This window comes from Papio anubis, chromosome 9 (genome assembly GCF_008728515.1).
Source record: "Papio anubis isolate 15944 chromosome 9, Panubis1.0, whole genome shotgun sequence".
Classification (NCBI taxonomy): domain Eukaryota; kingdom Metazoa; phylum Chordata; class Mammalia; order Primates; family Cercopithecidae; genus Papio; species Papio anubis.
The window spans coordinates 118,080,688-118,657,403 of NC_044984.1; the positions used below are offsets into that span (position 1 = coordinate 118,080,688).

At 46.1% G+C, this 576,716-nt stretch overlaps 5 protein-coding genes and 2 long non-coding RNA genes across 30 annotated transcripts; 5 read left to right on the forward strand and 2 right to left on the reverse strand.

Annotated features, from left to right (window-relative positions):
• Positions 1-1,240: 1,240 nt before the first annotated feature.
• On the forward strand, positions 1,241-39,633 carry TCTN2 (tectonic family member 2). 3 transcript variants are annotated; one of them, XM_009181980.4, is made up of 18 exons: positions 1,244-1,528; positions 1,713-1,820; positions 2,252-2,328; positions 3,833-4,025; positions 9,539-9,639; positions 17,580-17,779; positions 18,800-18,926; positions 21,280-21,421; positions 23,266-23,331; positions 24,831-24,965; positions 25,208-25,285; positions 27,130-27,210; positions 28,113-28,224; positions 30,794-30,900; positions 35,278-35,434; positions 37,945-38,070; positions 38,204-38,292; positions 38,818-39,633. In XM_009181980.4, the coding sequence occupies exons 1-18, from the start codon at positions 1,447-1,449 to the stop codon at positions 38,925-38,927; spliced, it is 2,091 nt and encodes a 696-aa protein (XP_009180244.1). In that variant the 5' UTR covers positions 1,244-1,446; the 3' UTR covers positions 38,928-39,633. The 3 variants fall into 3 exon arrangements, with proteins under 3 accessions (XP_009180245.1, XP_009180244.1, XP_003907396.1); XM_003907347.5 differs by having other exon boundaries at positions 1,246-1,528; positions 3,830-4,025; XM_009181981.3 differs by lacking the exon at positions 27,130-27,210 and having other exon boundaries at positions 1,241-1,528; positions 3,830-4,025; positions 38,818-39,112.
• A 4,153-nt stretch (positions 39,634-43,786) lies between these two features.
• ATP6V0A2 (ATPase H+ transporting V0 subunit a2) lies at positions 43,787-97,597 on the forward strand. 2 transcript variants are annotated; one of them, XM_003907346.4, is made up of 20 exons: positions 43,787-44,151; positions 50,087-50,165; positions 60,088-60,185; positions 62,360-62,497; positions 63,901-63,989; positions 65,482-65,608; positions 72,805-72,887; positions 74,396-74,489; positions 75,908-76,120; positions 81,678-81,828; positions 82,094-82,230; positions 82,501-82,688; positions 82,786-82,876; positions 85,533-85,651; positions 86,499-86,709; positions 89,076-89,195; positions 90,237-90,356; positions 92,183-92,300; positions 94,595-94,766; positions 95,706-97,597. In XM_003907346.4, exons 1-20 carry the CDS (start codon positions 44,035-44,037, stop codon positions 95,809-95,811), a joined length of 2,571 nt encoding a protein of 856 aa, XP_003907395.1. In that variant the 5' UTR covers positions 43,787-44,034; the 3' UTR covers positions 95,812-97,597. The 2 variants fall into 2 exon arrangements, with proteins under 2 accessions (XP_003907395.1, XP_021778822.1); XM_021923130.2 differs by lacking the exon at positions 89,076-89,195.
• Positions 97,598-100,602: 3,005 nt separating this feature from the next.
• DNAH10 (dynein axonemal heavy chain 10) lies at positions 100,603-276,349 on the forward strand. 4 transcript variants are annotated; one of them, XM_031650880.1, is made up of 79 exons: positions 100,603-100,915; positions 106,433-106,516; positions 110,686-110,786; positions 111,937-112,045; positions 113,269-113,384; positions 119,582-119,801; positions 122,195-122,352; positions 123,027-123,257; positions 124,812-125,002; positions 126,894-127,092; positions 129,298-129,492; positions 134,269-134,439; positions 137,274-137,450; positions 140,187-140,312; positions 141,151-141,323; positions 142,257-142,408; positions 144,607-144,771; positions 145,468-145,675; positions 149,352-149,508; positions 153,976-154,452; positions 154,565-154,723; positions 158,647-158,763; positions 158,845-158,947; positions 160,286-160,464; positions 166,724-166,935; positions 170,618-170,771; positions 172,785-173,018; positions 175,085-175,207; positions 178,086-178,319; positions 180,946-181,169; positions 185,590-185,859; positions 185,964-186,147; positions 188,369-188,503; positions 189,151-189,303; positions 191,286-191,474; positions 194,189-194,335; positions 197,886-198,077; positions 199,939-200,057; positions 201,819-201,977; positions 205,665-205,800; positions 207,027-207,149; positions 208,201-208,335; positions 208,650-208,866; positions 211,106-211,225; positions 212,162-212,307; positions 214,546-214,698; positions 216,209-216,469; positions 218,731-218,903; positions 220,163-220,256; positions 220,548-220,715; positions 222,535-222,723; positions 228,374-228,545; positions 234,218-234,421; positions 235,622-235,702; positions 239,128-239,325; positions 239,998-240,159; positions 244,240-244,414; positions 250,105-250,286; positions 251,391-251,527; positions 252,758-252,975; positions 253,983-254,204; positions 254,505-254,652; positions 256,109-256,388; positions 257,240-257,469; positions 258,629-258,902; positions 263,772-263,876; positions 264,288-264,442; positions 265,683-265,837; positions 267,249-267,432; positions 268,999-269,199; positions 269,899-270,108; positions 270,288-270,383; positions 271,023-271,194; positions 271,979-272,110; positions 272,275-272,486; positions 272,648-272,746; positions 273,992-274,172; positions 275,266-275,411; positions 275,965-276,349. In XM_031650880.1, exons 1-79 carry the CDS (start codon positions 100,702-100,704, stop codon positions 276,109-276,111), a joined length of 13,704 nt encoding a protein of 4,567 aa, XP_031506740.1. In that variant the 5' UTR covers positions 100,603-100,701; the 3' UTR covers positions 276,112-276,349. The 4 variants fall into 4 exon arrangements, with proteins under 4 accessions (XP_031506740.1, XP_031506741.1, XP_031506739.1 ...); XM_031650879.1 differs by having other exon boundaries at positions 100,672-100,915; positions 272,579-272,746; XM_031650882.1 differs by lacking the exon at positions 100,603-100,915 and adding an exon at positions 101,502-101,866 and having other exon boundaries at positions 106,249-106,516; positions 272,579-272,746.
• On the reverse strand, positions 269,534-275,965 carry LOC110740781. Its single transcript, XR_002515908.2, has 2 exons — positions 274,725-275,965; positions 269,534-271,164 (listed from the first exon to the last, which is right to left on the reverse strand). It is a non-coding gene; the product is annotated as an uncharacterized LOC110740781 (long non-coding RNA).
• CCDC92 (coiled-coil domain containing 92) lies at positions 276,274-312,538 on the reverse strand. 4 transcript variants are annotated; one of them, XM_003907350.5, is made up of 5 exons: positions 312,185-312,538; positions 284,810-284,902; positions 283,894-284,040; positions 283,295-283,336; positions 276,274-278,461 (listed from the first exon to the last, which is right to left on the reverse strand). In XM_003907350.5, exons 2-5 carry the CDS (start codon positions 284,841-284,843, stop codon positions 277,689-277,691), a joined length of 996 nt encoding a protein of 331 aa, XP_003907399.1. In that variant the 5' UTR covers positions 284,844-284,902; positions 312,185-312,538; the 3' UTR covers positions 276,274-277,688. The 4 variants fall into 4 exon arrangements, with proteins under 4 accessions (XP_003907399.1, XP_009180249.1, XP_009180250.1 ...); XM_009181985.4 differs by lacking the exon at positions 312,185-312,538 and adding an exon at positions 288,370-289,657; XM_009181986.4 differs by lacking the exon at positions 284,810-284,902 and having other exon boundaries at positions 312,185-312,483.
• A 312-nt stretch (positions 312,539-312,850) lies between these two features.
• ZNF664 (zinc finger protein 664) lies at positions 312,851-352,636 on the forward strand. Of its 14 annotated transcripts, XM_021923133.2 has the most exons (7): positions 312,880-313,004; positions 313,554-313,688; positions 325,002-325,097; positions 342,043-342,099; positions 347,109-347,262; positions 348,568-348,631; positions 348,736-352,636. In XM_021923133.2, exon 7 carries the CDS (start codon positions 349,335-349,337, stop codon positions 350,118-350,120), a length of 786 nt encoding a protein of 261 aa, XP_021778825.1. In that variant the 5' UTR covers positions 312,880-313,004; positions 313,554-313,688; positions 325,002-325,097; positions 342,043-342,099; positions 347,109-347,262; positions 348,568-348,631; positions 348,736-349,334; the 3' UTR covers positions 350,121-352,636. The 14 variants fall into 14 exon arrangements, with proteins under 14 accessions (XP_009180254.1, XP_009180252.1, XP_009180256.1 ...); XM_009181990.4 differs by lacking the exon at positions 347,109-347,262 and having other exon boundaries at positions 312,851-312,955; XM_009181989.3 differs by lacking the exon at positions 347,109-347,262.
• Positions 352,637-469,135: 116,499 nt separating this feature from the next.
• On the forward strand, positions 469,136-471,775 carry LOC103876136. 2 transcript variants are annotated; one of them, XR_002515909.2, is made up of 3 exons: positions 469,136-469,166; positions 469,297-469,350; positions 470,484-471,775. It is a non-coding gene; the product is annotated as an uncharacterized LOC103876136 (long non-coding RNA). The 2 variants fall into 2 exon arrangements; XR_002515910.2 differs by having other exon boundaries at positions 469,155-469,166; positions 470,481-471,775.
• The last annotated feature ends 104,941 nt before the right edge of the window (positions 471,776-576,716 follow it).

The following is a 576,716-nucleotide window of genomic DNA, read 5'->3' on the forward strand; positions in this document are numbered from 1 at the left end:
GCAGCCTGACCTCAGAACCTGCACTCTCAGCCCCCAAGCCCTGACAATGCTTGAAATGTTTTGAGGCTACTGAAAGAAGAAAAACAATTTTTTTCCAGACAGAATTTTGATTCTTTCACATCTGTCCTATTGTTGGACGAAACCTCTTGTGTGTTCTGTGAATGGATCTGCTTTCAGAGTGCTGAGAGCTCTGTGAGTGGGAGAAAATCTTCAAAAACCTAGGAGAATGATAATAAAAAACAATAGTGGTAATAAATGATAATAACTATAAAAATATAAATATAAATTTTATAAAATTATAAAGAATAAAATTTATAAAATATATGTTTATATTTACATAAAATATAAATACATATTTATAAGATAAAATATAAATACATATTTATTTTATAAGATACATAAATAAATATTATATATATATTTTTGAGACGGAGTCTGGCTCTGTGGCTCAGGCTTGAGTGCAGTGATGAAAAAATAGCTCACTGCAACCTCCGCCTCCCAGATTCAAGCGATTCTTCTGCCTCAGCCTCCTGAGTAGTTGGGACTATAGGCGCATGCCGACATGCCCGGCTAATTTTTTGTATTTTTCCTAGAGACAGGGTTTCACCATGTTGGTCAGGCTGGTCTCAAACTCCTGACCTTGTGATCCGCCCGCCTCGGCCTCCCAAAGTGCTGGGATTCCAGGCAGGAGCCACCGCACCCGGCCTATGTATATTTTATATGTATCAAGTATGTATATTTGAGATATACATATAAAACAAAGTATATATATTTTGTAAATATATATTTTATAAAAACGTAAGATATAAATAATGCATAATAAATGATGGTAAAGATAATAATAATAAAAACAGCACTGCAGTCCCATCCCCTTTTTGTACTCACCCCCTAAAACTCCCTATAAAAATCAAGTTTATTAAGGAGCAAATTCCACCCTTTTTATTTAGAAGCCAGTGTCTATAGGCTCGCTCTTGGGTTGGATTAATTCCAGGGTAGAGGAAAACTCCAGTTTTTGAGCTGGAAACGCACCCCTGCTTTTCAGGACTTTTTAATTTTGATTTTTTCAACTTTTATTTTAGGCCCAGGGGTCCATGTACAGGTTGCTATATAGGTAAATTGCGTGTCACGGGGGTTGGGTGCACAGATTGTTCCGTCACCCAGGTACTAAGTGGAGCACCGGATAGGTAGTTTTTCCGCCCTCACTTACCCCACAAGTCAAGCAGCAAAAATGCGAGGCCTTGTGGGCGGGGCCGGGGTGCCCGCTCTTGCCACTGGTCCAATCACAGCACGGCGCTCCGCCTGGCCGGTCACCGATTGGTGGTTGCCATAGCTCCGGGCGTTCGCTTGACAAGATGGCGGCGGTGGGGCGGTGTTTTCGTGTCTGAGTCCTTCTCCGGTTCTAAGGCGGGCGCGGTTCTGCTGGGCCCGGCCCGCGAGGTCTAAGGCATGGGCTTCCAGTCTCCGGCCGCTCTTCTTTTGAGGCTTCTCCTTCTGCAGGGCGTCCTGAGGCTGGTGTGGGGGGACCTGGGTGTGTACGGCGCGGCAGGGACCTCGGTGGGCCGGGGCTAAGGGGACTGGGCGTTAAAAGGGCCAGACCTGGACTCTCCCAGGAGTTTCGGGAGTCGAGACCGCCAAAGGAAGCCGCCACACACACCTTAGGCGGTGACTCTTCCACTGCTAATCCCTCCTTATCCCCTTTCCTTCCCGCCTAGCTTTCATCCCTCCTTTTATCCGAATGTCCGGCCCTGCGGTCAGCGCATCCCTGGTCGGAGACACCGAGGGCGTGACCGTGTCCCTGACCGTGCTGCAGGACGAGGCGGGTAAAGTCTGGCCCTTATTTTGGGGAGGGTGGGGGTTGGACTGGATCCAGACCTCCCAGGGAGCCTGGCGAGGTGGCATCCTTTGGGCCCCCTGCCTCTGTTCTCTGTAAAGTCGCATGGGGAGAAAAGGATCGGGGCGCTGCTGTAGGCCAGAGAGGACAGACGGACAGGTTCGAAGAAAGCTTGAAATAATAATGGCTAGCATTAATTGAACTAACATCGTGCATCATCCCATTTTCCTTGTAAGAGCAGTAATATCTTTTCATCCCCTTTGACCAGTGAAGAAACAAATTCAGAGAGGTTGTCACTGTCCCAGTATCAAGCAGCTTGTAAAGGGCCCAATCTTGGGCTGCAATGTGAGTCCATCCTAGGCAGTCTGACTCGAGCTGATGGGCCGTGCTGCCTTTGCGTGCTGGTCTTCTCTTCTTTAGGAATATTGCCAGTTCCGACGTGTGGAATGCTGAGCAATGAGACGGAAGACTGGAGTGTGACTGTGACCCCTGGTGCGGTAAGGCAGAAGTAAACCTTCTCTGTAGCCTGTGAAGAGGCCTCCAGCTAGGGTTTCTGCACTGCTCTCTTTATTTGACAAGGCATAGCTTTCTCCACGCTCTGAACAATCATGAAATTGTGGGCTGTTGGATCTGGTAGACACTTAGCCAGCCCACGGTTCCTTACCCTGGGGTTAGGAGTCCTTGGATGCATTTTAGGGGGTCTGTGAACTCTGTGAAATTGTGTGTAAAGTTCTGTTTGTATGTGTATTTTTCTGATGAGAGGGTCATCAGTTTCCTTCAGATCATCAAATGGGTCAATGATTCAAAAAAGCTTTATGCCAGGCATTGTGGCTCAAGCCTGTACTCGTAGCACTTTGGGAGGTTGACACGGGAGGATTGCTTGAGCCCAGGAGTTCCAGACCAGCCTGTAACATAGCGAGACCCTGTCTCTACAAAACAATTTTAAAAAAATTAGGTGGGTGTGATGGCGCATACCTATAGTCCCAGGTACTTGGAGTGGGGTGGGGGAGCTGAGGCAGGAGGATTATTTGAGCCCAGGAGTTCAGGACTGCAGAGAGCTATGATCATAACACTGCACTTCATCTAGCCTGGGCAACAGAGCAAGACCCTGTCTCTTTAAAAAAAAAAAAAAAAAAAAAAAAAAAAAGCTGGCCAGGCACGGTGGCTCATGCCTGTAATCCTAGCACTTTGGGAGGCCGAGGAGGGCGAATCATCTGAGGTCAGGAGTTCAAGGCCAGTCTAGCCAACATGGTGAAACCGATCTCTACTAAAAATACAAAAATTAGCTGGGCGTGATGGCGGGCGCCTGTCATCCCAGCTACTTTGGAGGCTGAGGCAGGAGAATCACTTGAACCTGGGAAGCAGAGGTTGCAGTGAGCTGAGATCACACCACTGCACTCCAGCCTGGGTGACAAGCAAGACTCCGTCTCAAAAAAAAAAAAAAAGCTTCATAACCACTGATCTTGCCCAACTCTGGGCTTGTGTATAAGGATACTCAAACCTGGAGAGATTAAGCATCTTCTATTTAGTAAGTGTTTATTGGGTACCTAGTATATGCAACATCAATTCTGGAGATAAAAGGATGAGAAAGACAAACTCTGCTTGTACCCCAGGAATGAGCATGTACATGTCTAAAGTCATTCTGGGATAAACTGAGGATTGTTTTCATTGACTTTTGTGTATTTACTCTTCCACTGATAGGATGATAAAGAAGCTAAAAAGGTATACAGTAAACTGAGTTTATTTATCAGATCTGTGTTTAGCTTTTTCTAAGTATCCCAAAGTTGTTTGCTTTTATGTTAAGGAGTAGGAATCAGGGCTTGCATGTTACCATAGGTTTATGGGGTGGAACTTAAGATAACTGTGTCATCTTTGTATACATTTCCCTTTTATAAAATGAACGGAGGCCAATGTGTGCTTTTATTGTGTTTTCCATTATGTATTATTATAGACCCTGTTTTGAGTCACTTAAAAAATACGGCAATCTTTTCCTTTCAGAAGGTGTTGGAAGTGACAGTAAGGTGGAAGAGAGGTCTGGACTGGTGTTCCTCCAATGAGACAGATTCCTTCTCAGAGTCCCCCTGTATCCTCCAGACCCTTCTGGTTTCAGCATCTCGTAATTCACCCTGTTTAGCACATCTACTCATTCAAGTGGAAATTTATGCCAACTCTTCTCTGACCCATAATGCCTCAGGCAAGTGAAGTCTTTGACTGTGGAAACTTTCCTGTTGGTCCCAGCTACTTAGGAGGATGAGGTAGGAGGATGGCTTGAGCCTGGGAGGTTGATGCTACAGTGAGCTATGATCACGCCACTGCGTTCCAGCCAGGGCAACACAGCGAGACCCTGTTTCAAAAAAAAAAAAAAAAAAGAAAAATTTGTATCAAGCTTACCTGTTTGATTATAAGTATGTGCCATGCAATTTGTAAAGTATACTTCACTTGAGTCTGTCTTGCCTTCCTAAACTTATTTTTCTTTAGTTTTCTTTTAAAAATTTTCATTTTGTACTATTTTATGTAACATTTATTTGATCTTGCTCTACTGCTCTACTATTTGCTTCTTTGTAAACCACCTTGAATCCTTTTTGGGAAAAGGTGAAATTTGTTTATGTACCTTGATTCTTTTTTTGTTTGTTTGTTTGTTTTTTTTTGGAGATGGAGTCTCACTCTGTCGCCAGGCTGGAGTGCAGTGTTGTGATCTCGGATCACTGCAACCTCCACCTCCTGGGCTCAAGTGATTCTCCTGCCTCAGCCTCCCGAGTAGCTGGGACTACAGGTGTGCGCCACCATGCCCAGCTAATTTTTGTACTTTTAGTAGAGATGGGGTTTCAGAATGTTGGCTGGGATGGTCTCGATCTCCTGATCTTGTGATCTGCCCACCTTGGCCTCCCAAAGTGCTGGGATTACAGGCATGAGCCACCGTGCTGGCACATGCATTGATTCTCATGACTGCATCTTAAGAAGAAGAAAGGAAGGGTGGCCAGACACAGTGGCTCCCAGCCTGTTATCCCAGTGCTTTGGGAGGCCAAGGCGGGGGAATTTCTTGAGCCCAGGAGTTCAAGACCAACCTGGGCAACATAGCAGATACTGTCTCTATAAAAAAAATTAAAAAATTAGCTGGGTATGGTGGTGTCCGCCTGTAGTCCTAGCTACTAGGGAGGCTGAGGTGGGAGGATCGCTTGAGCATAGGAGTTTGAGGTTGATGAAGTTTACATCATTTTCAGCTTTTTTTTTTTTTAAGTTTTTTTTTTATTTTCATTTTTTTTAGAGACAGGGTCTCACTCTGTCACCCAGACTGGAGCTAGAGTGGAAGGGCACGATCCTGGCTCACTGCAGCCTCAACCTTACTGGTTCAGGCGATCCTCCTGCCACAGCCTCCATAGTAGCTGGGGCTACCGGCGTGCACCACCACACCTGGCTAGTTTTTACATTTTTTGTAGAGACAGGGTCTCACTATGTTAGCCAGGCTGGTTTTGAACTCCTGGGCCCAGGTGATCATCCCGCCACGGCCTCCTGAAGTGCTGGGATTACAGGCAGGAGCCACTGCACCTGGTCCTGGCCTGTTCCCAGCTTTTGATGCTACAGCAAAGATCATTATGCCCATGTACATGAATCTTTGGACATGAGAAAATGGTTTTGTGTTAATCTCCGTCTCACATGATGTTAGTGTTCTTTTTTTTTTTTTTTTTTTTTTTTTTTTTTTTTTTTTTTTTTTGAGGCCGGGTCTGCAGCTCTGTAAACCCAGGCTGGAGTGCAGTGGCGGATCTCCAGCTCACTGCAAGCTCCGCCTCCGGGTTCACGCCATTCTCCTGCCTCAGCCTCCCCAGTAGCTGGGACCACAGAAACGCCCGCCACACCTGCATGGCTAGTTTTTTGTATTTTTAGTAGGGCGGGGTTTCACCGTGTTAGCCAGGATGGTCGATCTCCTGACCTCGTGATCCACCCGGTCACCGGCCTCCCCAAAGTGCTGGGATTACAGGCTTGAGCCACAGCGCCCGGCTGATGTTAGTGTTCTTAAACCAAAGAACTTTCTTTTTTTTTTTTTTTTTTTTTTTTTTTGAGGCCGGGTCACCGCTCTGTCGCCCAGGCTGGAGTGCAGTGGCGGGATCTCAGCTCACTGCAGCTCCGCCCCTCCCGGGTTCGCCATTCTCCTGCCTCCGGCCTCCCGTGTAGCTGGGACTACAGAAGCCCGACCACAGCGCCGGCTAAGGACTTTTTGTATTTTTAGTAGAGGCGGGGTTTCACCGCGTTAGCCAGGATGGTCTCGATCTCCTGACCTAAGTGATCCGCCCGTCTCGGCCTCCCAAAGTGCTGGGATTACAGGCTTGAGCCAGCGCGCCCGGCCCAAGAACTTTCAACTAGATGTGCCCAGAGGGCTCTGCTGTCATGAGTGCTACCGCCATGTCCCCTGTCCCCTGTGGCAAACTCTGACATCTCTTGCCTTTATGGCCACGTGGCATGGAGGGAGAAGCGTTCCAGAACTTGAGTAGCAAAAGTCTGTTCACTGGAGACTCCTTTACTGCCACTTCTCTTATTACATCCCTAACTCTGGTCCTCCTTGTGCTTCCGGAAGTTTAGGATGATAAGACGAGTTTTGACAGCTCCCTTCAGCAGACTACTGTGCCCTCAGTGTACTTGCATGGAAAGGCCTCCAAGATGAATGAAGTGAAAAAAGCAACTGCAGATGGCTGCCTGCAGCGTGCTATCTTTTGCATAAAGGAGGCAGAAATGAAAACATTTGCATAAAGAAATTCTGGAAGGATGTTGGAGAAGCTAATCATGTTCTACCAAGTTGGAGGGTGATGTGGGAATGGGAAAGGGCTGACAGTGAGGACTTTTTAAATATGCTTTTGATTTTTTGGAACCTTGCAAATGTGTTACCTACTTAAAAGTTTTAAATTTTTCTATGGCTTAAAATTCAAAACAAAGCCAAAAAGAAATATTCAATGACAAAAAAAAAAAAACAACCAAAAAAACAAGCCCCAAAACAACAGGAGGGGTTCATGATAGCTGCACTGTTCAAAGCACTGACTTTTTTCCTTTGAGAAATATGCTTGAGGCTGGGTGGTGGCTCATGCCTGTCATCCCAACACTTTTAGAGGCCAAGGCGTGCAGACCACTTGAGCCTAGGTGTTCAAGACCAGCCTGGGCAATGTGGCGAAACCCCGTCTCTACAAACAAATACGACAATCAGCTGTGTGTGGCAGTGGGTACCTGTAGCCCTAGCTACAAGGGAGGTTGAGGTCGGGGGATTGCTTGAGCCCAGGAGGTGGAGGTTGCAGTGAGCCAAGATTGCTCCATGTACTCCAGCCTGGTTGACAGAGCAAGACCCTGTCTCAAAAAAAAAAAAAAAAAAAAAAAGGAAAATATACTTAAGTATATTTAGGTAATATTTTAGAACACCAAACCTAGAAAATTGAACATCTTTGTGTATGAGTGATTGAATTGTCTCCTCTGACCCCATGAACGCATGAAAAATTTTTTACCCAGCCAGCCAGCGATTAAAACTAGAAAAAGAATGGAAGCACAGACAGGAGGCATGTGTCATATCAAGTAACAACGAAGCCAGTGAACAATGTAGAAAACATAAATCAACACACAAACATCTATTTGTGTAACACATAGTAAAACCCTATTCTAAAGTGCCTCGTGGCTGGGGGTGGTGGCTCATGCACCATGCCTGTAATTCCAGCACTTTGGGAGGCCAAGGTGGGAGGATCACTCAAGCCCAGGAGTTTGAGACCAGCATGGACAGCATAGTGAGACCCCGTCTTTACAGAAAATATGAACATTAGCTGAGCATGATGGTGCACACCTGTGGTCCCAGATACTTGGGAGGCTGAGGTGGGAGGATCACTTGAGCGCTGGGAGGTTGAGGCTGCAGTGAGCTGATTGTGCCACTGCACACTTCAGCCTGGGCAACAGAGTGAGACCCTGTCTCAAAAAAAAAAACCAATTAATTAATAGAGTGCCTTGCTTGTGTCACATGGGTTTGATAACACTGAGGGTCAGACCCTTACCGCTGTAACGTGGTCTGCGATGTGGACCTTCTTGTTCCGGATACCATTGATGTATCATTGACTTTCTGCTATGTTACAGCATGGAACAGATGGTTAGCTGTTCTTTAGATACTTCACCCATTGTGTTGTTAAAGTTAACTGTTTTGTGGGGTTTAAACAAATAGTTGCTGCATGGTTTTCTAACGTGTAAAAGTAAAATTCAGCAGAATGAAACTTTTATCTGATAAATGATCCATGAGAAACCCAAAGCATTACTGCCACTGAATTCTGAGTTAGGAGGCTGAAGTGTCGTGTAACATTTCTTCTTCAAAGAGGAAAATAAGTACGGAAACCTGTAATATAGTGAAGAGTTATAAACAATGGGCCCTGCTGATGTTTACTTCTTTAGCATTTCTTACGTGTTTTCCCTTGTCTCCAGGTATATTATCCCCAAGTGCATCACCCCTCTCTTGAATTCCTGCGTCCTTTCCTGAGCTGCTTTCTCTGGCCTTGTCCCATTCACACCTGCCACCTTCTCCCTTGCACCACAGTGTTCCCCTATTCATCCGCCCCCTCTGTCTTCCACCTACAGTTCTCCAGTAGCCCCTCTTACCTGTACAAACTCTTTTTTTTTTCTTTTAGTAGAGACGGGGTTTCTCCATGTTGGTCAGGCTGGTCTAAAACTCCTGACCTCAGGTGATCCACCCGCCTCGGCCTCCCGAAGTGCTGGGATTACAGGCGTGAGCCACTGTGCCCGGCTGCCTGTACAAACTCTTATGTGTGTTTCAGGCTCAGCGCATTCTCTCTGCAAGTCTTCCTGACACCCAGCCTAAGCCACCTGCCCTCCCTGGGTTCCCATGACAGAGCTATTTCGGTGTTTACCCCTTTATGGTCACATGATCTCTTTATCTGTCTCCTCCCTCTGAGAATGCGAGTCCCTCAGGGAAGCTACTGTGTCTCACTGTATCATCCCTGCATAACCCAGCACTCCATACTCTCCTGGTCAGACCACATTAGTCCCACCTGCACTATTGGGTACCACAGCCACGAGCCACGTCTGGACACTGAACAGTTGAAAGGGGATGGGTCTTAATTGAGATGTGCTGTAACTGTTAAATAGCCACCAGTTTTTGAGGACTTACTGTGAAACAAAGAATGTGGAATAGCTCATTCATAATTTTTACACTGATTGCCTGTTGCAATGATATTATGTTGGATGTGTTGGGTTCAGTGAAATATATTATTAAGTTAATTTTATCTGTTTCTTTTTTGTAGTCTGGGCTACTTTTTGTATTTTTATTAGAGACAGGGTTTCACTATGTTGGCCAGGCTGGTCATGAACTCCTGACCTCAGGTGATCTGTCCACCTTGGCCTCCCAAAGTCCTGGGTTTACAGGTGTGAGCCACCCTGCCCAGCCTAAAATCAGTACATTATGTATATACTAACTTGTGACTCTTAGTCAATTGATTATCTTCCAGATCAACTATGACTTCTTTGGTTCATTGTAACTGGTGTGTTTTCTTATATTTGGGTTTTTGTTGGAGTGGTGGATGTAGGCGTCATATATTTCATGGATTCCTTAATGTCGAATATTTGGTAATGATGATTTACAAAACAAGATAATTCAGCTTTCTTTTGAATGTTAAAAATGTGACCATGCTTTGTTGGAATGTTTCTTAGCTGAATTTTTCTGTTGTGTGTACTTTTCAGAGAACGTGACTGTCATTCCTAACCAGGTGTATCAGCCCCTTGGCCCTTGTCCTTGTAATTTAACAGCTGGGGCCTGTGATGTTCGCTGCTGCTGTGACCAGGTACGTTCTTTGGTTATTGGGCATAAAGGTTATGCTTCCTGTGAGAACACCAGCAGTTCCACCAACAGCTTTATTTTTTATTTTTCAAGATAGGATCTTGCTCTGTTGCCCAGGCTGGAGTATGGTGGTGCAGTTATGGCTCACTGCAGCCTCGACCTCCTGGGCTCAAGTGATTTTCTTACCTCAGCCTCCTGAGTAGCTGGGACCACAGGCATTCACCATCACACCTAGCTAATTGTTTTGTATCTTTTGTAGAGGTGGGATTTTGCCATGTTGCTCAGGCTGGTCTCAAATTCCTGGGATCAAATAGTCCTCCTACCTTGGCCTCCCAAAACCAAAACTGAATTTATATTTTCTATTGCAAATTGTTTTCAAATTGAGTATTTTTTTAAATTTCAAAGTTTTGGCAGGCGCAGTGGCTCATGCCTGTAATCCTAGCACTTTGGGAGGCCGAGGTAGGCGGATAACCTGAGGTTGGGAGTTTGGGACCAGCCTGACCAACATGGAGAAACCCCATCTCTACTAAAAATACAAAATTAGCCAGGCGTAGTGGCATGCGCCTGTAATCCCAGCTACTCAGGAGGTTGAGGCAGGAGATTGCTTGAACCAGGGAGGCGGAGGTTGCAGTGAGCCAAGATTGTGCCATTGCACTCTAGCCTGGGCAACAAGAGCGAAACCCCATTTCAAAAAAAAAAAATCACACAACTTTTGAGTAAAATTTTTTTTTTTTTGAGATGGCCTCCCAAAGTGCTGGAATTATCGGCATGAGCCACCGCGCCCAGCTTTATTTTTTTTCTTTTAGCCTTAGAGTGGGTACAACATATAAACTGAGTATTTTGGGTTTTTTCTTTCTTTTTTTTTTGAGACAGAGTCTTGCTCTGTTGCCCACGCTGGAGTGCAGTGACATGATCTCAGGTCACTGCAACCTCCACCTCCTGGATTCAAGTGATTCTTGTGCCTCAGCCTCCCGATTAGCTGGAACTACAGGTGTGTGCCAGCACACCTGGCTAATTTTTATATTTTTAGCAGAGACAGAGTTTCCACTGTCTCTACTAAATGTTGGCCAGGCAGGTCTTGAACTCCTGACCTCAGGTGATCTGCCCGCCTCGGCCTCCCAAAGTGCTGGGATTACAGGAGTGAGCCACTGCACCAGGCCTAAATTGAGTATTTTCTTATCTGGCATTGTCAGTCTAGTTTTTGGAAGAAGAAAAGAATATCTCTTTGGATAAAATCATGATTATGAAGATCATACTGAGGGGATGGTTTTAATATTATTTATTTAGAAGCCTTTAAGAAAATATAAAAACAGAAAGAACAGGCCTGGTGAAGTGGCTCACGCCTGTAATCCCAGCACTTTGGGAGGCCGACGTGGGTGGATCGCTTGAGTTCAGGAGTTGGATACCAGCCTGGGCAACATGGCAAAACCCCATCTCTACAAAAATTAGCTGGGCATGGTAGTGCAGGCCTGTAGTGCCAGCTCGGGAGGCTGAGCTGAGAGGATTGCTTGAGTCCAGGAGGTCAAGGCTGGAATGAGCTGTGATCACACCACTGCATTTCAGCCTAGACGACAGAGCAAGACTCTGTCTCAAAAAAAAAAAAAAAAAAAAAAAAAAAAGAAAAGAAAAGAAAAAAGAACACGGTTTTTCAGTGATTTTTAGTAAATTTACACAGTTGTACAACCATCACCACAATCTAACTTGAGAACATTTCTACCACCCCAGAAAGAAATCGTGTGTCCCTGTAGCCATTCCTATCTCCATCCTTCATCCAGGCCACTGTGAATCTGCCTCTGTCTCCATGAATTTGTCCATTTTGGACATTGCACATATATGGAATCATGCAATATGTGGTCTTCAGTGACTTTCTTCTTGCACTTAGCATGATGCTTTTAAGGTTCTTTTGCCTTATAGCAGCTGTCACCACTTCATTCATTTTTGGTGGTTGAATCCTATTCCGTTGTATGGCTATATCACGTATTTCTTATCTATTTATTGGCTAATGGACATTTGGGTTGTTTCTGGTTTTTGGCCTTTATGAATAGTGCTGCTATGAACATTTGTGGACAGGTTTTTGTGTGAACATGTTTCCATTTCTCTTGGGGATATATATAGTGGAGTTGCTGGGTTGCATTGTTATTGTACGTTTAACCTTGTGAGGAACTAGTTTCTGAAGCAGTTGCACCATTTTAAATTCTCATCAGCAATATATGTGGGTTACAGTTTCTCTGTATCCTCACCAACACTTGTTATTATTTGTCTTTTTGGTTATAGCCATGCAAGTAAGTGTGAACTGATATTTCTTCATGATTTTCTTTTTTTTAAATGTTTTTTTTTAGACAGGGGCTTGCCCTGTTGCCCAAGATAGAATGCAGTGGTGCAATCACAGCTTACTGCAGCCTCAACCTCGCAGGCTCAAGTGATTCTCTCACCTCAGCTTCCCAAGTAGCTGGAACCACAGGTGCATACCACCACACTCAGCTAATTTGTGTGGTTTTTTTTGTGAAGGTGGGGTCTTGCTGTGTTGCCTAGGCTGGTCTAGAATTCCTGGGCTCAAGCAATCCTCTGACCTCAACCTCCCAAAATGCTGGGATTACAGGCATGAGCCACCATGCCCCGCCCTCATTGTGACGATTTGTATTTCTCTAGTGGCAAATGATGTAGAAGATCTTTTCATGTGCTTATGGGATATTTGTATATTTTCTTTGGAGAAATGTCTGTTTATACTCTTCACCCATGTTTTAAATTGGGCTGTCTTTTTGTTGAATTGTAAGAGGGTTCACTATATATTCTGGATCCTAGTTTGCCGAGACCAGCTCGGTCAGGGAGACCCTAACCCAGTGGCGCTAGAGGAATTAAAGACACACAAGAATAGCAGAGGTGTGGAGTGGGAAATCAGAGATCTCACAGTCTTCAGAGCTGAGAGCCTTGAACAGAGTTTTACCCACATATTTATTAACAGCAAGCCAGTCATTGGCATTGTTTCTATAGATATTAAACTAACTAAAAGTATCCTTTATGGGAAACGAAGGGATGGGCCGAATTAAAAGAATATGTTGGGCTAGTTAACTGCAGCAGGAGCATGTCCTTAAGGCACAGATCACTCATGCTATTGTTTGCGGCTTAAGAATGCTTTTAAGCGGTTTTCCGCCCTGGGCGGGCTAGGTGTTCCTTGCCCTTATTCCCGTAAACCCACAGCCTTCCAGCGTGGGTATTATGGCCATCATGAACGTGTCACAGTGCTGCAGAGATTTTGTTTATGGTCAGTTTGGGGTTCCGGTTTATAGCCAGATTTTGGGGGGCTTGTTCCCAACATGTTCCCCTTCTTTGATTTGCAAAGTGATAAAAGCAAAGGCAGCTTTGTCTCGGTGAGCTACTTCTTGGAGGAGTCAGGATCCACATCTGCAGACTCTACAAAGACAAACAACACAGATTAAAAGCACAATCATCATTGAAATTACAGAACTTCCAAGTGTTTTTATCCATTTTAATGGGTTGCTAGCTGCTAATCTGTTTGCAGCTCCTTTAAGCACTCCAGTTCTTGGCATTAAGGTCAGGTGTGCCTGGGATGCTTCAAATATTTGTTCTTTTAATTTTGCTATATCCAAAAACAAGTTTGTAGAGTGTCCTTCTAGATGCTTTTTTATTCTTTCCCAAATTTTGATCTTATTAAGAGCTATTGGCCGGGCGCAGTGGCTCACGCCTGTAATCCCAGCACTGGGAGGCGGAAGCGGGTGGATCACCTGAGGTCAGGAGTTGAGAACCAGCCTGACCAACATGGAGAAACCTGCGTCTCTACTAAAATACCACAAAATTGGCTGGGGTGGTGGGCATGCCTGTAATCCCAGCTACTAGGGAGGCAGGAGGCAGGAGAATTGCTTGAGCCTGGGAGGCGGAGGTTGTGGTGAGCCGAGATCGTGCCATTGTGTACTCCAGCCTGGGCAACAAGAGTGAAACTCGCCTCCAAAAAAAGAGCTATTAATAGTTTCCACAGATCCTTAATATTTAGTTCCTACAGTGGGCCGCCATCATTTTGAGATTGAGGTGCCACTATACTGCCATGGTTTTTTTCAGATAATAGGAACTCTCACCGTACTTCTTATTATATCTACCATCTGACTGTTTCATTCAGATCAGCTGAACATAGTGTGGCCGTGGCATACGGAGCCGAGAGGTGTAATTTAAGCTAAACATCTCCTTAGGGGATCAATTAATAATGATTCCATAGGAATGCATTTTTAACACCTCTGCCTGTTCTGCAATGCAATCTTCCTAAACAAATGCGTTCATTATTTCTGGCCAGGTTCAATTTTGTATACAAATGGGTTTTGAGGCGGTATGCCTCCAATTATATAGAACAGATTTATTATGGTAAATACTGAGACCAGAAAGCATGTGTAACTGTGTCATAGAGTGATTACATCCAAGCATTACTGCCAGCTAAGATTGATAAATATGCCCAATAATTATAATTGTTCTGTGGCAGCCCTTGTTGGAAGGAATCCTCACAGCAGTGGTGATCATAAGCTGTCATAGCTACCATTAAATGACTCATTGTGACTGGCTGTCCCGCTTTCCTCAGGTTTTCTTCATGCATCTGCTGACAGCTTCTGGTTCTGTCCCCAGATATGGGTGGCTGTGTGGTGTTGCTTGTGACAGTTGGGGTCCTCCTCAGCGTCAGTCTCCACATGGCTGCAACTGGGGTCCTTGGGATCTTCGAATCTGACTTATGATAAGATTTCAGGTGTCTTGATGGTATCCAAATTGGCTGTTGATTTTGGCCTGGAGAAACACAAGCATAACTTCTACCCCAAGTTATTATTTTACCTATTTCCCAACTTTTGTTATCGGATCTCTCCACCAAATCAGTTTGTTCTACTTCTGTCTTTGCAGCTAGTTTGTACAGATGCTGTTCAGCTACTGATAACATCTGACATTTGGGCAGGCTCAAAAATTTAAAGTTAATAATGATAGATTCAGTTGCATCATAGGTTCCATATTCTCTATTTACACCTTTCTGCTTTTGCAACTGCTTTTTGAGAAAGATTCATTCATTCCACTATGGGTTGTCCTTGAGAATTGTATAGGATACCAGCAATGTGTTTAATATTCCATAGGAAAAATGTAGCTGGAGCTTCTTGGCTAGTATAGTCTGGGGCATTATCTGTTTTAATAGAAGCTGGAATGCCCATCACTATAAACACTGCAAAGGTGACATTTAACACAGGCAGAAGACTCTCCTGATTGGCATGTGGCCAGACAGAGTAAGAGAAAAGGTGTCCACATATGCATATGCGTAAGCTAGTCTCCCAGGCGAGGAACATGGGTGACATCCATTTGCCAAAGAGAGTTAGGTTCCAATCCTCGAGTTAACGCCTGTAAAAGATGAGGAATGTACCATTTGTAAGTTGGGCATCACTGGATAATAGCTTTAGCTTCTTTCCAGGTAATGCTGTATCTGCGTTTGAGACCAGAAGCGTTAACATGGGTTAAATTGTGAAAGTGTCTAGCATTAGATATTGCATTAGCAACTGAAGTGATCAGCCATTTGATTCCCTTCAGTCAAAGGTCCTGGAAGAGAGGTGTATAGGCCTAATGTGAGTATTAAGGTACATTCTACTTGTAACTGCTGTTTTGCATTGGGTAAATAAAGTCATCAGTTGTTCATCTGTATGAAATAAATGGCGACATTTTCAATTAACTGTGTGGAATGAACCAAGCATAAGAAGAATCAGAAATCATTGTAAATATCAAAAGCAGTCAATACCTCCCAATTACAGCTACAAGCTCTGCTTTTGAGCTGAGAAGTATGGGGTGTCTGGAAAACCTTACCTTTTGATCCAGAATAAAGAAGCTTTACCATTACTGAACCCATCTGTAAAACAATGAGAAAATGCTTAACAGGCTGCAGATTGTTTACTGCAGGAACTGTAAATGTAAACCGTTTAGAGGTCCTGCTCAGCTAAAAGGATAAGTAAAGAAACAGTCTCTTTTATTTTTATTTTATTTTTTATTTTATTTTTTTTTTTTTGAGGCGGAGTCTCGCTCTGTCACCAGGCTGGAGTGCAGTGGCGGTCTCAACTCACTGCAAGCTCAGCCTCCAGATTCCAGCCATTCTCCTGCCTCAGCCTCCCGAGTAGCTGGGACTACAGGCGCCTGCGACCTCGCCCGGCTAAGTTTTTGTATTTTTAGTAGAGACGAGGTTTCACTGTGTTAGCCAGGATGGTCTCGATCTCCTGACCTCGTGATCCGCCCATCTCGGCCTCCCAAAGTGCTGGGATTACAGGCTTGAGCCACCGCGCCCGGCCAGAAACAGTCTTTTAAATCTATGACTATTAAAGGCCAATTTTTTGGAGTTATTGAGGAGAAGGCAATTCTGGCTGTAATGCCCCCATAGGTTGTATAACTGAATTGATGGGTCTTAAAACATTCTCCATTTACCTGATTTTTTCTTTCTTTTTTTTTTTTTTTGAGACGGAGTCTCGCACTGTCACCCAGGCTGGAGTGCAGTGGTGGGATCTCGGCTCACTGCAAGCTCCGCCTTCCAGGTTCACGCCATTCTCCCGCCTCAGCCTCCCGAGTAGCTGGGACTACAGGCACCTGCCACCACGCCTGGCTAATTTTTTTATTTTTAGCTCCCTAGTAGCTGGGACTACAGGCGCCTGCCACCACGCCCGGCTAGTTTTTTTATTTTTAGTACAGATGGGCTTTCACCATGGTGGTCAGGCTGGTTTTGAACTCCTGACCTCAGGTGATCCATCTGCCTCAGCCTCCCAAAATGCTGGGATTACAGGTGTGAGCCACTGCACCTGGTGTTTTTTTGTTTGTTTGTTTGTTTTTTGTTTTTTTTTTTTTAAGGGACAGGGTCTTGTTCTGTTGCCCAGGCTGGACTTCAGTGGCCCAATCATGGCTCACTGCAGCCTCAGCCTCCTGGACTCACGCAGTCCTTTCCTCAGCCTCCTGAGCAGCTGGGATCACAGGTGTGCACCACCATGCCCGGCTAATTTTTTTTTTTTTTAAATTTTGTTGGGGCTGAGTCTCTCTACGTTGCCTAGGCTGGTCTTGAACTTCTGGGCTCATTCATTCCACCTCAACCTCCCACAATGTTAGGATTTCAGGCGTGACGCACTGCATGCAGTCCAAGTAATTTCCTTCTTTCTTTCTTTCTTTGTTTTGAGACAGAATCTCACTGTGTTTCCCAGGATGGAGTGCAGTGTATGATCTCGGCTCACTGCAACTTCCACCTCCCGGGTTCAAGTGATTCTCCTGCCTCAGCCTCCCCAGTAGCTGGAATTATAGGTGCCTGCCACCATGCCCAGCTAATTTTTATATTTTTAGTAGAGATGGGGCTTCACCATGTTGGCCAGGCTGGTCTCAAACTCCTGACCTCAAGTGATCCACTTGCCTTGGCTTCCCAAAGTGTTGGCATTACAGGCGTGAGCCACTGCACTCAGTCCCAAGTAATTTCTTGATGACATGAATTGGGTCATGTTATAATCTAGTGAGGGCCTGGAGGATCCTTGTGGAATATGGAACGTTTCCCCTCACTGTAAATATCCGGAGACTTTTCTGGGCTAAGGGTTTGAATGGTGATGACAGTTAAGAAAGGAGGTTTACTATGTCTTTGTCTTCATTTGGGATCTATTCTGTACTATCTTTTCTTCTTTTTCTTTACTGGGAATATCTCATGTCCTAGTAAAACTGTGGTTCCCTTGAATGCTTGAAGTTTCTGACTTGGAGGCTTATTTGGGGAATTGACAAAAGAAATTCTAGAACTATTTTACTTTTTGTGGGCACAAGGCACTTTTTGATGAGACAGAGATTATAGATGTTCTCGCTTACTCGGTAGCGTCCTGCTGGCCTTAAATAAGAGGTAGCATTCGTCACACTTGCCAGGAGATTCTCACTGCGGTCATAGCCCCTGCCTTTATGTTTGTCTTCCAGGAATGCTCATCAAATTTAACAGAGCTGTTCAGACTGTCCTGCTTCACCGGCGTGTTTGGAGGAGACGTCAGTCCTCCTTTTGATCAACTCTGCTCTGCTGGGACAACGACACACAGTGTCCCCGACTGGTTTCCCTTTCTGTGTGTGCAGTCGCCCCTTGCCAACACGCCCTTCCTTGGTTACTTCTACCATGGTGCCGTGTAAGTGTCTGAGCAGCCGTCTGGGATGGGGCATTGTTCTCCTGCTCTGGTGGGGCCATACTCTAGTAGGCCCTATAATGCTGTCACGTTTTTCCTAATCCCTCTCCAGAGATCCCGTGCCTAAAGGGTTCAATTATAGATTTCAGTTAGCTAATTTATTTTGCATTATTTGACAGAATTGGGCCTCATTGAAAAAAAATTGATTGACATTGAAAACAGCTCATGGTGCTTTTCTAGGGGAGGCGAAGGAGTGGTGGCTCATGGGGGATTTTAATGTTCTGTATTTTACAGTTTTGGATTGTTAAAAATTTACATGTATGATTTTTGTAATTAAAAAAGTAGGTGGGGCGTGGTGGCTCACACCTGTAATCCCAGCACTTTGGGAGGCCAAGGCAGGCGGATCATGAGGTCAGGAGATCAATACCATCCTGGCTAACATGGTGAAACCCCGTCTCTACTAAAAATACAAAAAATTAGCCAGGCGTGGTGGCAGGCGCCTGTAGTCCCAGCTACTAGGGAGGCTGAGGCAGGAGGATGGTATGAAACCGGGAGGTGGAGCTTGCAGTGACTCGAGATCGCGCCATTGCACTCCAGCTTGGGCGACAGAGTGAGACTGTCTCAAAACAAAATAAAACAAAACAAAAGTAAAGAGGCTGGGTGCAGTGGGTCACGTCTGTAATCCCAGTACTTTGGGAGGCTGAGGCAGGCAGATCACCTGAGGTTGGGAGTTCAAGACGAGCCTGGGTACATGGTGAAACCCCATCTCTACTAAAAATACAAAAAATTAGCCGGGTATGGTGGTAGGCACCTGTAATCCCAGCCTACTTGGGAGACTGAGGTATGAGAATTACTTGAACCTGGGAGGCGGAGGTAGCAGTGAACAAAGATCGCGCCACTGCACTCCAGTGTGGGTGACAGAGTGAGATCCGTCTCAGAAAACAAGAGTAAAGAACAACATGAAGGAAGAATTGTGTTTTTGCAGATAACTGAGACTATTCAGCCTTTCTTATTGATTTTCAGTTCCCCCAAACAGGAATCTTCCTTTGAAGTATATGTGGATACTGACGCAAAAGACTTTGCAGACTTTGGTTACAAACAAGGAGATCCCATTATGACTGTAAAGAAGGCATATTTTACTATTCCGCAGGTAATCATTGCAATATGAGTACGCTAGACCCTTCTCTTTTTTTTTTTTTTTTTTTTTTTTTTTGAGACAGAGTCTCGCTCTTATCGCACAGGCTAAAGTGCAGTGCCGGATCTCAGCTCACTGCAACCTCCGCCTCCCGGGTTCAAGTGATTGTCCTGCTTCAGCCTCCCGAGTAGCTGGGACTGCAGGCGTGTGCTACCATACCCAGCTGATTTTTTTGTATTTTTACTGGAGATGGAGTTTCACCATGTTGGCCCAGATGATCTCAATCTCTTGACCCTGTGACCCGAGCGCCTCGGTCTCCCAAAGTGCTGGGATTACAGGCGTGAGCCATTGTGCCTGGCTGCTAGACCCTTTATTTTTCCTGTCCTATTGTTAATTTAAGTTATATTTCTCTTTAAAATCTCTTTTTAAGTTACTTATTTCCCTCCTTTGTACCTTTCAGCGACTTAACTGTTTATGTTCTCCAGATTAATAAAATATATAGTCATTCTTAAATTAATCACAGTCTTTCTTAAAACTCAGAGTGAACTTACAAAATAAAACCAAAAGATTTTCTATACATTTCTATGGAAGTAGCTATCATTCTGGTTTTTTTTTTGAGAAAGAGTTTCACTCTTTTTGCCCAGGCTGGAGTGCAGTGGCACAATCTCAGCTCACCACAACCTCCGCCTCCCGGGTTCAAGGAATTCTCCTGCCTCAGCCTCCCAAGTAGCTGGGATTACAGGCATGCACCACCACACCTGGCTAATTTTGTATTTTTAGTAGAGACGGAGTTTCTCCATGTTGGTCAGGCTGGTCTTGAACTCCCGACCTCAGGTGATCCGCCTGCCTCGGCCTCCCAAAGTGCTGGGATTGCAGGTGTGAGTCTTTTTTTTTTTTTTTTTAATTAAAAAAATTTGTTTTGGTTTGAGACAGTCTTGCTCTATCACGTAGGGTGGAGTGTGCTGATGTGATCTCGACTCCCTGCAGCCCTGACCTCCCACATTCAAGTGATCCTACCTCAGCCTCCCAAGTAGCTGAGACTACAGGCACGTACCACCATTCCTGGCCAATTTTTTGTAGAGATGGGGTTTTGCCATGTTGCCCAGACTGGTCTCTTTAACTCCTGGGCTGAAGTGATCTGCCCACTTTGGTCTCCCAACGTGCTGGGATTACAGACTTGAGCCACCGCACCCAGCCAAAAATTTGTTTGTAGAGATGGGGGTTTCATTATGTTGCCCAGGCTGGTCTTAAACTCCTGGCCTCGAAATTCTTCTGCCTTGGCCAAAGTGTTGGGATTACAGTGTGAGCCTCCGTGCCTGGCAAGAAGTAACTATCATTCTTTACTTCTTATTCTTTTTAAACTTTTATTTTCGGTTCAGGTCTACATGTGCAGGTTGTTTATATAGGTAAACTTATATCATAGGGTTTTGTTGTACAGATTATTTGTCACCTAGGTACTAAGCCAAGTACCCAATAGTTTTTTTCTGATCCTCTCCCTCCTGCCCCTCACTACCCTCAAGTAGGGTCCAGTATAGAAAACAATGGTTAGATAAATACATCATTTTATTTACCATTCTAGAATTTTGAAAAATATTTTAAGGTTTTATATGGAATCATTTATATATGTATGTATGAATGCATGAGTGAATGAATGACAGGGTCTTGCTTTGTCGCCCAGGCTACAGTGCAGTGGTGTAGTCACAGCTCACTGCAGCCTCCACCTCCTGGGCTCAAGCAGTCCTCCCACCTTAGCCTCCCAAGTAGCTGGGACTATAGGCGCATGCCACTATGCCCAGTTAATTTTTTACTTTTTGTAGAGACAGAGTCTTGCTATGTTGCCCAGGTTGGTCTTGAACCCCTGAGCTCAAATGATTCTCCCACTACAGCCTTCCAAAGTGCTGGGATTACAGGTGTGAGCCACTGCTCCCAACCTGAAATCTTTTTTTACGTTCAACGTTATGAGGAGTGTTATTTGTGGGAAGAAAGCATGGGAGGTAAAACAGTTTCTCTTTCTTATTCAGATGAATTCATTTTTATGGTATTAAACTCTGGTTGTGATGAGGGAGAGAACATGAAGTTAAATATAGTCATGTCTCTGCAAACTAAATAGAATAGGACAAGGGATTTTCTTTGTTTTTATTAGGTAATATTTACTGTGACTCCACAACCAGTGGCTTCCAGACCTTGATGGGCAAATCAGTTAGATGTTTTGCTAAAGCGGGTCAACTAGTCCGTGAACTTGCTGTTGCTGAAACCAAGCCAGCAATGGGAGCAGGCTGCAGAAAGAACAGTTTTAAGGGATGCTGAATCTATTTTGTATGATTAGGAGAGAGGCCATAAATCTGTCGGCTTTGCCCTTCACCCTCAGATGTCCCTGACTGGGCAGTGTATGCAGAACGCCCCCGTGGCATTTCTTCACAATTTTGATGTTAAATGCGTTACTGATTTGGAAGTATACCAAGAACGAGATGGTATTATCAATGCGAAGATAAAGAATGTTGCCTTAGGAGGTATGTTACATTTCTTTGAGAAAAGAACACAGACCCAAACATGAAGATAAAGTGCGATCTCATGAGAGTATAAATCATTTCTACTGGTTCAACTTCAAATAATATTTTAACTGCCAATTATTTTCTTTGGAAAAAGTTTAGTTCCATGAGACAGCATATTGCATATTAATTATTTTGAAATTGAAGTACAATTCAAATAACATAAAATTAACCTTTTTGTTTGTTTGTTTTGAAACGGAGTCTCGCTCCATTGCGCAGGTTGGAGTGCAGTGGCGTGATCTCAGCTCACTGCACCCTCCGCCTCCTAAGTTCAAGCGATTCTCCTGCCTCAGCTTCCCAAGTAGCAGGGTCTACAGGCGCACGCCACCACGCCCAGCTGATTTTTTTGTTTTTAGTAGAGATGGGGTTTCACCATGTTGGCTAGGCTGGCCTTGAACTCCTGACCTCAGGTGATCCGCCTGCCTCGGCCTCCCAAAGTGCTGAGATTACAGGTGTGAGCGTCTGCGTTCTGCCAAAATTAACCATTTTAAAGTGTACAATTCATTGACCTTAGTACCTTCTACACTGTTGTGCCACCATCACCTCTCTCTAGTTCCAGAACATTTCATCCCCTCAGAAGGGCATCTGTCCCCATTCGCAGTCACTCCCTACCCCTCGTCCCTCAGCCCCTGGCAGCCACCAGTCACTCCCTACCCCTCTTCCCTCAGCCCCTGGCAGCCACCAGTCACTCCCTACCCCTCTTCCCTCAGCCCCTGGCAGCCACTCCACCCCTCTTCCCTCGGCCCCCTGGCATTACCAGATCCTCCCTACCCCTCTTCCCTCAGCCCCTGGCAGCCACCAGTCTGCTTCCTGTCTCCATGGATTGCTTATTCTGGGTGTTCCCCAGAAACAGAAGCATACACTGTGTGGCCTTTTGTGTCTGGCTTCTTTCACTTAGCATGGTGTTCCATGGTTCATCTGTGTTGTAGCGCATGGCAGCGCTTCATTCCTCTTTATGGCTGAATCGTAGTCTGTCGCATGGACAGAGCACATTGTATTTGTCCATTGTCCATTCATCAGCTGATGGACATATGGGTTGTTTTCATCTCTTGACTGTTGTGAATAGCGCTGCCATGAACACTCGTGGCCAAGTTTTTGAGTAGATGTATCTTTTTATTTCTTTTGGGTAGACACCTAGGAGTGGAACTGACAGGTCATGCTAATATGACTTCTTGAGGATCCACCAAATTGTGTTTTTTGTTTTTATTTTTGTTTTTTGAGACAGTGTCTCGCTCTGTCACCCAGGCTGGAGTGCAGTGGCATGATCTCGGCTCACTGCAACCTCTACCTCCCTGGTTCAAGCGATTCCCCTGCCTTAGCCTCCCAAGTAGCTGAGATTACAGGTGTGTGCCACCACACCTGGCTAATTTTTTTGTATTTTTAATAGTGATGAGGTTTCACCATGTTGGCCAGACTGGTCTCGAACTCCTGACCTCAGGCAATCTACCCGCCTCAGCCTCCCAAAGTGCTGGGATTACAGGCGTGAGCCACCGTACCCGGCCAATTGTTTTCTACAGTGTCTGCACCATTTTGTATTGCCACCAGCAGTGAACTGCATATTTGTTTTTATGTCAGTGACCCTGGTTTTTGTTTGTTTGTTGTGGATTTTCCTCCTCAGTTATAATTAGACATTAAGAGGACGGGGACTCCTATCTGATGGTTTTTGGGGAGTGGGGAGAGTTTTGTAGTCACCACTCTGGGCAGTTGTGGTCACCATATTTGCTTGATCAACTATACTTTGACTTAGTGTGATCATGATAGGCCATGTGTACGCCTGTGGAAGTTATTTTATGTTCTCTCTTTAGGCACAGTTACACCAAAAGTAATCTATGAGGAAGCAACTGACCTAGACAAATTCATCACCAATAGAGGTATTTAATGTTACACTTTGACGTCATTTCTTCAGAAATAGATATGTCATTTCTTACAAGTAACATATACCCCCAGAGTATGTATTTCTGTTAGTCATTTAAAAAGGTTCACAATCGTTAGAAAAATCTGCCAGGAGCATTTCATTTGTTCCTCGTTCTGTCTTGCTGGGCTTTAGAGTGCTCTCTGTGACGGTGAGCCTGCTCCTCCACGGTCCTGGATTCTCTGAGTTCCACCGTCCCTTCTAGTTCCCGCTTCCACGAAACTTTTCTTAAATGTTTGACAGTTAAAGAATTCTTCTTTTTTTTTTTTGAGATGGAGTTTCGTTCTTTTTGCCCAGGCTGGAGTGCGATGGCGTGATCTTGGCTCACTGCAACCTCCACCTTCTGGGTTCAAGCAATTCTACTGCCTTAGCCTCCCAAGTAGCTGGGATTACAGGTGCCCGCCACCATATGCCCGGCTAATTTTTGTATTTTAGTAGAGACGGGGTTTCACCATGTTGGCCAGGCTGGTTTCAAACTCCTGACCTCGAGTGATCCACCTGCCTTGGTCTCCCAAAGTGCAGGGATTATAGGCGTGAGCCACCACGCCTGGCCCAGTTTGGCTAATTTTATCAGAACTTTAATTTTTAATGAAGGGTACTATTTCTTTCTTTCTTTTCTTTTTTTTTTTTAATTTGAGACGGAGTCTTGTTCTGTCGCCCAGTGCAGTAGGGTGATCTCAGCTCACTGTAACCTCTGCCTCCCGGGTTCAAGTGATTCTCATGCCTTAGCCTCCTGAGTAGCTGGGATTACAGGCACCTGCCACCACGCATGGTTAATTTTTTGTATTTTTAGTAGAGAGGAAGTTTCACTCTGTTGACCAGGCTGGTCTTGAACTCCTGACCTTGTGATCTGCTTGCCTTGGCCTCCCAAAGTGCTGTGATTACAGGCGTGAGCCACCATGCCTGGCCTAATTTTTGTATTTTTAGTAGAGATCGGGTTTCACCATGTTGGCCAGGCTGGTCTCAAACTCCTGACCTCAGGTGATCCACCCGCCTCGGCCTCCCCAAGTGCTGAGTGTCTCTTTCTGATGTGTTGTACTTCTCAAATTTATTCATTAGCTCATCAAATGTTAGTGGAGTTCCTACGCTGTAATAGGGAACTAGACAGTGGGCCCCTGCCGTGGCGGAACTGACCCTCTGGTCTTTCATCTCACAAACATTTTACCAAGTGTGTGCTCCATGGCAAGCTATGAGCCAGGTGCTGGGGATATAGAAATGAAAGGAACAGATCTCATTCTGGGTACCATGACGGCATAGGGGAGGCAGCTAATGCTGACTTGATGGGACCAGGGCAGGCTTCCTCAAGGAAGCAGTGACCGTGCCATGTTAGGGAGCTGGAGATAGGGAGGGCAGGGGCAGGGCATTCGGGAAAGGCCATGCAAGCAGAGAGAACGTCCCAGTAATAGCGTCAGCCTCAAAGACGGTCTTTAATTTATGAACATATTCTTGTATTTGCAGAAACTCCTTTAAATAACAGATCAGCCCCCAGAATTGTGAATGTGGAAGAACATTATATTTTCAAATGGAATAATAATACCATCAGTGATATCAATGTCAGAATTATTAGGGCAGAGATTAATGCCCACCAGAAAGGTAACTTTAATGAGGGTAGCAAACATGCTTTCACTGAAAGTATTTTTTTTCTCTCTTCAAGATTCTCATAATTATAACCCATATAATTAAGTTAGACTTGTTTCTTATGTGCATTTATGATTTAATCAACGAGAGTATACTTTGAATGTCAAAATGCAATTTTAAGATAAAGCACTATGGAGAATAATTTCTTTTCCCAGTGAAATGGTGCACATTATACTTTTATTTTGTTTTATTTCTAGGGATAATGACACAGAGATTTGTAGTAAAATTTTTAAGCTATAATAGTGGTAATGAAGAAGAATTATCTGGAAATCCAGGTAAGATGAGTGTATACCAGTCATTGATCTTACAAACGTACTTTAGTTCAACACTCCCAGCCATCAGGATGGTTATAAGTAACTCTCTCCAATTTTAGTTTCTGACTCTGACCTTTTTCTTTATTCTCTCTCTCTTTCTCTTTTTTTTTTGGAGACAGAGTCTTGCTCTGTTGTCCAGGTTGAAGTGCAGTGGCGCAATCTCGGCTCACTGCAATCTCCACCTCCTGGGTTCAAGAGATTTTCTTGCCTCGGCCTCCTGAGTAGCTGGGATTACAGGTACACACCACCATGCCTGGCAAATTTTTTTTTTAAATCACACAACACAGGAAGCTTTATTCATCTGCTACTTCTCCAAAGGGAGGCTTGTAGGGTTGCTCACTTTAATATAATTTTTACATTTTTAGTAGAGACAGGATTTCACCGTGTTGGCCAGGCTGGTCTTGAACTCCTGACCTCAAGTGATCTGCCCATCTTGGCCTCCCAAAGTGCAGAGATTACAGGCTTGAGCCACTGCGTCCAGCCAAGATACACTTATTATGTATACACAAGCATTCCAAAATCTGAAAAAATCCCAAACACTTCTAGTCTCAAGCATTTCGGATAAGAAATGCTCAACACCTGTATGATACAGTTAAGACAAATATGGCTAAATATTAACAGCTGTTGATTTTGGTGTGGCTGTATTGGTGTTCATGGTATTACTTTCAACTTTTCTGTACATGTGAACATTTTCATAGTAAAATATTGGAAGCAGTAAGTTGGATTAATACGAGATGGATGGGAATATGATCTAACAACAGACCTTGGGGTTGAATGGATTTACTAGAAAAAGGTTCTATTGAAAGGTTATGGCCCGGTGCGGTGGCTCATACCTGTAGTCTAAGCACTTTGGGAGGCTGAAGCAGGTGGATCACTCGAGGTCAGGAGTTGGAAACTAGCCTGGCCAACATGGTGAAACTCCATCTCTACTAAAAATGCAAAAAAATTAGCTGGGCATGGTGCTGGGTGCCTGTAATCCCACCTACTTGGGAGGCTGAGGCAGGAGAATAGCTTGAACCTGGGAGGTGGAGTTTGCAGTGAGCTGAGATCACACCACTGAACTCCAGCCTGGGCAACAGAGTGATACACTGTCTCAAAAAAAAAAAAAAAAGAAAGAAAGATTACTTTGGTTTACATGTCTTTTATGAGCCCCCGTGATAAGCAGTATTGTCATTCAGCAAGTGATCCGTGACTGGCTTGATCAGAACCTTCAGTGTCTCTTGCATGAGAGGTCCAAGACTGACTCATGCCTGCAATTTACTTTTCAGGTTTTATTGTTAAAATGTATTTTTTAAATTGAATGAATGTCCTTGTCTGTTAAAAAAAAAAAAAAAAAAAAAAAAAAGCACCCGGGCACGGTGGCTCACATCCGTAATCCGAGCTCTTTGGGGGGCTGAGGTGGGCGGATCACCTGAGGTCAGGAGTTCGAAACCAGCCTGGCCGACATGCTGAAACTCCGTCTCTACAAAAATACAAAAATTAGCTGGGCATGATGGTGGGTGACCAGCTACTTGGAAGGCTGAGGCGGGAGAATCGCTTGAACCCAGGAGGTGAAGGTTGCAGTGAGCCGAGAGTATGCCATTGCACTCCAGCCTGGGCGGCAGAGCCAGACTCTGTCTCAAAACAAAACAAAAACAAAAACAATGAATGAAGGTGTGCCATCTTTCTCCCAAAGTTATTTTTGAAAGCTTCGCCTATGTATTTTCTTTCCTTGTGCACGTCTCTTGTGTTATTTGCTGAGTTAGGCTTGCTGTGCTGAAGTATAGGAGGAAACAGGCTCACGCTCCTTTGTTGTGTTTGTCTAGGTTACCAACTTGGCAAGCCTGTCCGAGCTCTAAATACCAACAGGATGAATAATGTCACGACTTTATATCTTTGGCAGTCGGGTAATCCGGTTTGGTCATTATCATTAGCTCTTTGGCAAACTGATGTTAGAAGTATTACCGTATTTTGAATCTAATCAAGCAATCAATTATTTTAAAGCCCGGTTGGTTTATTTAGCAGAGAGGTACATGCTGCTGAGTAACAGTGGTGGTGGTTTTTCATGCTTCTACAGCTTTGTTTTTTTTTCTTTTTTTTTTTTTTTGAGACTGAGTCTTGCTCTGTCCCCCAGGCTGGAGTACAGTGGCGCGATCTCGGCTCACCGCAAGCTCCGCCTCCCAGGTTCACGCCATTCTCCTGCCTCAGCCTCCCGAGTAGCTGGGACTACAGGCACCCGCCACCATGCCTGGCTAATGTTTTGTATTTTTAGTAGAGACGGGGTTTCACTGTGTAAGCCAGGATGGTCTCGATCTCCTGACCTCGTGATCTGCCCGCATTAGCCTTCCAAAGTGCTGGGATTACAGGCGTGAGCCACCGTGCCCGGCCGCTTCTACAGCTAACATTGTTTGCACCTGAAGTGCTGGTTGCTAGTAAAAGAGATTGAAATATGAGATTGGCTTGAGAGTCCCGTGTTATTGTTGCCTGTAGCCCAGGATGGTGCTAATTAGAGACATGAAAATAACTTCATTCTGAACTGCAGGAAATCTGTGCCTCAGTGGTAATGACCCACATCTGCCAGGGGCAGTGTCACATTCTGAAGAAACCACCGCTCAGGGTCTGGGAATTCTGATACAGAAAGGCACCTTCGTTCAGCTTTGAAAGGATTAGACTAACAGTGATCTCAGTTTTTGAAAACTATAAACTTTATTTCTACTTACTGTTTTCTGTTTTTCACGAAAAACTTTGAAGTTAATCTTTACTTTTATTTAGCAAAAAGTAGCAAGAGGATAATCTTTTTCTTTTATAGCTGGAAGGGGTTTGTGTACATCAGCAACTTTCAAACCCATTTTATTTGGAGAAGATGTCCTCTCTGGATGCCTGTTAGAGGTCGGGATTAATGAAAATTGTACTCAGCTCAGGTGAGTGTTTCATTGATGAATTTATCGGCAATGTGAATGGTTTGCCTAAAATTAATTCACTACATGAATATCAAAGACAACATGAATATGAAAAATTAGAGTCCATTAAAATGTGTAAAAGTGATAATAAATACAGACGTAATACAATTTAGAGTTGATTCAAACATCAATATGAGGGAAAATTGACCTTTTTCTTGGGACTAAAGCCAGTTCATCCACGTTTAAGCAAATTTCATCCACATTTAAGCAGATTTCTCTGCCAAAGTTTGTTCAGCTCATTGGAATCTTTTTCGTTGTTGTGTGGGTTTTTCTGTTGAGATGCCAAGTCTCACTGTGTCGCCTAGGCTGGAGTGCAGTGGTGCGATCTCGGGTTTTTCTGTTGAGATGCCAAGTCTCACTGTGTCGCCTAGGCTGGAGTGCAGTGGTGTGATCTCGGCTCATTCAGTTTCTGCCTCCCCAGTTCAAGCCATTCTCCTGCCTTAGCCTCCCTAGCAGCTGGGATTACAGACATGCACCACCACACCTGGCTGATTTTTTTTGGTATTTTTAGTAGAGACGGGGTTTCACCATGTTGATCTCAAACTCCTAACCTCAAGTGACCTTGCCCACCTTGGCCTCCCAGAGTGCTGGGATTACAGGTGTGGGCCACGGTACCTGGCCTCATTGGAACCTTCTACTCCTAGAGCTATGAAAAAGGCCAGAGCAAAATATAATTGGGGTGATTAACTTTTTTTTTTTCTTTTGAGACAGTGTCTCACTGTGTTGCCCAGGCTGGGGTGCAGTGGTGCAATCATGGCTTACTGCAGCCCCAACCTCCCTAGGCTCAGGTGGTCCTCCACCTGTCTTGGCCTCCTAAAGTGCTGGGATTACAGGTGTGAGCCACTCTGCCGGCCTATATTCTGTTTGTTGTTGTTGTTGTTTGTTTGTTTTTTGAGACAGAGTTTAACTCTTGTTGCCCAGGCTGGAGTGCAATGGCATAATCTCGGCTCACTGCAGCTTCCACCTCCCAGGTTCAAGTGATTCTCCTGCCTCAGCCTCTCGAGTAGCTGGGATTACAGGCATGCACCACCTCGCCTGGCTAATTTTGTATTTTTAGTAGAGACGGGGTTTCTCCATGTTGGTCGGGCTGATCTCAAACTCCCGACCTCAGGTGATCTGCCTGCCTCAGCCTCCTAAAGTGCTGGGGTTATAGGTGTGAGCCAGTGCGCCCAGCCTCATTTTTTAAAATTTATTTATTTTTGACAGTAGCCATACTGATAGATACTAAGTGATATCTCATTGTGGTTTTGATTGCATGCATTCTTTCTGGCTTGTTTTTTGAGACACGGTCTCACTCCATACCCAGACTGGAGTGCAGTGGTGTGATCACAGCCCATTGCAGCCTCACCCTCTGTAGCTCAGGTGATCCTCCCACTTCAGCCTCCTGAGTATCTTGGAGTACAGGTGTGTGCTGCAATGCCTGGCTGATTTTTCATGTTTTTTGTGGAGATGGGGTTTCACCATGTTGCTCAGGCTGGTCTCAAACTCCTGGGCTCAAATGATCCTCCTGCCTTGGCCTCCCAAAGTGCTGGGGTGACAAGCGTGAGCCATTATGACCAGCCTGCGTGCATTCTTACACACGTTTTATCTGTTACATATCCCAAGATGTGTAGTTCTTTGGGAAGCAGGAAGAAAATGGGGGAGACATTGAGAAGTTAAGGAAAACTGGTAGAAATTATTAGCAGCAGCTCCTGATTATGGGTTGTGAGGCCTGAGTCCATGGGCAGAGTCCCTCTCCTGCAGTTCATGAGATTTGCACCCTCCAGTGATAGTACTGGGAAGGAGGGATGCTATGTTCCAACTCTTAGTCTTCATTTAATTTTATGACTCAAAATTCCAGCTAGATATTTAGGTTACTTTTACTGTTGGATCACTCTGGCCTACAAATTTATCCTGGTAACTTGATGTGTGCTCTAACTACCTCCTAAGTTTGGTGACAGTCGGCAGTATGTGAACCACGTGATTCCTAACTTAAGTTGCTAACATTTTTTTTTTTTTTGAGACAAGGTCTTGCTCTGTCACCTAGGCTGGAGTGCAGTGGTACAATCTCAGCTCACTGTAGCCTTTACCCCACAAGGCTTATGCGCTTCTGCCACTTCAGCCTCCCGAGTAGTTGGAACTATAGGTGCACGCCACCATGCCTGGCTAATTTTTGTATTTTTTGTAGAGGCAGGGTTTCACCCTGTTGCCCAGGCTGGTCTTGAACTCCTGAGCTCCAGCAATCCTCCCACCTCAGCCTCCCAACGGGTTGGGATTACAGGTGTGAGCCACTGCACTCAGCTAAGTTACTAACATTTTAAGTCTAAAGTAGAAGATTGCTTCTGTATGTTCTCCCCCAGCTGTGTAGGTCCATCCTGGGAAGGCCATCAAACACACCTAGTCCATGGGTGACATCCAGCCAGTTTTTAATGCCAGTTCCTCTGGCAGTTTTTTATTTAGGCACTCGGAAGTGAAACCCGGACATTCACTGGAAAGGACTTTAGGACAAGACCTGCTGGCCATGAGCTAAGAATGCCTTACTCTTTTGCAGGGAGAATGCTGTTGAAAGACTTGATTCATTAATACAAGCGACTCACGTTGCAATGAGAGGCAACTCCGATTACACTGATCTTAGTGATGGCTGGCTCGAAATAATACGTAAGTCAAACCCGGGTATAATAAAGCCTGTAACTTGGTTGCTATGACTACCAACTGTAGTCTCAGCATTAGAGCCCAACCCAGTAGGTCACCTTCCTGAGGCTTAACTGTGGCTTAACTGGACGTCTGCCCAGGGGTTAGCTCTCCAGTCAGGAAACTTGGCATATCTTTTTCTTCTTATTCATGATGACTTTTTTTTTGTTTTTGTTTGAGGCATTCTGTCACCCAGGCTGGAGTGCAGTGGTACAATCATAGCTTATTGCAGCCTCATCCTCTCAGGCTCAAGGGATCCTCCCACCTGAGCCTCCCAAGTAGCTGGCACCACAGGTGTGCACCACCACATCTGGCTAATTTTTTGTATTATTTGTAGAGATGGGTTTTGCCATCTTGCCCAGGCTGGTCATTAACTCCTGGGCTTAAGTGATCTGCCCACCCCAACCTCTCAAAGTGTTGGGATTACAGCATGAGCCACTGCGCCTGGCCAACAACAGTCTTTGTAAAAGAAAGTCTAGGCTGGGAGCAGTGGCTCACGCCTATAATCCCAGCGCTTTGGGAGGCCAATGCAAGAGGATTGCTTGAGGCCAGGAGTTTTTTTTTTTTTTTTTTTTTTTGAGATGGAGTCTTGTTCTTGTCACCCAGGCTGGAGTGCAATGGCACAGTGTCGACTCACTGCAACCTCCGCCTCCTGGGTTCAGGAGATTCTCCTGCCTCAGCCTCCCAAGTAGCTGGGATTACAGGCGCCTGCCACCACGCCTGGCTAATTTTTGATTTTTTTAATAGAGACGGGGTTTCACCATGTTGGCCAGGCTGATCTTGAACTCCTGACTTCGTGATTCACCTGCCTCGGCCTCCCAAAGTGCTGGGATTACAGGCGTGAGCCACCGCACCTGGCTGAGGCCAGGAATTTAAGACCAGCCTGGGCAACATAGTGAGACCTTGTGTCTACGAAAAAATTTTTTAATTTAGTTGGGTGTGGTGGCATGTCCCTACAGTCCCTGCTACTTGGGATGCTGAGGAAAGAGGATCGCTTGAGCCTAGGAGTTTGAGGCTACAGTGAGCTCTGATTACACCACTGCACTCCAATCTGGGTGACAGAGCAGGATCCTGACTCTAAAAATAAAACAAAACAAAATAAAATACATTAAAACAAAGTCCAAGCCAGGTTTTAAGATTTTTAGTGCACTTCAGTTTGAACTGCTGTTTTTGATTGCCAGGAATACAGGCATTTGAGAATTGACTTTGTAATTTATAAAGCTAATTTTGTTAACTTAAAAGAAAATAAAGTGATTGAAAATATTGTGATAGAAGCCAGACACAAAAGACCACATATTGTATGACTCAATTTATATGCAATGTCCAGAATGGGCAATGTATAGAGACAGCAGATGAGTGGATGCTGGAGGTGGAGGAGTCGGGAGGAAATGGGGAGAGACGGCTGTGGGTAAAGGATTTCTTCGCAGAGTGATGAAATGTTCTAAAATAGAGTCTGCTGAGTGTTACACAGCTTTGTGATTATACCAGAAACCATTGAATTGCACACTTTAAGTGGGTGGATTGTATAGTATGTGAATTATATCTCACTAAAGTGGTCAAGAAAGAAAGTAATTCAGGTGCCACAGATCTAATAATAGCAGGGATCATGGGGGCGAGATAAAAAGACTTGACAGCCTAGTGCCTTTGGCCAAAGGTATTTGCAGTGTTGAACTGGCAAGTAGATCGTACACAAAGGGAAGAAGATGTACCACACGTACATGGAATAAAGGTAAACCCGACTTTAAAGCTTCTTCACCAGGCCCGATTTCACCTCCGAATCCAAAATGTCTTTAGAGTCATGAAGATCCAGCTCATCGGGTTATGTTGGAGAGGCCTAAGGTCCCAGTGAGTTTTGGCAGAGCTTGAATGAAAACCTGGAGTTCCAACCTCTTTCCTCTGTTCGCTGGTAGCAAGTTAGGTAACGTCTTCCCAGTTTCTTGGGGAGTCTTGAGTGTGTAAATACTTTGAACAGAAAGCTTTTTTAATTGAGCTAATTAATGGAATTGCCTTTTGGGACCAGAAAGTGCCCAATGAGTGTGCGCATCTGCTTTGCCCCTGCCCTGCTCTCCCTGCAGATGCTGCTGTGCCCCCTCTCCTCTGCCTGGGGGGTGGGGATCAGCCCTCTGGATCCTGCCCTCGCCCTTTCCATCCCCTCTGAGGTCAGCTAGGCTCAGTGGGCTGGAATTCACACAAGGGCCCATACGGACACATATCTGTATTGTGCCCACTCCTTGTGATTGGGGTCACGGTGATGAGGACCCTCCCTTCCCCCTCTGTGGTCATGGATCATGTGATATGTCTGTGAGCTCAAGGTGCCCCAGACCACTCTCTGACTTGGGGAGGGAGTCCTGTTGGACCCCCATCCCAATGGGGCACTCAGGCTGCTGTTTGCTCATCCAGCTGGTGCTCAAGGCACTGGGCCCAGACCTAGATCCTCATTTGCAAACGGAACCCAGAGGTCGAGCTTGTTAAGCCCTGGACTCTGCCACCCAGGCCAGCTAGATAGGCTGTGGAATGACCCTGAGGGCTGCAGAAAAGTCAGCACTTGGGAAAGAAACCACAGGGAAAATGTCCAGACAGAGAACCCAGGTTGATGAGGTACGAAATCAGTGTGGTGATGACATTTTGTTGCCTTCAAGGTGGAAGGAATTAGCTTTTATTTCATGTCTGAGCCAAAAAGCAACCTTGGTCCAGGTTAATAAGCAGAAGAGAAGTGGTGTTGACACATGTATAAGGAAATTAGACATAAAACAGTGTTGCTGACCTTCGGAATCCCTGAAGGAGCAAAGAACCCCCTTCAGAGGAGCCATAGAACCTACCCCACTTCCTCTCATTGCCCTTGCTAGGTTTTCTCCAAGACGAATGAAAATTAATTTCTCATTCAATTTCATTCTCTTCCAATTGTATTAATACGATAGTAACATTAGGAAATTACTTACTTTAATACATACTAATTAAAGTTGTCAGTATGGATTTTGTTTTATTATTTTTTTTCAATTATTACCTTTTTTTTTTTTTTTGAGATGGAGTCTCACTCTGTCGCCCAGGCTGGAGTGCCTGGCACGATCTTGGCTCACTGCAACCTCCACCTCCTGGGTTCCAGTGATTCTCCTGCCTCAGCCTCCCAAGTAGCTGGGATTACAGGCCCCACCATCACACCTAGCCAATTTTGTATTTTTAGTAGAGATGGGGTTTCACCATGTTGGCCAGGCTGGTCTTGAACTCCTGACCTCAGGTCATCCACCCACCTCGGCCTCCCAAAGTGTTGGGATTACAGGCGTGAGCCACCATGCCTGGCTGATTTTTATTTTTATTTTTTGAGATGAGGTTCTCACTCTGTCGTCCAGGCTGGAGTGTAGTGGCGCCATGCCATCGTGGCTCACTGCAGCCTCGACTTCCCAGGCTGATGCAATCCTCTCACCTCAGCCTCCTGGGTAGCTGGGACTACAGGTGTGTGCCACCATGCCTGGCTATTTTTTTTTCTCTAAGAGACAGGGTTTTGCCATGTTGCCCAGGCTGGTCTGAAACTCCTGGGTTCAAGCAGGTGCTTCTACCTCAACCTCCCAAAGTGCTAGGATTATAGGCATGAGCCACTGTGTCTGGCCTAAAGTTGTTAGTATGGATTTTAAATGTCTTACAGAGCTTCCACTAGAACTGTGACTGCATGGAATAACGATGGCATTTTACTGCAATTATATACGTTTCTGTTAAAAGGCTGGGTAGATTTCAGTGAGAGCTTGGAAACTGAATCATGACTTATGGCTTTAATATGTGGGTCAGGGCTTTTAAGTTCCAGTGACTGGCTAACATAGGAAACTTTTTTTCTTTTTTTTTTTGAGATGGAGTCTCACTCTGTCACCAGGCTGCAGTGCAGTGGCACAATCTTGGCTCACTGCAACCTCTACCTCCTGGGTTCAAGCAATTCTCCTGCCTCAACCTCCCAAGTACCTGGAACTACAAGCCAGCACCACCACGCCCAGCTAATTTTTGTACTTTTAGTAGAGACAGGGTTTCACCGTGTTGGCCAGAATGGTCTCAATCTCTTGACATCATGATCTGCCCGCCTCAGCCTCCCAAAGTGCTGGGATTACAGGCATGAGCCACTGCACCCGGCCCATACAAGGAAACATTTTAAACACAATTTTTATTAGTGCCATCCTATGCCTTGTAGACTTTAAGGGATAACACAGTTATGGAGTGACAAGTAACTAGAGCCTGTAAGAGACTAAAGCCTCACTGATGTGATGCCTGCCTGATGTTATTCCCCATTTTGGTTATTATGACATTGTAGGAAAACTTATCAAATTATATCTTTGAGAAGTGCCTAACTTAACATTTCTATAGGTGTAGATGCCCCTGACCCAGGTGCAGACCCACTGGCTGGCAGTTTGAACGGCATCTGCCTGGACGTTCCTGCTCGGCTGAGCATCCGCATTCTCATCTCGGATGCTGGTGCAGTGGAAGGGATTACTCAGCAGGAGATACTTGGCCTAGAGACAAGGTATGATCACATCTTGGATCACTGTAGTTTAGAGAGAGTCAGGAAAGTTGAGAGTGTTCCGAACAATAGGGAAACGTTTGTTTAGAAACTGATTATTTATTTATAACTTGCAATTATTAGCAAGATGTTTATATGGACATATGGAATATGTATGAACTATGTGTATAATGGAGACTTATTCTCACAAGTATTTATAAAGCCATGTGTAAGAGAGTCTGCAAGGTATTTTAGGGAGTACAAAGATGAATAAAGGGCTACTTATTGCTAAGTACATTTTGAAATCCATGAATGTAACTGATATGCTGGTCAGATAATATTGTCTGTGGTTAGAGACTTTGGCAGCAGATAGGTTCAAATCACGGCTGTCCCACTTAGGAGCTGTGCGGCACTGGCCAATTACTTAACCTTTCTGAGCTGTAGTTTCCTCCTCTGTAATATGGTGGTAATACCTTTATGTAACAACCCTCTATCAGATTTTTTTTTTTTTTTTTTTTTTGAGATGGAGTCTTGCTCTGTCTCCAGGCTGGAGTGCAGTGGCAATATCTCTGGTCACTGCAACCTCCGACTCTGTGGTTCAAGTGATTCTCCTGCCTCAGCCTCCCGAGTAGCTGGGATTACAGGCATGCGCCACCACATCCAGCTAATTTTTGTATTTTTAGTAAAGACAGGGTTTCACCCTGTTGGCCAGGATGGTCTCAATCTCCTGACCTCGTGATCCACCCGCCTTGGCCTCCCAAAGTGCTGGTATTACAGGCGTGAGCCACCATGCCCAGCCTGCCTCCATCAGTTTTAAGTGACAGGTGCCCAGTTCATACTGACTTAAGCAAAAAGGGGAATTTATTGGTTCAAGTTCAGAGTAATCCACATACAGCTAGTTCATGGTTCCTGGTTCCAGTGTGGTCAGGGATCTTTTTGTTTTCATGTCTCAGCTCCTCTTCCTTTGGGTTGGCTTCATTCTCAGGGAGGTTCTCCTCAAGAGATGGCAAAGATGGGCACTAGCAATCCAGGCTGATGTCACTGCAGCAAGTCCAGTGGGGAGAAAGCCTCTTTCCTCCTTTTTTCTTTTCTTCTTTCTTTCTCTCTCTCTCCCTTCCTTCCTTCCTTCCTTCCTTCCTTCCTTCCTTCCTTCCTTCCTTCCTTCCTTCCTTCCTTCCTTCCTTCCTTCCCTTTCCTCTCTCTCTCTCTCTCTCTCTCTCTCTCTCCCTTTCTCTCTCTCTCTCTTTCTTTCTTTCTTTTTTTTTTTGAGACGAAGTTTAGTTCTTGTTGCCCAGGCTGGAGTGCAATGGCGCCATGTCGGCTCTCCGCAACCTCTACCTCCTGGGTTCAAGCTATTCTCTTGCCTCAGCCTCCTGAGTAGCTGGGGTTACAGGCATGTGGCACCACGCCCAGCTAATTTTGTATTTTTAGTAGAGATGGGGTTTCTCCATGTTGGTCAGGCTGGTCTTAAACTCCCGACCTCAGGTGATGTGCCCACCTCAGCCTCCCAAAGTGCTGGGATTCCAGGCATGAGCCACCAGGCCCGGCCCCTCCTCTTTCTCAAAATAGATCTGGGCAGACTTTCTTTTTTTTTTTTTTTTTTTTTTTTTTGAGACTGAGTCTGGCTCTGTCGCCCGGCTGGAGTCGCGGTGGCGGATCTCAGCTCACTGCAAGCTCCGCCTCCCGGGTTCACGCCATTCTCCTGCCTCAGCCTCCCGAGTAGCGCTGGGACCACAAGCCGCCGCTTAGCCGGCTAGTTTTTTGTATTTTGAAGCAAGGCAGGGTTTCACCTTGTTAGCCAGGATGGTCTCGATCTCACAGCCTCGTGATCCGCCCGTCTCGGCCTCTCAAAGTGCTGGGATTACAGGCTTGAGCCACCGCGCCCGGCCCTGGGCAGACTTTCATTGGTTCAGTTTGGGTCATGTGCTCCTTTCTGAACCAATCCCTATGACTGGGGCAATGGGCAGCTCTTATTGGCTAGGCTCAGGTGATGGGTGCACCTCTGGATTAGGGCCAGTCCCTTCTGGTCCGCTGAACTGGGAATGGAGAGTGGTGACTCTGCAAGGGAAAATGGGAGTGCAGTTACCACCTTCGCAGTACTCTTTTGAGGATAACACGAGATGGTGTGTTGCAAGCAAGTTATCTCTGTGCCTCGAACGTGGAAAGCCCTCAATAAGTGGCTAGCTGCTGCTTTTATTATTATATCGTTTGAGAAAAACAGGTGATGAACAAAGGTACCTTTGATAGCACCTGTATAAAATGCACTGGCTGGAGAGGAGTGAGACTGACAGGACTGGCAGATGTCACCGGGCGACAGGCCCATGAGGGGTTATTAGGAGTTTCTCTTCTCCTTGGATCTGTCTGTCGAAATGGACAAAGACAATGGACAAATACAAAGAAAAAACAGCACAGGTAGAATGTGAAACTTCTTAAGAGAACCTCAGGTTGTATTGTGATTGCATCTGTTACCTGCTGTTCTTGGTGGAATAGAACTGAATGGTGGCTATGCTGACCATGTGATCTTTCCCTCCTAGGTTCTCCTCAGTGAACTGGCAGTACCAGTGTGGGCTTACCTGTGAGCACAAGGCCGACCTTCTCCCTATCAGTGCATCTGTCCAGTTTATTAAAATTCCTGCACAGTTACCCCGCCCCCTGACAAGGTACTCCAGTTGGTCACCTAGTTGACATTAGGAAGCAGAAAAATATATATTTGAAAATTGGAAGTTTATTCCTTTAATCAAGTTCTGATACTTTTCACTTGTAGTTTTTGTAATCCTCTAAAATGTTTTCTAGATTCCAGATCAATTATACAGAGTATGACTGCAACAGAAATGAGGTGTGTTGGCCGCAGCTTCTATATCCATGGACTCAGTATTATCAAGGTAGGGTGAAACAGATTTCTATGACCAATTATGTTATGTCAATTTTAAAAACAATTTAAAATGATGTCTAAATGTTACAGAAAGCGTAAAACATATAGAAACTTAAAAAAATTTACAGATAATATTGCTGCAGTGATCACCATTACTGTTGAGGCTTAGTTTATTTCTACCTACACTGTTTTTTTTTAGACAGAGTCTTTCTGTGTCACCCTGGCTGGAGTGCAGTGGCAGAATCTCAGCTCACTGCAACCATTGCCTCCTGGGTTCAGATGATTCTCATGCCTCAGCCTCTGGAGTAGCTGGGATTACAGCACCAACACACCGGGCAATTTTTGTATTTTTAGTAGAGACGGGGTTTCACCATGTTGGCCAGTCTGGTCTCGAACTAGCTTCAAGTGATCTGCCTTCCTTGGCCTCCCAAAGTGTTAGGATTGCAAGAGTGAGCCACCATGCCCAGCCTATACCTACACTGCTATCACAAGAGTTAAGAAATACTGCTGCTTAATTTTGTCCATTGTTTTTCAGGGGAGCCGCATTCTCAATGTGTTGCCAAGGGCTTACTGTTGCTGCTGTTCCTCACATTGGCCATGTTTCTCAGCAACCCCTGGACCAGAATATGCAAAGCCTATAGTTAGACAACCACCTGGCCTTTTTTTTTTTTTTTTTTGAGATGGAGTTTTGCTCTTGTTGCCTAGGCTGGAGTGCAATGGCGTGATCTCAGCTCACCGCAACCTCCTCCTCCTGGGTTCAAGCGATTCTCCTGCCTCAGCCTCCAGAGAGTTGGGATTACAGGCACGTACCACCATGCCTGGCTAATTTTGTATTTTTAGTAGAGACAGGGTTCCACCATATTGGCCAGGCTGCTCTCGAACTCCTGACCTCGTGATCCACCCATTTCAGCCTCCCAAAGTGCTGAGATTACTGGCATGAGCCACCGCACCCGGCCTTTTTTGTTTTTGTTTTTGTTTTTTTGAGACAGGGTCTCACTCTGTCACCCAGGCTGGAGTGCAGTGCACAATCTCAGCTCACTGCAATCTCTGCCTCCCAAGCAATCTTCCCACCTCAGCCTCCGGTGTAGCTGGGACCACAGATTCTCCACCACGCCTGGCTATATTTTTGGTAAAGACGGGGTTTCACCATGTTGTCCAGGCTGGTCTGTAACTCCTGAGCTCAAATGATCTGCCCACCTCGGCCTCCCAAAGTGCTGGGATCACAGATGTGAGCCACTGTGTCCGGTCCATCTGACTTCTCAAAGACTTTAGACCTTGACTTCAGTGATTTGTTGTAGTCTTGTATGCTTCTCTATAAAATTTTAATAAAATGTCTTATTTTTGCAGAAAATGTTTATTAAGTGCCCTGTGACTTTAATTCATATATGTAGCTATCCGATGCAGAATGAATATTCTCATCACTGGCCTGACTGAGTAAAATGCATGAGAAGAACTCAAGAAATGTTAGAAATTTTAGCTTATCACAAATTAGTTAAAGTCATAGGAGTTTTATTTATACCAGAGAGGAACAGTCTTTTCTTTAGTTTTTAATACATTCGTGTTGATTGATGTTTCCCATATTCCATAGAAAGGATTAAGAAATTCTTAAAAATGTATATAATACAAAAACACAAAATAATTGATGGGGAAAGATGTGGGCGCTGCAGGAGGAAAATAAGAGAAAAGTAAAACAAAACCAGGGGCACATGAAAGCGCCCAAAATATATGCCAAAGGTTGTATTTAGCAGAAGCATACCCCTAATTCATTATTTATTTATTTATTTTTTAGAGACAGGTTCTCCCTCTGTTGCCCAGTCTGGAGTGCAGTGGCATGATCACAGCTCACTGTAAACTCAAACACCTGGGTTCAAGCGAGTCTCCCCCAGGTAGCTGGGACTACAGGTGTGTGTGCTACCACACCTGGCTAATTTTTTTTTTTTTTTTTTAGTAGAGACAGGGGTCTCGGTATGTTGCCTGGCCTGGTCTCAAACTCCTGGCTTTAGCAATCCTCCCACCTAAGCCTCCCAAAGTGCTGGGATTACCAGCAGGAGCCACCATGCCCAGCCAAGACCCTAGTTTACAAAAAACGAAGTATGATTAGCTATAGGAATTATGAAATCTATTCATTAAAAATTAACTGGTTATCAATGAAGGACAGTTTTTCCTAGCTGAGTCTAGGAATTTCTCCCATGGGCCGTCACATGGGGACAGTCAACCCCACTCAGTGGGAAGAATGGATTTTTTTTTTTTTTTTTGAGACATGGTCTTACTCTGTTACCCAGGCTAGAGAGCTGGAGAGCAGTGGCACAATTACGGCTCACTGCAGCCTCAACCTCCTGAGTTCAAGTGATCCTCCCACCTTAGCCTCCCAAGTAGCTGGGACCACAGGCTTGTACCTGGCTAGTTTTTGTATTTTTTTTTTTTTTTTTTGTAGAGAAGGGGGTCTCCCTATGTTACTCTGTTACCCAGGCTGTTCTCGAACTCCTGGGCTCAAGTGATCTACCTGCCTCAGCCTCCCAAAGTGCTGGGATTATACATACGAGCTGCTGTGCCCAGCCCTGGAACAGGTGTTTTCAGCCACGGTCCTACAGTGGCCACATAGCACATTACCTGTAAGTTTTCTTGTGTGCCAGGTAATCTAGTTTCAGATGGATTTTGTATGTTATTTAAGCCTAATTTTGAAAAATGATTATTTTCCCTTTTATACTTTTTGATTGAATTCCTAGTGCCTGCTGATAACCCAGGACCACATAAAATGTGCTGTTTCATCTTCACTGCAGAGTTCCTGCCCAGGGGGAATTTCAAATTTTCCTCCAGTCTTAAGTCCATTTTCAAATAGGGGGATGAGCTAGTCATTGCAGAGGTCGTAAGTTTCTGCATGATGAATTTTAGCATCTGTACTGTGGTGGTGTTGGGCCTTCACCCCACCCCTCTAGGGCTGACTCAGAAATCTAGGTCAGTACTGGACTAATGGAGCTGGGGTCTGAGTCAATTATTGTCTGAACTTCAGCCGTTTGAATTCACCTTCACAGTTCTTACTGTATCTTTTGTTGTTGTTGTTGTTATTGTTTCTTTGAAAGAATAAAAGACAGAATGTCACTCTGTTGCCCAGGCTGGAGTCCAGGGGTGTGATCTCTGCTCCCTGCAAGCTCTACCACCCAGGTTCAAGTGATTCTCTTGCCTCAGCCTCCTGAGTAGCTGGGACTACAGGTGCCCACCACCATGCCTGACTAATTTTTGTATTTTTTTTTTTTCTTTTTTTTTTTTTTGAGACGGAGTCTCGCTCTGTCGCCCAGGCTGGAGTGCAGTGGTGCGATCTCGGCTCACTGCAAGCTCCGCCTCCCGGGTTCACGCCATTCTCCCGCCTCAGCCTCCCGAGCAGCCTGGATTACAGGCGCCCACCACAGGCCCCACTAGTTTTTTGTATTTTTAGTAGAGACGGCGTTTCACCATGTTAGCCAGGATGGTCTCGATCTCCTGACCTCGTGATCTGCCGGCCTCGGCCTCCCAAAGTGCTGGGATTACAGGCGTGAGCCACCGCGCCTGGCCAATTTTTGTATTTTTTTTTTAGTAGAGACAGGGTTTCGCCATTTTGGCCAGGCTGGTCTCGAACTCCTGACCTCAAGTGATCCACCCACCTCGGCCTCCCAAAGTGCTGGGATTACAGGAGTGAGCCAGGGCACCCAGCCTGGTATAACTAGCTTTGGATTTCAGATATTTATGGAAAATAAATTTAAAACTTCCAAATGACAGGTTTAGCCTGATTTTGTGAGGACACCTTTTGTACTTAAAATAGGGAAAAAACCCAGTTTCGCAGTAGAATGGGATCTGGGGTGTCTATGATTTTAACTTTTCTAAGTTTATATGTTTCTGTATGCATTCATGAACTATTTATTGAGTGGCTACTATGTGCTAGGGCTTGGAGATACTGCAGTGGCAGAAACATTGTCCCCACCTTGGTGGAGCTTCCAATCTAGCAGGGAAGACTGGCACTAACACACAGACAAGATAATTTCAGATGGTGGCAGGTGCAGTGAAGGAAACAACAAGGATGTGACTCCAAAGTAGAGGGGCCAGAGACAGTCTCAAGGGAGGGGATATGTGAGCAGAGACTCCTGCTTCCCAGTTGGTGTGGGGAACACACACTGGGTGCCGTGAGATTCCATCGACAGGACAAGCCTGGAGCTGGCAAATCTATCGAGACAAAATTGTCCTGTGGTGGCCAGGCCGGGCGGGAAGGGGAGACTGCAACTGAGCAGGAGTCGTCTTGCGAGGTCAGTGGGAAACGTTTGAAAATTGGATTGGGATGCTGGCTGCACCTCCAGCTTCGCAGCCAGGATCCGGCCGGGCTGGCGGTTCCACACCTGTAATGGCGCTTTTGGGGAGGCGAGAGGCGAGAGGATGCAGCGAGTTCAGGAGTTGAGACCAGCTTGGCCAACATGATGAAACCCCTTCTCTATAAACATTTTTTTTTTTTTGAGGTCTGCCGCTGTCGCCCAGGCTGGAGTGCAGTGGCGGATCTCAGCTCACTGCAAGCTCCGCCTCCCAGGTTCACATGTTCTCCCTGCCTCAGCCTCCCTATAGCTGGGACTACAGAAGCCCGCCACCTCGCCCGGCTATTTTTTTGTATTTTAGTAGAGACTGAGGTTTCACTGTGTTAGCCAGGATGGTCTCGATCTCCTGACCTCGTGATCCAGCCCATCTCGGCCTCCCCAAAGTGCTGGGATTACAGGCTTGAGCCACAGCCCGGCCTCTATAAACATTTTTAAAAAATTAGCCGGGTGTGATTGTCGCGTGTCTGTAATCCTAGCTCTTCCAGAGGCTGAGGTGGGAGGATCGCTTGAGCTCAGGAGGTCAAGGTTGCAGAGAGCCGAGCTTGTGCCACTGCACTCCACTCTGGGCCACAGAGGGAAACCCTGTCCATAAAAAAGCAGCAGCAGGGCCGGGCGCGGTGGCTTACACCTGTAATCCCAGCACTTGGGGAGGCCGAGGCGGGCGGATCACCTGAGGTCTGGAGTTTGAGACCAGCCTGGCCAACATGATGAAACCCCGTCTCTACTAAAAATACAAAAAAATTAGCTGGACGCGGTGGCGCGCCCCTGTAGTCCGAGCTACTCGGGAGTCTAAGGCTGGAGAATCGCTTGAACCTGGGAGGCAGAGGTTTCAGTGAGCCGAGATCGCGCCACTGCCCTCCAGCCTGGGCGACAGAGCGAGATTCTGTCACACACACACACACACACACACACACACACACACACACACACGGCAGCAGCAGCAGCACACGGTCGTGCCCTAGGAAGGGGTGAGCTTCGCGGCGTGCACACTCGGCGAGACTCCCCCAGGTAAGCCGAGGAGCCGCGTGGGATGCACCTCTGCGTCGGGTCTAGCTGAGCTACAGCTGCGGCGGTCGTCCCCGCCGGGTTCGCGCTGGTTGGCCCTGCTGCCACGGCGTGCGGCCGCAACCTCGGGCTCCCATTGGTTGGCCGGCGGGGGGGACGGGACGCGGGGGCGGAACCGGAACCGGCGGTAGCTCGGGGGCGGGACCTCGCGGACTGCTGTGGCGGCAGCTGGAGAGGCAGCCGCGGTGGCAGAACCGGGGGCGGCCGCTGCAGCCTGGAGCCCCACGGTGCGGGGCCGCGGCCAGGCCACAGGAAGAGCTCGAGGCCCGGGCCGCACCGGCTGAGTGTGTGGGCCTGCGCGGTTCGGAGCCGCTGCTGCCCGTCGAGCCCCTCCGGGCGCGGGTCGGCCCGCCATGGGGTCCCTGTTCCGGAGCGAGACCATGTGCCTGGCGCAGCTCTTCCTGCAGTCAGGCACGGCCTACGAGTGTCTCAGCGCCCTGGGCGAGAAGGGCCTGGTCCAGTTCCGAGACGTGAGTGTCGCCCGGGAGACGCGGGCCGCACCTGCTTTCCTGGCGCTCCCCATCCCGCGCATCTCTGGGGCCCTCCCGCGGGGAGCAGCGAGGAATGGCGCGCCCCGTCCCCATTGCCCAGATGGGGAAGCTGACGCCCCACCTCAACGGCCAAAGCTTCTCGGAGCGCGGGGCTGACTCCAGGGTCGCCGGCCGTCTGTGTGGTCCGCGGTTGCTTTGCCCCAGTTAGTTAGGATTTCCCCTGTGTGGTCTTCATCGGCTCGGGGCACCGAGCTTAGCGGGAGAACAAATCCCACAAAGGCCTCTTGGAGTCCTTTTGGAACTTAACGGGGGTGAGAGGGGCGCGTTAACCAAATAAATACGTCAACCAGAAAATGTTTGTCGTAAAGAAAAAACGGGTTGGTGTGAAGTTGATTCGGGTGGGAGGTACGTTTGAAGGGGTAGTCAAGGAAGCCTCTTGGAGAAGGTGATATTTCAGCTGAGACCCAAATAGAAAGGAGCCAGCCTTGGGGAAGATCTGGGGAGAGGGTCCTCGTTGGAGGGAACAGGAGAAGCCCAGACAGAGCCTGAAATGGGGAAAAGCTGTCATCTCCTTGAGGAGAGGGAATTTTGTCTGTTTTGGTCACTGATGCGTAATGCTGTACATACTATTGTGTGTAAGGACTTAAGAATTCAGTCATTATTTGTCAATTGGAAGCTGTCTCCCCAGAAAGTAATAATAAACATTTGTCTGTCTGTCCATTTACTTGTTTATTGTTTGTCTCCACCAAGGACTGTCAACCTCTGAGAGTAAGGACCTTAACACAGTCCTTGGCAGTCATTGGCATCGATAGGCATTTGTTGAATAAACAGGCTTTTCTTGACTGCCCGCTATGTTCAGGCAGTTTTTGGTGCTGGGGACTCGGTGGTGAACAAGGCAGACACAGTCCCTGTGTTCCTGGAGCTCCCAGTGTGGGAGGAGACAGATTAAACACACTCTGATTATAAGCTGTGATAAGTGCTAAGAAGGCAAAGAACAGGGTGTGGAAGGGAGACCGTGAAACAAGTACTTACTGACTGAATTGAAATCCACTCAGGCGAATATTTTATTTCCTGGCCACCACTTTCATGTCCTGACTGTTTCCCTTGATCTTCCTAAGGTGTCCTTAATTTCAAAAGGGAACAGCCCTACCCCAGATCTGATATCCGTTGATATCAGATATCTAATACCAGATCAGCCCCATTAGGCAGTTGCAAAGTCATGGAGAAACTCCTGAGTGACAGGCGAGGGTGCAGGTAAGATGCAGGGCGGTTCTTGCTTCTTGGAGCCACTTCTGCAGTTGTACCCATTCACCTGGTGGATGCTGCCCTGAGCTGTGAGTAGCACCCAAAAGATTCAGGCAGCAGTTGCAGGCGCAACAGGCTCCTACATTTGTAACAGGTGGATGTTTTCCATCTGGTTAGTACTCAAGCCAAGACGCTTACCACACTTCAGTCTTACAGGTTTGAGCAAACGCACTAATCACTACAAAGATTCCAGTTTCAATAAGCGCCACTACCTCCGGTCATAGAGTGTACCTGGGATCCTTTTTAACTGAATGTCAGTGAAAGGAGAAGAAAGTGCTGTTCGTCTTATTCCAGAAGGAAGTAAAACTAAGGTTGCTGTGATGAGCTCTTGTGTGGTGCTAGGTTTTCAGTGTGTCTTCAGCCTGAGTTTCCTACTGACTTTGTGGTGACCAGATGAGATCACTGTTAGTAACCCTTGCAAGGGAAAGGGGGGCAGGTGGTGACTTCCGTGGTGACAGCTAGTGGGAAGACCTGGAAAAGAAAGGTCATTCAGCTGATGGGGAGGACTCCCTGAAGGGAAAGTTCTCCTTTTGTAACAGTTCTCAGTCTAAGAACAGGTTTCCTCTTTAGTCCTTCAGCTGAAGTGGGAGTATCAATGGGTGTGAATATCAGGACAAACAGCACCAGGTCTCCTCTGCCGGTTTTACTAGGTTTAATGTGCCTTGAATTGAATCTACATTAAAATATACCTTATTCCATTAGCCCTGAATTAGGGTGCTGCTCTAAAAGGGGAAAAAAACCCCAAATTTGTAAAAGAACCCACGCAATAGAAAACAAAAGTTAATATGGCTGGGTGTGGTGGCTCACGCCTGTAATCCCTGCACTTTGGGATGCCAAGATGGGCGGATCATGAGCCCAGGAGTTCGAGACCATCCTGGCCAACATGGTGAAACCCTGCCTCTACTAAAAATACAAAAATTAGCTGGGCATGGTGGGGCGTGCCTGTAGTCCTAGCTACTCTCAGGAGGCTGAGTCTGGAGAATCACTTCAGCCCGGGAGGTGGAGGTTGCAGTGAGCTGCGATCGCGCCACTGCACTCCAGCCTGGTGACAGGGTGAGACTCCGTCTCAAAAATAAAAAACAACAACAAAAAAAGTTAATATATCTAAGCTGGGGATGGTGGTGTATGTATGTCAAATCCATGTTTGTATTATTGCCACAGAAATTTACCTCTTTATAAATAAAGATTCTACTATTTGTAGAAACATCATGTCCATTTAGAGTTAAGTACTATTTGATATTGAAGGAAGAAAATGGAAGCTGAGAAGTCGTATCCTGCGACAACTTTAGATGCAGAACTTCCTTTCCAACAAGTTCCATAGAACTAGATTGTGTCTGAATCATTAGCAACTTGGAAGTGGTTACTTTTAGTTTGACCTCCAGAAGTGAATGAGAAGGTGATAAACAGGAGTGAAATTAGAATTTTTATCTTTCTTCTGGTTAATTCTTTTTTAAAAAGTCCCCAAAAAACGAACAAGAACTGAACATTTGGGGTAGACACTTACCAGGTTGAGCAGTTTCATGTCAAGTTGTAGCTTAACTGTTTCTTGAGAGTGTCCAGTACAAATCCAAATGGAATAAAGATAAATTTTGTGTCTTAAATGGCTGTCAACATGAACGATTACTGTAAATTTTTAAGGTGTGAAAGTAATAGATGTCCATTGTGAGAAATGTGGAAAACGTAAGAATAGGAACATAGCTTGCATGATCCCAACGCCTAGAAATTAACTTTAACTTTTTGGCTAATACTGGACAATCAACATTTCTCTAATAATGTTTAAAAATGTCCATATATGTGTACTTTTATATAATTTGAACCACACTGAAAACATCCTAATCTGCTTTACACAGAAATCATGACTAACTTCCTAATTTTATTAAATGTTCTTTTACAACTTTTAAAAATTGTTTTAAACTTTGTATTATAAGAAGTAGAGGGAAGAGTACAGTGTACCCCCATGTACCCATAATGTAAACTTAGTTTTTTCTCACCTCCCAGACTAGATCATTTTGAAGCAAATCCAAGATAAATAATTTAACTTTTCAACAAGTATCTCTAAAAGATTATATATATATATATATTTTGAGATGGAATTTCAGTCTTTCACCCAGGCTGGAGTGCAGTGGTGCGATCTTGGCTCACTGCAACCTCTGCCTCCCAGATTCAAGTGATTCTCATGCCTCAGCCTCCCAAGCAGCTGAGATTACAGGTGCTCGCCACCATGCCTGGCTAATTTTTTATTTTTAGTAGAGACAGGATTTCGCCATGTTGGCCAGGCTGGTTTCGAACTCCTAACCTCAAGTGATCCACCTACCTTGGCCCCCCAGAGTGCTGGGATTACAAACATGAGCCACTGGGCCTGGCCTAAAAGATAAAAAATTATTACCAACATTTTACTCGAAAATTTAAATAACATTTCTTAATATAATCAAATACCTTGTCATTTAAAATATCATTTTTGATAAGTGCAGAGTCATCAGTTATATGGCTGAACCATAATTTTTACACAACTTTATTGAGGTGTATCTTAGAGTTTACCCATTGTTTTTAGAAAGTTTATGGAGGCCGGGTGCAGTGACTCACACCTGTAAACTCTGGGAGGCTGAGGCAGGCAGATCACTTGAGCCCAGGAGTTTGAGACCAGCCTGAGCAACATGGCAAAACCCTATCTCTACCCAAAATACAAAAATTAGCCGGGTAGGGTGGCACCTGCCTGTAATCCCAGCTACTCTGGAGGGTGAGGCAGGAGAATCACTTGAACCCGGAAGGCAGAGGTTGCAGTGAGCCGAGATCACGCCACTGGACTTCAGCCTGGGTAACAGTGAGACCCTGTCTAAAAAAAAAATAAAGTTTATGGAGTCATGCATCCATTGCCTATTTTAGTTAATCCTTATTTCTACCCCCGCCCCCCCCTGCCCCCAGCACCCACTAATCTGCTTGCTGCCTCTAGGGTTGTTTTTTCTGGACATTCCATATGAGTGGAATCACACAGTATGTGACCTCTTGTGTCTGGCTGCTTTCACTTAGTATGAAAGTCATCCAGGGTGGATGCAGTGGCTCATGCCTATAATCCTAGCACTTTGGGAGGCCAAGGCGGGTGAATCACCTGAGGTCAGGAGTTCGAGACCAGCCTGGCCAACATGGCGAAACCCCGTCTCTACTAAAAATACAAAAATTAACTGGGCTTGATGGCACGTGCCTGTAAACCCAGCTACTCGGGAGGCTGAGGCAGGAGAATCGCTTGAACCCAGAAGGTGGAGGTTGCAGTGAGCTGAGATCCTGCCACTGCATTCCAGCCTGGGCGACAGAGCGAAACTCCGTGTCAAAAAAAAAAAGAGAAAGTCATCCCTGTTGTTGCATGGGTCAATAGTTCATTCCTTTTTATTGCTAAGTAACATTCCATTGTGTGGATACAGACTGTAATTTCTTTTCTCTCCTTTCTTTCTTTTTTGTTTTGGGACAGGCTCTTGCCCTGTCACCCAGGCTAGAGTGCAGTGGTGTGATAACTGCTCACTGTGGTCTCGACCTCCTGGGCTCAAGGCTTGCCTCCTGCCGTAGCCTTTTGAGCAGCTGGGACCACAGGCGTGCACCACTAGGCCTGGCTACGTTTTTATTTTTTGTAGAGATGGTGTCTCACCATGTTGCCCAGGCTGGCCTCAAACTACTGGCCTCAAGTAGTCCTCCCACCTCAGCCTCCCAAAGTGCTGGGATTATCAATGCGAGCTGCTGTGCCTGGCTATAATTTCTTTAACTATGCTGACTAATTTCTTTAACCAGTTTTCTATTGTTGGATTTTTGGGTTATCATTTTTTCTTTTTCCCTGAGATTGATGTTGTCATAGATAAATTTTTATCTGTTTCCATAGCTTTTTCCTTAGGTTAAATTTCTTCATGGGGTATTGCTGGGCAAATAATCATTTTCAGGATTTTTTCTTTTTTTGAGACAGGGTCTCACTCTGTCACCTGGGCTGGAGTGCAGTGGTGCAGTCTTGGCTCCATCCAACCTCTGCCTCTTGGGCTCAAGCAATTCTTGTGCCTCAGCCTTCCAAGTAGCTGGGTTACTCAGGTGCGCCACCATGCCCGGCTAATTTTTTTTTTTTTTTTTTGAGATAGTGCCTTGCCCTGTTGCCCAGGTTGGAGTGCAATGGTACGATCTTGGCTCACTGCAACCTCCGCTTCCCGGGTTCAAGTGATTTTTCCACCTCAGCCTACCGAGTAGCTGGAATTACAGGTACCTGCCATCATGCTTGGCTAATTTTTGTGTTTTCATAGAGATGGGATTTCACCATGTTGGCCAGGCTGGTCTGGAACTCCTGACCTCAACTGATCCGCCTCCCAAAGTGCTGGGATTACAGGTGTGAGCCACCGCGCCTGGCCTAATTTTTGTATTTTTGGCAGACTTGGGGTTTCATGGTGTTGGCCTGGCTGGATTTTCAGGCTTTTCTGATAAGAGTTGATAGATTGCTCTCCAGAAAGTTGTGTCAGTTTATATTTCCATTCAATAGTATGTAAGAGCGTATGTCCCCCACACTTTGGTGACGTTTTATTTTTTACATAAACGTATTTTTAAATTTTAGAAATTTAAGCCATATTTTTCATCCATTTCTCAGCTCAACCAGAACATAAGTACTTTCCAAAGAAAATTTGTTGGAGAAGTGAAGAGGTGTGAAGAGCTAGAGCGAATATTGGGTAAGTTTATTTTCTGATTTAGTAAATTAAATAATTACCTTTATATAGGCAAACCTTGTTTGGTTTAGAAATACCGGAAAATATAGAGAAGCAGAAAGGAAAAAAAGAAATTGTATTCTCATCATTCAGAAGTAATCACAGTTATGTAGGCATATATTATTTTTCTGTGTTTTTAATTCATCTATTAAAGTAAAAATTTACAAACATAACGGCCTGGTTATTTTGTTGTCACCCTTGTTTTTTACTTGACAGTGCTTACTATACTGTAACATCTTTTCGTGTCAGTAGACATAGATTTTGGCCCATCATCGTTTTTGACGGCAGCATAGTATTTGATTGTATTAATATTAGTAGACATAGATTCTGGCCCATCGTCGTTTTTGATGGCAGCATAGTATTTGATTGTATTAATATTAATGTGCCATGGCTTATTTAACTGATCCCTTGTAGTTTATTATAACTTAAAAACATTGTACATGTTAATAAGTTGCTTAATTTAAAATTTTATCAAGGAACAAGGGAGGCAGAAAATGGCAGATGGATTGGTTGACAATAATTTCCTTTTTCTCAGGGCTTCCTTTGCCAGTGTTCTATCAGTGCTGATTGTTAACCATTTCAACTCAGTAGCCCAGGGCCACTTCTTTTATCTCTAAAATCTTTCCCATCTTAGCCTGATATTATCAAATCAAGCCTTGACGTTCTCACTGAAGTGGAGGGAAAATAACAGTCAACTGAAGGACAAAGCTTGTTTTTTGGTTTTTTTTTGAGATGGAGTCTCGCTTCGTCACCCAGGCTAGAGTGCAGTGGCATGATGTCGGCTCACTGCAGCCTCTGCCTCGTGGGTTCCAGCGATTCTCCTGCCTCAGCCTCCCTAGTAGCTGGGACTATAGGTGTGTGCCACCACACCTGGCTAATTTTGGTATTTTTAGTAGAGATGGAGTTTCACCATGTTGGCCAGTCTGGTCTCGAACTCCTTGTTAGGGACAAACTGCCCCAAAAAAGCTTCTTGGTACTGCTAATACTTGCCCCAAACCTCTCTGTGCTGCCCACCACTCCCCGTTATGCTCTGCAACTCCTCTCTGTGTCGCCCACCCTTCCCCCTGAGCCCCTTTACATTTCTAAGCCCTTATCTAGGCACGGAAGTGAAGCCAGCAGACTTCACTTATCAGATCTTCCTGCGATAAGCAAACCACAATTACAAACCATCCGGACTGCACAGGGGGAGGTCTGGAAAGCCTAAACAAACTTTGCCTACTGTAAGTTCCTTCACCTAGCTGCTACCATAAAGGTCACAAGGTGATATATGGCAAAGTTAATCAACAAACGACCCCAGGGTCTCTCTCCCCCATACAAACCCTTCATTTTGTAAGTTCAAGGCTGCCTCCTCTGTGGTGGAGCAGCTGGCAGGTTCAGTAAACTTACTCGCCTGACTTTGGGTCTATTCTTCCTTTCTGTCCACTGACCTTATACTCCTGACCTCAGGCGATCCTCCGGCTTCGGCCTCCCAAAGTTTAGGGATTACAGGTGTGAGCCACCACACCCGGCCTATTTGTTTAAATTGGGGATTTTTAAGAGTAACAGGAAATTTTAGTCATCTGAAATCTAGTCCTAGTCATATTGCTTGAGGTCCTAGTTATTTTTGTGGCTCATGTATGTTAGTGGCATCATATTCCTGTCTTTGCAACCTGGGTGAATCATTGGACAGATGGTGTCTACAGGATGAGGTTTTTAAAGGCAGGGCAAATGTGATAACACATTAGGCATATCCAGGACTTCCTATAGCTTAAACCGTTTCAAAAGAATGCAGGGCTGAGCATGATAACTCATGCATATAATTCCAGCACTTTGGGAGGCCAAGGTGGGAGGATCACTTAAGTCCAGGAGTTTGAGACCAGTCTGGGCAACATACTGAGACCCTGTCTCCACAAAAAATAAAATTAGCCAGGCATGGTGGCTTGTGCCTGTAGTCTTAGCTACTTGGGAGGCTGAGATGAGAGAATTGCTTGAGCCCAGGAGTTTGAGGTTATTGCGGGCCAGGATGACACACCACTGTACTCCAGCCTGGGCAGCAGAGTATGACCCCATAAGAATGCAGACTTAAAACAGTGAAAAAGGACCTCTCAGGGAAATTTAGGTGTACACCAGGCATGGTGGTACACATGCCTATAGTCTCAGTTACTCTGAAGGTAGGGGTGGGAGGCTCTCTTGAGCCCAGGAGTTCGAGGCCAGCCTGGGGCAACATAGTGAGACCCCTGTCTCTTTAAAAAAAAAAAAGAATAAATTGAAGTTGTCTCACACGTCCGTGTGAAGATACCACCAAACAGGCTTTGTGTGAGCAACAAAGCTGTTTATTTCACCTGGGTGCAGGTGGGCTGAGTCCAAAAAGAGAGTCAGCAAAGGGTGGTGGGATTATCATTAGTTCTTATAGGTTTTGGGATAGGTGGTGGAGTTAGGAGCAATGTTTTGCGGGCAGGGAGTGGATCTCACAAAGCACATTCTCAATGGTGGGGAGAATTACAAGGAACCTTCTCAGGGGTGGGGGAGATTACAAAGTACATTGATCAGTTAGGGTGGGGCAGAAACAAATCACAGTGGTGGAATGTCATCAGTTAAGGCTATTTTCACTTCTTTTGTGGATCTTCAGTTGCTTCGGGCCATCTGGATGTATACATGCAGGTCATAGGGGATATGATGGCTTAGTTTGGGCTTAGAGGCCTGACATTCCTATCTTCTTATATTAATAAGAAAAGCAAAACAAAATAGTGAAGTGTTGGAGCAGCAAAAAATTTTGGGGGTGGTATAGAGAGATAATGGGTGATGTTTCTCAGGGCTGCTTCGAGTGGGATTAGGGTCAGCATGGGAACCTACAGTGGGGGAGATTCAACTGAAGAAAGATTTTGGGGCAAGGGGTGATATTGTGGGGTTGTTAGAAGGAGCATTTGTCATATAGAATTATTGGTGATGGCCTGGATGCGGTTTTGTATGAATTGAGAAACTAAATGAAAGACACAAGGTCCAAATAAGAGGAGGAGAAAAACAGGTATTAAAGGACTAAGAACTGGGAGTACCCAGGACATCCAATTACAGAGTGTCCAAGGGGGTTCAGCATAATTATTTGCTTGGTTGGCTAGTGAGCGCTATCCTTGAGTTTTTTTATGTTGTCATATACCAGGCCAGATTGATTTAGGTGAAAACACTCTTCATTTAAAAATATACAGAGTCCCTCCTCTTTTTTTTTTTTTATCAGTGAGTAAGTCAGGGCCTCGTTGATTTTGGAGGAAAGAGAAATGCAAAGCCAGCAATTGTTTGTTAAAGAAGGATTAGAAACAACTAGGAGAGAGTGAGTTTGATAGGGTGGTGGAGATAGCTGGGGAGAGGTAGAGGAGAACGGGAACCAGAATAAGAGTGAATATAAAAGTAAAGAATAGGACTTCATCAGGTTGAAAGTTTGGAGGGTACCGTGCCACTGAAGATCTTCTATCCACTTCAAGAGAGACATAAGGGGTGGCAATTTGAGGTAAAACCATGAGTCACTAAATACCAAGAGCCTGAGAAACTGCTTGAGCGATTTGACTGATAAAGGCTGGTCCCTTATCGGACTGTATAGAGGTGGGAAGGCCAAACCAAGGACTTATGTCTGACAGAAGGGAAGAAATAACTGCGGTGGTCTTCTCAGACACTGTGGGAAAGGCCTCTAATAATCCAGGAAAGTGTCTAGCCAGACCAAGAGGTACTTTAGTTTCCTGACTCGGGGCATGTGAGTAAAGTCAGTTTGCCAGTCCTGGTCAGGGGCAAATCCCTGAGCTTTATGTGTAGGGAAGGGAGAGGGCCTGAGTAGTAGAATAGCAGATGGAACAACTGAGAAGTGATTTCCTTAAGGATAGATTTCCACGATGGAAAGGAAATGAGAGGTTCTAAGAGGCAGGCTAGCAGCTTGTAACCTACGTGGAAGAGGTTATGAAATGACAGCAGAATAGAATGGACCCGTGAGGCTGGAAGGAGATATTTTCCTTGGCCGAAGAACCATTTGCCTTGTGTGGGAAGAGATTGATAGGTGGACGTTTCAGTAGGGGAGTAGGTGGGAGTGACCAATGAGGAGGAGAAAAGCTGGCCTTGGGTTATAGAAGTTGGAATGCTAGCTGCTTGTTTAGCTACCTTATCAGCATAAGCGTTGCCCTGAGCGATGGGATCTGATGCCTTTTGGCGGCCCTTGCAGTGTATTACTCCAGCATCCTTTGGAAGTAAAGCAGCCTTGAGAAGAGTTTTTATTAAAGAGGCATTGATGATGGAGGATCCTTGCGTAGTGAGGAAACCTCTTTTCTGCCCATATGACAGCATGGTGGTGCAGGATATGGAAGGCGTATTTAGGGTCAGTATAAATATTGATGCGTAATTCCTTTGCAAGAGTGAGGGCTTGAATTAAGGCAGTGAGTTCGGCTTGCTGAGAGGTAGTGGAGGGGGGCAGAGTGGTGGCCTCAATGATAGATGTGGAAGATACTATAGCATAGCCTGCCTTTGCTGGTGTGTGGTGATTAGGCCTGGTGGAACTGCCACCAATAAACCAAGTGTGATAAGGGTGAGGAACAGGAAAGAAGAAAATATGGGGAAATGGAGTGAATGTCAGGTGTATCAGAGAGATACAGTCATGGGGGTCAGGTGTGGTATCAGGAATAATGTGGGGGGCCAGGAACAATGGTAACTGTGGGAGACTCAACAAAGAGTGAGTACAGCTGAAGGAGCCAGGGAGCAGAAAGTGTCAGGTATGATGAAGAAAATAGATTTTGGAAATTATGAGAACTGTAGAGAGTGAGTTGAGCATAGTTTGTGATTTTTGAGGGCCTCAGAAAGTATTAGGGCAGCGGCAGCCGCTGCACACAGACATGAGTTGAGGGCTATGCTAAAACAGTAAGGTCAAGTTGTCTGGACAGAAAGGCTACAGGGTGCGGTCCCAGCTCTTGTGTAAGAATTCTGACCGCATAGCTCTGTACTTCGGCTGTGTGTAATGAAAAGGGTTGGGATGAGTTAGGGAGAGCTAGTGCGGGAGCAGCTTTTAGGGCTGTTTTTTAAGGAATGGAAAGGGGAGTGGGGAAAGGATTTAGGATTTATGGGGTCATCTAGGTTTATCTAGAACAGAATGGGTTGTGGAGGGAGGTATTGAGGATAGGAGAGTATATGGCTTTGGCACCACGGGTTGGATAGGCAAGACAATTTGGTTGATAAGGCACAGATCCTGAACTAACCTGTAAGACTTGTCTGGTTTTTGGACAGGTAAAATGGGGGAATTGTAAGGAGAGTTTATAGGCTTTAAAAGGCCATGCTGTAACAGGCAAGTGATAACAGGCTTTAATCCTTTTAAAGTGTGCTGTGGGATGGGATATTGGCATTGAGCGGGGTAAGAGTGATTAGGTTTTAATGGGATGGTAAGGGGTCATCCATCACAAGGAGCGGGTAGACATGTCCCATACCTGTGGATTAAGGTGGAGAGATACAAGGGGAGGATGCGAAGGAGGCTTTGAACTGGGGGAAAAGGTGGCAATGAGATGTGGCTGTAGCCCAGGAATAGTCAGGCAAGCAGATAATTTAGTTAAAATGTCTTGACCTAATAAGGGAGCTGGGCAGGTGGGGATAACTAAAAAAGAGTGCATAAAAGAATGTTGTCCAGGTTGGCACCAGAGTTGGGGAGTTTTAAGAGGTTTAGCAGCCTGGCCGTCAATACCCACAACAGTTATGGAGGCAAGGGAAACAGGCCCCCGAAAAGAAGGTAATGTGGAGTGGGTAGCCTCCGTATGGATTAAACAGGGGACGGACTTACCCTCCACTGTAAGAGTTACCCGAAGCTCGGTGGGGGGCTTCCGAGGCAATCAGGCAACGTCAGTCTTGAGCTGCCAAGCCGAGGAGATCTGGGAAGGAGTCAGCCAAGGAACGCTGGGTTTGGGCTCCAGGGGCTTTAGGAGTGGCGGTGATGTGAGTCAGACAGTCTGACCTGCAGTGGGGGCCGGCACAGACGGGGCACAGCTTAGGAGGAATCCTGGGCTGTGGGCCTTCTGAGGCCCAGTGGCCAGGCTTTTGGCATTTGAAGCAAGGTCCACAGGGATGTTTTGAAGGAGCCCCTGGGAGCTGTGGCTTGGATGTTCTGAAGTTCTTGTATGTTGAAGACGTGGTTATGGGTTGTCTTACAGCAGAGGCAAGTAGCTGTAACTCAGAAATGCATTGCTGTCTGGCTGCCTCCTCTCCATTATTGTACACCTTGAAGGCGAGGTTGATTAATTCCTGTTGTGGGGTTTGAGGGCCGGAATCCAATTTTTGAAGCTTTTTTCTAATGTCAGGAACTGACTGGGTGATAAAATGCGTATTAAGAATAAGGCGGCCTTCTGGCCCCTCTGGGTCTAGGGTGGTGAAGTGTCTAAGGGTTGCTGCTAAGCGGGCCATGAACTGGGCTGGGTTTTCGTCTTTACCTTGGGTAGTTTCTTTAAGTTTGTCATAATTAAAAGCTTTGTAAGCTGCCTTTTTAAGCCCTTAAACTAGGCAGGAAACCATGTAATCTTGCCTAGCTATACCTGGGGAATCTGCCTGATAGTTTCATTGGGAATCTTTTCAGGGAACTGCTCTAATGCCTTCCTGGAGGTCTGGCTCATGAAGCCGGCAGTTATCAGCATGAGATTGGGCTCCCCTGTTCATCTGGGGAGAGGGTAGAAGTTAGGATGACATTAAAGTCACTCCAGGTTAAATTGTAGGACAGAGTTAGATATCGGAATTCCTGTTTATATTTAGTGGGGTCTGATGAGAAAGAGCCTAAACACTGGCTGATTTGGGGAAGGTCTGATAGAGAAAAAGGCACATGGACCCTGACTGTGCCTTCAGCTCCAGCCACCTCTCTAAGAGGAAATTGTTGGGCAGGTGGGGAAGAGCTAGTCGCAGAACGAAACTGTAAACCGGACCAGGTGTGAGGAGGGGAGGTGATAGAAGGATTATAGGGTGGGGGAGCAGAGGCTGAGGAAGAATTGGGACCTGGCTTGGCCTGGCGAGGAGCAGCCTGGAGAGAAGGGGAGAGGTCAGATGAGTTCATAGAAAAGAAGGATTCAGAGGACTCAGTGCTTGGGGTGGAGACTGAAGAACAGACCAGGAGAGAAAGAAGAAAGATTTGGGACGAGTCTCACTGGGAGCAGAGACTAGGAAGGGACCAATGCGTAAAAGAATGCCTGGACGTCAGGCACCTCAGACCATTTGCCCATTTTTCGACAAAAATTATCCAGATCTTGTAGGATAGACAAATCAAAAGTGCCATTCTCTGGCCACTTGGAACTACTGTCGAGTTTGTACTGGGGCCATGCGGTGTTGCAGAAGAAAATAAAACCCTTAGATTTTAGGTCAGGTGAGAGTTGAAGAGGTTTTAAGTTCTTGAGAACACAGGCTAAGGGAGAAGGAGGAGGAATGGAGGGTGGAAGGTTGCCCACAGTGAAGGAGGCAAGTTTAAAAAGAAGGGTAGAGACACAGAGAAGGGAGTGGGGAGCAGCCCTGGGCTGCAATGTGGGTGAGCAGCCAAAGCAGGCGTCCCCGCAATTGACTTGCCACCAAAGGAATGTGGGTGAATGACCAAGGCAGGCGTCCCCGCGGAGATCAGGCACCAGTGGAGTGTGGGTGAATAATCAGGCAGGCGTCCCCGCAATGATTAAACACCAAGGGAAGGCTGCCTTCCCGAGTCCGTGACCGGCGCTGGAGTTTTGGGTCCACGGATAAAATGTGTCTCTTTTGTCTCTACTAGAGAGGAAAAAGAACTGGAATTGGAAAGACAGGGAGATTGAAGTGTAGTGACAGAGGGAGACTGAAGGGTAGCGAGAAAGGCTGGAGAAGAGAGTGAAAAGACCGCTTACCCAATTTGAAATTGGTGAGAGGTTCCTTGGGCTGGTTAGTGTGAGGACCCGAGGTCGTAGGTGGATCTCCTCACAGAGTGAGGGCGAGGACAGGGGGCTGGTCTCCCGAAGAAGTCCCTCCGACCCAGGTCTTCCACACCATGTCTCACGCAGCCGTGTGAAGAGACCACCAAACAGGCTTTGTGTGAGCAACAAGGCTGTTTGTTTCACCTGGGCGCAGGTGGGTTGAGTCCGAAAAGAGAGTCAGCAAGCGTGGTGGGATTATCGTTAGTTCTTATAGGTTTTGGGATAGGCGGTGGAGTTAGGAGCAATGTTTTGTGGGCAGGGGGTGGATCTCACAAAGTACATTCTCAAGGGTCGAGAGAATTACAAAGAACCTTCTTAAGGGTAGGGGAGATTACAAAGTACATTTGTCAGGGTGCGGCAGAAACAAATCACAGTGGTGGTCTATGAATGTCATCAGTTAAGGCTATGTTCACTTCTTTTGTGGATCTTCAGTTGCTTCAGGCCATCTGGATGTATACGTGCAGGTCACAGGCTTAGCTTGGGTTCAGAGGCCCGACAGAAGTATAAATTGGTTAAAACAATTTGCATTCATTTCTAGAAACCTCTTAAGCCCAGTGCTTCCTTTGCTATCTTGGTAAGACAGTTTCTTTTCTTTTTGTTTTTCTTCCTTCCTTCTTTACCTGCCTCTCTCCCTTTGTAAACCAGTTAGTAACACTTCTAAATATTAGGCCTGATAATGACTAACAGGTATTGTGACTTTTAGGCTAAGGAAAGGAATGCTTCATGGAATTGAAAACATAAACCAAACAAAGTAGTTAATTTTGGCTGGTGTACTATTAGTTTCATGAATCTAGTTTTTTTTTTTTAAATTTTTAATGACTGAAACAAAAAACATCTAAAACCACAGCTTCTGGAAGAACCACTTGTTCTTGCCAGTCTTGTACCACTCTTTGAACTTGACCTTGGCCTCCCATTGGGCCTTGCATTTAAGGGCAGAGTCTCTGAAGACCTGATGGTTTTGTCCAAGGGGATCGCCACAGGGTACTTTTTGGGCATGAGGTCATTATAGTTATAAACCTTCACAAAAGACCTGACCTTTGACCACTTGGTGATCTTCTTGCCCATGGCAACTGTCACTGTGGGGATCATGGTCTATTTTTGCCACCAGAGTGTGGCTGCGGGGCAGTCTGAGGTGCCATCATCAGTGTTCTTCATGAGGATTGGCTTTGTGTCCAGAGTAGTGTCCAGCCACGACTGGCACCACTTTCCCAGGTTTCATGAACTTGCGCATTTCTAGGGCCACCCTGACACTCGCCCCCCAGACTGCCGATGGCAGCGACTGCAAGACCCAGCCAAGCTTCTGAATCTAGTTTTTAACTTCAGTGGTGAAGCAGTGCAGGTTGTCCTCAGCCATAGCTTCAGGGCTGACTGAGAGCTGCAAGAGAGCCTGGCTCTTGGTGCTGGGTGGGTTTCCTGGTAGTAGTTGTGATTTTCTTGATGGACTGATGGATGCCGATCTCTTTCTGAGGACATCTGCAGAGAAATTACGTTGCCAGCTCCCGTAGGGGTATTGTAGGTCTATTACTTGGGTTATTTCTCACTTCCAAGCGTACCCCTAACCTCTGCTTCATTCTGCACATGTGGAGACGACTGTGACTCAAAGTTCTTTAACTAGAATATTAGAAATGAAAAAAAATGGGGTGGAATTTCAGAAAAGGTTTATCCAGGTTGTTGTTCATTCTATTTATTTATTTGTTAAGTCACTAAGAGACAGAAGACGTTGTTGTTTATTTTGTCACTGCATGCAGATCTCTCTAGGCAGCATTATTTTTGGAAACAAGGTTGCAAAAAGTGACCAATAAGTCAGTTGGAACAAGCAAGATTTTTGTGCATTTAGACATTGATTTTTAGATGGCTTGGGAAAGGTTGGGCTTTAAAATGTTTCTGACTGAAATGTATTATAGTACTGAATGCATTATAGTACTGAATACATTTCTGACTGAAACGTATTTTAGTATCTAATTGTTTAACTTTTATTTTCACAGTGTATTTGGTTCAGGAAATTAATAGAGCTGATATTCCCCTTCCTGAAGGAGAGACCAGCCCTCCTGCGCCACCGCTGAAACAGGTTCTAGAAATGCAGGTAACTTGCTTCTGACAAAGCTGTTTGCAGCCGTTGATCTCAGGGGCTGCTTACTTACATATTTCATATTGTCTAATGCTTTTCTGCCTTTCTTCTCAAAACCACGGAAGATGGTGATCTCTCTAGGCAGAGAGATTAAAGACCACTATTATGATTAACCCTCAGTAATAGATTATCTGTGATGAGTTTTAATGGTAATTCAGTTTTCTTTTGCCGTGTAAGGCATATGCTTCCTTTCCAGCTGGTGGTGAACAGAGGCAACAAGAATCAGGCCAGCAAGCCTGGTTGATGATCCTGTACTGTTTCAGAAAGCTCATCCCAGGGTCACCCATGCCTTAGCTGCCTCTTCTTGTGCAAGGAATTGAGGCTTCTGTGGTGTGCCTTCACAGTCCTCCTGCATTTACCCTGGCCCTTCCTCTGTAAATTTTGGAAGCTGGTATGCAGTCTGTGGCTTGTCTCGGGTGGGCCGCAAGCAGCGTTGTGTCACCCTGAGTTCGCTGGCTGGTGTGCTGGGGATACACGTGTCCCTGGTGAGAACACTCACCTGTTCTGTTTATTAATATCCTCCGTGAATTTGTTCCTCACCCTGTGAAGTAGGCCGGAGCTCTTGATGACTCTTCTAAAACAATTATCATTGTGTACCTGACACCATTCGGTAGCTGGCTCCTCTGTTTATCTGGGAGGAAGTCTTTCAGCACTTGGTGCAGGAGACTCCAGAGAGAACTCTCCAACCACATGAGTAACAGCAGTCATCTGGCTTGGCCTGTTCGATGGGTTGCTTGTGATACAATTACAAACATAGTGATGACTGTGTACAGTGTTTGCAAGGCAAAGCAGAAGTATTGAATGTAGTATGTTAAGTGATTTGTTTGAATATAAGTTTTGATTGACTCAGTGATTTGCTTTACAGATTTTTGCTTCTGTTGTTTTAATACTTAAGTATTTTTAAGGATGTTTAGTATGTAACTAATTATTAAAGATTCTCATGAATTTTTTTTTTTTTTTGAGACGGAGTCTTGCTCTGTCGCCCAGGCTAGAGTGCATGCAGTGGTACAATATTGGCTCACTGCAGCCTCCACCTCCTGGGTTCAAGCAATTCTCCTGCCTCAGCCTCCCGAGTAGCTGGGATTACAGGCATGCACCACCACGCCCGGCTAATTTTTGTATTTTTAGTAGAGACGGGGTTTCACCATCTTGGCCAGACTGGTCTTGAACTCCCAACCTCGTGATCCACCCCCCTTGGCCTCCCAAAATGCTGGGATTACAGGCGTGGGCTACCGCGCCTGGCCGATTCTCAGAAATTTTTATCCTCAATTAATTGTGTAAATGTGAGTCTATAGACTCATATGCTAGGAAAATATGTTAGAAAAGATTATCTAAACATATTCTGTGTTGCAAAGAAAGGAAATGTAGACTTAAAGAGGAAGAGTCTTTGATGTGTGATATGGATAAGCAGACAAAGGAAATCCGAGAGAAATGATAGCGCCTGTGGTTAGAGAAGAGGGCCAGTCTTGGGGGTCTCATGCTCATCACAGCCTCCAGAATGTTTTCGCTCATATGTGGCGTGAATTTCACAGAAATTACCAGAATTAGTATGAAACAATAAATGGGCCTATTTATTTATTTATTTTGAGACGGAGTCTTGCTCTATCACCCAAGCTGGAGTGCAGTGGCACCATCTCGTCTCACTGCAACCTCCTTCTCCTCGGTTCAAGTGATTCTCCTGCCTCAGCCTCCTGTGTAGCTGGGATTACAGGCATATGCCACCACGCCCAGCTAATTTTTTTGTATTTTTACTAGAGGCAGGGAGGCTGAGGTTGGTGGATTACCTGAGGTCAAGAGTTTGAGACCAGCCTGGCCAACATAGTGAAACCTCGTCTCTACTGAAAATACAAAAAAAATTAGCCGGGCGTGGTGGTGTGCAACTGTAGTCACAGCTCCTCGGGAAGGCTGAGGCAGGAGAATCGCTTGATCCCAGAAGGTGGAGATTGCAGTGAGCCAAGATCGTGGCAGCGCACTCCAGCCTGGGCGACAGAGGGAGACTCCATCTCAAAAACAAAAACAAAAACAAAACAACAAAAAAACCGCCACTGTTTCTGTTATACTATATGAAGATTATTGGACTCACACTTGGAAGTAATCCGCTCGCTTAAGTAACCATTATTTTGTTTTAGGAGCAGTTGCAGAAGCTCGAGGTTGAACTGAGAGAAGTCACTAAGAACAAGGAGAAACTGAGGAAAAACTTGCTGGAACTGATTGAGTACACTCACATGCTGAGAGTGACACAAACCTTTGTGAAACGCAACGTTGAGGTACTGAACAGCTTGTGAGGAAATACAATTATTTTATAAAAATCTCATTCCCACAGGCTATGTATTTTGCTGTTAGTTTATGTAGATATGTTGCTTTTTAAAAGAGATTAAATTTATTTATTGATTTATTTAGTTAGTTAGTTAACTTTATGTTTTGTTTTTGAGACAGAATTTTTCTGTTGTTGCCCAGGCTGGAGGGCAGTGGCGGGATCTCGGCTCACTGCACCCTCCGCCTCCCGGGTTCACGCCATTCTCCTGTCTCAGCCTCCCGAGTAGCTGGGATTACAGGTGCCCGCCACCGTGCCTGTAATTTTTTGTATTTTTAGTAGAGATTGGGTTTCACCATGTTGGCCAGGCTGGTGTCGAACGCCTGACCTCAGTTGATCTGCCTTCCTCGGCCTCCCAAAGTGCTGGGATTACAGGAGTGAGCCACCATGCCCAGACTTAAGAGATTAAATTTAAACCTTGGTTTTATTTTTCAGTTGGATTATATGACTTTAAATAAAGTTTTAAGAGCCATTCCTGTGTTGGTTGTTTTAAGCAAGTATAATACTAAATATTTATAAAAGGTTTAGTTTGTGGTTGAAAAAAATTTTTATGAGCATGGGAAAAAAATTGAATGAAGGATGTTGAACTCTAAAATTTAGTTTTTCCAAATTGCTAAGTAAAGGAAGTAAAAGAATAATCTATAATTTCTAAGAATAGGTCAGACGCAGTGGCTTACACCTGTAATCCCAGCACTTTAGGAGGCCAAAGCCAGAGGATGGCTTGAGCCCAGGAGTTCAAGACCAGCCTGAATATAGTGAGAATTAATATGAGACCTTGTCTAAACAAAAAATAAAAATTAGCTGAGCGTGGTGGTGCAAACTTGTAGTCCTAGCTACCAGGGAGGCTGAGGTGAGAGGATCATTTGAGCCCAGAAGTTTGAGGCTGCAGTAAGCTATGATTGTGCCACAGAACTCAGAACTCCAGCCTGGGCAACAGAGTGAGATCCTGTACGCTGTGTATTAAAAAAAAAAAAAAAATTATAAGAATAAAGAATAGTCATGTAGTAGCACCTTACAGAGCTAAATATAGAAGAGACAAGTGCATCTGTCCCAAACTTAGTTTCCCTTGATATAATAGTGATCTTTGATAAAGTTATTCTATCGTGGATGAAGGCAATGAATTAGATTATAACTGTCTTTTATGTAAATGTCTTCAAGTGGCTTACAAATAAGGAATGGGGAAGTTAGGTTTTCATTTATGAGAATTGAGTTACAGATCTAAGTTACCTTAGAAGGTTTTGCACCCAGATCTAAGTAGTTAGTTAGGATGCCCTATAAACTTGTTTGAAAATTTGACATGGGAAATAAAGTGTCACTTTTAAAGAGACACATTTGGTTTCATATGTTTCTTTCTAGTTTGAACCCACTTACGAAGAATTCCCTTCCTTAGAGAGTGATTCTTTGTTGGATTACAGCTGTATGCAGAGGCTGGGAGCAAAACTGGGGTAGGTGACAAGGCCTGGGGTGTCAGGCTTCATACTGCCCTTCTTGTGAAAGCCAGATGAATTCCATAGAAGGGATGAATGGAGACCATTTTAAAGCCTAAGGTTGAATGAAAGAGTGAATATTTATTTAATAAAACACTGTATTCCTATACTTGTTGAGCTGAATTACTCAACTGTATTGACTTTTTTACTTAATACAATGGAAATTTCTTCTTTTGGTATAATGAGCTGGAAAGAAACAACATTTATGTTATTCAGTGTTAGTTCTATAAACCTAAAACAATTGGTCATTCAGGCATCAAATCCTGTCTAGTAGAAACTTGGTGGCTAAATCGAGTTGGTTAGTTTTTTTTATTAATCATACTTTAAAGATCTCCTTGTGCTGTTTATTGTTTCTGCCTACTGAAACTAATGGTAATTTGTTTCCTCGTGTGATTTGTGATTTTTAAAGTTATTATAAGGTCATATTTCACAGTTCCTGATCTGAAGGAATTCAGTGATATTTAGTTTGAGGATGTTTTCCTCCAGAGAGAATTTGTTTTGACATTTGTCAGGTACCTGGGAGTGCTCTGTCAACCTGGAATCATTTATATTTTTCTCAGCATTGGGACTTTTTGTTGATTTGATTTTTGACTGTGCCAGGAATGTGAATTTAAGCCTCAAACCTGAGTGAATTTTAACCTGTGGTTATAAAGTCTTAGGGAAGACTTCTCCCTCCATCTAGAACCAAAACGGAAATAAACAAGTTTACATGCAGGCTCCAGGCTCCTTTGCAAGGTGGGTTTTTTCTGGTCCACCTCTTCGCTGAAGGTGTAGCTTTTGTGCATGGAAGCAGTCCCAGCCGGAGAGGGGAGTCAGTTATATCTGCTCACCTTATCCAGATGCAGTGCCTGGCTTCTGTGTCCCATGCTGGCCTTAAACTCAAGGCCTTAAGATACTGCATTCAGTGTAAGAATCAGGACAGCTGTGAGGTCCTGTTTTCCCTTTGGATTCCAAGAATTTCTCTTTTTTTTTTTTGAGACGGAATCTTGCTCTGTCGCCTAGGCTAGAGTGCAGTGACACTCTAGCAACCTCCGCCTCCCGGGTTCAAGTGATTCTCCTGCCTCAGCCTCCCGAGTAGCTGGGATTACAGGTGCCCACCATCATGCCCGGCTAATTTTTGTATTTTTAGTAGAGACAGAGTTTCACCATCTTGACCAGGCCGGTCTTGAACTCCTGACCTTGTGATCCACCCGCCTTGGCCTCCCAAAGTGCTGGGATTACAGGCATGAGCCGCTGCGCCCGGCCAAGAATTTCTCTTTGTTACAAGCTCATCTGTACCTTTAAAAAGAAGTTTCAGAAATATTCTACCCGGTATCTGAGATGTTTTGCAGTTGGAGGGCTCTCAGGATGTCTTCACCATTGGTAGAAATGAAGTCTTCATCACCCTTAATGTAGTTTGATAACATTTATTGCTTTCAGTTGACTACAGGTCGACTTTATTGTCTCACAGATTTGTGTCTGGCCTAATTAACCAAGGAAAAGTGGAAGCGTTTGAAAAAATGTTGTGGAGAGTCTGCAAAGGGTACACCATTGTGTCCTATGCAGAACTGGATGAATCCCTCGAAGACCCTGAAACAGTGAGTAAATGTCACCATCACCTTTTAGCAATGATGGACTAACAGCAGAGTTGGAGATGTGGTAGAAAGAATGTTTTTCTCCTGAACCATTTGAGAAGAAGATGTTAACCTGATACCTTATCTCCTCAACCATGTGTAGTGTGTGTAGTTCCTGAAATCAGGGATGTCGTCTTACATTACCATCACATGACCATCAGTCAGGAAATGAATGTAGATGCATTACTACATCCTGAGCCTTGAATCTCATTCAGGTTTCACCAGTTGTCCTAGTATTGTCAAAGCAAAGCATGTAATTTAGCATCGCATGTTGGATTTAGTTGTCATATCTCTCTCTTTTTTTAAACTTTCTTTTTTTTTTTTTTTTAAGGAGATGGGGTCTCGCTGTGTTGCCTAGGCTGGTCTCAAACTCCTGGCCTCAAGCGATCCTCCCACCCAGGCCTCTCAAAGCCTCCCAAAGTGTTGGGATTACAGGTGTGAGCCTCCTCACCTGGCTTGTTTTTTTTTTTAATTTACTTTTTATTTTTGATAGCGATGGGGATCTTACTATGCTGCCCAGACTGGTCTCGAGCCATCCTCCTGCCTTGGCGTCCCAAAGTGTTGGGATTACAGGCATGAGCCACCGTGCCAGGCCTGTCCTGTCTCTCTGATCTCCTTTATTCTGGGACAGTGTCTCAGACTTTCCTTGGCTTTTGTGACCTTGACATTTTAAAATATTACAAGTTGTTTTGGTAGCGTGTCTCTGGGTTTGGGTTTCTCAGGTGTCTTCTCATGATTCTGTTCAGGTCACATGCCTCTGGCAGGAGCGTTGCTGAAGTGAGGCTGTGTTCTTCTCATTGCACTGTCAGGTGCCACACATTTCTGTTTGTTCCGTTACTGGTCGTGGTCACTTTGATCACTTGATGAAGGCACTCCTCTCTAGGCTTTGCTGTGAAGTTACTCCTTTTTTGTGTTTGAAACTGTAAATATCCCATTCGTCATCAGGTTTTCAGTTTCCTCGTTTATTTCCTATTTTATTTGATAGGTTCCTGTTCCTTTAATTATTTATTTTGGTATTCACATTCTCCTAGATTTGGCCAGTTGGAATCCATTCAGGCTGGCCTTTATATCCATTTTACACGTTCCCATCACTTTTTGAGCACTTGTTTGTACAACAGGATGTCCAGATGCATGTTGCAATTCCTCTCACACGGCTCTGGAATCAACTGTTTCTTCAAGGGCGCTTTTTTTTTTTTTTTTTTTGAGTGCAAGTCTTGGTATTTTGAAGCCAAGATGTGGCGTCTGGGTGTGCCCATTGGTATTGAGGGGTTGCTTTTCCTTGGCTCTGTCAGAGGTAGCTTGGGGACACAGAGCACATGCACATATACATTTACTGCTGTGGGCCAGTTACTCTCCCGCCACCCCATCCATCCCCATGTACACACCTAACAGCTGTGGTGTGGGGCTGAATGGTTCAGAAGGGAGGATGGAGGCAGCGGGAAAGACAGAGTCATAGTCACCCTTAAGATATCTCTGTTTTTTAGACTTCACAGTAAAGATAACTATTGCTTTAAACAAGGATGAACTGCTGATCTACTAAAGGTGGAAAAGGAACTTGGTTTTCTTAATTTTGAGGAAAGGTTCTTATTTTTTTTCTAGGTTAGCCTCAGGAATTTTGGCTGCCAGATTAATATACATCCCATAATAAAGAGAAATTTGGTTTTTATTTATTTATTTATTTATTTATTTATTTATTTATTTTTACTTTCTTAGATGGAGTCTCACTCTGTCACCCAGGCTGGAGTGCAGTGGCATGATCTCAGCTCACTGCAACCTCTACCTCCCGGGTTCAAGCAATTCTCCTGTCTCAGCCTCCCGAGTAGCTAGGACTACATAGGTGTGGACTGCCATACCCGGCTAATTTTTTTATTTTTAGTAGAGATGGGGTTTCACCATATTGAAACACGATCAGGAGTTAGGTCTTGAACTCCTGACCTCAAGTGATCCACCCTCCTTGGCTTCTCAAAGTGCTGAGATTACAGGCATGAGCCACCACGCCCAGCCTGTGATTTATTTTTGGTTTTCTAAAATAAAAATCTAATCCGTTTGAAATCTAATCAGTCAAGCCCTTCATTCACCACACACTTGTAATATTTTCTACTTTTTTGTGACTTTTGTAACTGCCAGTGGCCATCTGTTAATTATCCTTCAGTTGTGACCTTGATGACTTTTTTATTTCAAGCTGATTAAAACTAAGATCAAAACTGTTCCAAAGTAGCATTTACATATTTTTTGAGTTTTTTCCTTATTAAGAGACAATATCAGTAATTCTCATGCAGAGCATTTACTCAAAAATTTTTTTAATAGAATTTGTAAGTTCTCTTATGAGTCTGCAACCTCCACCTCCCGGGTTCAAGTGATTCTCCTGCCTCAGCCTCCTGAGCAGCTGGGACTACAGGTACCCGCCACCACGCCCAGCTAATTTTTGTATCTTTAATGGAGACGGGGTTTTACCATGTTGGCCAGGCTGGCCTCGAACTCCTGACCTCAAGCAACTGCCTGCTTTTGCCTCTCAAAAAGTGCTGGGATTATAGGCGTGAGCCACCGTGCCTGGCCTCTTATGCCAAATTTTTTTTTTTTTTTTGGAGATGGAGTTTCACTCTTGTTGCCCAGGCTGGAGTGCAATGGCACGATCTCGGCTCACCGCAACCTCCGCCTCCCAGGTTCAAGCAATTCTCCTGCCTCAGCCTCCCTAGTAGCTGGGATTATAGGCATGTGCCACCACGCCCAGCTAATTTTGTGTTTTTAGTAGAGACGGGGTTTCTCCATGTTGGTCAGGCTAGTCTCGAACTCCCGACCTCAGGTGATCCACCCGCCTCGACCTTCCAAAGTGCTGGGATTACAGGCATGAGCCACCGCACCTGGCCTTTATGCCAAATTTTTATGGAATATGTTAAAGGGCAGTAAACATCTGTGAAGGAATACAGAGAATATCTTGAAAATACGATCCCCATCCCCATGGTTATAAAGAAAATGCATGTCCATTATAGAAAATTGGGAACAATGTAGAAAACAAGAAGAAAAATAAGTCACTTGCAGTCTCCTATTCTGAGCCACTGTTAACATGACAAGTGTATGTTCTTTCAGTCTTTTTCTGGGTAAGATAGGGGTATTTTATTTGGTAACTTTTACTCAGGTTCTAGGATTTGTTTATAGTGTCAGGTTTAGTGTCTTTTGGGTTCAATGTCTGACCCTCTTGAAGTCATTACAGTCCTTAGAGGCTATTTTTAGCCATTTTCCCCCATTGGTGTCATTTCTAAATGCTGACCGTTCTCTCTACATCAAAGCTAGACATGGGCGCTTTCTTTTTTTTTTTTTTTTTGAGACGGAGTTTCTCTCTGTCGCCCAGACTGGAGTGCAGTGGCCGGATCTCAGCTCACTGCAAGCTCCGCCTCCCGGGTTCACGCCATTCTCCTGCCTCAGCCTCCCGAGCAGCTGGGACTACAGGCGCCCACCACCTCGTCCGGCTAGTTTTTTTGTAATTTTTTAGTAGAGACGGGGTTTCACCGGGTTAGCAAGGATGGTCTCGATCTCCTGACCTCGTGATCCGCCCGTCTCGGCCTCCCAAAGTGCTGGGATTACAGGCTTGAGGACATGGGCGCTTTCTTTGGTTGTATAGTTTGTGTTTTTCTGTTGTGTGTGGCACTTCTTCTGCCTTGTGCCTTAAGTGGTTGTGTTCGTTGACACACTACCATGTTGCCCAGGCTGGTCTTGAACTCCTGGGCTCAAATGATCCTCCTGCCTCTGCCCCACAAAGTGTTGAGATTACAGGCCTGGGCTCAAACGATCCTCCTGCCTTGGCCCCCTAAAGTGTGGGGATTACTGTTCCCAGCCTCTTTTTCCTGGTTCTAACTCTTTTCTGACAGTGTGAAGTCGGCTTCCATTATCCTCAACGTGTCTAGTGGGTGGCTCCATTAACTGACATCATTTATTCATTGTATTCATTCTCCCAGCCACATCCTCCATCTCCTCCTCCTGCCATCCCCTCCCTCCCACCACCACCTGCCCATGCTATGCTGTAGCTCCCCAGTCTGTGCTTCTGTTCCCTGGGCCCAGGGCTCAATTTTTGGACAGCTTCTCTCTTATTTCTGCCTTTAGGGATCTCACATAATTTTATGATTTTAAATACCATGCCTCAAATGTATATATCCCTAGCTTGGACCTGTCCCCAGAATACTAGACTTTTATGTCCATCTACTTCATATCTCCGTTTAAGTATCTGGAAGACTGTTTCTGCTTTTGCCTAAAACTGAACATCTGATCTTTCTTCCCAAACCTGCCCTTCCAGACCCATTGATCTACCTGCCCAGGCTGAAAGCCCTGGGTTTCTCCCCACTCTTCTCTGTTTCTCACATCTGACTTGAATCCCTCAGCAGATCTGGTGGCCATCTCTTCTAAAGAGAGAGTCCGACTGCTTCTCCTTGCTCTGCCTCCCTCCTGGTCCAGGTCTCGTCCCGCACCTGCCTCGCCTGACTGGGCTCCTGCTCCTGCCTCTGCCTCAGCCTGGTCTCTTCTCCTGGCATCCAGAATGATCCCCAGGAAACCACAGTCAGATCATTTCATTCCTATACTCACGACCCTCCAGGGGCTTCCTGTCTTCCTCAGCAAAAGCCCTGTGGAGCCGCACAGTGGGCCTGTGGCCCTCGTCATATCTGAGCTGGTGTTACTATGTCTCTCCCCGGCGATGCTGGCCTCCTCAAGTCTCCCGACCGTGCTTCTGTGTGTGCTTCTCCTCTGCTTGGAAGTCTCTTCTCCCAGCGACCATGGGGCTCGCGTCCTCACCTCCTGCAATTTTTTTTCCATTTACCCTGACTTGAAGCTCACCTGCGTTTCTTTATTGCTCAGATGTCACCTTCTCGGGGAGATCTTCCTTGCCTGTCCTATGTGAGATCACAGTGCCCAAGCCTGCCCTCTCTCCCCTCTCTTCATCCTGCATCTGTTGTGTATAGCACTTATCTCTACCTGGCGTACTTTCTTTGTTTCTTTTGCTGTCAAGTTGAATATAAGTTTAAGTTCCCTTCCCCTCCCAGGTCAGGGATTTTTGTCAGTTTTCTTCACTGCTATATCCTTAGCACCTATAATAGTGTCTCGCAAATAGGCTAAAAACCTATTCAGTTTTTATAGAATTCTGCTTTGTCGGATATTTGTAAATGCAGGGTGATTCTTATTATTTACAGTAGTTTTGCTTCATAAAGTCACTGAGGGCCGAGCACAGTGGCTCATGCCTGTAATCCCAACACTTTCAGAGGCCGAGGCGAGCGGATCACCTGAGGTCAGGAGTTCGAGACCAGCCTGACCAACAAGGAGAAACCCCATCTATACTAAAAATACAAAATTAACCGGGTGTGGTGGCACATGCCTGTAATCTCAACTACTCGGGAGGCGGAGGCATGAGAATCGCTTGAACCCAGGAGGTGGAGGTTGCAGTGGGCCGAGATTGTGCCGTTGTACTCTGGCCTGGGTAATGAGAGAAATTCTGTCTCAAAAAAAAAAAAAGTCACTGAAATCTCTAAATTATCAGCTATGGAAAAACTCACTGCTCCTAGGGGAAATACAGGAGTTGAGTCATTTACATTGAGCTCCCAGCCAGCAGCTCTGTGACTGGAACCTGAATGAAGTGTCCCTAACACACGCTACATCTCCGTCAGGCACATCGCAGCCATCTTGTGCTCAGGACTGTTGGGGGAACCAGCCCCCAATATTTCAACGTAGGTCCTTTCTATTTTCCCTAAGTGTCGGCCGGTCTGAGAAATAAAGAGAAAGAGTACAAAGAGAGGAATTTTACAGCTGGGCCGCCGGGGGTGACATCACATATTGGCAGGTCCATGATGCCCCTAAACTGCAAAACCGCAAAACCAGCAGTTTTTATTAAGGACTTTAAAAGGGGAGGGGGTGTATGAACAGGGAGTAGGTCCCAAAGATCACAGGCTTTAAAGGGCAGTAAAGATCACAAGGCAAAGGGCAAAGCAAAGATCACAAGTCAAAGGGCAAAATTAGAATTACTGATGAGGGTCTATGTTTGGTTGTGCACGTATTGTCATGATAAACATCTTAAACAATAGAAAACAGGGTTTGAAAGCAGAGAACCGGTCTGACCTCAAATTTACCCTAATAAGCCTGAGGGTACTGCAGGAGACCAGGGTGTATTTCAGTCCTTATCTCAACCGGATAAGACAGACACTCCCAGAGCTGCCATTTACAGACCTCCCCCCAGGAATGCATTCCTTCCCCAGGGTATTCGTTGCTGGAAAAAGAATTCAGTGATATCTCTCTTACTTGCACGTCTGTTTATAGGCTCTCTGCAAGAAGAAAAATATGGCTCTATTCTGCCCAATCCCACAGGCAGTCAGACCTTATGGTTATCTTCCCTTGTTCCCTGAAAATCACTGTTATTCTATTCTTTTTCAAGGTGCACTGATTTCATATTGTTCAAACACACATTTTACAATCAATTTGTACAATAGTGTTCCTGAGGTGACGTACATTCTCAGCTTACGAAGATAACAGGATTAAGAGATTAAAGTAAAGACAGGCATAAGAAATTATAAGAGCATTATTAGGGAAGTGATAAATGTCCATAAAATATTCACAATGTATGTTCAGAGATTGCAGTAAAGACAGGTGTAAGAAATTATGAAAGTATTACTTTTGGGAACTGATACATGTCCATGAAATCTTCACAATTTATGTTGTTCTGCCACGGTTCCAGCTGGTCCCTCCGTTCAGGGTCCCTGACTTCCCGCGACACAGGACAACAGACTACACCTCAGCCCTACACTTGGGGCTGTTTATACTGTGAAATCACCAAAAAAACCACAGAAGTGTGAAAAACATGACACCAAACAGACTCTGAAAAGGACGCTTGGTGATAGTCTGAGAGTGGAGATGGGAAGGGAGGGCATCACCTTGTTGGACTTTACCTGGGAACCTGGGTGTCGGGTGCCTAAAATTTTTGGCTGCTGTGCACATGACTGAAAGTGCTCTGTGGATTGATTTGGGGCTGTTATTACAAGTAGGTGAATTTGTAATTACAGAATCCTCAAATAAGGAGGATTGACTGGTTTGAATTAATGAATGAACGCTTTGACAGTGTTTGAGCTGCCAAAGTTCTAGAAGTTCTACACACAGAAGTAACACTTACCCTTATTCATTCTTTGTAGGGGGAAGTCATAAAATGGTATGTCTTTTTAATATCCTTTTGGGGAGAGCAGATTGGCCACAAGGTTAAGAAGATTTGTGATTGGTAAGAAAAAGAAACATTTCATTTATGTCTTTATATTCAACCACCTCAAGTTTTCCTTCAACATCCCTCTGGAGTCAGAAATAGAGTGGCTGCTACTTTTTGTTATATGATTTCTTTGCTGCACTGTCAAGTTCTTAAACATTTAATTTGTCATCTCTCTTACCAATGCATTACTTAAAATAATTTAAAAGTTGAGACTGTGTTGATAATATTACTAGAATTGACTTTTTTCTTTGGGGATCAAGGCTTCAGATTGGTTGAAAAAGGAATGAAGTTTTCATATGTTGTGATTTCATGTTGCTTTGAGCTGCCCATTGGGCTTATCTGTTATCACTGAGCATGTGGCACCACTTCTATCCTGGGTACCCTGGGGCAGGGTGTGGCATGTGGTGAGTAGGGGTGCTCAGGGGCCTGTCTGGATGCATAGTCTTCCTGTGTCGCTCTCTCATTGGACTCACTTGGACAAGTGACCAAGCCTCAGTTTCTTCATCTGTAAAAGGGGAGAGTGATTGCTTTCTTATAGGTCTCTTAGGACTAAATGAGATGATCAGGTGAAAGATGTCAGTTCGACAAAAGCCATCAGTAATTTTGAGTTGTGGTACAACAATAATCTGTGACTTACTCCTGTCAGCAAATGGGAACATAAGCAAAAGCCAAACAAAGTCAGAAAACTCAAAAGAACACCCCTTTGCTTTCTTCCACCAATGGAGAACTCAGCTTGCCTTGTTTCTTGCAGGGTGGAGGGGGGTTTGGGTGTTTTCTATTTACTAGAATTTGGTTCTCAATTGGTGGAATAGAAAGTAATTTCAGGTGTCCCCTGGATAAGCCTTTTATTTTCATAGACAGATATTTATTTTACTATCGATTAAAAAACTATACCCAGCTCAGCAAACCCATGATTTCACAGATATTGTTGCTTAGGATAAGGCTAGAATAGGTATTTAATTTTTCAGAGGCAGAACTTAAAGAAAAATAAAAGTATGGTGTTAACATATGAAGGTGGTCTGGGAATGACTGCAGTTTGGGGACACAGCTCGGCATTCCCCCATGCAGTCTGGGTGCCGAGTGGCCCTGAGAGGAGCCAGGGAGACTGCAGACTCTGTCAAAGGCAATTGCTAGGAAGCCAGAGCTCTTTTCTCCTTTTGTTTGTGTGTGTGTGTGTGTGTGTGTGTGTGTGTCTGTGTGTGTCTTTGTGTTTGTGTTTAAACCTGTTCAGTGATTCCAAGCCCAAGGATATTGTTGAATTTTAGGAAGCTGGAATTGGGAATGAGCTGCCAGGAATCATTGAGGGCAGGATCCAACAGGGAGTTTGCTAAATTTGTCTCACTCAGCAGGTGGTTGTTGAGCATCTGTATGCACGGCCTGACCAAGGGCGGATGCCTGCGTCTGCACCCGTGTCTCCCAAATGACTGCTTTCATTTCGTTTTGCCAGAAGATGTGCCAGGGAGGTGAATGCGTTTAGTTCTAGTGTTGACAGATGTGAGAGCGTGTTCAACTCTGTCTTCCAGCTACCACTGCCATGTGTACCCCTATCCAAACACAGCCGAGGAGCGGAGGGAGATCCAGGAGGGGCTGAACACCCGCATTCAAGATCTCTACACTGTGAGTAAGCCGGGAGCGGATGCCTCCTTATCTGAGGGCTGCCAAACATTTACACATACATTTTCTCTGTTTTTTTAACATAGATAATATCGGTCATAGACAAATCAAGATGTTCTAGTGAGATTGGAATGTTGCTTCCCTCCCTCTTCCCCATGGAAGTTTTATTTTAGCAACATGTTAGGAACCTGAGTAGTAATGACATGGCTTTAAACAAATATTCTGTGGTCACCTTTGATATGTTGGATGGTAATTCTTTTTTCTTTTTGAGACGGTCTCGCTCTGTTGCCCAGCCTTTGAGTGCAGTGGCGTAATCTCAGCTCACTGCAACCTCTGCTTCCTGGGTTCAAGCAATCTCTGCCTCAGCCTCCCGAGTAGCCAGGATTACAGGCGTACATCACCATGCCTGGCCAATTGTGGTATTTTTAGTAGAGACAGAGTGTCACCACGTTGCCCAGGCTCGTCTCAAATTCCTGACCTCAAATGATTCGCCCACCTCAGCCTCCCAAATTGCTGGGATTACAGACGTGCGCCACCACACTCAGCCTAGATTATAATTCTTGTAATCCTTTTTTTTTTTTTGAGGTGGAATCATGCCCTGTTGCCAGGCTGGAATGCTGTGGTGTAATCTCAGCTCACCGCAGTCTCTGCCTCCCGGGTTCAAGCAATTCTCCTGCCTCAGCCTCCCGAGCTGGGATTACAAGCATGTGCCACCAATCCCTGCTAAATTTTTTGTATTTTTAGTAGAGATGGGGTTTCATCATGTTGGCCAGGATGGTCTTGATCTCCTGACCTCGTGATGCACCTGCCTCGGCCTCCCAGAGTGCTGGAATTACAGGCATGAGCCACTGCCCCTGGTCTGGATTGTAATTCTTGATCACCCAAGACAAGCCAGCCCCAGTTAACATGGTGAGGGCATTATTTTACCAGCAGGATTTAAATTCATTTTTCTCCTGATGACAGTGAGGATTCTTGTTGGCAAGAAGTGTCCTTCTGACTCAGTTAAGCGAGAGAGGATTTCTTGGCAGGGTGGGATGGGTGTTGGTGGCTCACAGGGTTGATGAGGCGAGGCCAAGCTTGGGAATGGGTAGGAACCCGGGGAGCTTGCTGGACCCTGGTAGACCACCATGCTGCTGCAGTGACGATGACGTCTCACCATTTCCTGTGCCCCGGGGTCATGTTCTCCAGAGGCAACCTCCCAAAATAGGGCATCTGATTGACTGAGCTTAGATTTTTCTGCCCACCTCCGAGTGGTACTAGGGGCAGGGAGGAGAAGGAAGGAATGGCTCCCTTAGCTGCCACCAGGATAGGCAGATGCCTGGAATGATCCTCTGTCAATGGGACAAAAGTCCTCTAAAGGAAGTCGGGTGCCAGGTGGACAAAAACCAAAACATGCCCATTCCACTGTTGTTCTTCCCTAGGTACTGCACAAAACCGAGGACTATTTGAGGCAAGTGCTATGTAAAGCTGCCGAGTCTGTCTATAGCCGTGTGATCCAGGTGAAGAAAATGAAGGCCATCTACCACATGCTGAACATGTGCAGCTTTGACGTGACCAACAAGTGCCTCATTGCCGAGGTCTGGTGTCCCGAGGCGGATCTGCAGGACCTGCGCCGGGCGCTGGAGGAGGGCTCGGTAAGGCTGCCTTCCTCTCCTCTGCCAGGAATAGAAGAGAGACTGATGGAACTGATAAATTCCGAGAAAAAAAAGAAGGGAGAATTTCACAGAGTAATGAGAATGCACTGTGTTGACTCTTCTTTTTTTTTTTTTTTGAGACAGAGTCTCACTCCATTGCCCAGGCAGGAGTGCAGTGGCACCATCTCAGCTCACTGCAAGCTCCGCCCCCCAGGTTCATGCCATTCTCCTGCCTCAGCCTCCCAAGGAGCTGGGATTACAGGTGCCGACCACCACAGCCGGCTAATGTTTTGTATTTTTAGTAGAGACAGGGTTTCACTGTGTTAGCCAGGATGGTCTTGATCTCCTGACCTCATGATTCACCTGCCTCGGCCTCCCAGAATGCTGGGATTACAGGTGTGAGCCACCACACCCGGCCTTGTTTTTTTTTAAATATTAATTTAAAAAATTAAAATAGAGATGGGGTTTTACTCTGTTGCCGAGGCTGGTCTCAAACTTCTGGCCCCAAGGGATCCTCCTGCCTCAGCCTCCCAAAGTGCTGGGATTACAGGTGTGAGCCACTGTGCCCAGCCTTGGCTCTGTTTTGGAACTGAAATTATGGTGAGCTACTCATTCAAAGGTGTATGTGTGTACATGTGTTTTTACATTGCTCTTTTGAGTAAGTAATTCATTCACATGGTTTAAAAGTGAAAAGAAATAAAAGAGTATGAAAGACACAGTTCAGTGGCTTCCTCCCACCCCATAGCCTTACTTGTCCACTTCCTCTACTCAAAGATAACCATTACTTCAGTTCTGTTAGTTCTTTGAGTTTCTTAACCATAGATAAGCAGATATGAGTAGATATTATTTTTCTTTTTCTTCACAAAAGGGCGCTATTCATACTATTCTTTTCACTTAATAAAACTTTTCTATTTTTCTTTTAACTGTTTAATATTCTGTTGTGTGCATACCATGGTTTATTTAACCAGTTTTCTGGTCATTTAGGTAGTTTCCACTTTTACAGATAGCACTATGATGTCAAATCTATTTGTAGGATAAATTCCCAGAAATGGAATTGCTGGACTGATGTTGATAGATGTTGTCAGCTATTGTATTTCTCTCATTATGAGTGAAGGGGAATACCTTTTTTTTGTTTAAGAATCCTTTGGCTGGGTGCAGTGGCTCACACCTGTAATCCCAGCACATTGGCAGGCCGAGGCAGCTGGATCACGAGGTCAGGAGATTGAGACCAGCCTGACCAACATGGTGAAACCCCATCTCTACTAAAAATACAAAATTAGCCAACCGTGGTGGCACATGCTTGTATCATGCCTGTAATCCTAGCTACTCGGGAAGCTGAGGCAGGAGAATCGCTTGAACCCGGGAGGAAGAGGTTGCAGTGAGCCAAGATGGCGCCACTGCACTCCAGCCTGGGCAACAAGAGCAAAACTTTGTCTCAAAAAAAAAAAAGAGCCTTTTAAATTTTCTTTTTTTGGTGAACTGTCTGTTCATATTCTACAGCCATTTTCCATCATATGTTGGCCTTTTTCTTGCCAATTTCTGTTGGCTCCTGGTCTGTGACACCAGTAAGAATATTTTCCCCGGTTTGTCCCTCATCTTTTGACCTAGGATGTTTCTGTTTGTTTGTTTGTTTGTTTTGGCCATGCACAAGTTTTTGTTAAATATAGTTGAACTTATCCATCTTTGCTCTTACACCTTCCAGATGTTGAATCACAGGCTTTTCCCACTGCAAGATTCTAGTATAATTCTTCCATGTTCCTGCGAGGTTTTCTTCTACATTAAACTCGGTTTTTGGTCATGGAAAGAACAGGTTTACGTATTTCAAGTGACAATTAAAGGAACACCTTTTTCATGAGTGTTTTGGTTATGTGACCTTGTCTCATTGCATAATTCTGTGATGATACAAATGTAAAATATAATGTCCATTATGACATCAACATGAATACCCAGTACTGAGAAAGACAGCAACACATAAATAGTATTTTGTTATTTAGAGTATGAACCACCTATTTGAGAGATAAACACAGATGATTCTTCTTTTACTGAGGTGACATGAGTTTGAGGGACATGACTAGTACTCCTGTTATATGTGGTATGTGTGCTGCTTTGTAACTTTCAAGGTGGCTGCATTCAATTCAGATCGAGCCCATGGTGCTGTTTCTCCATCTCCCGCGTGCACACGCGCTGGGGTCTCTTGAGAGCTGTGTATTAAGGCCTCAGTGGCCGCGTGGCCACCTCCCGCTGCATAGCTGTTCTTTGCTCTGCTTGTGCACTCCGACTCTTGGTTTCCCATCAAGGGTGCTAAGCTCTCAGCCCACCTCTTACTGCTCACAGTCGCCGTCTCTTCCCTTTCCTCATCTGTCCTGTCCTGTGTTATTTTTCTCCATACGTTTTTAGTTTTCTTGAAAAGGAGCTGGCTTTCGAAGATAAAAGCAGGTGACTGAGACATTCTCCAGTGTTGATGAAGCCTGGCTCATCACCTGCATCCCCACACCTCATGAGTCTGGCTCTTCACGGTTGCCTTGGTAGTCAGCTCCTGTCTACATACAGGATGCCTTTTTTTCTGTTGCCAAGATTGAATTTGATCAGGCACACAGGGGACTCACATGCGGAACTCCTAATAGGCTGTGCCAGGCGGAAGAGGGGAGTCTCAGCCTCCAGTCTGCAGATCCCAGTTCTTGGGTTCATGTCTCTCTAGTCACTTGGCTGCCTGAAGCTCATTCCCTAGAGATGCCTCACAGAGGCTTGCGAGAATCATATTCCCTGAATTCTCACGTTGATCACAGTAGCTGTCTGCTGCTTTTTATAATTGGGAGTTAGTTTTTCTGGAAATAAAATTCTGGGCTCATTTTTTTTCCCCTTGAGTATCTTACACATGTTCTTCCATCTTGTTCTGGCACCATGCTCCCAACAAAAAGCCTGATGCTAATCTAATTTTCTTTTCCTTGTAATTCTTGTGCTTTTTTAGTTTAGTTTAGTTTTGTTTTGTCTTTAAAGACTAGTGATTTTCAGCCTGGGCAACATGGTTAAACCCCATCTCTACAAAAAAACTTAAAAATAAGCCAGATGTGGTGATGCACCTGTAATCTCAGCTACTCTGGAGGGTGGGGTGGGAGGATTGCTTGAGCCTGGGAGGTTGAGGCTGTATTGCGCTCCAGCCTGAGCAACAGAGCCAGACCTTGTCTCAAAACAAAAAACAAAACAAAAAACCAAAAAACAATGATTTTACAGAATGTGTGTCTCTCTCTCTCTCTCTCTTTTTTGGAGATAGAGTCTGGCTCTTTCACCCAGGCTGGAGTACAGTGGCATGATACTGGCTCACTGCAACCTCTGCCTCCCAGGTTCAAGTGATTCTCATGCAGTGAGAATTCAAATGATTCTCAGCCTCTCAAGTAGCTGGGTCTGGAGGTCTGCACTGCCATGCCTGGCTAATTTGTGTGTGTGAATTTTTAGCAGAGATGGGGTTTCATCATGTTGGACAGGCTGGTCTCGAACTCCTGATCCCAAGTGATCCACCTGCCTTGACCTTCCAAAATGCTGGGATTACAGGCATGAGCCATTGCGCCTGGCCCAGAATGTGTCTCTTAATGTGGTCTTTCTGTATGTTCTTTCAATATATAGTCTTTGGTGGTGGTTTTGTTAATTTCATAAACGTTCTCCTGAATTGTAGTTTCTGGTATTTGCTCTACTGTCTTGCTTTGGTTTTCTTCTTTTAGGACCTCCTGTCATCTTTCAGTGGAACCTTCTTTGCTTATCTTCAGTATCTGTCACTTTCCCTTGAATCCTTTTTGTCTTTTGTTCCTTCTTTTTGATTTGTAAGATTTCCCCTCTGTGCCTTCTGTTTCTCTTACAGCAGTATGAGGAAGGGTTCTTCACTTTTGTGTTCCTTCTGGTTTTGTCTTATTTCTGAATTTTTTTTTTCTCTTTTTCCTAATTCCTTCTTGAGTTCTGTTACCTCATTCCTGAGTCTTTTAAAATCTGATTCCTGGTGCTTTTTCCTGTCTTGTATTATTTTCTTAATTCTTTTAACTCCTTTTGAATCAGTCAGTTACACTGGTTTTATCTGTCTTGTGGACCTTCTTTCTGGCGTCTTCTCACTGTCTGTGGGGTGGTATTCTACTCCCTGGGTTTTTTCTTCTTATGACCTTATAAGATTGATTGATAATGAAAACACTTTTAAAGTAACGTAAAACAGGTTATTGCCAGAATAGCAGATTTTCCAGTCAAAATAAGCCTCTTTTTATTTTATTTTTTTTTTGTTTTTGAGAAGGAGTCTCACTCTGTCACCCAGGCTGGAGTACAGTGGAGTGATCTCAGCTCACTGCAACCTCTGCCTCCTGGGTTCAAGCAATTCTCGTGCCTCAGCCTCCCAAGTAGCTGGGATTACATGTGCGCACCACCACGCCTGTCTAGTTTTTGTATTTTTAGTAAAGATTAGCCTGACTAACATGGTGAAATCCCGTCTCTACTAAAAATACAAAAAGTAGTCAGATGTGGTGGTGTGCTGCACACATGTAATCCCAGCTACCTGGGAGGCTGAGACACGAGAATCGCTTGAACCTGGGAGGCAGAGGTTGCAGTGAGCCAAGATCATGCCACTGCACTCCAGCCTTTGTGACAGAGCAAGACTCCTTCTCAAAAAAAAATAAAATAAAATAAAAAGAGACTTATTTTGACCGGAAAATCTGCTATTCTGGCAATAACCTGTTTTACCTTATTTTAAAAGTATTTTCATTATAAATCAATATAATGCGTTTCAGAAGAATTGTAAACACTGATGGATAAAGTTATATTTATGATTTTGCCATACTAGAATTCATGTGACATTCTGGTTTATTCTTGCCTTTCTCATTTTTTTATTAAGTATATTGCAGTTGCCTCAAACTTCCTCTTTCTTCACCGTTTTTAAGAGATAAAGTACTCAGTGTCAGTTTTCTGTCGGTGACTGAGCCAATTCCATACCCATGTGCCCCGCATTCCCCAGCCCCCATTCACTTCTGGCCCATTCAGTCCTGCTCTCGCCCTTCCGTCTTGGAGACCACAGCCCCCAAGTGCCACCCTCCCCAAGCCCCTGCTTCCTCACAGACGGGCTTTTCCCCCAGCCCCTCTCGCTGCTCTTGACCCTGTTGAGTGGAGATTAATCCTGTACCAAAGCTACACACAGAGCGTTGCAAAAGCAGTAACCCAAGGCTGGGTGCGGTGGCTCACACCTGTAATCCCAGCACACTGGGAGGCCAAGGCAGGTGGATCACCTGAGGTTGGGAGTTCGAGACTAACCTGACCAACATGGAGAAACCCCAAAAAATACAAAATTAGCTGGTGTGGTGGTGGGCCCCTGTAATCCAGCTACTCAGGAAGCTGAGGCAGGAGAATCACTTGAACCCAGGAAGCAGAGGTTGCGGTGAGCCAAGATCGTACCATTGCACTCCAGCCTGGGCAACAAGAGTGAAACTCCGTCTCAAAAATAAAAACAAAGCAGTAACCCAGATTTGTTGAATATGGATAGTAATTGTCTTCTTGGATAGTAATTTTTTTCCTTTCTTTGTTTATGTGGAAGAGAGAGAGTGGTGCTACAATCCCCTCATTCATGAACATAATCCCCACGAAAGAAACACCCCCCACTCGAATCCGCACCAACAAGTTCACCGAGGGATTTCAGAACATCGTGGATGCTTATGGAGTAGGAAGCTACAGAGAAGTCAATCCAGGTTGGAAGTCTGATTCGTAAATACACATATTTCCAATGGCATTGCCGCATTCTTGCTCTAAGAATGGAATAGATATTTGGAAAAAGAGGCTGATCGCTACTTTTTTGCTATCTTATTTAAAACTATAAGGTTTTAAATGTAACCACACAATCCTATCTTGGGAATTCTGGAGAAAGTCCAGATCGTTGTGTATCATTGTGTTTGAATGAACTCAGATTTTCCATATTTGCTGTGAATCAGAGATCTCTTTTCCTTTTTTCTGCAGCTCTCTTTACCATCATCACCTTCCCGTTTCTATTTGCTGTGATGTTTGGAGACTTCGGACATGGCTTTGTGATGTTTTTATTTGCCCTTTTGTTGGTGTTAAATGAAAATCATCCCAGACTAAATCAGTCACAAGAGGTAAAAATATAAACACTCCAGCTCATATATCTGGTTGGGTGGCATTAGCAGTGACCGAAAGAGACACACCCCTTAGATGTTCGCTGTAGGCTGTGGCTGTACTGGGCAGGTGTGTGGCCTGTCAGCTGTGGCTGACAGGGATGTCTGCGGGGCCAGGCTGTTTTCCGAGAAGCCGCGGGAGGAGTGGTGAGGGTGGTTCCCACACCGACAGCTGTCACATGGATACCCTCCAGTAACCATATTCTGATCCTCCCGCCTTGCCCTTCACAGATCATGAGGATGTTTTTTAATGGCCGGTACATCCTCCTGCTGATGGGGCTGTTCTCGGTGTACACCGGCCTCATCTACAATGACTGTTTCTCAAAGTCAGTCAACCTGTTCGGCTCTGGGTGGAACGTGTCTGCCATGTACACCTCCAGCCACCCCCCCGCAGAACGTAAGAAGATGGTGCTTTGGAAGTAAGTGTCCCATAGCTGGTGATGCTCTGGGTGGGAAGCATGTTTCCTAGACCTTCCTCCTCCCTGGTCAGCCTCCTCACTCTGCTTTTTGTTACAGTGACAGCGTCGTCAGGCACAACAGCATTTTGCAGTTGGATCCAAGCGTTCCTGGAGTGTTCCAAGGCCCTTATCCCCTTGGCATTGATCCTGTGAGTGCACCGCACTCTGTCATTGTCTCTGGGTGCTCTGTGGTGCCACTTAGCTTCGGGCGCCACGAGGTTCTCTAGACTGTTGAGCAGGGTTCATGCTGCACCAAGGGGGAGGTGCGCATTAGCCCCTGTGCATCCCAGTCCCGGACATTGGGTGGGGAGGCCAGGAGCTGGGGTCCCTTGGTTTGGGAAGGTGAGGTCAGAGGAAGTCCTCAGAGAGCCAGGACTGTGTTCTGTCATGTGTCCTACCTATTTTCCTCTGGCAAAAAATGGCACTTCAGTAGCCCCGAAATGTGTGCCATTTCCTACATTTCTTCCTTGTATATGTGAACTTTTAAAAACCCTTGATCTGGAAAGAAGTAGTATGGAATGTTAGAGCTGAAAGGAAGCGTAAGGTTATTGTAGAGCTTACTGGGGTAGTTGTTTGGAATGGGAGAAGTGTTAGTAGAAAGAAAATGGAGAAGTACTCAGGCCTGTATTTCCAGCACTTTGGGAGGCCGAGGCGGGCAGATCATGAGGTCAGGAGATTGAGACCATCCTGGCTAACACGGTGAAACCCTGTCTCTACTAAAAATACAAAAAATTAGCTGGGTGTGGTGGTGGGCGCCTGTAGTCCCAGCTACTTGGGAGGCTGAGGCAGAAGAATGGCATGAACCTGGGAGGCGGAGCTTGCAGTGAGCTGAGATCCGGCCACTGCACTCCAGCCTGGGCAACAGAGCGAGACTCCGTCTCAAAAAGTAAATAAATAAATAAATAAATAAAACAGAAAATGGAGAAGTAGCTGCAGGGTGCCAGGACCCCCAGCCCCTTCTAGGGCTCAGCGGCAGTGGCTGAGGCATCGGACCTCAGGGCTGGGTGGGGTTTTTCTGGGCTGTCAGGAGTCTTTCTGGAGAATCAAAAGAATGACTCAGAAACCATCTCAAAATTAGTTTGTGGATGTAATTGTGTACAGTCATTGGGCAAAGAAAGACTAGCATTCCTTAACCTGGGCTCTCCAAGGAGGCAGTATCTCTTAGTGTGTTCTGTTTATTCTTACCTCTGATCATGATTAGTATAATTTCATGTTGTAGCATTAAGTCTTAATGTAACTGAAAACTTGGAAACACAGCTACAACAGTTTCTTTAAGACACAGTATTTTGGAGCCAAATTCAGTGATAACTTGTAGCTTTGTGTTAAGGAAAGAAATGTTTCTGAATAAGGGAACCAAGGAACAAAGTTTGAGTGAGTTTTGTTTTTTTTTTTGAGAGGCATTGGAGGAAATTGGGGTATAGTTTTGTCTTTCTGTTTTAACTTAATTTTAAACTAGGCATTACATTCATTTAGTTCAAAAGTAAACCAATGTATGTACATTACATATATAAAATGCATACTTTAAAATAATATATAAAAGTATATATAATATAAATATATCAGCGAAGTTGACTGGCCTCCTAGTTCTCAGCCCTGAATACTTCATTCTAAAATCTTACTTTTCCAAGGGCAAAATGAGATAATTCAGGGCTAGGAACTGGGAGACTAGAAGTTTTAAAATTACCTGGGAGTGGTGGTGCGCGCCTGTGGTCCCAGCTTGTCGGAAGGCTGAGGTGGGAAGATTGCTTGAGTCCAGGAGGTCAAGGCTGCGGTGAGCCGTGATTGCTCCACTGTACTGTAGCCCTAGGTGACAGTGAGACCCCTTATCTTAAAAAAAAAAAAAAAAAAGGCCGGGTGCAGTGGCTCACACTTGTAATCCCAGCACTTTGGGAGGCCAAGGCAGGAGGATCACCTGAGGTCAGGTGTTTGAGACTAGCCTGGCCAACATGGCAAAACCCTGTCTCTACTAAAAATACAAACATTAGCCAGGCATGCTGGTCCAGCTACTCAGGAGGCTGAGGCAGGAGAATTGCTTGAACCCGGGAGGTGGAGGTTGCAGTGAGCCGAGATTGCGCCACTGCATTCCAGCCTGGGTGACAGAGTGAGACTCCTCAAAAATAAAAAAAATTAAAAAAAGATTCTGTTTTAATAGGCCCTGTTTCCCTTTTCCTAACCCACCTGAAGAGCAGGTTGTAGGAATTCATTTTCAGACAGTAAGAGAAGCAGTCAGTGAGTGAGGAGGTTGTGGGGACTCAGACCAGCCAGGGGCACCCTGGGGAGGTCAGCCATGGCCTGGAGTCCCTCTTGGCACATCTTGGCTTGGCCACTTGCAGCATTTCTGATTTCATTGTATTCACAGCTAAACTTTATGACAAAATAGACATATAGGAGCATGTACGGCACATGTATATAAATGTGTGATGACACATGTATGTCACCTGCCCACGTAGAGGGGACATAACCCAGGACCTTGAAAGTGTCCTGACCCTTCCAGTCTCTGAGCTGTGTGTGACTTTCCCTCGCCTTGCCTTTTGTCAAGACTTCCCAGGCACATCTCCCTAAGTGCTATGTGGTTCCATCTGGCATCCTTTGGCGTTAACAGTGATAAAATTGTTTTCTAACTGTCTGTGGCCCTGGTTTAAGGAAATCAATGGTTCTCAGATTGAAAGCATCAAAAGAAAAGCCTGAATGTTGTTTCCTTCTTAAACTTAGAGCCACCTTTCGAGTTAAGACAGGGACTTTCTTGAGTGTCACCTGTTGAAGGAAGTTAAAGATTCTGTTTTGTTTTGTTTGGTTTGGTTTTAGATTTGGAACTTGGCCACAAATCGCCTCACTTTTCTAAACTCTTTCAAAATGAAAATGTCTGTGATTTTAGGAATCATTCACATGACTTTTGGAGTCATTCTGGGAATATTTAACCACTTGTAAGTACAGATTTTTTTTTAAGCAATATTTATAAACCAAACTTGGCATTTCTTCAGTTTTGCTTCTTGTTGTATTTATTGGGTAAGGGGCAGCCAATATGATGTTGTATTTACATGATTCTGTTGTGGCTGTTTAGATTTTCTGTGGTTTCAGCAATTCATTCATTCAGCAAATATGTATTTATCGAGCGCATAGTAGTGCCAAGTGCTATTTTAGGCACTCGGGGTTCAGCAGTGAGGAGGGCAGAAAAAATTTATTGCCCCAATGGAGCTTCCATTCAAGTGGGGGAGACATCTGACATGTGCATTCATGTCGATTTCCAGAAGGGATGCTTGTCATATTCCGTTTTTATTTTACAAATAAAAAATCTTTTTGTTTTTACTTTATTAGAGCTAGTATATGAAGAGTAAGAGATGGTGTCATTTTTCTCTAACTAGACCTGTTCATTCTCATCTGTAAACATAATTTGTATAATTTGATGTTGTAGCTTTAAGTCACTATAACTGGAGTCTTAAAAAACTTTTATAACAATGTAATATACAGCATTTTGGAGCCAGATTCACTAATATTGTGTAGCCTTACTTTAAGGAAGAAAATGTTTCTGAATTAGGGAACCAAGGAAGAAAATTTGAGTGAGATTTGACCCCCAAAACTGTAGTCATTTTGGCCGACCTCACATCTCTTCCTCGTAGATGCATCTGGATACTCAGATGTATCTGGAGTCATCATATGAGAAATGATGTTATTCTGAAATTCGCTTTATGTTTAGTTGTAGAGAGTTAAATTTACTCTTTTTAACGTAGGCTGATCTTGTTCATGGGTTGATTGATTCCTTTTCTTTTCTAGGCACTTCAGGAAGAAGTTCAACATTTACCTGGTTTCCATCCCAGAACTTCTCTTCATGCTCTGTATCTTTGGATACCTTATATTTATGATTTTCTACAAGTGGCTGGTTTTTTCAGCAGAAACCTCCAGAGTTGCTCCCAGCATTCTGATTGAATTTATTAACATGTTTTTATTCCCAACCAGTAAAACAAATGGTCTTTACACAGGGCAGGTGAGTCATCTTCCCACTCTCATGAACTTAACGAAAGTATTCCCAATAGCCTTTTATTCTGAGCAGTAGAAGTGTCGGGGTGAGCTCCACAGACTCCCAGGAGCCTGGGAAGGCTGCTTCTGTCTCTGCGTGTGTCATCACTGGAGGATGCCAGTCCAGCTCGACTGCTGTGTGCAGGCTCTGGTCAGGCAGCATGACCAAACTCGCTGCCATTCAGTAGCCATCAGAATGAGTAGGAAGAGGCCGGGCACAGTGGCTCGTTTCTGTAATCCCAGCACTTTGGGAGGCCAAGGCTGGCGAATTGCTTGAGCCTGTGAGTTCAAGACCAGCCTGGGCAACACAGCAAGACCTCATCTCTACAAAAAATACCAAAATTTGCCAGGCGTGGTGGCTGTACCTGTAGTCCCAGCTACTTGGGAAGCTGAGGCAGGAGGATCACTTGAGCCCAGGAGGTCGAGGCTGCAGTGAACCATAACTGCTCTGCTTCACTCCAGCCTGGGTGACAGAGCAAGACCTTGTCTCAACTAAAACCAAAAGCAAAAAAAACCCCGAAACCAACAGAACTGGTGGGAAGAAAATGCATTACCGGAGGGTTTCCCGAGGGCTGCCCAGTCCCCCCATTTAGAAGGGACCACCTGGGTCACAGCACATGGACCCTTTCGAAAAATGAGCTTTCCTCTCACTGTACATTTGTGTGATGTCACAGTGGGCTCTCAGGGTTCCCTGCTCTGCTTGAGGCCCCACTCTGCCATTTCCTCAGGATGGAACTTGGAGCAGATGACTAACTTCTCTCTGCCTCTGTTTCCTCATCTGTAAAGTGGGACTAAAAATAGGAGCTGGTTCATGGTGTAGCGCACATGTGTCCAAAGTGCGTACGAACGCACTTGCACAAGCCAGCTACTCAGTAAATGTCAGCGTTTGCCATAGTTCTTACCCACCTTACATTGAAGGTCTTTCTGCTGTGAGTGCCACGGCACCTCCTGCCCGTGGATGCTGGCCCAGACACAGCTCACCACGTTGTCCAGTGTCTGTGAGGACATCTGGGAAACCCTCCCAGTCGGTAGTGTCCGAGCCTGTGTTCCTCCTGAGCCGTGTTTTGGTTCTTCATCTTGTTAATCTGTGAATGGAGCATTTGGTTTTGTTTTTCACATTCTATTGGGTGCTGGAAAGTTTTAAGTCGGATTTGAAGCGCAACTTACATAACTTTGGCCTCGTTGATGAGATGCATATTTGCGTTCTCTTTGAACTTTTCAAGTTTCTGCTTTTTTTTTTTGTTTCTCTTGTTTATGATTTTTAAGAATTGTATTTTATCATTATTTTGTTGAAGCTTTGTACGATGGCATAGACACCACAGATAAAAGCAAGGGCGTTCAGTGGGCATAGGCACTGTGGACAGAAACATCAGTGAAGGGCAGCTCCCTTGATTCAGTACCTGCCGCACACCTGAAAGTGTGCTTTCCTTACCTAGTGTTTCTTAGTTCTCACAACAGCCCCAGGAGGTAGGTGGTGTCGTCCCCTGTTACTGGTGATAACCAGTGGCTCAGGGCAGTCCTGGTCACTCAGCGGTCTGTAGGGCCAGGCTGGTAACCTAGATCAGCCTGGCTCCAGCCTAGGACTTCTGATGTGGCTCTGCCTGTGGCCGCCACCTCTCGGCTTTTCGAGAGGCTCATCGTGTTGATGTTGTGTAGATAATACAGCCCTGTGCCTGAGTAGCACACAGAGCTCTCGGGACCTGTTTTTGATGAGGGGCAGCCATAGAGAGTGATAAGCTTGGACAGCACAGTGTCCCGTCCAGACCCTGGAAAGCCATGCGGACTGCCGTGGCTGTGTAAGCCTGAGTGAGTTTTGCTCTTGATTTAGCTTTAAGTAACTATAAATCTTGGTTTTTCTAAGGAAGTTTTTTTGGTTTTGTTCTGAATTCTCTTCCACGATTTTCTGTGTGTGGAGGTAAATCCACTTGCTTCACACTCAGGAGTCCTCAAACAGTCTTTATAATCATCAAATAACAGGAAAACAGAACCAAAAATATAAAAAATGTTCTGCTTGTGCTATGCTTTCTCATTTACAGCGTTTCCAGAAAATGATTAGTTGGAGTTTGACTTTATTTACAATTTTTGTAAAGCTTCCTTGCTGGTCTGAAACAAAATAATACTTTACCACAGGGTCATTAATGTTATGCATCAGTTCTAGAATTCAGCTGTGAGTTTAGGAAAAGAAAACCCACTGGCAAGTGTAGCTGGCTGGCATTTATTTAATGTTCCTCGCGTGGAGACATTGTTTGATCTTTACTGATTTCATCGTGTGCTACTGACACCGCGAGCGTGCGTTCACGTTGTAATCGAGTTTCTCACCTTCTGCACTAACAGGAGTATGTCCAGAGAGTGCTGCTGGTTGTCACAGCATTGTCTGTCCCGGTCCTCTTCTTGGGAAAGCCACTGTTTTTGTTGTGGCTTCACAATGGGCGTAGTTGCTTCGGGGTGAACCGGGTAAGTGCCGGTTTGGATGCAGGCTTGTAAAGTGTGAGCAAAGTCTGCTTTCAGTTATACAAGGATTGGTGTAGAAAACACCCCTGGAGGGTTCCTTGTCTTGATTTAAAAGCCAGAGCTTCCTTTATTTAAAACATTGACGTTGGCTGGGCATGGTAGCTCACACCTGTAATCCCAGCACTTTGGGAGGCCAAAGCGGGCAGATCACTTGAGCCCAGGAGTTTGAGACTAGCCTGGGCAACATGGCGAAACCCTGTCTCTACCAAAAATACAAAAATAAGCCAGTGTGGTGGTGTGCACCTATAGTCCCAGGTACTCAGGAGGCTGAGGTGGGAGATTGCTTGAGCCTGGCAGGCAGAGGTTGCAGTGAGCTGTGATCATGCCACTGCACTCCAGCCTGGGCAGCAGAGCAAGACTCTTGTGTCAAAATAAATAAGTAAATAAAACATTGATGTTGAAAGAGCCTGCTGTGTCCAGGGCCTCTGGAGACAGGCCCTGCTGGCATGAACTACAGGCTTATTAGGAGTTTAACTCAATCCTTCAATTCAGATGGGCATAATTAAAATGCCTTTTTCCATATTCTTCTTAATTTCTTCTTTAAGATTTTCTTTTTTCTTTTTCCTTTTTTTTTTTGAGACTGGAGTCTTCCTCTGTTGCCCAGGCTGGAGTGCAGTGGCACTATCTCAGCTTACTGCAACGTCTGCCTCCTGGGTTCAAGCAATTCTCTTGCCTCAGCCCTTGAGTAGGGGGACTACAGGCACCCACCACCACGCCCTGCTAATTTTTGTATTTTTAGTAAAAGACGGGGTTTTTCTATGTTGCACAGGCTAGTCTCGAACCCCTGACCTCAGGTTATTCACCTGCCTCGGCCTCCCAAAGTGCTGTGATTACAGGTGTGAGCCACTGCACCTGGCCTAAAGAACTTTTTTATTCTTAAAGACCTGAATCATTAAGAGAAACAAAGAAACTATAAATAAAGTTTTGTTTTGTCACAACCTTGTGGTTTTACAGGCACTGACTCTGTGCTCTTTTGGTTGTTAGAGTGGTTACACACTTATAAGGAAAGAGAGTGAGGAAGAAGTTTCATTGCTGGGAAACCAAGATGTGGAAGAGGGAGATCACCAGGTGGAAGATGGATGTAGGGAAATGGCGTGTGAAGAGGTAAATCTTTTCAACTGCTATTGATAGATAAGTAACCAAGCTTCCATAGAGATGATCATGTTAAGATAATATTTAATCATCTTAAAAAATGGTTAAGGAAATGGGACTTCCAGCCTCCAGAACTATGAGAAACCAGTTTCCATTGTTGAAGCCAACCAGGCGGTGGTTAGGGTTCGAGTGAAGGTTAGCGCTTTCCAAATGCTGTTTGATGATAGAGTTGGTGGCATTATATGTGAGTTCGGGTCATTTTGTCCTTTTCCTTCTCCAGTGGGATTTCTGCTGTTATATTACCAGTTATGATTGGAGTGACTTAAGGTGCCATGAACATTGCTTTCAGAAGTTTCTTGTGTCAGTCAGAACGTTTCCATAGTTGGAAGAAATAGAGACCCAGTTTTTTCTGATTGCAAAGGGATTTTTACTGGCTCATGGCAGGACAGAGGTAGAGTTGGTTTCAGGATGATTACAGTTTTTGGGTCTCCAATTCCAAGAGGCCTTGGTTGGCTTTTTTTCTTTGTAAGTTTTCTTTATATTGTGAAGTCAGTTGGCCCCATGATGCTAGAACCATGGTCACAAGTTGCCCTGGGCTTATTTTTTCAGTTTTTCCATCAGCGAGCAAAGCGCCCTTACCAGCTTGTTACTCTTAGGAAAAAATCCCCACATACTTGCTGTCCCTGCACCAGTGACTGCCGCCTCAGTCCCCTGCACCAGTGACTGCTGTCTTAGTCCCCTGGGGCTGCCATAACAAAATACCACAGACTGGGTGGCTTCAATAAGAGACTTTTTCTCACAGCTCTGGAGGCTGGCAGGCCTGGACTCAGATGCTGGCAGGCTGCTTTCCCCGAGGCCTCCCTGCTCGCTTGCTGTGTGTCGGCCCAGGGCCTGTCCTCTGTGCCTGTGCCCCTGCTTTTCCTGCTCTTCCCAGAAGACAGCAGTCACAGTGGGTCAGGGCCCACCTCCTGACCTCACTCAACCTTGATTACCTCCTCAAAGGTTCTGTCTTCAAATACAGTCACATTGCAGTTAGAGCTTCAGCATAAGACTTTTGGGGACATAATTCAGAGCAACTGTGGTTGGGGATATAAGGCTGGACAGGCAAGTAGTAGCTCCCCACAAAGAAGAGAGGTGCAGTCCCGGGCAGACAGAGCAGAGCACGGCCTCTGCTTTCTTTTCTTGGAAACTTTACTTTGACCATTTAGGGAGGACCAAACAAAATTTCATATAATCAGCATTTTGTAATTATTATGTAATTTCATGTTTTAATTCGGGACAATTAATAATTAAGTTCAAGCATCATAGAGAAACAAAAGCAGAGCTGGAAAGCGCATCCGAGTCACCTTGCCTGGTGTTTTGCAGCCCTTTTCCTATCAGGGACCCCTTGCATAGTTTTCCCTGGTTGGCTCTACTTAGAATGCCCACATCTAGTGAATCGCCTTCTACTCTTGCGGTTGGTGAATACCTATTTTATCAGTAGAGGTTTCATAATTACTGAGACCTGCCCAGGAATCCCATTTGTATAGCAGCTGTGGCCGTGGCAGTTCCTCTGGTCTAGCCTCTTGGTTTACACACGGGAGTCTGAGGCATGGGGTGGGAGTGAGACTGATGAAGGTGGGGATTTGGGGTGGTAAAGTCTGGTCCTGGAGCTGGGTAGTGGCAGAGTGATGGACGGAGTGCAAGTCTTGGGTTTCTGTTCCTCACGCTCCAGCGTGTTCTCACCAGCATCCAGCCAGCAGCTCTTTCATTGTAATCCTTGAAGTGGAACCCACTTGGCATGTAGAAGTACACGTGTAACATCATGACTCTAACATATGTTGTGTGATCTCTCTCAGTTTAATTTTGGAGAAATATTAATGACCCAAGTAATCCATTCCATTGAGTACTGCCTGGGATGCATCTCCAACACCGCCTCCTACCTGAGGCTCTGGGCGCTCAGCCTGGCTCATGCACGTAAGTTCCTGCTTAGACCTGCAGTTCCCAACGCCCTGTAGTGCCAGCAGACTCAGGGGGCACTGTGGGATATTTTAACTTGGTAACTAATAGTCATAGCACCATCTTTCAGCTGCCATGTGAACTTATACTATTCACTACTTAATACACAGCTCTCTTGGCTATTTCTTTTGGCTGAGGGGTGCTGTGGAAAAATCACAGAGGGGGTCTCTCTGAGGCTGGTCTGGCTTCAGAGGCTGCCCAATTAAAAAAAAAAATCACTGAGACACAAGGGGCTTTGAGAACTGAGATGGCTTGGGAGCCTCTGGTGTAAACACTTGCTGCTGTTGCCATTCCTGTTTCTGTTAGTAGTTATTTTATTCAGTGCTGCCTTACCAGGTGTGAATATCTGTTTATTTCAAGCAAGTCCTGCCACAGCACTCATGGGTAGCTCTGATCACAGGAGTCCTCCCTTTGTATGATTCCAATAATGCACACATGTTAGTTTCCACAGTGTAATTAACACCTGTTCCCCAGCAGCATGGTTCCAATTTCAGTCACCACAGTAACTAGCTGTGTAGGTAGGTGCAGGTGCATTTACCACCCTATGTGCAGCGGGTGTTGTGATGAAGATGCTGATGACCCACCAGTGGTGCTCGGCAATGTTTCAGGACACTGAAGGGTGCAGAGGGTGCAGTGTTGCAAGTGGGTTCAAACTTAGAAAATAATAGGACAGGCCGGGTGCGGTGGCTCACACCTGTAATCTCAGCACTTTGGGAGGCCGAGGCAGGTAGATCACCTGAGGTCAGGAGTTTGACACCAGCCTGGCCAGCGTGGCAAAAGCCCATCTCTACTAAAAATACAAAAATTAGCTGGGCATGTTGGCGGGTGCCTGTAGTCCCAGCGACTTGGGAGGCTGAGGCAGGAGAATTGCGTGAACTTAGGAGGCAGAGGTTGCAGTGAGCCAAGATCACGTCACTGCCTTCTGGCCTGGGTGACAGAGCGAGACTCTGTCTCAAAAAAAAAAAAGTTAAAGGAAAAAAAAATAGGACAATTTGGCAAGTATTAGGAAAGATGCTTGCTCTGGATCAGGTCACCCAGCTTGCCAAGTTACGCAACAGGAACCGAGCACTGTTCAAACTACCCTAATAAACTGGTTTTTTGGTTTTTTTGGTTTTTTTTTTAAATAACAGACAAAAGACTTTAATACCTAGTGCTTCTAATGTTTTAAAGATATATTTACCATTTTTTCATTTCCCTATAGTTTTTGTTAAAACATTAAAAACTCTTCTATTGGCCGGGTGCGGTGGCTCATGCCTGTAATCCCAGCACTTTGGGAGGCCTCGGCGGGCGGATCACAAGGTCAGGAGATTTTAAGACCATCCTGGCTAACACGGTGAAACCCCGTCTCTACTAAAAATACAAAAAATTAGCTGGGCATGGTGGTGGGCGCCTGTAGGCCCCGTTACTTGGGAGGCTGAGGCAGGAGAATGGCGTGAACTCGGGAGGCAGAGCTTGCAGTGAGCCGAGATCGTGCCACTGCACTCCAGCCTGGGCGACAGAGCAAGACTCCGTCTCAAAAAAAACAAAAAACAAAAAACAACTCTCTCATTGTTGGCCAACAATATAGCCAACAATAAGAGAGTTTTTAATGTTTTAACACAAATTGTAAAGGCCACAGAACAAACCTTTTCCCCCATGGATTAGTAGGGATGCTTCGGATGGGTTTGATTGCAAGGTCTCTTTTGTGCTTCTGCAGTACTGTGCAAAGCAAGCACTGCCTGTGCTTGTGGAACTACTGGACAAGAGAGTGTCTTTTTTTTTTTTTTAATTAAAAAAATGCTCATGTTTTTATAAGCATAGCCGAAGGCCTGGAATTGTATGGCTGGAGGGGCCCTGTGGTCGTTCATCTCCATTTTGCAGAGGTGGTGGCAGAAGCCCGCTGAGTGTTGGCGCTTTACTCACGGCCATCCAGTTGGTCCCTCAGTGGCAGAACCAGGTCTGGGAGCCTGTTTCTGGCTGCCTGGTCCAGTGCTGCTTTGGGAGGTCACTAACCCAAACCTAGTCTGGGGCAAGACCTCCCTTTGGGAGATGCCTCTGATGTTTTTGGAGCACCAGGTCTTCCTTAGTGTTTGAGACAGTGTCAGAGCTGACTGGCTTTCCCATGAGAAGCAGTTGGGTCTGTGTTACCTGTGTGTCTATTATTTTATGGGATGATAGTTCAGAGCTGTCAGAGGGAAACAGTCCAGGGAGCTCCCAGGGGGACCCACTGTACCTAAGCGGGCGTGACCTGTGCGGGCTGCACTCCTTTGCAGAGCTGTCTGATGTCCTGTGGGCCATGCTGATGCGCGTGGGCCTCCGCGTCGACACCACCTATGGCGTCTTGCTGCTGCTCCCGGTTATCGCGCTCTTTGCAGTTCTGACCATTTTCATCCTTCTGATCATGGAAGGGCTTTCTGCGTTTCTTCACGCCATACGCCTCCACTGGTGAGTTTGAAACCTAGCCTTGGAACTGTTATTTAAAAAACATACCCGCCTCCCGCCCACCGCCCCGCCCCTCCGAATATACACAGCCCTGCAAAATCTAATGCTGAATTTAGGCCTGTTCTTCCCTTCCTACCATTGGGGTCTGTGTTCATATCCTCTGAGTTAAAATTGTATTTTGGGCCGGGTGTGGTGACTCATGTGGGTAATCCTGGCACTTTGGGAGGCCAAGGCAGGTGGATCACCTGAGGTCAGGAGTTCAAGACCAGCCTGGACAACATGATGAAACCCTGTCTCTACTAATAATACAAAAATTAGCTGGGTGTGGTGTCATACGCCTATAATTCTTGGGAGACTGAGGCAGGAGAATCGCTTGAACCCAGCAGGCAGAGGTTGCAGTGAGCCGAGATCATGCCATTGTACTCCAGGCTAGGGGACAAGAGCGAAACTCCATGTCAAAAAAAAAAAAAAGTATTTTGTTTCTGAACTATTATCACTGACAAGTAAAAGCAAGTTTAAGTTTGCAGAATACTTATGTGTGTTTCATACTGCTAATTCACTTTGAGTCTGACAGCTTGCTCTATCTTACTGCAAAATAAATCCTTCTTATGTATTTCTTAATGTTCGATGGTATAGGTCAGATTACTGCTCTGTGCCTCCAGTGACCCAGGTGGCAGGAGAGGGTCTCGTTACTTGTGCACACGCTTTTGTGTGTTGGGCAGTGAGAGGCAGCGGATGTGTCAGAGTTTCTGTTCACACTGGGAAGCCAGCACAGGGTTGGGGGTGGGGGACGGTGTGTAGCTAGGGAAAAATATTGTGCCAAGAACACATTTTGGAATGAAGCAATTTCAGCACAGGAAGTTTTTTTTTTAACTTAAAATGTTGTTTTAAGGAATATGATTTCATAATCTTCCATTAATACATGACTTTTTTTTTTTTTAGGGTAGAATTTCAGAACAAATTCTACGTTGGTGCAGGCACCAAATTTGTTCCTTTCTCATTCAGTCTACTATCATCAAAGTTCAATAACGACGACAGTGTGGCATGATCATATTGCTGTAACCAACAAGCTTTCAGATTTATGGAGAATGACCATGTTATGAATTTCACTTCTGTCAGATTTATGATAGGAAAAATTCCATCTTCATTACTGCCTTATGACATAGCCAAATAATTCTGTAAGATATACCTCTTACTCCTATGTTAAATATTTTGTAAAGTTTACCAATTTGAGATATAAAAATTTCTTTTGGTGTTTTATGATGAGCAAATATAAGTTAATGCCAAACATTATGTTAAAGTTATTTTTTCAAATACAGGATTGGGGGAGAGAAGCCAATTTTGCATGGCTAATTGAAAATGGTATTAGATACTTGATTCCTTTAAACTTTATTAAAAAACAAAAACAGTTAATCTGTCACCTGAAGTTGCCAGATAATATTTTCCAACAGCTGAAGTAGGGATAGTGTTTTAAAAAATTTAATGATGAGTTAGCAAAACATTCACATTTATTCTGCTGAATTTAAAAATACGCAATTTTTTTTTTTTTTTTTTTTTTAGATGAAGTCTCGCTCTGTCACCAAGGCTGGAGTGCAATGGCACAATCTTGTCTCATTGCAGCTTCCGCCTCCTGGGTTTAAGTGATTCTTCTGTCTCAGCCTCCTGAGTAACTGGGATTACAGGCATGTGCCACCATGCCCAGCTAATTTTTTTGTATTTTTGTAGAGATGGGGTTTCACCTTGTTGGCCAGGCTAATCTCGAACTTCTGACCTCAAGTGATCCACCCGCCTCAGCCTCCCTAAGTGCTGGGATTACAGGCATGAGCCACCGTGCCGGGCCAAAATATGCAAACATTTTTAATCCTGTGCTACCTAGAATTACAAGTAGAGGATTGTTTTTACAGTTTTGTCTTGTTTTAGTAATTGGGGACAATGGGATAAAATGACATACAACAAATGGTTATCCTACTTGTATATTTTTTTAAAGACTCTTATCCTGTTATCCTTACATAAAACCAGTTATGATAACTGTATGTTTGGAAATATAAATTGTATACTGAGCCTTAAAACCCAGTGTGACTGTAGAAGATATAATGTGGACATGATTTGAATGTAGTGACAGCTTGACTGATGTCACTGAACCAGAAGGGTTTATACTGAGTGAAGGAAAGGTAAAAAGTAGTATTTTGTATATTTTTATAACAAAATATAAATGAAGATATTTTACCATGAAGAGATTGCACTTATCCTTGAGAGCAGTCTAATGATAATTTTTTTACTTTCAGACTGTTTCTAGCTAAAGTTCTGATAAAAGTATTGAAACTTTCAAACACTGTTTAGATCAGTTGAAAACTAATTCTCAATAGCCATTATTTTATAATCTTTAGTTTAAATTCATCTATTTACTTGACATTTAGTTTTTTGTGAACTTGAGTCAGTCCTATTGAACATTTTGATCTATATTCTTGCAAATTATGTTAATTTTTCATATTTGTTTGATTTTAGACAATTATTTTCAAAAAGAAACCTTTTTTCCACCTTCTTAACATTGTGAGTGATACACATTAAAAGGCTATTTGCCCCCATCCTCCTTTATCCTGTTTCGAGGTAGAGAGCTTGGCACTTCTGTTGCAAGCTGAGAGTCTGGCGGTGCTGAGTTTACCGTGGCTATGCAGGTGATTTCAAGGCATGAGCTGAACAGCCTTGACATAACTGTGGCCTAAAATTCAACCGTTTTGATTATAGTACAGATTCTATGTGCTGCTTGATGAGATGTTACCCAAGGCCAGTTTGGATTTACTGCTTTTTGTCCCTCATATTAAATTATCAAATAAGGCCGGGCGTGGTGGCTCACGCCTGTAATCCCAGCAATTTGAGAGGCCGAGGTGGGCGGATCACGAGGTCAGGAGATGGAGACCATCCTGGCTAACACGGTGAAACCCTGTCTCTACTAAAAATACAAAAAAATGCTGGGTGTGGTGGTGGGCGCCTGTAGACCCAGCTACTCAGGAGGCTGAGGCAGGAGAATGGTGTGAACCCAGGAGGCGGAGCTTGCAGTGAGCCGAGATCACACCACTGCACTCCAGCCTGGGCGACAGAGTGAGACTCTGTCTCAAAAAAAAAAAAAAATTATCAAATGATGCCAATGAAGTGCTTGAAAATAATTCTGCTCTCAAAGTTACGCTTCCCTAGAAAGGTGTCATGTTGGCCACTTGTGCTGGGTGATTGACATCCCAGCAGTGCTGGTCAGGTCTCAGAGGTGCTTTCACCTAGAGCTGATGCTTCCACAAAGGGACATTTGTGTTACTTTGCTCCAAGGATCTGTCATAGAAACAATAGTAACTGCTTCATCCCTTGGAAGCCCAAGACTTCAGGGCACTGTTAGCTGATTGGTAAATAAGGGACATGGTATTTGCTGGAATTGTTCACCACTCCCCACTAGTCATTCTCATGGGGGCCACTTTTTTTTTTTTTTGAGATGGAATCTCGCTCTGTTGCCCAGGCTGGAGTGCAGTGGCACAATCTCGGCTCACTGCAAGCTCCGCCTCCCGGGTTCATGCCATTCTCCTGCCTTAGCCTCCTGAGTAGCTGGGACTACAGGCGCCTGCCACCAAACCTGGCTCATTTTTTGTATTTTTAGTAGAGACGGGGTTTCACTGTGTTAGCCAGGATGATCTCGATCTCCTGACCTCGTGATCCACCCGCCTCGGCCTCCCAAAGTGCTGGGATTATGGGCGTACGCCACCGCGCCCGGCTGGCGCCGGCCAGGGACCACTTTTTAACTTTTTCTAATTAACACCTTTTCTCAGGCCATAGAGCAGAGGATGCAGTCATTTCTCTGTTAAAATCTATGTAGTATTTATGTAGAATGGCATTATTCAGAATCCTAACTTTGGGAAAGCGCTCTCTGGAAATGTAGTTTGATACTAGTGTCTTACAGGTGCCGGGGAAATTTGTTTCTCTGTAAAGCAATGGGCTCCAGTGTCATGTTACCAGAGTTGTCACTCAGTTTTGCTTGTTTTTAAGCCTTTTGCTAGAACCTATTATATATCCAGTTTTTAAAACATATTTCATTCTCTTGATAGCAGAGATCCAGAGCAAAGATGGCAAGTTGTATGGATGATGCTGAATATCTGTTTATTTTCCTAAAGATAAATGTCACGACACCACATTTTTCAGTTTTTATTTAATGTTTGTTACCATGTGTTAACAGAATCTTGAAACCCAAGGGATTTCTTCAGTAAACTAGACTTTGATTTCAGCCTGCTGGGCTGGAGACGGCCATTGCGGTGGTCCGTTAAGGAGTGCAGAGGGCCTTCTGTCTGATAGGATCTGGGTGAGCCCTGTGGACCTTCCAGCAGCGAAAGGACTTGGAACTCCTCTTTTGCTGAATGCTGCTCTGTTCTTGTTTCTGGCATGAATATTTTTTAACAACATTCTGGTGTCAGCATCCGCTCTGCAGTTGTTTATTTTATTTTTTAAATTTTTTATTTTTATTTTTTTGAGATGGTGTCTCACTCTGTCACCCAGGCTGGAGTGCAGTGGTGCAATCTCAGCTCACTGCAACCTCTGCCTCCCAGGCTTAAGTAATTCTCCTGCCTTAACCTCCCGAGTAGCTGGGATTACAGGCGCCTGCCACAGCACCTGGTTGATTTTTTTTATTGTTAGTAGAGACAGGTTTCACTATGTTGGCCTGGCTAGTCTTGAACTCCTGACCTCAGGTGATCCACCTGCCTCGGCCTCCTAAAGTGCTGGGATTACAGGCCTGAGCCACTGTGCCCGGCCCTCTGCAGTTGTTTAATAAGGCACAGAATACCTGTAGCATAGGGTCAACCTTACGATGTACATGAATCACATATTCAGACTTAGAACCTGATACATTTTGGAAAAGAAAAACAAAAAACAACTTCTACAACTATTCTGCAGTCTGCATTTAAAAACAATAAATTCCTCTATTAAAAACGTAAAGCCAGGTTTGCTTGCGTGCCACAGGGAATGTATCCAGGAAGGTTATTATGAAACTCTCAAATCAACATGATGGGATTAAGGCAGTTTGGACGAACAGTCTTCCCACAGTCAGGCCACTTTTGTTGATTCGGTTTAGAATTTTCAGAAATACTTAGTACACTCCACCTGTTCTTTGATGGGAGTATCTCCGAAGGCCAGGTAGGTTCTTAGGATTAGCCTAGTCATCTAGGCGCTCAACTCCTTGTGAGGGAAAGACAGTGAACAAGTTAGTACTTTGCTCCACAAATGCATGAAAGGACAAATTTGCATCTTCTATCAGTGTTGAACTTCCTTTTGCTAATGACAAATAAATATATCTATATTTTTTAACGTGGGTGTTTCGCTTTATTATGCTGTGGTTTGGCGAGAAAGCCAAAGAACTCTGCTCCTTCCCTGATTGCCTAGGCCACGAGGAACTCGGCTTATTTCTTCCTCCGCTGGCCTTCGACCCACGTGGCTGAGGGCTGAGGCTATATCGTTCTATCTGGCCTCTAATTCCGCCTCTGCCACCGCCGAGGTGCTGTGACCTTCGTCTAGCCACCTCTCTAGCCCCAGCTTCATCTGCGAGGTGGGCGGGCTGCTTGCAGACCGGATCCGCGTGGGGTGGGGTCAGACCCTTGGCTGCAGCGACCCGGAGGGTCCCGCTCCGCATCCAGGGGCGTGCGCGCTGCCGGGACCAGGGAGCAACCAGCCTACTTCGGCCGGCCGGGGGCCTGGTGCGCGCCTCTGAGAGCTCGGGGCCGGGGCGCGGGCTGCGGCGCGCGGGTTCAGGAATCCAGGGCCCGGCGCGGGGCGCTGCAGGGCTTGCAGCCCCCAGCGCCGGCGCCGTCGGCTGGGCGGGCGGTGGCAGTTGCCGGGGCGCCCATTGCTAGGGCCGCCGTTGCCACGGACGCCCGCCCTGCGCCCGGCTCCCTCTGCCCTGCGCAGCGCCATGGACGACCTGCGGGTGCTGTGGATGCGCGACCGCGTGTATGCGGCTTTCGGCATCACCGATCCCCAGCTTTTCGAGGACCTGCTCAACCGCGACGACGGCCAGGGCGAGGACCTCATCCTGCACTTCCTCAACCAGGCGAGCGAGGAGGAGGGCTCCTCGGCGCTTTTCATCTACCGCACGATGGTGCCGGAGGAGGTGGAGGTGGAGATTGGTGAGCCTCGACGCGCCGCTCCCTTCCCCGGGCTTCCCTCCTGCCCTCCCCGGCCTCCGACGGGTGTGGGGGCTGCTAGAGCCTGCCCATCGCCCGGCCCGGGCCTCAGGTGCTGTCCACAAACCCTGCCGCCCGCCACGTGCAGGCCCCGGGCGAACCCAGCAATCACAGGCGTCCCTGCCCTCCTGGGCCCGCAGCCCACTTGAAAGTCAGACCTTGATTGAAAAATCACAGCAAACACTGACTTAGCCCTCACCCCGTGCCAGGTGCGATTCCAACGCTTGTATCAACTCCTTAACCCTACGAGGCGGGTGTGGCCTCATCCCCATTTTACAGATGAGCAAACTGGCGCGGAGGGGGTTAAGTAACCTGCCCAAGGCCCACAGGCAGTGAAGATCCACTGTGCAATAATCCAAACGGCTGGGTAGAGCCATGCCCAGGTGTGGCAGGGGCCCAGCTCACTGTCACTCTCCTTGACGGTCGCAGGGTCTCATGGAGGGTCCGAAGAGCACCCCTTTCTACTTCTGAAGGCTGCTCATATCCTGAAAAGTAAAGTAATGCTAAGACAAAGTTTTTAAAAACTACAGTAGACTTTAAATGTTTGTGTTGAACAAATTAGCATAGCAAATACAAAAAGACCCTCTGTGGAGGCGGATTCCCAGCCCCACCTACTCTCTGATAGGCCCAGGGACACTGAGAGGGCAGGGAGGGGCCAGCACCGGTGAGCGGAGGAGGCAGGACAACTCTCTTCAGAAACAGCCAGGAGACAGGGACCTGGAAAGCTGCCTCCTCACTGGAGCACCAGCCGGAGCACAGCCGCCGGGACCTCCTGCCTGGCTATCTAGTCTCCTGGGCTACTTTTCCAGCCCCTTACGGACTTGGGGATCCGTTGCAGGGCCTCTCACTGGATTTGGGCGGCAGGGCCGGCAGACCTTGGATTTTTTTTTAAAGGTACCAGGCATACCCATTTGTTTTATTTTATTTTTAAATTTTCTTTCTTTCCTTCCTTCCTCCCTCCCTTCCTTCCTTCCTTCCTCCCTCCCTCCCTCCTCCCTCCCTTCCTGACAACCTACCAAACCGAGCCGATGCCGAGCCCGGATTGATCGAGACGCACGGATTAACCACCACCACCTGCCGAGCCGGACAACGCGAGTCGGAGCGTCGAGAGTCGACGAACCGCACCAACGAACGACGAATCAACCAACGACGACCACCCACCACCGCAACCTCCTGCCCGCCCACCCTCCCCTGCCTTCACCATGCCCACACTTCACCATGTTGCCCGGTGGTCTGAACCACTATACCGCGGATCCTCCCCATTGCCCTCCTGGCGAGATTCCAGGTGTGTGAGCCACCTGCACTCGCCCCCTTTTTTTTGAGACAGAGTCTAGCTCTGTGGCCAAGGCTGGAGTGCAGTGGTACAATATTGGCTCACTGCAACCTCCACCTCCCTGGTTCAAGCAGTTCTCCTGCCTCAGCCTCCCAAGTAGCTAGGACTACAGGTACCTACCACCATAACCCGGCTAATTTTTGTCTTTTTAATAGAGACAGGGTTTCACCATGTTGGCCGGGCTGGTCTCGAACTCCTGACCTAAGGTGATCTGCCCACTTCGGCCTCCCAAAGTGCTGGGATTACAGGTGTGAACCATCACGCTTGGCCATCTTCATTTATTTTAAATATTCATTATTTGCTTGCACAAAATAAAACGTCTTCATCATAAATCCAAAACCATAAATAAACAACAATAACAAATCCCTAGTGCCATCTGGAGAGAGGACCATGTGATCACCTTTTGGAACTTCACCTTCCAGCCTATTATTTTTTTCTCCCTGGCAGACCTTTGGACCTGGACATTAGATTATAACTGGACCTCGGATGTAGGCACTTCCATTGGCACCAAGTGAAATTACGGAAGCCAAAAACACACTCGCAGGATTGATCATTTAACATGTACCACCATTGCAGGAACTTGGGTTTCATATACATTTAGTGGTTGTCACGCAGGGTTCTCACACTCTCCCAGTGACTTTGGGAGGGTCGAGGTGGGCGGATCACGAGAAGTCAGGAGATCGAGATCGTCCTGAGCATCAAAACCCTCGTTTCTACAGGGTCACAAAATTAGCTGGGCTGCGGGTGGGTGCCCGGTGGTCCCAGTTGCTGAGGGCTGGAGGCAGGAGAACGCCTGAACCCAGGAGGCAGAGCTTGCAGTGAGCCGAGATTGTGCCACTGCACTCCAGCCTGGGCCACAGAGCCAGACTCCGTCTCAAAAAAAAAAAAAAATTTACAACAAGACCCTAAAACAATGGATGTGACTTGGATTTCTTGCAGAAGCTCTCCAAGGGCCTCTGTTAACGGTGGGGTGGCTGTTGTCTGCTGTGTTCACTAGCACGTGTTTAGCTCAAATGTCATCCTGTGTGGAAGCAGAGTTCAGTCTCACCTCAGAGGATCCCCCTGGTTAATTCCTGGACCCTCCAAAGGGAGCTCAGAACTCTCCTACCCCTGCTCCCTGACCCGTTTCTGGGCTCTGTCCCTGGTCTTCCCTTCCATTCCCATCTCTTCTCCACTGTCACCTCATGGTGAAAAGCTGATGGATTCCTTGCAGAAGATGCTGTCTCTGGAAACTCTCAAAGCTGCGGATTCTGGAGGTGCCAGATGGCGTCAGGTGTTGGGGGTTCTGGCCAGGTGGGGAGAAGAGACCTCATCCCCAGCTCCACACACTGTCACGCACTCTCTGCTTGTTAAACCTACAGGCTCATATGAAACCCTTGAACGGTTTCCCTAGATTATTTTTGGGGGACAGGTGGTTCTAGTCCGTTCAGAGGACCTGCAGAGAGCCCAGTGTGTCCCTTCTTTCCTTTTTTTTTTCCTCCTCTTTCTGCCCCTCCCTTGGTCAAGATTTCTCTCTGCTCTTGGTTAAAAATGATAGGAATGGAGACAAACAGATACTGGGGCAGGTGGTGGTAAGAAAGGTGAGGTGTCCTTCCGGGCAGCGGATACCCAAGATACTGATCCAGTAGGTACTTGTGTTCCTTCTGGAAAAAACAAAATGGCATCATACTGTACATATCATTTAGTAACTTCCTTACATTTAAAGGAATTTCACAAATATTGCCAGACACATGTTCTCTTAAAAATTCACAGAACATAGAATTACCTCTAAAAAGAAAAAGCAACCCTTCTCCATCCCTTAGGCCCCAGTCCTGCTCCTATTCCTACCGGGTAACCACTATCATTAGTCTGGTGTGTTTCTGGTTGACTCTTTTTTCAGATTATCAGTCAATCAATCAATCAATCATCTACCAACTGACTGATCTGTCTTCCTACCTTCCTATACATCTATCTATCTATCTATCTATCTATCTATCTATCTATCTATCTATCTATCTATCTATCTATCGTCTACCTACCTACCTATTCATCTATTTCTCTCCTGCCTACCTACCTAATTATCTGTACATGTATCTATACATCTATCTATCTATCTATCTATCTCCTGTCTACCTACCTACCTATACATCTATTTCTCTCGCCTACCTACCTACTCATTCAGCATGTATCTATACATCTGTCTATCTCCTATCTAACGCACGACCCATCGCATTTCTCCTGTCTACCCACGACCACGGTACATCTATTTCTCTGTTATTCAGGTTCACCAACTGACCCGAACCTTATCTGTGTGTCTATCTACCTATCATTCACCTATCATCTGTCTATCCATCTATCAATTATCTATGAATTTATCTACCTACCTACCTATACATCTATCTATCTCTCTCTATATACATCTATCTCTCTACCTACCTACCTACCTACCTACCTATACATCTGTCTCTATCTATATATCTATCTATCTACATTCACCTACCTATTATACCACCGCTATAGCTTATTCATTCATACCCCATCTATATCCCGTTCACCTACTCTACCCATACACCCTCTCTCTGTCTCCTGTCTACCTACCTAATTACTATACATCTCTCTCTCTCATCTACCAACTGACCAATCTATCTGTGTGTCTGTCTACCTATCATTTACCTATCATCTATCTATCCATCTATCAATTATCTACCAATTTATCTACCTACCTACCTACCTATATGTCTATCTCTCTCTATACATCTGTCTATCTACCTATTTATCTGTCTAGCCATCTATCTGTCTATCTCTGTCTGTCTAGGCATAAGGTCAGGGCTGTTGAAATCAATTAATCAGCCTACCTACCTTCCTACCTACTTGTCATCTATGTCTGTCTATCCTTGTTCTATCTACAATCTATATTTCTCTCTATAATGATAATATATGGATATAGAGAGTTCCGAAAACTGTAAATATCATACTATATATACATATTATTTTGTGACCTCTCCCTCCACCACATGTCTTGGTTATTTTTCCGTGTCAATACCTACAGTTCTACCTGACTTGATAGATTTTAAATACATAGATGTACCATATTCTACTCATCCATTATATAATTAATAGACACTTAGCTTTTCAGAGTATTCATTCTACAAACAATGGAACAATGTCCGTCTAGCCTTACATACTTTGTGTATTTCTGGAGGATAGATTTATAAAAATGAAATGCATCTGTAACAAGTATGGTCTTTTACAATTTGAGTAGGTCCTGTTGGTCCACAGCCAGTGGTGGTGGATGAGACGCCTGTTTGCCAACAGCCTCCCCGACATTCAATATTGGCCATTTTTTAGATTTTTGCCGATTCCATAGAAGAAAAGTAGATGCACTTCCTTACTCTAATTTATGTAAATGTTAGTGTAGTTGAACCTCTTTTTTTCCCTTCAGTTTTTTCTTTTCTTTTCTTTCCTTTTTTTTTTTTTTTTTTTGAGACAGAGCCTCACTCTATCTCCCAGGCTGGAGTGCAGTGGCACGATCTCGGCTCACTGCAGCCTCCACCTCTTGGGCTCAAGTGATTCTCCTGCCTCAGCCTCCTGGGTAGCTGGGATTACAGGCATGCGCCACCACACCCAGCTAATTTTTTTGTATTTTTAATAGAGACAGGGTTTCACCATGTTGACCAGGCTGGTCTCGAGCTCCCGATCTCAAGTGATCCACCTATCTCAGCCTCCCAAAGTGCTGGGGTTACAGGCATGAGCCACTGCGCCTGGCCTCCTTCAGTTTTTAAATTGTGGCAACATACACATGACCTGCAATTTACATCTTAACAATTTTGAAATGTACAGTTTAGGGTGTTAAATGCATTCATAGTGTGGTGAACCCAGGAGCCTCTTATGCTTCTTGGTTGTTTATATTTCTTCTGGGCTGGTGGTAACTCTGATCATTTCTGTATCCTTTGTCTCTTGGCAGAATTTGCACAAACCTGCTTGGCTGTCACTGAAAGCTGGCTCCAGTAAGGAATACTCTGTAACCTAACGAGTCTCCTGTGGGCCACATCCCAACCCCTTGGCTCCACAGAAAGCAAATATATCAGGTGTTTCGTGCAGAGAACAATTACGGTTTATATTTTCTTCCCATTTATGTGGCCATAAAGATGAGATACCTGTCCTGTCTGCAGAGGAAGAAGAGGAAGAAGAGATTTATTCTCAAAAAGTGGAGTCCGTGGATAAAGGACGAGGTGTGCAGTTGGGAGGGGTCATGGGAGGGTGGAACTGAAAAAGCCGCTCCCCTCTCGGCAGCGGCAGTAGGGTGCTGCCTGCCACGCCAGAATCAGCTTTTACTTTCGCTGGGTATGAAGCACAAAGAGGAAGTGCTGGGTCATGAATAAACACATGTAGTAGTTTCCCATGGCTGCTGTCACAAGTGACCACAGACTGGGTGGCTGAAAAAAACACAGATGTATTCTCACAGCTCTGGAGGCTGGAACTCCAAAATCAAGGTGCTGGCAGGGCTGCGCTCCCTCTGCGGGACCAAGGGGAGGATCCTTCCTGGCCTCCTCACAGCAGTCTGGAGGTCAGGGTGTCCTCGGCCTGCAGCATCATCACTCCAGTCTCTGCATCCATCATCACATGGCCTTGTCCCCTCTGTGTCTTTCTTCTCCATGTGTCCTCTCTCCTTCTTCTTCTTCTTCTTCTTTTTTTTTTTTTTTTGAGACAGAGTCTCGCTCTTGTCACCCAAGCTGGAGTGCGATGGCGCAATCTCAGCTCATTGCAACCTCCGCCTCCGGGGTTCAAGTGATTCTCCTGCCTCAGCCTCCCAAGTAGCTGGGACTACAGGTGCCCACCACCACACCCAGCTAATTTTTGTATTTTTAGTAAAGATAGGGTTTCACCATCTTGGCCAGGCTGGCCTTGAACTCTGGACCTCAGGTGATCCGCCCTCCTCAGCCTCCCAAAGTGCTGGGATTACAGGCATGAGCCACTGTGCCCAGCTGTCCTCTCTCCTTATACAGGCACCAGTCACCTTGGATTTTGGGCCCACTCTAATCCATATCACCTCGTCTTTACTAATTACATCTGCAAAGACCCTGTTTCCAAATGAGGTCACATCTTGAGGACATGCATTGTGGGGGACGCTTTTCAACCGAGTGTAGTATGTAACATACAAACACTCGTACCGGCAGCATCTCAGCCAGCTCGGCAAACACATGCTTTGTACTTTCTTTTGTAGAGTAGGCTTCCCGCTAAGCAAACTGCAGATGCCATTTTCTTAGGAGACTCTTCAAGGCACGGTACTTTTCATTTATTTATTTATTTTTGAGACAGGACCTCACTCTGTTGCCCAGGCTGGAGTGATAACAGTCATAGCTCACTTCAGCCTCTAACTTCTAGGCTCAAGCAATCCTGACTCAGGCTCCTGAGGAGCTGGGACTATAGAGGTACACCAACAAGCCTGATGACATTTTGATTTTTTGTAGAGATGGGGTCTTGCTATGTTGCCAGGCTGGTCTCGAACTCCTGGGCTCAAGCAATCCTCCCACCTCAACCTTCCAAAGTGTTGGGATTACAGGCATAAGCGCCTGCTCTCGGCCAAGAATTTATTTTTAACCAAATTGTAATCCCCTCAAGTAGCAAAGATTGTGGAGAGGGAACTACAAGTTAGAAATAAAAGATAGTCTGAATAAGGCTTGTTTAAAGTGGGTTTTTGTTTTTTTTTGTAGACGAAGTCTTGCTCTGTCACCTAGGCTGGAGTGCAGTGGTGCGATCTCCGCTCACTGCAACCTCTGCCTGCTGGATTCGAGCAATTCTCCTGCCTCAGCCTCCCGAGTAGCTGGGACTACAGGCGCCCGCCACCACGCCCGGCTAATTTTTGTATTTTTAGTAGAGATGGGGTTTCATCATGTTGGCCAGGCTGGTCTCAAACTCCTGACCTCAGGTGATCTACCCGCCTTGGCCTCCCAAAGTGCTGGGATTACAGGCGTGAGCCACCGTGCCCGGCTTAAAGTGGGTTTTGATAAGGCAGATGGCAGTTCTGGATTCCACAGCGGTGTCTGCTGAGGCCTCCTAGGAACGCACTCTCGGCTTCTGAGCCCAGTACATCCAGGAAGAGGACAGGCTTGGGTGGGAAGAGGCTGTTTAGGTGGGAAGGTCGGGGAAGCCCTTTCCCACAAAGTAAATTAACATTATTATATGTTTTCTTCTTTTCTTTTTATGGTGGTAAAATGGATGTAACATAAAACTTACCTTTTTTTTTTTTTTTTTACCATTTCTAGGTGGCATTAAGTACATTCATAAGTGTATTTTCCTTTTTAAAGATGGGGCCTTGCTCTGTTGCCCAGGCTGGAGTGCTGTGGTGTGATCATAGCACCCTGTAGCCTTGAACTCTTGGGCTCAAGCGATCCTCCTGCCTCAGCCTTCCAAGTAGATGGGACTACAGATGTGTGCCACCACGCCTGGCTAAGTGTTTTTTTTAACTTTAATTTTTTGGCCTGTTATGGTGGCTCACGCCTATAATCCCAGGACTTAGGGAGGCCAAGGCAAAGGATCACTTGAGGTCAGGAATTCGAGTGTAGCCCGGTCAACATGATGAAACCCGTCTCTACTAAAAACACAAAAATTAGCCAGGCATGGTGGCACATACCTATAATCTCAGCTACTTGGGAGGCTGAGGCAGGAGAATCACTTGAACTTGGGAGACGGAGGTTGCAGTGAGCCAAGATCACACCACTGCACTCCAGCCTGGGTGACATAGTGAGATCCGTCTCAAAAATTTTTTTTTTGTAGAGACGAGGTTTCACTACATCGCCCAGGCTGGTTTCAAACTCCCGGCCTCAAATGATCTTCCCGCCTGTAGCTGGGACTACAGGCGTGCACCACCATGCCTGGATGACATTTTGATTTTTTGTAGAGATTAGCGACCACTCTAATGCTGTTAGAGAATTAGCAATGAACTACAGGCTGTTTATGGCATGGCACCTGCTCCTAAGTGTGATTTTTTTTTTACTGTAGTCTATTGCTATTTCTCTAATAATGTTGCTACTGCTGACTATAGACTGTTCCCCTACCAACCACGGGGCCGATGCCTTTATGCGTGCTGTCATTCAGTCCTCCAGAATCTGGTTGGTAGATGTTACTGTCCCATTTTATGGATGAGAAAACTAACGGCAGAGAGGATTCAGCCCCCTGACACTGAGTTGATGCCAAAGCCGCAGTGACTTTGCACAGTGCCTTTCTTTTTTTTTTTTTTTTTGGAGACAGAGTCTCGCTCTGTCACCCAGGCTGGAGTGCAGTGGCCAGATATCAGCTCACTGCAAGCTCCGCCCCCCGGGTTTACGCTATTCTCCTGCCTCAGCCTCCCGAGTAGCTGGGACTACAGGCGCCTGCCACCTCGCCCGGCTAGTTTTTTGTATTTTTTAGTAGAGAAGGGGTTTCACCGGTTTAGCCAGGATGGTCTTGAACTCCTGACCTCGTGATTCTCCCGTCTCGGCCTCCCAAAGTGCTGGGATTACAGGCTTGAGCCACTGTGCCCGGCCAGCACAGTGCCTTTCAAAGTGAGAGTGAGGGAAAGCTCCCAGGGAAAGCTCCTTTCTCTAATCATCGGGCCTGTTGCATGTTCTGAGGGCTGAGACTTGGTGTCTGCTGAGGTTTCTGAATCTGCATCAATCAGAGTGGACTTGAGACAGATGCGTCATTTCATTTAGACTGTTTTTCTTCTCGTCCCTCACAAGTTTTGCATCTCATAGTGAGAAAGGAGTAAATGCTAACGTGCTAGCAGTAATTCTTCTTTTTTTTGTTTTGAGATGGAGTCTTGCTCGGCCACCCAAGCTGCAGTGGCACAATCTTGGCTCACTGCAACCTCTACCTCCTGGCCTGAAGTGATTCTCTCACCTCAGCCTCCCGAGTAGCTGGGATTACAGGCACGCACCACCATGCCCAGCTAAATTTTGTATTTTTAGTAGAGACAGGGTGTTGCCATGTTGGCCAGGCTGGTCTCGAACTCCTGACATCAAGTGATCCACCCACTGCAGCTTCCCAAAGCGCTGGGATTATAGGTGTGAGCCACTTAGCCTGGCCTGTAATTCTTATCTTTATGATAAATTCCCTTTTAAGTAAAAAACCTCAGAGAAGTCACAGGGTCACAGGGTGGACACTGTACCTGAGCAAACGCAGACACAAACATGTTAAATTTCTGATGGACACCCTGTCAAAAACGAAACACAATTCTTGTCAATTACAATGCGAGTCAAGGCCACAATCGGATTGATTGGAGCAGAAGGTATGCACAGCTGTTTGATAACTTGCCTTTTGAATGAAATGCACTGGTACACGAAATGCAGGGCTGCCCTTGATGGTAGGAAACCTAATTTTTGGATGATTTTCTCTTACACTTTGATTGATGTTTTTGCAGCTAAGCATGTGTCACTGAGAACCGAATCTCTAGGTCAACCTCTAATCGACGTAGAGGATGAAGAAATGCACAAAGAGATTTCAGAAAATCTCCCTTCCAAAGTAAGCATGGCTCTTTGTCCTTGTTGGAGGGGTAATGAGTACCCCTAACGCCCTCTAAAATTCAGGGTAACTGACACAGCCCCATCCAAGGGATTTATCATGTTGGAATGGAGATTATAGGATCCCAAGGCCACCCTCAGATTCAGTGATTGGCTAGAAGGACTCACAGGACTCAGAAAATCTGTTATATTCATAGTTATAGTTTATTACAGGGAAAGGATGCAAATTAGAATCAGTAAAAAAAAAAAAAAAAAAAAAGAGAGAAAAAGGTACACAGGACAGAGACCAGAGGAAAACAGGAACAAGCTTCCATATGTTCCCTCCCAGTAGAGTTTCATGGACTGCACTTAATTCTCCTGGTAGCTGTGAGTGACAACATGCATGAAGCATTGCCAACTAGAGAGGCTCACCTGAGCCTTGGTGTCTGGAGTTTTTACTGGGGATCAGTCACACAGTCATGGAGCATCCACGTGGCTGACCTTGGTTACTCAGCTCCCCTTCATCTCCAGCCCTCACCACCACCCTAGAGGTTGAACTGATGCTGTATGACTGGGGCCCCAGCAAACAAAAACAGGCATTCACCAAAATCATATTGTTCGCATACACCTTCAGGCATGGCCCAAGGCTGTAGGTACACAAAGACTCCCATATTAGGCAGGATATTCCAAAAGCTTGGAAGTTGTCACCCCAAGAGCCAAAGGCCAGTTCTGAAGACATTTGGCATCTGTGGGGTTTGGATAACACAGGCCTGCTAAACGAACCCTGTTCTGTAAAAACTCCAAGGTTGGAGTTTAAGGCTAGGACGTAAGCATTCAACCTGGTCTGTGCTTACCAAAATCATGCTTCATTGCTTCATAAATATGTCCCATCTGCAAAACAAAATTCTAGCTCCATCTGGACCTTTGCCAGGTCGGTTTGTTTAGGTGTTGCTGCGCGGGTTGGTCAATAGAGGAGTCAGGCTGAGAGCTCAGAGTCTAGGTGAGTTTAGCTCCTGTGCTTAGCTGGTACCCACTGTGTGGCTGTGGCTGCATTGTCAGAACATGAGACCAGCCATTGTGTTGAGAGGAGAGCTTAGGTGTACTTGATATTAGGTTCTTTAGGTGCATGGATGTATCACAAGAATGAATGTTTTTTGTTCCCCACGTTTCAGAGAATTGTGAAGCACATTGTGGAAAAAATGCATCTCCACATGCTCTGTGCCCCTCTTCCCACGGAGTTCCTGGACCAAAACGTGGTGTTTTTTCTCAGAAATACCAAAGGTACATTTCTGGCACGTGTGTGCGTATGTGTGTTGAGGGGGTGTGGTTGTGCATGCACTTGTTCACTCTTTCTGTTTGTCTTTTTGTGGTTATCTTTCACTTATGCCAAGCTCTCTTTCTTTTCCATACTGGGTTCTTATGTAGTCTTCTCAAAGCTAATTTCCAGTAAAGAAGTGTTAGATATAAAGAAATGTATTCAACCAATGATAGTGCATGTCTGCACATATTTGGAGAAGGTGTGAAGACTGAAACTTGTGAAATAACGACTTCAATGGGTATATTTGTTGTGTGTGTTTTGTTTCCCAGTTAGATCAAGGGAACAGTCTTTAAAATGTTTACCTTTTAAAGTAACCTTTAAAATGTTTACCATGGTGATTGATTTTTGGTCAGGTAGAGTAAATACATATCAAATAAAACCTTGTTTGTTGGAATGGTAGATGTTACCAAGTAGGTCTTTTCAAACAACCCATGACTCAAAAGATGCTTTGGCAATGAATTGAGAAAGACTTGCTGGGGAGTGAAGACAGGCGAAGCTAGTGCCCAAGCCAGTTTGGATGATTGTAACAAATTTCCATAGGCTGGGGGGCTTCGCCAACAAACATCTATTTCTCACAGCTCTGGAGGCTGGGAAGTCCAAATCAAGGTGCTGGCGGATCTGGCGTCTGGCGAGCGCCGCTTCCTGGTTCACAGACGGCGCCTTCTCCTATCCTCCTATGGTGGAGAGTCGAGAGACAGAGAAAGCAAGCTCTCCTGTCTCTTCCCATAGGGACACCAATCCCATCGTGAGACTCCACCCTCATGACCTAGTCACTTACCAAAGGCCCCACCTTCTAATACCTTCACCTTGGGGATTTAAGCTTCATCATGTGGATTTTGGGGTCATTCAGTCCATAGCAGCAAGGAATCCAGCCAACATTTCTAGACAACCCAAATAATTTCTGGTTTTGGCCAGTGTTAGATACTCCAACCAGATCAGTGAATATGTGCAACTCTTGTGTGCTGTTCATACTAATCCGTGAACCACAGTGCATCGGTATCCATTTCAGCTTCTCATGGGCCCTCAGATTTGTTTAAACACAAATAGGGGATATTCTGAATCTGTAACCAGAACATTCCTTATAGCAACTTGGGAAGAAGGAGAAGATTCCTGTTCTCTTAGAAATGTTAACTGTTGGCTGCTCTCTCTCCCACTGACCTTACATTCTACACCTGTTTTTATTTAGAGGCAATCTCTGAAGCTACCGACATGAAGGAAGCTATGGAAATTATGCCGGAAACACTGGAGTATGGAATTATAAATGCTAATGTGCTCCATTTTCTGAAGGATATTATGTGTCAGGTAAACATGGAGAAAGGAAGAAATTCTAGTATTTCTAAAGTTGAGGTCATGTGGTTTTTTTATTCCACAAATAAGTAGTGGGCAGCTCTTTTGTCTCAGGTGCTGTTATGGACACTGAGGGTCAAGCAGTGGACAGGACAGTCAATGGCCCTGCTCTCTAGGAGCTGATGTAGGGGAAAGACATGGCACACCAGCACATCTATGAGAAAATGCCAGGCGCTGACAAGTGGCATGAGGAGAATAAACCCTGATATGAGACAGAAATGGGCCATGCACACTGCATGTGTGTGCAGAGGGCATGGTGAGGAATGGTCTTGCTGAGGATGTGATGTCTAAGCTTTCTTTTTTATTTTTATTATTTTTTGAGACAGGGTCTCTCTGCCATCTAGTCTGGAGTGCAGTGGCACGATCACAGCTCACTGCAGCCTCAAACTCTCAAGCGATCCTTCTGCCTCAGCCTCCTGAGTGGCTGGGATTATAGGCATACACTACCATGCCAGGCTCATTTTTGTACTTTTTGTAGAGACAGGGTCTCACCATGTTGTCCAGGCTGGTCTCCAACTCCTGGGCTCAAGCAATCTGCCCGCCATGGCCTCCCAAAGTGCTGTGATTATAGGCATGAGCCACCATGCTTGGCCTGAGCTTTATAGACCAAAAAAATGAAAAACTCATCAGCAGGCCTTTTTCATGAATGATAAGTTATTAGGGAAATGCACTAGGGAAGGAAGGAGGAGGTGATATTGAACTGAGACCCAAATGAGGCCAAGGCATCAGACATGATAGGATGTGGAGGAAGAGCATGCTGGGCAGAGAGAACAGCAGGTGCAAAGGCCCTGAGGTAGGAGCAGCCTCTGCTTGGCTCAGTAGCAGGAGGACGGCCAGTGTGGCTGGAGGGAGGGCTGGAAATGAAGGCAGGTTTAAGCAGGGGAACAACAGGATCTGGTTTGCATTTTACCTCCGGCTATTGTGGGAAAACATATTGCTGGGGTGGAGGGGAAGGAAAAACCAAATAGAAAGCCACGGAAGAGCCCAGGTGGAGGGCTGTATTAGTCCATTTTCATGCTGCTATAAAGAACAACCCATAATTTATAAAGGAAAGAGGTTAAATTGAGTCACAGTTCTGCATGGCTGTGTAGGCCTCAGGAAACTTAAAATCATGGTGGAAGGGGAAGCAAACACATCCTTCTTCACATGATGACAGGAAGGAGAAGTGTTGAGCAAAGAGGGAAAAGCCCCTTATAAAACCATCAGATCTCATGAGAACTCACTCACTATCATGAGAACAGTGGCATGGGGGTAACCTCCCCCAGGATTCAATTACCTCCCACCAGGTCCCTCCCATGACACGTGGGGATTATGGGAACTACAATTCAAGATGAGATTTGGGTGGGGACACGGCCAAACCACGTCAAGGGTGATGGTTATTTAGGCTTCAGTCAGGGAAGGGAGGGAGAAGCAGACAGTGTGAGGAATGCCTTGAGGATCAGGCCATGGGACTTGCTGGTGACCAGGATCTGGAGGCTTTGAAAAGTATCACAAGAATAGAGAGTACAAAAAATGACTCTTGGTCCCAGCACTTTAGGAGGGTGAGGTGGGAGGATTGCTTGAGGCTAGGAGTTTGAGAACAACCTGGGCAATATAGCAAGACCCCATCTCTAAAAAAAAGAAAATTTAAAAAAGAATGACTCTTAGGATTTGGGTCTGAGAAACTGGGAGGATGGTGAAGTCATTACTGAGATGGAGGATGGGGAGAAACAGATATGGAGAGAAACTTAAGTGTTGTATTGTGCATGTTAAGCACAGGTGGCCTCTTAGACATTCAAGTCAAGGCGTAAAGCAGGACGTATGAGTCTGGAACTCCGCAGGGAACTCAGGGCATCCGTCTAGCAAATATTCACTGAGCACCTACTGTATTTCATAGCAATGAACAACTGAGACAAGGTCTCTGCCTCATGGAGCTTTCATTCTAGACGGGAAGATGTACATTAAGCAAGATCAATGAGAAAATATATAGTGTGTTAGATAGCAACAAGAGTTAGGGAGAAAAATGAAACCAGATCGGGAAGAAAAAGGAAACGAGGGGGATAGGGACAGTTGACAGGGAAAGGTGGGGCTTTTGCAATTTTAGATAGGGTGGCCAGGAAGACTCCACTGAGAAGATGTGGCTAAAAATGTCCAAACCAACACAATATCCTCTTTTGCTTGGAGTAGTGCAGTAGCCTCCAAAAAGTTCCCCCAGTTTCTGTTCTTACCCTCTATGCTACATTCTCCACATGCACCAGAGTGATGCTTTAAAATAGGGGCGTCATCAGCACAGAGATGGTGTGAAACCAAGGGACCAGGTGGAACAACCAAGGGAGGGAATAGAGATGGAAGAGATGAGGGGAGAGGAAAGTTAGCACATGGGGGATCCAGAAGCCAAGAGAAGATGATGCTTCGTGGGAGAAGGGAGGGGCCCGCTGTGCCACTTGCTGCTGGAGGTCAAGAAGGCACAGGCAAAGAAGAGCGGGAGGGCTTGGCCCTGGGTGACTTCCATGTGAGCAGTTCTGGGGATGGGAGCAGACGAGGTCTCACTGAGAACAAGTCACCCTGTGAGTTAGGCTGTGGGGCCTCCCCACTGAGCTGCCAGCACACAAGGGGTGTTCCACCCGAAGATACCCTCCTTCATCGGGATGATCTCTTTTCCTAGTGTGGCTTTGGAGGACTCAAGAACATTGGCTGCCTTCTTATTTATTTATTTATATTTTTTGTTTTTATTCATTTATTTTTGAGACAGGGTCTCATTCTGCCACCTAGGCTGGAGTGCAGTGGCGCAAGCATGGCTCACTGCAGCCTTGACCTCCCAGGCTTAAACGATCCTCCCACCCCAGCCTCCTGAGTAGCTGGGAGGATCACTAAAAATTAGCCAGGTGCACGCCATGCCACAATCCCTGGATGATTTTTGTGTTTTTTTTTTTAGAGACAGTGTCTCAGTATGTTGCCAAGGCTGGTCTCAAACTCCTGGGCTCAAGTGATCTGCCCACCTCAGCCCCCCAAAATGTTGAGATTGCAGGCATGAGCCACCACACCTGGCCACGCTGGCTACCTTCTTATGCAAACGGAACTTTCCATTCTAAAATAACATCAACCCCATCTCTACCAAAAAGAAAAAGAAAAATCTGCTGGGCACGGCTGTGGGCTACTCTGGAGGCTGAGGTGGGATGATTGCTTGAACCCAGGAGTTTGAGGTTGCAGTGCATGGTGGTCATGCCACTGCACTATAGACTGGGTGGCAGAGAGATACTCTATCTCTTAAAAAAAATAAAAAATAAAAATAAAATAACATCAAAACATGATGTGTAATTAATTATTCGTGGTTATATGCATTATGACAACCAGAGTCATGTCTAAAGGACACAGGGCTCAACTTGAAGAGGCTCATGCCAGCCACAGATGGGACATTTTGACCTTCAGTAAGGATAAAATTGCAGTGGATTGAAGCATAGAAAATATATTCAAATACGGCCGGGCGCAGTGGCTCATGCCTGTAGTCCTAGCACTTTGGGAGGCCAAGGTGAGTGGATCACCTGAGGTTAGGAGTTCGAGACCAGCCTGATCAATATGTTGAACCCCCCGTCTCTACTAAAATTACAAAAATTACCCCGGTGTGATGGCGGGCGTCTGTAGTCCCAGCTACTTGGGAGGCTGAGGCAGGAGAATTGCTTGAACCCAGGAGGTGGAGGTTGCAGTGAGCTGAGGTCGTGTTACTGCACTCCAGCCTGGGCGACAGAAAGAGACTCCGTCTCAAAAAAAAAAAAAAAAAAATATATATATATATATATATAAATATATATATAAATATATATCTATATATATAGATAGATAGATATTCAAATGCACGAGTTAAAAATTTTTTTTGAGACAGAGTTCTTAATCCATTGCCCAGGCTATAGTGCAATAGCACAATCACATCTCACTGCAGCCTTAAACTCCCAGGTTCACGGGATCCACCCATCTCAGCCTCCGGAGTAGCTGGGTCCATAGGTGCTCACCACTAAGACTGTTTATTTTTTCTTTTTTTTTTTTTGAGGTGAAGTCTCACTCTGTTGCTCAGGCTGGAGTGCAGTGGTGCGATCTCAGCTCACTGCAACCTCTGCCTCCCGGGTTCATGACATTCTCCTGCCTCAGCCTCCCAAGTAGCTGGGACTAGAGGCACCCGCCACCACACCTGGCTAATTTTTTGTATTTTTAGTAGAGATGGGGTTTCACTGTGTTAGCCAGGATGCTCTTGATCTCCTGACCTCATGATCCACCCACCTCGGCTTCCCAAAGTGCTGGGATTACAGGCATGAGCCACTGCACCCAGCCTAACTTTTTTTTTTTTTTTAATTGTAGAGATGGGGTCTCCCTGTGTTGCCCCGGCTGTTCTCAAACTCCTGGGCTCAAGAGATTTTCCCGCCTTGGCCTCTCAGAGTGCTGGGATTATAGGCATAAGCTACCATGCCCAGCCTTTCAAATCCAATGAATTTATGATGATCTTTAAAAGTCCTGATGGGTCACTTCTGGAGGATGATAGGGAACCACTGTACTATTTCGAAAATTGGGCAAACAAAGAGGAGTCAAGCATTTATGTTGCCTTCCCCATATGAAATGTACGAGATCATCTAGTAGTAGCTGTGAGAGGCGTCTCTATATCAGCATCTCAGCTAATAAACGGACATTTTAGAACATTTCAATTTTGGAACCCCCACTTGATTAATGGACCTGGGGGTGGGAGGAGAGAGAGAGAGAGAGAAACAAAACCCAAACCAATAATTTGTTTCCTGATGGAAGAAACACCAGTCATATTTTGGTCAAGTCTCTGGTCCCAGCTGCCAATGTGCAGGAAATACACATCACAGAGGAAGTCCGGCTGCACAGTGAGTGTGTCGTCAGCAACATTTGGATTGGTCAGCTCTACTAATCCAACATGCTGGGTTCTTCAGTATGTTGCAGGAAATACGTATAGATTCAAAGAGTCTTAAAAGAGGTATCACAATTTTAAGAAATATAGGCAAAACTAAAAAACAAGAACAAAATTCAGCCAACCAACTCAATCAACCCACAGGCATTTATAGATCACTTTTTATGTGGTGGGGGCTAAGTTGTTTGGTAATTGTATTCCAGTGACTTCATAAATGTGTTCTTCTGTCTCTAGCTACATTTCAAAGAAACTATGTCCTCAAGAACTTAATTTACAAGAATAAGATGGTCCTGAGCTGATGGTTTAACACATAGTTTTCTTACCTCCCTGTGCCAGTTTCCCCTCCCTCCCTCCTTTCTTTCTCTTTCTCTCTCTCTTTCTTTCTGAGACAGGGTCTTGCTCTATCGCCCAGGTTGGAGTGCAGTGGTGCGATCTCGGCTCACTGCAAATCGCCACCTCCTGGTTCAAGCAATTCTCATGCCTCAGCCTCCCGAGTAGCTTGGACCACAGGTGTGCACTACCACACCCAGCTAATTTTTGTATTTTTAGTAGAGATGGGGTTTCACCATGTTGGCCAGGCTGGCCTTGAACTCCTGATCTCAAGTGATCCACCAGCCTCGGCCTCCCAAAGTGCTGGGATTATGGGCATGAGCCACCGCAGCCAGCCCCCGTGCCACAGTTTGTAACTTCTCAGTTACTGGTGGTATACAGAAATAACAGTACTGTTTTTGGGGCGGTCGTGTCAGGCCTGGTTAAAATTGGTGCCCTTGGATCACTTTGTCAAATGTAATCTCTCTGTCTTTAGGTCTGCACTCCAGGTTTGAGTGCTTTTCACTTTGCACGTTTGTATCTCAATATAAAAGAATATTCAGGCCGGGCACAGGGGTCACGCCTGTAATCCCAGCACTTTAGGAGGCCAGGGCGGGTGGATCATGAGGTCAGGAGATCGAGACCAGCCTGGCCAAGATGGTGAAACCCTGTCTCTACTAAAAATACAAAAATTAGCTGGGTGTGGTGGCGCGTGCCTGTAACCCCAGCTACTCGGGAGATGGAGGCAGAAGAATTGCTTGCACTGGGGAGGTGGAGGTTGCAGTGAGCCAAGATTGCGCCACTGCACTCCAGCCTGGTGACAGAGTGAGACTCTGTTTCAGAAAAAAAAAAAAAAAAAAAGAATATTCAAAACCAGAGGCAATTTAAATACATGAATTATTGAAAATGACATCATATGATGTATTTCATAAAATTGGCATTTCAGGTTTTTTTGCCAGCATTGTCCTTCAATCAGCACAGGACAAGTACAACTGTGGGAGTTACATCTGGAGAAGGCTTTGATTTCTCTGAGTACGAATCAGACCTGCCGCCCATGCCTGGGGAGACAGTAGAATATCACAGTATTCAATTAATACGGGATGAATTTTTAATGAATGTGCAGAAATTTGCAAGTAATATTCAAAGAACCATGCAGCAACTTGAAGGTAAGGTTTCATTTTTACAACTTTTTTTTTTTTTTTTTTGAGATGGAGTCTCGCTCTGTCGCCCAGGCTGGAGTGCAGTGGCCGGATCTCAGCTCACTGCAAGCTCCGCCTCCCGGGTTCACGCCATTCTCCTGCCTCAGCCTCCTGAGAATAATAGATATTCTTTTTTTTTTTTTTTTTTTTTGAGACGGAGGTCGCTTCTGTAGCCCAGGCTGGAGGCAGGGCCGGATCTCAGCTCACTGCAAGCTCCTCCTCGGGCTTACTTTACTCTTCTCCTGCCTCAGCCTCCCGAGTAGCTGGGATCACATGCCGCACCACCATGCCCGCTAGTTTTTTTGTATTTTAGTAGAGGACAAGCTCACCCTTTTTAGCTGTGGATGGTCTCATCTCCTGATCTCAGATCCGCCTGCCTCTGCCTCCAAAGTGCTGGGATTGCCAGGCTGAGCCACCGCTACTTTTTTTAGACGGAGTCTTGCTCTGTCAGCTTCAGGCTGGAGTGCAGTGGGCGCAGCTCCAGTCACTGCAAGCCCCGCCTCCTGGGTTCACACCATTCTCCTGCCTCAGCTCTCCCCGAGTAGCTGGGACTACAGGCACTCTGCCACCTCACTGCTAGTTTTTTTTGTATTTTTTAGTAGGACGGGTTTCACTGCAGTTAGCTTGTGATGGTCTCATCTCCTGATCTCATGATCCTACTTCGTTTTAGCTCCTAAAGTGCTGGGATCACAGGCTTGAGCCACTGCCACCAGCTGACTTTGTAAAATATTAGTCACTGTTAGTCTTTTTTTTTTTTTTAAACGGAGTCTCACTCTGTTGCCCAGGCTGGAATGCAGTGGCGAGATCTCGGCTCACTGCAACCTCCACCCCCCGGGTTCAAGGGATTCTCCTGCCTCAGCCTCCCGAGGAGCTGGGATTACAGGCGTGCACCACCACACCCAGCTAATTTTTGTATTTTTAATAGAGATGGGGTTTTACCATGTTGGCCAGGCTGTTCTTAAACTCCTGACTTCCAATGATCCACCTGCCTCGGCCTCTCAGAGTGCTGGGATTACAGGTATGAGCCACTGTGCCCGGCCTAGCACACGATTTTGAACACATTTTTCTTCATTGTTTTCTAGTAGTCAACATCCAGTGATGAGAAACTGAATGTTCTTCTAATTTTTCTCCCCTCTCCCTTTTACATGCTTTTAAGACCATCTGGTAATCCCTAGTGTTTTGATGTTAGGATGATGGGTCTGTGTGTGGTACTTTTTTCATTCATTTTTTAAACACTCAGTGGGTGTTTTCAGTCCAAAGACTGAAAAATTCTCTTGACATTTTCCTCCACTATTTGTTTTCTCTTGCTGAAATTCCTGCTGGAGGCATGTCTGGAGATTCTATTTCTTATCTTTTCTCTTGTATTTTTCATCTTTTTGTCTTTGTATTCTTTCCTGGAGTGTTCTTCAACTTCTATGTTACCAACATTTGATTGCCAGTCATATCAGCTATTATATTTTTAATTTTTAAGACCTCTTATTCTCTGATTGTATTTTTTTTTTCATAGCATCCTGTTCTTATTTGATGGATGCCATATGTCTCAAATCTCTGAGACAAATAGCTGGGCTTTCCTTTTGGAAATGTTCTCCTTTTGCCCTGCCCTGCCTCCTCTCCCCTCTCTTCCCCTTCCCTTTTCTTTCTTTTATTTTCTTTCCTTTCTTTTTTCTTTTCTTCTTTTTTTTTTGACAAGGTCTTACTCTGCCACCCAGGCTGAAGTGCAGTGGCACAAACATAGCTCACTGCAGTCTCAACCTTCTGGGAACTCAGGCAATCCTCCCACCTCAGCCCCCCAAGTAGCTGGGATTACAGGCACACACCACCATGCCCGGCTAATTTTTGTATTTTTAGTAGAGGGGGGTTTTGCCACATTGGCCAGGCTGGTCTCGAACTCCTGACCGCAAGTGATCTTCCTGCCTAGGTCTCTCAAAGTGCTGAGATTACAGGTGCGTGCCATCGTGCCTGGCCTGTTCTCCTTTTCTTTACATTATCTCAGTTTCCCCTGATGTCATTTTTCCCCTGATTTATCTTTGACTGACTGTTTCAGGCTAGTGGTTATCTAAAATATCTGCTGGTTCTTTGTTCAAGTTTTTAAAAATTGAAGTCACTAGGTTGTAAACTCAGAAACATCTTAAATAACTAAATCATTCTGATCAAGCTTAACGCTGGAACAATTATCTAAAATATTTGAATTGCATTCTAATGAAAGAGAATGAGATACAGATATTATCAGGACAGGGGATGCATCAGATCTTATTATACTGATGAAGCTTGAGAGAAGACCCAGCCGGTGAACTTGAATGTTTTTCTTTGTAATCATTTTTCCTGAACGAGTGACTGACTGATCGCTTTTATTTTCCTAGGTGAGATCAAGTTAGAAATGCCAACCATCAGTGTGGAGGGAGAGGTGTCCGACCTGGCAGCTGACCCGGAAACTGTTGACATCTTGGAGCAGTGTGTGATAAACTGGCTGAACCAGATATCCATAGCGGTTGAGGGCCAACTGAAGAAGACACCTCAGGTAGTTTGTGTAGGGCTTTCAGGGAGCCCCGATCCAGGTCATGCTTACCATGCTGGGAAAGAGCCCAGAGTCTGGGGTCTGCATCGTCTGGCATCTTTTCTTACTGTTTTATGATTTCCTTAAGCCATCAAAATAAACACACCCAAAATACCACTTCTGGGCTTTCTGATGTTAATGTGCTACCAGGTTACTGCCTGGATTGATAAAGATAACACTTTAGATCAGTCGGGAAGCTTGGGCTGCGCAAAACAGGAAACCCAACTCAGTTTGATCAGCTAAGAAAGCAAATTCCTTGGCTCAGATAATGGAAAAGTCCAGAGGTAGGGTTGCCTTCAGGTCCAGTTTGATCAGGGCTCTGGCTAGGTTTCTCTCTGAATCTCTCAGTTCCAGACTCCTTTCTAGGGGCCGGGGAGCTTCATTCCTTAGGCTGGCTGCCTTGCAGCAGTTTCTGGCGTCACATCCGCACACCTCATCGTCCGGAGGAAAGCAGAGGGTGCTTCTAGCATTCCCAGCTGGAGCCCGGAGATTCACTCTGATTGGACCATGCTGGGTCGAGAGCCCACCCCTGAAGACCCTGAAGGATTGGACAGAAAGGAACGGATGCTGAGAAACCACCAAAGTGTCCACTCCGCACTAATGATGAGAGTTCTTTGTGTGTTCGTTTCACCTCTCAGGGTAAAGGCCCTCTGGCTGAAATTGAATTCTGGAGGGAAAGAAATGCAACTTTAAGTGCTCTGCATGAACAAACAAAGCTTCCAATAGTCAGAAAAGTCTTGGATGTGATCAAGGAATCCGACTCCATGCTTGTGGCTAACCTGCAGCCAGTGTTCACCGAGTTATTCAAGCTCCACACGGAGGCCTCAGACAACGTGCGCTTTCTCTCCACCGTGGAGCGTTATTTCAAGGTACGCTGGGTGTGCTGCGCTTTGCAGTCAGCTCTGTCAAAGGGATTTCCTATGATTTAATTTCCCTTTTAAAAATGTTCAGCATTTGGCCAGGAGAAGTGGCTCATGCCTGTAATCCCAGCATGAGGTGGGCAGATCGCTTGAGCTCAGGAGTTTGAGACCAGCCTGGCCAACATGGTGAAACCCTGTCTCTCCAAAAAATACAAAAATTAGCTGGGTTTGGTGGTGTGCACCTGTAATTCCAGCTACTCAGGAGGCTGAGGTGGAAGGATTGCTTGAGCCTGGGAGATGGAGGTTGCAGTGAGCCAAGATTGCGCCACTACACTCCAGCCTGGGCAACACAGTAAGACCCTGTCTCAGAAAAAAACCTCAGCATTTCAAAAACTGTGATAAAATAGACATGACACGATATTATCATTTTAACCACTATTAGGCGTACAGTTCAGTGGCACTAAATACATACACAATGCTATGTGTCCATTACACTATTTCCAAAACAGTTTCATCTTCCCAAACTGGAATTCTGTGTCCATTAAACACTAACTCCCCCTTCTTCCTTACCCTAAGTCCCTGGTAACTCTGTTCTCCTTTCTGTCTTTGTAAATCTGACTACTCTAGGGACTTCATATAAGGGGGCCATGCAGGACTGATCCTGTGTGCAGTCTCTTTCATTCAGCATCATGTTTTCAACGTTCACCTGTATTGTAGCTAGGAACGTATTAGTGCTTCATTCCTTTCTATGGCAGAATCATATTCCATAGCATGGATAGACTACATTTTGTTCTCTCGTCATCAGTTGGTGAGCATTTGAGTTGTTTCTGCATTTTGGCTATTATGAAGAATGCTGCTACGAACATTCTTGTACAAGGATTTGTGTGGATGTATGTTTTTAATTATTCATGTATTATGCATAGGAGTGGAATAGCTGGGTCATATGATAACCGTTTAACCTTTTGAGGAATTTCTAGATTGTTTTCCAAAGTGGTTGTCCCATTTTACATTCTCAAGAGCAATACACGAAGGTTCTGGTTTTTCCATATCTTCACCACCACTTGTTATTGTCTGTCTTTCTGATAATAGCCATTGTGGTTTAATTTGCATTTCTTTAACAACTAGTGAGACTGAACAACTTTTTATGTACTTAACGTGCTTCTTGTCAATTTCATATTGTTGGTGAAATGTCTGTTTTAATCTTTTGCCCATTATTTGAGTTATTATTATAAGAGATTAAAAAAAGTCTGCTCACCTGGGCAACATAATGCAACACCATCTCTACAAAAATAAAAATAAAAAATTAGCCGGTGTAGTGGCGCATGCCTGCATTCCCAGCTTACTTGGGAGGCTGAGGTGGGAGGATCACTTGAGTCCGGAGGGGAGTCAAGGCTGCAGTAAGCCATGATTGTACCATTGCACTCCAGCCTGGGCACCAGACTTGGTCTCAAAAAAAAAGAAAAAAAAAACAAGAGTGAAACTTCTTGCATGCTTACTGTTTTATGAAACTATTTGGACCCCAAGGCTAAGGGCTCTTGTGTGGCTCTCTCCTCTCTTGGTCAGAACATAACGCATGGGTCTGGCTTCCACGTGGTCCTGGACACCATCCCCGCCATGATGAGTGCCCTGCGGATGGTGTGGATCATCTCCCGACACTACAACAAAGACGAGAGGATGATTCCGCTCATGGAGCGCATCGCCTGGGAAATCGCCGAGAGAGTCTGTCGAGTGGTCAACCTGCGGACTTTGTTCAAGTAAGAAGCCATAGCGTTCATTTTTTTGTTTTGTTTTCACTTTTAACTTTTTAGATCTTAAACAGCTCTATTGAGCTATAATTCACATATAATTCTCTCACTTAAAATGTACAATTCACTGGCTTCTATGGCCAGGCGCAGTGGCACACGCCTGTAATCCCAGCACTTTGGGGGGGCCAAGGTGGGGCAGATTGCTTGAGGCCAGAAGTTCGAGACCAGCCTAGCCAACATGGTGAAACCCCATCTCTACTAAAAATTCAAAACTTAGCTGAGTGTGGTGGCGCATGCCTGTAATCCCAGCTTCATGGGAGTCTGAAGCATGAGAATTGCTTGAACCTGGGAGACGGAGGTTGCAGTGAGTGGAGATCACACCATTACGTTCCAGCCTGGGTGAGACAGCGAGACTCTGTCTCAAAAAAAAAAAAAAAAGTACAATTCACTGGCTTTTAGTATATTCGGAGAATTGTGCAGCCATAACCACTATCAATGTTAGAACATTTTCTTCATCCCTCAAAAGAAAACATGTGCCTTTTAGCAGTCACTCCCCACCTCTCCCTAATTGCCCTAGTCCTGGGAACCATACAGCGTGGGGTCTTTTGCATATGAATGGAATCAGACACTATGTGACTTTTATGTCTGACTTCTTTCACTTAGCACCATGTTTTAAAGGTTCATCCACATTGTGGCATGGATCAGTGCTTCATTCCTTTTTATGGCTTAATCATATTCCATTGTATGGAGATACACTTCGTTTCACGTACATTTGTGTATGTGTGTGTACACACACATATACATCTATATCTATATGAAATTTTGTTTTAACTGCAACGTTCTTCCCCAGGTGTACCTGGAGAGACTGAGGCTGAGGTTGAACCACCTTTGAGGGTGTAGGGATGATAGAGAATGCTGAGGGAGACAGATAACTTTTTTCATTTTCTTCAAAAATATCTATATAGATGAGGCCGGGCACGGTGGCTCACGCCCGTAATTCCAGCACTTTGGGAGGCCAAGGTGGGTGGATCACTTGAGGTCAGGAGTTCAAGACCAGCCTGGCCAACATGGTGAAATCCTGTCTCAACTGAAAGTACGAAAAATTAGCTGGGTGTTTTGGTGGGCGCCTGTAGTCCCAGCCACTCAGGAGGCTGAGGCAGGAGAATCACTTGAACCCAGGAGGTGGAGGCTGCGGTGAGCCGAGATCGTGCCTATGTCTATATCTATCTCATCATCTATCAGGATCTATCAGATCTATCAGGATATCTATGTAGATCTGTCTATATGTTTCTAGATAGATATCTATATTTACCTCTATCTATACAGAGAGGTATCTATGTCTATCTCCATCCATCTCTACAGATAGGTATCCATGTCTATGTATATGTATTTATATAGATAGTATATAAATGGAATCAGACACTGTGTGACTTTTTATTATCTATAGATATCTATATCTATATGTATCCATATCTATATATAGACCGATCTCTCTCTCTGTATCTACCTGTATAGCTGGATCTCCATTTATATCTATCTGCATAGGTGAATTAGTTACCCAAAGGGAGGCATTGTCCTGCGCCCTGTTGCAGCTGCCGCTGTTGACCTCTGGCCTGGGGCCAAGGCCTCCTGCCCCTTCTGGTGTAGGGAGCGAGGTCACCAGGCGGCCCCGGCCCTGCACGCTGGCTGGCGGCTGCCGCGGGCACCTCGCAGCTTGGGACTCCTGCCCTTGCACATGGGGCAGGGCAGCCTCTCGCCCCCTCCGCCTTTTCTGATGAGGCCGTGAACCCGGGGGGCGCCCGGGTCAGAGTTTCCCCTGACACTGGCTGCCCAGCTGGGTAGCGCGGCCAGGACCCGGAGCTCCAGCCTTCTCCCATCACGGCATCTCTTGGCTTCGCAGAGAAAATCGAGCGAGTGCCCAAAACAAAACCCTGGACGCCAGGAACACCCTCAAGCTGTGGAAAAAGGCCTATTTTGACACCCGGGCCAAGATAGAGGCCTCGGGGAGGGAAGCTCGGTGGGAGTTTGACCGGAAGCGGCTGTTCGAGAGGACGGATTACATGGCCACCATCTGCCAGGACCTGTCCGACATTCTGCAGGTAGGGGCTGGGCGAAGGCCGGCGGAATTTGCCCCATGGAAGGCAGTTGGCGTTTGACAGTGGCCCTCTCCATGTCAGGTAGGAGCTGGGCGTCAGAAAGGGCCTGGCAGGGAGAAGCCCTTCAAAGAAAGAACATACGGCATATACTAGAATGGACCAGAGTACACCAGAGCTTTGCAACTTTTTGTTGCTTTCCCTGACATTCCTCCGTACCCCTGCTTTTTGGCTTTCCTTTGACTTTTTTTTTTTTGAGACGGAGTCTCGCTCTGTCGCCCAGGCTGGAGTGCAGTGGCCGGATCTCAGCTCACTGTAAGCTCCGCCTCCCGGGTTTACGCCATTCTCCTGCCTCAGCCTCCCGAGTAGCTGGGACTACAGGCGCCCGCCACCACGCCCGGCTAGTTTTTTGTATTTTTTAGTAAAGACGGGGTTTCACCGTGTTAGCCAGGATGGTCTTGATCTCCTGACCTCGTGATCCGCCCGTCTCGGCCTCCCAAAGTGCTGGGATTACAGGCTTGAGCCACCGCGCCCGACCTCCTTTGACCTTTTTGGCCACTCCTTCTCCATGTCTTTTGCAAAGCTCCCCTCCTCTGTCTTCTCCTTAAATGTCGGAATCCCTTGGAGGCCAGTCTGAGACCTCTCTCACTCTCTCCCTAAGCCAGGCCCAGTCTTCCCGGAACTCCATGAGTAGACAAAGTGCCGAGTGGCCAATTGAATTAGCCACGGCCCTTGTCTCCTGAAGGGTCACCCACCCCTTCGTTCTAAATACATTCATGGAGAACTCACTGTGTTCTGGGCACTCAGATGTCTTGCTGCTAGAGGAACCACAGTGAGTGCAAAGCAGGGCCGGCTGTGGTGTGGCAGCGCCCCGCACTGGAGGGAAGTGATGCCCTGTGCTCAGGGGCAGGAAAAAAAATGCTGTAAAAAGAATTCAGGTAGGCTAGGCATGATGCATGATGGTTCACACCTGTAATCCCAGCACTTTGTGAGGCTGGGGTGGGAGGATCCCTTGAACCCAGGAATTTGGGACCAGCCTGGGCAACATAGCAAGACCCTGTCTATAAAAAATACAAAAATCAGCCAGGTGTGGTGGTGCACACCTGTAGTCATAGCTACTCAGGAGGCTGAGGTGGGATGTTGGCTTGAGTCTGAGAGGTTGAGACTGCAGTGAGCCATGGTCACGCCAGTGTACTCCAGCCTGGGCAACAGAGTGAGACCTTGCTTCAAAAAAAGAAAAAAAAAAAAAAAAAAGAATAAAAAACATAAAGCTTTTTTTGGCTGGGTGCAGTGGCTCAAACCTGTAATCCCAGCACTTTGGGAGGCTGAGGTGGGTGGATCACAAGGTCAGGAGTTCAAGACCAGCCTGACCAACATGGTGAAACCCCGTCTCTATGAAAAATACAAAAATTAGCTGGGTGTGGTGGCGGGCACCTGTAATCCCAGCTACTTGGGAGGCTGAGGCAGGAGAATTGCTTGAACCCAGGAGGCAGAGGTTGCAGTGAGCTATGCCACTGCACTCCAGCCTGGGCGACAGAGCGAGACTCTGCCTCAAAACAAAAACAAAAACAATTTAACCTCTGTGTGGAATCACCGTAGCTAGTGTGTGCACGGGTATTTCATTGTTACCAGAACAGTGGAAACGCTGCACAGAACTACCTCAGTGGCTTATCATCTCACCTCTTGTTTTTCTTTGTGAGACAGAGTCTCGCTCTGTCACCCAGGCTGGAGTGCAGTGGCGCGATCTTAGGTCACTGCAACCTCTGCCTTCCAGGTTGAAGTGATTCTCCTGCCTCAGCCTCCTGAGTAGCTGGGATTACAGGCATGCACCACCACCCCTGGCTAATTTTTGCATTTTTAGTAGGGACAGGGTTTGCCAGGCTGGTCTTGAACTCCTGGCCTCAACTGAAATGCCCACCTCAGCCTCCCTGAAGCACTTTCCACTGCAAATGCAAAGGCCCTGAGGCAGAAAGGGATATGGCCTTGGAGGAAGGCGTGGGTGGCTGCAATGCAGGGAGGAACAGACAGGCGCAGACCCGGATCTATCCTATGTGCCTTGGGCATAGTACTGAAGGGCTTAGTCAGGGAGGAGGTTACTGTGTGACATGATTCTTGCCCCAAGGTCAATCTAGATATGCTATCCATATGTAGTTCTAATATTCACAGGAAAACCCATATGTAATCTCCTCATTGTTCCGTTTGATTGGACAGGTTTTGGAGGAATTTTATAACATATTTGGTCCAGAACTAAAGGCAGTGACGGGGGACCCCAAACGCATTGACGATGTCCTGTGCAGGGTGGACGGCCTAGTCACCCCCATGGAAAACCTGACCTTTGACCCCTTCAGCATCAAGTCCTCCCAGTTCTGGAAATATGTGATGGATGAATTCAAGATTGAAGTTCTGGCAAGTGACCCATCTATTGAGTCCATCTTGGGAGTGGACACCACGTTTTCTCTGTGTTAAATTTGCTGGGTTATTTGGTGATGCTTAGGGTCTTTTTTTTTTTTTTTTAAATCACAAGTAATACCTGCTTATTAATTGTAAAAAACAAAAACAATACAGAAGTGCATAAGGTAAAAATGAACATTCCTCAATCTTCTTTGTCCCCACACCCAAACCATGGGATAAGTTTAAGTTGAGCTAGACACGGTAGCATTTCTACAAAGTTTGTTTTGTCCGATATAAGTTCACCTGTCTAGGAGTGAAGTTAGGTGAACTTCACTACAAACCAGATATGGCAAGAGAATCACAAAGCACCCTGTGAGGTTTTGAGAATTGTGTTTTGTCAGAAGACTGAGGGCATGGAGAGCCGATTGGAAACAACCTTTGGGATTGGGGAAGCTTTGAACGGGGGAAATGAGGACGAGGAAGGAGGCTGAGACAGCGGAGGGGGTTTCAAGTGGGAGGAACAGTGTAAATGAAGGTGACAGACCTGAGAAAAACAGGAATTGTCCGAGGCAGAGCAAACAGAGGGGTTTGGCATAACACATATGGGTAGTAGAGGGAAATCAAGCTAGAAAGATGGGTTGGGTGAATAATTGGTGATGAACAAACAGGACTAGAGTGAGGAAGGAGACTTACTTCAGTAGGCAATAGGGCACCATAGAAGGTGGTTGACCAAGGAATGATATAGCCAGAATTATAGGTCAGATGTAGCGGCTCATGCCTGTCATGCCAGCACTTTGGGAGGCTGAGGAGAGAGGATTGCTTGAACCCGGGAGTTTGAGACCAGCTTGGGCAACCTAATGAGACACCCATCTCTACAAAAAAACTTAAAAAAAAAATTAGCCAGGCATGGTGGCTCCTTCCTGTAGTCCCAGCTACTCAGGAGCTGAGGGGGGAGGATCCCTTGAACCTGGGAGGTCGAGGTTGCAGTGAGCTGGCTGAGATCACACCATTGTACTGTAGCCTGGGGGACAGAGTAAGATTCTGTCTCAAAAAAAAAAAAAGTGAAAAAAACAAAATCAAGGTTTATACTTCAGGAAGATTTCTCTGGCTACAGCATAGGCTGCTTGGGCTAGGGAACAACAGAGAGTGGGGAGATGATATAGGAGGTGATAACCTGAGGTGCTGGGGAGGCAGAGTCCATCAGAGAGAGGCTGCAGCTGAGAATCAGATTTCACTTCCCACAGCAGGAAGAGTGACCCATCGTGCTCACCTTTTCAGTCTCATGTAGGAAGCATGATTAGGAGCATCCCTATTTATGTCTTACACAGTTGTTTTTATAACCTCACAGCATCTTTTTATATGGAAAACCCTAGATAGTTCTACTTGGTTATATAGACATTACCATGTTAACAGTATCTAATTTTATCAGCTGCTATTTTTTTTTTTTTTGAAACGGAGTCTCGCTCTGTCGCCCAGGCTGGAGTGCAGTGGCATAATCTCGGCTCACTGCAAGCTCTGCCTCCTGGGTTCACACCATTCTCCTGCCTTAGCCTCCCATGTAGCTAGGACTACAGGTGCCCGCCACTGCCCCTGGCTAACTTTTTGTATTTTTAGTGGAGATGGGGTTTCACCGTGTTAGCCAGGATGGTCTCGATCTCCTGACCTCGTGATCCGCCCATCTCAGCCTCCCAAAGTGCTGGGATTACAGGTGTGAGCCACCGTGCCCGGCCTATCAGCTGCTATTTTAAGTGTTATTTGCTTTTTCAGTTGAAGCTTTTTTGATTTTCTTTTATTATCTTTTATTTTTTAGAGACAGGGTCTTGCTCTGTTGCTCAGGCTAGAGTGCAGTGGTGTAATCCTGGCTTACTGCAGCCTCAACTTTCTGGGCTCAAGTGATCCTTCCACCTCAGCCTCCCAAGTAGTTGGGAGCACAAGCATGTGTCTGGCTAATTTCTAAAATTTTTAAATGGAGATGAGGTTTCACTATGTTGCCCAGGTTGGTCTTTAACTCCTGGCCTCAAGTGATCCTCCTGCCTCAGCCTCCCAAATAAATTGGACTTTTCATCAAAGTCACTTAATCAAGTGATACTGAAGGATTCATAATAAGAAAAAGCAGCCCATGCTTAACTCCTTCCTCATTCTTGCTGTCATTTTCCACAATTTTAGATGTTTCTTTTGTTGTTAACCCCCATATTTTTTTAAGAATAAGCCGATGTGGTTATTTCCTGATTTATTAATTTAGGCTTCTGTTAACTTCTCAGAGTAGATACAGGCTGGACTCTCCCGTTCCTAATCCCATTTGCCTCTTTGTCATCTAACACAGTTTCTTCATAACTTTTAGTTAAATTAATGGCTAGTGTTTACTTATTATGTCTATGCAAATATTGTTCACTGCTGAGCTGGGAAGTCCATCAAAACTACAATACCTTTCTTGGCCAACCCTTCAACTTTCCTGGAGTTAATAATTGCTTTTGTTTTTTATTCGCCTGGTTATTTATGTACCCATTGTTAATTTTTTCCAACTTCTTTAATATCTCTGTCACATACCTATCAATAGCAGGCTCTAAATACTTAAAATATATCAGTGCCATTATTTACCTAGAGGCCTTCCTCCCAGAGCTCACTGTCCTCCTACTCTAGTCTAGCTTGTTCTCTCCCTTTCTTTCTTTCTTTTTTCTTTCTTTCTTTCTTTTCTTTTTCTTTCTTTCTTTCTTTCTCTCTCTCTCTCTTTCTTTCTTTCTTTCTCTTTCTCTTTCTTTCTTTCTTTCTTTTTTCTTTCCTTCCTTCCTTCCTTTTCTTTCTTTCTTTTCTTTCTTTCTTTCCTCTTTCTCTCTTTCTCTCTCTATTTCTTTCTCTCTTTCTTTCTTTCTTTTGTCCTTTCTTTCTTTCTTTCTTTTTTCTTTTCTTTCTTTCTTTCTTTCTTTCTTTCTTTTTTCTTTTCTTTCTTTCTTTCTTTCTTTTTCTTTTCTTTCTTTTCTTTTTCTTCTTTTCTTTTCTTTTCTTTCTTTTCTTTCTTTTTTTTTGAGGCGGGTCTTGCTCGCCAGGCTGGAGTGCAGTGGCGGATCTCGGCTCACTGCAAGCTCGCCTCCGGTTCCGCCATTCTCCTGCCTCAGCCTCCCGGAGGTAGCTGGGACTACTGAAAGCCGCCACAGCGCCCGGCTAAGTTTTGTAATTTTTTAGAAATAGGGGCGAGGTTTCCGCAGAGTGGTGGCCCAGGATGGTCTCGATCTCTGACCTGTTGATCCGCCCATCTCTAGGCACTCCCAAGAGATAACGGGATTACAGGCGAGCCACGCGCCCGGCCTCTTTCTTTTTCTTGACGAGTTTTGGCTCTTGTTGCCCAGGCTGGAGTGTAATGGCGAGATCTTGGCTCACTGCAACCTCTGCCTCCAAGGTTCAAGTGATTCTCTTGCCTCAGCCTTCTGAGTAGCTGGGATTACAGGTGCATGCCACCATGCCCAGCTACTTTTTGTGTTTTTTAGTAGAGACACAGTTTCACCATGTTGGCCAGGCTGGTCTTGAACTTCTGACCTCAAGTGATCCACCCACCCCGGACTCCCAAAGTGCTGGGATTACAGGCATGAGCCACCACACCTGGCCAGCTTGTTTGCTTTTTAAGCCTGTTACAAAGCAGTCTAGGACCCTAAGACTTCCTATTTTCTCTCATCTGTGTTGGATTTTCTATTTTCTAGATCTCACTTCTTCCTCTTTCCTTGTTTACTCCTTCATTTTGCTGGAGCACATTTAGTAGCTTCCTAAGTAAGGTTTCATGAGACATATATTTTTTGAGTCTTGTATGTATGAATTCTGAAATAACAGGTATAGAATTCAAAGTTGAAAATAACTTTTCTTTAGAAATTTGAAGTTTTTTTTTATTGATTTCTAGCTTCCAATATTAGAAGTCTGATGTTATTCTTGAGTTAATTTTTCTAGAACTAATCTTCCACTCTTTTATAGAATGGAGTGAGAATGGGAGGGATTGAGGCTGCAGAGTGGCTTGACTGTGCAGGGTGAGAAAGGGATTCCCTGTTTGCCCCTCACTTTCATGCACACTGACCCCCTTCCTGGGGCCCAGTGCCTCCAAATGTTAAGCCTTCTGGAGTTTGTCTTCAAGGAATAAACAGGGACTCACTTGTGCACCCTATTTTCAGCATTAGGTTGTAACTACCTGCCTTAGTTACTTTCTTTCTTTCTTTTTTTTTTTGGGAGGGAGTCTCCCTCTGTCACCCAGACTGGAGTGCAGGGGTGCAATCTCGGCTCACTGCAAGCTCCACCTCCTGTGTTCATGCCATTCTCCTGCCTCAGCCTCCCGAGTAGCTGGGACTACAGGTGCCCGCCACCACACCTGGCTAATTTTTTGTATTTTTGTATTTTGTATTTAGTATAGACAGGTTTTCACCGTGTTAGCCAGGATGATCTCGATCTCCTGACCTCGTGATCTGCCTGCCTCGGCCTCCCAAAGTACTGGGATTAGAGGTGTGAGCCACTGCACCCTGCCCTGCCTTACTTAAAATTCCTGAACTATCTCCTCTGTTGTTGTGTTCTCTCCCGTATGTTTTGTTTATATGAGTTAATACTTTAAAAAATTCCTTTACCTTTCAACTGGTTGGGGAGCGAGATCAGGAAATCAACATAACCAGTCTGCCACTTTAAATTGGATACCAGCCTCCATTAATGTGCCGTAGAAATCTGTCCCAAGCCACTGAGTTTTTTTTTCTCTCATTTCTTGCCACTTTATTTTGGCAGGATAATTACAGGGGTATGAAGGTTGTTTTCTTGATTTTTTTGCAGGTTATTGAGAAAGAAGCAAAACATTTTATTGATGAATCTTTTAAGACGCTTCGATCCGCTGAAGCAGCATTTGACATGCTTTTAAAATTTAAGCACATTCGTTCACGGGAGGCTGTTAATCGACAAATGATGATGAAATTTAATGATATTCTTGCACAGTACTGTAAAGAGGTAATTGAAAAATCGATAGCTGCCATAGCATTAAAAATACACTTGGCAAAATGTGAACAATTGAATTCCACTGTTGTCTGTCTTTCCCATCTGAATTCAGAGAAACTAGAATTTCCCCAAATTAGCATGTTACATAATACAGGTAACCCAAACAAAGTGGGTTTGTTTATTTAGTGGAAAAATTCAATAAGAATTAAGTATATTATGATTTACTCACATTGTGGTGGGCCCTGTATGGGTTAATAATAATCATGGTAATAATAGTAATCATAGTTAACCATGTCCAAGGATCATATATGTATTTATAATTAACTCGGAACAATTTACCTGGTGCTCGCATATCTCAAGTATGGTGTTAGGCACAGAGATAGAGAGATGAACAAAACACGGATTCTGCCTTTAAAGAAGTCAGTATCTAGTTGGAGAAATAGACCAAAAAATGCTTATAATCTGCTGGGCACAGTGACTCATGCCTGTAATCCTAGCACTTTGGAAGGCCGAGGCTGGTGGATTGCTTGAGTTCAGAAGTTGGAGACCAGCCTGGGCAACATAGCAAAACTCCATTTCTACAAAAAATACAAAAATTATCCTGGTGTGGTGGCATACGCCTATGGTCTCAGCTACTTGGGAGGCAGAGGTGGGAGGATCACCTGGGCCAAGGGAGGTCGAGGCTGCAAGTGAGCCATGATCTTGCCACTGTACTCCAGCCTGGGCAACAGAATGAAGCCCTGTCTTAAAAAAAAAAATGCTGGCCAGCCGCAGTGGCTCATGCCTGTAATCTCAGCACCTGGGGAGGCCGAGGCAGGTGGATCACTTGAGGTCAGGAGTTCGAGACCAGCCTGGCCAACATGGTGAAACCCCCTCTCTACTAAAAATACAAAAATTAGCCAGGCATGGTGGTGGTGCCTGTAATCCCAGCTACTCAGGAAGCTGAGGCAGGAGAATCACTTGAACCTGGGAGGTGGAGGTTGCAGTGAGCTGAGATTGCGCCATTGCATTCCAGCCTGGGTGACAAGAGCGAAACTTTGTCTCGAAAAGAAAAAAAAAAAAAAAGAAAAAAATGCTTATAATCTTATTTAGAAGACAAAATGAGAATATGTGGAATGATTAGATGAGCATAAGGTAGTATAACAAAAGGCCTAAGGTGGTCTCCTGATGTCTTAGTTTCTCAATGCTGCTGGAGCTAATGACCACAGATGTAGTGACTTAGAATAACACAGATTTATTCTCCTATGGTTCTGGAGGTCAAAAGTTTGCCATGAGTGCCCCTGGGTTTAAAGCCAGGTGTCAGCAGGGCTGTGTGCCTTTCAGGAGTCGCTAGGGATGATTCAGTGTGTAGCCCTCCCCAAATTCTAGAAGTTCCTGAATCCCTTTCGTCTTCAAAGCCAGCAGTGGTCACTTTCACATCAAATCACTCTGACCTTTTCTGCCTCCACTTCCTGGTTTAGGACCCTTGTGATTACATAGGACCTCCCCAGAAAATTCAGGATAATTTCTCTATTTTAAGATCAGCTGGCTGACAACATTAATTCCATCTGCAACCATAATTCCACTTTGTCATGTGACATTACATATTTTCAGCTTCTGGGGATTAGGATGTGGACATCTTTGGGAGGCCATCATTGTGCCTGCCACACCTAATTACCCTCATGAGAGCTCAGACATGCTTCTTTTAAAAACACAGGTCTGGTGACTGTAGTCAATAATAACTTAACTGTACATTTAAAAGTAACTAAAAGAGTATTAATTGGATTATTTATAACACAAAGGATAAGTCCTTGAGGGGATGGACACCCCATTCTCCATGATGTGGCTATTACGCATAGCATGTTTGTATCGAAACATGCCCTATACCCCATAAATATATATACTTTACCCACAAAAATTAAAACCTAAAAATTAAAAAAAATCCAAAGGTCTGCCACTTGGTCATGTCTAGAACAGATTTCAGGATTTCTAATAATTGGATCAAACCAATATACCCAGTGGTTATGCTCTGTAATTGTAAGGCAATTTGGAGCATTGCATATGTTAAAGAAGATTACTACAGCCAGGCTTGGTGGCTCACGCCTCTACTCACAGCACTTTGGGAGGTCAAGGCAGGCAGATTACCTGAGGTCAGGAGTTCAAGACCAGCCTGGCCAACATGGTGGAACCCCATCTCTACTAAAAATATAAAAATTAGCCAGGTGTGGTGGCGTGGGACTGTAATCCCAGCTACTTGGGAGGCTGAGGCAAGAGAATCACTTGAAACTGGGAGGCGGAGGTTCCAGTGAGCCGAGATCACGCCACTGCACTCCAGCCTGGGCAACACAGTAAGACTCCATCTCAACAACAACAAAACAGATTACTACAGAGCATAAGAAAAAGTAGTAAATAATAAGTAAACAGTGAAAACACTATTCTGCATCTTAGAATATTTTTTGACATTCCACTTTTGGTTTCCTTAAATATTCAAATATTGGCTGGGCGCAGTGGCTTATGCCTGTAATCCCAGCACTTTGGGAGGCCGAGGCGGGCAGATCACAAGGTCAGGAGATCGAGACCATCCTGGTTAACATGGTGAAACTCTGTCTCTACTGAAAAATACAAAAAATTGGGCGTGGTGGCGGGCACCTGTAGCCCCAGCTACTCAGGAGGCTGAGGCAAAAGAATGGCGTGAACCTGGGAGGTACAGCTTGCAGTGAGCCAAGATGGCACCACTGCACTCCAGCCTGGGCGGCAGAGCAAGACTCTGTCTCAATCAATCAATCAATCAATACATTCAAATCTCATCTTTCTTGGCTAACTTGTCGATGTTTATCACTTACAGAAGACATTTGATTGCTTTTCAGATTGACATCATTAATAAAATCTTTGTCCAGAACCTTGAAAATCCACCACTGTATAAGAACCACCCTCCAGTAGCAGGTGCGATATACTGGGAACGATCTCTGTTCTTTCGGATTAAGCACACCATCCTCCGATTTCAAGAGGTACAGGAGATACTGGACAGCGATCGAGGACAGGAGGTATGTTGCTCTTGCTAGAATTGGCTCCTTTTGTATTTGATGTTTTTTGTTGTTGTTTGTTTGTTTGTTTTTTGAGATGGAGTCTCGCTCTGTCGCCCAGGCTGGAGTGCAGTGGTGCAATCTTGGCTCCCTGCAACTTCCATCTCCCAGATTTAAGCGATTCTCCTGCCTCAGCCTCCCGAGCTGGGGCTACAGGCATGCACCACCACGTCCAGCTAATTATTTTTGTATTTTTAATAGAGACGGGGTTTCACCGTGTTAGCCAGGATGGTCTCAATCTCCTGACCTCATGATCTGCCCGCCTTGGCCTTCCGAAGTGCTGGGATTACAGGTGTAAGCCACCGCGCCTGGCCCTGTATTTGATGTTTTAATCCTAGACTGGCTGCCCTCCCCGATCCCATCCAGCAGAAGCATTAGATCAGGTTGCTGCTGCCGTGCAGCAGGCTATGTAGAGTGGCTCATTTGAGAAGCAGCTCAATTTCAGACCCACGCCTGTAAGTTAGAGGGTCTTTCTGTTATCCTTGCATTCGTGCTCATATTAAACTATCTTTTGTGTTCCCTCTTTTTCTTTTTTTTTTCTTTTTTTTGAGACAGAGTTCTGTTTGTCACTAGGCTGGAGTGTGGTGTGGCCGGATCTCAGCTCACTGCAAAGCTCTGCCTCCCAGGCTTATGCCATTCTCCCTGCCTCAGCCTCCCGAGTAGCTGCTGGAACTACAGGCCTCTGCCACCAGCTTCTGGCTAGTTTTTTGTATTTTTAGTAGAGATGGGGTTTCACTGTGTTAGCCAAGTTGGGTTCTGACTCCTGACCTCAGATCTGCCCGCCTCGGCCTCCCAAAGTGCTGGGATTACAGGCTTGAGCCATCATGCTTCTGGCTGCTCTTTTTTTTAAGACAAGGTCTTGCTGTGTTGCCCAGGCTGGAGTGCAGTGGCACAATCACAGCTCACTGCAGCCTTGACCTTCTGGGTTTAAGCAATCCTCCTGCTTCAGGCTCCTGAGTAGCTGGTCCTACAGGTGTGGGCCACTACGACTGGCCCATTTTTGTATCTTTTGTAGAGATGAGTTTTCACCATGTTGCCTGCCCAGGCTGGTCTCAAATTCCTGAGCTCAAGCAATCTGCCCACCTCGGCCTTCCAAAGTGTTGGGCTTACAGGCGTGAGCCACTGCGCCTGGCCTGTGTTCTTTCTCTTTGGCATCTTAATAGATAGGACATCTTCCAGATTGTGGTCATGTGGGCTTCTTCCTGTATGTAATTTTCAGCTTCATTGGAGGATGCCTACCATCTTTTCGATATGATCCCACCCCCTAGCCCATTGATTTTTATCTGTTATACAGCAGAGGCTGCTAAGCCACTTCTTTGAAGATCCAGATAGTCAATATTTTAGGGGTTTGGACAATTTCTCTGCAATGACTCAACCTGTCATTGTTGCAATAAAGTATCCCCTAGATAATACATTATGAGCAGGTGTGGCTGTGTCCAATAAAACTTTATTTATGGATGCTGAATTTGAATTTCATATCGTTTTCTTGAGTTATATAGCATTATTGTTCTTTTGCTTTCCTTTTAATCATCTAAATCATTTTCTTCTCTTCATGTAAAAGCTGTTCTTAGTTCATGGGTATAGACCAAGGCAGTTCATGGACTGTAGTTTGCAGAAGGCTGCCAGTCAACCTAAATTTCAAGTTATACCAACGATATTAGTCCATTTTGCTATAAAGAAACTGGGTAATTTGTTAGAAAAGAAGTTTAATGGCTCACAGTTCTGCAGGCTGTACAGGAAGCGTAGCCTTCCTGGGAGGTCCCAGGAAACTCGCTATCATGGCGGAAGGCGAAGTGGGGGCAGGCATCTCACATGGTGGGAGCGGGAGCAAGAGAGAGTGAAGGGGGAGGTGCTGCCCACTTTCACATGAGCAGATCTCCCGAGAACTCACTCAGCATCACCAGGACAGTCCCAAGAGGGGTGGTGCAAACCATTCACTAGAATTCCGCCTTCATGATCCAATTGCCTCCCAGCAGGCTCCACCTCCAACACTGGGGATTACAGTGCAGTATGAGATCTGGGGAGGACACAGATCCGTGCTATATCACCATCGCAGAACAACTCTCCAAGCTTTGGGAAAATTTATCGACTTCCTTTTTCAGAATGTGTTTATATATAATATTAATATATTTTTATATTATATTATTTAATATAACTATATATTAATAATTTATTATATTAACAATTTTTAATTATTATATTTGTAATTTATGTATACAAAATTATGTAGAGAGATATGAAAAAAAGTTCACATGTAATTATATAAAAATGACCAGGTGCAGTGGCTCACACCTGTAATCCCAGCACTTTGAAAGGCCAAGGTGGGCAGATCACCTGAGGTCAGGAGTTCGAGACCAGCCTGGCCAACATGGTGAAACCCCATCTCTACTAAAATACAAAAATTAGCTGGTCGTGGTGGCGTGTGCCTGTAATCCCAGCTACTCGGGAGGCTGAGTCAGGAGAATTGCTAGAGCCCGGGAGGTGGAGGTTGCAGTGAGCTGAGATCATGCCATTGCACTCCAGCCTGGGCGACAGAGTGAGACTCTGTCTCAAAAAAAAAAAAAAAAGTATATAAAAATAAATGTTTATGTATAGTAATTTATATATTATATTTATAATTTATATAAATTGTGTAGAACGAGATGAAAAATGTTATTTTCAAGGACAAAAATGACAGTTGCTTGAATTCTTTGATAGGTCAAACAAAAATATTTGGAAGTGGGTAAGACGATGAAGGAGTATGAAGACAGGAAGTACGAGCAGTGGATGGAAGCGACGGAGCAGGTGCTGCCGGCCCTCATGAAGAAGAGCCTTTTGACCAAGGTGCGCTGCCCACGCCCTCATTCCAGATTGCCGTGTGAGACCATGGCGTCTGCCACATTTTCTCAAGGCTTGATTTGTTGACATTCATGAAGTTGGGTCACTTTCCAGAATCAAGGACAAGGAAGGGCTAGGGAGGGAGGAGAAAGGAAAGAGTGGAGATGGCACGATGCCATGGTTAGAACGTGGGCTGGAAACGGGCAGCCCTACTGACTCCTTGGGCAAGTGGCTGAACACCGAGCCTCCGTTTCCTCATTTATGAAATGTGTTTTATAAATCAGATGATGTAAACAAGCAAAGGGCTGGTTGAGTCATATATGAAACAGAGCTGACAGTTGGCCGTCTTTAACCTGCAGAAAAATGCCCCGATTCATCCTCTTCTTTAGCGCTGGGCCTGGCACTTAGCGAATGCTCCATGAATGAACACCTGCCAGTAGGGAGGAAAGATGCGGCCTGGCAGTTTTAGGTCTTTGGTTCCTGAAATCCTGATGTAGGGACCAAAGCAAGTGGAGGGGGCCAGGTGGGACCCCTAGGGAACAGGTGTGCTCAGATCCAACCAAAGAGGCAACTGTTCCATGTCAGATTTTCCAGTGTTTCAAGGCAGAAGGGATTTTTAGGTGAAACTGCTCCATTTTCAAATGCTGGCGACTGAATTGATTCTTTAAAATCTCTGTTCACCAAACAAAGTACATATTCCAGCCAGTTCCAGCCAGCACCCCCGTCTGTTGGGGATCAAGGGCCCAGTGTTGATCTTTTTCATGTTCACTTTTGGTATGGGTTGTGTTGATCCAACTGTCTCTGGGACTGTCCTGGCCGTGCTGATGGAATGTCTCTTCCACAGTCTTCCACCGCTGCGGAGGAGCCTTTGACTTTAGAAAGGGGAGCTGTTTTTGCAATCAACTTTTCACCTGCTCTCAGGGAGATTATTAATGAAACGAAGTACTTAGAGCAGCTGGGGTTCACTGTCCCTGAATTAGCAAGAAATGTTGCGCTCCAGGAAGACAAATTCCTTAGGTAAAAACATTCTTCTCTTAAATTAGCAGTAAGGTTTTTGGTCTTGGGACCCCTTTACACTCTTAAAAATTATTGAGGACCCCTCCGAAAGTTTTTGTTTTTGTGGATTTTATCCTGATGAATTCTTACCACGTTAGAAATGGAAGCTAAGGACTGGGCGTTGTGGTACTACCTGTAGTCCCAGCTACTCGGGAGGCTTAGGTGGGAGGATTCCTTGAACCTGGGAGAGTTGAGGCTGCAGTGAACCATGATTGCACCACTGCACTCCAGCCTGGGAGACAGAGCGAGACCCTGTATCCAATAAATAAATAAATAAATAAATAAATAAATAAATAAATAATAAAAGAAAAAAATTGAAGCTAAGAAAAGTTTAAAATATGGGGCTGGGTGCGGTGGCTCACGCCTGTAATCCCAGCACTTTGGGAGGCCGAAGCAGGCGGATCATGAGGTCAGGAATTCAAGACTAGCCTGGCCAGCATGGTGAAACCCCGTCTCCAAAAATACAAAAATTAGCTGGGCATGGTGGCTCATGCCTATAGTCTCAGCTACTTGGGAGACTGAGGCAGGAGAATTGCTTGAACCTGGCAGGTGGAGGTTACAGTGAGCCGAGATCGCACCACTGCACTCCAGCCTAGGCAACAGAGCGAGACTCCATCTCAAAAAAAAAAAAAAGAAAAGTTTAAAATAAGGATCAAAGGATCAACAATAGTAAACCTATTTCATGTAATATAAATAACATCTTCAATGAGAAGTAACCAATATTTTCCAAAAAAGAAAGTTAATGAGAAGCATGATGTTTTAAATTTCTGCAAATCTCTTGGTCAAGGTTGGTCTTGATTGAGACCATGGTCTTTTGTAATCTCTTGACTGCAAAAGCTTTTGATGAACTTAAAGGTGGTCTCCTCAGGTTTATGACATTCCTGTTGTGTGCAGGTACACAGATGGGATACAGCGCATGTTGGATCATTATCACACGCTCATAGGAACGTTAAACGAGGCAGAGTCCGTGCTTCTCAACGACCATTCCCAGGAGCTACTCCGAGTGTTTCGGTCTGGATATAAGAGGTTGAACTGGAACTCACTGGGTAACGTCATTCATCTATTGATTGCCTTTTACACTTGGGGATGCAAAGTGATTCTTTTAGGTTGTTTTATTTGAATTACCATTTTCATATGTTTATAGACACAATTAACAATTTTTGAGGGTTAAGAAATACACATTGTGGAACTTAGAACTCATCTCCAGGCTGTCGTTGGGATGAAGATAAGAGGGGTGACGTTTTCACACTCTGCAGACCCAAAGCACATTTCTCCAAAAAGAAGGTCACCTTTACTTTTTTTTTTTTAATTAAAAATTCAATTTGGAGGTAATTATAGATTCACATGCAGTTGTTAAGAATTACTACAGAGGGAGCCTTTGTAACCTTTAGTCATTTTCCCGAAGTAGTAACGTCTTGCAAAACTAGAAGATCACTGACACTGATACAGTCGAGATAGAGAGCATCTTCACACCACAGCGAGTACTGTCAAGGCCACTTCCCTCCCGACCTTGCCCTCTCCTTAATCCCTGGCAACCAGGAATCTTTATTCAGTTTCTCTAATGTTGTCATTTCAGGGTGTTATATAAATGAGATAACATATAGCCCTTTTTTGAGTTGGCTTTTCTTGCTCAGCCTAAGTCTTCAAAGATCTGCCCTTGTTGTTGCATGTGTCAACAGTCTGTGGATTCTTGAAGAATACTCCACGATATCAATGTACCATAGTTTGTTCAGCCTTTCACCTCTTGAAGGACAGCTACGTTGTTTCCAGTTTTGGCTCTTATGAATAAAGCTGCTATAAACATTTGTATACAGGGTTTTGTGTGAACATGAGTCTTCACTTTTTCTGGGATAAATGCCCAGGAGTGCAGTTGCTGAGTTGCACGGTAGTTGTGTGTTTAGTTTAAGATTGTTGTTACTGTTGTCGTATTGAGATGGAGTTTCGCTCTTGTCACCCAGGCTGGAGTGCAGTGGTGTAGTCTCGGCTCACTGCAACCTCCACCTCCTGGGTTCAAGCGATTCTCCTGCCTTAGCCTCCCAAGTAGCTGGGATTACAGGTGCCTGCCACCACTCCTGGCTCACTTTTGTATTTTTAGTAGAGACAGGGTTTTGCCATGTTGGCCGGGCTGGTCTCGAACTCCTGGCCTCAAGTGATCCAGCCTTTCAAAATGCTGGGATTACAGGTGTGAGCCACCGCGCTCAGCCTTTTTTTGTTTTTGTTTTTGTTTTACTGTCATGCTGTCTTACAGGGTGGCTGTGCCATTTTACATTTCCATCATCCATAGATGAGTGACTCGGTTTCTCCACATCCTGCCCAGTTTTGCTGTCACTTTTTTTTTCTTTAATGTTGGCCTTCTGATAGCTGTGTCATGATACCTCATGGTTCTGATTTGACTTCTGTAATGGCTAATGGTGTTGAGCATCTTTTCATGTGCTAATAAGCACAAGTATGTCAAGTGTGTGGCTTCTTCAGCAACATGTCTTTTTCTGTCTTTTGTCTTTTTCTGTCTTTTGTTTGTTTTCTTCACTGTTGAGTTTTGAGCATCCTTTGTATACTCTAGATACTCGTCCTTTATTGGATGTGTGGTTTGCAGATATTTTCCCCTTCTCTGTAGCTTTTCGTTTCCTTCTTATAGGAGGGCCTTTGGTAGAGCAAAAGCTTTACATTTCAACTAAGTCCAACGTATCCATTTTTCCTTTAGTGGGTTCTACTTTTGCTCTCGAGTCTAAGAATCATAAGTTTTTTTCTCGCCTGTGGTTTTTGTTTCTGAAAAGGTCGTACTATCGTGTTTCACAGCCTGTGATCCATTTTGGGGTTTTTATTTTTATAAAGTGAGACTGATCATAAGTACTTAGCCCGAGTTCACTGTTCATGTTCTTGCTGTTCATCTAAGCTCCAGGCCAGAGGAGGTTGCAGGCAGGTGGTGTGGAGTGGAGGGTTCACAGAGCTCCAGCAATGAGAAGATAGCATGGTTGATAGTCCCTTTCTCCCCATGGTGCTGCAGCCAGGACTGTGTAACATTTGAATAGAAGAAATGCATTGCTTGGTTGATTCTGGGCTCCAGAGTCCTTGTCCCAGTGCCTTAGGGTTCAAAGTGGATCTGCGTCACCCCAAAGACCCAAGGGGTTGGAATGAGCAGGGTCTTTCCTAGGAAGGGATGCCAGTATTAATGTCACAGACATTGGTAGGGGGGATGTAGAAAGACAGGGTTGGAAGCCAAATGTCTTTCTTTCTTTCTTCAAAGGTATTGGTGACTATATAACTGGTTGCAAACAGGCCATTGGGAAATTTGAGTCTCTCGTCCACCAGATTCATAAGAATGCAGATGACATTTCTTCCAGGCTGACATTAATAGAGGCCATAAATCTCTTTAAATATCCAGCTGCTAAAAGCGAGGAAGAACTCCCAGGTAGATCTGACTTCTGGGCTCTCCAGTTATGGAATTAATGAAAAAATATATTGTATATACATGCACGTGTATATATATATGTATCTATAAATACACATATATATTTGTATATTCCATGAATGGCATAAAACCATTTCTAATGCTCTCAGTCATTTACTTGAAAGAATCATGGGTAGCTATTACTTTTTGTCATGTTTTCTATATTGCTTAGTTTAACCAATTCATGTTTGTTTGTTTGTTTTCTGAGATGGGGTCTCACTATGTTGCCCAGACTGGTCTTGAACTCCTGGCCTCAAGTGATCCTCCCACCTCAGCTGTGAAAGCCTATGGTACTTTGTTGATAACTTTGTAACAGTAAAGCGAGTTGCGATTTTTATGGGCTCACATTTACTTGTTCAAGAAAGATACTTTAAGTGGTCTTAGACTAGCCCAAAAGGAATTCAAGATATGTCAACAAGGAATTGAAGAAAAACAAGATTGCCAAAGCTATCAAAGCCACCTTCTGGATGGACGTAGCTGGTTGTCATGGATTTGTTGCTTAGCGTGTGTTCTGATACTGACTTGCGTTCTGCTTTGGGCCAAGGTTGGAGGCTGGTTTTGTTGTTTTTAAGACACACAGCTCATGTTTGGATTGCCTTTTCAGTGCTGTCCTTCCCTGTGTTCATGGACAGCTCTAAAAGACGTCTGTTTCTCTAGGTGTGAAGGAATTTTTTGAACACATTGAGCGAGAAAGGGCCAGAGACGTGGACCACATGGTTCGGTGGTATCTTGCCATTGGACCGCTGCTGACTAAAGTTGAGGGCCTGGTCGTCCACACCAACACAGGCAAGGCCCCCAGGCTGGCCTCCTACTACGAATACTGGGAAAAGAAAATTTATGAGGTCCTGACAAAGCTCATTCTGAAGTAAGTCCATCTTGTCACATGTTTTAAAATGGTGTGTGTAGATTAAAACAGTTGACAAATATGGACAGTTAGAGGGGGTGGCAAGGTGGAGAATGAAAATCAGATGGACGGTCACATGGCTTTCTGGCTGAAGGGCACTCACAGAGTGGAGGGATGACCTTCATGATCTTGTGAGGACCCTCAACATTCCAGAAAAGAAAGGATCCCTCTCCCCACCTCAGCTGTCTGAAACTTGTGAGCTTGTGTTCAGCTGGCAGCAGAGAATCACTGTCACTCAATACTGACCAGAATCCCAGAGGACTCCCCCATTCATGTTGACAGTGACAGACGTGAAGGACACACGACCTATTCCCTCTTCTGCTGGTTTCAAGTCGACCCCTAGCTAGTGCGGTCTGTGCGTGTTGAATGCCTGTTGCATGTGCCAGCCTCTGACACGCCAGACTCTGTCCCTTCCCTCCTGGGCCTCACCGTCAGCAGCCCAGCCAGGCCAGCTGGAAGCTGAGTGCCTGGACCCCATCGCGTTGGTGGCCCACAGACTGTTCTGGGTGTAAGGCTGATAGTTTAGGATCATTCTAGGAAACCAGCCTGTGAAATCCATCACCGTTACTATTACATCTATATTGTCAAGAGCAGTGTTCATTTTATCACGCAATGTCTTCCTTATGAAGGGAACTCCAGAAGAAATGACTCGAGTCCCTTCTTTGACCCCAGCCTCACATTTTTCTTTTTTATTTTTTGCTTTCATTTTCTTGTTTGGTTTTTATATGATACGGACTCTATGAATTGTTGACTTCATAGCTTTCCCTTTCACTTTGGCTGCTAGGAAGCTTAGAACCAAATTTGTAGCCTAAATGCAGCAGTACTTATGATTATGATTTGTATTTTTAGTCTCATCCGAACACGTAGGAAAGCTCACCTTGCACCATGTTCTGTGCTGGACTCTTTCCAATCCTCATCCCTGTTTTACAGAGGAGGATACAGAATCTTGGCAGGTTAAGTGACTTGCCTGGGACCACACAGCCAGTAAGAGAAACGGCTGGGATTTGAACCTGGGCAGTCTGACTCCAGTATCATTTCCTGAAATGGTGTCTGATTAGTGTCTTCTTCCTTTCTTATTTTACCCCACTTTGATTTTAGGATCTCTTACTGCAGTTAAAGTATCTTTGTGAGCTGCTAAAAATCTCTTTTGGGATAATACACTGAAAAATAAAACAAAAACTTTTGGTCTTCTTTTCTGGGCCCAGTTTGGCAAACTTCTCTTAAGTTGATCCTTTAAATAACTCTGTTTTCTACGTATTTCATTTATTCTCTGTTACTGCTTTTAACTTAGATTCCTAAAGCAGTCCCTTACATGGAGCTACTCCTATAATGTTTCTCTTACTAACATGCTATGTTTTCTTTTGATCCATTTATTAACTCATTCATTCATCTGTTCATATCCATCCATCTATTCATTCACTCATCCATCCACACATTCATCCACACATCCGTCCCATCCATCCATCCATCCATCCATCCATCCATCCATCCATCCATCATCCAATCCATCCATCTATTCATTCACTCATCCATCCACACATTCATCCACACATCCGTCCCATCCATCCATCCATCCATCCATCCATCCATCCATCCATCTATTCATTCACTCATCCATCCACACATTCATCCACACATCTGTCCATCCATCCATCCATCCATCCATCCATCCATCCATCTATTCATTCACTCATCCATCCACACATTCATTGAGATCTGTCGACGACGATCGACGATCGATATCGACATCGACGAGCGATGATTTCATTTATCGACGACGAGATGATTATTTGCCTTGCCTGTCGACGATCTGTTTATCGATCGACGATCGATATCGACGATGATGACGATGACGACGAGATGACGACGATCGACGACATCGACGATCGACGATCGACGATACGACGATGGTTTGGTTTATTTATCGACGAGAGCGACGAGAGATGAGCGAGTCTGTTTATCGATCTGTCGATCGATCGACGTATTATCGACGACGATGATTTACGATGACGACGAGACTATCCAATAATATCCATCCATCCATCCATCCATCCATCCATCCATCCATCCATCCATCCAAGGTTTAGTAAAGCCTGCCCTGCGCTGACTGTTGGATTAGACTCTGGTCACAGACAAGGCCCCTGTATCCTTGCAGTTTCTCTAACCTCATAGAAAAGGCAGGATACAGGGAAACAGACGTAAAAGAGATGAGTTCTGTAAAAGAAATAAAGCAGTATGGTGTTCTGGGGAGAGAATGGAGATGCTGCTGTAATTGGGTGGTCAAGAAAGGCCATGGAAATGCCACATTTTAGTAGAGACCTGAAGATGAGGAGTGAGCTGGAAGTGGGAAGAGCTTTCTGGGGGAAGCTAAAAACTGCTGTGAAGACCCACAGGTGGGCCTTTGGTCAGTGCAATAAACAGAAAGAAGGAAGGATGAGATTGAAGGAGGGGATAATGCTGGAGAGGCTGGCAGGGGTGGATCAGGTCACAGGCAGCCTGGGAAGAAGCCATGGCAGGGAGCTTGCATTTTATCCGGACAGCCATGGGAGGCTGCTGGACTGTTTTCAACTGGAAAGAGAGGAGGAGAGGGAGGAAGAGAGAAACAGGAAGAGGGGGAGAGAGAGAGAGGTGGAGAGAGAGTGAGAGGGAGAGAGAGAGAGAGATAGGGACGGGGGGAGAGGGAGAGAGGAAGGGAGAAGCCTGGAGAGGGAGAGAGAAACAGGACGAGGGAAGGAGAGAAGTGGAGAGAGAGGGGAGAGAAAGAAAAGGGGAGGGAAAAGGAGAAGGAGGGAGGGAGAAGGCGAAGGAGGGAGGTGGAGGGAGAGGGAGAGGGAGAGAGAGAAGGGAGGAGGGAGAGGGAGGAGTTAGATGTTTTTGTTTTGTTTTGTTTTTTGAGACAGGGTCTCACTCTGTCGCCAAGGCTGGAGTGCAGTGGCATGTTCACGGCTCACTGCAGCCTCGACCTCCCCATCTGAAGCAGTCCTCCCACCTCAGCCTCCAAAGTAGCTGGGACCACAAGCGTGTGCCACTATGCCCAGTTAATTTATTTTAATTTTAGAGACAGGGTCTTGCTATGTTGCCCAGGCTGGTCTCAAACTCCTGGGCTCAAGTGATCCTCCCACCTCAGCCTCCCAAAGTACTGGGATTACAGGTGTGAGCTGCTGTGCCCTGCTAAATATTTTTAAATAGTGTCTCTGGCTGCCATATGAATTACTGGATGGAGGTGGGCAGGGGGAGGGGAAACAGGGAGACTAGGCTGGAGGCTGATGAAGTTTCATCCCTGGGTGTCACATCTGCTTTGGTCTTGGAAAGGATGGAGCTGGTGGGGCAGTCTGGGTGGGGATGTGAGTACTCCTTTTTCCTTACCAGAGTTGAGCAGCTTTTGGAAGTCATTATTATTTAACTATTTTCCAACCAAAAGTTAACTTAGTTTTCCAAAAGTAGAAATGAACTATTTGTATAAATTTAGGGTAAAAAAAGAATATTTTAAATAAGACTCACTCCAGCCTGTCCAGGACAGCTTCGCAGTATGCCATTGCCTGTACCTGTGATTTTTGTGGCCCTTGTCATTTTTGTCCATTGCTTGGCGTATTTCACTCTAGTGGGTTACTGAGTCTTTCTCATCAACCCCTCTTAGGAATTTGCAGTCTTTTAATTCTTTGATCCTTGGAAATGTCCCTCTGTTCCAAACTGAAACCATTCTGACGGCGCCTGAGATCATCCTTCATCCCAACACAAATGAGATCGACAAGATGTGCTTCCATTGTGTCCGGAATTGTGTGGAGATCACCAAGGTAAGAGTGGAGGTGCCTGCGTCCTTGCTCAGATGGCGTCTCAGGATGCCTCCGCCTCCCACAGTGCTGGGACTACAGGCATGAGCCACTGCCCGCAGCCCAAGGTGGAATTCTTGACTTCCTGCCTTGTGACTTGGTCATCCCCCAGTTTTCCCCACTTCAGAAAATGGCACCAACATCAACCCAATTGCTTGAGCCAGAAACTCGTCCTTGTTTCTTTTTCTCTCACCCAGCCCTGCCCAGCCCATTGGCAAGTCGTCCAAACATACCTCCCATCTGTCCTCTTCTCTCCTGTCCCCCCAGTACCTTCCTATCCCAAGTGGCCATCACCGCTCTCGTGGACTGTCTCGGTGACTTTCCAACAATCCATTCTCCACCACAGGTGGTCAGAATTACCTTAAACAAATACAAATCAGGCCAGGTGCAGTGGCTCACGCGTGTTATCCTAGCACTTTGGGAGGCTGAGGTGGGAAGATTGCTTAAGCCCAGGAGTTCCAGACCAGCCTGTACAACAAGGTGAGACCCCCATCTCTACCAAAACTAAAATAAATTAGCTAGGCGTGGTGGTGCACACCTGTGTTCCTAGCTACTTGGGAGACTGAGGTGGAGGATTGCTTGAGCCCAGGAGTTCAAGGGTACAGTGAGGTATGGTTGCACCACTGCACTCCAGCCTGGGCAACAGAGCAAGACCCTGTCTCTAAAAACAACAACAACAACAACAACAACAACATATCATTTCGTGTCATCCCTGATGTAAACTGCCCCACCCACCCCATGACTTAATTACACTTAGAACATAATCCAGATATCTTTGTGTGGTCTATGAGGCCCCCATGCTCTAGCCCCTGGCTGCCTTTCTGATCTCAGTCCTACAAGGATCATGCTCCCTCACACTGCAGCTTGACTGGCTGCCTGATTTTACCCCCAGCAGGTACCGTGGGTTCCTCTTGCAAGGATTTCCGTAGCTGTTCCCTCACCTGGAACATTCTGCTCCCTTGACCTTCTTGTCCTCTCTCTCCCATCGGCCCCATCCCATCTTCTTCCTACCACGTACCACTCTCCGACTTTTTCTTATTTATCCCTTGCTTTTGTATCTATTGATCCTATCAGGCCACTAGAATGTAAAGGGATCCATGGGCATACCGGCCTTGAGTGTTTTGTTCCCTTTAGAATCCCCAGCACCAAGAACACCTGGCTCACAAGTTGGTTCTCAGTAAATGTTTTTTGAATGAACATCTGCTGGTAGATAACCCAAAGCTTATGTCTTACCCCAAACTGGAAAACAGAGCCGTCCTTGTAGGTATGGGGCATGACTCCCACAGCACGCTGGCATCTTCCTCTTCACTTGGCTTCTGCAGCAAGTCAGACATGTTTCAGGCATTTTTAGGGGCATGTAAGTATAGAAATCAGAATAGGGGGCTGGGCATGGTGGCTCAAGCCTGTAATCCCAGCACTTTGGGAGGCCGAGATCGGGCGATCACGAGGTCAGGAGATCGAGACCATCCCATAACACGGTGAAACCCCGCCTCTACTAAAAAAAAATAAAAAACTAGCCGAGAGGTGACGGGCCTGTAGTCCCAGCTACTGAGGCTGAGGCAGGAGAATGGCGTAAACCCGGGAGGCGGAGCTTGCGTGAGCTGAGATCTGGCCACCTACTCCAGCCTGGCCAGAGCCAGCCCGCTCCCAAAAAAAAAGAAATCAGAATAGGGAATTTCATTTCACTGTACTTAAAAGTTGATGAATAAGGCCAGGCACGGTGGCTCATACCTGTAATCCCAGCACTTGGGTGGCCTAGGCGGGCGGATCATGAGGTCAGGAAATCAAGACCATCCTGGCTAACATGGTGAAACCCCATCTCTACTAAAAAAAAAAAAAATTAGCCGGATGTGGTGGCAGGCGCATGTGGTCCCAGCTGCTTGGGAGGCTGAGGCAGGAGAATGGTGTGAACCCAGAGTTGGAGCTTGCAGCGAGCTGAGATCGCACCACCGCACTCCAGCCTGGGGGAGACAGCGAGACTCTGTCTCAAAAAAGAAAAAAAAACTGATGAATAAACAGTACATGTTTTATAATCCATGCTAAGACAGTTATTTATTAAGCCTCTGTTACATAAATTCTCTTATAGGTGCTATATCTTATAGGTGCTATGTATGTTTCCTTTGTAAGGGAAACAGCAATTTTTAAGGGGTACATAAATAGGAAAGTTGGCTTGTAAAACATTATGAATATTAATCACAATATTTCATGCCAACTTAACTTTCCTCCTTACTAATAGATGGATTTGAGGCTTGTAGTGAAGCCTGTATTATTTTAGTTTCATAAGTTTCTTTTAAATGAGAAGAATTTTTACTTATTCTCTTAGATAACGTTAGAAATGTATTTCATTAAAAAGATCTCGGCAAATGAACATGCATGACTAGGCCACTTAATATGGTTGAACTCTTTCATCTTCAGGATTCCTATTTCATGGCAGAAAATAATGAGCCGAAGTTTTAACTAGATTCTGAATTTTACCTCATCTACTAAGTGGAAAATGATAATACTATTCACCTTCTAGTGCTGTTGGGAGGATTAAATTATATAACATGTGTGTACAGCTTAGTGCACTGTTTGGCAATCAGTAGCTCTGAATAAATGTTAGCGATTAGTGTTAGTATTACCTTTTTTTTTTTTTTTGAGATGAATTCTTGCTCTTTTGCCAGACTGAAGTGCAGTGGTGTGATCTCGGCTCACTGCAGCCTCCACCTCCCGGGTTTGAGTGATTCTTCTGCCTCAGCCTCCCGAGTAGCTGGGACTACGGGCATATGCCACCACGCCCAGCTAATTTTTGTATTTTTATTTTATTTTTTGAGACAGAGTCTCGCTCTTTCACCCAGGCTGGAGTGCAGTGGCGCAATCTCTGCTCACTGCAAGCTCTGCCTCCTGGGTTCATGCCATTCTCCTGCCTCAACCTCCCCAGTAGCTGGGACCATAGGCGCCGGCCACCATGCCCAGCTAACTTTTTGTATTTTTTTAGTAGAGACGGGGTTTCACCATGTTAGCCAGTTTGGTCTCGATCTCCTGACCTCATGATCTGTCTGCCTCAGCCTTCCAAAGTGCTGGGATTACGGGCGTGAGCCACTGACCCTGGCCTAATTTTTGTATTTTTAGTAGAGACAGGGTTTCACTATTTTGGCCAGGATAGTTTTGATCTCTTGACATCGTGATCCGCCTGCCTCTGCCTGCCAAAGTGCTGGGATTACAGGTGTGAGTCACCACGCCCCACCTAGTGTTTGTATTACTATTATTAGTAATATTGGAAATAGAAGTATTAGGTTGGTGCAAAAATAGCTGTGGTTTTTACCATTAAAAGTATTGGCAAAACTGCAACTACTTTTGCACCAACCTATAGTAGCTGTTATTCACATTTTACAGATGGTGAGCCTACTGTTCACAGAAGTAATGTGTAACATATCCATGGTTTGCTGTTAGAACTCACACTTGATTAAAACAGAGCCTTGGCCAGGCGCAGTGGCTCACGCCTGTAATCCCAATACTTTGGGAGGCTGAGGTGGGCGGATCATGAGGTCAGGAGATTGAGACCATCCTGGCTAACACGGTAAAACCCCATCTCTACTAAAAATACAAAAAATTAGCCAGGTGTGGTGGCGGGCGCCTGTAGTCCCAGCTACTCGGGAGGCTGAGGCAGGAGAATGGCGTGAACCCAGGAGGCGGAGCTTGCAGTGAGCTGAGATTGTGCCACTGCACTCCAGCCTGGGCGACAGAGCGAAACTCCGCCTCAAACAACAACAACAACAAAACAAACAAACAAAAAGCAGAGCCTTAACTCTACAACAGGGAGATGTCAAATTAACAGATTTGTTCTGGGACACTAAGCAGTCAATTTGCCTGAATATGTGTTTTTTCCTCTGTATATATGGAAATAAAGGTTTTTAAAATTCATCCATAGTGTAGTTGGCTTTTATTTTATAACAAACCACTTCAAAACTTACTGGCTTAAAGCAATAATCATTTAACTCTGGGTTCTGTGGGCTGGGTTCTGCTGAGCAGTTCTTCTGGTCTTGGCTGGACTCACTCATGTATCTAGCAGTTGATGACCTCAAGCACAGCTCTGATGGCCAGCGGCTGGGATTCTCCTGTATATGGCCTTATGTAATGTAGTAGGCTAGCTCGAGCTGGTGGTTGCAAGGTTCTGAGAGAATGAGAGCAGAAGCCACAGGGCTTTCTAGAATCCTTGGTTTGAACTTACATAACACCATGTCCACCCCTTTCCATTGGTCAAGTTAAGCCACAAGGCTCGCTCCGGAAGGGAAATAGGCTCCATCTCTTGATGAAAGGAACAAAGGATTATGGTAATTTTTAAAGTGATTTTCCATTACTAGCAAGACTTATTGCTGAATACTAATATATACGTTGGAGGCAAAATAGATACTAAAATACTATCTTTTCTCCTAATTCTTACTTTGCCAGCATTTTGTTCGTTGGATGAATGGCAGCTGCATAGAATGCCCCCCTCAGAAGGGGGAGGAAGAAGAAGTTGTTATAATAAACTTTTACAACGATATCTCTCTGAACCCTCAGATAATTGAACAAGCTGTTATGATCCCCCAAAATGTCCACAGGATTCTGATCAATCTTATGAAGTATCTACAAAAATGGAAGCGGTATCGACCTCTCTGGAAATTGGACAAAGCTATTGTGATGGAGAAATTTGCCTCCAAGAAACCTCCTTGTGTAGCATATGATGAAAAATTGCAGTTCTATTCCAAGATAGCCTATGAGGTTATGCGCCACCCTCTAATTAAGGATGAGCATTGCATCAGACTTCAGCTCGGGCATCTGGCAAACACAGTGCAGGAAAATGCCAAGTCCTGGGTGATTTCGCTTGGAAAACTTCTCAATGAGTCAGCAAAAGAGGAGCTCTATAGTCTCCATGAAGAGATGGAGGTACTCAATCGCTGTGTGTAATTGAACTACTTTTCGTGTGAGTTGGGTCTTCTTTTGCGTCATTACTGTTTTTTCTGTGTTTGCTTAGTGTTCTTTGTACTTTCTGTTATAGCACCTGGCCAAAAGCCTTAGGAAGATCCCCAATACCCTTGAAGATCTCAAGTTTGTCCTTGCAACAATTGCAGAAATTAGAAGTAAATCTCTAGTCATGGAATTAAGATACAGGGACGTCCAGGAGCGATACCGTACCATGGCAATGTATAACCTCTTTGTAAGTCAACTTGTATTTTCTTATGCATTTAACAATTGGATTGACCACTAATGACCTTTTTCAGAAATGCTTCTCAAGTATACTGCCATTGATTCATTTTCAAGTAGGTGACTTTAAGTAATACATTGTAAATGTAAAGCAATGCCACAGTTATTTAGAATAATGAAAATATAGAGTATTTTTCAATCTGTATGGCTCGAATGGATTGATCTGTAACTATACCGTTTCCATTCTCCCTCTTCCTTCTTTTTTTGGTGTTAATTTCCTTTAAAAGATAAAGAGCTATTGCAAAAATAAGAAGAGAGTGAAAGATTTAAGATGATAAAAGAAATCAGTAGAAGATAATTCAATCAGTCTTGCTTTGTTTAGGGTTGTTAAATTTGGGTTCTCAGGATCTTTCAAAGTCAGGGATGAGTTTTAGGATTTCTGGGTTCCCCCTGAAATTATATGGAAATTTTATATACTGTACGTTTTTCTGATGATGAAAGAATCTCAAGTTTTTGGCCCAGGTCTACTGCTCAGCAAGGGCGTTTGAGAGCGCCACATCCTAACCACTAGGCTGCAAGGGGCCTGGTGTTTGAAGCAGTCGAGCAACAGAAATGCTGAAAGACAAACTTCATACACATCCTGATTTATTCATAGCAATTTGTTTCTCTTCTCTAGTTTGTATTTCTCCCTCAACCAGGTAGATTTTGTCAGACTTTGCTTTACCGGCTTACATCACAGAAATAATAGAAGAATCGTTGCAACAAAGGATTTTACACTAAGTGTGTAATGAGTCACACTCAAAAAATGAATCAGAATGTCAAATTCCAACAACAACAAAAACAACAAAACAGCGACAGTTGAGATTTTGATTGTGATTGCATTGATCCTGTAGATTAATCTGAGGCAAATGGACATCCTGTCGTATTGCGTTTTCCTATCCATGAACATGTTCTCTCTCTCTTTATTTAGGTCTTTAATGTCTCCCCGTAAAGATTTATAATTTTCCCCATGGAGACCTTACCTATTTTTTGCCGGATTTATTGCTAGGTGCATGATATTTTTAGATGCTCTTGTAATTGGTATCTTTAATTTTTATTTTAATTATTTTATTTTTTATTGTTATATAGAAAGACAATTCATATTTGCATTCTACTTTTTTATGATCAGTAATTATTAATTTTAATCATTTATTTATCCACAGATTATTTTGGATTTTCTAGGCACACCATTATATAAACTGTGAATATTGACAGTTTCATTTCTTCTTAATTTTTAAATATTTTATTTCTTTTTCTCACCTTATGACTCTAGCTAGGAATTCCTGTACAAGGCTGGATGAAAGGGGAGGTAGGGGAAACCCATGTCTTGTTCTTAGTCTCAGAGGAAAAGCTTTTGGCACTGTATCATTAAATATGGTAATTGCCGTGTGGTTTATTAGATTAACTCTAATACAATAAGAGAAATATACAGTTGTGTATATTTAACACAATGGGGATATGTTCTGAGAATGTGTCAATGGGCAATTCCATAATTGTGCAAACATCATGGAATGTACTTATACAAATCTAGATGATATAGCTACTACACACCTAGGCCATATGGTAGAACCTATTTCTCCTAGGCTGCAATCCTGTACAGCATGTACTGTGCTGAATACTATAAGCAATGTAATGTAATAGTAAGCATTTGTGTATCTAAACATATCTAAACATAGTAAAGGTGCAGTAAAAATACAGTATTATAATCTTATGGGAATACTGTCATATATGCAATCCATTTTTGTCCCAAAACATCATTTTGTTGCTCTTTAATCTTTGACAAAAAACCAGTGACTGTCTTTGGTCATTGTCCCTGGTTCCTGACACAAAGCTTCCAAAACACTTGTAATTTCCTGAGTGACAGGGGTCACAGGAACAGATCTTTTGTTACAATATTGTTCTTTGTCTCTGGTTCCTGGCACACAGCTTCTCAAATCCTTGAACTCTGGAGTGATAAAAGTATCTTTTGTACGCAAGTGAAATGACTGGTGGCTGGGAGCCCTAGACAGCTTCAGCGTGGGGGATGGTTGCCAGAAAGATCAAGGCATAAATTATTTAGAGGTTTGGAGCTTTCAGACGCCCATCCTCGCCACCCTTGGGGAGGGAAGAGGGGCTGGAGATTGGAGATCAACAAAGGCTAGTGATCTAATCAGTCATGCCTATATAATGAAATCTCCATGAACATCCCTAAATTATGGGATTTGGAGAGCTTCCAGGTTGTTGACCACACCAAGGTGCTGGGAGAGTGGTGTGCTCAGAGAAGGCATGGAGGCTCTGTGCACCCCCCAGCCCCATACCTTAGCTTATGCATCTCTTTCATTTGGCTGTTGCTGAGTTGTGTCTTTTATAATAGATCAGTGATGGTAAGTAAAGTGTCCTGAGTTCTGTGAGCCATTTCAGCACATGGTCAAATGTGAAGGAGATGTGTGTGGGGGAACCCGTGATTTTGTAGGCAGGTTGAACAGAAGTCTGTGTACCCTAGGCACCCAATACTTGCAACTGGCATCTGAAGTGAGGGCACCCTTATGGGACTTATGCCTGCATTTCTATTGAGTACAGGCCTAGACATGAAGTTGCTGGGTTATAGGAATCCATGTTCAGCTTTACTAGATTCTGCTAGTTTTCCAAAGTGATAGTACCCCTTTACATCCACACCAGCATGAATAAGGTTTCAGTTGCTCCATATCCTTACAAACACTTAGTTTATTGATCTTTTGGAAACACCAGCTTTGGTTTTTTTTTTTTTTCTTTTTATCCTTTTTATGTGTGGATATTACTCCATCATCCTCTGGCCTCTATTGTTTTGATGGAGGAGTTGACTGTTAGTCTTTTTGTTGCTCCCTTTCAAGGTAGTCTAGTCTAACTAGTTTTTTTTTTTTTGGTCTGCTTTTAAGATTTTTTTTCAGTCTTTGGTTTTCAGCAATTTTTTTTTGAGACAGAGTTTCCCTCTTGTTGCCCAGGCTGGAGTATAATGGCGCAATCTCGGCTCACCACAACCTCTGCCTCCTGGGTTCAAGCGAATCTCTTGCCTCAGCCTCCTGAGTAGCTGGGATTACAGGCATGCACCACCACCCTGGCTAATTTTGTATTTTTAGTAGAGATGGGGTCTCTCCATGTTGGTCAGGCTGGTCTTGAACTCCTGACCTCAGGTGATCTGCCTGCCTCAGCTTCCCAAAGTGCTGGGATTACAGGCGTGAGCTACTGCACCCGGCCTCTAGCTCTTTATTTAAAAAAATGATTTTATACTGATTTTATTTTAATTATAAAATTTGACTTTAATATTTATATTTATTTTTTTTTTTTTTGAGACAGAGTCTTGCTCTGTCACCTAGATTGGAGTGCAGTGGTGTGATCTTGGCTCACTGTAACCTCCGCCTCTCAGGTTCAAGCGATTCTCCCACCTCAGCCTCCTGAGTAGCTGGAACTACAGGCTCCTGACACCATGCCTGGCTAATTTTTGTATTTTTAGTAGACAAGGGATTTCACCATGTTGTCCAGGCTGGTCTCAAACTCCTGACCTCAGGTGATCCCCCCACCTCAGCCTCCAAAAGTGCTGGGATTATAGGCGTGAGCCACTGTGCCCAGCCTAATATTTCTTTTTAACATTTCTTTTTCTTTTTATATTTACAAAGATACGGTCTCACTATGTTGCCCAGGCTGGTCTCAAACTCCTGAGCTCGAGGGATCCTCCTGCCTCAGCCCCCCAAAGTACTGGGATTACAGGCATGAGCCACCATGTCTGGCCTTCATATTTCCATCAGTTTTTGAGTCGGTTTGAATCACCTAGCCTCCTGTTGCCAGGAGCAGAAGTCCCTGGGAGGTAACTATGACGATCAATTTCAGTTCCCAGTTGCTGATCATTTATTGTTTATTCTGTTTTTTGTTTCTCCTAATTAGCCTCCTGATGCAGAGAAAGAACTGGCTGATAAGATTGAGAGCACGTGGTCCAATCTGTTTAATGATTCGGTGAATGTGGAGCATGCTCTTGGGGACATAAAGAGAACTTTCACAGAGGTGCCTTTCCAATTTCACTTCCTGAGTAAAGATATTGAAACATGTATTTGGGCTAAATTAATGTAACCTCCTTTTTCTCAGATTACTCGAGGCGAAATAATGAACTATAGAGTTCAGATAGAGGATTTTGCAAAGCGTTTTTACAGTGAAGGCCCTGGTTCTGTTGGTGATGATCTTGATAAAGGTAAGAATGTTCCTGTGGGTCTTACTGAGCGATCTGAGTATCAAATGTTTGAGTATGTTTTGCTTAAGAATTTTATGGCAAGTGATTGTTGTGCCATGATTTAAATATTTATTTCTTCCTCAAATATGTTTTTCTTGGCTCCTTTTAGTGGTCACATAAAAAAAAAAAAAAAAAAAAAAGCTGGACTAGTACAACTCATTGATTGTTGAGTGCCTGCTACCTGAAGGCGCTGAGAGAAGTGCCAAGGAGCAGCATCCGCTCCTGCAGGGGACACAGAAGTTTCTGCCGCAGCTCAGAAATCTTAAACACTAGCAGCTGCCTCTACAAATGCAGTATCTTATCCATCCAGCTGCCTCTCTAACTCCTGTTACATGTATTCTTTGGATTCAGATGCTTGTCCTCTGCCCTTCCCATCACATAGGCTAAACGGTGACAAAATAGAAACACTAAAATTCTGTTTTGTTTTGTTTTTTTTCCTTTTTTGAGACAGAGTCTCGCTCTGTCACCCAGGCTGGAGTGCAGTGGCGCAATCTCAGCTCACTGCAACCTCCACCTCCTAGGTTCAAGTGATTTGCCTGCCTCAGCCTCCTGAGTAGCTGAGACTACAGGTGTGTGCCACCATGCCTGGCTAATTTTTGGATTTTTAGTAGAGACGGAGTTTCACCTTGTTAGCCAGGCTGGTCTTGAACTCCTGACCTCAAGTGATCCTCCTGCCTCAGCCTCCCAAAGTGCTGGGATTACAGGCCTGAGCCACTGAACCCAATCCTAAAATTCTTATTCTAAAGAGAATTTGGTAAATACCAAGAGACAAAAAATACTGTGAGACAAACCAAAGACTGCTATGGCTTCCAAAGAAACGGGTGACGTTTGTTTAAGGATGCTCAAAAAAGGCATCTGGGAAATGTGGCATTTGGCTAGATGATTGTGAGCAGGGATGTAGTGATGTAGAGTGGTGGTCGTCATTGGAATTGGGGGAGAAGCATAGAATTGGGAAATCAGAGTGGTAGGGGAGTTATTAGTAGGATGATGACATTCTCAAGGGGGCAGCAAAGGATGGTGATGTTGACCACAACGTAGACCAGCTCAGATTCCCTCAAAATAGTCTCATTTCTGAATGACCTGGTTGTGAGAATTAGACACAATTTTCTAACTGGAGGAGACTGGAGATGTCATTGGTCTTTTGGTTTTAGTTAGAATGGTGCCATGATTCTAAATTTGTCTTCCCGTGTGGTTTATGAGGATGAAATTATAATTGAGGTACATTATGCATGATTTCTTATTCAATTTTGTATACCTTAAAATTGTATTTATTCATTTATTGGTGTATTTATTTACAAGGGGTAGAGCTTTTAGGTGTTTTTGAAAGAGAGCTGGCAAGACATGAAAAGAGCCGTCAGGAACTGGCTAATGCTGAGAAACTTTTCGATCTTCCTATTACCATGTACCCAGAGCTGCTGAAAGTGCAGAAGGAAATGAGTGGGCTGAGGATGATTTACGAGCTCTACGAAGGACTAAAGGTGAGCATCTCCCCAAAAGCAAAGGACTCAAGCTCACCGAAGGGGATGTAGGAATTACTTAGGCCCCGCAGACTTTGATGCCACCATAATTATGAGCTTGGGTCCGACTTTGTGGAAACGCTCATTTTGGCCGTGGGAGGGGGGATGGGGAGTGATTGCTTATGGGTACAGGGTTTCCATTTGGGATGTTGAAAAAGTTCTGGAAATAGGCCAGTTGCAGTGGCTCACACCTGTAATCCCAGCACTTTGGGAGGCCAAGGCGGGTGGATCACCTGAGGTCAGGAGTTCGAGGACAGTCTGGCCAATGTGGTGAAACCCCGTCTCTACTAAAAGTACAAAAGTTAGCCAGGTACAGTGGCAGGTGCCTGTATTCCCAGCTGCTCAGGAAGCTGAGGCAGGAGAATCACTTGAACCTGGGAGGTGGAGGTTGCAGTAAGCCAAGATTGCGCACGGCACTTCAGCCTGGGCGACAAGAGCAAAACTCCATCTCAAAAAAACAAACAAAAAAACTTTTGGAAATAGATAGTGGCGGTGGCTGCCTGACATTGTGAAAGTACTTGATGCCATGGAATCGTACATTTTATTTTTATTTTTGAGGCAAAGTCTCGTTCTACCACCCAAGCTGGGGTGCAGTGGTGTGATAATAGCTCACTGCAGCCTCAAACTCCTGGGCTAAAGTGATCCTCCTGCTTCAGCCTGCAAAGCAGTCGGGACTACAGAGGTGCACAACCATGCCTGGCTATTCTTTTTTTATTTTTAGTAGAGGCAAGGTCTCGCTGTTACCCAGGCTGGTCTGGAACTCCTGATCTCAAGCGATCCTCCTGCCTTGGCCTCCTAAAGTGCTGGGATTACAGACGTGAGCCATTGCACCCAGCCTGGAATTATATATTTTAAAATGGTAAAAATGACAAATTTTATTTTTTATATATTTATATCATCATAGGAAAGAAAACTGTCTTTGGAGGTCAAGGGCTTGGTTAAGGTGTGGGGTAAACTGTTTAGTTGCAAGCGGAGATTAAAAGTTGCAAATGTCAGCCAGGCATGGTGGCTCATGCTTGTAATCCCAGCACTTTGGGAGGCTGAGATGGGCAGATTACTTGAGGCCAGGAGTTTGAGACTAGCCTGGGCAACAAGGCAAAACCCCGTTTCTACTAAAAAATACAAAAAAAGTTCCGGGCACAGTGGCTCATACCTGTGAGCCACTAGCACTTTGGGAGGCAAGGCGGGTGGATCACTTGAGGCCAGGAGTTCGAGACCAGCCTGGCCAACATGGCAAAACTCCATTTCTACTAAGAAATACAAAAATTAGCCAGATATGGTGGCACATGCCTGTGATCCCAGTTACTTGGGAGGCTAAGGCACAAGAATCGCTTGAATCCGGGAGGTGGAGGTTGCAGTGAGCTGAGATCATGCCACTGCACACCAGCCTAGGTGACAGAGTGAGACTCTGTCTCAAAAAAAAAAAAACAAAATAAAATAAAAATAAAAATAAAAGTTGCAAATGTCATGTCATTTGGGTGCCTCTCATTGGTATATGTTTCCCATGCAAATTCATGCTACTCATTCATTTATCTATTGACTTAGTTCTTTATAGCTCAGTGCTGTGCTGGTTGGAGTGTGGGGTCCAGAAAAGGAGTCATGTCTGCCCGTTCCTGCCCTTCTTGAGCCCCTAAGGGAGACTGACTATGTTAGTCTGGGTTCTTGAGAAACAGAATCAATAGGAGATCTATGTGTTTATGTCTGTATCTGTCTATATCTAATTGGTATCTATACCTATATCTATATCTCATCTATATCTGTATTACATTATCTAATCTATATCTATCTGTATCTAATCTATATATCTTTCTAATCTATATCTAATGCATATCTACATATCTCTATCTAATCTATACCTATATGTATGAGATTTATGATGAGGAATTGGCTCCCATGATTATGGAGGCTGAGAAGTCCCGCAATCTGCAGTTGGCAAGCTAGAGACCCAGGAGAGCTGATGGTGTAGATTCTAGTCCGCGTCCAAGTCCGAATGCAGGAGAACACTGACGTCCCAGCTTGAAGACAGTCAGGCACAGCCTTCCTCAGCCTTTTGTTCTGTTCAGACCTGCAGTGGATTGGGTGAGGCCATCCATGTTGGGGAGGGCCACCTACTTTACTCAGTCCCCTGATGCAAATGCTCATCTCACTCAGTATCTCTCACAGACACACCAGCGTCCGCTTGACACACAAGATTCACCTTCGCACCGATATATGAACAAATAACCACGCCGCCAGGATGTGTGCTGGAAATGAGGTGGACAGAGTCCTGAGATTGCAGAGGAGGAAGGAGAGTGGCTCACTGGCCCAGGGAGTGCTGCTGAAGAGGTGGCCTGTGATGAGACTCTGAACCAGAACAGCCTTTTGCCTGGTGCAGAACAAGGCTTTCCAGGCAGAGGGTTGGGCAGGAGCAGAGACGGGAGATTTGAAGTTGTGTCATGTGTCCATAACCTTTCCTCCAGACTGATGGCTTTACCAACCATGGATGCACCGGAAAATGGGGTTGGGATGTGCGGAGCGGCGGTGGAGGTGGAGATGGAGCCATCAGAAGGGACTCTGGGCCCTCAGCGGGGGGATTGCAGGCAGGGGCTCCTTCAGGAGGTCACTCCCCCAGTGCTGGCAGAAGGGATGGCAGCTTGCATTTTAGGACAATTAAGGAGGGAATAGACGGGAGAGAAGATTCCAGAGATGGGGTGGAAAGTGATGAGACCTGGTGCCTGCACTAGGCAAAAAATTCATAAAGTGAAAAACATACCCTCAGCTTTTAAAAGGAAAGGTTTCATGACAACTGAGAACAACCACACATATGTCAAAATAAGTGGTGTTTTAATTTTTAATTTTTCTGGGTTCGTAGTAGGTGTCTATATGGGATGCATGAGATATGTTGACACGGGCCTGCAATGTGTAATAATCACGTCACCGAGAATGGGGTGTCCATTCCCTCAAGCTTTTATCCTTTGTGTTACAAACAATCCAATTATGCTCCTGTAGTGATTTAAAGATACACAGTTCTTATTGACTATAGTCACCCCGCCATGCTATCAAATACTAGGTCTTATTCATTCTTTCTGTTTTGTTTTTGTTTTTGTTTTTTTTTCTGTAGCAAAATAAGCATTTTAAAAAATCCAGTATTGAGACATGGCTTGGTCCCCCCACGCTACTCTGGTCTGTGGATGTTAAGGGACATTTCATCACCTGGAGTGACTTCCACTTTCCTTGAAATTTATTTTTTCCTAGCAATTGCTTTTCAAGGTTGTGTGTTGAGAAGATTCTCAGTGACACACTGGGTAGCTCCTGGGAGGCTGGGCAGGGGACTGTCGTCATAACCCCAGGGGATCCTGGGGTGGCAGTGGTGCAGCTTGGGAGGCATGGGTGGATTCTGGATCTGGTTTGCAGGTAGAGTCAGTGGGACCTCCTGGAGGTGTGGACGTGGGATGTGAGAGCAAAAGAACAGGGAAGACTCCAAGGTTTTTGCCTGAGGAGCCGGAAGGGTGGAGTCAACTCTTAAGGGAAGACTCCAGGAAGAGAAGGTCTGGGGATGGTGGTGAACGTCAGGAATTCAGGGCAAGGTGATGTCTGCTGGACATTCCTGTGGTGACGCTGAGGAAGCACTTGGATGTATTTGTCTGGAGCGCAGAGGAGAGCTGGAGGTGTGAATTGGGAGTGTCCAGGTGCAGACGGTATTGAGCCACCATTTCAGATGGGCTTACCTGGTGCCTTCGTTTCCTGGGGCTGCCAGAACAAATGATTACGAATACAGACCAGGAGGCTGAAAACAACAGAAATGTATCTCCTCACAGTTCTGGAGGCCAGGGGTGCAAAATCAAGGTACCTGCAGAGCCATGCTCACTCGGGGGGCTCCAGGAGAGGCTCCTTCCTGCCTCTTCCAGCTCCTGGTGGCTTTTGACTGTCCTTGGTGTTCCGTGGCTTGCGGCTGCATCGCTCCTGTCTCTGCCTCCCTTGTTACATGGCTGTCTTCCCTCTGTGCCTCTGTGTCTATTTTCTCTTCTTATACGGACTCAGGTCATTAGATTTAGGGCCCACTCTAATCCAGTATGACCTCACCCTAACTACATCTGCAAAGACCCTCTTTCCAAGTAAGGCTTCATTCTGAGGTTCTGGGTGGATGTGCATTTTCAGGGGACGCTATTCAGCCCACTATACTTGGGAGTGGGGTGGGTGGAGAGAGGAGCGAGGGCTGAGCCTGGGTCTCTCCAACATGAAATGCCGTGAGAAGATGTCCCTAAAAAAGGAAAGACGAGGAGGAGGAGGAGTGGCCCAGGTGGTAGGAGAACAAACAGGTGAATGTGACATCTTGGAAACGTGTTTCCAGGAGGTAGGACTGGCCAACTGCACCAGATGCTGCTGATAGACTAGGTGAGAAGAGGATAGCGGATCGACCACAGCGTTGCATATCATGGAGGCCACTGGTGACTGCAACAAGAAAGGAGCAATGGAGTGTGGCCATGGAAGCCTAAATGGAGCGAATCCAAGGTGTTTACCTGAGGGGAGAGAAAGCATGGTCCTTGTAGAGACTTCTGCATGAACATTCATAAACAGCGTTGTTGGTAATAGCCCAATACTAGAAACAACCCAAATGCCCATGAAGTGAATGGATAAATAAGCTGTGGCTCATCCACACTGCGGAATACTACTACTCAGCAAGGTAGAGGACTGAACCAGTTATCAGCGCATCCACGCAACAACATGGGCGACTCTCAGAATCATCCTGCTGAGCGAAAGAAGCCAGATACAGAGGAGTGCATATTGTATGATTCCATTTGTATAAAACCCTGGAAAATGCAAATGAATTTATGGTGGCAGAACGCAGATCCATGGTTAACTAGGGGTAGGGACAGGAGGAGAGGGATGGGAGGGGTGATGACACAGGAAAATGGGGCAGCTTTTGAGGTTGACGAATGAGTTCACTATCTTGATTGTGGTGGTGCTTTCACAGGCATACACATCTGTCAAAACTTTGCAGATTGTACCTTTAGTTATGGGCAGCTTATTATATACCAGTTAATCCTCAATAAAGCTATTAGAAAAATAGGCCAGGTGTGGTGGTTCATGCCTGTAATCCCAGCACTTTGGGAGGCTAAGACAGGAGGATTGCTTGAGCCCAGGAGTTTGAGGCCAGCCTAGACAACCTAACAAGACCCCCTATCTCTGCAAAATAAAATAAAAAATATCCATGCCTGGTGGTGCATGTCTGTAGTCTCAGCTACTCAGGAGGCTGAGATGGGAGGATCACTTGAGGCCAGGAGGTTGAGGCTGCAGTGAACTGTGATCACACCATTGCACTACAGCCTGGGTGGCAGCGAGACCTTGTCTCAAAAAAATAAAAAAGTAATTTTTACATTAAATCTCAGGAAAATATAACACAGAAAATCTTCTCTTTACAATCATCAAGTAGGAACATGTTTTATTCTCACTTCTTAGCCTCCGCCTGATGGTTTGTAGACAGATTCTTGGATTAGTGATCTAAAGTGTAAATATTTTGTAACCTTAGCTGCTTTTATCAGGAAAAAGAAGCAAGTTATGACAGCACCTGAATGAAGTACATCCTTTAAGACCCAAGCAACTCCCTGATTTAAAAAACACCTGTTACTTACTTTATACCTCTCACTTTTGTCTTTAGAAAAGGAAGATGTAGGCCAGGCACAGTGACTCATGCCTGTAATCTCAGCACTTTGGGAGGCCAAGGTGGGCGGATCATGAGGTCAGGAGATCAAGACCATCCTGGCTAACAAGGGGAAACCCCATCTCTACTTTAAAAAAAAAAAACAAAAAACCCAAAAATTAGCCGGGCGTGGTGGCAGGCGCCTATAGTCCCAGCTACTCAGGAGGCTGAGGCAGGAGAATGGCGTGAACCCGGAAGGCGGAGCTTGCAGTGAGCTGAGATCGCGCCACTGCCCTCCAGCCTGGGTTACAGAGTGAGACTCCGTCTCAAAAAAAAAAAAAAAAAAAAAGGGAAACATATTTCTGGATCCTGCACATCCTCAGATGCAGCATTATTTTTGCAAAAGCTTACAAAAAGTGGAATCCTTTTCTTGTTGTTTTAGATCCTTGTAGTTAACCCCTTGTTTGTAAATTTCAGGTAGTTGTAGATATATGGGTAATACTTTAAAATGTCTGAACGTGACAGAGTCAAGAACTTGCTCTCCTTGTTGCATTTCCAAAGGGGTCTTTGTTGATGGAGTTGTTTCTTGCATGTTTCCAGGTTGCAAAAGAAGAATGGTCTCAGACCCTTTGGATCAATCTGAATGTGCAGATTCTCCAGGAAGGAATTGAAGGTTTTCTCAGGGCTCTCAGAAAGCTACCTCGGTCAGTCCGTGGCTTATCAGTGGCCTACTACTTGGAAGCGAAAATGAAGGCATTCAAAGACTCAATTCCTTTACTTCTTGACTTGAAACATGAGGCACTAAGAGACAGGTTTGTTTTGTCCTCTGTCCACGGATGTGAAAGTGTGGGAGGAACTTTTAGTTAAAATTGTTTCCCTCAGTACATTATCTTTGCTCAGGTCTGTTGATGAAGCACAGATTTCAACAATGCCGCAGGGCTATACATAGGCATGACACAGTTCTATAATATTGTTTCTATGTAAAGTGTCTATAAAACTGTCAACCACAGGATTCTTTTAAAAAAGAAACATCCCAGCAGGTGCAAAGTGGCATTTGCAGTTGCTTTTCTTGAAGATTTAAAAAAATATAGTAAGTGGCCTCTATCAGCCCCATCCAGCAGACATGGAAAGGGACTCACATATGTAATTTACAGTTTTTTAGCTGCTACAGTAAAAGAGTAAAAACAGGTGAAATTAATTTTAATAGTATATTTCAATTAACTCAATATATCCCAAACATTATTTCAACATGTAATCAACATGAAGCATTTATTCATGAGATATTTTACATTCTTCTTAAAAAATATGTCAAAGCACAATGTGTATTTTACACCTATAGCCTATTTCAACCTGGGCTTGCCCCATTTCAAGTGCTCCGTAGCCACATGTGGCTTGTGGCCGCCATACTGATGGGATAGCCAGCCCTGTGGGTGGGACAGAGAAGGCTCCTACGCATGGGTCTGTGTTTATTTGGTGATGGTGCCACACAGACATGAATTAGTAGGAGTTACAGTCCTAATTTGTGAGTTATGCTCCTGCTCATGTGTTTCTCTATTCCTCTGTCATGTTTTCCAGAGTGTGGTCATCTAGTCATGCCGTGACATCAAATGACTTCATTTTCCTTAGTGAGAAAGTCATCCCTTCTTTGGTTCCCTTCCCATCCTTGAGTTCACATTGAGAAAGTCTCTCATAAGTGCTGGCTTGTCTTCAACACGTGTTACACCTGTCTCTCCCTCTCAACAAGGAGCAGGCAGCCCTCAGGCCCCAGTGACTTGGGGTCTCAGCTCTCTTTTCACTGTCTGCTGGCTTCCCTGGAGCACTCACCCTCACCTTTACCTTTGCAGACTTCAGTTTCCTCATCTGTAAAACTAGGTAGAAGTAGGCATTTTCTAGCTAACGTTCCCAGTTTTATGATCCCATAACCCAGTGTTTCTCAAACTTTGGTCCTGTCTCATCATTTTTGTCAGATCTGAGTATCATCTATGCTATCATGGCTTTATATTTTTCTTCCTATCAGTTTCTTTTTTATGGAAATGAATGTTATTCTAAAAAGAAACTTACACCACCACTGTAAAGAGAAAACAAAAAACTCTTGCCAGAAATAGAAAGTAATTATATATATAATTATATATATATATAACTAGCTCAAAACAGTTGCCTGTCTCTGAGCCAGAGGCCTTCGCTCTAAGGAAAGCGAATGACCCTGGGGAGGGGCTGAGGACACAGTGTAAGAATTAAAGAAAGAGGAAAGAAACACGAAAGGTGGCTCGCCAGTCAAAACAGGTTTATTTTAGAGAAAACAAACCTAAGAGGGGATTCTGGCCAAGTTAGGTCAGAGCCACACTCTCTTACAGACTAAGAGTTTTTAAGGATTTAGGGTAGGAGAGTTTTTCAGAGGTTTGGACTGCTTTTTTGTCTCTTTGTTGTGCTTATCTGGGAGGGAGAGTTGTGTATCTATTCCCATGCATTTTTCTGCAGCTGCAGGCATACCCGCCGAGTCTGCTTTTAGCTCCCCTATCTTAGTGCACCTGAAGGGAAAGGAATGTGCTTATTAAGGCCCACTGTTTTACTGGGGCCCATTGTATGAGGGTGAAGTTTGGCAGTTACCCAAGAGACTTCCTTCTCTCCTCCCTCTGTGCCCGAGATGTTTTGTCTGTGTGTTCCTGTCTGCTCTTTCTGGCAGCCTGTAGTTAGAAGAGAAATGATTTCCTTGAAATGCATGGGCTAGAAAGGGGAGCTGGACCTTAAAGTGACAGTGTTTGTCCAAGATGAGGGTGCTTCTGCTCTGTCACACAAAGAGGAGACTTTCCCTTCGATGTAATTTACTATAATTGAAAGGACTGGGTGGGAACTGGAGAGGGAATCACTCTCTCCCAGTGACTCAGGGCTATGTCGTGTTGAGTGTGGACCCTCTAACCCACCACCAGGGTTATGTCACAGGCTGGCCCCAGGTCTGCTCTGCCCACATGTAGTCCATCAATCGCCGTGACATGGGTTTTGCAAAACAGAAAGATTTATTCGCAAGGCCACCAAGCAAGGAGGCAGGCGAGCAGCCCTCACATCTGCCTCCCTGAAGATAAGGCTTAGGGATGTTTAGGGGTTAGGGGAGTGGAGTGGTTGAAGTCGAGGGGGAAGGTGGTTGATGGTGGGAAAAAGGAAGTAACAGGTTCATTCTGAACAAGTGTAGTTGGGGTTCACAGCTTTCACAGGACATAGGCACAGAAAATGGGGGTGTCAGCGTGGCCTGAGGGTGGAGTTTTTGGCCTTCCAACATCAAAAGGCCACCTCTGGGACACTTGCACAGGCCCAGTTGAAAGGTCAGTGGTCTCAACCAGTTGGAACTGGACAGAGGAGTTGGCTCAACTTCCTGAAAAACAACCAAAGTGATCATCGCCATAGTGACCTGTGAATGTTATCCATAGTAGCTGGTGAAGGTTAAGTTTCAGCATTCAGTGGTGAGGACTTCAGCTTCATGGGCAAAGGGGGAAAAAAAAATAAAAAGCAAGTGACCATAAGCCACAGAGCAGGCACTGATGACACTTACCCCTCAGTTTCAGTTCTGACACGCTCCTTCCTGTCAGTGCTGTGCTAGGCCAGGGGGTTCAGAGACTGATGAACCAGTAGGGCCTCCTTTCTGACCATTTCCATGGCCGTGTGTGTGTGTGTGTGTGTGTGTGTGTGTTTACAACAGCACTCAGTGATTCGACACTTGCTGCTCACGTGCTGGGTCCATGGCGTTTTGCTGTCTAGCATCATGCTTAGCTCCCTTACTCACACCCATTCCATATACACAGAACCAAAACATGGGCAAATTCACAGGCCAGATGTAAACCTTAAAGGTAGGCCAGTCAGGTGAAGAGCAGAGCTGCCTCCGTTGTGTCTGTGTGCACAGGAGTCTGCCCCGATTGTCCCGTCTGAATGGGCCCCTTTGTCCCTCCTCTGGCACACTGTGGTTTTCTCATAGTACTCAAAATCCTATGTCATTATTTAATTTATGTATTTGTTTATTGTTTGTTGTATGTCTCCCCAAGTAAATGGCAGGTTCCCTGAAGCTAGGGGCGTTGCCCTTGGTAACTCTGTACCCCAGTCCACTGCCTGGCATGGAGTCAGCACTGAAATATTTATCAAATGCACGAGCACTCATAATTTACACGAGGCTCCAAAAAGACTGAGTGATTCAACAGAGATTGAGGTCATTGGTCGAGAGACTACGACAGAAGCAGTTCCCAATAATTAAAAGTTGTATATTTTATGAGATGGCTGTCAAGACTAGTGTATATAGTATTTTGCGATACATTGTTTTCAGGTTTAACTCTGGAGGCCACTGGGATTTTGGAGAACTTTGGGAATATATTTCCAGTGATGTCCTCATGTTTCAGAATTTCATTATAAGAAGTTTACAAAGTGAGATTTGTCCTGTGATTTAAATGGGAATAATCAAACTCCTCACTAAACTCAGTAAGCATAAAGATTTGAATGCTGATGTGCTTTCAGGCATTGGAAAGAACTTATGGAAAAAACGTCTGTCTTTTTTGAAATGACCGAAACGTTCACCCTAGAAAATATGTTTGCTATGGAACTGCACAAACACACGGATGTTCTCAATGAGATTGTCACAGCAGCAATCAAGGAGGTTGCCATTGAGAAGGTAAGACTTCAGTTAAAAACAGGCTGGAGAAAACAGAGTCTTTTTTTAATTCAAAAAGAAAACAGGGAGACCTCATCTCTACTAAAAAAAACAAATTAGCTGGGCGTGGTGGCATGCCTTTAGTCCCAACTTCTTGGGAGGCTGAGGTGGGAGGATCACTTGAAGCTGGAAATGGAGGCTGCAGTGACCTGTGATCACACCATGGCACTCCAGCCTGGGTGACAGGGTGAGACATTTTCTGTCTCGAAGAAAAACAAACAAAAAAGAGAAAACATATTTGCTCTAGTACCTGCTGTACTTCAGTAATAAAGAATTATTTATTGTAGAAATATAATTTTTGTTTTAATTAAATTTTTTATTGTTCCCAATTGTAGTTTCATTTTCCATTGTTTAAAAAAATTTTTCTTATTTATTTATTTATTTTGCCATTGATTTTTAAATAGAAGTAATGGATGTTGATGGTAGAAAATTGAAAAAAATTCATAATCCCACCACTTGAAAATAATTATTAACTTTTTAGTGTATGTCTTTCCCTACTTAAAAATGCATACACACACGTATACATATGCATACACACATACTACTCATATATGTGCATATATGCCCATGCATTTGTGTGCACAAACATACACATACACAGGTACACACATACACATACCCCTACACATACATGCACATACATGTATACAGTCGTGTGTCACCTAATGGCGGGGACACATTCTGAGAAATGTCTCCTGAGTTGATTCGTGTTTGTGCAAACAAACCTAGCTGGGATGACTACTGCACACCTAGGCTGTTGGGTAGAGCCTATTGCTCTAGACTGCAAGCCTGTACAGCAAGTGACTATATTGAGTACTGTCAGCCATTGTAACCTAGTAGTACATGTGTATCTAAACATAGAAAAGGTACAGCCAAAATATGGTCTAATAATCCTATGGGACCACCATTGTATATGAGATTCATCACTGGCTGAAACGTCCTTATGCAGTGCATGACTCTACGTAGTATACCACACATGTATATATGCACATGTATATACATATAGATACATATGCATGGAAACACACAAAATATACGTACAGTGTGCACACAGCATACCTAACATATACACATAATGTATATACATGTGTACGTATGCACATAATGTACACACAGTGTACCTAATATATACATGTACACATAATGTACACTATGTATTCTTGTACACACAATGTACACACAGTGTACCTAATATGCACACGTACATATAATGTACACACATATACATATACACACAATGTATAATGTACCTAATATACACATGTACACACAATATACACACATGTATACATATACACACAGTGTACACAATATACCAAACATACACATAATATACATATAATGTATACACGTACATATGTGTACATATACATATGTATCAATACAGATTTTTTTTTGAGACGGTCTCCCTATGTTGCCAAGGCTGGTCATGAACTCCTGGGCTCAAGCAATCTGCTCACCTTGACTTCCTAAAGTGTTAGGATTACAGGCATGAGCCACCACCCCCTGCCTCGATGCAGATTGTTTTGAATATGGAATCATAAGAGACATATCATTTTGTAATTTGTTTTTTGTGACAGTAGAGTAAGCACAGGGGCAGGATCTCATAACTGTGCAGGCTTCGGGGGCAGACTGTGGAGTTTAGATCCTGTTTCTGGGGCTCAGTAGCTAAGCCTCATGTCTGAGTCCCAGTTGCCATCTCTGTAAAATGTGGGTGATAATAATCCCAATATAATTTGAGGTATTTGCTTTGAAGACTGAATGAGATCATGTATGTGACCTGCTTACCTGCCACATAGCAAATGCTTGATAAGTGACTATTATTACCATGACAGAATCCCAACTTTTCAGGAAACAGATCCAGGACTCCAATTGCGTTGTTGGCCAAAAGCAAGCTAAGGCAGGTGTTTTTGGGTTGGGGCTTGGTCTTTTCAGTTCATGTACCTGAATCATTCTTTTTCTATTCCTGAACAGGCTGTGAAGGAAATCCTAGACACGTGGGAAAATATGAAATTCACTGTAGTCAAGTATTACAAAGGCACACAGGAGCGAGGCTACATCCTGGGTTCTGTTGACGAAATTATTCAGTCTCTTGATGACAACACTTTCAACCTGCAGAGCATCTCAGGAAGCAGATTTGTGGGGCCTTTTCTGCAAACTGTTCACAAATGGGAAAAAACGCTTTCTCTAATAGGAGAAGTCATTGAGGTGAGAGAAAAGATGAACAAAAGATGGATTAGAGCCAGTGCATAGCAGTGGCTTTTATAGGAGGATATTTTGTGCTTAGAACTTTTATATGAGGATATTTTGTGCTTAGAAACAAATGATCCTCTTTCATGCTTTTTGTCTTGATTTATTTTGAGGGCAAGAGCGCATGACCAAAGGAATTGATTCAAGTTTTTATTTTAGTGAATGATTTTCATTTCCAAGATTCCTAATTGCTTCTTTTTTGTATATCTCTGTTTTTCTTTGATACTGTCCTGTTCTTGTTGCAAGGATGCTTTTGCCTCCTTGATGACGCTGAAAATTAGAAACATTTATTTTACGTTCCTTTTCAGATTTCTCTACACTTTTTTTTTTTTAATGCCTGTTGACTCTCTCTTATGGTGGTGGGTTTTCCTCTGTGTGATTTTGATTTTTTTTTCTAGCTCATCTCACATGTATTTTTTTTTTTCTTGTGTTTGCTTCACTTTGTCATCTGTTTTTGCAGCCTCTTTAACCTGGGGCCTGTCACACTGGGAAGTAGCAAGGTCTTATAGTAGGTGATTTGGGGCTTTCTTCCTTTTGGGCAACACTTGTCCAGACCTCTGTGAGCAACCCACGCTCACTGCACCATTTTTGTGCAGTTGCCTTTTTTTCCTCCCCAGACCACAGGCAAGCACCTTGTTTTTGGCCACAATCCAAACTTTGGGTGGGATGAAGCCAGGTCTGGTTCACCGGCCAAGTGTGTGATCAGGCCTCCATCATGCCTGGGCTTCCTTGCCTTGCTTTTTTGTTCATTTGTTTGTTTTGTGTATGACTTTGTGTTAGTGGAAGCTCTTATGTGGGATATAGCACTGTTTTTTAATTTGTGAGTTAAAAACAATTTTTTTTTAGATGCAGTCTTGCTCTGTTGCCCAGGTTGGAGTGCAGTGGTGCCATCTCGGCTCACTGCAACCTCTGCCAGCCGAGTTCAAGTGATTCTCCTGCCTCAGCCTCCAGAGTAGTTGGGATTACAGGCACGTGCCACTATGCCTGGCTAATTTTTGTATTTTTAGTAGAGATGAGGTTTCACCATGTTGGCGAGGCTGGTCTTGAAATCCTGACCTCAAGTGACCTGCCCACCTTGGGCTCCCAAAGTGTTGGGATTACAGGCATGAGCCACCATGTTCAGTCAAAAAATTTTTTTTATTGAGGTGAAATTTACATAACATAAAACTAGCTATTGTAAAGTGCACAATTCAGTGACATTTAGTACATTCACAGTGTTGTGCAGCCACCACCTCTAGTTCCAGATTTTCGTCAAACCAAAAGAAAAGCCAGTACCCCTTAAGCAGTCGCTCCCTACCCATCTCCTCACCCCAGCATCTGGCAACCTCCAGTCTGTTTTCTGTGTCAATGGATTTACCTATTTTGGGTATTTCATATAAGTGGAATGACACGATATATGATTCTTTATGTCTGACTTTTGTCAGTTAGCATGATGTTTTCCAGGTTCATCTGTTTTAGCATGTGTCAGTGCTTCCATCCTTTTTATGGCCCAATAATATTAAATCATGTGGATTGATCACATGTTGTTTTTCTGTTCACTGGCTGATAGACATTTGGGTTGTTTCCACCTTTTGACTATTGTGAACAGTGCTGCCGTCAGCATTCATGTACCACTATTTGAGTCCCTGTTTTCAATTCTTTTGAGTCAATACCTAGGAGCGGACTTGCTGGGCACTTGGTACTTGGCTCACTTTTTGCATGGCTTTGGCATGGCCTGTCCTTAGTTGTTGTGGGTCACAGGCTTCACCCCCTTCTCATAACTAGACATTTTCCTACCTGTGCTGGGCTGCATGGAGAGCTTTCTTTTGCTTTAGAGCGTGGCCATTAGTTATGCTTTCCTCGGCATTCACCTTCATTGGAGTGGAGGGGAGCTGGGCATGCACATGCTCACTCTGTCACCTTGCCTGGAAGGTCCTTCCACCGGGGTTGATTTGGGTCTGTCCGGTGTCAGGGTGGGGCTTTGCCATCCACTCCTGGAGGTATCTGATAACCCCTGCTGACACTGACCTTTTGTACTTTTACAGATTTGGATGTTGGTTCAGAGAAAATGGATGTATCTTGAAAGTATTTTTATTGGTGGAGATATAAGATCACAACTCCCGGAAGAGGCAAAAAAGTTTGACAACATCGATAGAGTATTTAAAAGGGCAAGTGACTCACTTGTATTTTAGTAATGAAAGAAGGGCAGTGTTTTGAGATATTTGTACTTTTTTATTTGCACATTGTATTTTCTCCGTTGGTAGCTTCTCTCTCATTTTTTAGAGACAGGGTTTTGCTCCGTTGCCCAGGCTGGAGTGCAGTGATGTGATCATGGCTCTCTGTAGCCTCAAACTCATGGGCTAAAGAGATCCTCCTACCTCAGCCTCTCAAACAGCTGGGACTACAGGCATGTGCTGCCATGCCCAGCTAATTAAAACATTTTTACAGGGATAGGATCTTGCTATGTTGTCCAGGCTGGTCTCAAACTCCTAGCCTCAAGTGACTCTCCCACATCAGCCTCCCAAAGCACTGGGATTACAGGTGTGGGTCACCTTACCCGGCCCACTAGTAGCTTCTGAATTTTTCCTGTCATTATTTATGACCCTAATCTGTCTAGTAAAAATTCCCATTTGATTTTTAGCTGCTGGCGTATGACACTGAATTTTTTTTACATTTATTATAAAAGCAATATTTGCTTGTTTAAAATATTTTGAAAACATAGAACAGTGGAAAAATGTATCTCTCATGGTTCTGTCACTTTAACATGTCAACATATTCCTTTTATCTTTTTCCTATGTGTATACATTTAAAAAGCATAATTGTAATCATATTGTGTACAACTTTATGTCATAATTTTCTCTTAATATTATGAGAAACATTTCATATTAGGAAGTCATCTGAGGAAATATTTTCATGGCTCTCTATATTCCAGTGAGTGGGCTGACATTAGTTTAGTTGATTATTCTCTAGTAATTTGACATTTTGTTTGAACAGAGTTATTTGCTTTCTTTTTTTTTTTTTGAGACGGAGTCTCGCTGTGTCACCCAGGCTGGAGTGCAGTGGCGCCATCTCGGCTCACTGCAAGCTCCGCCTCCCGGGTTTACGCCATTCTCCTGCCTCAGCCTCCGAGTAGCTGGGACTACAGGCGCCTGCCACCACGCCCGGCTAGTTTTTTTGTATTTTTAGTAGAGACGGGGTTTCACCGTGTTCGCCAGGATGGTCTCGATCTCCTGACCTCGTGATCCACCCGCCTCGGCCTCCCAAAGTGCTGGGATTACAGGCTTGAGCCACCGCGCCTGGCCGAGAGTTATTTGCTTTCATAAATAATGTGCAGGTTCTTGCCTAATGCTTTTTCCATAGAGTGAATATCTTAAGATAGATTGTTAGAAAGCAAATTGCCCATGAAAGGGTGTATGTATTTTAAAGTCATCTCCAGAAGGTTGGACTGGTCATCACAGTGGCTGGTAGTTAGTGTGGCTGTGATTTTAACCCAGCTCATTTGCTCTCAAAGCCTGGGTATTTTGCTACTTAGCTTTGCTGCTGTGTTCTTTAATTAGAGGTGGCCAGTTCATGTTTTGGTCTCTTTTATCCATTAGCGTTTATAATTGTTTCATACCCATTTGCATAAGCTCTTTTTTTAAACTTAAAAGAATTATACAACACATATCAGGCCGGGCACGGTGACTCACGCCTGTAATCCCAGGACTTTGGGAGGCCGAGGTGGGTGATCACTTGAAGTCAGGAGTTCGAGACCAGCCTGGCCAATGTGGTGAAACCCCATCTCTACTAAAAATACAGAAAAATTAGCCAGACGTGGTGGTGCATGCCTGTAATCCCAGCTACTCAGGAGGCTGAGGTGGGAGGATTGCTTGAACCCGGGAGGTGAAGGTTGCAGTGAGCTGAGATGTCGACACTGCACTCTAGTCTGGGTGACAGAGTGAGTCTCCTCCTCAAAAAAAAAAAAAAAAAAAAAGAAGACTAACATGACAAATATCAATTCATTACAGAATGCTTTAGAAATTACAAAAAGCCTAGAAAAAAAAGAAAGGAAGGAAAAAGTACCTATAATCCCCTTGCCCAGGGTAACCATTTTAACGGTTGAGCATGTAGCTTTCTGGAATGTTTATTCCTGCATAAACATACAAATATATGTAGATAAATAAATAGCATTCTACAAAATAGGATCGTTCTTTTTTTTTTTTTTCTTTAAAGAGACGAGGTCTTGCTTTGTTGCCCAGTGATCAAAGCTCACTGCAGCCTCCAACTCCTGGGCTCATATGATCCTCGCCTTGGCCTCCCGGGTAGCTGGGACGACAGGTGTGCACCACCACACCTAGCTAACTTAAAAAAAAAAAAAGGTTTTTTTTTTTTCTTTTTTTTTTAGTAGCGATGGAGTTTTGCTCTATCGCCCAGGCTGGTCTCAGACTCCTGGCCTCAAACAATCCTTCTGCCTTACTCTCCCAAAGCACTGGGTTTACAGGCATGAAACTGGAATCATTCTTACCAATATCATTGGCTATTTTCATTGAACAGCTTGACGTATTTCAATAAATAAACATCGAAATTATCACTCACAGCAGATGACTGACCTGTTGCTGGACTTGGAGGCTATTTCTTTCTTTTTCTGCTGTGATGAAGAAGCTGCTGTGAATATTCTGTATATACAAATCGCTCACGGTGGAATTGCCAGCTTCCTTTACTCAGCATATGTTGACTGGGTTACTGGGTGTAAGCACTGCTGTAAGGTGGGGTGGAACCCATCAGTGAACAAGACAAAAAATCCTTTCCCCGTGCCGCTGGCCACCTTATGGGATAACGAAAAGAAAAACCAGAAACCGGTTAGTTACATGTAGTACGTTAGAAGGTGCTAAGGATACGCATGTTTAAAAATGATAAACTGATCCCCTGAAAGCCGATGGCACTGGGCAGCTTGTCAGTTTGGTCTCTGCTGTACCTGGGCTCTGGCGAGTGCCTGTTGGGGGTCAAACACAGTGTGTCTGCTCTCCCTGCTCACCCTGCTTGATGCTCTCCTCTGTCCTGGTCCAGATCATGGGCGAGACCTTAAAAGACCCCGTGATCAAGAGGTGCTGTGAAGCCCCAAACCGCCTCAGTGACCTACAGAATGTCAGCGAGGGCCTGGAGAAATGCCAGAAAAGCCTCAACGACTACTTAGATTCGAAGAGAAACGCCTTCCCGAGGTTCTTCTTCATTTCTGACGATGAGCTGCTCAGCATTCTGGGGAGCAGTGACCCACTCTGCGTCCAGGAGCACATGATCAAGGTCGGCCCTCTGGGTGGGCAGGGGCTCCCCGTGTAAGTCTTAGAACCGCCTTCGGTCCTCCCTGGTTCCCTTTGCCGTGAGGTTCAACCCAAAGGGTTAAGACTGAAATGTTGCTAGAGTTGGGTTTTTGGTTTGTTTTCTGAGGTAGGGTCTGGCTCTGTTGCCCAGGCTGGAGTGCGGTGGTGCAATTCGTGGCTCACTGCAGCCTCGAGCTCCCCGACTCAAGTGATCTGCCACCTCAGCTTCCTGAGTCGCTGGGACCACAAGTGCACACCACCATGCCTGGCTATTTTTTATATATTTTTTGGAGAGATGGGGTCTCATTATGTTGCCCAGGCTGGTCCCTAACTCCTGAGCTCAAGCGATCCTCCCACCTCAGCTTCCCAAAGTGCTGGGATTGCAGGTGTGAGCCACCGCACTCAGCCCTGGAGTTTTAATTTGAAGTGTAAGTCTGATGATATTCACTCAGTCTGAAATCACACCAGATTCAGCTCTTTTTCCACAGTCCAAAACCTTTCCTTTTATAAACTAAAAAAAAATTAAAAATTAAAAATACAGAAATATACAAAGACTAGTATATTAAACAGAGAGGCATTGGAGGATAGTGGTTTCGCACATGGACTGTAGAACCAGATGGCTGGGGTTCAAATCTTTGCTCTATTCTGAGTTTCTGTGTGACCTTCGGCAAGGTACTTGATCTCTCTGGACATCAGTTTCCTCATCTGTGAACGGACATAACCCCAGTAGTTACCTGTTTCGGTGGAGCTGCTATAAAGATGGAATGAGTCACTATTTATAAAGCACTTTGAACAGCGCCTGCTTTGCAATGTTGGCTAAACAACCCTCTCCACTACCCAGAATTGGCACATGTTACCATTTAGTCATATTTGATTTGTCTCTTTTTTTTGTAAAGTTGTACAAATTTGCAGTACTCTTTGTTCCCTTCCCCATTCATACTTCCTTTACTTTCTTTTTTTTTTTTTTTTGAGATGGAGTCTCACTTGTGTCACCCAGGCTGGAGTGCAGTGGCGTGATCTCAGCTCACTGCAACTTCCACCTCCCGGGTTCACGCCATTCTCCTGCCTCAGCCTCCCGAGTAGCTGGGACTACAGGCGCCAGCCACTGTCATGAATTTGTTATGATTCCTTCCAGACCATAATTTCATACTTTTTAAATAAATGTATATGTATCCATGAACCATTTCTGGAATGGCAGCAAACAACAGAGAAAACTGTCCCTTGTGATGGAGAACAGAGGCTGAGCAGACATGATCTTTGGCCTGCTAATCAAAGCTCTTTATCTAGCGTCAGCCCGGGCAGGGGCTCTGAGCCTCGGCACTGCTGGCATTTGGGGCTGGATGACTCTTTGCCGTGGGTGCTGTCCTGTACATTACAGGATATTATGTAGCATCCCTGACCGCAAACTACTAGATGCCAGTAGCACCCCCTCCCTAGTTATGACAACCAGAAACATCTCCAGACATTGCCAATGTCCCCTGGTGGCAAAATCATCCCCGGTTGAGAGTCAGTATTGCAGGGTAATTCCTCCATTCCAAATTAGCAGAGCACGTAGGAACAAGTGCTTTCTTCCATACTTTCCCTTTAATTAATGCTGACTTCCTTCTTAAAGTAAAATTCATATTTTTAACTGCATGTTTTTCCTTTCTCAAAGGGGAGGCTTATACAGTATTCTGTTTCTTTTTCTTTTCTTTTTTTTTTTTGAGATGGGGCCTTGCTTTGTTGCCCAGCCTGGAGTCAGTGGTGTGATCACAGCTCATTGCAGCCTCTACCTCCTGGGCTCAAGCAGTCCTCCTGCCTCAGCCTCCTAAAGTGGTGGGATTACAGGCATGAGCTATTGTGCCTGGCCTTCTGCTTCCACTTTTGTAAACAAGTCTTTTACTGTTACAGAAAAATACAGTATCAGGAATACTTCATTTACTGTTTGCCTCTTTTGGAGACCTCTGATTTTATTTTTTAAAGTCTGTTTGTTGCCTTCCTCTCCTCTCTGATTTGCGAGTGCCTTGTATTATATGGTGGGCCCTAAAGGACCCATTGTCCTAAATGTTATTCTGATTAATAACAATGATAATAGTCAGCAAATGCCACGTGTTTAACAGTGTGCTGGCATTCGACTCACATTGTTTCATTTGATTCTCCCAAGCCCACCTTGGTAAATGCCATGATTATGTTTATTCCAGGCAGAGAGAGGAGGAGCAACTCACCCATAGTTGCTCAACTGGATAGTGGGGAAGCTGGGATTCCACCACAGGCCTCTGTTCCCCAGCCTGGGGTGTTAATCACCCTTCCGCCTCCTCCACGTTCCACTGGCTCCTATGTCCAGATATCTCCCCATTCCAGCAGGGTTAGGGACAGAGTCTGTCTTCTTTTTTTTCTATTTTCAATCCTCCACAGATCTTTGCACAGTGCAGAGTAAATGAAAGTCCCCAGTAAGTGTCTTTCGGATGACCACACAGGTGGGTGAGCGACATCCATCTTGCCTGTGATCTCGGCTCAATGGTTGCCATTGCTTGCATCGTGGCAGCTCTGCTGGATGAAGCACTGCTGGCTGGTCTTTGATTCCAGAACTCAGTGCAGGTCTTACAGGGCCGCCTCTCCCTGTTTTGCAGATGTACGACAACATAGCATCGCTGCGGTTTAACGACGGCGATAGTGGAGAAAAACTGGTGTCCGCGATGATTTCAGCAGAAGGAGAAGTCATGGAGCTTCGGAAGATCGTGCGGGCCGAAGGGCGCGTGGAGGACTGGATGACGGCAGTTTTGAATGAAATGAGAAGAACTAATAGACTAATTACCAAAGAGGCTATTTTTAGATACTGTGAAGACAGAAGCAGGCAAGTCTGTGAATGTGAACGTGCATTGCTCTATCCTATTCATAGTCGTAATGGATTAATTTTAAGGGCTTGGAGTAGATTGACTGACATTCCAAATGAGGTTTTATTATTTTGCAATAGGTAATTAGTGGACAGATAGATGTCTTTATTTTTATTTTTTTGAGACAGGGTCTTGCTCTGTCACCCAGGCTGGAGTGAAGTGGCACAATGGCTCACTGCAGCCTTGACCTCCCGGGTTCAAGAGATCCTCCCACCTCAGCCTTCAGTGTAGCTGGGACTACCAGGCATGGGAATTACCACACCTGGCTAATTTTGTACTTTTTTGTAGAGAGGGAGTCTCACTGTGTTGCCCAGGCTGGTCTCAAACTCCTGGGCTCAAGTGATCCTCCCACCTTGGCCTCCCGAAGTGCTGGGATTACAGGTGTGAGCCACTGCACCCGGGCAAGCTAGTAGTCTTTAGTATATGTGCTGCCAAAGCGAGCTCAAGATAGCAGTCTTCAAATGATCACACCAAGCAGTACTCTGAAAGTGTGCCCCCTGCGACTGTTAGAAATGCTGACTCTTGGGTCTTAGCCTGCACCTGTGCATCAGAACTCTGGGGGTGGGGCCTGAGGAGTTGTGTTTTTGCAAGCTCCCAGGGGATTCCCAGCACCCTTAGCATGTGACCCGCTGACTTAGTGAACCACCAGAAACGAGGTGTTTAGTAGGATTATGTGTATGTAACGTTTCTAAAATATTTACTGAATTTCTACTGCATAGAAAGATTTTTGTGGCTAAAGAGGCTTCAGGATATCATGCTGAGCCCTGCCTGCTCCTAGCAGCTGAGTGCAGTTCAACTGGAAATACAGAAAGCCTCTTTGGCTAACTTGTTCTGTTAGATTGAGACAGGATCCCCCTTAAAGTTGGAGTGTATTTGGCAGGGCCTTGATGCAGACATAAAATCTTCCTTGTCATTATGAGAACACCATCCTCTTGATTTTGTACACTGCCTTTTTGATTTTGCAAAATGCAAACATCTACTTAAAAAATTATCAGAGAACAGCATAATATTTATTTGACTATGATCCTGCTGTTTCTGAGGTACTGAGACATATAAAAAATTTGTTTGCATCTTTATGTAGATATGTTCAGTGGTATGCTAGTAAACTGAATGTCTGGGAAAATTTTTTTTAAAGCTTTGATTTAAAGTATTTGCCAGTTTCCATGGTGCAAATATTCCTGTCATGGCTGATTTCAAAGCTCAGTGAAATAACAGTAAGTGGTTTAACAACCAGCTTGCAGAATTCCTGAGTATTTGACAGTTAGTCTTGCGAGTTGATAGGAGGTGGCCCTAGCATTCATTTAACCAATAGTTCTTCAACCCCTGCTCTGGGCTATTCACTATGCTAGATGCTATTTCAAAACCAAACCAGACAGAAGTCTCTGCCTTCTGTATGTATTAATCGCTGAATGTTTTAAAGTCTCTTTCATGCTCCAAAATACTATGACTTTTACGTCAGCATCAGTTGATTTTATTTGCATGATAGCTACCACTTTGCTAGGGCATTGCTACGTTTGGCAGTTCTTAGTTGGTGGAAAAGAGTAAGGGAATTCAGCCTGATGGACTGAAAAAGATATTTTTCTCATCCCAATGCGCCTTTGAGCACATGAACTTGTTGCTTCCAACAGGGAGAATAGTTGACATGAGCATGTTGATTTATTTGAGCTGATACGTGTGGCAACACTGAGAAGTTAAGGCCAGCTGTATCTAGTCCCAGGAAACACCAGTGTCCTGGGATTTCTTAGCTTTGCCCTGGTCATTTAATCTTCTCTGATCCTGCGGCCTCAGCTGCCACCTCTCCCTGTTTCTGATTCTAGGTTTGTCACGTTCTTTGCAAGGCCAGTCTTTGCTTGTCATTTCAGTGTCATCCTCTGGGCGTTCGTAATCTTTGTTGTCTCTCTCCTGATGTGTAGGGATCATGCATATAAGTAATCTTTAGGTTTTAGCTGCACCGCAGAATTTTAAAATAAGACAACAAAGGTCAATGTTCTTTTTATTGCTTTTCCTATTTATTTATTTATTTATTTATTTATTTATTTATTGAGACAGAGTCGCGCTCTGTCACCCAGCCTGGAGTGCAATAGCGCGATCTCAGCTTACTGTAACCTCCGCCTCCCAGGTTCAAGCGATTCTTCTGCCTCAGACTCCCGAATAGTTGGGATTACAGGCGCCCACCACCACACCTGGCTAACTTTTGTATTTTTAGTACAGTCCAGGTTTTGCCATGTTGGTCAGGCTGGTCTTGAACTTGCGACCTCAGGTGATCCGCCAGTCTCGGCCTCCCAAAGTGCTGGGATTACAGGTGTGAGCCACCGCGCCCGGCCTCATACTCTTTTAAATTTATTTTGCCATTAACTGTAGGTCATTAAGATAATAACTATAGTAACCCGAAGTCACTTTTCCAGTATTGGCATTGTATTAGTCTGTTTTCACACTGCTATACAGAAATACCCAAGACTGGGTAATTTATAAAGAAAAAGGTTTAATTGACTCACAGTTACGCATGACTGGGGAGGCCTCAGGAAACTTACAGTTACGGCAGAAGGCAAAGGCAAAGCAAGTACCTTTTTCACGTGGTGGCAAGAAAGAGAGAGAAGGAGGAACTAACAACCGCTTATAAAACCATCAGATCTCATGAGAACTCACTCTGTATTGTGAGAACAGCATGGGGGAAACCGCCCCCATGATCCAATCACCTCCCACCAGGTCCCTCCCTCAACACCTGGGAGTTATGGGGATTACAATTGGAGTTGAGACTTGGGTGGGGACGCGGAGCCCAACCATATTAGGCATTTACAGCTCTGAGTCCATTATTTCTTAAGTGCAGTTTGGAAAAAAGCTTTGCCTAAATGTGTTTCAAGGCAATCACAAGCTATGTAAGTTAGTGCCTTGGTAGAGGAAATCCAAACATATGAAAAGAGGAGACTCAGCAGGATCTGTACATTACGGGAGGATGAGGTGTTTCGTTTCACCTTTCAGACTGGCAAAAATTCAAAAGCATGATACAGCCTGGCCTGCAAACCTGGGCAGTGTGGTCAGAGACTATGAAATTCTTTGTTGGAATTTTAATTTTCTTTCTTGAGGCAGGGTCTTACTCTGTTGCCCTGGCCACAGTACAGTGATGTGAGCTCGGCTCACTGAAGCCCTGAGCTCCTGGGTTCAAGCAATCCTCCCACCTCAGCCTCCTGAATAGCGGGGACTACAGGCATGTGCCACCACATCTGGCTAATTTTTGTATTTTTGGTAGAGACAAGGTTTCACTGTGTTGCCCAGGCTGGTCTCAAACTCCTGAGCTCAAGCAATCTGCCGCAGCTGGGCCTCCCATAATGCTGGGATTACAGGTATGAGCTACCATGCCCAGCCTGGAATGTTTTTTTACTTCTTACAATAAACTCCAAATACTAAGTAAGTTTGAAAACCTTAATCAAATATTTTATTTTATTTTATTTTATTTTATTTTATTTTATTTTATTTTATTTTATTTGTTAGAGACAGGGCCTTGCTCTGTCACTCAGGTTGGAGTACAGTACACAATTGTAGTTCGCTGCAGCCTCCAACTCCTGGGCTCCAGTGGCCCTGGAGTAGCTGGGACTACAGGTGTGCGCCATCATGCCTGGGTAGTTTTTAATTTATTTTTTGTAGAGACAGGGTTTTGCTATGTTGCCCAGGCTGGTCTTGAACACCTGGCTTCAAGTGATCCTTCGCCTAGGCTTGCCAAAGTGTTGGGATTATAGGCGTGAGCCACCACGACTGGCCCAAAACATTGAAAAAGTGATCTGGCAACTTTCTTTTCCTTTTCTTTTCTTTTCTTTCTTTTTTTTTTTGAGATGGAGTCTTGCTGTGTCACCAGGCTGGAGTGCAGTGGTGTGGTCTTGGCTCACTGCAACCTCTGCCTCCTAGGTTCAAGCGATTCTCCTGCCTCAGCCTCCCAAGTAGCTGGGATTACAGGCACATGCCACCATGCCTAATTTTCGTATTTTTTTTTTAAGTAGAGATGGGGTTTCACTATGTTGGCCAGGCTGGTCTTGAACTGGTGATCCGCCTGCCTTGGCCTCCCAAAGTGCTGGGATTACAGGCGTGAGCCACCACACCCGGCCATGATCTGGCATCTTTCTATGCAGTCAGGTACCTGCAACATTTTTTGTGGCAAGAGGCACCCTCGGCCTGGAATTTTACTACCTAGTCAGAGATAGGTAACATCTTACTCCTACCTAAGTCTTACTCCTCTGACTTAGGTAAACAAATGCAGGCACTTGCTTACCTGAAGCCTTTACTTTGCCCTTCCTGTTCCAGATCAAAGAAATAAATTCCTGAAGGGACTGTTTTGGGTACCAGTCCCCAGATTGATCAGAGCCTCTTACACGTGTGCGTTCTCTGCAGAGTCGACTGGATGCTCCTGTACCAGGGCATGGTGGTGCTGGCCGCCAGCCAGGTGTGGTGGACCTGGGAGGTGGAAGACGTCTTCCACAAAGTGCAAAAAGGGGAGAAGCAGGCCATGAAGAACTACGGCAGGAAAATGCACCGACAGATCGATGAGTTGGTAACGCGCATCACCATGCCCCTGAGCAAAAACGACAGGAAAAAATACAACACCGTTCTCATCATTGACGTGCACGCCAGAGACATAGTTGATTCTTTCATAAGAGGCAGGTGAGCATTTTCCGGGGGCACTGGCATTTCAAAAGGGACCCTTCGTGGTCCTCTGGTCTGTCTCAATGGTTTCCACTTCCTCCTCCACCTTTCTTGCGGTCCAGCATCCTGGAGGCCCGAGAGTTTGAATGGGAAAGTCAGTTGCGGTTTTATTGGGACCGGGAGCCAGATGAGCTGAACATCCGCCAGTGCACGGGAACCTTTGGCTACGGATACGAGTACATGGGTCTGAACGGCAGGCTGGTCATCACGCCCCTCACCGACCGGATTTACCTGACGCTCACCCAGGTGACTGTCGGCCTGGCGCTTGTGGTTACCACTTACCTTGGGGTGGGGCACTTTCTCTAAGCTTGAGGCATGATGACTGCAGTGATTGAAATAGCAGGGGAGATCGTTGCTTTGAAATCTGGAAAAGCTTTTCCATTCGGGATGTGACCCAATTGTCAGCATTTGGGATTGGGATGTAAGTGTGGCCATGCTTAGCCACTGCTACACTGGCCCCTAGGTAATGGTGTGTCAGGCTGTATCAGTAGAGGCCAATGGGAAAATGCAGAAATGCCAAAGATGGTGACTGTTAGGGCAGGTGTGATGTGGTTTTGCACGTCTTGTGACAGCTTTTATTCCAGAATATATCTGTTCTAGTGAACAGCCTTGGATGGTAGAGATAGCGTCTCCCTCCAGGACAGAAGGTAAACTTGTTTGCTGTACAGGAAATGAAGGTAACATCCATCCAGGCAGAGTTTGGGCAGGTTGGCGAGCAACCCCCAAGACTGTTTGTCAGATGCTTGCTAGTTTTCTTTTTTTCTTTTTATAAATTAGAGATGAGGTCTCGATATGTTGCCCAGGCTTGCCTTGAACTCCTGGCCTCAGGTGATCCTCCCACCTTGGCCTCCCGAGTAGCTAGGACTATAGCACGCACCGCTGCACCTGGCTAGATTGGTGGTCTCTTAGGCTCACATTTTCTCAGCTGAGACTCATACCCGCTGTGGGTGTGGCATGCACCTGGGCCCGTCTCCTCATCACCCCATGGGATTTGGGGGGACAGGGATAAAGGGAATGAGTGAGAACAGGAAGCCCATGCTGCCTCCTGTGCTGTGAGTGATAAAGTCCTTTGTTTTTGAGAAAAAGAGTGTCATCTTATCTGTATTGGTTAGGGTTCTCCAGAGAAATAGTACCAGCAGGACATAGCTAGCTGTTTGTCTGTCTATCTATCTGTCTATCTGTCTGTCTGTCTGTCTCTCTGTCTGTCTATTGATCTGTGTCTGTCTATCTATCTATCTATCTATCTATCTATCTATCTATCTATCTATATCTATGTATCTATCTTATCCATCCATCCATCCATCCATCTATGTATCTATCCATCCACCCATGTATCTATCTATCCATCCATTCTATCTATCTATCTATGTATCTATCTATCTATCTATCTATCTATCTATCTATCTACTCTCTGTCTGTCTCTACCCATCCATCATTCCTATCTATCATCTATTTTATCTATCCATCCATCCATCCATCCATCCATATATCTATCTATCCATCCATCCTGTCTGTCTGTCTGTCTATCTATCTATCTATCTATCTATCTTCTCTCTCTGTCTCTACCCATCCATCATCCCTATCTATCGTCTATTTTATCTATCTATCATCTATTATTTCTATCTATCTGTCTATCTATCTATCTATCTATCTATCTATCTATCTATCTATCTATCTATCTATCTTCTCTCTCTGTCTCTACCCATCCATCATCCCTATCTATCGTCTATTTTATCTATCATCTATTATTTCTTTCTTTCTATCTATCTATCTATCTATCTATCTATCTATCTATCTATCTATCATCTCTCTCTCTGTCTCTACCCATCCATCATCCCTATCTATCATCTATTTTATCTATCATCTATTCTATCTATCTATCTATCTATCTATCTATCTATCTATCTATCTATCCATCCATCCATCCATCCATCTATCTGGATATTTAGGAAGAGATTTATTATGAGGCATTGACTCATGTGATGACAGGGTCTGATTACTCTCACAATCTGCCATCTGCAAGCTGGAGAACCAGGAAAGCCAGTAGCGTTTGAAGTTCTACCAGTGAGAGAGCCCATAGTGTAGATTCCTGTCTGGGTCTGAAGGCCTGAGAACCCGAAGTGCCAAGGGTAGAAGCCCAGTGCCCTGGTTCAAGCAGTCAGGCAGCACCAATGTAACCTCCCTCCATCCTTCTGTTCTGTTCGGTCTTCAACAGATTAGATGAGGCCCACCCACTTTGGGGAGGGTCATCTGCTTTCCTCTTCCTGAAACACACTCATGGGCACTCCCAGAAATAATGTTTAGCCAGCTACCTGGGCATCTTGTGGCCCAGTCAAGTTGACACATGAAAGCAACCACCACATTTTTTCTCTATTCTGCACCTGTAGTCACAGTGATGAATTTGGAAATGACACCCACTTCCTTCTGTGCACCAGAAAACATATGTTTTGCATTTGGCTTATAACAGGCACTGTCCATGTATCTGGGTGGGGCCCCTGCTGGCCCAGCAGGTACCGGCAAAACCGAGACCACCAAGGACCTGGCGAAAGCCTTGGGTTTGCTCTGCGTTGTCACCAACTGTGGCGAAGGCATGGATTACAAGGTAAGGCCTTGCTGTCACCTTTGGTACTGGCTCATTAGGTAGAGAACTTAAAGCAGGACATGGCATTTCACCTCCTAGTCTTCTGTGAAGTGACATGACATCAGCGGGAAGAAGCTAGGAGGAAACCTTCCGCCACCACAGCCCCAGAACCCAAGTGTGTCTGCTTGACGATCCTGCTTCGCTAGCAGGAAGTAGAGCAAGAGTCCCGGATTCACTAGCCTAGGAAGGTCAGGTAGATGATGTACGTGAGTAAAGCGGCCAGCAGACAATAGAGAGTGGTGGGATCTGTGGCTAACTGCAGAGCAAAACTCCATCTGAAGAGGGCGCCACTGTCCAACTCTGGTTCATAATCACCATTTGGGAAAGTGGACCCAGCATTGCTACATTTTCCAACATTTCAAGAGAAGAGAAGACAAATGGAGTTTTACACAAAAATCTGGATTTGTAAAATCCCAAGTAGGAGCCAGTCCATGAGGGGCCTTGGAAGTCCTGCCAGAAAAATCCACTAGTCAGGTGGCTGGTCGCCTGCTTCTCTGCCAATCGGCGATCTCATGGTTTGCTTTAATTTAGAAAATATATCCATAAATGCATTGTTTGCAGTTTTAAAGATGAAAATTGTCCTTGTCCTGACATGTCTTTCTTCCTAGGCCGTGGGGAAGATTTTCTCTGGCCTGGCCCAGTGCGGGGCTTGGGGCTGCTTTGATGAGTTTAATCGAATCGATGCTTCTGTGCTCTCCGTGATCTCCTCTCAGATTCAGACGATCCGAAACGCTCTGATCCATCAGTTAACCACATTCCAGGTGAGACGTGCGAAGCCCCCGGGACCATGTCCCCAGGATGGAAGCTTGCCATACTACCTCTGAAACACCAGATGGTGGGCCGTTGTCACTCTAGACCAGGCTTCCTGTAGAAGATCTGTTGGCTTTTCCAATTGAGATGATTGGGTTTCCAAAATTATCATCATTGATGATAGAAGGTTTGTAACAATCCAAGGACTTCACACTGACTCCAGACATAGAACTAATAGTTATGAATGGGGGTGGGGCAGAGTTCTCAAATAAGTGATGTGCAGGGCCCCCTAGAAGGGAAAAAATATTCTTGGCGACTTCCCAAGTTTGAGAAAACCTGACTTAGAAAGTGAATGTTCCATGCAATCACATTGTCACAGTGAATAAGAAATTTTGTCTTCATAGCTTGTAAAGTTATGGCGTCATAATAAGCAGGATTTGCAAGGTTATCAAAGTGAGATGGCAAAATTTTAAAACAATTGTTGAGAATTCATCAATTTCTCTCTGCTGAAGAATATGTTTGCAGACTTGAGTTTGAGAAGTCTGTGTTAAATTATACCAGATTAAGCTGGATCCAAATTTGGAGAAACATGATCTTATTATGTAGTCTAGGAGGCCCAGAAGGGGGTTCTCTGAAAACACAGGACCAGCATGGGTGGGTCATTTCCCTGCACCAGGGCCTTCTGGGTCCCTTGCTGTCCTTCTGCTTCTGTCCTCCCCCCTCCATGCCCTGCACACTTGTCACTAAGCCACTTGCTGCACAGTCAAACCCTGCCCTGTGACACCATGTCCATCCCCAGCTGAGTGGAATTGTCCCTCTTCCCTTTACTGGAAAACTCCTATACATCCTTCAGAGCCCCATTGGGAGGTCCAGGATGAAAATTCAGCTTGAGCTGGTGGCCCTGGCATCCCACCTGCCTCCTCCTCAGGTCTTGGTGGGGCTCACTGTTAAGAGAGTGTGTCAACTGGAGACTGTTCAATATTTTCAGGATTCCAGTAAGAGGTCTGGATAGGTTTCCTTTTGATGAGTTCTTTTGAGGGATTTTTGGGGCTGAGCTGACTGCTCCCGAGAGAGGGAATTAACGATGTAGGTTTCCAGAAGCTGTGTTTCTCAGAGCCAGGAGGCAGCAGCTGTCTGCTCTTCCCCAGGGCCCATCTGGGCCTCTTGTGGGATACCGAGGAGGGGTGGGGATGGTCTCAGGGCGCACCTGTGAGTCGAGGCAGTGGCCTTGTTTTGGGGGAGGCTGGCTGTCTTCCAGGCTGCCCTCTTGTTGGTGATGCAGACTGTGCCTCCTAAAAATAAAAATTTCTGTCTTCTGCCTGGCTGGCGGACAATCAAAAAAAATAAAACCGAAAACTTCACCGAGAGACAACCAGACTCAACCTTCAGCTAAAGAGGCTAAGAATATAGGGATTTCCGTGGTTCGTTGGTACCTGGGGCAACCAGAGGAATGAAGACTGGTTTCTTGAAGGGTTTGAGGTGGGATTCTTTAGGGAGGAGTGACCGCATGAAGTCCAGGCACCCGCAGAGGGTGCAAAGCCAGGTAGAGGAATGGAAGCAGGTGCTCTGTGACGTGGTGGGCTGGGCGCTCCCAACCTGGCCTGTCTCCCTTAATCGCCACAGCCGTGCCATGAGGTAGGTTGCATTTCTGTTGTGCAGAAAAATAAACTGAGACTCAGAGAGGTTAAGTGATCTGTTGAGGGTCAACGGCTTCTTGTATCAGCCCCAGGTGTGCTTCGTCAACTTGGGCCCCTCTCCAAGGTAGTGCCCCTGGGTTCAGGTCCAAGTTTGGGGTTCCACTGAGACCTGCCCTCCCCAAGGTCTTCGGCGAGGGGGGCCCTGAACTGAACACTGGGGAGGGGAAAGGAGGCTAGTGGTGTCATCCGCCTCCTACCATGAAAATGAATCCCCACGCGGCTCACTGCAGGCTCCTTTCCAGGGGCGGGCCGGCCGGGCCTCCTAACTTCTTTCTTTCTTCCTTCTTGCTCTCCAGTTTGAAGGGCAGGAGATTTCCTTGGACTCCCGCATGGGCATCTTCATCACCATGAACCCCGGCTACGCGGGCCGCACGGAGCTGCCCGAGTCAGTGAAGGCGCTGTTCAGGCCTGTGGTCGTGATCGTGCCCGACCTGCAGCAGATCTGTGAGATCATGCTCTTCTCCGAGGGCTTCCTGGGGGCCAAGGTGGGGCCTCGGCAGTGCCAGTCCACGCAGTACAGACTTCACCCGGGTCTGCTTCCAGACTGGGGACCTAGGACGTGTTAGTTCCATGCGGCTCTTCCAGACTGGAGATGTAGGACACCTTAGCTCTGTGTGGCTCTTCCAGACTGGGGACCTAGGATGCATTAGCTCCGTGTGGCTCTTCCAGACTGGGGACCTAGGACGTGTTAACTCCATGTGGCTCTTCCAGACTGGAGATGTAGGACACCTTAGCTCCGTGTGGCTCTTCCAGCCTGGGGACCTAGGACGTGTTAGCTCCGTGTGGCTCTTCCAGACTGGGGACCTAGGACGCGTTAGCTCCGTGTGGCTCTTCCAGACTGGGACCTTGGACACCTTAGCTCCGTGTGGCTCTTCCAGCCTGGGGACCTAGGACGTGTTAGCTCCGTGTGGCTCTTCCAGACTGGGGACCTAGGACGCGTTAGCTCCGTGTGGCTCTTCCAGCCTGGGGACCTAGGACGTGTTAGCTCCGTGTGGCTCTTCCAGACTGGGGACCTAGGACACGTTAGCTTCATGTGGCTCTTCCAGACTGGAGATGTAGGACACCTTAGCTCCGTGTGGCTCTTCTAGACTGGGGACCTAGGACGTGTTAGCTCCGTGTGGCTCTTCCACACTGGGGACCTAGGACGCGTTAGCTCCATGTGGCTCTTCCAGACTGGGACCTAGGACGCGTTAGCTCCATGTGGCTCTTCCAGACTGGGGATTTCGGACGCGTTAGCTCTGTGTGGCTCTTCCAGACTGGGGACCTTGGATGCCTTAGCTCCATGTGGCTCTTCCAGCCTGGGGACCTAGGATGTGTTAGCTCCATGTGGCTCTTCCAGAAGGGGCCTAGGACACATTAGCTCCTTGTGGCTCTTCCAGACAGGACCTAGGATGTGTTAGCTCTGTGTGGCTCTTTGATTTTTGTTTTGTTTTCTGCTCTGTCTCTCTCCCCCACCTCTTTTAAATTATAACTTTTAATTATGGAATAATTTAAGATGCACAAGAGGTTGCAACAATAGTAGCACGGAATTTCCGGGTGCCCCTTTCCCCATGAGAATATCTCACATATCCACAGCCCATTGTGCAAACCAGGAAGCTGGTGTTGGCACAAGTGCCATTAACTCAGGTATAGACGTTATGTGGATTTCACCAGGTTTCACATTCTCTCTCTGGCGTGTGCGTGTAGTTAGTTCTATGATGTTTTATCACATGTGGACGGGAGTGGCCGTCACCACATCAGGATACAGAACTATTCCATCACCACAACCACAAAGAAGAGAGACAGGGTCTTACTCTGTCACCCAGGCTGGAGTGCAATGGCGGGATCACAGCTCACTGCAGTCTCAAACTCCTGGGCTCAAATGATCTTCCTGCCTCAGCCTCCTGAGTATTTGGGACCACAGGCAGATGCCATCATGCCTGGCTAATCTTGCTTATTTTTTGTAGAGACAGGGTCTCTACAGCCCAGGCTGGTCTTGAACTTCTGGGCTCAAGTAATCCTCCCACCTCAGCCTCCCGAGTAGCTGGGACTACAGGTGTGTGCCACTGCACCCAGCCTCTTGTTACTGCTTACTAGACACACTCTCCCCCAAACCCTAACTCTGGCAACCCCTGATCTGTTCTTCAGCCAGTATAATTTTGTCACTTTGAGGCTGCTCTGTACCTGGAGACATGCAGTATGGAACCCTTTGAGGCGGGCTTCTTTACTCAGCACAATGCCTTTGAGAATATGTGGTTCAAAAACAACTTTATAGATAATGTTTATCCTCTTTTAAGCTATCTATAACATGTACGTATGTAAGATCTTTCCAGAAGCTCTGGAAAAGTTACAAAATAGAGAATACTTTTAACATAGAGGGTTGTCACATTGCGTTTCTGCAATATGTCTTTTATTGAAAGCACTGGGTGCCTATTACTGCGTCAGGATTTTGAGGTGGCATGACGAGATCTCTTGCTCCTAGTTTTTATGACTAAAATTGCCACACTTGCCTTAGGGACCTGTGGGTTTTGAACGCTTGCTGTAGATGAGGTGGCTGACTTGTCCTCAAAGACATTTACAGCCTTTTTGTTTTTTGCTTTTTGTTTTTTTTGAGACAGAATCTTGCTCTGTCACCCAGGTTGGAGTGCAATGGTGTGATCTCAGCTCACTGCAACCTCTGCCTCTTGGGTTCAAGCGATTCTCCTGCCTCAGCCTCCCAAGTAGCTGGGATTACAGGCATATGCCACCACGTCTCGTTAATTTTTATATTTTTAGCAGAGACAGGGTTTCACCATGCTGGCCAGGCTGGTCTTGAACTCTTGACCTCAGGTGATCCACCCGCCTTGGCCTCCCAAAGTGCTGGGATTACAGGCATAAGTGACCATGCTTGGCCCAGTTATAGCCTTAATAATAGGTTTAGGTCAAAGTAAAGCAGCAGTGTATTTCTGGAGTGTGATTCCTACAAATGATTCTGTTCTTTAAATTAAGATGGTGAAGATATTGGTAACACAGATGTTCCTTCACATTAATTCCCAATTTGCCATATTTAAAAATGAAGGACCTACCCTGGTATTTCTGAAAGTTAGAGACAGAATTTGCTTATTTGTGGAGCGGCTGCACTGGAACACCTGCCCCTGTTTTCTTGCATTTGTAGAATGATCCTATGTTGCTTTTGAATCATTTTATCTTTTTTTTTGTATTATTATCTTCTTTCCAAAAGACTCTAGCAAAAAAGATGACAGTTCTGTATAAGCTGGCCCGGGAGCAGCTGTCCAAGCAGTATCACTATGATTTTGGACTCAGAGCCCTGAAATCGGTGCTGGTCATGGCTGGTGAGCTGAAGAGAGGCTCCTCTGACCTTAGGGAGGTAGGGGCCACGTGCTGGAACATTCTCTGGTTTCAGCTGGTTCATGTGCATTTACTATGTGCTTTCAGGGAGGTGATGGGCACAGTATGGTATCATCTGAAATGTTTAAGTCCTAGCAGCCGCTTCCCCCAGCGGTCTGGCCTTACTTTGGCCTCTTACCTGTTAGATCGTTTGCTTTGTAATTACACTTAGTACCTTAAGGTTGAGTGCAACATCCTCACTCCAATACCAACATTTATGATGCTTCCATAGTAATAATCAATCTGTAGTCTCAGGATGGGTGGGGCGGAACGGTGGGGACTAACAAAATTCTCATGAAAGCATGAATGTGAGTTGTTATTTTTTCTTTGCAACAAAACAGGGGAACGATTGTGGTTGTTTTTACATGGACTTTGAAGAAAAAGTTCAGTCAATGCTGTTCTGTGGGCAATAGGCTCACCTGTTTCTCTAGTGACTGTACTCATAATGTTACACACACACGCACACACACGCACACACACGCACATACACATTTGGGTAGTAAAAGAAAACAAAACAGCCGTGAGTGCAGTGATAGAAGCCTGTTCGTGTCCATAGGAGGACAGGCTACCACAAATCACTTCATTCTTTTGGGGTTTTCACACATTTGGGTTTTTTTTTTTGGAGGGGTCGAAGGAAGAGATATTTATGCTCTTACAAAAAAGGAAGCTGTAAAATGTAAAACACTATAAAGTCAGATGAAGCTGCATTCGTCATTGTTACTTCTTTTTCTTAGGAGAAATAAGTTATATGGAAACTTCTTTCATTTTCTCCCCTGCTCATCTATGTCCAAAGTTGAAGGGCGATCATACTATTGGGTGGGTCATATCTTCTGAACTGAAAAACCACCGATGCCACTTTCAGTCTTAGCAACAGGGAAAACAGTCCCAAGTGCTATCTAAGGCTCTACAGAAAAGAGTGAAGCGAATTGCAGCAGTCTCTCCTCTTAGGGAGGTGAATATGGTCCCATCACTGCAGTCACAGCTGGCTTGTTTTATTTTACTGCCTTACACTGAACCCAAGCATGCATTCATAGGCTTAACTGCTGCACAATCTGGTACTTCCTTAGAAGAATGAAAACATATTGCAAATGCCAAATATCCAAGGACTTCTGAGAAAGAGGTAAAAAACAGCCTTCTTTTCTAGGAGGAAAATCCCTCTTCTCATCCAACAAGGTGGAGTTACACATGTAAAACTGTTTGTACAGAGACTGTGATGGTTTCTTCACATAGGAAATTAACTTTGCTATATTGTCTTTGGGCTTCTTTATCACGTCAAAAGTTTGCAAACTTGGACCTTTGTTCTTATTCAGTAAATCTATGTCACAGGATGAGTCAGGATTTAGCGTCTTTTGCTTCAAATTAGAACCACATATTTGGAATTGCTGCAGTTCTCAACTGCGCTTATCATGATAGTGGCAGAAACTGGAGGACATTAAAAAGTCCCTGAAATCAGCTATACTTGCCCTTTATTTAGTCTTGTTTGGAATAAAAGGTAAAGAATTTGCAAATACCACCACCTAAGCACCTGTTTCAAATGAAACATCAGCCTTCAGCTTGCAACATGATGTCTTTACAATTAAGCAAATAGCAGAAGCCCCACGTCAGTTCTTCCTTCTGGAGAAGGCAGGGGAACTGCAATCCCCAGGGCTCCTGTGTTGAATCTGAGAGGTAGAACAAAAAGAAAAGTGGCCTTTTCCATTCCACATCCTGGAGGTAATGTGTAGAGAAGAGATACCCACATTTCCAGATAGTGAATACTGAAAAAGAAGCAGGACTACCTGCCCTAGGAGACAACATAGAGATGCTTGCCAGGTCCTGAGTTCAAAATTTTGTTTTTGAGATTTATATAAAAGCACCTAAGACTGGGTGCAGTGGCTCATGCCTGTAATCCTAGCACTTTGGGAGGCTGAGGTGGGAGGATTGCTTGAGGCCAGAAGTTTGAGACCAGCCTAGGCAACATGACAAAATCCCATTTCTTTCAAAACAAATCCCCAAAACCAAAAAATTTAGCTGGGTGTGGTGGCACGCTTCTATAGTCCCAGCTACTTAGGAGGCTGAAGTGGGAGGATTGCTTGAACCTGGGAGGTGGAGGCTGCAATGAGCCGAGATGGCACTATTACACTCCAGCCTGGGTGACAGAGTGAGACCCTGTCTCAAAACAAACAAACAAACAAAACAAATATATATATATATGCACACCTAAAGGTCAAGGCAAATGTTCTTCCTGTGATAAGGAACCTTTGCCTTAACGTAGATGACCATGCCCCTCTGTAAGGTGGGGAGGAGGAAGGTTCTGCTTCTTCCCTCTGGCCGAAATCTGTTTTATTCTCCTCGCACGGCCCACCAGGACACTCGGCCTCCCAGGAGCAGGCCCACCCCGGCCCCTAGGCTGGATCGCAGCGTGGTGCCTCACTCCTCTGCCTCTGCTGCTTTTTAATATTTTATTTAATTTTTATGTTTATATACAATTTTATATTTTATATTTCACTTTTATATATTTTATGTTACATTTTTATTTTCATATGAAATTTTGAAAAATGCATATTTAAGTTTATATGATTTATATGATCATTATTAAATATGAAATATGAAATTTTATATATTTTATATTACATATATTTTGTATGTATTTACACTATATAATATACATATTAACATTTTATATAAATTTTATAAATTTATATAATTTATAAACAATACAAATATAATTTATGTAATTTATTAATTTATATAAATGATATATATACATTTTATAAAATTTCATTTATATAAAATTATAATATGTGTATATCATTTATATATAATTTATGTTTCATTTTAAATTTTATATTTCATATGTATGTGTATATATGTGTGTGTGTGTGTGTATGTATATATATATTTTTTTCAAGACAGAGTTTCACTCTTGTCACCCAGGCTGGAGTGCAATGGTGAAATCTCAGCTCACTGTAACCTCCGCCTCCTGGGTTCAGGTGATTCTCCTGCCTCAGCCTCCCGAATAGCTGGGATTACAGGCACCTGCCACCACACCCAGCTAATCTTTGTATTTTTACTACAGACATGGTGAAACCATCAGCCAGGTTGATTTCCAACTCCTGACCTCAGCCGGGATTATAGGCATGAGCCAATGCATCCGGCCATATATGTGTATATTATATAATATGAAGTACATATTATATGAAATATATGAAATATACATATTTTATATTTTATGTTTAATCTCATATAAACTTTATATAATTTATATTTACATATTTTAATATAAAAATTAAAATTATGTAATTTCTGTATATATGTATTATATATTTATATATATACAGGACTTATATAATTTTAAATTATATAAATTTCTGTAATTTAAAATTATATAATTTTAAATTAAATGTGTATTAATTTTTTTTAAAGTATAAAATGTTTATGTAAAAATTATATTTTATATTTCATAAGAGTGTTTCCACCGGGTTGGAAACACAGTCCAAAGCACTGGGTTCCTTTGGAAATCTCTTGGAAATGTGTTTCATTTCCTGCAGGACGTGGTGCTGATGAGGGCCCTGCGAGACATGAACCTGCCCAAGTTTGTGTTTGAAGATGTTCCTCTTTTCCTCGGTTTGATTTCGGATCTGTTTCCTGGGCTGGACTGCCCTCGCGTCCGCTACCCTGACTTCAATGATGCGGTAGAGCAGGTCCTGGAAGAGAACGGCTACGGGGTCCTACCCGTCCAGGTAAAGCCGGGAAAATGAGCTCACTGTGGCTGTGCATCCTTTCCATTGGCTTTTTGTTTTTGCAGTTCTTTAAAAATATATGTATAGTAAAATACACAAAAGTTTCACCATCTTAACCATTTTTCCCCATTTTTAAATCGTGGTAAAATACACATAACAATATTTACCCTCTTACCTACTTTTAAATGTAGAGTTTGTTAGGCCCGGCGCAGTGGCTCGCGCCTGTAATCCCAGCACTTCGGGAGGCTGACCAACATGGAGAAACCCCATCTCTACTAAAAATACAAAAATTAGCTGGGTGTGGTGGCGCTCGCCTGTAGTCTCAGCTTTTTGGGAGGCTGAGGCAAGAGAATTGCTTGAACACGGGAGGTGGAGCTTGCAATGAGCCAAGATCATGCCGCTGCACTCCCGCCTGGTGACAGAGCGAGACTCTATCTCAAAAAATAAAAAAAAAAAAGAAAAAATGTAGAGTTTGGTAGCACTAAGTACATTCACATTGCTGTGCAACCATCACCATTATCTATCTCCAGAACGTTTTCATATTGCAAAACTAAAACCCTGTACCCGTTATCTACTTACCTTCTCCCCTCGCTCCAGCCACTGGCAACCTCTGCTCGACTTCCTGTCTCTACAGATTTGACTACTCTAGGTACCTCTTGTAGGTGGAATCATATAATTTTTGTCCTTTTGTGTCTGGCTTATTTCACTAACAGTGTTTTCAACATTTATCCATGTTGTGGCATGTGTCAGAATTTCTTCCTTTTTAAGGCTAAATTTTATATATGTAGTTTGTTTCACACAATGTGATCAGATGACCCGAATATTTTGTTTTGAGGCATCAACCATCAGAGGTTCTTTCCTCACCTCACCTTTTTTTTTCTCCTGAGTCACACTTAGAAAAAAATTGAATTAGATATTGCTGGGGTAGGATTTGGATCCTCTGAAGAGCCTGTAAGTTGTATATGTTGTCATTAAGCCAAATACGTATTGATTGGCAGAGTCCTGCTGAGAATGTAAATGCCCAGAGCCTCCAGGCCTGGGGGGTTGCCTCGGGTCGGGCAGCTTCAGGGTGTCAGGCTACCCCGGAGGCCTCAGGCAGTGGGCACCGGGTACCGGCCGTGGATGAGAGCTTTCTGTGCCTTTCCTGACCCTGATTTTCTCTGTAGTTGGTTGTTAAAAGCATGTGTTTTCTGGAAGGAATGTAAAATGGTGCAGCCACTTTAGAAAACAGCCTGGCAGTTCCTCAACAGGTTAAACCGAGAGTTACCATAAGACCTGGCAATTTCACTACTGGGATCTACCCAAGAGTGAGGATAAACATCTGCTCAGAATTGTTCACGAATGTCTGGAGCAGCATTATTTATAATAGCCAAAAAGTGGTAGCAACCCAACATCCATCAATTGATGGATCAACTGCTGAAACAGAATGTGGTCTGTCCATGCCATGGGATATCTTTTGGCCATAGAAAGGAATGCAGCGCTGACGCATGCTGCAACATGGATGAGCTTTGAAAACACGCTAAGCGAAAGAAGCCAGATGTGAGAGATCACACATTCTAGAATCCCATTTCCATGAAATGCCCAGAATACGCAAATCCATAGAGATAGAAAGTAGATGAGTGGTTGCCAGGGGCTGGGGGAAAGGGGATGGGAGAGATGGGTGCAGGGTTTTTTGCGGAGAGGGGTGATAAAAATGTTCTAAAATTGCTCGTGGGGATGGTTGCACAAGTCTCTGAATATACTGGAAACCATTGACTTATACCCTTTCAAAGGTAAATTGTAGGCATGTGTGTTGTATCTCAATAAAACTGTTTCAGGAAAAGATCATGTTTTAGCCCAACTGCCATTGTTTGTCCCGCAGGTGGATAAAGTGGTTCAAATGTTCGAGACCATGTTAACCCGCCACACGACGATGGTGGTGGGACCCACCAGAGGGGGCAAGTCCGTCGTCATTAACACTCTGTGTCAGGCCCAGACCAAGTGAGTATGACCTCCATGGGGAGGGCCTGACTGCCAGGGGGCTCACGGTGTATGTTTGGTGGCAGTATTACCAAGTCCCACTTTGCTCTCTGATTTCCTGGGAGGGTAAATTTGTAATACACACCCCTTTTGACTCAGGGTGTTTTTACTGACTTTATTGCAGACTCAGTTAAGATATTTTAGAATGCAAAATAGCAACCCGCTTGTGCATCAGATGGTGAATAGGTTCATTTGTGAAATGAGAGTTTCACAAACTATCTTATAAGGATATTGTGAAAATGAACGTGAAGTCATAGTTTTTTGGTGTCTAAATTGCTTCCTTAAAGTAATTCAGGATTCACCTTATGCAGCGCTGCTGTGGTTTCGCAGTGGCCAGAAAAAGAATGTCACCTCCCCGGGTGCCTTATAATCTCTAGCCCTTCAGGGGCAATTCTTCATGCAGGAAACAGTGATCATACACTCCCACATTGAAGATCATAAAGGAGCCAGGCATGGTGGCTCATGCCTGATTTAATCCCAGCACTTTGGGAGGCCAGGGTGAGAGGATCGCCTAGTCCAGGATTTTGAGAACAGCCTGGGCAACATAATGAGACTCCGTCTCCACATTACAAAAAAATTAGCTGTGTGTGGTGACGTGCACCTGTAGTACAGCTACTCAGGAGGCTAAGGAGGGAGGATTGCTTGAGTTCAAGAGTTTGAGTCTGCAGTGGGCTAGGATTGTGCCACTGCACACCAGCCTGGGCAACAGAGTGAGACCTTCTCTCTAAAAAAAAAAAAAAAAAAAAAAGAGAGAGAGAGAGTATATCATAACAGCCTGCAGTGAATTGAAAGCCTTCTACTGAAAGTGGATTCCTGACTCCTCGCTTCTCTCCTAAGCAATAACTAGATTCCAGAAAGACCTCCGTGGATGCTGACAGTCTGGCAAAAATCTAAATCAAGCCAATAATTTTTGTGACTTAATAGGCAGTCTATAAAATCTAAAGAGTAAGCGTATGTCATTTGTTCCCATTGTTTCTTCATATGTTTCATGTGAGAAAACCAGCTGGCAGTGGTTTACTGACCCTAAGTGGGCTGTACTGCGGCCATCTGCATTTCATTCTTTAATTCATTCATTGTTAAATAGTTTATAGAACTATCACACACGTATGTATGTCTAAGGTAGCATGTACATTATTATGACTTACTGATTTGTTGGTTGTGAACTGTGGAGTGTGTGATGTTTAGTTCTCTTTGGCTGAATTAATCCTATAGTTAGGGCTGCGGGGATTTACAGGCACTATGGTGAGAAGTGCCCTGTCTGCTTGATCCATGAAGTCAACATAGAGCCGATGTTGTCCTGCAGGTAAGAAGGATCGAACATTTGTAGTTCAAAGCTTTGTTATTATCCTGGATGACTGAGTACGGTCTCCTATACGCCCTTAATTCTGAGATATTTACTTAAATGCCATATATATGAATATGGAATATGCATAGATATGAAATATACATGAAAGTTAGCTTCTCGGCGCCCTCCAGAGGCGAAGCTGTGCTTCTAGTTCAGACCTCATTTGTGCTGTGGCCACATTTTTGGTGAAATGTGGTTGCTTTATGTTTAGAAGAAAGCACTAACAGTGAAGGGAAGCCCAGTGAAGAGTTTGCATGGGTTGCATTTTAAATTTTGGCTTGAATTCAAAACATCTAATTCCTCACAGAGGGAACCCAGACTGTTTTCCTCATGCATTTAGTTTGCTTGAACCATGGCTAAAGCCTCTCTTGATTTAGGCTTGGGCTGATGACAAAGTTGTACATCCTGAACCCCAAAGCCGTGAGTGTCATAGAACTCTATGGCATCCTGGACCCAACCACCCGAGACTGGACCGATGGGGTGTTGTCAAACATCTTCAGGGAAATCAACAGGCCAACGGATAAGAAGGAGCGAAAGTGAGTATCTTTGTAGGTAGGAAAGAGCCTGAGTTAGTTAATGTTAATTAGCTCAACATTAAAAACGGTGGCAGGACTATACATTGTAGCTTCATGCTTGGATTTCAGCAGACTTGGAGTTCAATCCTGGAGGCTGTGCTTCGGAAGTGAGCAGTCCAGTCTTAGTGCTTTTTACGTGTGACCTCAGTCTTCTTAGTGATGCAATGTGCTAGGTACCGGGATTGTTCCCAGCTTACCACAGAGGAAACTGAAGCCTAGAAAAGATCAGAAACGTGCCCCAAGGCCAGGGATTTGACCCTGATCTGTGTGACTCTAAGTCCTCAAACACAGCTGCCGTCAAGCTGCCTGGTCACCATGTTCTATGGCAAGGTAAGTCAAAGAAAGGTAGCAAAGTGCCATGAAAAATGCAGGAATGCCCTCCCGAGCCACGGTTTTCCATCTGTAGACATGGTTGATGGTGCCCTGATGACATCACCACGTGCCATGGCAAAGGCTAAGTGAGGCCAAGTACAGAAATGCTCTGAAGGTGTGTAAGATAATAAATGCTCTGAGGGTGTGTAAGGTGAAAAGCTTTTAGTTGGTCCTATAATATCTCTTTGTAAACGCAGGAATGGTTCCGATTTTATGTTCTAATCAAATCCCATTAATAATAAATAAAATCCTTAAATAACAAGAGTCCAAAGTCCCGGCTCATGGCTTTAAAAACAGCTTCTTAGCACTTTTCCCCTGATTCTGGATGAACCCACGATCCCACACTGAGTTCCATCATCTTGTTTTTGGCATTCTTTAATTTTGAGCAGTTCCTCAGGATTCTTTATCTTTTATGACCTTCTTGTTCTGGAGGATTCCAGGCCAACTGTTTTAGAGAATGATCTCAGTTTGGGTTTGTCAGTTGCTTCTTCATAATTAGATTCAGGCTATGGCTCTTTGACAGGAAGGCTGCAGGAACGATGCTGTGTCCTTCGCATCTCATCAGAGGCACGTGGTGTTGGTTGCCCTATTATGGGTGGTGTTAATCTTGATTATTGGGTTAAGGTGCCATTTTCCTCTTCGCAGTTGATATGCAAATGTAGGGAGATATCTTATGACTAAGTAAATATCTCATTTCTTATCCAACCTTCACCCATTCACCCAATGGTTTGAGCATCTGTTGATGGTTGCTTGAATCTAGTTGTCATCGTTGTCATCATCATCATCCTCCTCCTCCTCTTTCTTCTTCTTTCTTCTTCCTTCTCCTCCTCCTTCCTCCTCCTTCCTCCTCCTCCTCCTTCTCCTCCTTCCTTCTCCTTCCTTCTTCCTCCTCCTCCTCCTTCTTCTTCCTCCCTCCTTCTTCTTCCTTCCTTCCTTCCCTCCACCACCCTCCTCCCTCTCCTTCTTCTTCTTCTTCTTCTTCTTCTTCTTCTTCTTCTTCTTCTCCTTCTCCCCTTCTCCTTCTCCTTCTCCTTCTCCTTCTTCTTCTCCTCCTTCTCCTCCTTCTCCTCCTTCTCCTTCTCCCTCTTCGGGGTCATGCTCTGTTGCCCAGGCTAAGTGCAGTGACATGATTACTGCTCACTGCTGACCTCCTAGGAGAAAAGCTCCCAGGCTCAAGCAATCCTCCCACCTCAGCCTTCCAAGTGACTGGGACTACAGGTGCATGTCACCATGCCTATTTTTGCTTTTTTTGTAGAGACAGAGTCTCCCTGTACTGCCCAGGCTTGTCTTGAACTCCTGGGCTCAAGGGATTCTCCTGCCTCAGTCTCCTACAGTGCTGAGATTACAGGGGTTAGCCACCACGCCTGGCCTTTGAGTCCTCTTATAATGAATATAAACGGAGATTTTCTATAGGGACAACTGGTGAAATTTGCATGTGGATTTTATATTAGATAATAGTATTGTATCAATATTAAATTTCCTGAGTTTGATAATTCTGCTGTGGTTGTGTAAGAGAAGGTGCTTATTCTTAGGAAATACTTGCTTAAGTATTTAAGGGAAGGAGACATTTTATCTGCAATTGACTCTCAAATGATTCAGAGAGAGAGAGAGAGAGAGAGTAAGAGAGAGCGCAAATCTGGTAAAAAACGTAACAGTGGGGGAATCTGACTGAAAGGCATATGGGAGTTCTTCATACTATTTTATTCTTGTAACTCTGTAAGTCTGAAATTATTTAAAAATAAAAAGCTAAAAAGAAAAAAGATATGGGAAGGAAATAAACCAAAATGTTAATGCTGAAAAAAAAATCCAACTACTTATATCAATGAGTTAAATGGAGGCACTATCAAACCACCATTTCAGCACAGTAGAATGGCATCTGTCCTGTGGAGATGGGCTTCGCTGCATGAGATGTCACCCAGTATAGCCACAAAATGAAACCATCCCGAAGCTTGAATACCTGAGGCCTTGGAAGTAGACGTACTGCCAGCACACATGGTGTGTAAACCAGGACTTGTAAACTCAGATTCTCCCAGGGACCCAGCAGGTAGCACAAATGAGTGAAATGGAGCAAATTACATGATGGTGTTAGCTTACTAGGGCTGCCATAACAAATAACTGGGTGGCTTAAAGCAACCGACATTTATTATCTCAAAATTCTGGAGGCCAAAAGTCTAAAAAGAGGTGTGAGCAGGACTGCACTCCCTCCAAAGGCTCTAGGGCAAATCCTTGCCTCTTCTGCTTCTGGTGGTTCCAGGTGTTCCTTGGCTTGTGGCCACATCATTTTAATCTTTGCCTCTGTCTTGGCCTTCCCCTCTGCGTGTCTCATGTCTCCTCCTGCTTTTCTCTTATAAGGGCATTTGTCATTAGATTAGGACTCATCTGCATAAGCCAGAATGATCGCATCTTGAGATCCTTAATTACATCTGCAAAGGCCTTTCTCCAGACAAGGTCACCAGTCACAGCTTCTGGGTGAACACATCTTTTGATGGGGAGTGGGTACCATTCGACCCACTACACATGGATATCCAAAATACTTTCTTTACTCTTGACTGTACCACAGGAAACCAGGGGTTAAAACCAGTGATCAATAGCAATTGATACTCAGCCTCAGGTGTAAGAGAATGAGGTAGGCGTTGTGGCAGGGGCAGGGACTATGATACTTTCTGTCTCCATGGGCAGCCACTCCTCAGCATCAGCAGATTGGTCCCATGAAGGAATCCAGGTCTGTGTGCTCAGAACTTCCAGTTTGCCCAAGAAGTGAGAAATTCAGATTTTTGTGTGAAGTTCCCTCATTCTTAAATATTGGCAAGTAACCCAAACTTTTTTTTTAAATTTTGAGACAGAGTCTTGCACTGTTGCCTGGGCGGGAGTGCAGTAGTGCTATCTCAGCTCACTTCAACCTCTGCCTCCTGGGTTCATGTGATTCTCCTGCCTCAGCCTCCTGAGTAGCTGAGATTACAGGCACACACCACTATGCCTGGCTAATTTTTTGTATTTTTAGTAGAGATTGGGTTTCACTATGTTGGCCAGACTGGTCTCGAACTCCTGACCTCGTGATCCACCTACCTTGGCCTCCCAAAGTGCTGGGATTACAGGCTCAAACAATTTTTTATGTACCATTCAGTTAAACCTGTGGGCCAGCTAGGGTGCTCTGTCTCAGATTCTGGTTAGAAAACCCTGGGAAAAAGACATTCAACATGAATGGGCAGGTTATACCAAGTTCCATAGTTGGAAACTCTCTAGGACCCATACCTCTCCTTTCTTTGGTTGCTGCAGGTATATTTTATTTGATGGTGATGTGGATGCTCTATGGGTGGAAAACATGAATTCTGTGATGGATGACAACAAGTTGTTGACATTGGCCAATGGGGAACGCATCCGGCTCCAAGCACACTGTGCCCTGCTCTTTGAGGCAAGTAGTGATTAAAAGTAAATTTGAACATAAGTCTTTCTTGTAATTAAAAATGTAAATGTTTATTAAAATAGTAGTAAATATAGACGATTATTTAAAAACAAACAATACATAAGGGTTTATAATGAGTACAACTCTTTGTTCTTTACTCCTCTCATCCCTCTTTATCCCAGAGGTGACTACTTTTACTTTTTATGAATTGTTTCTTCTCATGATTACCCTACTGTCTATAAGTAACAGGCTTAGCATGATATTCTTCCTTTATACATTTTATAGTTTATACATTATCTGTCGACTGACTGCTACAAAAGTGAGAATTCATCTCTTATACCACTAACGTCAGAATAGTATATTGCTAAGTTGGTTAACAGTAGATAATGTTTACATTATAATGAAGATAGAAATATTTACTGAAGAACCAACTAATATACTGTGATTACATTTACTTTCTTTTAGAGCCATTTGCTTTGTCTGGAGTTTGTAATTGCCTTCCTTTTTTTTTTTTTTTTTCCCTCACACTATTTGCCTTTATCTTAACCTCATTTTTAAAAAACTTTCTATCATATCAAGTATTCTGTCGAGTCCCTTTATTTACTGGAGACTATTCTCCAAAGCCCTCTATCTCCTGCTTAGGATTTGGACTGCTTGTTTCATAGGTGTGGCCCTGGGACTTGCTTTCACTCTAACTTAGTATTAATGCCATTTCTAACTGTAAAATTGGTGGGTACATGGAATATTTGTACATATTACTATCTGATTAGCTGACTGAACTATATTTTTTTGTAGAGAGAGCTAGGTTTGTTAATATTATCTGCTTTAGCTGTGTACTTATGAAGTTTTATACTGCCTAATCTCAACTATGTTAAAAAAATAATAAAGAAAAAAGATTGACTGGGAAACACTTCAAAACAACATTTGTTTCTAAGTGGTGGGATTTGGATAACTTATTTTCTTCTTTATACTTTTCTATTTTTTGTCAGATATTCTACAACATATTTTCACATTAATTTTATTATAGAAAAACTAAAAAGATGTTACATCAGAAGTGTGTAATCTTCTCATCAAAATCCCAGGTGTTCAGTTAAAAACCTCATGAAAACTGTGTTCATTTTGGTATGATTTGGATTTCATGCAGTTGTAAAAACTTTCCATAAGAGAAGATCCTTAAACATCTAGTTTATCTTGTGTATAGCTGTAGCCATGATTGATTTTCTTTATTTCTCCAGGTTGGAGATTTACAGTATGCCTCCCCTGCAACTGTCTCTCGATGTGGAATGGTTTATGTGGATCCTAAAAACTTGAAATATAGACCTTACTGGGAAAAATGGGTTAATCAAATACCAAACAAGGTGAAGTTTTTTTCTAAAATGAACTTAAAGTTATCAGTATTGATGGCTAGTTGGATAACATAGTCCAGAGGGATGTTTGTAGTCGAAGGCGATGACCTTGTCCTTGACCTGCCTGTGTCCCTGAGCACAAATTAAGTGAAAACATGGCAGACACACTTATTTGGTTTCAGATAATTTATAGCCAGTGGGATAGGTAATGATTGGATTGGTTGGTCTAGACCAGAGGTTGACAGACTTTTTCTGTAAAGGGGTAGATAGTAAATATTTGAGACTTTGTGTGGGCAATATGATTTCTTTCACTACTCAACTCTGCTGTTGTGGCATGAAAACAGCCAGAAATTTGTACACGAATAGGCATGGCTGTGTACCAATAAACCTTTATTTACAAAACAGATGACAGGCCAGAAATGTGTTGTCTTAACAAAAGGCTTCTGTGAAAAGTGCAGAGATGGATGTGACAGTCATGTTCGGGTTGTGGCTCAACCACACCTAGGACACTATGACCACCTTCTCAAAGGAACACAGGTGGTCTGGGTGTGTCTCTAGGAGGGCTACTAGGTTGGAGGTGAATGGAAACCAGGACATAATTATGCCAGAGAAGAGAAGAACAAAGGAAGCATGATAGAACCATTTGAGGCACTGTCCTGTGGGAGACAGCTGTCTCAGGACCCGTGCAATCCCTGGTGGTGATTGGTGCCTTGATAGGGAGGGGGCCTTCGCTGCTTTACAGTCTGTGCTGGATGACTGTGGTCACTTGAACTCTAAGATGATCAGCCTCTTTCCTGTCAAGTGGGAACTGTTATCTTCCCTTCTTCCTCCCCAAGGGCATGGTAGACCCTGTGGCAGCGAAATGAAACACCTCATGATGAGATGAAAGCATATTGTAAAGGACAAATCTCTCTGCTAATATAGGGCATCATTATCCGGGTTTCCAGATGTATCATTCATCAGAAGATGTTGCTCAATCCTCTTTGGGCAAGAACAGCTTTCCACTAACTTCCATTTAAATAAACAAACCCTTGAAATGCTTTGGAATGCTGCTTTTTTACAGGTGGAACAATACAATTTGAATAGTCTCTTTGAGAAATATGTGCCCTATCTCGTGGATGTGATAGTGGAAGGGATAGTGGATGGAAGACAAACAGAGAAGCTGAAGACAATAGTTCCTCAGACAGACCTCAATATGGTAAGAAACGATCCCTGCTGTTAGCAAAAAGAAATTATTTCCTAAAGACAGGCTCACAGTAGGGTTTTAAGGGGAGTGAAGATGCCAGACAGGGTAAACAGTAGCATTGTTGGTCAGTGCCAAGGAGGGCGCCATGCTTGCTTTTGTGCAAGTCAAGATACTGGGTTCCATCTGTCGGAACCAACGTGATGGGTCATATGCTGCCATCGCTCTGGGACCTGGGATCCCAGGATTTATGACTGGAATGGACTCTGTGGGGGTGGACTGTGGGGGTGGACTATGTGAGCTGAACCAGATGTTTTCCTGTGAACCAGGTAACCCAGTTAGCCAAGATGTTGGATGCGTTACTAGAAGGAGAAATAGAAGACCTCGACCTGCTGGAGTGCTACTTCCTGGAGGCTCTATACTGCTCTCTGGGAGCCTCCCTGCTTGAGGATGGAAGGACGAAATTTGATGAATATATCAAACGCCTTGCTTCTTTGTCTACTGTTGACACAGAAGGAGTTTGGGCCAACCCTGGGGAACTGCCAGGTGGGAACCGAGTGTCGCCTGTTTCCCTGCTCTGAGTGCCTTTGGTTAAATTTCTAGAGGAAATGAACAAGCTTTCCCACATTTCTGTCTGTCTGAGTTTTCCAGGTTGTTTGCTTCTTTAGAGAAACATGCAATGGTCAGAGCACATGACGGAGACCCCAGAAGCAGTTCAAATGCATCGGCTGCTGTGGTAGAAGCCCAAGCCCTCTGGATGGTCTTTCTGGATGACAGTCAACTTCTCTTGCCTCAGCGTAGGCACTTGCTTCCTTTGCTCTTTAAACTTCTCACATTCTGCATGACTTTGAGTTTCTTCTCCTGTGGGCTTCCCTATCTGTTTTTTAATTTTTATTTTTAACCACCTCACTCCATTTCCACCATATAATTCATCTGCTGTATTCCTGACTATTTGCACAGTAGACAATCAAGAGTGGATTTGTAAATCGTTCATAGGAAATCATAAAATTAACATTTTATGTTTTTGCACAAAAATGTGCATCTTCAGTGAATCATCCATGATGAAAAAGATGCATTCTCCAAGGTCTACATGCAGTGCTAGGACTCTTCTTTCTCCATCTCTTATTGCTATTTGAGCATGGCTTGAAATATAGATGGCTTTTGAAGTTGTATTTTATACTCCTTACCTGGTGGTCTTTTTAAAGTTTAAAATGAAATGACCTCTGGTCTTTCTAATGGAGAGTCATGGAGCAAATCAAAGATGTTTTACAAGTCCCTGCTTTATTCGGTGGGAGTCTGAGTGCACTCTTCCAGAGCTGAAGTCTCCCTTGAGGGAGTGCTTTTCTGCTCCGCCGGCCACGCTGGCTGTGCGCTGCTGCCGTCTACAATTCCCTTACTCGGAGACGTTGTTGGCCTGCTTCCCTGGCTTGCCTCCCTCATTTGCCCTCATCTTGGGGGCCTGAATGGCCCGGTGGGCATCCCATTTCCTGACACCTGCTCACAACTCCAGCCCTCCAGGCCCTCGAGCACACCCTTGACGGTGACGTCTGGCACTGTCATGTCTGTGTCATGAATCCTGCTCTCCGCCTACTCTGCCTCTGTGACTCGGGCCACTGTGCTCCTGTTTGGCCTCATGGGGATGGCCACTCTGTTGCCCCAGTGTCTGCTGTCGCCTGAAGCACCCATACTTGCCCCTTCCCTGCATCCTCACTTCCTTGGCTGGTGGCCTTCACTTCAGTCACTCTTGCCTGAGACCCCCAAATGCCTTGCCTAATCGTCCTGTTGAATCCCTCTGAGAAAACCCCAAGTCTGTCTTCTCGGCCTCTCTAGGGGCTGACAGGGAGAAGACCATGCAGCCACAAAGACAGATGTCTCCATACATCCCAGTCCCCAGCTGGCACCCTCACTCCTGGCTCCAAAGGAGCGTTGGGCCTTTTCCCCACATCTCCACCCTGCCCCTCGCCTCTCTCTGCAGCTGATCTTTCTTCCTGCTTCCACAGGAACAGCAGCAGCTGTCTGATAGGAATCTCTCCTTCCAGCGGAAAAGCCCACAGCTCCCGTCTTCAGCTTTCTCCTTTTACAGTGGAAGAGGACAGCCCCACTCCACCTCAGCCAAGGCCAACCCAGCCCCTTCCTCCTTCTCAGGCTCCTCGTTCCATCTGAGTCTCTCTCTCTCATCTTCAGTCTCCCCCTCTCTACCATCCCGTCAGCTCTTAGACACGCTCAAGTAAAGCCTCGCATGGCCTGGGTGGAGGCGATGGTGATTACCCGGGCACCCGCAGCTTCCATCTCTCCCCTGCCCCGCCTGGGTTGCTGCCTTCCCGTGTTGTCCGCTGTTTCTGCACGTCTCCCGCTGCAGCACTTACGGCTCCATACTGAAATGGCCACTTCTTGCCTGCATCTGTCCCCCACCTGGCCCTCCAACAACTGCAAGGGTGGGGACCAGGGCTCTCTGCTTCGCTGTTGTATTCGCAGGGAAGTGTATGTCCAGTGAATGGGAAGCGTTAGTTGAAAATACTCAGAAAGTGCCTGACCAGTGCACAAGTCACATTAGTGACTGTCCCGTGAACAAGAAACATAAGCTCCAAATACTTGGTATGTGTCCAGTGATGAGTAGCGTTAGTTCAAGGTACTCGATATCTGTCCAGTAAAGGAGCAGCATTGAAGTACTCACTATGGCCTCCTTGCGGTACACGCAACATTAGTTCATTTCAAGCATGTGCCAGAACCGGTTTTACATTTCCATGTTTATGATTGAAGTGAAATCAACCATTATTTCCTGCAGGTCAACTTCCAACCTTGTATGACTTTCATTTTGATGACAAACGGAATCAGTGGGTCCCATGGAGTAAATTAGTTCCAGAGTATATTCATGCCCCCGAGAGGAAATTTATCGACATCCTGGGTAAGTCATAGTCAAATCCTTGTTCCTGGGTTTAGGAGTGTGTGATCCTCACTCTAGGAGGAGGCAGAGAAGATCCCTTGGCTTCTCTGGTACTCTGAGTCCCACGCAGAGAGCTGCTAGAGAAGAATTGAAGAGGGTGAGCCGTGGGCCCTCCTGGGCACAGAGGGTGACCCCTTTGGTATTTTTGTCAGCGGCTGGCTCTGAGTATCTTCCGTGGCTCTTTCCCCAGCAGGCCGATCCCCACAGGTGGATGAGATGCTGTTTCGCCTCCCCTTGCCTTTCCCTAGGCTCATCTTCAGTCCACAGAGCTGTCTGGGTGGGGACCAAACGGCAAGGAATGAGGCAGTGTTTTATAAAGGGCGCTCACTTGAAAAGCTGTGTGCCATGGGTGTTTATATACTGAGCCACATTTAGAATGCACCCCTCTGGCTATTTAGATAAAATATGGGCTGAATAATTTCACAAAGCATGTGTCTGACTTTGGTCCATTGAACTTGTAGAGTGGGACGTCCCTGTTTTCTCAGGAGTCCATCAGGATGAAAATATGCCAGTGCAGGAGGAAGCCGCACGTGATGCTGTGGTTTTACTGTCTCTTCAGAGGAAGGTGTTGGTCAGGAAGTTAAATCCCGTGGGGATCTGAGTGATGTCAGCAACAGAGAAGCTGAGTTTTTAATATCCTGAGTATAAGTCAGAATTGCATCTTAAAAACAGCTTGGGTGTTCTAAACCTGGACTGTGGTGAGGATCGCACTGCCGTAGAACTGTGCCAAAGTCAATAAATTATACACTTAAATGGGTGACTGTTTCTGAGGTCATGTCTTGGCCTTTGCTGCTGTTTTTCATGGGATCTGTGGGGTTCTAGGACAATTCCACGTTGCCCCCAGTGCTCACCCTACTGAAGCTACTGAGATGCCCCTGTTGTTAATATCTATTTTAGTTCACACAGTGGATACCACTCGGTCTACCTGGATATTGGAACAAATGGTTAAAATTAAGCAACCTGTTATTTTTGTTGGTGAATCTGGCACTTCTAAGACAGCCACTACCCAGAATTTCCTCAAAAATCTGAGTGAAGAAACTAACGTAAGTCATTATTCATATGAGTTATCTATTGCTGTGTAACAAATTACTCCAGCGCATAGCAGCTTCATACAACAAACACTGTGATCTCACAGTTTCCGTGGGTCAAGAATGTGGGAGTGGCTTACCTGAGGGCTTCTAGCTCAGGCTCTCATGGGATTGCAGTCAAGCTGTTGGCCAGGGCTGTAGACATCTGGAGGCCTGGCTAGAGCTGGAGGATCCTCATCTGAGATCCTCATCTGAGATGGCTGAAGGCTGGAGCTCAACATGGTAGCTGGCTTCCTCCAGAGTGAGTGCTTAATATAGGTGCCAAAGCAGATGCTATGATGTCTTTTATGACCTGGCCTTGGAAGTCACATACCCTCCCTTCTGCCCTAATCTATGGGGGAGACAGAATCCACCCTGTACACCCTGATACAGTGTGGGAGGGGCCTGCACCAGGGCGTGGACACCTGGAGGCGAGGAGGATCTGGGGCCCTCTTAGAGGCTGGCTGTCACATTATTTACCATCATTTTTGGGTTTCTAAAACTCTTCAAGTGTTTCCTTTCCTTCCTCCAGCCAGTTACATGTCCAATTTGTAGGAGGTCGGATATGTACGCAGCATGGAGTTTGAGGGGTGCACAGGTCAAGTGAAGTGAACAAGCTGTGAAGATCTGTTCTGTAGGGATTCGCAGGCAGTGGTAGGATAAACATGGAGATGTGCACAGGGAGCATGGCGGGGTTTACAGCCAGGGGGACCTACGGGTTTGTGGAGTCAGGCACTAGGATGACGCATTTGGGAGCCTCCGTCACAACACCCCTCCCCCAGGACTCTGCAACTGGTGCTCATCAACTGGTGCTCATCAGCCTGGCCAGGTGCACCTGAACGCAGTCGCTTTAGCAAGGCACACATTCAGCTTCAACACGTTCAGCTCGTGTGCACCTGCACTTTGGGTGCCCTACATGGAGAGGGTTATGGAAGGCAGAGGTTCGTTCTCAAAGTATGGTCCCCAGACTGGCCGCCTCAGCATCACTGGAAACTTGTTTAAAAGATCCCAGAGGCTGGGCGTGGTGGCTCATGCCTGTAATCCCAGCACTTTGGGAGGCTGAGGCAGGTGGATCACGAGGTCAGGAGATCAAGACCATCCTGGGTAACACACTGAAACCCTGTCTCTACTAAAAATGCAAAAAAATTAGCCAGGCATGGTGGCGGGCACCTGTAGTCCCAGCTACTCGGGAGGCTGAGGCAGGAGAATGGCCTTATTCTCCTGGGAGGCAGAGCTTGCAGTGAGCCAAGATCGCGCCACTGGACTCCAGCCTGGGTGACAGAGCGAGACTCCATCTCAAAAAAAAAAAAAAAAAAAAAGATCCCAGACCGCCAGGCATGGTGGTTTGTGCCTGGTAGTCCCAGCTACTCAAGAGGCTGATGAAGGATCACTGAGGCTGTGAATTCACGGCTGCAGTGAGCTATGATCGCACATCACTGCGCTCCAGCCTGGGCAACAGAGCAAGACCCTATCTCCTAAAAATAAAAAAAACAAAACACACCCTGATCTACCAAATTGGAAACTCTGGGAAATGGAGCCCAGCAAGGTGTGTGGCACATGCCCTGCAGGTGGAGCTGATGCATAATTAGTTAAGTGTGAGAACCACTACTCAAGGAGCTCTCGCCAGCCTAAGCATGGCAGGAGGGCTGAGGACACATGCATGAGCATCCAGGGGGCTTCCCTCACCCTTCCCACCAGCAGTTAGTCCCAAAGCCTGAACCACTTGTTCGTGCTCTCTTTGACCTGTTTCGATACAGCCAGCATGATAGTGATTTATGTTTGAATATTGTCATATTGAAAATACTGTTGGATATTGCATCTCATACGATGCAATTACTCTATGAAGTAGTCCAAAAAGATGTCATTACAATCATCTTACAAGTGAGAAGAACAAGGCTCTGAAAGGTTGAATGACTTTTTGGAAGTCGCCTTGCTAGAACTGTGCAGAAACAAGACCCTCAGTCTACTTTCTTCTATGTCACATTGTCCCCAAGGCTCACATGTGACAATTCGCTATTGACTCATACAATCTGCTGAAAGGAAAGAGGAACTCTTGCTTTAGCACTTAGAAAATAATGAAGCACAGACTCACACTGGGTTATTAAAAAGTTAGTTCAGAGGGATTTGCAAAATAGTTGCTAGCTTGTGTGCAAATGTTGACTGGTGTACCCTGAAGAAAAGGCTGACTTTTCACATCATCTCTTTCTGCTTCAGATTGTGTTAATGGTCAACTTCTCCTCCCGCACCACGTCCATGGATATCCAAAGAAATTTAGAAGCAAATGTGGAAAAGCGAACCAAAGATACTTACGGCCCGCCCATGGGAAAACGCCTGCTGGTGTTCATGGATGACATGAATATGCCAAGGGTAGTTAGACGCTCAAGCAGGTGGAGGGATGGGTCAAGACAGTGCTTGTGTTTGCATGGGTGTGTGTGTGTTAGAAGTGAGTATGAGAACGTTGATATTTACCTCTGTGCAATGTCTGCAGGGCGCAGGCTGCAGGGAGCCAGCCTAGGGCAGAATGTGCCTGGGATGCTGTTCTTACACAGAGGGACCTTGCCCTGACTGATCACGTTCCCTAGTTTCTTAGAGGAGGGAAGCAGGTAGCTGGCAGCCTTTGAACTAAATTCAGTATGTATTTGAGGAAGTAGTTTCTAAAGGAACTCTTCTTTAAATTAATAATACTGATGTTGGCTCCGTGTACATGGGAGGCATCAGGGCAGATACTTCCCAAGAATTCCGCTGGACTTTTTGAGGAAGAAAAACTTTGGCTGCCTTATGAGTATGTTTCTGGGGTCAGAGCCTGAGAAGTACAAAGTTTTCTTAGCATACTAGAATTAAAATTTACATTATTTCATAGAACCATTTTTTTTTTCTGAAAGTCTAATTCCAGAAGGACTGTATGCAAAGCCAGAATCCATCCATCCATCCATCCATCCATCCATCCATATGTTCATTCATCTATCAGTCTGTTCTTCCCTTCATCCATCCATGTGTCTGTTTTTTCATCCACCTATCTGTTATTTACCTACCTATCTGTTCATCCATCCAACCATCCATCTGTCCATTCACTCATATATTTATTAATCTATCCATCTATTCTTCTCTTTGCTTGTCTGTCTGTTTTTCCATCTAGCTGTCCATTTATCCATCTACCCGTCTGTTCATTCACCTGTCCATCCATCCATCCATCCATCCATCCATCCATCCATCCATCCATCTCCATCCATCCATCCATCCATCCATCCATCTATCCATCTGTCCATCCATCCGTCCATTCAATGGATGGGCCCATCTGTCTGTCATTATCAGTGTATGAATTAATTACCCAATGTCTTTGCTTATGTTAAATGAAGAAAGAGACAAATGCTTGGCTTAAGGCTTGATGCTTTGTAAGCCCCTGAGTTGAAACAGGTGAAACCAAGAGAAGCAGAAGTGTCGATGTGTGGACAGGCATATCACACCCCCGGGTGGGACTGCACTGTTGACTTCTTGTCTGTCCATCTGTCCATCCATCCATTTGTCCATTTGTCTGTCTGTCCATCCATCCACCCATCCATCCATCTATCCATCTGTTCATTAATTGAATTAACATATATTCATTCAGCCCTTCCTATGAGACTGGTGCTGTGTAGTCAACACCTATGCAGTTCCTGCCCTCATGAAGCTGTAGTATCATAAGGGAGACAAACTTCAAAAAACACAATCACAAATGGATATATACAGTTGCAACCTTTGAGAAGCCCTGTGAAACTGAAACCAAGGTGCCCTGGAGAGTGACGGGAGAAATGAGCTTGAGTTAGGATGGTCAGCCAAGACCTCTCTGACTCCCGCTTTGCGATACTACTATTCTCTTTTCTTTTTTATAAAAATCAAGGTGGATGAATACGGCACACAGCAGCCAATTGCCTTGCTGAAGCTGCTGTTGGAAAAAGGCTATTTATATGACCGTGGGAAGGAGCTGAACTGTAAAAGCATTCGAGACCTTGGCTTTATCGCTGCAATGGGAAAAGCCGGAGGAGGCCGCAATGAAGTTGACCCGAGATTTATTTCACTATTCAGTGTCTTCAACGTGCCGTTTCCTTCAGAGGAGTCTCTGCATTTAATTTATTCCTCCATCCTGAAAGGCCATACCTCGGTAACTTGATTTTAATTAGAAGTCTAAACCGGAAGACCTTGTGTTGGGAGGAAGCATACGCAGGGCTGACTTACCCATTAGGCACAGCGGGGTCAAAGCCTAGGGCCCTCAATACTTTCAAGGGCCTATGAAAATGTTTTAATTTCTTTCAAAATCAGAAGAAAAAAATCCTCTTTATACAATGTCATTATAAAATGTAATTGTAATGTGTTTTTATGGAGGAAGGGGTCCATGGAGGCAAAAGTGCCTTGGGCTTGTGGGAGTCCTGATGTGGCCCTGAGGTGCTCATGCCACAGTGAGTGACAGCAAAGAATCAACTAGCAGGCTGAGGCCCTGGAGTCAGTCCCCTTCTGCTCTGGGATCAGGTCCCTTGAACTCTCCTAACCTCGTTCTCATTTGGAGTGGGGAGATCATGACGGTCCCCACCTCACTGGGTTTTGGGAGGATGAAAGGAGAGAAAATGTGTGTAAAGGTTGCCTAGTGCACACTGCCTAGTGCATAGCAGCTACTCATTAGTTGCTAGTTACTGCTGTTATTATTATGGTTTAGTTGGCTCCTCCAAATGGAACCCATTCATTTAAACAACCATCTTCTGATCTGGCGTTTCCCTGCTAAAGTGGGGTCTGCACACTCGGAGGCTCCAGGGGCCCGGTGGGTAAGATAAAGGTGTGGAGTGGTCAGGCATGACCAGTAGGAACTGTGAGCACCTGGCCCATTCATGCCCTACCTGAAGGCATTTGCTTTCAAAACTGTGAGGTCTGTGCTAGTCAAAACTCCCGCTGAGGGCTGGTTGGGGGCTTTGGTTTCACATCATGTTGACTTGTTAGTGTGAAAATCTAGAGCAATACAAACAAATCAGGCCAGGTGCAGTGGCTCAGGCCTGTAATCCCAGCACTCTGGGAGGTTGAGGCAGGTGGATCATTTGAGGTCAGGAGTTCAAGACCAGCCTGGTCAACATGGCAGAACCCCATCTCTACTAAAAATACAAAAATTAGCTGGGTATGGTGGTGGGCACCTGTTGTCCCAGCTACTTGGGAGGATGAGGCAGGAGAATTGTTTGAACCTGGGAGGTGAAGGCTTCAGTGAGCCAAGATTGTGCCATTGCACTCCAGCATGGGCAACAGAGTCTCAATCTAAAATAAATAAATAAAATAATAAAAAAAAGTAAAAATAAAAAATAAGTAGTAAAATTCACATAATGGCTGGGCATGGTGGCTCACACCTGTATCCCAGCACTTTGGGAGGCTGAGGAGAGTGGATCACTTGATCCTAGCAGTTTGAGACTAGCCTGGGCAATGTGGTGAAACCCTGTCTCTACAAAAAATACTAAACAATTAGCCAAATATGGTGGTGTCCTGTAGTCCCAGCTACAAGGGAGGCTGAGATGGGAGGATCACTTGAGCCCAAGAGGTAGAGGCTGCAATAAGCCGTGATCATGCCACTGCACTCCAGCCTGGGAAACAGAGCAAGACCCTATCTCAAAAAAAATAATAATCACATAACACAAAATTAGTTATTATAGTCATTTTAAAGTATACAATTCAGTGGCATTTAGTCCATTCACAGTGTCGTGCAACCGTCAGTACCGTCTAACTCCAGAACATTTTCATCACCCCGGAAGGAAACCCCTACACATTAGCACTTACTCCCATCCCACCTCTCATTCCCAGGAACCATGAATCTACCTTTTGTCTCCATTGGAGTTTTCCATGTTGGGTATTTCATATAAATAGAGTCATAAAGCATGTGACTTTCTGTGCCTGGCTTGCTTCACTCCACATCATGTTCTCGAGGGTCATCCGTGCTGGAGTGTGTGTCTGTCAGTGCTTCATTCCTGGTTTGTTTTGTTTTGATTTTTTGAGACAGAGTCTCCCTCTGTCACCCAGGCTGGAGTGTAATGGCATGATCTCAGCTCACTGCAACCTCTGCCTCCTGGGTTCAAGAGATTCTCCTGCCTCAGCTTCCCAAGTAGCTGGGATTACAGGTGCACGCCACCATGCCCAGCTAATGTTTGTATTTTTAGTAGAGACAGGGTTTCACCATGTTGGTCAGGCTGGCCTTGAACTCCTGACTTCAGGTGATCTGCCCACCTTGGCCTCCCAAAGTGCTGGGATTACAGGCGTGAGCCACTGTGCCTAGTCAACTTCATTCCTTTCTATAGCTCAGTAATATTCCATTGTACGGTTCTGCCACATTTTGTTTATTCATCCATCTACTGAAGGACATTTGTCTGTTGGGGGGGGTGTCTTTGCATTTTTCAGACGTTTCATGAAAGCATTGTGGCTGTGAGTGGCAAGCTGACATTCTGCACGCTAGCACTTTACAAAATTATTGTGCAAGACCTACCTCCCACTCCGTCGAAGTTCCATTACATCTTCAACCTTCGAGATCTCTCACGGGTTTTTAATGGTCTTGTCCTCACTAACCCTGAGCGGTGAGTTTGGTTTATCTTACTAAAATATGCCCCACAGCTATGATGGTTTTCTTATTCTTTTAAGACAGAGGGCTTATCAATGGATTTGATGAATCATTGTATGAATTAATTACCCAATGTCTTTGCTTATGTTGAAGAGGAGAGACCAGTGCTTGGCTTAAGGCTTGATGCTTTGTAAGCCTTTGAATTGAAACAGGTAGAACCAAGAGAAGCAGAAGTGTGGACAGGCCTATCATACCCCTTGGGCAGGACTGTGTTGCTGACTTCTCGTTTTCAGTTCTGAAGTTGGAATTTGCCTGCCTGGAGCCTTTTGCTCACATAACTCAGTCGTTGCTGGTTGGTTATAGGATGTGTGTCTTTGTGAGAAGTAAACAGAGGACAGAAAGGATTTAAGTCATGGTATAAGGAAATTCCCCATTAAAACTAGGCTTGGCTGGGCGCGGTGGCTCAAGCCTGTAATCCCAGCACTTTGGGAGGCTGAGACGGGCGGATCACGAGGTCAGGAGATCGAGACCATCCTGGCTAACACAGTGAAACCCCGTCTCTACTAAAAAATATATTTAAAAAAACCAAACCAGCTGGGCATGGTGGCGGGCACCTGTAGTCCCAGCTACTCGGGAGGCTGAGGCAGGAGAATGGCATGAACCCGGGAGGCGGAGCTTGCAGTGAGCCGAGATCCGGCCACTGCACTCCAGTCTGGGCGACAGCGAGACTCCATCTCAAAAAAAAAAAAACAAAAAAAACTAGGCTTATACCTTCACATGAATATCTACTTTAGTCTCTGTGGATTTGCAAGCATAGTCCAGTTATGTGGATTCATATTATGAATCCAGAAGATACTGAAGAATGAGTTGAGAATTTTGCATGTATCCTGCTCTTTGGTGCCTTGAAACATGTAGAATGTCAGGGGCGGTCAGGAGAGGGCAGCTCCAGGTGTTTCAGGTGGAGTGACGGTTCTTTGCTAGAATGCAGGGAAAGTTCTAGAACTGAGGCCAGATGGAGTTGGCTCTTAGAAAAAGGAGGTGTCGGCCACTACTACTGTTCTTTCCTACAGTAAGATAAGCTATGGATGATGACTTGACTTTATTAGCTTCTGTTGGATTCTCTGGTTAGATTTCATTAACATGAGACTAGGCGGCAGGACTGGAGAAACGTTGGGCTTTTGTTGCGCCCTGTGTGTCTGTCTGAATGTCACAGCCGTCAGCCCTGGGATCCTGCAGGTGACTTCCTGGCTGACTTTTGTCCCTTCCATTCTGCAGATTCCAGACGGTGGCCCAGATGGTGAGAGTCTGGAGGAATGAATGTCTGAGAGTCTTCCACGACCGGCTGATCAGTGAAACAGACAAGCAGCTGGTCAGTACCTCCAGTGCACCAGCAAGTGCGAAACTCAGCCAGAAAATTCTTCTCAGGAAAATAAACAAGCGCCAAAAGTGTTTTTTATATAGGACACAAATTGCAGAAAAATAGGCACGAGAGGTCAATGGGGCAAAGGAGGGTGGGTTGGTTATTAAGCACCTTGCAGCAACTGAAAAAAAATAGAATGCAAATGATTTTAGATAATAATAGCGTATCCTCTGTTCCTAACAAGTTTTAGCCCATGTACTGTTGTTGAGTTTGGGTCCTTAAGTGGGCATCTGTTTCAAGGTACAACAGCACTTAGGTGATTTGGTTACGGAACATTTTAACGATGACGTGGAGGTGGTGATGAGGGATCCCATATTGTTTGGAGACTTCCGGATGGCTCTGCACGAGGGAGAACCACGCATTTATGAAGACATCCAGGACTACGAGGCGGCCAAGGCTCTGTTCCAGGTGGGGATGAGCCCCACCCTGTCCATGGGCTCGCTTTCTCCTGAGCATGGGCCAAGCAGGAGCTGAACATGGCGTGGGTGCTCAGGAGCCTAACACCTGTGGCTCTGTCTGAGGGCTTGAAATACGGACTTGTGTCTGGTCCGGTGGTTCCCATATCCAGCATGCTTGGGAGTGACGTTAGGAAATTGTTAAACAGACTCCTGGGCCCACCCCGTGAGATTTGCTGTGCTGGGTCCATGGAGGGTCCCCAATTCTGGTGCACAGCCAGGTTTGGGAACCACTTGTTTGACTCCCTGATATTCATTTCATTTAATTCATGAGATGAGCCTTGTTACCTGCTTTGGGTCGCTGCTGGCCAGTCAAAGCCCAGCAGATGGAAATCTTGATTGTGAAAGCTAGATTAATCTCCGAGACCCAAACAGTTTAATTATTTTCACTACTGCAGATGTTCAGAAAAATCTCTCTTCCATTCTTAATCTCCTCTGGACAAAAGGAGGGAGTCTGTCTCTTAAAATCCAGTGATCCTTTAAAACATTATTTATTTATTTATTTACTTAGAGACAGGGTCTCTCTCTGTCACCCAGGCCACAGTGCAGTGGTATGATCACGGCTCTCTGCAGCCTCAACCTCCTGGGCTCAAGTGATCTTCCTGCCTCAGCCTCCCAAGTAGCCGGGACTATGGGCACATATCACCGTGCCCAGCTAATGGTTTTGTTTTTATTTTTGTAGAGACAGAATCTTGCTCCATGGCCCAGGTTGGTCTCAAACTCCTGTGCTCAAGTTATCCTCCCTCCTCAGCCTCCCAAAGTGCTAGGATTACAGGCATGAGCCACCGTGCTGGGTTTTAAATTCTATTTTTTAAAAATTATTATACTTTAAGTTCTAGGGTACATGTGCACAACGTGCAGGTTTGTTACATATGTATACGTGTGCCATATTGGTGTGCTGCACCCATTAACTTGTCATTTACATTAGGTATATCTCCTAATGCTATACCTCCCCCCTACCCCCACCCCACAACAGGCCCCGGTGTGTGATGTTCCCCTTCCTGTGTCTCATTGTTCAGTTCCCACCTATGAGTGAGAACATGCAGTATTTGGTTTTCTGTTCTTGCAATAGTTTGCTGAGAATGATGGTTTCCAGCTTCATCTATGTCCCTACAAAGGACATGAACTCATCCTTTTTTATGGCTGCATAGTATTCCATGGTATATATGTGCCACATTTTTCTTAATCCAGTCTATCATTGATGGACATTTGGGTTGGTTCCAAGTCTTCGCTATTGTGAATAGTGCCGCAATAAACATACGTGTGTATGTGTCTTTATAGCAGCATGATTTATAATCCTTTGGGTATATGCCCAGTAATGGGATGGCTGGGTCAAATGGTATTAATAGTTCTAGATCCTTGAGGAATCGCCACACTGTCTTCCACAATGGCTGAACTAGTTTACAGTCCCACCAACAGTGTAAAAATGTTCCTATTTCTCCAAATCCTCTCCAGCACCTGTTGTTTCCTGACTTTTTAATGATGGCCATTCTAACTGGTGTGAGATGGTATCTCATTGTGGTTTTGATTGGCATTTCTCTGATGGTGAGTGATGATGGGCATTTTTTCATGTGTCTGTTGGCTGCATAAATGTCCTCTTTTGAGAAGTGTCTGTTCGTATACTTTGCTCACTTTGTGATGGGGTTGTTCGTTTTTTTCTTGTAAATTTGTTTGAGTTCTTTGTAGGTTCTGGATATTAGCCCTTTATCAGATGGATAGATTGTAAAATCTACCATGCTGGGTTTTAACTTTTTTTTTTTTTTTTAATGCAGGAAATTCTTGAAGAGTATAATGAAAGCAACACAAAAATGAACTTGGTTCTCTTCGACGACGCTCTGGAGCATTTAACCCGGGTGCACCGTATCATCCGCATGGACCGTGGCCACGCCCTGCTGGTCGGGGTCGGGGGCTCAGGGAAGCAGTCCCTTTCGAGGCTGGCTGCCTTCACAGCCGGCTGTGAGGTCAGTCCACGTACCCTCCCAGAAACAGGTTTATGATGCCAGTTTCTGCGTTTGGTAGTTCATGTACATATTGGAACAATCCACAGCAGATCATAACATGATGTTTTCATAGAGTGTAGAGATGGGTGTTTTGGTTTGTTTTATTGTTTCTTGTTTTTGGCTTGATATTACTATGTTTTAACTGAATAGCCAAAGCATCTAAGTACAGATGTTCTTTGGCTTAGGATGGAGTTACATCCTGATAAACTATTCATAAGTCAAAAATATTGTGAGTTGAAAATGCATTTAATATCCCAATAAACCCATCGTAAAGTTGAAAAATCCTAAGTGGAACCATCGAAGCCGGGGACCATCTGTATTGTCTTGTTTTTAGGATGGAGAATGTCAGATCAAGTTAGAAAGTCAGATACAAGCAAATCCTGTGAACGGTGATGTGTGTTCATATGGGGAGGGCTTGGCCCAAACCTCAGTGGACCCATCATATGGGGCTGGCAATTTGCTAGCTGCCATATCTGCACAGCCTGCACACACAGATCTGGGTTAATCTTAGAATCTTGTATTTTTAAACAGCTTTACTGAGATCGAATTCAAGACCATACAATCCACACATTCAAAGCATACAAGCCAGTGCTTGTTGGCACATTCACAGATCTGTGCAACCAGCACCACTGTCTACTTTAGAACACTTCTGTGGTGTCGGCCAGGCGCGGTGGCTCACACCTGTAATCCCAGCACTTTGGGAGGCTGAGGCAGGTGGGTCACTTGAGGTCAAGAGTTCGTGACCCTTGCCAACATGGTGAAATCCCATCTCTACTAAAATAAAAAATTATCCAGGCATGGTGGCACGCATCTGTAATCCCAGCTACTCAGAGGCTGAGGCAGGAGAATCACTTGAACCTGGGAGGCAGAGGTTGCAGTAAGCTGAGATTGTGCCATAGCACTCCAGCCTGGGAGACAGAGTGAGACTCTGTCAAAAAAAAAAAAAAAAAAAAAAAAGAACGTTTTGTGGTTTCAAAAAAAAGAAATCCCATGCCCTTTAGTGATCACTGCCCTAATCTCTGCACCCTCCCCTCATCAAGCCCTGAGCAACTAATGACTAATCTACTTTCTGTCTCTATAGGCTTCCTATTCTAGACTTTCACGTGAAAAGTGTGTGTGTGTATTTTGTGTCTGGCGTCTTTCTTTTAGCACAATGCTTTCAAAGTTCACGTTGTAGCACGCATCGGTATTTCATTTTTTTTGCCAATAGGAGTCGCTCATGTGGCTATGCCACGTTTCCTTTATCCACTGCTGGGCCTGTTTGTTGTTTCCACCTGTTGGCTTTTGTGGACAGTGCTGCTGTGAACTTCCATGCACAAGTTTCTATGTGGATGTGAGTTTGCATTGCTCTTGGGTACGCTCCTACGAGTGGAATTGCGGGGTCCTATGATAACTCTATGTTTAATCGTTTAAGGAACCTCCAGGGTGTGGCTGCACCATTTTCCATTCCTATCAGCAGCATCTGAAGGTTCCCATTTGTCCACACCGTTCTTAGAATCGTACAGGTACCTCCTTGCAGGTTGCACATGTAACTCATCCGCAAGAGGCCTCTCGAAGTGGAGCAGACACTGTGCATTGAGATGTAATTTGAAGAGAGTCATCTCCCTGATTCACCCTTTTCTCCCTGACCCTTGATTAGTTCTCTGATATCTGACTTCTTCCACTATTAGGGTCTTCCTTTATCCAAAATGCCTGTTTTTGCCTCTGGTTGCATGATACACATGCATGCTTATAATATTTTCAACTTACAATGGATTTATCAAGACGTAACCCCATCTTAAGCTGAAAAGTGTACACTAAAATGCAACTAGTACCTAACAGCGGCTGTCTTTAGGTGATGAAATTACAGACGATCTTTATTTTCTTTAGACATTTCTGCATTGCTTGAATTGTTGCAATGAGGATTATTCCATTTAGAGAGCAAGAAATGAATCCATAACAATACTGATTCTTACTGTGTGCAATGGACTGAAGTTTTGTCTCTGCCTGTTCTGGGTGTGTGGTACAGGACAGGATCTGTATTCAGCCTCAGCTCTTCTCAGACACTTGGCCACCCCTCACGTCTACCTCAGACCCCTTTGATAAGTCCACCTTTAGAGAAGATACTTCTTGCGAAAGGGTCATTTTCATGACCCTTCTCCTAGCAAGCAAGAGGTTTTTTCCCCCCCAAGATGGAGTTTCGCTCCATTGCCCAGGCTGGAATGCAATGATGCGATCTTGGCTCACTGCAATCTCTGCCTCCCCGGCCTCAAGCGATTCTCCAGCCTCAGCCTCCCGAGTAGCTGGAATTACAGGCACACGCCACCACGCCCGGCTAACTTTTGTATTTTTAGTAGAGACGGGGTTTCACCATGTTGGCCAGGCTGGTCTCTAACTCGTGACCTAAGAGGTATTCTTTCGCACAGACTTTCTTGTTTGTCTTCAGCCTGTTTTCTGGAATCAGATTTAACTCAGCATCATCGCCATTACCACAGAGAGTCTTAGGCAGTTCAGGCTGTTGTAACAAAGTGCAGTAGACTGGCTGGCTCATGGACAGCAGGCGTTCATTTCTCACCATTCTGGAGGCTGGGAATTCCAAGATCAGGGTTCCAGCATGGTCGGGCTCCAGAGAGGGCCCTCTCCTGGGTTGCAAATGTCTGGCTTCTCATGGCATCCTCACATGGATGAATGAGAGCAAGAAAAGTCTTTGGGATCCCTTTTATAAGGGCACTAATCCCATTCGTGAGGGCTCCACCCTCATCACCTAATCACCTGCTAAAAGCCCAGCTTCCAAATACCATCACATTGGGGGTTATGATTTCAACAAATGATTTTTTTTTTTTTTTTTTTTTTTTGTGGGGAGAACAAACATTCAGTCCATTGAACGGAGTAAGAATCACTATTGTGATGGACTCACTCATTTCTCTCCCTCTAAATGGAATAATACTCACTGCAACAATTCAAACAATAGAGAAATGTCTAAAGAAAATAAGGACTGGCCGGGCGCAGTGGCTCAAGCCTGTAATCCCAGCACTTTGGGAGGCCGAGATGGGCGGATCACGAGGTCAGGAGATCGAGACCATCCTGGCTAACACAGTGAAACCCCGTCTCTACTAAAAAATACAAAAAAAAAAAAAAAAACAACTAGCCGGACAAGGTGGCGGGCTCCTGTAGTCCCAGCTACTCGGGAGGCTGAGGCAGGAGAATGGCGTAAACCCGGGAGGCGGAGCTTGCAGTGAGCTGAGATCCAACCACTGCACTACAGCCTGGGCAACAGAGCAAGACTCCCTCTCAAAAAAAAAAAAAAAAGAAAAGAAAAGAAAAGAAGAACCATTTGTAATTTCATCACCTAAAGATCGCCACTGTTAGGCACCAGTAGCATTTTAGTGTATACTTTTACTTTTTAAAATTCTTTTTCTGTTATTTTAATTTTTGGTCTGGGAATCAACGGAATAATGTACACTTTTCAACTTACAATAGGGCTGTCTCAATAAACGCATCATAAGTTGAAAATATTATAAGCTGAAAATGCACTTCTGATTTATATATTCAGCTTACAATGGGTTTAATCTGGATGTGACTCCATCGTAAGTTGAGAAGTGTGCTGAAAGTATAGTACTTTTGTACCATGGCAAAGTCAAAAAATTCTCAGTTGAACCAGAGGAAGTCAGGGACCATATGTGCATTCATATACAAACATATTTCCTTCTTACCAGCAATGGGTTAATGTTATACATAACTTATGTAATTTTTCCCCACTGTATCACTGCCTCTTTTCAAGTCAATGAATATGTATTTACATTGTCTTTGGAAACATTGGACAGTATTCCATTGTTTGGATATGCCACACATAACCCATTTCCAATGGCGGGCATTTAGCTTTGTCCTTGTTTTCTTATTACAAACAGTACAGTGATTAACACCTTTGTTTGTATATCTTTGAATATAGGATCCTCATAGGATCACTTTCTTTAGAAACTGGTATATTGGCAGGTTAAAGGGTATATGTTCTTTTAAGGCTTTTGTTGCGTGGCACCAGATTTTGCACTGGAAAGGTTGGACCTAAACTCATGTGGAGCTTGCCTCCTTGGAGTGGAAAGGACCTGGGGATGCAGGACAGAAGGAAAGGAAAAAAGTGTCTTTATTAACAACCAATCACCCCACCGCAAAGGATTATGCTAATTTATGCAACTGGCAATGTCTATTTTCACATATTCTTGCCAATACTGGATATTGTCATTCTGATATTTGTTAAGATTATAGGTGGAAAATATTGCAGTTTAAATGACCCTTTCTCCAATTAATAGTGAAGTTTGAATATCCTTTTATACATTCATTGGACGTTTACCTTTTCTCTTTTGTGAGTTGCCTCTTTATATACTTATTGATTTGTGAGAACTCTTTATATAGGAGAGCAATCACAGCTCATTCAATGAATCCAGCTTCCAATATTTCACAAATATTGGCCTTTTGTTTGAGGTATTTGTAAAAAAGGGAAAAACTAATATGCTTGATCTACCTTTAAATCTGATGAAATACATAATTGAAATCATTCATTATTAAAATGTAACTGTTTTGCAATTGTTTTCCACAGTTTTCTGAAGGATAAGACATTTCCCACTAGAAAGGTTTTTTGTTTTGTTTTGTTTTGTTTTTTTTCCCTGTTGATTTGTCCAGGTAAATCTGAGGCATTTTCCCCTGAAGTAGCGCCTCGAGGAACAGCAGAGAGGATGCTGAGGGACAGAGATCTGGAGGAGGTTGAGAACACACAGGGCTGTGTCTGGGCCCTAGGAAGTGAGGAAGTGGAGAGGGTTGGGTAGCGGGGTCAGAACAGGTGTTCAGAGAGTAGTGCCAGGAGCTGCTGGGGAGGGGAGGCGGCTGCACTCGGGAGGGGTGAGGAAGGTTTGCAGGCGACAGGCAGAGCTGGAGACCAGAGTCTATTGGCCAGAAGGTCTCCTGGTTGCCGTGCGTGTGGGTGTGTGTGCACGCACGCGCGTGTGTGTGTGTGTGAGCTTGTGTTCTAGTGCATGCCAGGGTGCAAGTGAGTGTGTGGCTGAGTGTGACCGTGTGAGTGTGACTGTGTGTGACAGTGGGAGTGAAGCATGTGTATCAATGCATAGGGTTGAGGGAGGTAGGGAACAGAGAGAGCTCTCAGTTCCTGGAAATCTGACATGTTTCTGACAGTCACTGGTTGTAATGAAAGTTTTAATTTCTACTTCTGAGAGAAAAGAAACACTTGAGCCGAAAAAGCATGCTTTAAACTTATGTCCTTGTTCACATTGACGTCGATTTCGTGTGTACATTGATTTCCTGTCAAGAAGTTAAAGTGCCTGTTTGTTTCTCCCTGTGTGCATCTTCCCATGGGGTCTGATTTTCTGTAAACTGCAGTATATGGCTGGCGCTCACCTCAGGGTGCATTCTTCCCCACTTTCCTCTGTGGCTAGGCTCATGGGGCTTCCCCCTCCTGTTCCACGACAGGGAGTCCCTTCCAGACTCTTCTTTCCTGACCCACTTCCTCAAGTTTGGACAGACCCACGCCCTCTGCACTCTCCTCCAGCATCCCTGCCCCAGAGCCTGCAGGGAAGGGAGGCTGGTGATGGTGACGCCCGTGTGCTCCGTGTCTGTGTTACAGGTATTTGAGATCCTGCTGAGCCGAGGCTACTCGGAGAACAATTTCCGGGAAGACCTGAAGAGCCTCTATTTGAAACTCGGGATCGAGAACAAAGCGATGATCTTTCTGTTCACGGATGCCCATGTGGCCGAGGAAGGCTTCCTGGAGCTCATCAACAACATGCTGACCTCAGGTACAGCCAAGGCTGGTGCCCACTGTGGCCAGCTCCCTGCTCAGCTCTGAAGGGAGGTCGCTTTCTTCAGCAGTTACCACCTCCAGACTTTGTGGGCAGCCCTGTCCAGGTGTCCCTGTTCCTCCCTCACAGTGGGCCCCTGAGATAGGTCTCATTATCTTCCTTGGCTCCTCCTGTCCTGGAGTCTGCCAAGTGTGCCCCCTTCTCTCCGTCTGCGATGATGGCAGTGCCCTTGCAGTAAGAACAGGTGGTGTCTGGGCATCTGGCTGTGCCCCGGGCCGTGCTAAGTGTGCATCATGCATTCCTGTCTCCACAAAAACCTGATGAGAGGCCAAGTGTGGTGCCTCCCGCCTGTGATCCCAGCACTCTAGGAGGCCAAGGAGGGAGGATGGCTTGAGCCCAGGAGTTTGAGACCCTGTCTTTACAAAAGTATTTTTAAAAAGTTAGCCAGGCATGATGGCATGAGCCTGTAGCCCCAGCTACTCAGGAGGCTGAGGCAAGAAGATTGCTTGAGCCTGGGAGGTTGAGGCTGTGGTGAGCCATGATCATGTTATTGCACTCCAGCCTGGGCAACAGAGTGAGACCCTGTCTCCAAAAAACAAAACAAAACAAAAACAAAAACAACTGAAAAACAATCAAACCTATTAGGGAAGGCACATATCACAGCTGAGGAAACTGAGGCCCCTGTAGAGGGCTGAATGTAGAAGGCTGAATGGTGGCCCCCCGAAAGACACATCCTGGTCCTAAGCCCCTGGAACTTGTGAATAAGACCTTTGTAAGAAAAAGAGTCTTTGCAGATGTAATTAAATTAAAGGTCTTGAGATGCCTTCCTGGATTTAGGGTGGGTCCTAAACCCAGCGGCAGCTGTCCTTGTAAGAGAAGGCAGAGGGAGATTGAAGACACAGAGAACAAGGTCCCGTAAAGATTCCCACAAGCCACAGGATACCTGGAGCCACCGGAAGCCAGAGGAGGCAAAGAAGGATTTTTCCCCTGGAGCCTTTGGCAGGTTACCCTGAGACCTTGATTTCAGGCCTCCAGAACTGCAAGACAGTCGGTGTCTGTATTTCTTGTCTTAAGCCACTCGCTTTGTGGTAATTAGTCATGGCTGCCCCAGGAGGTGCCACCTACCTTATCCAAGGGCACCTTGCTGGGAAGGCACTGAGGTGGGACTTGAACACAGGACTTTTCACATCTTAGCCGCGCTCACAACCCCTTTACTGTGTTGTTATCTTGTCTGCCCTGGGGCCCTGCAAAGATCCCTGCTGACTTTGCCTGGCCTAATGGCTTCCAGGGACCTCTTTTCTTTCCCAGGGACCTATTTCATTGATTGCTTGTTTGTTTCAGGACCTGACCATATTCATTATTATATTGCCGTGTTATTCATTGAGCCCTAGCCTCCCAGCGTTTACTATAAAAAAAATCTCTAACATAACAGTGAGGCTGAACGAATTTTTTCTGTGAACATCTGCCGGCATGCCATCTGGATCCCTCCATTCACGTCTTACTGCACTTGCTTTGTCACACATGTAAACAGCTTTCCTTCCCTGTTTCCACCCATCTCATTTTTAGATGCTTTCAAAGTCAATTGCATGTCACTACTCTCCCCGCTAAATGCTTCTGTGTGGCACTATGTAGAGTTCAAGTTTTGTTTACTGTTTTCTTTTGATGTAAAAATTATGTACAGGGAAATGCACAACATTTTAAGTGTATATTTGCTGCATTTTGATCATTGCGTTTTAAGTCGCTTCCGTTTCAGTGGGTTGCCGGCTCCTTGAGAGGAGGGATTGTGTCATCCACCTGGATTTATTCCACAGTGTTTATTCCAGACGCTGGGTTTGGTAGGGAATAAGACGGTCATGACCTCTGCTCTCCTTGGAGCTTACATTTCAGCGTGTGAGTGGGCTGGTTAACGACAACAACAAATATACAAACAGATACAGCAATGGCAGGTTGTGGCAAGTGTCACGAGAACAAAGGGGAGGTGCTGTGAGAGAGTGTGGGCAGGAGCCATCTCAGGGCTGTTAGGGAAGACGTCACTGTAGACTTTTCAGCCGAGGCCTGAGAGGTGGTGTATGGTCACACTCCCTGTGGTCGCTGTAGCAAATTTCCCCAAACAGCACAGATTTATTACCTCAGGCGCCTGGGGGTCAGAAATCAGAAAAGGGTGTTAAGGGGTTAAAATCAGGGTGTTGGCAGGGCTGGTTCCTTCCAGAGCTTCCTGGGGAGACTTTGTTTCCCTGCGTCTTCCAACTGCTTCAGGCCACCCTATCGTGGCTCCTTGGCTTGCATCCCTCCAGTATCTGCTTCTGTCATCCTGATGCAAACTCAGCTGCTTCTCTCTTGTAAGGACCCCTGTGATTGTCTCCAGCCCACCTGGATAATCAAGAGCATTCGCCGCATCTCACCATCCTTGACTGCGTTACATCCGCAAAGTCCTTTTTGCAGGAAACATAAGGAAACCTGTTGGCAGGTTCCCGGACTTAGGATGCCATGGACACCTTTATGGAGCTGTTGTGCAGGGATCGGGATGGGGTGGAGGGGTCTATGACGTGGAACCTTGTGGGCCATTTATAGGAGATAAGATTTTATTCTCGGTGCAATGATGTAGTCTAGATTTATGGGTTTTTAATTTTTTTATTTAATTATTTCAGAGACAGGATCTTGCTCTGTTGCCCAGGCCAGAATGTAGTGGCATGATTATAGGTCATCGTAGCTTCCAACTCCTGGACTTACACTATCTTCCTGTCCCAGCCTCTCAAGTAGCTGGGACTACAGGTGCATCCCACCAAAGCCGGCTAATTAAAAAAATTTTTTAAGAGATGGGGTCTTGCTGTGTTGCCCAGGCTGGTCTCGAACTCCTGGGCTCTAGTGTTCTTCCCGCCTCAGCTTCCCAAAGTGTTGGGATTACAGGTGTGGCGGCATTTGTTGACTGACTGCTGATCACAGTTGGGCCAAAAGGGCCCCTGGCGAGTAACTGCCGGATGGTCTGATATCTAACAGGGGAGTCTTTGGGGCTCAGGCAGGGGACCAAGGCTGCGCCCAGCTAAAATTTGTTTTTAAAAGATCCCTCCAGTGGCCCGTGGGGACTAGATTAGAGGGGAACAGGAATGGGAGAGGCGTCCGGTTTGGAGCTACCCCTGCAGTGTAGGCAGGAAGTGACAGTGATTGGAGGAGGGTGGGGCTCTGGGGACAGAGAGAAGCGGGTGGATTCACGAGGTATTCGGGAGGCAGAGCCAACAGGACTTGGATGGATTTGGATGTAGGTGGGGGAGGGGGTGGGTATCAAGGGCGACTCCCAGGTTCCTGGCGGAGCGAGTGATCAGTGCTTCCATTCGCCGAGATGAGGAAGACCAGGTCTGGGCTTGTGGCATTGGCAGCGTGTTGAGTTTGCTGCACTAGGTGAGCAATGTGTGAATGTGATGTCGCATAGTGGATTAGTTTGCTGGGGCTGTCGTCACAAAGTGCCACGAACTGGGTGGTTTAAAACAACAGAAATCTACTCTCACAGTTCTGGAGGCCAGGAGCCCAGGATCATGGTGTCGGCAGAGCCTGTTCCTTCTGAGCTCTGGGTTGGGGAATCTGTGTTGCTGGTGGCTGCTGAGTCTTTAGTGTTCCTTGGCTTGTAGGCACAGCACTCCTATCCCTGTCTTCGTCGTCACGTGGCCTTGCCCTTGTGTGCTGTCTGTCTCTGTGTCCAAATTTCCTCCCTTTATAAGGACACCTGTTGTATTGGATTAGGGACCATCTCAATGACCTCATTTCCACTTGATTATCTCTGTAAAGACAATTTCCAAATAAGGTCACAATCTGAGCTACTCGGGGGACTTCAGCCTATCTTTTTTGGGGGGACATGCAACTTGAGCCATAATACATAGGCAGTGTGTACATGAGTCTGGTTCTCAGAATAGGGGTCCAGGGTGGGGATGTCAATTTCAGAGCCACTGACACATGGTTTATAAAGCCATGGGACCTGAGTGAACCATTCAGGGAGAGCCCAGCACTGAGTTCAGGTGGAAGAGGAACGAGCAAGAGACTGAGAGGGCAGGCGGAGCACGGGGAGCGAGAGACTGAGAGGGCAGGCGGAGCACGGAGAGTGAGTTCCTCTTTGTCTCTCGCAGTCTTGGGAACGGTGTCGAAGATCCCCAAGACCATCCCAGCTCTGTGACTCGCTGGGAGGACTCGCAGGACTCAGCATGTGGTCCTGCTCATGTCTGTGAGTCATTACAGCAAAAGGACACAGAGCAACATCAGCAGAGGGAAAAGGCACATGGGGGACCCTGGGGAAGACCAGTCTGAAGCCTCGGAGTCCTCTCCCCGGGGAGTCACACAGGACACGCTTAATCCCCCAACATCGAGTCGTGGCAACTCTGTGAAGTACTGCCCACCAGGGGAGCTAGTTGGAGACTCAGTGCTGTGGGATTTTCTTGGGGTGCTCATGTAGGCACCTCTACCTGGCATGTGCCAAAATCCCGGATGCCCGGAGGGAAAGCGGGTAGTCAGCACAGAATATGTTGAGTACATAAGCAGTGTATACAACATACACAATGGCTAGGCTGTTCTTGCATTGCTATAAAGAAATATCTTAGACTGGATAATTTATAAAGAAAAGGTTTATGTGGCTCACAGTGCCGCAGGCTGTACAGGAAGCACAGTGCTGATTTCTGGGAAGGCCTCAGGAAACTTACAGTCAGGGCAGAAGGTGAAGGGGGAGCAGGCACGTCCCATGGCCAGAGTAGGAGCAAGGCTAGGGGAGGGACTACGCACTTTCAAACAACCAGATCTCATGAGAACTCACTCACACTCACAAGAACAGCACCAAGGGGATGGAGCTAAACCATTCATGAGAAATCTGCCCCCATGATCCAGTCACCTCCCACCAGGCCCCACCTCCAACACTGGGGATTACAGTTCCACATGAGATTTGGTGGGGACACAGGTCCAAACCACATCCCATGTTGGGCCACTCTTATCAGTGAATCGGGGAGAAAGCCCTTCAGGAATCTAAGTTCCCAGGTGCCAGCTCTGGGTCCACCTGGTAAGTGGGCCTTTCAGAGGTGAGCAGCTGTGGCCTGCCACGTTAACTCTTCCCTGCACAGGAGAACGTCAGAGATGGCGTTAAAATGTATTGCATAATTTGGAACATTGTAGACATAGGAAAGAAGAAGTCCACGTAGCCAGGGTTTCTCGACCACGTGCTATTGACATTTGGGTCTGGGTTGCTCTTGTGGTGGGGCTCTCCTAGGCACTCTGGGACGTTCAGCAGCATCCCTGGCCTTGACCTATTAGATGCCAGTAGCAATCTCCCTGCCAAGTTGCAACAAGCAGAAATATCTCCAGACATTGCCCAGTATTTCCTGGGGGCAAATCCCAGCTGAGAATCCCTGCTTCCGAGTTACAGGCAAGTGAGGCTTCCTCATGCTCTGTATGCTCACCTGTGATGCTCACGTTCATCCTCCCAGGTGAGCTGGCAGCGTCTAGGATCCCCATTTGACTGACAGCTCTAAGGGCTTCCCATGAGGCGGCAGGAAGCCTCGGGTCTCAAGTCAGGCCCACACGCTGCTCTCTGGACTCGGCACCTGCGGCTGTTTCCACACCTTCCATCACTTCAGTCAGTGCCTAGAGAGGTCGTGACCCTGGGACTCAGAGATCATCAGCATGTCTTCCTTTTCCAGGAATTGTACCTGCGCTTTTCCCTGAAGAGGAGAAGGAGTCTATCCTGAGTCAGATTGGACAGGAAGCTCTGAAGCAAGGCATGGGGCCGGCCAAGGAGTCCGTGTGGCAGTACTTCGTGAACAAAAGTGCAAATAACCTGCACATTGTCCTGGGCATGTCGCCAGTGGGGGACACCCTGAGGACCTGGTGCAGAAACTTCCCAGGTACCCGTGGTGGAGCCTGAGAACCCATTTCCCCTGCTTTGGCAGGGTGTGTGGCTGAGGGTCTGTCCACACCTCTAGAGGTTCCCCCAGCAAAGCAAAACAAGGCATGGCCATTAGGTGGAAATGTGGGCTCTGCACTGTAGCTTGGGGCTCACTGCCCCATCCACGCCAGTGGCCGTGGATGATGTCCCTCTGACAGGAGGATGTGCCCACGCTCCTGCATGCAAGGCCCGCAGTGTGTGGAGGGTGGCTCCCCGCTTCCTTCCATTTGGGAAAATTCCACCAGCCACATGCCAACCTTTAGAGCAGAGGTTCCTAATGGGTGGGGCAGGGGCAGGGGAGGTTGTCTCCCAGGAGACTCTTGGTAATGCCTGGAGACATTTTTGGTCGTCACACCTCCAGGGAGCGTGCAGTGTAGTACTGGCATCTACTGGGTAGAAGCCAGGGATGCTGCGAAGCATCCTACAGTGCACAGCCAGCCCCTGCCACAAAGAATTAGAGCTCACATGTCAATAGCGCCAATGGTGAGAAACTCTGCTTTTGATGAACTAGATTTGGACACATCTGGCTTATTCACCAACTTGTTGGCTATTGTAGATGGCATCCATGTTCTTGAGTGTCTCCGGGTTGCAGAGTGAACATCCGTTTTTCTTTTTTTTTTTTTTTTGAGACAGAGTCTTGCTCTGTCACCCAGGTTAGAGTGCAGTGGCACCATCATAGCTCACTGCAGCCTCGACCCCCTGGGCTCAAGTGAGCCTCTCACCTCAGCCTTCCTAGTGGCTGGGACTATAGGTGCACACCACCACGCTGCCTGGCTGATTTTCTTTTCTTTGAGCCAGGGTCTCACTCTGTTGCCCAGACTGGAGTGCAGTGGTGCGATCTCGGCTCACCACAACCTCCACCTCCTGGGTTCAAGTGATTTTCCCACCTCAGCCTCCTGAGTAGCTGGGATTACAGGTGCGCACCACTACTGCCCGGCTAATTTTTGTATTTTTAGTGGAAATGGAGTTTTGCCATGTTGACCAGGCAGGTCTTGAACTCCTGACCTCAAATGATCCACCCGCCTTGGCCTCCCAAAGTGCTGGGATTACAGGTGTGAACCACCACACCCAGCCCTGATTTTTGTATTTTTTATAGAGACAGGGTCTTGCCACATTGTCCAGGCCAGGAGCATCTTTTTAATCTCTCTTTCCTTTCAAGGTATGGTAAATAACACTGGTATTGACTGGTTCATGCCCTGGCCTCCCCAAGCCCTCCATGCGGTTGCAAAGTCATTTCTAGGTAACTGTTATGGGAACTACATTATTGATACAACAAAGCAATTTATTATCACTTCTCTGACTTTGAATTCTGGTCTTGTAGATTTATTCACTGGAAAACCCTATGGTAACAAATGGCTTTCAATTTTGTTAGTATGTGTTTGGTTTATATTTGGTGTTTTAGCCCAAAGACATTTCAGGAGACCTAACAAGGACAATTTAGGATAAAAATTGATTAGGTGTTCTCCACAGCAGCAGTTGGCAAAACCATGGTCTGCTGTCTAGTTGGCCCCTTACTTGTTTTAGTAAATAAAGTTTTATTGGTACACAGACTCACTCATTAATTAACATATTGTCTCCGGCTGCTTTTATGCTACAACTGCAAAGCTGAATAATTGCAACTGTATGAGTACTGTTTGGCTCTTTGTAGAAAACATGTGCTGGCCTCTACCCAAAGAATGCTCCAAGGACAATTCAGCAAACATTCTGCTTTCTCATTTCTAGCGTTTCAAACGCCTAAGACCTTGGATATCAATTTTTTTTTTTTTTTTTGAGACGGAGTCTCGCTCTGTCGCCCAGGCTGGAGTGCAGTGGCCGAATCTCAGCTCACTGCAAGCTCCACCTCCCGGGTTTACGCTATTCTCCTGCCTCAGCCTCCCGAGTAGCTGGAACTACAGGCGCCCGCCACCTTGCCCGGCTAGTTTTTTGTATTTTTTAGTAGAGAGGGGGTTTCACCGGGTTAGCCAGGATGGTCTCGATCTCCTGACCTTGTGATCTGCCCGTCTCGGCCTCCCAAAGTGCTGGGATTACAGGCTTGAGCCACCGCGCCCGGCCGGATATTAATTTTAATCTTTGAAGAAGAAAGGAAGTCTGTCTTCAGGGAACATCTTTTTCTTTGGACCTGACTTGAGCAGATTTATGAGGAATGACACTGGGTAACCTTGAAAATAGTTTCAACCTTATAAATCTGTACTCAATAATAAATAAATAAATAAATAATTAAATATTCCTATATATAAGAAGAAATCATAACTTTAATCATAATGCAGTTTTAGGGGAAAAGGGGCCAAGAGAATGACTCTTTTCTGATGATATATCTCAGGTCCAGATGGTAAATATTTACAGCTTTTTCGCAGCTACGCAATTCTGCCATGTTATCATGAAAGCAGTCATAGACAATACTTAAATGAATCGCTATGGCTGTGTTTCATTTACAAAAGCGGGGTGGGCTGGGTTTGTCCTTTGGCCTGTAGTTGGCCAGCCCCGATACAAATGTACGCTTGTTCTCAGAGGTGTATTTGCCATTTTCATGTGTGAAGTGCTTGTGTTTGCTTTCAGTATTCAGTGTTCCAGCATCATAAATAATGCTGCCTAGAATTTGCTTAGAACTCTTTTTCCTTAGGATATACTCCCTGGAGGCCGGGCGCAGTGGCTCACACCTCTAATCCCAGCACTTTGGGAGGCCGAGGTGGATGGATCACTTGAGCCCAGGAGTTTGAGACCAGCCTGGGCAAAATGGTGAAACCCCATATTTACTAAAAATACAAAAATTAGCCAGGTGTGGTGGCGGGCACCTGTAATCCCAGCTACTCAGGAGACTGAGTCATGAGAATTGCTTGAGCCCAGGAGGCAGAGGTTGCAGTGAGCCGAGTTCGTGCCACTGCTCTCCATCCTGGGAAACAGAGTGAGACCACCCTCTCTCTCTCTCTCTCTCTCTCTCTCTCTCTTTCTCTCTCTCTCTCACACACACACACACACACACACACACACACACACACACACACGCGCACACACAGAGAGAGGGAGAGAGAGAATATATTGTCTGGAATTGAGGTGACTATGCCCAAAGGCACAGGTATTTGTGAGGCACAGTTTTTCCTGCACACTGTAAAATAGGCCCTGGGGCTGTGTTTTGCTAACCCCGGAATAACAAGACCAGCTCTGCAGAATCTGGATTAATCGATACTTTCAATCTGTCTTTCCTTCCTTCGTTTTAACGTGAGACATTCTCTGCTTTGAGCTGAATGCATTTAACAGCCTATCAGATAATCTAGGTGATGTGATCTTGACACTGGAAGCCATCATTAATTCTTTCAGCGGGTGTATAGGAAGGCCCACCCTTGCCTGTATGTGCTGGGTGTCATCCAGTGGTGGGTAACTGAACAATCCCACCCAGCCCCTGGGCGGGCGGGGAGGGCAACAGGCAGAGACAGAGGTGGTGATTGCTTCTGAAAACCCAAGGCTCTTCTGCCATGGCGTCTTGGCCTTTAGGGAAGACAGAGCTTCCTAACAGTAGGGAAGGAATCGGGCAACAGAGTAAGACCCTGTCTTAAGAAACAAAAACAACAAACAAACAAACAAAAAAGGATTGGCATGGATCACTGCTGTGGTCCTGAAAAGCCACCAATAAGTGATAGCTGTTCTTTTCTTGTCCTATTAAAAACTTTAGCATCTTTTTTTTAATCACAGTAAAATATATGTAACCTAACATATTCCATTTTAAGCATTTTGAAATGTACATCTGGCACTAATCACATTCGTAATGTTGTGAAACCAACACCACTATCTGTCGCCAAAACTTTTTCATCATCCCAAACTGAAACTCCGTACCCATTAAACACTAGCTCCCCGCCGCCCCTCCCTCCAGCCCCTGGCAACCTCGAATCTACTTTCTGTCTGTATGAATTTGCCTATTCTAGAGAGGGTTCGTGTACGTGGAATCATGCAGTATTTGTCCTTTGGTGTCTGGCATCTTTCACTTAGCATCATGTTTTTGGGGCTCATCCATGTTTCAGCATCAGAGCTTCATTCCTTTTACAAGTGAATACTCTCCCCGGTATAGATAGGATACATTTTGTTCACCCATTTCTCTATTGCTGGACGCCTGGGTCCTTTCCACCTTGTGGCTATGGTGAGAGTCTACAGTAAACATTGGCATACAAGAATTCATTTGAGTCCCTGTTTTTCAGTTATTTGGGGTATATACCTAGGAGTGGAATTGTTGAGTCGTATAATAATTTTATATTTGACTCTTTGAAGAGCCACCGTTTTCCTTTCTTAAGCATGGCTGGGTGCGGTGACTCACACCTGTAATCCCAGCACTTTGTGGGGCCGAGGTGGGCTGATCGCTTTAGCTCAGGAGTTGAGACCAGCCTGGGCAACATGGGTGAAACCTTGCCTCTACAAAATAATACAAAAAATTACCCAGGCATGGTGGCCCATGCCTGTAGTCCCAGCTACTTGGGAGGCTGAGGTGGGAGGATCACCTCTGTCCGGGAGATGGAGGCTGCAGTGAGCCATGATCACACCACTGCACTCTAGCCTGGGCAAGAGAGTAAGAGCCTGTGTCAAAAAAAAAAAAAAAAAAAAAAAAAAAAAAGGAGAGAGAAAGAAAGAAAGGAGGAAAGAGAGAAAAGAAAAATACATTTTTTATTCCTTCCTCTTCAGGGCGTAATCCAATGATCCCGGCAGAAAATATAGAAAATGTGGTAAAGCATGTTGTTTTGGTTCACCAGTCCGTGGGTCACTACAGCAAACAGTTTCTACAGAAATTGAGACGCAGCAACTATGTCACTCCGAAGAACTACCTTGATTTTATTCACACCTATTCAAAATTGCTAGATGAGAAAACTCAGTATAATATAGGTAAGCCTGGGGGATGGGGTGGCTGACAGAGGTCATTCTTATTTATGGTAAGGATTCGAACGCTGATCTTTTCTTTAGTAAGATCAGCCATCTTCAGTATTGAGGCCAAGCGAAGCACATCTCGGATTTTGCGTCTTGGAGCAATTCTTTCATGTGGGTAGGACCCTGGCATGTCCTTGTTTTTATTCTCAGTGTTGAGTCATAGACTTTGAAGCTTTACGTTTTCATCACATTAGCAATGTTTCCATTTTGATTTTTATCTTAGAGATAGGGTCTCTGTTTCCCAGGCTGGAGGGCAGTGGTGCAATCATGGCTCACTGCAGCCTTGACCTCCTGGGTTCACGTGCTCCTCCCACCTCAGCCTCCTGAGTAGCTGGGACCACAGGTGTGCCTGGCACACATTGGAGATACTGTCTGCTGCAACAGCATGCACTGCTGGACAGGGCATTTTAAAAAGTGCTCTGGCTATTGGCCAAGGGAAGCACTGTTTTCAGATATATATTCATTTTGGCTGATGCCATCCCAGTATGGCAGTGGAGGTACTGAAAGACACGTGCCATCTTGTAAAAATGTTTTGTTTTGTTTTGATAAGCTGAAGTTAGGCAAATCCCAGTGATTGTGTTGGGAACAGTGGCCACCTCGACAATGAACATAGGTGCCCTCTTTCCTCAGCTCAGTGCAAGCGTCTGGACGGGGGACTGGACAAGCTGAAGGAGGCCACCATCCAGCTGGACGAGCTGAACCAGAAGCTGGCCGAGCAGAAGATCGTGCTGGCCGAGAAGTCCGCCGCCTGCGAGGCCTTGCTGGAGGAGATCGCCGTCAACACCGCTGTAGGTGAGTGAGGGTGGGGGCCAGGGCAGCCCATCCCCCAGCAGGACAGGGCTCTGCCGGGACGTCCCTGCGAAACTGCTTGTAGGCACCGAGTGTGCCATCTTGACCCTGCAATTCCTGTTTCTTTCTGAATTTGTGTCCAGCCAGTTTCATCCCTTTTCATAAGCACTGAGACGCTACCATATGTAGGCCCCTGCGCTGGTAGCCTGAGGATGTGCCAGGAAGTGGAAAAGTCACTCGACCCTCAATGGGCTGGTGAACTAAGTTCGTGGGGTTGAAATGACCTAAGCCTTGGCGTCATCGATGCGGGACTTTTCTTGACTCCCCTTGAAGCTGTTTCAAGGTTCTTTCTTGGGCTCCTTCCCTCGGTCTTCCTGGCCAAGGCTCTGTGTCACCTGCACTGTCCTGCTCTTGACGACTCTACCCTCTTGCGATGCCTGGCACAGGACAGCTCCTGGAGCCCACAGCTCTGTGCCTGGCCTCTCACCCTCCTCTCTAGGTCTTTGGGCCACTGGTTTCTGATGTGTACCCGCCCCAGCTCAGTCTCAGATTCCTGCAGATGCTACTCGACCTGCCTGCCTCTTCCTTCTTCTGCTGGCCTGTGTTTGTGTTGCTGCTAAGTGTCATCTCGGTTCAGTTCCTTTGTCATTGCACCCGGCCCTGTGCACAGGATCCATTTGTCATCACTTTGGCAACAGCACCCTAACTTGGTGTTGGCAAACTGCCTCTCCCCAACTCCCAGTGCCTGCCATCAGGATGGGCTTATTCTAACCCTGGCAGACCAATTAGAAGTTATCTGGGACTGCACATTTTGAGTCAGCCAACAAGACTGAAGATTATTTGAGTTCATTTATTGCATGGCAGTGCTGTGAAGAGACTGCATTCAGTGACTGAGCCCAGACCCCCAGGCGCCCCTGGTTTATGTGTTTCAGCATCTTCCATGTCCGTGAGCTACCATGTCTTCTTATAACAATTTCACATTTTTCTTAACTCGACCATTGTTAGCTTCTGTTGCTTGCAACCAAAGCAACTTAATCGATAGATATCCTTTCCCAGGAATCTGTGGCAACTCCCTGCTGCCTGTTTTGATGCTGAGTCCTCATTGTGGCCATCATCAATCCCTCTATGTCATCTTGCCCACCTAATTTCCCATGACACCCTGTCGCCTGCTCACAGCATCACCTCTTCGTGCCCGTGTGAGTCCTGCAGTAATTTGCTCTTCCTCTCCCTTCGGTCTGCTGAGAATATCCATACCACGTCTCTCTTCCTATCCGTGTTTCTTCTACCAGAACTTTGATCAAATGCCTCATTCCCACATAGCTGCACTTTGCTTTGATCTGTCTTTTAAAAACTATATATTTCTGGCCCCCTAGATGTAAAAAACTATACATTCTTGGCCCCTTAGATGTAAAACTAGACTGGAAGTGTCTTGAAGGAAGCTGTTATTCCACGTATTCATCTGTCCAATCAGCAGACACTGACTTCAGCTTCATGGCAGGCACCATGGTAGGGAGAGTGGGGGCTAGAAACTGAATGAGACTCAACCCCTGCCTCGAAGAAGCTCACAACCAAGAGAGCCCCTCCCCCAGTGCCCAGGCTGCAGTTTGTACTGAGGACGACCTGTTTGCCACACCCATGTTTAGTGCCTCTCCTACCTGTGGTTGCTTTTCTTTCCCCATTGCCGTCATCCTTGTCCAGGGTCACCTTGCTCCCACTTGGAATTTTGGAGGAAGCTTCATCTAGGATCTCTGTTTCCAGGCTGCCTGTCCCGATCAGGACTATTTTGGTTGCAAATGGTGGAAACTGAGCTCAAAGTGCCTTAATCTAAAGTGGAAACACATTGATTCCAGAGGCATCCTGGCTTCAGGCACAGCTGGATCTAGGACTCAAGTGTATCAGTGGGAATCTTTCCTTCCCTTTCTTGGCTCTGCTGTCTTCTGTTTAGGCTTCATCTCAGGCAGCAGGCTCTGTCCATGCTGAGAGTTTGGGAGCCTCCCGCATGAGGTTGGCATCCTATTAGCTCAGCATCCCCAGGGGAGAGAGGGCTCTTCTTTCCCATGCATTCCCACAAAGCTCCCAGAATTGGCTGTGATTGGACAGATTTGAGTCACATGCCCTTGCCCAAACCAATGGTAGCCATAGGAATGGGATACACTGACAAGTCCTGCAGAGGGTAGGGTGGGGTGCAAACAATTGTTTCTCCTGAGGGTGGCTCTTCAGCACCTGCCCCAGCCTCCAGCCTGTGTTCCTGCCTGGCTGAAAGAGCCCATCATTTTGCTCCTCAACATGACTCAAGCACCTGGCTTGGCCGGACCCCTTTGCAGGCTGCTCCCCACCCTGAGGTTCCCGAGGCCTGTACCAGCCCTCTTCCTTCCCAGCCAGCTCTGGTGGCCCTGTTACCTCTGTGCTCTGTTCCTGCTGGCCCCACCCCCGCCTCGGCATGCTCACAGCTTAGACAGCTTCCTTTCTTCTGCTCTTCTGTTCCGAAGGTTCCACAATTGTGATCTTGCTACCCTTTTCTGACGCATTCATCCCCCTGCTGCCCCAGGGAGAAGCAGTGCCTGGGCTGGGGACCTTTACAGTGTCAGGGCCCGTGCACGGCTTTGCACAATGCAAGTGCCAATGCTGGCTTGTTAGCTGTGGAGATGGATTCCGAGAGACCTTAGCATGGGGGAGGCAGAGCCTCTGCAGCCAGCCTCTGTTTGCAGAAGGCCTGCTGCATGCATCTCCTGGGGCTGCTGTAACAAAGCACCGTGATCTGGGGGCTGAAAACAACAGACATTTAGTTTTTAAAATTAATTAATTAATTTTTTTTCTTCAGACGGAGTCTCGCTCTGTCGCCCAGGCTGGAGTGCAGTGGCGCCATCTCAGCTCACTGCAACCTCTGCCTCCTGGGTTCAAGCGATTCTCCTGCCTCAGACTCCTGAGTAGCTGAGAAGCGCCCATCACCACGCCCAGCTAATTTTTGTATTTTTAGTAGAGACAGGGTTTCTCCATGTTGGCCAGGCTGGTCCCGAACTCCCAACCTTAGGTGATCCACCTGCCTCAGCCTCCCAAAGTGCTGGGATTACAGGTGTGAGCCACCACGCCCGGCCAACAACGGAAATGTATTCTCTCACAGTTCTGGAGGCCGAAGTCTGACATCAAGGTGCCGGGACCACGCTCCCTCTGAAGGCTCTAGGGGAAGACTCTTTCATGCCCCTTCCAGCTTCCCAGGGTTGTTGACAGCCCTTGGTATTCCTTAGCTTAGCTTATAAATGCACCGCTCCAGTGTCTGTCTCCATTGCCACACGCCCCTCTTCCCTGTGTGTCTCCACATGGCCTTCTGATAGGGACCCCAGGCACTGGATTTAGGGCCCACCCTAACCCCGTATGACCTAATCTTAACTAATTTCATCTACAAAGACCCCACTTCCAAATAAGGTCACATCCTGAGGTCCCAGTGGGCACGAATTTTGGTGGGGTGACACTGTTCAAACCACTGTGAGCCAAGCCCTGCTCTAGGTTTTGGGGTTCCAGCCCTCGGGGAGGTGTTGACATCCTAGTGAGTGAGGGCACCCAGACAGTGAATCAGTCAACGGTGAAGTGAAACTTCCCGATTGTGATCGGTGTCATGAAGCAAATCGGCAAGGCAGAGAGAGAGAAGGCGACAGGGGCAGCCTCGTTAGAGGGCGGCTCTGGCTGGGCCAAAGTGAGCGTAGGAAGAGGTGATGAGAGGCAGAAGGAGGAGATCGCAGGGAGCCAGTAAGCGGAAGGGGGCCCCCGGCATCCTTAGTGAACACCGGCGAGGCAGGGCTGGGGGCTATCAGGAGCCACGGGATTTGTCCTGGATGGAGTGGATGGGACACAGGTGGGCCAGTTGAGGAAGGTCGGAGTCAGGGTGGCTGCCTGGTGCTGGAGGCCCCATGCATGGTGGGGTTTTCTGTCCCACCGGGATCACTAAGGCTGCCACATTGGCCAAAGCTCCTTAGATCCCCACTGGGGCTCAAGCCAACCTTTAAGGACTGCACTCTGCTCAGAGCCGGTGGCCACGAGTGCATCTCCTCTGAGCCCAAGTGTACTCACCCCTGCCCCACCCTGCAGCTGAGGAGAAGAAGAAACTGGCGGAGGAAAAGGCCATAGAGATAGAGGAGCAGAACAAGGTCATTGCCATGGAGAAGGCTGAGGCCGAGACGACCCTGGAGGAGGTCATGCCCATCCTGGAGGCCGCGAAGCTGGAGCTGCAGAAGCTGGACAAGTCGGACGTGACTGAGATTAGGTAACGCGCCCGGGCCGCCGTTCTGGGCTTCCGTTCCACCTCTGCAGGCCAGTAGTCGCCATGATCGTGGCGACCAGGAGCTTACGAAGGAGCCGACACCAGGTGCTGCCTCTGCGCCTGGCTCTCTCCGCGGTGGGAACTGTTGTTGCCCTCATTTTCGGATGAGGAAAGCGAGGCCCAGGGAGATGAGGCGGCACCCCAGGCATCCAGCTCCCCTGGCTAGTAGGAAGCAGGGCCTGCCGACCTTGAACCCAGGCCAAGGGAAGGATGGAGTGGGGTAAAACAGTGCTCTTCATGGAACACGTGGGCGCAAGTGTCTGCCCTCGCAGGGGCAGAGTGCTCAACACAGGGCGAGCCCTGCTGAAAACAGCTAGGCAGAGATGTGTGCACACCACGGCCAGACTGGCGATGCCTGAATCCATTTCTGGCCAAGGAGGCTTTCAAGGAGGGTGAGAGTAGGTCACTATTGAGGCCCCCATACATCTTGTAAATCAATCTGTAAGACGACCCTGTCCCCCACACCAGAGGGCTCATCTGCTGTCAGCGAGGGTGACCTGGTGTGGCCTGGGCCAGCAAACTTTCTCCCCGCAAGGCTTGGTCTCCCCAGGGCACTGTTCCTGGACTCTGATGGTCAGTTGAGTCTTGTGAGTAAAGCCCAAGGAGGGAACAATGTTCTGGTGCCAGCCTCTGCCCACTGCCTCTGCCCCTGTGCTGCCTGGCCCCACACAGACCCCCCGGCGTGGGAGCCTCAGTTCTCTCCTTCCTCACTCTTCATCCGGAAGATCAGTCTTCCTGGCCCCACACACAGGTCTCGCATCCAAGAGGCTCCATTCCTGGGTCAGTAGTGGGCTTCCGTTCTGGGCTCCCGGGGGAGTAGTGCGTGTTCCCCGCGCTTCCTGTTTCTCTGGCTCTGTGCTGCCTGTGAAGGCTGAGCAGCACTCCTTATCCAAGGCCGTGCCCTTGTTTTCTTGTTAATGAAACATTTGTGAATTTGAACACAGAATTTAGCTCATTCCAGGACAGGGGACCTGGTTCATTCTTGGGAGGTCACTTGGAGGTGCCACTGTTGTCAGCAAGAAGTCATTATTTCAGTGTTGAGAATGGTGTCAAGGAAGGTATAAGGATGGATGTATTAAAACTTCAGCACTAAGCATTGAAAGTTGAGGCTGAGGTGCCAGGACACAGTGGAAGTGCACACCCAGCGGAGGGTAGGAGACACGGTCTGCACACACATTCTCTCAGGGGAATATCTAGCTACCGGTAATAGGATTTAGGGCACCACTCCCAGGTCAGCAGCATAAAAACATCGTGAGAGCAGAGACTAGGAAGGATTTTTGAAGGGAATTTATTTGAAGAGAAGGAAGGGTGAGTCCCTTCCATCAAGCCAAGGTGGAGGGGTGGGAAGGAGTTTCCATGGGGCCAGATAAAGAGCTTGACGTGTGTCCCCTGCAGTGAGACAGGCATTGCAGACAGGTGCCCAGCTCACCCCTGAGAAAGCCAAAGTACAAAAGGAATAATTTTTACACATTCATACATGGCTCTGCCTCTTTGCTGTGCGACGTTTAGCAAGTCATCTAACTTCTTTGTGCTCCAGTTTCTTCATTTGTAAAATGTGAATAAGAATTGTCTCAGCTGCATCAGTGTCTTCATGAGGATCATATAAGCCTATATGTGAAGAACTGGGCTGGGCACATGGTCAGAGCCGTGTAAGCATTAGCCATGATTATGGCTCCAGCATCCAAAAGGTATGCTGGGAAAAGCCCACGGCCACTGTGTCCTCTATCAGCTCTGGTCACCTTCCCACGCTGCAACAGGTAGTGTGGGTATATCATTTCTCGTATACACATCCCGAGGATTTTCATGCATGACCAAGGCAACCAGGTACACAAGGGTCTCTTCTGTTCCTGACTTCAGGTTCTGAGGGTTTGGAGAGCAAGATATACCTGCAAATCCTTTTATCCTTCTTTTATATACAAACTGTAACACCCTATGCATATCTTTCTGCATCTTTTCTGCTTAGCAATATATTTTGGAGATCTTTTGCGTGTTGATATATGATGAACTTCCCTGATATTTTAGAACATTCCTCCACATTCCATTGTGTGGCTGTGCCATAATTTATTTAACAAGCCCTTACTGATGAGTTTGTTAAATAAGTTGATTGTGTCTCCAGTCTTTTGCGTTTACAAATAGCGTGGCAAAGAATAAACCTGAGCATAGTTAATTGTGCACCTGGGAGAGTCCACCTGCAGGATACATTTCTGGAAGTGGAATTGCTGGGTTCCGGGGTGTAGGCATTTATAATGTGCATAGCTGTTGCCTAGTCCCAGCCATGGGAATGGAACCTATTTATCCTCACCAACAATCCAAGTGAGCAGTACCTGCTTTTTCCTAGACTCACCAACAGGGGGAGCGATCACATTTGGATTTTTCACATGTTGTAGATGAAAAGTGGTATTTGTGTAGTTTCAATTTGCATTTCTCTTAGTGTGAGTGAGGCTGGCCTTTTTTTTTCCTATGTGAAAAATGTGTCTACGAGTTATGTGTATTTCCTTTTCTGTGAACTTGGTTTGCTTATCTGTTGGGCCGTGGTTATTGTTGCTTTTTGTTTCAAAACCATTTCCAGGGGCTTTTTTATACAATGGGGAGATCAGCTTTTTATCCATAAGGTGAGTTGCAGATCTTTTCCTGGTTTGCCATGGGCCATTTGACTTTGTTTAGGAGGTTTGTGTGTGTGTTTGTTTTTGCCATGTATGTTTATTTTTATGTGGCAGATTTTAGCAATATTTTATTTTGTGACTTTTTTAAAATTAATTTTTTGAGACAGAGTCTCATTCTGTCACCCAGGCTGGAGTGCAGTGGCGCAATCTCGGCTCACTGCAACCTCCACCTTCCAGGTTCAGACGATTCTCCTGCCTCAGCCTCACAAGTAGCTGGAATTACAGACACCCACCACCATGCCCGGCTAATTTTTGTATTTTCAGTAGAGAGGGGCTTTCACCATGTTGGCCAGGCTGGTCTCGAACTCCTGACCTCAGGTGATCCACCCACCTCAGCCTCCCAAAGTGTTGGGATTACAGGTATGAGCCACTGCACCCAACCTATTTTGTGGCTTTTGGATATTGTGTCCTAGTTAAAAGACCTGATTACACTGTAAGATTGTAAAATAATTTCCCCATGATTTCTTTTTGTATTCTTATGGTTTAATTTTTTATATTTAAATCTTTTATCTATTGAGGATTTTTTTCCTGGGGTTTTGTGTGAGTTTGGATCCAATTTGAGTTTTTCCAGATGACTAAAATCTGGCTTTTCTCAGGTCATTTGGATGTTAAGCACAATGAGCCAGCACTTACATCTTGACAATTTTATAATCTTTTAAGTCCTTAAGAAGCGTTTCCTTCTTATCATACTCAATCCTCTTTGTGGAAACATTAAATGTTAAGGCAGGAAGATGAAGAGTCATGAAGATTAGAAGTAGATGTTTCTCTAACTATAAAAGTATAAAAGTCTCCCTTTGTTGCTGGCTTTTGATTTTTACTTTTCTTCCTTTCAATTCAATAGTCATTGGGTGTCTGTCCCCCACCCCACCCCACCCCTGCCCTGAGCAGGCACTGGGGCCGATCAGCAGTGAGACAGGCAGGCAGGGCCTTCACTGCATGGAGCTGGCACTCTGTTTTCCTATAGGAATCCCATGTGCATGGGGAAATGATGTAGGATTAGGTTAGGAAGGAAAGGTCCTTGCTGCTCTGACAGTGGATGTTGGGACCTGACCTAGTCATGGTCATGGAGGGTGGAGGGGGCAGCTTCTCTGAGGCTGCAAGGAGCTCGGCTGGAGAAAGAGCAGAGACAGCTGCTGTGCCAGGGGTAGAGCGCTGGGAGGCGGGGAGTGGGGCTTAAAATGGTTATTTTCTTCTAGGGAGGGTAGCATATCATTCTCCCTTTCTCATTCCCAAGTTTGTTTGGTGATAGAAGAAAGGAATCAAATTAAACAGACATCTCCATTTCTCTTGACTTGCACCCTCAATATTTCACACAGCTCGGTCATCCGGCATTGTGGAAAGTGGTGTGTTCTCGATAAGTGAGATCCCAGAGCGTGGCCTGTAACACAACAGCAGAAAACTTCACTTTCATAGACTCAGAGGATTTGGGAACTGGAAGGGTCTGGTTCTGTGTCTCTACTTTACAGATAGGAAAACTGACACCCCTGGCTGGTTCCTAACTTGCCCAAGGGCTCGGGACCCCGCCTCAGGCCTGGGCTCTTTCTGTCTTGAATCTGAAAACATCTCCCCCATTCTTTCCCTACCTGCTTGTTCACAGAGCAGTGGCTGGGGCCTGGTTTCCATCCACCCTGAAGGAACCTTTTAAAGACACTCGGACAGGCTGCTGCCACTTTCCTAAGCAGCCGACACCAGCATAATCGAGCCTTTCCCTGGTGACTCAGGGCCATTTCCTTTATCACTGGGCTTTGTGCTGAAGTGTGGGCGTCCTCCCTCCCGGCCGTTGCCCTGGCTTGTCCGTACACTATGGGGCCCTCTCTCCTCTGCTGCCTGCGTGGGAGTGTGTGAGCGTGCCAGGGTCAGGAGGGGTGGGGGATTTGCTCATTGCAGAAAGCCTCCAGGTTGCTGTCTGCTCAGGCTGTCTGCTCCCTGTCTCCCTGTCTCCCTGTCTCCTCCCTGTCTCCCTATCTCTGTCTCTATCCTTGTGCATGTGTCTCCCTCTCTGTCCATTCCCCTCGTTCTTCTCTGGCTCACCCCAGCCTCCTACCAGAGCCCAAATGCCTGGGCCCCTGCCTGGCCGCCCCCATACTGCTTCCGTGTCCTCTGGGGCCTCTGTCTCCTGCCCTTCTCTCCTTTTCCTTCCTTTCCTGCTTTGCCTTCTCTGTGCTATTCTCCTTCCACTTCTGTCTTTCCATAGCGTGGTCTGGGAGACTTCTGTGGCTTTCGTTGACCTTGCCTGGCAGCAGGATGCCCCAGTGAGATGGGTTCGGTTCCTTCTCCGGCCTTTGCACCAGCGCTGCTGTTCTGTCTCCTGCTCCGTTGGCAGTTCTGGTTCTCCAGAGGACCAAGGGCAGTGGACATCTGAGTTCTGGAGGAGCAGAGTGATGATCTAGTCTTACCAAAGCCACAGAGAACAATTACGGGGCAGCATAGGCTGGAAAGAGCCCAGGATGCAGGGACCCCAGGTCTCGCAGGTGGTGTCAGCACAGCCAGTCATGGAAGCTCCTGGGACCCTGTTTCTCCATCTAGTAAATGGGGAAAGATGATGGTGGTAGTGATAGTGGTGATGATGATGATAATGACAATAATGACAGCAACCACCATTTAGAGTCTGAGGAATCAGCCGAGGGTGTAATTAAAACATAGGTGCTCAGGCTCCACCCTAACCACTGATCCAGACGCTCCGGGGATGGCCTGGGTTTGTATTTTAATGCTGTCCCTGCACCATGATTCAGCTGTGTTCCAGGCGCCTGGTCTGGAACCTGAGAGGGGGACCCGGCCCCGCCCTTAGGGACGCTCCCACCCAGGAGTGCGGTTTGTGTTGGGACCTGGCTTCTTTCGTTTCCATGCAGCATCAGCTCCAGGGACTGCCTTTTAGTTGAGCTCCTTTTTCTGGAGCTCTCTTTCAGGCCAGATCCTGGCCACATCCCTGGACTGACCCACGTGTGCCTTGGTTTCTTCGTTTCTCGCCAGGTCGTTTGCTAAGCCCCCGAAGCAGGTGCAGACGGTCTGTGAATGCATCCTCATCATGAAGGGGTACAAAGAGCTCAACTGGAAAACCGCCAAGGGCATGATGTCCGACCCGAATTTCCTGAGGTCTCTGATGGAGATCGATTTTGATTCGATTACCCAGAGCCAAGTGAAAAACATCAAAGGTGAGTGTCGCCACGTATGGGAGTCGCCAGGATGGATCTCGGTCTGGCATCTCAGGCTCTGGGACAGGGATGGAGGGCAAGGAGGCTTGTTGTGGGCAGGCCCTCCCCTTCTGGTCAGATGGTATCAGATGGAGCAGGCAACTGATGGTCACCAGAGGAAAACAGCAGCCCTGTGACATGACCCTGGGAGAGTGGCTGGGGATGGGCGGTGGCAGCCGTGCCCACTGAGGCTTCCATTCAGCACTAGTCCTAGCTCTCCCTGTCAGGAAACAAGATCTTCTCATTGGAACCTAGCCCAGCCTTGTCTTCTGTGCGTCTCACCCAGTGCTGTTCTGTCTGTGCTGTTCCGTGCACATGCAGAAGCCCGGAGCTGGTCCGACCTTGATTTCCCGCCTTTCTCTTGTCAGTATCAAGTCTTCTGGAGGTCCCTGGGGAGTGGGCATGGGGGTGGCCAGCATCACTGATGGCCAGCCTCTCTTCCATCTTTGGTTACAGGACTGAGTTCCCTTTGAGCTCAGTTCTTGACCCTGCCCAATGCTCAACCAGGCGGTGATAGTGGAATGGTGTTAGTCTTTGCGAAATGCAATACAAGTTCACACTGTGTTTGATGGTTTATTTAGACTCTTATCAAATGCTTTTTCTTAGCCCCTTAAAAACAAAAGCAAACTCAACACAAATGACCCCAATCACTACAAAAACCCAACGCACTCCCTCTATCTGAATCTTCATTGGATGGACTTCCGTGTATGTGAAATTACTCCTGGGGTGAGGGTGCGGGTGAAGGTAACAGGTGACCTGTAATGGCCTGTGAATTCCAGTTAGCCACGTGGGTGCCCAGTTGGGAGTCTCCGTTATGCCCCGGGTCTCCTGCATGACACCCGCGTCCTGGGTAGCAGTAAACCATGCCCCTCGCCCACATCGGAAACATTGGTTTATGCAGAACCCATTCTGGTTTGACACCACGCTGTTGGCCGTAGGAGAGCTGTGTGCATCCTGCTCACGGGGCCACTGAAGAATAAGAAACTAGTTACACTTATTTTGTCTATTTTATGTTCCCAAGATGAAGCTTGCCATTCATAAAAATTATTGCATGTTTCACGTTAGGCCTCTTGAAGACTCTTAATACCACGACTGAAGAAATGGAAGCTGTCAGCAAAGCCGGGCTGGGGATGCTGAAATTTGTCGAAGCTGTAATGGGCTACTGTGATGTTTTCAGAGAGATCAAGCCCAAAAGAGAGAAGGTATTGCCCGAATGTAAGACTGCCACACCACTGCCAAGAGACCCCTTCAGAGTCAGAATTCACAGTACACACCTTTGCTGAGAAAATTCTCCCAAGGTTCTGACTTTAAACTGCATAAACTTTCCCCCTGCCCCCCAATAAATGGTAATCCTGAAACACCACTATCACTTAGGCACAGTGTGGGTGGTGGACAAGACCGAGGTCTGAAAGAGTTTCAAACTTTCTGTGAAAGTGTGGTATAAAGATGTTCAGACCAGGCACGGTGGCTCACGCCTGTAATCCAGCACTTTGGAAGGCCCAGACGGGACGATCACTCTAGCCCAGGAGTTTGAGATCAGCTTGGGCAACATAGTGAGACCCTGTCTCTACAAAAAAATTTTTTTTTTAATTAGCCGAGCATGGTGGCACACCAGCTACTTGGGAGGCTGCAGTAAGCCGTGATTGTACCACTGCACTCCAGCCTGGGTGACAGAGTGAGACCCTGTCTCAAAAACGAAAAAAAAAAAAAAAGACATAAAGATGTTTAAAGTTGTTTCTCTAGGGTCAAAGCAGAGTTTCTCAGCTGCAGCACCACTAAAGTGCTGCCTGGCAGTAGTGGGAGGGTCTGTCCTGGGGGGGTCTGTCCTGGGGGATCTGTCATGGGCACTACAGGATGTTTAGCAGCATCTTTGGCCTCACCCCACTGGATGGCAGTAGCACCCTCCCTCCAAGCTGTGACATCCAGAAATATCTCCAGACATTACCAAACATCCCCTGGGGGACAAACCTACCCCAGTGGAGAGCAGCGGGGCCAAAGTCACAGGTAGATCACAAAATACAAAGAGAATACGGTTGATTTGATCATTTTGAGTCATATTGTGACCTTGCTCTATAGCTCGGAATTGTATTATTCAGAAAACTTAGAACCAATAGAAATACTGTTATTGTCTATGATATATTCTTCTGAGTTTTTGACTTAGAACCACAGTGTCATCTTACTGTGATCTCAGTACATGAAAGTACAACCATCTGATAACTTAGGTGCTGTGTCTTCTAATGGGACATAGAGTTTTTGCAGCAAACAGTTGAAGAAGAAACTAAGAAGCCACGTGTCTCAATATAGCACATAGTGGCTCCGAAAAGCACAGACACCATTAGAGCAGTTTGGACATGTGGCCTGGTTTGAGGCCATTGTATCACGGCCCCACCATGGTCCTTTTCCCCACCTTTCTGCAAATTGTCTTTACTTAGGTGGCCAGGTTGGAGCGGAATTTTTACCTCACTAAACGGGAACTGGAAAGGATCCAGAATGAGTTGGCAGCAATTCAGAAAGAGCTGGAAACATTGGGTGCCAAATACGAGGCCGCCATACTGGAAAAGCAGAAGCTGCAGGAGGAAGCCGAGATCATGGAGAGGCGGCTGATTGCTGCAGACAAACTCATCTCGGGTCTGGGGTCGGAAAACATCAGGTCAGCGTGGCTCACGAGCCCACCTGTTGTCGTTTGTAAATGGACGTCACCCACAGAATTTCTCGCCATGTTGATTCTTTATCTCACGTTGTGTTTTTATGTGAAAACCACGTGACCAGGTCTTATTTTCCTATTACCATGTTTATGGCAGCTAATGGCTATTTTATAGACTATTGTTTTTATTAGGCACTGAGTGTTATTTATTAATTACTAAGGGTCAAGGAGGCAGTGCAGCTGTGGAGATGGAGAAATCCATAGCATTTAGCAAGGTTTAGGGAGTGTTCACTTCTTGGTGACCTCTAACCCCTGGGTCCTTTCTAGAAGAGTCTGTGGGAGAAGCCCATCACTGTCACTGCACGGATGCCTTCTAAGCGTCCCAGTGGCTTGTTCAATCCTGGACTTCAGTCTTAAGTGATGGGGCTGTTTGATCTTTATGGGCAAGACCGCTTGGCCACAGCTTATTCACCGAATAGGGCAACAATTTTGAATCTGGCATCTGTAAATGTGGTGTAGAAAACACTGAAAAACACTGTTTGCATGTGGTAAACAATTTTCAGTATTTCTAAAACCTAAGTCTTGGGGCATTTCCTGGAAGAGGCCAAAGGAAACAGATGCTTTCTTTTATCTTGGGTGGAATTCTGTCATTGAGTGAGGCCAGAACTTGTTAGCTCTGCTGGGCTGATTTATATGTCTTTGATTAAGGCTTCGGAAACAACGTGATTACTACTTAAGGTGATCCACGCAATGTGATTACTACTTAATAAAGACCACAGGCCTTTACTGAGCCCGCTGCTTGATGCTGGCTCCAAACACCAGGTTCACTAGGGTGGGAAGTTGCAAGATAAGCTGTTGGTCTCTGTTCCCCATGAGGAAAGAATATCTCAAAACATGTTTCTGTCTGGCTAGCCCTGTTAGCAAGGTATCAAGCTGGTTCTTCCGGAATGTTCCTTTTGGTTGTGGCCAGAAGGTAAACCGCTCACGGCAGCCTCCCTCTCCTCCCGTGCCAGGTGGCTGAATGACCTGGATGAGCTGATGCACCGGCGCGTGAAGTTGCTGGGGGACTGCCTGCTCTGCGCGGCCTTCCTGAGCTACGAGGGAGCCTTCACCTGGGAGTTCCGTGACGAGATGGTCAATCGGATTTGGCAAAACGACATCCTGGAGCGGGAGATTCCTCTGAGCCAGCCTTTCCGGCTGGAAAGCCTACTCACGGATGATGTTGAGATCAGCAGGTGTGTGGCACCCTGAGCCAGCAGGAGGAAGGGGACATCTTAGCACAAGGGGTCTACATGGGTGTCACCCCACGGGGAGGCAATGGCCTGGGGGCATTGCCAGGACCACAGTTGGCTTGACTGCATGGAAGTGGCTGGGCGAGCTGCAAACCCAGCATGAAGCCCTTCTCCCTAGAGCCTGAGGAGGCTTGTGCAGCCTGGGGATGGGTAGATGGTTCTGGAAGGCCAGTCCTACCACCCTTAGCCCTTGGCTCACAAATTGGTGAGAAAAGTTCATTTCCTGACGGCTGTTTCTTCCAGATGGGGATCCCAGGGCCTTCCCCCCGATGAGCTGTCTGTTCAGAATGGCATCCTCACCACCCGGGCCAGCCGCTTCCCTCTCTGCATCGACCCCCAGCAGCAGGCCCTCAACTGGATCAAGAGAAAAGAGGAGAAGAACAATCTGCGGGTACGGCGGCTCCTCCCGGGGCGTCTTCTGTCCCCGGTGCCTGTTCTCTGGAGAGTGCCCCTCCCGCCTCCTGTACCTGGCAGTCCCTGGCAGTCCCTAGCCTCAACGAGTCTGGGCAGAAACGCTTCCACCCTGACCCCCACGCGGAGCCCTCCCCCACCTCCACCTCCATCCTGTGGGTCTGCCAGGGCAGCGCAAACCACCGTGAACTCTGCCTCTCCCCTCGCAGGCTGCGAGCAACCTCAGCTTCGTGTTCCTCTGCCCAGTATGGGGTTCGTGGTCTGGGTGCTCAGTCACTGTTTTTTGGAGCTGAGGTGGGGGATGGGGATGCAGGGGAGGAGAGAGTAATGGCTTGATTGAGATGTAATTCACATACCACACCATTCCCTCACTGAACACATGCAATTCCGTTTGAGTTTTAGTATATTTACAGAGTCGTATACCAATTACCAGAGTCAATTTTAGAACATTTTTATTATCCCTGCAAGAAATGCTCTATCCTTTAGCCATCACCCCTCCAGTCCTCCCGTGTCTCCCTCCCTGAGCCCCTGACAGCCACTTATCTGCTTTCCGTCTGAATGTGCCTCCTCTGGACATTTCTTAGGAATGGCATCAGATGCTGTGTGGCCTTTTGTGTCTGGCGTCTTTCACTCAGCCTGATGTCTTCAAGGTCTGTCCTTGCTGTAGCGTGTCAGGGCGTCATTCTTGCCTTGGGCTGAATGGTATTCCGGTGTGTGAACAGACACATCGTGTTCATCCATCCATTCACCGAGGGACAGTCGGGTAGTCCCTCTTTTTGGCTATTTGCAGAACGCCGCCGTGAACGTTGGTGCACACGTTTCTATGTGGCCATGTGTTTTCAGTTCTCTTGGGGCGATACCTAGGAGTGGAATTGCCGGGGTGGCCCAATTGCTTTTTGCTGAACTAATGAACAAATTAATGATTTTCAATTTTAGCTTTTCCTTATTTTTTTCTGGTCCTTGATCCCAGGTATTTGCATGCTGTCTGGGGGAGCCCGTTTGTACTCCAGGGTCAGGGGAACAGTCTGCCTCCAAAATGCACATGGAGCTCTCATGGAGCAAATACTATGAGGGCAGAACTTCCCTAGACTCCCTCTTCCCTCAGCCTGCCAGGGAGCACTGACATTGTCAGCCTACCCCTAGTCTAATTCCAACACCTACCCTGTCTCTTAAAGAGAAGGGGTTCTAGCTTACAGGGGGAGGGCCTGAGGAATCCCCTTCCTTTCCTCTCCACCCTGTTTGAGCAAGATCCTGCCCTGAGCCTGGACCTCATGGTGTATAGGCGTTATACCCCTTGTTTCTCTCTTCTTTTCACCTCTGGCCCCTCCAAGTTCCTGGCTCATCCACTTTCCACTTCCAAGCCATTCTCCCTTTATATTTGGCAGGGCCACAGTTAAACATGCGGGCTTTCAGCATCTGCCTCCCCTCTCTTCCAGGTCGCTTCCTTTAACGACCCTGACTTCCTCAAGCAGCTAGAGATGTCCATAAAGTACGGGACCCCTTTCCTGTTCCGCGATGTTGATGAATACATCGATCCTGTGATTGATAACGTCTTAGAAAAAAATATAAAAGTCTCCCAAGGACGGCAGTTTATTATCCTGGGAGACAAGGAAGTTGACTATGATTCAAATTTCAGACTGTACCTAAACACCAAGCTGGCCAATCCCAGATACTCCCCATCCGTGTTTGGGAAAGCTATGGTCATCAATTACACCGGTAAGAATGTGTAGAACCTCCACTGCTAATTAAGATGGTTATGATGGAGACCGCAACCTGAGATCAAGGCTTTCCTGGGACGTCATTTCACTCACAGTGATCCCAGATCGTTCTCTCATAGGCACATCCGGGCTAGTCAGCTCTTACCAATTAGGTACCACTTAGAGGGTGTGAGGCTATGAGTTACCTGTCGTGAGTCACGCTGAGACGGGGCTGTGGGCTCACGTGTTCACACACGGGTGGGATGGGACGTCTGTCTGTGGGGGCAGGAAGTTACTCTGTATTCGTGTATTTAAAATACGTGTTGTGATGTTGAATTTTTTTTCTTCCTTTCAGTTGAATTCTGATAGAAATTGGATGTTATCTCTCATATTCTCTAGGGTTGTCATGCACCTGCTTAAACAGGTTAATTCGATTTGGATGTACTTTCTTTTCTTTTTTCTTTTTCTTTTTTCGTACAGATGGGGTTTCTCTGCGTTGCCCAGTCTGGTCTCAAACTTCTGGGCTTGAGGGATCCTCCCGCCTCTGCCTCCCAAAGTGCTGGGATTACAGGCATGAGCCACTGTGCCCAATCTGGGTATACTTTAAACCTTGGTACCCCAGTCCGTGGAAGCCTGGGTTTTATTTCAGTGCATTTTTTCCTATTTGTCCACCACTCTGCACCACAGCATCGCTATTTTGCTCATGTCTGCCACCTTGCTGCTGTAGAGTGACATTGGTGGGCAGTGAATCCTCGTGCCTCTGACCTGCTGTCTGAGACCCACGCTAAGCTTGTCCCATCACAGCAGGGCAGCGGGAGAGACCGTTGTCGGGGGCTGCAGGTGGTGAGGGCCTCTCACTGTCCCCTACAGTCACGCTGAAGGGCCTGGAGGACCAGCTGCTGAGCGTGCTGGTGGCTTACGAGAGGCGGGAGTTGGAGGAGCAGCGGGAGCACCTCATCCAGGAGACCAGCGAGAACAAGAACCTACTCAAGGACCTGGAAGATTCCCTCCTTCGGGAGCTGGCCACGTCCACCGGGAACATGCTGGACAATGTGGACCTGGTGCACACCCTGGAGGAGACCAAATCCAAGGCAACAGAGGTAGCAGCCACAGCGGAAAAGGCCCTGAGCCAGGCGGGGCCTGCATGCGCCTTTGGAGCATCCAGTTCTCTGTCTGCTCAATGAGAAAACTGGGCTCGGTGATCTCAGGGATAAAAAGCCACCTCTGGCCGGGCGCGGTGGCTCACGCCTGTAATCCCAGCACTTTGGGAGGCCGAGGCGGGCGGATCACAAGGTCAGGAGATCGAGACCACGGTGAAACCCCGTCTCTACTAAAAATACAAAAAATTAGCCAGGCGCGGTTGTGGGCGCCTGTAGTCCCAGCTACTCGGGAGGCTGAGGCAGGAGAATGGCGTGAACCCGGGAGGCGGAGCTTGCAGTGAGCCGAGATCGCGCCACTGCACTCCAGCCTGGGCGAAGGGGGGAGACTCCGTCTCAAAAAAAAAAAAAAAAAAAGCCACCTCTATTGGGATGTGCTATGGGGAGGGGAGCCCTAAAGGTGTTCCCAGGGACCCTTAGGCATCAGGTCAGTCTCTTTAAATTGAGAGTGATGGAAAACCCAGCCCTGCCTGGCTTAAGTCAAAAGGGAAGTTATCAGCTGAGAAAGCAGAAAAGTGCAGAGATGGCCTCAGGTGGGGCTGGATCCAGGACTTCAAAAATACCAGGAGGACTTGGTTTCTCTCCATTTCTGGGCTGGGCCTTCTACCGGCTTGGCGTCATTCTCTGCCAGCTCCCTACATGGTCATAAGACTGGTCTGGCCTCATGTCTCTCAGCTCTAAACCCAAAGGGATAAGTGAGAATCTTCCTGTTCCTACCATGAAGGTCCTGGAAGTCACTTAAGTCACATTTCTACCCCAAACCAGTCCCAGGAGCTTGGGGATGCTAGGCTCGGGTTGGCTGGGCCTGGGTCACATCTCCTGGAGTCTGGGTGGAACCCCATATGGGATGAAAAGGGAGAGGGCAGTACCTGGAGACTTACAAGCAGTGTTACTAGAGGAAGGGGCCTTGGGTGCAGGGGCATCAGCCACAAATATTCACCCCTTCCTACAAGAGGGTGGGTGCCCTCGGTCCCCTGCAGTCCCTGGATGCTTTCAAAGCCCTGGAGCATTGCATGTACCTCTCTGCTGTCCCCCTGCCCCTCCTGCCCTCTGCCCACTTCTCAGTCTCCCTGTTTCCAGGGTCACTTGTGCTTTTCTTCAGGTCTCAGAGAAACTCAAGCTGGCGGAGAAGACAGCCTTGGACATCGACAGGCTGCGGGATGGCTACCGGCCAGCAGCCAGGAGGGGGGCCATCCTGTTCTTCGTGCTGTCTGAGATGGCCCTGGTGAACTCCATGTACCAGTACTCCCTGATTGCCTTCTTAGAGGTCTTCGGGCTGTCACTGAAGAAGTCGCTGCCCGATTCCATTCTCATGAAACGCCTGAGGAACATCATGGACACACTGACCTTCAACATCTATAACTACGGCTGCACGGGTGAGCTATCCCCACAGAGGAGGACACATTCGTGTAGCTTGGTGTGCCAGATGTGGCTTTAACGAAATGTGGTCTGTGAAAACAGAAACTTACCAAATGGCATTTTTTTCTTTCTTTCTTTTTTTTTTTTTTTTTTTTTGAGATAGCGTCTTGCTCCATCACCCCGGCAGGAGTGCAGTGGTGCAATCACAGCTCACTGCAACCTCCACCTCCCAGGCTCAGGTGATCCTCCTACCTCGGCCCCCAGAGTAGCTGGGACTACAAGGCACGCCACCACGCCCCGCTAAGTTTTTGTGTATTTTGTAGAGATGGGGTTTCACTATGTTGCCCAGGCTGGTCTCGAACTCCTGAGCTCGAACGATCCACCCACCTTGGCCTCCCGAAGTGCTGGGATGACGAGGTATGAGCCATCATGCCCAGCTCCCAATGGCATTCTTAAGTGTGGCGATTCATGTTACAAGAAGAATGTTTAAAGCATTGAATTTTAAGATAGCTTTATTGAGATACAATTTACATACCATAAATTCGCCCTTTAAAAATGTACAGTTTGGTGATTCACAGCATATTCATAGAGTTGTGCAGCCATCACTACCCTCTCGCTCTGGAACGTGTCCACCAGCCCCGAAATGAAATCCCACACCCATTAGCAGTCACCCCCGGCCTCCCGCTCCTAGTCCCTGGCAGTCACCACTCTGCCTTCCGTCTGTAAGGGTTTACTTGTGCTGAACACTTCATGTCCATGGCATCATAGGGTGTGTGACTTCATGGCTGGCGTCTTTCATTCCACATCGTGACCTCACGGTTGATCCGGGTTGCTGCGTGTGTCAGCGCTTCGTTCCTGTCTGTGGCTGAGTCACATTCCATGTATGGACAGACCACACTGTGTTTACTCACCCGTCACCTGATGGGCATTTGGGTTGTTTCGCTTTTTTGCTATTAAGGCAATGCTCCTGTGAACCTTTGTGTGCAGGTTTTTGTGTGAATGTGTGTTTTTAATTCTCTTGGGGGTGCATCTAGGAAGGCAACTGCTAGATCATAGGTAATTCAATGTGTAACTTTTGAGGAACTGCCAAACTGTTTCCAAAGTGACTACAGTCTATTTCAACCCCTAAATCATTGATTTTTTAAAAACACTTTTTGTTATGGAAAACATATACAAAAGAGAATAGTGTCATGATCGTCTGCGCACCTCTCACCTGGCAATGATCAGCTCTGGATTTGTTTATATAATCCAGACGGTTCCCCGTCAACCCAGATTATGTTGAAAATTTGCTTCCTATTCAGATCACTTATCTGTAAGTATGTTAGTTTGTATCTCTAAAACAGAGGTCAGCAAACTTTTTCTGGAAAGGGTCGGATTTTAGGCTTTGAAGGCTAAGTGATTTCTGCCACAACTACTCATTTCTGCAGTTGTAGCACAAAGCAGCCATTGGACAATATGGAAGTGAATGGCCATGGCTGTGTTCCAATAAAATTTTATTAGCAAAAACAGGCAGCAGGCTGGATTTGGCCCCTGGCTTGTGGTTTGCCCATCCCTGCTATAAAATAGAAGGATTCTATTTAAAAAGGTAGACATAAGGCCATTATCATACCCCCAAATTAATAATTCCTGAACATCATCACATACCTAGTTTTCAAATGTTCCCATTGTCTTATATGTCATATTTCACATTAGCTTAAATCAGGACCTCATTAAGGGTCTATACGTTATAATTGGTTGTGTCACTTAATTTCTCTCTTTTCCCCGTTGCATTTATTTTTATTTTTATTTATTTATTTTTATTTTTATTTTTAATTTTTTTTTGAGACGGAGTCTCGCTCTGTCACCCAGGCTGGAGTGCAGTGGCCGGATCTCAGCTCACTGCAAGCTCTGCCTCCCGGGTTCACGCCATTCTCCTGCCTCAGCCTCCAGATTAGCTGGCACTACAGGCGCCCGCCACCTCGCCCGGCTAGTTTTTTGTATTTCTTAATAGAGACGGGGTTTCACCGTGTTAGCCAGGATGGTCTCGATCTCCTGACCTCGTGATCCGCCCGTCTCGGCCTCCCAAAGTGCTGGGATTACAGGCTTGAGCCACCGCGCCCGGCTATTTGTATTTATTTATTTTTAGAGACAGGGTCTGGCTCTGATGCCCAGGCTGGAGTGCAGTGACACAATCACAGCCTACTGCAACCTCCACCTCCCAGGCTCAAGTGATCCTCCCACTTCAGCCTCCTCAGTAGCTGGGACTACAGGTGCATGCCACCATGCCCAGATAATTTTTTAAAAAATTTTTTGTAGAGATGGTGGTCTCGCCATGTTGCCCAGGCTGGTCTTGAACTCCTGGGCTTAAGGGATCCTCCTGCCTCAGCCTCCCAAAGTGCTGGGACTAGAAGCATAAGCCACCGTGTCTGCCCCACCCCTTGCATTTATCTGTGGAAGAAACTTGCCTGATTGCTGGGTTGTTTCCTGTCGTCTGAATTTTGCGGCTCGCCTCTCTGTTGTGTCATGGGAGGAACTCTCAAATGCCAATACATGTAGTTCTTTTCTCACGAGACCTTAAGACTCCCCAGTGAAGAGTCTTCAGCCTTTTCCTAGAGTATGTAACCCTGGCTGCCAGTCTTCGTGGAAGCATGTGAGAAAAGAAGGCTGTCAATTTCAGCATTCATCATGAAAACTTGCGCTGAAAACCATCTTTTCAGTATGGTTTCCCCTCAACTATGCCTGGTGTTCCCCTGTCCAGAGACCCTGCTTTATCTTTTCCAAAGTTCACTTGGGTGGGGCAGGCAGTTGCCTGGCAGCATGGAGTGAGAGGGGATCTGGGATCTGACTGCTTGTCAAACAAGCTGTCCACCCATCTTCCTGTTTTTAGCCCATATTCACCCACACTTCCAAAGGATCTGGAACTGCCAGTTCCTGAGCTTTTGATGCATTCTGTGGTTTGCATCTCAGCTTTATCTCCTCCTCATGTAAGAGTCAACTTTCTCAGCTCTGCTAAATCAATTATCACTTGTCCATCTGTCTGTAGCTTGCAGGGTTTTTTTTTTCTTTTTTTCTTTTTTCTTTCTTTTTTTTAAAGACAGAATGTCATTCTGTTGTCCAGGCTGGAGTGCAGGGGTGCGATCTTAGCTCACTGCAACCGCACCTGGAGTCGCTTGCAAAATTTTATTGCTATTGTCTTTTCTCCAATTTTCTGGGAGCTTATACCTTTTTTAAAAACTCACCATTAGGCCAGGCACAGTGGCTCACGCCTGTGATCCCAGCACTTTGGGTCGCCGAGGTGGGCGGATCACGAGGTCAAGAGATGGAGACCATCCTGGCCAACATGGTGAAACCCCGTCTCTACTAAAAATACAAAAATTAGCTGGGTGTGGTGGCACGTGCCTGTAGTCCTAGCTACTCGAGAGGCTGAGGCAGGAGAATGGCTTGAACCCAGGAGGCGGAGGTTGCAGTGAGCCAAGATCACACCACTGCACACAAAGAAAACAAAAAACAAAAGCAAACAAAAAAACTCACCATTTCAGTTGGTTTTTGGAAAGGAGTTGGGAGAAACTCAGAATGGCCATTTTTAAGCAGGGGCCTGTAGAGCGACCTTTAGAAAGCAGAGGTGGACAGGGCACACTTGCATCCCTTTCCAGTCCTCTTTTGCTGAGACACTGCACTGACAGTGATATTTTCCATGCACCAGTGCTTGTTGTATTAAGTTTGTCATGCCTGCCTTAACAAAATACCACCGACTGGGTGGCTTAAGCAACAGAAATTTATTTTCTCATAGTTTTGGAGGTCAGAAGTCCAAAATCAAGGTTTTGGTAGATTTCGTTTCTCCTTAGGACGCTCCCCTTGGCTTGCAGGAGGCCGTCTTCCTGCTGTGTCTGCACAAAGTCTTTCTTCTCTGCATGTGAATCCCTAGTGTCTGTGTGTGTCCAAATTTCCTCCTCTTGTAAGGACACCAGTGAGGTTGGACTGGGCCCACCCTAATGGCCTCATTTGAACTTAATCATCTCTTTAAAGACCCTGTCTCCAAATACCATCATATTCTGAGGTACTGGAAGCTGGGGCTTCAACATATGAAGTTTGGAGAAATATAATTTAGCCCTTAACAGTTGGGCAGAAAAGAGATTGTTTCTATAGGACTCACTTAAGTAGCCAACCCTCCTAACACATATGAAGTAGAATTCAAATACGAATTTTGACTTACACAATTTTTTTTTCCAGGAACACATGTCTTCTGTTAAAAAGCAAAAAAGAAAGCTGGTATTTTGCATCCATCAATAAAGAGTCTGTTGATGGAGTGTGTGTCCTCTGCAGTAGAGGCTGGCAAACCCCTAGCCAGCATCCAAATCTGGCCCACTGCCTGCTTTTGTAAATTAAGTTTTATTGGAACAGGACCATATCCATTAGTATACATATTGTCTATGGTTGCTTTTGCACTACAGTGGTGGAGTTGAGTGGTTATGACCATCTAGCTTCCAAAGCCAAAAATATTTACTATCTGGCCCTTTGCAGAAAGTTTGCCAACACCTCTCCTAGACTCTAATGGACACGAATGCCATGGAGTCAGGCAAACAACCTGCCTTCGGTTGAGAGGGTGGCTCTGATCCCCAACTGTACTGCCCCTCGCTGGCTTTTCCTCTTCCCAGGATGGTGTGATTTCACCTCCTGTAGACACAGCCATTTCCGTTACATACAGGAGCATGTCACTACAGACTGGGGCATGACCTAGGAACTGAGCTTATCTTTTGTGCACTTAGATAGTCATGGACATGGGGTGCAGAGAGGGCTAAATGCAGCCATACACTTTGAGTGTTTCATTTCTCTTACATTTAAGCACAGCGTGCGCACGAAACTCAGGTTTTTAAAGAAATCAATGCTCGTCTGATGTTTCCCTCCAGGGCTGTTTGAGAGGCACAAGCTACTCTTTTCTTTTAATATGACCATCAAGATAGAACAAGCAGAAGGGAGAGTCCCTCAAGAAGAATTAGATTTCTTTCTAAAAGGTAATGAATTTGCCTAGCTTCATTCCTCCCATCTCCTTGCCCACACGATACGTGTATATAAGTTTGTCCATTAAAACAGACAATCACAAAAATTCGCCTTAAAACTTGGCTCCCAACAGCACTGCATTTATCACTATTCCAGTTGATCATTCCAGCCTCCGAAAAGGCTCTGGTTGAACTCGGAGCAGCCAGCCTCTGTCTCGGGGCCACCCTGAGGCTGGAAGCTGGATGCTACACTGAGCGCCTAGTTGGTGTCACTGGCGGTGACGAGGGCAAGCCCGGGCCACCTCCTCTTTCCAGTCTCCTTCTTGAGAAGTGGACTTTTCCCCAAAAGTGAGAGAAGTCAAAGCAGAGTTGCCTGCTTTGTGTTGGCAGCACAACGGCTGTTTGCTTCTCTTCCGTTGTGATTAGGAAACATTTCCCTGGAGAAAAGCAGAAGAAAAAAGCCCTGCGCTTGGTTGTCTGACCAAGGATGGGAAGATATTATTCTTTTATCAGAAATGTTTTCAGACAGCTTTGGGCGACTTCCTGATGATGTTGAGAATAACCAGACTGTCTGGCAGGAGGTGAGCCCATGCTCCCTTTCTCCTCCTCTCCTTCCCCACATGTCAACAATCTCTAAACCTCAACTGTGGCCCAACCCCTTTGGTAACCCATTGGTGTGTGGTGTGCCCTCCGCCCCAGTTGGGGTCTCCTTCATTCAGCTAGTTGTATAGGAGTCAATGTACCTGTCCATCCATCCATCCATCCATCATCCATCCATCTATCCATCCATTCATCCCTGTATCCATCCACCCACCTACCCACCCACCCTACCCATCCATCCATTTACCCACCTACCCATTCATCTACCGATCTGCCCGCCCACCCACCTACTCATCCATCATCCATCATCCATCCATTCATCCCTGTATCCATCCATCCATCCATTCCACCACCCATTCCATCCCCGTCCACCACCATCCATCCATCCATTCCATCCATGTCCATCCACCACCACCATCCATCTTCCACCATCCATCCATCCATCCATTCCATCCATGTCCATCCACCCTTCATCCGTCCATTCCATTCCATTCCATTCCACCACCATCCATCCATCCATCCATCCATCCATCCATCCATTCCATCCATCCACCACCACCACCCATCCGTCCATTTCCACCCATTCGTCCACCGTCCATTGCATCCACCCACTCCGTCCATCCGTCCGTCCGTCCGTTCGTCCCGCCAGTGATCCGTCCACCCGCCTGCCCGCCCGCCGTCCGTCAAATCCATTCCATCCCATCACCCATCCATCCATCCATCCTTTCATCCATCCATCCATCCACCACCACCACCATCCATCCATTTACCATTCATCCACCATCCACCATCCATCCATCCATCCATTCATCCCTGTATCCATCCACCCTCCTACCCACCCAGCCACCCATCCATCCATTTTCCCACCTACCTATTCATCTACCCATTCGCCCCACCACCCACCTACTCATCCATCCATCCACCCATGCATGCACCCACCTATCCATCTACCTACCGACCCATCCATCCCAGAAATAGTTGTTGGGCATCTACCATGTACCATGTCCCTTGATGGGCACTCAGTGAATAAGACTCAGTTTCTCCTTTCTGAATGTCATAGTCTTTGGGGGTAGAGAATGACAGATCTGACCAGGTGGCCTTCAGTTACTACACCTATAGATTCTCATCCCTTTCCAGTGGCTTTTGCCACCTTCACACACAAATGGGGACCTATGTCATTTCTGAGTTGATGCCACAATGAATATTCTTTGCTTTTCCCAGTGGTATGACCTGGATTCACTGGAGCAGTTTCCATTCCCCTTGGGTTACGATAACAACATCACCCCTTTCCAGAAATTGCTTATTTTGCGCTGTTTCCGTGTAGATCGGGTCTATCGGGCAGTGACTGACTATGTGACTGTAACAATGGGAGAGAAGTAAGTGTGTCGTTTTGTTGATTTGCCGCTTTTCGTGGGGTGGGATCGCCAGCATCCTCCCACCTTGGGCTCAAAGAAAGCAGAGGCTGACCAGCTCCCGTGACAGCTGTCGCCACCCTGTCTGGACAATATTCCATAGCCAATATTCTAGAATTCTTCAATATTCTAGAACAGCGCTAGTCACAAGAAATTCAATGTGAGCCACATATGCAGTTTCGAAAGTTCTAGTAGCTCCATTAGAAAAGAAATGGGCGCAATTAATTGTAATATATTTTATTTAAATGAATATATTAAAATTATCATTTAAATGTATAATCAATATGAACATGATTGAGACATTTTACATGCTTTTTTTGGTATTAAGTCTTCAAAATCCTGTGTGAATTCACACTTACAGCACATCTCAATTGGGGCCAGCCACATTTTAAGTGCTGAGTCGCCGCGTGTGCCTCATGGCCATCACACTGGACAATGTTGCTCTAGCATGGGGTACAAAGCCAGGCAGAGAGCGTGGGACTGCAGCTCAGATGTGCCCTTGCAGCCAGTAGGCCATGGCAGCGAGTGATGAGGCTGGGTGGAGTCCTGGTCCCTGGGCAGCTGCCCTTAGCTCCTGCTGACTGATACCATGTGCCACTGGGAACCCACAGTGGCTGGATCCTCTGACTCTGAAAGAAGCTAGGACTTCAGATTTTTACCTGAAATATCCCAGTATCTTTGTGTTGGCAATGAATTTTAAAATGCACGTCTGGGTCAGGTGCAGTGGCTCATACCTGTAATCCCAGCACTTCAGGAGGCTGATGTGGGAGGATTGCTTGAGGCCAGGAGTTCGAGACCAGCCTGGGCAATATAGCGAGATACTGCCTCTAAAAAATAAAAAATAAAAAATAAATGAGCCAGCTGTGCTGGCGCACACCTGTAGTCAAGCTACTAAGGAAGCTGAGGTGGGAGGATGGCTTGAGCCCGAGAGTTTGAGGCTGCAGTGAGCTATGATAGTACCACTGTACTCCAGCCTGGGCAACAGAGTGAAATTATATCTCTCAATTAAAAAAGAAAAAGAAAAACAAAAAACCCACACACAAATCTCAAAATTCAAGATGTGGATCATTCAGGACACACCTGTGGAACCTCAGGGTTTTGTGCCATGGGCACGCCCACCTGGAGGGCAAGCTGAGGTGCCCAGCTCAGCACAAACCAACTGAATCAAGCGTGCAGGGGGTACAGGAGTTCCCCATCAGGGTGGGAGACGTGCATAGAAACTAGAATCTAAAACAGGGAAGACTGCAAAGAGCTATCCCAGGGGAGGGGTCAGAAGGTTCTGGACACTGGAGGAGGCAGCACTGATCAGACAGGCCAGCCCCTGGTCTGCAGCTGTCCTCCCGGGACAGTTTTCTGACTGTGTTTCTTTCACCAGGTATGTACAGCCCCCAATGATCAGCTTTGAAGCTATTTTTGAGCAGAGCACTCCAAATTCGCCCATTGTGTTTATCCTGAGTCCTGGCTCTGACCCTGCCAGTGATCTTACGAAATTAGCAGAGCGAAGTGGTTTTGGAGGAAATCGCCTCAAATTCCTTGCAATGGGTCAAGGTCAAGAAAAGGTAATTTGTGGCTGAAAGGAACAAGCTCTACATTTAGGGGAGGTCCCTGGTGTCTGCTAAGGAGGAGCTAACCTGGATTTAAGCTGAGAGTGCCACGCCTCAAATAAGTTGGATGCATTTCCGAGCAAAGAAGCAGTAATGAAACACTGCGTAGATGACAATAATAGTTATGATTTCACAACCTTGTGTTGTGATCATGGTGCTGTGCTTTTTTTTTTTTTTTTCCTTTTTCTTTTCTTTTTGAGACAGGGTCTTGCTCTGTCACCCAGGCTGGAGTGCAGTGTTGCGAACATAGCTCGCTGCAGCCTCGACCTCCTGACTGTTAAGTGATCGTCCTGCCTCAGCCTCCCCAGTAGCAGCTGGGACTACAGGCATGCATCACCATGCCTGGCTAATGTTTTTTGTATTTTCTGTAGACAAAAATACAAACACGTCACCATGTTGCCCTGGGTGGTCTTGAACTCCTGGACTCAAGCGATCCTCCCACTTCAGCCTCCCAAAGTGGGATCACAGGCATGAGCCACGGTGCCCAGGCTGTGCCATCCTCAAAGCTCTTTCACACACAGTCCTTACCTTCCTTAGTCCCTGAACAGCCTCATTGCAGATCAGAATTATGATGGCCCCAGTTGCATGGCCAAGGGAGTGGGTCGAGAGAGGCTGAGCCCAGGACCATTCAGGACAGAACTGTGGTGCAAATCCTCCTGTCCTTCTGAGCCAGAGAGCTTTCTTTGCTGAGGTCTTGCCTCTCTGCATCACAGTGCTCCCTGCTAGAACTTGCTACGCAAGTTCAGTACAATGTGGGACAAAGCTTGCAGGAAAAGCCTGTGCGTCAGCAAGTGTGATGGTCGCAGGCATGCGTGTTGGGGTCAGAGGGAGCTGACTGCCAGTCCTGGCTTTGCTATGAACTGCGAGGCTTTGGGTAAGCCCCTCTGCTGCTGAAAGCCCCTGGGTGAGATGAGGATGGCCATACCCATGCTGGATGGCCCAGGAAGCAAGCCCTGGGCACCAGCAAGGCGGGCCAGCTCTCTCAACCACAACACTGAAAGAAGCTATTGTAACATCAGCGCTCATGTGTTTTAAGCCATTTCAGAAACCAAGGCTTGATTTGGGTGTTTAGCTTGTTTGTGCTTGAATTACATTTGGGAGGAGACATGGTGATTGTTTTCCAGGCCTAGGGCCCTGAAGATCTTACAGTGGCCAGGACAATCCCTACTTCCTGGTGGGCTTTAGCTGGTCTGTTGCAGCCCTGCTCAGGAGTCCTCGGGACAGGAGCGACTGTGTGGGAGAAGCTGGGGTTTCTAGGGCCAGGGGGGCTGATGAGTGCAAAATGCTAACCCATCTTCCAGGCTGTGTGTGACCAGCTCAGTGCACCCACGGGGCCCATGGGGTTTCTAAAAGGTGGTTTATTTGAAGGCTCCTCCTGTAGCTCCTGGATCCTTGGCTTGCTTTTGGCTGCTGCTGGAGCTGGCCATCACCTTTCTGTGGGGTGGAGTGGGTCTCTGGAGAGCACGGGGTTGGGTTTGGATGCCAACTCCCCCCTCTCCTCCTCCCTCTCCCCTGGCGCAGGTGGCCCTGCAGCTGCTGGAGACTGCGGTGGCTCGCGGGCAGTGGCTGATGCTGCAGAACTGCCACCTCCTGGTCAAGTGGCTGAAAGATCTGGAGAAGTCCTTGGAGAGGATCACCAAGCCCCACCCAGACTTCCGCCTGTGGCTCACCACGGACCCCACCAAGGGCTTCCCCATTGGGATTCTGCAGAAGTCCCTAAAGGTCTGGCTTCAGGATGGACACCAACATGCCCAGCACCCAGCTTCCCAGACCACCACCATATTGCTGTGGGGCCGGGGTGTGCGTGCGTCTGTGTAGAAATAAACCTTAGGCTGCAGTTGAAACCTCGCGGTTGAAACCCTTCTCATCCCATTTCTCTCTCTCTTTAGAGGGGGCTGCTGTCCTAGGTGGGTGTTTGTGACTCCCAGGCCTATCTCTACCAATTCTGCATGTGTCCCTAACAGTATCTAGGCTGCTTTTCATAAACTTCATGCCCCCACCGCCACCCCCCGTCCCCCACCACCCCATAGCCTGCAGTTCTCTAGTGCTGACTGCAGAAGTTTCGGGTGGTTTACATGCCCCATTTAATTTATTCTCCAGCAAACTCTTTTGGAAAGGTTTTGTCATTCCCCGTCTCTCTCTCTCTGGGGAGGTGGAGGGAAGACTTGACTTTCATTCTACAGTAAAGGATCTCATGGTTCAGAGGAAGGTCAAAGACCCTTGATCCTTGACCCTGAGAACTAGAACATCTAGTCCTTTAACTTCTTAGCCTGGGCCCTGGACAAGAGACTTTAGCTATCGGAGGTCTCAGACAGACGGCTCCGCAGAGAGGAAGGAAAGCGCAGTGCCTGCATTGTGCACACTCTTCCAAGCTTGTGGGCCTGCGGTCTCCGTCACTGTGCGTTTTCTTCTCTTCTGAAGGTTGTCACTGAGCCGCCCAATGGGCTGAAACTCAACATGAGGGCAACTTACTTCAAGATCTCTCACGAAATGCTGGACCAGTGCCCGCACCCTGCCTTCAAGCCGCTGGTCTACGTGCTGGCATTCTTTCATGCTGTGGTGCAGGAGAGAAGGAAGTTTGGGAAGATTGGCTGGAACGTGTACTATGACTTCAATGAGTCTGACTTCCAGGTGACAGTGGCTGCTTCTCCTTGGAAATCGCTTCCTTAGGTGGCTGCTTCCTCCCCGACTTTCCTCTGAGTTCAACCACAGCAGGGTTGCGCCGTTCCCAGCAGCCTTTTCAGAAAAGTATCAGAATGTGAACAGCTTGGTGGGTTTCAGTGTAACTGAGTGTGTTCTCTTCTTTTAAGGTCTGCATGGAAATTCTGAACACGTACTTAACGAAAGCCTTCCAGCAACGGGACCCGAGGATCCCGTGGGGCAGCCTCAAGTACCTAATTGGAGAGGTAGGGGTGACCGGGGATCCTTCTGCAGGTGCCTCTAGGGCTACAGAGCTGTGACCTTGTGCCCCTATTTTCCTCTGAGCCCTCAGAGCCAGCCTCTTCTGCCCCTGTTCCCCTTGAGTCTCTGTGACATTCTCTCTGCTCTCACCCAGTTGTTATTTGTCCTAAGTGAGCTCTATTCACACAGAGGTTCCCTGAGCTGGATCCATGGCTGGGGATCCAGGCTAGGCATCCTCTAGCCCCTTGCTTCCACTGTCGCTGCGTACAGAGCTTACAGGAAGCTTCCCCGGTGGTCTGCACACGGCTCAAGCAGTGACATCAATTCCAAAGACAGAAGCAGCTGCTGGCTTCTTTGGCTGTTTGTTTGATGTGTTTGGGGGACTTTACTTGCTGCACAGGGGCTACCAACACTTCCTGAGGGCTTCTTATTGCTTTGGGCCCTATCCCTTGGGAAGCCAGCAAAGCCACAGATCAATTGTGTGAACAGTGGCCCAAAAGGCTATGCAAGTCAACAGGTTCGAGCCTTGCAGCAGCCAGGCTGTAGGCGTCTCTTGACCCTGGGCGCGCCTCTGGCCCCGGGCCCCCAGGGTGCACACAGTAGGTTCTGAGCTCCTGGCTGGCTCTCAGGCCCTCTAATTTCAGGTCATGTATGGAGGACGGGCCATCGACAGCTTTGATCGCCGCATCCTGACCATCTACATGGATGAGTACCTGGGGGACTTCATTTTTGATACTTTCCAGCCATTCCACTTCTTCCGGAACAAGGAAGTGGACTACAAAATCCCTGTTGGTGATGAAAAGGAGAAATTTGTTGGTGAGATTTCTCAGACATGAAAAGATTTTCAAGGCTTTTTCTAAGGGAGACCATACATTTCAACTGGCTCCTCTCCTGGTGGGGCTCCTTGGCTGGTCAGGTGTGGTCTGTTAAGCCTGTTAGGTGGCTTGGCAGACAATTCCTGGCTGCAGAGCTGATAGAGTTCAGATTTCCCATCCTGCAATGATGGTAAATAAATCAGGGTCCACCTGGAAGGGCAGAGTGGCCACAGTGAAGCTCACTGAGACTTTTTCAGAAAAGATGGATATACGGCTGGACTGGGTGCGGTAGTGTAGAATTTTTACATTAAAAACGTCATTGGCTGGTTATGGTGACTCGCACCTGTAATCCCTTCTTTGGAAGGCCAAGAAGGGCAGATCGCTTGAGCCGAGAAGTTCAAGACCAGCCTGGGCCACCAAGCAAGATCCCATCTCTACAAAAAGATAAAAAATCAAAACAAAAACAAAAACAAAAAATTAAACAAACAAAAAACAATAAAAAAAATTAGTCGAGTGTGGTAGTGAACACCTGTAGTACCAGCTACTTGGGAGGCTGAGATGGGAGAAACGCTTGAGCCCAGGAGGTCGACGCTGTAGTGATCAATGCACGTCAGTGCACTCCAGCCTGGGTTACTGAGTAAGACCCTGTCTCAAAAAAAAAAAAAAAAGTCACCCTCTAAACAGTAGAAATTAGTCTTGCATGTCTGGGGACTTTGAGGCTGTGGGCCCTGAGAAAGCACAGGTGGCTGGACAGTGTGCCACCTCCGTTGTTCTCTTGATTGCAGAAGCCATTGAGGCCCTCCCGCTTGCCAACACGCCAGAAGTGTTTGGTCTCCACTCCAACGCTGAGATCGGCTATTACACACAGGCGGCTCGAGACATGTGGGCTCATCTGCTGGAGCTGCAGCCTCAGACAGGTAAAGTCTTACTCCGGAGGACTTCATTAGTTTGAGTGGGGTTTTACGATTGCTTCTTGTAGCTCTCCCACATTGCTGATGGCTTTCCCAGAACCGGAAGGCTCAGGAGGCTCCAGTTCTACACCTAGATGCCTTGCTTTCTCTGAAAAGTGTCCTGGTTTTAGGGGAATCCAGCAGTGGCATCAGCCGCGATGATTATATTGGCCAAGTGGCCAAAGACATAGAAAACAAGATGCCCAAAGTCTTTGACTTGGACCAAGTGAGGAAGCGCCTTGGAACAGGAATCTCCCCCACTTCGGTGGTGCTCCTGCAGGAGCTGGAACGCTTCAACAAGCTTGTGGTCCGGATGACCAAGTCTCTGGCTGAACTTCAAAGGGTGAGCCTGTCTCTCATGTGTAGATTACTGCCTAGACATGTGGCACCTGGGGTTCTGATCGAGTCTTGCCGAATGCTCTTGATTCTAAATAGGCCTTAGCTGGAGAAGTTGGAATGAGCAATGAGTTAGACGATGTGGCCAGGTCTCTTTTTATCGGGCAGATCCCTAATATCTGGAGAAGGCTTGCTCCTGACACCTTAAAGTCCCTTGGAAACTGGATGGTCTACTTCCTGCGGCGGTTCAGCCAGTACATGTTGTGGGTAAGAGGCACGTTACTACCTCCTCTCTGTCTGCCGATTCAAGTGTCAACCTAGACTCCCTCAAACCACCTCCCAAGCCCCTCTTTCCATGTCCAGCAGTAACCTCTGTTAGAGTTTAGTGGGTGCTCTGGAAATGGTCTGAGATTCTTACAAGCATATCTGTATCTTCAGTTTTTCCTTTTCTTTTTTCTTTTGAAGACTCTGAAGCATACTATGCATACCCGATTATTTTATCTAAGCGTATATCTTGGCACTTGTTCCATATTAGTACACAGAAAGCAAGCTTGTTCTTTTTTAGAGTATGCCATCGTACAAATGTTCCATATCCTTTCTCTTCCTTCTGTATCCTGAAAATATGGTAACTGTCTACATTTAGGTGGTTACCATATATATATATATATATATATATATATATATATATTTTGCTAATACAAATAACATTCTGGCGCACATGTCTATGAATATGCATAGGGGTGTATTCCACGGATAAATTCTGACAGTGGAAGAGTTGGATCAAAGAGCGTGTGCATTTTAAATTTTGATAGCTCTTGTTGGCTGGTTCTTAGAAAGGCTGAAACCACAGTCTATGAGCGTGCTTCTTTCCTCACCCCTCTGCAACACTGTGTTCTTAACATTTTGGATCCCTGTCTCCCTGATAGGTGAAAATAAGATCTCATTGTTTTGCTTTGCGTGTCTTTAATTATGGTGAGCCTGAGTGTATTTCGCATACTTTACAGATATTTCGTGTTGGCTTTTTCTGTGAATTGTCCTTTTGTATCTGGATTTCATTTTTAGTAAGGTCTCCATCATCTCACTGATGGTTAAGAGCTCTTTGCAAATCAAAGAAATTAGCCCTTGGTCTGTATTTCTCCCAGCTTGTCATAAGTCTTGACTTTGCTTACATTATTTTTTCCGCAGAAAAGCTTTACATTTTTACGTAGTCAAACCTATAAGGCTTTTCTTTGTTATCCTGGGCTTTGTATTTCCTACTCCATGATATGAAAGCATTCACTGGGGATGTGGCCCAGTACTTTTGTGGTTTTATTTTTATATCTAAATCTTTGATCTACCTGGACTGTGGCAGTCCAGATTGTTTTTCTCAAATGGGTGGCCAGTTGTGCCAACGCCATCTTTTGCCACTCAGGTGAAATACGTCTTTTATCATAAACTAACTTCCAGGACAGCTTTGACCTGGCATTGGATGGCAGCCCCAGGCTCCCAGCACTTGCCCTGTCTTCTCTCCAGGTCACCGAGGGTGAGCCCAGCGTGATGTGGCTCTCGGGGCTGCACATCCCTGAGTCCTACCTCACGGCGCTGGTGCAGGCCACCTGCCGGAAGAACGGCTGGCCGCTGGACCGCTCCACCTTGTTCACACAAGTGACCAAGTTCCAGGACGCAGATGAAGTGAATGAGCGGGCGGGACAAGGTACCGTCAGCTCATCAGGGATCCACAGCCTCTCACTTAGGATTTCTCTCCCTGAGCCACCTCCAAGTCAAAGGGATAGGCATAGCGTGGGCCTCGATGGGCCAGGCCATGTTTGAAAGGCAGCCTGCCAAAAATATTTCCTGTCTGTGCACTGCCCATGTCGTAACACCTCTGAGGGTGGATACAGAAGTTTCTCTTCCACTTTCTCCGTTGAGACCTGGGGTCTATGGCAGGGGAGACCTGAACCATGTTCACTCTGCTAGCTCATGGGAAGTGGGCTCCTAGGGCAGAATTAGCTCTTGCAAAAACCATCAGGTGGCTTTCCTGTCACCCCTGACAGAGCCAGGGGCATGGGAGCCACAGAGCAGTATGGACTAACTTGGTTGGAACTCTTTGATTATGCCATAACTTCAGGTCCTTTAGACAATGGTTACTGACTGTGTAAACGAGAACTGGAAACTGCTGTTTCCCCGGGGCCATGTTGTCTTAAGAGTTCATTTAACTGCAAGGAACAAAAGCTCTTTTGAGATGGCTTAAGGAGTGGGGACTTACAGTAAAGATGTAGGGACTCTCCAGCTCTCAGTGGCGGGGCAGCTGGCAGGTGTCTGGGCTGCCACTCTCTCTGGGGCCACAGGCGTGTGCTCCTCTCTTCTCCTCTTTGTATGTCTGCTGGGTCCTCCTCCCCGGGGACCACTTTCTCTGTGAGGCTTCTACTTCCTGCTCCCCAGCCACTTCGGCTCCCAGGGTAGCCGGGGTTGCCATGGTGCCCATTCTGACTGTGGTGCCATGCATCTTCCTAGCCTGGGGGCCCAGGGTGGTCTAAGTCCGTCGACCTTGGTGCCTCATTCCTGGGGGAGAGGCCACCGCCCCGCACCCACTTCTCTGGGCCCTGGGGGAGGGCCACGGGGTGTCCTGTCTGAGTCGCTCCTCCACAGAGGGAAGGTGGGCAGGACAGAAGCACTGGAGAAGGGCCTGGGCTGTCCCCAGGGCGCTGGGGAGGAGGCCAGCCAGTGGCTCGTGTGTGTCGCTGTGTGCGCCTGATGGCAGGCTGTGGATGCTCCGGTTGTATCCAGTCTCTTCCTTGTGTCTCTAGGGTGCTTTGTCTCAGGACTGTACCTGGAGGGTGCTGACTGGGATATAGAAAAAGGATGTCTTATCAAGAGCAAACCCAAGGTGCTGGTTGTGGACCTGCCGATCCTGAAGATCATCCCCATTGAAGCCCATCGCCTCAAGCTGCAGGTGAAGGTCCCAGCCCCTCCTCTGACACTAGAGCCCTTCCTCTTCTGACTGTAGTTATGGCTGAGGTGGTTTCCAATAGTCCTGCTTTTTAAAACAGGGATGCCTAAGCTTTATGGGCTGGGGAGAGTCTTGGAGCCGTGATAAAAGCTCTGGAGAGCCGCTTCCCGGGAAAGGCGCGGCTGCGCATGTGTGGACGCCGATCCTTCCAGAGGTGTCAGGCTCAAGTTGTGAGCCTGTGGTCAAGACTAACCAAGGGGAGACTCCCTCCCTTGCAAAATGCTGCAGACGTTGCCTGAGTCATAAAGTGGTTCCCTCTGGTGTGGACAGCACATGCCTTCTGCTCTGCCTGGGCCAGGGCCCACTTTTAACCAGTGTCAGTGTGAAGCCAGGTCCCCGTGAAGCTGGCAGAGGGCGGCCCTGCACAGCCCCAGCCTCGTGTGTTCTCAGGTGCAGTTTTGCACGGGGGCCCCTGTCAAAACTTACACTGCCCCTTTGCCTTTATCCCTCTGCACCCTCTCTCCACGGGGGCGCCTCACCGGCCTCTCCCTTGCAGAATACCTTCCGGACCCCCGTCTACACCACCTCCATGAGAAGGAACGCCATGGGAGTCGGCTTGGTGTTTGAAGCTGATCTCTTTACCACGAGGCACATTTCTCACTGGGTGCTGCAAGGAGTATGCCTCACCCTGAATTCTGATTAACCTTTGGGTGAAGAAAACTGCTTAATGAATTCGGAGCCTCGGGCTGGTTGGGAAGAGTGATCAGGTCTGCTGTCATTTCTTGGGGCCTCTCAAGAGGCAGGAGGGGGACTGACACTGATTTTTCATTTGAAATCAGCCATTTAAATCTCTTTCCATACAAATTAACCTGAATGGTTTTATTTTTAATACTACTTTTTAAAAGGAATTTATATAATCAAAAAGTAAATATTGGAGAGTATTGTAAGGTGTGTGGAGTTTTCTTTTCCTTCTCAGAGAAAACACTTGATGAAGCAAAAGTGCCTGAAATACATAGCATTGGCACAAGTGAGAATCCTAATGTCATTTCCAAAAGTATGTTTTCGACGATCCAGGTCTGTTTCAGCAGATGCTCCTTTTTGGCAAGAAGGGCTGATGATGTCGGGCACACAGCAGAAGTGGCCAGAGTCACCTGGAGCCATTTCTCCCCCTTCCACAACTCTCTGGCCCTAGCTTCTTTGGCTCTGACCTGCTACAGTGACTGTGAGGTTGTTGAGCTTAGTGTTTAGTTCCTGCATGAGCTTCCACCCCCAGCCTGCCTGGGTCTGTGTGGGGTCAGGTGAGGACATGGAACCTCCAGGACCAGTGGTCACTGGGCACCCCTTCCCTCTGTGCACGACAAGGCTGGCCTGGAGCCCTGGCTGGCCACCTGGAGACGAGGGGTGGCTTCACTCCACGAGGGAGGGGAGGGGCTTGCAAGGGCAGCACAGTGGGCAGACGCCATCAGAGGCAAAAGCAGCTTCCCACAGAAGCTCAGGAGCGCAGCACATTCTAAGGACTAGCTCTGGGCAGGGAGGAAGCAGGAGTGGCTTCTGGGACCTGGGATTGCTCTCCCTCCTGCAGTCTCCTAGCCCTCCTTCAGGTGTTTAATAAAAGACACAAAACAGAAGGAAGGCGGGTTTAGAAAATAAAGTTTGTTGGGATCTTAAACATTTTGGATAAAACTAACAAAAAAAATATGAACACACATTCAGGTTGTAGTGCCATGAGGAGTAGCGTCATCTTATTTAGTTCCTTGAGATACACGCACGGCTGCTCGGTGATCGGTGCCGCCCTGGGAAAGGTTGGTCAGGAGGTGACGGGGTCTCCAGGAGGAAGTCGGGAGGTGACAGGGGTCTCCAGGAGGGAGCAGGGGCTGCTCGGCCAGGCTGCCCTGGAGCCTGAGGATAAGGTCAAGGATGGTATGTGTTGCTCCGACTTGAGAATTAATTAGGTGTGTGACTATGTGGCATTGTGAACATCAGGAGTGACGCAGCCGTGGCCGGGGCTTTGTCCGCAGCGCACTTAGGTTACACGGAGCGGGATCAGAAGCAAGCGATTCGGCACACAGGCGTTTGGCCACAGCAATTAGGAAATACATATTCTGCAGCAGGGACACAATCATATTTTGGTGTGAAGAAGAGGGCAAGAGGAGCAGGAGAATTGGTCGGTAGGTGTGAAAAGAGTTTGGCATGCATGGGAATTAAACAGAAAAGGTGTGGCTGAGATTTCCTAGTGGTGCTCACAGTGCATGGACAGCGCGGGGTGGGGCCCAGCGGGCTTCACACAGTTCTGTCCGTCCCTGAGTGCTTCCTCACCACCTTGCTTCCGTTCACCTGGTCAACCGCCAGGGTCTTCACCTCGGGCTGGGCCTGCGGCGGGGTGGCGTGGTGGATCCGATGCGCCACCCCAACGTGGGCCTTGTGCGGCTTTTCGCGGGCCGGGCTGTGCTGCTCGCTGCTTCGGTCAGAGGCGATGGGGGGGATGACGAGGGGCCTCTCTTTGATGAGGTGGACCTCGGCGGACTCCCTAGCCAGTAGAAATGGGGTAGGGTCGGGCATAGCATCCACTGGTTCCCGCAAAAGGAGTTTCCTGCTCTCTGCCCCGAATCTGTAGACCTCTTCAAATTCCGGGTGCAAGGGGGCTGAGAGGCTCTTTTTCATGCGGCGGCGAGGCGTTTCAGGTAGCTTGTCTTTGGGGGGCGCTGGCTTGTAGCTGGCCAGCACGGGGCTCCCTGACGGGCTGGCATCTGAGGTCCCGCTGGAGCTCATGAGCTTCTTCTTGGCGGCGTGCAGCTGGGAGGTCAGGTAGGCGATGGTGCTGGCCCGCTGCTCCAGCTCGCTAGATAGCAGGGTCAGCTTGTGACTCTTGGCCTTCAGCTCCTCCAGGTACTTCTTCTCCCGCTCCTTGATGGTGTTCTCCAGCACTGTGATCATCGCGTTTTTTTGCTCCAGTTCTTTCAACAACTCAGCATTTTCGTTCTCTTTCACTTTCAGTTGGGCTTCCAGCTCTTCACATCTTTTCTTTAATTCGCTGCTTCTAGAAGTCCCATCTCCTACAAGAATAAGCCGAGGAAGGAGGTGAAGAACTCATTAGACTGAGGCTGAGTGGTGAGGCCTACGGGGCAGGCGGACCTGTCTGGTGGGGGGCCCTGTCTAGGCTGTGGGGGCTCTGGAAAGACCCCTCCCCTCCCCAAGGTGGGGAGATCAGGGCATCTCAGAGGCCCTTTCCAGCTCTCAGTTCTCTGGCTTACTGCTTAACAGAATGTCTCTGAACCTTCAAGATGCTGAAGTTAAAAGAGGCAATTGCAGAGTATCAGACCTCAGCAAACACTTAGGATTAAACTGGCCGCAAATCCTTCTGTCTGCTCAGATGGCATTTATGAAATGCCTGCTACATTCAAAGCACTGTTTTAGGAAACTCAAATGTACAAAGAATTCTCCATGTCTACTGCATTAAAACTCTGATGTTTAGAGAAGAGGTGTGGTGCTGTCACTTTGCTCTGCCGCTGGCCTCCTCTCACCCCGCTCCCCGCACCACACACGCACAGAGAGACTCCTTCCCACTTCCTGCTCAGAGAGAGCTGCTTCATCTCTGTGGCTCCTGCCCTTGGCCCCTCGCTGCTGCCCTAACACTTCGAGCCTCTGCCTCCTGCTGTCCCCGGGTGCCTGCCCTCACCCAGTCCTTCAGCACATGCCAGCTGCCTCCTTCTCCTGCTCCGCTGGTGACCTGCAGTCCCTGGTCACCTCACACAGCGCCCTTGGCTCTCAACCCTGGGTAGCCATCCTGCTCCTCCTAACACTGGCTGGCTGGCTGGCCATCCTCCTTGATTGGCCCCTGGGAAGTTCTTTCTAGACTCTTCCTTCCTGGTCTGGAACTCACCTTGAGTGTCAACTCCCGATTCAGTGTCTCCTGAGCACCACTTCTCCAAGTGAGTCTCCATCAGACACACCCTCAAGTCCAGATAGCTACTCTGCTTCCTACATCTTGACTCTCCCAGGGAGACTGGATGCAGTCGCCATCCCCAGCCTCCCCTTCCTGACTGTGCCCTTCTGCCGGCTGCTCAGTGCTGCCACCTCCCTGCTCCTCCAGCCGGCTTTGGTTCCACCTCCTCTCTGGTCTTCCTTTCAGTCCATCCTGTATTTAGGAAGCTTGGTCACCCCTCTAAGTATTCTTGTCCTCTGTTCAAAATGGTTCCTCACTGCCTAATAAAACCCAAACTGCCAGATGCCTTCCAGTTCCACAATCTGTCCCGAATGTTATCTGCTTCCACATAAATCAAAGCTTCCATCACTCTCCCTAAGCCGCCACCTCTTGTTCTGTCTCTGTTGTACCCTCTATCCTTGACCTAACTCCAGACCTGCACACCCAGTTTCCCTGTACCAACTAGGCACTGGACGCCACTGGATGTCTTTCCCAGGCTTCTGTCTCACTTTGAATGTTCCCACCTGCCTGAGCCAGCAGCAGCTCTGCAGCGTGTCCCGCCAGCCAGACTCTGAGCTTTTGAGGGCCCACGGCTGACTGGACTGGTCTTGTGCAGGGCACTTGCATGTTACAAGCTCACTGCAGGTGATGTGCGCTCCTCGAGGTCCCAAAAAATCCAATGTAAGTTGAAAATACCATTAAGTCAAAAGTGTGCTTTTGATATTTTCAGCTTACCATGGGTTTATTTGGACATATCCGTGGTAAGTCGAGGAATGTACTGAATGTGTATTGCCCCATGCAGTTGAAAAATTTTAAGTTGAACCATTGCAAGTTTCTCTTTTTAAGAAACATGTGTCTGTGTGTATATATGCAGGTATAATGTCAGCAAATGACCTCCCTAAAAAGGATGCATGCAGTACTACCTTTCATGAGGTTTATTTTTTTGCCAAAAGGAAAATGGATCCTGAAACACAGTTTCAGAGGTAAAGAGAGGGACAGAGACACACACATATGACTCTATAGACACTGTAAGACCCAGGAGCCCAGCCACCTGGGCTGAACCCCTGCAACCTGAAATGCTGACCTGGGCATGGCACTGGGCCTGGTACCCACTGTCCTTCCCCCAGGGCCTGTGGGACAACAACCTATGCCTGTCGCAAGGCCTTTGCTTTCAGCCCACACGTGGCTGGACAGTGGGCCTTGGGCTCCTTCTGAGGAAGGGCTGCAACCTCAGGCCTTCAACCACATCCCTGGCCTGCTGTGACCATCCTGGGATTTTCTTTCCCCAGACAGTGCTGCAAAAGGTTGATGGACGTTTGGAACATTCAGGAACAAGGCTCTCCCTGGGCTTCTCTCATGTCCTATGAGGGGCAGCCCACAAAGGCAGAAGGCCCTGGCAGTCAGACTGGGGACCTGGATTTGTGGGGCACCTGTCAGATGAAGATGCAGGTTCAGAGATGTCAAAGAACTTGCCCAAGGCCACACAGCCCCTCTGAGTCAGAGCACAGGCCCGAATCTGGGGCTCACTAAGCATCACTCTGGTTCTTTTGGCCACAGCATCCTGACAGCAGCTTTTCCTGGACAGACATTCTCCTTATCATCCTTCCCTGAGAGTCATCTAGCTGTGCTGCCTTCTCCAGGGCGCGGCCTTGGCTCCGGGCTGATGTTTGCCGGCCCTGACTTGAGCGGGCCGTCCTATGGGAAGGCGCTGGTGCGACTCCTCCTCCATCCCCAGCTCTGGAGAGCTGCTTCGGTGACTGTCCTTCCTGGGAATCAGCACCTCCTGTTTTGCCAATTTCTTGCTCTTTATAGAAAGCTCCACTCTACCTCCTCCTCTGTACATACCCCCTTTCTGGAAATTTCAGTCTTCCCATGAAAGCTTGGTGCACACTGAGCTGACAACAGCAACTGATGCTGGTCTCCAAACACCACACTGCTGAGCCTGCCCAAGCGTTAGGGCACTGCAGTGCTTATAAACCTGTGCACTCCCAGGGCCAGCCCAGACTTCTGGGGTCACAGCCCCCAGGGGAGGGAAGCCAAGAGTCTATGCTGTACCCTGGGTCCCGGAGCTGCTTGGAATTGGGCAAGTTTTGGGTGCACTAATGTAAAACAATTTTCACCACTGGGAGGGGAGATACCCCACTGGAACCACCTGAGAGGCTTTTGAAACTGCCTCTTCTAAGACACAGCCCTTGCTGTGAGGACCCTGCTGCTGCTGGGAGCACTACATCAGGTGGGTGGGCAGGCAGGCGGGCGGCCTTGGGATCTGGGGCTGAGAACCTTGACTGGAGAGGCCACAGGGCAAAAGTATGCTTCTTCAGATTAGCCTGGGCCAGGAGGGGACAGGGAGCAAGGACGCCCTGGCTTCCGTGACACGGGTAGCTCCTTTCCCAAGGCTTCAGTGGTGGCAGATGTGGACGCTGGAGGTCTCCAACGTCAGGTTGAAACCCTGTTCCTCTGCATTCCCAGAGGCCCAGCTCCCGGTCCCAGGGCTTCGGGGGAGGTCCCTGGTGTCCCTCCGCAGGGAGACTTCTGAGGACAGCCTCCTGTTCTTCCACCCCAAGAAGCCCATGGCGCCTTCCCTACCACACACAGACAGAAAGACGTCTGGGCTCCTCAGAGGCACACTCAGGAGGCTGTAATATGAGCAATGCAAATGGAAAATATTAGTGCTCGGTAATCCGCTAAGGCTTGGTGGAAATGGTCCGTGTCTTTGACAAGGAACTGGACACTCTCAGGAATGATAACTGCCATTGTGAGGCCTGTTTAGAAAAAGGCATTGTGGGGATGGAGAAGTTCTTCTTCAAAGTTTCTTGAAACCATGAAGAGCTTGTCATTTCCTTGCTCTATGTATATCTCTATGTATGTTCCCATGCAGCTGCTCTGACTTGCCCCAGCATGCCTGGACAAGGCTAAATGAGCCCCGGACCATAGTACATGCTATTCCTTATTTGGAAACCCTCCTGACCCTCTCATGACTAGCTTCCTCTTTTCTTAGTCCTCTTTCCCCTTTGCCTATTTAGGAAAGTTTCAAGCTTTTAACCAATCGGGTTAAGCCGCGAGGTCCCATTCCGGCCAATGGAAACGGGACACAGTCATAGGGCAACTGCATCAGGTTATGAAGATTAGAAATGTCCTCGTCTCCTTTGTTCGAGTGTGCTCTTGTGGCGAGACTGCTGGCGAGTTGCACCCTTTCTGCAGAAAGTAAACTAGCCTTGCTGAGCCATCCATTGCCTTGGTGTGTTCTTCCCGACGCGATAAACCCGTTTCCAACAGGCGTCTCTGCACAAACATGGATTCAGCACTTTCCAAATTCCCACCCTGTTCTGGGGAGCAGGCTCTCTGCAGCAGGCACAGAGAGCCCTGGGAAGGCCTGGGTTTCTGTCTCTCCTCCGGCAGCCAGCAGGCGGATGCCCTTTGGGGTTCCCTGAGGTCCTGGAGGATTCTGGATGGGGGAAGGTTCTGGGGCTGTAGTCCAGAGAAAGCCCTGGATCCTCAGGGAGCTGTCTAGTAATGTGACCGCTCGCCCGCCAGCATTTAGCAAGCAGCTGCTCTGTGCCAGGCCCGTGCCAGGCCCATGCCAGGCGGCAGTGACACAGAGGAGCGGGGGCGGTTCTGCCCAATGCTGCTGCTGCTGTTCCTCCTCCTTTTGGGTTTAAGTCACATCTATTTTTATGTCCTGATTACACAAGGAACACATGTTCATTGTAGGAAAAATCAGAAAAACATATAATAGGCATTCCAAATATATGTGTCAGTCAAAAGAAAACAAAATCACTCATCCCCCTGCCCACTAATAACCATTTGCCACACGGAGGGATCCAAACATCCTTCTCATCTTCCCTTAGAGAGCTCAGGCCACACGCGTAATTCTTCCTAGCAAGTGTGTGACTAGTGAAAACGGCACTGACATGTACCACAAAGGGAAAGGTACTGTCATTTACTTCTGGGGAGGAGTTCTTACCTGTCTGTTCCGAACTTTTGACTGTCAGCTCATATGTTAAATCTAAAAGGGAAATGTTACACATTAATTCTGTTACCATACATTTCAAAATCTTCATCAGCTTTGAAAATGCAAAACCGATGCCCACGATTGGCCAGCAAGTCCTACCCAGACAGAGCAGGGTTTGGCAGCAGGAGAGGCGAGCATGAGAGCAGCAGAAAATACCAGGGGCTGCTGTGCTCCCTGGGGTCAGAGGGCACCCTCTGTTTCCCCAAACTCCCTTCCCCATTCCCCCACGACATAGCCCAACCATCCAAAACAAGCCAGCAGCTGGCTCTATGTATCACACAGGTTATATCTTGGTTATCAGTTCCAAAACGCATTGGAGATTCTAACCATTGTATTTTAATCTCTTAAGTCCTCAGTATGCCAAGAAAAGGCTTTGCAGCTTTATGCTCAGTGCATCTTGATTATGCAATGAGGATGATATAAGGCATTCAGATGGACTCCTGCAATGACGATGGGAGCTGGGGGCAGGGCAGGCCTAGCACGTTCTGGCGCTGGGCTCTGCCGTGCCCCATAGCTGCCCCCCGCCTGCTCGGGCCTGCTCCCCGATGTACCTGTGCAGTGCTGCTGCAGCCGCCTGATCTCGGAGTGCAGCCCCTTGAGTGTGCTGGCATGCTCCCGCTGAAGGAACAGGAGGTTCTTCTGTGCGCTGTGCAGCTGGTTCTCCAGGTTTGTGGCTGCCATGCTGACATCCAGGGGACCTGTGGGTAACACAGACCCTGGCTGCGGTCCCTGAAAAGGGTCCCAGGGCTGCCTGCCCTCCTTGGCTCTGGGTGCAGAAGGGTGTGCACTTCCCAGGAGAGAGCAGAAGGAAACCACACCGCCTGAAGGGCAGGGCACGGGGGCACCAGGGCTATACTCCCATCACTGCAGGCAGGCCCCAGGCCAGGGACAGCAGCCTCTGCTTCCTGAGCACCTCAGGGTGTGCCCTAGCACTTAGCACCATGCCTCACACACGAATGAGTGAGGCCCACTCCACCGTACAAAGTCACTTCCCTTTACTCATGAGGAAACAGATCAAGAGAGGCAGATTCGCGAGCCTGGGGTCACACAGCCAGTGAGGTATGGAGCAGGGATTCTAATCCAGGGACCCGTTTCCAAATCCTGTCCTCTCCATGCACCACCTCACCCCAACAGAGACCAAATCACTCCCAAAAGATTTCCCTGACCAGGAAGCACTGACAGCTTCCTCATGGGAAAAGTTGGCACCTGGGAAATGGGCCCAACATTTCCTCTAAATGGTATCTGGAGCCGGCCAAAGGAAGGCGGGAGAGCTGGGCTGAATTCCAGAGGGAAGCCCCCTGCACTTCACAGCACAGAGAGGAGCCACAGATCCTTCTTGGGAAGGTTTGAGAACATATCTCATGGGGCCAGGGGGTGGCACAGGTGTCTGGAGTCTGTCCCCAATGCTTGGCCCCTCCCAGCCCCAGCTTCCAGCATCTGATGCTTACTCAGGGCCCCAGACTCTACCTTCATCGTAACTCGAGAAATGTGGTGAAGTCATGGGTCTTTCTGGAAAAGCTACCAGAGTAATTCAAGACGCTTGTACAGCACTGAAAAATACTGAGGATGAAATGTGGGTTATTTGCTTATAAATTATTATTGTAAACACAGAGCCTCAGAATGCATTTTTCCTAATTTGCTATTCCAGAGAACCCTCCGTAAAGGAGGTACAACTTCTCAATGGCTCCTGGGACACAGCCCATTTGTAGGATGCCACAATGGGACCGTTTTGGAGACCCTGACACACCCAGGCTGTCACTGCTTCAGATGACACCAATTGCTTGTCAATGATCTGTACGACCAGTGATGTGTATGCACACTAGCTCTGGAGCTAGGACGAGTTCATAACGAACTTCAGACATACACTTTCATCACACGAAGACACTTCCCAGGCGCTGCTCAGGGGGAAAGCCACAGACTCCACTCCAAGGGCAACCTGAGAACGCAGAGAAGGAAATAAAACACGACGGAGCTCACTAAGGGGAATGAACGATGACACATCCTAAAAAGGACCAAGAAAAAGAGAAACAAGAGGCCCTTTCAGTTGGCGACAAAAACTGGCAGGAGAGGGCCGTGGCCCCAGAACACGGTGAGTAGTCTCGGGGGCACCTCGCCATGAGCAATGATTGGGCAGAGCTGATCAGAAGCCTTGAAATTGGTCATCTCTCTGAACTAGCAATTTATTTTTAGGAACCTGCCAAAGGAAAACTATTACTTTTGTGTGAAAAGAGGTAGCTGTGAGAATGGCCACTATAGTGCAGTTTGCAGTTGGAAAAGACTAGAAACAGACTCAAAACCGACAACAGGGAGTGGGTTAAAAACTGAAGGCGACCATTTCTAGGCATGTTTCTATGAAACAAAGCAGAGATCTCCCCGGCCTTTGACTCCCCTCGCACCAGGGTGCAGACGATGGCAGAGTTGAGTTTCCATCAAGCAGGGCTTTCCTCCGTGGAACTGTGGGCAGCCTTCCGGCAGGAGCGAGAACGGGTGTTTTCTGTCCCCAAAACCGTCTCGTGCTGTAACCGCAAACTCCTGTGTAGGCCGCTGGGCCAGACACTAGTTTCTAAGTGGAACCCCACAGTTCCTGAGATCCCAACACTGTCTGCACAGCACGTGGCCTTGGGGGCCGCTGACCTTAACAAAGGAGCCAGCTACGACAGGGCAGGTTCAGCATGTGGAACGTGTGCCGCGTGCTTGCTGTGGAAAGGGTGAGCACCTTCTGACCTTGCCCGTCCCTCACAAAGCAGAACGCTTGAAAGCGGAACAGCCTCAGCGTCAAAGGAAGGAAAATCCCAGGAGCGCCTGAGAGCTGTCAGTAGCGGTGCCTACGTCTTCCTTCGACTCAGCAATCTGGAGTCATTCACTCTGGCATCAATTCCAGCACCTCACCTGGAGGCTGAATCCCGAAGAGCTGAAAGGGGTTTGGAAGTGGGAACTCTAGCAGAGCTGCCTGACCACTACTTTCAAAGGACAGACTCAAATCCAGGATTCTGTTGGCTGATGGAAGAAGCAGAGCCCATGTGTTAGTGGCTTGCTGTCAAAGAGAAAGAACCATTTAAATGTGATCCAGAATTTAGTGGGTCTCAGATGACAGGAGAGCTGCCCTAGGCCTAGCGTCCTACCTCTCACAAACGCTGTCCCCAGCTACACAACCTGGGGGTGGTCTTGATGCTGGCATCCCCCGCCATCCACTTCCAGTTCATGATGATGTCGCTGGCATCCTGCTTTGAAAGCAGTTCTCAGATCCGTTCAACTGTACCCATCGCCACTGCTGAGGCCATCCGCACCCTCACCCGAATCCCTGCCAGGAAGCCTCCCCGTCCTCTCCTGCCTGCTCCATTCTGCTCTCCACGTGGCAGCAGAGTGGTTTGGTTGTTAAATCGAGACTGCTTAAAAACCTCCAACGGTTCCCGCTGCTCTGAGAATCGGACTGGTCTGTCCGGCCTTGCAACTGGCCCCACCACCCTCGCTTCTCCTACCCCAGGGCTCCTGGTGGCACCAGCTTTCCTCCGGGTGCCCTGCCGGGCTGTGCTTCTCCCACCCTGGTGCCCTCTCATGGCTCCTCCTCTGCCCAGAACACTCTTCTCGGGCCTGTCTCCTGCCCACCTCTCCTGGGTCTGCACTGTCTACTTATCCTTTAGGTCTCAGTAAAAGTTTACTTTCTCCTGGAAACCCTGGCCCCCAGACTCGGCACCTGGTGCATTACCACCCTGTCCCCAGTTCTAGTCTGTGTGTCTCTGTGAGGGTCTGTAAGTGTGAGTCTATTCCCCACCTCCTCGCACAGACTCCAGGCTGTTCACTGCTGCACCTTAAGCCCTAGCACAGTGCCTGGCACCCTGGAGGTCTGCAAATGGGCCCCTGCTGCCAGTCTGTGGAGTGCAGCTGTGGTGCCAGGGGAATGTAAGGGCTTCAGGGTTGAAAAGCCTTTGTTTCCATGGGCTTCCTATTTAGGTGCTTCCTTTACAGGCATACCTTGCGCAAAGAAAACAGGATATTCTAAAACACCCCGAAATGACACGACCACCTCACCCACCATGGTGGCACAAAATGGGATGCGCCTCTATGTAGAGGTCAGTATTTTCTTCTACACACCCCATGGGGGCAGAGGGGAATGGAGTAAAAGTGTTGCCAGCAGCCATCCCTATCATAGTGTGGTATTACATTTTATTTGTAACAAATTTAAATATGATTCAGTAAGTACTCATACTCTAACTGCCTTGGTCAGTCAGCAACTTTGAATTGTAACAATACTGTATTTCATTAATCCACTGTGTTAACTGCAGAAATACAAAAGCATCCTTAAAGTGTCCCATTATGATGGGTAGACAGCCTGGAGAAGAAAAGGCAGGCGAGCAGGGAGAGTGTGATCATGTAACGTGTGGAGCTCGCCAGCAAACGCTGGTGAACCGCTTGGAGCCCTCACAGTGGGGGACAAGGGTCTCCTGGCCTGGGGCATTTCACTGACTGTCACTCTCCCCTTCTTCCACACTCTGTGCTGACTTAAAAGGCCCTGACATGGAGACGCCATCTGTGCAGGGCATTCTACAGCTGTTAGGATATTCCTAAATAAGACAGGTCCACTTGGGGCCAGGGAAACAAAGCACATCTCCAAATGGCATCCAGATTACTCAATTATTTTCTCATCAGCTCAAAAGAATAACAATACCACTGACTTTCTGAGGGCAAAAGAGTTGCCACGGCTTAAAAGACAGTGGTGTTTTCCATTGTGGTCCTTCACTACTGAAGAGAGGTAATCATTGTGATGATGTCACGCTCCCAGTACTGTGGCATGACTGAAGCCACCGAGGCATCCTGTTTAGGCTGAGGAGACCCAGCCGAGAGATGCACATAATTCAGAGGGAGAAATGGAGTTGGTCCCAAGGGACTTAATTCAGTATCAGAGACACTTTAGAAACATGAAGGAACATTCATGACAGATCCGTAATAGGGTCGGCGTGGCGGATGACAGGAGAGACAGGGCGTCTGCTGCAGATGAATAACGCCGCCTGCTGAGTAAGGGCACTCACCCCATCTTAGCTGTGTGTCAGCCAGGAATGGAGGGCAGCTCATCCAGCCTGTCTGGCAAAATGCTTGCACTTTCTGTGTCAAAGGGGCATATGCTACAAATTGTGTGCTCTTTGTACTGCAGCGCTCCGTCCTGAGGCAATCCAACTTTGTTCCTCAGCGTTGCTGGGAGCCATCCACAATCTTACAGTTATTTGCTCAACGAAAGGCGGCAAGGCCAGGACACTGGTCCTCTTCCCTCCTTGAGGATGCTGCCCATGGCTGCAGATAATGGGGCTCCAACTGACTATCACTTCGGGGCTTAGTCACGGCCGCCAGGGGCCAGCCCCCCCAGGTGACTGTGCACAGCTCTGCTGGTTTCTCTCCCCAGAGAATGCCAGCAGAAGCAATGCAAATGGGTACTTCGAAGGTCAAAGTCCTGCAGAATAGGTGACCTTGATCAGGACTCAAAGGTTAAGCCACACGTACATCTTTTCCTATGGCAAATCCACCAGGTACTAAATTAATTTACTGTTCACTCTACATGTTCAGAAAGTTAATACTCAAAAAAGTCTTTTCATTCCAAATCCTATAGAGGTAGGCTCTGAAGACGTGGCAAGACAGCTTCCTGGGTGGGGGGGGTGCACTGCTGTCATTTCCTAGTGTCAACGTGTCTGAAGAAGGCCCGGCCTGGCCGAGTGCACTCTCCAGCAGCCTGAGGACAAGGGGCCCTGTGAACAGCTCAAGCCGAATTCCATTTTCCTTCCAAAGCGCTGTCCCTTCCTCTCAGGGCACTAATGTAACATGGCGACATAATTCTATCCACGGACCACGTGACTTGCCCTTGCACAGTGTTCTTTCACGTTACTTACGTCACTTGCTCTTGCAACCCACCGCTGGGGAAGAGAGGACGCTATCCCACAAAAAGAGAGAATACACACCAATAAATGCATCTAAGCCTTGCTGCTTCTCCTAGCCCACAGGTGATGTGGTGACAATCCCGAGGTCTGGGGCAGATTTAATTTCATGCAGAAATTCAGATGCTTTCCAAGTTGTGCACATCAAGTCTCTAATACGTTGAAACTGCAGAGGAAAAGCAAACACAGCCCACAGAAGTAGCCTTTTGGCATGGAAGGGAAGGCAGCATTCCTCCAGAGTCCAGAGCACAGGGCCAGGCCGTCAGAACAGCACTGCTCGCGCGGAGGCTGGATCCACTGGCTCTCCAGGGTCCACGTTAGAAAATCACACACCTGGCCGGGCGCGGTGGCTCACGCCTGTAATCCCAGCACTTTGGGAGGCCGAGACGGGCGGATCATTAGGTCAGGAGATTGAGACTATCCTGGCTAACACGGTGAAACCCCGTCTCTACTAAAAAATACAAAAAAACAAAAACAAAAACAAAACTAGCCGGGCGAGGTGGCGGGCGCCTGTGGTCCCAGCTACTCGGGAGGCTGAGGCAGGAGAATGGCGTAAACCCGGGAGGCGGAGCTTGCAGTGAGCTGAGATCCGGCCACTGCACTCCAGCCTGGGCGACAGAGCCAGACTCCGTCTCAAAAAAAAAAAAAAAGAAAATCACACAGCTATAAAGGCACTGCCGACCACCCAATACGGCAGAAAGACTCACTAATGACTCTTGCTCGTAATACCAGCAAAGGTTCCTAGGAAGCTGGGTGAGGGTGGGGCTTTCTGGGCCAGGCTAGCACCTCAACAAAGCAGCAAGGCTAGCTTAGGAAGAAAGCACAAGGTATTCCACCCTGTAGCAGGTGTGTCCTGGTTCCTGGGATCCCAGCAGGTGCCCAGTCCCAAGGCCAGGGGGCAGACTCATCCTCTTCCCCTGCAAGGCCAGGCGGATAGGAGTCCTCTGGAGGCTGAGTTAGCAATAGGCTATTCCTGGGAAAAAGCAGCACTCGGCTGCCAAAAACAGCTCTGGTGTTACCCGTGGGAGGAATCAAGGCCAGACTTATCTTCCCCCTTTTAAAAATATGCCTTTTCCTTTAGTGCCTCTCCTGTGTGCACACCTCCTTGCACAAATTTTCATGGTCAAGCACATTTCTGATCACGTTGCATCTCTCTGACTTTCTTGGGACCAAGCCCCACTTCTTCAGAGGCCCTCCTCAGTCTGCCCTTCCCAGCCGCACCCCACGGGGTCCCCTTGGGGCTGTGTGCTTGTCAACACTGGTGTCCTCTAGCCCCTGGCGTGGCCTGGACCCCTCCAACACAGGGCCTTTGCACACCTTGTTCCCTCTGTCTAGAACTCTCGTGGCAAATCATTCCCTGCCCCCTGCCTCATTAACTTCCATTCTTCCCACACATCTGAACTCACACATCACATACGTGCTGCAGATAATTTCCTACCGCTTCATAATGGCACCGAGTGGAGAGCTAAACCAGAACTACACTGCGTTTGCCAAAAAGCACCGCAGCAGCATGAATCTGAACACGACCTCACCCCACCATTTCTCAACATTCCAGAAGCAATATTCTAACGTATTCCTGAGACATTTCCTGGACAAAAAGAAATGGAGTATCTTTGGTAGGAAAGGGTCACACCATTTAAAAATGGGAGATTGTTTCTGGGCAATCAAGAACAAACTTATCTTTTAGCTGAACACAAAGCCTGTGGAAATAGGGTAATAATTTTAGAATCTAAAAAAAATAGCACACTACCACTTAGGTGGTAGCTGTGAATTAGTTATAACGAGCTCTTTTAGATTCTAGTCATGAATAAGTTATGACCATTCACATTTGGTTCTCTCCTGCCATGAACACCGGGAGCCCTGCCGCCCTCTCTGTGCACTTTTTGAAAGGCCCTGACCTGGCAGCACTGCTTGGCCTTTAACAGGGCACAGTGTCTCAGCGTTTGTGCACAAGGACCTCTGGGGGCTTTTCTGTGGGAACTTTCTGTACTGCTCTGGTGTCCTATAGCTTAAGCGTTGCCATCAAGAAAATGAAGGCTGGCCGGGGAACAAAGGCAGCAATTGCAGTGATTGAATGTAACAGGAGGATAAAATGATTCCTAGCAGGGAGGTGGTTTTCTAAGTAGATTCATGGAGTCAGAAAACATTGAGGGTAGAATAAATCTTCAATATCAGGCATCCAACACCCCTTTGTTTCAAGATTAAGAAACTAAGGCCCAAAGAAGATCTGCTTAACACAATGGGATGCAAGAGACTGGCGTGGACAAACTCTTGAGACATTAGACCACGCTTGGGGCGGTAACTGACCCCTATCTTGTTACCTCAGTCATCGTGATGTCTGACTCATGGGGTTGCTTTAAGTGCTAAAAGCAACCAGGACGGGCCTGGCATAGAGTAGTGCTCAATGAATGTTAGCTATATTATTTTTATGTAAACACTGGTCAATAGTCCTATAATTATACCTCAAGATTGTTTACTTAGCCAACTAGGGTATTTCCTGAATATTATCTAAGTATGGAAATGAGCTAGCAAAGAAATTCCAATTACTTCCAAAGAGGGAAGGATAAAAGCAAATAGAAGCATTTTCTGGGACCTCTATCCTCCATTTTCACTGGAGAAGAGCCATTCGGGGAGGCAACTAGAGAGGCAGGCAGAGCAAGGCGCCCCGAGGGACAGGAAAGCCTGCTTCCCCCTTTGGAACCATCTATAGTACTTCACGAGGCTAAAAAAACGGTCCATGGCTAATTAGGCCATCAACTCTCGATCCCAAATACCTGCTTTTAAGAAAGGCCACTCACTGTCTCTGAAAATGGATACTGATGTTACTTGAACTCATCATCACCTGGATAAACTGTTTTGCATGGTAGGACCCTATTATTCCTACTTGTACATGTATCTAAGAAATTCAACTAGTGAGCGAGCTGAAATCTCTAAAAGTTAAAGCAGCAATAAAAAGGGACAACATTTCAAGGAAGGGTAAGTACTCAACAATGACTCCAGGAATATTTTGGTAAAAAGAGTAAACACGATTACAAAGTGGAAGCAAAAAGCAGAAGGCAAAGGTGCAATTATGTTTTAAAAAGATAAAACATCTTGTTGATTAGTCATTCTTAAAGAATTAAGTTTTTTTAATCTGGCAAAAACAGGTGTGGTCGAGAGCTTAGCACAAGAGTCAGAATCTTGGGTTCCAATTCCGACCCTGCCATATCCGAGCTGCAGCCTCTCTGAGTCCTCACCTTTCTCTTCTATAACATGAGAAATAATCAAACTTACATGATACAGTGACTGGGTGGGTAAAATGAGAGTTTTTGTATAAAACATTTTGCAGTGTGTCTGGCTTACTGTGATAAAGTGGCAACTGAACTAAATTTGGACTCATCCAAATGTGGAAACTTTGGATGGGAATGTTTTGTGGGTTCCCCTACTCCCGGCTAAGCAGCAGACGTCTTTTAATAGGCACGTCTCTAAAAGCTGGAAGAGGAAAGAAAACTCCAATAGCAACCAGGAAAAAAAAAAAGATTTTTTTGCGAGATAATCACCACACAAAATAACCTGAATGTCTGTCAATAAAGGGCTAGCATGGCACATCTAAAGTATGCAATAATTAAAAACAGCATAGATCTGTATTTACCAACAAGGTAATATGTCTATGATAGGTTAAGTTTTTAAACAGTATGTTAAAAACTGTACGTATATTTTCACATTTTTGTATATGTGTAGAAGGATATACACCAAAGTGTTAAAAATCATTTGTCTCGGCCAGGCACAGCGGCTCATGCCTGTAATCCCAGCACTTTGGGAGGGCAAGGCGGGGGGATCATAAGGTCAGGAGATGGAAACCATCCTGGCTAACATGGTGAAACCCTGTCTCTACTAAAAATACAAAAAATTCGCTGGGTGTGGTGGCACATGCCTGTAGTCCTAGCTACTCAGGAGGCTGAGGCAGGAGAATTGATTGAACCTGAGAGGCGGAGGTTGCAGTGAGCTGAGATCATACCACTGCATGGCAGCCTGGGCGACAGAGCGAGACTCCATCTCAAAAACAAAAACAAAAATTAGCTGGGTGTCGTGGCATCCGCCTGTTATCCCAGCTACTGGGGAGCCTGAAGCAGGAGAAATGTTTGAACTCAGGAGGTGGAGGTTGCAGTGAGTTGAGATCACGCCACTGCACTCCAGCCTGGGCAACAAAAGGGGAAACTCCATCTCAAAAAAATAATAAAGAAAAATAAATAAATAAATAAATAAACATTTGTCTCTAGGTGGTGGACTCTGGGTGATTTTTACCTTTTAAAAATTCTATTTTAGTACTATCTATAAAGCTTCTTTAGTGATGAAAATATAGTCAGAAAAAAATTATAAAGTTTTCTCTTAAAAAAGATAATCACTAAATATCTACTAACAAAGTAGCATCATATGTTTTAACAGTATTGTTTCAGGGTAATCTTGGATTGCTAGAATTGTGATTGGTTTACCATCACCAAGAAGAATTAATGGGAAGGTAGTTGTTACAAATGTAACAATTTAGTGTCCCAAAGATATGCAGAAAAATGACAATGATGAGAACTTAGGTGCCTCCCGCCATGCATTATACATTCCTGTCATTCTCTGACATTGTCTTTCATATGTATTTTATTTTATTAAGGCTCATCGACAATTCTTTCGACATTAACAGCCATTTCCTTCTGAAAGAACGTGCAGCCTAACATTAAAGTTGTAATGGATGTGATTAGAGAGCCTGACAATTAGACATGGAAAGAGGGTACGCAGCCTGTCTGGGAAGGCTGCAGTCACTGGAGGCCTACAAGATGGATTTATTAACCGGGTTTCTCTGCACTCCGATTATCTCATACTTTAAGAGTTTCTATTTGGCTTCTATTTAAAAACCATGTCACGGGTCTGAACGCTGATGAGGGCTTGGTTTCTCTGTGTGAAAATGCCTCATGAAGAAAGCAAGTCTGTATTTCCGGTTGCTTACGCGTGTCTTTCAGTGGCCTGTGCAGGCCAAGATAGGCAAACACATGCGCTCCTACCATCTGTGTCATGTGGTGCCTTCTGGGAGTGTCCTGGGCTTCATGGAAGATTGGGTTCCTAACCGCCAGGAGCCCAGCAGCGGGTGGCAGACCCCACCCCAGGAGGAGGGAGCACCAGCACTCCATCTCCGGACCCTCAGAGCTGGAGGGGCGATGCCCATACAGTGTCAACTCTGCACTTTCTATTCCAAAGACACAGGCTCAGGGAGAAGCTGCTTTGGGGGAGAAGGTGGCTAGTGGGGCCATGGAAGTGCTGCTCAGGCCCTTCCCACCCTCCCTGCATCCTCCTCCTGCCCTTTCTCGGCAGCCCCCAATGTGACTGCCCTCTGGTGATCACCCAAATAGCCTTGTTTCAAGAGCTAGAGCTAGAATCGTTTTCAACTTAGTAGAAATGTCACTGGTGCACTTCTAACAAGCTTGTCATTTACCACGATGATCCTGAGTCAACAATTTAAGCACACAAATATCTCATAAGTTACCACACAAACAGTTCTACCTAGTGATACCTTCCTTTAATGGGAGGGCAAGTAAGCAGTTCACATCCAACTGGTCTTTCCATTTCCACCTCAGATTGAGATTACTGCCGATTTTGTCTACTAGTTGATAACTAAAAGATACAGTGATCCCAAATGCCAAATCATCGTTCATCCTAACGAAATAGGAAATACTTCATCTTAGTGCTTGATGATCACAATCTCAACTGTAGTTCCTAGGCCAAGAAGATGTGTTCCCTTACTTTAAAAATCTCAATCTCTATGGTTTGCCAAACAGATGGACCAATTCACCTGACTTAACTGATAGGCTTCTTTTATCCATTTGTGGGTCTGCCTAATTACAGTACAGGTTTTAAAGAAGGAAATATATTCATTAGCTGAAGCTCTATACACTTTTTTTTGGGTTGGGGGGGAGACAGGGTTTCTCTATGTTGCCCAGGCTTGACTCAAACTCCTGGCCTCAAGTGGTCCTCCTGCTTCAGCCTCCTATGTAGCTGGGATTATAAGTGCCAGATCCCTTACCTGGCTCTATACACTTTAATTTAGCCATATTTTTCCTTTATTACTTACAAAAAGTGAAAGCGTCCATGGTTTCATTAGCTATAATGGGCATCAGAGAAGATGCCTGTCACTTACAGAGGAAAGAGACGTTATCCTTGTAAGGTGGTAGAAAAGGCTCTGCCCAGTCCCAGCCATGTCATCTTGGACAGTGTAAGAATTTAGCTACGCATCAAGCAAAAGCAAGCCAACTCCTCCAACTTGCCTGTCTGTGAAAGGGGCCCACACTGATTCCTTCCGATCAGTTGAGACAGGGAGGACGTTAGAGATCCTAGATATTATTAAAATAGTCCAACAATAGTCACTTCAGTGGATAAAGTCACTATGACCAGGCATTTAATTTTAGTACTTACATAGCTTCTGGTGATCAATAATCAGATACTTGTTTTTATTGAACATTTATTCCTTTGGAAAAACATAGCTTAAGTATCAATATTTTTAAAAGACAAACTCATATTTTTAAGAAGGCATTTACCATTTCCCTAGATCGTTTCTTTTTTTTTTTTTTTTTTGATGGCTTCAGCATGTCTATTTAAGGGTGTTTGACCTCTGACTTTCCATCTAGTGATCTGAGAGCTCCAGCGTGGATTATTCAATTCTTTACAAGTATCCTTTCCGCAAACTTCCTGTGCTGTGCAGAATAGGTGAGGCATGCTTACTGATGGCATTTATGACTGACCCCCATAAAGTTCTTCCCACTCACAATCACTCATTATTATGTCAGGGAATAAGAGAATTCCCAGAATCATATGTTCCAGCTCTCTGGGAAATCATGCATTAAGTTCCAGGAGTAGGGAAAAGCTTCCCACAAAACAGCTATCCATTAAGAAGGTCTGTTGTTTAAAATGCACCAGCAATTCTAACATCCAGAGACCAGTGAGAGAATGGTACAAGGCAAATAGGTGTCACTTTAGGGTTGTCTTTGCAACCAAATTTTGATCATCATAGATAAATGAGCCATTAGTGCATTAACCCAGTCAAAATAAATGAAAACAAGTAATGGCAAGTAAAATAAGGGGCAGGACAACTATATTTCATAGATCACATATCAGCTGTGGGAGGAGAGTGAAAGAAATTGGGGAAGGTAGAAAATCACTACATCTGATATTCATTAGGAATTTTCAGAGAATGAGAGGCAATCCAGTATTTTCTTCCTGTCCTCGCCTTGTTAAAGGTCATCGTTTTTCATTTGCACTTTTTCCATTTGTACAACTGACTTTGTCTCTTCCTCTTATATTTGACCTTGTGCCCCCATAATGGGGTTAATTGTAATCCTTGGTTCATGACACACTCTTTAAGGGCTCACTTTCATTTAGATACTTTTACAAATAAGCACCCAATGTATCCAACATTTTTGGAACTTAGCAATTTTGGTTTTAGAGTGCCCAGATTTTCCATTTGAAGTCTGAAATTCTTAGGTTGGATGTTTCAGCTTCTTCTGGTTGATCCAGCTCTGGTGAAGCCTACTGGCCAGTCAGGAGCCTGGGAGTTTGACTTCCCAGTTTTCAGAATGGACAGGATGGTCACCTGAGGTCATACATGGCGGCCACTGTCCTTGCTGGCTGTGGGGGAGTGTGAGGCAGCTTCCATCTTCCCAGGCAGCTGCTATGGGGATGCCTTTCAGTTGGCTCTGCCTGGTTTCTTAAGGGTGTGATCAGCACACTGTAAAGGGTGGTAACAGCAATCATGTTTGAGGATAACTCTGTCCTAACGTATTCCCTGGGTTTAAAGCATCTGGGCAAGAAAATACTTAAGGGCCCACTTTCATTTAGATACTTTTACAAATAAGCACCCAATGTATACTCAAAGACATTTTTTAATAAGAAGTTGAAAATCATTAATCAAAATAGTAATTATGACTATTATTTACCAAATGTCTATGTATCAGGCTTATAGATGATCACTTAATTCTTTTTTTTTTTTTTTTGAGATGGGGGAGTCTCGCTTTGTCGCCCAGGCTGGAGTGCAATGGTGTGATCCTGGCTCATTACAACCTCCACCTCCCAGGTTAAAGTGATTCTTGTGCCTCAGCCCTCTGAGTAGCTGGGATTACAGGCATACACCACCACACCTGGCTAATTTTTGTATTTTTAGTACAGATGGGGTTTTGCCATGTTGGCCAGGCTGGTCTCAAATTCCTGACCTCAAGTGATCTGCCCACCTCGGCCTCCCAAAGTGCTGGGATTACAGATGTGAACCACCACTCTCGGCTGATTACTTAATTCTTAAAACAATCATGCAAGATACATGACTATACTCATTTTTTATTTTATTTTATTTTGAGACAGTTTCACTCTTGTTGCCCAGGCTGGAGTGCAATGGCGCGATCTCAGGTCACCACAATCTCTGTCTCTTGGGTTCAAGCGCTTCTCCTGCTTCAGCCTCCCGAGTAGCTGGGATTACAGGAACACACCACCATGCCCGGCTTTGTGTTTTTAGTAGAGATGGGGTTTCTCCATGTTGGTCAGGCTGCTTTCGAACCCCCAACCTCAGGTGATCTGCCTGCCTTGGCCTCCCAAAGTGCTGGGATTACAGGCATGAGCCACCGCGCCCAGCCGATTAAACCGATTTTTTAAAGAATGGAGGCTCAGACGAGTGAAGACACTTAACTAAACTTGCAAATCCTAAGTGCATGAGCCAAATGCAGATTCTTTCCAAAGGCTGCCACCTCCTCTGCCTCGTGCCTTCCTAAAGTGCTCTCCAATTCCAAACTCAGGCTGTTTGGAACCACAGGCTCTCATGGCAGCTCTGGGAGAGAAGGACAAGCTGTCTCCTCACATAAGTGGTCTGTTCTGCTGTTTCCTGTGCATTCTGGAACGTTCAACCCAAGTGTGGCCGCTTGAGTGCAGCGGTAATGCTGCTGCTGACCTCCCTGGCGTCACTGACTGTGACAGGTCCCGCTGAGGCTTTCCAGGTCTTGTCTCATTACATCCTCACACCGCTCTAGGACAGAGGAACTGAGGCGTAGAGAGCTTAATCTGCCTTATTGAGATCATACATAAACTTGGTATTTTTTTGGTGCTTTGTGGTTTCCTCTGCCCTTTTCAAGGAGGGGGAAATTGTGCCTATGATAGGCCTACATTTTTCCTGATCCTTTGGTCAGAACTCATGTTAGCTGAATTTAAAAGCATTCAATGACAAGATTTTCTGAAGAGGTAATGTTCTCTCCCTCAGATGCACTCTGGTTGAAAGTGGAGGCCGGGCGCGGTGGCTCAAGTCTGTAATCCCAGCACTTTGGGAGGCCGAGACGGGCGGATCACAAGGTCAGGAGATCGAGACCATCCTTGGCTAACACGATGAAACCCCGTCTCTACTAAAAGATACAAAAAATTAGCCGGGCGAGGTGGCGGGTGCCTGTAGTCCCAGCTACTCGGGAGGCTGAGGCAGGAGAATGGCGTAAACCCAGGAGGTGGAACTTGCAGTGAGTTGAGATCCGGTCACTGCACTCCAGCCTGGGCAACAGAGCGAGACTCCGTCTCAAAAATAAAAAAAAGAAAGTGGATCACACAGATGAGCTATACTGGATCTCTGCGCTACAGTGGAATAGCAGGGTAGGGATTAACCAGGCTGGATCCAGACCGCCAGGGTTTGCATTCTAGTTCCGCCCTTCGTTAATGATGCAACCTTGGGCAAGTCACGCATAACTCCCATGCCTTATTTCGTCATCTGCAAAATGAAAAAACAGTACCTACACCTCATGAGGATGTGGGGAAGACTGAGTTTATCTAAAGAGATACTGTCCAATGGAACTTTCTGTGATGATGTAAATATTCTATTCTCTGTTGTCCAACAAAGTAACCACACCAAGCGTCTGGCTGCCAGACTCTTTTTTTTTAGATGGAGTCTCACTTTGTTGACCAGGCTGGAGCACAGTGGCGCAATCGCAACCTTGACCTCTTGGGTTCAAATGATTCTCCTGCCTCAGTCTCCTGAGTAGCTGGGACTACAGGTGTGCACCACCACGCCCTGCTCATTTTTGTATTTTTAGTAGAGACGGGGATTCACCACGTTGGCCAGGCTGGTTTCAAACTCCTGACCTCAACTGATCCGCCTGCCTCAGCCTCTCAAAGTGCTGGGATTACAGGCACGAGCCACCGCGCCAGGCCTTAGGTGCCAGACTTACAGATGATCACTTAATTCTTGAAACAATCACGTAAAATAGGTATGGTTATGCCGCTTTTAAAGAACTGAGGCTCAGTGGAGTGACCACACTCTTCTGTAGTTATTGTGGCCACATGTAGCCATCAAACACTTGAAATGTGTGGCTAATGTGTCTGAGAAATTTTTCATTTTATTTTTTGTTTGAATTAAAATAAACTGTCCCCATGAGGCTAGTGTCTACCAAGTTGGGCAGCACAATCTAAAGCATTTAGAACCATGGCTAGAGCTATGTGTTTACTATCATTGCTCCAATACGGAGAGTCATCCAAGGGTTCATTTGCTCCCAGGTAAAATGTAACTGCTGTGGCCAGTGCTCACTTTGTCCTGCTGGAATAATTTAACTATTTTCTTCAACTGCCATCATCATTATGCCATTTTACATCTTCATAGCATTTATCACTCTCTAAAATTAGGTCGCTTATTTATCTTTCTTACCTTACTAGCTTTGTAAACTCCAGGAGAACAGGACTTTTCTGTCTTGTTCCCTGCTATTTTCCCGCCACCTACAATAATGGTGCCTCTGGAAACCTGGGCTGGCCCTTTAAGAAAGGCTTCTTTCCAGGAGTTGCACATTAGTGGTGATCTCACTCAGCATCCTCCCCGACCTCATCATTAGGTGCTATGCTGTATCTTGTATTAGTGAGCAGGAGAGGGCTTAGAACAATTTCTCTGATTGCCATAGATAGCTCAAAAATAAAAAGAGTAAAAAATTATCAAGCCACCTACAAATTAAAATTTCATTTCTGTGGAAAGGAAAATGTGGGCTTGTTCAGGACTTCCTAGAGTTTGTGACATACAGTATCTTCTCTGGTGCAGCTTACTGACACCTGGAAATTTCTCTTATGAGCCAAGTATGTGAATTGTCAATGCTAAGCCTGTGACATGGCACTGAAGCTGAGATGCGGCCATGGTGCGTGTAAGCTCATGATTCAGATCATGCTTCATGAGCTCCTCAGTGGCACTCAGCAGCTCAGAAACTCAGGAAACGCCTGTCATAAGCTTGGATGATGCTTTTCTTGGTCTGTGACACAGTGAGAAAAACGAGGACAATGCAGTGAGTTTTCCATAAAGCTAACTTTATTAGACTCAAAGGACAATTCTTCATTTTCATTTTAGAACTGCCAAATTCAAAAGCGCACTGCCCCATGAATTCCAAAGCCTAGGAGCCACTCTGATCACTAGGAGGTTATGGGGATCGCCAGGAGCTTAACGTCATCATTGATTTTGTTTTTTAATTTGCTTTTTGAAGTTTACAAGGCCTTTACAATAGGCTAGGCAATTGATTCTCCTTTTAAATATGCATCTGGAGGTGAAAGATCAAGCCAGCATACGTTTCTGAAGTGCTCACTGTGTACTCAGTCCTATGCTTACAATTTACTTGGGGATATGAGACTCAGCCACTGAAGTACAAAGAAAACAATATATAATTAAATCCTCACGAGGCATACACCAAGCACAGGAGCCAGAGGAGGGCTGTCCATTAAGGGTGAAGAGCTGCCCATCACAGCACTGGCAGCTCTCTCTTATCTACCTGTCTCTCCTGCCCCAGGCTGCATAAATCCCTGGAAGACAGGGGCCAGCCTCAATTATTTATTGTAGCATTCCTGACCTATCTGTTGCCAGACACACGGAGGTACCTAATAATGAGTGAATAAGGACTGGAGTGACAAAGGTTTTACTCTGAAGAGGTTGGAATTAAACTGAGCCTCAAAGGATGGGCAGAGTTGGGTCAGGAGGAAGCGTTTCTGGGGAAGTAAATACGAATGAAGCTTTAGAAGGAACATGAGACCATTAAACTATCTGATATGGAAAGAACATTCGGGGAATGGTGGAAAATAAGGTTAGATAGAAAAGTTAGTGTCAGATTTAAGTTGTATATTAAAAGCTGCTCAGAAAAGTTGAGATGGAAAAGGTAAGAAATGGGGAAAAGCTGAGTTTTTACTCAATAGAGGCAAAATCCCCACTTAAGGGAGTTTAGTCCGGCAGGGATGATGCAGGATGAAGCAGACAGAAACTGCAGTAGCAACACAGCCTTTAGCTCCAGGGAAGAAGAATGAACACGGAATCACCTTTTACCAAGGGCTCGGTGCCAGGCGCCATGCTACGTACTTGATCAACACTCTAAGGAGCAGATATTCTTACTCACTTCACACGTTAGCAAACAAGCTTGGAGGGTTAAATAACTTCCTTAAAGTCACACCTAGTAAGTGGCAGAGCTGGGGTCATCCCAAACCAGTCTGACTCCAAAGCCTATGCTCTTAACTAGATAATATACTGTCCCTAAATGAAGACAAAATGCTGCAACCCTCTTAAACGTAAAAGTGCATATGCTGCACAGCCTGAACACCATTTGGCCAACATTCCATTTGTTAAACATTCTCTTTTGCCCTTTTCTTTCCCCATATTTTAAGCTTTAAGCTTCTCAGGTCTACTCTTTTGTGCCAGATGCTAATATAATTCCAGGGCTTATTCTTGATGCTGCGGCTTGTGAAAAAAAACTTCACAGGAAGAGAAAATGCTTCTTCTCTCCTAAAGCTGCAGAAAAACGGACACCATTCTGGGTTAAAAAGCTAGTTCTCTTAAAGAGCTACAAGCTTACTCTGCTATTCTGTGTGGAAATGTGTAAAAATGTACAATTCTGTTTTGTTTGTACTACCGAACGAGTATTTTAAGACACCTGGGCTTTAGAGATTGTTGCTGAATCTTTTAAAATACAGCTCTGAACTTCTAAATGTCTGCTTTTTAAATTGGTTGCCTTATTTACTAATTTGTTAATAATACAATCTCATGTGGTATCTCTTTTTTGAAGACATAAACACTTTTAAGGTGTTCTGGTTAGCTGGATAAGTGGCTTGGAGTTTCTCTCGATACAGAAGACTACAACAAATGCAGATACTGACAAATTCTTTATTCAAATGTAGTTTGAGTTTTGCCTGCTTAAGTCAACAACTGATGCCGCGATTCAGAAGGCCGAACGGGATGGGGAGTAGAGAGAGGAAAGTGGCGACTCTGTGCTGAGACATAACATCATCTGGCAGTGGCAAGAGTAATCTTCACGTGGGGCCTCGAGAGGAGATGGCCTGCTTCTGCAACCTGACTCTAGCCTGCTAAGAACACCATCTACACAGGTTTTTTTTTTCCCCCTCAGAGAATCTACAGTCGTTGTTTTATGGCTGATGCAAGATACATTTTTTTTTTTTAATCCAAAGAACAGATGGAATTAGCGTGTAAGTTTTCTGATATGAGGCAAACTGTAAGCAGTCGGAATTAATGGAAGAACACAGGGTTCTCATCCTCCTGATGAGTCTTGAGTTTGATCAAGTTGGAGCAGTGGTTCTCAACTGGGACAACTGTGCCCCCAGGGAGCATTTGGCGATGTCTGGAGATGCTTTGGGTTGTCATGAGTGTGTGGGTGGGTGTTACCAGCATCCAGTGGGTAGGGGCCAGGAATGCTGCTAAATGGACCATAATGCACAGGACAGCCCCAGAGCAAGGATAATCTGACCCCAAAGGTCAAAAGAGTTTTGGATGAGAAACCCCCAGGGTTAGGGTCAACCTAATTTGAGGTAGGCCTTTTCTCCCCTTTGGACTTGAGGTTTATCCTGGTCTCTCTGGGTTTCCGGGATGGCTAGTAAACGCAGCGTATGGCACTCTTGGGAGGGCAAGCTCTCCCCACATGCAGCATCTTTCCTGTACCAGAGAACTGCTAACCCTGGAGGAAAAGGCAACCAGCAGGTGATGGAGCAATAGGAGCCTACTTGAGTGAGTTTCTTCCTTGTATCTTACACGCTTGGCGAAGCAGGAATGCAGAAAGGGACTACTTTACCTGTTTAGCTAAAATGGCTGGAACATTGGATCAGCATTTCCTTGCTTTCTTTTGCTTGGAAGAAAAAGGACTGCAAATAAACTCCAAATTGCCTAAGAATGTAATAATTTTCTTCCCATTTCTTAATAATGTGAGATTTTGCTTTTCTTGTATGAACGTTAACGTGACCCGAGAACTGAAGAGGGTGAGTGCAAGATAATTCTGAAATGCAATAGGGACTCCAGTGTTATGGTTATAAAGCTGCATATTTCTACAGAAATTAAGTGGACACATTGAAGCTGACCTAGGTGTACAGTTTCCACAGGTGTACTCTATCTAAGACAAGCAGGAAATCTCTAGGAAACTTTGATGTTTAAAGGCTTTAATATTTCTTCAATGCAAAGAGTTTTGTTTTTAAGGACTTCACTAAATATGTAAACCTTAGGAGAATTTTAAAGACTCCCAATAAATTTATGAAATCATGTCAAAACTCCTAATATTTTATATATACTAGCACTTTAAGAAAGCTTTCCAGGCTGGGAGAAATGAAAGTACAGGCTCCGTGGTCACCAGGAAACCCTGTGTACAACAGCCATAATTTGAACTTTGTAATTTGCACAAATATACTGGAGAAGTTGAAGTAATTAGTGTTGCGCTGGTAAATCTTAAAATGGTTTTCTACTTCGAAAAGGTCTCTTTCAAAATAAAAACAATTGCTCAAGTTATAAAAGCAGTTTAAAAATAAAGTTTAAACATAACAGGTACAAACTGAAAAGTTATTTATCTTTTTTTTATAAAGTGTCTGTATTAACAACAAGGTTATTCCAATATAACACAGAAGACTACATAAAGGAAATTATTCAAGTTCTTAGTACTTTTAAAGAAAATCCTTTCATATCTATTTTTGTGAATTTGGGGGTATAAGAGAAGGTTGTGTCTTCTATATGGGGGGTGATAGAAGGTATTACAGTTCATTCTTTCTATAAAGGAAGCACCTTTAAGCAGCTTTGAGCCAGACACTGCGGAGGACACGTGGAGCACACCAACAAACAAGAGACAAACACTCTCCCCCTGTGGAGCTAATATGTGGGAGCAGGGGCGGGGCACAGACAACCCTGTCCATATGGATTCATACAAAAAGCAGAATTTTTTCACAAAGGCTAAATTAAATGGAACTTCCTAAATTCTTGACACTTGCCTTACAGAATAGCTCAATGACTACCTAACACCATGATTTCAGAGTAGATGAATCTAAACATGAGAATACAAATTAAAGGGAGCTGTAACTTAAGAAACTATTATCGTTATAAATTGCTTTTTAAAAATCCCAGACAGTATTACATGTTATGACAACCAAGAGTCACTCTACTTCCATTAGCTGAATGTTTTAAGATGCCACATTTCTGACAATTTTAAATAACAACCGCATTATTTTTTAATGTAAATTTTGTTTTCTAAAGTTCCTAATTCCCTTTGGACCAACAGAATAGTGAGGCAATTAGTTAATAATATTTACCTAAAAATGAATAAAGAAATTAAAATTCAAATGGAAAAAACATCCCTTGTCACCTGATAATCCCCACGGATGAGCTGCTGGGTCTTTTTTTGAATACTTGTTATTAAAGCTCAAATTATGATGGTAAAATCAATCAATGTATTAGGACACCTGGTATGTTTGGTAACATTTAAAAACTACAATTTTAAATTGCTAAATATATTGCCAGTTAAATACACTGTTTGGAATGACATGTGTGCATGTACGTGTGCATCGAGATACAGTGAGGTGAATCCATAAACACTTGTGTATAATTGAAGAGACAAGACTACCCACTCACAGAAAAGTAAATTGGTCTTTGGGATGCAATCTCTTCTCAATAAAGAGGAATCTTGATTCATCTTGACCTCTGTATATTCTGTCCGGAAGTGAAAGCTTATTGCTCTCACTGGAGTATGAAGTCCTGCTTTTCTCACTTTTTCGTGACTCTGTTGACTACGGACAATTGTGAAAACAGTGAGGGCTGCATGCTCTTGGAGGAGCTTGCATTTCTCACGGCCCTCATGTAACCCATGTTGGGCTGTTTTGGAAATATACTTCCTTTGATGAATAACACGGTCAAGGTTATCTATGGTCAGTCATCTTTCTCAGAGTGAACAGTCCCTTATGGTGGCTCTTTCCCACACTGTCCTGTCCCAGATCAGGCCCCACATCGTAGAAGGGACTCTGAAGACTGTCAGGGTTTCAGAGAGCCCCTTGGTGGCTCCAAAGTGCCTTCATCTTGTTCCTGTGTCCCATGGCCTGGTACACACCAACAAGAAGGGATGCCAGGGAAAATTGTATGTGGGTAGCATGCTCCAAATTTACCAGTGTAGCTCATCACCACTGTGTGAGTTGTCTGACCTGTCCATTCATGTTGTGGGAAGTAGCCATAAAGACAAAGAGAGCAACTTATCTATGGATGGGGGTGTGGGGCGGGAGGCGGGCATTTATAAGCACATTCAGATTGGTTTTATTCAAATGAGAAAAACAGGTTTTCGTGTGAATGCTTTAGTAATTTCACTGGGTATAGAAGATACATGCAAAGGCTAACACAATGTCAAAAAGACTTCTGAAATATTTTATTTACAGATTTGGTACATTAAGTGTGTTTATTTGGAATAGGAGTCCATAATTTTCAGATTATAAATAAAGCTGTAAAGCCCTATACATTCATCAATGCCTTCACTGTCTTGTCCACAATCAGAAGAGGTGGTAAAATGTCCAAATGGAACTGTGAAAAATAACCTAGCCAGGAATTTTCAGAAACTGGACTGAAGTGGCTGGATTCCCTACCTATCAATGTAAACATGAGAGTTGTGACAAACAAAAATCTGGGATCTTCACCTAAAAAACTGAGTAGGCTTTGGAGGCTTCTGGTTACATCCCCAATGGTAGGACATTCCATGGGAGAGGAAGCTATGTTCTTTTGAGAAATAGTTGTCTTGCACACCAATGGAAAGCACTGATGAGGGTGTCTGTCAATATATCTCATTCCCAGGTTCACTCTGTGGTTCAGCAGTCCAAACATCACTTCAACCTTCCTCCAAGGGACTCCATAGTTCTGCTGGCTACTAACGTGCCGAGGATTCCCAGTTTCTTCAGTAGGAACATGCTGACCCCAACGACTTTGACACCTTCTAATTAAACTCAGTTTTCTCTAAACACAGGAATGGCTAATTTGCTGCTTTCCACTTAAATTTCAGACTCAAGATGGTCACTGCACAGGCAGGTCCCGCTGGCATCCTGAAACTACTAGGAAAGGCACTCTGCTCTAACCACAGCCTGCTAATGAGTAACATTCAGTGCAGTGTTCTAGAATTAGCCAATGGTCACCCAAAGCTCTGAGTTCCATCCTGCAACAAGGGATGAGACACAAGAACACCTCCAAATAGACAGCTCTCAACCTGTCTCCAAGGTCTCACTTCTGGCTCTGTTTCTACTTGGATATTTATTTTCTCTCTCCCCTAAAAACCTGCCTTTGCCCTCAAACAATATGGTTTCGCTTTGTTCATCTCTGAACTGGGTCCTGATACCACAGCCTTATTGTACTAATAAACTTGTCAAAAACTGACTTGACCCCTTTATTGATGGAAAACAATTCCTCACTTGAAATCTATCACATTGCAGAGGCTGAGGAGGATTACACATCCTTCCTCCCCCGAGAGCAATAGGGCATGTCAATGAACAAGTACCTTAATGCCACAAAGCTGCTGCTCTATTCCACTAGAACTTTCTGGTCTTGTCACAGGGACTCAACCAAAAGATAAAGATGATTCGGTATCAAGATACTGACCTTCCCTGAAAATGACAGGCCAAACCTAGTAACTTCTACTATGTTCTTATCTATGGGAACACAAAACTGAGCAAAAAACCCCAACCTTTCTCCATCTTTCTTATCAATGTGCAAGACTTGGCTATTTTAAAAATGCATATCTGCCCTAACACGCTACTAGCCACCGAGGCAGGAACACTAGCAGTGCCTTTCATCTGGGTTGATGTGTGTGACAGCTGAAGAGAAAGGAGTTACAAAAAGCCTCCTTCAATGTTTAGGGTATGGCATGAGCCTAACCTCTTATGTTCATTTATCATTAGAAAAATATGGCGATCCTAAGATAATTATGCTATGTATGATAGAGATGGAACTTTCTCTTGGGAACCCAGTGTTTTTACATGTCCTCTACATTATATCAAAGATGGCCTTTTCAGAGTATGATGCCACGGATTTCTAGGTAAAATGTGCAACTTTAAGAAAGAGAGTATTGCAGTAATATTGGGAACGACAATTTACATGTAGCATTAATGCTTAAACAATGTTACCTAAGAAAATGGGCTTTAACGACTTCTCATAAACTCTCTTACTTGCATAGTAAATGAGAAGGGCACAGGATGCATTTAGAAATAGATTGGGGAGGAAATCTGAAGAGCAAAGGATAATGGATTTTATGCAGACCTAAATTTAGTATCTGAAGTGTTGCCAAAGAGGCAACAAAAAGAAAATCTGTAGAAGCAGAGTATTATGTGCCTTATACTCCTTTATTAAAAGTTTTCTTCTGTCGTTTTTTCCCCTTATTATAAGCAGCTTTCTCAGGCTTGCTCTATTTGGTGCTAACCAATGGAAGTTCACTGCTCGGTCCTGAGAATTCAGCTAGAATAAAGAATTTCAGAAACAAGGAGAAAACTTACTCCTTCACAGAAGAGTAGACACTTCTTGCTTCGTAGTAAAGTTCTTTCTGATAAAGCAGTAAGCTGGGAATAATCGTGAAAGTATTGATCTCGGTCTGCTCTCCATTGTGGAAATTTGCATGTAAACTGTTTTCTGATTAACAAAGAAGTCTTTTAAGATGTTTGTGTGATCCCTTCAAAAGTCATGGCTAAAAGCTTTAAAATGCAATCTTTAACCTTGAAAATGCTGCTTTCTAACTGGTTGCCTTATTTGCTAATTTGTTGTCCTGGTAATAATATTTAAGTAGTATCTGTGATTTTTTTTCCTGGAAAAATAAGTATTTTTAAGGTTTCATTTTATTTCTTGGTTGGCCAGAAAATCTTGATAATCGTCTCTTTTCCCTTCATGCATACAGCATAAATAAATGGTATATTCCTTGTTCAAAGTTTGAGGACTCTTAGTCACTTATCACACCCAAAGTCAGCTAATGGGTAAGAGACACAAACGCATGAGACAAACTCATCTGCTACAGAACAAGAGAGAGAAACTACTTTAAAAGACGTTTAAAAAGTCCAGTCCAAGCAGACATTAATTCAGAATCGTTTTTTCCTCTTCTTCCTAAACTGGAGAGGTCAGACCTTGGTTTAACTCAATTGGCCTCATTACCGTCTTGCTGCACTTCAATCCTTGTGTATTGGGCACTCGTGTTCACAGGTAACTCTGCTCTGCTTCTTAGCCACAGACTGGAGTCCCAACCTCATTGACCCACTTAATACATGTATTAGATTGACACTCAGTAGCTGAATCTTTGTTATAATAGATAAATTATTATTCCCATTTTTGATAAAACCATCATTCTCAAGATTGGTTTCATACAAACAGGGCACATGTTTTTCTTCTTCAAACACAAAGCTCCAATTCCCCTAAGCTTTTCAGCTTGCTGTAATTCTACTTCTTGGCTTTGTTTTACCTTCAGCTGCCAGCATATTTTAAAAACCATGCAGACATACTGAAAAAACATCCAATGCAACTTAATGTAGGTGGATATGACTGGACTTTTTGCTGTGAAACTTGAGTCATGTTTGAGTAATGAAATAAACAAACTAAAATGCGGAGCAAGCACAAGAATCATCTCTTATTCAGTCTTTTTTTTCTTCTTCTTCTTCTTTTTTTCTTTTTTGAGACGGAGTCTTGCTCTGTCGCCAGGCTGGAGTGCAGTGGCATGACCTCAGCTTACTGCAACCTCCGCCTCCTGGGTTCAAGCGATTCTCCTGCCTCAGCCTCCCGAGTAGCTGGGAATACTGTGCCACCATGACCAGCTAATTTTTGTATTTTTAGTAGAGATGGGGTTTCACCATGTTGGTCAGGATGGTCTCGATTAAGACCTCGTGATCTGCCCGCCTCGCCCTAGCAAAGTGCCGGGATTACAGGAGTGAGCCACTGCACCCAGCCTTATTCAATATCTTTAAAAAAATGTTTTCAGCCAAGTAAAAGAACGATTCACCTTCACAACTTGCTGGCTCTCCAAAGAATGGCACCATCCTATTTTTTAATAAGAGCTTTAAAAAAAGACTTTTGTGCTTGCCTTCCTAGAAAAGGGTAATTTTCCTCTTGATTCAATGTTTATTGTAGAAAATAAAAGTCAAAGAAAGAAATACAAATCATGTATAATTAAAAAGAGTCTTTTAAAACACACTGAATTTGAGAGTGCTTTATTCCTGTAATGTGCCATACAAACGCAAAGCAGGACTAAGAACCATCTTTGATAGCAGGTGGGTCTTTAATCTACTAAAAATCTTCCCAGGGTTTGTGTAGGTGTTTGGGGATGTTGCTATGTCCACAACTGTAGAAGCCAGCGTAAGAAAACAAAAAACAAAAGCCACAGTGCTAAAAGTGAAGTACGGAAGTCCTCGAATATAGTTGCCATCGGAATACCTAGGAGTCCCTCTCAGAAAGACCGCCCTATACCTGTGATACCTCCTAACAGACATTCAGGCCAAGTGGGGAACCAGCTGATCCCAAAAGCCCCTAGGGAAGGAGCAGCCCCTTCTTTCCACTGCTAGTTCTCACCATAAACAACTTTTGCCTTTACGTGAAAGTGAAATCTGTTTTTCTGTACTAATTACTCAAAATAAATGAAATCCCTTGCTGCATGACAGACCTCCACATATCTGAAGACAATTAGGACACAGCCACTTCCCTGCCCAAATCCTTCTGCAGGTTGAAACATCAGAGCTGAAGATGTGGAAACCGGTGTCATTAGGTTAGCACCTACCTAGCCGGGATGAAACTTCAATCTGACTCAAACGTTTACTGCAACATTGGTGTGTGAAGACACAAAGTCACCTAGTCACTGCCCTTGAAGGATATGGAATTCAGTAAATCCAGTAGATATAATTAATCTTAGTTACCAAATGTGTGCCCACTATGTATTAGAAACTATTTATGGCTGACCTGGTTCCAGATAGAAGGAAAAAAGTTCCATGACTTTTCTTGCTAGAAATACGAGAAAATGCTTTTTCAACATAAGTATTTTTTAAAAGCATCAACACTTTATTAACGTTAGTGTCACTGCAAAGGCATCCTACCAATGAGGTAATTATATTGAGCTCAATTTATCCAAAGATAATTGGGTAAGTTGAGATCAATTTATCCAATTTGGCAATTTATGCAACATGGCAGATGAAAGAGTTATATACCCAAGATGAATGATTCTTTTTTTTAAAGAGTTAATAAAAATTTCTAATTTCCAAAAAAACCTATTTGTCAGACTGATGTATTTAAAATGTTAGAGTAAAAATCTCACACAAATAATTGTCTTGTACCTTAGATCTTAAATGTGCCTAAACTAAATTTACTGCGTAATTATAATATGCAGAGGAGTAACAAAACTATTTCAAGATTTTTCAGTGATAAGTATAGGTACGCATACCCGTAAATATAATCACGAGTTTTAAAGCCTTCTTCCAAGCATATTTCACGTAAGATGAACAGTTAGCCAAAAGAATTACATACATTTCAAAACATCTTTGGAGGTAAAAGTCACTTCAAACGTTAGCATCTTTTTCCTTACAATGCAACGGCGAGAAAATGCATGGGAATTCTTAATGTGAAAAAAAAAATCATTTTATCAATACCAATGCTCTTTAATTTCAAATGTAAAAGTTTTAAAATGGCAATCCTAGCTTTAATACTCTTACAGGTTTCTGGAAATGCGTAATATGTTAAAGTATTACAGCCTGGTAGCTTGTATTTTGTTACAAAACCAACTACTGCAACCTAAACTACAGAGTACGGTTATATTTTCTCTCTGGCCGCCTAATTTTCATTAGTGGACTAGATCGTACTGCTAAATATCAAAGCTTGAAATGAAACAATACAGGCCAGCATGAAAACCTAAGTTAGAGAAACTCACTCGCGGTAGCAGACGGCAGCCCAGGAGCCAAACCTGGAGCTCTGCTGCGTTTGTGCCTTCTGCTCCGTTTCACGAATCACAGACAAACGTCAGAGTAAACTAAAGCGCATCAAAGCTTCAGGAAGGGGCTGGCAGGTAGCGTACTTATGGAAAGGCTACCAGGACAGGAGGCGATACAACTTGTCAGGGAGGGTCTCTAAGGTCCCCTAGGTGGTAACATGCATTTAAAAAGGAAATGTGGATTCAAGCCGCCGCCTCCCCACAGCATCCCAGACAAAGCCGGGCTAGGCCCCGGGGCGCTCCTGGTGCACCTGCAATGCGGATCCCTCGCCCTGCGATCCCACCCCGGGGCTAGCAGGAGCGCCCCGGGACCGGCCTCTCCGCCCCCTTGCCACTGGCGTGGGCGCGCGCCGCGGCCGGTCCGCACCCTGGACTAGAGCCCGGGCCGGGGCGCCCCCTCCCCAAAAAGGGCCGGCGGATCCTGCGGGGGCGGGCGCGGCCCGCGCCTCAGGGACCCTCTTCCCCCGATTCCGCCGTCCCCCGAGTTGCCTTCGTCCGGGGCCACCCCTGCCCCTCGCGGAGCTAGCGCGGCTCCCAAGCCCCGGGGGTGGGGCGGGAGGACCCCGTCCCGCATCTCCCCGCGGGGAGGGTTTTTAAAGTCTTCGCCACGAACTCCCGTCCCTGCCCGGCCCCTCCGCCCCCGCCGGCGCTGCCAGGTGAGCGGGGCCGGACTCGGCACACCCCGGGCCCCGCCTCACCTGCGGGCGCCGCCGTCGCGTTCCTTCAGGCGGCTGCCCTCTTAGGCTCGGTCCTCCCGACGGGCGACGGCGGGGGCTCGCGGCCCATGGGCTGGGCGGGGCGCGGCGGGCGGGGCTGCCTGGGCTCGGGCGCTGCCCGGAGCCGGGCCGCCGAGGGAGGTCAGTGGGCGCCGCCCGCCCGGCACATCTCGCCTGCTCCCACCCGAGCGCTCGCCGCGGTGCACCCTGGGAGTGGGGCCGGCGGCGAGGCCTGGCCGCGCTGACCCGACGGGCGAGGCGCCGACGCGGCGGCGGGTCTGTGTCTGCCGGGCTGGGCGGGGGCGGCGGGCAGATATTCGCTTGGCGAGGCGGGGCGACGCCCCCTTCCGCCCGGCTGTGGCCGGGCAGGGGCGAGGGCCGAGGGGAAGGGAGGGTCGGGCCCGCGGGACGCAGGCGCACAGCTCAGGTGCGGCCGCACTGCGGTTGCCCTGGGTAACGCGGCCCGGGCGGGGGCGCGGGGAGGAGCGAGGGAAGCGAGCGGGAGCGCGCGCGCCGCGCGCGGGGATTGGGGATGGCCGGGCCCGGCAGTGCCGGGGCTGGGGGGGCGGGGGCGGAGGCGGGCAGTGGGGGCGCGGGCCGGGCGGCCGCGCATGCGTGCGGTCCCCGCTCCCCCGGGGCTCCCCGGCCTCGTGCGTGCGCACGCGCGCTGTCCCCCGGAGGCGTCTGGGTGTGCGGAGCGCGCGCGCGCGCGGCTCGGAGGCGCACCTGTGAGGTGTCCCTGAGGAGAGGGAGGTGGGTGCGCGGCGCCCGCGGCCTGGGGCGCTGACTCCCCTCACTTGGAGTGAGTTCTCGGCGGCCGGGCTGCAGTCTTTCTTTCTTTCCCGGAGGGGGCTAGGGGCCAGGGGCCGGGGAGCGGGCTGGGGGTGGGAAGGAGGTGGAGTGGATTAAAGAAAAGAAAAACAGCCCATCCCGGAGGATGGGCCTCGGGCCGGCCCGGCCCTTGGGGATGGCTGGGAAGGTCAGAGCGGCTCCGCGCAGCCGGGCGGGCCCCGGGCTGAGAAGCCGCCCCTCGGGCCTCGGGCGGTCGGCCGCGGGCCCGCAGTGCGGGGGAGCGGGGCCGGGGGGCGCAGATGGCGGCCGGCGCGAGCGAGGGCTGGGCAGCGGGCAGGGCGAGGCCGGGCGAGGCCCCGCGGGAGCCGGACTCCCGAGCCAGGCTCCATTGTTGTTGGAGCCGAGAAGGGGGAGCGCGGCCGCCCTCGTCGCCCGTGGAGCCGCGCCTTGGAGCCCTTCCAGGCGGGTCCCCGGAGAGGCGGTCATGGCCGCGCCAGGGGACCGGGGAGCCGGGCGGCTGCAGAGGAGCCGGCTGCATGGGGTGCTGTGTGTTTTTCAGGGCGCCCTGCGTCCGGCAGAGGAGGCGAGCATCCCGCTCAGGTGATGAGGAACCCCTCGCGCACCCAGCGCAGAAGGCTGCTGCGGCCGGACGCCTCCATTGTTTGACCACAACAAGGGCCGGATTCTCACCCAGGTAAACTGGCTGCCGGCGCTGTCCGCTTCCCTCTCGACTCCCGCCTCCGCAGGCGTTCTCACCCCTTCCAGGACTCGCCTGCAGCTTTCTCACTGTCCCCGGCTTCTCATGGACTCCGTATACCCCCCTCCCAGGCATTTTCCCATCCAGATCCATCTCTCCGCCACATCACCTCTCATTTCCCCCAGAACTCGGCTCCTTTGTGAAACCTTTCTTGCCGAACTCTAACAACTAAATCTCCCCGGGAGCCTGCTCCGAACTGTTCTGGTCGCTAGATTGCTTATGGGCTGTCTCACTGCAACAAAGGAGACCAGATACTGAAAAAAGATTTCCGAGCTATTGCCTTCTTCAAGGAACGTTTTCTGATATTTACAGTTTATTGTTTTCTCAAGATGGAACTGTTTTTAGGCATTTTGTCTTCTTAGGGCCCCTATTTCCTTTATAGATGCATAGTTTTTTAAAGCAGGAAATTGACCTTGTTCAACCCACAGGTTAATTTAAAATTTAAAAATTAATTTTAAATTAGAGTAGTACATTTTCTTTGTAAAAACAGCGTATCGCAGAGATGGCATTTTGTCTTTTGACTATCAACCGCTGTCTCTAGGGATGCCGACTATTACGTGTGAGGTGTGTATCCTTCTAGATCTTTTGGGATACTTTTACGTGTGTGCATCTAACATCGTTTTTGACTGCTTTAACAAGGACTGTTGCACCCTTTCAATTTTAGCATATAATGCTTCAAGTTATTTTTTTTAACAACTGCTGCATCATGTTCCATAGTTTCAGTATACCGTGGTTTAGCCGTTTCCCAAATTGATAGTTTAAGTTTTAACTTTAAAACAACTTTTTCGCCGGTCGTGGTTCTCTGATGAGATGACATTTCGGTGATAGCACAGATATACGCTAATACCGAGATTGGGCATTTATGATGAAGTTCTCTTTTGGTTAAGAAATTTACATGTGGGAGCAGCCATCCCTCCCGTATAGTAGTTGTGACTGTACCTCTTAGAAGTCGTGTGACCTTGGGGAGGACATTGAATGACACCAAACCTCAGTTTTCTTTTCTGTAAATGGCCTGCTCTATCTACTCCATAGAGTTCAGTGATACAGTGCATATGGTTTGTAGAATGTAAAGTAGTATATAAATATTGGTTTTATTAGCCTTTGTGATACAAAAATTATTTGCAATATCATTTATATTTTTTGACGAGATGTGTGTGTATCATATCACAGAGCACTAGAGATAGTCAACTTTGAATGCTTTTTAATTTGTGATTTTTTAAATTAATTTTTATCAAGTACTGTCAATACGTTAGGCTTCGTAAACAATATTTTGCAAAGCATTTTTTCCTAGAGCTTTCTTTTCTTCCTCCTCTTCTTCTTTAAAAAAAAAAAGAGAGGGAGCGAGAGAGCGAGATAGGGTCTCTTTCTGTTGCCCAGGCTGGACTGTAGTGGCATGATTCTAGCCTCCCCAGTAGTTAGGAATGACTACAACCATGTGCTACCACACCTGGCTGATTTATTTTATTTTATTTTTGTAAAGACAGGGTCTTACTATCTTGCCCCAACTGGTCTCAAACCATGGCCTCAAGCAGTCCTCCCAAAGTGTTGGGATTACAAGTGTGAGCCACTGTGCCCAGCCCCTAGTGCTTTCACACCTTAAAAAATAAGGCATATAAATTAGTTGACTGTGAATAAACATATTAGCAAACTGAACACCAGACAATACTCTCACTATAATACTTAATCTTATTTCCTTAAAGTTGTAAGTTGTACATGTATTATTCTGTGGCAGCAGCAGATTCAGATTAGTTTTTATGTCCTTCAAAGAAAAGGGATTGTTACTAAATTCGCAGGCTGTATCAGAGTTTTAATATTGAGATTTAATATTTTAATCATTTAAATAATGATTGAATGATGTGATGGGTAACATTTTAAGATGTACGAGATACGATTAGGGGCTTTGTATGTATTTTTCTTTCTTTCAGATGTATATGAGTGCCTGCAGTGTGGCCAACAAAATCAACTTGTTCTTTTTCTCTTGAAGCTTATGATCTGTGAGGGGGAGGGGATCGGAATTTAAACACAATCACAACTACACATATGATCACAAACTGTGGTATCTGCTGTGGAAGTTAAGCAGCACCTGCTATGAGGAAGTATAAAAAAGGGGAGACCAAATTTTAGAGTGGAGAAAAGGGGCCTAGGAAAGGCTTTTCTGTATAAATAAGATTTAAGATGAGATTTGAAGAGTGCGTAGGTGTTAGTGTGGAGGGAAGTGGGGGATAATTTTCCAGACAGAGGAACAGCATGTGGGAAGGCCTTAAAGCGGGGAAAAAGCTTTGCCCATTCCAGGAATTGAAAGAATGAATGTGGATAGACTATGGAGGTGAAGGGGAAGAGTGGCAGGCCAGGGGCCAGATCAAGTAGGGTCTTGTAGGGCAGGTTAACGTGGTTGTATTTTATCCCGAGTGAAGTGGGAAACCATGATACGGGTTGGGTTTTACAAAGAGGAGTGACATAATCAGATTTGTATCTTTAAACAGCCACTCTAGTCGCTGCATGCAAGATGTGGGGGTGTGTTGGGGCTGGAGAGTAGAAGTGGGGAGACCAAGTAGGCCATCTCAGAGGGCTGTCTGGAAGAGATGTGAGCTTTCCCTTGGAATTCACATTGACTTCACGTTACCAGCTACACAAAGGTCGAGTCAGTGTTTGATTAAAAAAAAAAAAAAATCCTGGTCAGGCACGGTGGCTCACGCCTGTAATCCAGCACTTTGGGAGGCCAAGGCGAGTGGATCACAAGGTCAGGAGATCGAGACCATCCTGGCTAACACGGTGAAACACCATCTCTACTAAAAATACAAAAAATTAGCCAGGCATGGTGGCAGGTGCCTGTAGTCCCAGCTACTTGGGAGGCTGAGGCAGGAGAATGGCTGAACCCAGGAGGCGGAGCTTGCAATGAGCAGAGATTGGGCCTCTGCACTCCAGCCTGGACGACAGAGCGAGATTCCGTCTTACAAAAAAAAAAAAATCCTTGTTTCTAATTTTTTAAAAGTGAGGATTAATAAAAGTAGCAATAAAAAGGTACTTTGTATGCAAAAAGTACACAAAAATGTTAAATTAGTTGTCTACACTAAAAAGTATCGGCAGGTCTATCAAGTGAACCGTTGATTCACATCCTGTAACAGCTTGTGTGTTGATCTTCATTATTTTCTTCATCAATTTGTATGAGTTCTTTACATATTGAAAATACTAACTCTTAGCTTATTATTTGCCACAAATATTTTCCACTTTATGGTGTTATGAGAGTAAGAGATAAAGAGCCAGGCGCCTACACGGCACTCAAATCTGGAAGTAGCTGCTACTATTAGAAACAATAGAGAAAATAATAATTAAAAACTAGTGTACTAGACTACATAAAATTTAATTACTCTTTAGGGCACAGTTTGCAGAATGGTTATGATACATCCCCTGTATCATATATTTAGTGGCAAATAACACTGCCATTAAAAATGTTTATGAAGAAAATATATTAAAATGCTTATGATAGTGTTAAGTGGAAGGAAATCAGGATACACCGTTGTATACATGATATAATTAAAACTCCCAAAAAAAAGTCCCAGGAGCCTTCCAGTACAACCTATGAATGGCAAAAATATGTAGAAGAGATCAGGTGGAAATCTGAAGAATTGTGGACTAAATATATGATACGGGGGTGTATCATAACCATTCTGCAAACTGTGCCCGTAAATGTAATTCTACAATATACATATTTTGTGCAGAAAGCTTTTCTCTGTATTTAAAAATATTCTTTTGATGGTTCCTAGACCATCAAGAAATGTAAATAATTTAAAGACTCTTGATACATATGGCCAATGTAACATAAGAGTGTGTCATTTTTACCACATCCTTTTAGGTACTAGATAGTATATATTTTTGTCTAAATTTAGACCTTTAGTGAAATTTGTGAGAAACTGTAACATCTTCATTACAAAAGTAAATGCCCATTGTAAAAAAAAACTGAAGCAATGCAAACACATGTGATATGAAAAACCAGTCTCCCCTAGGCTTTTCCCAAGAAGTAATCAGAATTAAATGCTTTCCATGCCAAGATTACATGTACTTGTATTACATGTATGTTGGAACATTTGATTTAACGAAGTGTATTATATCTGGGACATGATAACTACATGGCAAATAGACATGAGCACTGTTTTTTTGGTTAAAGCCGTATGAATAAATTTGGAAATTACACTGAAAATGATTGGGACCCATTGAAAACTTGTGAGTAGGGTAAGAGCAATCCATTTTGCATTTTAAAAAATTTATATTAGAGTATATAATGGATTAGAGGGAAGCAAGACTGGAGGCTTTTGTAGAATTCCAGGGAAGATGACAGTGGCCTGAGTTAAGTTGAGACAATGCAAGTAGACAGTGGAGAGTTTCCAGAGGTATTTGGAAGAGAGTGGCTAGACCTTTGTGATGGCGGGGAGTCGATGATATCCAGGTTTCCGACTTGGGCAATTGAGGGGAAAGTGGACTCATTTACTGTAGTTGGGAATTGGCTATGGTTTGAATATTTGTCCCCTCCAAAACTCATGTTGAAACTTAATCCCCAATGTGACAGTGTTGAGAGGTGGGGTCTTTCAGAGGTTTGGCTCATAAGGGCAGAGCCATTCATAGATTAATGAGTTGTCATGGGAGGGTACCTAGAGGCTTTATAAAAAGACGAGAGACCTGAGACAACATGTTAACATGCTCAGCCCCTTCTCATCGTGTGATGCCCTGTGCTGGCTCAGGGCTCTTTGGAGAGTCCCCACCAGCAGGAGGGCTGTCACCAGATGTGGCCCCTTGACCTGGGCTTTCTCAGCCTCCATAACTGTAAGAGATAAATTTCTTTATAAATTATCCATTTTCATGTATTCTCTTGAAAGCAGTAGAAAACAGATTAAGACAGGAATGTAGTAGGCTTTGGTGAGGAAGTGACTGATTCAGTTTTGGATGTGCTTGAGTTTGAAGGTCTTACAGGACACGTAGGTTCTTCATGAAGAGAATTTACAAAGAATAATTTTACAGTACACATACATGTTTTGCTGTAAGAATGACCAGATACTATACATAGCTATGGTATTAAAATCAATATTTCTACATGGGAAATTTTTCTTGCAATATAGTTGTACGTCTGTAAATTGGGGCATATCTGTCTAGATAGACTGGACAGTTGATATTTTTCACATAGAATTATTTGAGACTGCATGACCCTGACTTCAGGTAATACCGTGTTTGTCTTTGGGGTTCATTCGGTAGACTCTGCCTCTCTGAGTGGGTGTTGGAGATTCCTCTGGGCATTAGTGGTCCTTTTGTCAGTCATCTCGTTGTCAGAGTACACCTGACTTCTTGGAGTGATTTCTCTTCATCTTGGTAAACTGGTCCCTTCCACATAGGGGCAGGCCAGGAAATAGGCAGAGTGGTACCCTTTCATCCATGTGTGAGTGCCCACCTGACTGTTAGTAGTATGGCTGGAGCATGGGTACCTTGAAGGACAAGTGGGAAAAAGGTAGTAGAGAAAGTGCCTGCCAAAGTAACAAAAGACATTAGAGAGGAAGGGGGATGTCTTCATCAGAGGTTGGGGCCCAGTCGCTGGGAAGTTGGCGGCAGTCAGTGTGGCTGTGCTCTTTGCCTTCATCTCCCCAGCTTCTCTTGCTCACTGTGTGTCTGCCCTGTGCTTTGTGTGCCTGCTCTCCCTCTTGTCTCTTCTCTCTCTCGGCTGTAAGTAACACATGTGACCCCAGGTGGTCACTCTGGAAGACCATCCTGAAACTGTAACTTCTGCCAGCTCACATCACAGGCCCAGTCTTTCCACTTCCCACTTCCCAGTCCAAATTTTCCAGAAAGATAATCTGATTGGCTTAGCTTGGTTTCCACGCTCACCGTATTGGTTTTACTGTTGCGGAGCTTACAGGAGCAGATTCACTTAGTGTGAGCCTGGTGGACTGGCTAGAAGGGAGTGCAAATGAGGACACTCAGGAGAGACGTCCTGGAAGTTAGAAAGTTTCAAGAATGGACAGGAGCAGTAGTTTCAAATGGCCTAGAGATGTAATAAAGGGATTGGGAGTGAATCTTAGATTTAGCAAATTGAAGTCTTTCAGCTCAGGTTGAAAGTTGTGTCTGCTGGGCATGGTGGCACACGCCTGTAATCCCAGCACTTTGAGAGGCCAAGGTGGGCGGATGGCTTGAGGCCGGGAGTTTGAAGCCAGCCTGGGCAACATGGCAAAACCCCATCTCTACCAAAAGTACAAAAATTAGCCAGGCATGGTGGCACACACCTGTGGTTCCAGCTACTTAAGAGGCTGAGGTGGGAGCATCACTGGAAGGCAGGGCTGTAGTGAGTCATGATCACGCCACTATACTCAAGCCTGGGTGACAGAGCGAGACCCTGTCTCAAAAGAGTAAAAAAAGTAAGTTGTGCTACAGCTAATCCATGTGGGAGAGTCACAAGGTGGAACCAATGGCTATGGTTACTCATTTGTAAAGACAGTGGAAAAAGAGAATTTTTTTAATGCAATTTAATTTTGAAGATGTAGCAGAAGCATTCAAAATGTAATTTAAAGAATATAATTCGTATTACTTTTTAACACTAAAACATTTCTACACTTTTATTCTAACTCTGGAATACACAGAGTCTCTTGTGTCACCTGATACATTATAAGAAATTCAGTAAAGCTATTCTAGAACTCATTTATTTTTCATACCCCTGAAAGTTCATAAAATAATCATAGCTTATTTCCATATCTTATTTTGCAGTGCATTCTATGATATTGTGACAGAGCTTGTGAGGAAGTCTTTGTAGCCAGAGCGGACCCCTGTCCCAAAGATGATGAACTCTGCCACTTAGGTTAACAACACAGCAGTTCATAGAAATAATTGGAACCATTTTTCTTCTGCAGAGTAAATTTCGTATGTCCCTCTGGCTTTCAAAATCACTTTTGGATGTGTAGTTGAAATATGTTTAGGATTGAGTGTGATGGGAGTTTAAGAACATTTCATTGATTCAAAGTACTCGGCGTTGGCTAAAAAACAGGTCAAATTTCTCAGTTAACCGATATTCAATAAATTACTTTTAATACTATAACTTTACATTGTGATAGAACTAGGACCTTGTGGTAAGCCTCCAGACTCACAGAATCAGAGAACCTGCACGAAGCATGCATTTTCATGATGCTTGGCAACCAGAGGTAGTAACCCATTGTGACATTGATTTCAAGTTGTAAGACCTTAGTGTGAAGAGCCAAGAAGGTTTCTGAGCAGGTGTTTGAGTGCCCTCTGGAGGCCTTGTGAACAGTTGAAACGTGGACTCCTAGCAAGAGCTTTCTTTCACAGCCAGAGTTGAGAACCAGTGGGCGAGATGGTTGAAACTGGTGTGGATGTTAGGGGCAGAGGAGAGGGGAGATGGAACCCACGGGAATGTACTAGTGTTTACAGGAGCTTGCCCCGCCAACTGAAAATACTGGGTTTATGCAGTGAGTGTAGAACATAGAGGCTGTAGGGTCACAGAAGGAGCCAAGGGAGTGTGGCCAGTAATGTCCAGATAAAGAATAAAAAGTGCCCTTCGATTGGCCAAGAGAAGACCAACAGTGAGAGGAACCTCGGTGGTGTGGTATTGGATTGAGACATGAATGGGAAGTGAAGCAATAGAAATCCGGAAAAATCAGTCTTTAAGAGGTCTGGATGGGGAAATGGAGGGTGGGGCCAGGGAGAGAGGGCAGCTAGAGAAGGCCTAGGATTAAATGCTGTTTTTCCTTAAGGTCGGGGGAGACTTCTGCATTGTGTTTAAATGCTGAAGGGAAGAAACAAACACGGAAAGAAAACAGTTGAAAGGGGTGTGGGGGCCAGGGAGGAGGAGAGTTGGTTTCAAAGTTCTTTGCCCAGGAGATTTGTTGAGGGAAGAAGTTGCCTTTTATAGGGACTTTGAGTTTGGCAAAGTAGTGATTTTCAGTTTATCATGGGATGATGGGAAAATAATTGTAGTAGGCAGTTGGAGATACAGGTAAGAAGAAAAGACTGTGACGAAAAACTGTGGCATCATCATCATGGAAATGGTCATCACTCTAGTCAAGCAGGTAGTTGAGCTAAAAAATGGGGACAGGACATACTGTATGGAGGACTCCTGTATTTAGGCATAGGCATCAGAGATGGCAGACACACTCAGCAAAGCCAGAGGAAAAGCGGGAATGTGCAGGGAACTGGGAGCCGAGGAGATGGTAGACTAGGAGTCAGGGTGAGGCAGGAGAAACGGCCCGAGATTTGACTTTGAGAGCAGTTTGTAGTGGGGGTTGGGGTGCAGAATGGTGTGTAGGAGGCGCACACAGAAGATGCTGTAGATGCTGTGGAGGAGCTCAGCGGTGAAGGTGAGAAGAGTGAATTGGTCTTAGTCGGGGGATGGCTCCAGAGAACACATGTCGCTTATCTGTGCATATGAAATTAAAGCTGTAATCAACAATGACTCTAGAAAGGATTATATTTGCTTTTTTGCTTTTAACACCGTCGTCTCAGAATGTAAGATCTAAGTTTCGTGTAACTTTTGTGCCACTTCCTGCTCTTCTCAGATTGAAAATCTGACCAAAAGGAAGAAAATGTCTAGGTCTCTTCATGACATTTAAGGGAGTTCTGGCGGGAGAGAGTAAATGTGACTGATTTTTGATTTACTTTTATGACACGTGTCAAATGTTAAATCCTTTAAATCTGTGAGACCATTTGTTCTCATAAATGACATGTAAAAATACTTGATAAAACTAGTAGTATGGCTAATAGAAATTATTTGGCTTCACTTATTTAAAATATTTCATTAAGAAAAGATAAAAGATTTCTAATATCAGAAGTGGTCAAATAACTTGTGTTGAAATCTGGGAGGTGGGATTTGACCTCTCACTGTAGACTGAGTGCCCAGTTTGAGTGGCCAGGGATACTGTTTAAGCATACACTTATCCAAGGGGTTGGAATGGTAGGTTCCAGGTTAGGCCCATACACGTCCACTGCTGTGGGACTGGTGTGAAGACCTGTGAAGGCCTTAAACCATTTTAACCTTTGGTGGCCTTTACTATGTCATATCAAACATTAAATCACCCATAGCCCACATAAAATTAGCTTGTACAAAACCATGTGAGTTAAGCTTTGATTGGCTGTAGACATTTAACATTTATTAACTTTAATTTTGCAATTTTCTTTGCATGTTTTGCATCCAGTAATTTTTTTTTTCAGATCTCAAACATTTACATAGGTCCTCGAGATGTTCATGAGCCTTAGGGACTGTGCCTATATGCCTAGAGATAAGACATCCCTGTTCTGCTGGGAAGTGGACATTGGGTATGTCTAGGCATGTCTGGCGGGGGCACGGGAGGGGGTGGACTTGCCCGGAATCTGTTTGTTTGTGGCACTGAGGCACCTCCTGGGAAAACTTCATCTTAAGGAGGAGTTGAAGGAAGTGTTTTAATTAGGGATTTTTTGTTGCAAAGAACAGAGGTTCATTCAGACCACTTTCTGTACAAGGGGCTGTATTGGAGGATGCATGTGGATCAGACCCATGAGGAACTCAGGCTGTCCAGAGATAAGCCACAGTCTTCCCATGGACAGTGGGGTCTCTCACAGCATTGCTCATTTCTTTGTGTCTTTCTCCTCTTGCTGCCATCTGGCTTGTTTTTCCCTCCCCTATATGTCTTTTCTAACCTTTTAGCTCCTCCTTGCTTATAGATTCTACTTCCTCATGACTTTGGTTTGCTGTAATCTCATGACCTCTGCGGTCATTTTGCGGATCATAACCTCTCAGCTTCATCTCTCACAGCTGATAACCTCATTCTCTCAGTATTGCTTAGATTCCTGAGAGAGGGGGAATCTGATTTTGTTTTGCTTTTATTGTTGTTCCAAGCCACATCATATGTCAGAGTTAAGCTCTTGGGTCGGATATCTGCACTTGGTCTCAGAAGTGGTCATGTGGCCCATGGCTGCCTGGGCTTACCCTTAAAGCTGAAGCAGTTCCCATTAGTAGGATTTGTAGGCTAGCAGGCACCATGATTGGCATGTATAGTTCAGTAACGGAGAAAAAAACCTGGCCCGATATCAAGACCATTTGAAATTCCTCCAAATGTATTCCTGCCCTTTAAAATATTATCCTGCTAACAGCTTTCATTCTAAGTTGAACCTTTATTCCCACAGAGAAACTAAAATAGCTAAATGTGCCTAAAGCATTTTCACTTTTCCATTTTATTCCTGTTTTATTCAGTCTCTGACAGTGCAGAGCCACTCAGCGTAGTCTACAGGACTCTATTTCTAATGTTAGCGATTTCTGCTGAAAATGATATAGCAACTTCGGATAGTTATTAGCAAGTTGGGTCATTCTAACCACATGCCTTTCATGTAATCCTTTCCCCTAAAGCTCTGGGGAGCCGTAGAGGAATACTGTAATTCAGCACTGCCCCTAGATTGACAACAGCTAGAAAAACATGTAAATGTCCCATCCACATGTAGATACGGCAGCAGTGTGAACCTAAGTTCCTTAATATATCATAACTCCCAAGGGAAAGTGAAGTTCCCCAAACTTAAAGCTAGATCTTGAGATCTATACCAAAACTTCTCTGAACAATTGTAGAATATAGCAGAAGGGGGGAGGTAGTAGATGGAATAAATAAAATAATGATAATGATAGCTTTGTTGAGCCCTTAAAATTTGCCAGGCAGTGTTTTAAGTAATTCTCATGGATTAATTGATTTAATCCTTAAATTACCTTATAAGATCGGGGCCTTTATTATCTCCATTAACTCGTTCTTAACCTCTTAGGTGAAGCTTCTATAGCAGGTATGCAGTAGGACCAGGACAAGAACTCGCCCAGTCTGACTCCAGTTTGTGCTTCTTCAGCACCCTGAGAGACTGGAAAATCCGTGAAGAAACACTATTGATTGTTTACTCCCTGGCATTTTAGCGAGTCTGAGTCAGTTATCTTATACCTATGAACCTTAAACTCATTTTGGATCAGGTTGCCATCACGAGGCTAGTTGTGATACTGGGATACCTATATCTTGGAGGGAAGTTGTGCAGAGTGCCTGGATTTTCCTTTCTGTGGTTTCTCAGATTTGCTCATCCCTTCTTTGGGCCTCGATGCCTTGAATCCCATATATTTCTATAAATCCCAGATGTAAATGGGTCTGTCCTGTCTTCTGAGCTGGTACCCCACATTTATAATAGCTAGTTTATGAAGACATTTTGTGATCCTAAATTCTCTATAAATAAACCCATTTTTCTCTCTGCATTTCTCCCATCCAGCAGGATCCTAAGGCCTTTGTAGCCCTTCAGCCACTGTGGGCCCTGCCTCTGCCTGTTCTTCTGGAATGTCTTGGGGGTTTTGATCCTGTCATTGTGGTAAGTTTTCCCCTTGTTTCACCATTTGTCCTGGATGGAGAATCCCCCTTGAGTATTTTAAGCCATAGCTGTCTCTAGAATTTTTTCTGAGCACGTGCCCTTTGGGGCTTAATAAGGAAGCAGCTCTCCATGTCTCACGCTCTTCCTGACCTCGCCTTTATCTGGCATTGAATTCCCCAGATCTTGGACCACCTTCCTTACTCTAAAGATGTCAGAAACATTTTTGTCCATCTCCTCAGGATCTTAATTTTCTTCTTTCCATGCGAACTATTGGTTATTAAAACTTTGTTTCACTTGTTCCATTTTCTTCTGCCATCTTGGAGGCCTTACATGGATTCTAGATCTCATGCCACTCTTTGTCTTCTTCTTCTGTTGTTCCTATCCTCACCGAGCTATCAAAACTTTTTAAAAGCTCGTTTGCTCTATACATTTCTGGTGTTTTTTCCTCCAATGCCTGAAGAGTAGCTTTTTCCTTAAATATAAGTTCCTGAAAATCTTCTTACTTGAGGATTATGGTTTCACATCAATCTGTGCAGACTTGATTCTGAGTGTCATTGTGTTCCCAACACAACTATTTTTTTTCTTTGTTTTCTCTTTGGATTCGTTCTTTTTTAAAGATTTTTTTTCCTCCTCCTTTACTCAGCTCAAGAAGACAAGATATATAGGACAGGTATTTGTTTATCTTTATTTGGTCATTGCTGAAATCCAGAATACTCCAGTCGAACATACAGTCTAGATCTCTGATTCACAGACATCATAAAATTGTATGTTATTTCCATGCATAGCTGGGCAGCAATAGAAAGGAAAGCCTTTGTCTTCATAGCTGCTGGCTTCTGGGGGAATGAGCTTCTTGTCATTTCTCCTGCTGCCAGAGGCTGGTTGCTCAGGCCCTGGGGTTCTGTCTTCCCAGACTTCACTTTCCCATGCAACAAAGAGGATTGGCTGTGGGAGGTAAAGGACATTTTGTTGGCCTCTGTCCTAGTGGGTCTAGTGACTGTGTGTCGTTAGAAGGCTAAGCCTACGTGGATGTGTGATATCTTTTCTTGGCTGTCTGTGGCTAGAGTGGAAAGGCTGGGGCTGCCCCTCAACAGAAAGGTCCTGACTACCTCTCTTCCTTTTCTCTCTTTTCCCATGTACTGGATTGGTTTCCAGGTGACTGACATATTTAGAAGTGGGGGCAAGTGGACCCTGGCATTTTGGCAAATGTTCTCTCTTCTCTGTCTCTTTCTGGCTGCATTCTCTCTTGTGCTGAGTTGGGTAACCTCGGCCAGTCTTTAATATGTGTGGTAAGACCAAAGAGTTATGTCTAATATTATATGAATTCCTTTTCATACCCGTGTGTGCTTTGGTGTCAGTTTAAGATTGCCACTAATGTAGGGAAAAGGAGTTCTCTATGTGATCCAACCTACGTTATGGAATGCTGCATTGGGAATTGGATTCACAGGCCCAGCTAATAATAAAGTGTTGTGTATTTTCAGTTCAGTCCTGTGTACGTTTCCATCTAGGGTACCTAGAAGTTAGGGGTGTTTGCTGAGCCCACTGGCCAGATTTGGTATTAGCCATTAATAAGCTACATTTTCAGAGTGGCACTGGATCAGCCTCCAGTGCCAGTCCTACAAGATCAAAAGCCTGAAGGCCAGAGTTCTGCATAATTTGTTGTGGCCATTCCCTGGCCCTCTCTGAGAGTGAAGTGGCAATAAATTTCTATCCATCCATGCAGATACTGAATTCTAATGACCAAATCCTATCTATTCTTAGGATTCTCATCATCTCTGTTGATTTTTGGCTATAAGAGGTCACCTGCTCTTGCACTTTGTGCTTCCTGAGTGAGCCTACTCCAAAATCTCTCTCCCCTGCTTGCTTTGGTTTGCCAGACCATACATGTTATGAATTGTGACCCAGGTATAAAAATAGCCAGACTCTTGAGGTACTTGAGAATAGTCACATTCATGGAGTCAAGAAAGTAGAATGGTGGTTACTAGGGCTGGGGGAGAGAGAAAAGTGGAGTTGTTGTTGAATGGGGACAGAGTTTGTGTTGCAAGTTGAAAAAGCTCTGGAGATCTGTTCCACAACAGTGTGTATATATGTAATACTACTGAACTGTGCACTTAAAATAGTTAAGATGGTAGATTTTATGTTATGTTTTTTACCACAGTTTTTAAAAATGTATACAAATATAGTCAGAATTACAAATCCCTAACTTTTGACCCCCTAACTACTGTGGCAACTCGCACTGCCAGCATCATTGAGGGCAGTCTTGCTAATTACCCACTTTCATTTTGCCTGTTCTTCAGGGCCCAACCTGTCTTCCTTCTTCTTTTAGTTGGCTAGACTGGGACTCCTGTGACCTTCAGGTGTTCCTTATGCCTCTTCTTGAGGGTGGCTTGGGCTTTCCAGTCTGTTCTTCTTTTCTTCTGGGCCTGAACATGAATTTTGTCTCTTTAGGTCTTACTACCACAGTGGAAAGAGGAAGCAAGTTTGGTAAACGAGCATTAGAGCTAATCTGAACTAAGCCTCTGTGCTTCCTTTTGTGTTCCCTCCCTTCAGCTAGTTCCTGCCTGACCTCAGAGCAGAAAGAATCCCCTGGCCAATTGTGAAAGGCTGGTCCCTTGAGGAAGACAAATCCAGTAGTCAGCCAAAGGGAAGGTTAAGGAAAAGGCAGAGTATGCAGGAAAGTGGGTTTTCTCATGTTCTGTTGTTCTTTCTGTGCATTGACTCTCTAGGTATCCTAATTGTATCCTGAGGAAATTGTATTTTTTTCTGTTACTTCATCAGTGTTCCTTGTTCCTGAGGAGGCATGAGTGGAGGGTGAGAGTGAGCATCTCCATGACTCACAGTGGGACTTCTCTCTGTTTCATAGCTGAGTAAACTGAGGCTGGTGAGAATCAGTGACTTCAGTCAGACAGCTATTTAGTATTAGGTGAAGATTTTGACCTTAGGCCTTTTGAGCTGCAAGTCCAGTTTTCTACCCACCAAATTATGGTTCTTAGTGCATGTGTATGTTACACGTTTACTAGATAGATAAGATAAACTTAGGCCTTGTATGTGGGGTTCATGTAGGGGCTATCACTGAAGCTAATCATTGTGTCCCATGACTCAGGCGTTTCTGTATATGGGATGGAAGAGCAGAAAACAAAATAGTGGAGTGCAAACCATGGGGAAATCTCACTAAAGTAATATTTTTTAAAAAGCAATCCTGTCACTAGAGGGTCAAGAAGGGAAAAGTTACAGGTAGGAACAGGGAGCAGCAGACACATAGGAATAAAGGCAGGGTTTCACCTTGAATGGAGGAAGAACCCTAATTACAGGGAGATTAGATCATCAGGTGTTTGGAAGCCTCTGCCTGTGAAATGACATTCTTGGCAAATGAATGAATGTGTTATGTGCTAATTAAAATAAAGGAAATAAGGAAACTAACATTCATTTAGCCTCAGCTATGCTGTGAGCACTCTTGATAGGTACTTTCATGTTTATTATTTTCTTTAATTACCCCAGCAAAGTGTTGTAGACATTATTATCCATACATTTGCAGCTTGGTCAGATCAGCCACAGTCACATAGCAGGTGGCAGAGCAGAGGCGTACACCCAGTGATGTCATTCCAGAGGTCATTTTGTGAGAGGACTTGGCTGAAGGAAAGCTACAGAATGGATGCCTGTGTCATCCTTGATCACCCTGATAATACATGCACTTAGCCTTCTCAGATTTTCTTCTCAGACTCGGGAGAAAACTTGGCATCATTCCCTCAATAACTTTTGTTGCCCTTCTCTGGACCTAATTTCATAGTCTGTGGTAATTTCTTGTTAAAGAAAAATCAGACACAGCTTCTTTTGTCTTTTATCTTTTCTCCATTAGGAGTTATTAGGCTAAGTCATGCAAAGACGAATTTCCGCAGGACAAAATGAAGCATATCTTCCCTATAGCTCTTTAAAACCCAGAGCCCAAATTATTAGCCATTGAACTTGTCTCTTGTGAGAGAAATCAGGGAACCTAGAACTTTGGTGTGTAGGGTATAAGGAAGTGTGGGGGGCAGTAAGGAAAGAGGAGAAGGAGGCGAGGGGCCCAGACGCCTGGGGACCAAGTAGGAAAATGGTCTAAGGGTGGAGACAAGGTACTGGGAGTGTCTGGAAAGACTGTTGTCGGTTTCTCTACTAGTGCTCAGGAGTCAAGCTGAATCACAGGCTTTTCTAGCCAGCTGGTGGCAGGGCTGTGCACAGGAAGGCATCAGAAGGGATGTAAAATCCTCTCTTTTCAATCTGGAGCAGATTTTAAAGTTCGCCCTCATTCTAGAAAGGAGAGGAGTATACCCTGGCTGATAGCCTAAATTTAGTTGGAGAATCCTGCTCAGAGTTAAAACTTCTTTTGACAGAACTCAAAAGTTGACCTCAGAACCCTTGGGGAAGTTGTTCCTATTATCACAGAGGCTGTGGTTATTAACAGCATGTTCAGGAAATGCTGGCTGCTACTTGAGCCACAGGTAAGGGCACATTTGAATTCCTGTCAGGGCGTGTTTCCAAGATGCTGCATGAATGACAGCCAATAGGCAGAGACTGATGTTCTTTTGAGGAGTCCACTTTTAGAGGTCATTCCACTTTTCAGAAGTGCATGTACTCCAGTGACTACAGCAGAATACATTGGTGCCTGAACTGACAGGCCTTTGAGTCAACAGAACCTGGAATATCTTCTGAGGCTGGGCTTTGTGTTGTGGAGGATTTGACCACAGAGATTTAGACCCGGGAATTATGGGTGTGCTTGGGTTACTCTGAGTGAAACTCTTCTCCTCTCAGTTTTGACCACCTCCAGCCTCTAGTAACCGAAGTCGGCCGGGAAAGACAAAGAAACCCAGGTTCACTTCTGTGAGTGATAAGCACACCTGAGAAAAAAGACCTGGCAGTTGGACCTTCCGAGGTGCTGTCGGCCAGAGGAGATGAAGTGTGAGAAGTTGAGTAGCTACAGGCCTTAGTGGCCACTTAAGAGGGTTTGGCGAAGTCAAAGAAGGACACTCTTTCAGAGACTCTGAAAGCCCATTGCCAAGGAAAGAGGTCTAGGACCCTACAAGGTGGGGCTTCACTGTGACCTGTTATCATTGAGGTGGCCCAGGGTACATGCAGGCACTGTAATGGGAAAAAGAGCCCTGGCTTCTGCAAGAGTGGGGAATGTGAAGGGCCTCTTTGGGACATGAATCTACCCTGGGCAGCCAGAATCTTCAGTTTCAGAACTATTGATGATGGTGGAAGCAAAATAGAAGAGATCTGACATTCCATAGTCCTAATCAGTGAGTTACCAGTGACTGCCATAATACCTGAGGCTTACGGAGAGTGGTGGCCTTGAACAGAACAAATGCCCTCTTAGCCTGGTTCCTTTGGCGGTATGTATGTCCTGATACCTAAACAGCCTTTCCTTTTATTTATTTTTTGGGTGTGTGCCAAGGCCTGTGGAAAAAGGCAAAGCAGAGGTTCCCTTGGAGTTGTTTTATCTGCTGAGACTTGCCAAATTAGAATTTGATAGCTTTGATTTCTAGGACTTCCTGATCATTTTTGAGGAAGAGGAGTTCCTAACTAAGCTGGAGGGAACATACTTTCTCCACATAAATGGGGCACCCATGATGTCAGCGAGAACAGTGTCAGATAGATGCATGGCCCACCAGCCGGATACCAAGGTCTTGTAAGAATACCTTAGTGAATTATACCAGATGGAGTACATTCTGAATCCTTCATAAAGCATCTCTTTGGAGAGTTCTTTCTTGTAGTGTTTACTTCTCAGTCCTCTCATGTACAAAACTTGAGAATTATTTTGGAGGACTTTCAGGGGGTGTTTTTCTTATGTCTGGAAGAGGAATGTTTGATGATGAAAATTACTGACTACACATAAGTAGTCATCTTACAGTTTGCATACTTTCAGTCTTCAAAAAAAGTGGGTTTAAGATGGATTCTCAACCCCTTTTTGTGTCTGGCCTTCCTTACACTTTAAAAACCATTTTTAAGGACTCCAGAGAACTTTTAAGTTTATGTGGGTTGCAGGCTTTGATACTTATTGTAATAGAAATGAAGACTAAAATTTTACAAAGATACTTATTTATTTAAAAATGATAAACTCATTACATGCTAACATAAATGACATTTTTATGAAAAATAGCTATTTTCTGAAACAAAACATTTAGTAGGAAGAGTAGCAATATTTACATTTTGGCAACTCTTTAAATGTATGGAGTTTAAATAAAAGACATCTGCTTCTATATTCAGTCTCTTGCAATATGTTGTTTTGGTTGAAGTAGATGAAGAAATCCGGCCTTGCATAGATAATATAGTTGGAAAAGGGATTTTAGTAGCCTTTTCAGATAATTGTGGCTTTATCTGTGACATGACACCAAAACTTGACAAGTGGTAGATGCCTACAGGTTAGTTGCAACGTGTAATCTGAAACTATATTCATGAACTTTTCGTACTCTGGTATGTTAAAATCCATTGGTCTCTCTTACACTTTGAATAGAACTTTTACCCGTGATAACCACATGTTGGTCATTTGGAGCCTTCATGGAGCGCCTACCTAGATGAACATTAATCAACAGGAATTGTACTATAAATTGTGAGAACATGTTGAGAAGGAGGATCTAGATCAGTGGGTGCTTAGCTAGTTTATTCAGGAAGAGTTTCAGCTGGAGCATAACCAGGGGGCAAGGAACATCTGTTACGGTAGAGGCAATTGATGAAAATGTAGTATTTGTATACTCTAATCTGAGGAGGTTGGGATGACAAACCCATTTTACAGACAAGAAGCTGGTGCTCAGATAGTTCAGGGCGTGATCTGAGGGTGGTAGGGTGAGGTGTTGAGCATAGAGCCATGGCCCATTGTGTGTTTCATCATGGTGTTGTGCATCTAAGCCCCATCCTCTGCTGGGGAGAGCTGTGAGTCAAGTAGGCTTAAAAAAAATAGCTTACAGACAAAGAACATTTTCATATTAAGTGTGAGGCTCATCAGGCACTTGCCAAGAACCACATTTAGCCTCTGAGTCCGTGCTTCACAGACTTGTGTGACCTGGGGATGCTGCTAAAATGCAATGCTGATTTGGTAGGTCTAAGGTGGGGCTGAGGTTTTGGATGTCTGACAAGCTCCCAGGTGAGGCTGATGACGCTGCCTCGTGGCTCAGTTTTGGGAATCAAATTTCCAGAGCCAATTTTCTTTCCATTTGTTCCTTAATACATGATGTGAATGTTAATCACAGTCACTCAGGCTTTGGAGAAGGAGAATGGAGGTGGGCGGAGATGGGTGGTAACTATCTAAAATTCTTTATCATTTAGGGCTGCGTTGGTAATCAACAGAAATGGACTCTGGCTAATTTATGGTAAAAGTGAATTGTAGAATGGAAGGGGGGGACATGGAGGAACCCAGTAGCGCTGGAGGGTCATAGTTGTAGGAACTGCTTAAATGTGTGTCCTGGGTGCTGTCACTAGCACATGTGAATGAACTCTAATTTTTAATGTCGTCTTTGACTTTTCACAATTCAGAGTACCTGGAGAGAATGGCTGGCTGAACTGAGGTCTGTTTCTTACCCCCTGACCGGACCAGGCACTGTAGTGAGAGGGAAGATCTGGGGATTTTGGCTTTCACAAGGGAGGATAGAAGAGCACCCTGATTTAGCGGCCCATTATTGCTGCCTAGAGAGGGAGACGTAATCCCTGAACAGGAAGTTAGAGTGCAGTTAGGAAAGGGAAAGGAAAGCTCAGCAGGAAGGCTGACCTGTTGCCAGGCTCCTAAGCCATCCTTCAGTTAACAGTGCGCATTGCCTGTGCTTACCAGGTGGGTACACTGAAGAACGATAGTATGTATTGAGCTTAAGTACTATAATAAGTATGCATTGTCTTATGTAATTTCTTTTTTTTTTTTTGAGACGGAGTCTTGCTCTGTCACCCAGGCTGGAGTGCAGTGGCCGGATTTCAGCTCACTGCAAGCTCCTCCTCTCGGGTTCACGCCATTCTCCTGCCTCAGCCTCCCGAGTAGCTGGGACTACAGGCACCCGCCACTTCGCCCGGCTAGTTTTTTGTATTTTTTAGTAGAGACGGGGTTTCACCGTATTAGCCAGGATGGTCTCGATCTCCTGACCTCATGATGCGCCCGTCTCGGCCTCCCAAAGTGCTGGGATTACAGGCTTGAGCCACCGCGCCCGGCCGTCTTATGTAATTTCAAAGCAACCTTAAGAGATACAAGTCTAGGTATTGAGGAAGTGAGTCTTAGGGTTGAACAACTTGCTTGAGGTCACACTGTTAGTAAGTGGGAGAGCTGAAACTTGAATTACAAAGTGTTTCTGCTGCAGTGTAATTTGTTGGCAAAAACTGCTGCTTCTTGGGGTAAAAGGTTGCTTCAAGTGGGCCGAGTGTGAGCATGAGTGGTGGAAATTAGGGAGAATGTGTATGGACACACGGAGCTGGAGGTGCATAATGATTCAAGATTTTGGAGATAGAATGCTCTGTAAAACAAGCTCAAATTTAGCTGTGTCTGTTAAGAGCTTCATGGCCTCAAGAAGGGCTTTATATCTCTTAGCTCTACCAAATTATGGCTTTGCCTGTGATGGGAAAGGATACTTTCACAGAATGGAAATTTAAGGTGTGAAACCCAAGGAGAGCAGGCAGGAATGGGGAAAAGTGTTCATCTGGAAATTAGACAGAATGGACAGAATGTTGTTGGGGGCGGGCTCTATAATTGATGGGTAGCTTTTGCAGCGGCCAATTAGATTGCAGGGCTCTGTCCTCATTGCCTGGCCAGGGAGGGAATGAAGCTCATTCCTGCATTACCAGGACAAAGCCCACTTGTGTGTGATGGACTGAAGTAGGCTGGGTGCCCCATGTTATATGTATTATATACAAAACCCCCATTCACTCTGGCTGGTCTAATTGTGAAGCCACTGCTCACCCCTTCCCCAGGCTGCCAGCCACAGAAGTATGTATGTGTCATTCACTTTTTTGGTGTCAGAGGTGAAGACTGTAGATACTGTTTGTGATTTTTTTGTTTCCTTAGGAGGCAGAAGCAAAGAATAAAACTATTGGAAAGGAAAGGAAAAATAAAGATTTTTTTCCTATGAAATATCTCTTAATCTCTTAAGTAAAAATATTTAAGTGAAATATGCAACTTCTTTTTTTGGAAGTGATTAAAGGTGAAATCACTCCAGGTTTTTAAAGCTAAAAGGGCTTGGGTGAAGTGTGAAATAAACACCATTCCTTCACCATCACGAAAGAATAAACAATGCCCCTTGTGTACATAGAGCCCAGATGGAGGTAAGGACTGTAATGGGAAAATGTCACTGAGAGCATGCCATATCCTTCCTGTAGTTTCCTTGGGCTGCTGTATCAAAGTACCACAAGCTGGGAGGCTTAAAACAATAGAAATGTATTGTCTCACAGTTCTGGAGGCTGGAATTCTGGATTCAGGTGGCAGCAGGGCCGTGCTCCCTCTGAAGGCTTTATGGGAGAATCCTTTGCCTCTTAGTCTTTGGCCTTCCTTGGCTTGTAGACATATCACTTCACTCTCTGCAGCCATCCCCACGTGGCCTTTTTCCGCGTGTGTGTGTGTGTGTGTCTGAATCTCCATCGCCTCTGTTTTGTAAGGATACCAGGCATTGGATTTAGGGCTCACACTAACATGTTATGATGTTATCTTAATTACATCTGCGAAGACCCTGTTTCCAAATAAGGTCACACCCTGAGGTTCTGGGTGGATATGAATTTTGGGGAGACACTATTTAACCCAGTATTCTTTTTGCCTTTCTTCCTCAGAGCTCCAGCTAATCCAGACGCAACATTGACGAATTAGTGCTGGAATGAGTATCAGCACTTGGTGCTGGAATGAGTATCAGCACTTGGTACTGCAATTAGAACATGGGGATTTGGCTGTTGATTTATTTTTTTGGCTACTCTGGGAGGGAGGCTCAGAAACAGTGTGGGTGTCTGAAGGAAAAAACACGTGTTAAGTGAAGTGAGGACTTCAAATGAAATCATACAGTTTTGGGAAACTGCATTGGACAGCGAATGCTGGAGCCAAGGAGTGTTCCCTGTTCCAGAATGGGAGGTGACATTTGCAGGAGGGCTCCTGAGGTCAGAAGTTCCTGCTAGAAGTGCAGGGTGTATCAGCCATCTCAGGAGCTGATTTCCTGTGCAACTTTGTTTTCTAATACCCCACAGAAGCCTTTCTTATACTTTATCCCTTTGTGTGTGTATGGATCGGGTCCTTCCCAGTCCTTGGCACCTGTGACACTCTCCACAGGCTTCCAACTTTAAATACCTTCTGTTTTTCTTAAAAGATAGAGTCCTGAGCTTACAGGACTTCATAGGAAGACCTGTAAGTCTCTGTTGGTCTTTATAGGTGGACTACTATCTCCTGGGTGTCTTGTAACTGTAATGCTTATATTTTTTCAAAAATAAATCCTACAGAGTTGCCTTGGTCACTCCGGATAAGAGTTTCTGTGGCTGAAAGACCCCGCTGTATGACTCCTGTTTCTGCCTGCTGGACTCCACTTTCTGGGGCTTGGCATCTGATGACCTCTGTATACATGCTATGCCCTCCTTTTCTTTATGTGGCCACTTCACTTTGTCCTTTGGGTTTCAGCTTAAAAGCAGAGTCAACTAGAAATCTTCATTACCATGCTGAGACTACTTAGGATGCCCCTGGCTCATCAGCTGTAATGCCTCTGTCAAATCTCCGCTCGCATGTGCTGGAACCGTCGCCTTCCCCTCCTCAAATGTAAACCGCATAAGTGCAGAGGCCATGTCTGTTTTGTTCATCAGATCCTCCGGAGCCTAGCTTATTGCCCAACAGATGCTGGGTGCTAAATAAATGTGGAACATGTGCCTGTGTGCCTGCAGCTCTGACCCTATGCCTCAGAGGTCAGCTTCCAGGACTGTTACCTCAGTAACAGCTCTCTTCCAGGTCTGTGTCAGGGTGGGTTGGCTTCTCTGTGTCACTTATCTATGTCAAATAATCAACATGTGTTAGAGGACTAGGGATATAGGGATCTTTCTATAAAACCTTTCCCATTAATTAAGGGGCCAAGAAGTTAATGTGGATCTTTTATATTTTAAGATTACTGGCCTAGTGCATCGTCTCCTGAGCCAGGGCCCTTTGATTATCTTTCTTACAGAATCTTATCCAGCCCCTGTGACACAATTGCCTGCTGTATGTGTGTGGGGAAGATAAATCACATGGTCATCTCAACTCATCGCAGTTGGTGGTGGTTATTTTTGGTAGGGAGTGGAGGCCGACATGTCATCTTCCCAGTTCTTTTTCGCTTTTATCTTTCCCAGAAAGTGTGCCCTTATGCCTTTGAGTGGCAAAATTATATACCACACATTCTGATAGCTCTGGTTCTGGGTAGGAAATTAATTTGATCTCTGTTGAAATTGATTTTACTGTCAGAGTCTGCTATTGCAGAGGGGGATTATGTACAGTTAGTGCTTCATAGGAAGACCTGTACTCATAATACTCCAGAAAGGTCTGTGATACTTATAGGTTTCTTAAAATCAGAACAGTTGTCTCAAATAAGAAAAGAGGTAATTTTCACTTGACTTTTATGACAAAGTAATTGTATAGTTATTTGAAAATGACTTTAGATTTTTCTGAGCCAGCAGTCCAAATTTTAGATAATGTATTCAAGATAAAAAAAGAAAAGCTCAGTCCAGACATCCAGAGAGGAGTGGTGTTGGGCTGAATCTTAAGTAGGACATGGACACTTCTTCCATTTGTAAAAGGAAGAAAGGGCTAGAGTTGGGCAGCACATGTACAATGATAGTTTGACTGAAATTGGAGGGAGTTCTCTGATGGGTTCTGCCTTCTCTGTGTGGCATTTGGTTTCAAGAGCAGAGCTAGTTGCAGGTCAGACATAGATTGAACATGGCGAAGGAGGCAGTAGCCACATAGCAACTTGGGGTGAGGTAACACAAGCATTCCTGAGGCTTGGAAGATCCAGCTGAGGGTATCACTGTGAAGACCTTGGTGGTCTATGATTCTGTCAGCATGTGAAGGTAGAGATTTGGATTGGGATAGGGGATGATTTCCTTTAGAAGGAAGGCCTGTTTGTCCTTTGATGATTCTCATTTGGCAAAAACTCAGTTTTGCAGAAACTTAGCTATCTGCCTTCCCCATGCAGTCCCTGAGGAACTAAGCCCTGGGCCAAATCCATGCCCACTCTCAGTGCTGCTGGCAGTCCCCCTACGTTTCTCAGGTCATGCCATTCTCCTGCCCTCCAGACAACCATCTCACACCACCTCAAACCACCACACCTGTTCTCCTCAAACCTCCAGGCTCCCCATTGCCCTCTTCTCAGCAGATGACCTTGCTTCCTGCTTCCTAGCAGCCAGGGACTCTCAGTTTCTACTTAAACACACACACCACTTCCTGCCTTCACCTGTTCACGGAGGCGCGTCTTTCCCCTCTCCAGGGCTCATTCCTCTCGTGGAGCTTTGGATCCCGTCTCCATTGGCCCTTTCTGTTATTTCTTTTCTCTCCCATAGTTTCAGTCTTTCCTTTTCATTGGAATTCAAGATAAAAAAAGAAAAGCTCAGTCTCATTTTTATTTCTTCCCTGAACTTTTCCTTGAAGTCTAACATGCAGATTATAAATAGAGCTACAGTGTGATGAATTTTCACAGCTGTGAGATGAGCACACCTGTGTGCACCAATGCCCAGATAAAGACAGCACATGACAACAATCCCTAGAAATTCCCTCGTACATCTTTCCAGTCATTAGCCCCTCTGTCTCCTCTGTTGTGTAACAGCGTCAATTGATTTGCTTGTTTTTCAACTTTACGCAAGCAGAATCATTTAGTATGTGCTCTTCTACTTGGCTTCTTTCAAACGGAGTCATTAAATTGGTCTCCCATAGTAAGGTCCCAGGGCCCTCTTCCCTTTTCATCCTTTCTTGGTAGGCAGTGTTATTCCCTCCCCCTGTTTAAGTTACCATCTAAATGTTAATGGCTCACACATGTATACCTTATAAAGTCCTGATTTCTTTTCTCAGTGTCAGTTCCATCCATCCAGCTGCTGTCCTTGACATCCATTTTCGGATATCACGAGCATGTCTAAAATGGAAATCACAATCTTTGTCCTCAAACCTTGGTCTTTCTAGAGTTTTCTGTCTTACTGAATGGCTCCATCTCTATCCAGTTATTCAGGTAAAAGACCTGGGAGTCATCCTTGGCATTTCCTTGTCCCTCACCCATTGTATTGAAACTGTCACCAAGTCTAATGGATTTTTCTCTCATCTCCACCATTGCTTTAGTCCAGATTTTGATCATTGTTTCCAACCTAAATGACTAAGATGATCCCCTACCGTGTTTACCCCCAGATGCTCTCACTTTCTACCTATTCATTAATTTCTGTATTTTAGCTACAGTTTTCTGTTTAAAATGGAAATCTGATGTTACTACCAAATTTTAAGACAAAAGCTAACCACTGTGGAGGCTTCCACTGCTATGAACATAAAGATCATGATGCCTAGCTTCTCCCCTCTCGTCTGGCACTGAGCGTCTCCAGCCCAGCTGGCCCTGTTCTGTCCCATGCTTGTCTCCTGCCCCTCACCATGGTCCTCCACACGTGCCTTTCCCTCAGGTCGTGTATCTTCTCTTCACCCTGCAGAGGCCTCCTCTAGATCTGAGCTCAGCCATCAGTTCAAAGTGGTCTCCCCTGACCAGGTCAACCTCACTTCCAGCCCATTCCGAGGTGCTCAGAGCACTGTGCAGGGCTGCTTTGAAGCGTTTCATATAGATTTATTTGACATTTCCTTGTGGACACCTTTGATGAATGTTGTCTCCCCACTAGACTGTGGCTTGCACTCGAGAAGGGACTGGCTATGATTCTGCACTGCTGAAGGCACAGAGGCTGACATAGGTTAGACACTCAGTAAACATTTGGTGCTTGAATGCCTGGAAGACAGAGAGATGTAGGAGTTTCAGAGATTCACAAATTCATAAATTCTCTGCAGTTTCTGCTGATCAAGGAACTTGCATTCAAGAGAGCAGGGAGAAGAGCACAACAAAGGAAGCATGTGCAAAAATGAGCACAATAATTCCAGGCAGTAAGTGGTAATGTTCTGTACAAAAATTAAGCAGAAAGAGGTGATCAGAAAGGTGTGAGGGCAGAGAGGTAAGTCAGCTGAAACTGACAAGCCCAGGAGCTGCTTTCTGGGAATATAGCACATGTGCTGAGGCCTGGGTGTTGAGTAGATGCCAGCTCCCTGAGGACCAGGAAGAAGCTGGGCAGGGGGCTTATGTGAAGGTACTGAGGGCACATGAGGCTGGCAAGCTTGAAGACTAGAAAGGAGATGAGGGAGGCTGGTGTGTGGTTTGCAGAGAGTGCGGGAGGTGAGGTTGGAAAGAGGCGGTGGCTGGGCCACCTCCAGCTTGTGAGCCAGCGAGAGGATGTGTGTTCTAAAGAGCAATGTAAGGATTAAGCAGGGCAGTGACGTTCTCTAACTTATGTTTTTAAAAGATGAGGGTGACTACTGGTAGAGGTCCAGTTGTGGAGGAGCAAGAATGAAAGCCAGAGAGACCCATGGTTGAGAGGCTGTTGAAATATTGCAGGCAGGAGGTGACCGTGGCCTGCACAGGGTGGAGCTTGTAGTGGCCATGGAGAGATGTGAGGGCAGGGCTGGGTTATGTTGTGGAGAGGAGGTAGAGTGTGCAGTGATTTGCATTGGTGGTGCTGGAGGAAAGCAGAATTAAGGACAATGCATCTGGATGGATGTTGGTGCGCTTGACACAGATGGGGAAGAGTGAGGAAGGAACAGTTTGAGGGGAAATTTGGTTTGGAAATCTGGTTGTAGTGCCTTTCAACAGAGGTCATGGAGCAGTCCAGGGCTGGAGATAAAACCGGGAGCCAACATCAAGAGAGTATTTTAGATCACATGACTGGTGAGATTACTTAGAGGGTATAGATTCAGAAAAGAAGTGGTCCCAAGCAGGAACCCTGAAGCACCCCAGGATTTAGAATTTGAACAGAAGAGAGGTCAGCAGTAAAAGAAACAAGGAGTGGCTAGTGAGGGGCAGGGACGGGCCAGCTAAGAAAGCAGGTGTTTCCAGCCCTGTCTTGGGGCCCTGTCCTGACGGAGGCAGGACATGTTGGGAAAGAAACATGTTTTCAGTGGCATGTTGGGAAAGAAACCTGCCTGCAGGGGCAGGGGACAGCATGAGGATAGCAGGGGTGGGGCTGTGAGATCCAAAACAATTTTAAGGAGGAAGATACAGAACATGTTTGTATGAGAATGGTCCTATAGCTGGGATGGAATTGACAGTGGCAACGAGAGGGAATAGTTATAGGATCCCATTTGGAGAAGGCCCAGGAAGTGTACTCATGGGCACAAGTGGAAGGGCTGGTCTTTCCCAGCAACAGGGCACCCCCTGTTGTAGTAGGAGGTGTCAATACAGGTGGCCTAGTGGATTTGCAGTGAGAAAATGAAGGGCTTGCCATCTAATTGCTTTTTTTTTTTGAGACAGAGTCTCGCTCTGTCGCCCAGGCTGGAGTGCAGTGGCATGATCTCAGCTCATTGCAACCTCTGCCTCCCGGGTTCAAGCGATTCTCCTGCCTTAGGCTCTGGAATAGCTGGGATTACAGGCCCATGCCACCATACCCGGCTACTTTTTCTATTTTTAGTAGCAACGGGGTTTCACCATGTTGGTCAGGCTGGTCTCGAACACCTGACATCGTGATCCACCTGCCTTGGCCTCCCAAAGTGGCGGGATTATAGGCGTGAGCCACTGCGCCCAGCCTGCTTCTGTTGTCTTAATCAGAAGCAGGCTCTTGGCAGGTTATCAGCCACGAGTGAGGGAGTCAGAGGGAAGATGGGAGATTTGAGGAGAAAGGGGAATGATGAAGTAGCAATTTAAATTTTTGGGAAAATGTGTGTACTGAAGACTTTTGGAAGAATTTAGGGCCACTCCAGTGCCCATTTGAAATGTATGGTCATGAGTTAAATAAACCTGGCATTATTCAGCCACTTGGGTGCCTGCATGGATAGGTGGAGAGTTGGGTTTGAATAAGGTGCGGTGTCACTGAGAGTAGGTGGGGCCAGAGAGTTCTGGTGAGCGCAGAGAGAAGCTATGGACAACAGACAGGGAACAAAGGGTCAGGCCACTGGGTGCAAGTCTGCTGCATGAAGTTCCTGGAGCCAGTTAGCTGGAAGGGGAGGGAGCACCCAGTGTCCAAGAATGGGTTGCTCAACACAGATTTGGGAGGGAGCACAGTTTCTGGGGGTGATAGAGCTAGAGTGTGGCCATGGAAACAGTAATGATGACAGAAGAGACAGGTGAACCTGGGTGGAGGGAGGGCATAAAGAACCCAAGTCAGCATGGAAGCCAGGAAGTAAAGACAAAGGACAAAGATTGAAAGAGGACTGGAGGTCCTGAGGGAGCAAAGAAAAGGTTCCATAGGATTAACAGAGCAGAAAGCTGGAATAGGATGTTTTGGTTAAAGGCTAGAGTTTCACTCAAGATGGACAGATTGCTTACAGACTTCTGAGTGAAAACTGTTGAGCCGTATAATGATATGACTGGACTTGCATAGGTTAGTGTTGTCAGTGGAGGTGGAGGCAATGTTTATTTAGCTCTGTAATCTAGAACACCATTGTATTCTTTCTGATGGCTTAAGATCGTTCATACAGGGATTTTCTAAGCCAGGGGTCCCCAACCTCTGGGCCACGAATGGCTACCGGTCCATGGTCTGTTAGGAACCAAGGCCACGCAGCATGAGGTGAGTGGTGGGCAAGCCAGTGAAGCTTCATCTATTTATAGCCACTCCCCATCGCTTGCATTACCTCCTGAGCTCCACCTCCTGTCAGATCAGCGGAGGCATTAGATTCTCATAGGAGCGTGAACCCTGTTGTAAACTGTGCATGCGAGGGATCTAGGTTGCCCGCTCCTTATGCGAATCTAGTGCCTGATGATCTGTTACTGTCTCCCAACACCTCCAGATGGGACCACCTAGTTGCAGGAAAACAAGCTCAGGCTCCCACTGATTCTACATGATGGTAAGTTGTATAATTATTTCATTATATATTACAACGTGATAATAACAGAAATAAAGTGCACAATTTAAGTGTAATGCACTTGATTCGTCCCAAAACCATCACACCTGCCCCCAGTCTGTGGAAAAATTGTCTTCCACGAAACTGGTCCCTGCTGCCAAAAAGGTTGGGGACCACTGTTCTAAGCAAAGGCTTACTGGCTTACATTTTATTATGGAAAATTTCAAATGAACTCAAAAGTAGAGAAAAAAACAAAACGTACTCCTATGGGCCTGTCACCACAGGGGTTGAACCCAGGTTCATAAACCGTGAGGTTTTTGTTGTTCTTATTTTGTCCACCCTCTCTACTTTTTTGTTCACACGAGAGGCCAGTTTATTACTTGAGTTGGGTTTTGTTGAATGACCACAAGTCACATACTGGGTGCTGGCAGTCTTACCTTAACATACAGTCAGCATTTTTGAAAACGATGTAAATATATAATACAGTTGTCTATATTTTAGTTTCCAAAGTTTGTTACTTCACATTTTGATTGATTGATAATTTATAAAATGTGTGTGTGTGTGTGTGAGAGAGAGAGAGAGAGAGACAGATAGTCCAGCATGTCTGTATTATCCTCATTATATAAAAAGAAAATAGATGCAAAGTAGTGTTAGGTGATATGTTGGCCTGAAGTTCCAAGATTAAGTGGGAATACATTTTAAAGTTCCCTCTTTCCTGTTCTCTTCTCTTGGTTGAACTTCATTCATACAGCATCTGCCCTCCGTCTCACATCTCCTCTGTCTTTCTAAAGACATCACTGGCTCATCCCCACAACAAGCTGTCTCCATGCCAGCCCCAAGTGCTCGCAAGACATTATCCTGTACCTCCCTGGCACTGGGCGCTGCATCAGTGTGCCCTTCTGCACACCTCTTTCTTTACCAGCCTGGCAGTGGGATGTTAGTTGCTGGGTGGCGCTATTCTCTTCCTCAGTTGGTGGTGACAGCTGGGTCCATGTGCCTCTATAGTTCTTGCATGGAGGTCATAGCCTCGAGCAGAGCAGCACAGATGAGGCACTTGGCCTTCTGCTCAGTAGTCGGCATCTGCTGGCTGAGCACTGTGGACATAGTCTGATGTCAAGGCTGAATGGCTGCTAATTCCTTTAGGAGTGTAACTGGATTTTTCTCTCCTGCCCAATCAAGGTGATTAGTCTTTATTTCATATCCAGCCTGTGTTGAATATAATCCAGTTCAGAGTCCACTTTGTGGAACATCGGTTGTAGCTCACCAACCTCTACCTCCACATAAATAGTTGGCGTTCCTCTGATGCTCTGATCACCCCATTAGGGCTGCTGTGGCCGACTCCTGCAGCCTCGGCCCTACACTGGAGTGGTAGTCTCCCTTACATGCAGCGGGTTTGCCTCTTCTGCCACTAGAGTGAGGAACTTTTGGTCTGAGCAGCCCTCAAGGGAAACCAACTTCATTCTCCCAGCCTGTTAGTCCTGTACCCCCATCTTCAGGTTCCCCTTTCTTATGCTGTGGCCCAGAGCATGTATTCTCTCAGGATACGGTTTCCTTGTATTTAAGACTTAGTTTTTGACTTTCTTGAATCTCAGCATCAGTTCTTTATAAGCTGGTTGCCCTCAGTTTTAATTGTACTGAGATATTAGTACTGATTCAGTATTCTGTGGTATCACAAACTACAGGGAGAGAGGAAAGGCTCCTTTTCATGGAAGGTGAGGATTTGAGGTAGATGGGCTAAATTTTAAGCTTTCGTTTTCTCGGTTTTCAGCTGCACTGTCATTTTGCTGTTTGAGTTCTCCTCCAGTGTGGGTCGAGTGCACAGGATGCTGGGGGCATTCCTGAGCTCGCAGGTGCAGGCTCTTAGTTTGTCCTTGGCAGTGACAGGCTTCCTCCTCAGGTCAGAAAGAGGGGCTTACAGTCACGTGGGATGTCCTCTTGAAACCCCCGGTAGGACGTTGATTATGAGACATAAGGGGGAGTCTGGAGTGAGAGACAGCCTTGGGAACGTGGTGCATTCAGGATCTGTGACCTCTGTGGGGTTCCATAACCTGTATCTGCCTCTGGATTTATAGTCGCCTCTATCTGTGTGGAAGAGTTGGGCGGGGGCTGTGATAGGTGAGTCTGTACTGGAGATCCTTTCTGTGTGTTGGCCTTTCTGTTCTTTGGTTGATCACATGGAAAATTTGCCAGAGTTTCTTTTATCTTTCTTTTTCCTACAAAATGCAGCTTACCCCTCTCATCCCCCCACTGTGCAGTGAGACTTACATACAGGTCCAAGGACTTTATCTGGAAGGAATGGCAGTGCCTGATTCCTGAAGAACTCCAGTGGGAGGTCATGTCAGACTCCCCTGTCAGGGACCTTGGTGTTGAACTATTGCCCTTCTGAGCAGAGTTGGACTCTGCTGAGGCTAGGCTGGAGGAATGCTCTGTAGCAGCTTGATTCCTGGAGGGGGTGCTGGAAGACACCCCTGCTGGGGTTAGCTTGCGAGGGAAAGAGCAGAGCACAGTGCTGCTTCCTTTGTCCTCTGCTTGTCCCTGCCGCCACTGCCTTCTCCTGCTGTCCAGAGACCTCTTCCTGTGCGCATTCTCCTGTGCTCAGGATTGACTGGGGAAATGAGGGCTGTTTCGGGGATTATATTCATTTCAGTCACAGTTGCCCCTCTATGCGGTGGTCCTGGGATTAGTTTGCCATTGCCAGAAGAGCAGGAAAGCAATATCTTCTCAGCATTCACACATTTTTTTTTAATCATGAAGATTTCAACCATACATAATATTTTACAATAGAATATTTTAGAGTAGAATATTTTATTCATTTATCTCTCACCTGGATTCAATGGTTGCAATGATTTTTACCACATTTGCTTTGCCTGCTCTTTTTTACTTTCCCTTTTTTTTTTTTTTTTTTTGGTTTGCTGAAGCATTTTAAATCACACATATCAGATGACATGTCCCGTCATTCCTGTTCTTCACTGTGCATCTCTAAGGCTGTAGACATTGGTTTACATAGCTACAATGACATGATCACATAGTTAACAGCATACAGTGTAATCTCATACCCCTAATCACATTTCCTTGACTGTCCCCTTTTAGCAGCTGGTTTGCTTCAGATTCCAAAGAAGGTCCTCCGATTATATCTGATTGTTATGTCTCAAAAGTCTCTTTCATTTAGAGCAACTCCTCCCTCCTTACCATCTTTTTTTTTTTTCCCCATGTCCTTATTGCAAAAAAAAAAAAAAAAAAAAAAGCGGGGGGGGGCAGTTGTCCTGTAGAGTGGCTCACCTTTTGATATTTTGCTACTTGTTTCCTAGTAGTTCTTCTGTCCCTGCAGTTCTTTCCATTAAAAATTAGCTCCAGAGGCTTGATTAGGTTTTGTTTCAGTCTTTTGGCAAGAATGTCTTCAAGGGGTGCTGGGTGCTTCCCATTGCACCACAGCAGGAGGCAGACGTGTCTGGTTGTTCCTCTTTGAGTCATGCTAAGATCGATCGATTCCTGGCTTCAGGTGGTGACAACCTGATTCTGGCAATGCCAAGTCCCGGATCAGCCTTCCAGCCCCTTTTTTCACCCATTGCTTATCATGGTCTGAATCAGGTGTTTGATGAGGAGTATGCACATATTAGCTGGTTGCTTCTTTGTCTTGAAAGAGAGTTCATACAGCAAATAGGATAGATGCTTCTCTCCTTTTAATTACCAATTTTCAGGGTAAGAAGTTGGGCCCCTAGTTAATTCCAATTTTGTTTCAGTGCCTTGGGTCTCTCCATCTCTCTAAAACAGAGTCTAGCCAAGGCCTTTCCCTCTCTCTGCCTGCCTGTCTCTTTCTTCCCCATTCCCTACAGTCATTGTGAGCTCCTGGGGTTTGTATATTTAATGTGTCTCACTCGATTGCCTTTCTTATTCCTTTTGATGCTCAGTTGCATAATTGGCTCTGTGTTCCTTTGGCACAGCCCTCCTGCTTTCTGGCATAACAAGATGTCCCAAGATCATTTTGTAAGTGCTACTCTGGCTTTGAACCCAGCCATTCCTCCAAGGACCCCTTGCCTCATGGTGGGGAGAGGATTTAAGGGAAGGGGCTCTAGGTGTGCTCATTGCTATCGCTTCTTATTGCTTCCAGGTCTTTTTGGTGATGGCTAAAAAGAAAAACAAAAAAGTGAATTCAAACTGATATCTCTAAGTCAAATTTTATATTACATAATTTTTTCTTAACTTTGATTTTATACTTAAATCTAATTTTTCTTACATTGAATTTGGCTAACAACTTTAACATAAACTACTTATTTGTATTAACCTACTTTAAAAGACACCAGTAACAGTTAAATTGTTGAAAGAAATGTGATTTCTTTGCAGCTTATTTGTCAAAAGAATATGTTCTAGGCATGTACAATCAGTATACTGTGCTCAAAAGGCATTTGTGGCTATGTCACCAACATGATAGGTTTATTCTCTTTATTTTATTTTAATATTCATTTAATTTTATTTTTTGACTATAGAAGCATGTTTCCAGAGTCAGAACTATATAACAGTATATTCAGAGAAGTCTTAACTGTATTCTCTCCCATAAGTAATCATTAAATTAAATTCTGGATTATCTTTCACCATGCTTATTTATTTTTTTATTTAAGATAGGGTCTTACTCTGTTGCTGAGGCTGGAGTACAGTGGCACAATCTTGGCTCACTGTAGCCTTGAACTCCTAGGCGCAAGCCATCTTCCTGCCTCAGCCTCCTGAGTAGCTGCGACTACGGATGTGTGCCACCATGCCTGGCTAACTTTTTAATTTAACCTAATTTTTTTTGTAGAGACAGGGTCTCCCTATGTTGCCCAGGCTGATCTCAAACTCCAGGCCTCAAGTGATCCTCCCACCTCGGCCTCCTGGCATGCTGGGATTACAGGCATGAGCCACTGTGCCAGGCCAGTGTTTATTTTATATATTACCTTCCTTTTTTGCAGAAAAGGTAGCATAGAACATATACTATTGTGTACCTTAGGTTTTTTTTTTTTTTTTTTTTTTTTTAACAGTGTAACCTGGGTTCACTCCGTGTCAGTGCGCAGTGCCGTCCTCATTCCTTTTTGCCTTGTGAGGAGGTGCCATACTTGATTCAGCCAGCTCCCTATCAATGGCCTTGGGTTGCTTGCAGTTTCGCTGCCAAATACTGCCTCAGTGAATAACCGGGTATATCAGTCATTTCCTATTTTTACCAATGTGTCTTTAGGATATATTCTAGAATTATTACTAGGACAAAGGATGGATGCAAACATAATTTTTGTAGATATATGACCATTTTTGCCAAAATTTTGGATACCTAATTGAATTTTGTAATTATAACACTTTCACCTAGAAGCAGTCCAGTTTATTTTACCTTTTTAACATTACATCTCCTCAGACACCCATGCATGTTCTCTTTGTATGGAACATATTAAAAGCGTTATTTTAAGAAGACCTATTGATTTCATTTAGTTAATTTTAAAGTATCACTGCATATAGAATAAAAGAAATGAAAAGATTGCTAAAACATAGTCCTAAACCTTAAAAGATTTCAGAGTGAATATTTTGAGATTTATTTTCTTCTTTTATCTCCTCCTTATTCTGTTTGTTGTGTATTTTGTCCTCTGGAGGCTATCAAAAGACTGGAAATAAGGCACTAAGAAATGTACCTTTATCTGCCCCACCAGAATGAAGCAGGACATGTGTGTGGGTGCCAGAGGGTGTCCTGAAGTACTCTATAGATTCTCAGAAAATATTCGTTGAACCCTCTCATTGCCAGGTTGTAACAGAGAGCAACGCACACAGTTCCTCCTTCATGGCACTTACATCCTAGTACAGGAGACAGGTTAAAAACCAGGGAACAAATACGATAATTACAAGTCATGTGGGCTTTAAAGGAATTAAAGGAGATGAAAACAGAGTCTAGCTGGGGCCTGTTTAGGTAGGGGAGGGAAGCTGACCCACAAAGCTCTGCACAAAGTAGGGGAGGGAGTGGTTTAAGTGCTGGGAACAGCATGTACAAAGGCCCCGAGGCAGGAAACGCTTGGGGTGTTTGAGAGCTGAAAAAGAAAGCCAGAGGCAGGAAGCATGGGGTGAAGTGGGGAGAGGGGCAGGTCAGGTGTTTGAGTTAAGGATTGGGATTTTAAGTACATCAGGAAATCATTGAAGACAAGTAGGAGAATGACATTTGATACCAACACATCATGTACTTATTCTTTCTGTAGATTAGAAGTCAAGTCACATATGATGTTTTATCTCCAAAAGCAGCAATGTTGTACCTTCTGAAGTTCAAAGTGGAGATCATTTTCATTGTTGTTCCTTTGTACAGGACAGCTGGTTTTCATACTCACATGTAGGTCTTTTGAGGATTTCTTTTCTCTTTCAATAACGTTCCCCTTGATGTTGCTCAGATAATTACAATGAGTGGTTGTAACTGGATTATTTACTTGAGCTGTAAACAGGAGTATGATATCTACAAATTCTCTCCTTCAGACCTGCAAATCCAAGAGACACATCTCTGGAAGATAAGCGAGCTTCTTCCTCAAGACCAAAAAAGGTTTGTGTTACTGCTGTCACATTTATATAAAATTAATTTTGGAATCAATAGCAGTTTTCCGGATAGAAGCATTTTCAATTTATTTATTTACGTTTCTATTACAGGAGATGGCATGATACCCATGTAGGGAATTCCCCAAAGCAAGGCTTGCCATACCTGGACCCTGAGGAGCCTGCTTGCTGGAGAGGCTTTCGTGTCTGATGTGCAGGAGGCAGAATGCCAAACTGACTCTTCAAGGGGCGACTGCAGGGGCTCGAGACCAGCCAGCAGTATCTCATCCTTCGATACAGGGGATATACTGTACAGTCCTTTTTCTAGAAGTGAGAAGTACAACATTACTCTACAAGAGGAAGATTCTAGGGGCTCAAAAACAAAAAGGTTTGCACCTTGAGAGCCCTTTGGAATGTTGACAACTCAGGATCTAAAACAAAGTTCTATGTTAATGAGTTACAGAATACACGTGGAAGTCAATGTCACTTTATAATCAATAATAATACTGAGTGAGGAACACTATGCAGGAAGAAACCTTCCATAGAAAGACAGGCAGGGAAAAGCTTAGGCTGATCTTAAACTTACCTAATAGAGCAAGCCTGAGATAGACTGCCAAAATGGCCAAATAAGAGACTCTATGAAATAACAGTCTTGTAACTGTAGTAATTGTAAGGAAATTTTCTCCTCCAAATCACGATACCAAATAGGAAAAATGATCTACAAGTGCCCCATGTGTAGGGAATTTTTCTCTGAGAGAGCAGATCTTTTTATGCATCAGAAAATTCACACAGCTGAGAAGCCCCATAAATGTGACAAGTGTGATAAGGGTTTCTTTCATATATCAGAACTTCATATTCATTGGAGAGACCATACAGGAGAGAAGGTCTATAAATGTGATGATTGTGGTAAGGATTTTAGCACTACAACAAAACTTAATAGACATAAGAAAATCCACACAGTGGAGAAGCCCTATAAATGTTATGAGTGTGGCAAAGCCTTCAATTGGAGCTCCCATCTTCAAATTCATATGAGAGTTCATACAGGTGAGAAACCTTATGTCTGTAGTGAGTGTGGAAGGGGCTTTAGTAATAGTTCAAACCTTTGCATGCATCAGAGAGTCCACACCGGAGAGAAGCCCTTTAAATGTGAAGAGTGTGGGAAGGCCTTCAGGCACACCTCCAGCCTCTGCATGCATCAAAGAGTCCACACAGGAGAGAAACCCTATAAATGTTATGAGTGTGGGAAGGCCTTCAGTCAGAGTTCGAGCCTCTGCATCCACCAGAGAGTCCACACTGGAGAGAAACCCTATAGATGTTGTGGATGTGGGAAGGCCTTCAGTCAGAGTTCGAGCCTGTGCATCCACCAGAGAGTTCACACAGGAGAGAAACCTTTTAAATGTGATGAGTGTGGAAAGGCCTTCAGTCAGAGTACGAGCCTCTGCATCCACCAGAGAGTCCACACAAAGGAGAGAAACCATCTCAAAATATCAGTTATATAAAATGTTTTGCTAAGAGTTTAAAATCTTAAAACCCGTAAGTGCCACTAGGAAGGAAACCCTATATATACCTACATTGACCCAAGAAATATTTACAGCAGTCCCTAGCAGAACATTGTTTCTGAGGAGGCGCATGTGAGATTGTGATTTGTTGGTTCATGCCAAGTATGTTCCACAGCTTGACTTTGAATGTGGATCTCTGAGTGTCCGCCCAGCAGGATGGCTCTCGGGTCCCAGTCACAGATGTCGCTTCCTGGGATTCCAGCACGATGCCTCCATAGTTGAAAGACTACACAAAAAGCCACAATCATTGCCTGACCTCCTGAGTCACCTTCTATCTATGCTTTGCTTAAAAGCTATCCCAGATACTCCCCCTGGAGGAGTTCATGCCCTTCCTTCCTCTTGATTTGAGCATACTGGCATTGCATTGGAAAACGGACAGCTCCCACTAAGATCACGTTCTGGTATTTCTGAGGTTACTTGATTTAGCCCCTACATATCTTTCCATATATCCTATTATTTCTGAACCCACTCTACCTATATGTCCTCAAAATCCCCATAAATATCCATCCCTTCCTAGATGGCATTAACTTTCATTTTAGATTTTAGGTGACTCAATACCCATTCACTTAGCCTGTCAGAAGAGTCATTGGCAGACATATATGTCCTTGAACCTTTTTTATTTGTGTGGATTCTGCTCATCACTGTCTCTGTTAGTCAGACTTATTTTCTAGTGGCTGCATCACATATTTTTCACTTGAATTTTTTTGGAAATAGCTGAATGTAAATAGCAGGGAGGAAGAAGCAAGCAAAGTGAGAGCTTTTCTTCATCCAGAATTGCCCTCTGGGCTCCTTTGGTAACAGATGGAGCTCCTTCCTAGCTAGGGAGACCGTACGAGAAGTGGATGGTAGGAGGAGTCACTAATGTTTCATCTCTATTTCTGTAATCTTGGGCAATAATGCATAGGAGTTCTCGATACCCCTTTATTGATTAGTGTGTATAAGTTCTTTTTTAGGCATGAACGTCTTTATTAATCCATCATTCTTTTCTTCAACAAATATGTATTGAACACCTCCTATATGCCAGGCACTGTGCTAGGTGCTGGGAATACCACTGATGAGACAGACAAGGTCCCTACTCTTGTGGAGTTTACTTCTGGTGGAGGAGACAGATGATAAGTAAACAAATAAATAATGTAGTTTGAGATAGTGATTAAGTGCTATGAAGAAAATAAACTAGGGTGATGATTTAGTGGTGGGGTGGGGTGGGGGTGGGGTGACATTAGCTAGCGGTCAGGGAGGCCTTTCCGCGGTGGGGCGTTGAGCTCAGGCCGGAGGAGAAGCAGCACTCGCTGGCAGAGCGCACAGGCTGCTGTGGGGGATGAGCCGGTGCGTTTAAGGAACAGGCCAGCACTGGCATTCGCGAGCGGTGGGGAGGGGGAGAGATGATGAGGTGCTCAGTATCCTGACTTTCATAGGCCTTTTTTTGTTTGTTTTAATTTTTGCTAGATTGATATTAAAAACTCATGTGGAGGAACTCAAGGAATGTTTAGAAGACCAAAAGTCCCCAATGACAGGAACAAAAAGCAACAAATTTTTAACTTTGTTTCTCTTCTCATTCCTGTTTTCATTGATTTCCCACATGTAGTCCTTTTGCTCAGGAAGTCTTTGGGGAAATTAAGGATCTTTGAAGCTCTGAAATAGGTGATCAGGTTAGTGGTGTCTGTCAACTGTCTAAGAGGTTGGAAAGTGAACTACTCAAAATAGTCACGAAAATACTGAAAGTTTGATTTTTCTCTCCATATTTGAATTAATTTTTTCTGTTTGACTGGAAGGGGTTTTTGTATAACTAAAACCTCAGTGCATAAAGGAGATTTAAAAGGAGCACATGATTTAGTGGGTGGGCCACGAAACTAGAGATGGGATTTGGGGGTAAATTTGTCAGTATCTGGATTTTAATCCAGACATCTCTGCTAACAAGCCTTTGGTAAGTCACTTCACATACTTTTCCTCCTTTTTACAAAGAGAGGGCTGGCTTAGTTATTTGCTAAAGCCCCTTCCAGGCCTGAATTCCACAAGTACGATTTACTGTAGTGTCTTATCACTCTTTCATGTCACGATAGTGTGGAGCATTAGAGAAAAGCCTAGACTTTTAGTTGATAGAGAGCCAGTTGAAATATCATTGATAGAATTTTAGTTTTAGGAAAAATTGGTTTGATTTCTAGCTTTATTACTATTAGGTATGTGAGCTTGGGCAAATCGCTTAATCTTTGAGTCTAGTTTTCTCTCAAAATGAGAACATTAGGCTAAATGATTTCCGAGTTTCCAGCTAGTCCTAGAGTTCTATATTTCTACATAGTTGAATTATTTTATCATGCTGTTGCTGGGGAATATGACTAACCCTTTTGAAGCTACTAATTTTGTGTCGAGCTTTAAAGTCCATAATTGTTATCTTCAGAAAATATTATTTGACCTACAGTATGTCCAAATCAATTTAATAAAATCGCTTTATAACAGGGTTCTGTGCTTGACATGTAGTTGTGTGAATTCAGTGGTCGTGTGTGGGGTATGGGTATGGGTGTGTGTGGGGAATTGGCTTGCACATTAAGCCCAGGGTGACCATGTAATTTATTGTCCAAACTAAGTACTTGAGAGCGAAGGGAGCGGGTGCTGTTGATACTCACATCTGGACAACAAGCCTAGAATGGGCCTTTCTTAGGTACGCCAGGGTGTGAGGACACCCTGGTCAGAGGTCACAGCCACGCAGGTAATAAATGACTCAGGTCAGGAATAATCCAACTGGAGAGAGCACAGTCCACTGAGAGGATTGCCTCAGCTCGGCTGCGGCTCTGTGTTCACAGCGGAATACAGGCCCACAGCGCTTCTAAGGAAACACCAACCTCCATTTTCATACACAATTTAATCTTAAAATGTTGGCAACTAACTCCTTTTCCTTGGGTGACCCATTTTGGTGCTTTCTGTGATCTTCCTGGTGCCCCTAGGCAGTTCCTCCAAGCCCTGCTCTGGCCCCTGCTGACTGCAGCCCACGCCCAGGAAGGCATGAAGTGCTGTCAGCTGAAGTGGAGGGGGCGCAAGTTCTGTGCCGCAGTCAGCAGTCTCACTGGCTGTGGCATCTACTAGCTTTGAGAGACAAGTCTGCATTGCGGTTCCATCACTGGGGTGGGAGCAACCCAAACTAGACCTTCTGATGGGGGTTGGGGGTGGGAGCAGGGGTAGGTCATCTGTGATGGAGTCACTCTTGGTGCCTGCTAGGATTTAAGGTGTGAGCCAAGATAAGTCCAGAATGACTGCACGGTTTCTAACTTGGAAACCTGAATAAACGGCAGATTGCCTCTCTCAGATAGGAAGAACCCTTTGCATCAGAGCCCAACATTTCAGATAGTCTACTACATGAGAGCGTGGACTTGGTTCATCAGGCCATCTCAGAAATTGAAGAGGGATTTGTGTTTTGTGAGCGTGGACATGATGCCTTCCAAGGGACCTTCCAGCTCTTAGCTCTGTTCTTAAGATTTTTGAATTATTTATCAGTCTTTATACAATGTACTGATATTCTCAGAAATTTGAAAAACTAGGTGAATGGAAAGCAAATATCAGAAGCAGATGGAAAACATACTCTGGTACTAGGAAAAGATGAGAAAGGTGGATACTACTACAGGCAAGAGCCATATATAAATAACAAAGCTGAGTAAAGATCTATAGATTAGAGAGGAAAAGAGGAAAAATGAAGATGATACAGCACTTGCTCTGACCATACTCATTTTCTTAATTTTTCTAAACCTCAAGTTTCTCATCTCTAAAATTGTTTTGAAAATACCTAATTCATGGAAACATTGGGAGATGTAAATAAACATGTAAAGTGCCTAGCATTTAGTGATATAACGAATTCCTATTCCCAGTTGCCTATTAAGGAAGAAAGGTCATGTTACTTGGAATCCTTTTTGTTTTGCTGAGCACTGTGGTGGGTTTGGGCATCTAACACTGGGGTAGGACCTGGAGAGGGCTGAATTGCTCCACACGATAAGAGAGAGAACTTGAATCTCCTGGGGTAGTCGGAGGTAAGAAAACAAAGGGTAGACTTGGAGTGGGAGTGGAAGAGGGTACCAGGGAACTAGTGGAGTAGGATGGTCTGGAGTTCTGAGCTCTTATGTAGGAAAACTTCGTGACCACAAGTCTTTCCCTAAGGTTAGGGGTGTTTGGCATGGTGGATTTCATATGGAAACTGGTGGAAGGGCTGAGTGCTGTATCCAGGGTGAAATGAGGCAACACATAAGTACCACACATAAATGTAGGATCCAGAAGAGGGTGCCCCTGAGAACAAGCGCCGAGGAATATGCAGAAATCTTCAGGGTAGCTAAAAGATTCTACAAGCCATGGAATTAATGGAGTTTTGAGTCAAGTTTACCCAAACCCCTAAGGGGCAGGGAGGCCTGGGATATCTTTATTTCCACTCTCAATGTACATGAAGTAGAATAACTATAACCGTAAGTAAGTTGAAACTTAAGAATTACTTTTTTACCATTCTCATTTAACGTATTACAAAACACAAGAACAAATCCAGAGATCCCAAGGCCGTGTGTGTGTTTATGCCAGTAAGAACTTGGGGCCGGGCGCGGTGGCTCAAGCCTGTAATCCCTGCACTTTGGGAGGCCGAGACGGGCGGATCACGAGGTCAGGAGATCGAGACCATCCTGGCTAACACGGTGAAACCCCGTCTCCACTAAAAAAATACAAAAAACTAGCCGGGCGCGGTGGCGGGCGCCTGTAGTTCCGGCTACTCGGGAGGCTGAGGCAGGAGAATGGCGTAAACCCGGGAGGCGGAGCTTGCAGTGAGCTGAGATCCGGCCACTGCACTCCAGCCTGGGCGACAGAGCGAGACTCCGTCTCAAAAAAAAAAAAAAAAAAGAACTTGGCATAAATATCAGTGGAAAATGACACTTACACCAAAGCGATTTTATTGTTCAGATTTAGGCATATGTAAATAAACTACATTTCTAGAGTAAAGTAGCACATATAGATGTTGTGTATTTTTAGGTGGATGTATGCATTTTATAGACTCTACCTTCCTAAATGCTGCGTCTAAATATGGCTTCACTGAGAGACCAACTTTCCCTCCCCTTAATTCTTTGCTGGCCCTGATCCAGGTCTTCTCTGTATCATGAATTATGGTGGGGGTGTTTTGTTTACAGAATTTTAAAACCTAGGACCTGCAGACGGCTTTTGGGGCGGTCTAGAACCTTCTTAAGTTATGTGCAGAATTTTGTGTACGTGTAGGTGTATGCATTTTTCTAGGAAAAGAGGCTTATGTTTGTGACTTTAAGAGATAAAGAACACTGGCTGGCATATGGTTACTCGTGCGGGGATCTTAGGAGGCAAAAGTGGTGCCTAAGAGTTCCAGTCAGTGGAACGGATAGGAAACGATGGGTATGATAAACGGAGGGAAAAAGAACACAGCACTGTGTTGTGAAGAAAGAGGGAAAAGGACGTTGGCATAAAATAGAAGGATACGTGTGAGTGTGTCGTTACGCTGGGCCCAGTGGGTAGGCTGTGTGGCAGTTTCAGTGTCACATGCTTAAGAGAACAGTTCTGCGAACAGTGTATTAAAAGAGTATAGGTGAGGACAGCTGGGTATTCAGAGGGGACTGGCTGGACATGGAAGGAATTGACTACCTGAGTGGAAAACACTAGATCTCAACTGAGTCTGTCTTGGTTACAGAGGAGGCAGTTCTCGCTGTAAAATGGGTGAGGGCCCCAGTACTGCTGTGGGTTGTATTTAGGTTCTCAAATAAACCTATTCATATTGCTCGGTGCTGTGTTCTCTCATGTCTAATTTCTATGTCCTACCTCACTTGCCTGGCATCTCTGACTGTTTAAGTTAGTCCTCTTTAGTCTTCATCCTGTCTGTCCCCAAAATGTCTTCTTTTTTTTTCACCCCTGGTATTCTTCCATCCCTGTGCACCCCCCGCTTCCCTTTCTGAGATAAGGTCGAGACCCACAGGGACTTAGTCTCAAGGGTAAGTCCTGTTTCTACAGTCTGTGGAGGATGACAGGAGAGTGTGGTAGAGCAGCAAGCCCTACTTCCTGGAGCTGTTGTCACGTTGTTATAGTTGAAACAGGCAGTATCTGGAAAGAACTGAATCCTCTGTGTTTTGCTTGCCTCACTTGATCCAGTAAACATCAGGAGAAGAAATAAAAAAACAGGAAAGGGGCCGGGCGCGGTGGCTCAAGCCTGTAATCCCAGCACTTTGGGAGGCCGAGACGGGCGGATCACGAGGTCAGGAGATCGAGACCATCCTGGCTAACACGGTGAAACCCCGTCTCTATTAAGAAATACAAAAAACTAGCCGGGCGAGGTGGCGGGCGCCTGTAGTCCCAGCTACTCGGGAGGCTGAGGCCGGAGAATGGCGTGAACCCGGGAGGCAGAGCTTGCAGTGAGCTGAGATCCGGCCACTGCACTCCAGCCTGGGCGACAGAGCGAGACTCCGTCTCAAAAAAAAAAAAAAAAAAAAAACAGGAAAGGATAAGATGGTGGGAGTAAGTTGAAGCATATTGTTAATCATAGTAAATGTGAACTGGTTAAATTCTGCTACTTACAGACATTTTCAAGTTGATTTGTGAATGTTATCACAAACGTGTATATGATGGTTATGGGAGCCCACCTAAAATAAAGGGGTGACCCAAAAGGCTGAGAGTGAAGGGGTGGAAAAAGATCAGGAAATGCTGAAAGAAAGCAACTGGTGGTAGTATTGTTAGTTTATGAAACGAATAATTTGTCAAGATAAATAGATAAATACTTTCATTGGCTCACAACATAGCTTTGAAAGATAGAACATGGTAAGAAATTAAGTAATTCCCAGTCACAACAAGATATGTTAACCCTCATCCATCAGAATTTGAAAATCAACTAGACAAAGAAGGATCTGGCTATTTAACTAGCACTATTACCAAACTTGATGTGTCCACTGTGTGTGAACTTTGTGCAGCAGATCCTCTTGGAATGGTCATGGAAATTAACCATGCTTTGTGCCAGAAAGAAAATCTCACCAGATTCCAAAATGTAGAAATCCCACAGGTCATATTCTCCGACTATAATGTAATAAAAATTTAAGTCACTGAGAAAGAGCCAAAAGTCCTGTCCGTTTCATCCCAGGTTACAAATAAAGAGGAAATCAAGTGTAGTGGAGATGAGTGGCAGAGATGGCACTGTGGGGCACATCTTGTGGATGGGTCTGAAATGAAAAACTTTCATAGCCTTCAATTCATTTATGAGATAAGGAATGTGAAACTAAGCAGTCAAACAAGCTGGAAAAAATACTGCAGGATTTTAAAATTTTACCAAATGACTTTTGAGCCTTCATCAAGATCATCATATGCTCCTGTTCCTTTCACTTGTTAATGTACTGAGTCATTTTGAAATACTAGGATAACGCCTTTTATGGTCATTTGGTGGATTTTTGAAAATTTGCGCGTGTGTAACCTTAAGAGAGATTGCTTAGTTATGAATTCATTTAATCAGGGATTTAAAAGCTTTCTATCCTCCTTATTCTGGAATAAATTAAATAGCACAGATTAATATCTGTGCCCCTGGACTACGTGGGCGGTATTCATAAAAGAAAAAATAATAAAATCTGTGTCCCACTTCACTTGCCTGGAGTATAAACTAAGGTAACATCTCATATTATTGTTTAAATCAACCATCTGATCCTTGAAAGTGATAGAACTCATCCAAAATGACTCAGATCCGTGAGGGTGCAGCTTAGAAGCTTTGACAGTGTTTTTACTCTTTTCAAAACTAATAGTTCAATTTAGATCCCCCCCTTTTTTTTGATAATTTATAGTTATCTAGGAAAAAACCTACCTTTTTTGGGGACCTTCAGATATATTTTAGAGATGTATATAACTCTAAATTCTTAAATCTCATTGGCATTTTGATAAAATCTTTTCTTACACCTCCCATCGTATGTTTATATTTTCCATTTTTTTCTTTATTGAACTTGCCACCCTCTTTAGTTCCACTCCCCCAAAGAACCAGACATTGGCTTTGTTGATCACTTCTGCTTTGGTATTTTCCTGTCTTATTTATTACTTTCTTTTATTATCACTAATCATATCCTCTTCCCTTCCTTAATTTAGCTTGTTATCCTTTTTCTAAAACTTTTTTTTTTAGTTGCTAGAATCCCATGAATTAATCCCAGTAGGCTTTATTTTCAATTATCTAGTTCAGGGGTCAGCAAACTATGGCCCAAGGGCCGAATCTAGCTCATCTCCTGTTTTTGTATAGCCCCCAAGCTAAAAATGTGTGTGTTTCTAAATGGTTTTTAACACACTGATATTTTCTGAATACGAAAACTTAATGAAATCCACGTTGTGTCCATAAATAAAGTTTTATGGGAATACAACCACGTTGATCCATTCCTGGCTTGTCTGCGGCTGCTTTGATGCTGCAACAGCAGAGTAGCAGAGTTGCAACAGAGATTGAATGGCCCCCAAAGCCTAAAATATTCTTTCTCTGACTTTTTACCAAAAAAATTTCCCCATCTCTGGTCTAAGTCACTGTGCCAACCGCCTGGAAGTTTCCAGAGAAGGAAAGGAGGGAGGCTGGTGCTTCTAGACAAAGTGCAAAGAAGGGTTTACTGAGATTGGGAAGAGAGGTAGGCTCCATGAATGCTGGGGACTGAGCCCCTTATATGAGATACTTCAGAAGTGGGAGAGCCAGGATGGGTCCTGGCTGCTGAGGACCCAGTGCTGTGCCCTTGGGAACAAATAGCCACATGCAAGCCTGACCTGGAGGAAGGAGAGCCCTCCTGGCTGGCTACTAGCATCTGTGTAAATGACACTGGCTTCCACACAGGCTGCTCAGCACCACCAGCACAGGGCAGGACAGAGGCATCTCTCCTAGTCAGTCTTGGTACCACCCAGGAAGCCCATTCTGTGAGAGCAGACTTGGGCGGGATTTGATTCCGTTTAAACAAATAAATGAGACTTTTTTATGCATTAAAGATTGTAAATAGATGGATACCATTAAACTTCATTGTATTATTCAGATTCTTTGTATTGCATTTACTATTTTCCTACTTGATCTTGGAAGTGTTTGAGGGAACTCTCTTCCACTATGCTTCTGGTTTCATTTTCTCTGTATTTCTAATTCTGTGCTGTTCATTTTATAAATATGCATGATTTTGTTTCAGTTAGGCTTTTTTTTTTTTTTTTTTTTTTTTTGAGATGGAGTCTCGCACTGTAGCCTAAGCTGGAGTGCAGTGGTGCAATCTCGGCTCACTGCAAGCTCTGCCTCCTGGGTTCAAACCATTCTCCTGCCTCAGCCTCCCAAGTAGCTGGAACTACAGGCACCCGCCACCATGCCTGGCTAATTTTTTGTGTTTTTAGTAGAGATGTGGTTTCACCATATTGGCTAGGCTGGTCTCGAACTCATGACCTTGTGATTCATCTGCCTCGGCCTCCCAAAATGCTGGGATTATAGGCGTGAGCCACCGTGCCCAGCCTCAGTTGGGCTTTTTATGTGTGTAAAATACCAGGTTCATCCTGTTCAATGGTGTTTGCTTGAGTTCTACATTGATATCCCTACCTTCACTCAATTTTGTTGTTTGACTCAGATATGTTTATCTCTTAAAATTATCTTTTTGTAATTTTGTATTTGGGGAAAAGTATGACATGCACACATCAGAAAATTCAGAGAAGAGTCTAGCCTGACTCTCATTCTTGATTCCCAGATTCCCTGCCCCAGAGCAGCCACTTTGCAGTGTGGCTTTCCTGAGATGGTTCCTGTATATGCTAACGGAGGTGTGCGCGCACATCTTGCTGTTTCCCGAGGACATGATTGCATTCTGTGCATGTGCTGTTGCAACGTCATTAATTTTCAGTGAGCAGTGCTCCTAGTGACTGTTAGCCACCAATGTTTGCATTTTCTTTTGATGGCTCCATTACTTCCTGCCATATGGAAGGCCTCAGTATATGTCACTAGGCCTCTGTTGATGGAAGTTCCCTTGTATTTTCTTCTACTACTTTTAGGCTTTTGTTATTTACATTTACATCTTTGATCCATCCGCAATCTTTTTGTTTTTTTCTGTAAGGAATATGGTAGACTCAAATTTTTTAAATTTCCCTGGCTGCTTAGTCAGTTACTACTCTGTGACTACTTACTAAATCTTTTCTCCACGGATTTGAAATGCCAACTATATTGCAAGTAAAATTCTTATTTGGATCTATTTCTGTTCCAGCCAAATCCCAACTTTTAATTACTGGGGTTTTTTTGTTTTGTTTTGTTTTTGTTTTCTTGAGACAGAGTCTTGCTCTATTGCCCAAGCTGGGGTGCAGTGGCGCAATCTTGGCTCACTGCAAGCTCCGCCTCCTGAGTTCAAATCATTCTCCTGCCTCAGCCTCCCGAGTAGCTGGGACTACAGGCGCACACCCCCATGCCTGGCTAATTTTTTGTATTTTTAGTACAAAAAATGGGTTTCACCATGTTAGCCAGGATGGTCTCGATCTGACCTCGTGATCTGCCCACCTCGGCGTCCCAAAGTGCTGGGATTACAGGCGTGAGCCACTGCACCTGGCCAATTACTGGGTTTTTATTCTTTAATATTTGCACAGCCATGCCCTGTATTACTTTTTTCCCCAGATTTCCCCCATCTATTCTGAAATGTTTGATCCTTTCCCTTTAAACTTGATTGTATTTTGTCTTAGCTATGTATTTTGTAAACAACACAGGATAAATTTTTTTTGACTGAATGTTCATTCCTTCTCTTAATAAGGACACTCAACGCATTATCCTTTTTTGTGATATATACTAATTTATTTTATTTTATTTTTTTGAGATGGAGTTTCGCTCTTGTCACCCAGGCTGGAGTGCAATGGCATGATCTTGGCTCACTGCAACCTCTGCCTCCCAGGTTCAAGCCATTCCCCTGCCTCAGCCTCTTGAGTAGCTGGGATTACAGGTGTGTGCCACCACACCTGGCTAACTTTTGTGTTTTTAGTAGGGACGGGGTTTCACCATGTTGGCCAGACTGGTCTCAAACTCCTGACCTCAGGTGATCCATCCACCTTGGCCTCCCAAATTCCTTGGCTGGGATTATAGACGTGAGCCACCATGCCTGGCCAATATATACTAATTGTTGAATGAGTTATACTATTGCCAGTTGAAAATACAAAAACAAACAGAAAAAAAAACTATGTTTGTATTTTTATAATTTAAGTAAAATAAGTACAAACCTTAATTCCTCAGGGATGGGAACACCTTATTTTGGAGGAGGGGACAGGGTGTTTCCATTTCTTAGAGTCACCACTGGAGTAGACTCTGCTGCCCTTACTCCATAGACACTGCAGACTCAGGCTGTGTGTTGGGGGGTGTCCTTTATTGATGGTTTATAGCAACAGGAGGGTTCCGTCTGTGTGCAGCAACTGCATGTTGAATGATAGAACTTCTGTTCTTGCAGTCTCTGGCCATTCCTGTCCCTGAGGAGTCCCACAGCTGCCCTCACACCAGGCCATAACCTCCCACGATGCTGTTGGACCTCTCTTTACCTTTTTTGGGGAGGATGGCGACAGGATCTTGCTCTGTCACCCAGGTTGGAGTGCAGTGGTGCTGTCATAGCTCACTACAGTCTCAGCCTCTGGGTTCAAGTAATCCTCCCGCCTTAGCCTCCCAAGTAGCTGGGACTATAGGCACGTGCCACCACACCCAGCTAATTTTTAAATTTTCTGTAGAGATGGAGGTAGCAGGGGAGGTCTTGCTTTCTTGCTCAGTCTGATTTCGAACTCCCAGCCTCCAGCCAGTCTCCTGCCTCGGCCTCCCAAAGTGCTGGGATTACAGGCGTGAGCCACCACACTCGGCTTCCTTCCCCATTCCTGACCTCCTCTCTCCTTCCTAACCTGCCTGCTTACTCTAAAACCCCCAATTCCTGCCATGTCATATAGAGAACAATCTAGCAATGGCCCTTTCTTCTTCATACCATCTTTGGCTGCACCCACTGTGACCCACGCTGATAACCACACACATTGCAACGTGGTTCTCAACCATGACAGAACCTGGGAAAGACTCGGAGGCCTGCTAGTGAAGTTTAACCTGTTTTTACCTCCTGACTACATAGATATAAATAACAGGATACATGGCTGAAGATTTAACATGTGGTTTTTCCTTTCTTCCTCTTCAAGACAGCTGGAGGCCAGGCTCCCTGGTTATCCTTAGCTGGGTGTGGCACTGCTAGGCCCTGCAGGAAGCGAGAGGGCCTCATGTCCCTAGGCCCAAGGAGTCACCCTTAGCTGGGGTTGCCAGATAAAATGCAGAATGCCTAGTTAAATTTGAATTTTAGATACATTGAAAAATATTTCTTGTGAATCTGAAAAATACATTTAACTGGCTGTCCTGTTTTTATTGGCTAAGTCTGGCAGGTCTGCCCTCAGGGAGGCTGGCAAAGGACGCTAGTATTCCGGAAAGGGGTGGTGCAGGACAGTGTGGGCTGGGTGGAGACCCCTCTTGGGCTGGGATGTGGATGTAGAGAGGCCTTTTTTGTTCCTGCAGTAAAGAGAGAAGCTGCACACCCCTGAAGATACGCTCCCAGGAGAGACAGAAGGGAAGAAGGTTCCAGGTTCACAAGAATGAGTCAGGTCCTGGGTATCTGGGCCTTGAGGAGTGGCTGCGTGGCCAGGGCACCAAGCCAGGGGCCCCAGGCCGTGTGGTCCTCCTCCCTCGGGACCACAGAGGAAACTAGATCAACTTAGGTCACTGAGCTGCACAAGGTAGAACCCCTTGTCAGCAGCGCTCTCCCAGTGACAATGGAGCGGAGACAGCGGTGGACCCATGAGACCACCTCCGAGACTCCAGGGAACCCGTTTTCTGGAATTTTCCAAGTTGTTTTGGAATAATTCAGAAGGGGAAGAGGAGGCAACCCTGAGAGGAAGCTACAGGACCACCTTCCCCATGGCTGCGCAGATGGACGTGGGTTGGAGAGGAGCTGCTCACGCTCCGAGCTCATCTGGATTTACTGATTTACCCCACACACGGTCACCCATCTGCTGTGCACCAGCACCCCGCAAGGGCTGCACGGACGAGAACAAACACGGCCTTGCCTGCGTGGAGGTCACACTCTGCAGGGTGGAGGCCCCTCTCATCTGCAGGGCCCCTTTTGTCATGTTGTCACAGTGGTGGGGGAGCCCACTGTGGGTGTGATATGCTTACGGGCAGCTCTGGCTTTCTAAACATTTTAGCTCCGTGGCTGTGCTAAAAGCCATATTCAGTCCCTATTTTTCTTCTTATTTATTTTGATTGACAAAAATTGTATATATTTATGTACAAGGTGATGTTTTGAAGTACGTATGCATTGTGGGATCCCCACAGGATCTCACCCTCGTACAGAGCAGAGCAAGCCTCCTTGACAAAGGGAAGGCAGCAGTGAAGGGTCAGAGGTGCCAATGAGGTGGAGAGCAAGGGGAGGCGCTTGCTGGGGAGTGGCACGGGCAGAGGCCTGGGTTGGAGGGGGCTTGCCAGACAGAAAGAAGGACCTTGAGACAGGGCGGGGAAGGAGGCAGAGTGTGGGGGAAGGGAGCTTGGAGAAGCAGGGAGGGGATGGCCCTTCAGGGCCTTGGTTAGGGTTTCAGTCTCATCCAAGGACAGTGGGAGCCCCCAATTCCCCGCCAAGTGGTTCCAGTGAGGTGGGGGCAGTGCTGCCAAGTGGAGAGGGGTCTCCACTTTTTGGAGGTGGAAGGGAAGGCACAGAGGTAATGAACCAAGGAAAGGGCCGCATAGTAGCTGAGAAGTGAGGAGGCCGGCCCTGGGAGCAGGCAGTGGCAGAGATGGGCAGAGGCAGATCTGTGGGAGGGAAATTTGGGAGGATCAATCCGTGGAACTTGCTGGATTGGATTTGGGGTGCATGTCTCCTATCATCACTGTCCCAAATCACCACACATTTGGAGGCTTAAAGCAAATGTATTCTCTACTAGTACTGGGGGTCGGAAGTTTGGAGTAGGTCCAAGGTGTTGGGACTGTGTACCCTCCAACCACTTTCAGAGAGAATCTCCTTTGTCTTTTCCAGCTTCTAGAGGCACCCACGTTTGTTTGTCCCTTGGCCCCATCACCCTGACTTCTGCTTCTGCAGCCACGTCTCCTCCTCTGACTCTAAGCCACCTGCCTCCCTCTTAGGAGGAGCCTTGTGATGACATGGGGGCCACCCAGATCATCCAGGACCATCTCCCTTCTCAAGGTCCTTCATCACATCTGCAGGGCCCCTTTTGCCATGTTGGTAACATTCCCACGTTCTGGGGATTGGGGCATGGACACTTGGGGACTATGATTCTGCCCCCCACAACGAGTAAGCAGGAGGGTCTCTTCCAGGAAGATTCCCAGTGTCTGGCTCGTGCCACGGGATGGTGAATCGTGCCACTTTTTAAAGGAGGAAGCATCAGGAGAGGACCAGGTTTGAACGACTTTGAGTTGAGTTGCTTCCCAACGTCTAAGAAGACATTCAAATCGGCAGAATCTGCAACTGTGGATCTCAAAGGAGAGTCCTGGATGTGTGTGTCATCCGTGATATATATATACACACACATAGTCTCTCTCTTTATAGACAGGACGTTATTTTAAGGAACTGAGTCATGCAATTATGGAGGCTGGCAAGTCTAAAATCTGCAGGGCAGGCTGGCAGCTGAGCCCCAGGGAAGAGTGGGTGTTGCAGCTCCTGCCTGAAGGCTGTCTGAAGGCAGAACCCCCTCTTCCTGGGGAACCTCAGTCTTTTTCTCCCAAGGCCTTCACCTGATTAGATGAGACCCACCCATAGCCTGGCGGGTCTTTCAGGGGCTACTGACTTCAGCGTTCATCACATCTCAAAAATACCACAGCAACATCTAGGCGGGTGTTTGACCGAATATCTGGAAACCATGCCAAGCCAAGTTGACACACAAAACCGGCTGTGACTGCTTATCAGTTGCAGTGAATGGTGCCTCCCTGCAGTGAGTGTCCAGGCCCCACACCAAGCAGCCACCTTTATTTCCCTTTTCCCTTCACATCCGTCAGCAAGCCCTGTCAATTCTGTCCTCAGAATACACCCTGTGTCTGTTCCCTTCTCTCGTCTGAGCTAAAACCCTCTTACGAGCCACCGCCGCCTCCTGCTTGCAGGACTGCAGCCGTCGTCGGGGCCTCCCTGCTGCCTTGCGGGTCTGTGGCTGCCTCTCCATCTGTTACCTCCATCCACCTGTCTCTCCATCTCTTACCTCCATCCACCTGTCTCTGTCACTCTGTTTTTGTATTGTCTCTCAGTTCATCTGTCTCTCTGTCTCTGCCTCTTTTATCTCCCTCTCTCTCCTTGTCTGTCTGGGTCCCTGTCTGTCTGTCTTTCTCTGTCTCTCTGTGTCTGTCTCTTTCTCTCTCTCCACAAGGGCCTGGGCATGCAGGATAGCAGTGGCTGGGGTCTGAGGGAGAAGAAGACAAGGACATCACACAGTCATAAGTCTTCCGCTGTCACAGAGATAGAAGTATCAAGAAGACGCGCTCCTCTGGGAGGCTGGCATCGACGTGGCCTAAGTGACGCTGCTCCACCAGAGGCAGCCAAGCCTCACAGTGTGGCAGAGCCAGGGACTCCAGGGGAGCCGGGCAGACTTGGGGGTGGCAACTGGGAGCAGCAGCTGAGCCCGAGGGCATGGCAGCACCCAAGGTGCTGCAGGGTTGGATGCAGAGTGTGGTGGCCAGGAGCCCAGACTCAAAGTCCCTCCACCACGTCTAGCTGTGTGACCTTGAGCAAGTGTCTTTACCTCTCTGAGCCGCAGTTTCCTCATCTGTAAAGTGTTGTACTGACGAATGACAGTATTTATCTCCAGATGGCTGTGAGGCTGAAGTGAGCTTAAGCAAGTAAAGTCCTCAGCTGGTGTCTGGCACGGAGCAAGGGCTCAGTAGATCTTAGCTGTTATTATTACTACCCCCAGGAAGTGGCAGTGGTCCCAAGTGTTGTGATCTTGCAGAAAGGCTGGCACTGCCCGTCAGAGCTGGCTGTCCCAGTGAAGGTGACAACAGCTGAGCCTACACCTGGCAGAGGGAGCAGGGTCTGGCAGACGTGGTTGTAGCTGGAAGCGTGGTGGTGGCAGTGGGTTGGCAGCGGTGTGGTGTTCATTTGCCGGCAGGCAAAGCGCTGAGATCCCAGAGTGCTGCCCGAGAGCCCCGTGTTTGAAGGCACTGGGAGGTGGCCCCTGGTGACTCCAGACCTGTTCGGGTAGATTTTGCAGGGAGCCAGGGCCGAGCAAAAGCAGGAGGGGGAAAAAGCATCTTTTAGTTCCCTTTCTCGGAAAGCAAATACTCACAAGCTACAGTTGCGGGCCTGGGGCTTGTGAGGGTCGCCAACTCTTCTGCGCACTGGTGAGTTCTTGACAATCAGATGAACAGAGGGAAAGAGGCGTGCCCTTGTTAGCCGGCTTCCTGGAGCCCTCCCAGCTGGCACCCTGGTGTCTGTACACATTTGAGAGCATCAGCATTTCTTTACAGACGACCCTGCCAGCTCGCCAGTCACCTTGCTTTGCTGGAAGTTTGCCTCGGGATTTGGTAGAATTTAGTTGAAACCAGTAACACCCAGCGTGGCCAAATTCCATCTGCTCCTTCTGCCTCTGGGTAACAGTTTCCTGTCTTTTTGAGATGAGTCTCACTCTGTTACCTAGGCTGGAGTGCAGTAGCATGATCTCGGCTCACTGCAGCCTCTGCCTCCTCTGTTCAAGTCATTCTCCTGCCTCAGCCTCCCCCAACTAGCTGGGACCACAGATGTGCGCCACTATACCCGGCTAGTTTTTGTATTATTAATAGAGATAGGGTTTCACGATATTCAGGCTGGTCTCGAACCCCTGCCTCAAGTGATCCGTCTGCCTCAGCCTCCCAAAGTGCTGGGATTACAGGCGTGAGCCACCACACTCAGCCTCTATGTAACAGTTTCTTTGGAATTTGTTGGAAGCAGGTTACCAGGGAGAAATAGTATTTTTAATTATTCTTTCGTTTATTATTGTTTATACATTTCCTGTGTGTGCATTCATCTGCAGGTCGTATCTTGGAATAGACCCCGCAGAGACGTGCAAATAATGACTTCACATTAATGTGTCACTGGCCTGCCCTTGACGCGTTGGGGGCCCAGGCAAGAGTACAAATGGAGACCCACCTTTAAAAGTTGTAAGTCAAGCCAGTCATGGTGGCTCATGCCTGTCATCTCAGCATCTTGGGAGGCCAAGGCAGGAAGATCACTTGAAGCCAGGAGTTGGAGACCAGACTGGGGAACATGTAAGACCCCATCTCTACAAAAAAATTTAAAAATTAGCCGAGCATGGTGGCACACACCTGTAATCCCAGCTACTTGGGAGGCTGAGGCAGGAGGATCTCGAGCCCAGGGGTTCAAGGCTGCAGTGAGCTATGATTGCGCCACCACACTCTAGCCTAGGTGACAGAGTGAGACCCTGTCTCTTTTTTAAAAAAGTTATAAATCACGTTAGCAAAGCAAATCAAGATAAAGCGGTTCTGACAACAAACTCTTCAGAACCACCTGGAAGGCCAAGCTTTGGCCTTTGGGATGCTGGGACTCCTGAGCTCCCCCTGGGTTGTGGTGGGCAGGAGGGGCTGGCATGACTACCACCTGCCTATGTCCCTTTTTGCCCCACATCCCTTCCTGCCCCGCCTGAGTCCTCCTGGAGTCCACACGTGTGGACACCCAGTCCATGATTCGAGCTCTGGCCGTCTCTCCACACCACCCCATAGCTGCCCCTTTGCAGCCCGTGGGCAGGGCCGTGGGCACCAGCGGCCTGCTCTTAGGAGGCTGCACCTGAAGAATGGGCTTATACAGGCCCTGAAGGAAGCCCTGCGCTGTTTCAAAAGGAACCTCCAGCGCTGGGAAATGTGGAACCTGATACAGAAGCAACGTTCCAGTTTGGCACATTCCCTTGACCCTGGAGAGGCCCTGAGTGGGGCCCTCTAAAGCACGGGGCCCAGGACAGAGACCTCTCTCCTCCAGGTTCAAGGGCAGTGCGGACTGACCATCCACCTTCACAGATTTAGTGAGCAAAGATATCAAACTAGACAGGCCCCGGGGAAATTTCTGTGCCTGTGAGTAAGTAAAAATGATACGTATCAAACAGTAATTTTGAGGAAAGAAAAAAAAAAAAAGACAGCAAAGCTCATACGATCTCATCTTAGATTACAGAATCTTAGGCGTTAACTAGCTGATCTCATGTCACAAAAAGTGCGGGTAGGAGAGTCAGCATTTTGGGGTCTTCCTCCAATTCCCCAGTGCTCTGGCTTCATACTGGCCAAGTCATTTGACCTCCCCAAGGCAGAGCGACAGGAAAGCATGTGACTCATCTCTTTCCAGCATGTGTCTGTCCCAACAAAGTCCTAATCAAGATCCCTGAGATCCTCAGGCTGCAAGATGCCTGGGAAATATCAATTGTTGTCAGCCTCCCAGGCTCCATGCAGGGAATTCCTGCAGCCTCAGAGGCCTGTGTCATCAGGGACCTGGCAGTCAAATGACTTGTAGTTTTCTTCAGCACTTGGGCATCAGCCGGGATCTCTCTTCTTTCTCTGACACTCTCAGAGAAAACGCACAGAGCAGTTTACAAGCGCCTCCAAGTTCTCTGATCCCTCTGATAATTGCCTCTGAATATTGACACAGTTTTAATATACAATTTTAACATGCAGAGGGATGGTAGATGCGATGACTTGGATAACCCCATGCACAGGGAATAATAAAATAGATGCGTGGCTTTGGAATTAATTATACTTTATTTGGCTTCATGATTTAGTTTTGAATCATATAATTAAGTGAGTTTATATTAAGCAAATTCAAGTTACATAAGTGGTCGAGAAAGAACCAATAATCGAATGGAAAAAAGCCAACCTGGGGTTCATTTTTGTTTTCCTTTGTGCAGAATAGAAGTTGCTGATTCACTCAGGGGTAGTTGAGCGTTATACTCAAGAGCTTATGTTCTTTGTATCATTTATTTGGGGGTATTTTTTTAAGTTCCAGGGTATCTGTGCAGGATGTGCAGGTTTGTTACACAGGTAAACATGTGCCATGGTGATTAGCCGCACCTGTCAAACTGCCTCCTAGCTATTAAGCACAGCATGCATTAGCTATTCTTTCTGATGCTCTCCCTGCCCCCGTCCCCACCAACAGGCCCCGGTGTGTGCTGTTCCCCTCCCTGTGTCCATATGTTCTCATTGCTCAACTCCCACTTATAAGTGAGAACATGCAGTGTTTGGTTTTCTGTTCCTGTGTTAGTTTGCTGAGGACAATGGCTTCTAGCTCCATCCATGTCCCTGTAAGGGACATGAGCTTGTTCCATTTTATGGCTGCATAGTATTCCATGGTGTATACGTACTACATTTTCTTTATCCAGTCTATCTTTGAGGGGCATTTGGGTTGATTCCAAGTCTTTGCTATTGTGGGCTTTTTTTTTTTTTTTTTTTTGAGACGGAGTCTTGCTCTGTTGTCCAGGCCATGCAGTGGTGCTGATCTTGCTCACTGCAAGTCTCGGGCCTCCTGGGTTCACACCCATTCTCCTGCCTCCTCAGCCTCCGAAAGTAGCTGGGACAACAGGCACCCGCGACCATGCATTAATTTTGTATTTTTAGTAGAGATGGGTTTTCACCATGTTAGCTAGGATGGTCTCGATCTTCTGACCTGGTGATCCACCCGCCTCGGCCTCCCAAAGCACTGGGATTACAGGCGTGAGCCACTGCGCCTAACCTATTGTGGGTATTTTTAAAGAGCACAACATAGTGAGAGGTGTTTGTTTTTCTTTTACAAAATAAAACAAGTCTAAGATTGAAGAAGGATTTGCTCTGTTGTTCCCATTTTCGTGGGACTAGTGTTGCTATTGCCTTTATTAGGGTTGGTCTATTTTAAAAAACACAAAACCAAACCCTGCAGGTACATTTGATTAGCATGGAAGAGTTAAACGCCAAAGTTATTGTACAAAGAGAAATAAGAGACATTGAGCATTATAAAGATGTGACACGTCTATGCGGCATGAACACAGGCTGAAAATTAAGCCCTGGGTGACTTCAGGTACAGCTTTGGGAAACGATGCAGGGAGCCGGCTGGGAATGAAGGGATGTGCCCCCTCTAGTGGTCAAAAGAGGTGGCGTTGGGGGCTATGCCTTGGATTCTTTAATTATCTACCCCCAGCCACATACAACTTTCTAAACTTTTTCCTTAACTTTTTTTTTTTTTTTAAGGGAGGACAAAAACTGCCACCCTCCACGTTGTTCTCTGAATTACTTTTAAAAGACAGTTTTTAAATTTGTCCATAAAACATTTTTCTGGCTCACCACAATGCTGTAAAAGCAACCACTCCGGGAGTCATAGGACTCTGTGGTCTTCAGTTTCAACCCCTTCTCTCTTTATGCCTTTGTAAAAATTTGTATTTAGTTAGCTAATTTTTTAAGGGATAGGGTCTTGCTCTGTTGTCCAGGCTGTGGTGCAGTGGTGCGATCATAGCTGACTGTAACTTCGAACTCCAGGGATCAAGTGATTGTCCTGCCTCAGCCTCCTGAGGAGCTGGGACCTCAGGCATACACCACTACATCTCACTAATTTTTGTATTTTTTGTAGAGACAGGGTCTCACTATGTTGCCCAGGCTGGTCTCCAACTCCTGGCCTCAAGCAATCCTCCCACCTCGGCCTCCCAAATATGTTGCGATTAAAGGTGTGAGCTAGTGTGCTCAGCCCCAGCCTTTCTTATCTAATTTAAATGTTGAACCCGATGACCCAAACACATTTACTCTGTTTCATCTATTTAAATTCTTTGTAAATTCTATGAACTATATAGCAAGGCTAGTTCTTTAATGATCACTCACTTGCAAAATAAAAAAAAAAGATATAATAATGCTAATGAGACTTTGCTTTTGTAAGAGGTAATGTGATATACAAAATAAAAGCATGATGTAATTTCCTCAGGCAATTTCTTTGGGAAAACAAAAAAGGAAGTTGATAGTCTAGTGGAGACATCAAATTAGAAACCATTACTTCATTCGTGCTGTGGACTGAAAACCAGATTCCCTTCGGAGGGCTCAGGCCGCTGTGTATCAATCACACGACAAATGGGAGTGTTTTAAAAACTCTAAACAACTGCTTGGTGAAACATTCCAAGAACCACCTCTGAGAAGGCAGCCTATTGATAACGTGGTTCTTTTTGGCTCTAAAAATCCCAAGCATGTGGGTGAGCAGGTGCACACGATCTTCTGTCCTCTTTTTCCTGTGGAGTTCATCAGTGACTATGATCTGATGGAGGAAAGCTCTGCTAAGAACACAAGGAGACTTAAAAGATGGCGATATGGCACAGCAGCTTAGGAGAGCAGGTTTTAGTCTAGAGACGGGAAGTTTTGAGCCCTCAGTGGTTAGAAAAATTCCTTCTCCTCTGCCTTCTCTCCTTCCCCTCAAGGCATCGATGTGTGGAATATAAACCATCTTTATATTTTAGAGGTTGACATCTTGTCTTAACATACTTACCATCGTAATGGTCACAGCAATTCAAAGGACGGGGACATGCAGCCCCATTCAAGCACAGGAAGTGGACAGAGTGTCCAGAGACTTGCGAAAGTGAGGGGACAAAGCTAACTAAAAAGCCAGGTGCCTCAGACTACCAGATGACCCAGTAATTTTACTTTGGGGATTAAGCCCTGAAGAAGTGAGGACCACCTTGCTAGTGGCTGAAAATACAAAGAATAATGACGTACTCCTTGCTACCTAGGTTTAGCCTAGTAGGAAAGAAAGACTTCCAAACAGATCGTAATAGCACAGGGTCATAAAAGCAACCAGAGAAGTGTAATCAAACTATAGCATTAGTTCAGAGGTGAGCATGAATCACCCTATCTAGGGTCACGGGAACCGGGAAAGGCTTTCTACAGAAGGGCTTTGAGGGATGTGTAGGAGTTCACTTGACAGGTTCAGTGAGAAAGCACATTTTAAGAAGAGAATATATACCAGTGGTTCTCAACATTAAGCCTGCATCCCACCTGGAGGGATCATGAAAACACAGATCTCTGGGCCCTGTCCCCCAGTTTCTGATTCACTGGGTCTGGGGTAAGGCTTGGGAATTTGTTTTTTTAAACGAGTTCCCAGGGGATGCTGACTCTGTTGTTCTAGGGACCCCACTTTGAAAACTCTTAACTTACATGAAGAACTGAAGCATGAAGTCATAGCCTGCGTCTGGGGAACTGTAAGTACCTCGGTGTTGCTGGAATTTGAAGTGTCTGAGCAATATGGTTAGAGGGTTAGGGAGGAGTCTCAAATGCCGAGCTGTGGGCAAGCAAAATCAAGAAACGCACATTTGTGCATTCCAGGAGCAGGTGGCGCTATGCTATTGTAACTTTCAATCCCAACTGACACGCCCATTTTCCAGAGGAGGAAATTGCGGAACACAAGGTTCACTGATTGGTCCAAATTCCCCATTTAAGTAAGTGATGGATCTGGGATTCTAAACTGGGCCTGGGAAGACGCTAAAGCCTTTTTTTCTCCCTTGCCAGGGGCTCCATGCTAGAGCACTTAAAATTAAATCTCCACAATAGAGGCATGGGGGAGAAAAATAATCAGGAAATATCTTGGGCAGGAGAGTATGGGATAGGTCGGAAGGGCTTACACCAGACTTACTCCCCACAGTATGGGAGACTGCAACAGTTGAACTGACAGACTCTCAGATGTGATGTGACCGCAGAGCTGGAGAAGGCCGATTGGAGAGGAGAGGTGGGAAGGAGGACCTGGGACCCTGCTGGCTGATAGGGTGTGATGTGCACCATTGAGGACTTGACTTTGGAGACATACCTGGTGAAGCCAGCGAGCAAGGCAGGAAGGGTAGGAGGGGCACGTCATGAAGACGTCCTGGGACACGAGGACCCACACGCTCCCTCCTTCCCGGTTACCCAGCCTTTTTCTAAGCCTTTCATCACTCTGACCGGTTAATTTTGTTCTTTTATTTTCTTGTCTCATTCTCTTTGGATTTCTCTTCTGTCTTCATGCTCATTATCAGGCTAGCAAATTGTTGACTGGATGTAAATTTTAAAAGGAAAAATGTCAGCAGGCAGCTGGACAAGAGAGAAGAAATAGAACTCCAAATGTTGCAGTCCAGGCTCCTTGGGAGAGTATGTCCTCCTTCTCATGAACAGGGAGAGCAAATGGTGTAACTGACACCCCTAAGTTCACCACAACACTTTGCAATATTAGCTTCATTTTCTGCCCCCTAGAGTATTTTGAAGCATATTTCAGATCTTGTAACACCTCTAAATACTTTAGAATGTGTCTCTAAAAATAGGGACATGTTCCTACTAACCATGGCACCATCATCATCACACATAAAAGATTAACGCAATTCACTGAATCATCCAGTCAATATTCAGATATCCCCAGTATTGAATTATCTAACCCGCAGTTGATATTCAGATATCCCGTTATTCCCAATGTCTTTTCATCCAAGATTTTATAAAAATATTTTCAAACATCAGACGAATTGAAGGACTCTTACAGTGAGCATCTATCTATTCACCACCTAGTTGTGGAATTACCATTTGGCTGTGTGCTTTCTTGTATACCTGTCTGTCTATCCATCTTTCCAGTCATCCATTAATCCATCTTAACTTTTCAGTGCATTTCAAAGTGAGATGCAGATATCAGCACCCTTCCCCCTAAACACTTCAGCATGAATATCATTTGCCAGAGTCCAGTATTTATTAGGTTTTTTCCTTTTGAGGTAAAATTGACATATAATAAAAGACCCAAATTTTCAGTATAATATTTAATGAATTGAGCAAATAGTTATCTGTCTAACCCAAACCGCTGTGAAGATACCAAACATTTTCATCACCCCAGAAGGTTCCCCATGTCCCTTCCCAGTCAAGCCCCCCACTCCACGCAACTCCTGATCTGATTTTTTCCTATCACTGCATCTTCTGGAAGTTCGTATAAATAGCATGGTACCCTTGTGTAAGGCTATTTTTACACGGCATAATGCTTTTGTTATGTACCCATGTCGTGTGTGTCTCAATAGCCTCTGATTTTTACTGCTATGCAGTAGCCTGTCACATGGTGGGTCCACCATTTACTCATCCATCACTTGTTGAGGGACATTTGGGCTGAATGTTCTTTTTGGCGATGATGAGTAAAGCTGCTATGAACATTTTCATGTACAGGTTTTTTTGTGGACTCTCGCAAACGTCTCCTACTGCTGGTTTATTTTAACCACGGTGCAACCAAGGTTTCCACCCTGCAGCCGATTGTTGTGCTTCTGACGTTTCCTTTAATTAAGTCGGAGGGGCCCACTCAAACCCCCTGTTGTAGCCACAGCTCGGGTTACCTGCCAGGCACGCGAAGGAACTAAGTTCTCAGAGTAACAACAGCTACTGAGCTGCTTGGGTAGACCTTAGGCTTGTGATTGGAATGGTTTCGTTGTACACCTGCCCGTTGTTACGGGGAAGAAAGACTCCAGGCTGGACATCTCAGAACTAAACTAATTAAACTAATTAACCTAATCCCTCCCTCTTTCTCGGCCATTTTTGTTGGTGATGCTGCACTGTCGGTCCGCAGCCACAAGGGGGCACCTGTGTGCTTTGTATGATTTAAAATTTTCATCTGGCAATTTAAAAAAGTTCTCCCAGAAAATCAGCATTTTAAGATGTTTTCCCTGTTTCCCATTCTATTGAATTCAATGGTGACATTTATTCAATTGTTCAATACATATTTACCGGATACCCACCATGACTAATGCATTGTGCTATGCACTGTGGGTGGTGAAGAAATGAAATAGTTCCTCCCTTTGGGACTCTTCTGACCCGCAGAGACGAGAGAGAACCACACAGTACAGGTCGGCGTGTGCTTGAAGTCAGAAGACGGGGGTGAAGCTGTGGAGATTCAGGTGGGTAGGAGCTGGCATCCGATATTCCGGAAGGCCGTGATGTCAAGAGCAAGTGAAGAGACCAGAAGGTTCTGGCACCCAGGATCTGTTTAGGGAGGCTGGAAGGGGTTCAATGGTCCAGAGCTAGGGAATTTGGAACTTATTGATGTTGTTGAATGACACGGGGGAGTTTTCAGTGGGGAAGTGACTGGTAGTGTTGAATTGGAGAAGAAAGAGAAGAGGCAGGAAACTCTCTGTGGGGGCAGTTTGGGGGTGATGGGGCCCATGCTGGGGTGACCCTGGGAAAATGGCTGAGAATCATCTCTGAGTGTTGTAGGAATGAATAAGACCACTTGGGGAGAGGAGAGAGAGAACATTCTGGAATGTTCTGAGAATCATTCCAGAATTATTGCAGACCACTTGGGGAGAGGAGAGAAAGAGAATACCCTGGAATGTTCTTGGAGCACTCTTAATTTGAAGTTTGGTTTTCAAAGTCAAATAGCTTTGCGTTATATGAAAACTTTCACTCAGATGTTTCCAAGTAGGGTCAGTGGCGAGTTGTTCTGCCCGTTAAAGAAAAAATTATTACAGACTCATGCCTGTAATCCCCGCACTTTGGGAGGCCGACTCGGGCGGATCACCAGGTCAGGAGATCGAGACCATCCTGGCTAACACTGTGAAACCCCGTCTCTACTAAAAATACCAAAAATTAGCCGGGCGAGGTGGCGGGCGCCTGTAATTCCAGCTACTCAGGAGGCTGAGGCAGGAGAGTGGCGTGAACCTGGGAGGCGGCGCTTGCAGTGAGTGGAGATCGCGCCACTGCACTCCAGTCTGGGTGACAGAGCGAGACTCTGTCTCAAAAAAAAAAAAAAAAAAAGATAAGAAAAGAAAAAGAAAAAGAAAAAGAAAAAATTATCTAGAAGCTTGTTAAAACGTAAGGAAGGCCAGGCACGGTGGCCCACTGTAATCCCAGCACTTTGGGAAGCGGAAGCGGGTGGGTCACGAGGTCAAAAGATCGAGACCATCCTGGCCAACACGGTGAAACCCCATCTCTACTAAAAATACAAAAATTACCTGGGCATGGTGGTGGGTGCCTGTAGTCCCAGCTGCTTGGGAGGCTGAGGCAGGAGAGAGAATCGCTTGAACCTGGGACGTGGAGGTTGCAGGGAGCGGAGATCACTCCAGCCTGGAGACAGAGCAAGACTCCGGAAAACAAACAAACAAATAAACAAGAAAACACGTAAGGAAGACTTTATTAAGGACCATTTTGAGGAGTCAGGACCGTCACAGTAGGGGAGAGAGATAGAGGTAGGGCTCAGCTCCGAATACAGCAAAGACAGCTGTAGATTATGGTCAAGAAGCAGAGTGCAGAATGGAGGAAAATTACTGAGAAGAGACAGAAACTGAGGATGAGGCCTCGTGGAGAAGAGGACTCTGAGGAACCTAACATTTGATCAAGGACAGAGTCTTTGTCATGCCTCAGGGATTAATCAGATATTTTGTAAAGTGCAAATCCCAATACATAAACTGGGATGTATTTTTAAAGTGGGAAGTATTCTGATTATCTAAACGGGAGCATGAGGCAGCAAAATGGGATAAATTTGTTTTGTGCAAGGTGAAACACTAAATCACCTTTATACAAATATTCATACAAATATTTTTATACAAATGTGAAATTTTTTATACAAAAATTTCAGCATTCCTGAAATTATAAATCAGTGGGAAAAGTTTGACTTAAAAAATAAATTCAGTGGCAGATAAACAATTTAAGTGATTCTTTGTTTTTACCTTTGTTGAAAGAAATGGTATTAGTAACTTAAAATAGATTTGTTTAAAAAATGAAAATATAATGTATTTTTGGTCCATTGAAATAAGGTGATATGACAGTCACGCCCAGGTCCCCAATTACTAGGCTGATTTACATAAGCATGATTTACCCTGAACAACTTTTTTCAGGGAAAAAATATACATTTTGTATTTATATTTTTAATATTTTTCTTTTCTTCTCACTCTCCTTAAAAATCTCCTTTTCATCACTAAGGGGCAGTTCAGCCATAGGCTCTGGATTCAAATCCAGCACCTTCTCATGTTAGCTGTGTGACTTTAGTTTCCCTCACTATCAAGTGAGGATAAGAAGAGGGTTTCCTCACAGGATCAGAGGAGTGCCCAGCAGGGGTGGGCACAGCTCCTGGCACACTCACTGTGATTGATGTTTCTGGTTGACGTTGTCTTTGACCCAAGTCTGCTTATGTAAGATGTGAGCCTAGCTAATGAACTCTGCTTTGTAAATTAAAAGGGAAATCTTCCTTTTTCCAACTTGCCTAGGAAGCTTTGATGTGTCCCTAAATATTTTCTTGGATCACGTGTTTAAGGGTGACTCGATCCAGGAACTCAAGGATTCTGTTAATACTTCTTTTTAATGGAATCGTCCAACCTTTAAAATTCATTCGTCCCTTATATATAAACCCACAGATGTTAAAACCAGAACAAGGATGTATACACAGAGGAAACAAATTCCATCTTCAACACAGCACTTGCAGAGATAGAATTAACTCAGAAAGAGGCTGGACAACTTGGCCCTGGAACCCACTGTGGGAAACTATCAACTGTGGTTTGCTTTTCTGCACCACTGACTCAGCAGCCCTGCAGTTGGGCTCTGGGTGAGTTTGCAGTGGGATAGAACGACCTTATCCTCTCTTTAAAAAACATTTGCACCCACAGGACAGCTTATCGGGAGGACTGGAACTCTGAAAGAATGAAAAAGGAAAATGAATGAAATCACACAGATTTTGTTTGCTCCTAGTGAAACAGGAAAAGAGAATAAGAACCAAAAATTTAGTATCATTTTGCCTGGAGGGTTTTTTCAGATGGCTAGAGAATAAGATTTGATGGCTTTAATAGGGATTCACAGAAGTGATCTTTCAGAAAATTATAGATACTTACTTTTAGGATTTTTTTTTCCCCTCTGACTAGCTTGGCTAATGTAATATACATCGTGATAGATAACTTTTTTTTTTTTTTTGAGATGGAGTCTTGCTCTGTGGTCCAGGCTGGAGTGCAGTGGCGCAATCTTGGCTCACTGCAACCTCCACCTCCTGAGTTCAAGTGATTCTTCTGCCTCAGACTCATGAGTAGCTGGGACTATAGGCATGTGCCATCACAGCTGGCTAATTTTTATATTTTTAGAAAAGACAGGGTTTTACCATGTTGGCCAGGCTGGTTTTGAACTCCTGACCTCAAGTAATCCACCTGCCTTGGCCTCCCAAAGTGCTGGGATTACAAGCGTGAGCCACCACGCCTGGCCAATAGATAACTATTCATGAAGTATAATGTATTTTTATTGATATATTTCTTTGTAAACACATTATGGCCTTTCAATTTAAATACAAGTGTTTCCGATTGAAATCTTGAAGGGGCAACATAATTGGATTTGACCAAATATGGGATTTAGAAGTGGAAGCAGATTCAGCCAGAATTCCTGCCTGGGACTTCCTGGGGATCAAGGAGAGGTGAAATGCACAGGAAATGTCTTCTATTGAATGCGAGGGCACGTTGATATCAGACGGTCCGGGAGGGCCGCACACTATGAACATGATGTTCACATTCCTGGCTCACGGCAGTAATGTGCGTTTCCTGTGCAGGGCTGCTGGCTCGGTCATAGCTCGCTGAGTGTCCCAGGGCTGTTATTTCCTCCTGAGGCACCACTCTTCTTGTTTCCAATTTCGTTTGTTGTTTTTTTAACACCGTAGAGTTTTATTTCAGTCTACCTACTTGATCTCTTATTTCATTAGCATCCATTTTTCTTAAAACTTTAAATCTTTTAGTTAAGTCAATAAATGTTTAAATATACACCCAATTATTAAAAACACTTTAATGCATAGCATCACGGTCAAAATAGATGACACATAGTGTAAATTCCATGTTGCAGAAATTCTAACCTTGATTTTGAGAAGTAAAGCTTATTTCTTACAGCTAAGTAAACCTCCAGAGATAAGTGCAGTTTTAACAATAGTCATTAACTACCCATCACCTGTCATTGCAACGTTGATGAATTACTGGTGATGATCACTCTTTGAGTGTTCACAGGCATGTGACAATTATGTCCAGTTGACAGTCAGAAAAAAGCTCCAAGGCCTTTTATATGCGTAGATAACGCATTATGAATTATTTGGATGAGGCTTTATACCAGTCAGGGATTTTGCTTGCAAACAATAGAAATTAACTGGCTAACTTGAGCAGAATAGGACTTTTCTAGAAAGATATTGGGCAGCATTTGGAATTGAGAATCAGGTTTTATTTTATTTTTTCTATTTGTTTTTGAGACGGAGTCTCGCTCTGTCACCCATGCTGGCATGCAGTGGCGTGATCTCGGCTCACTGCAACCTGTGCCTCCTGCGTTGAAGCGATTCTCCTGCCTCAGCCTCTCAAATAGCTGTGATTACAGGTGCCCACCACCATGCCCAGCTAATTTTTTTGTATTTTTAGTAGAGACGGGGTTTCACCATGTTGGTCAGACTGGTCTCGAACTCCTGGCCTCAAGTGATCCGCCTGCCTTGGCCTCCCAAAGTGCCAGGATTACAGGTATGAGCCACCGCACCCGACTGAAAATCAGGCTTGTAAAACCGGTAAGACCAAGAGCAGTGCCGGGCGCGGTGGCTCACGCTTGTAATCCCAGCACTTTGGGAGGCTGATCACGAGATCAGGAGATTGAGACCATCCTGGCTAACACAGTGAGACCCTGTCTCTACTGAAAAATACAAAAAATTAGCTGGGCGTGTTGGCAGGCGCCTGTAGTACCAGCTACTCGGGAGGCTGAGGCAGGAGAATGGTGTAAACCCGGGAGGCGGAGCTTGCAGTGAGCAGAGATCGCGCCACTGCACTCCAGCCTGGGTGACAGAGCGAGACTCCATCTCAAAAAAAAAAAAAAAAAAAAAAAAAGACCAAGAGCAGCTAGGGGCAGGTCAAGGGTCACAGGTACAGGCTGATGTGGATACCGCATAAGTCCTGCCATTGTCAGACACTGGCCACTGCCCTAGGCATCTGTCCTGGTCTCTGGGGCCCTGCAGCCTCTGACACCTGCTGTCCTGATGGGCCTTTGGTGCTGTCCTGCTGCACTGGAGCTCCCTATCACTGGATCTCTGTGTCACAGCCTCAAGGGTCAGGTCCTGAGTGTGGGCATCTGCGTTAGCGCCCTGTGGCCACCCTATCAAAGCCCACGTGCCGGGTGTCTTACAACAGCAGAAGTTCACCCTCACACTTCTGGAGGCCAGAAGGCCACAGGGCCATGTGCCCGCTGAGGCCCTAGGAAGGAATGTGTCTCGTGCCTCTCAGCTTCCGGGGACTGCGGCGATCCTCAGCTTCACTGGGCTTGGGGATGTTTTACTCCCATCTCTACCTCTATCTCCATGCGGCCAGCTTCCTTCTGCGTGTGTCTCTGTGTCCAGATTTCCCTCTTCTTAGAAGGACACCAGTCATACTGGACTTAGGGCACACCCTAATCCAGTATGACCGCATCTGAACTTGATTACATCTGCAAAGTCCTTCTTTTCAAATAAGGTCACATTCACAGGTACCGGGTTCCAGGCTGAGGCCACATGCCTGCGCCGCAGCTCCCAGGGCCTTCACTGGCCATCGCGGGCTGTGGGGCCTTGCCTCACAGCACACCCCACGGAATGGGGGGTTCTCCCAGAGAGGAAGGATGCTTGACATTCATAAAAGAGACTTTCCCCAACTATATGGCTTCTTGCAACAATGAGATTACACCAGCTCCATCAGCATACCGGTAAAATGGAACAATCACTAGGGAATATCTTTAATTCTTTCTTCTGCCTTTGTTTTTATTATCTTGCTTTAATCATGAATGATTGTGGAGTAGATGTTGACCTGATGGACTCAAGTTGAATGGAGTCTTTCTCCCATGTGAGGACCCTGAAGCCACCCACACAGATCTCTCTTCCGCAGGAGGTGTTCCAGGGTCACCTTATTAATCCCAAGTTGTGTCTTACCCTAAGTCAGAACTCTTTTGGCTGAAACATGTTTCTCTGTGGCATTGAATGAGAGGATGGGTTCCGGGAGCATCAGTAGACTGAATGTTTGCCCTGTCACAGGCATTTCTTCCTGGGCCTAGAGACTGGCAGGGGTTCCTGCATCCCTAAGCAGTGACCCCTGCACCAGCAAAGGACGAGCCCCCTTCCAGCAACGCAGGACGAGCAAGGACCTCTCCCCTGCCCTGCTTGTCCTTCCTCTGCCCAGTGCCCTGCGTGGCTGTTTAGGAGAGTGACGTGTGGAAGCCACTCAGGGCAAGCAGAGGGTCTCTTAGTGATGCTGTTTGTTTCCTGGGGCGTGGGTCAGGGAGCCCCTACCCTGGTTGAGAATCACTGAGGTAGGTCAGGATTTTGGATTCCATCCCAAAATTAGAGGAACAGAGTGTACGCATGCCTTAGGCTCCGGGGGTGCTTCCACTGGGCCCGTTTGTACAAGTCTGGGCCTCTCCCTGTCTTTTGCTGCCAGCTCTTTATCACTGGTCAAGAGAGGCCACCGAGGCCGGGCACAGTGGCTCATGCCTGTAATCCCAGCACTTTGGGAGGCTGAGGTGGGCAGATCACCTGAGGCCAGGAGTTCAAGATCAGCCTAGGCAACATGGCAAAACCCCATCTCTACTAAAAATATAAAAAATAGCTGGGTATGGTGGCAGGCACCTGTAATCCCAGGTACTCTGGAGACTGAGGCAGGAGAATCATTTGAACTTAGGAGGCGGAGGTTGCAGTGAGCCGAGACTGTGCCACTGCACTCCAGCCTGGGCAACAGGGCGAGACTCCATCTCAAAAAAAAAAAGAAAAAGAAAAAGAGAAGCCACCAAACGCACGATGGAGCTGCTGGGGATGACAGCACTGCACCAGAAGCAGAGGCCCCCGACTTCCCAAAGGGAAGACAAAGGAACAGCTTTTCTGTGTTCCTTCATGTTTTTATTGTAGGTACCTCAGCTCCTTAATGAAACTTAAATATTAGGAGAAGAGCAAAATTAACTCAACAAATATTTAAAGCCAGGCCCTGCTGTGAGAAGAGAAATGAACTTTTCTTTGGAGACAAAAATCTCTGCTGTCGCAGGGTCTGTCCTCTGGCAATGATGAGCTTGGTACTGGATGTAACATCATAAAATTATCATGACCGCTGCTCTGGGGGAAGCTGCTGTCAAATGATTCGACTCTCCTCCCAAGCTTTAGATCTCTGTAGTTTCTTTCCTTAGCTTCACACCCTATATTCTCAGAGAGCAGGGGACGCAGCACCTCAGAAAGCCACGTGGGTGCTCTCTGGGTCATGATGGTGTTAGCACCGTTAGAGAGAGACTTGGGTAACCCTTGGGGTGTCCAAGGTGCTGTGCTTCTGTTCATAATCCCTGGGACTCAATGGTTGTGTCTGGGCTTGAATTTGAAGCCCAGACCCTATGCAACCCTTCATGTGTCCTCCTGAAGAGGGTTGAGCTTTGGGGATTTTCAACATGTGGACAAAGGAAACGATCGCAGATCAATATTGCAGATGCTGTGGCAAAGTATCCATTTCTCCCCTTTCAACATCCAAAGGTCTTGCCTCCTGGCGGCTGCTTTCCTGTAAAGTTGAGGGAAGGACAAGAAGAGCTGTGTGCTGTGACAGTTGCTATGTGTCTGGGAGTTTCTGTGGTCAAAACTGGAGTTATGTGGTTTAGATGCTGGATCTAAGACTTTAACCAGGGGATGAAAAGGCCGGGGGAGTGCCCTGAATTGCAGGATTGCTTTCTGACCCTGCAGCCCATGAGGCCCAAGGAATAATCAGCTGCTGCTGGACAGAGGGGAGCCAGCACCTCTTCAGGCAAGCGGGGAGTGGTCCATGAAGAAGCTGCATGTGGCCGGGCGCAGTGGCTCACTCCTGTAATCTCAGCACTTTGGGAGGCCGAGGTGGGCAGATCACTTGAGGTCAGGAGTTCTAGACCAGCCTGGCCAATGGGGTGAAACCCCGTCTTTACTAAAACTGCAAAAATTAGCCGGCCGTGATGGTGCACACCTGTAATCCCAGCTACTCAAGAGGCTGAGGCAGGAAAATCACTTGAACCCGGGAAGTGGAGGTTGCAGTGAACTGAGATCGCGCCACTGTACTCCAGCCTGGGTGGCAGAGGGAGACTCCGTCTCAAAAAAAAAAGAAAAAAAAAAAAGAAGCTGCATGCACAGGAGTGTTCATTCTCAGAACAGAGTCTGTAGAGTCGGGTGACAGCAGTGCAGTCAGAGGGGCGAGCAGAGGGAGAACATGAGAGTGCCTATTTGTGTGTTTCATGTCACATCATTGTGAAATTTTAATTTTTGGATCTATTTTTAGGGCATGTAACATATAATACAGCAGCCCATGTGACACACACACACACACACATGCAGCAACTATAGAGGTGCACTGCTCGGATCTCCCTTTAAGAAGGAGCTTGCTGGCCGGGCGTGGTGGCTCAAGCCTGTAATCCCAGCACTTTGGGAGGCCGAGACGGGCGGATCACGAGGTCAGGGGATCGAGACCATCCTGGCTAACACGGTGAAACCCCATCTCTACTAAAAAATACAAAAACTAGCTGGGCGAGGTGGCGAGCCTGTAGTCCCAGCTACTCGGGAGGCTGAGGCAGGAGAATTGTGTAAACCCAGGAGGCGGAGCTTGCAGTGAGCTGAGATCCGGCCACTACGCTCCAGCCTGGGCGACAGAGCGAGACTCCATCTCAAAAGAAAAAAAGGAGCTTGCTTAGGCAGGGAGTGAGGTTACCTGGCAGCCTCCGGTCATTCAGTGTGCCTCAGGTTCCCCCTCAGCTTCTGAGCAGAGGCAGCCCCGCCCACACGAAGCATGGCAGGTGTCCTTGGGCCTGGCCATTTCTGCTCAGTGGGGGACTCCTCCAGTGGGCCATCTTTGCTCTGGAGCCTGGTGGTGCCGGCAGTGGCTGTCAGATCTGCATGGCGATGGAGGCTCGCCCTGCCCACTCCTGTGCCCCTCTCTTCTATCTTTTATAGGAGTCACCTGCAATTAACCTCAGCTTCCTAACTGCATCTCAGTGTCTGCTTCCTGCAGGACTCAACTATCACTGTGCTCATTTTTTTTCCTGGTAGGGATGCAGGATTAAAAATATTTGAAGATCCTGTTGCAGAGGGTACCGTGGGATGGTTTGAGAGGGAAGGGAGACTGCTGAGGAGAATTCCTGGCTCCTGCGGCCCCATTGATCTTCTATTATGTACCCATGTAGTGAGGGAGGGACGCATTCACTCCTGCTTTCTAGGTGGAAAAACTGGTAGCCCACAGATTCTGCTAACTTGGCATGTTATAGGCTGGGAGGCAGTGAGTGTGCCTTGGGATTCAGGCTTGAAGAGTTTAGTGAACATAAGACTAGGCTAATCTGTTTCCAAAATGGAAATGATGATGATGATATTTTGTAGACCAGGGTCCTAAAAGGAGGTCAGCAGGCAGAGGAAAAGGCCTCTCTTTGCTTTTTCATTTCCTACTGGCAATAGCTCTTTGCATGAGTGGCTGGGCTGGGGTTGGGGGCAGCAGTGCCACTGCACAAACCCAGTCTGTTCTGTTTGCAAACGTGTCAGGGGCTGAGCAGAGAAGGACACTGTTTCACAAAGCTTTCCTGTGGGGCAGAGAGAAAAGCTGCCTGGAGAGAAGCTCTTTGAAATAAGTGTCCTCCCCAGCTCAGCCCCTGAATTTCTTTTCCTTTACATAAAATCTCTGCTCTTCAGTCTCCTTTAAAGAAGTTCATATGAGGCCAGTTAAAGTGTCAATAGGGCCAGGCTTCTCTTCTCTCTAGCACTTCCCCAGGCCTGGCAATACAGACCCTTTATGTGATTTCAAAACCTTCTGTGCTTTCAGAGCCCTTGACCTCATCTGTCTCATCTCTGACAGTGACAAACCTCCTTCTCTGAAGAACCAGATGTCAGTGGAGCACCACTCCATGACCCCAGGACTCTGCTCTGTGTGGGTCTTCCCAGAAAACCATGTGAGCACTAATCCCTGATATCAGTCTGAGGCCCAAACACACTCCCCCGTCCAAGTTACCTTCCCAGCAACCATCCTCCTGTCTTCCTTGATGATACAGAAGCCAGATTTTGTTTGGGTGTCTGCATGTCCAGCCCTAGGATGAATCATGTTTAAATCAGCAAAGCCATTCTGTTCCCTTTGATAGTGACTGGTCTTTGGGATGGGCCTGTGATTCAGGTTTCATCTATGAGACATGAGGACAAGTCTCATGAGAGCTTCTGGGAAAGATTTTCCTTCAGGACAGAAGGGGAGAAGAGCTCAATTTCTGTGAATTCAGCTACCGCTCAAGTTCTAATGAATTCCCAAACTAGGTCAAGCCATATGAAATTGCTAATATTTGACTGTTTTTGACCTACAAAAATATGACAATTTCATATAGTCCACCCTACTACATGTCTTTCCCAGGGGAAATAGAATAAAGAGAGAAAAGCAATTAAAGACAATGTAAGAACAGTGGAGGGTCAAATGTAAGGACAAGTAGTGACCTAGAAGTAGAGAAATCAACAAATGGAACCAAAAAGGTATTCAGAGTTGGAAGAAATTTTCCTGGAAATGAAGGAAGTACTGCGTTTCAGCTTAAGAGAGCATACTATGTTGCTGGAAGTATTTAGAAAATTTGATGGACACAAACTACCTGGGTTCAGTCAATGAGCTTTAGGTCAGTTAATAAGCTTTATGTTAAAGAAAGAATTTTTCAAGTATTTGAGCAAAACAGGTAAGTAATATTTAGGAAGGATAAATAAGACTTTAGACATTCCACATCAATATTAAGAGCAAGAAAATAGTGGGGCCATATCTATACAATTCTGAGGAAAACAATGTGCAACCAAGGCATTTATACCCAGCTAAGTTGTCATGTAAGCATCATGATGCAACTTAAGTCAGGGATCCCCAACCCCTGGGCCGTGGACCAGTACCTGTCTTTGGCCTGTTAGGAACCAAGCTGCACAGCAGGAGGTGAGCAGTGAGTGAAGCTTTGTCTGTATTTACAGCTGCTCCCCATCACTCACATTGCCACCTGAGCTCCACCTCCTGGCAGATCAGCAGCAGCATTAGATTCTCATAGGAACACACACCCTATTGTGAACTGCGCATGCGAGGGATAGACGTTGCATGTTCCTTTTGAGAGTCTAATGCCTGATGATCTGTCACTGTCTCCCATCACATCACCCCCAGATGGGACCATCTAGTTGCAGGAAAACAAGCTCAGGCTCCCACTGATTCTACATTATGGTGAGTTGTATAATTATTTCATTATATATTATAATGTAATAATAGAAAAAAAGTACACAATAAATGTGATGTTCTTGAATCATCCTGGGATCATTCCCCACCCCCCATCTGTGGAAAAACTGTCTTCCATGAAACTTGTCCCTGGTGCCAAAAAGGTTGGGGACCACTGACTTAAGTTTTAAAAGGATAATTCTAGCTGGCATGTGGAGAGTAAATTAGGAGGAATGGATGCTCAACAGTTTCCCACATAATTCAGGATGAAACCCAAAGCATTTAGCAAGGTCTCTAAAGCCCTCCTTGACCTGGCTAACTGCCATCTTCTGACTCTGTCTTGTCACCACTCCCCCTCTCTCACTATGCTCCAGTCACACTGGTATCTTTGTTGTTCCTTGAACACTCTTAGCACATTCCTACCTCAGAGACTTGCACTTGTTGTTCTGGAATGTTCTTTCTCCTAGCTGTCTGCATGGTTCCCACATTACATTAGATCTCCAGTCAAACGTCATCTTATCTGTGAGACCTTCCCCACCACTCTGCCCTCTTTTTTCTCAAGAAGGCTTATCACCACTTAGTGTGTTTTTTATATTTGATGACTTGTTCCGTTTATTGATTTCTCCTTGCATGCGAATGTAAAGGCAACAGGCTGTCATTTTCAAATATTGGAGACTATAATGTTTATTAAGTTTTTTTTGAAAAAGTTATTTGAAGATAAGACCTAGCTAATGCAGAGTTGAATGGAAAAGCTGTAGCAAAATAATTAATACAGAATCAGTGCAGGCAGCTGGGCATGGTTGCATGTGCCTGTTGTCCTAGCTACTTGGGAGGCTGAGGTGGAAGGACTGCCTGAGCCCAGGAGTTCAAGGTAGCAGTAAGCTATGATGGGACCACTGCACTCCAGCCTGGGTGACAGAGGGAGACCCTGTCTCAAAAAAAAAAAAAAAAAAAATCAGCATAGGAACACAGTGGAGCAACATTTACAACATTCTAAAGAGAGGAACTGACACCTAGAATTTTATACCCAGCCACGTTGTCCTTATATTATAAAGGCAACGGAAACATATTCTCAAACAGGAAATATTCCTCTTGATATAAAATGAACCAAAAAAACCCACACGATTAAGTTGGTCAATTCCTGAAACTCTACTTTCACTTTCTTATTCTTTGTTTAAATCCAGGTAAAATTAAGTATCATACTTTCTCTTTTAAAATAGTGTGTTTAGTGTGATATCACTTTTATAAAACTTGATCTATCTGCATGCCTGCCCATCTGCTCACCCGTTATCTACCCACCCACACACCCACTGCCCATCTTCCATCTCTCTCATACAAATAGCAAGATATTTGGAATGACATCCACCTAATGTTCATGAATGTTATTTAGGGGTAGTCGGAGTTGGAAATTTTTTTCTTTTTTGTACTTTTCTGGATTTCTTGAGTTTTAATAATTGATGAGGTATCAATTTTATAAAAACAATAAAATCATTCTTCTGCCTCTTCTACCTCCCAGTAGGATCATTTCACTCTCTTTGAGCACGATGTTCAGACTTCCTCCTTACCTGGCACTGCCGGGCTCCGGGGTCTCCTCCCATGCACCCTCCCCACCCCACCTCCTGAGGCCCAGGTCCCCTGCAACACACCCTGCTGTCCCTCGTTCCTCTGCGTGCTTTGCACATGTGGGGACTTCTGCTTGGGAAGGCCTTCCCCTAACCAGCCCCTTTATCTCCTCACCTGACCAACCTCTACCCATCCTGCAGCCTCAGCCTAGGCCTCAGGTGAGATAGTTCCCTGCGTTGTGTTTTTGTAGAGATGGGGTTTTGCCATGTTACCCAGGCTGGTCTTGAACTCCTGGGCTCGAGCGATCCACCTGTCTTGGCCTCCCAAAGTTACACAGCGAATAAGATGCATGGTTAAGGCACGATTAACCCTGCCTTAACCATGCATCTTATTCACTGTGGTAGAATGTCAACTCTGTGAGAGCCACATGCATCTTATTCACTGTGCCAGCCACTGACCTGGCACAGTCGATAGCTAATAAATTAACGCAGGAAGGAAGATAAGGAGGGGAAACAGGACAGAGAGACTATAAATATTAACCGGCTGCCCACCAGCTTCCAGCTAAAATCCCATCCTCTGTTGTTCTTTCATTCATCTCTCTTAGAAAGGTAGGATGACTGGTAGATTCTCCTGAAAGGTACAGGTGAAGGTAAGATAGTGGATCTGGGGCTCATGGCCTGTGACAATGACAACAATGGCATTGATAGCAGCAACTGCCTTTGGTCAAGCTCCTGCCATTAGCCAGCTGCTGGGCCATGCACCCGCTGTGAGTTCTTGGTGAAGGTCCCTGGAATCCTAGGCTTCCAAGGCAGTGTGAGGCAACTAGAGGTAAGAAGTGGAAATGGAAGAGCCGACAAAATGTGTGACTTCTGGACTGAGACAGGAAGGCAGCTCCTGGGGTCTCTGTGTGGTTGCTCTGCCTTCTGTGGCTGGGGTGTTTCTCCTCCCCCATGTCCCTGCCTCCCCTTCCCTGACCATCCATGCAAGCTCCCAGCGGGGCCTGCTTCTCCACGGGGAACTTCCTGATCAACCTTGCCTTACTTTGAGCACTCGTCAACTTTTTATTCCCAAAGAGCTATTGTATTAAGTTCAAAAATATATTTTCCATTTATGGATATATCAAATGTTACCATTCTAAAGTCATCAAGACTTTTTTTTTTTTTTGAGGCAATGTCTCACTCTGTTGCCAGGCTGAATTGCAGTGGTGCGATCTCGGCTCACTGCAACCTACACCTCTTGGGTTCAAGCGATTCTCCTGCCTCAGCCTCCCGAGTACCTGGGACTACAAGTGTGCACCACCATGCCCAGCTAATTTTTGTATTTTTAGTAGAGATGGGGTTTCACCATGTGGCCAGTATGGTCTTGATCTCTTGACCTCAGGATCTGCCTGCCTCGGCCTCCCAAAGTGCTGGGATTACAGGCGTGAGCCACGGCGCCCGGCCGACTATGTTCGTTTTTGTCTCAGGGTGAATTAAGGTTCCTCAAAGACAGCAAATCTTCATGTTCTTAGTCTCTTCTCACAAAATAAAACTCTGCCCATGAGTAAATGTTTGTTCACTGAATGAATAAGTAAAAACATTTACAAGTATTATTTTGGGGCTTGGGAAAGTTATCCAGTTTTAAATTGACTTGGAGTCTAGAAGATTCCTGGATAAAATGGTTTTTCCCGTTGTCACCATAAAATTGGATATGTGTATAAGAAGTAGGTGATTCACTAACATTAAAAACATTTCTTTTTGGGCTGGGCACGGTAGCTCATAGCCGTAATCCCAGCACTTTGGGAGGCCAAGGTGGGTGAATCACATGGGCCCAGGAGTTCAAGACCAGACTGGGCAATGTGGCAAAACCCAGTCTCTATGAAAAACACAAAAATAGGCCTGGTATGGTGGCTCACGCCTGTAATCCCAGCACTTTGTGAGGTCAAGGCAGATGGATCACAAGGTCAGGAGATCAAGACCATCCTGGCCAACTAAAAATACAAAAATTAGCCGGATGTGGTGGCTCACGCCTGTAATCCCAGCTACTCAGGAGGCTGAGGCTGGAGAATCGCTTGAACCCGGGAGGTGGAGGTTGCAGTGAGCCGAGATCGTGCCAGGGCACTCCAGCCTGGGTGACAGAGTGAGACTCCATCTCAAAAACAAAAACAAACAAACAAAAACCCACAAAAATTGGCTGGGCATGGTGGCATGTGCCTATAGTCCCAGCTACTCGGGAGACTGAGGTGGAAGGATTGCTTGAACCCAGGAGGTTGAGGCTGTGCTGAATTTCAGCCTGGGCAAACAGAGGCAGACCCTGTCTCAAAAAGGAGAAAAATAATTCTTTTTGTCCTATGGCTGGAAAGTAAATGTTAAGAACCAGCACCAAAGGTAAGACTTTCCCGTGATTATCTTTTTTTGTTTGTTTGTTTTTTGAGACAGAGTCTCACTCTGTTGCCCAGGCTGGAGTGCAGTGGGGCAATCTCAGCTCACTGTGACGTCCACCTCCCAGGTTCAAGTCATTCTCCTGCCTCAGCCTTCCAAGTAGCTGGGATTACAGGCATGCGCCATCATGCCTTGCTAATTTTTGTATTTTTAGTAGAGACAGGGTTTTGACATGTTGGTCAGGCTGATCACGAACTCCTGGCCTCAAGTGATCCACCTACCTTCGCCTCTCAAAGTGCTGGGATTACAGGTGTGAGCCACCGCACCCAGCCCTGTGATTATTCTTAAGTCTGTACTGCGCTTTATGCCTCAGTTTCCACAGTTAAAACACACTATTTTATTACTCACATTATAGGAGCAATTTGTATTTATAAACTTGGCCTTCACCTTCAACTTCTGAAGATTTTAATATAGCCCAAATGAGTTTGGGGTCTGTGTAAATTCAGTTTTCTTTATTTGGCTCCTTCCTTTAAGGAGTCAGGCTAATGCAAGAAAATCCAATAATTAGATCTTTTGGATTTCAAATAACTGTAAGAGGAAGAGGTGTTTATCTAATGTTTTAGGCATAATACATGTTTTTTCCCGTAGGCCAGGAGGGGTGTGTGTGTGTGTGTGTGTGTGTGTGGTTATTCTTAACTTGAAAAAGTAAACACTTGTTATCCCTGTTAATTCTTTCCTCTGGGGATTTTATAGACATTGTGGACATGTGACCTGGGAGTCTGTGTCTGAATGTGTGCTAGCAGATGGAAGGAAGGCTGCCTCCCATCTCTTGGGAAATGGCTTCACCCAGTTACTCTTTGGTCCAGATGGTTGAGTTAGGTGAAGACATTAGTATTTCACTTCCTAGTAAAGTGACTGTTTAGAAAAAAATATTTCGTGAGGACTGAAAAAACTCTTGCTAAATCTATTTGCTTCCAAGAAACGACAGGTTTTACGGGATGGGGAAGCGGCCTTAGCTTGGGCTGTGGGAGAGTTGCAGACAAAGGGTCTCTAGAACACTCACACCGAGTCATCAGGATCTAATTTTCTGGTGATGAAGAAATCAGATTAATCCTTTGGTATGATTTTCCCCTCCCAAGAGGCACTCATATCTCCAGGGCATGTTGGGATTTCCATAACAGGCTGGGAAAGTCCTGTTGTCTCCTGAGTCCCCAACACCCCGGATGAACGCGTCAAAGGACGGCTCCCAGCCCGGCGCTACCATGATGGATGGAGGGCCACAGATTCTGTTTTCTTTTAAGTTAAAGAAAATATCTGCCCTACCTTGTTGTTAGTGGGGAAGAAGATGAAAGGGAAAGGGCATGTGGGAATGTGTGCTGGGGGCCCCTGTACCATCTTCCTGTGTCTGGGCCCCAGACACCTCACTGCTCCGGTGGTGCCTTCAGTCCTATAAATATTAAACTGAGCTTGGAAAGGAACCTTCAAGCTCCGAAATCGCCTCCCAGGTCCTGGTTAAGAGCCTTTTCACAAATTAGATTCTGCAGTCCTGCATTTCAGTTGAAAATCCCCAATGGAAGCTCTGAGCTATAAAAGAAGAGACGAATTACTAGGATGCCCCCTCCGTAAAATGGAAAGCCCTGCAAGCTGCTGATTAGTCTTTTTTCGGCTCTAAAAATCAAGGAAGGTCTCGGCTGGGCGGGGTGGCTCATGCCTGTAATCCCAGTACTTTGGGAGAGGCTGAGGCAGGCTTGAGCTCAGGAGTTCAAGACCAGCCTGAACTTGAACCGGCAACATGGCAAAGCCCATCTCTACAAAAAATACAAAAATTAGTCAGGCGTGGTGGTGCGTGCCTGTGGTCCCAGCTACTTGGGAGGTTGAGGTGGGAGGTTGGCTTGGGCTTGGGAGGTTGAGGCTGCAGTGAGCCGAGATTGCACCACTGCACTCCAGCCTGGACAACACAGTGAGACCCTGTCTAAAAAAAAAAAAAAAAAGTCAGGGTCTTCACAACTCTAGGAGACAGAGTGGAATTGAATCTTTGGCTTCAAGGAGAGAGTGGAGGGAGGCAGCTTAACAGGAAGAGAGTAAAGTGAGCAGAAGAAGCCTCTCAGAAAAATAAAGGCAGGCGACAGGAAGGAGAGGGAAAACCCCCACCTCTCGCGCTGAACAGGGAAATGGGATAGAAAACGTTCCCTATGATATGCCAACTGAGAATCAATTAGATCTGTTCCACATTTCTTTCTCCTCCTTTTCCCTTTGTGCATATTTCCTATGCAGACAGCTTCAGGACGCAGTTCCAGGGAAGCTTATTTCTTCAAAACCCCCCTCTCTCTGCTAGAACAGGCCGTGATTGCTACAGGGCGTACCAGCAAGGGGGCAGTCAAGCACAACGCATGAGAAACAAAGGTCCTTCAACCTCCAAGCCTGCAGGAGAGCAGCTCCACCCACTTCCTTTGAAGTGGCCCTCTGTTTTTTCTAGGATCGAGAATTTTCCTGTAATACATCGGTCTATTTTTAAACCCACTTTCCATTCGCTGGAAGTCAAGAGTGGAAAAATATAATGAATTGTAGAAAGAAGTGGAACATAGGTATAAATGTCAATGGTGAGGTTTTATAGGCACATAGAAATCTCCCCTTTAAAAGCCATTGCGATTATTTTTAGAATGAGAATTGGTCTCAGGGTGGCCTGAGAGAAGAAATGGGAAAAGAACATTTCAACTTTTACTCTACAGTTCAAACCAGTGATGGCAGTTTGCCATCCTCAATTCAGCACGTAAACATGTGGGCTGCCCACCATCTGTGAGTGTGGCAGATGCTATGGGAGACGCTAAGGTGACTTAGACAGGATCTCTGCACTCAAGAGGGTTCCATCTGGTTAGGGGGGGACAGACAGACTCACAAATGACCATAACAGAAAGTGAAGCCCATCACAGTCACCGGTAAAGTGCAGAGCAAGTGTGAAGAGGGAGGGACCTTCCTTCAGGGGATGGGATATCTCCCATTCCGTGGAGCTGGTGGCACTGGAGACAGACCTTGAAAGATGACACTGCAGGGACTGGCCGGATGCCCACCCATCCCATTTTCTCTTCCCGGGCATGTGTTGCAATGAGGTTAGAGTCACGTGGCTGGGCCATGCGATAGAGCCAGTCAGAAGTGGTGGAAGTGAAATATGCCACTTCCGGCCTGGCGCAGTGGCTCACACCTGTAATCCCAGAACTTTGGGAGGCCGAGGCAGGTGGATCACCTGATGTCGGGAGTTTGAGACCAGCCTGACCAACATGGAGAAACCCCATCTCTACTAAAAATACAAAATTAGCCAGTCGTGGTGGCACATGCCTGTAATCCCAGCTACTCGGGAGGCTGAGGCAGGAGAATCGCTTGAACCTGGGAGGCAGAGGTTGCAGTGAGCCGAGATCACACCATGGCACTTGAACCTAGGCAACAAGAGTGAAACCCCGTCTCAAAAAAAAAAAAGAAATATGCCGCTTCCAGGTCTGACTGTGACACCCCTTGTATGGTCATCCAAGCTTTCCCTTTCCCTTCCACATAGAGCCCACATGTTTAAAATAAGTGGTAGAAGCCAGGATCCTTGAGTGCTTGTTGAAGAGAGCTGTCCGGGAGAGCTACCAACCCACATTACACTATGATGTAAGAGAAGATTGAATTCAGCCACTGAGCTGCTGGAGTGGTTTGTTATAGCAAGTAGTGTCTTTAGGACAGAGGAGTAGGTTTTGACCGGTGAAAATGTGGGACCTCTTCCCTGAGTCTCCTGCCGAATGTACCGTTATTAGGACACTCACCACATTTACGGGTATTGCTTCTTTGATGCCAACCATTCAAGCTTCACTATTTGTGCCATGAAAAGGACCTCATCTATCTTGCCCTCCCTTCCATCCCTAGAACCTAGCAGAGTGCATCACGTACAGTCGGTGTTTAATAAATGGTTTGTTAAACAAAATGGGTAAGAGAGGGCTTTGTTTGGGGAACATCCAATAGTCTAGTTTCAGGAAAGCATAGGATATTTCTATCTAAAGGAGATGGGCATTTAGGTGGGCCTCTGTGGGGGCCCTTAACAGGGTGTGAGGAGTTGGCACTTATTTTGCGGGGCTGTATCCTGAAGCCTTCCCTCCTCTCCTATCCGCTGTAATACTTCATGGGCTGTTTTCTTTTTTTTTTTTTTTTTTTGAGACAGAGTCTTGCTCTGTCACCCAGGCTGGAGTGCAGTGGCCAGATCTCAGCTCACTGCAAGCTCCGCCTCCTGGGTTTACACCATTCTCCTGCCTCAGCCTCCCGAGTAGCTGGGACTACAGGCGCCCGCCACCTCGCCCGGCTAGTTTTTTGTATTTTTTTTAGTAGAGACGGGGTTTCACCGTGTTAGCCAGGATGCTCTGCCTCCCAGGTTCAAGCAATTCTCCTGCCTCAACCTCCCAAGGTCCTGGGATTACAGGCTTAAGCCACCGCGCCCGGCCCAATTTTTTTGTATTTTTAGTGAAGATGGGGTTTCACCATGTTGGCCAGGACAGAGTCTCGCTCTGTCGCCCGGGCTGGAGTGCGGTGGCCGGATCTCGGCTCACTGCAAGCTCCGCCTCCCGGGTTCACGCCATTCTCCTGCCTCAGCCTCCCGAGTAGCTGGGACTACAGGCGCCCGCCACCTCGCCCGGCTAGTTTTTTTTGTGTGTTTTTTAGTAGAGGCGGGGTTTCACCGTGTTCGCCAGGATGGTCTCGATCTCCTGACCTCGTGATCCGCCCGTCTCGGCCTCCCAAAGTGCTGGGATTACAGGCTTGAGCCACCGCGCCCGTCCGGGCTGTTTTCTTTTGTAAACTTCAAAAACTTATTACTAGTTGCCTGTATCTCCAGTCCAACTTTCAGCCTTACTTATCCTAAAAGAACAACAAAGAGAGAGAGAGAGAGAGAGAGAGAGAGAGAGAGAGAGAGAGAGAGAGAGAGAGATCTGTGATCCCTGTAATATGAACCTGCTTGTTTAAAGATGTCAGAAAACCTAACTCAGCTGACTTTAGGTTAAAAACCATTGGCTCATATACCTGAAAAGTCCAGGATAGTTATAACTGCTTCAAGTATGGACAGATCAGGGCTCTCAAACACTGTTGTCAAGAATTTCTGATTTTTCTGCTTATTGGAAGTGATGGCATGCCAGTTCTAAGTTTAGGCTTTATTTATTTATTTTTTTTATTTTTGAGATGCCCAGGCTGGAGAGCAATGGCATGATCTCGGCTCACTGAAACCTCTGCCTCCCGGGTTCAAGTGATTCTCCTGCCTCGCTTCCCAAGTAGCTGTGATTACAGGCTCCTGTCACCACGCCCAGTTAATTTTTTGTATTTTTAGTAGAGATGGGGTTTCATCATGTTGGCCAGGCTGGTCTCGAACTCTTGACCTCAGATGATCTACCTGCTTCAGCCTCCCAAAGTGCTGGGATTACAGGCATGAGCCACCACTCTCAGCTAAGCTTAGGCTTTAAAAGGCATGGCATGTTCCCACTCACCCTCATGCATCTGTGCTATTACCATGAGAAGAGCTTGCCTGGCAGACTCCTGTCCGTTTAGTCTGAGTCCCCATATGAACACTTGGAGCCCAACCTCAGCAAATAGCCAAATTCACTCTGGAACTATAGCTTTAAGTGCAGATGGAATGACTATGACTACCTTTCCCAGTGTGCCCAGCACTGTCCTGGTTTTAAAACTGGGAGTTCCACATCCCAGAAACCCCATCTGTGCTGGGAAGACTGGAACAGTTGGGTACCCTAAGTAGAGCCACCTAGCTGAACCTAGCAAGATCGGCCGACACTTAACCAATCTGAATGGTGAGAAATACGTGTTTGTTGCTGAATGTCACTCAGATGTTTATGGCCTTTTGTGACACAGCAACAGCTGATGATACAATGGCTTTACTAAAACACTGTCAAACCCCATATATTCATGTCACAGAGAAGCACTTGTAATGCTCAAGTTCAGTATCGTGTTTGCCATAGAAATACAAGTACATCATGGAATCACAGAACTGATATGAAAATACAGAAATTATCTGGGCCAAGCTACTCTCTTTAGGCAGGTGATCACTATATGCTACTTATATATTCGTTTATGTGCATCTTGCCATTCAAATCAGCAACTTGAACTCATCATAATATTATATAAGATTCTAGGCTGGGCATAGTGGCTCATGCCTGTAATCCCAGCACTTTGGGAGGCCAAGGCAGGGTGGACCACCTGAGGTTAGGAGTTCGAGACCAGCCTGACCAACATGGAGAAACTCTGTCTCTACTAAAAATACAATATTAGTCAGGCATGGTGACACATGCCTATAATCCCAGCTACTCAGGAGGCTGAGGCAGGAGAATCACTTGAACCCAGGAGGTGGAGGTTGCAGTGAGCGGAGATCACGCCACTGCCCTCCAGCCTGGGCAACAAGAGTGAAACTCTGACTCAAAAAATAAAAAAAAATTAAAGATTCTAACATTGTATCTTTGTCATGATAGATACAACGTAAATGCTACAGATGTTGAATATATAACGATGTATGGGAAATATTAAATGATTTGAATGACATCCATTCTCCCTGGTTCCACATAAGGTGCTTCCATATCATGCTTTCTTAGCATCTGCCTGTCCTAATACTTATCACACCTTCTTCTATTTATGTTTGTTTCTCTATGGCCACTATTAATCTATACATTCTGGGAGGCCAGGGCCTATGTGTGTGTTATTCCCTGTATTAGTTTTCTAGGGCTGCCATAATAAATACCACAAACTGGGAGGCTTAAGCAACAAAGATTTATTTTCTCGTTGTTCTAGAAGTTAAAATCCAAGCTCAAGGCACCAGTAGCTTTGGTTTCTTCTGCAGCCCTCAGCTTGGCTAGCAGGTAACCTACTTCTTGCTGAATTCATATGACCACCCTCTGTCTGCTCATGTTTCTGGCATCTCTCTGTGTGTCTAAATTTCTTCTGCTAAGGACGCCAGTCATACTGGATTAGAGCCCACCCTAAAGACATCATTTTAACGTAATCACCTCTTTAAAGATTTAATCTCCAAATAGAGTCGCATTCTGGTGTACTGGGGGTTAGGACTTCAACATATTAATTTGGGGGGTGGTGTACAGTTCAGCCCATAACATTCTCTTAACATAGTGTCTGAATGAATGAATACATGAATGAGTGAATATGTTTGGCATAGAGATTTTCTCTAGGACATTTGGATTAGTCTACCTTTTCCCCCTTCATCTTTCTCACAATTATCAGTGAAATCCAAAGCTCATACTTGCTGCTTGTTGGAAGGGTTGGACTGATGTGCCACCTGCATTCATTTATTTGGTGAGAGCTGGTTTCATTTTACTCTCAGTGACAGCAGAGAAAGCAAAAGGCAGCATAAAAAGAGACTAACAGACACAGGAGGGGAAGATAAAGAGGATCATCTTGACCTGGTTTGAATAATCTGATGTATTTTCAAGCTTTTTACAGTTGCTAGACTGACCTTGGGCAGGGGAGAAGGGATAAATCGTGGCCGGAGAGACTCACTGGTGCTCATTGTTTTACATATTCAAGTGCCTGTAATGAGGACAGTCTCATTATCAGTTTACAGGAATCTTTGCTTACGAAGTTTTTGTCTTTCAGAGAGACACTCCTTTGGGTGTCTTAATTTCAGGCACTGAGAAAGAAATACACGGGCCAAGAAGTTGGACTTTGAGCCTTAGCCACCTACGCTTTTGACTTTGTGGATAACTTTAGGCTAATCCGTGTCTTCATTCATGATATAGCAAAGATAAAAAGCAAATCAGGTTGTAGAATACGATACCAGTGAGACTTCATTTGTATTTCCCCTTGACAGACATATTCAAATGTTAGTCCATGGATCATCCATTTCTTTTATTTTTATTTATTATTTTTTGAGATGGAGTTTCACCCTTGTCACCCCGGCTGGTGTGTAATGGCATGATCTCCAGTCACTACAACCTCTGCCTCCTGGGTTCAAGTGATTCTCCAGCCTCAGCCTCCCAAGTAGCTGGGATTACAGGCGCCCACCACCACACCCAGCTAATTTGTGTATTTTTAGAAGAGACAGGGTTTCACCATGTTGGCCAGGCTGGTTTTGAACTCCTGACCTCAGGTGATCCACCTGCCTTGGCCTCCCAAAGTGCTGGGATTACAAGCGTGAGCTTGTAAAGAAACCTGGCCCCTTTCTTTCTTTCATTTCTTAAAGTTCAGGGGTACATATGCAGGTTTGTTTTGTAGGTAGACTTGTGTCATGAGGGCTGCTTGTACAGATTATTTCATCACCCAGGTATTAAACCTAGTAACCATTAGTTATTTTTCCGATCTTCTCCCTCCTCCTACCCTACACTGTCTGACAGGCCCCAGTGTGTGTTGTTCCCCTCTATGTGTCTATGTGTTCTCATCATTTAGCTCCCACTTATAAATGAGAACTTGTGGTATTTGGTTTTCTCTTCCTGCATTAGTTTGCTAAGGATAATGGCCTCCAGCTCTATCCATGTCCGTGCAAAAGACATGATCCCATTCTTTTTTATGTCTCCGTAGTATTCCATGGTGTATATGTACATTTTCTTTATCCAGCCTATTGATGGGCATTTGGGTTGATTCCATGTCTTTGCTATTGTGAATAGTGCTGCAATGAACATACACATGCCTGTGTCTTTATAATAGGATGATTTATATTCTTTGGGGTATATACCCAGTAATGGGATTGCTGGGTCAAACGGTATTTCTGTCTTTATGTCTTTGAGGAATTGCCACACTGTCTTCTACAATTTTCCTGAGTGTATCAGTCAGGATGGGCTGTGTTAGGCTGCAGTAACAAACATTGCCAATATTTTACCAACTTATAGCAACAGAGGTTCCTTTCTTGCTCATGCTGCATGTTCATTTTGGTTGCTCTATGGCTATTTTCCACGTCCTCTCCACTCTGGAACCCAGGATGATAGAGCTGCCTCTATCTAAAGGTTATCCATCATTATGGCAAAGGAAAAAAAAGAACATGGTGAATCACAAACTGGCTCTTACAACTTGTATTCAGAAATTGCACATATCACATCAATATCCATTTCCTACATTCTACAAGTCATGGGGCCAAGCTTTCACTAATGGGACAAAAAAGTATAATCCTCTGGCCAGGCATGGTGGCTCACGCCTGTAATCCCAGCACTTTGGGAGGCCAAGGCAGGCAGATTGCCTGAGCTTGGGAGTTCAAGATGAGCCTGGGCAACAAGGTGAAACCCCATCTCTACTAAAATACAAAAAATTAGCCGGGTGTGGTGGCATGCACCTGTAATCCCAGATACTCGGGAGGCTGAGGCAGGAGAGTCACTTGAACCTGGGAGTTGAAGGTTGCAGTGAGCTGAGACTGTGCCACTGTACCTCCAGCCTGGGTGACAGAGCGAGACTCCGTCTCCAAGAAAAAACAAAAAAGAAAGTATAATCCTCTCTCAGGGAGGGATGACAGACATTTTGGAACAGTAGTACAGTTTGCTACAGTTGATGCATATAGAGTACTGATTTGTGGGTTAAGTTGAACCTAGTGTTGTAAGTATCAGCTGATGTTCTTAACAGGGGTCTCAGGGTGCCCTGAGTAAACCCACTGATAAGTTCACCAGGAGAAAAATCAATTATATACCAGGAAAGCAATGGGAAGACCTAGAAGAAAAATGGTGGAAATAAAAAGAAATAGATGTATAAAAAAGATGTGGAGGTAGAATCAGTTGAGCTAACCTCTTAGAGTTTTAGAAACTTGACAAAATGATTCTGAAGTTTATTAGGAAGAATAAATAGGCAAGGGTGAGAATTTTGTATAAGAAAACTAATGGAGGGGACTTACTCTACTAGATAGTGAACATATTGTAAAGCTATAATAGTTACAGAGAATGGCATTAAGTCAAGAATACTCAGGCAGATCAAGGGACAGAACAGAGAGCGCAAAAACAGATGACTTAAAATAGTATGTTTCATTACAATAAAGGCGCCAGGCATGGTGGCTCATGCCTGTAATCTCAGCACTTTGGGAGGCCGAGGTGAGCAGATCACTTGAGGTCAGGAGTTTGAGACCAGCATGACCAATATGGTTAAACCCTGTCTATACTAAAAATGCAAATATTAACTGGGCCTGGTGGCATGTGCCTGTAATCCCAGCTACTTGGGAGGCTGAGGCAGGAGAATTGCTTGAACCCAGGAGGCAGAGGTTGCAGTGAGCCAAGACCGTGCCATTGGACTCCAGCCTGGGCCACAGAATGAGGCTCCATCTCAAAAAAAGAAATTACAATGAAGGAAGCACCCCCTAAAGAGTGGAAGGGACAGCTTGGTTAATACATAGTTATAAACAGTTTGGGGAAAATTGACTCTTGGAGGAAAAAAGCAGTTAAGAGTCTCATCCTAAATTCCAAATAAATTTTAGTTGCATCAAGGAAATATATACATAAGTAAAATAGTGGATAAATTAAGAAAAAATATATGTGATGTTGTTTATGTAATTCCTAGATAAGAAAATTAATTCTTTCCAAGTGTAAAAACAATAGAAAAAAATCCTCAAAGTAAATAAATAGATTGACCACTTAAAAAATTTAATTTCCACATACATGTATGTGTGTGTGTGTGTGTGTATATATATATATATATATATACACATATAAAATCTCATAGAAAATGAAAAATCAAAAGAAGAACTGGGAAAAATAAATATCTTATAAAATACATCAATCAGTCATATCCTTAAGAGAACAAAGTACTTGTACTAATAAGACTAAACTCCCAAAAGAAAAATGAGCAAAGACTATGAATAGACAATTTATTGAAGATGAACTATATAATTGGTTAACTAATTGCAAATGGAAAGCTGAACAAATTTTCAACCTCAGCAATTATAAAAGAAATGCGAATTAACACCACGAGACAACATATTTTAACTTATTAAAGTAGCGAAGATTAAAACTATTTGAAGGTGGGAGGCTGCGTGGGGAAAGGCACTCCTTGGCATTGCTATGGACATCTGAGTTTGCAACCACCTTCTAGAGGGAGAGTTTGGCACTGTAGATGAGAAACCTCATTGATCTAGTAATTTGCTTTTAGGAATCTATCTGGTGGGTCGCTTTCAGCTATTCCCTCTAAGGAAATCATCAGACATATGATCATAGACTTAGGTAAAAGGTGGTTGTTATTACAGCCTTATAATGTCAAAAATTTGGGAACACACAAAATGCCTAATACCTGGGATTCTTAAGAATAGATCAGTTTATGGCACAGGAAAAAAATGGTATTTTTGAAGAAAATATCTCCCAGGGAGCTGCTTAGCAGTGAAGGGCAAGGAGGGAGGAATGCTACCCTTTGAATGGGTGTCCTGTTCAAAAGGTGACACGGCAAATCCTGCAAAGTTTGCCTCCTTCCCTCTTCTGCCCCCAAGTTCCTGAGCCTCCACTGCCCTTGCAGAAGCAACCAATCCATCCACGTTCTTCTCTTGCCGGAGGGTTTCTAAGCTGGACTGTTAGCTCGCCATGTGATTTTCGGAGACAGACGATTCAAGGATGTTCTTAGAATGATGAGAAGAGAAAGGGGACTGTCTGTGGTGGTCACAACTTTTGGTCTCCTGTCACCTTTTCCCCCTCTGTAAGGGGTAGGACATCAAGATGGGAGAGGAGAGCAACACCTAGAAAGGGAAATAGGGAAGCAACTAGGGGGTCTGAACTGAGGGTGGGAGGAAGGAGGAAACAGTGTTGTTTTTAGACAGTAGGGGAAGAGGAAAAGGTGAGAGAAGATGCGGAGAAAGTTAGCAGGGAAGAGGCTGATGTGAGACCATCTCGCAAGGTAGTCTCCATGACTTAAGCAACAGGCTGACCGACCTCCAAGTGAACAGGTGAGAATCCTGCAGGAGAAGAGGAAAATGTCGTGGGAGCCCCAGAAGTGAAGTGAGGCAGGATGAGAAGGTTGCCAGGCAACGCGAGGTCCGGATGGACACCTGGGCTTGTATTTGTGGCCGCATCTTTGGCACAATATGGCGAACCTCTCCACCAAGAGGAAACCATATGGGTTAGGAGCAGAGGAAGAGGAGGCTTGACTGACTCAGGGTTGGGGGTACTCAAAGGGAGCGGTGGCCAGGTACCTAACAGTAGTGAGGGCAGAAGGATTGAGTCCCAGGTTAGGGCTGCTGAGAAGAGACCAGTAGGCTGACTGGGCAAACAAGATCGAGGCCAAGAACTGAACGCCACAGTGAGGTTGGGGCCAAGGCAGCGTGGGTAAGAGTGAAAAAATGGGGGAGTCGAAAGAGTAGGGGATTCCAGGTCAGACCTTGAGATTGCCTGAGTAACCGTGTTCAGCAACCAGAAATGAAAGGCAAGAAGCTAGTTGGGCCAATCTGGACTTTGGTAGGCACTAGGCATTTTTGCCGTTGAAGGTCTCTTCCTCCATAAAAATAAAATTTAAGAATGACATTTTACAACTGCATTAGTATAAAGGCAAATCTATTAATATTATGTATTCAAGCATTGTCTTCAACGAAAGTTCAGGGTTTGTTCCTCGCTCTGATTTTAAAAGAAAGAAAAACATTTCTTGCAGCCCTACAAGTATTTTGGGCCTAGACGCTGTTCCTGCTGTGCGTGGTGGATAAGTCAGCCCTGCATGCAGCCTCCAAAATCGGGAGGTCTGTGCCAAGCACCTGGGAACCAGGGTCCAAAAGAAGCCCAGATCTGTCTTCCATGGCTCCCCGCCACCCTCCATGCTCAGCTCTTCCCAGCCTTTGCCTTTTCCCTAAAAGGCCCAAACTTCACACTGCCCTAGCATGCCCACTCTGTCTTTCTAACCCCTTTTCCTCCTCCTCCTGGACTTTCTCGTCCTGCCTGCCCTGTCTTTCCAGCCTCACCTTTTACCACAGGTGAGTGCCAGGCACACGGGAGTGTACAGATGGAGAGGGTGTGTTCACAGAGGCTTAGGCAGAAGCACTGAGACAACAGACAGGGCATTCCAAAGGAGGGGCTGCCCCGTGGGCAGAATATTCCTAAAAAGTGCCTGTCAACTTGAGTATTTGGGTCCTAAACAACCCCCCTGCCACATCAGGGGTATAAAAAAGGTCCAGCACTGCAAGTAAGGAAAAGGGTTCTTTGGGCTGGGCACGGTGGCTCATGCCTGTAATCCCAGCACTTTGGGAGGCTCAGGCGGATTGCCTGAGCTCAGGAGTTCGCGACCAGCCTGGGTAACAAGGCGAAACCCCGTCTCTACCAAAATAAAAAAAAAAATTAGCCGGGCGTGGCGGCATGCACCTGCAGTCCCAGCTACTCGGGAGGCTGAGGCAGGAGAACTGCTTGAACCCGGGAGGCAGAGGTTGCAGTGAGCCGAGATCGCGCCACTGCACTCCAGCCTGGGCGACAGAGCGAGACTCCATCTCAAAAAAAAAAAAAAAGATGAGGGTTCTCTTGACGTAGTTCTTCTGTGAGTGCCTTCTGTCTCTTCTCCCCAGTGGGAGAGGAGCTTTATTTTGACCCCTCAGAGAGCTTTGTCTTCTTGAGATTGGACACAGTGGTCTGTTATCTGGCTCCTTAAAGGCTGAGAGAGGGGCTGGTAAGCTGTGTTTTGGGAAAGGGGAGGGAGAGATGTTTGTATTGTATGTTCTGTCCACCAAGAGTTTGCTGGGGTAAAGCATGCTTGAATATTATCTCCTGGACCAGGTAGTGGGCCATGGGCATGGCAGCAGCCAGTATGAGGTTGTCTTAGGTACTACTTTAGAGGTCACCTGACCAAGAGGGTGAACAGCCTTTAGTAAATAGAAGTGGGTGGTGCCACAGGATTCCCAGGGCCAAGAAAGGCCCTGGCCCAGGCATCAGCCTGCCACAGGGGGCTGCTGGGTGAGACCCTACAAAGGTACCCATGAGAGAAGGGCTCAGCTTTAAACAGACCAAGACCAGAGAACCAGAAGCCAGATGGCCCTCATGACACCAGCCATGTCCCAATCTGGGGGCTCCCACTACCTTTTCTCCCTCCCAAAGGGGTTAGACATCAAGATAGGAAAGGGGAACAACACCTAGAAAGGGAAAGAGAGAAAAAATGGGGCCTGAACTGAGGGCAGGGAGAACAATCAACTTGAAATCAAGTTTGGAGTTCTGATTTTTATATGAACTGGACGTTTTAATGATGGCATTGAAATTGGGTTTTAGGACTCAAAAGGCTTGAAGAACCATTCTACCTCAGAGTGACAAGAAAAGGTAAAGGATCTGCCCCATACTTCACCTAGGGGAAGGAGAATCGTCCCTGCAGAGTGCACTTAGAAGAACAGTGGGAGACAAAAAGACAGTCGCTTTCTGATTGTATATGATGGGTCATTGTTCAATACAAGAGCTGCTCTGGGCATATCATCAAAACAGTCTGCCCTCTTTCTGCTGTGTCTTTGCTTAAGCTGCTCCCTTAGCTGGGAAGAGTGGCATCCCTTGCCCTCTTGTTGAAATTCTCCTCCTTCAAGATCCAGTTTAAATTCCGTGCCTCTGTAACCTTTTCCCCAATCCCCAATCTCTAGCACTTTCATAAGACTGATACATAAAGTCAAAATGCCAACTGATTTAAATTGCATAAATGGTGCACCATGGGGAAAAGTTGAGTAAAATAAAAAGAAACTCCACTACCCAGAGATAAACATTAAAAGCAGGTGTTATTGATAAGCCAGGTACTATTTTTAAGTACTTTGCAAATACCAACCCATTGGATTCCCATGGCATCACCAACAAGTGGGTACTACTACCATCCCTATTTTCCACTACATGTAGAAAGATTAGGTAACCTTACCAAGGTCTCACAGCCTACAAATTGTTGGGCCAGGATTTGAACCCAGGTGGTCCAGTCTCCATAGGCTGAGCTCTTAACCACTACACTAGGCTGCCTCACTTGCTACATATCTTTGGTGCCAGCCATATCACAAAGTACTCTGGTTGAATCATGCATGTGATAATGAGTAGTGTATTATCTTCTTTAAGGCAGACATACATAGCCATATCAAGCCTTTTCCTATACAAATATATGCATATAAACATACATGCAAATAACAAATATATAATATATAAATATATTAGTGAAAACAGGATAGGATACCCTACATAATATTTTTTAGCCTATTTTTCAAGTTAAAAATAAATCATGAATGTCCTTCTATATCAACAAATATATAATGCTATTTTTAATGGCTATATACTCTTTTATTGTAACATACTGTAATTTAATAAATTTTCTGGTTTGGGACATTTTGATTTTTCACTTTTGCGATTATAAATATTGATTGATGCTTTTTGGTATAAATCTTTCTTCACTACTCCATTAGTTGCTTAACATAGTATATTAGTTTAATCATTGTATAACAAACTACCGCAAACTTTGTGGCTTAAAACAAGACATTACCTCACAATTTCTGCTGATCAGGAGTCCAGATCCGCAGGGCTTATGTGGCTGCAGTCAAAGTGTTGACTGGGCTGTATTCTCATCTGGAGGCTCAACTGGGGAAAAATCTTCTTCCAAGTCCACTCAGCTGTTGGAAGAATTCATTTCCTTATGGCTGTGGGACTAAGAGCTTCCATTTAGTTTTGTCTTTGCTACCTGTCAGCAGTTCACATATGGCAGCTTGCTTCTTTAAGGCCATCAGGAGAGAAAGAATGAGTCTCCTAGCAGATGTAGTCTTTTTTTTTTTTTCTGAGATAGAGTTCCCTCTTGTTGCCCAGGCTAGAGTGCAATGGCAAGATCTTGGCTCACTGCAACCTCTGCCTCCTGGGGTCAAGTGATTCTCTGCCTTAGCTGGGATTACAGGCATGTGCCACCATACCCGGCTAATTTTTTGTATTTAGTAGAGACAAGGTTTCACTATGTTGGTCAGGCTGGTCTTGAACTCCTGACCTCAGGTGATCCACCCACCTCAGCCTCCCAAAGTGCTGGGATTACAGGCATGAGCCACCATGCCTGGTGCAAGATGGAGTCTTATAAATTGGTATCTTCTGGGTAGATTCCTAAAAGTAGAAGGATGGGCCAAAGAGTACACAAAATTCTAGGATTTTTTTTCCCGTACATATTGTCAAATTGTACTCTGGAAAAAATCGTACCAATTTACCCTGCCACCCAGCGGTGTACAAGAGTGCCTGTCTCCCCAAACCCATGCTAACACTGGGAACCAGTATTATTTTTGGTTTGTTAATCTAATAATTGAAAACTTGTTACTCAGTGTTTTAACTTTGGGATGGCCAGTTTTACACATTTACTGGATTATGCATGCCAGAGTGAGTAGTGCATTATCTTGTTTAAGGCAGACATACAGAGGAAGCCAATTTGTTTTCAGAAGGTTGATTGGTGAGCAGGAAGAAGAATGGAGAGGCATACCATGTTCATGGATTGGAAGATTCAACATAATAAAAATGTCAGGTCTCCCCAAATTGCTATACAGATTTAACACAATTCCCATCAAAATCCCAGAAGGGCCAGGTGTGGTGGCTCACACCTGTAATCCCAGCACTTTGGGAGGCTGAGGCGGATGGATCACAAGGTCAGGAGTTTGAGACCAGCCTGGCCAACATGGTGAAACCCTGTCTGTACTAAAAATACAAAAATTAGCTGGGTGTGGTGGCGGGCACCTGTAACCCCAGCTACTTGGGAGACTGAGGCAGGAGAATTGCTTGAACCTGGGAGGTGGGGGTTGCAGTGAGCTGAGATCATGCCACTATAGTCCAGCCTGGGCAACAGAGCAAGACTCCATCTCAAAAAAAAAAAAAAAATGCCCAGGAAGATCTATCCAATTTTCAAGACTTATTGTACAGCTACAGTAATAAAGACTGTATAGTATTGACAAACACATAGATCAATTGGCCAATTAGACAACCCAGAAATAGATCCACACACATATACCCAACTTAGTTTTGTCTAAAGTGCAAAAACAATTCAATGGAAAAAAGTTATCTTCTTGTAAAAATGGTGCTGGAGCTATTATTCATCCATGGACAAAAATATGAGCCTTGACCTATGTCTCACACCTTTACAAAAATTAACTCAGAATGAATTGTGCACTTAAATGTAAAACATGAAATTTTTAAACTCTTAGGAGACAGGAGAAAAATATTTAGGATCTAGTGATAGACAGTTCTTTGACCTGACACCAAAAACATGATCATAAAGTGAAAAATTGATAAATTGGGATTCATCAAAATGAAAAAAATTTGCCCTGCCAAATATCCTTAATTTAAGAGGATGAAAAGACAAACTGGAGAGTGGGAGAAAATATTTGTAAACCACATATGTGACAAAGAACTCATATCTAGAATATAAAAAAGAACTCTGAAAACTCAGTAGTAAAAGTGAAAACAATTTGACTAGAACATGGGCAAAAGACATGAAGAGACATTTTATTGAAGAAGTTTAAAGATGACAAATAAGCACATGAAAAGATATTCAACATCATTAGCAATTAGGAAAACACAAAATAACAATGATATGTTATCACACACCTATCAGAATGTCTAAAATAGAAAATAGTGGCAACATCAAATGCTGGTAAAGATGCAGAGAGACTGGATCAAATATATATTGCTGGTAGACATGTAAAATGGCACGTGTAAAATGGGGGACAGTGTGGCAGTTTTGTTTGTTGAGATGTGATATAGTGGAAATAGAACATTGGCTTGAGGCTGGGCACAGTGGCTCACACTTGTAATTCCAGCACTTTGGGAGGCCCAGGTGGGCGGATCACCCGAGGTTGGGAGTTTGAGACCAGCCTGACCAACATGGAGAAACCCCGTCTCTACTAAAAATACAAAATTAGCCAGACGTGATGGTGCATGCCTGTAATCCCAGCTACTCAGGAGGCTGAGGCAAGAGAATACTTGAACCTGGGAGGCAGAGGTCGCGGTGAGCCAAGATCTTGCCATTGCACTCCATCCTGGGTGACGAGCAAAACTCCGTTCCTGCCTCCCCAACCAAAAAAAAAAAAAAAAAGGGAACACTGGACTTGATTTGAATGCCAATTTTATCACTCAACTGGCTGAACAAGTACCAACCTTGCAGAGCTTTGGTTTCTTCATCTGTGAACTGGGGATGAAAATAGTACCTACCCATAATTGAGAGGATTTAAATCAGGGGCTGGCAAATTACAGTCCTTGGACTAAATCTAGTCTGGCACCTGTTTTGCAAATAAAGTTTTATTGGAGCATAGCCATAACCACACCACAAGGACAGAGTTGAATGTTTGTGACAGAGACTGGCCTACAAAGCCATTTACTAGATATACCTTTATAGAAAAACTTGCCAACCCCTGATCTAGATGATATATTGTATATAAAAAGTTTGAAAATAGTAACGCATTAATTGTAGTTGTTATTATATATCTTTAATAACAGACGACCTGTTTCCCCAGAAGAAAGAATGGTTTTCTCACACAATGCCAATCTGAATAGGTAGATTTTTTTTTTTTTTTTTTTTTGAGACAGAGTCTCACTCTGACACCTAGGCTGGAGTACAGTGGCACGATCTTGGCTCACTGCAACCTTCACCTCCCAGATTCAAGTGATTCTACTGCCTCAGCCTCCTGAGTAGCTGGGATTACAGGCATGCGCCACCACGCCCGGCTAATTTTTGTATATTTAGTAGAGACGGGGTTTCACCATGTTGGTCAGGCTGGTCTTGAACTCCTGAACTCATGATCCTCCTGCCTCAGCCTCCTAAAGTGCTGAGATTACAGGCATGCACCACCGCTCCCAGCCATCTGAGCAGGTAGATTTTTAAAAAGCTTGGATGACATATCCCCCAGTGAGAGAATCGTGCTAGCAATATTATATCTTGTAAGTAATATAAACAATCAGTTTGATAGATAACACTTTATATTATGAACAGTTTTAAACATAGAGAAAGGTGAGCTCCATGTATCTACCAGCTGGATTTAGCAATTGTTAACATTTTGCCCTATTTGCTTTATGACCTATTATCTCTATCTATCTATCCACCCACCTCACGTATCTGTGTTTATATATTATTTGCTCAATCATTTGAAAGCAAATTGCTGACATCATGAGTCTTCACCCCTAAATACTTCCTTAGCAAGGTGAACGCCCAAGGGATTCACCTTGCCCACTGCCTAGACAGAGCTGATTCATCAAGACAGGGGAATTGCATTAGAGAAAGAGTAATTAATGCAGAGCCAGCTCTGCGGGAGACCTGAGTTTTATTATTACTCAAATCATTCTGTCGGAACATTCAGGGAGCAGAGTTTTTAAGGATAACTTGGTGGGTTGGGGGAAGCCAGTGAGAGGAGTGCTGATTGGTCAGAGATGAAATCGCAGTGAGCCAGGAGTGCTGATTGGTCAGAGATGAAATCATAGCGAGTCAAAGTTGTCTTACCCTGAGTCAGTTCCTGGGTGGGGGCCACAAGATCAGATGAGGCAGTTTATGCATCTGGGTGGTGCCAGCTGAGCCATCAAGTGCAGGGTCTGCAAAATGTCTCAAGCACTAATCTTAGGAGCACTTTAGGGAGGGTCAGAATCTTGTAGCTTCCAGCTGCATGACTCCTAAACTGTAATGTCTAATCCTGGGGCTAATGTTAGTCTAGTCCCCAGGCAAGAAAGAGATCTGCTTTGGGAAAAAGGCTGTTACCATCTTTGTTTAAACTATGAACTACAAAGTTTCTCCCACGGTTAGTTCAGCCTACGCCCAGGAATGAACAAAGACAGCTTGGAGGTTAGAAGCAAGATGGAGTCAGCTAAGTCAGATCTCTTTCACTGTCTCAGTCATAATTCTGCAAAGGCGGTTTCATGTGCATCTTCTGTGAATAATGACTTTCTCCTGCAGAATCACAAAATCGTCATAATATGTTATAAAAATTGCAACAATTCCCTAATATCATCTAATATTCAACTTTCTCCAATTGTTCACAAAATGTATTTCTTACCTCTTTTTTTCAAACCAAGAACCAAGGAAGTTTATCTCAGTGTGTTTGGTTGTTCTGTTTCTTTTAATCGTATCCCTCCACCTTTTCTCCCTATGACACTGACTTTTTGAAGAGACAATTTCAGACCATTTAAACCAAATAAACTATGGGCTCTTGGCAGGCAAGGCGATTTTTTTTTTTTCTTCGCTGTGCCTCTGAGCACTTAATACAGAACCAGCTGAAAAAATACTTTTCGACTTATCGATTGTGCTATGGCAACTGGGAGCATTCTGAACAAACGGAGCAGGAAGCCCTTCTCATATTTGACTAATCAGTTAATTAACTTTTACTCTATGTGAGGCAATTACCCTAAAACATTCTGGTTTTGTGCTACCAGTTGTGGGACCAGAGCTTAATTTCTCCCTGTCAAAGTGGTGGAAGAGGGGCCTTTGATTTGGTCTCCATCCTGAGGACAACTCAAAGACTTTTGCCCTCAAATAATTTAAAGGGTAATGGGTAAGGTACAAAAGGTAGAGGATGGAGAATAGCTCAAAACTACAGGATGGATCAGGTGCTGGTAGATTCTCTAAACCTGACATCCCTTCATCTGCTTTTCCTTTTAGTGCAATAACAAAGACTGTCCTAGGGAAATGCCCTCCTATTTATTTTCTTTTTCTTTTTTTTTTTCCCCTTTTTTTTTTTTGAGACGTAGTCTCACTCTATTGCCAGGCTGGAGTGCAGTGGCGGGATCTCGGCTCACTGCAACCTCTTCCTTCCAGGTTCAAGCGATTCTCCTGCCTCAGCTTCCCGAGTAACTGGGACTACAGGCACATGCTGCCACGCTCAGCTAAGTTTTGTATGTTTACTAGAGACGGAGTTTCACCATATTGGCCAAGATTGTCTCAATCTCTTGACCTCGTGATCCACCTGCCTCAGCCTCCCAAAGTACTGGGATTACAGGCGTGAGCCACGAAGCCCAGCTTTTTCTATTATATTGTTTGCATTTCTGGTTGGGAGTTAAGCCTTTGGATTATTTTCTTATGTTAATTCAAACATTCCAACAGACTTGGAAATGGTTTCAGGAGAGGACCCTTGAATATCTGAGGGTCTAGTTAACAGTGGGGAACATTCCAACATTATTTATTGGAAACCGTATGATACATGGAATTAACATTGCATATTTTGGAGAAAATCTTGACCCTCACAGTCAGTTTTGAGCATTTAGAAAAGGAGGAAATTTTGGCTGAAAGTTGAAAGCCCTTGTGTTTCCTACCAGCCAATAGTAAATCTTTCCTAGAAGTTCCAGTGTGAGCTGATTTCCAGCCACTGGGGCTGATCCTAAAATAGGTGGTTAGGTGTAACATAGAAGTCAAAAGCCGCATTTCTGGGAACTTTGGAAGCACAAGGGAATGTCCTGTTGACTGAAACAATTGAAGAGGAAATAGACAGGAAGCAGAGTTCGGTCGCTGGTGAGGCTACGGCCCAATCTCTCCTGGTACATTTGTCTTTCCTTGGAGAGAACTAATTGGATTACACACAGCTTCCAGAAAGAGCCAAGCCGTTATTATTATTATTATATTTCTTTTTCTTTCTTTCTTTCTTTTTTTTTTTTTTTGCGATGGGGTCTGGCTCTGTCACCCAGGCTGGAGTGCAATGGCGCGATCTCGGCTCACAGCAACCTCCACCTCCCTGGTTCAAGCAATTCTCCTGCCTCAGCCTCCTGAGTAGCTGGGATTACAGGCACCTGCCACCACGCCCAGCTAATTTTTGTATTTTTAGTAGAGACAGGGTTTCCCCATGTTGGCCAGGCTGATCTCGAACCCCTGACTCAGGTGATCCTCCTGCCTCGGCCTGCCAAAGTGCTGGGATTACAGGCATGAGCCACCGCACCCAGCCATTAGTACATTTCTTTAGAAGACCTAGCTGCCTGATAATTCGGAAGCACTTTCATGTATTTTGTGGCAACTGTCTGGTTTCTATGATTGTGGTTTGAGCTCTCTCTCGCTCACACCTCTTCTTCTGCCTCTCTCTGTCACCTTTTACCTGCTTCAGGTCTCTCAGCCCAGCATCACCTTGTCAGGGCAGCCTGCATCCATCCCCCAGACTGGAAAGATCCCCCTTTCAAATAACCTCATCGCACCTACACCTCAAGACAGGTTGCAATTGAATGTCTGTTTATCCCTCCCTGTCTCCATTCTATCCCCAGGGCCTCCCACTCTGCCTGGCAAAGAACAGATGTGCTCACATCAGGAATATTTTAATGAAGGTGCTGTTACTGGAAAGGGATCCCAATGCAGACCCCAAGAGAGGGTTCTTGGATCTCATGCAAGAAAGAATTCAGGGCGAGTCCATAAAGTGAAAGCAAGTTTATTGGAAAAGCAAAGAAACAAAAGAATGGCTACTCCATAGACAGAGCAGCACCCAGGGTCGCTGGCTGGCCATTTTTATGGTTATTTTGTTATTATATGCTAAACAAGGGGTGGATTATTTATGAGTTCTCTGGGAAAGGGGCAGGTAATTCCTGGAACTGAGGGTTCCTCTCCTTTTAGACTATATAGGGTAACTTCCTGATGTTGCTGTGGCATTTGTAAACTATCATGATGCTGGTAGGAGTGTCTTTTAGCATGCCAATGCGTTATAATTACCATATAATGAGCAGTGAGGATGACCAGAGGTCACTTTCATCACCATCTTGGTTTTGGTGGGTTTCGGCTGGCTTCTTTACCACATCTTGTTTTATCAGCAGGGTCTTTATGACCTGTATCTGTGGTGCCAGTCCTGCTGACCTCCTTTCTCATGCTGTGACTAATGATGTCTAACCTCCTGGGAATGGAGCCTTGTAGGTCTCAGCCGTATTTTACCCAGTCCCTATTCAAGATGGAGTTGCTCTGGTTGGAACGCCTCTGACAGTATGAGTTTGGGAGGAGATAGAAATGCTGAAGAATTGACCTGGAGACAGCGAAGGAGACACAGGGTTTACTGGGGAGATTACATACAGGGACAGTCCAGTGGTGGCAGGCTGGCCAGGAGAACCACTGCCATTGGTAAAAAGCATGTAGTTGATATACCATTTTCACTTAGCACCCTCCACCTAGCAACCTCCATACATAAGTAGGCCAAGAATATGGACAGAAAATTGACAAAACAAACATAAACCATGAAAAATATGAAACACACCTTTTAAAAGGTCAACCTAAATTGGATTCAAAGAAATGCAAATTAAAATATTTGGTCATCAAATCAGCAAAGAAGAAAATAAAATAATATGCAATGCTGTTGCAGTGAATGAGATTCTAACGGAAATATGTTTTTTGGCATAAATATATTCAACATATATAAATATTAATGTATATAAATAATATGTAGACATATTGTAAACATATACACGATAATTATATAAACATATAAATGTATAAATCAATAAATATCAGAGCAGTGATGAAGACAATAATAATTATGGTAATAATCCCAAACGTAAATGTGAACATGCGTTGAGGGCTTACTCACACTACTTGTGACATTTTATATATATTATCTCACTTAATCCTGACAACAACCCCCATTGTCTGAAGTACATACCCAAGGCTTGTCCAAGGATATCAAGGATGCAGACTGGCAAGGAGGGAATTTAAAAGCAGAAGTTTAATAGGCAAAAGAAAGAGGAAAGCTCCCTCGTGCAGAGGAAGGGGTCCTGAACAGGTTTCCGGGTTCCCGGCAAGATGCCGTTGGTTTTATAGATGAGCTTGAGGAGGTGGTGTCTGATGTACATAGGATGCAAAAGATTGGTTGGATCAAGTGTTCCATTTACATAGCATGCAAAGAAGCTGGCTATCCCATCTTAATCTATTTTTATACAGATGTGTTCTCTACCTGGCCAGCGCCGTGTTGCCTGTTCCCTTACTGCACACATGGTGACAAAGAAAAGGGAAGCCTCCATGTTGGATATGCCTGGCTCCTAGGTGTCAGGCCTCTGAGCCCAACTAAGCCATCATATCCCCTGTGACCTGGACGTATACATCCAGATGGCCTGAAGCAACTGAAGATCCACAAAAGAAGTGAAAATGGCCTTAACTGATGACATTCTACCATTGTGATTTGTTTCTGCCCCACCCTAACTGATCGTGTACTTTGTAATCTCCCCCACCCTTAAGAAGGTTCTTTGTAATTCTCCCCACCCTTGAGAATGTACTTTGTGAGATCCACCCCCTGCCCACAAAACATTGCTCCTAACTCCACCGCCTGTCCCAAAACCTGTAAGAACTAATGATAATCCACCACCCTTTGCGGACTCTCTTTTCGGACTCAGCTCGCCTGCACCCAGGTGAAATAAACAGCCTTGTTGCTCACACAAAGCCTGTTTGGTGGTCTCTTCACACGGACGCGTGAGACATTTGGTGCTGAAGACCCAGGTCAGCAGGATTCCTTCGGGAGATCAGTCCCCTGTCCTCACCCTCACTCCATGAAGAGATCTACCTACGACCTCGGGTCCTCAGACCCACCAGCCCAAGGAACATCTCACCGATTTTAAATCGGGTAAGCGACCTCTTTTTACTCTCTTCAACCTCTCTCATTATTCCTCAACCTGTTTCTCCTTTCAATCTTGGCACCACCCTTCAATCTCTTCGTTCTCTTAATTTCAGTTCCTTTCATTTTCTGGTAGAGACAAAGGAGGCACATTTTATCCTCACTCAAAAATGAGTGAGGATATGGTGGACCCAAAACTGTGGACCAAAAATGAGTGGACCCAAAACTCCAGCACCGGTCACGGACTCGGGAAGGCAGCCTTCCCTTGGTGTTTAATGACTGCGGGGACGTCTGCCTGATTATTCACTCACACTCCACTGGTGCCTGATCTCCGCGGGGATGCCTGCCTTGGTCATTCACCCACATTCCCTTGGTGGCAAGTCAATTGCGGGGACGCCTGCTTTGGCTGCTCACCCACATTGCAGCCCAGGGCTGCTCCCCACTCCCTTCTCCGTGTCTCTACCCTTCTTTTTAAACTTGCCTCCTTCACTGTGGGCAACCTTCCACCCTCCATTCCTCCTCCTTCTCCCTTAACCTGTGTTCTCAAGAACTTAAAACCTCTTCAACTCTGGCCTGACCTAAAATCTAAGGGTTTTATTTTCTTCTGCAACACCGCATGGCCCCAGTACAAACTCGACAGTAGTTCCAAGTGGCCAGAGAATGGCACTTTCAATTTGTCTATCCTACAAGATCTGGATAATTTTTGTTGAAAAATGAGCAAATGGTCTGAGGTGCCTGACGTCCAGGCATTCTTTTACGCATTGGTCCCTCCCTAGTCTCCGCTCCCAGTGAGACTCGTCCCAAATCTTTCTTCTTTCTCTCCTGGTCTGTTCTTCAGTCTCCACCCCAAGCGCTGAGTCCTTTTAATCCTTCTTTTCCACAGACTCATCTGACATCTCCCCTTCTCCCCAGGCTGCTCCTTGTCAGGCCCAGCCAGGTCCTAATTCTTCCTCAGCCTCTGCTCCCCCACCCTATAATCCTTCTATCACCTCCTCTCTTTGCACCTGGTCCGGTTTACAGTTTCGTTCCATGATTAGCTCTTCCCCACCTGCCCAACAATTTCCTCTTAGAGAGGTGGCTGGAGCTGAAGCCATGGTCAAGGTTAACGCTCCTTTTTTCTCTATCAGACCTCTCCCAAATCAGTTAGCATTTAGGCTTTTTTTTTTTTTTTTATCAAATATAAGAACTTAACCCAGTTCATGGCCCATTTGGCAACAACCCTTAGACGCTTTACTGCCCTAGACACAGAGGGGCCAAAAGGCCACCTTATTCTTAATATGCATTTCATCACCCAGTCAGCTCCTGACATTAGAAAAAAGCTCCAAAAATTAAATTCCAGCCCTCAAACGCCACAACAGGACTTAATTAACTTCGCCTTCAGGGTGTACAATAATAGAGAAGAGTTGCAATTATTTGCCTCCGCTGTGAGAGAAACCCCAGCTATATCTCCAGCACACAAAAACTTTAAAATGCCTAAGCCACAGCAGTCAGGTGTTCCTTCAGGACCTCCTCCCCCAGGATCTTACTTCAAGTGCCAGAAATCTGGCCACTGGGCCAAGGAATGCCCACAGCCCGGGATTCTACCTAAGCCGGGTCCCATCTGTGCGGGACTCCACTGGAAACTGGACCGTCCAGCTGACCCAAGGCTCTGAATGACTTTTTCCCAGATCTCCTCGGCTTAGCAGCTGAACACTGCCCGATCATCTCAGAAGCTCCCTGGACCATCACAGATGCTTCGGGTAACTCTTACAGTGGAGGGTAAGTCCGTCCCCTGTTTAATCCATACGGAGGCTACCCACTCCACATTACCTTCTTTTCAGGGGCCTGTTTCCCTTGCCTCCATAACTCTTGTGAGTATGGACGGCCAGGCTGCTAAACCTCTTAAAACTCCCCAACTCTGGTGCCAACCTGGACAATATTCTTTTATGCACTCTTTTTTAGTTATCCCCACCTGCCCAGCTCCCTTATTAGGTCAAGGTATTTTAACTGAATTATCTGTTTCCCTGACTATTCCTAGGCTAAAGTCACACCTCATTGCTGCCCTTTTCCCCAGTTCAAAACCTCCTTCACATCCTCTCCTTGTATCTCCCCACCTTAATCCACAAGTATAGGATACCTCTACTCCCTCCTTGGTGACAAATGATGTATCCCTTACCATCCCATTAAAACCGAATCACTCTTACCCCACTCAATGCCAATATCCCATCCTGCAGCATGCTTTAAAATGATTAAAGTCTGTTATCACTCGCCTGCTACAGCATGGGCTTCTAGAACCTATAAACTCTCTTTACAATTCCCCCTTTTTACCTGTCCAAAAACCGGACAAGTCTTACAGGTTAGTTCAGGATCTGTGCCTTATCAACCAAATTGCTTTACTTTTTCAACCATGTAGTGCCCAACCCATACACTCTTTTGTCCTCAATACCTTCCTCCAAAACTCACTGTTCTGTTCTTGATCTTAAAGATGCTTTTTTCACTATTCCCCTATGCCCCTTGTCCCAGCCTCTCTTTGGTTTTACCTGGTCTGACCCTGACACCCATCAGTCCCAGCAGCTTACATGGGCTGTGCTGCCGCAAGGCTTCAGGGAAAGTCTTCATTACTTCAGCCAAGCTCTTCCTCATGATTTACTTTCTTTCCACGCCTCCGATTCTCACCTTATTCAATATATTGATGACCTTCTACTTTGTAGCCCCTCCTTTGAATCTTCTCAACTAGACACCCTCCTGCTCCTTCAACATTTATTCTCCAAAGGATATCGGGTATCCCCCTCCAAAGTTCAAATTTCTTCTCCATCCATTACCTACCTTGGCAGAATTCTTCATAAAAACATACGTGCTCTCCCTGCTGATTGTGTCCAACTGATCTCTCAAACCCCAACACCTTCTGCAAAACAACAACTGCTTTCCTTCCTAGACATGGTTGGATACTTTCGCCTTTGGATACCTGGTTTTGCCGTCCTAACAAAACCATTATATAAACTCACAAAAGGAAACCTAGCTGATCCCATAGATCCTAAATCCTTTCCCCACTCCTCCTTCCATTCCTTAAAAACAGCCCTAGAAGCTGCCCCCACGCTAGCGCTCCCTAACTCATCCCCACCCTTTTTCATTACACACAGCCAAAGTGCAGGGCTGTGTGGTTGGAATTCTTACACAAGAGCCGGGACCACGCCCTGTAGCCTTTCTGTCCAAACTTGACCTTACTGTTTTCGCATAGCCCTCATATCTGCGTGCAGTGGCTGCCGCTGCTTTAATAATTTTAGAGGCCCTCAAAATCACAAGCTATGCTCACCTCACTCTCTACAGTTCTCATAACTTCCAAAATCTGTTTTCTTCCTCATACCTGACACATACACTTTCTGCTCCCAGGATCCTTCAGCTATACTCACTCTTTGTTGAGTCTCCCACAGTTACCATTATTCGTGGCCCAGACTTCAATCCGGCCTCCCACATTATTCCTGATACCATACCTGACCCCCATGACTGTATCTCTCTGATACACCTGACATTCACTCCATTTCCCCATGTTTCCTTCTTTCCTGTTCCTCGCCCCGATCACACCTAGTTTATTGATGGCAGTTCCACCAGGCCTAATCGCCACACAACAGCAAATGCAGGTTATGCTATAGTATCTTCCACATCTATCATTGAGGCTACTGCTCTGCCCCCCTTCACTACCTCTCAGCAAGCCGAACTCATTGCCTTAACTTGACCCATCACTCTTGCAAAAAATTATGTGTCAATATTTATACTGACTAAATATACCTTCCATATCCTGCACCACCATGCTGTTATATGGGCAGAAAGAGGTTTCATCACTATGCAAAGGTCCTGCATCATTAATAAAAACTTTAATCTCCATCTTTAATAAAAACTCTTCTCAAGGCCGCTTTACTTCCAAAGGAAGCTGGAGTCATTCACTGCAAGGGACATCAAAAGACATCAGATCCCATTGATCAGGGCAATGCTTATGCTGACAAGGTAGCTAAAGAAGCAGCTTAGCATTCCAACTTCTGTCCCTCACGACCAGTTTTTCTCCTCCTCATCAGTCACTCCCACCTACTCTCCCACTGAAACTTCCACCTATCAATCTCTTCCCACACAAGGCAAATGGTTCTTGGACCAAGGAAAGTATCTCCTTCCAGCCTCACAGGCCCATTCTATTCTATCGTCATTTCATAACCTCTTCCATGTAGGTTACAAGCCGCTAGCCTGCCCCTTAGAACTTCTCATTTCCTTTCCATCGTAGAAATCTATCTTAAGAAAATCACTTCTCAGTGTTCCATCTGCTATTCTACTACTCCTAAGGGATTGTTCAGGGCCCCTCCCTTCCCTACATATCAGGCTTGGGGATTTGCCCCTGCCCAGGACTGGCAAATTGACTTTACTCACATGCTCGGAGTCAGGAAACTAAAGTACCTCTTGGTCTGGGTAGACACTTTCACTGAATTGTTAGAGGCCTTTCCCACAGCGTCTGAGAAGGCCACCGCAGTTATTTCTTCCCTTCTGTCAGACGTAAGTCCTTGGTTTGGCCTTCCCACCTCTATACAGTCCGATAAGGGACCAGCCTTTATCAGTCAAATCGCCCAAGCAGTTTCTCAGGCTCTTGGTATTTAGTGGCTCCTGGTTTTACCTCAAATCACCACCCTTAAGTCTCTCTTGAAGTGGATAGAAGATCTTCAGTGGCACGGTACCCTCCAATACTTTCAACCCGATGAAGTCCTATTCTTTACTTTTATACTCACTCTTATTCTGGTTCCTGTTCTTATGCCACCATCTACCTCTCCCCAGCTATCTCCACCACCCTATCAAACTCACTCTCTCCTAGCTGTTTCCATTCCTTCTTTAACAAACATTTGCTGGCTTTGCATTTCTCTTTCCTCCAAAATCGCTGAGGCCCTGACTTACTGACTGCTTAAAAAAAGTGGGGGGGACTCTACATTTTTAAATGAAGAGTGTTGTTTTTACCTAAATCAATCTGGCCTGGTATATGACAACATAAAAAAACTCAAGGATAGAGCCCAAAAACTCGCCAACCAAGCAAATAATTGTGCTGAACCCCCTTGGACATTGTGTAATTGGATGTCCTGGGTGCCCCCAATTCTTAGTCTTTTAATACCTGTTTTTTTCCTTCTCTTATTTGGACCCTGTGTCTTTCACTTAGTTTCTCAATTCATACAAAACCACATCCAGGCCATCACCAATAATTCTATACGACAAATGCTCCTTCTAACAACCCCACAATATCATCCCTTACCCTAAAATCTTCCTTCAGCTTAATCTCTCCCACTCTGGGTTCCCATGTCGCCCCCTAATCCCACTCGAAGCAGCCCTGAGAAACATCGCCTCTTATCTCTCCATACCACCCCCAAAAATTTTTGCCACCCCAGCACTTTTCCACTATTTCGTTTTATTTAATAATATAAGAAGACAGGAATGTCAGGCCTCTGAGCCCAAGCTAAGCCATCATATCCCCAGTGACTTGCATGTTTACATCCAGATGGCCCAAAGCAACTGAAGATCCACAAAAGAAGTGAACGTAGCCTTAACTGATGACATTCCACCACTGTGATTTGTTTCTGCCCCACCCTAACTGATCGTGTACTTTGTAATCTCCCCCACCCCTGAGAAGGTTCTTGGTAATTCTCCCTACCCTTGAGAATGAACTTTGTGAGATCCACCCCCTGCCTGCAAAACGTTACTCCTAACTCCACCGCCTATCCCAAAATCTGTAAGAACTAATGATAATCCACTACCCTTTGCGGACTCTCTTTTCGGACTCAGCCCGCCTGCACCCAGGTGAAATAAACAGCCTTGTTGCTCACACAAAGCCTGTTTGGTGGTCTCTTCACACAGATGCCTGAGACACTAGGTAGCCCTCTTCTATTAGCACAGCTGCCGCCATTCACCTATGCAAGCTTCTAGCTTGCTTTTCTATGTCTGCAGCTTGATTTTTCAGGCTGCTCTTTGTTAGAAAAGAAATGACTTGGGGGCTGCTTTTTATTAAAAGAGAAGCCTTGCCGAGGACTCTCTTACCCTCATTAACTGCCTAAAGAATTTCTTTCTGGCTTCTGTATCAGATGGACTGTTATCATCATCCCCATCTTACAGTGGAAGAGAGAGAGGCAAAGAGCATTTAAGTAGCTGTGCCGAACCCCTATGGACTCCAGTAGGGATGACATTGTGTCTGAGAGCTGAAGAAGTGACCTGGAGACAGCGAAGGAGACATAGAGTTTATTGGGGGGACTTACATACAGGGACAGTCCAGTGGTGGCAGGTTGGCAGGAGAGCTACTACCATTTGTGAAAAGGATGTAGTTGATATAGCATTTTCACTTAGCACCTTCCACCTAGCAGCCTCCATTTAACCCACACAAAGAGGCTTGACCCCCTGTACAGCTTGCATTCCACGGGATGGCTGGGGACTTGGGTGTCTTTCTTAGATAAGGGGTTGGCCACTCCTGGATTCCTTCGCTTAGGACTCTGAACTCACATTCTTCTTAGACCACAAAGTTATTCTCAGACGATGCTTCAGCGATTGCCGTCAGGTGCGTCTGCCACACAGTAGTTTGCCGAAGATCACCCGGTAGCAACGTAAGCGGGATTTGAACCCAGGCAGTCCTCTAAAGTCTATGCTTTACTGTCCTACCTAAAAAATATTTATGCCCCTTGGCCTTCTGATTTCACTTCTGGGAGTCCAGCTCAAGGAAGTATTTCTAAATAAAGATTATCATGCACAAATATGTTCGCAGAACCATTATCCATAGATGATTCTGTTGTCTTTAAAAAGGTGTTTACAGCTGGGTGTGGTGGCTCATGTTTGTAATCCCAGCACTTTAGGAGGCCCAGGTGGGAGGATCCCTTGAGGCCAGGAGTTCAAGATCAGCCTGGGCAACACAGCAAGACCCCCATCTCTACAAAATATTTTTTAAAAAGTTAGCAGGATGCGGTGACTTGTGCCAGCTACTCAGGAGACTTGGGCAGGAGGACTGCTGGAGTTCAGGAGTTCAAAACTGCAGTGAGCTATGATTGCGCCACTGTACTTGATCCTGGGAAACAGAGTGGGACCCTGTCTTAAAAAATACATATTTATGATGAATACAAAACAACATAAAAACATTTGATGAAATTTTATGTGGCAACAAGCTCAGACTTACACCATATAGGATGTCAAACTGCACACTAGCCACAGTAATCATAAAACGGAATCTATAAGATACAATATTTTTTGTTTTGGAGATGGGAGTCTCACTCTGTCGCCTGGGCTGGAGTGTGGTGGAGTGATCTTGGCTCACTGTAACCTCCGCCTTCCAGGTTCAAGCGATTCTTCTGCCTCAGCCTCCCAAGTAGCTGGAATTACAGGCGTGCACCACCATGCCTGGCTAATTTTTGTATTCTTAGTAGAAACAGGGTTTCACCATGTCGGTCTAGCTGGTCTTGAACTCTTGACCTTGTGATCCACCCACCTTGGCCTCCCAAAGTGCTGGCATTACAGGCGTGAGCACCGTGCCCAGCCCTGTAAGTTATAGTGTTGTCATAAGAGCTAGATCCAAAATTAAATGCATCACATGATTACCAACACAACTATGCCTCAAGGAAAGACTGAAAGAAAATCCACCAAAATATTAGCGATCAGGCTTGGGTGGTGAAACAATGGACAATTTTCATTTCTTTTTTGTGCTTTCTCTGATTTTCCATTTTTTTCATTCACGAACACCATGGCTTTTATAATTAAAAACATTGTTTAACATAAAGGGAAACAAGGTTTGTGTGAGGGGGTAAGTTGATGGGGTAGCAGAAAGGGGAAAATTCGGCCTGGAGGAAACTGATGGATAGATATTTCTCATTGTGTGGATATCCAAAGAGGTTGAGAAGTGGGTCCTTCTGAAAATATTGCTTCCGGAGCATTTGGGGACTGTGCCACCTGCAAAGGCCTTGGGGTCTTGAGCACTTCACTTTGTAATTGATGGCTCATTGCAATGCCCTGCAGTACTGACTTGGGAGAAGTACCCTATAGCTGTCTGTTTTGCAATCCCCCCCACCCCCCACCATCATTTTCTTTCTTCTCCTTTGGGATTGATTTGGAAGGCATCTGGAGTGACTCATTGTTCTTGTCCTAAAATATGACCCTGCCTCTGGGATCCTAAAAGCAGGCGCTCTGAGTGCTGGTGTCCCTCATGCTGTCACACTGTAGCACGTGGTCCGTGCCGCTTCTCTCCTCAGTCTCCTCCTCCCTCGCAGAATTTCTCTTGGAAACCTTATTCTCTAATCACTGAAATGATTGGCTGGAGCCCCCGCTCCACTGTCTCCCCTTCTGTGAAGTGTCCTGAGTCACCCCTTCCTTCTCACTCTCTTAGTCCTTCACCCGCTTTATACTCATGGCGTGCTGGAGTGGGACACACCCCACTGTCCATGCCTGCCGCAGCCATGTCCTCTTCCTGTTTGTTTTGTAGAGCAGACACTCCATAAACGCTCATAGCAGAAATGAATAAATGGATGAGTCTCATTATCACATTGGCGGTGACAATTTTCTGATTGCCCAGAGGCTCCAGAATTGGATGTCTTTCTGGCACTGGAAGATCTACTTAGGAGGTACGGCTATGAAGGCTTAGCTCTGTATTAGAAAAATTATTCACCAGATACTTGTTAAAAATGGCAAGGAGAACTTTATTCAAGACTATTGCGATAGGGGTGAAGACTGCTGAAGAGGGCAGAGAGGTTGAGCTCCACTCTGCACACAACAGGGACAGCGAGGCGTTTATAGCTGGAGTGAGGGAGTGAGTAGAGGGAACATGACTCAGAGGAACTTGATTCCACAACCAGGGTAGGGGGAGTCTTGCTTGACTGGTTTCGTAGGATTCTCACTAAAGGCAGACCAAGGACTTAGATATCAAGGGTGGGGAAAGAAGAACTTGATCAGATATCAAGGGTGGGAGGATTCTTGATAAACTGAGCAGGATTCTTTTGCTAAAACTGGCTTGGGCAGGTGAAGGGCTGGGGGAGGCCGACATCAAGGCCTAGCTGAGAAGAGGACTCGGAGGAACCTGACTGAAGTTTGGTGGAGGAAGGAGTCTCTGTTAGATCTATGGAAGAGGTATGCAGTTTTCACTGTCATGTGCCACTGTTTGTACAGCGTTTGACTGCAAAACCCATGGTGCAGGCATCTTGTCTCTAAGTGTGATTTTTAGACAAGGAAGATGTATCAGTTATTCATGACCACAGTAATGCTGTGTAACAAATATCCACAAACCCCCGTGGCTTAGAACAATACGTATGTATCTAGCTCACGGGTGTGCAGGTCTATGGGGGCTTCTGCTGGGCTTGCTTATATGCCTGGGGGTTGGCCAACTCTGGGCTGATCTAGGAGGTCACTGCTGGGAAGCCTGAGACAGCTCTGCCTGCCTTATGTATTTTTCCTCCTGAAGCAGGTCAGTCTGGGCATGTTCTTGTGGCCAGGAGGTCAAGAGGCATGCAGAAATGCCAAGGGCTTCTCTGAGCCTCTGCATGTCTTAAGTCTGCTGAAATCTCATTAGCCAAAGCAGGCCACACAGATGAGCCCAGAGGCTGTAAAGTGTCCTGAGTCACCCCTTCCTTCACACTCTCTTAGTCCTTCACCCACTTTATACTCTACTCATGGCCCTGGAGTGGAAGGGCCCTGGAGGGCTCCATGGGCCTGAGTTGAGGCCATTAATGCATCAAGCTACTAGACAAGAGGGAAAGTCATACTCACACTCACAGCACTGACCCGGGACTCCAGTCTCACTGGCATCCACCACTCTGGTTGCATTCACGAAGCTATCTTAACCTGATTTCTTTTCTTTGGTCATTTATTTATTTTTTCCCTTTCTTTCATTCTTTTTAAAATTTTGTAAGAGATAGGGTCTCACTATGTCATCCGGGCTAGAGCACAGTGACGTGATCACAGCTCACTGCAGCTTTAACCTCCCAGGCTCTAGAGATCCTCCTGCCTCAGCCTCCCACGTAGCTGAGACTACAGGCATGTGCCACCACACCCAGCTAATTTTTAAACTTTTATAGGCTGGGTACGATGGCTCACGCCTATAATCCTAGCATCTTGGGAGACCGAGGTGGGCAGATCACCTGAGGTCAGGAGTTTGAGACCAGCCTGGCCAACATGGAGAAACCCCCATCTCTACTAAAAGTGCAAAAATTAGCCGGGTGTGGTGGTGGGCACCTGTAATCCCAGCTACTCAGGAGGCCGATGTAGGAGAATCACTTGAACCTGGGAGCCTAGGAGGCAGAGGTTGCAGTGAGCCAAAATCATGCCACTGCACTCCAGCCTGGGTGACAAGAACAAGGCTCTGTCTCAAAAAAAAAAAAAACTTTTTATAGAGACAGAGTCTCACTGTGTTGTCCAGGTTGGTCTCAAACTCCTGGCTTCAAGTGATCTTTCCAGCCTCAGCCTCTAAAAGTACTGGAGTTACAGGTGAGAGCCACCACTACTGACCCTCTCTTTTATTTGTGGAGCTACAGTATTTTCCCCTGGACATGCAAAAAGGATCCGAGACCGGTCCAGAAGGCTGGTATTCTGGAAGTTAACCATGTGAAATAGGGGTTTTTCCTGTGTTCCCTCCTCATGCAACTCACAATATGACAGTGGAGAGGGATATATATTCAGAAAATTGTACTAGAATATGGCACACATTATAGACATGGTACATAGAAGATTATTTTTATAATACACAGGACATGGTATTTAGGTGATCTTAACAGGCAAGTGGCCCCTCTCTGTGATTATTTCCAGGACAAATCAGGGTATCATTTCAACTTTTTTTTTTTTTTTTTTTGAGACGGAGTCTCGTGCTCTCTCTCCCAGGCTGGAGTGTAGTGGCATGATCTCGGCTCACTGCAAGCTCCGCCTCCTGGGTTCACGCCATTCTCCTGCCTCAGCCTCCCGAGTAGCTGGGACTACAGGCACCCGCCACCATGCCCGACTAATTTTTTGTATTTTTTTTTTAGTAGAGACGTGTTTCACCATGTTAGCCAGGATGGTCTCTATCTCCTGACCTTGTGATCCACCCACCTCGGCCTCCCAAAGTGCTGGGATTACAGGTGTGAGCCACTGTTCCTGGTCACAAACCTTTTTTTTTTCACCAACTTCTAATAGGTGAATAAATAGCAAACACCAATGGTAGGACATGTGAGTTAATGCATTTATTGTAGAATGTAAATGCTCTGTCTTTGGAGGGTATATGCCAAGTTTGCATTCCCCTAATGCAGATGCTGAGACAAGCACTTGGGGGCGGGAAGTACAGGCAAATGGGGACTGTGGCCTGGGGAAGGTAGAAAGCTCCAGCTGAGTGCATTAAGGAGCTGGTTACCAGTGGGCAACTGAGGTTTAATCCTAGGGGTCCCCTGAAGAACTGCAGAGCGGGCCTCGGAATTGCCCCACAGAGGGGCAGGCAAGCTGGCCTAGCTGTCTAATGACTGCCATTTCTTATTGGTTTGCCTTGGAGGCATTAAATCCCTAGTCCTGCAAGCTGCCCTGGAGACAGGCTGAGCAGCCTGCAGAGAAGGCCCTGAGTGGGTGAGAAGCAGAGAGGCAGTCATTGGAGAAGCGCTGTCAGCATGCACAGTTAATGCTCAGTGCAGCTGCAGTCAACCCAGGTGAGCCAGGGGACGATGGGTAGGGCCTCAAGGTACTGAGACCCCGCACCAGAGAGCACCTGTCTCAGTGCTGAGCAGTCCTTCAGGCTTTGTTGAGGAGTTTGATTTGGGTACATGTATTCTCTTTTTTTTTGAGATGGAATCTCGCTCTGTCACCCACGCTGGGGTGCAGTGGCACAATCTTGGCTCACTGCAGCCTCCACCTCCTAGGTTCAAGCAATTCTCTGCCTCAGCCTCCTGAGTAGCTGGGATTACAGATGCCCACCACCACGTGCGGCTAATTTTTGTATTTTTAGTAGAGACAAGGTTTCACCATCTTGGCCAGGCTGGTCTTGAACTCCTGGTGCATGGATCTTAAGAAATGTCTGGGCTAGGGCTGGGCATGGTGGCTCATGCCTGTAATCCCAGCACTTTGGGAGGCTGAGGTGGGTGGATCACGAGGTCAGGAGTTCAAGACCAGCCTGGACAACCCCATCTATACTAAAAATACACACACACACAAATTAGCCAGGTATGGTGGCGGGTACCCGTAATCCCAGCTACTTGGGAGGCTGAGGCAGGAGAATTGCTTGAACTCGGGAGCTGGGTTGCAGTGAGCTGAGATCACACCACTGCACTCCAGCCTGGGCAATAAGAGCGAAACTCTGTCTCCAAAAAAAAAAAAAAAAAAAAAGAAACGTCTGGGCTAAAATGAGTGTGGCCATGCCCCACAGACAGAAACGTGAGTTGTAGGGTGCTCGTTACCTGTGTTTGAGTGGGGATGCAGTTTTTTTTACAAGATATACTTGGCTCTGTCGACCGAAGCTCTCTTCTCTCCCTGCTGAGCGATGGCGCAGAGGTTTCCTATGCGGGCACCTGCCCTTGTCACAAGTCTGAAGGTTGACATACAATGTTAGCTCAGGCATGTGGTTCCATTTATAACTGCCAGCATAGAGTGGCACATTGGTACTAGCCAGGAGATGCAATCTTCACCTCACTCCTGCCACGTATCTACTGGGAACCTGGCTGAGAACAGCCCTTATGGAGGGGTGACATGAAGGACATGTGGTCCCCCACTCTTCTAGACTTGGGGTTGGCTTTTCTTTTTCTTTTTTCTTTTTTTGTTTTTGAGACGGAGTCTCACTCTGTCATCCAGGCTGGAGTGCAATGGCGCAATCCTGGCTCACTACAACCTCCGCCTCCCAGGTTCAAGCGATTCTCCTGCCTCAGCCTCCCAAGTAGCTGGGATTACAGGCGCCTGTCATTACGCCTGACTAATTTTGTATTTTTAGTAGAGACGGGGTTTCACCATGTTGACCAGGCAGGTCTCGAACTCCTGACCTCAGGCCTGCCTCGGCCTCCCAAACTGCTGGGATTACAGGCGTGAGCCACTGTGCCCCTGCCGGTGTGCTTTTTCTATAAAGGGCCAGACGGTAATGACTTTAGGCTTTGTGGGCCAGACAGTCTCCGCTGCAACTACTTAGCAAGGCTTCTGTAGCTCCAACACAGCCACAGACAATACATTAAGGAATGGGTACGGCTGTGTGCTGATAAAACTTTAATTACAGAAACAAGATGTGAGCTGGATTCAGCTCGTGGGCCATAGTTTGCTGACCTCAGAGTGCTCCGGACAGTAGAGCCTAGTGCTGGATAGCAGTGACAGCTGTCCTGGGACTGTGGCATGTCGCCCTTTAGAATTAATTCAGTCACATGACCTAGCATAGGGGATTGTGATTAACCTGTAATTAATTGCCTTTACTGGATTGCGGGAAGTAGGATGCATTGAACCATGATATCATTGCTGGAGAAGCTACCCCATCCAAGTTCCCTTTCAGATGGCCTGGAGGGTGTCTGCCCTCACATTCCATGCCGTTCTCTTTTGTTTTTTTTTCCGAGATGGGGTTTTACTCTTGTTATCCAGCCTGGAGTGCAGTGGCACCATCTCAGCTCACTGCAACCTCCGCCCCCAGGTTCAAGGGTTCAAGTGATTCACCTATGTCAGCCTCCCGAGTAACTGAGATTACAGGCGACCGCCACCACACCCAGCAATTTTTGTATTTTTAGTGGAGACAGGGTTTCGCCATGTTGGCCAGGCTGGTCTTGAACTCCTGATCTCAGGTGATCTTCCCGCCTTGGCTTCCCAAAGTGCTGGGATTACAGGCGTGAGCCACCGCGCCCGGCCCAGAACCCTGTTCTTTAGTGCATCACTCCTCACCATCTGGTGCTGACCAGTTGACCTCTGACTGTGGCATACAGGCCCATCCCTTAATTCCTCAGAGTGCTGTGAAGAGCAGGCGGTAATTTGTAAAAAAAAAAAAAAAAAAAAAAAGAAAAAGAAAACATGGCTGAGGTCTGGGGGTGGCAGAAGGGACTGCAGTGTAGCAAGAACAAAGCAGCTTGAAGAGATTTTTCAAGAGCTGCAGATGTGGGGTCCGTCAACGAAGGCCCGTGGGCTGAAGCCAGCCAGCTGAACGGCCCTGCCAGCTAAAAATGATTTTTGCATTTTTAGATGGTGGGGGAGAAAACATCAAAAGAAGAATAACATTTTATAACATCTGAAAATATGCAATCCAGTGTCCATGAATAAAGTTTTATTGGCACACATTCGATTAGCATCTGTTTCTGCCCCAGACAGAATGCTCCATTCCCCAAAGCATTTGAAGGCAGTTAGAGGGAAACATAACACACAGCACGGGGAGAATGCAGGTGCCTGTTTTTGCTCAGAGTCCCAGCACCTCCTTTTTTTTTTAAAGACAGTATCGCTCTGTCACCCAGGCTGGAGTGCAATGGCATGGTCTTGGCTCACTGCAACCTCTGCCTCCCAGGTTCAAGTGATTCTCCTGCCTCAGCCTCCCCAGTAGGTGGGACTACAGGCGTGCGCCACCACACCTGGCTAATTTTTGTATTTTTAGTAGAGACGGAGTTTCACCATGTTGGCCAGGATGGTCTCAAACTCCCAACCTCAGGTGATCCATACAGCTCGGCCTCCCAAAGTGCTGGGATTACAGGTGTAAGCCACCACGCCCGGCCTGTTTTTGCTCAGTTTCCTAGCACTTTGCCCAGGACCTGGTACCTGGAAGACCTTCAACATGTATCTGTGAACTGACCGGATGAAGAGTTTGGATGAGAAGGGGAAGGAAGATGAAGGCATGGAGATGAAGGGACTGAGGGCTGAGAAAAGGGGCTGGTAGGAGAAACTGGAGAGGCAGCGTGCACAGTAGTTAGAGCTGGGGTGGGTGTGACTGGTGGGATTTGGGTTTTGGGCTCTGCCACTGATTAGCTGTGTGATCCTGGGCTAATTACTTCACCTCTCTGGGCTTTAGCTGTAAATCAGGTACCATACTAGTACCTGCTCATGGAGGGTGTGTGAGACCTAAATGAGTGAATGCATATAAAGCACTTAGGGTAGAGCCTGGCCCGAGTCAATGCTTGTGGGTTGAGTTGCATGCTCCTACAAGTTACATTCGAGCCCTAACCCCGGTACCTGTGAATGTGACCTTACTTGGAAATAGGCTCTTTGCAGGTGTGATTGAGTTAAGATGGGGTTGCACAGGATTAGGTGGGGGAAGGTACCTGATCCAATGACTGTTGTCTTTATAAAAAGAAGGAAATTTGGACACACAGAAAAGAAGGCCATGTGACAACAAAGGCGGAGACCTAAGTGATGTGCCGGCAGGAACAGGGAGAGATCCTCCCCTTGAGCCTTTGCACTGCTCTGCTCACACCTGGATTTGGACTTCTCGGCTCTGTTGTTTTAAGTTTGCAGTTTGTGGTCATTTGTGACAGCAGCCACAGGAAATAACTACCGGGGTCCACAAACCCTAGTGCCATGGCTGTTCCAGGTGACGCTGGGCTGGGGGAACAGGGTGATGGGGGCTGCAGGTGGACTGCTGCTGTGTTCTCTTCAGCACCTACGTCCATGTATGGAAGGCAGAGAGCTCCCTTTGCAGCCATCCATTGTGTGCACGTGGCAGGCCAGAGAGCTGACACCCCACTGCAGCCTCCACCAACGACAGATACCTCGGTGTCCTTCGCCATGGTTGGGCTGACGCCGGGGTGTGCACTAGGTGGGGCCGAGTTCCAGTTGTCCCCTCAGTGGTATTTGCCTGAACACACATCCTTAGTGACTTCCTTCCCCTCCCTGCAACCTGGCTGGTGCTTCCTGGGGTCACCTCCCCAATAAACACCTGCACTCACTCCTTCATCTTGGTGTCTGCTTCTGGGGCAGCCTAGACAGAGACAGAGAGCTTGTGGATGGTGGATGAACAAGGCCTGTCTGAGGGCGCAGGGTATCAGGGAACCTGAGGGAGGTGCGGGGGCTGCAGCATGGGTCTGGAGGAGGAAAAGGGACTCTTGGAGTAGAGAAGAAAAGGTAGGCGGAGGGGATATAACCAATAAGAAACCTGAGAAAAGAACCTCCAGGGCAAGAAATCCAATAGGGCTTATTTCTTTTCTTTGCACTCATTAAACCATCATTATCATAGTAAAATATGCGCATAGTTAAAAAAAAAACAACAAACTGCCTAGAGTAGTGGTCTAGTGAAGGCACAGCTCCTCACTCTACCTCCCGCCTCCACCTCCTGCCTGGCTCCCTGCAGGCAAAACCTCCTTTGAGCAGTTTTAGGCTTTGGCTCTGGAGGTCACCCCCAGGTCTCTGAATGACAGCTACTGTGGTTATTTGGACTTTATCAGCCTCAGGTATTGTCTGTTGACCTGCTGTGGTGAAGGATGGCATAGTAGGCGGAATTATAAAATGGCCCAGAGTCTGGCCCCTGGTGCACAGCTACCTCCTTCTTCCTGTGCATTAGTCAAACATGGTTCTGGGTGCAGCTGATAACAGCCCAGATCACTGGACTTTAAGACAGGGAGTGGGCCTGAGTGGGCCCGGTCTAATCACAGGAGTGCTTTACACTTGGGGCTAGAGGGCAGCCTTGGAGAAAGTCAAAGATTCAAAGCATAAGGGGAATCTGAAGGGTGAGAAGTGCCCCGCTGCTAGCTTGAAGATAGAGGGGCCACATGGCAAGGAGCTGTGGGTGGCCTCTGGGGACTGAGGATGGCCCCCAGCTGACAGTCACCAAGGAAACAGGGACTGAGGTCCTATAGCCCCAAGGAACCAAATTCTGACTCAGCCATGTGACCTTGGAAGAGGACTCCATGCTTCAGACCACAGTGCAGCTTCAATTTTGGCCTTGTGAGGCCCTAAGCACAGAACCCAGCCATACTATGCCCGGTCTCCTGATGATTTTTGTTGTTGTTGAGACAGGGTCTTGCTCTGTTGCTAAGGCTGGAGTACAGTGGCGTAATCATAGCTCACTGCAGCTTGAATTCCCAGGCTCAAGTAATTCTCCTGCCTCAGCCTCCCGAGTGGCTGGGATCGTAAGTGTGCGTCACCACATCTGGCTAAATTTTATTTTATTTTTTTCGAGATGAGATCTCACTATGTTGCCCAGGTGGGTCTCTTGGCCTCAAACGATCCTCCTGCCTCAGCCTCCCAAAGTGCTGGGATTCCAGGCGTGCACCACTGCCCTGGCCTATGGTGGTTCTTTATGCAGAACAGGTAGCTAGCACAGTGGTGTCAGATGGTGTAAGGACTGAGCTGTCACACCATCAGCCCACCGCGCCTGGGCCAGCCTGGCCGTGTTGCTACTTTAACCTCCTCTGCAACTTCCAACAGTGCCTTTCCATGTCCCTTGCCAATTCCAGCCGTGACAGGCAGAGTCTCTTGGCTCCCCATGTTATAAGTTGTGGACATCTTCAGTGTTGCAGGCCATATGGTCTCTGTCAAAACGAAACTCTGCCCTTCCAGACAGCATCCATAGGCAGTATGTATGTAAACACACGAGCATGGCTGTGTGCCAATAAAACTTTATTTACAAAAAAGAAATAAGGGCCCACCCACCCTTCAGGCTCCTACTCCACCTCTTGTCCTCTGTCCAGGGAACCATTACTGTCACCAGATCCAGGTTGCTACCCTTGGGAATCTCTTGGCCTCATTCTTAGTATTCCATTTCCAATGTATGAAAAGCAGATTTCTGATTAATGTGTAGTAATAGGAAGCGCTGGGAATATCCAGGCTTATCTCTCCTGGCCAGTGACTTTTAAAACGGTTGCTTCTATCCAGTTCTGTCTGAGAGAGGCAGAGGCCCCATGGGGCATGAAGATGGAGACCCAGCTCCTGCTGGCCCATAGTATAGGATTCCTTGTCTGAGACTGTGTGTTTGAAATACCCTTTATAAACAAACTCAAGCCTCCTTCAGCCCATGCATTGCAAGCCAGGGGTCACAGCTGGAAGCATTTTCATGGGAAATTCAGAGTTGTCAAAGGCATTTATCTGGTATTTTATTGTAATTGGTTAATTTATACTTTATTTACCTTGCGGATAGGATCTGAGAGCTAAGGCTGGGTACTGCTGTCTTTTTCTGTTCCACACTGTCAGGGAAATATATGTCTCCTTAGGCTTAAAAGCATTTTTTTTTTTTTAATGAGAAATGGAGCTTTGGAATAAATTTTTCATTGCTCACGACACAGAGCCCCCGGGTCACCATGGCCTGTGTTCTTTTCAGTCATCGAAAACTAGTTTCTCCTGAGAACATGCAAATGTTTCACCTTGTGCTGAGGAATTTGGAACTAATCTTCTCAGATCAGTGTTGCTGGAAGTCAGTCCAGGAGCTTTTTGGATAATCCGTTTCATGACTGGAAAACAAGGAAGAAACCCGGTAGCTTCTTTGCCGTATGGATTCAGACCCCGGGAGCCCAGGCCTGCACCTGGAGAGCTTCTCCCTGCATGTGGCCGGACATATGGAATATGGAGCCCCGCGGCCTTGGAGTCAGAGAGCTGCCAAGTAGAATTTGCATGTAATGCTGCTCATGATTTTCAATTGCTCTCCCAATAAAACAGGCCCCGGAGCAGAGATGAATGCCGTAGAAAGCATTTTTTCCACTGGGTGTGGGTCCAGAATAAATAATCAAAAGAAAATCCGCTCATCCAAGCGGCTTCTTGGAGATAGGTTTTAATTCAGACCAGTTGGAGGCCACTGATAGATGCAGACTAGAGCGAGGAGCATCAAAGCCAGCGTCGGCGGGCTGCCTCACTTGCTCCACCAAGGACATCACTCCCGAGTGTGTCATCTGTGACCTCCTCTCTCCCTTTCCATCCCTCTTGCCTCTTTGGCTGTGTCTGACCTCTTTCTGCCTTCCCTCTCTCCCTTGCTCCTCTTCCCGACCTCCTCCTCTTTCAACCATAAGTCCTTTACCTAAAACAAACAAACAAACAAAAAAAACCTTTCTAATCTTGCAAACAGTATATATGTTTTTATTTTTATTGTTCTGAGACAGAGTCTTGCTCTTGTCGCCCAGGCAGGAGTGCAGTGGCGCAATCTCGGCTCACTGCAACCTCCACCTCCTGGGTTCAAGCGATTCTCCTGCCTCAGCCTCCCGAATAGCTGGGATTACAGGTGCCTGTCACCATGCCCTGCTAATTTTTGTATTTTTAGTTGACGGGGTTTCACCATGTTGGCTAGGCTGGTCTTGAACTCCTGACCTCAGGTGTGAGCCACCGCACCCGGCCTGCAATAAGTATAGACTCTACAAAAGTTGCAAAAAATCTGTGGTGGAACTGGTCCCCAAGTACTCTGCACCCAGCTTGCCCCACAGTTGCATCTCACATAATAACCGCACTATGTCACAACCAGGAAATCAGCACAGACACAGGTTATCTCTGTCATCAAGCCCTTCAGCTTCTAGTACTCACTTTTTTATGTAAGCTTATTCCATTTTCAGGCTTCTTAACTTGCTCAAAGAACATGTATCTAATATGTATTTTCTTCCAGATAGAGGCGCCCTCTTTTCTCCATTTGCTCATTTTTGAGTCATGTGACAGGGCCCCGGGTCCTCCCGCCAGACACACCTATGGGAGAAAAGGGGAGTTTGAGGAATGGGGTCCTGACCTTGCTGGGCACCATTTGAAGTGCTCACACGTCCTTTGTCTTATTCAGTCTCCATTTGTTTTCATTTATGAGTGAAAGGAGATGAAATTTAGATGGACTCACCTTGCTCTTGGTGCAGAGCTGTGATTGCAGAGTTGATGAGAAAGCTGTTCCAACTGTGCACGGAGATGCATTCCGTGTTCAATCTGCACACATCTGTCAGGTGGGCAGCCTCCCGTGACGAGGGTCATTGCACGCTGGCTGAGCTGCAGGGAGCCTTGGTTCCTGCAAGGGCCAGGGGAGCCCTCTCTTCAGTCCCTTGGCCTGGTCACTTGGCCGGAGCTGGTACCAGCATGGAATTTGCTGGTAAGCTGGAAAGTAGATGGACCCTGTGTTTTGCTGTCTGGCTGAGAAGTTGGATCTGTGGGTGCTCTGATGACTTCACTTGAGTGAATGAATGTGCAGCTTCTGGCCCCTTTGACCTCTAACAGTGGCTTTGCATGGAGCATGGGACAGTTGGTTAGGAGACCATGGACTAGGTACCCAGGCGTGATATGACCGGGGCACTCAGACAGGGGCTTGGGCTGATCTTGGCTCTCTTTGCACTTGTCTCTACTTTCTTCCCCAGGAATTAGCAGGAGTCAGCAGGAGAGAGAGCAATGCATTGTCCATCCATCCAAGTGGGGCTCCAAGAGCTTCCAAACCAATAGATAAGAAGGAGGAGCCACAGAGGCTGGAAAAGACTGCCGACCACAGTTTGTCCTATGTAGAACTTTCCGGAACATTCAGCTGCAGAAAGTGAATGGACTTGAGGTTTTCTTTCTCCTTCTGAACAGCCTGTCTATAAAAACAAAGGAAGCCCAGCTGCCTGGGAGACAGTTCTTGATGATTTCAAGACAGGCTGCAATGTCTCTCTTGGCTGCGGGATGGGATGGTTACCAGGAGTGAGGAGCATAGTTCAACTAGGCTGCCCTTGTTGGGATGGGGGAAAGGTGAGAACAAAAAATTTCATTCTCAAATCCATGTGTGTGCATAGCTCATGGAGAGTAAAACATCTCAATCAAATTGTTTGCCAGGAACGTTTATTTCAGCTAAATGATACTTCAGGGAGTCCATCCTTCATGTTCTCTGAAACAATCCATTAACATGGCATAAGGCATCCAGGAAATAATGGCTGCAAACAAGCCTGGGAGCCAGAAAGGCTTTTGTGGGTGGACTGGTGTGGAGGGAGCCAAGACCAGTAAGAAGCCTAAGGTCACAGAGCGTGCACCAGGATCTCAGTGGTGGGAGTAACAGAGAAGAGTTGGGTCTAAAAGATGTCAAGGAATGAAAGTCCATGGGACTTAAGCAGTGTGAGCTCACATAAGGTACTTAACCACTCTCTTTTTTTCCCATTTGTAAAGTGGGATGTGGGAGGCAGAAAAATGTCCTCCTGCATAGGTCCATGTCCTAATCCATAGAAACTGTGAATGTGTTAGGCTACCCAGTAAAGTGTTGGATAAAGGAATTAAACACTTAGGGAAAATAAGAATATAGATGACTTCATTAATAATTTGTTATGTTGATTAAGATTACTTACCAGCAATCTTACCATGTTGAGATGGTAAGACTTTGGATATATCAGGTTAAATGACACCTATTCATTGAATTAATTTCACCTCTTTTTACTTTTAAAAATATGGCTACTGGAATTAAGGTTGTTAATCAGGTAATTTTAAGGTGAGGGGTTATGGGTTATCTTGTATTACCCTAGTGAGCCCAATGTAATGACAAGGGTCCTTAAAAAATGGAAGAAGGAGCCAGAAGAGGAGATTGGAGAGATGGGATGTGGGAAGGAATCAACTGCTGTAGCTGGCTTTGAAGAAAGAAGAAGCCATGAGCCAAAGAATACAGGCAGCCTCTAGGCTGGAAAAGGCAAGAAAATGATTTTCTCCTAGAAGTGTCAGAAGGGAATGTAGACTGCTGAGGCCCACATCAGACTTCTAACCTACAGAACTACAATGATAAGACATTTATGTTGTTTTAAGTCCCTGAGCTTGTGGTAATTTGTTACAGCAGCAAAAGGAACCTAATACACGAAAGGCAATAATAGTGCCTTCCTCTTGAGGTAGCTGTGAGCTTTACATGAATTATGACATGGCAGCACTTAGAACAGTAGATGACTCAATATAACACCAGCACTGGTGATGATGACGATGACATGATGATGATGTGATGGTGATGGTGATGATGGTAATGGTGATGATGATGGTGGTGGTGATGATGGTGATGACAGTGATGATGATGGTGGTGATGGTGATGATGATGGCGATGATGATGGTGGATATGGTGATGGTGATGATGGTGATGGTGATCATGATGGTAGTGATGATTGTGATGGTGGTGATGGTGATGATTCTGGTGATGGTGATGATGGTGATGGTGTGGATGATGTGTTGGATGGTGATGGTGGACGGATGGTGGATGGTGGATCAAGGATGGTGGATGGTGGTCATGGATGGTAGTGGATGGATTGGACAGGGATGGATGGTGGATGATGGTGGATGGTGGATGGTGGAATGGAATGGATGGTGGATGATTGTGGATGGTGGATGGTGGATGGATGGTGGCCGGATGGTGGATGGAATGGATGGATGGATGGAATGGATGGTGGTGGATGGATGGTGGATGGATGGTGGATGGATGGATCATGGATGGTGGATGGATTGTGATGGTGGACAGGGATGGTGGATGGTGGATGGTGGATTGATGATTGTGATGGTGGTGATGATGGTGATGATGGTGATGGTGATGAAGGATGATGGTGGTGATGGTGATGATGGTGGTGATGGTGATCATGATGGTAGTGATGATTGTGATGGTGGTGGATGATGATGATGGTGATGATGGTGATGGTGATCATGATGGTAGTGGTGATGGTGGTGATGGTGATGATGACAGTGATGATGGTGATGGTGATGACAGTGATGGAGAAGAAAGTCATTACTATTTTCATTGATATACTTACCTTGAGGGATGTCCACATTTTAAGAGTGTTAAGAGGAAAGAGGAGTCAGGAAGGCAGCAGGAAGAGGGGTTAACATGAAAACCCAAAGGATGCAGGGTTGCAGGATCATGGGAGGTGAGAGTGGACAGAAGTGGCAATGGCCCAGGGTCAAGTTATGTGGGGAAGTCAAGTGGGGAAGGCATGACAAGCAGAGACCAGAAGGGCCTCACTAAGCTTGGCATCATAGAGAGAGAGCAATGGACTGGGAGTCTGGCACTTGAGCACTAGAGGTGAGCTGTTTAGCCTGGCAGCCACCAGCCACACGTGGCTATGGAGCACTTGAGATGGGGCCAGTGTGAATCTAGATGTGCTGGAAGTGTAAAATGCTCACTGGGTTTCAAAACCTAGAGGAAAACAAGGTGTTTTCTCTAAAATGATCTTGGTGACAATTTGTTATGATGGTTACATGCTGAGATAGTAAGATTTGGGATATATCAGGTTAAATGAAACCTATTAATCTCACCTCTCTTTACGTTTTGAAATGTGACTACTTGAATATTTAAAATGGCATCCATAGCTCACATTCTAGTGCTACTGGACAGCACTGTGCTAGGCCTGACTGTGCCACTAAATATAGGCGTGACCTTGGCCAAGTCCTTTGTGCATTCTGGGTTCCTGTCTCCTTTGTTTGTAAAGTCAGGTGCTCTTCAAGGTCTGTGCAGGGCATTCTGGGTGTGATGTCTAGGTCATGGGGAACACAGAGAGAACATGCAACTGTACCAGCATGAAGGTATATTTAAGGACCAGGGCCAGTAGAGGCATAAGAAAGCCAAGGTGAGGACTGCTTGCTGCGGAGGGTTGACAGTGCTGGTGAGAAAAGGGAAGGGGCTAAAAATCATTATTCATGCTCCTGCAGAGACTTGGCAGTTTGTAATTCAAAGAGAGGGAAGTAACGTGGAGAGAGATTAGATCGACGAGAGAGTGGGTGAATTGATGGAAGAGAGTGCCGCGAGAGTGGCAGAAAGGAGATTTAAGGTCAGGGCAGGAATTAACCTTGGAGGGCCAGGAGAGAATGAACAGGTGAGAAATAAATTAAACAATTAGCACACTCATCAAAACGGTGTCTCAAAGCACAAATGAAGTGGAATCGGTGCCTCCGAGGACAGCAAAGCTAACAGGTGTTGTAGGAAGTCAGGACAGGAGAGAGGACTTCCTGCAGAAAGAGAAATTGGAGCTGGCTGAGGAAAATGAGTGTGCTTGCGCAGGACGCATCACAGAGGAGTGGGGAGGCGTGGACTCGCTGGGATGGGCAGGATGTAGGCCAAGTGAGGCCATGATAGGAAAGGCCCCAAAGCCCAGATAAAAGCTATTGCAGCCCAAATGCCAAAGAATAGAAAATCAAAGGCAAAAATAAATGTGCTGTGCTCTTTAACCCTATCCAACCTCCTTTTCCAGTTTGAGCTGGGGGCTGGAAAGTCAGGCCAAGGAGGTGCTTTGCTGCTCCATGCTGAGGGCAGTGGCTGGGCATGGACCCAGACATTGGTGGGTATTTCATTTCAGCACCTCCACTCACTTGCTGTGTGGCCTTGGGCAGATGACCTAACCCCTCTGAGCCCAAGTTTCCTTAGGGGGTGTTTTGGGCTTAATTATGTCACCCTGCAATTTATATATTCAAGCCCTAAGTCACAGTAATGTGACTGTATTTGGAGACAGGGACTTTGAAGAGGTGATTTAGTTACAATGAGGCCATTAGAGTGGGCCCCCATCCAGCATGATGGGGGTCCTCATAAGAAGAGGAGATTAGAGGCTGGGTGTGGTGGCTCATGCCTGTAATCCCAGCACTTTGGGAGGTTGAGATGGGCAGATCACGAGGTCAGGAGTTCAAGACCAGCCTGGCCAACAGAGTGAAACCCCGTCTCTACTGAAAATACAAAAATTAGCCAGGCGTGATGGCGGGCACCTGCAGTCCCAGCTACTTGGGAGGCTGAGGCAGGAGAATGGCGTGAACCCAGGAGGCAGAGGTTGTGGAGAGCTGAGATCACGCCACTGCACTCCAGCCTGGGCAACAGAGCGAGACTCCATCTCAAAAAACAAACAAACAAAAAAGACAAAAAAAAAAAGAAGAGGTAAGTTATGACACAGACACACAGAGGGAAGATTGTGTGAGGACACATCTTGGTGAGAGACGGCCATCTACAAAGCAAGGAGGGAGGTCTCAGGAGGAACCAGCCTTGCCTATGAGCTTGTAGCTTCCAGAACTGTGAGGAGGTCATTTCTGTAGTTGAAGCTGTTCAGCCTGGTGCTTGGCTATGGGAGCCTGAGAAAACTAACGTAGGAAGATGGCAGGACCCTTTACGAGGTATTGTGAAGACTCAGACATGGTATGTAAGTGTCTCTGCACACAGCTGAGAGCCAGGGAGAGACATTTCCATTCACGTGGCTTGGAAGCTTCTGTAAGGGAGTGAGAGAGGGAAAACCCAGGTCTTCATGGTGTCCCCCTCTGGGGACAGTGCTCACCTCTCTTCAGGCTGGTGAACGTCCTGCTGATGTGGACACCACCAAGTGGAGTGTGGGTCACTGGGGTGAAGTCCTGTACACACAACAGCCTCGGAGACACACAGGATTGGACCAAGCGTTCAGGAACACTGGCTTAGCGTGCTGCCGGCATCGGAGGGAAGCTGCCCCAGTGACGGTCGCCCTGGCTGTGACAGCTTCCTCCGGTGCCCTCCCTGGAATCCCAGGGTGTCCTGGGGGGAATTAAATTAAATCCTGCCAAGGACCTCAGGGGCAGCTGCTGGCCAAAGCTCTCCCCTCTTCTCGACTCTCCACCCTGACGAGATAAACGGGCGGTTTCTCTCCTACTTTTCTCTGTGGATCAATTCACTTTAGACCAGACCTTGTGTCTATAACATCAATACTGTTGCTGATAGAGACTGTCCTCAGAGGAGGTGTGGTTCCAGCGTGTCTACCTGCCCATCTGGAAAGGGCGAATATTCTCTGAATTCCTCCAATCTTTTGGGGCTGGAGCATCCTTTGCAAATCACTGATTCTAAGATCAGCGTTGAGGGGCACTACCAGAACCTCATGTTCAACCCAAATGTGGAGAAATTCCTCCTCTTCTTCAGAATCTCACTTCTGGCTCATCTCTCAAGTGTGTGAGAAATCATCATTTTTTCATAGTGTCTCAGCTTCAGACAGAGTTTGGGAAAGCCACCATCATTGCCTTCTTATTTTGACTCTGTTACCTGTTCCTGTCTGTCTGTCTCTCCCAGAAGGAGGACAGGGCTATGGTTGGGCTAGGCCATTCCCAGGTTTAGCGGGTTGATCTAGACTTCATCCTCATGACCTTGAATGTCTGGCCCTTCCATTCTCTCACCTCTGTGTGCAATCCTCCCTTATGCTCCTTTAGTGAGGGGAGCCAGCCTGCCAGCTGGTAGCAGCACACAACAACTGATCAACAGTCTTTCCCGGCTCAGAGCCTTTGTTCCTTTCTTTGTTTAGAGACGGTCTCACTCTGTTGCCCAGGCTGAAGTACAGTGTAATGGTCATGGCTCACTGCAGCCTCAAACTCCCTAGCTCAAGCGACCCTCCTACCTCAGCCTCCCAAATAGCTGGGACTATAGGTGTGCACCACCACACCTAGCTAATTTTTAATTTTTTGTAGAGATGGGGTCTTGCTATGTTTCCCAGGCTGGTTTTTTCGAACTCCTGGCCTCAAGCAATCTTCCCGCCTGGATCTTCCACAGTGCTCCGATTATAGATGCGAGCCACTCTGCCTGGCTCTATTTTTCTTCTTTCCCTCCCCAAGAAAGAAGACAAGGAGATGAGAAACCTCAGCCCTATTTCTTTTTACTCTGCAAAATCCAAACCCCATCTTTTTCACGTTGCCACCAAATTGAGGGCAGCCCCGTGTTCCTTTTGCTGGCTTCTGACCCAAAACTCAGACAAATAAGATCTTGGCATTTCGTGGGTCAAACACGAGAGGTTTCTTTTCTTTCTTTTCTCTCCCGTCCCCCTTTTAAAAGTGGGCCTCGGAGGTGTTGCTTTTCCTGCTGAAAGTTCCATCCGATTGGATTTCATGACAGGAAATACCTTACCCATTCTCTCCCTTTCTGTCTCCCCACTGTTCTCTCCCTTCTCTGGTATGGCCTGTTTTGGGCTAAGGAGGCCAGCAAGTCAAACTGAAACAATATATTACTTGGAGCCAGGCGTGTAAAATGAGGATGCTTGAAGTCGAGCCCAGTGTCTTCTCTTTCCAAATAAACCCCGATGCCCCCAAATGGAAAAATCCAGCTCTCGGAACACGAGCCTGCTGGCTGCTCTCTGGCTGAAAGGTGCTGCATTTGAGCTATTAAACGGACTCTTTCTATTCTGCAAAGACCAAAGCTCTCCTTGGAGGTTTATGCTGTTCCACGGGGGACTGTTTCTTAGCTGAATGCAGAAAACAAAGGAAACACAACAGTGGCGCTTGCATGTGTGACCTCTGATGGATTGTGGAGAGGCTTCAACAGGGCTTGTCTCAATGAATGCTGAGGACACTGTGAGGACGTTGGGGCACAGGCAGGTGAAGTGCCCAGCGTCACATGATAGGAAGCAGCCGTGGCTGCACTGGAGCTAAGGCTTCTGATGCTGGGCGCACACCTGTCCTCAACCAGCTGAGGCTGTCTGGACGCTCTGGTTGGAAGGAGAGAAGGAAGAGTGTTTCACAGCCCTGGGTCATGCAGTCTGGTCCAGATGCTCAGTCCTGATCCCCGTGGGTGTTCCACTTACCATATGTTGGTGCTTCCAGCCTCCGGTCCTAACCCAGGGGCATCACCCTCCAGGAATTGCCCATCGGTCTCTGCAGTGTTGACTCTGCTCTTTTTGGATGCTGACTCTGTATTTGTGTGAGGGTGGGAGATCCACGTTGGATCCCAGCTCTGGCTTTTGGATGTGAGGATAAATTCAGGGTCTTTTTGTCTTTAGAGGAAAAAAAAGGCTGCATTCTTCCTACCAACCCGTCAGAGCTTTACTTAGGAATAAAGTGTCCTGAGCTTCCAAGAAATTTCCTATCCCTGGGGAGCGCCCCCAGGGTTCTCTGTGAGGGACAGGAATGGTTGCCCTGGAGGAATTCTGAGTTGCTGTTAACTCCCAACAGCCTGCCTGACCGGGGCCCCTCTCCTCCTGCATCCTGAACTTGATTTAGGTTTTGTCCTTGCTAAGGAAGCCAAAAGAAATGGTCTTACTCCATCTTTCTGCTCTTGGCTTCCTCATTTTCCTTCTCCTGTGAGATCTTGAACAAGCCGTCTTGAATGGCTGCTTATGAATAGCCCAGGATGTGGATTGGGTCCTCCTTCCCTGTCACCCGCCTCCAGGGTGGATACGCCTGCCTGCCGCCCCCACCTCTCTGCTGCATGACATTGTCTTCATAATAAACATCTCTGGGTGACACAAGATTGATGCCTCCATAAGGCTTCCCGTGGCTCACACAATGCCCCTTTTGTAGGAATTCATGTTTTTCTGCAGGGCAATGCTTGCTGACACTGAGCTGCTTTTGCCAAGATCATAACCCCCACTCCTCACCCCAAAGCGTTCAGGAATGAAGAATTTGGAGCTGCCATTAGGCCTGCATCTCCGCTGGGTTTCTACTCAGAGCTGATTGCCACTGAAGGCTGCTTGGACCAAGTCCAGATCCCATGGAACTCTGGCTAGGATGATCGGCCCCCTTACAAAGGGCTGTCCCCAGGAATGCCATGCAAAGCATGGTCCCCAGCCTCCTCATTCAGATCTAGAAGCCCCTCAGTGTCCCCCAGGTCATGACATTTTGCTGAAATACCAGAGCTATCCCTGCCCCCATTAGCCTCAACTCTGCCTAACCCTCCAAGGACACAGACAGGTTGGCCAACCTCCACTCAGCAGGCTGGCCCTAAGTATCTAGGCTGGGAGCTTGGGCTGCTGCGTTTCCATTTTCCGTGGGAAATGTCTGAAATGTACATTGGACCTTACAGATCATCAGAAAGATCTCAGGTGGACTTTGGGAGGCAGAAGGACCCTAAGGGGTGAGGGGATGTGCCTCACTCTAGTGCTGGGATGGTGGCAGGGGGATGTGCCTCACTCTGGTGCTGGGATGGTGGCAGGGGGATGTGCCTCACTCTGGTGCTGGGACGGTGGCGGGGGGATGTGCCTCACTCTAGTGCTGGGACGGTGGCGGGGAGATGTGCCTCACTCTAGTGCTGGGACGGTGACAAGGGGATGTGCCTCACTCTGGTGCTGGGACGGTGACAAGGGGATGTGCCTCACTGTAGTGCTGGGACAGTGACAAGGGGATGTGCCTCACTCTGGTGCTGGGACGGTGGTGGGGGCTTGGCTGTAAGACTCTGGGGAGCAGAAAGCACTCATGGACTTATCTTCTTTGTGCCTGAAGCTTCCCTCGGGCCATGTGTCCCATAGGAAGCTGACTCTGATTTGATTAATAATTATAACATCAATGTGTGTGCTCCCTGCAGAAAATTCAGAGGACACACGGGACAGCAGAGGATTATTTGCATGGACTTAGAAGTCACCTAGACCCCTCCTCTTTTTTATTATTTTCTCTCTTTATTTATTTATTTATTTTGAGACAGGGTCTCACTCTGTCACCCAGGCTGGAGTCCAGTGGTGTGATCATACCTCACTGCAGCCTCGACCTCCTGGGCTTGTTACCGGCAGGTCTTTGTTCTTAGAGCTCCCAAGATGGCGGCAAGCCTTTTGTTCTCTGACCTGGGGTTCTTGGCCTCGTGGATTCCAAGGAATGGAACCTCGGGCCATGTAGTGAGTGTTATAGCTCCATTAGAAGCCGTCGGTCATGGAAGAGAACCGTGGAACCCAGCGACTAGTGTTCAGCTCCATTAGTACGTACCAGGGCACTTAGCCACACAGGAACAATGGCCAGCCTCTAGCCCCATCAGGAACAGCAGTGGGTGCCTCCCTGCATCAGAAACGCAGCGGACACCCTGCCGGATCCGGAGGGGTGGAAGTCAGTGCCGGTCTGCGACGGTGGCGATCGGCTGTGGTGGTCAGCAAGCGAAAGCTCAGCTCGAGCCAGAACAAACATGGACCAGAAGGGTGTGCAGTTGTAAGATTTAATAGAGTGAAAACAGAGCTTCCATACAATGGGAGGGGGCCCAAAGGGGGTTGCCACTGCTGGCTCGAATGCCTGGGTTTGTATCCTGATCATTGTCCTCCCCCTGTGCTCTCAGGTGAGAGATGATTTACCTCCTGCTTTTAGCCCAATTGGTATTTCAGTGAGTCACTTAGGTTTTTAGAAAGTTTATTTTATACTAACATGATGATGGTATAATGTACATATGATAAAATGTATCCACTTTAAATGTACAGGGTGATGTATACAAATGTATACACCTGTGTAACCTCTACCCTGGTCAAGACTTAGAAATGTTTCCAGCACCCCAGAAAGTTCCCTCCAGTCCTTTTGCAGTCAGTTTGCCCCTCCCACTTTTGGGCAACTACTGTTCTGATTTCTATGAGTTTTGAAGTTCTAGAACTGCAAATCAATGGAATCCTGCAGGATGTTTTGTGGCCATCTTTCTTCACACAGCAGTACCTTTTTGATCCCCGTGTTCCTTCATGGGTCTGCAGGTTTGTTCTCTGTCACTGACTACCATCCAATTGGATGACTAAACAAACAGTATGAATATAACATTTTTATGAATAAACAAATAAGTAAAAAGTTTATCCATTTGTTCTCCTATTGATGGATGTTTCACTTAGTTCTGTTACAAATCTTTTCTGTGTTTCTAATAACTTCACAATTTTTTTTTGAGATGGGGTCTTGCTCTGTTGCCCAGGCTGTGGTGCAGTGGTGTGATCTCTGTTCACTCCAACCTCTGTCTCCCAGGTTCAAGTGATCCTCCCTCCCCAGCCTCCCAAGTAGCTGGGACCACAGGTGTGCACCACCATGCTTGGTTAATTTTTGTATTTTTTGTAGAGACAGGGTTTGACCATGCTGTCTAGGCTGGTCTTGAACTCCTGTACTCAAGCCATCTGCCCGCCTCGGCCTCCCAAAGTGCTGAGATTACAAATGTGAACCACCACGCCCGGCCAAACATCACAATTTTTAATGCCCGCCTCATTTATAGGGTGCCTTTAAGAATTATGCCGAATGGCTGTTTTATTCACAGGTGTTTAGGTTTGTCTGTTGTGGTAAATATCCTTATACGCAAAGTATTGTCCAGGAGAGATGCTTAAAAGCAAATGGCAAAACCAAAACTCAGAACACTTTAAAGGTTCTTGACACACACTGCCACCTTTCTTTCTCTGTACATTATGTGATAAAAGAGCCTAAATCAGCCATCTCGACAGTGTGGAGGAGTTTGGCTTTTTCATCTTTTGCAAATTGGATGATTTGAAGAATGATTCCAATGTGAGCAGAAATTATTCTAATTTGCTTTTTTATTATGAAGAGAGACTGAACATTTTCCCCCATATGTTTATTTGACTCTTATATTTCTTTTTTGTGAATTAACTTTCATTTTCTTTACTCACTTTTCTTTACCCACTTACCTATCAAAGAGACAGTGTTTTCTTTTTTCTTTTTTTTTTTTTTGAGATGGAGTCTCGTTCTGTCACCCAGGCTGGAGTGCAGTGGCGCGATCTTGGCTCACTGCAACCTCTGCCTCCCAGGTTCAAGTGATACTCCTGCCTCAGTTTCCCGAGCAGCTGGATCTACAGCGTGTGCCACCATGCCCAGGTAATTTTTGTATTTTATTAGAGACAGGGTTTCACCATATTGGCCAGGCTGGTCTCGAACTCCTGACCTCGTGATCCACCCACCTCGGCCTCCCAAAGTGCTGGCCAGAGAGACAGTGTTTTCTCATGTATTTGTATGAAGTCTCCCTCTATGAAGGCTATCGACTCCTTGTCATGTTTGTTTCAGGTATTTCCCTCAATTTGGTATCGTGGATTGGTTTTGTTGATGATGTTTCTCAATTCAAGGCCAATGACAAAATTATCTAGCCAGCCTATTGTTTTCCATGGTTTCTTTGTGAATTTCTTTCATTGTCTTAAATCACATAAAGTCCTCCTGTACCCCAAGATTAAAGAACTGTTGTATTTTTTACAGTTTTGGTTTATGCATTTAACCATCTGTAATCTATTTTGGTATACAGTTTGAGGTAAAAATCTAAATTCATTTATTTTCCCCAATTGCTACCACCCAGTTGTCCCAGCACTATTATAAAATAATTTGTATTTTCCCCCAGTTAACACTACCCTTGTCATACATCAATTCTTGAATTTCTGTCAACTGTTACATTTATTTATGCAGGGTGTTCTGTTTGTTTGTTTTTTGAGATGGAGTCTCACTCTGTCGCCCCCAGGCTGGAGTGCAGTGGCACGATTTTGGCTCCCTGCAACCTCCATCTCCCAGATTCAAGGTTCAAGCCATTCTCTTGGCCTCAGCCTCCCGAGTAGCTGGGACTACAGGCACCCGCCACCATGCCTGGCTAATTTTTGTATTTTTAGTAGAGGTGGCGTTTCACCATGTTGGCCAGGCTGGTCTCAAACGCCTGACCTCAAGTGATCCACCTGCCTCGGCCTCCCAAAGTGCTTTGATTACAGGCATGAGCCACCACACCTGGTCATTAATGCAGTTTTATAAGTGTAGTTTATTGAGACAGTTTTAATACATGGAAGGCCTAGATCCCCTCTCTTACATCTTTAAAGTTAGCTACGCTTGCCAGGGCAAGTTTTTAGATGAATTTCAGAATTATTCTGCAAAGATTGAAAAATTCCATCAAGGGTCTTGACTGATTTACACTAAACCAACACACTGATTTGGAAAGAATCTGCATCTTGGCAAATTATTATTGTAAATGAGTTGCATTGTTATTGGGCGTCCTTCCTTGTTCTCAGGGCTCCCAAGATGGCAGCAGGCCACTTCCAAGATGGCGGCAAGCCTCTTACTCTCTGACCTGGGGTTCTTGGCCTCAGGGATTCCAAGGAATGGAATCTTGGGCCATGCGGTGAGTGTTACAGCTCTGTTCAGCTGGATTAGGACGAACCCCGGGCACTTAGCCCGCACCGGAACAATGGGGAGCCTCTAGTCCGATTGGGAGCGGCAATGGGCACGGCCTCACTGGATCAGGAGCACCGCGGACACCCTGCCAGATCCAGAGGGCTGGAACTCAGCGACTGGTCTGCGATGGCGGCAACCAGCAGTGGTGGACGGTGAGCAAAAGCTCAGCTCCAGCCATAACAAACAGGGACCAGAAGAGAGTGCAGTTGCAAGATTCAATAGAGTGAAAATAGAGCTCCGATAAAATGGGAGCGCACCCAAAGGGGGTTGCCTTGCAGGCTTGAATGCCTGGGTTTATATCCTGATCATTGTCCCTCCCCCTGTGCTCTCAGGCGATAGATGATTGGCTATTTCTTTACCTCCTGTATTCGCCTAATAGCATTTCAGTGAGCTCTCTTTACTACCTGATTGGTTGAGTGTGAGCTAAGTTGCAAGCCCCGTTTTTAAAGGTGGATGCAGTCACCTTCCCAGCTAGGCTTAGGGATTCTTAGTTGGCCTAGGAAATCCAGCTAGTCCTGTCTCTCAATGTCTAGGGTATAGACCCTAGAGCTCACCTGAACTGGCTTATAGAGATGAGGGGAAGGGGCAGGGGAGAGGCGTGTCGGCACTTTGTTTTTAGGCCTTACATCTGGAAACTTGTTAAAGCTTTGGCAACAGAATTTCCAAATTTGGCGACACCTGATGATGAAACTCCCGCTGTGGAGCTCTGTCCGGGCCATGCTAGAGGGTATTTATCATTCATGTGTGAAACCAGCACCGCCCAAAGCCTCCAGTGCCCACACAGAGCGCCAAGCAAAGCAACAAAGAACTGGGGTGTCCCATCACGGCCCAGTCGCCCATGCCAGGGTTTAATTGTAATTTCTCTGTACCTGGCTTTGCCACTAGGACTCCTGGGTTTCACGTGCAACACAGCCACGCCACCCGACAGTCCTTTCACAAAGGGCAAAATCAATCCGGCTGTCTAGTTTGAGCTTTGCTTGGGGACAGGCCCTGGGAATGGGCGGAGCCGATCGGATAAGCCACAGTGAACTCATACTGAGCAGTGATCATGGGGGCAGAGCAGGGACAAAGCGAGAATACGGTGAGGAGATGACGTACTGGCCACAGTGAGGCTTCAGTCTTACATCGCTTCTTTTGTATTTTACCAGCAGGACCTACTGGCATTTCTCTTCTTTCTCTGTCTTTGTTTCAAAGGACATGGGGGCCATTACACTGTTATGCCCATCCGTGTGAAGAGACCGCCCAATAGGCTTTGTGTGGGCAATAAAGCTTTTTAATCACCGGGTTGCAGGCGGACTGAGTCCAAAAAAGGAGTCAGCAAAGGGAGATAGGGGTGGGGCAGTTTTATAGGATTTGGGTAGGTAGTGGAAAATTACAGTTAAAGGGGGTTGTTCTCTTGCAGGCAGGGGCGGGGGTCACAAGATGCTTGGTGGGGAGCTCCTGGGACTCATTGTCTAGGAGAAGGAATGTCACAAGGTTAATTGATCAGTTAGGGTGGGGCAGGAGCAAATCACAATGGTGGAATGTCATCAGTTAAGGCAGGAACCGGCCATTTTCACTTCTTTTGTGGTTCTTCAGTTGCCTCAGGCCATCTGAATGTGTACGTGCAGGCCTGGGCTCAGAGACCTGACACAAACATGCACCCAGAGGCGGGAGCTAACATCAGCAAAAGCCCATAGCTCTCTCAACAAGATTCCAGTTCCTCCCTGTTGGCCAGCTCCTTCCGGGGGCTTCTGCTCTGTATCCCATTGGTTGTGTGATATCATCAGCTTCCTCTAAAAATTCCAAAGGACACAGGATCATTTTGCCTCAGAGCTGGGCTGCATGAGATTTAGTATTGCAGACAGCTCTCTGTATGTGTGGGTTCTGCATCTGGGGATTTAACCAACCTCGGATCGAAAATATTCAGGAAAAAATGGTACTGAACATGTACAGACCTTTTGGTTATTATTTCCTGAACAATATAACAATTATTTATGTAGTATTTTCATTGTATTAGGTATTATAAGCAATCTGGAGATATTTTGAAGTATACAGGAGGATGTGCATAGGTTATATGCAAATAGCACACCATTTGATATCAGGGACCTGAGCATCTCCACATTTTGCTGTCTGTGGGGGCCCTGGAACCAATCTCCCACAGACACTGAGGGACGGCTGTACTTAGAACCAGTGGTAATTGTATAACAATCAGCCCTCCGGAAAGAAAGAGAGAGAGGGAGAGGGAAAGAGAGAGTGTGTGTGTGTCTTACAAGTTTCACTAATGTAAAGAATGTGTGGCACGTACTTTGCAAATAATAATAAAACATATAATATTTTTAATATAAATTTCATATAGCCAATGGATTCTTTTTTTTTTTTTTTTTGAGACGGAGTCTTGCTCTGTCACCCAGGCTGGAGAACAGTGGCCGGATCTCAGCTCACTGCAAGCTCTGCCTCCTGGGTTCATGCCATTCTCCTGCCTCAGCCTCCTGAGTAGCTGGGACTACAGGCACCCACCACCACGCCCGGCTAATTTTTTGTATTTTTAGTAGAGATGGGGTCTCACTGTGTTAGCTAGGATGGTCTCGATCTCCTGACCTCGTGATCCACCTGCCTCGGCCTCCCAAAGTGCTGGGATTACAGGCGTGAGCCACCGTGCCCAGCCGAGTCATCTCATTTTTATATTCTGATTGTGTAGACCACGTCTGGGACATGTGGCCCAATTCTGGACCCCTGACTTCTAGAGGCACATTATCAGAAGAGGTTTTAGCAAACATTGAACTACTAGTTGCCTACCCAACATCATTCTTCCCTATTCTAGCTAATGAAACTACATCTCCCAGGCTCCCTTGTGCCTAGGGTGATCACATGGCACAACTCTGACCAATCAGCTGTAAGTGGAAAGCCAAGGGCGCCTTCTGAGATTGTTTTGCTTTCCTTAGTTAAGCACCACTTCTTCCTTTTGTCACTGTTTTTTCTTGCTTCAAACGGGGACATGAGGCTGGAGGTGGAACGGCCATCTTGTGACCTTGAAGGGACATTCTCAATAATAGATAGGGAGGGAGAAAGATAGAAGGAGCCTGAGATATTGATAGGATCATGAAGTAACTGCATAAACTAATTTTATAAGAAAGAGAATCCCTTGTTAGTTCATGCCATAATGAATGACTGAGTGGATGAGAACTAATGCTTATGGAGCACTTACTATGCAGCCTATTGCAGCCTATTTCACATGCATAATGTCAGTCTAGGTTACTGAGTTTGGAGTTTATCCTATTGCAATGGACAATGAAGTGAAGTTTTAACAGGAGAGTGGCAACCACTGGACCCAAGTCTCCATCCAGGCAGCCAAATTCAGTGCCAACTGAGAGGGTCTTCTTGATGAGGAGACTGTGTCTTAAGACAAATTGTGAATGAAACTAAGAATATTTGACCTGTTTCAGAGGATGTCACAGTAGAACACTATGTGAGGGGCCAGGCATATTCTACTGGCCTCAGAGGCCAAATCTGGGACCAATGAGTGAGAATTTCAAAGAAGACAGTGAGTCTATAGAAGGAAGAAGTTGTTTTATTTAGGAAGTCAGTGAATTCCTTGTCAACAGAGATATTTACATAAGCGGACTGCCCATTTGGGAGGAATGTGGAAGCAGGTACAAGCAGGAAGCAGTGTGACCTCTGAGGTTCCCTCTTACTCTGAATTTGGTTTTACGACCCAACTCTAATGGGCTCATCTTTCTGTCTTTTGATTCTGTCAAAGCTTGAAAAGTGGCCATAGGACTCCTGGGCCCCTTTCATCTTATGTCTTATAAGATTCTAGAAAGTTGGTTGATGTGTCTTTTAAACTTGAGCTCCCACTGCCCCACCACCAGGCACACGCTTATCAATCTCTTTCTTCTGTGGTTTTGTTAAAGGGTCTTTCATGTGTATTAAAAATGCAAAACATCTGCCCAATGCTAGTTTCAGAAATGCACGAATGTGAAAGGTTTGGTTTTTACAAGTTTTCTTATGACAGCTGCCACAGTGTCATTAATATGTAAATTCCATTGGCTGAGAAGGTTGACTTTTGGTCATAAATCGGCTGTTTCCTCTTGATAATCCTGTCTGACTCTCCAGCTGTCTAGACAATGGAAAAATTAACACCATGAAACAGAATAGTTTAAAAACCTTTGGAGCCAAATACTTAAAAAAAAAAAAAAATCAAAATCCGTGGCAAGGAATGTGAGACCAATTAGTTAATTATGCAAGGAATCCCTCTGGGGCACCGACCTTGAATAATAATAAGACCTTATGTATGAATAGCATGATAATAGTGTGAAAAAGTACTTTCCGTACTTTTTGATCCCTTGGAATGTGTGACTATTCCCGTGACCTTCCTGCAAGGTTATAAAGACCACCAAAATGTGACACCTCATCTCTCCAGCATTGCCATCACACTCTCAACTTTAATTTTTTTTTTTTTTTTTTTTTTTTTTTAGAGTTTTTTATAGGAGTCTCGTTCTGTCACCCAGGCTGGAGTAGAGTGGCGCAATCTTGGCTCACTGCAACCTCTGCCTCCTGGGTTCCAGCGATTCTCATGCCTCAGCTTCTCAAGTAGCTGGGACTACAGGCACGTGCCACCACACCCAGCTAATTTTTGTATTTTTAGTAGAGACAGGGTTTCACCATATTTTGGCCAAGCTGATCTCGAACTCTTGACCTCAGGCAATCCACCCGCCTTGGCCTCCCAAAGTGCTGGGATTACAGGTGTGAGCCACTGCGCCCAGCCTATCTTTAACTCATTTCTTGCTAGAAAATGCAACCCCAACCCATTCAGCTAGGTCAGTATGTGTCCTAATTAAGGGAAAAGAAAATTACACATACATCATTTTTTTCAAAGTCTTAAAATTCTTCATTGGCTTTCCATTGCTTTTGATATCATAACCCCTGAGATTTTAACATGAATACTACGTGATTTGACCACAGTCTACCTCTCTCCATTTCTTGGCAGTTTCCCCTGAGCCTTCTCCCCTCTGTCTAAACTGACTCTTTTAAACTTCTTCCAGTGTGCGATGATTCTCCCTCCACTTGCCCGCCACCATCCAGGTACCCCCTCACCTGGTTAATGCCTACTCATTCAAAAGTCACTTCCTCAGGGAAAGACTCCCTATCCCAAAGTACATCAGGCTTTTTTGTTATACATCTTGATAGAATAATGTTCCTTTCCTCCAGAATAGAGGTCAACACATGACAACCGTTGGGCTAAATCTGGCCCTCCACCTGTTTTTGTAAATAAAGTTGTTTTTTTTTTTTTTTTTGGAAATGGAGTTTCGCTCTGTTGTAGTGGTGTGATCTTGGCTCGCTGCAGCCTCTGCCTCCTGGATTCAAGCAATTCTCCTGCCTCAGCCTCCTGAGTAGCTGGGACTACAGGTGCGCGCCACCACGCCTGGCTAATTTTTGTATTTTTAGTAGAGACAGGGTTTCACCATGTTGGCCAGGATAGTCTTGATCTCTTGACCTCATGATCCACCCACCTCAGCCTCCCAAAGTGCTGGGATTACAGGCATGAGCCAACAGGCCTGGCGTAAATAAAGTTTTATTTGCACACTGTGATACTAATTTTTTTTTTTTTCTGTATTGCCTATGACTGCTTCTTGCAGAGTTGAGTAGTTACAACAGACACTGTATAGCTCACACAACCTAAAATACTTTCTATCTGGCCATTTATAGAAAAGTTTGGCAAGCTCTGTCCCAGAGCATTGGTCTTGATTTGTAAAGATACACTTATCGTTAGATTATTTGATTATCTGTTTCCTCTTCTAGACTCTGGGTTCCAAGCAGACAGGAACTAGGTCTTGTTCACCCCATGACTCCATGTTTCCAGTGCTTAGCACTTGGCAGTTGCCCAATAAATATCATTGAATAAATAAAGAAAAAGAAGAAGAAATAAGAGAATGAAAGAGAGGCCGGGCACGGTGGCTCATGCCTGTAATCCCAGCACTTTGGGAGGCTGAGGCAGGTGGATCAGCTGAGGTTAGGAGATCAAGACCATCCTGGCCAACATGGCGAAACCCTGTCTCTACTAAAAATACAAAAGTTAGTGGGTGTGGTGGTGGGCACCTGTAATCCCAACTACTTGGGAGGCTGAGGCAGGAGAATTGCTTGAACCTGGGAGGTGGAGGTTGCAGTGAGCCGAGATCACACCATTGCACTCCAGCCTGGGTGACAGAGTGGCAGAGTGAGATTCCATCTCAAAAAAAAAAAAAAAAAGAAAGAAAGAAAAAGAAAAAGAAAAAAAGGAACAAAGGTTGGGCATTACTGTGATTATCTGTGATGCTAAAAATTCAGATCTTTTGAAAACATATCTACAAATTCTTAGACACTCCTGTCTTTGAGAGATGGAGGGTAGGTGCTCTTCTCTGGAAACTAGGCAGCATTGGACTGCTTTGACCAATAGACTAGAGTGGAAGTGCCTCCATATGACTTCCAAAGCTAGGTCATAGAAGGCCACGAAACATCTACTTTGTTTGCTGGAACACTCACACTTGGAGTCCTGAGCCATTACGTAAGAAAACCAGTTATCCTATGCCTACCATGCTGGGGTGACCACATGTGACCTTCCAGTTGATAATCCATCGGGGTCCAGCCTTTCAGCCATCCTCCCAAAGGTGCCAGGTGTATGAATGAAGCCATCTTGGACTCTAGACCAGCCTATCAGCTGGTGAGGTACTACTGAATGATCTCTGTTGAGAGCATAGAACAGAAGAATCACCCAGCCGAGCCCTGCCTGACTTCTGCATGCACAGAATTGTGAAATATAATAAAAGGCTCTTATTTTAAGTCCCTGTGTTTTAGACTTGCTTGTTATGCAGTAGCAACTCACTGCAACACACTATGACTGAGCTGGTGACAAAAGGGTATCTTGTTAAAGTTGGTGTTTATGGAAAGTCATCAAAATTGCCTGTTTGCCGGCCCCACCAGGCAGTTCCAGATTGGCAGAGCTCATTTTTGTGCTCATTTTTCCAGATAAGGAAATGAACACAGGTTAATTCAGTTTAACAGATGCATCAAGGGCCTGCAATGTGGATCGTTTTGTCCCTATAGGAACTACAGATACGCTTTGTTTCAGAGCTGGTGGGGAGACATTAAGGGCTTGGAGGGGGAAGTGATATAAACCTTCCTAAATAGCCTGTCTTTCTTTCCAGGCCAGTGAACCTGTGACCTTCTCACATTTAAGTAGAACACCAAGAGTGTTTTAAAGGAAGTTTTCAAAGACTGGACAGGACAGTATTCCTATTGGGTGGCTGCCAGGGAATGCTGGGTCCGGAGAAGGATGGGTTTGACAATATGCAGAATGACATTCAGGGTCTGGGGTTCCATTCCAGGAAATGGCGATTGTTGGCAGTACAGTTTCCACCCTACCTGTCCCACCTCCAACCCCTCTAAAAAAATCCTCTTTTCCTATTTTATATTTTTAATAAGGAAATGATTGGCATGAAGAGCAATAAGTCTTTTCTGCTGTTCACTTGGCTTCTGATGGGCAGGAGCCAGGTTGCGTGGCACGAATGTTTCCTTGTTGAGTTGCTCTGTGTGGGTGGGGAGCTGGGCCCTGTGGGGTCAGGACCAGGGGTTCCACAGGGGTATGCATTTGGAGGTTTATGAAGGGTGGTCTATGGCCTCAGGGTTTGGAATATGTATGAGTCTAAAGCAAATGTACTAATCCATTGCAGAGCGGTCCTACTTCTTATTCCTCCCCTAAAACACAGCACACTTTACCCAAGTGACTTTGGAAGGCAGCTATGCTCCCCACTATAAACCAGTGCCGCACTACTTAAGTGACTTGGATTCCTGTTCCACCAAGGGACGATTTGGATAGACATTTATACCCCTAGGTCCGTAAATTGTGATGAAGGAAATTTTAACACGAGTCTGGAAACAACCACCCTTTTCTCACGGCCAAAGTAATCCGATGAAAGATTTCTGAAAGGTGGAGACATCATAAATCCCAAATAGAAGGATAATTTTACAACAGTTTGGAGGCTGAAGAAAAAAATAAAAGAGTGAAAAGAAAGAGCTGGAGCTCAATGTATGGGGAGTTGGAAGAAGTGAAGGCAGAAAAGTTCACCCAGAAGGAAACCATTGGAGTTTTCCAGCCAGAGAGCAATTCTGAACTGAAATGAATGAACCAGAACTAAAAGTCTCAATTTCCTTCCTGAGCTGTAGGAAAATTGAAAATCTCAGTCCTCGTTGGATTCCAGTGGAAATAATTGTCTGCTCCCCTAAAAATGGTGAAGCGCAGATCTGGATGGTGTCCCGTCTGGACATCTCCCTTCTGCCCCTGTGGCCGGCTCCAGGCCCCCAGCCCCAGCCTCTGTCTCTTGACTGCTGTCACAGTGCAAAATGCTTTTAAAAGTCCCATGAGGCCGGGCGCGGTGGCTCAAGCCTGTAATCCCAGCACTTTGGGAGGCCGAGGCGGGTGGATCACAAGGTCAGGAGATCGAGACTATCCTGGCTAACATGGTGAAACCCCGTCTCTACTAAAAATACAAAAAACTAGCCGGGCGTGGTGGCGGGCGCCTGTAGTCCCAGCTACTCGGGAGGCTGAGGCAGGAGAATGGCGTGAACCCGGGAGGCGGAGCTTGCAGTGAGCCGAGATCACGCCACTGCACTCCAGCCTGGGAGACACAGCAAGACTCCGTCTCAAAAAAAAAAAAAAAAAAAAAAAAAAAAAGTCCCATGAAAGTGGCATTGGGATTTGGCTTAGAAAAGAATTTTTTTTTTTTTTTAACTCAATTTGTGCCTGTCCCAGAACAGCCCATTAAAACATGCCAGAGACACACAGGGTCTTTGCCTCTCATCTTCAGCCAACCTGGCCCGTGAGACTCGTGATCTCCTCGGCTTCACCGGTTCTTGCCCTTCATCTACAAATCGAAGTTAAAGTGCATTATCCCTCCTGTGACTGTTAGACAGGTAAATAAAAGTGATACACACAGGAGCAGCTTCAAGTTCCTGGGAAGGACAGGATTTTAAAAACCCATGTTGTGATCGGGAGTCGCACTGAGACAGGAGCAGCTGACTGCGTGGGCATCGTGTACCCCGGTCCTCCTCCTGAAAACCCCAAGTCCTGTCAGTCCCAAGGGGCCATCTCCTCCTCTGTGGCTTCCTCAGCCTTGGGGTCTTGGGGGTGAGGGTCAGAGGCACCTGGAGACACAGATCCCTGGAGATAGAACAGGATGGAAGAGATGCAAGGGCTTCTTTGCGACTGTTAATGAAGCACGGGAAAAATCCATCTGTCCCCATGCCTTTGAAGCCGGTCGATAGAAGAGGCTGCCATTCTGTTTTTCCAGATGGGAGGAAACCACTGTGCTGCCGGTGCCTGGTCCTGAAAAGAGCTGTGTTTTGGAGAGCAGAGGGAAGGGAGGGCTGCTTCAGCCCAGGAAAACAGAAACGGGGCTCCCGGAAAGGGTATTTGGGGAATGGTGCGGAGGCGGGGATTGAGAGGTGTATTTGGGGGCTGCGGTTTCTTTCTTTTTGTTTGAGACGGAGTTTCGCTCTTGTTGCCCGGGCTGGAGTGCAATGGCACGATCTCGGCTCACTGCAACCTCTGCCTCCTGGGTTCAAGAGATTCTCTTGCCTCAGCCCCCCAAGTTGACAGGATTACAGATGCCCGCCACCACGCCTGGCTAATTTTTGTATTTTTAGTAGAGATGGGGTTTCACTATGTTGGTCAGGCTGGTCTCCAACTCCTGACCTCAGGTGATCTGCCCGCCTTGGCCTCCCAAAGTGCTGGGATTACAGGCGTGAGCCATGGCGCCCGGCTGGGGCTGCGGTTTCTAAACCCTGTGTTATGAGGGTGGTTAGGACGTGGTATCTGGGGCCAGCAGTGCCCTTAAGCTTGGCTGGCGGGGTGGAGGGCTGCCCTGGGACTGTGCTTCACAGAGCCACGCTGTGCACCTCTTCTGGCTGTGCCCCTCCCCAGGAGGGCAAGGAGTCCACCCAGAGCTTACAAAAGCCCCAGCAGGGCACGGTCAGACTCGAAAGAGCCCCAGGTGCAAACTTTAAGGAGGCACTCACACTCCAGATGGTGCAGGCGCAGAGGTGGAACCTGTGAGTGGGTGCCCCCTTAAACCGGGCTCCCCAGGGCAGCTCTTTTGCTTGCTCTCATCCCAGCCCTGGCCCTAGACAACTCCTGATACTTAGGACCCCAGAATTCTCTGCCCAAATGACTAGAGTCTGGGACAGACCACCTTGCTGGGGTGAGGTGGCTGATACAGGGAGCATGAGGGGAGCATGGACACACAGGCTGGAGTGTCCACTGTGTGTGCAAGAGGCTCCTTTATCCAGTGTAGATACAACACATGGGATGTGTGGGATATGTGGGGTAGGTGCATGTGTGTAGAATGTGTGTATAATGTTGAAGAAGTATCCTTTTTTTTTTTTTGAGACTGCACCCTGTTGCTCAGGCTGGAGTGCAGTGGCACGATCTCGGCTCACTGCGACCTCCGCTTCCTGGGTTCAAGCAATTCTCCTGCCTCATTCTCCCAAGTAGCTGGGATCACAGGCGCATACCACCATGCCAGGCCAATTTTTTGCACTTTTAGTAGAGATGGGGTTTCACTGTGTTGCCTAGGCTGGTCTTGAACTCCTGACCTCAGGTGATCCACCCACCTTGGCCTCCCAAAGTGCTGGGATGACAGGCGTGAGCCACCGCACCTGGCCTGAAGTAGTATCCTTTTATTCCCACCCTGCTCAGTTTAAGAAAATTTACATCAGGAACTGAGTTTTTCTAACACCCTTCCCAATGTCTTTTGAGCTCATTATACACATAATAAATATTTGGAAGCTGAGCGGTTACTAGTATTAGAGTTGCTGCATCTCCAGACATGACCAGAGTAGGAAAACCAGAGCACACTTGGATAGATATTGACTCTCACCCACATGTAAAGTGCTGCTATTGCTGCAATTACTCTCATGCACAAAAACAAGAACACTTTTTCTCGAAGTTCAGCAATTTAACTTTCCATCGTGGCAACCCAGGAATCCAGGCGTGGAACACTTAGGTATCCATGTTCTCTGCTCTTCCATCCGGCTTCCTACAACATGGTGGCAGGACTTTGTGTGGATGAGTAAGCGGGTGAGGATTCTGGGTTTGTGCCTGACTTTCCCTGCTCAGTTCCAGTGTCCAGTGGGGCATCTGTCTGTCAGGTTCCAGGGACAGGCGGACCCCATGAGAGGAGCTGGAGTAGTCTGTGTGGTAATGGGGTATCCTGGGGAAGAACCATTGTGTGTTTGTGTAGCTATCATGAGGTTTGTGGTCTGTCTTCACAGTCACTAAAATAACAGATTACATCATTTCGGAGGTTGGATTCTATTTTTTAATTTATTTAACAAATTTATTTTTCCAGATTATGCTTGCATTTATTTTTTTCCATTACCATTAAAATAAAAACTATACATTTTCAATTTCTCTTTTTTTTCTTTTTTCTTCTTTTTTGGGACGGAGTCTCGCCCTGTCTCCCAGGCTGGAGTGCAGTGGCGCGATTTCAGCTCACTGCAACCTCCTCCTCCTGGATTCAAGCGATTCTCCTGCCTCAGCCTCCCGAGTAGCTAAGGTTACAGGCGCCTGCCACTACACCCAGCTAATTTTTGTATTTTTAGTAGAGATAGGGTTTTGCCATATTGGCCAGGCTGGTCTTAAACACCTGACCTCAGGTGATCCGCCCACCTCAGCCTCCCAAAGTGCTGGGATTGCAGGTGTGAGCCACGGTACCCAGCTACATTTTTGATTTCTTATAGAACTTATTTGCATCTGGATATCCACAGATATCTATAGATTTTTAAAATAGTTTTTTCTTTCCAGCTTTAGTGAGGCATAATTGATGGACAATGAATTGCATGTATTTAAAGTATACGATGTGATGGGTTTTGACAGATATATGTACCCAGGAAACCAGCACTGTAATCAAGATAATAAGTGTTTTCATCCCCACCCCCCAGCTGCTAGATTCTTTTTGGTGATGTATTTAGTATATGTGTGTGTGTGTGCGTGTGCACACGCGGTGCACCACATGTTTTGATATACATAAGTATAGTAACATGATTGTAACAGTCAAGCAAATTAACACGGGTCTGGGATTTTAAAGACAATGCTGTCCTCTCCCTCACTTGGGAACTGAGTCCAGAGAGAGGACGTGTGGTCCACAGCCACTCTTGAGTCAGATACCAGGGCTCTCGCCCCCCAGCGCTGACAGATGAGCCTCTCAGTCCTCCACACTGCATCTGCGGTTGACCAGAGAAGAAGAAAAGTTGCCAGAAGAGCCTCTAAAGAGTAACTTTTAAAGTTATGTGGTGTTGCTTTGTTAATTTTCCAGACAAATTAGCCTAGGTCTCTTTTGGTTGCAAGTGACAGAAAATCCAACGAGGTTAAGCTCTAAAATAATTTACTGCTGTATTTGGCCAAAGTTGCAGGCTTTGGGTGCAGCTGGATGTAGGGGCCTCAACAGTGTCATCAGGATGTGATTTCAAGCTTCTCTTTCTCGAATTCTTGTCCCCATCTTCCCCATGTTGAGTCTGTTCTTGGGCTTCTCCTGTGGCCACCTGCAGCAGCAGCCTCACCTGGCGCTCACAAGACGGCGGCACCAGCTCCCGATCTTGGAAGAAAAGAGGAAACCGGGTAGGGCGCCGTGGCTCACGCCTGTAATCCCAGCTCTTTGGGAGGCCGAGGCGGGCGGATCACGAGGTTAGGAGATCGAGACCATCCTGGCTAACATGGTGAAACCCCGTCTTTATTAAAAATACAAAAAATTGAGGCCGGGCGCGGTGGCTCAAGCCTGTAATCCCAGCACTTTGGGAGGCCGAGACGGGCGGATCACGAGGTCAGGAGATCGAGACCATCCTGGCTAACACGGTGAAACCCCGTCTCTATTAAGAAATACAAAAAACTAGCCGGGCGAGGTGGCAGGCGCCTGTAGTCCCAGCTACTCGGGAGGCTGAGGCCGGAGAATGGCGTGAACCTGGGAGGCGGAGCTTGCAGTGAGCTGAGATCCGGCCACTGCACTCCAGCCTGGGAGACAGAGCGAGACTCCGTCTCAAAAAAAAAAAAAAAAAAAAAAAAAAGAAAAGAAAAGAAAAGAGAAAACTGGCTTCTGGATCCCAGCATTCTCATTGGCTCCTGTGGAGTCATGTGTCAACCCTTGAGCCAATTACATGGCTGTGGGTCCCTGGGTTCCTGCTGCCTGGGTGGGGTTCCGTCTCAACCCCTTCTCTGAAAGCTCATGGGGGTGGGTCTCTGGAGGAAAATTGGGTGCTGTTTAGGAAGAAAATCAACATGCCCAGATGTCTGCTGGATCAGTGAAACCGAGTTTGATAAAATAAAAATATCGAGAACTCTCAAATTTGCCTAAACCTGGGCACCCCGGCTGTTTGCCCATTAGTGCCTCTGTATGAGTCACCTTGGTTTTCTAGGTTCATGGGTCTACCCCATGTCTCCACGTTCTTGGATCTTTATAAGAACCTTGCCACATTCAGAGTGGGGCCAGAGGAGGAAAAAAGTTGCTTGCTTGATTAATTAAATCAATTACTTAATACCCTAAAGCTTTCTGATGCTGTAAAGTGCAGGTTTCATATACTGGGCATGAGGGGTTTTCATAGACTCCACTTGTGTTGCAAATTAAAACAACGTTAAATTCCTTAGTAATCCTAGCAGAAAGAAAAAAAAAGTAAGAAAAAAGAAAAGGGAAAATAAAACTCCTCTTATTTCCAAATCACTACCAGTGGAATTTTAAAAATTATTTACACACTTAGCCGTGAGTCCCTTTATACCTGACAGGTTTGGCAGTAAGGCCGGAGCAATAATTTAAAACAGAAGTTGGGAGTATGGATAATGAACTCCCTCTCTTTTCCAAAATAAATGTACCATCGGATCCACAAGAGAAGTGACTTTTCCGAAGAAAGGACTGTACGTTTGGGAGCCAGGGGCCCCTGATGCTGTGTGAGGTAAGCCGAGAGCACAGTGTGTTACTGTCTGTGGACGCGAGAATGAAATGAGGGGTATTTCTTTGATTTATAGTGGAAGGAAACACCGATTTCTTGTCACAGATCATTACAGTTGAATTTAGGTCAAACTCATATGCTTATATGGAATTACTAATGCATGGAGGTACTTTCTGCTTTTTGTTTTTAACTCACCAATCATTATCTACAGGAATTTTTTTTTTTTTTTGAGATAGAATTTCACTCTGACGCCCAGGCTGTAGTGCAGTGGCATGGTCTTGGCTCACTGCAACCTCTGCCTCCCAGGTTCAAGAGATTCTCATGTGTCAGCCTCCTGAGTAGCTGGGATTACAGATGTGTGCCACCATGCCCAGTTAATTTTTGTATTTTTAGTGGAGAAGGGGCTTCACCATGCTGGCCAGGCTGATCTTGAACTCCTGACTTCAAGTGATCCGCCTGCCTCGGCCTCCCAAAGTGCTGGGATTACAGGTGTGAGCCATCATGCTTGGCCATCAACTGAATTTTATACTGAATTTTATTCTGAAAACAGAGAAGACTCCATTATCTGCCTGCTGATGTACACATTCCGGAAGGGGTCATTGTTGGACGGTTGAGTGAGTGCACTGGGGTTATGTTGAAATTGATTTGGGAAGACACTACAGCAAGGAAGGAATCTTGAGGTCTCTAGAACATTCCTAGGCTGCTGCTCAGAGTGAGAGTTTGTAGTGGACACTGCCAGGGTCCAACCCATATCTGTACGATGGCCATGATGCTCAGCTCAACTCCCGAACACCAGTGCCTGAAGGCTTTTCACCTGCACCTTGGAAGACCACTTTTCCCAGCCAGCAGCTGGAAGTACTGGGGGTTCCACTGCCCCCAGAAACCCTCAACCAATGGCCCTAAGCAGTTGGTATGTAAGTACCTCAGTTCCCTCGTTCCTCAGGTGGCATCATTCTTCTTTTAAAGAAAAACTTCCTTATTTTGTAATTATTTTATTTTACTTTATTTTAGTTATTTGTTTTTGAGACAGAGTCTCCCTCTGTCGCCCAGACTGGAGTGCAGTGGTGTGATCTCGGCTCACTGCAACCTCCGCCTCCCGGGTTCAAGTGATTCTCCTGCCTCACCTCCTGAGTCGCTGGGATTACAGGCGTGCGCCACCACGCCTGGCTAATTTTTTGTATTTTTAGTAGAGACAGGGTTTCCCCATGTTGGCCAGGCTGGTCTTGAACTCCTGACCTCAAGTGATCCACCTGCCTTGGCCTCCCAAAGTTCTGGGATTACTGGCATGAGCCACCGTGCCTGGCCTATTTTGTAATAATTTTAAATTTACAGAAATTTGCAAAAAAGAGCTGAGAGTTTCCATATACCCTTTTCCCGGATTCCTCTAATGTTGAAATCTTATACAACCACAGTATGACGATCACAGTGAGGGAACGGACATGGATATGATACTGTTAACAAAATTACAGACCGAATCCACATTTTATAGGCTTTTCCACGAACGTCCTGCTTCTGTCCCGGGATCCAATCCAGGGTCCTCCTCTGCCTTTAGCTGTTGTGTCTTAAGTCTCTTCCTTGTCATGGTTTCTCAGTCTCTCATGACCTTGACATTTGTGAAAAGCACTGGTCAAGGATTTTGAGAATGGCCCTCCATTTGGATTTGTCTGCCGTTCTCCCATGTTCAAGACGAGGTTATGCATTTTTGGCAAGAATGCCACAGAGGCGATGTTGTATCTGTCTCGGTGTTACGTCAACATTAATCTCGATCACTCGGTTAAACTAGCGCCTGCTGATGTTCTCCTTTGTAAAATTTCTATTTTTTTCCCTTGTAATGAATAACTTCCTTGGGGGAGAAACTTTGAGACCTTGCAAATATCTTATTTCTCTTAGAACTTTCGCCTACTGATTATGGCATCCACTGAGGGGCCCAGCACACAATGGCTAGTGTGGTGTTTGCCTGTGTGATGATTTTCTATTTTCTTTACTTATTTACTTGGAATTTGTTAATTTATTGTTTCATTTTATCTATTTGTATTTAAATTTATTGATGTGATTATTTATTTTTAATTTATTACATTTATTAATTAGAATGCCTTTTCTAAGGAGGATGTCCCTTCTGGGTGGCGTAATTCCAGGTCATGAACTTTGCACCGTTGCCCAGTTTCCTCGTGGGGTCAGCTCCATGGCCCACAGGGGTAGCTTGCTTGAAACTCAGGACACCCCTGTGGCTTTCTTCCCTTCCCTGCCTTATTTTCTGACTCCCCAGGGGTCACCTTCCAGACAGCATCGCTGCACTTAAATCCTGACTCAGCATCTGCTTCTTGGATAGTCCAAACCCAGACAGCCCCTCTCACAGTACAGCACTTCTCCCCACCCCCACAGATGGGACAGGGACGGAGACCAGGTCACTCCAGGGAGAGCCATGGCTAGTGGAACAGCTCCACTGTGAAACTGGTTGAGGTAGAATCCACAATCTGAATGAAACCTTTATTCCACCTATTTCCCCAGCAGCCTCTTTTCTTTGTGAACGCTCCTATTTTCCCCTATATTTTACCTAAATGAATGCAACCGAACAGACCGTGTTTTAGAGCCTCTGGAAGACACCCAACAGAACGTTCCGAAAAATGCGATTACTTTTACACAAAATTGCCAACGTAAATTCAACTTCTTGTGACCAGCCTGGGATTCCCACACAACTGCATGCTGAGGTTGTTTTCCAGAAGGACCGAGGGTGTCCAGCAGAGACTGACGAAGCTGTGAATAGCCCAAGGTGCTGTCTTACATTTTAGGCAGCCAAGAGGTTGACAAAACAAAGGCTTTGGAGCTAAATGGTGGCTGATAGACTTTGGCAATAGCTGAAATCCGTGAATTTCACAGATTTTGACTTCTGATTTCAGAGACACGTGGTGTCTTGATCTCTGGTTTGTAGGAAGCTTGGCTGGGGGGATGTGTGGTAGTGTTTGGCTGGGTGGATCAACACACCAGATTAAACCACTAGATGGTCCTCCTCCCTCCCCACTCCCTCTTCCAGCCCCCTCCCTCCCCCAGCCACTGAAAGTTGGCGAAGAGGCAGTTTGGTAGGGCTCAGGTCAGGCATCTGCCTGAAAAAGGGGTCAGGGATGTGGATAAAACAGAAATTGACCCACTCTTCCCATTGAGCCTTTGCCCAGTTTTGAAATTTTCGTGTCATTTTCTGCTAAAAATATTCTTGAGGGAAACAAGATTTTTTTTTTTTTTTTCAATCTTAGATTCCTAGGAGGACACAGAGGGGGAAAATGCAGATGTAATGAGAGACGCAAATCTAGAACAAATTCACACTCCATTACCCAAAAGCTTCATGTTATCCAAAGTCAGGTATATTTAGAGATGTGGAATTTTCTCTAAACTTTGGAAAGTAATATGTTACATATACTGTATATTACAGAACACCCCCCACCCAGCAGGGTTTGGGGAAGAACTCTGTAATAGCACATTATTTTCTGTAGTAAATTTCAGGAATAGTCACGCTAAGCCGGATCAATAAAGGCTCTAAGTCAACTCACATCAACTCAGTTCAGGTTTTGGTGCCAAATGATTTATAAGAAAACTTGTGGTTTTAAGACCTTTCTGTTTTTTCTTTTCTTTCTTGTTTTTTTTTTTTTTTTTTTTTTTTTTTTTGAGATGGAATTTCACTCTGTCGCCTCGGTGCTTGGAGTGCAGTGGGCGCTATCTCAGCTCACTGCAATCCTCACCTCCTGGGTGTCTGCTTACCTCCTCGTCTCAGCCTCCCAGTAGCTGGGATTACAGGCACGCACCACCACACCTGGCTAATTTTTTGTATTTTTAGTAGAGACGGGGTTTCATCATGTTGGCCAGGCTGGTCTCGAACTCCTGACCTCAGGCGATCCACCAGCCTCGGCCTCCCAAAGTGCTGGGATTATAGGCGTGAGCCACCGCGCCCGACCTGAGACCTTTCTTGATTCTGGATTTGTGGATATGGATAAGGGATTGTGGACCTATTTCTCCTTTCTAGCCTAACATTAGAAATTAGGCTGACTCAGAGAAGCCTGCAGTATTATTTCTCTTTGCTGGAAAAGTTTGCATCAACATCTTTGATCAGACCAACCAGACTCTGGCATAAAAGTTGCTTCCCTGTTTTTTTGTAAGCCAGGGTGTGCTTCTGGGGAGAGAGACAAGAGTGTGGGTGACCAAGAGAGGCCTCTGTGCTATGGGATGTGTGTGAGTAGGGAGAGGCATGAAACTGGAACGTCTGCGTGGGTTTGACCTCCTCTTCCCCAGAGGCCGGCCAGGTTCCCTAGGGCTGGCTACAAACACCACCACCTCGCGTGTCATCCTGAGGATCTCATTTTTGGGCAGCCAAGATACCGCAAAGTGGCCTTATTTCCTTAGAGGGGTGGCTCAGAAAGGGAGAGCAGTTTGGCAATGAAAGAGACACACCACTGCAAGGAAAAATATACGCCCACTGTCAGTTTATTTTCATTGTAACCCCAGAGTCCTCTCGAGGGTGCTCACTGAGGACTATCATTTGCTCTGCACCATTTAGAGAAGAACTGAATTGAAACATATAAATAGGACTTTGAAAATAGAATGGAACACAGATCCTTTCTTTTTTTCCTTTGCAGAAAAGATACTTTGAATAAGTCTTTCAGTCTTTTTGATTTATAGGTTTGCTATTAACCATGGCATTGACCAGTCAAATACAAAGCATGCATGGCTGGAGTTCACCGGGGCCCGACGGGCAAGGGTTTCTCAGTATCAGCAAGTCAGGGCTTGTGCTGGTTTCCTGCTTCTGCTGTAATAAATCACCACAAGCTTAGTGGCTTTGGACAACACTCATTTATTATCTCAGAGTGCTGGAGGTCTGAGGTCTGAGCTCTGAAACGGGCCTCATGGGCTAAAGTCAAGGAGTCAGCAGGGCTGTGTTCCCCTTGGAAGCCCCGAGGAGGACCTATTTCTTGCCTCTTCCCCCTTGTCGAAGCCACGGGCATTCCTCAACTTGTGGCCCCCTCCCCCATTTGAGTCTTTCTGATGCCACATCACTTTGAGCTTCTCTTCTGCCTCCCTCATCCGTCTTTTAGGGACTCTTGTGACTACGTTGGGTTCACCTGCATACTCCAGAATATTATTATTATTTGAGACAGGTTCTCCCTCTGTCACCCAGGCTGGAGTGCAGCGGCATGATCGGGGCTCACTGCAGCCTCGACTTCCCAGGCTTATGTGATCCTATCACCTCAGCCTCCCAAATAGCTGGAACTACAGGCGTGTGCCCCCATGCCTGGCTAATTTTTGTATTTTTAGTTGAGATGAGGTCTCTCCATGTTGCCCAGGCTGGTCACGCCACCCTTCCTTAACCCCTTCTTAAGAACACGTGGTTCTGGCCATGTTTGTCTGATGTTTTCATTTAGCACCTGGTGTACGTCATAAGAGGAAACCAAACGACGGTCAGCTTGGCCTTTCTGCTTCCCCAGTAGCTGCACGGCAGAAACTGGTCGCAGCTGTCTCTTTCCTACCCCTTCACTTGTCTCCCAAAGGTGGATGGAAGCCTCCTAGTTACCAAATGAATAAGAAGTGGAAGGTGACCGAGGGCCATGCATGATCAAATCAAAGGAAATGGCACGTATTCCTCAAGCAGCCTCCTTGTGCTGCAGTGTTGGTGGGACGAGAAGTGCTGCTCTGCCGAGCCCAGTGTGGAAAATAATCCAATTTTCCTCTGACTTTTTCTGTTGAGGATTGCCAAAGAAGATGGCCTGTTTGGCTTCAATAATAGGAACAGCTAACGTTTATCCGGCACCCAGAACACACCCTTGTCCTAATAGCTCCCCGTGGATTAATCCATTGCCCTATGAGACGGGTGCCATTAATTCCACCGCCCCGAGGTCACGGGGCCAGTCATGGTGGTGCAGGATGTGGACCAGGAAGCCTGGCTTCAGGATCTGGGCTTTTTAGCCTGTGTAGTACTTCTTTTTTTTTTTTTTTAGACTGAGTCTGGCTCTGTCGCCCAGGCTGGAGTGCAGTGGCCGGATCTCAGCTCACTGCAAGCTCCGCCTCCCGGGTTTACGCCATTCTCCTGCCTCAGCCTCCCGAGTAGCTGGGACCACAGGCGCCCGCCACTTCGCCCGGCTAGTTTTTTGTATTTTTGAGTAGAGACGGGGTTTCACCGTGTTAGCCAGGATGGTCTCGATCTCCTGACCTCGTGATCCACCCGTCTCGGCCTCCCAAAGTGCTGGGATTACAGGCTTGAGCCACCGCGCCCGGCCTGCCTGTGTAGTACTTCTTATCTACCTTCAGTATGTCAACCCGGAGGCAACTTTCTTCCCTTTTTCAGATGCCTGTAGTTTGCTGATGGAGCCAGAGACCGATCTGGTACTGAAGAGAGGCAAGCTGGGCATGCCCAGCCCTGTCTGTGGTTTGAAGCAGGCTCTCCACCTCTTCATTGCTGGGTCTCAGCACTGGCCCCAGGAGGTCTCCAGGATCTGTGCCATGTTCCGAGCTACAGGGAACGCAGTAGAAGTGTGAACCATGCTGAGTGTGGTGGCTCACGCTTGTAATCCTAGCACTTTGGAGAGGCTGAGGCAGGAGGATCACTTGAGCCCAGGAGTTCCAGACCAGTCTGGGCAACATAGTGAGACCCCATCTCTGCTAAAAATACAAAAAATTAGTCGGGCGTGATGGTGCGCGCCTGTAGTCCCAGCTACCCAGGAGGCTGAGGTGGGAGGATCACCTGAGCCCAGGAAGTTGAGGCTGCAGTGAGCTGTGACTGTGCCACTGCACTCCAGCCTGGGTAACTTGGAGTGAGACCCTGTCTCAAAAATAAATTTTTTTAAATTCATAAATGTACGGATTACACAGTCACTAAAAGTGTCAATGATTCACTATTGTCGCTATTCTGAAGATTAATTATTAAGATTAATAGTTAAGATTAATAAGTAATATTAAGATTAATATTAAGATAATATTAATAATTAAGATTAATTGTGCAATAATAGTTTGAAACCAGAATGATAGGAATGAGAGCACATCTTATGATTTCTACTTTGAAAAAGAGAGGAATTTCATTTGTGGCACAAGAGTAATTTTAACAAAACCCCAACAACCTGGGAGCATTCGGGGCTGGTTAAAATGAAACGTGGAGTCAGTGCGCGGGCCACCTGACAAGTACTCCCCTCTGTTTCCACTTCTCTCTTGCCGTGTTTGGCTTGGCTTCCATCTCTGGGATTTTCTTTCAATTCATTGACTATTCAAAGGGCCTTCATTTTCAGGTCATTTTTCATATAAGACTTTAACCCTTTCTTCTCTCTGCCCGTCAGCCTGGAAAGTGCTTCTTTATTGCCTTTCTTTTCTACTGACATTGGGCTGAACTGTTAAAACTTTAAAAATATGCACATAACATTTAAGAGCTTTTTGTTTGTTTGTTTGTTTGAGACAGAGTTTCGCTCTTGTCGCCCAGGCTGGAGTGCAATGGCGCAATCTCGGCTCACCGCAACCTCCGCCTCCCTGGTTCAAGCGATTGCCCCGCCTCAGTCTCCCCAGTAGCTGGGATTACAGGCATGCACCACCATGCCCCTGCTAATTTTGTACTTTTAGTAGAGACGGGGTTTCTCCATGTTGGTCGGGCTGGTCTGTAACTCCCGACCTCAGGTGATCCGCCCGCCTCAGCCTCCCAATGTGCTGGGATTACAGGCGTGAGCCACCGCTCTCGGCCAAGAGATTTTTATAAATTACAAAGAACAAAGAAGAAAACAAAATAAACAAAAATGGTCCATACCTCCCATAATCCCTGTTTACATTTTGTTGTTGTTGAGACAGGGTCTTGCTCTGTGGCCCAGGCTAGAGTGCAGCGGTGTGATTGTGGCTCACTGCAACCTCTGCCTCCCAAGCTCGAGTGATTCTCCCACCTCAGCCTCCAGAGTAGTTGGGGCTATAAGTGCATGCTGCCATATCTGGCTAATTGTTTTAATTTTTTTTTTTTTTTGTAGAGACAGGATTTCACCATGTTGCCCAGCCTGATCTCAAAACACCTGGACTTAAGCAATCTGGCTGCCTCAGCCTCCCTAAGTGCTGGGATTACAGGTATGAGCCACCATGCCTGGCCCTGTTTCTATTTTTTAAAACCCACTAAAATTTTTAATGTTTGATAATTTGAACAATGTAAAAAAATCCAACATAGAAAATAAGCTCCTCTCTCCTGTTTTTCCTGCAGATTCTGCTTCCTAGGACTGTGTGGATGTAGTAAATTAAAATACAGGATGCCCAGGTAAATTTGAATTTCAGAGGAACAACAAATAATTGTGTAACATAAGTATATCCCATTTAAACATTTCAGGGAACAAATAATTTTTTAGTATAAGTATGTCCCATATATTGCATGGAATATACTTACACTAAAAATTATTCCTGAAAAATTATGGCAAGACACAAGGCTGGCAGCATTGTAGCAAATGGATTTTTTCTAGGTCTAAGGGTTGAATGATACTCGCCACTTGGAATTCATGAAATTACTGGTTGTTGTTTAATCTTATTTCAAACAACAGAATTTGCTTCTTTTTTTTTTGAGGCAGGGTCTTTTGCTGTCACCCAGGCAGAAGTAGTGCAGTGGCGTGATCTTGGCTCACTGTAGCCTTGACCTCTTGGGCTCAAGTGATCCTCCTGCCTTTTTTTTTTTTTGAGACAGAGTCTCACTTTGTCACCCAGGCTGGAGTTCAGTGGTGTGATCTCAGCTCACTGCCCCCTCCATCTCCCGGGTTCAAGTGATGATTGTGCCTCAGCCTCTGAGTAGCTGGGACTACAGGTGTGCGCCATCATGCCTAGGTAATATTTGTATTTTTAGTAGAGACAGGGTTTCACCAAGTTGACCAGGCTGGTCTTGAACTCCTGACCTGAGGTGATCATCACACCTTGGCCTCCCAAAGTGCTGGGATTACAGGTATCAGCCACTGTGCCTCCCCTGCCTCATTTATATATATATATATATGTGTATATATATATATATATATATTTTTTTTTTTTTTTTGTAGAGATGAGGTCTCTATGTTGCCCAGGCTAATCTTGAAGCCCTGGGCTTGAGCAGTCCTCCCATCTTGGCCTCCCAAAGTGCTGGAATTACAGATGTGAGCCATCATGCCTCCCCTGCCTCATATATATATATATGATGAGGTCTCACTGTGTTGCCCAGGCTGATCTTAGAGCCCTGGGCTTGAGCAGTCCTCCCACCTCGGCCTCCCAAAGTGCTGGAATTACAGATGTGAGCCACCGCACCTGGCCAGAATTTGCTTCTTATTTAGTGCTTAAAGAGCTGGTCGATTTACATTTTCGTCATTACTGGATGCTGATCATGCTGATTTAGTGGATAAAGGCAGCAGCTTGTCTCTTCCTTCTGCTGTTAAGCAGGATTCCTCCCAAGCCCAGACGTCTCTGGATCATCTCTGGATGTTAGCCGGAAGTTGGACCTCAGCTGCAAGGTCGTGATCATCTCCTCTGATCTGCTGTCCTCGCCCCCTCGCCTTCCGGTGTGGGGCTCAGCGTGTGTATTTACTCACCTCGCACTGTTTGTTTTCAGATTGAATCCGTGGGAAGGAAGCAAAGGCCTCTGTGTGTTTACTTTGCCCTGTGAGAGCCAGCCCAGGGGGTCAACTCCCTCTCCCACAGCCAGCACACCCACCCCTAACCCACACTGCCCCCGAGAGACCTTGCCCCTTGACAAAATTTTCAAACCTTATACATAATCTCAATCCATTTTAACATTCCAATCCATTACACACACCGACGTGCACGGGGGTGCGAGCCAAAATATTGAACATCTGGGAAGGCCAGGAGGCTGAGCCATCAGATCTGGTCTCAAAGCTGAGCTGCGTCCTGGAAGTTCCCTGCTGCGCCAGAATCAACATGAGAGTTTGGGGAGGGGTGCCCCAAGGCAGTAGGGGGGCAGCAGGTGGGCAGCAGCTGTCTAACAACCTGTAGAAATGCGTTTTGATAACCAGTAGGACTGTAAGGCTGAGCACCAGCTGAATCTCAGCTTTGCATATGTAAGGCTGAAACCAAAGTTTCACCAAACAATACCTACCTTTGAAACCACCTTTGCAAAATTATAACTCAGGAAATGATGACAGTGAGAGAAATCAGACCTGACCAACTCCATCTTGCTTCCAACCTTTAAGCTGTCCTTGTTCATTCCTGCGCGTGGGCCGAACGAACTTTGGGACACAATTCAGTTCATGGTTTGACTCTGACACAAAATTGATAATAACCCTTTCCGGAAAAGACCCCCTTCTTGCCTAGGGACCAGACTGCCTTTGCAGGACTAACAAATTAGCTACGAGATTAGAAGTTACAATTTAGGGGTCATGCAGCCTCTGGCTCCAGGAGTCTCAACCTCCCCAGATTGCACCTAGGAATCACACCACTGTTGTAAAACCTGAGACCAGTGCTGAGGTATTCTGCAGCCCCTGCGTTCTGATGTGCCAGCTAATGCCACCCCGACTGGTCATCTGGCTCAACCAGTTCTGCCATCCCACCCGGGAATAGAAGACAGCAAGAAAAACTCACTTCAAACCCCTGATTCCATCTCCAGTCTGGCCAATCAGCACTCCCCATTTCCCAAGCCTCTACCCGCCAAATTATCTTTATTTTATTTCATTTTTATTTTATTTATTTATTTATTTTTGAGACGGAGTCTCACTCTCTCTATCCCAGGCTGGAGTGCAGTGGCGCAATCTCGGCTCACTGCAAGCTCTGCCTCCCAGGTTCACGCCATTCTCCTGCCTCAGCCTTCTGAGTAGCTGGGACTACAGGCACCCGCCACCACGCCTGGCTAGTTTTTTGTATTTTTAGTAGAGACGGGGTTTCACCGTGTTAGCCAGGATGGTCTTGATCTCCTGACCTCGTGATCCGCCTGCCTCGGCCTCCCAAAATGCTGGGATTATAGGCGTGAGCCACCACGCCCGGCCTGTCTGTAAAACCTCTGATCTCCGAATGCTGGGAGAGTCTGATTTCAGTAATAATAAAACTCCGGTCTCCCGCGCAGCCAGCTCTGCGTGAATTACTCTTTATCCATTGCAATTTGCCTGTCTAGGCACCGGGCAAGGTGAGCCCATTGGGTGGTTAATCTTTACCTCTGTGACACATTCTCAGGTGTTTTGTCTGCTTCTGTTTTGTTCTGTTCCATCCTATGCCAACTCATTCTGTCATTAAAAGAAGAAAAAAGCTGGTCAGCCATGGTGGCTCATGCCTGTAATCCCAGCACTTTGGGAGGTCGAGGCTGGCAGATTACCTGAGGTCAGGAGTTTGAGACCAGCCTGGCCAACAAGGTGAAACCCTGTCTCTACTAAAAGTACAAACATTAGCTGGGCATGGTGGTGGGCACCTGTAGTCTCAGCTACTCAGGAGGCTGAGGCGGGAGAATCGCTTGAACCCAGGAGGCGGAAGTTGCTGTGAGCTGAAATCGCATCATTGCTCGCCAGCCTGGGCAACAAGAGCAAGACTCCGTCTTTAAAAAAACAAAAACAAAAAGAAAAACAAAACCAAACAAACAAAAACAAGAAAGAAAAGAAAAATAAAAAAGCTAAATTGATTTAATAACTGCGAATTGGTCTCGGCCAGTTTGAAACTGATCTGGTAGCTGTCAAACTGCTCAGTGCCTGAGACCTGCCTGGGGCAGTCTGCTTAGACATGTGGCTCCTCCATTCTCATTCTGCTGGCCCAGAGCTGCATTTTTGAAGACCTCAAAGTGATTCTGATGCAGGTGGTTCGGGAGCGACTCTGGATGGAAGGGTGTTTCCTGGCTCTCTGAAAGGCTCTGGTTTGCTTTTTTTCCTAAAAGCACAAGTCCAATTGTAATCCCAAGTGCTGCATTTTCCCTAGAACTAAACCTGCTCAGCACAAGGCATGTCGTTCGCAGTGACAACATTGACAGCTTTTGCCATAAAAACTGTCTTTGGGCAAGGTCATCTCCAAGGCCTGGGATTCGCCTGTGCCTCTGACCTGAGAGTCATCTGGTGCTCTGAGCCCTGTTTCTCAAGGCACTGGGTGGGGAAGAGGAATTTCCAACTGTAGGACGCGGTTCGCTCACTGAGCCATGAGTAGACCCAGAACATTGTTTCATTGCGTTGTGTTGCCGACGCAGCCCAGAACAAATTAGGAAAATCTGGCTCAAATTCTAATCCATCCTGCACACATTATTGTCTCTATTCATTCATTAACTCACTTACGCATTAACTCAGCTAGTTTTATTGAGCACGTACTGTGTGTCAGGCCTCGAGCTTCATCTCTGGGACACAGTGGTGATGAGAGACGGCCTTGCTTGCTGTGCCTAAAGCGGGGCAGATGGGTGGCTTGCCAGGGGCGAAGGAAAGTCTTCCATCTCATCTTCCTTTCCTCAACAAAACTTTGCCCAAGGCAGTCCAATCTCTGTGTAGCATGTAAATAAAATAAAAAGAGAGGCCTGGCGCAGTGGCTCACACCTGTAATCCCAACATTCTGGGAGGCTGAGGCAGGAGGCTAAGGCAGGTGGATCATCTGAGACCAGGAATTCAAGACCAGCCTGGCCAACATGGTGAAACCCCATCTCTACTAAAAATACAAAAAATTCGCCAGGTGTGGTGGTGGGTGCCTATAATCCCAGCTACTAAGGAGGCTGAGGCAGGAGAATCCCTTGAACCTGGGAGGTGGAGGTTGTAGTTAGCTGAGATCGCACCACTGCACTCCAGCCTGGGCGACAGAGCGAGACTCCATCTCAAAAAATTAAAATAAAATAAAATAAGAAACTGCTTAAATAATTTCCCAAATCATAAATGCATGATGTTCTTATGAAAATTCAGGGAATACTGTAGACTAAGAAGTAAATATGTCTTGCTTTCCATTCACCTTTCACTCTTTCTTCTTTCTCTAGAAGTTAACTGTAGTATTGTTACCAGCTTGATGTGTGTTTTATTATTATTACTAATTATTCAAAGATAGGGTCTCACTTTGTCACCCAGCTAGAGTGCAGTGGTACCATCATAGCTCACTGCAGCCTTGAACTCCTGGACTCAAGCAATTCTCTTGCTTCAGCCTCCCAAGTAATTAGGACTAGAGGTGTGTGCGGCCATGCCCAGATAACTTGCTTTACTTTTGGTAGAAATGGGATCTACTGCGTTGCCCAGGCTGGTCTCCAACTGCTGGCCTCAAGTGATTCTCCCAACTTGGCCCCCCAAAGTGCTGGGATTACAGGCATGAGCCACTGCACCCAGTCATGTTCTAGTCTTTTCTTAACATTTGTATACACTTATAAGTACTCATAAAAGTGTTTGGTATTGTCTAACATAAATGGGATCATATGTACATATCATTCTGTAATTTGCATTTTTGTTCAATGATATGTTTTGGATGTATTCTCATTTCAATTTGTATAGTAGATACAGATCAACCCCCCACGTTCTTTCTGACTGATTCAGGAATTAGACTACATGGTGTGCTTGTACCATAGTTTATTTCACCAATCGCTAATGGATGGCATTTATATTGTTTTCGAGTTTTTGCAATTGCCACAGATGCTGGAATGAGCATCCTTGTGGTGCCTCTTTGCGCACCTGTGCTTATATGTTTCAAAGAGAGACCTCTAGATGTAAAATTTCTGGTTCTACAGCAGCAGTTTGTGGACCTGGCTGTACATCTGAAACACCTGGGGACTCTTTCAAACACCCTGTCAGGGCCACATCCCAGGCCCCCCCTTTTTTTTTTTGGACAGAGTCTCGCACTATTGCCCAGGCTGGAGTGCAATGGTGTACTCTTGGCTCACTGCAACTTCCGCCTCCCGGGTTCAAGTTTTTCTCCTGCCTCAGCCTCCCAAGTAGCTGGGACTACAGGTGCCCGCCACCGTGCCCAGCTAATTTTTGTATTTTTAGTAGAGACAGGGTTTTGCCATATTGGTTAGCCTGGTCTTGAACTCCTGACTGCCAGGAGGTGATCCACCCACCTCAGCCTCCCAAAGTGCTGGGATTACCGGAATGAGCCACTGCGCTAGGCCCACTGGACCCATTAAGTCTGAATCTCTGGGATGTGGAGCTGGTCCTCAGAATTTATTCAAGAGCCCCCTAGGTGATTCTAATTTGTAGCCAGGGTAAGAACTGAAAGTGTCTGCGTTTAAAACCTAATTGCGGCCTCCAAACAGGAGTGTAGAATGTCTGTTTCCCGGACCTTTCCCACACTGAACACTGTCAAACTTCTAGTTGTGCAAACCTAATGGTGAAAAAACCAAATCTTGTTGTGGCCGTAGTTTGCATTTGACTTAACCACCAGCATGGTGGAGTAGCTGGTCAAATGTTAGGCACCAACCTTTACTTCTTTTGTGAATTATTCGTTCATATTCGTTGTTCACTTTCTGTGGTGAGTCTTTTATAAAATCTTAATGTGAATCTTTTGTTTTTATGTATGTTGTAACTAACTTTACCTGTAATGTGAACTTGTGTCCTCTCTTTTTTTTTTTTTTTTTTTTGAGACAGTCTCACTCAGTCAACCAGGCTGGAATGCAGCAGTGTGATCACAGCACACCACAGCCTTGATCTCCTGGGCTCAAGTGAACCTCCTGCTTCAGCCTAACTGAGTAGCTGGGACTACAGGCGTGCACCACCAAGCCTGGCTACCTTTTTATATTTTTTATAGAGACAGTGTCTCACTATGTTGCCCAGGCTGGTCTTGAACTCCTGGGCTCAAGTGATCCTCCCACCTTGGCCTCCCAAATTGCTGGGATTACTACACACTTTGAGGCACCATGCCCAGCCTTTTATCGTGTAAGCATTTTACATTTTAATTTCTATGTTTTTCACTTTATGGTTTCTAGGTTTCCTGTTTTGCTTTAGAAATCTTATTTACCTCAAGATTATTATTTTTTAAAAAAACAACAGCCATGCCCCCCCAAAACCTATCTCATTTATTTTCTTTTAATACTCGTATAGGATTTTTAAAAAATGGTTGGCATTTTAATGCATTTGAAATTTCCATTTGTGAACAGTATGTGGCAATAATCTAATTTTATTTTATTTTCAAAATGGGTAGTTAATTTTCCTCATACTATTTATTAAATAATCTGTCTTTTCCCCTGTGATTTAAAAATGTCATCTTTCTCATATACTAAATTTATATTTACATACGTACAGACATATGGTGCACATGTGTACATGTGCATCCCTCCCCACACACAGCTTTTTCTAGACACTCTTTGCTGTTCCATTTATCTATGTGTTCAATCTGTATTGACACAGGGTGGATACTTTTAGTTGTAAACAGCTAAAAACTCAATGTAAACTGATTAAAACAATAAAACGAATGTGCAGCTCATAGCTGAGACATTTAGGGCCTCAGACCAGGCAAGATCGAGCAGCTCAGGTGATATAATAAGGACCTGCTTTCTTTCTCTGTGTTATTGACTCCACCTCCTTCATGTTGGTACCATCTTGGTCTGAAGCCAGGAGCTTCCAAGGCTAGATGCTTCCTTGATCATATCCAGCATGAAAAAGGGGTAGTCTACCTAAACAAATTCCAGAATTGGGTCTTGTTGTCCTTTGACTTGGTTTGATCCAAGCACTATGGTTGGAAGAATGGAATATACTGACTGCCTTAAGCCCATCAAATCCCCACTAGCGTCGGGGATGGGGTCAACCACACATTCATCCATTGGCTGGGATTCTTTGGGAGCAGGAAGAGGGGATTAGATGCTGGAGATGGCAAGGAATCACCAAAGCACCTACATGTACCAGTATCACACTGTTTTAATGGTTATAGCTTTGTAGTATGTTTTAACATCTTACCGTTGTTTTTTTACACAATTGTATACCTTTTCATCTTAGACGGATTTTGGAATCAGCTTCTCAAGTTATATTTAAAATCCTCAGCCAGGCATGGTGGCTCACACCTGTAATCCCACACTTTGGGAGGCTGAGGTGGGTGGATCACCTGAGGTCAGGAGTTCAAGACCAGCCTGGCCAACATGGTGAAACCCCGTCTCAACTAAAAATACAAAAAAATTAGCTGGATGTGGTGGCAGGTGCCTGTAATCCCAGCTACTTCAGGAGGCTGAGGCAGGAGAATTGCTTGAACCCAGGAGGCAGAGGTTGCAGTGAGCTGAGATTGCACCATTGCACTCCAGCCTGGGTGACAAGAGTGAAACTCTGTCACAAAATAAATAAATAAATAAATAAGTAAAATCCTCCTAGGAGTTTTCTTGGTATTGCATTGAAGATCTGGATTAAAGTCAACATGAAATCATCATCTTTACAAGGTTGAACCTTCTTACCTAAAGAACTAGATAATCCTCCTGTTTATTCAGATCCACTCATGGTATCCAATGAGGTTTTGTAATCATCACACAGGTCTTGGGAATTTCTTGTTAGTTTTATACCTCATTATTCTTTGTTTTTTTGTTGTTAATAAGATGGATCTTTTTGCCCCTGGCATTTTGTAATTGGTTGAGGCTGCTGTAAAGGAAAGTTACTGGTATTTGTATATTTATCTTATATCTGGCCACTGATTGAACCTCTCAATTGGCTATAATGCTTTTTCAGTTGATTCTCCTCCAAGCAGTCTTTACCTCCTTTTCCTCCTCCGTGTTCTGCCATTTGACTCATTCTCTCCTCTTGGAGTCATATGTAGTTCCTTAATTGTCAGCTCCCTCAACCTCCTCTTATAGTTTCTCCTTCTTTACTTTTCCTCCTCCATCCTACACTACCTTCGTTCCTCAAGAACTGTTCCATTCAATGAGTCAAAAACATTCAACACCTTCAGGTTTGGTGTATAGTACGAAGTAGACAGTTTCCCCCAAATGTATAAAATTTTTTGCAGAATAAATTGAAGGCTATCATTTACAAGCTGCTATACTTTAGGGTAGTAATTAGTCTTATACTTGTTATCCAGTTTAACTGTCTAATAGGTCCAGTGAAAATACCACCATGTTTCTGGAGAGAGAAACTCTTTTGGGGGTTATAGCAGGGTGTAATTTAGCTCTCTTTGTTAGAGCTCCAATGCATGTTTTCTTGCTGCTGCTTTTGGAGATAGGGAAGCAAGTATTTTTGCCCAAAATTCACTAGATTTTTTTTTTTTTTTTTTTTTTTTTTTTTGAGTTTGGCTCTCTCTTTCCCCCCGGGGTGGGGTGGCCGGATCTCATCTCACTGCAAGCTCCGCCTCCCGGGTTCCCGCCATTCTCCTGCCTCCAGCCTCCCAGGTAGCTGGGACTACAGGTGCCTGCCACCTGTGGCGTAGTTTTGTATTTTTAAAGTGAGGCGGAGTTTCACCGTGTTAGCAGCAGGATGGTCTGATCTCCTGAGCCACTAAATGATCCTTACCGTCCTAGGCCTCCCAGTGCTGGGATTACAGGCTTGAGCCACCGGCGCCCGGCCCAAAATTCACTAGATTTTTAAAAATTGCATATTTTACTCTTTACCACAGGCTAGATAGCATAGAAACAGGTTGCTCATTGGAACAGTTCAATAACATAGAAATAAAAAGCAGATTAATAATCCCCCTAACTCCCAACCCCAGGTAACAAATAGTAACAATTTAGTGTGTGCCCTGCTATGCGATGTTTATACATATGGACCTACTATAGGCTTTGGTTTTTTAAAATAAACAAGAGTATACTATTCACATTACAACTTGCTGCTCTTTTTAAAAATACACTTTGTAGAATAGTTTTATTTTTACAAGAAAGTTGCAAAAATAGTAGAGAGTTCTCATCTACTCTTCACCCTGTTTCCTGTATTGTACATTTGTCAAAACCAGGAGATCAACCCTAGCACGTTACTATTAAAGAAGCTCCACACTTCACTGAGCCATCACCAGTTTTCTCCAATATTTCCCTGCTGTTTTAGGGAACCAGCCAGGACACCACAGGACATTCAGTTGTCATGTCTCTTAGTCACCTCCAATCTGAGATGGTTCCTTAGTCTATATCTTTTTTTTTTTTTAAGATGAATTTTCACTCTTGTTACCCAGTCTGGAGTGCAATGGCGCGATCTCGGCTCACTGCGACCTCTGCCTCCCAGGTTCAAGTGATTCTTCTGCCTCAGTCTCCTGAGTAGCTGGGATTACAGGCACCTGCCATCATGCCTGGCTAAGTTTTGTATTTTTAGTAGAGGCAGGGTTTCACCATGTTGACCAGGCTGGTCTCGAACTGCTGACCTCAGGTGATCCACTCACCTTGGCCTCCCAAAGTGCTGGGATGACAGGCATGAGCCACCGCGCCTGGCCAGTCTACATCTTTTATGACCTTGATACTTTTGAAGAATACTGGCCAATTATTTTGTAGAACATCTGTCAATTCTGGTTTTTCTGACATATTTCTCATGGTTAGACCAGGGGTATATATTTTGGGGAGGAAGACACCAGGGGTAAAGTGCCATTTCCATCACATCATATCAGTAGGACATGCTATTGATGTGTCACTGATGATGCTAACCTTGACCAAATGCTGGTTGTTTCTGAACTTAATATATCAGCTAACCCTTCAGGTGAACACCCTGCCCTCGTGCATTCTTTTTAGCAACTGCATAATATTCCATACTGTTTATAAAACATGGTTCATTCAAGTCTTCCAAAGTTGTCATACACATGTGAAAATGAGGTGAAAACTCAGTTCACTGTGTGGATAACTCAATACGTGTGTTGAACTGGAATGACAGTGACACCTCTGTATCACTGTGGGTGAGTTAAAGTTTTGGGGTCCTGGTACAGGGAGGCACTAGGTAGAAGGTAGCTTCAAGGAGGGGAGGATGAACCCACAGAGGCTGATGGAACCAAGTGGGGAACCTTCAGAAAGTGAATAAATAGGTGGAAAAAAGGATTGGGTGAAAATTATGACTTTACTTCAGGTGAGAAAAGAAAATCATTATAAATGGTGGGATGCAGGGAATGCTGGGGGACCATGGAGGACCATGGGGAGGACTTTGGGAAGGGCCAGATTAAACCCCAGCTTGAGCCAGGCACTTCAAGATCATTCAGTGACATCTCCCTGTCTAATGGGGCAAAGGGAAAAAGGACTCTTTGGGGTAGGGTGCGGTGGCTCACACCTGTAATCCCAGCACTTTGGGAGGCCAAGGCAGGTGGATCACCTGAGGTCAGGAGATCATCCTGGCCAACATGGTGAAACCCCATCTCTACTAAAAATACAAAAATTAGTCTGGCATGATGGCACACACCTGTAATCCCAGCTACTTGGGATACAGAGGCTAAGGCATGAGAATTGCTTGAACCCAGGAGGTGACAGTTGCAGGTGAGCCGAGATCGCACCACTGCACTCCAGCCTGGGCAACAGAGCAAGACTCTGTCTGGGGGGGAAAAAAAAAGAAAGAAAAGGAAAAGAACTTTTTGGAAGTCAGGAGGCCTGGGCTCTGTCTTTTGTCACATCATCTGTGAACCATCTCTGAGGGCAGATGCCAGCCCAGTGACCAAACTGGCAGCCAATGCACAGGGTGCTCCAGGTATTTTATCAATGGTGGCTCCTGCAAAAGCCAAGAATCCAAATATTTTCCAAAAGTTCTTTGTTTCACGTGGGAAGCTGGGGTTCCCCTTTCCACTAGATGAAGGCCTCTCCCCACCCCCACTCCCCCTTGGGAAATCTAGAGCCACACTGCAGGGTGGCTTTGTCATTGACATGCCAGCGTTTCAGACATGCAGAAGGGTCACTCAGTTTTTGAAAGTTAAAAGTTAGGGTCACTGCAATTTTCCTTTCCTTTGGATATTTGTGGCCAGGAGCTCTCCACGCAGGCCCCCTCTTCTCTGCCTGCTCTCACCCTCCCTGTCCCAAGCAGACAGAAACCAGATCTCTCCCCCCATCCCCGAAATGAAATTTCAAATCAGGAACACGTGAGGCTTTGTCTAAAAGGTAACCGATGTCAGAGAAAGCATATTGCCAGTTCAATTATTCTCCTTCCTGCTGGAGACCGCAGCTTATTTTGAGCCTAATGATTGCATTTGGGGCCACATGCTAATTTCATAGCCGTTTCCTGGGGCGGAGGGAGAGTTAGCCGGCCTTTCTGATGGTCATGTCCCTCGATGTGGTGTTTTGCTGCTTCCTGAGCCGGTTCTGCAGAACTTCGGCCCTCAAACAATAATACCCTGGTTTCTTAAAATGATGATAAATGGTTAGATTAGGTCACTCTACATACGGCAACAAGACTTGGTGGAGACAGCCCAGTGCCTGAGCGCTTCCTCTCAGCAGCATCCATGCTCCTTGGAGTATCAGCTCTCACCCCACCTGTTGGGAGGGGACTGGCTGTGTTGCTTTCAGAGAATGTGATAATTACTGTAAACCCAGAAAGTCTGAGACAGGTCTCAGTTAACTTAGAAAGTTTATTTTGCCAAGGTTGAGGATGCACCTGTGACAGCCTCAGGAAGTGCTGGTGACACGTGCCCAAGGCGGCTGGGGCACAGCCTGGCTTTATACATTTTAGGGAGACATGAGATGCCAATCAATACATGTAAGAAGTACATTGGTTCTGTCTAGAAAGGTGGGGACAACTCGAAGAAGGGAGGGGGCTTCCAGGTCACAGGTAGGTGAGAGACAATTGGTTGCATTCTTTTGAGTTTCTGATGAGCCTTTCCTAAGGAGGCAACCAGATATGCATCTATCTCAGTGAGCAAGGGGTGACTCTGGATAGAATGGGAGGCAGGTTTGCCCTGAGCAGTTTCCAGCTTGAGTTTTCCCTTGAGCTTAGTGATTTTGGGGGCCCAAGATTTTCCTTTCATATTATAAAGCTGGAGAGTGACTTTCTCTTTTCTTCTTTTTTTTTTCAAATTGAGCTGAAATTCACATCACATAAAACTAACCGTTTTAAAGTGGACAATTCAATGACATTTAGGACAGTCACAATGTTGTAACCACCACCTCTACCTAGTTCCAGAACATTTTCTTCAACCCAAAAGGAAACCCCGTATCCATTGAGCAGTCACTCTGCATCTCCCTTCTTCCCAGCCCCTGGCAACCACCAATTTGCTTTCTGTCTCTATGGATTTACCTACTCTGGATATTTCACATGAATGGAGTCGTGCACTACGTGGCCTTTTATGTCTGGCTGCTTTTACTCTGCATCGTTTTTGAGGTTCATCCATGTTGTGCCTGTGTCAGTGAGAGAGGAGAGAAAGAAACCAGTCAGGCAGGCAGTTCGGGTGGGTCCTCAGTTGAATTCTTTCAAACAAAAGAACAGCCCGAAAAATCAAGCTGCAGGCACAGATGAGGGAACGTGCACAGGGGGGCTTGCCTAAGACATGCCCACAGCCACACAGATAAGATTACACAGGTGACTTGCCCAGACATGCCCACAGTGGAAAATTCCATCCCCTGACACATGTGCAGTAAGGGGAGCAAAGCAATATGGAGTAACTCAAGCTAAGGGCCCTGCAGGCGCATTAGGAGGACAGAGTGGAGCTACCAGAAATTCATGCCTTATGCAGAGGAGACACCCAGCCCTCATCGGTTTCATATAAAAGCCTTCGCAGTCTACTGTAAAAACGGCAACCCTCTTTCAGGTCCGCTGTCTGCAGCAGAGAGCTTTCTTCTGCTTCTTATTAGACTTTGGCACCAACTTCACCCTTGGTGTCCACATTCCTTAATTTTCATGAGACAAACAACTCCAGGTGATACCTCGAACAAGGACAGACTGCGGATTGGGGTGCATTGGCGAGACTGTAACACTAGTGCTTCATTCCTTTTCATAGCTGAATCATAGTCCGCTCTGCAGAGATCACAGTGATCACATTTTGTTTACCCACGTATCCTTTTAAAAAATGTTTTCGTGGAAATGAGGTCTCACTATGTCACCCAAGCTGGTCTCAAACTCCTGGCCTCAAGTGATCCTGCCCTGCTTGGCCTCCCAAAGCACTGGGATTACACGCATGAGCCACCGCACCAGGCCTAACCATTTATCCATTGATGGGCATTTGCGTTGTTTCTACCTTTTGGCTTTTATGAATAAAGCTGCTATGAACCTTTATGTATATATCTTTTAGAGGAGTGAGTGATTTTTGAAACAAAGGGTCAAGAAGACCACTATCTCCCCAGGAAACGTTTCCATGCTCTTTTCTTCCCAGCATCTTTACACACCAATTCTCTGCGTTGCCTCCATGCATGGCCATTAACTGGATTATTGGGGATTCCTAAATAATGACGACAGTGCTGTGAACCAACCTCATATATGATCTTTGCTGCCTGCCACCAGCATCCATGCCTAAGAAAGTATTCCAGTGCTAATAAAGTGCCTGATTCCAGTGCCTAATAAAGTATTTCATCCATGCCTAATAGAGTGTTCCAGTGCTAGGAAGATGCTTGGAATGTCACAGAGGTGGGAATAGCTTCAAAGCAAGCAAATAATTATTGTTAGGCTTAAGTGAAACTCCGGGCTCTGCCACTTACTTGCTAGGTGGTAGCCTCAGGTGAGTCACTGAACAACCTCTCCAAGCTGTTAATGGGTATTTGCAAACCAAACACTTAAGACAACAACCACCTCCCAGCATTCCTGGGAGGGGCCAGTGAGGTGAGGAATGAAGGATACTCCATATAGTGAGTGAGGTGAGTGAGGATACAGTGAGGTGAGGAATGGAGTCAGATACTTGGCACAGGGCGACAGCCTATCACAGAGGGGACTTTTATTCTGATTTTTTTTTTTTTTTTTGAGACACAGTTTCGCTCTTGTTGCCTGGGCTGGAGTGCAGTGGCGCGATCTCAGCTCACCACAACTTCTGCCTCCTGTGTTCAAGTGATTCTCCTGCCTCAGACTCCCTAATAGCTGGGATTACAGGCGTGTGCCACTATGCCCAGCTAATTTTGTATTTCTAGTAGAGACGGTGTTTCTCCATGTTGGCCAGGCTGGTCTCAAACTCCTGACCTCAGGTGATCCACTCGCCTCGGCCTCCCAAAGTGCTGGGATTACAGGCGTGAGCCACAGCGCCTGGCCTCTGCTTTTTAAAAACAATGGCAGGTTTGGTGTTAGGCTCTGTGCATACTGATTCAGGGCTAGCGGGGAGACTTTGCAAACACGGTTTTGCAGTTTAGGATACAGGACTGATTACAGGGTGATGTTGTTAGATATTTGGGAATTCTTTGAGGTGTTCTGTGTCTTGAGAGTTCAACTGTCCCTTTTTTTGGAACAGTGAAGCCATATCTTTGCAAGGGGAAGAAGACAAAAGACTGGCTTGAGTTCTCTCCCATCTCTCTGGATCTTTCTCTCTGTCATCTTTCTGGCTCTTTCCCTCTCTCTTTCAGACCCACTTCTGAATCAGGCTAAACTTTGTGTGACCCCATACTGCTTATATGTGACACCAGTCTTTTCTAAACACAGGCTGAGCTCAAAATCCATTACAGAAACACCCAGAACGTCTGTACGTAGTTATCTCTGAATTGAATCGAGCCAGGAATTTGGGCCCTTTTTTGTCTTAACCTTATCATTATTGGCACTCGATCAGATACAGACTGTCAAGGCAAAGCTTTGTCTGTCAAGGCAAAAGACCAAAGGGCTGGGAAAAGATTAATTTCACATGTTTGCATTTAGAACAGGTAGTTTCCCTAGCCTGCAAAGAAGCTGAGTATGAACTTGTTGGTGTGACAACTCTCTTAGTTGGTGTGATGACTCTGTTGGTGTGATGACTCTTTGTTGGTGTGATGACAACTCTTAGGTGAGAATGTGTCATGAAAGAAGCTGATAAAGGCAGAAGATGTTGGTTTTCCATCTAACAGTCATGTTCCCTTCTCCCATGTCTTACTTGCTCTACCAAGTAAGAAGTACTGTCAGGAGTCTAACAACTATTTGCTCGCTTTAAAGCTGTTCTCACCTCCATGACATTCCAAGCATCTTCCTAGCACTGGAATATTTTACTAGGCAAGGATGGTGGTGGCAGGCAGCAAAGATCACTTAAGAGGCTGTTTCTTTCTTTCTTCTTTTTCTTTTTTGAGATGGAGTTTTGCTCATGTTGCACAGGCTGGAGTGCAGTGGCATGGTCTCATCTCACTGCAACCTCTGCCTCCCGGGTTCAAGTGATTCTCCTGCCTCAGCTTCCCGAGTAGCTGAGATTACAGGTGTGCACTGCCACACTGCCCAGCTAATTTTTTGTATTTTTTAGTAGAGACGGGGTTTCTCCATGTTGGTCAGGCTGGTCTCAAACTCCCGACTTTAGGTGATCCGCCTGCCTTGGCATCCCAAAGTGGTGGGATTATAGGCGTGAGCCAGTGCACCTGGCCTAGATCAATACTTTTTTGTTGTTGTTTTTGAGATGGAGTCTTGCTCTGTCACTCAGGCTGGAGTGCCATGGCACGATCTCAGCTCATTGCAACCTCTGCCTCCCAGGTTCAAGTGATTCTCCTGTCTCAGCCTCCCGAGTAGCTGGGACTACAGGCATATGCCATCATGCCCAGCTAATTTTTGTATTTTTGGTAGAGATAGGGTTTCACCATGTTGGTTAGGCTGGTCTTGAACTCCTGACCTCAAATGATCCACCCACCTCAGCTTCCTGAAGTGATGGGATTACAGGTGCGAGCCACCATGCCCGGTTGGAAGAGGCTGTTTCACGGCATCGTCATCGTTGTTTAGGAATCCCCAGTAATCCAGTTAATGGCCGTGCATGGAGGCAATGAAGAGAATTGGTGTGTAAAGATGCCGGGAAGAAAAGATCATGGAACCATTTCCTGGAGAGATAGTGGTTTTCTTGACCCTTTGTTTCAGATTCGGATTGGTTGACAAAAAAGCCCGTTTGACAAAAAAGCCAAACTGTAAAATATTTAAAGAGGTTTATTCTGAGCTAGTATGAGTGACCATGGCCTGAGGAACAGCCTCAAGAGATTCTAAGAAAATGTGTCCTATGTGGACAGGTTGTAGCTTCGTCTTATACATTTTAGGGAGACAGAAGTTACAGGCAAAGACATAAGTCAGTACATGGAAGGTATATATTTATTTGCCCCAAAAAGGTGGGAATCTCAGTGGGAGGGGAGACTGGTTACAGGTCACAGGTGGATTAAAAGATTTTTTGATTGGCAGTTGGTTGAAAGAGTTACGCTTTGTCTGCAGACTTGAGGTAAATGCTTGAGTTAAGATAAGAGTGGTTGGCTGAGCGGTGGCTCAAGCCTGTAATCCCAGCACTTTGGGAGGCCAAGACGGGCGGATCACGAGGTCAGGAGATGGAGACCATCCTGGCTAACACGGTGAAACCCCGTCTCTACTAAAAAAATACAAAAAACTAGCCGGGCGAGGTAGCGGGTGCCTGTAGTCCCAGCTACTCGGGAGGCTGAGGCAGGAGAATGGCGTGAACCCGGGAGGCAGAGCTTGCAGTGAGCGGAGATCGCGCCACTGCACTCCAGCCTGGGCGACAGAGCGAGACTCCGTCTCAAAAAAAAAAAAAAAAAAGATAAGAGTGGTTGCAGAAGCCGAGGTCCTTGTTATGTAGATGAAACCTCCAGATGCAGCCTCAGGGAGAACACGGTAAATACCTCTTTTCAGACCTTGAAGATGTCAAACTGTCATTTAATCTCTTCTAGATCTGGGTAAGATGGAGAAAAGGAAGAAGATTCTCTTCAGGTGCAAATTTCTCCCACAAAAGACAACTTTGGGGCTGGGCATAGTGGCTCACACTTGTAATCCCCGCACTTTGGGAGGCTGAGGTGGGCAGATTACGAGGTCAGGTGTTTGTGACCAGCCTGATCAACATGGGGAAACCCCGTCTCTACTAAAAGATACAAAAAAATTATCTGGGTTTGGTGGCAGGCATCTGTAGTCCCAGCTACTCAGGAGATTGAGGCAGGAGAATAGCTTGAACCCGGGAGGTGGAGGTTGCAGTGACCTGAGATCACATCATTGCACTCTAGCCTGGGTGACAGAGCGAGAGTCTGTTTCAAAAAAAAAAAAAAGACAACTTTGAAGGGTCATTTCAAAATATGTCAATAAATAGATTTTGGGGTAAACAATTTTGATTTCCCTCGGGGTCTGCTGTCATGTGATGTTATATTAGAGTCAGGTTAGAATTTGGTATCTTATGGCCACAATGAGGTCTTCTGTCAACCTTATGATCCCTTTTATTTTATTTTATTTTATTTTATTTTTTGAGACAGTCTTGCTCTGTCTCCAGGCTGGAGTGCAGTGGCATGATCTCGACTCACTGCAACCTCCACCTCCTGGGCTCAAGTGATCCTCCTGCCTCAGCCTCCCAAGTAGCTGGGACTAGAGGTGTGTGCCACCATACCCAGCTAATTTTATATTTTTAGTATAGATGGGGTTTCACCATGTTGGTCAGGCTGGTCTCAAACCCCTGACTTTGTGATCCACCTTCCTCAGCCTCCCAAAGTGCTGGGATTACAGGTGTGAGCCACTACACCCAGCCTATGATCTCTATTTTAATGTTAATGCCGGTCAGCTGTGCCTAAACTCCAACAGGGAGGGGGAATAATGAGGTGTATCCGACCTCCCTTCCCATCATGGTGGGGAATTCATTTTTTCAGGTTTCCCTTGGCCCAGAAAAAGTCTGATCAGTTGGTTGGGGGTGCTTAGGATGTTATTTTTAGTTTCCAAAGCAAACATATGGTCCCACTCTGTTTGCCTGTTTTTGGCTCAGGCAGGAACATGTGACCCAGTTGCAGCCAATGAGATGTCAGGAGAAGTCGACTGGGGGCTTCTGGGAAATGGTTCTTAGCTCCTAGAAAGAGATACAAGGAAGAGATGGCCCCCTTCTCACCTCAGGATGTTGTGTGTGGATGTTTGCCTGGAGCTGTGGCAGCCGTTTCAATGCCATGAGGAGAGACATGAAGATGGCAGTGAAGACAGAAAGAACTGGATTCCTTGCTGTTGTAATTAGCTGCAGAATTAACCACCTCTCGAACTGCCCTACCTCTGAATGCCTTGTAAAGGGAGAGGATAAATGTCTTTATCATTGAAGCACCTTTTGTTGTGTTTATTATTTGCAACCAAGCAGATCCTGACTGTTACAATGCTTGATGCTCCATTTCATGCCAGCTACGAGGAAAAAGGTGGGACAGCTGGTCAGCCAGCTGAGTCTAGGGAGAATCCTGAGCTTATTAACCCGTTGCTGCCTGCGTCGTTGGCCTGTGCCTATAAAACGAGAGATGTTGCTTCCTTTTTAGGTCCACATCATGATAGCACAAGCCTTCACCAGCCTCTGTAAAGGAAATGAGATTCTTTACAACAATCTCACTGGGGAGTTTCAAGAGGGCCCCCTTACAGACATGGTGGAAGAGGAAGCACTCAGTCTCTTCAAAGCTTCTCATCTGAATGAGGCTGCTCTCTCCCTCTGCCTCCTGTGTTAATCGGGGACAGCATTAGGGGAAGTCTGCATCTGCAGACCATTTTGGAGGAGTGAGCTAGTGACTGCAAAGTGCTTAGAACAGTGCCTAGCCCATAATAAACACTCAGCAAATGTGGCTGTTGTTATAACTAATTTTTTTGTTTGAATTGAGATGGAGTTTTGCTCTTGTTGCCCAGGCTGGAGTGCAGTGGCACAATCTCAGCTCACTGTAACCTCTGGTGCTGCATGAGGTGATGTGTTTGCAGAGGTTTTTTTTGCCCTTGAAGAGCACTTATGACTGGAGAGCAAGACACATGCCGACAAGCAGAAGCTGACAGGCTTGCTGTCATGTGGGAAAGTCCTTGGATGAGCTGTCTGCTTGCAGGGAGGTGACTGCGGCTCAGGTAGGGTGTCCCAGCTCGGTGGATCTCTGGGTTCCAGAGTTTATTTGGTGTAACCTCTGCCTCCCAGGTTCAAGCGATTCTTATGCCTCAGCCTCTTGAGTAGCTGGGAATAATTATAGGCGCCCACCACCATGCCTGGTTAATTTTTCGTATTTTTACTAGAGATGGGGTTTCACCATGTTGGCCAGCCTGGTCTCGAACTTCTGACCTCAGGTGATCCGCCCATCTTGGCCTCCGAAAGTGCTGGGATTACAGGCATGAGCCACCATGCCCAGCCTATCATAACTAATTATTCTCCTCTTTGTCTTAGGGATGTGTTTGGCTTTAAATGCCACACAATCTGCAATGCTTGAGGGATGTCCCCTGAGAGGACTAAAGAACTGACAAAGGAGGAGAAGGAAATAATGGGACAGGAGGAAGAAACAGTGAGAAGAGGAGGGGAGTGGGCAGGAGGAAATGAGGAGAGGAAGAAAAAGAGGCCAAAGTAGGGGAGAGAGGGGCAGCTGGTCCCTGGAGCCATCTATGTCCCTGGTTTGCAAAGAACATTCCCAAGGGAGTCGTGTTCCTGTTGCTCGTTAATTCCCTGATCAACTGGCCCCTTGTTGGGCTCTTGCCGGGAGCAGTTGAGTGTCTTCTAACTGGGAGCAGCTGAAACTTAAAGGGTTTTGCATCGTATATTGTTTCCGGAGCTCCCTTCTTCCTGTGGCTTCTGTTTTTCTTATTAAATGCTGCTGCTGAATTTGCAGCTGAAAGAAAGAAAGTACTGAGGAAGGCCTTGCCGCCCTTAAAGCTTCAGTGGAGCAGTGGGTCTCCACGCTCAGAGGTACTTTCTAGCTGTCCAGTTTACAAATGAACTGGCAAGGCAAGCTAGACCTTTCATCCAAGAGTCCAAATTAATGTTGCCTCTGAGTGTTTGAAGGAGCCACGAGGTCTGACTTACGCACGGCTCTTTCTTCCTGGCAGAACCTGATGGGTCTGTTTCTGTTGTTATATCTGGGGAGCTTCTCACCAGGAAGGGACAAGCTTGTTGTAAAAAACTTGGTGAGTTTCTGCCTGGTCGGCAGTCGCAGGAATCCTGGACCACTTGAGGGAGGCTCTGGGATCCCTACATCTTTCCACTGCTTCCTGAGCCAGAGAGTATAAGGGGACAGGAAAGAATTCACTCTTCTCTGCTGAAGTTCAGAAGCTCTAATGGGGTAACAGCCAGAACAGGGGAGCCGGCCTAGAGGCTTGGGTTTCCTGCTTATGAGTGCACCCCGCAAACATCCAGAACCGCGGGGGGCCCCCAGGGTTGAAGCAACAAGCCACAGGTCCAGCACTTGGCTTTCGGACCCCCTGGTCTCAGCAGTGGCTGTGTGTCCACCCATACATTTGTTACTCAGCATCACTGTGGCCACTGCTGACCGATACTTATGAGGTGTTCAGAAGTCACCGACAAAGTAGCTGCCTGAGCTCAGCTTCTCCTCGTCACCTTTTCTCCTTTCCAGGCTGTATTTGTGCGAGTCTTCGTGGACCATGGTGCTGCACGAGGTGATGTGTTTGCAGAGGTTTTTTTGCCCTTGAAGAGCACTTACGACTGGAGAGCAAGACACACGCCGACACGCAGAAGCTGACGGGCTTGCTGCCACGTGGGAAAGTCCTTGGACGAGCTGTCTGCTTGCGGGGAGGTGTCTGCGGCTCAGGTAGGGTGTCCCAGCTCGGTGGATCTCTGGGTTCCAGAGTTTATTTGGTGAAACACAACAGGGGTTATCACTGTGGCCCACTGTGGCCCATGGCAGGGCTGAGCTGCCACCTTGATGCTCGTTGTTAGGAACAGATGTGAATCGTGTGTCCGGATGAATAAGCCTCACCCTGTGGAGCCTCCATGCTGTAGAGAACTGGAGGAGCCCAGGTTTGCAGAGTCTGCAAGCTGATTGTGTCTATGCGAGGAGAAATCCCTCACTCAGAGGGACTGCATTCCAAGAGGGCTGGGAAGTGAAGCCCAGTCTTTGTGACTTCTCTTTTCAGACCCAGGAAACATGGGTTCTGTGTTCCCTAAAAGCACTCTGTAGACCGTTTATCACGTGAGACCTAGTTATTTGTCTACTATATGCCAGGCAGTAGAAGTAAAATGATGATGAAGTCATGGACCCTGAGTTCAGAGAGCTCGGTGGCTAATGAGAGAGGTGATTACAATGCAGCATGATGAATGAGATAACAGGAAGAAGAGGAGGCTCACTCAGCCTAAGCATGATGGCTGGAGGGAGTCTTTTCCCAGGAGACAAGGGGGCCATTGCAAGAGGAGGCCAGATGGGGAGAGGAAGAGCGCGGCCGGCAGAGGGAACAGCCCTGCTGAAGACAAGCAGACTGGAGAGAACTCCATGTGCCGTGGACCTGGGAGTAATTAATTTCCCCTGAAAGCAGAGGGGGGCTGTTTTTGTGCTTATTTGTATCATATATTTCATCTTTTGTAAATTTCCCATTGTGTTTTAACGTTTCCCTTTGGGTTTTAAAAATGCCTGCACACATTGTTTGATACTCTTCCCTTCAAAGAAGGGAGTGTGGGTTGGATTTAACCACCAGGTTCTAATGAATTAAGTTAAGTGGAAGTGCCTGTGTGTCTTTGGAGACTAGGCAGTGGGCAGTGAACTAACTATCTCTCTCTTTCTCTGTCTCTGTCTCTTCATATGTATCTGTCTTTCTCTCTCTCATTTGCCCTGAAGTGAGCTGCCATGTGGAGAGGCCCACATGGTGAGAGACTGAGGCCTCCAGCCAACAACCAGGAAGGAGCTGAGGCTCTCACTAACAGCAGAGGGTGTGACCTTGGAGGCCCAGCAAGCCTTTAATGGCCACAACCCCAGTGTACCTCGTGACTGCATGAGACACCCTGAATTAGAATCCCCCTAGTTAAGCTGCTCCTGGATTCCTGACCTTCAGACAGTGTGAGATAATACATGTTTGTTGTTTGAGCTGCTGAGTTTTGGGATAACTTGTTACACAGCAGTAGGTAACTAATACACCAGTCCATGTTCCCTGCTCACTTTGTTTGAGGGAGTGTTTGTCTTTAGTTGATTTTTGGAAGTTCTTTATATATTAAATTATGACCCCTTGGTATATATACATGTTGCAAAAATTTTCCCATTGTAATCTTGTATATGCTTTTGAAAACATATATATGCATACTTTTTAAAAACCCAAACACCATTCATTATATTTTCTGCCTTTGGTGACATTTAGAAATGTATTAGGTTGAAATTGCTAATATTCAATTGTTATTGACTGGCAAGAAATTAGACCTAATAGTCCCCACCACAAAATCATGTACACTTTTTTCCCTGTATTTTTCTCTCCACACTTTTATGGTTTTGATATTAAAATTTAAGATCATTTGTTGCAGGACAGGTGAGCGCCAAAACTGGGGCTTAGCCTGGGAGGATTCTTAGCTTTGCCCAGGGAAGAACTGAAGGGTGATCTGGTGGTGTTAAACAGCAATATTTTATTCAGTGCTCTTTCTCCTTGTGGAGCAGGGCTAACTCATAGGTAGTGTGCCCAGAATCCACAGCCTATGGGCTCCTGCAAACTGTGTTTACACCCACTTCTATCTGCTTTCAATAACATGCAAATTAAGGGGCAGGTTAATGCAAATTGAGGGGTGGATTATTTAGAACTTTCTAGGAAAGCAGCAGTAACTTCCGGGTCATTGTCATGGAAAGGAGTGATAACTTCTGGGTCGTCGCCATGGCATTTGTAAACTGTTACGGGGCTGATGGGAGTGTCCTAGGTTAATGAGCAATAAGGACAGCCAGGGATCACTTTCATAGCCATCTGCTTGTTCCTGCCTCTGTTTCTTTACTTTATTCTGTCTGAACCAGATTTTGTCTTGGTCAACAGGGTTGTGACCAGAAAATAAGTCCTGCTGGTTTCCTACCTCGTCTTGACTTGTCTTTGGCTTCTTCCTTCACTTCCTTCACTTGCTTCTTAAATGATGCTATTTCCCTGACCATAATCTATTTCTATCCCCTCTTCATATTCTCCTTGGGCAACTGTGTGCAGCCCACATGTCTGCTCCCTCCTGTGACGATGGCTCCAGCCTCACTTCCCAGCCGGGACCCACCTCTCCAGGGTGGGCTAGTCCTTCACCAGCTGTCACACGCCACCAACTAACTCTTCTCTAAAATGTCCCCAGCACCCTGACTCCCCTATCTGTCAACATAACCACTTCCCAAGTTGAATTCTTCCATGTTTTTCTCCAGAACAACAGCCGAGGCACCCTAAGAGGTCTTCCTGCCTCAGTTCCAATTCATACGAGTGATCTTTCTAGACCCCCAAAGTGACTTGAGAAGTGACTTGCACAATGTCACGCAGCAGAAACAAGAATCCTGCTCGGTGGCCTCCCAGTACTTCCTTGCTCCATAATTCATGAGAGAGGCATCTGCAGAACACAACCCTGTCCCAGCTTTCAGGGTGGCGTGCAGCTCAGACAGGAGCCAGACACGTGGCTAGCCAGTCCCATGAGATGCGAATGCTGTCGTGGAGGAGTGGGGGCAGGTGGTGGAAGCAGGGAAGCTACTCAGCTACTCAGCCTCCCTAATAGCTGGGATTACAGGCACCCGCCACCATACCTGATGCTGTTAACTCCACATCATTCCACGGTTTCACATTCCTGGCAGGACAATCTCCAAGGTTCCTGGCTTCCCATAAAGGCACAGCCACCCTGAAGCCAACCATATTGGGCGTGCTGTGGTTTCCCAAGTGTACCACACTCCTCCTGGCCCTCTCTTCTAGGGTTCCCTTCCCCTTCCTTGCCTGTCAACATGGCCACTTCCCAAGCTGAATTCTTCCACATTTTCCTCCAGAACAACAGCCTTCAAAACTCAGCAGGAGCATCCTCTCCTCCCGAAATGCCGAGCCAACACTTCCCTGCTTCCGCGGCCTGCCCCCACTCCTGCATGACAGCATTTGCATCTCATGGGACTGGCTAGCCACGTGTCTGGCTCCTCTCTGAGCTGCAGCTTCCCTGAAAGCTGGGACAGGGTTATGTTCTGCAGATGCCTCTTTCATGAATTGTGGAGCAAGGAAGCACTGGGAGGCTGCCGAGCAGGATTCTCGTTTCACTTCTCGGGGTCTCAAAACATTTCACAAAGTTCCATGTTTGTTGTTGTTGTTGTGAGATGGAGTTTCGCTCTTGTTGTCCAGGCTGGAGTGCAATGGCACTATCTTGGCTCACCACAACCTCCACCTCCCAGGTTCAAGCAATTTTCCTGCCTCAGCCTCCTGAGTAGCTGGGATTACAGGCACCCGCCACCACGCCTGGCTAATTTTGTATTTTTAGTAGAGAAAGGGTTTCACCATGTTGGCCAGGCTGGTCTCAAACCTCCCACCTCAGGTGATCCACTCACCTCAGCCTCCCAAAGTGCTGGGATTACAGGCATGAGCCACCGCGCCTGGCCTAACTTCCATGTTATTAAGGAAAAAAAGGTAGAAATAAAAAACATGCCTAAAGAATAAGACAAAAGGCAAAAAAATTTCTGTTGTTTCCCCTGCCCCAACACATACAGCCTAAATACTTCCTTTCTCATATGAGGAAATCGTATGTAAAGGGACCAGATTAGTTTTTAGGTATTTGAAACATCCACTGAACTAAGGAGTTTTGTACCAGCGAAGCAATGGTGGTGAGGGAGGGAGGGTTTGGGAGCTGACTAGTTCTCTAGACAAGTTGGGGGAGAGAATGAGGTTTGGCCTTGGGTAGAGTGCTGTGGATGTGTTGGGGAATGCAGCTTAGGAAAGGTGAGTAAAACACAGAGGAGGTGAGTATGACCCCAACAGATGGGATGGTTAGGAATGGGAAGCTAGGGACAGTTGCACTGTCTTCTAAATAAATGTCTCTTAACCTGGGGAGCGTGACTATGTGTTAGAGCAGCGGTCCCCAACCTTTTTGGCACCAGGGACCGGTTTTGTGGAAGACAGTTTTTCCACAGACCAGGCTGGAGGGTGCAGGAATGGTTTTGGCATAATTTAAGTGCATTACATGTGCTGTGCACTTATTTCTATTATTATTACATACTCATTATAATGTAGAATCAGTGGGAGTCCTGAGCTTGTATCCCTGCAACTAGATGGTCCCATCTGGGGGCGACGGGAGACAGTGACAGATGATCAGGCATTAGATTCTCATACGGAGCACAGAACCTAGATCCCTCGCGTGCGCGGTTCACAATAGGGTTCTCACTCCTGTGAGAATCTCTTGCCACTGCTGATCTCTGACAGGAGGCGGAGCTCAGCTTTGCTTTGCCCACCTGCGGCTTACCTCCTGTGTGGCCTGGTTGCTAACAGAACTGATACCCATCTGTGGCCCAGGGGTTGCGGACCCCCATGTTAGAGATTCTGAAAGCTCTCTCTGAGAATGTTTTCATTTTGTCTCCATTTCAATGAGTTTCAGTTCTCTCTTGTGACTTAAAACCCAACAATGTCTATTTCTCACCATTGTGGGATCAGCTGGGTGGCTCTCCTGTTCCCCGTGGTGTACGCTGCGTCTGGAATGTCCGAGATGGCTTCTTTCAGGATGGTGGCTGGCCCCTCAGCTGGGATGATTGGCAGGTTGGCACCTGGACGGTCATCTCTCTCTCCTTATTGCTACCGTAGGCTTTGCTGTGGCACTGTGCGCTCAGAGTAGCTCAAACTCCTCACATGGTGGCTGTCTCCAACAGAAGGGATGTGGAAGCTGCCAGTCTCTCGCACAGCCTCACTTCTGCCCGTTTTATTGGTCAAAACCAGTCCCAGGCCTGCCCACATGGGGGGTGCAGCACACACATCTGGCGTGGGGGAAGGCATTGATGGCAGCTGTCTCTGGAGACACTCTACTTCACAACGACAATATTCCCAATCACTTGGTTGAGTGCTTTGTGACTGAGGACATGTGACTTTGGTGTCCACGACTGCCTTTGCATTTATGATTATATTTGAACCAACTGCCACTACTTTAATTGCTCTGGATGTTAGCAAAGAACAGAGGTTGACTTACTGTGCCAATGACCATCCCTGCCCAGTGAGGCCTGAATGGCCGTGGCATATGGTGCCAATGTGGTTTCCCACTCCTCTGGTGGACTTAGCTCCCCACAGCGGGTCCAGAGGCCAGCACCTTATTTGAGCTGTGAGAGGTGACTCCATTCCAGGACAATGGCATCAACTGCCACATTATATCACTGTTTTTTTAATTAAAAAATAAAGTTTGGCCGGGTACGGTGGCTCACGTCTGTAATCCCACAACTTTGGGAAGCCAAGGCAGGCAGATCACCTGACATCGGGAGTTTGAGACCAGCCTGACCAACATGGAGAAACCCCGTTTCTATTAAAAATACAAAATTAGCTGGGTGTGGTGGCGCAAGCCTATAATCCCAGCTACTTGGGAGGCTGAGGTTGTGGTGAGCTGAGATCGTGTCATTGCACTCCAGCTTGGGCAACAAGAGCAAAACTCCATCTAAAAAAAAGAAATTATTGAGAAGATGGTATAAAAATTCCCCTATACCTCCCCTCGACAGTTTCCCCATTATTGACATCTTGCATTTAGCACAGGACATTTGTTACAATGAATGAGCCACTATTTATACATTACAGTGGTCCCCTATTATCCTCAGGGCACATGTTCCAAGACACCCAGTGGATGCCTGAAACTGTGGATGCCACCAAGCCCCATATCTCCTATGTTTCTTTCCATCTGATAACTGAGGCAGCGCCTAAGTGACTGACAGGTGGGTAGTGTCCACAGCGTTGATATGCTGGACACAAGGAAGGCTCATGTCCTGGCAGGATGGCACAAGATTTCCTCACACTGTGCAGCATGGCGCGCGGTTGAAAACTTACGAATTGTTGATTTCTGGAATTTTCCAGTTAATATTTTCAGGCAGCTGTTGACGGTGGGTAATCAACCACGGAAAGCAGAACTGCGGATAAGGGGGAACTCCTGTGTTACTAATGAAAGTTCTTAGCTTACATTAGGGTTCCCTCACTGTTTGCTTTCTGCAGGCAATGGGTTTTGACAAATGCATAGTGCCGGAGCGCCCATGACAGTATCACATAGAGTAGTTTCACGGCTCTGAAAATCCTCTGTGCTCCGCCAACTCATCCCTCCATCACTCTAAACCCCTGGCAGCCACTCATCTTTTTACCGTCTCTATAGTTTTGCCTTTTCCAGAATGTCGTTTAACTGGAATCGTATGGAGTCTGTTCAGATTAGCTTCTTTCACTCGGCAATATGCATTTAAGGTTCTTCTAGGTCCATCCATGGCTTGATAGCTCATTTCTTTTATCACTGAATAATATTCCATTGCATGGGCGTATCACAGTTTATCCATTCAGCTCTTGAAGGATGTCTTGGCTACTCCCAGGTTTTAGCATTTATGAATAAAGGTGCCATAAACATTTGTGTGCAGGTTTTTTATTTTTTAATTTTTTGAGGCAGAGTCTTGGTCCATCGCTCAGGCTGGAATGCGATGGCGCAATCTCGGCTCACTGCAACCTCTGCCTCCTGGGTTCAAACAATTCTCCTGCCTCAGCTCCCCGCGTAGCTGGGATTACAGGCACTCACCACCATGCCTGGCTAATTTTTGTATTTTAGTAGAGACAGGGTTTCACCATATTGGCCAGGCTGGTCTCGAACTCCCGACCTCAGGTGACCTGCCTGCCTCAGCCTCCCAAAGTGCTGGGATTATAGGCATGAGGCACCACACCCAGCCCATATGTAGGTTTCTGTGTAGACATAAGCTTTCAGATCAGTTTGACAAATTCCTAGGAATATGATTTTTGGATTGTATGGTAAGATTATAATTATCTTTGGAAGATGCTGTCAAACTGTCTTCCAAAGTGGCTACACCATTTTGCATTCCCACTGGCAACCAGTGAGGATTCCTGCTGCTCTATGTCCTCACAATGTTTGGTGTATTTCAGATTTTAGCCATTACATAGTGGTATGTAGTGGTAAAAACAAGTAATTGTTTTTATAAATTAAAAAAAAATGTAGTTTTATGTTATTTATAAGTTGGTTTTAGATGGATAATTGTTTAAGAAGTCTAAGCATCCTCATTCATTAATTCAGTAGATATTTGTTGAGCACCTACTATGTGCCAGACATGTTTTAGTAGCTCATGACACAGCAGTGAACAAAGTAGACCCAAATCCTTGTCCTCTCAAAGCCGAGATTCTAGTGGGAGCAGATGGGAGATCTATAAGGTCAGCAAATAAAACAAATAGGAAGATGAGTGGGGATCAGAGCTTTGGAGAAAGAGGTCAAGGGAGTAGGGGTAAGGGGATGCTGGGGAGGGCTGTGTGCATCATCTCAGATGGGGGCCAGGATGGGCCTCCCTGGGAGAGACATCTGCATGGCCTTAGAAAGGTCAAGACAAGGAGTGGTGGGTGTGGGTGGCCTGCCTGAGGACCAGCAGCACTGCCAGGAGGCAGGAGTGGAGGGATGAGGGCACCATGAGGAAGGGCAGCCAGCCGAGCGACTGGGAGGAGATGGGGGAATCACACAGGACCTCCTGGACCATTGTGAGAACTTAAGCTTTTGCTGTGAGTGAGATGTGAGCCCTGGCAGAGTTTTGTGCAGAGGAGTGACAGGAACGGGTGAATGCTTTAAAAGGATCATGTTGCATGTTAAAATACAAACCGGAGCATGTCACTCTTCTGTTTAAAGCCCTGCAATGGTTCAGCCTGAGATGCCAGTGGCCTTGCCGGGAGTGGACAGCAGGGGTTGCATTCTAGAGGTGTCCAGAAGGCAGAACCAATGGGATTTGCTGACAAATGGCACAAGTGATACAAATGACAGAGAGCAATTGGGGATGGCTTGAAAACATTTGACTTGAACAGCTGGAAGGCTGGATGGCGACTTTATACCTGGTTTCAGGTTTTTGTGTTTTAAATCACATTCTCTGTTGCATAGTTTAAATAAACAGCTTGAGGTGTCTTTGTGGGAATTTTAATGCCTTGCCATGGAGTCCGGCACATTGTTCAAGCTGATGAACTCTGGCTCAGAAAGGGTATTCCTGTGCAGCAGGACCATAGAATTTATTGTCCAAACTGGGGCATCTCGAGTGAAAAGGCTGCTGTTTCTAATCACACTGGGACAACCCACGTAAACCTGGGCTGCCCCAGGCAAAATGGGATGTATTGATGGTTTAGTGAGTGATAGTTCCTGAAAACCCAAAGAGCGAGGCAAAAGGCGGAAAGACGGGGAAGAAGGGAGAGAAAAAGGCAAGGATAGACCTGCCCACAGGTGAAGGTTGAGGGGCGCGTTATCAGGAGGGACGGAAAGTGAAAGACAAGGTTTCTTCTGCCCAGGGAGGTCTGGAATGGCAGGGGCCCTGCTGTGGGTGTTGAGCCCCCAAGTAGCTACCATCCTCATTTTATCTAGGGTGCTCCCTCTGTCATCACTTCACTTCCAGGTATGTCAGCTCCAGATGGCAGTCAACACGTGGGACTGGACACGGGATAAAGAGCTCGGGAAAAGGAAGTCTCTAATCCGGAGCGAAAGGGAAGAGCTTGTAACTGATCACGCATGCCTGTGGGTCCAGGTGTCGTTTTGGAGGCAGCTCTGTTTCCTGAGACCCCGGGCTGTGAACAGGACCCAGAGGGGTGGACTAGGCTGAATGCTGGTCCTCCCAAAGATGTGTCCACCCAGAACCTGTGAATGTGATTTTATTGGGAAAAAAGGTCTTTGCAGATGTGATTAGGTTCCGTGTCTTGAGCAGTAAATAAAACAAAGTCCCCTGCCCTCGGAGCGGGCGCCATAGCACGGTGACATCCCCGATGTCATGCTGGTTAGTGTGGGAGCTGGGAAAGAATGTGTCCCAACAAGGTCCTTTCCACTCAACCTGCTGACATCTCTGATGAGACCTGCAGGGGCTCCCCATGTCTCTCCAAGCAAAAGTCAGAGCTTTTTCCAAGGTCTCTGTCACCACACACACCAACCTATTCCCTCTCTCATCTCTTCCTCTCATCCATACTGCCCCAGCCACCCCAGCCTCCTCACTGTTCCTGGAGCCTTCCAAATATGCTCCCTGCCTCAGGGCCTTCACACCTGCTGTGGCTGTGCCTGGAACACTTTCCCCCCAGCTTTGCCTAAATCCCTGTGATCGCTTCCTGTTGCTGCTGTAACAGATGATCACAAACCGAGTGCTTAAAACAATGAACATTCATTATCTCACACTTCTGGAGGCCAGAAGTCCAAAATGCCTCTCACCGGGCTAAAACCAAGTCGTCCACAGGGCTGCGTTCCTTCTGGCATGCTATGAGAGGCTCTGTTCCCTGACCTTGTCCAGCATGTAGAAACTTCCTGAATTCCTTAGCTCATGGCTCCTTCCTCCATCTTCGAAACGCACATTCCAACCTCTGATTCCGTCGTCACTTCTCCTCTGACCTGATCCTCCTGCCTCCCTCTTTTTTTTTTTTTGAGATGGAGTCTCGCTCTGTTGCCCAGGCTGGAGTGCAGTGGCCGGATCTCAGCTCACTGTAACCTCCACTTCCCGGGTTCAAGAGATTCTCCTGCCTCAGCCTCCTTAGTAACTGGGATTACAGGTGTGCACCACCACACCTGGCTAATTTTTTTTTGTATTTTTAGTAGAGATGGGATTTCACCATGTTGACCAGGCTGGTCTCAAACTCCCGACCTCAGGTAATCCGTCTGCCTCAGCCTCCCAAAGTGCTGGGATTACAGGCGTGAGCCACTCAACACGCCCGGCCACATGTATTCTTTATTATCTGCTTCCCCCAGTAAAATGCCAGCCCCAGAGGGCAGGGATCTTGACCATTTTCCTGCTTCCTCAACAGGAGTTCAGAGGACCTGAACAAGGGTGCTATTTATTGAAAGAAATCACGAGAGCAATTAGCCAGTGCCACCCACAGGCACGCCTAGCTCAGACTCCAGACGGACGGTTCCAGACTCAGACAGCTCTGTGCTGTTCCCCTGCACACGTGGCCTTGAAAGCAGCTGGCTCAGTGGCCCGGGTTCTAGGCTTGCCACAGCTCTGCTCTTCCTGACCTCCAGCCTGGGGCCTGGGGCCTGGGGCCTTTTTCCAATGTCAAAATGATAGTAAAAGGAAATTCAACAGCACTCCAGTGATGATGGGATGTTTTCTAAGATACAATTTTCTAAGTCTTGATGCTTCCAGTTTCTGCCATGTTGAGAGCGTTTGGCCATCTTTTAGAAGCGAAATCTGTTTTATTGGTCTTAATCTTGTTCAGTTGTTTCTCCGGGGCCCTCAGGACACTGTCAGGGCCTTGGAGACAGCTTTGGCAGGCCTTCTGGGGGAAAGTGCCTACTGGTGATAGAAAAAAACGGGGCCTTGGTCTGCTGGATTCCCAAAAATGCAGGCATTCCCAGCTGCTGGCTAGCTGGCACGCAGGGCCCAGGCTGCAGCTGCAACTGGAAAAAGAGAAGGGAAAAAACGGGAGGAGGAGGCTTTGAGAGCAGGTTTTCTGCACGGTTCCAGGAAGCTAGACTGGGTATATCCGAATGAGGTAGTTCATGGTAAAATCAGAAAAAAAAAAGAAGAAAAAGAAAAACCACAATGGAAAAGCAAGGGAAAGAACAGTTTCTTCTAATGAGAAACCCACAAAGGCCATATGAGTTAATCCCACCCTCCCCTTCGCTAGTTATCTTTTTGCTGGGTTGCATAACTGGGGAGGGAAAAAGATCCTAGGACTGAGAGTTGGAACACAGAGGTTTTGTTTCATTTTTTTAATTAAAAACATTTTTTTATTTCCATAGGCTTTTAGGGAAAAAGATGGTATTTAGTTACATGAGTAAGTTCTTTAGTGGTGATTTGTGAGATTCTGGTGCACCCATCACCCAAGCAGTATACACTGAACCCAACTTGTAGTCTTTTATCCCTCACCCACTTCCCACCCTTTCCCTGAGTCCCCAAAGTCCATTGTGTCATTCTTATGCTTTTGCATCCTCATAGCTTAGCTCCCACCTATGAGTGAGAACATACGATGTTTGGTTTTCCATTCCTGAGTTACTTCACTTAGAATGATAGCCTCCAATCCCATCCAGGTTGCTGTGAATGCCATTAATTCATTCCTTTTTATGGCCGAGTAGCATTTCATTGTATATATATGTCATAGTTTCTTTATTCACTCGTTGATTGATGGGCATTTGGGTTGATTCCACAATTTTGCAATTGCAAATTGTGCTATAAACATGTGTGTGCAAATATCTTTTTCATATAATGACTCCTTTTCCTCTAGGTAGATACCTAGTAGTGGGATTGCTGGATCAAATGGCCATTCTACTTTTAGTTCCTTAAGGAATCTCCACACTATTTTCCATAGTGATTGTACTAGTTTACATTCCCATCAGCAGTGTAGAAGGGAACGCGGAGGTTCTAACTGAACTCTGCCTTGAAGATGAGCTGTGTGACTTTGGGTAAATCACTCACCCTTTCTGAGTCTCATTTTCCTAATCTGTACAATGAAAGGATAGTAATTACTCTAGCTTCCGAGACTGTGGGGAAACTCAAATGAGATAATGTACAGTGTTATTAGTATTAGCATCGCTATTGTTATGATTCCAGTTTTGCAGATGGAGAAACAGGGCTAGACTGTTGAGATGTGGACTCCCAGGTCGTTACTTCTAATTTCTAGAATCCTTGCTGGATTCCTCCTTTAAGGCAACTTATCTAAGCTAAATTTAATGTAGTCTATTTCGGCAATTGTTTAAAATTTTGAAGATTCACCTGAATAGCAGAACTTTCTTACCTAAAGCAAATAATATCTAATTTATAAAAAGTTAACTTCTCAAGAGCGTCACCTCTACCTTCAAGAGGTTCATGTGTTTATAAAGATGTGGTTTCTACTTGCTATTTGGACATAAAAAAGAGGTTCTTAACTAGGGAGAGGTTTGAAATAATGATTTCAGGATGTTATAATACACATTTGGTACTTTAAAAAAAAATGGAGTAGGGGAGAGGTTTGACTGGGAAGAGTAATGTTTCACCACCAAGTGGCTCAATTTGAGCCTGAATGAGAATTGCTTCTCACCTCCTATATTCATGCCTTTTGTAATGTGACCTTGAAGCTTCTCCAGTCCACAGGTGGCAGGTATTCCCCACCTTCTGTGACTTGCCTTAGCCAGGAGAATGAGAAGAAAGTGATGATGTGCCAGTCCTCAGGCTAGGCCTCAAGGGGTGTTGTATGTTTCCACTTAATCGCTTCAGTCTCTGCCACCATTGTGAGAACAAGCCTAGTTAGACATGTGGAGCATAGGTGAGCCATCTAGTGGTTCCTGCTGAGGCCAGCCTGGATTAGCCAACATCTAGCCAACTCCTAGACATCTGGGAGAGCCCAGCCAAGATCAACAGAGCCTCCTACCAACCACCCCAGATGTGTGGGTAGTGAACGCTCACTGGTGTTTGCCTCTGAACTTCTGCAGTTGTTTGTTTTGCAATGATAACTGACTGATACAAGTACCAAGGCCAGATGAGTCTCAGAGGAGCCATTGAACCCACCCTCCTTTACCAAAGCCCCTCTGGGAGAAACGTCCCATTCCTGGAGCATTATAGGTACATTAAAGACTGTGGCTGACTTTGAGTGACACATGTGAGGTGTTTGGGAATGTGCTTGGTGCAGCCTCTGCTGCCGCCAGCTGGTGCCCTGCCCTAAGTCACTTTCTGGGTGTGGCTTGGGTTGGGTTGGCCTGGAGGGGAAAGAGCCACCTCATCTAGTTTCCCTGGACTTTGTGCTGGCTTCTGGAGGTTCCATATCCACTGAGTTCCGCAATAGGAAAAATAGTAATCATCATCATCATCATCACCACATATATTTATCAGGCCCTTACATACTAGGAATGAACTGGACTGTTTCGTTATATTCTCTCATTTCTTTGTCACAATAGTCCTCTGAGGAAGGTTGTTATCCCCCATTCTATAGATGAGTGTATTAGTCCATTTTCATGCTGCTGATAAAGACATACCTGAGACTGGGAAGAAAAAGAGGTTTAATTGGATTTACAGTTCCACATGGCTGGGGAGGCCTCAGAATCATGGTGGGAGGTGAAAGGCACTTCTTACATGGCAGTGGCAAGAGAAAAGTGAGGAAGATGCAAAAGCAGAAACTGCAGATAAAACCATCAGATCTCATGAGACTTATTCACTATCACAAGAACAGTATGGGGGAAACCACCTCCATGATTCAAACTATCTCCCATTGGGTCCCTCGCACAGCACACGGGAATTATGGAGTGCAATTCAAGATGAGATTTGGGTGGGGACACAGCCAAACCATATCTTTCCACCCTTGGCCCCTCCAAATCTCATATCTTCATATTTCAAAACCAAACCAATCATGCCTTCCTAACAGTCCCCTAAAGTCTTAACTCCTAACAGACCTCCCAAAGTGCTGGGATTACAGGTGTGAGTCACCTCACCCAGACTGGAATGCTTTTAACAGCACTCAAGTCACCTCTTGAATGCTTTGCTGCTTAGAAATGTCTTCCAGCAGATATTCTAAATCGTCTCTCTCAAGTTCAAAGTTCCACATTAACCCCAAAGTCCACAGCCCAAAGTCTCATCTGAGATAAGGCAAGTCCCTTCCACCTATGAGCCTGTAAAATCAAAAGCAAGCTAGTGACTTCCTAGATACAATGGGGGTACAGGTATTGGATAAATACAGCTGTTACAAATGGGAGGAGTTGGGCAAAACAAAGGCCTTACAAATCTGAAATCCAGTTGGTCAGTCAAATTTTAAAGCTCCAAATGATCTCCTTTGACTCCATGTCTCACATCCAGGTCATGCTGATGCAAGAGGTGGGTTCCCACAGTCTTGGGCAGCTCCACCTCTGTGGCTTTGCAGAGTACAGCCTCCCTCCTGGCTGCTTTCATAGGCTGGCGTTGAGTGTCTGTGACTTTTCCAGGTTCATGGTGCAAGCTGTCGGTGGATCTACCATTCTGGGGTCTGCAGGACAGTGACCGTCTTCTCACAGCTCCACTAGGCGGTGCCCCAGTAGGGACTCTCTGTGGAGACTCTGACCCCACATTTCCCTTTTGCACTGGCCTAGCAGAGGTTCTCCATGAGGGCCCCACCCCAGCAGCAAACTTCTGTCTGGGCATCCGGGCATTTCCATACATCTTCTGAAATCTAGCTGGAGGTTCCCAAACCTCACTTCTTGTCTTCCATGTACCTGCAGGCTTACCACCACATGAAAGCTGCTAAGGTTTGGGGCTTGCACCCTCTGAAACCATGAGATGAGCTATACCTTGGCCCCTGTTAGCAACAGCTGGAGCACCTGGGATGCAGGGCACCAAGTCCCTAGCCTACACACAGCATGGGGACCCTGGTCCTGGTCCACAAAACCATTGTTTTCTCCTAGGCTTTTGGATCTGTGATGGGAGGGGATGCCATGAAAACCTCTGATGTGCCCTGGAGATATTTTCCTCATTGTCTTGGGGTTTAACAGTCTGCTCCTTGTTACTTATGCAAATTTCTGCAGCCAGCTTGAATTTCTCCTCAACAAATGGGTTTTTCTTTTCTACTGCAACATCAGCCTGCAAATTTTCCAAACTTTTATGCTCTGTTTCCCTTTTAAAATGGAATGCATTTTTTTTTTTTTTTTAAGAGATGGAGTCTCGCTCTGTTATCCAGGCTAGAGTGCAGTGGTGTGATCTTGGCGTACTGCAACCTCTGCCTCCCAGGTTCAAGTGATTCTTCTGCCTCAGCCTCAGTCCCGAGTAGCTGGGACTACAGGTGCCTGCCACCAAGCCTGGCTAATTTTTGTGTTTTTAGCAGAGACGGGGTTTCACCATATTGGCCAGGTTGGTCTTGAACTCCTGACCTTGTGATCCACCCGCCTCAGCCTCCCAAAGTGCTGGGATTACAGGCGTGAGTCACTGCGCCCGGCCTGGAATGCTTTTAACGGCACTCAAGTCACCTCTTGAATGCTTTGCTGCTTAGAAATGTCTTCCACCAGATACCCTAAATCATCTCTCTCAAGTTCAAAGTTCCACAAATCTCTAGGGTTGGGGTAAAATGCCTCCAGTCTCTTTGCTAAAACAAAACAAGAGTCAGCTTTGTTCCAGTTCCTAACAAGATCCTCATTTCCATCTGAGACCATCTCAACCTGGACCTTATTGTTTATGTCACTATCAGCATTTTTGTCAAAGCCATTCAACAAATCTCTAGGAGGTTCCAAACTTTCCCACATATTCCTGTCTTACCTGAGCCCTCCAAACTATTCCAACCTCTGCCTGTTACTCAGTTCCAAAGTTCTTCCACATTTTTGGGTGTATTTTCAGCAATGCCCCACTCTACTGGTACTAATTTACTGTATTAGTCCATTTTCATGCTGCTGATAATGACATACCTGAGACTGGGAAGAAAAAGAAGTTTAATGGATTTACAGTTCAGTCATGGTGGGAGGTGAAAGGCACTTCTTACATGGTGGTGGCAAGAGAAAAATGAGGAAGATGCAAACGCAGAAACCCCTAATAAAACCTTCAGATCTCGTGAGACTTATTCACTACCACAAGAACAGTATGGGGGAAACCATCCCTACAAGCCAAATTATCTCCCACTGGGTCCCTCCCACAATATGTGGGAATTATGGGAGTACAATTCAAGATTCAGGATGAAATTTGGGTGGGGACACAGAGCCAAACCATATAAATGAGCAAAGTGAGGCTGACTTCATTTAATTGCCCAAAGCCACCCAACTAGAAAGTGCCGCAGTCAGCTTTGCACTCAGACAATCTGCTTGAGTGAGAATCCCGACTCCACCGCAGCTGGTTGTGTGATCTTGGGCAACGCACTTCACTCCTCCAGACTCAGTAACCTCCACCAGGAAACAGTGGTAAGAATAGCGCCTCTCTCATTGGGTTGTGGTGAGGACTGAAAGAGGTACTACTTGGGAAGGGCTTGCAACATGATCTGATGTTCAAGAAGTACTCTAGTTGTGTTAGCTACCACTATCATTGTTATTATTGTTGCTATTTTTATTACTCAAGGTCATGCCTTTTCTCCCCCAGGGTCAAGGATGGTCTCACTCAAGGTGAGAGAAGGGACCATGAACTAGTGGGGTTTTTCTTTTCCTTTTTTCTTTCTTTTTTTTTTTTTTTGAGATGGAGTCCCACTCTGTCACCTAGGCTGGAGTACGGTGGTGTGATCTCAGCTCACCACAACCTCCACCTCTCAGGTTCAAGTGATTCTCGTGCCTCAGCCACTCAAGTAGCTGGGATTACAGGTGAGCGCCACCACACTCTTGCTAATATCTGTATATTTAATAGAGACAGGTTTCACCATGTTGGCCAGGCTGGTCTCGAACTCCTGACCTCAAGTGATCCACCTGCCTTGGCCTCCCAGTGTGCTGGGATTACAGGTGTGAGCCACCTAGCCTGGGTTTTTTCTTTAATTTGGAGGAGGGAGGGGAGCTTTGGTTCTGACCACAGAGTGTGAACAAATTTTGGTGTCTGTGGCAGAAGTAGTCTAAGGTGACCCATTGTCCTGCGGTGATGTCTGTGATGGAGGGGTTTCCTGGGATTTGAGATTGTCAGTGCTAAAACTAGGAAGGTCCTGGGCAAACCGGGACAAATGGGTTACCCTACAGCAGATCCAACTTGCCTGAAGCTGTTTCCCCGGGCTTGGTTCTGACTTCCAGAGGTTCCACTTCCAGAGGTTTCCTAATAATAAACATAGGTTAGATTAAAAGCAGACAGGAGGGAGAAGGCAGCTGCCCTCTCAGGAGGAAAGTGAGCAGTGGCTGCTAAATCACAGACCTCACCTTAATCCAGGGGGCTGGATTAATCCAGGTGTCCCTGGACAGCGGCCTGGACCTCTGCACGTGTCCCCTTGTTGGGTCCCCATTTTCCATCGTTCTTGGGGCTTTCTTCAGGCTTACTCTGGGCAGGCAATATGATGGCCTCTTCCTGAGGGTTCTCTGCTGCTCTGACCCCGAGAAGGAAGCTGGGGTTCTTGGGAACCTATGGCCTGTCACAGCTGCCTTAGGGATCATGCACCTTCATCTCTCCATGTGAAGGTGCACAAAACCTTACTGTTTGGACATGTCACGAGTGCCAGCAGCCCCTCCTCTGGTTTCTGGTCACACATGATGGCTTGAGCTTGGAGGCTCTGCTGTGCAGGAGACAGATTCTGCCGCCTTCGCCACTCAGGTCTGTTTTTCAGCCATGGCTCTGGCAGTGAGTCTGATTTTATCCCGCAAAGTGATGTCCTGTGACAGTTGGATAGTTCCCTGAGTCACTCAATAAGCTGGTTGGGCCCCATCTCCCTGCCCTCTTGTGAGTGCGGAGCAGAGCCATGCTTCTTCGTCACCCCTCTTTCTGGCTCTCACATTCGCCGGCTCATCTTAGAGCTTCCTGAATACATGGGAAGCCTTCACATCCCACAGTGTTCCCTCTTCCAGCCTGGTGCAGAGGCTGTGTGGCCTGACAGTCAGGAACCTGTGCTCCAGGAATCTTGGTTCTGCTACTTAGCAACTGAATTGGGCAATTCTTTTCATCTCCAAGATCTCAGTTTCCCCAACTGGAAATGGGAAACAAGTATGTTCTAGTTATCCATTGCTGTGCTAAAAAAATCACAGCAAAATATGGTGGTTAAAATAATAGTTGGTTACTAGTTCTCATGGTTCTATGGTGTATTAGTCCATTTTCACACTGCTGATAAAGACATACCCGAGACTGGGCAATTTACAAAAGAAAAAAATTGAACTTACAGTTCCACATGACTAGGGCAGCCTCACAATCGTGGTGGAGGGCAAGGAGGAGCAAGTCCTGTCTCACGTGGATGGCAGCAGGCAAAGACAGAATGAGGAAGATGGAAAAGCAGAAACCTCTGATAAAACCATCTGATCTCATGAGGCTTATTCACTACCATGAGAACAGCATGGGGAAACCACCACCATGATTCAATTATCTCCCACTGGGTCCCTACCACAACACATGTAAATTATGGGAATACAATTCAAGGTGAGATTTGGGTGGGGACACCGAGTCAAACCATATCATATGGTATGAGTAAACAGGGCTCCATCACTGTTCTTGCTAACAGTGTCTCCTGAGGCTGCAGTCAGATATTGGCTGGTGCTAAAGTTATCTGAAGGCCCGCCTGGGCTGGTGTCCAAGATGGCGCACTTCTACGGCTGGTGGTTGATGCTGGCTGCGGGCTGGGAGCTCAGCTGGGGTTGTTAGCCTCAGTGCCTATACATGGCCTCTCCATGTGGCTGGACTCCAAGAGGGAGTGTCCTCAGAGCAAATATTTCAAGAGAAGGGAAGCAGAAACTTCTAGATCTCTTCAAAGCTAAGCACTGGGCTGGCATGACATGATTCTATTAGTCAAAACCTTCAAGAGGGTAGCAGAGTTCCCCGTGTTGGGGGGGCATGGCAGTGTGTACAGGGAAGGGACAAGTGGGTGGCAGGCTCCCACAGAACATAATATATCCTGGCATATATCACAGAATGACACCCAGCCCACAGTGCTGTGGCAATGCTTTGAAGGGATATGCAGGGGTAGTGTCTGGCACTTAGCATGTACTTGTGAAATGCTGCTTGCTCCCAGCATTCATTGTTAAAGAAGCAGAGGTTGGAAGAGTCTTACATACATGTATCAGTCTAACCAGGCAGGAGTGAGGCTGGAATCTAGGGGCCCCATCTGCTGAAGCCAAGCTCTCCAGTGCTCCAGAGAATAACCAAAGACAAACTCAGGAACAGAATAATAATCATAATAGTTACAGGTATTATATATTATCTAAGGGAGAATAAGATAACGGTAATAATATTAGTTGTATTATATATTATAGAGAATAATATAACTATAATCATAATAGTTACAAGTATTATGTATTATCTAATGGAGAATAATATAATTGTTATACATATATATACGATATAGACAATATTAACTATTTTATTAATTATATGCTATATATACTGTATAGTACATATAATATAATTAACTATTATGTATTTGTTGTGGTTTGGCTGTGTCCCCACTCAAATCTCATCTTGATTTGCAGCTCCCACAATTCCCCCATGTTGTGGGAGGGACCTGGTGGGAGGTAACTGAATCATGGCGATGGTTTCCTCCATACTGTTTTCCTGGTAGTGAATAAGTCTCACGAAATCCGATGGTTTTATAAGGGAGAGTTTCCCTGCACATGCTCTCTCTTTGCCGGCCGCCATGTAAGATGTCACTTTGCTCTTCCTTCATCTTCTGCCATGATTGTGAGGCCTCCCCAGCCATGTGGAACTGTGAGTCCATTCAATCTCTTTCCTTTATAAATTACCCAGTCTCAGGTATGTCTTTATTAGCAGTGTGAGAACAAACTAATACAGTATTATATCTACTACATTACATATAATTATTGCATGTAATAGGTATACTATTATATATGCCTTCTTGTATAGAATGTATAACACTCTACCTGTTGTGTTTTTTTTGTTGTTTGTTTGTTTGTTTGTTTGTTTTTTTGAGACGGAGTCTCGCTCTGTCGCCCAGGCTGGAGTGCAGTGGCCGGATCTCAGCTCACTGCAAGCTCTGCCTCCCGGGTTTACGCCATTCTCCTGCCTCAGCCTCCCGAGTAGCTGGGACTACAGGCGCCCGCCACCTCGCCTGGCTAGTTTTTTGTATTTCTTAATAGAGACGGGGTTTCACCGTGTTAGCCAGGATGGTCTCGATCTCCTGACCTCGTGATCCGCCCGTCTCGGCCTCCCAAAGTGCTGGGATTACAGGCTTGAGCCACCGCGCCCGGCTCTACCTGTTGTTATTGTTGATCCCCCTTATCACACCCTCATTCCCTTTGTAGAGCTGGGAAACTATACAAGTAACAGGAAGCCTCTCCTTGCCTCCCTGATGACAAAGGCATCTTCTGCTTTGCAGATCTGGGTGGAAGGGGGGTGGGGTGGGGCCTGACTGATTACCAGCAGTGCTGGGCTATCTCAACTCACCACGCACCTTCAGTGTTGACCTTTAATGGCCGTACAGCACCCTGCTCCCCAGCCCTCCACGCCTCTGATATCTCACCCAGCCCAAGCAGCCTGCAGGTTTTCAGGATCCATCTGCACTAGCACCATGAGGCACTAGCATCTTGGGGGCCCACGTGCTCCAGTGCTGATATTTACAAGCACTCAGCATTGGAGCTGCCTTTGTTACATCTAAAAATATGGTAACTTCTGGGATGGGGCCAAGGCACAGAATTGCTCAGGTAGTAATTGGAGGACAGAGAAATAATAATAGTAGAGATAAGAAACCATCATGGTAATAATACTGAACAGATCAGCAGCAGCTGCTTTGCCACTTAATATTTCACAGGCATTGTAATCACTTCATCCAGTCCCAGCCCATCTTATAGGTGAGACAATGAAGTCAGAGAGAGGGAATCATTTACCACATTCACATGGCTAAGAAGTGACAGCACCAGACCCCCGATGGAAATCACTCTAATTCCAAAGCTCCTACACTGACCACCCTCCACAAAACTGTCAATCTGTACAAATACATAATTATTGAGTACAATGGAATTTTTGTTATATTTGCCTTTTTCACATAATATTATTTTATTAAGACTCATTCTGGTCCTTAAATAGTCTTTGGAAACATGATTTTAATTGCTGTATAATATTTAACCACATGAATATACCATAACTTGTTTACTCTCCTTGTTTTGGATATTAGATTGTTTCTACTTTTTTTTTTTTTTTGAGACAGGGTATTGCTCTGTCACCCAGGCGGAAGTGCAGTGGTACAATCTTGGCTCACTGCAACCTCTGCCTCCCGGGCTCAAGCCATCCTCCCATCTCAGCCTCCTGAGTAGCTGGGATTAGAGGTGTGTGCCACCACACGCAACTAATTTTATTTTTTGTAGAGACGAGATCTTGCTGGGTTGGCCAGGCTGGTCTCAAACTCCTAGGCTCAAGCGATCTTCCTGCCTCTGCCTGCCAAAGTGCTGGGATTACAGGCATCAACCACTGCGCCCCGCCTACTGGAATCATTTTTATGAGGTTGGGTGTTCTCTGGAGAGACCTTCCAATCACAGGAGAGTCTCAGAGATGATAATTGTGTGTTGACCAAGAAAATGAGCCTCTGGGGATGCCCTTTCCTGAGAGAAGACTCCCCAGATCCAGCCCTCGAATGCCTGTTCCCAGCGAGCTCCCTCCGTGAAATCGTAGTTTGCTTTGCACTTTCAAATGAGCAACACCACCTCCCCGGCTGGCTAAGCCATACCCTGTTTCAAATTGCTTTGGTTTCACATTCCACAGAGGTATTTCCTGATGTTCACTTCATCCAGCAGTGTCTGTCTAGCCCCGGGATTACTGAGAACCAAGAGACAACCCTGAATTTTTCCTTTTTTTTTTTTTTTTTTTTTTTTTTTACTTTCCCCTAAAACCTCACAGTCTTTTGCCACCTGCCTTCCTTGACCATTCCCTTCTAGCTCCCTTTGGGGTATTTTGGGAGAATCATCTAAAGCAAAGTCGTTTGCGGTTTTTTTTGGTTGTCTTCTCAGAAAGTGTTTTGAAATCCAATCTGAATCTCAAGTATGTTTTGAGTTGTGTTCAAATTTTAATGTTCTATGAAAATTTGGATTTAATTAATTTCCCTTGCATTCTGAAACAGTGTGATACTTTTCTTTTTTCTGTTTCCTGGACCAAGGCCTTACCACATTCGTGGAAGAAATGAGGTGGTGGGGAGTATTTTCTCATAAGGCTTCATATAAAATGGATTGGACAGGCATGGTGGCGTGTGCCTGTAGTCCCAGCCACTCGGGAAGCTGAATGGGAGGATCACTTGAGTGCAAGAATTTGAGTCCAGCCTGGGCAACATAGCCAGACCCTGTCTCTAAAAAATGATAATAATTTTAAAATGGATTGAAATTGTTGCATAAGGGGAAATGACTGATTTCTGACCCTAAGGCTATGCTAGCAGTAATCTGCAGGTGAATTTGATTGGGCGTATTTCAACCCCAAAGGGGAACTTGTCATGTCATCTGGTGTAGCTGGACACTGGTGGTGGCCTTCGTGACTTCATGGGCCAATAGGCTTGTATTTCTTTTGTGTGGTGGAGCCCCATCCACTGGACTTGAGTCTGTAATGCTGTGTGCATGAGTTTCCTCTTGCAGCTGTAACAAACTGCCACAAACTTAGTGGCCTCAACACAAATGTGTCACCTTATCCCAAGTTCCAGAGGGCAGAAGTCCAAAATGGGTATTATGGGGTTGAAATCAAGGGATCAGCAGGGCTGCTCCTTCTGGAGGCTCTAGGAGAGAATTCGTTGTTGTTTGAGACAGGGTCTGGCTTTGTTGCCCAGGCTGGAGTGCAATGGCATGATCTTGGATCTGCAACTTCCGCCTACCAGGCTCAAGCCATCCTCCCACCTTAGCCTCCCAAGTAGCTAGGACTACAGGTGTGAGCTACCACACCTGGCTAATTTTTTTGGTACTTTTAGTAGAGATGTTGTTTCACCATTTTGCCCAGGCTGGTCTCAAACTCCTGAGCTCAAGCAATCCGCCCGCCTTGGCCTCCCAAAGTGCTGGGATTACAGGCATGAGCCACTGCATCTGGCTTCTAGGAAAGACTTCATTCCTTGCCTCTTCCAGCTTCTAGAGGCTGCCACCTTCCTTGGCTTCCAGCCACATCACTCTGACTTGGGTTTCCATGGTCACGTCTCCTCTGAGTCCGACCCTCCTCCCTCCCTCTTGTAAGTGCCCTGGGACTACATTGGGCCCTCCCAGATAACCCAATACCATCCCCCAACCCCAAGATCCTTCACGTCATCATGTCTGCAGAGTCCCTTTAACCATGTGAGGTCAAATGTTTGCAAATTCTGGGGACATCTTTGGGGACCATTATTGAGCCTGTCCCTCCAGGCTCGCCGCCCCAAATGCCAGGACATCCCAACAATTGCCTGTCAGTGTTGGGAGAGGAAGTCTTCCCCTGCCATGGATTCCAGCTCACAACCTCACTTCCAGGGTGAGTAGGTGTGATCTGGTGGTACAGAGGTGATACTTGAGGACACTTCTGAAACATTTGCGGGGCAAAGTGAGGCAGGAGCATGCCCAGATGGTGGTGGCATTTCCTGTGGGAGGAGGCCCCCCTGGGGAATTTTGCTGTTAAGAGACTAAGAGTTGAACCCCACCCTGAGTCCCCAGAATGCCTTTGGGCTTCAGAGTCTCCATCTCTAAGATGCAGATGAGAAACTGTCCCTGAGGTTCTCGTGTGAATTAATGGAGGTGAACGTAAATCCAAGAAAGCACCTGTCATCCCAGCACTTTGGGAGGCCCAGGCAGGTGGATCACCTGAGCTCAGGAGTTTGAGACCAGCCTGGCCAACATGGTGAAACCCCATCTCTACTGAAAATACAAAAAGTAGCCGGGTGTGGTAGTGCACACCTGTAATCCCAGCTACTTGGGAAGCTGAAGTGGGAGGATCTCTTGAGCCCAACAAGGCGGAGGTTGCAGTGAGCCAAGATCACACCACTGCACTTCAGCCTGGGTGACAGCAAGACCGTGTCTCAAAAAAAAAAAAAAAAAGAAAGCACTTCGCCTGTGTGCTGTGATCATGCTATTGCCGTCGCAGACCCTTAGTACTGGCATATGAAGACTTGGTTGATATTGCATACTTTATAAGAAAAACCCGAAATAATCAACCTTTTAGATTCTAGTTAAAACAACAACAACAACAACAACAACAACAAAAACTAGCACATGAACCCCTGAAGGACCAGTTAATCAGAAAGGCAAGTCCAAGAGTTCTCTACCTCCCTTTGCACATGGTGGGGTGGCACCTTTGCAGAACCATGCCTGGTGCTGATAGATTTGGTGGACTTGTGGGGCCAGTGTCAAAAGTGCTGTGGGAAGCCAGGTGGGGAATTTTCAGGCTGCTCAGTGGCAGACATGATGGTCTAACTCCAGGCAAAGATCTGAATCTTGGCGATCGGTTTATTTGACCTGCCTAGGCATCTGTTCACTTCCTTCATCTCTTTTCTCCCAAATCTACCCTGCTTGCTGAACTCAGAAGGCTCGGCGACAAAGCTCTGGCTTCAGCATCAAACACCCCTGCATTCAAATCCCAGCCCCATTCCTTACTAACTGGGAGACTTTGGGCCAGTTACTTAACCTCTCTGATCTGAGTGCTAAATTGTTGAAAATGCAAACAGTCGAGAAAAAGTGCTTATTGGAGTTTCTAGGACATAGAGGGTGATTGGTGAGGGCTAGTTTCTTTCCCTCCTGTTGGGAGATATTTACTCAGTAGAGAGAGTTGAGCTATGGTGGTCCGGGAAACAGAGTCCTGTTAGACATATTGAGAATGTGTGTTCCCATCTTGGCTTCAGGGCCATTAATCTCTCTAGGCCTCAGTTTCCTCATTTCATCAGTAAAATGAGAACAAAAGTGGTCTCTCCGACCTCACAAGGATACTCAAGAAAATAAGGTAGTGATCTTTGTAAAATCAAGTATAATAGCCCATTATTGAAGAAAAAGAAAAGTATTTGTTTCCAAAAGCTTTCAGGATGTACATATGTTCTACATTCTCTTTAAAAGCATTTGTTTTTCTTGGGAAATAAATGAAGTCTACAGCTTTTAATGATCAACCACAATGGTCACCATCCATTTGAGAATAATACACACTGATCACGTCCCCTGGCGTGTAAGCTACCTGCGGAGTACCCGCAAGCACAGACTTCATGGTTGTCCTATGTGCGACTGGCCTTGACCTCTGATGCTATTCATCTTGGCACAAAACCAACAGCTTCCTTTTGCAGAGAGCCCATTTACGGGGTGTCCTGGGCTTGGGGGCTGACTTAGGAGAGGAAAAGGTGGCCACCCAGTTGGCTTAGAGGCAGCCACTTCAGCCAGTTCCAGAGGAGGATGTGTAGGAATGGTCAGCCCCAGTGGAAGGCGTTTCCTGCAAGGTCAGGGGCGAGGATTTCATGACCGGTGGGTCCACCCTGACTGCACAGCCATGACAAATCCTCCAACAGAGACGGGAAAGAGAAAAGGGAACCCACCCTACCCAGAGATGAGGCTGGGCTGAGCACAGATGGCGCAGGCTGAGATGGGCACTGCCAAGAAGTACAGACCGAAGGAGACACTTCCAGCTGCCACCAAGCTGCTGGGACATGGGCGTGCTGTCCTTCTGGTGATAGTGAGAGCCATCCGAGGGCCACCCTTGGGATCTTGTGCAAATGGCAAGTATTTCAGATGACTGTGGGTGTCCGAGGGAAGGGAGCAGTTTCAGGGCTTCTGTTTGAGAGGGTTGTTTTTTTTTAATGGAAAAAAACACCACCCACTTTGCCTGCAGAATCATCAGAAGCTGGTGATGATGACAGGAACAGGATCTCAGAATAGGAACCAGCTGGAGATTCATATGGAGAAAAACAAAGGTCTTGATGATTTATTTTTCTCTCTTCTCTCAGCATGTTAGCAAAACAAACAAACAAAAGGGGGAAAAAAGCTTCAATGAACTCTTGAGAAACAAAAATGAAAATACACAGAGCATCAAGGGAACCAGCTTTGTCCTTCCTGCTCCTGCAGGATTGGAGGGAACTGCAACCATTGTGACCACTGGGAATACTGGCCTCTGTCCATCACACTCCAAGAGCAGAGCCCTAAATGGCATCACCAGGCAAAATGGCAGGCCAAGTGGAAAGGTAGGAAGTGGCTTCCATTGGCTGCAAAAGCTTGGCTCAACACCACGGGCTGTTGCTGACCATGGAGAGGGCAGCACCTCCAGCTTCGCAGAGGCTGTGTTCTGGGGGCAACCACAGATGTCTCCCACCTCATCCTTCCATTCATACCTCCCTTTCCATAGCCAATCAGGGACTCTAATAATCCCCAGCAATGAGCCTGGGCCGAGGTGGTCATGGATGGGTGGTGGTCATTGGTCATCGCTTTGTGGGATGTCAAACTGGAAGACAGGAAGGGTGAAGACAGGGATAGCTGTGGGAGCACTACCCTTGGGGGCTTGCTGATTCTTATGCGCTCTCTCTGGCATTGGAAGGACTTCAGACTGTTTCAAATTATCTATGAATAAATTTCCTTTTGGATCGTCAGGCAATCAGGCAACAGAAGTGGAAGATGCCTCCTGAGCCAGCAGAGCCCCTCCAGGAAAATGCCTGCCAGACGCTGGGAACTTGGCTCGAGGTGGGGTCTTCACAGCCAAGGCTCTGTTGTGGAGATCAGAATGGAGGGTTCTAATAGCAACCAGGTGGATGCGGAAGGGCACCCGAGAGCCAGCATCCCTCCAAGGCAGAGCATCAGAAAATAAAAAGCCCTACGATTGCAGGAAATCATCCTGCAGTAGGAAAGACAGCGAACTTTGCCCCCAAGAGGAAAAACATACTTTTGTTAAAGATTTACTATGGGAAATGGAAGTAAATTGTAGAAAGCTGTCTTGTGTTCACAATAAAATTCAAGGAAATGTGACCTTAAAATGAGATAACATTTAGATGCAAAGACACAGGATTGCAATGAAAAGGAAAGATGGCAAAGACAAAGGCAGAAACAGCCAGGGAGCGCCGTGTGTCTAGGAAGGCCCTGAGGAAATACACCTGAAAAGCGGATGGCGGCATGTGCAGCAGAAACAAGTGAAACAGTAGAAAATCAAATCAATGATGTCCAGAAATGAGGGGGAAATCTATTGTTTGCTGACCAAGAGCCATGTTCCCACCTCAACATTTTCCAGGCTAACTGTATTCTTATCTTCCTCAGAGTCCTCAGCTCTTCTAGGGGGTGAGCGCTGGCCCCTCTTTGGCCCCAGGATGTGAATCTGGTTGGTTTAAGTCAACCACGGTGGTCTCATTCACCTTCATCAATGACCCTCTTAGGCCTGGTCATGGGATGCCCAGCCGGCCAGGGATTCGTGAGGTGGCCTCTGTAGGGGGATGTGTGGGGAAGGGTCTCCTCACCAGGAAGAGGAAGCACATGGAGGAAGTGATTTTTTCTATGAGACATTATCTTATCTGCACACAATGCCTATAACTATATCCCCCCTCTATCCACCAAAGATGGCAGAGAAGAAAGAGGGAAGGAACGTGAATTTAAGCTGTTGTTACTGAGTTAGCCAGTCCTGGAGTCTTCTACCTCTGACGCCCTTGTTATGAGACACAATGAATATTCTTACTGTTTTAGTCACTTGCAGGAGGGTGTCCTGCTGTACGTAGCTAAAAATACCCTATCTGCAAGCTGGGTGTGGTGGTGCATGCCTGTAGTTCCAGTTTCTCAGGAAGCTGTGGCGGGAGGATCACTTGAACCCAGGAGTTCAAGACCAGCCTGAGTGACATAGCGAGACTCCTGTCCCTAAAAAATAAAAAGTGGCACATGCCTGCCTGTAGTCCCAGCTATATGGGAGGCTGAGGCGGGAGGATTGCTTCAGCCTAGGAGTTTGAGGCTGCAATGCTCTATGATTGTGACATTGAACTCCAACCTGGATGACAGAGGGAGCCCCTGTTTCTAAAAAAAAAAAAAAGAAAAAAAAAAGAAAGAAAGAATAGAGAAAATACCCTATCTAGGATAAGTTTAAGCTGCTCTCCTAGAATGCAGAAGGAGAGAAAACAAAAAGAGATGGTGATAAGATATGAAAGAGAAAAATGAGAGTCAAACAATGGGTGACATCCTGAAGAAGAAACCAGAACAAACCCACACAGGCAAGATAGAAGCTGAGAAAAGAATCTGGGTCTGCAAACTGAAAATAACGCCTGGCTGTGGGTTACACTCAGACGAATCCCTATGAAAAAGACGGTAACACACTGGGCAGAAAGGCAAAGGATATGGACAGAATTCACAGGAAAATACTGTTCAAATGGCTCTTACGTTTATGAGCAGATCCCTGGCCTTCCTCCTAATAGGAGAATTGCAGATCAAAACTAGACCCTGTTACCATTTCCATCGCCTGTCAGGCTGGTGAAGGTGCAAGTTAGAGAGAATGCTGTGGGTCCTAAGCTGGGGCGCCGAGGATGCTGGCCCATTGCTGGTGGGAACATCAGGGCTTCAGCCTCACCTGGGGGCAATTTGTCACGTAACAAATGCACACACACCTTCTAGGAATTTATCCTGCAGTGATATGCACAGGTGTGGAATAACACTCGGACAAGGTTACACAGTGAAACTTATTCCTACTAGCAGAATATTGGAAACAACCTGAAGTCCATTCATAAATTATGATCCATCAAAAACTAGAGAACATTTAAAATCCTGGTATAGAGATATCTCCAAGCTGGAGTGTGAACTATAAAAGGCAGGATGTGAATAGCACACTGCCATCTGTGAAGAAAGGAGGAATCAATCAATATATCTATTTATCGATCAATAATTATCGATCAGTCATCTATCAATCTATTATCTATTTATCAATTGATTAATTTTCTTAATTTTTTTCTTTTTTCTTTTTTTTGAGACAGAGTCTTGCTCTGTCACCCCGGCTGAAGTGCAGTGTCACGATCTTGGCTCACTACAACCTCCACCTTCCGAGTTCAAGCGATTCTTGTGCCTCAGACTCCTGAGTAGCTGGGACTACAGGTGTGTACCACCACGCCCAGCTAATGTATTTTTGTAGAGACAGGGTTTCACCATGTTGGCCAGGCTGGTCTTGAACTCCTGGCCTGAAGTGACCCACTCACCTTGGCCTCCCAAAGTGCTGGGATTACAGGCGTGAGCCACTGAGCTTGGCCCTGATTGATTTTTTTGTCTTCCTATTACCTACCTATCTATTATCTATCTCTCTGTCATCTATCAATCTTATCCATCTATCTAAGCATCTATCAATCATCTGTCCATCTCTTTGCTTCTTGTTACGTACTGAATTGTGTCCCCCTCAAATTCATATGTTGAAGCCCTAACCCCAATTTGACTATATTTGGAGATAAGGCTTTTAAGGAGGTAATTGAGGCTAGATAAGGTCATGAGGCTGGGTCCCTGATCCCAATATGGCTGGTGTCCTCATAAGAAGAGGTACCAGGGATATGTGCACACAGAAGAAAAGGCTGTGCGAGGGCCCAGCAAGAAGGTGGCCATCTGCAAGCCAAGGAGAGAGGTCGCGGGGGACACTCAGCTGCCAACACCTTGATCCTAGACTTCCAGTGTCTAGAATTGTGATAAAATTAATTTCTATTGTTGAAGGCACACATTCTGTGGTATATTGTAATGGCAGCCCTGACACACACAGATTTTGATACCAAGAAGTGGGGCGCTGCTGTAACAAATACCTAAAAGTGTAGATGTGGCTTTGGAATTGGGTAAAAGGTGGCAGAGGAAGATTTTTGAGGGGCAGGTTAGGAAAAGCCTGGTTTGCCTTGAAGAGACTGTTGGTAGAAGCATGGATGTGGAAGGTGATTCCGCTGAGGGCTCTGATGGGAAGGAGGAGCATGTTATTGGAACTATAAGAAAGGTGGCGCTTGTTATAAAGTGGAGAAAACGTGGCTGGATTGTATTCTGGTGTTTGCAGAGAAAGGAGAAGTTAAAAGTGATGAACTTGGATATTTAGCTGTAGAAATTTCCTTTTTTTTAAGACAGAGTCTCACCGTGTCACCCAGGTTGGAGTGCGGTGGTGCAATCTCGGCTCACTGCAACCTCTGCCTCCCGGGTTCAGGAGACTCTTCTGCCTTAACCTCCTGAGTAGCTGGGATTACAGGCATGTGCCACTGTGCCCGGCTAATTTTTTGTATCTTTAGTAGAGACGGGGGTTTCATCATGTTGGTCAGGCTGGTCTCAAACTCATGACCTTGTGATCTGCCTGCCTCGGCCTCCCAAAGTACTGGGATTACAGGTGTGGGCCACCGCGCCCGGCCTTAGCTGTAGAAATTTCTAAGCAAAGTGTTGAAGGTGTGGTCTAGTTTCTCCTTACTGCTTATTGTAAAATGTGAGAGAACAGAGAAATATAAATTGAAGGAATTTTAAGCAAGAAGGAACTAGACCTTGAAGATTTGGAAAATTCTCAGCCTATTTATATTTCAAAAAATGAGGAAGCAGGTTCTGGAGAGAACAGCAGGGGTTGGCTGGAAATTCATTTTACATAGATAATGTGGGTGCGACGTGTGGATTTAATCAGTCATTTCAGCAGAAGTCAGCCATAGACATGGGATTATACCAGCAGAGACCCTGCCAGGCCTGGACCAATGGGGACAGAGACAGGACATAGTGTCCCGTGGAGATGGACGTCCTGGAATTTGACAGGACAGTAGAGCTATTCATCTGTGAGCATGCATTATCCTTGAAGAAAAGAGAAGGACCCTGGAGGCAACTCAGAGGTTGGCAGGGCTGGCACTGCCAACACAGACCAGGGAACAAAGCTGTGTCCTTCTTGGTTTCAAAGGGTTAGACCACTGCTCAGAGACTTGGGGCTGGGGCCACCGCCTCGGGCCATGGCACCCGGACTACAGGCTACTGCCCCAGTGGGCCTGGAAGGCAGGATGCTGAGCCAAAGAGGATTATTCTTGAGGCTTAAGAGCAAATGGAATTTGCCTTGCTAGGTTTTGGACTGGCTTGGGACCCATCACCCCTTTCTTCTTTCCGACATCTCCCTTTTGGAATGGGAATGTCTATCCCATGTTGGTCCCACCACGGCGTCTTGGAAGCACATAACTTGTCTGGTTTCATGGGTTCACAGCTGGAGAGGAATTTCGCCTCAGGATGAATCATGCGTTAAGCCTCACCCATACCTAATTTAGATATTCAGACAAGACTGGACCTAGAGTTAATGCTGGAATGCGTTAAGACTTTTGGGGTTATTGGAATTGAATGTAATTTGCATGTGAGAAGGATATGAATTTGGGGGGCCAGAGGGTGAATTTATATTACGGACTGAATTATGTCCCTCCCCCAAATTCATATGTCGAAGCCCTAACCCGCCATGGGACTGTATTTGGAGGTAGAACCTTTGAAGAAGTAATTAAGGGAAAATCAGGTTGTAAGAGTGGGTCCCTAACCCAGTACAGCTGATGTTCTTATTAGGAGAGAGAGAGAGACACCAGGGATGTGTGTGCACCTAGGAAAGGCCATGTGAGGACCCTGTGAGAAGGCGCCATCTGCAAGCCAAGGAGAGCAGCCTCAAGGGAAACCAGACCTGGCGCCATCTTGATCTTGGACTTCCAGCCTCCAGAACTGGGAGAAGTGAGTTGCTGTCGTTTAAGCCGCCAGTCTGTGGTCCATTGTTGTGGCAGCCTTAAAGACTAATGCAGGTGCATAGGCACCAACCATCTCTGGAAAGATACCTAAGAAACCAAGAACAGAGATTGCAGGTGAGAAGGTGAACTGGGTATCTGGGGATTGGGAAAGAATTTCTGAGTAATTTCTCAGTAGATCTGTTTTTATCCTCCGTTTATATTAAAATATTTTAAAATAACAGTGATAAAACTTAGAAACTATTTTTTCTTTTTGAGATGGAGTCTCATTCTGTTGCCCAGGCTGGAGTGCAGTGGCACGATCTTGGCTTACTGCAACCTCCACCTCCTGAGTTCAAGCGATTCTCCTGCCTCAGCCTCCTGAATAGCTGGGACTACAGGCGTGCACCACCACGCCTGGCTAATTTTTGTATTTTTAGTAGAGACTGGGTTTCACTATGTTGGCCAGGCTGGCCTCGAACTCCTGACCTCAAGTGATCTGCCTGTCTTGGCCTCTCAAAGTGCTGGGATTACAGGCGTGCGCCACTGCACCTGGCCTAATATTTTTAATTGATATAACAATGTATTGTAAGAGTAGCCGTCAGCACCATATTAAATGATGAAGTCATGGAGACATCCCCATTAAAAATTAGGAACAAGACAAGAGTGCCTGTTATCACTGCATGACTGAATGTTGTTCTGGTTAAGCCACATAAGCCAATGCAATAAGACATGGATATTAGAGGCCGGGCGCGGTGGCTCACGCTTGTAATCCTAGCACTTTGGGAGGCCGAGGTGGGCGGATCATAAGGTCAGGAGTTCGAGACCAGCCTGGCCAACACATTGAAACCCCATCTCGGCCGGGCGCGGTGGCTCAAGCCTGTAATCCCAACACTTTGGGAGGCCGAGATGGGCGGATCGTGAGGTCAGGAGATCGAGACCATCCTGGCTAACACAGTGAAACCCTGTCTCTACCAAAAAATACAAAAAACTAGCTGGGCGAGGTGGCGGGTGCCTGTAGTCCCAGCTACTCGGGAGGCTGAGGCAGGAGAATGGCGTAAACCCGGGAGGCGGAGCTTGCAGTGAGCTGAGATCCGGCCACTGCACTCCACCTGAGCGACAGAGTGAGACTCAGTCTCAAAAAAAAAAAAAAAAAAGTGGCGGGCGCCTATAGTCCCAGCTCCTCGGGAGGCTGAGGCAGGAGAATTGCTTGAACCCGGGAGGCGGAGGTCGCAGTGAACCAAGATTGCGCCACTGCACTCTAGCCTGGGTGACAGAGCTAGACTCCATCTCAAAAAAAAAAAAAAAAAAAAAAAAGACATGGATGTTAGAAAGAGGATACAGTGATTGAAAAGAAGATGGGCTTATTATTTACAGATGAGAGTGCTTTCTACTATGATTGCTTTGCTATTTGGTGGTTGTGATACATATTTTATATATTTTTTGAGATATGGATCATTTTTTAGGGGCATCTTCTATCATTTGTTTATAAGCACAGTTATAGGGAGGTGGATACAGTCAACATTTAAACTTAAGTGGCTCTGAAATGTATTTTACATTAACTGCAATAATCCTACTTGCAGAATTTTTAAATGGTGACATAAGGAGGCCATATTTATTTAAAGGAGAATGTTGGGGCAAAAGGCAAACTCATAGGAGGCTGGGTGGTGAGAAGGATGGAAGGAGGCCTTTTTGGGCCGTTCATCTCTGAATTTCTCCCACCTCTAGAGGCTTTCAGCAAGCTGAACCCCAACTAGTACATGGAAGGTAATTGGCTATAATTAATTCCACAACCCTGGGCCCCTTGCAAGGCCGCCTGGGTAAACAAAAGCAAAAACACATTGCAGCAAACTCTTCCCCGCTTCCTAACTCTGGATTCATGAGACTAGAGTCCTTTGGACCGTGCCCTGCCAATTGCCAAAAACCCGTCAACAGGCTGGGTCCTAAAGGACCCTCGCTCGGGAAGCCCTCGCCCTGGGGAGGGAGCACGGAGGCCGGCTCTCTGCGGTTGCTGCGTCTTTGCTTTCTGCAGGCCCAGCTGTGTAAGCCCCTCTGGGTCCCAGTTGGCCAAGTTGCTTTTGTTCCTTCTTTATTTTGGTTCTACCAGTACAAAGTGGTTTCAGCTGCTTACCCTCATGGGCCCTGAGCTGCTGGAAGAGGGTGGCAGCGTGGGGAGGGGGTGCCCCTTAGAATCGCTCTACTTCTGAGTCCTCACTTTGCCTAATCAGACCCCACAAATGGCTGACCCCAAGAGACGGCGCTCAGGGGCCTTCTCGCTGCATTTCCTCTTTGCATCCTCTCCCCTATAATTCATTCTACACACAGTAGCCGGAATGATCTTTCAGAAACATAAATCACATCAGCCTCTGTTTAACACATCCCCCTCCCGGCCCTTCCCCTGGCTTTCTTTTGCTCTTAGTATCAAATCCAAACTCCATTCTCAGGTCCTCAGGACCCTCCCTGATCTCCCCCTGCCTACCTCTTCAAGTTAATCTAGCATCACTCCCTCTGGACCCATTGGCCTTGCTGTTCCTTGAATACTCCATGCTTGTCCCTTCACTTCCTGTTCTCTTTGTCTGGAAGATCTGCCCCCAGGGCGCTACGGGGCTTGCTCTTTCTTATCCTTAAAATCTCAGCTTTGAAACTTCCCTGAGTTCTCTACCACTGGCAGACCCCTTCCAGCTCATTCTCTCCCTGCAGTCTTTTACATTATTTGTTGGTTTGCATATTTATTTCCTGTATCTCCCTAGCCCACCCCTAACCATGAAGAAGAGGCCACTTCCCTTCCATGAGGGCAGAGACTGTCGTATCGCTGCTGTGCTTTGCACAGAGTAGAGAACAGAAAACACACATTCAATTATTTTAGTTGATTATTTGAGGAGAAACATATGCCTGAGGACTGAGTTTATCAGAACAAACTCTAAACAGAGGTGGTTTACTTCAAAGGCCAGGAAGTGAAGCTTCAGCGTCCTCACCTGAATAGCCACCTCCAAGGCCCTGGATCTAATTTTGCACTTGTAATTTTGTACTTTTTTTTTTTTTTCTTTTGAAGAAGTCCCCTGAAATTGCATAAGCTTCAGATGCCCCAAAACCTGGACCTACTCTGGCCACCAAAGATGAGTTAGTGGTCAGATGCCAGGCTGGGTAGCAAATAATGGTGATCATCATAATAAACAATAACAATAATAACAGCCGCCCAGTAGGAATAATAGTAACAATCATAGCGGAACTGTCACTTAGCAAGCCCCGTGCTTGTGCTAACAGCCACTCTGCAATGCTACACCCATTTTCAAGATGAGGAAACGGAGGCTCGATGGGTGGAGAGACTCGCCAAGCAAGCTTGGGCCTGGCTGCTGCTTGAATTCATGCTCACAGCCATGGCTTAGTTTTCATCAAATAGCCCAGAAAGTGGCTGAGTAACCTGTAGGAAGTGTTTCTTGGGCCGGGCGCGGTGGCTCACGCCTGTAATCCCAGCACTTTGGGAGGCCGAGGGGGCGGATCACGAGGTCAGGAGGTGGAGACCATCCTGGCAAACACAGTGAAACCCCGTCTCTACTAAAAATACAAAACATTAGTTGGGTGTGGTGGCGGGCGCCTGTAGTCCCAGCTACTCAAGAGGCTGAGGCAGGAGAATTGCTTGAACCCGGGAGGCAGAGGTTGCAGTGAGCCAAGATTGTGCCATTGCACTCCAGCCTGGGTGACAGAGAGAGACAGTCTCAAAAAAAAAAAAAAAAAAAAAAAAGAAAGTGTTTCTTTTCAGGCCCCTGACTCCTATGGGCTGAGCAGAATTTTGCAGAGGGGCCCCAGCCCTGTCCGTTGAAGGACCCTCAGTCCCTCTCCTTTCTGGTGACCCTGACTCATACCCCGTGAAGCTAGATGTGGGCAGTGGTGGAATTCCACTTGTGGGGAAGCCCTGACACCTATTCTGCAGCTATTTCCAGTACAGCTGGTCCTCACTATTTGTGGTTTCTCTATTTGCGAATTTGCCTGCTCACCGAAATGCATCCATAACTCCAAATCCAGTACTCACGACACCTTGGCCGTCATTTGACGCATGCCAAGCAGTGAACGACACACATGCTCTCAGCTGAGGTTGCACAGGGCAGCGCTCTGCCTCCCGGCGTCGGCTCGCGCACCCCTAACAAGTGTCCTTTTCACAGTCTGTTTGGTGTCATGCTTTTTGCACTTGTGTGCTTGTTGTTGGTTTTGCTGTTTGCGATGGCATCCTTGTGGAGCAGTGAAGGGCGGGTCTGGTGTTCCTGAGCTGTGGGGTGCCTGATAGAGAAGATGCGGGTGTTATGGACATTTCGTTCAGCCTGAGTTAGAGAGGCTTTGGCTATGGGATGCATGTGGATGAATCAACATTGGACATTAAACAAGGTGTCTTCAAACAACACACACATAAAACAAGGTTATGCATTGATCAGTGGATGAAAATATGGTGCCTAGAGGCCTGCAGGAACCTAACCCTGTATTTTCCCTGAGAACAAGGGTTCAGCATTTGTGAATTCAGTGTTCGCAGGGACCTCATAAAACATAACTCCTGCGAATAGCGAGGACTGCTTTATCTCTTTTCTGGCCCCAAACTGGATTTGAGTAGGTGCTCTGCAAGCCTGTTCTGCAGCATTTTTCGCTTCTGAATTGGCAGCATCATGCATATTAGGTGCAGTGGAGTTTTGCCAACCACAGGTGCCTAGAGATATCCGCGGCCTTTGGGCAAACCTGTCAAGAGTGTGTGCCGTGGCTTCTGGAATGCACTGGAATATTCCCTGGCTGCATGCTGTGCTTCTTTCCACGGGGCTGTGTGTGTTACCCACTCCATAAGAGGGAAACAGTTCAGTAACATACCTACAGCCCATCCTGAGCTATTCAGAGCCACACCGAGCGAAGGCGCTGGCACTGGTTGAACACCACACCTGAGTTATTCTTTGTCATGTTGATTGCAGGCCGCTTTATACAAAGATCGCGAAAAGGACAATTTCTAAAAAGATTGAGGCTGGGCGCAGTGCTCACGCCTGTAATCCCAACACTTTGGGAAGCCGAGGCAGGTGGATCACCTGAGGTCAGGAGTTCAAGACCAGCCTGACCACCAGGAAGAAATCCCGTCTCTACTAGAAAAATACAAAAATTAGCCAGGTGTGGGAGCTACTTGGAGGCTGAGGCAGGAGAATCGCGTGAACATGGGAGGCGGAGGTTGCGGTGAGCCGAGATCGAGCCATTGTACTCCAGCCTGGGCAACAAGAGTGAAACTCCATCTCAAAAAAAGAAAAAAAAAAGATTGAGACTTAAAATGGGACCCTACTGTTTCGAATCAAATTCCCTTTAAACACATAGACTCAATTTCTTTCCCTTCATCCTCCCTGCCCCTGCCCCAGGTCTGGAACCGTTCTCCCCCATCCCTCCCTGGACCCCAGTCTGCTTCATCACACATCAGGATTGGCCATTCAAATTCTCCTTTTATAGGACGTGTGCTGCACTGAAGGGCTTAACATTCCCTCCTTGTTTTCAGTGGGCCGGAGCATGCAGGGGGCCCTGGGCGGGAGCAGGAGGCTGAGGAGGGCCTGCCGCAGCCATGAAACCACTAGGTTCCTCTTTCTCAGGCACGGGCTCTCCTCTGCCAGGCTGTGCAGCCAGTTCCGCCTGTTTACAAGCAGAGGTTGGCTGCCTGCAACCTTCCTAGAGGTGGGAGCCAGCCAGGGGGCTTATCGAAAACTGGGGAGGGTGAACATGGTGCAGGGAGAGTTGGGGAGGAGGGAGAAGGAGGGGGCGACACCGTCTGGGAGCCTGAGCTTCCATCTGTCCTTGCACAAAAGGACGCATGCATTCAGTGTGTGCGCGTGTACACACGTGAGCATGTGTGCGCAGTCATCTGGAGCCATGGAGGAGAGGGGGTGTGGCAGATTAAGGGAGTTCAGCCACAGAAAAGAAAGTTGATAACCAAAGAATTTTGTTTGGATTCTTACAGGCAGAGCAAGAAAAGTACCATTTCGTGTGGACGCTATCTTCCTAATATAAAACAGAAACTCAGGGGTCTGGTTTCGTAGGCAGTGGGTTGGGCCAAGGCCTGTGCGAGATACGGGTTTTCCAGAAACTGAAGTTATAAGGAAAAATGAAATAGTTCTCCCCGGCGCTTCCCCTCCCCAGACTCCAGGACACCGCAGCCTGCTGTGGTCCAGAGTTCTTCTGCCAGCTCGACCCTTCTGGACAGTTCTTTGCCGCTCAGGCTAAAATCAGATACAGAGTTGGCCTCAGTAGCTGACAAAGCTTCTTCCCACATCTGCTTGGGTTGACATAGCTTAGAAATTCTTTGGGAAGAGAATATGTGGGTGATTGGAGAACTCTGAATGTGGACTGGGTATTAGATGATATTAGGGAGGCCAGAGAGGAAGAGAGAGACAGAGACGGAGGGAGGGATGGAGGAAGAGAGGAAGAGAGAGACAGAGAGGGAGGGAGGGATGGAGAGAGAATAAACAGCAAAGTGTTAACCATTGTTGACTCTGGGTGGTGCATGTAATTGTACGTGTACTACTAACATTTACATAATAAAATGTTTTCTTTAAAAAGTACTTTTGGGAAAAATACTTTGAAAATAAATCTAATGTCTGACATTAAAAAAAATCCTTTGGGATTCTTTTTTGTTCGTTTTTTGAGACTGGGTCTCACTCTGTCACCCAGGCTGGAGTGCAGTGGCACCATCTCAGCTCACTGCAACCTCAACTTCCCCGGCTCAAGTGATCCTCCCAACACAGCCTCTGAGAAGCTGGGACTACAGGTGCTCATCACCACGCCTGGCTAATTTTCGTATTTTTTGTAGAGAGAGGGTCTTGCCATGTTGACCAGGCTGGTCTCAAACTCCTGAGCTCAAGCATTCTGCCTGCCTCAGCCTCCCAAAGTGCTGGGATTACAGATGTGAGGTCACTGCACCCTGGCCTGAGTTTTCTTAAAGAGAAACTTGGGCACAGAAAACCTCCTGCTTTCCTGGGCGCGGGCCTGGCACTGAGGCTGGTATGGGGAGAGTTGGCCTTGAGAACCAGAAGGTAGGTGGGGGTGGGTGGAGGGGGAGAGTGGATGGCAGGCCTGGCCTTGCTTCCTGATCTTGTCTGCCTGAGCATATCCAAAATAAAATACCGGGGTAACTTGAGCTAGGACGCCTGTTGGCCTGGACATTGAACAAAGACAGGGGCCTGCTCCATGTTCCTAGGGACCATTTCTCTTGGACTCCAAGATCGTCCTGCTTCAGTTGTTTTATCTCTATCTAGGGAGTCTAATCCAACTGAGATGGAATTCACTGGAAGGAAGAGGCTGCCCTTCTACAGTCTGAGCTTGTATCGAGTGTGACGCTGGCAGGGAACGTGGTGTGTGCCAGGGACATGCACGTTGTCACATTCAACCCACCGAACTCTCTGAAGGGAGTGCCTTGATTACTCCCACTTACAGACGGGAAAACAAGCCCAGGGAGGGCATTTATTCCTGGAATTCACCTGGACAGGTGAGGCTGGGGTTCACCTGTGAGATCCAAAACCAGCCCTCTCGCTGCTGTGTGTTCATCACAGCCGTAATAATGGTGGCAGACACATTGCAAATGGCTCTTGGCCACCATGGCGGAATCTGGCTGAATGGCCATGGAATATTTTTGCCAGGTTTCCCCGGACCTTCTGAGCGCCTTGCTTAGAATACGATCTCCTTGAGAATAGAAACAGCGCGGGCTCTGCAGAGCAGGCCCCGACTCCAGGCTTGTGCCTGCCCAGTTTAGTTTCCTCCTCCTTTTCCTCCCAGGAGAAGGGAAGGAGCTGGGTTTCCTGCAGGTTTGAGAAAGGCCAGCAGTTTCTCTTTATAAATCACTTTCCTCTCCCGAAGACAAATGGCTTTCTCCTCCTTCTTGTGTTCCTTTGTGTTTTTTCTCCATTTTAATGCTGCCACGGTTACTTCTTTTAACCTGATCTAGCTTGTCTGAAAACATTCTGGGGGGTGTCCGTGTATTATGGGGTAACTTGGAAGTTGCTGCTCATAAAGTGTTTCAATCGGGGGATCCAAAGCCCCCTGGGGATGGCCCTGGCCCTGCCTTACGATCTTGCAGGCCCCCACGTGCCCCAGGGCATGAGACACGTTCGATAAACCTATTCCGAGTCATCTCCCAGCACCTAGCACAGTTCTTCGCATACCACAGGCTCTCAATAAATATTTATTGAAGGAACAAATTCGCTTGCAGTGCCTGACACTATAGAAAGAATCACTGGGAGAGTCCCTTGGGTGCCACCCTGGAAACACAGCTCACAAATCTGGGACCATCTGTCAGGCTCCTGGAAGGCCAGGGAAAAAAAAAAAAAAAAAAAGCCATCCATTTTTCCCAAAATAGCACAAACAGGATTTCCTGGAGGGAGCGGAGCTGGGGAGCAGGCTGCGTTTGGAAATGGAAAATGCAGGCTTGCTCGCAGCATGAGTCCTGCTGGCTTGACTTCTGCCAGGAATCCCGCAGGCTCCCCTGCCCTGGGTGCTTCTTGGCATTCAGCGGTGACTTCAGAGCAGGTGGACACAGGGAAATTGGTGAACTGTTAATCCACCTCAAAGAGTTTAATGTGCATGTTGATAAAATTGTCCTTCATCATGGACAGCCCAAAGGAGCCCCAGGGGCTGCTTGTCTTGGGCCAGTCCCTTCTCCTTCTCCAGGGCCCCTCGTGCCTGCTTTCTGCCCGTCTCTCCCCAAGCCTGGCCGTTGCACCGGAGGCTGCACACCCCGGGGAGAGGTGTTGCAATGCTTAGACAGCCGGGGCTCAAATCCAGGTTCCTCCATCTACCAGGTGTGTGGTCTTGTGCAGGTACCTCTCTGTGCCTCAGTTTCCTCTTCTGTATCATGGAGATGAGTATCTCCTACTCATAATGAGGCCATGGAGGAAATGAATGGAGCTAATAAAATAAAGCATTTAGAATAGCATCTGCATACTCTGTGCTTGCTAAGTGTGAGCTGCTTGGATTTCTGCAGCCTCTGCACGCAGTTCCTCTGCCCTCACAGCTCCCATTTCAGCTGATGGTGTCACCATCTGCCCACTTGTGTGTCCTGAAGTCTGGGGTCTGCTGATCTCCCATATCAGGGCAGTGGTGCATCCGTTTTCCTGGGGGCTGCTGTAGCAAATTACCATAGGATGGGGGTTCACAGTGGCAGACATGGATCCTCTCATGGCTCTGGAGGCTGGAGGTCCACAAGCACAGTGTCTGTAGGGCTGCGCTCCCTCCAAGGGCTCTCTTTGCTCCTTCCAGCTTCTAAAGGTTCCAGCTTCCTTGGCTGTGGCTGCGTCGCTCTGGTCTCTGCCTCAGTCCTCCCACAGCCTCCTCCTCTGTGTCTCTGTGTCTCCTCCTTTTCTTTTTTTTTTTTTCTTTTGTGATGAGGTCTCACTCTGTCACCCAAACTGAAGCGCAGTGGAGTAACCACGGCTCACTGCAGCCTTAACTTCCCGGGCTCAAGGGATCCTCCCACCTCGGCCTTCCAAGTAGCTGGGACTACAGGTGCGTGCCACCACACCTAGCTAATCTTTTTTTTTTTAGTAGAGATGGGGTCTCACTATATTGCCCAGGCTGGTCTCAAACTCCTGGGCTCAAGAGAACCTCCTGTGTTGGCCTCCCAAAGTGCTGGAGGTACCAGGTGTGAGCCACGGTGCCTGGCCCCTCGCCTCTCTTCATAAGGACAGTTGTGACTGGGATTAGGGGCCACCTGGATCATTCAGGATAGTCACAGCTCGAGATCCTTAACTTAATCACATCAGCAGAGACCTTTTTCCTGAATAAGATCACAGTCACAGCTTCTGGGTGGACGTATTTTTGGGAGGCCATCATTCAACTCATTGTAACCACCGACTTCCATCTCCAGAATGTCCTTGGAACTCATCACCTTCTTTCCATTCCAGAGAACACAGCTCAGGCCTTATCATCTGTCTGAGCCTCTCCTGGAACTCACCACCTCCTCACCCTGTCTCTAATCTGTCCTTCCAAGTTGTCCTCCAGATCACATCAACCTAGAACTGTCTTTCCCAGATGGCAGCTGCTATTCACAAGTGACAGCTGAGCACTTGAAACGTGTCCTGTTGGAATTGAGATGAGCTGAAGTATAAAATACATACTGGATTTGGCAGACTTAGTACAAAAAAAGAGCAAATATCCCATCCACCTTTTCGAAGTGGATTGTCTACTGAAACAGACGCTATCTTGGATATATTGGGTTAAATGTGTATCACTCTCTGATGCTCTGTCTGCTGGTGTCAGTTACCTAGACCTGGGTAAGAGGCTGCGTCCTACACCCGGTGGTTTCAAAGAATGAATCGCTCATGCTTTTGTGGTTTGGCTCAGAGGTTCCTGTGCTGGTTTCGCTTGGGTTCACTCAAGTGTCTGTCTTCAGCCAACAATCCCTGGGCTGGAAGATCTGAGATGGCCCCACTGGAGGGCCTGATGGGTGGCTGGTGCTGGCCTTGGGTCTCCCCAGTGTGGTCTCCCGCCCTCCAGTCGGCTGGACTGATTTCCTGACAAAAGTCATGGAGGCCTCAGGGTACAATTCCAAGAAGATGAGAAGCTTCAGACTCTTAAGGCCTGGGCCCTAAGATGATGTCACTTCCCCTGCACCCTATTGGTCAAAGCAAGTCACATGGCCAGGCCAGATTCCAGGAAGTAGAGAATAGACTCGCCTCTGGGAGGGAGCAGCAACTAAGCCACACTGCCAAGGGGCCTGCCTACTCTGTGGCCATGGAAGAGTCTGCTGCCCAGCCTTTGACTCCTCTGTCCACACGGGATCAAGCCCATGCTTCCCCCACTCACTCCTTTCTGTGCTAGCCCCTGGCCTACCATGCCTAGGCTGCCTACGGCCAGTACCTGCCTGGCCTCTCCCCACGGAACCCCCAGACTAGGGCCATCTGGTCATCCCCTCTCATGGACAACAGCCTGGCACCTAAGATGCATTGGAGGGCAAGAACAGAGACGTCTCTCGCCATCCCTCTTGCACCTGCTTTCACCCACTCCCACGCCCCTGCATGCCCAGGCTCTGTCCTTGTGATTCAGATATCTGCCCATCATTTTCTCCTCCCGTGGCCCTATCAACACAAATGCACAACACTCTGCTTGCTTCTGGCTGTGGAGTAGCCCTCTCTCTTTCAGGGAGACTGGGAGATGGTTGATTGGCGCCCACATTCCCAGAGTCTCAGACAACAGTCCCTTCAGCCTGGGCTCCAGAATAAACACGGCGGTTGACTGGGTTTTCTCAGGCGGAGTGAAGGTGGAGAGAGGTTTCTGTTTGTTGCTTTTGAGTTGGCTGCTGGGCTGTAAAGACTCACAAAGGGTCCAATGTTCTGTCCCCATGAGTCAAGCATACTCATGGATTTTTTTGCCTCTGGGTTACTTTATCAACACACCACCGGCACAGCACCTACTTTATTTTCTCAGGTGTCATGTAAACCCATCAGACTTCTCAAAAGAAGGAAGCTGGCAGCCTTGACTTCAATAGCATCTCCCAGCCCACCTTCTCATACAGGGCTTTTCCTAAGAGCATGACGGCTATTGATGCAGCGTGCAGACAGACCTGCCGTCGAAGTCTTCCAGCCTCCAAACATTCAACAAGTCACTTCTTTTTCTTGGATCAAGGGGCCTGGCCAAGGAGGGGCCGAGCCAAGCTTTCAGGAAGATGTTAAGAGTGAGCTGGCAGGATGCGGTGGTTGATTCTGCCAGGCAGGAGGAACGCATAGGTGAGGCCGTGTGCTCAGGGGACCAGTCTGGGGGAGGATGGGGATGAGGAGGCTGTAGGCTGGACTGGGGGTGGGGCAGGGAGGAAAGACCGCCAAGGGAGATTGAACAGGTTCTGGAATCAGGCAGATTCACTCATTCATTCAGTTAGACCAGGGGTCAGTGTTCTGATCACCTCTTATTCACCACACTGATGAAGGCCCTACCCTAAATAGCGTGAGACAGCTGCAGCGCCCAACACTGGACAGATGAGGCTGGCAGCAGTTTGTTGATCGCATGTACTCATAGCCTGGGGAAGGTGCACACCTCATGCCACTCGCGGTTGCACTGGAGAGCACAGGGAGCCCACGGGGGCCATGGGAGGCAGGCTTGGTAGTAACAAGAGGATGGGGTGACACTTGGTTCTGTGGGAGGATGTGATGCACTTGTTTGAATAATGTCACGTGCTGGCAGGGAGGTGACACCTGCTAGGCTGATGACTCAGTGGGTGTGTGGGGGCCTTTCCTGCTAGATGGGGGGAGCATTTCTGATGAGGGCAGGGGAATCCATGGTCAGACCTTTGAGGTCCTGCGAGGCTCTGAGATGTCAAGGCAGCACTTCAGATTGTAGATCTCACAATACCATCAGCAAACTTGTTTTGTAAAGGGTCGAGTAATATTTTAGACCCGGACAGCCAGGAGACAAAATCAGGCATAAAATATAGACCCATGTAACATGAGGTAGAACAAATTGCCACCAAATGTTTATTGACAAAATTCAAAATATTGTCGTTCTAATTGAATACGACGTTTTACAGTCAAAGTCTCCTATTGAGAAGAATGGAATTCCTTTGGGGAGCTGAGGAGCAACATTTTGCTGAACGGGAGTTTAAAGTTAGTGTCATCTGACGTTCATGCGAAATCCATCCTTAGCTCACGGGCCATGCAAAGCAGGCAGTAGTGCAGGCTGGATGTGGCTGACGGGCTGTCGTCTGCCGACTGTCCTTTAGATAAGTCTTTACCCTGTGCCGGGTGCCGCACTAGGCTGCCAGTGGATGAGGCAATCATTTTATGCTCGGATGTTCATAGTCTGTGTGATGGGGGGACTCACAAGTAAACAGCAAGGAGAAATCAATATCATCAGGATGTGATGGCAACTCTGCTAAGGAGATTCTAATGCCTATTGGTGATATCAAAGAAGTGTTCCCAGGAAGGACCCCTTAGGAAGGAACTTTGAGATGCAGCTGGTGTTTGTACATTTTTGCTGTGTGTATGTGTATGATCCACATGTGTGTATGTGTATGATGTATGCCTTAGGAAGGTCACAGTCATGACTGTTAGAAAGCTGGACTGCAAGAGATGGAGACCAAGAGGGATGCTATTGCAGTCACCCTGGGGAGACATGAGGAAATCTCGTTCCGAGGGAGGGATGGTGGAAATGAAAAAGGAAGGTGCAGACATGAGAGGTTTACAAAGTACAGCCAACAGCAGATGGGTTGCTGGGGCTGTGAGGGCCTCTGAAGCGGACAGAGCAAGAGTCAGAAAAGGAAGAAACTGAAGCAATGCGGGGAACAGAGAGGCAGAAGCTGTGGTCATCTGGGGTGGGACACCAGATTCTAAGATTTCAGAGCTGGGCCAGGTCTGGATATTGAGAAGGTCCAGTATGTGGGCTCAGGAAAGAGTTGCTGCAGTAGACCGGAAGGGACAGTCCTCAAAACAAAAGAAGTCAAGGCTATTTGACCTGAAAATATGAGGTGATTGTGCGTGTGTGGAAGGAGCTGGGTGTAGGGGAGTTCCTGGGCCAGGCACGCAGCTTGGTCAGGCTTTCCTGTTATCTACTGCTACGTAACAAGCATCCCCGATTCAGCTTACTGCCAAAGACAATTTGTTATATATGCAATAGCCCATGAGCTAAGAATGGATTTTGTATGAACATTTGATGATACGAGGTACTAGCTTTAAACTCCCATTCAGCAAAATATTCCTGAGCTCCCAAAAACAATTCCGTTCTTCTCAATAGTAGATTTTTACTATAAAACATTGTATTCAATTATAATTACTATATTTTGCAATAGCATATGTAACAAATATATAACAAATTATCTTCTTTATATTGCTGGCCTGAGACACCCTTCCCCAGGTACTGGTGTCACTTTGGCCTTTGCATCTTGACTCAGATGTCACGGGCGGGGTGTGGGGCCTTCCTCTAAGCAGCCCCTGCTCTGCGTCTTCCACAGCCTCAGCCTCAGCACTCCGGTTGCTTTCTCCCTGCCCCACCGTTTCTTGTTCCCATTGCATTTTGTCGCCTTCTAACACTTAAGAGAATGTGTTTATTAGAGGATTGTTTATTGCTCAGTTCATTTCACTCCTGATACCCTGTTGGTTCCATAAGAATGGGGATCTTTGTCAATTTCATTCACTGATGCCAGTGCCTGGCACCTACCGGGTCCATACTCAATAAGCCGAGGCCGGCCTCAGACCACCTGTTGCCTGATCAGAGAGGCTGTCTGCGGCCATCTCCCCAAAAGCTGCTCTTCCATTCAAGTCCTTTCTATTTCATTATCCCAATTTATTATCTTCCCAGGGGCACTTATCTAATAGTGTTCTTGTTTATTTATTTACTGCTTTACTGCCTGTCCCCGTGGCTGGAATATAAGTGTCATGATACCAGGAAAGGCCTCTGTCAATGTCCTATCCCTAAAACAGTGCCCGGCACATAGTAGATGAACATTCGGTGTTTTTCTGGAAGTGTCTATCGAATGCCTGGCACTATCAGCCTGCTTCCCACTAAACTCTGAGACCCTATTCACTACCACACCTCATGCATGGCCTTGCGTACGCAGCCCTTGGTCAATATTTGCTGAATGGTTGGTATTTCCGTTTACCTGCCTCAAGATAGAGGGCTGGGTGGAAGGATTTCAAATTCTCTCTTTTAGCACGATGGTTCTTTTGGATCAAGGGAACCCAAAGGCAGGAATGTGAGGCGCCCAGAGCCCCCTCCTGCCCAGCCAGTCCACAATGTTGCTTTTCACGTCTTTTCAGATGCAGCCGTGTGCCAGCCCTTAGGAGCGGCTGGGCCGGGCCTTCCTATGTGTCGGGGCCCACAGTGGGGCCTTGTTTCCCCTTAGTCCTCTGCGTGAACCGTGCTGGCCAGCTAGAGCCTCCCTGGGGCCTGGCTCCAGCTCTGTGGCAGAGACTTAGAGCCCGTGTCTGCTTTCTGTCTCATGGCAGATTTGTGGGAAGTGATGTGTGAACGTGTGTGATCAGGGAGTGGCTGGATGGCCACAACTCCTGGAAAATGAGTCCTGCTTCTCGTAAGATGCGTGTTCTGGTCTGCAGCCTCGCCCCCTACACACTGGTTATTTCCAATTACCTGTAGAACCTGTTACGTATTCTATCTTCCCATAGTCCCCAAACAGCCCCTTTTTTATCCTAGAGATGTGTGACTCGGCAATTAAATTCAGCTAAAAAGCTGCCTCCTCTAGGAAGTCACCCCTGAATGCCTCCTGCTTATCTGCATTACATGTGTTCTCTGACTTCCCAGGGCTTACACTTGTTTGTTTGCTTGTGTCCCAGTAGATTATGAGTTCCTGGGGACAGGGCCTGGAATTTCTAGCACCTGGTGGGCCTGAGTGATTGTTTGGGAATGAAAGAATAAACAAGTGAGTGAGTGATAGCTCTTATAGCAGCCATATCAGCCATATATTGTCTTGGAGTCTTGGTTTGCCTGTGTGTTCTGTGAGGGCTGGCCTGATGGTTTTTCTAAAATCCTTTAGCCCAGCTATTTTCAGTTGGGGGTGTTTTTTTTTCACTCCTCAGGAGACATTTGTCAGTGGCTGGAGACATGTTTGGGTGCCACAGCTGGGTGAGGGAGCTCTCCTGGCATCTGATGGGTAGAGGCCAGTAATGCTGCTGAGGGTCAGCCCCATAGCAAAGGGTGATCCAGCCCAAATTTCAGCAGTGTCCAGGCTGAGAAACCCTACTAGCTATTTCTGTGATGTTTTCCTTTCAGTCTGGGACCCAGGGAGGGAGACTGGTACAAAGAAATAGACAATATCATCAAAGTTCTGAGAGTGTACATAGAGGGAGTGAGGACAGAATGGTGACTTATTTTGTACCTATCTGTCTTCTTTATTTTGTGTATAACATTTCCAAGTCCACAGCCGGCTGCAGTGGCTCACGCCTGTAATCCCAGCAGTTTGGGAGGCTGAAGAGGGTGGATCACGAGGTCAGGAGATCATAACCATCCTGGCTAACATGGTGAAACTCTGCCTCTACTGAAAATACAAAAAAAAGTTAGCCGGGCTTGGTGGTGGGCATCTGTAGTCCCAGCTACTCAGGAGGCTGAGGCAGGAGAATGGTGTGAATCCAAGAGGCAGAGCTTGCAGTGAGCCAAGATCAGGCCAAAACAAACAAACAAAAAAATTTCCAAGTCCACGAGCTACGTGGAACAGACCTCCCCGACTTATTTCCCAAGTGTATCAGTTACACATGCTGTGTAACAAAACATCCCAACACATAATGGCTTGTAGCAATGCCCACTTACTCTTAGTCACGAGTCTGTTGGTTGGCTGGGCAGTTCTGCTGATGGGGCTGGGTTCAGCTGACCTCCGTGCCTCTACGGGGCAGCTGGTGAGTCAGCTCGGGGCTGGTTGGTTCAACCTGGCCTCAGCTGCGATGACTCAGTTCCATGGGGTCTCTTCTCCATGGGAGCTGGTTCCCATGGCACAGGCAGGTGCCCAAGGCTTAGAACTGGCCTACCATCACTCTCCCATATCCCATTGGCCAAAACAAGTCACATAGCTGGGCCCAAAGCAAGAAATAGACTCTGCCTCCTAAAGGGAGAAGCTGCAAAGTCACTTTGCAAAGGAGTGTGGCTATAGGGAGGGTGAGAGTCGGGGTCATTTCTGCAATCAGTCTGCCCCAGTCAATCAAGTGCAGTTTGTTTGTTCGTTCCCCTCCCGACTCCTGACTTTCCTAACTGTACTCTCAGCCCCTGGAGAAGCTGAACCACCCTAGAAATTGGCCCTTACCTTTCTTCACGCATTTGATGTATTCTGTTAAACAGTGACCTGTGTGCTTCTGACTACCATAGCGATATCTGACTCCTTCCCTCCCCAGATGGAGAATCTCACCCACCCAAATAGACACACACACACATACACACACACACACACACACACACACACACACACACACACGACATTCCTGGCTGGCTGGCTGCCCAGAAACACATCAAACTGAAACTATCCCTAAACAAACTCCCATCACCATCCGCCTCCCTAAACTTTAGTTTCAGTTCATGGCCTTACCATCCACTTACCCAAGCCAGAAATGGCAGTGTCCTCCTCCCTCCACATCCAGTTGATACCCAAGCTCTGCCAATGCTACTTCCTCAATATTTTTTGGACCTAACACTGCTCAGGTTTGCAAGCTCTTCCTCTCTCAGTTTGATATAGCAATAGCCTTTTAAATCATGTCCTCCCCTTTTGGATTGTCCCCTCCCCCGTTAAATCAGTAAAGCCATCCTTTATCCTGTGAAACACGCCCTGACAGTATTTCTTGATAAGGGGTGAAGAATTCTTCTGTGAGATGGAATTACAACCACAAATGTCTGGATCATGCCCCACCCATTACCTCGCCTGTCCACGGGTGTCCCAGAGGAGCTGTGCACCCAGAATCGATGTCAGAAGAGGAATTAACACAAAGCTTTATTGTTAGCTGGGTCAGGGGTAGTAATCAGATCCACAGCTCCGTCTCCCCAGGAGAGGGGCCAGAGGTTGGCCTGGGGTTGGGAGAGGAGCTGCAGGTACCCCCTTCTCTATTTGACTCCCTATTTCAACTCTCCAGGGCTCTCTCTGCACACCTTGGATGGTTGGTCTTAGAAACCAGCCACCATGCTGTAAGGAAGCCCAAGCAGCCACGTGGAGAGGCCATGTATAAGTGCCCCAGCTGATAGGTCTGGCTGAGGTTCCAGCCAATAAGCAGCATCAGATCCTAGATGTGTGAATGAGTGATTATTATTTTAGATTTCAGATCTGAAAACTTCAGATTGTTTCAGATTATTTCAGACCTGAGCTGCAGACATCATGAAGCAGAGATAAGCTACCCTCGCCATGCCCTTTAATTCCATGAACCACCAAGTTTGGAGTGGTTTATTATTTGGCAAACATAACCAGACTGAAGGCTGTGAGGTTTGGGTATTATTCTGTAAGGAGTAGAAGGAGCCCTGAGTCGTTGAAATGGGGAGCAAAATAGAGAAGGAGATACCTGCAGCTCCTCTCCCAACCGCAGGCCAGCCTCTGGTCCTTTCCTGGGGAGGAGGAGCTGTGAGTCTGATTACTGGCCCTCATCCAGCTAACAGTAAAGCTGTATGTTTTACGCTGCTTGAAGCATTGTTATCTGGAGTCTCACTCTGTCACCCAGGCTGGAGTGCAGTGGCGTGATCTTGGCTCACTGCAACCCCTGCCTCCTGGGTTCAAGTGATTCTCCTGCCTCAGCCTCCTGAGTAGCTGGGGTTAGAGGTACACCACCATGCCCAGCTAACTTTTGTATTTTTGGTAGAGACAGGGTTTCACTATATTGACCAGGCTGGTCTTGAACTCCTGACCTCAGGTGATTCACCCACCTTGGCCCCTCAAAGTGCTGGGATTACAGGCATAAGCCACTGTGCCCGGCCTGGAATTTCTTTAGCAGGAATATCAGAGTGTGCATTTTGCAAGGTACCAGAGCAGACCCTCGCTAATTAATCTGAGTGCTATAACCTGACTTAGAGGCCAAGTCTTTAGATTTACACTCAGCGATCCGGCTGCTTTGAAACCCAAACCTCTGTCTTCCTGGTCTCCTAATCAAGCACCCAAGGGAGCTACCCCAGAAGAGGGCAGGGCGCTGAAGAACTCATTTCCTAGCTTGCTTTCTTCCTGGGCTGGAGAAGAACAGCTGCGGCCTGACCTGAAACCCTGTCTCCCCAGGGCTTTGCTCAGGAGGCTCCAGAGAGGTGGCCTCTGTCCTGCCAAGTTATGGAATGCCACCTTGTTGTGGAATGGTCCCGTGCAGAACACACACCACCCACGGAAACACCCACTCCAGGCGGGGGCCAGAAATCCATCGTCTTCAGTGACTTCCTGACCCAGGCCAGTGGGTGCGGTTCCAGTTGCCAGCTAGCCAAGTCCATTTTCACCCCCGAACCTCCTGCTGAGCCTTTCTCCTGCATGTCACCACCCACAGACTCAGATCAAGACCCTGACTTGCCTCTCAGACTCCGGGACGACACACAGAAGGCGGAAAGTCGTGTCTCCCAAATTCAGCTTTTCCGTGGGCTTAGATTGCTGGCGATCACCTTGCTGGCTTCACCTGGCGTTCCCAGCCTCCTTATTCTTTTTCATCTTCAAAGGATGGTGAAGCTGTTGAGCCCAACCGCTGAGGAGTCAACAAAGGAGATTTTGAACGTTCCAAGAACAGCAGGTTCCGCACTGAAACTCAGTAGCCACTTTGAACCGAACTGTGAGCGTTTTCAGAAGTATTTCTTCTTGCTGAAGACCCGAGGGACGGGGTGTTTTGAGGGTCATTTCTCCAGTAGATTTAGCCTGCCCGGGAAAAGTTTTAGACAGGCAGCAGGGGACAGGGGAAAATAAAATCCTGGAAGATGGCTCCTGTTCTGTGATTGCGTTTTCTTTTCTCTCGCCGTGAGAAAAACATCTCCAAATAAATTCTCTGCTGTGGAAAGGTGGACATCTGTTCACTTCTGTACTTAACAAATAATAAGACGAATTGGGAGGGGGTGGATTTTGTTATGGCTTCAGAATTGAAATTTCATGCTTTAATCATTTTTAAAATTTTAATCATTTTTTATTAAAACATAATTTATACATAATAAAATGTACCTGTTTGATGTATACAGTTGAATGAGTTATGACAGATGCATATACACCCAGCTAACCACCACCACAATCAAGATTCAAAATATTGTAACCTCCCCAATCAGTAGGTACTGATTTCCAGCCGGCTCCCCACCCATCCCCAGCCTTGATAACCACTGCTTTGCTTGCTTTTTTTTTTTTTCTAGACAGAGTCTCACTCTGTCTTGCTCAGGCTGGAGTGCAATGGTGCGATCGCGGCTCACTGTAGCCTCCGCCTCCCAGGTTCAAGTGATTCTCCTGTCTCAGCCTCCCCAGTAGCTGGGACTACAGGTGTCTGCCACCACACCTGGCTAATTTTGTATTTTTAGTAGAGATGGAGTTTCACCATATTGGCCAGGCTGGTCTCGAACTCCTGACCTCAGATGATCCACCCACCTTGGCCTCCCAAAGTGCTGGGATTACAGGTGTGAGCTACCTCACCCTGTCTACTGCTTTGCTTTCTATCTGTGCATTAGATTTGTCTTTCTAGAGCTGCATAGAAATCATACGTGTGTAAAACATGCACTCTTTTTCTTTTTTGAGACAGGGTCTTGTTCTGTTGCCCAGGCTGGAGTGCAGTGGCGTGATCATGGCTCACTGCAGCCTTGACCTTCAGGAAGGCAACCTCCCACCTCAGCCTCCCAAGTGGCTGGGACCATGGGTGTGTGCCACCATACCTGGCTGATTTTTTTTTTGAAGAGATGGGGTCTCACTGTGTTGCTTAGACTGGTCTCGAACTCCTGGGCTCAAGTAATCCTCCCACCTCTGCCTCCCAAAGTGCTGGGATTATAGGTATGAGTCACCATGCTGGGCTCTTGCACTCTTTTTTGGTCTGGCTTCTTTCGCTCACCATAGTTATTCTGAGATGTAGCTACATGATTGTGTGTGTCAATAGTTTATTTTTTTGGTTGCTGAGTACTGTTCCATTGTATGGACATGCCATGAGTAGTTTGTTTATCCAGCCACCTGTTGATACATGTTTGGGTTGTCTCCAGTTTTAGGCAATTATGAATAAAATTGCTGTCAACATTTGCGTACAGGTCTTTGCGTGGATTTGTATGTCTTCACGTCTCTACATAAATACCCAGACCTGGAATTGCTGGGGTAGGTATACACTCAACTTCACAAGAAACTGTTCAACCATTTTCCAAGGTGACTGTCTGATTTTAGCATGTGTGAGAATTCACAAAGTTTTTTGTTTTGCTTTGTAAAAATTTTAAATAGCTCTATTGAGGAGTAATTGACAAACCACAGAATCCACCCATTTTAAGTGTAGTTTTAGAAAATGTATAGTTTTATAATGTGAATTTTAGAAAATTTATACAACTCTGCAACCATCACCACAATCCAGTTTTCAAAATTTTAATTACTCCAGAAATTTCCTTCATGATTTTGCAGTCAATCCCCGCTTCCTACCCCAGGCAAAAAACAGCAATTGGCCAGCTTTCTCTATCTATAGTTTTGCCTTTTCCAGACGTTCCATTTAAGTGGAGCCATATAATATGTAGTCTTACATGTCTGATTTCTTCCCCTTAGCATGCTTTTGAGGCTTGCCTATGTTGTTGTTGTGTGTATCAATAGTTTGTTCCTTTTCACTGCTGCATAATATTCCAATGTACGAAAAGATCACATGATACAGTTTGGGTCTATGTCCCTGCCCAAATCTCATATCAAATCGTAATTTCCAATATTAGAGGTGGGGCCTGGTGGTAAGTCATTGGATCATAGGGGCAGATTTCCCCTTTGGTGCTGTTTGGTGAGTTATTGTGAGATCTGATTGTTCAAAAGTGTGTAGCGGCCGGGCGCAGTGGCTCAAGCCTGTAATCTCAGCACTTTGGGAGGCCGAGACGGGTGGATCACGAGGTCAGAAGATCGAGACCATCCTGGCTAACACGGTGAAACCCCATCTCCACTAAAAAATACAAAAAACTAGCCAGGCGAGGTGGTGGGCGCCTGTAGTCCCAGCTACTTGGGAGGCTGAGGCAGGAGAATGGCATAAACCCGGGAGGTGGAGCTTTGCGGTGAGCTGAGATCCGGCCACTGCACTCCAGCCTGGGCAACAGAGCGAGACTCCGTCTCAAAAAAAAAAAAAAAAAAAAAAAAAAAGGGTGTAGCACCCCGCCCCTCTTTTCTTAATCCTGCTCCAGCCATATAGGTGCCTGCTCCCCCCTCACCTTCCTCCATGAATGTAAGTTTCCTGAGCCCCGCTCCCCAGCCATGCTTCCTGTTCAGCCTGCAGAACTGTGAGCCAATTAAATCTCTTTTCTTTACAAATTACCCAGTCTCAGGTATTTCTTTATAGAAGTGCGAGAATGGACTAAAATATTATATTTTGTTTACCTGGTCACCAGTTGATGGACATTTTGGTTTATTTCCAGCACAAGGCTATTGGCTCAACTACCAGTAATGACCCAAATAAATTAATGTATTACTCAAGCTGGGCACAGTGGTTCACACTTGTAATCTCAGCACTTTGGGAGGCCGAGGAGGGCAACTCAGTTGAGGCCAGGAGTTCGAGACTAGCCTGGCCAGCATGGTGAAACCCCATCTCTACTAGAAATACAAAAATTAGATGGGTGTGGTGGCACATGCCTGTAATCCCAGCTACTTGGCAGTCTGAGGCAGGAGGATCACTTGAACCCGGGAGGCAGAGGTGGTTGCAGTGAGCCAAGATGGTGCCACTGCACTCCAGCCTGGGTGACAGAGTGAGACTCGATCTCAAAAAATAAATAAATAAACAAATAAACAAATAATGTATTACTCAGAACAGTTGTCTAAGTGGTCAAGAAAGCAAACGCAGAATGTTTCAAAATGATATACTCAAAAAATATTGCCATTTATCATACTGACAGAAAATGGACAGACCAGCTTGTTGAAATTCCTGATTTATGGGCCAAGAACTGGGGTCTGGAGAGAGCAAGCTTGTGGGCAGGTTCATGGTGACGGTGTTGGGGATGCAGTCTCATATGCGAACATCACATGCCGTGCAGTGCGAAATTTGGCCCCTCTCTCTTCTCTTCGAGACTCTAGAACTGGCTGTCAGGTCTTATGTAGTGAGTCGCTAGTTACTGGGCACCTCCTGTGAGTGGAGTGCTGTTGCGGCCTGGTAGCTCTCACCTGTGGTCCCTGGACACGCAGCATCCACAGTCCCTGGGACTTGTTAGATGCATCCTCCAGACCTGGGGGTGGGTCCTGCAGCCTGAGCACCCCCAAGTCCTCCGGGGAACTCTGATGCTCGCTGACGTGGGAGAATGGTGGATGTGAGATGTTGGGGTGAACTGGAGCTTCTATTCTAGGGGTCAGAGATCATCAGTGAAAAGAAACACAAATAAGACAGTTCAAATTATTTTACATGTTAATTGCAAAACGAAGCAGGTGACATGATGGGGTGAGATGACAGTGACTTCCTTAGGGAGGATGGTTGGGGTAGAGGAACTTGCTGTGATCCGGAAGGCTGAGGATCAGTGTTCTAAGCAGAGGGAAAAGCATATGCCAAGACCCTGAGGCAGGGACAAGCTTGCCCCGCTGGAGGAGGGGCAAGGAGGCTGGGGTGGGAAGAGGCCGGTGGGCTCGGGGAAGATGGGAGCAGTGTGGTCAGGTAGGTGAACAGGGGTCAGATCAGAGATGGACTTACTGATCTACAAAGGAAATACAGACTTTTTACACTAGTACAATTGGGATCCCTTGACAGGTTATGAAATCAGTTTAACGGGTCATGATCAGAATTTAAGTGAAACAGGATAGAATAGAACAGAAGATATCAGAGTGTGTGGCTTGTGGGAAGGATGGCTTTAGTGGCGTGTGATACATTCACAGGACATGACAGATTCACAGGCAACACAATATGGAAGAGAGGTCAGAGCCAAGATGGTTGGAGAGACCTGCTTCTGCAGAGATCAGAAACAGTGGTTTGAGGGCAGTGGCATAATGGGATTCGCGTTTTTACAGTGATCACGCTGGCTCTTGTGTGGGAATGGACTCTGGGCAGCAGGAGTGGAGCTCAAGCGGAGGCTGCTGTAGTCGGTAGGTGCGCAGGGAGGGGTTTGCACTGGGTGGTGCAGGGGAGCGCGGGAGCCGTGGCTGAATTGGAGACAGATTTTGGAGCCTGTAGGCAAAAATTTGGGAGAGAAAAAATAGAAGAAAGAAACCGGGAGAAATGAAATCAAGGGTTATTTGAGAGTTGGGAAAGCCAGGGAGAGAAAAGAGGTGAGTGGCTCTTGGAAGGTGTCACAGGGCCAATTGGCAATATCGCCGGTGGCCTTTGTGAGAGGTCAAGGGTCAAGGGTCAAGGCTGGTGGCCTTGTGAGAGGTCAAGGGTCACTGGTTTCCAGTCCTGGGTTCATTACAGATTGGCCAAGTGACTCTGGATGAGTCATTTTATGATCTTTCTGGCCTCCTCTTCCCATGAGCAGTACCGTTCAACTAAGTCTTCCTCCCGTAACTGATTCATGGCACTACCACAAGGAAAAAAGAAAAGTGAGATACTCCGTGGCTGAGCCATCCACGGCAGCGAACCAAATCACCCCAAGACTGAGTGTCTGAAAACATCCACAATTTACCCTTTCTCATGATTCTCAGGGTTGGCGGGGGTCGCTGGGCAGTTCTGCCCAGGGTGGCTCATGGGGCTGTATCCACGGGCCCCTGGAGGGTGGGCAGCATGGCAATGGCACGCACGCGCTCTCTTGCTCCTGCTCTCTCTCTCCCTGCCTCCCCCACACAATGTGGTGTCTATTGTCTGAGCCTCTGTGTGATGACTGGATCCCAACACCCTGAAAGTGAAACCCGCCAGGCCTCTTAAACCCAGGGTCCAGAACTGGCACGGAGTCACTTCCACCACCTTCTACTGGTCAAACCAAGTACATACTAAGCCCAGATTCAAGGTGGGGAAGTGGACGGATTTCCTCCTTTCATGGCGGAAGTGGCCTGCACCTGTGGCAAGGAGAGGAATGCTTGGTGGCCACACTGTCATACCAACAGGGTATTTAGTCCCTAAATAAAAGCCGGGGGCTTTCAGTTTAAAAACAAGAAAGTACGCAAAAGCAAGGCACGTTTGGCAGCTGGTTTCCCAGAGGGAGATGATGCCTGACATTTATTGAGTGCGTATTACCTGCCAGGCACGTGCTAAAGCACTTTGTATGCACCGTGTAATTTGATGCTCACAGACCTTTACAACATGGCCATTTATAAGGAGGCACCCAGAAAGGTTGAGTAAGTCACCCAAGGTCACACAGCCCTGGGTATAGCTGAGGCCAATCCCAGGCCTTTCCGGGTCAGGAGTCCCCACTCTTGGATAGCATCAGTGCTGCGGTTAAATTCCCTGTCCCAGTGGGCAGGGAGGGAGGCCCTGAAGTCCCTGGGAGCAGGGGGAGCTCAGGGAAGGTCCTCTCAGGTGGCTCACGGAGCACATGGCTGCAGCTTTGATTTTTCAGCACATTTATTCTGTGCTTTCTGAGAGTAGAGTGTGGCCCTGTTCACTGTGGGGTTTACAAAGACAGGGAACCCAGGCCCCAGTCTTCTAGAACAATGCCATTCAGGGGATGCGATCCACACAGAAGAGGGCCAGGTGGGAGGGGCTTCACTAAGTTTCCATTCATCCTGGAAGCAGTGATTGAGTGCCCAACATGTGCCAAGAAGCATTTCAGGTGAGGGGAACGCAACAGTGAACAAAACAAAGACCCCACCCTCAGAGAACCGATATTCCAGGGGAACAGGAGACAGGTAATTACCCATGTAAATTAGCAAAATAGGTCGGGCACGATGTCTCACACCTGTAATCCCAGCTCTTTGGGAGGCTGAGGTGGGTAGATTGCTTTGAGCCCGGGAGTTCAAGACCAGCTTGGGCAACATAGACCCTGTCTCTGCAGTGCCTCTGGACCTACTAGGCAGCCAGATATCCCCAAACTCTGCAGGAAAGCAATGCTACACTCCTTTGATATCAAAGGCCATCAGGAGATAGGGTACGCAAAAATTAGCTGGGCATGGTGGCATGTGCCTGTAGTCCCACCTACCTACTTGGGAGGCTGAGGTGGGAGGATTGCTTGAGCCTGGGAGGCAGACGCTGCAGTGAGCCAAGATTGCACCACTGCACTCCAGCCTGGGTGACAGGGAGACCCTGTCCTGAAAAATAAAATAAAAAGTAAAATATACAGTATGTTAGACAGTGTTAAACCACAGGGAGAAAAATTAGGCAGGCAAGAGGGCTATGAAGTGGTGTGTGGTATGGCTTGTCTACGTGTGTGGTGTGTCCGTGTGTGTGTGTGTGTATATGTGTGTGTGTGTGTGTGTGTGTGTGTGTGTGTGTGTAGAGACAGACTGATCAGGGAAGGCTTCCCTAAGGAAGTGATGTCTGAACGAGACCTGAATGAAGTGAGGGCCTGGTCTACATGGACATGTGAGGAAGCGCATTCCAGGTAGAGGACACAGCAAGTGCAAAGGCCGTGAGGTAGGAGCGTGCCTGGTTTTGTGAAAGGGGTGAATCTGGCTCTGGGTTCTGGAAGATGCATTGGGTTGCTGTGGGGATGTGGGAAGCATTCTGGAGCACCAGGGCCCAAGGCATATTATGCAGTGTAGGACTAGGGTATTAGCTGGTCTGGTCCCAAAGTGGGCACACTGTTGAGAAGGAGGAGCTTGCACTGGAAGGGTGGGTGGGTTGGACACTACCAGGATCCCAGAATTATAAGGCAGATGCGGTAGATTCCATGGGGGATGGAGGGATAGCACAGATGCGGATTTTAGGAAGATGAATCCTGCAGTGTGGACTCTGGTCAGGGTGTCTTGTACAGAAATTCAGACTCCACTTCTCAGCAGCCATACAATGGAGGAAGTTACTTAGCCCTATTTGCTCCTTTGTAAACGGACCAAACACAGCCATCCCTCTCCTGGAGTTGTTTTGAAAATAAAAGATGAGAAGGAGCCTGGCGAGCCCCGCTCATGGGGCCTGGCGCCTCTTGGTACACAGCACTTGACGCATTGTGTTGCTGGCTTTCTGTACATAGTGTACCCAGGGTCTTCCAGCTCCTGGGCCTCAGGGAAGCGGGGCAAAGTCAGCCAATCAACTAGTATTTCTCTATGAGAAGCATCTCCCAAGATTCTGTGAAGGATATGGAGAAAAGGATTTGGTTCTGCAGTTTTTTAGAAATAAAAATACAAATTGCCTAGAAACACAGGAAAAATGGTTGCATTCCAGTAGTAGTAAATGCTACTGAAAAGGATGATATGCTTCTCAATTTGGCACACTCCCCTTTCAACTTTGGACACCCATCCAGTTTTGGTAAAGGTGCAGGAAACTGGGTCTTTTTCTATGCACAATGGGAGTAGACTGTGAGGTATTTCTAGAAGATCTTTTGCTAAAGCACTAAACCTTTGAAGTGTTTATAGTCTTTGACTGCCTGGTACCACTTCTAGAAATGTGTCTTAAGGAATGACCATAGGCATGTATGTCTCTGTTCCAGCTGCTGTAACGAAGCACCAGAGACTGTGTGGCTTAAAACAGTCTTCTCAGCTTAAAATTGACTTCTCACACATCTGGAGGTTGGAAGTCTGAGATCAGGGTGCCAGCATGGTCAGGTTCTGGTTTTCGGGGTTGTAGATGGCCATCTGCCCTTCATGTCCTCACATGGTGAAAAGCGGCAAAAGGGCTCTCAGGGCCCTCTTTACAAGGTCACTAATCCCATTCACAAGGACGCCACCCGAAAAGGGGCAAAGGGGCTCTTGGGGGCCTCTTTACAAGGGCACTAATCCCATTCTTGAGGGCTCCACCCTCATGACCTAATCACCTCCCCAAAGCCCTACCTTCTAAGGCCGTCACAGTGGGGGTTAGGATTTCAACATGAATTTTGGGGTAACACAACAATCCATATCAATGTGTACAAAGATTTATTTCTGAGAACGTTTGATAAAGTTTTGTTTCTATGAATGTTCCAAAAAGGAAAACAACTGAAAATGTACAGCAGTAGGTGATGGGTTATGTAAGTGATAACACGTATCTTCCTAAGGGTCTGATTCCATATGCTCTTTAAAAGTTATGATGAAAAACAATAATTATAAGAGAAAATATACCCAACACTGTCAGAAAGATTCAATATTATGTGTGATTTGTCTATCAAAAAAATCTATGTTCATATAAACTATTATAAAAGTACTTCTATCTTAATGAATAATTTCAAAATAAATGCCAAAGAATCACCTTCCAACATCTGATAATGAATCATCTAATAATGAATAAACAAAGACAGACAATCCTACTGGCACACTGAGGAATAAAGACATTGTTTCTTTTCTTTTTTCTCTCTCTCTCTCTCTTTTTTTTTTTTGAGATGGAATCTTGCTCTGTCACCAGGCTAGAGTGCAGTGGCACAATCTCGGCTCATTGCAACCTCTGCCTCCCAGGTTCAAGCAATTCTCTTGCCTTAGCCTCCTGAGTAGCTGGGATTACAGTCGCCTGCCATCATGCCCAGCTAATTTTTGTATTTTTAGTAGAGATGGGGTTTCACCATGCTGGCCAGGCTGGTCTCGAACTCCTGACCTCGTGATCCGCCCGCCTCAGCCTCCCAAAGTGCTGGGATTATAGGCATGAGCCACCTCGCCTGGCCAAGACATTGTTTCTTAAAGGTGAGCTAAAGATCATATTTGAAAATAAAAATAAGATTTGTTTTTACTGAGAAGAAAAATCTTTACTCACTCCATTCATTACATGCTACAATAAAGAAGAAAGAAATCTTCGGAAATAAAGTCTTTTCTAAGATCTACCTCCTAATAAAAAGTCTGTAAATTTGTTTAAAAATGGAGTGGCACACATCAACATTTTAACTGTGAAGATCTCTGAAGCATGATTATGCGTAATGTTTTCTTCTTCGTCCCCTTCTGTATGTTTTCGATGTATTATTTCCATGTACACTTTTATAATCAGAGAAAAACAAATAGCGATTTTTTCCCATTTTTAAAAGAGTGAAAGAACCTGTAAAATAATAAAACCAAACTTTAAAAACAATGTATGAAAGCTTTTAGCTCAAACAAGTGTTTTCCTTCAAAGTAATGACCTTGGAGTGTATTACACTTATTCTAGCAATGACCCAGCTATTAATATCATCTTTATAAATTCCTTTTCAAGGCAGCCTGTAAATTACACGTGGAAATCAATCTCATTGAGCTATACCTGCTTTAACAATGACATCATTAACAAGATAAATTACCATGCTTATTCACCACACTGAACTCAGAATTACTTTAGGCTGTTTACAAAAACCTGGTCCACCTTCAAAAAGGTTGAAGATTTGTCAGAATTGCAGATTTTTCACAAGAATGTAGAATGGGTTTTGAACATCGTTCCAAAAAACGGTGGGCGCCAAACATTTGTTTCTTCTCTTTCTCTTACCCCTTGACCTCTTTACTGTCTGTGGAGAACACAGCTTTGTAAGAAAATGTCAACATATCCACCAGCCTCCTTTTCCAGAAGTAACATGTTTTTTAAATTAAGGCTTCACTGCAAAGTGGAAATCTCTTCCCACAGTTCAAAAGTTCTAGGGAGCCTCCTGTGCATGAAACTCTCCAGAGTCTGCCATATAAAACCCCAAAAGACCTGCTTAGGTGGGGCATGAACAAGAGACTGCAACCAGAGCTGTGGATACTTAGAAACGGACCTCCTTTCCTGCACGTTCATGCACACACAAGCACACATGTCCATGCACATACACACACACACACACACACACACACACACACACGCGTACACAGGGATGCAGGGACCAGGCCAGCTACTTGGGTTCCTGAATTGGAAGAAAGGGGTCTCCCATCTTTGGGCCACTTGGTTTGGCATCTAGTAAATCATGTCTTCATTTCTGTCCCAAAGGAAGAATTATCAACCAGTTTTGACCTGTCCAGGTGATAAAAAATTCAGATTGTCCCTTAGTGCCAAAACCTTAACTACCCAGGGTTTATAAAATATTTAAAAACCCACTGAGAGAAGGTAAGATGTCAAGTAAAAGACAGGTAAAAGAGTCCTATTTTCTTTTCCTTGGATTTTTGTTTTATTTTGACTTATTTTGTAAGCCAAAATTTTAATATATTATATATATATTTTTATATATGTGTGTGTGTATAAAACAATATAATAATAACATTAATCTAATAGGGTGATAATAATCTGGTCATCCTGTATATAGCTAGTTTTATTTTTTGACATTTTCTTCCACTTATTATAAAATAAATGTGTACATAAAATGCATTGGTACATTTTAGCTTGGCCTATCAAACATTTTCCCATTTCCACCTGGCCCTCATGATGACCTGTAATATTTCATCATGTTGCTATGTCATGAACTATGAAACCTTGTAGCTTGTTTTCAAGTATTGACTTTTATAGAGAGGCTTGCACTGAATATTGGTATACATATATTTTTTGCTTCTGTTAAAATGCATTGAGTTTTTGTGGGTAAGTTTTTTTTTTTTGAGACAGAATTTACTCTTGTTCCCCAGGCTAGAGTACGATGGTGTGATCTCAGCTCACTGCGACCTCTGCCTCCTGGGTTCAACCGATTCTCCTGCCTCAGTCTCCCGAGTAGCTGGAATTACAGGCACCCATTTTGTGGGTAATTTTTATGCAAGAACTATGAACACTCAAAGGGAGGTTGCTATGGTTTGAATATTTGTGTCTCCCTAATATTCAAGTGCTTAACCTAATGATCAATGTGATATTAGGAGGTAGGAGCTTTGGGACACGGTTAGATCATGAAAGCAGAGCCCTCGTGAATGGGATCAGTGTCCTTATAAAAGAGACCCAGGAGAGCTGCTTTCTTCCTCCCACCACACAAGGACACAGCAAGAAGGTGCAATTGTTAACCAGAGAGTCGATCCTCACCAAACACCAAATCTGCCATCACCTCGATCTTGAACTCCCCAGCCTTCAGGACTGTGCGAGAGAAATTCCTGTTACTTATAAGCTGCCCAGTCTATGGTATTTTGTGATAGTAGCCTTAATGAACTAAGACAGAGGCCTAATTCCTGCTTGTATGGTATAGGTTTGTCAAGACTGTAAGTTCTATGTATTCAACTTTTTGTTAATTTCCTTTATTCACAGACTTGCAGATCTTTAATATACTCTGCCTTTATTAACTTGTCCCTAATAGAATACTAGTTTCTATTCTATTCATTTTATACTATTGTTAGTTTATAGTTCATGAATGCCTTATCTTTAGTCCATTACTAACTATAACTTTTTAATAATAATCAATTTATATCCTGATGAATATTTTGTTTTTCAAACTACATTATTAATCTGTTTCTTGTTATATGAATTTGAAAATTATTTGTCATATTTTTAGCCTTTCTATACCAATTTCTCTTGTAAAAGTCCACTTTGAGACCCTGTGCCTCTTTATAGCTGAATTTGGACTATTTATATTTATTGTTATAATGGTTTTGCTTTCCTTGATGGCTACTTGGTTTTGTTTTCTCTTAGCTAGGCTTCTTCATTGTCCCTTTCTTACGATGGTTTTAATATGTAAGATATGTTCTGTTGTCAGTGATATAATAGTATATTTAAATGGCAAATACCTGCTTTTTAGTATCACCCATGAGAAGTGGACTTTCCTTTAAGTTATCAGCTTTCCCCACTACTGGTTTAGGATTTAGCTTTTTGAGTCTGCTAAGTCAGCTACTACTCATCTATCCACCTCTCAGTTTCCAAAATTTTTTTGCAATTCTCTCCTCTCCTTCCTCTTTTTACCTTGAAGATTTAAGCTTTTAAAACACCAAAAAAAAAAAAAAAATGCCCTTTTTTGTAGTTTTGCTAAAATTTTGAGAAGGAACATTAGATGTATATGTCCAATCAACCATCCTAACCCAAAAGTGCCCCATCCTAATTTACATTATTTATTTTTGTCCAAAATATTCTGGTCTTCATAGATACTTTTCCAACATGGGAAGGGTTTTAAAAACCCTTTCTCCTTTTCTTTAGTCCTTGCAGTTCTTTTTTATAAACATTTTTAACACCTCTATTAAAGCAACCTTGCAGTTCTCAACAAAGTGTTTTCCACTGATGTCTGCTAAAATGGTACTTAGGAGGTAAAGTCTGTAAGAATATCCTTCTGATATAATTACATTTAATAACAATGTCACTGTGGGCCACTTTCTTAGCTACCACCAGTTCTTTAATGTTTTTGAAAATTAACTTCTGGTCTTGGTCACAGCAGCCTAAGAGTCCCCAGAAGTAGCCAGTTTTAGGCATATTTGAAAGGAATCTGTCTTTTCTACTTGGGAGGTTGAGGAACTTTCACCTTCTTTCTCATTCCTCTCATTTCTGTTAACTTCTTCCTCAATCTTTCTTTGTGCTTTCAGGATCTTCTGTTTTATTGACTCTCTTTATTGGTTCCATGTGTTGATTGCTTTCTGCAATGATTCAAAATTTTTTATTTTGGGAATTCTAGCCTAGCCTGGTCCTTGTCCCACTGTGTCATGTCCCTGTTGATTGCAGTAGTGAGAAGTCTGTGCTCTGGGACTACATTAGATAAGACACATAAGGCATTTAGAACACTGCCTGGAACATAAGAGACGCTCCTGGAAGGACTGTAGTTGTTTTCGAAAACTATTGGGTCATCGTGGAGGATTGCTCATTTATGAGTAGGGCTGATTTCTGTGCCTTTTCTTTTTTCTTTTTTTGTAGAACTTTTCGTTAGGGTCAGCTTCCCCTCCACCCCTGATGAGGTCAGATTTCCTTGCAATTATTTTCTAATCCCACAAGGCCAGTTCCACTAGGGCCTGTGCTGAATTCTTCCACGTACTCATCTGATGGAAAGGGGTGGGTTTGGGGCTGAGGAGGGCTTCTGGGGATGCTGAATTACCAGATCTAAGCCCACTCTGTCAACCTGAAATCTGGAAAGTTGACCACTTGAGAAAACTAGAGATCCTTTCTCCTCTCTTCTTTTATGTTTTTGCTGTAGAAGTTTCAGCACCTGAGAAGGGTTTTAGCACAGAAAGGATTAAGAACTGGATAATCCCAGATTTGAAAGTAGAGTGGTAAGCCAGCCTGAAATAATGACCCCATTTCCATTTCACCTAATTCCCCTTCTTGTGTCAACCTTTGCCAGAGAGACTCCATCCTCAGAACTGAGGTTGGGAACCTGGACATTGAGACCTTTTCTAATCCTGTCACAACTTGATTTTGGCTTTTTGAACATGAATCATGTCACAAAGGAAGCTGTGACACAGGCACAGAGCTACAAGATAGTGTGATGTCTTCAGTCCCACTCTGATGGGCAGGTCGTTCCAGCAAAGCATGACAGTGTGAAGATGCTGTGAGGTTGACTGAGACAGCCGGGCGGAAGCCAGGACTTCCAGAATTCCAACTGGCCCCGGTGGGGGAAGAACTGGGTTTGGGGGAGATGTTGATTTGCACGTGACTTGCACAAGACTTAAACTCTGCAAGTGAGGGTGGCACCAACGAGGTCTTTCTCACCTCAGTATCACTGGCACTTATGTGCTGGGGGCTCAATACATGTTCCTGGAAGGAACAGAGGGAAGGAGGAGCTTTTCATGTCTCTGCTATCTTGACTTTCTCAACACTGCAATGTGTTGATCTCATTCAATTCTTACAAGTGGAGGGAGAAAGGACGGTTTATCATCACGCTTACTTTATGGATAAGGAAACCAAGATAGCATGGCTTGGCCATTTATCCAGAGAAGCAAAATGACCGACAGCGATGAACAGTGATGCGCAGTGTTGGGAACCGCAGACGGAAGCCGAGCATTTCCTCTACCTGTGGAACCTGCACTTTTCCTAATGCTCTTTCCCATGTGTTCTCTGCAGGCCCTCAGGTGAATCCTGTGGAGGAGAAAGGGCAAAGTCATCCCAGTGTCTCGTTTTTGAGGGAACTCGTGGCTGCCATGTGGACAGTAGCTGGGGATATGTCTCAGCAGCCGGCCGGGAACTCTTGGCTGCAGACGCTTGCACAACTCATTATCTTGACACCAAAACAAGAACCAAGGACCCTTTTCCACTAGGAGAACTCTTGGCAAGCAGGACTCCAGCAGAGTCCAGCTTACCTGGAGGTCCAGTAACAAGTCAGGCCTCTGTGGGGAGCAAGGCAGTGGCAGGAAGGAGGCGGAGTAAATGGAGTCATTGGAGAAAGTGCATTCAGAAAGCCATGGCCCATGGGATTTTAGGATGTGGGATCACAGGGTATAGGTTTTGTCAGAAGCCTGGCTCCCTCTCCTCCTCCCCTTGGGGTGGTCTCTGGAGAGTGGGGGATGCCATGTCACCAGCATTAGTGGCTCTGGGCTCTGTGAGGCGTGAGTTCTGGGATTCTCAGGGATGGTTTATGGGATGGTCATGGAGCACAGTGCTTTGAGGCTGGCTCTGCATCCCTGACTAGTTAACTCTGGCCCACACAGGCCACGTGGTGTTTAATGGGGAGGGACGGAGACATGGCAGCAGAGCTGGGGCCTCTGGTGTGGACCCCCCACAGGCAGGGAGGTCCCTGGAGGAATGCTTTAATGTCTGGCTTAACCAAAGATGGCTGGATTCTCATCTCTGCTTCTGCATTCAATCCCTTGTAAGACTTTTTTTTTTTGGTCGAAGTATGAAAAATTGCAAATCCAGCCACCCACTGATAAGTAGCTGGAAGAAGACGCAGGATTCGAATAATCTTTTCAGATAATTGTGGATGCACCACGTAGCCTCTGGAAAACTGCACCGTACACTCGTGAGAGAATGAGAGCCAGAAAGACAATTCCTGTAGTATTAATACAAAAATAGATTTTTAAAAACATTATCTATTTTTAATATTATCATTATATTATATATTTTTTATATTATCAAGGGTTGAATCCATCCTGTGAGATGTGTGTGACCCGTATCCTTGGCGGGCTTTCTTGAGGGCTTCTCTGCCTTAGAGGAGGGAATTGAGGGTGCCAAGAGGTAGAGGCCCTGTGTGGAGCCAGCTCATGAAATCAGGGAGCTGGGAGCTGCCGCGTTGACAGCACCCAGGATGTGTCTCTGCCAGGCCCACAGCTCCTGGCTGCGCTGCCACACGTGAACAGAAAGTCACACAGCTCATGGCCTTGGTGCCAAAACGAGAACTGAGCACTTTTTCCAGCAGGGCCGCTGGGAGCTGCCTGCGAGCTCTGGCGCTGGAGGAGCAGACCTCTCCTTGATTGGGAAGCTCTCAGCCACGGCCCTCCAGCCAACGCTCTGCCACGGCAGGAGCAGGAGAAAGGCTTCACCTTGGCCAAAACCAGCGTGGATTTTCTTCCTTTGGTTTACTCTGGTCAACATCAGAGAGTCTTGATTTCTTGTCTTTCCTTTCTCTTCCTTCCTCGTTGGCACTGATTCTCAAAGTATGGTCAAGGAACCCCTGAGGGAACCCCTTCCAGATCAAATCTATTTTTATATTAATACTAAAGGAATTGTCTTTCTGGCTCCCATTCTCTCACAAGTGTACGGTGGAGTTTTCCAGAGGCTACATGGTGCATCCACAGATCTGAAAAGGTTATTCAAATCCTGCTTCTTCCTCCAGCTACTTATCAGTGGGTGGCTGGATTTTTTTTCACACTTGGACCAAAAAAAAAGTCTTACAAAGGATTGAAGGCAGAAGCAGATATGAGAATCCAGCCATCTTTGGCTAAGCCAGACATTAGAGAAGTGTACGAAATGTAAACCCATGCCACTCTTCTCCCCCCTCAGTCTTTTATTTTGGAAAGCAGTTATTTGTCCTGAAAAAAAAAAAAATGTGCTATTTATGTCAACATGTACTAGACACATAATTGTTATTTTAAAATACATAATTTTTTAAAATTCTGTTTTAATTTCAAATACAATAAATATCAACAGATAAAGGGTATATCAAAGTAAAAGCTCTTTGAGAATCCTCAGTTAAGTTTTAAGAAGAGGCCCTGTATATTAGTTTCCCAGAGCGTCTGTAACCAATTGCCACACATTTAGTGGCTTGAAATAACAGAGGTTTATTCTCTCACAGTCCTGGAGGCCCAAAGTCCAAAATCAGTATCACTGGGCCAAAATCAAGGTGTCAACAGGGTGCTGCTTCTTCCAAGGGCTCTAGAGGAAGGTCTTCCCAGCTCTGGGGGCTGCTGGCTTGTTGGCTTGTGACTGCATCACTCCAGTATCTACCTCCGTCCTCACACAGTCCTCTCCTCTTCTCCATCTTAAATCTCCCTTTCTCTTATAAGGACATGTCATTGGATTTAGTACTCACCCGAAAAACTCAGAATAATCTCATCTTGGATCCTTAATTACATCTATAAATACCCTTTTTCCAAATAAGATCCCATTCACAGATTCCAGGGATATGGATGTAGACACAACTTTTGAGGGTCCATTGTGCAGCCCACCACATCCTGCAACCAACCAATTTGAGAACTGCGGCTCCATGCTCTTCCTCCAGTCATCAGCATCCCACTCCCCAATTTGCTTTTTAAAGAGATAATCAGGGATAAAGATCACATCCAGTGAAAATTCAACTGCCTCTGTTTTAGATTTTCCCCATGCCCCTGTGATTTTGATGAGCCCCTCTGCCATCCACTATTACCCTGGCTTTCTTAGGATTTTTCTGGAAATAGTCTGCCTTCTCCTATCTCTTCCTAGGCTGAAGTGGGTGAGAGACCCCCAGGCTGCCTTCCCCTTGGGAGTCTGGTTGGGTCATATTGTCTCCTCTACTGAAGAAAAAAGAAATTACAACCCTGAATTTCCCTGGATATCGCACAACTCTGTCCAAATGTAGTTAGGATGACTTAAATGAAAGAGGGTCAGGAACATATGGAATAAATTCTTTTAAAAATAAACATAGGTTTTAAGAAGAGTGAATGGGAAAGAGACTCCAGGCAATGAGTCTTAGGTTTTTGCTAAGACCCAAAATGTCAGTCAGGATTAGAACAACCATGGGGTAGTGGTTAACAACTGGAATTCCAGCAGCAGCCTTCTTGGGTTCAAGTTCCATTGCTATCCTTTGCCAGCTGTGTGAGCTGGAGAAAATAACTAAGCCTCTCTGCATGTCAATTTCCTCACTTATATTGTGGGAAAATGGATATTAGCTACCTTGCATCAGTCAGGCTATGTTGCGTTATGCTGCAGTAACAAACAAACCTAAAATCTTGGTTCATGCAACAAAGGATTATTTCTCACTCTCACTCCATGTCCTTTGCAGGCAGGCAGGGAGTTTTGCTCCCCTTCATCCTCACTTCAGGACCAATGGAGCAGCTTTAATCTAGAACATGGCCAGCCTCCTGACAGAGGGCAAAAATGATGAAACAAAGCACATCCTGTCTTGTAAAGTTTTCAAGTGGAGGTGAAACACATCACTTATGCACACACGGCATTGGCCAAAATATGTCACATGGTCACACTTAAGTTCAATAGGGTTGGATGGCATCATTTTTCCATGGAGGAGGGGAAGTAGGGTGATGGGGATGGCATACTTTGGTGAACAGTGATACACTCTTCGGCTGACCCTATAAGCTGTTGTAGGGATCCCTGAGGATGGTGACTGGCACGTCATTCTTACTAAATATTATTACGTGCAAATAATCACATATACCTGTCCCCTCCTCCCCAGTCACTTGGCCCCCATCACCATCCAGTGTCCTATCTGAAGAAGATTTTCTTTCTTCCTATAAAAAGAAAGAGGAGGAGAAGGGTTAAAACGCAGTCCTTTCGCTGAGCCAGGTGGCTTCCTACAGCTGCAGCAGTAAAATGGGACTGTTCCCAGATCTTCTTTTTGTTGTTGTCTTGTTTTAGTCTTCTTCCTTTCATTGTTTTTAAAATAATGAAGGTGAGGAGGTAGGTATTTATCCCCCTTTCCGTATTTCCATATAATGCATTTCTTTTTGAGACAGCTTTTGCTCCTGTTGCTTGGGCTACAGTGCGGATTGGCATAATCTTCACTCACTGCAGGCACTCCGCCTCCTGGGTTCATGCTTTATTCCTCACCACCACCTCAGCCTCTGGTGCTTTGGGACCTGAACACGCCACCATGCCTGGCTTTCTCTCTCTTTCTTTTCTTTTCTTTTGTTTTCTTTTCTTTTCTTTCTTTCTTTCTTTTCTTTCTTTCTCTTTCTTTCTTTCTTTCTTTCTTCTTTCTCTTTCTTTCTTTCTTTCTTCTTTCTCTCCTCTCTCCTTCCTTTCGCCCTCTTTTCTTTTCTTTTCTTTCTTCCTTTCTTTCTTTCTTTCTTTCTTTCTTTCTTTCTTTCTTTGTCTCTCTCTTTCTTTCTTCTCTCTTCTCTCTTTCTTTTTTTGAGAGGAAGTCTTGCACTGTCATCTGGGCTGCAGTTAGTGTGTGTGATCTCAGTTCACTATGGCTCTCCATCTCTCCTGGATTCAAGTAGTTCTCTGCCTCAGGCCTCCTGTGAGTAGCTGGGATTTACAGGCACAGCTGCCACCTGTATACCTGGCTAATTTTTGTATTTTTAGTGAGGATGGGTTTCGATTATGTTGTGGAGAGCTGGTCTCGAACTCCTGACCTCATGATCTGCCCACCTCGGCCTCCCAAAGTGCTGGGATTACAGGCATGAACCACTGCACTGGCCTATAATGCATTTCTTAAAAGCAGACACTCTGTCACTTGTTTGGTACCCAGTACCCAGCATAGTGTCAGGTGTACAGTAACTGCTTGTTTAGGGTTTGTGGAATGAACAGATGCATGAATGGATGGATGGATGAATGAATGACTCTTAGGAGACTGCTGATAGATGTTGAATAACCGGCTCTCTTGGGTGGAGGGAACCTTGGTTTGTAGAATTTGCCAATTCTTGTAGTGTAAATCCTCTTAGTGTGACTGATCTTGAGCTACCAATGAGATGTCAGTGAACATGGCATTGGGAAGAGGTGTGCGGGTCACCTCCCGTGAGCTGTATGAGCCAGTGTGAGCACACTACAGATTCCCCTCTTGCTTTCTATCAAGGAAGAGCTCACTTACTCAAAATCAACTCATTCCATTTTCGAACTATTCTCATGATTATCAAACTCATCTAAAACAGGATTGATGTCTTCCTTGCAGAAAGAGGATTCCTCTCTTCTTAGCACAAAAGACTAGAATTAAGAAAGGGATGTAGATTGTTTTGCTGTGTGATCTCAGACAAGTCCTTTATGACAAGGATGTGAAAGTTGTGCAGATTCAAGTTGACCCAGAGGATAAATGGTGGCCTGCTTGATGGTCTGCGGGAGATGCTTTGTGGTTTTGTTCAGCACCAGCAGGGCCGTGGACATCTGCCCAGCTTGGGCTAAGGAGGACCACCTGGCGTGGAACCTTCGCTCCTAAGCACACTGTGATCACAAATCAGAACTGACAAACGGGCTTAGAAATCCTTCTACAAATTTTCCAAAACAGCCCAGCCCAGCGACCGAGCAGCAGGTAACCAAGAAAAACAAAAGAGAAAAACAATAATCGCCTTATTCTGGAAAGTTCAAATGTGGGCCAGAGCCTGTTCATATGATTTTAGGGCAATGAAGGGAATGGAAAAGTTCATGTTTTTTCTTAAAAGTCCCCCTAGTACCATTGTTGGCTCCAGCAGGGGTCACATCATGTTGCAGAATGAATGTGAAAATCTCACGCAGCCCCCCTCAGCTTCCTAATCTCCAGATATTAGAGATGACGGATGGTAGCAGAGGGTTGGATTTCATCCATGGCTTCTGCAGGGCCGACAGCTATGCTGGCTCTCTGCTCGGTGTCAGATGCTGGTGAAATTCAGGGTAGTGGAGGCTCTTGGTGTCCTCCCTGGTTTGCAAAAGGGACTGATTCTCTTTTGGGGGTTTGTCCTTAGCCCTGAAAATGGTGCCAGGCTCCGCTGGGATGCCTGAGTTTCCTAGACCTTAGGGAGTAAATGAGCTATCAGGACTGTGAGTGTCCTAGTGGCTTCTCTTCAGAGTTTCCTAAATCTTGACCTCTCCTGCATTGCCCCAGACATCAGGTACTGGGGTGTGGACCATCTTTCAAGTTTATCCCTGCCCCTACTGCTCACAGGAGTCATCAATGATTCAATCTTCTCCTGAATCCCCCACATCCCCTCACCAGTAAACCTTGAACATTTTCTCTCCCGGATTTGCTCACTTCTCCATCTCTCCTGCTTCCACCAGAGTAGCAGATAGACAAGGACTGGGACTTCTATTCCATCATGAAAACCCAACCATGAAATCAGGCTTCTTACCCATGTATGTCCCATGTAGACAAAGCTATGATTTTTCACTAAAAAAGCAGCTTTAGCTGAGCTGGCAAGTGCTAGACTAAGACCCTCAGCATGAGGCTTGTTTACTGAGTTTCTCAGAACAAGATTTTGAAATGAACTTGCACATTATTCTTTTTTGCCCAGGAGATCCCAACAAGTAGAAGCATCTACTTCTAGTCCTCTCCAGAAAGCCACTGCAGCGGGGGCAAAACTCAACCTCTGCCCTCTTAGGGTTGTCAGCTGGACCTGAGAATTAAATGGATATAAGACAGATTCACAGGACAAAAGCAAACAAGTTTATCTATCTATCTATCTATCTATCTATCTATCTATCTATCTATTTATTTATTTTTGAGATGGAGTCTTTCTCTGTTGCCCAGGCTAGAGTGCAGTGGCACGATCCTGGCTCACTGCAACCTCTGCCTCCTGGGTTCAAGTGATTCTCCTGTCTCAGCCTCCCAAGTAGCTGGAATTACAGGTGCATGCCACCACACCCATCTAATTTTTGTAATTTTAGTAGAGACAGGGTTTCGTCATGTTGGCCAGGCTGGTCTCGAACTCCTGACCTCAGGTGATCCACCTGCCTCAGTCTCCCAAGGTTCTGGGATTACAGGCATGAGCCACCATGTCCAGCCCAAACAACTTGATTTAATAAATTTTATGGGACATAGGATCCTCTTCCAAAAATGTGGCAACCCCTAAATGTTTTTATACTAGGTTGAACAAAGAGAGGCAGCCTCTTTTGGAAAAGGCACTAAAAGATATGGAGAAGCTAAAGGAAGATATAAGTGATTTTAACAAGGTCAGTTTGTATAGTTTTCTCTCAGCCTCGCCTCCCCATCTCTGGTGTTGAGAATATTTCATTTCTCCTGGTGGAAAGAGGGCAGTTCCTGCATGGGACTTTCACCAGGCCTGGCCCCTTGGCTCCTCAAGCCTCATCTCCTACCACACTCCCTTCACCATGTGCTCGGTCACTGGGGCCTGCTTCCAGCTCTTCCACCACCCGAACCTTTCCCGACTCCCTTGCTGACTGCTCTGCTGGAAGGCTCTCTCCCTTCTTTGCATAGCTGGTCTTGGTATTGTTTCTTGGGCCACTGCAACAAGTATCCCAAACGAAAGCAATCTCTTCTTTCACAGTTCTGGAGGCCAGAAGTCCAAACGCAAGCGTGTTTCCCTCTGGAGGCTCCAGGCCTCCCTCCTAGCTCCTGGGGGTTGCTGGCCACCCTTGGTGGTCCCTGGCTTGCAGATGACCCCTCCGATTTCAGCCTCTGTCTTCATGTGGCCTCCTCCTTGTGGATCTTCCCATCATCTGTACTCTGTATGCACCTGTCTCTGCATCTCTGTCCTCTTTGTATAAAGACACCAGTCATACTGGATTAGAGCCCACTCGAATGCCTTCATCTTACCTCGATCACATCTGCAAAGACCTTGTTTCCAAATAAGGCTCCATTCACAGAGGCTAGGACTCAGTGTAGCTCCCTTGGGGACAGAATTCCACCTATAGCTGTCTGTTCTTATCGTGCAGGTCTCAGCTCGAATGTTATCTCCTTGGAGATGTTTTCCTTGATGATGCCATGGCAGGCGTTCTCAGCCTCCACGCCGGTGACATTTGAGGCTGCATCATTCTTTGTGGTGGGGCTGTGCTGGGTGTTGTAGACTGTTTAGCGACATCCCTGGCCTCTACCCACCAGATGCTGGTAGCATCCACTTCTCCTCCAGCCTCCCAACACACACAACCAAAAATATCTCCCTGGGTGGATGGGGGCACAGTCACCCCAGATGAGACTCAGCTGCTGCTCAGTGACCTGTGATCTTCCCCCAACCTTTCCTTTTTATTCTCCCTCTTTTTTCCTTCCTTCTTTTTTCCTTTTCTTTTCTGTAGCACTCAGTATAATCAGTTATTTTCTTGTTTAATTATGTCTTCTGTTTTATCATCGGTGGAGGTTTTATTTTTTGTATTTTGTAGAGATGGGGTCTTGCTGTGTTGCCCAGGTTGATCTCGAACTCCTGGCCTCAAGCGATCTTCCTGCCTTGGCCTCCCAAAGCGCTGGGACTCCAGGCAGGAGCCACCATGCCTACCTGATTTTTATATCTTTACTGGTAGAAACAAGGTTTGACCATGTTGCCCAGGCTGGTCTTGAACTTCTGGCCTCAAGCGATCCTCCTACCTCAGCTTCTCAAAGTGCTGGGATTCCAGGCAGAAGCCACGGTGCCCAGCCCATTGGTGGAGGTTTGAAATGCAGCTGCATGTCCATGTCCTTTGACAGTCATTTTCTCTTCCCATTTCCCTCCCTTCAGACCCTTGGGCCCTCTCTCTCCTCTCAGTACATGTAGGAGGAGGAATGAGAGCAGGCAGCCAGGAGACCCGAATCAAGGCTCAGTCCTTTCTTTGCCTCCTTAACCCCCAATGGTCCTCCTGCTTGAGTGAGCCTCAGAATCCCCGGGGAGCTGATGGGAACAGACCACCGGGCCCCACCTCTGCCTTTCTTATTCAGGGGTCTGGGTTCCAGCTGAGAAGCTGCATTCCTGTCGATTCCCAGGGGATACTGTTGATCCGGGGACCACACTCAGAACCACGGTTCTGCTTCAACTCATGAGCACCAATGGTTTACGTTCTGGGCTATTCCTAAGTCCTGTCTGCTTTTTAGTTTTTGGTGTGTGTGGCATTTTTCAGATAGAAGAATAGCAGCCCCGGGAGTATAATGGAATTGCTGGTGCAAATCCCTTCTCCAGGGGTGAGAATTGAGAATTGAGCACAGGGGCAGCCCGGTGGCCTGGTGTGCCAGGGGAAATGCCCCCCACAGCTCACCCCCTCAGAGCGATGCCCTGCTGGCAGCTTGAGCGGCCTTTTCTTGCAAAGGCTCATTAGAGGACACAGTGACAGGTCTCGCCCGCACCCCAGCTCTGGAAACAGCCAGAGAACCTACATAGCCGTGGGAGGCTGTAATAGGCCCCGTTAATTATGCTGCCATTTGAAGGAACATAATCGTCCTTGCAAAGTGGAAAAATGACGGGTTACCAGGCTGTCAGAGGCGGCTCGGGTGAGCTGTCAGCCCATGCACAAGTGACTTTTTAATTGAAATCGGTTTCTGTTCTGCTTCACTGGGTCCCTGCTCTCTTGTAGAAGGCTCACATCCTTCGGCGAGGACAGACACAGACACCACCCAGGGAGGCGGTGTCAGGAATAAAGTGAGCTTGTCTCAGCCCACAAACAGCCGCGAGTGTCAGGGCATGGGAGAATAATTAGCTATTCCAGGAGATAGATTTGTTTTTATTTCTAACCCCAAAGCTAATTGTAAGAAATGAAATCTGTGTTTGTTTTTCTTTAGGTTTGTTTGAATTTACAAGTCTTAAGTCTTCGGGAACTAGGTCAACTAGACCTTGTATATGCTTACACCCTGGGTGAATGAAGTCTTTATTTGCACCTCCGCCTCTCTCCAAAAAAAGAATTTGAGACAGCATACAACAAAGACATCTTTAAATCATAATTTAAAAGATTCGCGTGACAGAAATGTCAAGTTAGGTCCAGTGAAAACAGGAGTCACTGCCAGCCCTAGGAATGAACAATACCTATGATGAAGCATCTGATTCAGCCTTGAGCTTCCTAGTAGTGAGGTCAAAAAGAGAAACCCAGGACGCCTCATCCCTCTCACTATAGAAAGAAGAAAACAGCAATTCCTTAGTTTATGTCTGATACCAAACTCTTTTTTTTTTTTTTTTTTTGAGACGGAGTCTCGCTCTGTTGTCCAGGCTGGAGTGCAGTGGCCGGATCTCAGCTCACTGCAAGCTCCGCCTCCCGGGTTTACGCCATCCTCCTGCCTCAGCCACCCGAGTAGCTGGGACTACAGGCGCCTGCCACATCGCCCGGCTAGTTTTTTTTTTTGTATTTTTTTTAGTAGAGACGGGGTTTCACCGTGTTAGCCAGGATGGTCTCGATCTCCTGACCTCGTGATTCGCCCGTCTCAGCCTCCCAAAGTGCTGGGATTACAGGCTTGAGCCACCACGCCCGGCCTCTGATACCAAACTCTAAAGTAAATTCTTATGTTGGGCTTTATATAAGGGATATGAAGTTACAGGTCTCTTTATTTTTATTTTTTATGAGACAGAGTTTTCACTCTTATTGCCCAGGCTGGAGTGCAGTGGCATAATCTCTGCTCACTGTGACCTCCGCCTCCCGGGTTCAAGTGATTCTCCTGCCTCAGCCTCTCGAGTAGCTGGGATTACAGGCATGTGCCACTGAGCTTGGCTAATTTTTGTATTTTTAGTAGAGACGGGGTTTCACCATGTTGGCCAGGCTGGTCTTGAATTTCTGACCTCAGGTGATCTGCCCGCCGTGGCCTCTCAATGTGCTAGGATTATAGGCGTGACCCACCGCACCCGGCTTTGAGTTACAGTTCTCTTGACAAACATTTTATGACAAATGTAAATACAGAATTCCCAGGATGGTTTCTTGAAATAACTTTGGCTAGAAGCCAATCCAGTTAAGGTAATTCATCAAGAAGCCAATCTGACATGGCTCAAGGGTGAAGGTTCCATGTGGCTTCATTTGATCTGAAGATGGACCTTTCTGAGAAATGGAGGAGTAGTATTAAGACTCCGGCAGGCTGTGCTATTTTAGCTATTTTCATTGCAAAGAAAAGGGGCCTATGCTCGCTTGCTCAGATATTAGGAGTGTTGCAAGGCTATAATACATGCTTTTGCCTTCCACACGCTTTTCATCAGACATAGAATGAACCCTATGCAATCAGGCCCTGTCTGGGTGCAATTCATGCCTCAGAGCCTTTGCCCTTGCTGTTCCCCCCACAGAACACTGTCCCCTCAGTTTTTACATGCTAGGCTCATTCGTTAAATATGTGCCCAAATGTCTCTTCTTAGAGAGGCCTTTACTGACTACCTAATGAATACAGCCTCTCACCCACAAGCCACTCTCTATCATATCACTCTTTCATTTTGCCTTCATCGCAGCTGTCACTCTGAAATCACCTTATTTTCTGTTGCCTCTCCTCATGAGAACAGGGACCATGTCTGTCTTATTCACCCATGAACTCCCGGCGCCTTAAATAGTGCCAGGCAGTTAGAACATGCCTCAAAATTATGTGTTGGATGAACAAACAAATAAATCAATAAATATACAATGGATATTTGGCAGTCACCAAATGCTAAGAAGCCAGCCCTGGTCAGAACCCTCATGTACAGTTGTAAATGTTGTACACTGCACAGCTGCAGGAGGTGCTGTCAATTATGTGGCATTGTCCCTCCCGGAAATGTACACTGCACACCCTCTCCAGCAAAATGCAGCAACCCTGGACATGATGTCTCTCAGAGGAAGATGCTAGAAAGCCCTAACTCCCTTCTTAGGAGTTACAAAGACTTCAGCGGACATGAGGATGCTTTCCTCCAGGGCAGGCTCTAGTGGGACTCAGCTACTCTCTGTTTCTGTATCTCTGGGTGTCTTCTTGTGTATTCTCTCGCTATCATTCAGACATCCTGAGCTCTATGCAGAGTGTCTCGGTCACATCTTTGCCTTGCTCCTGGCTTCCCCCATTCACCTTTCCTCTCCACCTTGGGTCTTTCTGATCCTGTTGCCAACCACCTGATCCCCCTCCACATTCCTAATTCAAAGAAGGAGAATCTTATTGGGCTTGCTTATCCTGTTTGGGAGATTCTTCATTCTAAGCCTCCTCACTGGTTGCCTGCCAGCCAATGGATTGGCTGCTGACATTGAGTTGCCCCCTCGGTCCAATCAGCTTCACCCATGAGGCAAGAGGCCTCTGGTACAAAGCTGGGGCTGTACCTTGGATATGGACTGAGAGTGGGGCAGCCTGTCTTCTCCTTGAATCACGGAGCAACACATTGACTTGGCCAGGCTCAACTTCCCCTCTCTAAGGTGAGCCAGGTATCGGCCACAGACAGACAATAGATCTGTGTGTCTGAAAACCAAATGGACAAGGGGCAGGGCTTCTATTTCACTGTGAAAACCAAACCAGGAAATCAGGCTTCTTACACACTTCACACACAGGCAGAGCTACGAATTTTCACAAAAAAGCAGCTTTGGCTGTATTAACAAATCCTAGGTTTAGACGGTCAGCATCAAGCCCATGGGATATTTGTGTGCAGGTTTTGTCTGAAGGAGATTTTGGAGAATGAAGTTGCAATTTATTCTCCTCTGACAAGGAAGCCCCAACAAAGGAAGTTCCTAACTTTTCGTCCTCTTGCTAGCAAGGAGGTTGCTTTCCCCTGAACTTCGCTGTCCCACTGTCCACATCGGCAAGGGCACCCTCAGGCTCACTTGAGAAAGGCTTTAGGAAGGCTCCCTGGGCCTTAGTGGCTACCAGGGACAGATGCTCTTGGGAAACTACAGTCCTTCCTTCTGAGTGGCTGTCCCCAAAAGTCGATTTTTTTTTTTTTTTTTTGAGACTGAGTCTTGCCCTGTCACCCAGGCTGCAGTGCAATGGTGCCATCTTGGCTCACTGCAACCTCCACCTCCCGGGTTCAAGCGGTTCTCCTGCCTCCACCTTCTGAGTAGCTGGGATTACAGGCACACACCACCACACCTGGCTAAATTTTTGTATCTTTAGTAGAGATGGAGTTTCACCATGTTGGCCAGGCTGGTCTCAAACTCCGGACCTCATGATCTGCCCACCTCAGTCTCCCAAAGTGCTGGGATTACAGGCGTGAGCCACCATGCCCGGCCTAAAGTGGAATTTTAAAACCAGGCCTCGTGGCCAGTGGCTCACGCTGAAGGGTGAGATCCTTCCCTCTGAGTCCCCACTTTAAACTAGAGAAAAGGCAAGTGCAGAGGAGTTAAGAGGCTTGCCTAGGGTCACTCAGCACTGAGCGGAGGGCCCAGTCTTCCACCTCTGTGTCTAGAATCCCTTCTGTGGCGCCATATTGTCTTTCCGGTAACTGCTAGCTGAGGATGCTCATCTTCACTGGCATCCCTGCTGATACGGTTTGGCTCCGTGTCCCCACCCAAATCTCATCTTGAATTGTAATCCCCACACGTTTCGGGAAGGACCTGGTGGGAGATGACTGGATCATGGGGGCAGTGTCCCCATGCTGTTCTCATGATAGTGAGAGAGTTCTCACACGCTCTGATGGTTTTATAAACGGCAGTTTCCTTGCACTTTTGCTCTCTTTCCTGCCACCTTGTGAAGAAGGTACTTGCGTCTCCTTTGCCTTCCGCCATGATCCTAAGTTTCCTGAGGTCTCCCCTGCCATGCAGAACTGTGAGTCAGTTACACCTCTTTCCATTATAAATTGCCCAGTCTTGGGTATTTCTTTAGAACAGTGTGAAACACGGACTGATACACCTACAATGCCTAGTGTTGGCTTCCAAATGGGGATGGTCGCAACTGGCTGAGATGAAATCTCTCAGGCTGTTGCCTCCTAAGCATTTCGGTGCTAGCACCCTCTCACCTCGGGGCCTCTGCACCTGCTGCTCCAGCCTGGATCCCCTGTCTTCCAGATGGTCTCATGGCTCACTCCCTTCCTTTATCTATTTGCCTCCTTGAAGGATCCTTCTCAAAGCTCCCATCCTGGTGTTTTCCCTAACTGGGGCATACCTCTGCCTGCCAGCAGCCACTGCCACCTGCCATCCAAGGGTCTGTTTGTTTGTTTATTATCTGTCTGTCCACTGGAACATCAGCTCCCTGAGGGTAGCAGGGACATTGTTTTATTCTCTCCTGTGTCCTCAGCACCTTGAACAGTGCCTGGCATAGAGTAGAAGTTAGTAACTATTTATGGAATGAATGGATGCCTAATCAATATTGATTTCTTAGTTTGGACTTTCTGTCGGAGTGAAGAGAAGGGACTCTGCGGGCTCATCCAGTGCTATGTAGGGTAACTAACTTGTCCTAGTTTGCCAAGACTTTCCCAGTCTTAGCATTGAAAGTCCCATGTCCTGCGAGCTCCTCAGTCCCCAGGAAATTAAAGGTCAGTCACCTTAGGGCTATGATTTTATGAGCGCTGTCATCCATGCTGTTAATGATAGCAGCTCACCCTTACCGGGTGCCAGATGTTGCTCTAAGCATGTCATATGAACGACTTTCTTGAATCATCATAGTGGTCCCATTTAACAGGTGTGAAAACTGAGGCACAAAGAGTGTGGCAGTGGGTAGAGGCAGGTTTTGAATCCATGCAATTCACCTCCCCAGTCCAGGCAGTTTGCTCCACTGCCAACCAGCCTCTTGATCAGACAGGAAAGCCCTCCCAGTACCCAAAGCTCTAAAGTCTGTGTTCCACCCCTGCCGGCCACAGAAAGCCGGCCCCAGAAGGGCCACTCTGTCGGCTCAGAGTCCCTGAGTCCACCGCAGCTGCCACTGAGATGCCCATGAGGTCATACTTATTTTGTTTTCATCACACTAGCTCCAAATGAAGTTGGAAAAAAGAAAAAAGTCTGTGTATAACTAACTAACTAAAGTGGGCAAAGGAACAGAAAATGACAAGAGACATAAATAACCCTGTGAAATGGGGAACTTGGTGAGCCAAAGAGAAGATCAAATATTGGCTGTGAGATCAAATGTTGGCTGTAAGTGCCAGGGACACGTTTACAAACTGAGAATGAGCCTGCCCCCTGCCTCGCCCAGGACGGCTCCCATGCTCCCCTTAGAATGGGAGTATGGCAGGGTGCCTGCCCAGGAGCTCACCTGGCCCACAGGGTGGGCTGTCTCCCGGAGAGAACAGCTGCCGAGGGCTGGAAACCAGGGGAAGGGATGGAGAGGGAAAGATGGCCCTACGTGTGCTTTAATCAGAGACACATCTTCTTCACCATGTTCCTTTTTATACATGTTGAAGTCTGAGCTAGGTGAGCCTGCTTGAAAAATAAATTCAGAATTAAATAAGAAAAACATCTCTAGGCACCTTCCTGACCTTCCCACACAAAGGAAGTAATCTTGTCCTCCTTCAAATTTCCAAGTCCTTGGACTTTTTATTGTGGGTGTTTACTAATCATTTCCACCGGTACACACCCACAAGGATGGCTGGAATGAAAAGGACTGACTGTACTAGGTGCTGGTGAAGATGGGGCTACGAGGGCTCTCATACGGTGCAGGCTGGGTGTAAAATGGTACAGCTGCTTTGGAAGATAGTTGGGAAGTTTCTTAAGAAGTTAAACAGGCCGGGCAAGGTGGCTCACACCTGTAATTCCAGCACTTTGGGAGGCTGAGGCGGGCAGATCACCTGAGGTCAGGAGTTCAAGTCCAGCCTGGCCAACATAGCGAAACCCTGTCTCTACAAAAATACAAAAATTAGCCGGACACGGTGGCGCACGCCTGTAATTCCAGCTACTTGGGAGGCTGAGGCGGGAGAATCGCTTGAACCCGGGAGGCGGAGGGTGCAGTGAGCAGAGATTACACCATTATACTCCAGCCTGGGTGACAGAGTGAGACTCTGTCTCAAAACAAAACAACAAAAAAGTTAAACACACCCTTGACCTGTGACCCAGCCATTCCACTCCTGGTACACCCCATAGAAATGTGTACATGTGTTCACCAAAAGTCACATCCTGGAAAATTCGTAACAGGATTCTTTGTCACAGCCATAATCCTGAGAATTACCCACAGATCTGTTAGCAGGTGAACAGGACAAACGTGGTAGACTCACACAGCGTGACCTAGCAGAGCAATGACAGCCAGTGTCTGCTGCACAAGATGTGGATGCAGCTCATCAGCACGATCTTCAGCCAGACAGGAAAGTGCATGATCCCATAGGATCCCATTTGCATTGAATTTAGAAACAGCAAGTGGCCCCGTAGCATTAGGGCTCAGGATGGCGGTGCAGTGGAATTGCTATAGGACCTGGAAGGTGGCCTGCAGAGGGCATTTGGGGAATTAAGAAGGGGCTGATTTTTCATCTGGGTGCTGGTTACGCAAGTGTGTTCACTCATGAAAATTCCTTGAGCTGTGCACATACAATTTTTCTGTATATGTTCTGTTTCAATAAAATGTTTGTTAAGACTGGATGTGGTGCCTGGCGTCTGTAATCCCAGCTACTTGGGAGGCTGAGGTGGGAGGATGATGGGTCAAGCCCAGGAGTTTGAGGCTGGAGTGAGCTGTGATCACACTACCACACTTCAGCCTGGGTGACAGAATGAGACCCTGTCTTCCCCAGGAAACTTTTTAAAAAGACAATGCAAAATGAGAGACACAGAGCACCGTGGTGGCCCAGTGCTGCCTGTGACTTGGTTTGGGGGCGATGTCTTCCTTCCTCCTCTCATTGACAGACAGCACATCTGCGCCGTCTTCAGACTCTGGGTGAGAGATTCTGTATCTCCAGGCAAAATCCGGCAGCAATTCTACCACAAGCAGGTGAGCGTGACAGGCCCGAAGGGCTGCGTGCCCTTCCGGGGGCTCAGATGTCCCGACCTTGGACAGTGGCACTGGTTTGGCTGCCCCGCTCGAGCTTGCCTGCCTGTGAGGTCACCCCACGGCCCTGGTAATGACATCCCAGTGTGAAGTCACAGGCTGCTTCCTCCGCCCCCATCCAGCGGTGGCCAGCCCTAGAGTCAAGGACAAAGCCATTTTTAGAAGAGTGACTGAGACACATTTTGGCGGCTTTTCCAGGTCTGCCAGGACCTGCAGCATACCTCAGGGTCAAACTGGAAGGTATTTGCAGTCCATAAAATTGACACGAGGCATCTTATTACCAATGGAAATTACATTTCAGAGACACTGGAGACCCAGGTATCGAATCCCCGGTCCACGGACCTTCCCCCAGCTAGTGTGCAATGAGCATGCTGCAGGGTCATTATTTGGATGGTGAACAGGGCCAGGGATTCCCAGGGGGCTCGCAAATGAGCTCAAAGAGATGCTTTGTGGGGTTTGCCATGGCTTGGGTGTGAGGAGCCACCTGTGAGTCTTGGTTGGAGTAGTCTGTCTGAGCTCACATCCGAAGAATGCACAGAACTTTCCAGGTGACACAGGACAGAACAGGCATCCCTAACAGAGAATGGCATGTGCAAAGGCCCTGCAGCAGGAGCATGCAGGAAAGAAGGCAAGGTTGGCTGGGCCCAGAAGGGGACAGGAGTGTGGAGAGGCGGGTAGGGACCAGACCCCACAGGGCCTTGCAGCCACATTGAAGAGTTTTGCTTTATTTTAAAGCCAACAGGAAATCGTCAGAAGGGGTTAAAGGAGACTGGAGCTGGGGGTGGGAGGGCATTAACTTTATTAAACCCACTTTTGGAAGGATCACTCTGCCTAAGTTTCTTTAAAGCCACCCTGGGCTGGCGGAAAGAAAGATGGATGGGACATGGCCTGTCCTGCAAGGAGTTTACAGTCGAGATGGAGACATGGAAATAAACTGTCTGGAGAAACACGTAATGAGGCAAATGAATGACCTAGAATAGCACCGTCCACAGGAAATAAAATCTAGACCAGCACCGTCCACTGGAAATAAAATCTAGACCAGCACCGTCCTCTGGAAATAAAATCTAGACCAGCACCCTCCTCTGGAGATAAAATCTAGACCAACACCCTCCTCTGGAAGTAAAATCTAGACCAGCACCCTCCTCTGGAAATAAAATCTAGACCAGCACCGTCCACTGGAAATAAAATCTAGACCAGCACCCTCCTCTAGAAATAAAATCTAGACCTGCACCGTCCACTAGAAATAAAATGTGAGCCACAAATGCAATCTACAGATATAATTTTAAATTTCCTAGTAGCCACATGTTTTAAAAAGAAATATTTTCTGTACTGGGATTCTTCTGAAGACAGAGTGGCTCTAATCACTAGGAGAAGCTCTACCCCACCAAGAAAAAAAAAACCAGAAACAGGTAAAATTAATTTTAACAAATATTTTATTTAACCCAATGTATTTAACACGTTTTCAACATGTAATCAGTGTAGAATGTTATTTATGAGCTTGTTTCACAATCTCTCCGTATTTTATGTCTTTGAAATCCAGGGTGTATTTGATGCTTCCGGCACATCTCAACCTGGACTAGTGAAAACTAGCCCCGTTTTTCACGCACAGCAGCCTCGGGAGTTTAGAGGCTGTCAAATTGGACGACCTGGGTCTCGGCGATGGATGCTAGAGGCTGTGGCTTGAGCTGAGACTTTTAGGCAGGAAGGGCGTGAAGAAGGCAGAAAAGATGGGAGTGGGATAGAGAAAAATCCAAAGTCAAGTAACACATGCCAAGCGGTCACATACAAGAGCGTTCACGACTCCGTGGTGGGTGACGACCAGAAGTGAGAAACACCTGCGGATGATGGACAGAGGCCTGAGCGTCTGGTGTGGTGGATCAGTCCAAAGGAACAGTAACCCTCACACCCACGAGGATGGCCAGAATGAAAAAAGCAGAGAATAACCAGTGCTGGCGAGGAGGCGGAGACATCGAGGCCCACATACATTGCCGCTGGGAGTGGAGGATGGTGCAGTTGCTGCAGAACACAGCCCGGAGGTTCCTCAATCAGTTAAACGTGGAATTATCCTAGGACCCAGAAATTCCACTGGGCCTCTCTCCGGAAGAATGGTAAACAGGTTCTAACCAGAATGTGTGCACGAATGTTCACAGTGGCACTATTCACAGTAGCCAAAAGGTGGAGACCTCCGAAATGTCCTTCCCAGATGAACAGACAGACAAAATGTGGTGCACGCTTGCATGTGTGCACGTGTGAGTGTGCACTGGAATATGATTCAGCCATAAAGAGGAATGAGTTCCAATCCACGATACCACGTGGATGAACCTTGAAAATATGACATGAGTGAATGAGGCCAGACACACAAGGCTGCATGGTGTGTAATTCCATTTATAGCAAATATCCAAAATGTGGCTAGAGCCAGCATGCCGATAGATCCATAGAGACAGAAAGCAGATGGAGGTTTGCCAGAGGCTGGGGGAAGGGAAGGAATGAGGAGTAATTACTTAATGGGTAGGGGGTTTCCTTTGGGGGTGATGAGAACATTCTGGAACTAGATAGAGGTGACTGCACCACTGTGATTGTCCCCAATGCCCCTAATGGAAAAGTGTATTTATGTCTATCTTGCCACAATAGAAATAAATTTTCCAAAAGCTAAAAAAAAGGAATTCTAGAGCTACCTCTCAGTCAACATGGACATATTTCACAAAACAGCATTGAGAGGAAAAAGCACAACATTGAGAGGAAAAAGCAAGTCGCAAAAGAATACGGTAGCAGGTGTTGCTGCCGCCACACCCCACACCTCCTCAGCCCACCCGAGCCCCTGGTTCCTGCACACAGCGGCTGCTTTCCACTCCAGGCACCTGTGTCGCCCTCCCTGAAGAATTCCTCTGCCCACACGAGCGGTTCTTGACCAACAAGACGGACGGGAGGTATCAGAACAGTGAAGCACGCAGGAGCGGCCGCAGACTCCAGCTTCCCTGGCCCCGGAGGGGACAAGGCTGAGTTGTGTGCACCACTCTCTGAGCCCCAAGGGCCAGCCCCCTGCCCGCAGCCGCTTCACAAGCTCCCCTTCGTTGCCTCTTCTCCCTTCCGTTCCCCGCCTCACTGGGCTCCCAGGCTCACCTCCCACAGAGACTCTGCACCAAACCCTCTCCAGATCCGCTTTGGGAGAAGACAAACACAGACAGACCCGCGTGACATCAAACCACAGAGGCCAGGCTTGAAATCGTGCACCACAGCAGACGTACTGCATGGGTGGTGACAGGCTCAAGACACTCGCGGGAGTGACAACACCAAGTCCGGGGTGGTGGCCGCTGCCACCCCTGCTGCATGGGGGTGGGCTGGGATAGGCTAGGGATGCCCCCTGTGAAGGGCACCCCAGGGGTCGCACACGTCGTGGAATCATTTACCTTGTAAGCACGGATGGCAGGTCCCTGGGGGTGGTGATGCATGTATTTCTTGAACGCCTGAAATATTTCATCATCATCACGAAGCAAAGCATGAGGTAGGTGTGTTTGGCAGCCAAGGCGTTGAGAGGGATGGGGCATTTCGAAGTGGAGGATAGGGCGAGCCTTTCCCTAGGAGTGGAGGATAGGACTCCTGCCCAGGCGAAGTGGGGTGGCACTGGGTGTCCTAGGGTGGGGAGGCCGAGAGACAGGGCTCTTTGTGTCACTCTGCCTGGGAGCCACGGGTCCAAGGCTGTGAGGGGCTCCCAAGGCAGGGAGGCCACCGTCACAGCTGCAGTCAGATGGCACCATGGTGGGGGTGGTACAGAATCAAAAGAGAAAAAGGTGTGTGAACACGCTTCAAAAGCGGGTCCTGAGACCTCTGGGCTTAATTGGAAGTTGGCGCCAAAAGTGAGTGAGGCGTTGGAAGTTTCAAGTCTGGGTGACGAGGTGAACGGGAGGACCCTTGGCAGGCGTCTGGACACCCAGAGGGTTTTATTTATTTTCATCTGTCAGGGTAGGGAGCTGGCATGGGTTTGTGCAGGCTCACACGCTATTTGTCCTGATTTTGGAGACAGGCTGAGACCGGGAGCCCTCTGACCTCATCATGTTGGATTTCCAGGTAATCATGCAGCCCCTACATTGTCCCCCGCTTAGCTCAGAGCCCCATTCAGCCCTCCCAGCCCTGGCCACGTCACCTGTGGAACCCCGGAATGCATTTCTGAGAGGCAGGCTCTGGCTGGGGTCTTACCCCACCTTTCTCAAACTGTTTCTGTCCTGTGGTCCATGCACTCACAGTTCTTAGGGAGATCTTAGCGGGGTTCTGTGTCCCCTCTGACAGAGCCCAAATGCCCCCAATTCTTCACCCCCTTTTTCTAGCCGCACCCTTTGCTATGTAACTTACTTTTTCCAGGTTTAATGGGCTTTATTTAAGTTTGATGGATTTTGATGATTGTATACAGTCATGTAACGGCCACCACAGATGAGATCGAGAGCACTTAGAAGGCCCCCAAAAGTTCCCTGTGCCCCTTGGCAATCAAATCTCACCCTGACCGCCAGCTCCAGGCAATCACAAACCTTTCTGTTGCTATCACTCTGCCTTGTGTAGCATTTTCTATAAATGTCTCCTCTTGAGTTTAGCTCCTTTCCCTTCCATAATGCTTTTACTCTCATTCATGTTCTACGTGCATCGGTAATTCACTCTTTTTCGTTGCCAAGCAGGATTCTGTAGGGTGGATAGACTGCAATGTGCTTATGCACTCACCTGTTGGTGGACGTCTGAGTTGTTTTTGTTGGGGTGATTGTGAAAAGACAGCCCAGTGCTATAGACATTTGCATACTGGTCTTTG

Bases quoted from the DNA above. Each gene is read 5' to 3' on its own strand.
- TCTN2 (XM_003907347.5), top strand. From the start codon at position 1,447: ATGGGCTTCCAGTCTCCGGCCGCTCTTCTTTTGAGGCTTCTCCTTCTG. The intron at 9,640-17,579 runs GTACGTTCTTTG...TTTGTCTTCCAG, and splicing joins TTCGCTGCTGCTGTGACCAG to GAATGCTCATCAAATTTAAC. The intron at 21,422-23,265 runs GTATGTTACATT...TTCTCTCTTTAG, and splicing joins AAAGAATGTTGCCTTAGGAG to GCACAGTTACACCAAAAGTA.
- ATP6V0A2 (XM_003907346.4), top strand. From the start codon at position 44,035: ATGGGGTCCCTGTTCCGGAGCGAGACCATGTGCCTGGCGCAGCTCTTC. The intron at 50,166-60,087 runs GTAAGTTTATTT...TTATTTTCACAG, and splicing joins AGAGCTAGAGCGAATATTGG to TGTATTTGGTTCAGGAAATT. The intron at 82,231-82,500 runs GTAAAAATATAA...TGCCCTTCACAG, and splicing joins GACTAAATCAGTCACAAGAG to ATCATGAGGATGTTTTTTAA.
- DNAH10 (XM_031650879.1), top strand. From the start codon at position 100,702: ATGGACGACCTGCGGGTGCTGTGGATGCGCGACCGCGTGTATGCGGCT. The intron at 141,324-142,256 runs GTAAAAACATTC...TGTTGTGTGCAG, and splicing joins CAGGAAGACAAATTCCTTAG to GTACACAGATGGGATACAGC. The intron at 208,336-208,649 runs GTAAGAAACGAT...CCTGTGAACCAG, and splicing joins CTCAGACAGACCTCAATATG to GTAACCCAGTTAGCCAAGAT.
- CCDC92 (XM_003907350.5), bottom strand. From the start codon at position 284,843: ATGACTTCACCACATTTCTCGAGTTACGATGAAG. The intron at 284,041-284,809 runs GTAGAGTCTGGG...TGTTACCCACAG, and splicing joins TTTCTCGAGTTACGATGAAG to GTCCCCTGGATGTCAGCATG. The intron at 283,337-283,893 runs GTACATCGGGGA...TTTCCCTTTTAG, and splicing joins GCTGCAGCAGCACTGCACAG to ATTTAACATATGAGCTGACA.
- ZNF664 (XM_009181990.4), top strand. From the start codon at position 349,335: ATGATCTACAAGTGCCCCATGTGTAGGGAATTTTTCTCTGAGAGAGCA.